This window comes from Sciurus vulgaris, assembly GCF_902686455.1.
Source record: "Sciurus vulgaris genome assembly, chromosome: 7".
In the NCBI taxonomy this organism is placed as follows: Eukaryota; Metazoa; Chordata; class Mammalia; order Rodentia; family Sciuridae; genus Sciurus; species Sciurus vulgaris.
Window position 1 is genome coordinate 118,873,009 of NC_136467.1, and position 500,036 is coordinate 119,373,044.

Consider the following 500,036-nt stretch of genomic DNA (forward strand, 5'->3'; position numbering starts at 1 on the left):
ACCTGTGGATTTCGGCGTTTGTATCCCCTATTTAAAAGCCCACAGCTTTTGAGGAGGCTCAGGGAGGATCTATAGTTGTTACAAGCTTCTAGAACTAAAAGACAGTGACCAAAACTTGAACATGGGTGTTTCACTCAGCCAGAGTTGTTTTACTTTTCCTGGTCTGCTTCAACTGAGAAAAATAAACTTCGGATCTTTACAATTTAAAAAGAGTAACTCCCAATTCTCACTTTATATCAGATCCTGATTTCCTGCAAAGCTGCCGCCGGGAGATACAGATGGTTGCCGAACTTTCATTGTTAAAAGAAACAAAATTAGGTCGTTCGGTAACAGAACCCTCGCTTCCCAGCATCAGGTTTTTTTCTCATCCTCTTTTCTTTCCGCCCCGCGCCCGCCGTAAGAGCGGGCCTCCTTTACGCGCACTGCACCCTGGGAATTGTAGTCTCGAGGCACAGATGCCTGTGGTCGGAGGCGCTGACTCACAGAGACCCAATCAGAAGAGAGGCCACAGCTCTCCGCCGGCGATTGGCTGAAGTCAGCGGCCTCCTCCCAGCGGCGCCGTCGCGCTGTCTCCAGCGAAGTCAGCGTAGGGGTTTGGTAGTGGGTGTTGGTGGCCCTCTATTCCTGGGTTCAGTCCTCGGTGTTAGTGCGGCGCAGCCATGGCAGAACCTCAGCCCGCGTCCGGCCTCACTGACGAGGTCGCCCTCAGTTGCTGCTCTGACCCGGACCCTAGCACCAAGGTGGGCACAGGGAGTTCTCGAGAGTCCGGGCCCTAGGGGAGCGGATCCTGCAACCCGGCCCGACTCGGCGGATGGGATTCGAGCCCATTCGGCCGCTGCTGCAGGTCCGCCGGCCCAGGCGGACGGGGCGTGGGTTGGGAAGAGGGATAATAGAGTCCAATCCCGGGGACCGTGAGATCGGCTAAGAATGGAGGGGATCCTTTACTTTAGATTGTTTCAAAAACCTACTACCCTGCTTGCATTAATTTGTTTATTTTGGGACGGTTTCTGGAAGCCAAGTCCAACGAGGGTCAAGGTTCCTTGTCCATGGATGTGCGTGTTCCCGGAATCAGTTGCCATGGCCGATAAAGGAGCAGTTTCAAATTCCTAGACACAGGTTCAAAGGTCTGTCTATGCTGGGACCTGGTTGCAATCATTTTCCGTAGTCGTCCCCAACTCCAGCTTCACTCTCGTGTTACAATTGTGACCCAGTAAGAAAAATGGCCTGTTGCAAATTTAGGCTTTCACTTACTTCACGTATCTGTACTGAGTCAGTGTAACTCACTCAGGTGTGGTACCTCCTGCACTGTCAAGATTAGACACATCATCTGCTTGGGAAATTTATTCTTGTGGTCATCAGTGTCATTAAATACCTGTTTGTTCATTTAATTGCATCACTTATAAATTCCTTGTAGATTGAGTATGGGCATTATGCAGACTTCTAAGAGGGGCCCATAGATTGCCAATGACTTTGGTCTCTACTTGTCCTTTGCCTTCAGGACACATATCTTAATTAACATACCTCTAATTAACCTTTAACTAACTCCTGGTCCCCACTTAGAAAAAAGTGTTAATCACTGCAAAATTAAGGGGAAAGGGAAAAAAAGTGTGTGTGTGTGTGTGTGTGTGTGTATGCATACACACATACACATATACATATATATATATGTATACACACACACACATACCCTCTCACACCCCTCTCACTTTTGTATCCCTTAATATTAATACCTAGTTATTTTATAATATAAATTGAGTCATTCTCAGAAAACTGAGCACTTTATGTACTAGGCTATTTCAAATAAACACACATCAACAAAAAGATTCCAGGGACAGTTTATTACTGGGCTATTTCAAACAAGAAAAGATTCCAGGTGCTGCTCAGTGGTAGAGAGCATTCTTAGCATGCATGAGGACTTGTGTTCAATCCTTGGCAAAAAGAAGTAAATAAACAAATAAATAAAATAGTAAATTCTGGGGAAACTTTATAAATATATTACATATGCTTCCTTGCATCTTTTAAGAAGTATTTTAGCTGTAAATGGACAATATCTTTATTTTTTTTTAATGTGGTGCTGAGAATCAAACCCTGTGCCTCACACGTGCTAGGCAAGCGCTCCACCACTGAGCAACAACCCCAGCCCCCTTGCGTCCTTTTTTTTTTTTTTTTGGTTCTGGGAACTGAACCCACTGCCTTGTGCATGCTAGGCAAGCACTCTACCAACCGAGCCATATCCCCAGCCCCTTTGCCTTTTAATTTACATTCCTTTTAGCTAATTTTCTCTTGATGATTTGGAGTAATCATTTTTTTGAGATCAGTAACTTTTGACCTTTGAAGTACCATATAACATAAAATGGAATATATAATACTGATGCTAATTGTATAAATTAAGTGTGTGAGGCCCTGAGTTGGTGTCTTAAGTACATTACTTAATTTAGTCCTCATAACAACCCTTATAGGAAGGCATAATTATCTCATTTTACAGATAAGGAGATTTAGACAAAAGTGTTGAATGACTTGCCCAGTAAAGAGCCCACATTCCCAACCTCTGCCCTATCTGCTTCTGGAATACTGACTCAAGCAGTAATTTTGGAATTTGCCATGAAGGAGGGGACAGAAAAACCTTTATAAATGCATTTTGTGGGGACTAGGAGGATAAGCAAGGTGAGGTCTCCTCCCTTTACTGAACATATACCAACTCTAAAAAAAGATGGACCTGGGAGGGCCTTCTAGGGGAAGGGAGCATTTTGGCAAGAATGTGGTAGTAAAATGGCGGATGCAATACTGAGCTTGCACTGGAGAGAAGATTAAATGTTTTTTGTTGAAATTCAGGTTATGCAGGCAGTGGTAGAGAAGGCCAGGATGGTAGGTTGGAGATAGATCATAAAGAGAACCTTGAATGTCACATCTAAGAACAATTTCATATAGGTAGGGAGAATGATCCAGGACTTTGAAGCATTCTGTAGGGTAGATTGGAAGATTCCAAGTCTGGATTTGATGAGGCCATTTAAGCTCTTCCAGAAGGTGAAATAAGTGATACAGGTTTGAGAAGGAGAGAGAGACAAGAGCAGAAAGACAACTTGTTTATTGAACATTTGTGGCATCTTCATCATGAAGTCACATCAAAGACTACACAGCTGTACCACATCTTGGGTGGTCTTACTTGGCTGACATTTTTCAACAGGCTGAATATTCCTCCTCTCGACTGGCAATCCCTAACAACCATTCTTTTTATTATTTCTATCAGTTCTTTGATAGAATAGACAATGTCCTCAATGTTGTCATTATTTTAAGTTACACTACCAATGTCAACATATCATTCTGTATAGCTATATCTCACACATATAGGACTGTCTCTCTCTCTCTCTATATATATATATATATAGATAGATAGATAGATAGATAGATAGATAGATAGATTTTTTTTTTTAAATTTAATGTGGAGCCCCTGTCCCATCTGAATGGTATGGAATGATGTCCACTTAAGCTGAGTTTTGTTAAATAAGGAGGAGGTAACCAGGTAGAGTTGAATGCAGGGGAATGAAAAGGAGGAAGAAAGGTGGACAATGACCCTATAGATGGCTGATTTTTCTAGGCATACTCATAGTATATATAAAGACACAGTGACATCAATGAACTGAGGCTTAGACTGACATTTTAGGTAGTGGGAGTTGAAATACACAAAATAATCATTGGGATGCTCAAAGAAAATTTGAGAACTCAATATGTTTACTTGTTTTCTCACCTTAAAGATTTCTACTTGGTAAATAAATTGTGTGTATGTAATATATATTTACATTATACATATATTCATATCTTTATTATATTTATTTCTATACTATATATTTTTTTGTTTTTAGGATCTTATATGTGCTAAGCATCTGCTCTGACACTTAGCCACACCCCCAGTCCAGTGTCATAGTGGTATATTCATGTTGGTATATTGGACATGTACATAATTAAAATAAATACACATTTGTTGGGGGTACACACATTTTTTAAGTGGTAAGGTATGAAGTAGTAAATGCTTGAGATAAAAGATGATGTTAAAGAAGTATACAGCAACCATATATGTTTGCTTTTCCCCCAAAGGGTTGAGAAACCACCAAAAGATTGGGGATTGAACACACGATTTCACACATGCTAGGCAAGTACTCTACCACTGAGCTAGGTCCCCAGCCTGAAGGATTGAATTTTTAACCCAGAAATGGGTTTTCATTATAGAAGGATCCCTCTGAATTGCATTTAGATAAGCCTGCAAAAAGCAGAGAGATGATTTTTCAGGCAAGAAGTAGTAAGGACCTAAACAATCTAGTGGTCATTAGGGAGACTAGGAGGAGAAAGATTCCAGGAGAGGTTTAACAGGCAGGTAAACAGAGTGCTTGGTTTGGGGAAGGAATGTTGAGGGAGGAATCAAGGAGAATTCAAGGGTCTGACTTGAGCTAACAAGGGGTAGTTGAAGCGTTGACTCTTGGCAATATAGGAAGAAGTGTTGTTTGGGCTATAATGAATTTGATGTTCAAACAAGTGGAAATGATGAGTAGGTGCAGGAGATGTAAGTTTAGAGCTGAGGTTAGAGGTATGGGCTGGAGAGTACAGAATTGGGGAATCAAAAACAATAGTCAGTAATGGAAACTCTGGGTGTTTGTCTTATAATAATAACAACATCTGCAGCAAGACAGATAATAAGCAGAGTAGCTTGCTCTGGGCCCAGAGTTATGCTAAGCACTTTCATGCATTATTCCCTTTACATTTCAGCTCAAGCATAGCAGCTAGAAACTGTAATCATCCTCATTCTAAGGATGTGGAAACAGGTTCAAGGAAAGTATTGATTTACTCAAGATTAGAGTTGTAAAGCCAGCATTTGAACCATATTGCTTTTCAAAAATAATTCCTTTCATACTTGTGTATTTTTTTCCCTTTCCTTTGCGTGAGGAATGAAAGGCCTCATGATACTAAAGAAATGACCAATAATATTGGATGCAGCTTGGTGAGAACTATTTTATCTCAACGTTCTTTAGGTTAGAAGTCTGGCATGGGTCACACTGGTGAAAATGGGAGGTATTGACAGGACTGCATTCCCTATTACAGGCTCAAAAGAATCTGCTTCCAAACTCCGATTATTCCCTGGGTTCAATTCCTTTCAACTTCAGGGCAAGGTCTTGGTCTCCTTGCTGGTTATCAGTTGTGGGGGTGGGGGTGTAGGAGATCTGCCTGTAATTCCTTCTGTCTGTACTCCTGCTTCTCACACCAGCACCTGCAGGTTAGCTCCTCATCTTGGCATCTCTAACCTCCCCTGCTGCCCCTCCTCTCTTCTGCTGCCTTTTCCTGTGTCTCTCACTGTTCTGCCTTTCTCTTCTGCTTTTAAGGTCTCATGTGATTGATTACTTTTAACCCATCTGGATAATCTTGGCCAATCTCCCTATTTTAAAGCCAACTGATTAATAACCTTAATTCTACCTGCAAAGCCCTTTACAGCAGCACCTAAGTTAGTGTTTGATAGAATAATCAGGGACCTCTTTAGAATTGAGTCCTTGCCTGCAACTCCCTCCAGAGACCGCAGTGCACTGGCCAAGCACCAAGTCTACAGCTTGCCTCTAGGAGGCCTGCCAAATAGAGCCTTTGAATTCGCCTTTGGTCTGGCCTGAAAGAGCACACATAAATTTTTTCTGGAGTTGGCCTCCCCAAGCAAACATGTAATTGACAGGGAAGCAGAAGTCACTCACATTAGCTGGGTGAGGAAGATGTTTTTCTGGTGTTCTCAGTACCTTGTTTTAATCTGTGCTTAGATAAGCATATGATGTGGAACTGGTCTTGCTACTTTATAAAAATTTTTTTAAATTCTAAATTTGGTCTCTTCATTGCAGTCACAGAGTGGCTTTGTAAGTGTTTTTGTGACTATGTTCAATAGGAGGGAACCAGAGCCCAGATATTGGGAGCTGCTTTTCTCTTTCCCAGTTGCACACTAAACCTGAGGTCTCTAGGAGGGTAGTTCCTGACTGAGAAAAGCAACCCAAATATTCTAGAAACATGGAAGCTCAGAGCCAACTGACTTATATGTGATTATAAGCTATGAATAAAGAATTTAATTATTATATTTATTTAAGGTTGGTTTTAATAAGATGTAGTACTTTTCAAGCTAGTTTTGTCTTAAGTGAGAATTTTAATTCTTACAAGAATACTGTTTGTTGGGCTAGGGTTGTGACTCAGTGGTGGAGCACTTACTTAGCATGTGTTAGGCACTGGGTTCGATTCTCAGTACTGCATATAAATAAATTAATTAAATAAAGGTCCATCGACAACTAGAAAAAAAAGAATACAGTTTGGTTTTTTGAATTTAGCAAATACAGAAATATAATTGCCCAAATGATATTGAATAAATAAAGTACATTTGTATTTTTTCTTTTTTTTACTTTATTTAAAAAAATTTTTTTTTTTTTATTGTAAACAAATGGGATACATGTTGTTTCTCTGTTTGTACATGGCGTAAAGGCATACCATTTGTGTAATCATAAATTTACATAGAGTAATGTTGTTTGATTCATTCTGTTATTTTTTCCCTTCCCCCCACCCCTCCCACCCCTCTTTTCCCTCTATACAGTAGTTCCTTCCTCCATACTTGCCCCCCTCCCTAACCCTAACTCTAACCCTAACACTAACCCTTCCCTCCCCCCATTATGTGTCATCCTCCACTTATTAGTGATATCATTCGTCCTTTGGCTTTTTGAGATTGGCTTATCTCACTTAGCATGATATTCTCCAATTTCATCCATTTGCCTGCAAATGCCATAATTTTATCATTCTTTATGGCTGAGTAATATTCCATTGTATATATATACCACAGATTCTTTATCCACTTATCAATTGAAGGGCATCTAGGTTGGTTCCACAGTCTGGCTATTGTGAATTGAGCAGCTATGAACATTGATGTGGCTGTATCTCTGTAGTATGCAGATTTTAAGTCCTTTGGGTATAGGCCAAGGAGTGGGATAGCTGGGTCAAATGGAGGGTCCATTCCAAGTTTTCTAAGGAATCTCCACACTGCTTTCCAGAGTGGCTGCACTAATTTGCATCCCCACCAGCAGTGTATGAGTGTACCTTTCTCCCTACATCCTCGCCAACACCTGTTGTTTCTCGTATTCTTGATATTTTTAAAAATTTTTAACAGTGATAAATATTTTTTAAAAAAATTATTTTCATACATGTATATAAGGTAATAATGTTTGTCTCAATCTGTCTGTCCTTCCCATCCCCACCACCCCACCCTCCTCTCACTTCCCTCTGTATAATCCAAAGTTCCTTCATTCTTTCCTACCCACCCCCAACTATGGATCAGCATCCTCTAATCAGAGAAAACATTTGGCCTTTGGTTTTTGGGATTGACTTATTTCACTTAGCATGATTTTCCAATGATATTGAGTAAATAAAGTACTTTTTTTTTTTTTTTTAATGTTTGTAGTTGTAGATGGACAGCATACCTTGATTTTATTTATTTTTATGTGGTACTAAGGATCTAACCCAGTGCCTCGCACATGCTAAGGCAAGTGCTCGGCCACTGAGCTTTAGCCCCAGCCCCTACATTTACATTTTATATGGTGTGAGTCACAGGAGAGAGATGACAGTGACTGCAAAGGGAGTGGTGAGAGTTTTTGGACCTGTTTTGTCACATCCATGTGTACAGCAGAATAAAACTGCTGGGGAAGACTGACACATGGGCTGGAAGGTACCTATGGTAAAGAGACTGAACTTAAAGTCAGAAAGCTGGGGTGATTAATCATTTGCAATCAGCCTCCCATCTATAAAACTGGGATACTAATACTTGTAGATAGTGATCCTCAGAGTTCTTAGATCTGACAGAGTCAACCCCTAAACCAACTGTTACTGTTAATGCTAATAATGATCTTAATTCCATCAGTTTATGTACTCCATCATTTTATCAGTCGAGCCTTCTATTTCCTGATGTGGAATTTACAGGGTTTCACAAAGGAGTTAGAGACAGTAACTTTTTATGTTATGGGGCACAACTTAATAACAGACCAATCATCACTGAGAAGTCCAAATTTGAGAGTCTTTATTAAGCCGGCCAGCTGACTGTCTCACACAATGCCCCAAAAAATGGCTGTTGGGAGAACAGCCCCGACCACAGGGTTGTAGGGGTTCTTATACCAAAAATTACATTAATCATAAGTGTCTGTTGCTATGATTAACATCATGAGATCATCGACAGACGGGGAAGCGGGTCAAAATGACCCTTACTTAGGTACAAACTGAAGAATGGTTACTAACATCCACACAATTACTGTTCACATGGTACATTGTTTAGGAGCAATAGGAATCAAAAGAGAGCAATTTTTCTTTACATAGGAATTATCATTCTGTATTGTTAAACATGTCACTCTAAGTAACTGATGATGGGCACAGAGGCAGGTGTTCCCATGGGAGAAGCTTATTTCCTACATAACATGGAGTCTCAGAGCAAAATGGAGTCTGTTTAGTCATTTCCCTTAGAGTCTGGCCTATGACATTCTCATGGAGGCCAGATCTGTCAGCCCATCACATTTTACCTTTTAGTTATTTTGGAGTCTAAGATCATGTGACTTCTTGCTAATTTACATGGTTACCAGTAAATGGTTCAGGAAAGACAGTTCTCTGCATTCACTCACAAATATTATAGCAGTTGGATTCTTTATTTATAACATCAAACAAAGTCTTAGTTCAGTTTGTCCAAAGGCAGCCTGGAATAAGGATTGCAAGTAGATTCTTTGGGAGAGGGTTACAGAAAGCTCTGTGGATTGGGGAAGGGTGGCCTACAATAGGTGTTTGCTTGTGATCATTGAGGGCACCAGGGATTCCATCCTGCTGGAGCCTCTGAGAGACCATGTAGAGCATGCCTCAGAATTGTTCCACCAAGGAGCAGGAAAGCCAGATATTTTATATACCATTGGTTGAGGGTAATCCTTAAGATATAAACTTCCTGGCACTTCAAGGCTGCCACACTGGGACCCACAACAAGAAAGCACTGCTGGGCAGAGCCACAGGAGCTTGTGGGTGATAGGAACTGTTCCAGGTGATTTTCATAGTAGGCTGAAGGGACAAAAGTGTTCTTTTCTTTTTCTTTCTTTTTTTTAACACTGTGTTACAATAGTGTACTGTTTGGGCTGGGGATAAAAAAAATAGTGTACTATTTGTATCTTATTGTAGAGAACACGATGTTGGTAATAAGTGATAACAATTAAAGGTTTTTAATATATTCTGTTTTTCCTTAGGATTTTCTGTTGCAGCAGACCATGCTGCGAATTAAGGATCCTAAGAAGTCACTGGATTTTTATACTAGAGTCCTTGGAATGACGTAAGAAGACCATTCATTGGAACCTTAAATGCGTAGCTTTGCAAATATAGGGAATGCTTTCAGGCCCATTTAAAAATTGTAGTTTGTTTCAAAAGTGACAAAAGTTTTTTAGGCAAGGATTCTATAAGTAGGGCTGAGTAGATAGGGTTTAGATTAACTTTCCTCTCTTATTCCAGCCAGACTCAATGGCAACAAAAGGCACAAATACTTGGATTTTCTCCAAATTCTTTTCTCTGAGAGCTGCCTGCTAAATCCTTAATATATTCAGACCCCTTTTGATATTCTGACCACTTTTAGCCTGCTGTTTACTTCTAAAAACATAAATATGAGGACATTTTACTCATAAAAACCAATAGTTTTACTTAAAATTGACCCTCAACCAATTTTATGAGCTGCACCTTTCTGTTTTACTGAACAAGTAAAAACCACGGCTCTTATAATCCTTAAAGCATTACTCCTACTCGTTTACCGCCCCGCCCCCCAGCTTCATTGTGGTATAATTGATTTTTTTTTTCTTAAGTAACATGAGTTTTTTTTTGTTTTGTTTTGTTTTTTTGCAGTGCTGGGGATTGAACCCAGGGCCTTCTGCTTGCAAGGCAAGCACTCTACCAACTGAGCTATATCCTGTTTTTAATAATATAGATACATAAAGAATAAAATTAGGGCTGGGGTTGTGGCTCAGTAGTAGAGTGCTTGCCTAGAACATGTGAGGAACTGGGTTCAATCCTCAGAACCACATAAAAGTAAATAAACAAAATAAAGGTATTCTGTCCATCCACAACTTAAAAAAATTTTTTAAAAGAATAAAATAAATGATCTTTAATTTACTGCCTAGATGCTCTCCACTGATATTGAGAGAATAATTCAAGTAATATAGTAGGTCCATTTAGAAAATTCGACCAGTTCAGAAAAATACAAAATGAAAAATGATAGATTCCTTCCCCCAGTCCTCCCTAAAGATAACTGGTATTATTGTTTCTTTGATTCTTTCAAAAAAAAAAAAAAAAAAGTAGTTTTGCATATATTTATGGCACATTTAAAGAGCAGAATGAACACAGATTTCTTGGATGCTTGCTTTTTGCCAGGATTTCTCCCATTATTTCCTTTAGTCTTCACAATAGGCCTTTGAGCAACTTAAATCCTGTTTTTGCAGGTGAAGAATCCAAAGCTTAAAGAAATAAGTTGTTGGTCTCAAATCCCACACTTGGCACATGGCAGATGTAGAATTTGAGTCTATGTCCAATTGACTCCATGTTGACCTTGTTTTTAAAGAGCTCCCTAATAGGATGCAACTTGACAATGACCTAGAAGATCCTCCTCTGGGAAAAACAAGTTGCAGCAATTTCATTGGTTTCAATTGTGGGTAAGGCTCCTGCCCTTGGTTTCAGGAGATGCAGAGAGAGTTTTTCATGATTGGACTGTTTGAGGTATTTGATACTTTATTATAAGCATATTGGAGTAAATCTTACTTATAATAAGTCTGTAGTGGATCTGAGCGGACCAAAGCATATGCACAGCAGTGATAATTAAGTGAAAGATTTGGAGCAAAACTCTAGCAACTTCCCTTTTGATGTGCTTCAACCATCTGCACTTTTTGATTATGAACCAGGTCATCTTTGAGCATTTAACCCTCAATAATTGAAAGAAAATGGCATTCTGGACATTTTCATTCTACTCTGCTCCTTACAAATAATCCTACATTCTTTAAACTCATTTTATAAGCTGTAACTTCAGTTGTCTTTTTTAAAACCTCAGAATTCACTCTTTCTCTCCTATCAGGTGTCTCCTTTCCCACTCTTTCCTTTCATCCCACAAACAAGCTTAAGCCTTCTAGAAGGATTGTTGCCCTACTTTCTTGCCCACCCTAGCGTTGCCACCCACCACCTACTTGGAGAGACCATACTTGCTGCTGTTTTATTTGCCCACCGCCCGGTCTCTCCCAGGCCCAGTGAGATCCAGCTTCTGCTCTACGCTGTTCAGACTGCTCTCACCGAACCTTGCTATATTCTCGCACCTTTTCTCAGGCTTACTCCTGTTTCACGCTCCTGCAATATTTGCTACTACTATTAGCTGCTTTATCGTTAATGTTCATATCTTCTGTGGTAGTAATCTGTCCTTTTTCCTTCTCTCATACCACCTATCCTCAATTTTCTTTCCTAGAAATGTTGGCATAGTAAGAGCTCAATAAGTATATATACTTAAATATCTATAGCACATATCTGAAAGAATAAAGTAATGCATTATATCATTCACTAAAAAGAAAATTTTCTCCATTTACAAACAAGTACTATAATTCCAGTTAAATTGCATTAAATTGAAGAATTAATGAATTATAAAAGTTTCCTTTTATTTTCATATTTCCCAGTTATTTACAGACCAAACAAAGGGTAATGTTGTCATTCTTCTTGTTGGTTTTATTTTTGTAGTGCTGGGGATAGAGCCCAGGGACTTGCACATGCCAGGCAAGCACTCTACCACTGAGCTCCATCACCAGCCCCAATTAGGTGTTTTGTTTTTGTTTTTGTTTTTGTTTTTTTGTTTTGTTTTTGTTTTGTTTTTTTTTGTTTTTGCAGTGCTGGGGATTGAACCCAGGGTCTTATGCTTGCGAGGCAGGCAGTCTACCAGCTGAGCTATATCCCCAGTCCAGGTGTTTTTAAATGAGATTTTTTTCGCTGATTTTTTTTCCCCTTGCTTTTTCCATTCAAATAGCTTTCCTATATACATAGTTCTTATTTATAGAACTTGAATATTGGGTTGTGTTGATTTTAGTATGAATCAACCTTTCCTTCATTAATTAGTCTTGTTTTTTAAATTTCAGGTTAATTCAAAAATTAGATTTTCCTACTATGAATTTTTCACTCTATTTCTTGGCTTATGAGGATAAAAATGACTTCCCTAAAGATAAAAATGAAAAATTAGCATGGGTATTCTCCAGAAAAGCAACACTTGAACTGACACAGTGAGTATATTTTTCTTTTTATATATTCCAGATTTTCTTAAGGCTTTTTTCTTTTGCTACTTTTTGTTGTTGTTGTTGTTGCTTATTTACCAGTTTAATTCAATTTGTAACAACATGTTTGAGTGTTTTTACATGGATCTTCTGGTCTTTGTATTGTGGTATAGATAGGGCAAATGTCTTTTAGAGAATTTAAGACTGTGAAATAATAAGACATTTGCCAAACTGTAGTTAACTAATGTTTAGAGACTATAAATAAAATCTTCCAACATTCAAAATTTTTTTCTTTTGTAATTTTGCTGCATTTTTGATCCAGAAATGTTATTTAATATGTTCCCTTAAAAAGTTATCAAACCATTTTGTAATAATTAATATTAAAATTTTAAGATATCTTGCCAGGCATTGTGGCACACGCCAGTAATCCCAGCAACGGAGGAGGCTGAGGCAGGAGGATCATAGGTTTAAGCACAACCTCACCAACCTAGTGAGGCCCTAAGCAACATAGCAAGACCCTGTCTCAGCATAAAATTTAATAAAAAGGGTTGGGGAGGCATTTTTACAATTTGAACATTTGAAAATGTCAGAAGAAGTATTCTCCCTTTTTTCTTTTTATGTTTTTAACTTAGTTTTTCTGTACTTTTTAACAACTACCTAAAGAGCATTTGTTTTAAGATGTGTGATTTAGTCCTTTGATCTAAAACAAAGTTTTTGAATCAGACAGACCTAGACATGTACACGAATTGTATGACCCTGAAAAATTCCCTAAAGTGATAGTCTCATTCAAAAAAAGGAACTATTCAAGTCTGGGCCATGGAGCTGTTTCAAGGGTTAAATGAAATATAAAGTACTGCAGATAATAAATAATAGTTGCTGTTATTATTGTTATTGTTTTTATTCAGATGCCGATTTTGCCATCTCCTTAATCTAGTTAAAATCATGAAATCATACTTTGCTGATTGCTCTTTCTGCAGTTAAAAGTGTGATATTTGTAGTAGCAAGGGTTAGGCCAAGTATGTAGAGTAGCGTAGTAAGAGTTCCAAGACAGATTTCTTCTCAGGTATCAGTTCTGTAGCTGGGTGCAGTGATGCACATCTGTAATCCCAGTGACTTGAGAAGCCAAGGCTGGAGGACTGCAAGTTCAAGACCAGCCTCAGCAACTTAGCAAGACCTGTCTCAGAATAAAACATAAAAAGGGCTGGGGATGTTGCTCAGTGGTTAAGCACCCCTGGGTTCAATCTCCCATGCCAAAAAAAAAAAAAAAGGACGCACACACACACACACACAAGAGAGAGAGAGAGAATATCTATTCTACAGAACAGAATTATAAATTATATTTTCCCTTCTTTTGTAGCAATTGGGGTACTGAAAATGATGAGACTCAGAGTTACCACAATGGCAATTCAGACCCTCGGGGATTTGGTATGTTTGCCTGTTTATATGTAACATGTTTATTTTAAATGACATCCATACTTAAAATTATAGCAAACCTAAAACATCAATGGCCTAATTAACAAGTAAAATCAGTTTATTAGAGGTATATTTTATTTCCACAAGTCTTATTTAGGAATTATATAATTTCTCAGTAAATATAATCTCTCACAATGGTTTTACTTTTAAGTCTCCATATTCTATTTTCTGTTGACTTTTTAATTAAAAAAGAACTATGGTAATTAGAATCTCAATTTCTTTTAGTGTACATTTCTGTCTTGATTTAAAATTTGTCAATTCAAGATCACAGGATTATAGACTTCAGTTGACTGCTATATAGTTAATGTCAATAACATACCTATGGAGCATTTGTTTTTTTTTTTGTTTTTTTTGTTTTTTTTTTTTTTCAGAATTTAGATTATTCTTTTTTGTATAGATTATTCTTAACAGAACTATATGTGAGGTAGTATTGGTTTATTTTAAATAACGTATCATTTATAGCAACTAATTATTCTATTATACCCAGGTAATTGGTCTATATTTGTTCTTTAATATATGAGACTTTGAACCTAGTTTACTCAGTTTGCTTTCAAATGTTATGTTTTGAAATACACAAGTTTCAGAAGCCACTGTGGCACTTGGAGATCCTGGTGTAATTATTTCTTCCTTCTCTCTGTATTCTTCTTTTTTCTTTTTTTGGTGGTGGTGGGGGTCAACTAAGGTCACATTGGAATTGCTGTTCCTGATGTATATGGAGCTTGTAAAAGATTTGAAGAACTGGGAGTCAAATTTGTGAAGAAACCTGATGATGGTGAGTCTAGTACTTATTGTGTTCTTGGCCTTCTTTAATTAAATAATATTTATAAGCATGCACAGAGGGCACTGTTACAGTAAAATCCTTTTGGCTACAGGTGATAGAAGTTGACATCAGCCAGCTTAAAGCAAGAAGAAAAATTATTAGAAAAATGCCTGGGTATCTTAGGGAACTGAAAGACAGGGTGGCTTCACAAGGGACTAGACACAGGATCTGAAAGCCATCAAAAACCTAGGCTATGGGCTGGGGTTGTGGCTCAGTGGTAGAGCCCTTGCCTAGCATGTGTGAGGCTCTGGGTTCAGTTCTCAGCACCACATATAAATAAATGAATAACTTAAAGGTCCATCAACAACTGAAAAAAAAACCTAGGCTAGGGGCCTGGGGTTGTAGCTCAGTGACTGAGCGCTTGCTTAGCATGCGTGCAGCGCTGGTTTCAATCCTTAGCACCACATAAAAATACGTGAATAAAATAAAGGTATTGTGTCCATCTACAACTAAAAAATAAAACCAAAAAACCCTAGGCTCCTTTTCCCACTCTATAACCCTATCACAATCTCTCTTTGGCCACCACCTTTCACTATCTCAGGGTTTAACTGGTCATTCAAAAATAAGTTTGAGCTGGGCACAGTGGCGCACACCTGTAATCCCAGTGGCTCAGGAGGCTGAGACATGAGGATTTCGAGTTCAAAGCCAGCCTCAGCAACTCAGCGAGGCCCTAAGCAACTCGGTGAGATCCTGTCTCCAAGTAAAATATTTTTTTTTAAAAAAAGGGCTAGGGAGGGCTGGTATTGTAGTTCAGTGGTAGAGCCCTTTCCTAGCACACATGAGGCACTGGATTCAATCCTCAGCACCACATAAAGATAAATAAAATAAAGGTATTGTGTCCATCTACAACTAAAAATTTACAACTAAAAAAATTTTTTTTAAAGAGGACTAGGGATGTGGCTCAGTGGTTAAGTGCCCCTGGGTTCAATCCTCAGTACCAAAAGAACCTCCCCAAAACAACAATAAGTTCATTTAAGTCTGTTTTATATGATATTAACATAACTGTACCAGATCTCTTTAGTTAATAATTGCCTAGTATTCCTTTTTTATTACTTTATAACCTTTGTATGTACTTATATTTTAGGTATGTCTTAAAATAGTATATATCTGGGTTTTGTTGAATTTACATGTATTTTGATTATTTTACTTGGATCTGCTTTTGCTATCATAATTTATTACTTAATTTTAAGTTGAAACTTTTCATTATTTTATTTTAACCCTTTTTTTAAATTAAAATATTTAACATCCAAATCTCTTCCCTACTAAGAAAATAGCTTATTCCCCTTGACCCCCGTCATATCACTATTACATAGACTGGGATATTTTTGATTCATATTTTTTTTCCTTTGGTTGTGGCATTTTTAAAGATAGCATTAAATACAGTAAGTTATTTTGAAAATCTTTTCTGCGTATATCTCTTGTAGCATCTTTTGAATTTTTCTGTCCCTTTATGTGTGTGTGTGTGTGTGTGTGTGTGTGTGTATTTTAGTTGTAGATGGACACAATACCTTTATTTTATTTATTTTTACTCAGCTATTGTGTTCTTAATCTATCATTTTTTTTTTATCTCTTATTTTTGCTTGGTTCCTTTAATATTTTCTCATTCTTGTTTCATATTGGTAATATTATTTCATATTGTCCATCAATTTAGATGTTTTAATTTTTGGTCCATTTTGTCCTAATATTTCATCTTGTTTTTGAATCTATAATCCTTTTTTTTTTTTTGTACTTGGAATTGAACCCAGGAGCACTTAACCACTGAACCACATCCTCAGCCCTTTGTTGTATTTTATTTAGAGAGAGCGTTTTGCTGAGTTGCTTAGGGCCTCACTAAATTGCTGAGGCTGGCTTTGAACTTGGAATCTTCCTACCTCAGCTCCCAAGCTGCTGGGATTATAGGCATGCACCATCATGCCTCATTGTTATCCATCATTTTATGTGTGTGTGTGTGTGTGTGTGTGTGTGTGTGTGTGTGTATTTGTGTATATTATAGCTGGGCATGGTGGCGCATGCCTATATATACATATATATGTGTGTATGTGTGTGAATATATATATATATATTCATTCAATGGTTATGTTCTTCAAATCTGTTATTTTGTCTTCTAAGCTTCCCACACACACGTACCTGCACTTGTTTGCTGTTTCAGTCCACCATGTAGTGTGAATGGAGGAAGACCTGTCCTTAACAACCTGAATGGTGTTAGGAAAATGGGCAGGATAAGCCAGGGCTGGGATTCCAAGGCACCTAGAAATGAGTCAGACTCTTTATATTCCCCAGAACAGTTTGTTCCCCCTTGTCCCTAAGGGAAAAGTAGTGTTAGTAGAAAACACTTCTGAAGTTGTCATTCCCTAGCCCTGGATATGTAAAAAGTGGATAGGAAGATGAGTTGGTCCCTTTCTCAGGTCCTGATAGCATAAACTTTCTGTATTGTCCTTATTTAATCCTGAGGACATCTGAGAACCAATGGTTGGGGCCCCCTACAAGTAAGTGTAAGGGCCAGTGCCAATGCCCCTGGTACTGGGGGGAGCAAAAGCAAAACTCCTTCTGTTTTTCCTCCTACAGTTGTGATGTACTGCCTTCTGGTCTAACCTCCAGAGACTAAGTTAAAATAGTCACCCCACTCTGCTCCTACTTGTTCTTCTCAAGCATCCCCCTGAGATTCTTACTTTTTCCCCCCCAATGTTTTCCATTTGTATCCTCTTGGGTTAGCCTTGTTGAAAGCATCCAGAGATAGAAGTCAAGTCAATTCAGCATCTTGGTCTGAAAATAAATATTTCAAGTTACATTTTTACATATAAGCAAACAACTCTGATCTGTTAGCCTTTCCATCCTGCTTATGAATTTTTGGGAGAAAAAAACCTGATTGTCAGGACTTGGGTTACTTACCCTACTATTTAAAAGGATTTATGTGACTCAAGTCTGTAGGTATTTTTGGTTGATTAGGAAAAACATGCTACCTGATCCCTTAAGCACCTTCCTATTTTCTTCTTTAAAATAATTTGGGGCCAGGCACAGTGATGCACACCTGTAATCACAGCAGCACCTGGGAGGCTGAAACAGTAGGATCACAAGTTCAAAGTCAGCCTCAGCAACTCATCAAGGCCTTAAATAACTCAACAAGACCCTACCTCTAAATAAAATACAGAAAAAGGGCTGAGGTTGTGACTCAGTGATTAGGCATCCCTGGGTTCAATCCCAGGTACCAAAACAAAACAAAAGAAAAAAAAATTGGGACTACTAAGCTGGGTGTATTGGTGCACACCTATAATCCCAGCCTCTTGGGAGGCTGAGTCAGGAGGATCACAAGTTCAAAGCCAACCTCAGCAAGTTAGCAAGGTCCTGAGCAATTTAGCAAGACTTTGACTCAAAATTTAAAAAAATTATTATTATTTATGACTGCTGAATTGATATTATGAACAGTATCATGAAGGTGAGGCAAACACTTGATACCTAACAGATGTTGCAGTCCTCTGGTTTATTTTAGGAGAACTTGTTTCCAGCTATGTGTAGAAGATAGCATTTTAGTCATGATGAAAAAACATAAATTTTGGTGACACTGACAATATATGAATTTTGTTTTTCTGCACTACTAGGGATTAAACCCAGGAGTGCTCTACAACTGAGCTCCATCCATAGCCCTTTTTATTTTTTATTTTGTGGCAGGGTCTCACTAAGTTGCCCGGCTTTAGTGATCTTCCTGTCTCAGACTCTTGAGTTGCTGGGATTACAGGTGGTCTGGCACAACATAGAATTTCTTTTAAAAAATAAGTAACAGTTCATAAATTTGCATGTCATTCTTGCGTAGGGGCCACACTAATCTCTGTATTATTCCAATTTTTGGTATACGTACTACCAAAGTAAGCATACAATATAGAAATTTTTAAAAATTAAAACTACAAACAAAATTGTGTATTTTTAAAATGTAATTTAAAATTTGAATTAATAAAACTATTTTTAATTTATAAGGGTTTTTTTTTCTTTTTCGGTTTTTCCAGTAATGAAAAATTTCAATTTACAGGTAAAATGAAAGGTCTGGCATTTATTCAAGATCCTGATGGCTACTGGATTGAAATTTTGAATCCAAACAAATTGACAACTATTTAGTTCGTGAGAATGCTCCTTTAAGATGTCAGTGAAGATGGAGAAAAGACAGGACACAATATGATTCAAGATATTCAGATACCAGAAGCATCTAGAATCAATGGATCATTGTTCAAATTCAAATTATTTAGTCCATTTCTCTTTCCTTTCTCATCTGTTTTTTTCCCACCCAAGTGATCATTCTAGTTTTAAAGTAGTGCTTTATCTTATGACCTTGAATGTAGCTGTATGACTTTACTTTTTAGGCAATAATTATAACAATTCCCTTTAGAAGCTGCATTTGCTGCCTTCTGTCTCCTAAATATTACTTCTCTTCAGGTCTGCCTTTGAATCATCATCTTTTGAAAAAGAAACATTTATCATTTTTTTGTGGCAGTTATCCTCTGGGGTTTCAATTCCTCAGAAATAACTTTTCACAATGGAAAGTAAAGAACACTGAACAAAAATGAATCTTCATGTGTACTTCAAACAGTATAAAGTGTTTATTTTACAAAAGAGAAGTTACTCTTGAGAGCAATTCAGAATCATGCTGACAGGGATACTAATAGAAAAACTAATTTCTTTTTTATTTATATAATACTTTTAAAGTTCAAGGACTAACCTCATTTATTTGGGATTGGGGAGTAGGAAGGGAATAATATTTACTAGGTACCAATGCACTAGACTAAGCTGTAACATACTGTACATCACATAATACTTCTAGTATTAAGACTAAACATGTTGTTTCAGTTAACTTTCTGGCTGCTGTGGCCAAAAGACCTGACCAGAACAATTTTAAAGGAGGAAAAGTTTTATTTGCTCAGTCCATAGATGACCAACTCCATTGCTCTGGACCTGAGGTGAGGCAGGACATCATGGCAGAATGGTGTGGAGGATGAAAGCAGCTCAGGACATGGCAATCAAGAAGCAGAGAGAGCTCTGCTCACCAGGGACAAAGTACAAACCCCAAAAGCACGTCCCGAGTGACCTACCTCTTCCAACCAAATCCTACCTGCCTACAGTTACCATACATGTGATCCATATCAGTGAATTATTAATGCTCTGATTAAAAGGTTAAGGCTCAATCCATTTCACCTCTAAACTTTCTTGCATTGTCTCATACATGAGCTTTTGGGGGACACCTTATATCTAAACCATAACACATATAAAACAACTTTAATGAATTGAAGGTCAAGTACTCAAGATCTCATTATTATTTTTAGTATTTAAATTATGCCTCAAAATTCCTCACCACGCCTCCTGCACTAGTATCTCGTTATAAGACCTTTCATGAGTTTGCACATTGTGCTGTTGGCTCTTGGGCCTGAGTACCACAGGGAGGGCAGTGTGTAGAAGTCTATAGCACAAGGCCACCCTAGGAACACAGTCACTCTTGCATGGGTGGTACTTGCCTAACTCCCAAGGAGTCTTCCCTACACCAAGGTCTGTATGCTGCCAGTAATCATCTGTGATAAATTATATTCACTGCTAGCATAACTTAGCTATCAGAAATCAGCTCTGTGGTGTTCCCTGCTGTGATTGATGTTTGATAGATTTCAAAAAATCGTAGTGATTTTGAAAATCTTATGACCCAGAGAATAAAAACATCCAGTTTGCAGTTTAGATTTTCTGTAGACTGTAGTGGAAGACCTTTAGATAGGCCATACCAATTATTCTTACACTGCCAGAAGCACTTTACATTTCCTTTTCTAGATGAAATGTATTCTGTGTGAGCAATTTAAACAAATAGTACTAATAGACAGAAATAAAATTTTAGATAAGAGCATTTAATTTGTAAACTTCTTTTTATCAAGTTCTTGTATAAGGCTGCCCTTAGTACTGAAGGGATTTGAGATGGCTTACAAGGTCATTCTGAACCAGGAATAGTCACAATTGTATAAAGCTGTTAACCAGGTAGTTTCTATAGGTAAAGAAGGACGGGAAGAGGAAAGAAAATAAGGAATAAAGGGATTGTGGTAGGTAAAGTACAGAGACAAGAATAATCAGATATCAAAAGGTGAGTCAGAGGAACTTAAGACCAGTTTCAATGTTGAGTGCTATAATTATCAAAGGGAAAGCCTATTAGATTCATAAAATCAATAATTTCAGACCTTTTTTCCAGGAAAAGAAGATGTCTACTTGTTAAGAAAATCTTGCCAAAGACAGTTCTTGTTTATTTTTTAAATTCATTCCTATATGCTTTGAAAAAAATATCGTATGACCATGCTTTCCTAGGGATTAGAACATTTCACTTCCAAATAAACTTGCCTGAGAAGTGTTGACAGGAAAAAGCAAACCAGAGCACAAGAAGTGTTCCCCTGTCATGAGACACTGGTACTCTGGCATCAGGTCACTGGGGGGTAGTCAGCCATGAACCCTGCAGGATGAGGCTGGGACTCCTTTGTAATACAGGTGGTTTGAATTTTGAGCTGATGGGTGAATAATCATTTGTGGTCTTCCACACAGTATTTTGACTAGAATTTCTTCATGGTGTGTTTTAGTTCAGGCTGCTATAACAAAAACACAGACTGGATGGCTTAAACAGCAGTTTGTTTCTCACTGTTGGGGAGGCTGAGAAGGCCAAATTAAGGCACCAGAGCTCCAGGGTCTGGTGAGGATCCCTTTCCTGGCTTGTAGACAGGCAACTTCTGACTCTGTCGTCACAAGGCCAAGAGAAATCTTCTCTTATATGCTTTAAAAGAACACTGTTCCCATTCAGGAAGGCTCCACCCTCATGGTCTAATTTCCTTCCAAAGGCCTGGTGTGCTAAAACCATCATATTGAATATTAGGCTTAACCCTGAATTGTAGGGGAGAATTACGAGTGTTTGAGAGGAAGACCACAAAGGTAAAGTGCCCTCATGTCATGGTATGTGCTGTCAACATGACATCACTCATGTTGTTAACCTGGATTACATGATGAGGTGGAGCTAGTCAGGTTTCTCCAACAGTTATTTGCCCATCACCTTTCTGTGGAGTACTCTTTGGAAGGAAGCCCACATTTACTGGGCAGTTGTACTTCACCTTCTTGAGAGGAAAAAACAGGGTTGTTTTTTCCTAATCAGTGGGACATCCCAAAGTTGTGCAGGCCTTTATTGGATGTCTAAAATCCCTGTTCCCCATCCACTAAAAACCTGTAGTGAAACCAACTAAAAATGTCCAAGTTTCCAGAATAACCCCTAGGGGTCAGTACCGCCCCATTGAGAACACTGATCTCAGATTTCCAATTCTGGTTTCTTTAAAGTGAAGCGAAAACTTAAAGCATTTTATGCTTTCCTCCTGATTTGTATGATTTTTACCTCTAACTTGGCAGCAATTTATATGAGCTAGTTGCCTTTGAGTTCTGTAAAATGTTCAACTTTCTTTTTATGTGAACATGTTTTAAGGACTAGGGGTGTAGGTCAGTGGTAGAGTGCTTGCTTAGCATAGGTGGGGCCCTGGATTTGATCCCCAGCACTGCAAAGGAGGGGGAATCCTTAAGTTCATTTTTAATGTTTTATATAATACATCATTAAATTATATACTTATTATTACAAAGGTAACTGGATTGAATATGTTTGTATGGATACAATTGACAACTCATCCACAAAGCAGAGATGCTCAGATATCCCAGAGAGTGCAACCAGTTACAGTCAGCTTAGCCTTTCAAGTCCTCAGTTCTTTACTGAGGAAATGATGAAGCAGATTAATCTAATAATTGGATAAGTGGAAATTAATTGATAGAATTCGCATTATAAATGCATAGGTTTGAGTCTCACAATATCAGCAAAGATTATAGAAGTCCAGTACCTAGGACTGCTGAAGAAGCAGTGGAATAGGCACCTTCATAGACTTCATCCAAACTGTCTACACATTTCATTTCACAATAGTTTTCAAGAGTTTAAAGACTAAAATGTCCAGATCCCTTACTGGGTAATACTGTAATATTCTGGGAATTGTTTCCTAGAAAATAATCAGATTTTAATTTCTAAAATATATACAATGTGTTACTTGTGTTATTTTCATAGCAACAAAAAATTAGAAACAAAAGCCCCAAATGGGGACATAGTTAACTTTTATAGTACCCATAATGATAAAATACCATCTATTATAACAATTTAAGCACTTTGTACTTGATTTGAAGACTTTTTAAAGCTCTATTTAAACACTTGTGCCTTCAAAGAACACTTAAAAATATCGAAAAATGCTCCTGAGACAGTAAATGAAAAAAAAAAAAAATTGTGCACAGTGGCACACGCCCGTAATCCCAGCAGCTCTCTGAGGCAGGAGAATGGTGAGTTCAGAGCCAGCCTCAGCAACTTAGTGAGACCCTATCTCTAAGTAAAATATTTAAAAAGGGCCGAGGATGTGGTTCAATGGTTAAGCACCCCTGGCTTCAATCCCTTATACCAAAAAGAGAGAAAAAAGAAGTACTAGGAGGGAAATATACCAAGTTTTGATTTAAACACTTGTGCCTTCAAAGAACACATTTAAGAAAATGTAGCTAATGTTTATCAAGAATCCACATAGCATGGCCATCTTACCAGGATCTTAAACAGCCTCCCCACTCCAAGGGTGACTCTGAAACAGTAGCATCAGCATCAGCTTGGAGCTGATTAAAAATCAAGAATTTCATTCTTCACCTCTGCCCTATTGGATCAGAAATCTGTATTTTTAAAAATAGTTTTTAGTTGTAGATGGACACAATACCTTTTTTATTCATTTCTTTATTTTATGTGGTGCTGAGGATTGAACCTAGGGCCTCATGTGTGCTAGGCAAGCACCCTATCATTGAGCTGCAACCCCAGCCCAGAAATCTGTTTTTCATAGAATATCTAGGTGATTGATAGGGACAAAAAAGTTTGAGAAGCACTGCTTTACAGATGCCTATCACTAGCATCAGTGATAGTAAAATGTTTACCTCCAAAATTATGAATTATTTTGTCCCATTATTATATAGTGAAACACATTTGTGGTAGTGAATATAAGGGATGCATATCTAATCCAAGGGTGTAGGAAGCAGGGATTTTCTTTATTCTATTTAAACATAAAGCTCCCTATCTTCTGAGGGGTTAGAAACCAGAGTTCAGTAAATACAGAATCTCTCCTGCTACTTTTCTCTTGGGGAAAATCCTAAATTCTTGAAGGATTGAGGAAGGTAAGCATCTAGTCTTTTATAGGTGAACCCGTCCACTGGTATATGCTGAAATAACAAAGTTAGGGAGCTCCCATGAAAAACAGGACCTGCCTTTGGGGTGACCTTTCAGGGGAAATAATACAGCCATGATAGCTCTGTTTTACAGGGTTAACAGCCATACCAGCAAATTAGGAGTTAAAATGTGCACCAGACTCCAAGGTTATAGGAATGATAAAATGCCAGGAGATGGAAGGCTGGGAGATAATGTGATCAGCAGAAATGCCAACTCTGAAAATAATATTAGTGATACTATATACAATGGAATATTACTCAGTCATAAAGAAAAATGAAATGATGGCATTTGCCAGTAAATGGATGAAATGGAAACTATCATGCTAAGTGAAATAAGCCAATCCCAAAAAGCCAAAGGCCAAATGTTCTCTCTGGTATGTGGATGCTAACTCACAATAGATGGTGGGAGGGAGGAGTGGAGGTTCACTGGATTGGACAGGGGGAATGGAGGAAAGAGAGAGGGATGGGAATAAGAAAGACAGTAGAATGAATCGACCATAACTTTCTTATGTTCATATCTGAATACACTACTAGTATAACTTCACATCCTATTCAACCACAAAAATGGGAAGTTATACTCCAGGTATGTTGATATGTTCAAATACATTCTATTGTCATGTAGAGCTAAAAGAACAAATAAAAAAATGTTTAAAGAAAACAATAATATTAAAGACCTTCTCAGATGAGAAGGGCAATTCCAGGTGGTGAAGGCCAAACCCATGCGTAGACTATCACCGAAATAACTGTCATCAGTTACCTTTTTCTTATTAGCATGGTAAATGCACAGCCCTAGGTGGACTTAAGAGGGTAACAAGACAGGCGACGCATGAAGAAGCATGCTGAAGAGCGCAGGCGCCACTCAAGTCCCTCCTCTACATGTGATGGCATCAAGAGACAGCTCCTGCCTACCCAGGGGATATGACAGGAAAGCTACTTCCCTTTGTTCTTTGCTTGTCTCTGATTTCTATCCCCTGGTGCTGCCTCCCTTTGGGCTCGACACCGTCATTCACTGTTGCTGCTGACTACCTGTTACTGGCACCTGACTTGCTGATTCGCTCTATTTCCATGACACATCAGCCACAGAGAAATCTTTGTGGGTAAGACTTCTCCACAACCCTTACTCCAGAACCATTGAATCGTTTTGCTATTCGTGGGAAACTGACTCTATGAGGTTTATCTACGGTTCTATCTCACAGGTATTTCTCATAGCCATTGCTTCTCAGAGGTCTTGCTGATTTCCAGGAGGTATACCCGGGAGGCCAAATACAAGCCCCCTTCCCTTTTTGATCCCCAGATACCTATATCTAAGGATTTTGTGGTTTATCTTGATATAAAAGTGAGAGAAAGGTAAGGCCTCTTCACAGGGACTCACTGAAGAGCCCTCTGTCCTGACTCCCCTCCCCACAAGCCAAAGAACATCAGGGTTTAGGATTTTGAAAGTCAAGAGCCCCTTTTCTATTGTAGCATCCCTGGACCCATGGTCTAGCTGCCTGGTGGGGGTGGGGTCATTGGTTACAAAGAAATGAAGGGAGGTAAGTTAATATTTAAAAATACCATGTCACATGAGTTATAGGATATAAAGATTTAATGGAGTATGCACAGCTTGATTAAGAGCACATGGACATATTAAATGTCCTTGTAGAACAAGAAGACTGAAAATATGAGATGGATCCTTTATCCAGAAAAATTTAAATCTTTCGAGGCAAACTGCACAAAACAGCTAGAAAACAAGCAACAGAACACCTACAAGAGTAAGGTAGGTAAAGCACCCTATTTGGGTTTTAACCACCCTATTTGGGGGTTATTAGTGGAAAGTTAAAGCCTTTGATGGAGTAATTTGAATCATTCACCTCTAAATCTGTGGTTCTTGAAACCAGATGTGCATCAGAATCACCTGGAGAGTTGGTCAGAACAGGTGTCTGGGCCCCACTCTGATTCAGTACGTCTGGGGTGGGCTCCATGATTATCATTTCTAACGAGTTCCCTGGTGACGCTGATGCTGCTAGTTGTGGACCACACTTTGAGAACCAGTGCTAAGTATCAGCATTCTTCATGGTTTTGTGTATCGGCAGAGCCTGAAGCGGTTGCAACAGGAAGTACAAAAGTCCCAAGTGGGTAACTAGGAGCAATATATGGGTACCCTAGTAAGAGGAAGGACTGGAGGAATTCATTACTGATTCTCTTTGCTGTGGTGTGGCAGGGTCATTCTTCCTGGCGACCTGATCTCATTCAGTCAGTGGATTCTGGGTTTGAAAAACAAAGTTCAGGTGTGGAAATTGGGCAAGTATTTGTGGTTTTTAAAAAATGTTGGATCAATGGTACTCAGCTTTTTCATGATCCAACTTTGAGTTCTTTTGATTGCATAGATTGAGCAGTAGTTCTCTTGTTGGCTGCCCATCTACTCTCCCTTGGGGAGTGCATGTTTTATTAATCTTCTCCACAGTCCTCTCCAGATGAGCCTCTCCCTTCACTGACTGTCATCAGACCTTACTGCTCATTATGATAATTGCACCCACCTTGTTTCTGAAGGTTAAGTGCATGGCCTCTATTATTTTGGAACCTTTCATCTCCATTACTATCAAGTAGTTTAGTTCCATAACAGCATCTCCCAAAACCAGCTCTAGAGAGTACAGAGCCATTGTTGAGTTCTCAACACCCTTATCGTTAGCACTTTTTTTTTTTTTTTTTTGCGGTGCTGGGGATGTTAGCACTCTTTATTTGGGTAGACTGAATGTCTTAGAAGTGTTCCTGTGGGATATAGTCAATTGGCGGGTTTTCTGGCCATACGTAAGCCATATCCCTCTATCATGCTCACTTCTCAATATAATTGATTATATTAGAAGTCAGGAAAACAATTACCTCTGGGCACAAGGGAAAAACAGTAATTGGGAGGAAGCATAGGGGGTTTCTGGGATGCTCACAGTGTGCTGTTTCTTGACCTGGGTAGGCTTTGTGAAAATCCAACAAGCTGTATGATTATTTGTGGGCCCTACTGTATGTCTGATAAACTTCAATTAAAAACAAACAAAAACATAAACTACAGAAATGGGAAAATGGTGACAATAGGAACGCTTTGTAGGTTAGAACCAAGACAAAATATGTTCTCCCAGGTTGTTCATGTTGATTCTTCTTTACTGCAGAGTATGGTTGGCACTTCAAGAACACACCTGCTCCTTAAAAGAATGTTTTTTAATTCAAGGGAGCAAGTAAGATTGGCTTCCTTGAAACACGCCTCCCTTTGTTTCCATGAAACTGTCCTCACCATTTTTGTTTTGGTGTGTTGTGTTTTGTTTTTGTGCTACCAGGGATTGAACCCAGGATGGTAACCATTGAGCTGCATCCCCAGCCCTTTTTTATTTAGAGACAGGGTCTCATTTAAGCTGCTGAGACTGGCTTTGAACTCAAGATCTTCCTTCCTGAGCCACCATATCTGGCTTCTCATCTAGTTCTAATCCTACCTTCCTATTCTTTCTGTCTCCATTTTCTCCTTTCCTTTAAATAGAGCTGAGAAAGACTGAGTAGAGAAGAAAAGGAGCTGACTCAGGGCAGAAGGTCAAGTTCCAAACCTTGACTCAGGCACTGAGTGGGCATTAACATGGTGACACTCACTTTACTTCCTCTCAGGGTTCCTGTTGGACTCAAGGGGGGAAAAGAATGTGAACTGTTTTGCACACTGTGCTGGAATGAAAGACATCCCCCCATATTCTGTCCTTTTCTTTCTACAGAAACTTTGGTAATGTCACCTATTTTCATGGCTTTAATTATCATCTCTTCAATAAAATTATTTAAGGAGATAAAAAGATTAAAACAGAGCAGACACAGAAATATAATTAAAGTACAGTTATATCTGACTTCAGTGTCAGTCTTCTTAGACTTTGGGAATAAGACTGGCAGCTTATTTCCCCACATGGAAAAAACTACCTTTCACTGTTTGCTATTTATGTTCTTCTGGTCTCATTTGTTTTCTCTCATCATCTGGGCATTCTTCTTTGTACCCTTGATTTTTCACTCTATCTGGACTGACTTTTTCCTTTCCATTTCTACCCTAAAGCGGCAGTTTTCAAACATCAGCATATCAGAATCCACTGGGGAAAACATCGTGCTTAGTGAGAGAAGCCGGTCATAAAGGACTGCATACTGTAGGATTCCATTGCTGTGAAACGTCTAGAAGAGGCAAATCCTCAGAGGCAGAGAGCAGATGAGTTGTCGCCTGGGGCTGGGATGACAGTGTGGGGAATGGGGAGTGCCTGACAGTGGGAATGAGATTTCGTTTTGTGGTGATGAAAACATTTTAAGTTAGATCGTGGTGGTGTTTGCATAATTCTGTGGACATACTAAAACCCATTAACTGTACTCTCTGAACAAGAGACTTTTATATCCCAATAAAACAGGTAGGGAAAGAAGACGCTGCCCATGGAGGATTTGTAAAATGCGGATTTCTGGGCCTCATCCCCAGAGTTTCTGATTCAGTAGTTCTGATTCAATAAATATTTGACTCAAGAGTTTCTGATTTATTAGAAACTTGCATTTCTAACCAATTCCTAAGTGCTGCTGCTGGTCCAGGACACTGTGAGAGCCATCGCACTGGACTAGTGCTGTCCAACAGAAGTAGAAAGTGAGTCACATGTGTAATTAAACATTTTTAGAAGTCATATAAATGAGTAAATTTTCATCACATGCCTTAATACAATATATCCAAAATATTTTCAATAGGCAATCAATACAGTTTACTCATCAATGAGGCATTTTACATTCCTTATTTGTATGATGTCCTTGGCACCTGGTGTGCCCAGCACTATCTTTACACCACATCTTAAGTGTTCGATGGCCACAGATGCCTACTGTAATGGACAGCTTAGCCCTGGAGTGTCTTCTTTTCTTCTTTTTGATGAGGAGGATAACAGCATTCCATACCTAGTGGGATCCTTGTAAAAATACTTAGAACAGTTTCATCCAGATAATAAGCAGTCAGAGTTACTTATTATTATTTCTCTAATAATAATCATCATGTGAAAGAAAAGAATGTCTGGCTCAGTCAATTTTGAACAAGTTTTTGAAATACTAGCTGCTGTTTAAAAATATTTTTAGTTGTAGATGGACACAATACCTTTATTTTGGTTATTTAGCTTTTTTATGTGGTGCTGGTGATCAAAACCCAGGTCCTCACATGTGCTAATCAAGTGCTCTCCCACTGAGTGACAACCTCAGCCCCTATACTAGTTGTTAAAGTTCTAATCTAAATCACTGAAATGCAACAGTGGTAGATTTTAACCTGTTTGTATCAGATAGAATACTTCTGGCTGAAAGAAATAGAAAATTCAATTTAAACAGTTTAAAATAATGAGGAAATTAAAGTTTCATCTACCTGGGGTACAGAGGCAAAACACAGTTCAGTTTCAGTTAATATAACGCAAACAACAATATCATCAAAGGGTCTCAGCCTCTTTCCGTCTCTTCACTCTGAATTCTGGTATTGGTTTCATCCTACAGCTGGCACCCCTCTTAGTTTGGGGATGGCTGCTAGTAACAAGTAGGGCTAAATGCTTTTTGATTGATTTCTGGCAGGAGATAGGGGTATCTGGTATGCTGGTGGCATTCTATTTCTTGATCTGAATTTGCTTTGTGAAAATTCAAAATACTGCATAACAGTTACTTGTGCACTTTAGTGCTGGGGCTATAGCTCAGTGGCAGAGCGTTTGCCTAGCACATCGTACCGCATAAAATAAACAAATAAAATAAAGGCATTCTGTTTATCTACAGCTACTAAAAATAAAAAAAAAATGTAAAAGCAAACCTCTCACAATATTGATGGAAAAATAAACACTTCATATATGCTAGACTTCAATCAAAAACAAAAGTTTTTTTTTTTTTTTTAAATCAAGGAGACAAGAAAAAAGTGAGTAAAACACTTTAGCATCAAGATGAAGTATATTCTCTTAGCAATATATAGTTTTTATTTAAAATTCATATAATAAGAATCATTACTTTTAACTTGACATTATATTGTGAGGTTAATTCATGTTGATACATACTCCAGTTAATTCATATCCCATGTTGTATACTGTTTTATTATATAAATAAGCCATCTTTTGTTCATTTTTCTGTTCCTAGGTGTTGAAGTTTTCCTATTTTTCTTTTTTTCAATATTTTTTAGTTGTACATGGACACAATGCCTTTATTTATTTTTATGTGCTGCTGAGGAGGATCAAACCTAGTGCATCATCTGTGCACAGAGTGTATTACCACTGAGCCACATCCCAGTGCCTCACACAAACTAGGCAAATGCTCTACCACTGAGCTACAGCCCCAGCCCCACAACTTTATTTTTAACAAATTAAAGTATATATCAAAGAAGTTAGTTTTCTTCTCCTTCTTAAAGAAACTATCCTTGACAGCATTCTTTAAGTGTACAAACATGTTGTGATAGGCTGAATAATGGTCTCCAAAGATGTCTAGATCCTAATCTTTGAAACCTGTGAATTTTGCCTTATATGGATAAAGGATCATTGCTAATATAATTAATGATTGTGACATGGGGAGAAACTAATGCAAATCATAAGCAGCATCCTTGTAAGGAAGACTGGAGAACAATTTGACCCAGAAGAGGACAAGGTGATATGACAACAGCAGAGATGAGTGATGTGGCCGCAAATCAAGGAACGCTGGCAGACACCAGAAGTTGGAAGAGGCAAGGAATGGATTCTCCCCATAAGCTGTGGAGAGGGTGGCCCTACTGACATCTTGATTTTGGCCCGGCAAAACTGGGACTCTAGGTTTCTAGTCATTTCTAGCTGCAATAGAATAAATATGTAGAGTTTTTAGCCATGAAGTACATGGCAATTTGTTATGGTAGTCCTAAGAAACAAATACATTTTCCCTTATTTTTTTCCCCTTCAAAGATGACATCATGCCTTTTCCACACTTAGTAATTTATCAATTACATCTTCACAGGTCAATATTTATAGGTGTTATTCTTTTAAGAAAATATATTCCATGGTAAAGATGTTTCATAATTCACTTATTCATTCCCCTATTGATGGACATTCTAGATGTTTCCCATTTTTTGTTGTCAATAGTGCTACATTAAACATCCTTATATGTGTATATGTGTTTCACATGCTGGGATTTTTTATGGAGACAGGAGAATACTCTTTGGAAGATCTGAGTAAGTGCATTTTTAATTGTCATAGATGTCAACAGATTAATTTCCAAGAAAAGTGTGAAAATTCACTCCCCCATTTGATTTGGGTTTTCCCCAGGGCAAGTGAAGCTGTCATATTTTTTGACAATTTGTATTTTCTATTTTATGTAAGGCTCGTTTGGTTCCTTGACCATTTTTTCTTTTGGATTATTTGCCTTAATCTTTTTTTCTGTTAAAGGTTTTAGAAAGACTTCTCTAGTTTTTCAGTTAGCCTTTGATTTTACTTTCCATCAAACTGGAATAGAATTTCTCCTTCCTATTTCCTTCTAAACAAACCTGAAACTCCAAAATACCTCCCCCACCCTCTTAGCTGACATTGATTTTTCTGTGTAGCCCACATACCTTTTCCATTAGAATATGGGATATTTGTTAAAAATACAGACTTCCATGGCACCCTGAAATGAGAATCTCTGGCAGTAGGCATCATCATGCCCAGTCATTCTTCCACACACTTCATAAATGATTTTTTCTCTGTCTGAAATTACTTTTCTTCTATCTTATCCATATGCTTCTCACAGGGACTCGGGACCAGAGCAATCCAACAGAACTTACTGCAATGAGAGAAATGTTCTATACACGCATTGTTGAACACAGTAGCAACTGTGGCTACTGAGTACATGAAATGTTTGACTGAGGAACTGGATTTTTAATTCAATTTTAAATAGCCACATGTGGACATAGGCTAACATATGGAACAGTGAAGTTCAGACTGTTAGTTCCTTTAGTACAAAAACTGCCATCTTCAATCTATTTCCTCTGTGCCTAGATCAAAGTAACCCAGTAAATGAAAACTGAAATAGGAAATAAGTATAGGCTATTTCCATTTTTTAAATTCTTGGTATATTAAAAAAATGAAGAAATGCCCAAACAGGATTACAGACGTTGTGACACACTTTATTGTTTATTGTACATTTACAAAGCAGCTTTATTGTCCTTTTCTTAGGTACAGAATTAAAATATTAGATCACAGATTGGTGTATGATGATAATGTATAAGAATGGTCATCACATTCAATTAACTTTCTGCCATCAGCTTGCCAAATATAAAAGATATATTAAGACAACAATGAATTCTGCCATTAGCTCTTCCATGTGCCTTCAGTTATGTGTATGTGGAAACACAAGCAAATACAATCAGGTCATTAATATGTGAGGTAGAAAGGAGGGTAAGACAAAGAATATAACTTAGCTCACACAGAAGGCTAATTCTTCAAATTCAGGCCTACCAGTAGAGAATATTGAAAGAGTTTTGAGAAAATTATTTGATTGAAGAACTTGAGACTTTAACTTTCCTACTTAAGCTTGTCAACCAGTATTTCACCTACCCATGTCCCTCCAAAGGGGGAAAAATCAAAGTTAGAAAATGACATTCTTCAGAGTTGCAACAACATTAACAATCCTTTGAAAGTAATTCATTGTTCTCTTATTTAATCTCTTATAAACCCTGGAGAACTCATAAGACACATTCTTGTCAGTATGGAAGAGTGTTTAACTCCTTCCTGAAGTGAGGGTGAAGAACTAGGCATAAGAGTGTTGTAGGCATATTTATCGTTGATTTCCCAAAGTTTTGTATAATTTGAGATGACTAGTGCTATTACATAATTTAAAAATTATAGATAGGTCAGAGCAAGAGATATCCAAATTTGAACAGAAAATTCAGGACAGGGAACAAATTAGAGTGCAGATATGTAGGCACAGGTTCCTACCCAGGAGCTAAAGTTGAGCTCAGAGCTTTGTGGCAGCCAAGGTGAAAAGGGAAACACATTCAGTTACACAATTCACTTGTCTGTAAAGACTATACATCAGGTACTCAAGGAAAACCAGGCATTTCGTAATACTTGGCTCTGAAAAAACAATCACCTTGTGCCATTTCTGATAGGCAGTCTAAAGTGATAAAGTACGCAGTAACAGCTTTACAGGAAAGGTGCTAGTGGGTTTTGTGAAACTGTTCCTTCTACAATTCCTTAATAGATGCAGAAGACGCAAGGCTCAAGTCAACAGAACACACTTGGCCCAGAATGAGAAGGTTTCTGTATATATGAACTCAGGACAATATGGTTAGGTATGCAGTTTTCTGATGGACTGGTTCCTATTGTGTGGCTGAAGGCAGATACATATTGTTCAGAATTCAGTAATGAGATTAGCACATGATAGGGAGTTGACTGCCTTTTGTGAAGAGTTGAGTCACCTCATTAAGACAGTCCTCTTACTAGGAACATACGGTAATAGATAGAGGGAGCCCCTCCTCCCCCAGGCGATCTAGGATTTTCCTTAAAAATCAACTCTTCGCAAATAAGAATTAAGCAAATGTTGAAGATCATTAAGTTCTAACCAATAGAGCAGTAAGTCTGCAAACTCACGTTTTTTCTTTTTTTAAGTTCACATAAGTTACCAATATTTAGAGATTGAGTGATTTCAAGTCTGGCAACACTGGATGCTGCTTCTTTTTTTAATTGTGAAAGGACACAATACCTTTATTTTATTTATTTTTAAGTGGTGCTGAGGATCAAACCGAGTGCCTCACACATGCTAATCAAGTGTTCTACCATGAGCTACAACTGCAATCCCTGGATGCTTCTATTATATGACATAGCAACAATCTGCTAGGCTGAGTACAGAGCCCTTACCCACTTGCCTGGCTGCAGGACATTCAAATGCCCTATTGGAGAGTGACGAGGATGAGCACTAAAATGTTTTCAAAGAAGAAATTTTTAGTATCTCATTCTGAATATAGAAAACTCTTGAATAATGCTGTCATGAAATGTATGACATTTAGCAAAACAACTGCCAGTACATTTACCTGAAGAATTACTTGCAAAACATACCCTTAAGTAAAGAAATTAACCTGGTGTTTAGTTACTGGATCTGAGTCAATTAAATCTGAGGACATGGACTGAAATAGTAATTTTAGTTTTGGAACAAGACTTGATCCATTCTTTCTGATAAATAATAAGCAATAAGATCAACTATAAAGTTCATTATAATAAACTATCACCAGCATATAGGTCGATAATGGACTTTCTTATCTCTAAAACGTGTACAAATAACCCAAAAGTGGTTTCAAATTATTTAGATATAAGTAAAAAACTAGAACTGCCACAATTTAGCTAGCTATTTTATGCTATTGAAATGCTTTTTTAAAAAAAAAAAACTTTTTTTTTTTTTTGTAGTTGTAGATGGGACAGCAAGCCTTTATTTTACTTGTTTATTTTTATGTGGTGCTGAGGATCTATTCCAGTGTCTCACACGTGCTAGACAAATGCTCTGCCACTAAGCTACAGCCCCAGCCCTGAAATACTTTCTTATCTGTCTGGCCAACAATTCAGTTAATCTGGACTTTCAAGGTCACGCAATAGTCTTGGTTTTATAAGAACTGAGATTCTATATTTAACTCATTCATTTTAACCTCAAACTAGTTCTTATTCAGAATAAAAATATTAGAAATCATTCAAAGTTATACATATCCTTTTAAAACAAGGGTTTTTTTCTAATTATAAAAGGTATAATTTAGAAAATAAGAAAAATTTGGATTATATTTCCAACTCTTTAGTTTGAAAAATTTCAAATGAATTGTTACAGTTTGGATCTTAAAATGTCCCCTAAAGCCCATGTACTAAATAAAGTTTTGATTCCCAGGGTGACACTACTGGTAGGTGTAGAACCCTTCAGAGGGGGTGCTGAGTGGAGAGTCCTTAGGTCACTGAGAGTATGCCTTTGAAGGGCATTGTGGGACCCTGGTTCCTTCCTTGTTCTCTTTTTGTTTCCTGGTCATGAGGTGAGCAGTTTAGCTACACCACATACTCCTGCCATATATACTGCCTCACCCTAAGCCCCCAAAATAAGGCCTTTTGATCATGGATTGAAACTTCCAAAACTGTGAGCCAAAATAAATATTTTCTCTTTCTAAGATGATAACCTCAGATATTTTGTTATAGCAATGGAAAGCTGAGTGATATAAAAACAGAACACAGATAAGCAGAGCAATCTACTCAGTTGTAAACACTGAGACAACAGATTTATGTAGAACTTCTTAACAAAGCCAAAAGGGAAAAACAACATGTTATATAATTCATATTGCCTATGAAAAGGAAACACACCTGTTACTCAAGAGTAGTCAAATATTTCATGACTGTATTCAGAGAAAATTCTCTTGTGTTCACAGAAAGACCACAGAGTGATATCATATACTACAATCCTACAGTAAATACATTGGTAAGTTCTGTGAGCTGATTTCTAGAATCCCTCATGTAAGCAGAAGGCACATGGTCTGAAGGTAGCAGTCTGGAGGTTAAGAGACTAGATTCTAGCATCCAACTATCTGGATCTGAATCTGGCTCTATCACTTATTAATTATGCAATAACTCTGAGTGACTATTTAGCTTTTCTTTTTTTTGATTGGTTCTGGTGCTGGGGATCGAACCCAGGGCCTCATGTATGTTGAGCAAGTGATCTCTCACTGAGCCACATCCTAAGCCCTTGATTTATAAAATACCATGATAAACAGTACCAATTACTTCACAGGGCTGTTCTGAAGCTTAAGTGAGTGAATGCCCATAGCACACTTAAACTCAGGTAACAGGTACAGCAACGATGTACCTCGCACATACTAAGCACTGTTATTATTGAAGTAAATGCCAGTCAGAGGATGGGCACTTAAATCAACTAAGGACGTGAGGGAAGGCATTCTGGAGAGAGGACACCTGTGCTGGATCTAATTTCAGTCTACTACTTAACAGTTTTGACCCTGGCCAAATAATTTAAATTTTGCTCTCCATTTGCTAATAGTGAGATGTCAATGGCTGATACAATAAGCTAATGTGTAAGAAATTAAGTGTGATGATATGTAAGGATTAGATAAGCAAATGTACCAAAACATGGCATTTATAACACTGAATATGCTTCCTCTTGGATCTTATGAAATAATAAATTATTGCATTCTTGCATTCAACTTCATTTGTGGCCATTTTTTCAATTAAAAAATTTAATTTTAGAAACAAGTTGTATGTAAACATTCATTCAGATTACAACCAAATACTTGAAAGTAATATTAAGTGACATCACTGGCTCAGCACACTCTCCTGGTCTTTTTCATCCTCACACTTTCGTACGTTCTTGTCCATTTTTGAGGTGTCCTGTGTGCACCTGACAGTGTAGGAAAGTATGATATCCTGACTTCACTAGGCAGAACAGAATGGTCCCTCTGAATCACTTTAAACAACACTCATTTCACCTCATAGTCTATTACAGTACCGGGTATACTGCATTATATTTACGTTTATACCTTGATTTTTTAAGAAAAAGAACTTATGGCAACTACTACACATATGTGTTTATCTCTGTGAAATATGAGTTTCTGGAAGTGAGTTTCTGGAGTAACTGTGTCATCGTCATAGAATCTGGGCAGAAGTTGGCTTGTCAATATATTGACTTGCAAAGTTTTCTGAAATGATCTGAGTGGGATTTGAAGTGTGCTGTTATAAGTAATAAATTAATGGAAAGCTGGGGAGATTATATCTTCTCCCTGATTCATATCATCAGTGCTTAGGGATTAATTGAACAATTATATGTTAATGTCCTTCATATCTGGTTTATTTTCCTAATTCATAGATCTGTGGACTTTGACTATTTATTGGACATTTCCCTCTAACTGTGGAGGCTGCCTCCCTCAGGTCACATTTATATTACCGTAGTTCATGGTGGGCCTAATAAATTGTTCCCTTCTTTTCTAGATTAATGAGAATGAAACAGGAAACCAACTACCATCTTTATTACTGTTAGCTTCCTATTGTTGTAACACATGACTACAAATTTAGTGGCTTAAAACCATACCTTACAGTTCCATAGGTTAGAAGTCCTAAAATCAAAGTGTTGACAGAACTGTATTCCTTCTGGGAGTTCTAGGGAAGAATACATTTCATTGCCTTTTCAGCTTCTAGGGGATGTCTGCATACCTGGGATATCCCCAACCCCTGCACTTGGGAATCAAAACCAGGTCCTTACACATATATGAGGCAAGAACTCTACCACTGAGCTACACTCCCAGCCCTCCTTGGATCTATCTTGGAGGTCAACAGTGAAGCATTTTCAAATCTGTTTCTCTGACCTCTGCTTCCATCTCCTTCTCCGACATTGCTGCCTCTAGCCCAGCCATTCATTTAGCATGACCTCTCTGCCTTTGAAAAGGCTTTTTGCCATGCAGTGTGACATATTCACAGGTTCTGGAGATTAGGGTGCATCATCATTGTTGGTCCATTTTTTCTATATAACTGACAAAGCTGGTATTTGATATCACCTGCGGACAGAGAGTTTCCTAATGTTATACTCTGGAGTTAAACAGGCTTACTTGCTTTGTATCCCTGGTCTAGAAACCTTTACCACCACTCTCCCCCTGCTTCTGCAGAAGGGAGGAGGGGAGAACACCAGGATAGTTTCCTGAAGGCAACTCTTTTTTAAGAGAGAGGACAGTTTCTCCTTTTAAGTTGATCAACAGGAAATCACTCTTACAGGGAGGAGTGAGTTGGGGATCTGAGCACTGAGAAGTCTGTACTAATGGATGCCACTCCCTACAGAAGGAGATACTGCTAGTGGAGAAAAAGTGTTTCCAAAAGAAACATATCCACATCTGAACCCATCATCCTACCCCACATGTCACTGACACTACCTAGTATCTTAGACACCTGTGGATAATACACACTTATTTTTCTTCCCGTTTTGCTAAATATTACCACCAGCACCTACACTAGAAATTACTCATTTATCCTCTACCCAGTGCTGGCAATTGTAACATTGCTAATCCCTTAGTTAAGGTTCTCAACACTTGTCTGAAAGACTGCAATGGCCTCAAACTGAGTCTCCCTGGCCCAAGACTTGCTCTTTCCATCCACTTTCACTTCCTGACGCTTCCTTTCCCTGGGAATTAAATCCTTCCTAATTAGTCTTCCCAGATCCCTGCGCTTGGGCCCCCAGCTTGCCTAGGAGGAAGTGACTTCCAAGGGGAGCTGACTCTCCAGTATCAGCCAGGCCCAGACCTGATTTGCTTCCAAACTGCTGTGACTCCAGAGTCTATACTCCCCACTGCTTTTGTGCTTACCACCTTCTCACGAGAAAGGTATTTTAAAATCCAATGGGCTTCACCATTGATATAGTATCTTTGCACACGCTATTTCGTTTTAGCCTCAAAACTTTCTGGTGTGGGCAGGACGGATATTATTAGTCCCACTTACAGAATGAGGAAACTGAGGCGTGGCAATTCAAGCCTCGGTCCATCACACCCTGCTGCTAAATTAACGAATGCCACTCAGCCCCTTCGGATCCCACTCCTTGGAGAACCTTCCTGCATCTCGAAGAACTTGCCGATCCGGTCCGCGCGGGTCTGGACGAGGTCACGGCTCTCTCCGCAGGTGCCCTGGACCTTCCCATCCGCACTGACGCGCATCGGTGACGCTATACAGTGACGTGTGGTGACGTGACTTACTCGGAGCCAGGTGCCGGCAGGGCGGCCACACCCTGGGGGACCCTGCTTAGCAGGGGCAGCGGGTCTGGGCGGCGGGGGAAAGCCGCAGAACCCGCCCTGGGCCACTAGCGGCCCTAGCCCCGGCGGCCAGCCCACCCGCCGACAGTCGGTTGCTAAGTGACGCCAGCGCGCATAGGCGCGTGCGCGGCCACGGCGGTGTGCGTGAGATCGGACGCGCGCCGCGGCGGCGGCGGCGGCGGCGGCGAGGACGGCAGCGAGGACGGCAGCGACGGCAGCGACCTAGGGGGCGGTGGCTGCGAGGCGGGTGCGCAGCCAGCGGAAGAGGCGTCTGTGCCGGCGGCTAGGTCGCAGAGGAACATCGTTGGGGTGAGTAGCCGGGACCTCGCAGGGGAGGTGGGGCCTGGCCGCACCTGCTGCGCGGGCCCGGGGCGCGAGTACGCGCGCCCCCACCGTACCCGCGCGCGCCGCTCCCCGCCCTCTGCCGCTTTTTCCGGGGGCGGGGAAGGAGCGCGGACGGGGGCTGACGAGGGTCAATTCCGGGGCCCGGCTCCTGGGAAGCGGTAGCTGGAGGCCAGGGGAGGCTCCTAATCCTGGAATGTGTAGTGGGGAGTAGGTGTGTACCGTTTCGAGGTGGCTCTGCCTGGCTTTCCAAACAGGAGTTCGAATTAGAAGCCCAGGTTCCCCAGCAGCCCCACATCCTGCCTGAGGAGCGGTTGCGTGACACCTACAGGAGGCTAAACCGGAGGCCCCCAGGGTTGGGGGTGGGAAAGTCCGGGACTGCTGGGGCCTTCATCGCCCTGCCGTCTCATCTCCGAGTGGGAGCCGGTTGTTATGGAGAGAGTTGTGAATCAGTGCCTGCGTGAGCGTCAGACACACCCACGACCTGGGGAAGGCGACCTGTCAGTGTAGATACCGGCGGTCAACCTGTTGCCTGCACTTTTCCAGCCTCACGTGTATGTCCACGTGCTTCTTTGGCATTTTATCACAGTGTTGCTACAGATTTCGAGGCCAAGGGGCTGATACACGTCCTCAGTTGTTACTTCCTCCCCATTGACTCAAATCTGCTGTTACATGTCCCAGAACCATGCTGTGCTTTTGTCATCATTAAGGCCAAGAAACTATGGAAGCATTATTGTTATTTTTCCTAAAAGAAGTATAGCCTTGGCATTTACCAGGCAGAAAACAGATTGTATTCAACGTGTAGGCATGATTGGAGAAGCTAGAGTGTAGCGGTGCCCCTAATCATCAGACTAGTGCTATCTTCTCAGTGGGCCTGATTCCATCGGAGGTAGTTGTGTGTTGCTTATAGTTACCATTCTTGGGAGGAGGGAGTATTGGAGATAGAAAAGAAGTCAGTTCCCCCCCCCCCCCCCCCCGTAACTAAGGCATTGCCTAGAATCTGAAAAGATAGACTACTGAAATTTAATCAAGATTTGTACAAGAGCATTGAGGAGTATAATGTAAAAGTTTTCATCTAGTTCTAAAATTCTGCAATTCAGTTTAAATAGAGGATCTGTAAAGTATGTTACCCAAGATTCTTATGTCTTGGAACCAGTAAACCTTGTTTGGTAATGCTTAAAGTACTCAGAATTAAAACTCTTCCTCTCTGAACTCCAATACCTGTTAGAACAGGAATTGTCCATATAACCTTGCCATATCTCCAGCACCTAGACAAGTGCTTGCCACAGAGTAGGCACAGAATACATATTCATTATGGATCACACTCTGCATAAGTGGTGTATCTGTACAGAAAACATTTTCTGCCATCCTTTGTGTCCTTAATACATTAATACATGCTCTTTCTGTCAAGTGTTATGCTAGCTTTTGGAGGAAGATTGTGGGGTTGCAAATGACATGGAAGACCTGGCTCTTTTCCTTCAAGGGCAAACAGTCTAGCTAATAAAAGAAAGCAGGTACATAAAAAACAATTATGAAACCAAATGAGGTGGTATGTAAACAGTTATGTGAGGACTATAAGTACAGTAGAGATTTAGAAAATCATGTGGTCTGATTTACAGAACTCTTTGGAAGAGGTAAGACTTGAGCTGGTCTTTGTTATTTGTTTATTTATTTACTTATTTATTTATTTTGGTACCGGGGATTGAATCCAGGAGTACTTAACCACTAAGCCACATCCCCAGTCCTCCTTTGCATTTTCGGTCTTGAGACAGGGTCTCCCTTAGTTGCCTCCGGCATCACTGAGTTGCTGAGGCTGTCCTGGAACTTGCAGTCCTCCTGCCTCAGCCTTCCAAGTCACTGGGATTACAGGTGTGCACCACCATACCTAGCTTGAGCTGATCTTTGAAAAAAGTGTAAAATTTTGAATTAGAAAAGAGATCCTAAATGTGCTGAGAAATTGAGGTGAATTTGGTTATTGGCAGGATGTATTGAGGAGACTTATATGACTGGAGCAGACGTTCTCAGGGGGACTATTATAAAGTTCAACAGGGTGGCAAGGGAAAGTGGTAAAGAGTAAGGCAGCCTATTAACATCCCATTGATAACAAGATAGAGCTTGCATGCAGGGTGGAGTGGAGGTTGTGTTAGAGCAAAGTTAAGATAAAAATAAGTGTTATTCTTAAAGGATATTCCTTCCAGTCAAACTAGTAACAAGTTGTTAGGTACTTTTGATTTTGATTACTATTTGGAATAAAAGCCTCACTAATGTGCATGTATTTTAGGTAGTAGTACATATCTCTGTTTCTAAAACCTACTTGATGGTGCTTAGGGCTTCTGTTGTAAATTTACTGAAATGATGTACCCAAAGTAGTCATCCAACCATACTCAGTGACAGTTTTACTTGGAATTATATCTCATTGTGGCCTGTGAGGCCTATATTACTGCTGATCCTATAAAAACAAAAACAAACAAAACAAATATTGTTAGTTGGGAAAGGAGTCTATCTGAAGGATACTAAAAAATATTGATAAAGAGATCGGATAATAAAGATGCTGCTGCTGAATATTGAACCTTTTTGTGTTATGTAAAAATTCTTTTGAGTGGTGTGTAAACTTGCATTTGAATTGCTAACCAAGATGTAAAGTTACACAGCTAATGTTGAATTATTTAATGACTCAGCAAGTATTTATTGGGTGCTGGCTATGACTAGCCACGCTATTGGGCATTGGGAAGACGTAGTATTCCCCTGACATGTAAGTGTTCATCAGAGATCAATTACTAGTCATTCCATGTTGTGATTAGTTAATCAGTTTTGGAATGAGTAAAGTGGTGGGGGAATAGATAGATCATTTGGGGATAATAATTAATAGGAAAAGCTTTGAGAGAAGAGAATGGGACTGGGGTTGTAGCTCAGTGGTAGAGCACTTGGCTGGCATGTATGAGGCACTGGGTTTGATCCTCTGCACCACATGTAAATAAATAAAATAAAGGCATTGTGTCCATCTACAACTAAAAAAATATTAAAAAAAAAAAAAAAAAAAGAGAAGAGAATGGAAGTTAGCTCTGAAGGTTAACTAGATCTTTGCCACCCGTAAAGGGGAAGAGAGCATTCGAGGCAGAGGGGACAGTACAATGTTGCTGAAGATCAAAATTGAGTGGTTTATTGTTTGAAATATCTAGAGTTGTTTCTTATGGGCTTAATGCATGATAGTAGTGTTAGAGAAAGGAAAGATGTTTCTATTTATTTATTTTTTATGTGGTGCTGAGAATCGAACCCAGAGCCTCACATGTGCCAGGCAAGCGCTATACCTCTGAGCCACAACCCCAGCCCCAGGAAAGATGTTTTGGTAGTCAAATTATAAGGGGATCTTCAACCATCCTAAAAGTCTAGAGATTTGCCCCCCACCTCCCTGTTTAATTGGCACAGAGAGCCATGAAAAGAGCAGCAGATGAGAAAGTTAAGTGACAATTGGGAGCAGATTGCATTAGAATGGCCTCTCTCTGAAGTGGGGGTGGATAGATTATAGAGACATTTAGATGTTAAGATCTTTAAATTTTATGACATCTAGAGGGAGGCAGAGGGAGAAGTCAAAGATGACATGTCTACCTTGAGCAACTGGGTGATTATGATGACATTAAATTAGCAAATACAGGAGGAGAAATAGGTTTACATTGGAGTGAAGAAATGGTGTCATGTTAATTTAAAGATGTCTGTGAGGAGTTTATAGGGATTCACTGGGTAATTGGGGATTCTTCAGAGTTTACAAGAGGATTATAAACAGTTGTAATGTAAATGACAACTGAGGCTGTGGGAGTAGCATTCTTCTAGAAAGCATATTGTGCAGTAGTTAACTTCATGTCCTTTGAAGTTAAGAAGACCTCAGTTCAAATCTGTGTTATGCCATTTATTGGTTGAATGACCTTGAGCAAATTATTTAACATCTCTAACCCTCATCTAAATTAAAGAATCATGGAGAGAATGGTAATGTGTGCACAGTGATTAGCACAATGCCTGGGTTATAAGTGTTGAATAATTGGCAGGTGTTGATATTATTAATATTGGTAGCAGAGGTAGTAGAATAAGGTCCAACTACCCAGAAAATGGAAATGAGAACCAGAAAAGACAATGAATGGAAATTCTGAAAACCAACACTTAATGTCACTGTTTAAACTTAGATCAGTTCTTGTCTAGATCAGTCGTTACTGTTTTGCATTTCTATAGCAGAATACCAGAGACTAGGTAATATATAAAGAATGGAAATTTATTTCCTGACATTTCTGGAAGCAGGATTAGGGAGAGTTTACAATAAGGTAGATGAGATGGGCAAAACCCAATGGAAAGAAACAGGAAGAAGTGTAATTACAGAAACATGGATGTAGAGGAATATGAATTTAAGAATTTCTGCTTGAGTCTTACATGCCATATATACTGAGGACTTCTGGCAAATATTAGTTCTTTTCTCTGATAGAAGTTGTAAGGGAGTTTCACTATAAAAGGAAATCAAATAGTGGTTGTGCAGATTTACACACACATTTGTAAAGGAATTTTAGGAGTTAATGGAAACTTCCTGACAAGCACCACCGTGCTTCCTAGGTGCTTGTTCTTTCTCATTTATTTTCTCAACCAGTATTCATTAATCATTTACTATTTCCCTAGAAACTGTGTGGCATGGAGAAATGATAATTGCTCTGGACACCTGAGACTACCTTTAGTTAGGGGAAATGCAGGTGCATATGTGTGTTTTGTCAGGGGAAGATGCCTGACTTTTATAAGCTTAAGACTATAATGATATGAATAGACATAGAGGACTTGAAGTCAAATTCATTCAGTGTTATGTATGCAAGGAACCATGAAGATTACAGGGATATATAGATTTTTTTTTTGCAATCAAATTTGTAATTTGATAGAAGAGAGAAAACACATTTGGAGTGCTACAAAGAATATGATAAGTCTATATAAGCATTAACTATAGACTAGGTACTTAATGCTTGTGGAGTGGCTAGGTGTACGGTTTTGATTTCAACTTGTAAGCCATTTGATGTTTTAGAAATTATAACAAATCATCAGTTCACATTAACTTTTGGGGTTGCCTTTTACATCTGAATATAACAAAAATATTCTGCTGGCATATGTCCTTGTTTTCTTGATCTGGGAGATATATTCACCATGCAGTTTGTTAGCCAGTGTTCTGTTACTATAACAAATACCTGTGGTAAAACAACTTAAGAGAAAAAGTTTGTTTGGTCTTACAGTTTTAAAGGTTCCAGATTGAGTAGACCCATTACTTTTAGGCTTCCTATGGAGGGGACAAGCACATCATGGCTAGAGAGAGACCAGGGTCCCAAAGTCCCTTTTTTAGGGTAGGCTCCCAGTGATATAAAGCTTCCACTAGTCCACCACCTCCTAGTAATGCCACAGATGGGAAACCAAGCCGTGAACACATGGGCTTTTGATAATATTTGAAATCTAACTATAGTATGTATATAGGCAAAAGGGTTGTTATGGTTTGGATTTTAAATATCTAAATATCCTCCCAAAGGCTCAGATGTTAAAGCCTTGGTCACCAGCCTGTGGCATTATTGGAAGATAGTGGAACTTGTGTGAGATGGGGCTACTAGAAGGAAGTTATGTCATTCAGTGTGTGCCCTCAAAGGGGATATTGGGACTCTGGCCCCTTCCTGTTTCAGTCTTAGCTGCCTGGCCACCATGAGGTATAAGCAGCTTTGCTCCACCACTCAGTCCCTACTGTGAGGTAGTGTCACCACAGGCTGCTGTGCACTGTGTAAATGATGTGAAATCATGAATCTAAATAAATCTTTCCTGCTTTTAATTTTCTCAGGTATTTTGTCACAGTGAAGCCTTTTTTTTTTTTTTTTTTTTTTTTTTAATATATTACTTCATCTTTTTTTTTTTCTTTTGGTACTGGGAATTGAACCCAGGGGAGCTTTACCATTGAGCTACATCCCCTGTCCTTTTAATTTTTTTTTTTTTTTTTTAATGGTGGCTAGGCTTGAACTTGTGAGTTTCTTGTTTCAGCCTCCTGAGTAACTGGACTACAGGTGTGCACCATGACACTTGGCTATATATTATTTAATTCTTTCAATAACCTTGTAAATTTGAACATATCTCCATCATACTAATAAAGCAACTCTGTTCCAGAATGGGGAGAACAGTTTATCTGTAGTTTGTGGCCAGTGAGAAATGGCACTGGGTTTCATCCCCAAATTTGAACTCTGGAGGCAGTGCTCTTTCTAGTTCCTAACAACTCCTGGTTTCAGCCTGGGGTTCTAGCATGCAAATGTCCTGATGGAGAATATAATCTCACTTCTGATGATTTAGAAAAAGTTTGTGGAGGAAGTTAGAATTTTAGTAATTGCTCAAAGATATTAACTAGGGATAGAAGGAAAAGGGAGCTGGACAATTAAAGGCCCCAAAGCTGATTCTCCTGTGAAGAGATGCCATGTTTGATGCACAGCATTTTTAGTAGACTGACAGGCAATTTGTGATAAACATTCACATTTCCTACTTCTTATAGACATGTACAAAATCTTCTAGAGGATGAAGTGTAGTTTTTTAAGCTAATGACATTTAAAATAAATTCAGAATTTTTAAGCCCTTAAAACCTCACCACAAATAATGTAATATTTGAGATTTCCCAGCTAATCTCCCTCTGTCCACACCACTTATTTCTTCCATTAAAATGTTTATTTTTAAATCTATTCATAAAATAAGTGTTTTCTATTTATGGGCTACTATTGTTATTCTGGTTTGATTCATTCCTTGCAGTTTGACTGAGTCCCTCTCTTTGATTCTATTTTCTACATTCCTGGAAATATGGACTGTGATTATCATCATAAATAACAGTTGATTTCATGTAATTCTACAATAAATATTTCTATGAAATTATAATTCTGCAAATAGAATAGCTTTTAAATACTGCATTCTTTGTTTATTGCTAGTAAATTATTCTCAGACTTAGTTATTTACAACAAATAGTTTTTTTTCTTTTTCTTTTTTTTCATTGTAAACAAATGGAATACATGTTGTTTCTCTGTTTGTACATGGCGTAAAGGCATACCATTTGTGTAGTCATAAATTTACGTAGGGTATTGTTGTTTGATTCATTCTGTTATTTTTTCCCTTACCCCCACCCCGCCCACCCTTCTTTCCCCTCTATACAGACCTTCCTTCCTCCATTCTTGCCCCCCTCCCTAACCCTAACTCTAACCCTAACACTAACCCCCTCCCTCCCTGCATTATGTGTCCTCATCCACTTATTAGCGATATCATTCGACCTTTGGTTTTTTGAGATTGGCTTATCTCACTTAGCATGATATTCTCCAATTTCATCCATTTGCCTGCAAATGCCATAATTTTATCATTCTTTATGGCTGAGTAATATTCCATTGTATATATATACCACAGTTTCTTTATCCATTCATCAATTGAAGGACATCTAGGTTGGTTCCACAATCTGGCTATTGTGAATTGAGCAGCTATGAACATTGATGTGGCTGTATCTCTGTAGTATGCTGATTTTAAGTCCTTTGGGTATAGGCCAAGGAGTGGGATAGCTGGGTCAAATGGTGGTTCCATTCCAAGTTTTCTAAGAAATCTCCACACTGCTTTCCAGAGTGGCTGCACTAATTTGTGGCCCCACCAGCAATGTATGAGTGTACCTTTCTCCCCACATCCTCGCCAACACCTGTTGTTGCTTGTATTCTTGATAATCGTCATTCTAATTGGGGTGAGATGGAATCTTAGGGTGGTTTTGATTTGCATTTCTCTTATTACTAGAGATGTTGAACATTTTTCCATATGTTTGTGGATTGCTTGTAGATCTTCTGTGAAGTGTCTGTTCATTTCCTTAGCCCATTTGTCGATTGGATTATTTGCATTCTTGGTGTAGAGTTTTTTGAGTTCTTTATAGATTCTGGAGATTAGTGCTCTATCTGAAGTATGATTGGCAAAGATTTTTCTCCCACTCTGTAGGCTCTTTCTTCACATTGCTGATAGTTTCCTTTTCTGAGAGAAAGCTTTTTAGTTTGAATCTATCCCAGTTATTGATTCTTGCTTTTATTTCTTGTGCTATGGGAGTTCTGTTGAGGAAGTCTGGTCCTAAGCCGACATGTTGAAGATCTGGACCTACTTTTTCTTCTATAATTTTCAGGGTCTCTGGTCTGATTCTGAGGTCCTTAATCCATTTTGAGTTTAGTTTTGTGCATGGTGAGAGATATGGGTTTAGTTTCATTCTGTTGCATATGGATTTCCAATTCTCCCAGCACCATTTGTTGAAGAGGCAATCTTTTCTCCATTGCATATTTTTGGCCCCTTTGTCTAGTATAAGAAAATTGTATTTATTTGGGTTTGTGTCCATGTCCTCTATTCTGTACCATTGATCTACCTGCCTATTTTGGTGCCAATACCATGCCGTTTTTGTTACTATTGCTTTGTAGTACAGTTGAAGATCTGGTATTGCGATACCCCCTGTTTCACTCTTTTTGCTAAGGATTGCTTTAGCTATTCTGGGTTTCTTATTCTTCCAGATGAATTTCATGATTGCTTGCTCTATTTCTGTAAGGTACGTCATTGGAATTTTAATTGGAATTGCATTGAATCTGTATAGCACTTTAGGTAGTATGGCCATTTTGACAATATTAATTCTTCCTATCCAAGAACATGGGAGATCTTTCCATCTTCTAAGGTTTTCTTTAATTTCTTTCATTAGTGTACTGTAGTTCTCATTGTAGAGGTCTTTCACCTCTTTTGTGAGATTGGTTCCCAAGTATTTTATTTTTTTGGAGGCTATTGTGAATGGGGTAGTTTTCCTGATTATTCTTTCCAAGGATTCATCACTTATGTATAAACATTAGATTTATGTGCATTGATCTTATATCCCGCTACTTTACTGAATTCACTTATGAGTTCTAAAAGTTTTCTGGTGGAATTTCCTGGTTCCTCTAAGTATATAATCATATCATCAGCAACTAGGGATAGTTTGAGTTCTTCTTTTCCTATTCATATCCTTTTAATTTCCTTGGTCTGTCTAATTGCTCTGGCTAGAGTTTCAAGGACGATATTGAATAGAAGTGGTGAAAGAGGGCATCCCTGCCTTGTTCCAGTTTTTAGGGGGAATGCTTTCAGTTTTTCACCATTTAGAATGATATTAGCCATGGGCTTAGCATAGATGGCCTTTATAATGTTAAGGAATGTTCCCACTATCCCTATTTTTTCTAGTGTTTTGAGCATGAAGGGGTGCTGTATTTTATCAAATGCTTTTTCTGCATCTATTGAAATAATCATGTGATTCTTGACTTTAAGTCTATTGATATGGTGAATTACATTTATTGATTTCCTGATGTTGAACCAACCTTGCATCCCTGGGATGAAACCCACTTGATCATGGTGCACTATCTTTTTAATATGTTTTTGTATGCGATTTGCTAAAATTTTGTTGAGAATTTTTGCGTCGATGTTCATTAAGGATATTGGTCGGAAATTTTCTTTCCTTGATGTGTCTCTGTCTGGTTTAGGTATCAGTGTGATATTGGCTTCATAGAATGAGTTTGGGAGGGTTCCTTCCTCTTCTATTTTATGGAATACTTTGAGAAGTATTGGAATGAGCTCTTCTTTCAAGGTTTTGTAGAACTCGGCTGAGAACCCATCTGGTCCTGGACTTTTCTTTGTTGGTAGGCTTTTGATGACTTCTTCTATTTCATTACTTGAAATTGGTCTATTTAAATTGTGTATGTCCTCCTCGTTCAATTTAGGCAATTCATATGTCTCTAGGAACCTGTTGATGTCTTCAAAATTTTCTATTTTGTTGGAGTATAGATTTTCAAAATAGCTTCTAATTATGTTTTGTATTTCAATCGTGTCTGTTGTGATATTTCCTTGTTCATTCCGAATTTTAGTGATTTGGGTTTTCTCTCGTCTTCTCTTTGTTAGTGTGGCTAAAGGTTTATCAATTTTGTTTTTCAAAGAACCAACTACTTATTTTGTCAGTTTTTTGTATTGTTTCTTTTGTTTCAATTTCGTTGATTTCAGCTCTGAGTTTAACTATTTCCTGTCTTCTACTACTTTTGGTGCTGGTCTGTTCTTTTTCTAGGGCTTTGAGCTGTAGTGTTAGCTCTTTTATTTGTTGAGTTTTACTTCTTTTATTAAATGTGCTCCATGAAATAAATTTCCCTCTAAGTACTGCTTTCATAGTGTCCCAGAGATTTTGATCTGATGTTTCTTTGTTCTCATTTACCTCTAAGAATTTTTTAATTTCCTTTCTAATATCTTCTGTTATCCATTCATCATATAATAGCATATTGTTTAATCTCCAGGTGTTGGAATTGTTTCTGTTTTTTACTCTTTCATTTATTTCTGACTTCAATCCATTATGATCTGATAGAATACAAGGTAGTGTCTCTATCTTCTTATATTTGCTAACATTAGCTTTGTGGAATAATATATGGTCTATTTTAGAGAAGGATCCATGTGCTGCTGAGAAGAAAGTGTATTCGCTCTTACTTGGATGGTATATTCTATAAATGTCCGTTAAGTCTAAATTATTGATTGTGTTATTGAGATCTATGGTTTCTTTGTTCAATTTTTGTTTGGAAGATCTATCCAGTGGTGAGAGAGTTGTGTTAAAATCACCTAGTATTATTGTGTTATGGTCTATTTGGTTTCTGAAATTGAGAAGGATTTGTTTGACATACATGGATGAGCCACTGTTTGGAGCATAGATGTTTATGATTGTTATATCTTGCTGATTTATGCTTCCCTTAAGCAGTATGAAATGTCCTTCTTTATCCCTTCTGACTAACTTTGACTTGAAGTCCACATTATCTGAAATGAGGATGGATACTCCGGCTTTTTTGCTGAGTCCATGTGCATGGTATGTTTTTCCCCATCCTTTCACCTTTAGTCTGTGAGTATCTTTTTCTATGAGGTGAGTCTCTTGCAGGCAACATATTGTTGGATCTTTCTTTTTAATCCAATCTGCCAGTCTATTTCTTTTGATTGATGAATTCAGGCCGTTAACATTCAGGGTTATTATTGAGATATGATTTGGTTTCCCAGTCATTTGGTTCATTTTTTAAATTTTATTTATTTATTTATTTATTTATTTATTTACTTATTTGACACAACTTGGTTCGTCCTTTATTTGACAATTTCTTTAGGATAATTCTTCCCTTTGCTAATTTGCTTCTTTGTTTTTCATCTCTTCCTCATGGAATATTTTGCTGAGAATGTTCTGTAATGCTGGCTTTCTTTTTGTAAATTCTTTTAGCTTTTGTTTATCATGGAAGGATTTTATTTCATCGTCAAATGTGAAGGTAAGTTTTGCTGGGTATAAGATTCTTGGTTGGCATCCATTTTCTTTCAGGGTTTGAAAAATGTTGTTCCAGGCCCTTCTAGCTTTTAGGGTCTGGATTGAAAAATCTGTTGATATTCGTATTGGTTTTCCCCTGAATGTAATTTGGTTCTTTTCTCTCACAGCCTTTAAAATTCTCTTTATTTTGTATGTTAGGTATTTTCATTATAATGTGCCTTGGTGTGGGTCTGTTGTAATTTTGTGTATTTGGAGTCCTATAAGCCTCTTGAACTTGATTTTCCATTTCATTCTTCAGATTTGGGAAATTTTCTGATATTATTTTATTGTAGAGATTGTTTATTCCTTTGGTTTGTTTCTCTAAGCCTTCCTCAATCCCAATAATTCTTAAATTTGGCCTTTTCGTGATATCCCATAGTTCTTGTAGTTTCTGTTCATGATTTTTTACCATCTTCTCTGTTTGTTCAACCTTTTTTTCAAGGTTAAATATTTTGTCTTCAGTATCTGAGGTTCTGTCTTCCAGGTGTTCTATCCTATTGGATATGCTTTCTATGGAGTTCTTAATTTGATTTATTGTTTCCTTCATTTCAAAGATTTCTGTTTGGTTATTTTTCAGTATCTCTAACTCTTTATTGAAATGATCTTTTGCTTCCTGTATGTGCTCTTTTAACTGTCGATTGGTGCGATCATTCAGTGCCTGCATTTGCTCTTTCATCTCATCATTCAGTGCCTGCATTTGCTCTTTCATCTCATCGTTTGCTTCCCTGATCATTTTAATTATGTACATTCTGAACTCCTTTTCTGTCATTTCTTCTGCCATGCTGTCATTGGGTTTTACTGATGTGACATCTAGATTTGTTTGGGGCATTTTCTTCCCTTGTTTTCTCATATTGTTCAGGTATCAGTGGACCGCTGAGATATTGCAGATTTCCTCTATTGACTTACAATGTTCCTGAAGATTTCTAGTATATCCCCTCTTAGCCTTTAGTAGGCTGAAGTCTTGGAGGAAGTTGATAGCGCGGTGCTCCACAAGGAAGCTGCCTCTCTAGGGGTGGTAGCCTTCAGGTGGGGTATATTCCCTGCTAGTGGGCAGAGGTGCCTCCACTTGTTGACCAATGGTCATCCAAAGGGGAACTAGGCTGCGGGCTGAGGCAAGGACTGTTTGGGCCTGTGTCTCTGGTTTTACCGTTCTTGTGGGAAAACCTCACCTGGCAGGAAAGATTCACCTGGTGGGGAGGTCTCACTGGTCAGTTCCCCTCCTAGAGGTTCCCCTCAATCTACAGCTACTGCCTGGGCTGGGCTGCCTTCCTCTGCAACGTTCCCAGGGGCCTGGACCTACCTCCTGGTTCTGGGAGCCTCACCCTTCGCAGACGAGTCTCCTTAGGCTGCCCCTCCTCAGAGAATCTGCCTTCAGTCCTGGAACCTTCGCTCAGCCACTAAGCGTGTCTCTGTGCAGCTCTTCCACCAAGAAGCCTCCTAGGCCCTGGGACCTTGCTCTGCACCTAATCGCCTGGCTATGTGGTCCCTCCTCTGAGCAGCCACTTGGAGCCCTGTACAATCGCTCTGAGTCCCAGTGACCCGCCGCACGCCTCTTCCTCCAGACAGCCGCCTGGTGTTCTGGTGCGGTCACTAGGAGTTCAAGTAACTCACTGCGTGCCTCCTCCTCCCGCCAACTGCGCGTAGCCCTGGGCAGTCACTCCAAGTCCAAGTGACCCGCCCCGTTCTCCTCCTCCTCCAGGTAGCCCCCCAGGTGTTCAGGAGTGGTCACTCTGAGTCGCTCTGAGTCACTCTGAGTTGCTCTGAGTCCACGAGACCCACTGCACGCCTCCTCCGGGCAGCCGCCTGGAGCTCTGGTGCGGCCACTCGAGACCAAGCGACAGACCGCGCTCCTCCTCCTCGCAGCCCCCCGGTGTTCAGGAGCGGTCGCTTTGAGTCCAAACAACTCACCACTCGCCTCCTCCTCTGAGCAGCCACCTGGAGCTCCATCGCAGTCACTGCGAGTCCAAGCGACCCACCGCGCTCCTCCTCCTCCTCTGGGCAGGCCCCAGTGTTCAGGAATGGTCGCTTTGAGTCCAGACAGCTCGCCACGCGCGCAGCTCCTCCTCGGGCAACCGCCCGTAGCTCTGGTATAGTCACTCTGAATCCAAGCGGCCATATTCCTCCTCCTTCTCTGGGCAGGCCCCAGTGTTCAGGAATGGTCGCTTTGAGTCCAGACATCTCGCCACGCGCGCAGCTCCTCCTTGGGCAACCGCCCGTAGCTCTGGTATGGTCACTCTGAATCCAAGCGGCCATGTTCCTCCTCCTCCTCCTCCTCCTCCTCCGGGCAGGCCCCGGTGTTCAGGAGTGGTTGCTCTGAGTCCAAACAGCTCGCCGAGCAGCTCCTCCTCTGGCAACTGCCTGTAGCTCTGGTACAGTTGCTCTCAGTCTAAGCGCCTCGCCGCGCTGCTCCTCTTCCTCCGGGCAGGTCCTGGTGTCAGGAGTGGTTGCTCTGAGTCCAAACAACTCTCCTCGCAGCCCCTCCTCTGGGCCGCCACCTGGAGCCGCAGTGGTTGCTCCGAGTCCCAGCGCTGTGCTGAGCGGCCTCCTCTATGACGCTCCCAGTTGTCCGAGTTCACAGCTCCAGCGGAGGGAGGGGTGTCTCACCGGGCATCTCTACTTCACAAAGTTCCCTGCATTCCGGGACTACCACCCCATCCGGGTTGCCTCCCCAACGGGAGAGACTCACCCGGCTGCTTTGAGTTGGTCCCAAGTCTCTCAATATCTCCTCTTTTGAATCCTGAGTCCTGAGCAACATGAAATGCAGCCACCCTCTAGTCCACCATCTTGAAAACCAACAAATAGTTTTTATCTGACAATTTATGTGGGTCAGGAATTCAGGAGCTATTTAGTCAGGTAGATCTGGCTCAGAGTCATGGATGAGTTGTAGTCAAACTTTTGACCAGTGCTGCAGCTGTCATCTGAGGGTGTCATTGGGCTGGATGCTCTGCTCCTGAGAGGGTCTACTCAGATGATTGTTGGCAGGAGACCTCAGTTCCTTGCTGGCTGTTGGCAGAGGCCTCACATTTTTCTTAGGGTTGCTTGAGTGCCCTCAGAACATGTCTGCTGGCTTCATACAGAGCAGTGATTTAAGAGAGAGCAAGGAGTTTCATATGCTTTTTATGTTCTGTTTTGAACACATACTTTTTTATATATATATATATATATATTTTAGTTGTAAGTGGACACAGTACCTTTATTATAATTTTATGTGGTGCTGAGGATCGAACCCAGGGCCTCACCCATGCTAGGTGAGCACTGTAACACAACTCCAGCCCCCACATACATTTTTATTTCTGCTGTATTCTCTTTGTTATAAGTGAGTCACTAAGTCCAGTCCACATTCAAGATGAGGCAGTTAAGCTCCACCTTTTTGGGTGATGGATCAAAGAATTTGTGGATTTTAAAAAACTATGTGGACATATTTATAGACAACCATAAGTCTTTATTCATATGAAATAATTTTATCAGCTAAAATTGTCTCTTATGGCACATGCTTTAATTTTTCTGGAAAATGACAAAATATTGTATTCACAATATTTTCTGGAAATGCTTTTAAGAAAAGATTATGATTTAGCTAGGTTTGGTGGTTCACATCTGTAAACCCAGTGACTTGGGAGGCTGAGGCAGAAGGACCTCAAATTCATAGCCAGCCTGGGCAACTTAGTGAGACCTCATCTGAAAATAAAAAATATTTTTTAAAAAAGGGCTGGGGATGTAGCTGGGTGGTAGAGCACCTTGGATTCAATCTCCAGTATCTTCCCCCCCACCCTCAAATTGATGGTTTTTAAAATTTCAAGCAAATTTTCCTAAGTTACAGATTTGTGGTAGATTCCTTGAAGTTTTTATCTGTCACATTAGCTTTGGTGCTAATATAGCTAGAATGCTTTCATTTTTATTCTGTGTATAATTCTTATAAAATTTTATTTATACTTAATAGTTTTAATAATTAATCTAAAATATAACATTTCTAGGTAAGGTAATTCACCTTTCAAACTTCTAGAAAAAAAGTACTTGCGCAACCACTGTCTGAAGGCACACATTTCAATTTCATAGTGACTTTGGCAGATGAGTCCTTTAATTTATATTTAAGTCCTTTGGGTACTTCACAATTTTTTTTTTCCTTGCATAAGATTCTAAGTAAGATGCATCGTATTCCAAATCTCATTTTCCTTAGAAGGTATATATAGAACATAATTGGTTTCATCAGGAGAACTTTTCAGAACATACCATAGTTAGGTTTATATTTTGACACTTCTTAGATGTTAATCAGATCTTAACTTCACTACCTATGCGCACAGCTAGTATCAGTTATCTGATTACTTTTTTCTTTCTTTAAATTTTAACCTAATCTTATAGAAAAGTTGCAAGAATAGTAAAAAGAATTTTCTGTGACCTTCACATCTCCCCTGATGTTGACATTTTATCACATTTGTTTTATCCTTTCTCAGATTCCCCTGAATTGTTTTATGTTGCAGCTATAAATGCCCAATCCTTCAGTGTGCATTTTCTAAACACAGGAAGATCCTCTTACCACATAATCATCAAATACCACTATCCGTTCTATAGGCCTTAATCGTATTCCATCAGTTGTCCCAATTGGTTTATCCATTTATAGAAACAAAAGCAACAGAAACTGATTATGCAAAACAAGAAAAAAAAAAAGCTGTGAGATGCATGCGGTTGCTTTCCTTTGGTCTCCTTTAGTCTGGAACAGTTCTTTACAATCATAGTATGGACATTATGAAGCTGTAGGTCCTTCTGTTTTGACACAGTGTCTTTCATTTGAGGTTCACTGGTCATCCACTGGATCCACATTATACATTTTTGGCAGGAATACTATAGACATTATGTGTTTTTCTCTGTTTCATTTCAAGAGGCTGATGATGTTGTTTATCCCATTATTGAGCATGTTAACTTGGATTACTTAAGGTGGTCTGCCTGGTTTCTCCACTGTAGAATAATAGGATTATTCTTCAAGTTCACACCTGTTAATTTTAGCATCCATTGACATATCTTTCCTGAATCAATTGTTGTTGTGATTGTTGCCAGATTTTCTAATTTCATCATTTCTTTTACATTTATTAATTGGCTCTCCCTATTAATTAGTTGACTAGTTAGTTAATATCTCTATGATGTCATAGATGGATTCCTGGTTTTTTCAGTGGGTTATGATTCTTACTGTCTTTTTTTCTTCTTACTCACATTACCCTAGATTTGCCCAATGGGAACCGTTTGAAGCTGGCTTTGTATCTTTGTGAAATATTTCCATTATTCTTTTACCACGTCCTTATTTTCTGATATAAGATGGTCTAGGTTCATTTCAGTTATTTCTGAAAGGAGTCCTTGGTGGAAAAGTGTATGTATTTAGAAACAAGATCTCAGTGTTAGATGTGTCCGTAGCTACTGGGGTATAATTGCTTCTAGGCCCTTTTAATAAAGAACTATTGAGGGTGTGTGTGTGTATGTAGATACGTATCCATCCCACACGCTTCTATATTTTTGTACATTGCTATCTATATAAAAACCATCAGTTCACACTGACACCTCCTGTTCCAGTCCCACACCATAGGGTTTATTCTGTCTATTCTGCTTTACTTATTTGTAACACTTTTTTCTCCAGCACGGAGAACCTAGCTCCCTTTATCAGAGTATTTATTCATTTGCAACTTCTAATGTACCCAGAAAGTAGATTCAAAATTGCTAACCCATTCCTCTGTGAAAAAGAAATCCATTAACTAGAATTTGATGTTCTTTTGTAATGTTAACCTGTAGTTCAAATGGTGTGCTCCAAGGTTACAGGGATTAGTTCTCCCCCACCTTCCTTCAGCATTGCTGTTATTCATCTGAAATACAGTTTGGCTCATTTGATTTTGTTTGTATTTCATGTTAGGCTTCCTTTCCTCCACTTTTGTTAAATTTTTTTTGTTGTCCATTTTTTGTCTGTGAGACATTAACATAGTTCCAGAAGTTCAAAAGATTTCTCGAAGGGCTGGGATTGCAGATCTTCAACTTCAGCACATAAAGTGTTTTGTAAAACAGTTAAACCAATTATATAATTTTGTTTATTTTGAGCCTTACTTAGGTGAGGCCTGCTGATGTTCATACTATAGTTTCAGTACCTTGCTGAAGTCTAGAACTGAAGCAATCAAATGGAGAAATTCCCTTTGTAACCTCTCATCTAACATCAATTCATTACCTTTTTTAAAATTACTTTTTAAGGAGGTAATAAATAAGTATGGTAGAAAATTTAAAAATACATAAGGGATACAGTGAAAATTAAGTCTGTTAAACTCATTCCACAGTCATTTGGTTCCTCCTCCTGGAAACAGTATTATCACTGGTTCATTAATTTATTCAACAAATTTTTATTGACTACCTCTTTAATGCCAGGCATAGTTCTAGTGTTTGGGAATACAGAAGTGAACAAAATGGAACAAGACCTGCTTTTGTAGAGCGTCTCTTCTCTAAGGGGAGATTAACAGTAATAAAGTTTCTTGTGTATCAGAAATATTTCATGTACATATGGCATGTTTTAATTTTTTTTTTCTTTCTTGGTACCAGGAATTGAACCCAGGGGTACTTAACCACTGAGTCACATATCCAGCCCTTTTAATTTTTTTTTTTTTTTTTTTTTGGTTTTGAGACAGAGTCTCACTAAGTCGCTTAGGGCTTTGCTAAATTGCTGTGTCTGGCCTTGAAATTGCAATCCTTCCATCTCAGCCTCGGAGGTGCTGGGATTACAGGTGTATGCCACCACTCTTGGCTTAATGTTTGTTCTTAAACATAAATAACACCTTATTTTATTGAATCTTGCTTTTTTCTTGATATCATGGAGTCTATTCCATATCAGTACTTTACTGCCTACAGAGTAGAAAGTTCGCCATGATTTTCTTAATATAAATTAATCCTAAAATAGGCAAATTGGGATTATGAGAATTTAATTTTGCTAGTTTTATTTGAAACTCTTAATTTGGCTCATCAGCACCTCACTACATGTGCACCACCATTACTTGAAATTTCCTGGCCTGCATTAAAAGCACCACTGTGGAGCCATCTTTTCATTTACATACATATTTGGTGGTTTAGGGGAATTTCTCTCTGATAATTGGTGTTTTGTAGGAGTAATAATCCTTGTGTGCCTTTGCACTGTTTTCATTGATTCCTTTGCTCTCTTTATTATTCTGTCACCCTCAATTAAATGTTTAATTTTCTAAACATAAAAAATATTTATACTTTGTTAACTATGAAGTAATTATGTGCGATTTCTTTCAGTGGTAATTTAATTCTTTTGACATTGAGAAGTCTCCCCATGAGAGTTTGTCAGTTCCCCTAAGGCTGGAGAACTGTGTTTGCTACCTACCTCTCTCATCAGTTTTCCTAGAGCCTTCAATTAATTCTTTGTTGCCTGCACTTATTTATCAGTGATTGAGAAACTTCTGAAATCATTCACACCTTCTGTTTCAGGCTGGATGACAGCAAGGAGCACATAGTCATTAAGTGGAATGGTGAGTAGCTCCCACTCTCACTTCTCTTTCCACATAAGAAGTTGTGTTAGAGCCTGGTGTGGCTCCTAGGTGAAAATTAATCTAACTCAGGTGGATCTGGGGAAGAGATGGCCAGGCAGTTTCTCTTTCATTCACGGAATGTGTGTAGACCTCTTGCCAGGTTATAATAGGTATAGTGGGCACAAAGGTGAGTAAGTTATGGTCCATTCCCTCAAAGAATTCGTAATCTAGTGGGAGAGACAGTTTTAGAGTTAGATGTTTGTAATGTAAAACAGTAAAAGGATGTGATAGGAATATATCCAGAAGACTATTAACTTAGAATTTATATGCCAAAGATACTTAGTTAATGCTTTGAGGAGACAACTTAATAAGCTCTGGTGCTTAAGGAAGGCATCTTGGTGAAGGTGACACTTCACCAGGCTTACAAAATAAGGTCTTACCTATTTAGTGGGTGAAGGGAGAATGCATATTAGGCAGAGAGATGGCAAGGTATTTAAGGCTAAGTAACCATAACTAGCTTCGTGTTTCTGTAGTAGAATGTGAGAGGCACCTTGTCCTCAGAGAGGAGGCTGGAGTGGTAAGCAAGGTTGGTTTAAGGAGGGCCCCTTATCTAACCCTGTTGATGAACTTGTGTACTAATTAATAATGTGATCATTGTTAACTCTGGTTTGTTCCGCAGCTTAATAGTATGTGCCAGGAACTGGACTAAGTGCTTTTTAGGTATTTTCTCATTTAATCCTGTGGGACCATCCACAAGGGAAAATATAGAGGTTGAGGGACGTGTTCAAGGCCATGTCTAATGAGAGTAGAGATGGTCTGATCTGAGAGGTTTTTTTTGGGGGGAGGGGGGGCTACCGGAATTGAACTCAGGGGCACTTGACCACTGAGCCACATCCCCAGCCCTATTTTGTTTTTTATTTAGAGATAGGATCTCACTGAGTTGCTTAGCACCTTGCTCTTGCTGAGGGTGGCTTTGAACCTGTGATCCTTCTGCCTCAGCCTTCTGAGCCATTGGGATTACAGTGTGTGCCACCGCGCCTGGCTTGAGAGCTTAACTGGAGAATCATTAGAAAGGTGTTAAGCAGGGAGTAGCATGATTATTTTTTTTATTTTAGATTGATTATTCTGCAGACAAAATGGAGGTGGAATTAAGGGGGACAAAATAGGAGGCAGGGAAATGATTGGGACGCTCTTGAAGTTAATCCAGGCGAGGGGTAACTGAAACCTGAACTAGAAGTTATTAGATAGGTGTAAACATGATGAGTTTGAAGAATATTTAGGAGGTGAAATCAGAACTGATTAGATACGGTGGGGTCTGGGAGGAGGAGTCAAGGGAAACTTTCAGGCCTTTAGCATGGATTATTGTGCGGTGGTGCCTCTCTTAAAACAAAGGACACTGGAGTAAAAAAGACAGAGAGAGATGATTAGGCCGTGGAGGCTCCTCCCTTCACACAGCATTTAGTGAGCTTTCCCTTGCTCCTCTGCCCCAGGGGGAGTACTGCTGGTCTCCTCTGGAGGATGCTCCAGACAACTGAACCTCCCAACTCCTTGACCTTAGGCCTCCTAGCCTCCAGAACTATGATCGAGTAAATTTCTGTTCTTCATAAATTACCTGGTCTCACGTATTTTGTAAACAAACAAAAAACAGATAAAGGACGGTGGAGACAGATATGCATTAGGAGTGTTATGGGATTCTTGCAGAGAGACACGGGACACCATGGCATTCAGCAGGAAGCAGTGTTTATTTATGCCCACACAGGCTCAGTGGATTCTTATCCAAAGGCTGAGCATTTAGTGTAGGGAGGCATAGTCTGGTATACTCTTGCTAGTTTGCTTTTACATGCTCGTACTTTGTTTCTCACATGAGGTTATAGTATTTCTGATTAGGCATTCTATTTCTACACTACTGAGTGACTACAGTGTTACAACTGAGTTGTGAAAGGCTCACATTGATGCTGATGGCATCCTGTTATCTTTTTCTGTACTCTGAGAAAATCTCTACCACAAAGAGATTAGTTCAGTGTTGGGTAGTTGATTCGAGGTGCCAGTGGGGTCATGCAGTGGCATTGTACCTCAGGCATATGAATTTATACATGCGAATCTGAAACTCAAGAGAGATTTGAGCTAGACTTGGAGATTTGGAAACTGGTGGTGGTTGATACCTAAACTCAACTGGAAGGCATCACCCTGGGGAATAGAACTCTTAAGGAGACAGTGGTGAGATAAGAGGAGAAACAGTGGTGTGTTACAGAGGCCAAGGGAATGGAGGGGCTGACAGTGTCATATGCTGCAGAAACACAGGAAGGTGAGGATGGAAAAGTGGCTTGGTCATTCCAATTCCAAAGTCATAGGTAATCTTTGTGAGAGCAGTCTCCATGGAGCGACGGGCTGGTTGTGGGACTTCCATGGATTCAGGAATGAAGTGGAGTTTGGAAAGAGGAGGCCAGGAACATAGATAGTCTTAGAGAAAGTCTGAGTAAGAAGTAGACAAGGGATTAGAAAGTGTACGTGGAACGTGAGATTGAGAAGCTAACTGGAAACTCTGCAAACTCTCAGTCTCAAGGAAGCTGGTTTGGGCTCAGTCCAGTAAGTTGAAAGTTCTTGAAACTTTTGTGGAGTAGAGACTTAACTAATGGGAGTTAGGGCCTGGTGCTTCCTCTGGAGCCTCCAGGTGAGGCTTTTAAAATTCCTGAATGGAGTCTAATTTGCTTTAATCTATTGGCAATGCAATATACATATCAGAAAATCATCACCAGAGTGCATCATCCTAAATTATCTATATATGTAAATATAATTACATATAATAATCATATATATTTAAAATTTTTTTTTAGTTGTCAGTGGACCTTTATTTTATTTATATGCGGTACTGAGAATCGAATCCAGTGCCTCATATGTGCTAGGCAAGTGTGCTACCACTGAGCCCCAGCCCCAGCCCCCTAAATTATATTTTACAACAAAAGCAAAAATATGGGGATATTGAGGGTGGAAATGCTGGGAATGAAAATGACTGTAAAGGGGCTGGGGTTGTGCCTCAGTGGTAGAGCACTTGCCTGGCATGTATGAGGCTCTGGGTTCGATTTTCAGCACCACATATAATAAAAGATCCACTGACAACTAAAAAAAAAAAGAAAGAAAGAAAGAAAAAGAAAATGACTGTTAAATGTCAGGCATTATACTCTGTCCTTCGGGCATTTTATTTTGTCCTCCTTGGGACCCCACAGAGATAGTGAGTTATGCCTGTTTTCTAAATGAGGGCATTGAGATCCTGGTGCCTTATCTTTCCTTATATCATCCCAGATTCTTCCTCTGAAAGGCTGTGGCCTTCAACAAGTCTCTCTGTTTTCTCATTGGTAGGAAGCCCTGGTTATGATTCTTAAGTTTCTCACATCTCAGCTTTTAGTTATCTGTGAATATTCACTGAGTGTTCTTATTTGGGCACGAAGAAAAGGCTAATAAGGGAATTTCCCCCTTCTGAGTGAATTAATAACTTAATAGTAGCCCTGTCAGGTTGTTCAGACTAAATAATTTATTTTCCCATCACAAAGTGAGGACCCATTATGTATGTGGCCTTAGAAGGCTAGTGTAAAATAAATCAAGTAAATAGGCTTGGTGACAGGCCCTCCATCAATTGTTACTGGCCCTGGGCACATGGGCACATAGCTACCTGCAAGATTGTGTGATAATTTTAAAGCATGTTATAGGTTAAGTGCTAAATATTTTTATTAATTTAGGAATTACTTTGGCATGTGGCCTTTAAAAATTGCAGTATTATCATAAATCTTGATTAAGGCAACAATATATATTTACTATGGCCAACTTCACAGCTGGGGTGAAATATTTTATAGCATGTATAATGAGCCACGAGATGATGATTATTCTCTGTTCATATCTGAAAAATGAGAGTTGGGAAATGAGTTAGAAGCTTTAAAGATCTGTTTAATTGTGAAAATTAATTTCAAGGAATAGTGTCATGTGCCCAGTGAGTACTTAATAATTGAGGAGGACAGTGAAAAAAGGGAAGTTGTGAGGCTTTCAGACCTCCTTTAGTCCATTTTGGCAAAAGGCTATAAGAAAAATACAGTGTTAATGTGACTATCAAAAATTTGCTTTACAATGTGATGTGAAAAGTAACAAAATTAGCAAACACTAGGCATTTTAAGATGAACTGTTCATCCAAATTGAAGTCCGTGTAGTTATTCCAGGTATGCTAATGACCTGGCGTGAAAGGAGACATTGAAGTCTCAGAAAAGCCATCAGCTCTGCATCCCTGGCTTTTACTATAGGCCCAACAAATGAGAAGGCCTGGCACTAGCACAGTCAGTGCTTAGGTTGGATGTTTTCATGGTGGTGGCACTGTGTGTAGTCATTCTTGTTCTGCATCCTGTTTGGGACAAGGAGAGAAGAATATTCATATAGTTGCAATAGACTTCAGAAAACTTTTAGCCCTTTCTTCTTATTTACAAGTGAGGTTAACAAAAGCCAAAGAGGAGAGCTGACACGCTGGTAAGAGAGGCAGAGCCCCAGTCTTACAGAGCCAGGGCTGAGGCTAAAGAGGTAAAGACACTGCTGTAGAAACATCAGCCAGTGCCCCTTAACTGTGTATTCCCGCGCTTTCTCTGACATTTTTATCTGATAAAATGGAGATGTTATTTCATGGGTTTACCCCTGGACTTTGAAAGGAGCCTTCTCGGTGAATTGCCTGGATTTATACCCTCTCTCCTTCTTTTCTACCTACTTGTATCTTTGTCCTTTTCTTCATTTTGTACTAGTAGTGTTGTTGTAGAAGTATAGTAGTGGTAAATATTTATTGAGTAGTGTTTATAATATGTTATGCCCCCTTGTAATTGCTTTACTTTACCTCATTTAATTTTACCAGCAGCCCTCTGAGGTAGCATTTTATTATTATTCACATTTTATAGAAGAGAAAGAGGTTAAGTAGTGTATCAAAGGTTACATGGTAGTAAGAGGTGGTGCCCAGATTTGAATTCACGCAGTGTGACTGTGGATACTCCTTGCTGCCCTTCCAAGGTAATCTGTAAAGAAGTGCTCTCGGGCCGGCATTGTGGCTCAGGGGTAGAGCGCTTGCCTGGCATGTGTGAGGCATTGGGTTAGATTCTCAGTACTGCATATAAATAAATAAATAAAAATAAAGGTCTATGGACAACTAAAGAAAAAAAATATATAAAAGAAGTGCTCTCCGCCAGAAATGTAATGTGAGCTACATGTATGTTTTGTATGTAAGTAAAAAATTTCCAGTAGTAATGCTGAAGAAAAACAAAGCAAGAAGAACCGGGTAAAATTAATTTATGAAGCTTAATGAATTTTATAAAGCCTAATGTATCTAAAATATGATATGAATTCAGTATGAATTCAGTAAAATAAAATGAAATTTACTAGGTCTTTGAAATATAATGTGTATTTTAAACTTAAGCTTATCAATTTGGATTAACCACATTTTTAAGTACTTGGTAGCCATATGTGGAAAAGGGCCACTATTGTGTAGTGCGCTATTGTGCAGAGCCACTAAGCTGCAGTGCAGCTCCTGAGTGACAGAAGAGTTGGTAAAATGTCTGACACCGTGAACTGAAAGCGTGAAACTGTGGAAAATCAGCAAGTGGATCATTGAAGGGAAGAAGGCAGAGTAGGAATACCTGGTAGTACCCAGTGACCTCCCACCCTTGGCCCCTCAGCCCTGACTGGGAGTTGGGGGTGTGGAGCATGGGAGGATGCAGAAGAGTTTGGTCCCTATTTCCCTGGAGCTGATACCCTTTCTTTTTTCTTCCCAAACAGCCTGCATTTCCCCAGGTTGTTACTCCTCTGGGTCGTTTCCATAGCACTCCAGTCCTTCAGGCACCTTGGGAATAAATAGGCATTTGTGGGCTGGCCACATATCGCAGCGTTTCTATGGAAAAGACTTAAGAATTCTAAGACTTATAAATATCTTGGTTTTGTAACATCTTTTGTTAATTGTGGAGGAAGTGAGACGAGGGAAGAAATGGTCGTTGTCATTTGTTTTGTGATCTCTAGTTGAGGGCACAGGCTAAGAGTGCTGCACTTTCAGTTGGTATTTAGGGGTCATGCTTATCACCTCCTCCCTCTTCCCCTGTGACTCTGCTGGGCTGGGCTCCTAGTAAGCCTTCTCCAGTTGTTGACTAGAATATTAATCAGACTCCATTCTTAAACACATTCTTCCCATAGGTTCTATCTCTTATAAAAAGCAGCAGAGTTTATGCTAATAAAGCAAATTAGGCAGAAATGTAGAAAGAATGGAGAGTCCTAGGCTTCCTCAAAAATCAAACCTGTGTACTGTGTAAAAATGGCAGAATAAAAGTTTTGCATTTTTCCGAATTAAAAGGTAAAATAGTGATTTATCTGAGATTTTAAGTACTGAGAATTCTGACTCTCAAAATTGTACTGTGGTTAACATTTGTTTACATTCCACTGAAAGTATTTATAAAATTGAAAAGAACCTCAATCACTAGAGACTTGTAGAGAGAACACCAAGAAACGTCCTGCATAATAAAGTGGTTTTGTAAGTTTAAAAATATTTGAAAATAAATGAGAAATGTGGAAAACGTGATAAGGGAATATAGCCTTGGTTAGTAAAGCAGAAATGAGGAAACCAATACCTACAGATTATTAGGGGAAGGGAGAACTTAGTGAAAATGTTTGATTTAAATAGTTGAGAGAGATCTTTAAGATGGGCACATATGTTTCTATAACTGATTCCTAAGACTGGCGTAGGGTCCCACATGTGTGTCTCTAACCTATGCTGAGATTATTTCACCTCATTGAATTTATTGATTACTTCCTGTGGGACACAGGAAGAGAGACCTAGTCACTCCCCCTCCAAGATTTGCATTTGGGCAGATGCTTAGCTAATTCTTAAAAGGCCATGTTAACTGCAGTTCCGTCTACTTCAGTGTTCACACATTTCTTATTGCATCACTTCGAGATAAGGTTCAAGCCAGAGGTCAGCTGCATTTTTTTTAAACAATACATCCTTTACAAATTTTTTTATTTAAAAATTTTTTTAGTTGTAGATGGACACAATACCTTTAATTAATTAATTAATTAATTTTTTTGTGGTGCTGGGAATTGAACCCAGGGCCTTGTGCATGCAAGGCAAGCACTCTATACCAACTGAGCTATGTCCCCAGCCCCTTTATTTTATTTTTATTGGGTGCTGAGGATCAAACCAGTGCCTCACATGTGCTAGGCAAGCACTGTACCACCAAGCCACAACCCCAACTCCTATGATGCATCCTTTTGGCAAACCTTATCACTCGTCTGATAAGTTGTACTTTAAAATTTGTTGTGAAATTTCATTTATATAAAAGAGCTTGTTTGTATCCTAAAAGAAGGAAATATTTCAGAAATACACTGAGTTTGAACATAAAACTTTCCATTTATTTTTCATCTTTTCTTGCTCCCACCCCCTTCCCTGGAGATTACTGTGTTAATAGTGTATGCTTGAAGTTCTTTTTCCCTATGTCTACATTTATTTAATTAGATCAATAAATATGCAGATGCCTTCTAAGTACCAGATGTGTACATATACACATACATATATAGACACACTTTATACATACATATATTAACATGATTGGATCCCATTTGTGTTACCAAATCTGCCCTTGTCATGTTGTCTGCATGGAGCATCTTTCATTTAATATCTTTAAAAAGCTACCTTCTTCCATTATTTAACCCCACTTTATCCACAGAGTGTATGAGTTTCTTTAGATTTACTCCTGGATACAGCAGAGAGAATGTTGTATGAATTTTGTTTTTATCATCAGCAGCAAATTCCACCCTCTTTCAAATAAAACATATGCATCTTCATTTATTATTTTTATTATCATTTATTCTATTTAGTTATACATGATAGCAGAATGCATTTTGATTCATTATTCACAAATGGAGTACAACTTTTCATTTCTCTGGTTGTACATGATGTAGTCACACCATTCGTGTAATCATACATGGACATAGGGTAATGATGTTTGTCTCATTCCACCATCTTTCTTTCTCCCTGCCTCTCCTCTCCCCTCACTTCCCTCTACACATTCCAACATTCTTCCATTCTTCCCTTACATCCACCCTCTGTATCCCCCCTCTCGCACCATTATGTGTCAGCATCCACTTATCAGAGAAAACATTCAGCCTTTGGTTTGTTGGGATTGGCTTATTTTACTTAGCATGATATTCTCCAACTCCATCCATTTACTTTCAAATGCCATAATTTTATTCTTCTTTATGACTGAGTAATATTCCATTGTGTATATATACCACAGTGACTATTCATTCATCTACTGAAAGGCATCTAGGTTGGTTCCACAATGTAGCTGTTGTGAATTGAGCTGCTATTAACATTGATGTGGCTGCGTCCCTGTAGTATGCTGATTTTAAGTCCTTTGGATGTAAATGGAGGAGTGGGATAATTGGGTCAACTGGTGGCTCCATTCCAGGTTTTCTGAGGAATCTCCATACTGCTTTCCAGAGTGGCTGCACCAGTTTACGCTCCCACCAGCAATGTATGAATGTGCCTTTTTCCCCACATCCTCACCAATACCTATTGTTGCTTGAATTCTTGATAATAGCCAAATTGGAGTGAGATGAAATCTTAGGGTAGTTTCGATTTGCATTTGTCTAGTTACTAGAGATGTTGAACATTTTTTCATATATTTGTTGATTAATTAAATACCTTCTTCTGCGAAGTGTCTCCTCAGTTCCTTAGCCCATTTATTGATTGGGTTATTTATATTTTTGGTGTTAAGTTTACTCTGGAAATAGGAAATAGATGATAAGCATTTGTCTATTACAGCATTTTCACTACACGCAATCATTTTGTTTGTCCAATAGAGTGATGCCGTTTCAATGAAATGAAGTCCAACTTAACATTTAAAAAATGTATTTACCACAATTTATTGGCAATGAGTTTCAAAAGGAATTCTGCTTATACAGTATAAATAGTTTCTTTTCTGTGTCAATGTATTTATTCCTAAGATGCCGTTATGGTAGGCAGCTCTTACAAAGGCATGGCCCTGGTACTCTCTTTCCATGGGCTATGAGAATTTGTGTCAGTGGCATCCCCAGCTTGGTGCTGTAGCCCAGCTGGTCACATATCAAGATTATGACTTTAGGTAAAGAATCAACTGATGAAATTCTAAGAAACAGAGTTCAGCCTTGTTGCATATTTTGATCACGATAAAGGAGATAGAATTCAATATTAGATGTGAATTAAGTTTGGTCCATGAATGTTGTTCAAAACTGAGAGCAGCAGTCTAATCATAAGCTCATCAATTATTCAATAGCATCTTGGGAGGATTAGTGCACAGAATACAGACGACCCATCCTCTACCCTTTAGAGTTTGTTCCAAAACAGTAGGGAAAAAAATACATCATTTTCTCTTTTTTTATGGACTTTATTCTCCCACGTATTAAGTGAAGTATATATGTATGCACCAGAAAAGGTGAAAGGCAGGACACATATTTGCTTTTTCATGGGGACTTGTGGAAGTTTGGGGGTAAGATTAAGTTTGAAACATGAAAGAGTGACAGTTTTGTAGGAAAAAATCCATTTTGCTGATCTTAGGAGACATGAAGTTCTTGGATGTAACTTTAAAAAAAATATTTTTAGTTGTAGATGGATACAATACTTTATTTATTTGATTTTTATGTGGTGCTGAGGATCAAACCCCATGCCTCACATGTGCTAGGCAAGTGCTCTACTACTGGGCTATAACCCCAGGCAGGGACTTGAACTCTTCTTGTCTAAGCTTTTCTGTTTCTAGAATGCAGGTTGTTGACTTGAGCCTGTTTGTTCCCTTATTCTTTTGAAAGCACTATAGATTTTTAGATTTGGGAAGAGTTCTTGGTTGTTTCAGTGATCCCTCATTTTTGTCAGTGGCTGTAGTTTTGAATAGTAATTTCTAGACTACCTGGGAATACTTATCTCTGATTTTTATCTATTTTTTTTTCATTGCAGTAGAGAATGGTAATGTTAGAATAAAGATAAGGCTCATAAAACTAAAGAGGAAGAGATTATTTGGGAGAAAAAGAACAAAGACTAGTTGGTTTTTGAATATTTCCTTTACATTTTGTTCTAGAATGGCACAAATAAACTTATAAATCAAGATTTTAGTTTGGACTAATTTCTCAGAGTTGAACTTTTTATTTCACTGTTTCACATAAAGTAGCCAAGATATTGGCATTTGACAAACTAGTCAAAGCATGCACAGCAGAACGTTTTTATAACATTCTACAAATGAAAAGCCAGTTTCTTTTACACAGACAGTAATGCAGATGTTCATAGTAGCTTTGCTACAAAGAAATTAGATTGCTTCAATGGATGATTCCACAGCTTTAATGGGAGTTCATGATATAATAAAATTTATTAAATCAGAAAATATATTATTTAAATCTGGGCAAGAATGTTACAGACCTGTAAGTTGTCACTGAAGAAATGAAACTGAAGTGGCTTGTCCTGTATTGTTTTTTTTTTTTTTTTTTTTTGGGGTATCAGGGATTGAACTAAGGACCCTCAATCACTGAGCCACATCCCCAGCCCTACTTTGTATTTTATTCAGAGACAGGGTCTCACTGAGTTGCTTAGCACCTCCCTGTTGCAGGGGTTGGCTTTGAACTTGTGATCCCTCCTGTCTCAGCTGTCCGAACTACTGGGATTATAGGCATCTGCCACTGCGACCAGCATTGTCCTATATTTTCAAATATTATTCTGACTAATAACCTATGCATCTGTCCTGACTTTTCGTTGTTTTTTTGACTTTAAGTGCATATATTTTTTGCTGTCAGGCTACTTACTGTTCATGTAGTTTTCATTGGGCTTGGGACCAGTACAGCTGAGTGTAAAAAAGAAGAGCTATGTGAAACTGAGACGGGTGAGAGCTACTCATAAAGTTCAGCCTGTGGCTTGTCTTTCCCTAAAGTCACATGTCTTACAGAGGACTGCCTATACAAAGTCACATGTTGAGCAAGTGAGAGCTGCAACTCAGGAAGGTTGATGGCTCGATGAGATAGGTCTTGGGTAAATTTTAGAACTTGGGTTAGGAAAATCTCATAAGTCTATGCACTTGACCCCTTTTGAAGCATGAGTTGAAGAAGGTACCTGATAGGGAGAAAGAAGCAGCAAGCTTCTGTATTTCTATTCCCATGATAGAAATGGGAAGTTATACTCCATATATGTGTGATATGTCAAAATACCTTCTACTGTCATGTATAACTAAAAAGAACAAATAAAAATGAAAAAAAAAAAATCCCACAATAGAGTGAAGCCCATTTGGGTCATTTGATATTTATTTTGTTCAGGGATACCCATTTGAATGCTTTTGTTTGTATGTTTGCAGGTATTTGGGAAAGGTTGTTTTAATTAGAGATTGGGCCCAGAGAGACTGAGGCTTGAATTGAATAGAAAATAAAAATAATACTGCAGATTAGAAATTGGGCCTTTATTTTTCTTTTTTTGCCTTGGGAGTCTTAGATATTTTGTAATTGAATAATAAAGCAGTTCCTTCTCCCAGCCACCACAGAATTAGTTATGTTGCCAAAGCAAGCCTGGAGCATTGCCTAGTTTGGAAGAACATTTTCCAAAGATGGCCCAAAGCCACTGATGGGCCCTGATAAAAAAAAATATTGGCAAATAACAGGCAATCTCATAGTCTTTCATTTATATATATCCTTTGGCAGCTTATTAATAACCAATCAAATGAAGCACTAAGGGTATGCAAATTGTGGCATTCATAAACCCACATTAGCATAATACAGAGTTTATAAAGGATTCTGATTATTCTGAGTCTGACTACTATGCAATGGGTAGCAACACATCTCACGAACAGACATAGATTAGTTATTTTACAGTTTTGGAAAGACATATCAGCAGCATATGTCAAATTGAGCTTTTCAGTTGTTTCTATTGTTTTTTTCTTATAAGTTACTGTTTAGATTTATCATCATTTAACTTTGTTATAGGTTATGGGTTCAGTTAGCCCAGTAGTATATATTGATGCATATTTGTATCAGTTGTATTCTTGTTCTGTAATTTTAGTAACTATACATAACACTTCAAATATGAATTATTCTCATATTAGTAAGACAGATGTATATGTAATCTCTCAAAAGATGGCCTAAAAAATGGGCCTTTATTCTTATCATGGGAATATTTTCCTTGGTTTGAATAGAGTACATTAAAACTGCTAACTGGAGAGTCTGTCAGTGTCAGAATCATTTCTTTCCTTCACTATAGCATAACTCTTATAAGTTCAGGACCTTGACAGACCTTGGTTTGAATCTGCTATTTATTGACTGTGTCCTTGGAGAAGTTAATCTTGTGTGTAACTCAATTTCCTATCTGTAAAATTAAATTAAAATTAAAAAGTATCCTCTTAATACAGTTCTTTGGATAGTAAATAATATATGAAAAGTATTTAGGACTGTGCCTGGCTTATAGTAAATCCTCAATAGATAGTGGCCATTCTTTATTATTATTATTATTATTATTACTTTGATATGTGGTCTCACCTCGAATTCTGGGCTCAAGCGATCTACTTGCCTCAGCCTCCCAGGTAGCTGGAACTACAGTTTTGCGTTCCTGGGGATCCAACCCAGGGCTTCCATGTCTCTACATGCTGGGCAGGTGCTTGACCACTGAGCTACCTCCCAGCCCTTAGCCATTTTTATTAAGTGAGAAGTACTTCCCATGTTCCTACTGCAAGATGGTTAATTTACTAGCAGATTGTAATTTTGTTTAAGCTTGTTCTGGATTAAAGCAGTCAACAAATAGTTATTCAACAAATATTTTAATGTCATTCGCATGCAGGTTCAGATTCATTGATAATTATAGTTTGTGTTCAAATGATCTTCTTGGTCATCTCAAATTTTGGTGTCATCTCATAAAATTTGATTACTAGGAGTAGAGTTGTCCTGTCGCTGTTTTATTTGCTTGTGTTGGCAGTGTTACATTGCCTTCAATTCGTTGTCTTCCTGTAGGAACCTTTTTAATTCACTTGTCACTTTGTGAGCCTCAGTGTAATTAAACTAGATCACATTTGGAAAATTCACTTAAGCAGGCACATGTAAACTTAATACTTCCCATAAACAAGGAAGGACACTGCCTCCGTCCTGCCTCTGTGGAATTCCTATTTTTAAGATACCTATTTATCTCATGAGATAAACGGCGGTGTTTGACATGCTGATCGCAGGAGAGAGGCAGTGTCCACCACATTTTAAATGTTAGTAAAGCTTGATACTTTTGGTCATTTTTGTAGATTAAAAATAAATATCAAGAGAAGTGTTAGTTTTCTTCCCAAATGCTTATGGTTTGTATTGTGCTGTCCCTGGGAACTGAACATCCAGTTTTGGAGGGTCAGAAGCCAGTTATTTGAATATTCTTACTCTGATACAAGAATATAATTTTTTAATATATAACTAATAAATACTGTATTTAGCATCTTTGTGGTTATTTTGGGGTGGTATTTGTGGAAATAGTTGACTTCCAGCATTGACATTCTTTGTCTTTGAATCCTACCTTTCCCAGTAGACAATGAGTTCTTCACAGATAGAGGTTTTATTAATCTTTGTGTTTCTGTCACCTCTCACTGGGCTTGAGGTTCAATAAATCTTTTATCAAATTAATTACGTGCATATTCAGAAACTGGTTTCTCCCCTTGGCAAAGAAGTAGAGAATCAATGTGGTAATTGGCACATGGAGTTGCATATCCTCTCAATAAAATAATCTTGTCAGATAGTTTTGTTATGAGGCAGTTCCTTAGTGTTTAAGCTGAGCATATCTATAAACACCTACTTACAAGCATATAAAAATCATAGAATGACAAGACTTCACAGCTGGACTGGATGTGACTTTGTCTTTCCAAAAGAAAAAGATACCAGGAATCCTGTCGTGTGAAGCTCAGTCAGGCCTCACTGTATTGCTGTACTGCCCAGGTGAGAGTTCTCTTCTGCAAGTTTACAGAATATCAGAATCAAGGTTACACCTACCAGTATGGTCAGTCTTCACCTCTTTATTTCTATGCTTGGGTGACAAGCATAGAGCGTATATCAAAAGAAGTAGAGTATCCTTCCCATGAGAAAGTGAAATGTGATTTTTTAAAAGAGTGTTTAAGATGCAGACAGGACTTCAGTTATCTCCCCAGGTGATATTAATTTAAAGTTTAAGGAATACTACTTCAAATTACACACCACATGGGTACTAAGAGCAGAAAGGAATTGCTAAACCATATGCTTGTAAATGCCATCTCTTTTCTCAAGGGAAAGATCATTTATATTTTGCAATTAAAGAGCAGAAGGTCCTTTTCCCCATAAAGGCCTTTCAGTCAGGAAAAGCGTGGGGTGGAGGGGGCTTCCCCGGGGGAGATTCATACAGCATTCAAGGACTCATTGGCATCTCCACCTTGTGGAACTCTGTTCTTCAAGTATTTCCTGATTAAACCCTGGAGAATAAGCTTTAATTCTGAAAAATGTAGTTAGCCCTTGTGGTAAAGTTTGTAAATGGTTCTGCTGAAAGTGAGCTTTAAGCAACGAAATTGATGTTTGAGTCAACTTGGTTTTTTCTCCTTAACAGGCAATTATGACATTGCAGTGTTAGGAGCTACATATGGTGCTCTCACTTTGTTGATGGACATTGTTTATTATTTTGGTTAGAACAAATGGGTATGGGTTTCTTATTGCATAATAAGCAGGCAGTATCCCTGGGATTTAAGTACTCCTTTAGTCATTCTAAAAAATTTTTATGCATTTGAATCAATTAAAATGAATTAACCAATAAAAACAGTGTAGTTTCTTTATTATCCCCAGTAAATAAATCCATATGAAGTCTTAGTACCCCCAACTAATAATTATACGTGATACCATGAAAGGTATCACTTTCTGGTGAATTTATTTCTGTCCTCTCTTACCCTGAGTCCTTGTTTCCTTGCCTTCCTACTGTTTTTCCTCCTGACTTGCAGGGACAGTTTGAGGGAATAGATTACTCTTGCCTTATCTTGTAGCTATAAGCAAGTTTAGACTTCAGAACTGTAACAGAAGTGAATCTCAGAACTCTTTCCTTTTGCATTTTAGAAAATCTGCCTTAGATCTGGAAAAAGTCAGTCTGAAAAATCTCTTAGGTGAATATCTTAAATTGGGATATATCGGATAATGTCCTTCTTAGAAGGCCATGCCACCTAGGTATCTGTTGATCTGTTATACCTGTCTTAGAATAATGAACTTTAAAAAAATTTTTTTTTTAGTTGTAGATGGATACAATACCATTATTTTATTTGTTTTTATGTGGTTCTAAGGACCAAACCTGGTGCTGTACCTGACAACTCCAGCCCATATGAACTTTTTTTTTGGCGGGGGTAGAGGGCTGTCTTAGTGTTATTAATTTTTTGTCTTTGCCTTCAAGTTGTTAATTAACTTTTATCTGTAATGTAATACATAGTCACTCTTGTTGGCCATGTCTGTCTTCGTCACTAAATTAGGTACTACTGGTTGTGGCAAGTCTGACTTCGTCACTAAATTAGGTACTACTGGTTGTGGCAAATTCAAACACTTGTTCTCTGATACACCAACCAATTTATTTTGTAATTTAAACAGCCAAAATTATTGAAACATTTGTTTCTAGTTTTATTACAAATAAAATATGATTATTATAAATCCTTTAAACATCATTGAAACAAATGATATACTATATAAAAATTTTCCACAGCCTCAATCTATTTGAATTACCCCTTGTTAACAACTTTATGTATACAACTTTATATATATATTTTTTTTTTCCTGCATTTTCAATGTTTATATTTTATTTTTTATTTTATGAGATAGGTTTTACTATGTTGCCCAGGCTGGCCTTGAACTCATGATCTTTTGCCTCAGTCTCCTGAGTAACTGGGATTATAGGCGTGTGCCACCATACTCAATTTATATTGTATTTTATTTGTTTAAGTAAAATAAGATTTTACTATAGTAAAATAATTTCTTACTATGTGCTTTTGCATGTAAATACATATATTTAAGATTTTTTCAAGGTCATTGCATCTAACTTTATTTTTAATCATTCATAATATTTCACTGTATTGATGTATCATTATTTGTTTGACCAATTCCCTTTAAATGAACATTGAGGGTTTTTTGTTTTTGTTTTTTTGCTTACAGAAAGTGCTGATGCTGACATTCATATCTATTTAATTTTTCACTCTTGTGTGAATATCCAGGTTATTTTTTCAAAAGATCTATTCAACATCTTTTTTTGTTTTTTGAAAATAAATCCATATTTTTTTCCCATTGAATTGAAAAGCTATATTTATATAAATGACAAATTCCTTCATATACTTTATTTTTGGACTAATATGTTCTAAGGAGCTGTCCCTCTAATGTGACATTGTTTTAATGCTCTGATTTATAATTTTTTTTTAAATCTAGTAAGCTGATGTTTTTTATTGCTTTTCATTTTCAGAATATACTCCAAATCACATATTTATTCTTCTATTTGAACTCTCTGTGTCAGTTAACTTTAAAAATTCTTTTGTGATTCTGCTTAGGATAATAATAATAATTGTAATTATTATATAGTTAAATACAATATAGTTATTATTATTATTTTGGATGGAATGTCTTTATTTTATTTTTTATTTTTTTTTTTAAACTTTTAGTTGTAGATGGACATAATACCTTTTATTTATTTATTTTTATGTGGCACTGAAGCTTGAACCCAGTGCCTCACACATGCTAGGCAAGTGCGCTACCACTGAGCTATAGCCCCTGCCTAAGATTATTTTTAATTCCCAGATGAATTAGAACTTTGCTTCTCCTCTTTTTAGAATATCTCATAAGTGTGGGAGACATAGCTCAGTGGTTAGAGCACTTGCCTGGCGTTTTGCGGCCCTGTGTTCAGTTCCCTGCACTGCAAACAAAATTTTTAGCTTACTTGCCCATTTGAGAAGTATTGTTTTTAAACTGTGTATCCCGATCAGAGGTGTTTTGTTGAATTTCATTTTCTAGAGTTTAATTATAATAACTTTTTTTGTTCAAAATATATAATAAAATATCAAGTATGCTTTTTTCATGTGATTTTAGGAATGATTGATCTCTATGATATTGAATCTTTCTATTTCAAAACAATGTATGTTTCCTCATTTACTTTTCTTAAATTTTTTAATAGAGCCTGCACCCCCACCTTATGTTGGTTATTTTTTTCCATATTTTTTAATTGGTGCATTATAGATGTACATAATGGTGGGATTTGTTGTTACACATTCGTACGTGCATACACTATAACAATACATTTGACCAATATCATTTGCCAGTATTTCCCCTTTCCCTCCTTGTTCCAGTCTTTTTCCTGTACTCTGCTGATCTCCCTTTGATTTTCAGCCCTGTACATGCCTTCCTTTTCCTTTTCCTTTCTAGCTTCCATATGTGAGAGAAAACATGAACCTTGATTTTCTGAGTTTGACTTATTTTGTTTAACACAGTAGTCTCAAGTTCCATCCTTTTCCTGCAAAAGACATAATTTCATTTTTCTTTATTTATTCTGACTCAGTAAAACTCCATTGTGTATACATACCACATTTTCTTTATTCATTCATCCATTGATGGACACCTAGACTGGTTCCATACTTTGGCTATTATGAATTGTGCTGCTATAAACATGGATATGCATGTATCACTATAGTATAACTTTAATTCTTTAGGATAAATACTGAGGAGGGGTATAACTGGGTCACATGGTGGTTCCAGTCCTAGTCTTTTGAGGAACCTCTGTACTGATTTGCACAGTGGTTGTACTAATTTACAATCCTACCAACAGTTTAAAAGTGTTCCCTTTTCTCCCCATCCTCTCCAGAATTTATAATTGTTTGTATTCTTGATGGTTGCCATTCTGGCTAGAGTAAGATGAAATCTCAGTGTAGTTTTGATTTGCATTTACCTAACTGCTATGATGTTGAACATTTTTTCATGTGTTTGTTGGCCATTTGCATTTCTTCTTTTGAGAAATGTCTGTTCGTTTGCCCATTGATTAATTTTTTTTTGTTTTTTGACTTCTATTCTGGGTATTATTCCTCTGTCAGAAGAGTAGCTAGCAAAGATTTTCTCCCATTCTGTAGGTTCTCTCTTCACATTCTTAATTGTTTCCATTGCTGTGCAGAAGCATTTAAATTTGATGTCATCCCATTTATTGAGTTGACATTATTTCCTGAGCTTTAGGGGTTTGATTGATAAAATCATTGCCTGTACCTGTATTGCTGACCTGTATGCTGGAGTGTTGATCCTGTTTTCTTCTAGGAGTTGCATAGTTTCTAGTCTAACTCCTAAGTCTTTGATCCCCATTTTGTGCAGGGTGAGAGATAAAGGTCATTCTTCTACATCTGGATAACCAATTTTTCTAGCACCATGTGTTTAAAAAGTTATCTTTTCTCCAGTGTGTTTCTGGCCCCTTTGTCAGGGATCAAATGCTGTTATATGTGTTGCTTTGTCTCTGTGTCTTCTATTCTATACCAGTGGTGTATGTGTTTGTTTTTATGCCCATACCATGCTATTTTTATTACTATAGCTCTGTAGTATAATTTGAAGTTAGGGATTGTGATGCCTCCAGCATTGCTTTTTTGGCCTAAAATTGCTTTGGCTATTCTGGGCTTTTGTTCAAATGAATTCAAATGAATTTTAGTTCTTTTTTTTTCTAGTTCTGTGAAGAATATCATTGGTATTTTGATAGGAGTTGCATTGAATCTGTGTATACTTTTGGTAGTATGGTCATTTAAACAATATTCATCCTGCCTATCCATGAACATAGGAGGTCTTTCCATCTTCTAGTATCTTCTTTAGTTTCTCTCCTCAGTATTCTATAGTTTTCATTGTAGAGGTCTTTCACCTCCTTGATTAGATTTACTCCTAGGTATTTTATTTTATTTTTTTGAGACCTTTGTGAATAGGATTGTCTTCCTGATTTTTTTAATTAGGAGATTCATTATTGGTATATAGGAAAGCTATTGATTTTTCTATGTTGATTTTGTAACCTATTACATTCATGACTTTATTAGCTCTATCAGTCTTTTGGTACAGCTTTTGGATCTTTTAAGTATAGGATCATATCATCTGAAAACAGTGATAATTTGACTTCTTCCTTTCCTATTTTATTCCTTTTATTTCCTTCTCTTGCTTAATTGCTCTGGCTAGAATTTCTAGTGCTATATTAAACAAATAGGAGTGGTGAGAGTGGACATCTTACCTTTTTCCAGATTTTAAAGGAAATGCTTTTAGTTTTTCCCTACGTACTTTGTTGTTGGCCTTGGGTTTTTCATATATCTGGCCTTTAGGATGTTGAGATAGGTTCCTTCTATCCCTAATTTCTTCAGTGTTTTTATCAGGAATGGGTGCTAAAATTTTGTCAAAGCCTTTCTCTACATCTGCTGAGATGACTAAGTGATTTTTGTTCTTAATTCCATTTATATGATGAATTATATTTATTGATTTGCATATATTAATCTACCCTCACATCCCTAGGATAAAACCAACTTGATTATGATGTACAATATTCTCTTTTTTTTGAGTACCAGTGATTGAACTCAGGAGCACTTAACCACTGAGCCACAAGCCCAGCCCTTTTTATATTTTTTATTTAGAGACAGGGTCTCACTAAGTTCCTTAGAACCTCATTAAGTTGCTAAGGCTGGCTTAAAACTCTCAATACTCCTCCCTCAGCCTCCTGAGCTGCTGGGGTTATAGGCATGCACTAACATGACCAGTTATTTTTCTTAATACGTTGTTAAACACAAATTGCTAATATTTTATCAAGAATTTTGCATTTAAGTTCATCAGGGATATTGGTCTGTAGTTTTCTTTCCTTGATGTGTCTTTTTTTGGTATAAGTGTGGATTTGGAAGTGTTCCCTCCCTTTCTGTTTTATAGAATTATTTGAGGAGCCTTGGCATTAGTTCTTTAAAGTCCTGGTAGAATCTTTAGTAGAGTTTTATATTTCCTTTAAATGTCCTGTGAATGTACTCTTAGATATTACATGTATTTAACAGTTATAAATTACAAATTATTTTGCTTATATATATTTTAATTTTTTTAAGTTGTAGATCGAAACAATACTCTTATTTTATTTATTTATGTGGTGCTGAGGATCAAACCCAGTGCCTCATGCATGTGAAGCAAGTGCTATACCACTGAGCTACAACCCCAGCCCTGTTTTTCTTATATTTTGTAGCTGGTTGATTTCTCATGGAAGAATGCTATATATGTTCATACAATTATTTGATGTGGTCACCTTAATTAACTTCCCTTATTTTCTTTAATATTTTTTGGTTGATTCTTATGGTTTTTTTCATGAGGCAGTTATCATCTGTAAATAATGACTTTGTTTCCTCCTCTGTTTATGTTGGATTTGGTTTTCTTAATTGCATTTTCTTTTATTCCTGAAAAATGTTAATAGTGATAAGAGTAGTCATATCTCTGAATGTTTCTTGTCTTTGATTAACCTCTTTTAGGCTGTATGTTTGTGTGTATCAAGTTAATGAAGTAACCTTTTATTCCTGGTCAAAACTTTTTATAAAGTTTATAATGTTTACTATGGTATTTTAGCTTTTACAAAGCTATTTATATGATTTTTTTCTCCTTTAAGCTTTTAACCTGAGGACTCTTTAAAGAAGATTGAGTATCCTTTAAAACTTTCTTTTAATAGTACCTGAAGTTCTTTATCACATGAAGCTCAGCTACCACAACCCTTAAAAGCAATTCCCACTCTTAGAAAAAGGAGTGGGAAATGTGATATTATATAAAAATGAGGGAGTGAATACCTGCTCAGTTTCTCATTGTAGGTTGTGTCTTTGTAGTTAGGTAAAATTCCCATAAAGTTTTCAGTCTCATGGGAGAGGTTCTCCTGAGCTAGAATATTGCTCTCTGAAGTAGTTGTGCTAATTCAGTCCTATAGACAATGTATAAGTATGCCTTTTCCCCCACATCCTCACCAGAAATTATCGTTATTTGTGTTCTTGGTGATTGCTATTCTGTTTGGAGTGAGCTGAAATCTCATTGTAGTTTCCATTTGCATTTCTCTAATTGCTAAAGTTGTTGAACTTTTTAAAATGTGTTTGTTGGCCATGTTTATTTCTTTTGAGAAATGTCTCTTTAGATCATTTACCCATTTATTGATTGGGATTTTTTGTGATAAGCTTTTTGAGTTCTTTACATATTCTGGATATTAATTCCCTTTGGAAGAGTAGCTGATGAGGATTGTCTCCCATTCGGTAGGCTCTGCCTTCATGTTCTTGTTTCCTTTGTAGTGCAGAAGCTTTTTTATTCGATGCCATCCCCCTTGTTGATTCCTCTTAATTTTAGTGTTTGAGCTTCAGGAGTCTTACTAAGGAAGTTGGTACCTGTGTGGATGTGCTGGAGTGTCAACCCTATGTTTTTCTTGTAGCAGCTGTAGTATTTCTGGTCTAATTCCTAGATCTTTGATCCACTTAGAATTGATTTAGTTTCATTCTTCTACAATATGGATGTCCCATTTTCCCAGCACTAGTTGTTGAAAAGGCTGTCTTTTCTCCAACATGTTTTTTGAGCTTTTCTCAAGGCTCAGGTTGCTGTGTCTGAGTGGGGTTGGCTCTGTGCCCTCTATTCCACTGGTCTCCGAGTCTGTTTTTGTGCCAGTACCATGCTCTTTTTTGTTTCTATAGCTCTGTAGTATAATTTGAAATCAGGTATTATGTTGCCTCCAGCATTGCTCCCTTTGCTCAGATTTGCTTTGACTTTCTGGGTTTTTAATTCTTCCATATGAATTTTAGGACTTTTTTGTAGTTCTGTGATGACCATCCTTGGATTTTGATGGGGATTGCGTGGAATCTATAGGTCACTTTTGATAATTTGGCCATTTTAGCAATAGCAATCCTGCCTATCCAAGAACATGGGAAAGCTTCCTAGCCTCATCTTCAATTTCTTTCTTTAGTGTTCAATAATTTTAATTATAGATTCTTTCACTTTGTTGTTTAGATTTATTCTCAGGTATTTTCATTTTTTGAAACTATTGGAATGGAAGTGTTTTCCTGATTTATTTTTCAGTGAATTCATTATTGGTTTAAATAAAACTATTGATTTTTGTGTGTTGGCTTTGTATCCTGATACTTTGCTGAGTGTGTTTATCAGTTCTAGAGGTCTTATGGCGAATTTTTTTTTTTTTTTTTTTTAAGGCAAAAGTAAGCAAAGTAGGATTTATTGAAGTGAGAAGAGAAGAGAGAACTCTTGCAGTGCGGGAGTGGACCTGATAACAGGAAAACCTGTCTGGTGGAGTTTTTTAATCTTCTAAGTATAGGATCATATCATCTACAATGATAGCTTGACTTCTTCCTTTTTTATTTGTATTCCTTTTATTTCCTCCTCTTGCCTAATTGTCATGCCTAAAATTTCAAGTACTTTATTGAATAGGAGTGTTGAGAGTGGATGTTCTTGTCTTGTTCCTGATTTTAAAGGAAATGCTTTCAGTTTTTACACATTGAATATGAGGTTGGCTTTGGGTTTCTTGTAAATAGTCTTTATGATGTTGAGGTAAGTTCCTTCTGTCCCTAGTTCCTTCAGTGTTTTTTTTTTTTTTTAAATCAGTAATAGGTGCTGAATTTTGTCATAAGCTTTTTCTGCACCTGTTGATATGATCATGGGATTTTCTGTTCCTAATTTTATTTATATGGTGAATTACATTTGCTCATTTGCACATGTTGATCCATCCTTGCATCCCTGGAATGAAATCAACTTGATCTTGATGTACCTTCTTTTTTTTTTTTTTTTTTTTTTTTTTTTGGGGGGTGCTGGGGATCGAACCCAAGGGCCTCGTACTTACAAGGCAAGCACTCTGCCGACTGAGCTATCTCCCCAGCTCCTTAATGTACCTTCTTGTTAATGTGCTTGCTGTTGAATAGTATTTGCTATTTTTCTATTGGTTCTTTTTCATTATACATGACAGAAGATTCCACTTTGATATAATTATACAATCGTGTAGATTTGCTAATATTTTATTAAGGAGTTTTTCATCTGTTCATCTGGGATATTGGTCTGTAGTTTCCTTTTCTTGACATGTTCTTATCTGGTTTTGGGGTGGTACTTTCTTTATAAAATGACTTTGGAAGTGCCCCCCCCCCTTTCTATTTTATGGAATAATCTGAGGAGCACTGGCATTAGTTCTTCATTAAAAGTCTGATAGGTTTCAGCTGAGAATCCATCAAGTTCTGAGCTTTTCTTCTTGGGGAGGCTTTTTATTACTGCTTCAGTCTTTTTCCTTGTTATTGGTCTGATTAGGTTTTCTATATCCCCTTGGTCCAATTTTGGTAGGTTGTATTTGTGTCTAGAAATTTGTTCCAATTTTTTGCAATATTTTTTTCAAAATAGACCCTATAGATCCTCTGGATTTCACTCATGTCTGTGATATCTCTTCTTTCATTTTGAATTTTATTAATTTGAGGTTTTTTGTTTTTTTTTTTGGTTAGTTTTAGCTACGGTTTGTCAGTCCTTATCTTTTTGAAGAACCACCTCTTTGTTACATTGATCCTTTATATTTTTTATTATCTATTTCATTTATTTCTTCTCTGATCTTAATTATTTTCTTCCTTCTACAAGTTTTGGAATTGGTTTGTTTTTATTTTTCTAGAACCTTGTGATGTGTTATTAGGTTATTTATCTGGGAGCTCTCTGATTTTTATATGTAGGCACTCATAAACTTTCCTCTTTAGAACCACCTTCATAGTGTCACAGAGATTCTGGATGTTATATATTTATTCTTGTTTGAGTCTAAGAATTTAAAAATTCTCCCTTGGTGTCTTCTTGGCCCATTCATTATTCAAAAGTGCATTAAGTCTTTGTATGTTGCTGTAGTTTTTCTTTGTTGAAATATAATTTCATTCCATTATGATTTGGCAACATACAAGGAATTCATATATATATATATGCATATATATGAATACATTTATGTTTTTAATAAAATATAAACATATGTCATTACAAATACTTTCTAAGACTTCATATATTTGCTGACTCACTGCATGGTCTGTTTTGGAGAAAATTCCATGAGTAGCTGAGAGGAACGTGAATTCAGCTATTGTTGGATGAAATATTCTATAGATGTCTGTTAGGTCCATTTTAGGTCTGAAGTGACTTTACTTGTTTTATGTCTGGATAACTTATCTATTAATGAGAGAAATGTGTTGAAATCACTCAGTGCTATTGTACTGGGTCTGTCTGAGCCTTTATGTCAAGTAGGGTTTGTTTTATGTAATTCGGTATAATGACATTTGGGGCATAGACTTTTATTATTGTTATATTTTCTTACTGAGTTATTCCCTTTAACAGTATAAAGTGGTTTTCTTTGTCTCTTCCTTTTTGCCCTTGAGCCCCATGCTCCTGACATGCCACTTTGTAGTCCTTTTATTAATTCTCGTCCTATTCTGGCAACCCATTTGTTTGGTTTTCACCTGGTTGCTAGCTCTCTGAGATGCCTACTGCTGTTTTTCTACAGCCTTCCTCCCTCCATATGTTGCTGCAAACTCTTGTTTTAATTCATTCTTGGAGATCTTCTGTGATATTGTGGATTCCTCTAATCTGCTGTTTCTTCCTTCAGATAAAGATTTATGCATCTAGTGTAGGTGATGTCTACATATTTGAGAAGAAATCTCAGTATTTCACATTGCATGAAATTAAAAACAAAAAACAAAAAAAACACCATATTGGAAGTTCAGAACCAGTCCCAATGGCATTATCTGCTCCCTGTAAAGCACCTGACTTTCTTAATTGTCTCTCCAGGTTTCTTCCTTCAATAAGTATTTTAAATGTGTGAACCCAAAAAGACAATTTGTTATGAATTGTTCTTTGATGATGTACCTTGGAGTTTTGTTTTCTCCCCTCTGTATAGGTGATAAAGCTGATTCTTAAGCTTCTTATGTACTAATTTAAAAATTTCTGACAAATGCAATATTCATAAATGCAATACTTTTCATATAATAATTCTTTGATATCTATTGCTACATAACAAAGTTCTCTAAAATTTAATGGCTTACATGGATAACTACTTTATATTTAATACAATTCTGTGGATCAGGAATTTGAACAGGGCCCAGCTGGGTTGGTGTGTGTTTGCACCACATGATGTGTGCTGAAGTTGGGTCATCCTCACATACCTATGCCTTCAACTAGAAGGACTCTGATGACAGTGAGCAGGTTGTAATGACTTTACTGGGATCATATGTCTGGGGGCTTGGTTTTCATTTCACTTGGGTTCTTTGGTTCGTCCTTGGGCAGTATCAACCTCTCATTTTCCATCTGACTTCTCCACGTGATCAAGGCAACTCATGGTCCTCAAAGTGCAAAAACAGAAGCTGCCAGACTTTCTCAAGGTATAGTCCTGGAACCTCACTTCTGTGATCCCAAGACCGTCCAATATTTAGGGAGAATGGAATTGGAATCAGTTCTAAGTGGGGAGGTGGTATGTTTGTATAGGGAAGGTAAAAGAATTGAAAGCAGCCCTCTTTGGGACTGTCTACCCTAGTAATAATGCATTTGTATGAACTTTTCAAAATTTCCAATTTTCCACATATATTTGATTTTCATGTTGTGTTCTAGTTTTGTAGCTTAATTGTCTTGATTTTACATGCAAGCTAAAACAAATGAATATTAAAGGCAGTGTAGCAGTTATAAAATGTAACTTAAAAAACTAATTATCTGCTGGGTATGGTGGCGCATGCCTGTAATCCCAGTGGCTGGGGAGGCAGAGGCATGAGGATTGTGAGTTCAAAGCCAGCCTCAGCAATTTAGTGAGGCCCTATGCAACTCAGTGAGACCCTGTCTCAAAATAATACAAAATAGGGCTGGAGATGTGACTCAGTGGTCAAGTGCTCCTGAGTTCAATCCCCGGTACCCCAAAACAAAAAACAAAAAAAGAAACCTAATTATCTTCTAGAGCCATACCATTACAGGTGTGGAAATAGTCTCACAGAAGTTAGAATGTTTGTCAAAGATCACATGTATAAGTAATGGCAGAATAACTTATAAAGCTGAAGAAACAAGTCAATATAGTTTTGCTTCCTAGACTTTAAAAATCTTTTTCTAATTTAATTGCTTACCAAAACAGAATTTGGGGCTTAAAAAATTAACTTTATTAATATGTGGTTTCTAAAAATATCCTTTTAAAAAAGTGTATGTGTAAAAGTGAGTACATCCAAACTACCAGTTTGTAAATAAGCTAGCCCAATGTGAAAATACTCAATTTTGTGCATAGAAGCTGTGGATTGATAACTTTGTTTTAGCATCATTTACCCCTTTGCAATAATAGTCATAATAGAATTATATCCTAAATGAATTTCTTGGTGGATATTTTGTGAACTTGTATGCCTAAGGGATGTAAACTGTAATAGCCAGTTTTGCATTACTATAATAAAATATCTGAGGCAGGCTAACTGTAAGGGAGAGAGTTTTATTTAGTTTACAGTTTTGTAGGTCCAAGGGTATATCGCTGGCACTGGCTGAGGACCTCTTGGCTGATGTTGTTACAATGATGAGAATGCATGTTAATTGGAAGAAGAAATCACATCTTAAAACAGGAAGCCAGAGAGCTGTGAGGTGATTCCAGGCTTATTCTTTTTATAGCAATCCTCTAAAGAGAACTGTCTAGTAGTTGCTTCAGAACTACCTTAATCATTTTGTAGGGCAATGCCGTCAGTGACCTAAGGACTTACCACTAGGCTTCACCTCTTAAAGGTTACATAACGCTTCCCACTATCACCGCCACCGCCGCCGCCACCACCACCACCCCTCAGGACCAACCCTCCAGTGCATCAGCCCCTGGGAACAAACATCCACACCATAGCGGGTAGCTTAATCTAAATTAGTGGCTCTTCTCCAGGCTGCTCATTAGAATCACTTCAGCGTGATGATTCCGATGCCCAGGCCCCATTCCAGACTCATTAAATAAGAATCTCTCATGGGTGGGACTCAAGCACTTTTTTCCCTCTTTTTAAGTTCCTCTTGCAGTTTCTGTGTGTGACAAGCTCACTGAGAATCACGGGTCTAATTAAAATTATTTCTATTTGCTAATAAAAATTCTGTTTATTCCACACTAAGTGGCTATTTTCTGTACCCAGCAATATTCTCTTTATGTCTCCACTTGGAAAAACATAATTAAAATGTAAATTTAGAAAATGAAATTATATGTTTTGAGAAGTAAAGAGCTGGAGAACCTATTAAGATAGATATTTACATATGTACTATTAATGTTTATGATATATCAGTTGAAGAATTGTAAATTTCCCTTCTGAGCTAGTTAACCCAAAATCAATCATTGTTTGGCAAGAGTCATTGAGTTAATAATTTGAGTCTTGGTCATGACCTAGATAAAATATGAAGAGAATTTATTTCAGAAAATATGTTCAAATTGGTAAGGAGTATGCAGTGCATCCTTTCATCCAGGCAGAGACTGTTATGTTTATAGTCATGTACCTTCATCACAATAATGGATAGTAATGTGAACAGTCCTGTTGAGAAGAATAGGATTTTGGAGTCAGGTTCTAGTAGCTTTCAGAATTTCATGGCTAACATAGGAAACGACCATGTTACTTTCAACATCAGTTGGGAAACCCAGCAGAAACAATGAAAAAAAAAAAAAAAAAGGCCTCATCTGGTCCTTTGTCTCGAGTACAGTCAGTTCTTGATTAAACGTTATGGAGGAAGTAGCATAATGACCTTTTGACCAAATCAGTTTTTTTTTTTTTTTTTTTTTTTTTTTTTTGGTACTGGGGATTGAACTCGGGAGTGCTCAACCACTGAGCCACATCCTCAGGCCTTTTTTGTATTTAATTTAGTGACAGGGTCTCACTGAATTGCCTAGGGCCTCAGCAAGTTGCTAAGGCTGGCATTGAACTCTTGATCCTCCTACCTCAGCCTCCCGAGCTGCTAGGATTACAGGTGTGCACCACTGTGCCCAACTTTCTTTTTCTTTCTTTCTTTCTTTCTTTTTTTTTAAAAATATTTTTAGTTATAGGTGGACACAATACATTTATTTTGTTTGTTCAGCTTTTATGTGGTGCCAGGGATCAAACCCAGTGCCTCACATGTGCTAGGCAAGTGCTTTCCCCTGAACTACAACCCCAGCCCCCTCCAGTGCTTTTTTTTTTTTTTTAATAAATAGTTTTATTGAAACATAGCCACATTTTATGAGGCTACTTATTGCCTACAGCTGCTTTTAGGCTCCTATGGCAGAGTCGAATAGCTGTGACAAAGGCTATATAATGAGCAAAGCCTAAAATACTATCTGATCCTTTGCAGAAAGTTTGCCAACCCCTGTATTGGGCCGTTGGTCTTACACATTAGACTATGGTAGCACAAATTACCTGCTATGCTCCTAAGCAGAACCTTTTTAGCTGAATTTGGTCTTTCATACACAAGTGACTAGAGATATTTTAGTTCTGAGGCTGCATTTGAAGGAGAGGGATTTGTCTTGCAATAACAGGAGAGTACTGCTAGTCCCCCGATGCGCCTACCTGTTATTAGGGGATCAGGAGCTTGCTCACTTACCTGACTGGATGTCTCCTTCCTAGCTCGATCTTTACTGTTCTCTTGCATCACAATCTTTGCTGTTGGTTCCTTTGTTGGGGGCAAGCACGTGATAGTAGGTAGCTTAAGGAACTTGGTCTATGAGGCTCTTGTAGTTGCAGGACAGAAAGGCTTTGACCTTGGGATTAATGTGTCTGGATATGGAGGTTTGAAGATTAGGAACTGCTCAGGCTGCAATCCTGGTCCAAGTAGAGAGTTCAAGACGGTGTGGAGTGCTACTGGGGAAAACATGTCTGGCTCAATTCCCCTAGTCTCTGGTGCAACAGAGGGGCAGCTGAATCACCTCTGAGCTACCAGATCTCTCTCCACGTGGGGCACCTGAATGCTAGTGAAGTCTCCATCCGCTTGCTGGGTTACTTAAACCTGGAAGAGAAGTACCTGCAAATACATTAAGGACTTAAAACAAATATTTTTAGCTTTCTAAAATCATAAATCCCCTAACATCTGAAACCATTAATCAGTCTTTAACCTTTGCTTTTCTGTTACTTTGTAGAAAGACATTGCATATAAAAGCAAGGAAGTACCTATAAGTGAAATAAAATGTAATTATGTTCTGGTAAAAACTGTCAACCTAATCATCAGAGCTATAAGATTGGAATGGAAATTAGTCTGGAGAAAAGTTCTGGGGTTAATCTTTTGGGGAGGGGTTTGGGATGCTACTGTAAACTTCCATTAATAAATGTCTATTTATTTTTATGATTTTAGAAGATTATTTTTTGGAGAGTATTTAAGATGGTTTTGTACCAAAATATCTTCTATGAAATCTGATAATTTTGTGTGTTGTTTGTAATTAAGGCCTAGATCTATGCCTAGGTATATCTGGGTATAATTATGCTCAACATTGCAATAAATTTATGTTAAAATAATGTTGATTTTTTTCCTTTTCTCCGGGTACTGTAAGGAATGTGGGACCTGTATTTGGCTCAGTTTTCTAGATCATGATGGCTTCCTACTGTGACAAGGCCCGAAAACAGGTTGAGTTGTTTCTCAGAATAAATCAGCTAATAAAGTGACCATTGATGAATGCTCTCTCATGTTAACTTTTTGAGCACTTTAAACTTCTGCTTAGCTGTGTTTATCATGGGGTTTTCTGAGTGCACTCTCCTTCCCTGCTAACTCTTACCCCTTCTTTTTGTGCTAGATCAGCGACTACCGTCTGTTCTACAAGATGAGTAACAGCCACCCTCTTCGCCCCTTTACTTCAGTGGGGGAAATTGATCACGTGCACATTTTGTCTGAGCACATCGGTGCCTTGTTGATTGGGGAAGAATATGGCGACGTCACGTTTGTCGTGGAAAAGAAACGTTTTCCTGCCCACAGGGTAATTTTAGCAGCTAGATGCCAATATTTTCGGTAAGTATAATGCCTTTTTGAAAATTCTAGTCATGTGTAGCAAACCCTGGTATTTTCTTCTGAAAAATATGCACCCAAGCACACCAGCAAATTCTAGCAATCCTTCAATTCAGCCTCTCTAAGAATTTCATCTTGGTAGACTTTTTGTTATTTTTTTTTAGAATCACCTTTCCCTTTAGGACCATCTTAGAGTTAAGGGGTTAGGCCATACAGTACGAATCAACTATTTTTTTAAGATTTGAAGAATATTTCTCAGACTGTCTTTTTTTCCCCTCACATGGGATGACATTTATTTTATTCAAATATATAAATGCAATTTTGCTTTAACATTTGTGACCAGCGCATTGTGTAAGAATGACATTAGTGGTCTTAGCTTCTCTAACTAGGACCTGCATACAAGAGGACTTAAGTGTTTATATCATTTTTATTTGCTTTTCAGATTAATAGATTTTTTTAGTGGGGATTAGTGGGGATTGAACTCAGGGGCACGCAACCACTGAGCCACATCCCCAGCCCTAATTTGTATTTTATTTAGAGACAGGGTCTCACTGAGTTGCTTAGCACCTTGCTTTTGCTGAGGCTGGCTTTGAACTCTTGATCCTCCTGCCTCAGTCTCCTGAGCCACTGGGATTATAGGCATGTGCCACCATGCCTGGCTAGATTAGTAGAATTCTGAAATAATTTAGCAAACTTGAATAATATTTATGCAAAATAGAGAAGGAGCTAGATGATTTCATTGTAGTCTATTTTTGCAGTTTTATATTCAAAACAATAAGTGAACTTTTGATGTTATTTCTAAAATCCAGCTTTTATTACAGCTTCCTCCAAATCAGCTGTATCTTTATCTGTAAACATTTTATATACTCAATGAAAGTTTGGTTCCCCTAAATGGGCAGAAAGAGCAAATATTAACAAAACTGCTTAAGAAATTTTCTATTGAAAAACTTAACTATCTTTGAAAAGTAACAAAGATCTATTTGAAGGAATGCTGAAATACAGCCATTTAAAATTGAAAGTCATTAATTCTTGAGGCTGAGTCTTCACTACTCTCACCTTCTCACAATTGATGACTAATGGGATGTACACTGATTGGCAGATAGGCTTCTTGTTGTTTAGGTAAAACTAAGCTTGCAACCTGCTAATAAACATGTTTGCCTCTTGGATTCAGGCTTCTGAGGCCTAGGACCTGTAGGTAACCCAAGAGATCTGTAAGACATATAGATTAACAACCTAAGTTAAAAGAAACAAATAGTGACTGAGACTAAGTTTCATAGTTATATTAGAAATAAGACTAAATAAAATATATATTTAATTAACGTAAAAATCCCACTTAAAGATAGCTATTGTTTGTTACTCAGATCCTTTACTTTCAGGTCTATAAGTATTATACTGATCTCTTAATTACTCTTCATTTTACTTACATTAGTTATAAGGGAATTGTCACTGAATTATTGACTGAATGATAATGTATCCCTGATAATGGACCTTTTTTTAATTGACAAGTATACAAATGGTCCATAGAGTTATAGATTTTCCTGAAGAAGCTGATGTAAAAATGGAGAGGCCCATGCCTTAAAGAAAATTTTGGTTGCCTTCTTCGAAAATGGCATGTTGGCTTTTATTTATTTTATTTTTTTAAAAATATTTTGTTTTGTAGTTGTAGGTGGACACAATACATTTATTTTAATGTGGTGCTGAGGATTGAACCCAGGGCCCTACACATGCTAGGCGAGCGCTCTACCACTGAGCCACAACCCCAGACCTGCACATTGACTTTTTTAAAAATATTTTTTAGATGTTGACAGATCTTTTTATCTTATTCATTAATTTATATTTTATTAATTTATATGTGGTGCTAAGAATTGAACCCAGTGCCTCACACATGCTAGGCAAGTGCTCTGCCACTGAGCCACAACCCCAGCGCCCTTTTGGCTTTTATAAGATCTGTCTTGGCTCTTTCCTGAGGTACAGAACATGAGTAAGGAAGGTTCCATGTTTACTGTGAAAAGTTCCCTGTTCTGCAGTCAGCTTGTCTTTAACTGGGAATCGACAGGCTCTGTGACAGCATTTGGGCCTTTCTGACTGCTGACAGTTAACTGCTTTGCATAAGACAAATTAAGACAGCAAGACAGCAACACCTAGAGTCACATATGTTGTAATAAAGTGCGTCTCTTGGAATACGTGCTCTAGCTAGAACTGCTGGAGTTCCTTATGAACATCTCAACACTTCCCATCTTGTGCAAATAAAACACCGCTGTAGATGAAATCAGGAGCTTAGAAAAGACAGGCATTTTGTTAAAGGTTCTTGTTAACACTCTCTTTTTCTTTTTCCTCAGCCAACTCATCTGGCCTTGGTCTGGTCATTATTTGTTACCAGCCTTTGACCTCTTCACATTTTTCCTTTTGTGTATCTTTTATTTTCTTACTTTTTTACTACTTTTAAAGTGTTTTTTAAGAGTCTGCTCTTGCTGGGTGGTGTGGCGCACACCTGTAATCTAGTTGCTTGGGAGGCTGAGTCAGGAGGATCTCGAGTTCAAAGCCACCTTAATGATTTAGAGAGGTCCTGAGCAACTTAGAGGGACCCTGTCTCAAAATAACATATGAAAAAGGGCTGGGGGTGTGGCTCAGTAGTTAAGTGTCCCTGGGTTTAATCCCCAGTTTAAAAAAAAATATTCTACATTAAGTCAGAATTTTTCAGCCTTATATTTAGTTTTGTGAATATATATACCTTGCAGTTTACAGTATTCAAAGATAATTGGAAATAACTATATGGGGGATTCTCTCAGGTTTTCAGTATATTCTTAAAAGAAACTCAGATACTTTTTAGAAATTGGGAAGTCATATTGAGTGAATGCAATATACTTGTCTCACTTTCTTGATGTCGCTATGGATATCGAACCTTTGTAATATTTGACAGCTTTTTGGGTAAACTCAGAGCCATTTCCATAGAGTCTCATTGAACACTATTCTTGTGCAAAATAAAGTTAACTATCAGCAGTCAGGAGAGGCCTAAGCACTGACACAAGAGCCTATCCATTTCCAGTTTAGGACAAACTAACTGTACAAGAGTAACTTTTCACAGAAAACATCAAACCTTCCTTCCTTACCTGCTGTATCTTGGGGAAGAACCAAGGCAGATCTTTCTAAGTCAGTACTTATTGGTCTCCATTGGTCTTTTTAATGGCTGTGTAGAATGTCTTGTTTTTCAACCATGTTTAACCGTGGTCCTAGTGAGCCTTTCCACAGTGTTTTAATTAAATATTCTTTTATATTTACTTTTACTGTGTTATTTCTCAAAGTCGAGTCTTAAGAGAGAGATTACTGAGTTGAAGGGTATGCACATTTCAGATTTCAGTTACTAAATTACTTTCTGAAAGTGGGATCCCATTTAAAAAAAAAAAAAATTTTTAGATGTTGATAGACCTTTATTTTATTCATTTATTTATATGTGGTGCCGAGAATCGAACGCAGTGCCTCACACATGCTAGGCAAGTGCTTCACCACTGAGCCACAACTCCAGCTCCTGGGGGCCCTTTTTTATATACTCTCAAAGTAGTGCATGAAAGAACCTTCTTTCTCATTGCTTTCACAGCACTGGATATTAACCAACTTTCTAATTTCTGCCAGTCTAACAGGGGAGAATCATATCTGATTATTGTTTTAATTTTATCCAATTACATCTTTTCCTATAGAGATTTAGTTTTTAAACTGACTATTGACTTTTAACTTCTTTATATTGATTTAATTGTTCCTCTTAAAGGATGACTTCCAACTTTCTGTTTAATCTTAAGCTCTCAGGATACCTCATTATTTCAGTTGTTTATGAAATTAATTCAGATGGTTTTTAAATTATTATTCTTGCTTTCTTTAAAGAATTATTTAAAATATTACTTTTCATTTTCCCACCTGGATCTTTGTGCCATTAAACAAATTTATGTTTGCATGATATAGATAACTACTATTTCACATATTTTGTAGCAAATCTTATTGAGGCTTTCCTCTTGGGTATCTTTTCTGATGTGCAGAGCATTGCTGTATGGTGGAATGCGGGAGTCTCAGCCTGAAGCAGAAATCCCTCTCCAGGACACCACTGCAGAAGCATTCACAATGCTACTCAAATACATCTACACTGGGCGGGGCGACACTGACAGATGAGAAGGAGGAGGTGCTGCTGGATTTTTTGAGCCTGGCTCATAAATATGGATTTCCAGAGCTGGAGGATTCTACCTCTGAGTATCTCTGCACCATACTTAACATTCAGAATGTCTGTATGACTTTTGATGTTGCCAGTCTCTACTCACTTCCCAAGTTAACTTGTATGTGCTGCATGTTCATGGACAGAAATGCTCAGGAGGTGCTCTCAAGTGATGGCTTCCTCTCCCTTTCCAAGGTGTGTCATTCTCTGCAAGTAGTTTGTAGGCATGCATTGTTTTATTTATATGGGTACAGTGGCAATACAATAATGGATTGAAAATAAAGATCATTGGTATCAAGGAGGTTATCTTTCTAGCCACTTGCCTCTGCCTGCTGGGATTCTAGATGGTCAGAGAAGAGAGAAGCTAATCGGTTCTGTTTTCTTTTAAGATTCTTTTGGTAAGCTTTATGTGCAAAAGAGACTATGCTACTGGTTAGTGGTTTTCAGGATGATGACAGCCAAATAGGGTTCTTTGTGGTATTATATATTACTTATTGGTTTTGTATTTCTCTGACAGAGAGTGCAACTAATAATACTTTATAGAAAGAAGGGAAATTCATAAAGGAGATCTGATGAGTCGATGTCTTTAAGTCACTGCTTTTTTTTTGGACTGGTTCAAAATTCACTATTATAGCTAGACTAAAACTATATTGCTCAAGTCTTTCTCTGAATCCTGGGTGGTGGTTATTGCTCCTTTTCTATTTTTGTGTTTCTCCTAGGACCTGAATATCTCTAATGAAAGAAAAAAAAAAAAAAACGTTTAAAAAGCTATATATCTTGATTTGAGTGTAAACTATGATTTTTATTATTGCACATAATTTTTAAAGGCAGAGGTCTTTGAGGATTGCACCAGTGTTGGTGTAGGTTAGTTTGGAGATCCAAGAATTAAAAAATATGGTACTGCAGTGATACTAAGGATAAAAGATTTCGAATTTTAGGTGCACATATGTATCTTACTGACTTACAAATGTACGTTCTCCTAAAGAACCTGCTATATATTGAGAGCTATTCACTTTGTCACTTTTCTTTTTGCTAATTTAAAAAAGATGGGTACAGATGTATTGGAGAGACCATCTAGTAGTACAAGATACCTGGGCAGGAAAGAAGGGTGCTACCATCCTTTCTTATTATTCAGACAACCATAGTAAGTAAGTGGTACCAGGCATAAGGAAAGACAGAGGTCAAAAGGAATTATCTAAATATAAGTGATACCTGCAGTTCTGTAAAGTTTTACTGATTGATCATACACATGGTTGGGCTCTATCATAACTGGATTTTTCCTTTTTATAATTTTCAGACAGCACTTCTAAACATTGTATTAAGAGATTCATTTGCGGCTCCTGAAAAAGACATTTTCTTAGCCTTGTTAAACTGGTGTAAGCACAATTCAAAGGAGAATCATGTGGAAATCATGCAGGCTGTGCGTTTACCTTTGATGAGCCTCACCGAACTTCTCAATGTTGTGAGGCCCTCAGGACTGTTGTCTCCTGACGCCATTCTGGATGCTATTAAAGTGCGGTCAGAGAGCCGGGATATGGACCTCAATTATAGAGGCATGCTCAGTAAGTACCTGGTTATCCTACAGTCACCAAAAAGTTTTATTTGCATCTTATACCATTCATAGCTACTCATTACAAAACCATAGTGCAGGTATAAATGGTACATGTAGGGCTGAACACGCCTACTTCCTGTGGAATGTCTTTCCTGTCATTCTCTATGAATTCTTCCTGGGATTTATTAACCATGGTAGACCCCCACATAAATATTTGTTGCCATTCCTGGACAAATATTTTCAACTGTTCCCCAGAATATCAGAAATTACTTTGTTGAAAAGCTGCTTTTCATGCTAAGACCTTTCTTCCCTTCATTCATCAGAGAAGTACTTCGTTCATGCTGTGTACACATTATTTTGGCACTACAGACATGGAGTTTCTAAATAACAGTTATGATATGTAACACTAATACAGCATTTTTAATACTTATGTGGTTTTTTAATTAGTTAATATTATAGCAACTGACACTTGTAAAATGCTTAATATATAGTAAGAAAAGTTCCTACCAACCTGACCATTTAGATTTCACAACTCTTTGAGGTAGGTCTTATGTTTAGCTATGTTTTACAAATGAGGAAGCTGAAGCACAGAGAGATTAGGTAACTCGCCCAAGGTCATACAGAAAAATGAAGATCTAGGAGTCAAAACTATGTAGTTTGGCTTCAGAGACTGTAAGTAACCACTAACCACTAAACTATGTTGCATAAATGTAAAACAGTCTCTACCTTTGATCCTTTTAATTTCGTTGTGGAAGTAAGATATAACTTGTATGGAAACTTAAATACAACAGTGTCCAAGAGAACATGCTATAGCATTTCAGAAGAGAGTGGCTTAGAATGAGGGAGATTTGATGGAGGTTATGAAACTCAAGTTTGATCTGAATGGCATCAGTGTTGGTGAATTTCAGGTGGGAAGAAAGTGAGGCTAATGAGACAGAGGTTAGAACATTCAAGGGCCATATCTAGAAGAGCTTGATTAGAATAAAAGACTTATGGGGCTGGGTTATGGCTCAGTGGAAGAGCACTTACCTAGCACCTGTGAAGCATTGGGTTCAATCCTTAGCACCACATATAAACAAATAAATAAAATAAAGGTATTGTGTCCACCTACCACTAAAAAAAATATTTAAAGAAAAGAATGAAAGGCGCATGTTGATTAATAATAAATTACGTATAGGTCATTTCAAACCCACTCATGGAAGTCTTTGAAACTAGTTTGGAATCTCCTAATATGCAGTGAGGAGCTTTCGAGGGGCAGTGGAGGTTTGGAAAGAGTGCTCTCTGGTGCTGTTCTTGATGATTTGGAATAGGAAATAACTGGATTTAGGAAGACCAGTGAGGAGGGTTTTAAATCTGTACACTATATGCGGTGTTAAACCAGGGTGGTGTCAGAAAAATGGAAAATAATGAGTGTTTAGGAGGGATATTATGGAAAATTATTAGATCTTGGTGATTCAAGGGGTTTAAAGTTAGGTACCAAATTTAGATAAAGGGGCTAGAGATATAGCTCAGTTCATAGAGTGCTTGCCTGTCAATCTCAAGGCCCTGGGTTCAATCCCCAGCACCGCAAAAAAAAAAAAAAAAAAAAAAAAAAAGTTACCATATTTTCTCAAATTGAAGAAGCCAGAAATTCTGAGACACTATTATTTTATATACCACCAAGAAAGAAAACAATACTGCCAGTTAAACCATGATACAGCATGAGATCTACATCCTAATTTCAGAATTGTTAAAATTTGAAAGACATACCTGTCTTAGAGTTTATGAAATATAGGCTGAGCTTGGTTTTTGATTTATTGCATTTGAGAATTTCTGGGACACTTAAGTTGTAAATTTTGTCTAATGTTAGTCATTTCCCTGAGTGATCTCTTCCTTGACCATGGCATTAGACATGCTTGAAATACTGATTGATCTTAAACAGGTGTCCTTAGCCTGGATTCCTCTCCTAACTCATCATACCTACATTTCTTTTCACTAGGCATAGATGAAAACGTATTGGTTTTGAGGCCTTACAAACTTTATTTCTAATCCTGAATTAGTCACTTACTAGTTGTATGATCTGGTAGAAGAGTTTTAGTTTTTTATTTCCTACTATTGTTATGAGAATTAATCAAAATAAAGTGTACAAATGATGTGCACAAATAATGTGTGTAAGCTCAATATAGGAAACCTTTGTAGTATTGATGTGTTTTTCCTCATCTTAACTTCTGTGTGGGCATTGTCCCATTGATAACATTATTTTAAACATATTTGTCTTTGATCCTTGAAGGCAGAGATGATCTTTGTAGATCTTATTGATCTTTGTATCCTTACAATTTAACACACCGAATGACATATAGCAGACTCATGGCAACTGCATTCAGGAGAAATGTCTTGTAGGAAGTGGAAACACATTACTGTTGTTTAGGAAGCATTCAAAGCGGGTGATAAAAAGAATTGAACTAGAATATAAAGAAAGAGATCTAAGTCTGAGACTTGGAGAAGACCTAAGACCAGGAGTCTTAAGGTAGAGAAGGAAGGGTTGGAGAGGTGGGGAGATGGCTAAGGCAGAGGACTGATATAGAGACTAATCTGAGGGGGGAGCTTTTTAAGTGAAGGGAGTGGTTTATGGCATGTCATGATGCTGGGAGATCAAGGCCAGTAAGAATTGAGAGGAGGTTTTGGATATAAAGTTGTCTGAGTTGGTGAGCAGTCTGCACAAAGCCTGGCTGCACAGGGAATTAGGCCATGAATGTTTGAACAGATAGCAGATAGGATGTGTCAGCTGCCTGATATGTGGGTAAAAGGTAGTAGAGAAATACTGTGGTAGTGACAGAAAACAGGTTGGGAGGGTCCAGGAAGAAATTGGAGGTGCTGGCTAAGGGTCAGCCTTGGATAAAGTGTGGGTGGATGGAGGGTCGGGAGGTGGCAAGAAGAGTAGTTAATTTTAAACTTTCTAAATCCTCATTGTTGTATTGTTTCTTTTGGAAACTCCCTGCCATCCCTCCTTGTTCTAGATTTGATCTGAGCTGCTAATAGGACCCTGGAACTGGATTTGCTAAAGGGACAGGCTTAGGATGTGGCTGCATGAATGAGGAGATGCTTTGGACATTTCACATACTTACTAGATTTGCTCAGCCAGTCCATATAGGTGTAAGACCTGGGTTGTAATAAACAAATCAGGTTACCTGTGAAAGGCCTAACCAGCTAGGAGAGGCCCTCTGGTGTGGAATGATGCACTTACTGTGATTATTGCTCATCAATGTTCAGTTCTTCATTTTGGAGTAATTCAGCGGGGAGCTCCAGGAAGAGATTATGTAAATGTTTGGGAATCTTTTTTCTATCTTCTAAACTTGAGTAATGATTAAATAGCAAGCTGGTTTTTTTTTTCTGACTTTTCAAGTATTTGAATAGTAAAATAAATAATATAAATACTAAGGAGGCATAGTATTTCCTATCAGATCTTAAAGATATTCATTTAGTTAATTATTTTCTAAGTAAATGTTATCCAAATATTCATGTCATTATTATCATTATTATTTTATCAAATTTCTTTAGTTAGAAAAGTTCTAAAATTTCAGAATTATTTCTGGACTTATGATTTGAAAAGATATATCTGCTTGCTTTGGAATTATTGACAGAATTTGTTTGTTGGTTTGCTCTTCCCTTGGCATATGTTTTGTAACTTTAGGGACTTTTCATGAAATGGAGGGGACAAGGGCATAGACACTAATGCTTTTTCTTTGAGTTCATTATATTTGATTAGTAGAATAAAAGCTGCATGTCCTAAAGCTTTTATCAAATTAAAGAGATATTTTTTCCTCCTTAAAAAAAGAAGATCCAAAGGATGTTTTTAACTTAGCAGTGATTGCTGGTCTTTCTGGAAGGTACTTTAAACTAGTTTTATGCATATATGATGATGAGCATTTATACACCTGGGAAAGGAAAATTAACTTTTTAATGAAATTATTTTTTCTCCTTAGGATATTTGAAGTACCTGTAGCATCTCTTAACATTTTGGTTTTATCTTGGCTTTGGAGAGATTTCTGTCTTGAAACTTAGTGCTTTTTTATTAAGGCTGAGCTATTGTTTTGTATATCTCAGGCTTTAAACTTTGGGAAAGAGAACAGTAATTTCTTGTTTCTGTTTACAGCAGGGAGCAATATCACAAATTCTGTCCTCAAGATTTCTTTATTGGGTAAAAGTCAATTTATCGGGATGTGTGTGTGTGTGTGTGTGTGTGTGTGTGTGTGTGTGTGTGTGTGTATTTAAATCTGTCCATTTGCCCTGTGCTGGTTCCAACAGTTTCTGGTCATCAGATGGGTCACAGTAGCTTTGCTACTGTGATACTATAGTTGTTACTTGCCTAGGCTCCTATTGGACTGTATTTCTTAAGGACTTTAATTATGCCTTTTTCTTGCATTTTTCCACCTAGCACAATCCCTGAATATAAACTTTTAAAATAAATAACGGAATGAATCCTGTCCTTGCTTCTAAACTAGAATTTGCTTCACCATTACTGAAAGATAGTGTATACTGAACCTTTTGTACTTTTAAAACTCTTAGACTTTTGTTGCTGTTGTATCTTTCCAGCTGTAGTTTGTTGTGATGGGGAAATCTCTCTGTTAACTAGGGGTTCATGAATGGTCTCTAATGAGCCTCCCTCTGCAGAGGCATTTAGTGTGTGTAGTTGTGCTCTAGTCTCATGAGATGGTGAGCTCCTGAGGGCTGGGTCCAGGACAGTTAGCACATAGTAGGCAGCTCAGGACTTTTTTGTTGTTGTTGTTTAAGTAAACAGAACGAAGTTCACATTTAGTTCTGGAATCTTTCTGGATAACTTTCCCAAGTTACCATGTAAATCAGTGCCTAAGCTAAAACGAAAGTGCTGGACTTCTGCCTCCTGAGGCCAGTGCTCTTCTGTAGATTGTCCTGCTGGGGATCCTTTCCGTTTCTGCTTTGTGGTATGTTTGAGTACTGGTGTTGGTGAGTGTGGAAAGGAGGCCTGCAGAGAGCGGGGAGAATAGGGAAAACTGAGGTCAGACAGGAGTTGTAATACTGCGTTTGTTAGGGAGTGTTATAGGAGGGAGTGTCCATACATTCTTTAGGGAAATCAGGAGCGGGAGTAGACGATGATTTAGGTGACAGAATTGAGTAAGGAGATTCCAGTGAGCAGAGAATCAAGTCTGGATCCATATAATCCATTCAGGTGAATAGCCATCTCAAGCTCCATGTAATAGAGAGGCCAATAAAAGATGATGGAGAACAAAAAGACATTAAACAAACACACAGGATACTACTACCCCAGCACCACTCCGATTTTGCCACTGTGTAGCTAGAGCAGGTCCTGCCTCATTTTTCCTTTCTAACATTTGATTTGTTTCTACTAGCAATAGAGCTTCACAGCTTAATTTTTTCCTTAATATTTATAAAATGCATTAAAATTACTAGTGTAAAGAAAATTATGGCTGCTTTCATTTATTCCCTACCACCTTGTATTTTTTGAGAACTCTTTCCTCTGCTGATAGAGGTTATGAAGAATATTCATGATTTGGATTTTTTATGATTTGAATTTTCTCATAATCACTTTTCCTACCAAATTCATTATTTAACTATAGATTTTTCAAAAAATACTGGGAGTTGTATTTTTTCCAGCAAGATACTCAGTCTAGTTACCATGAGAGAATTTCCACTTGTATAAATGTTCTCCATTTTGAAGTGAAAGATACTGTCAGAGAATGAATCTATCAAGAATGGCTAGAAAGTTCTCAAGTACTCTTGAAGTGAACTTCAAAAGAAGACTTATACTCGTAGTAGAAATTTCATTTCTATTTTAGACTTCTAGTTACTCATTTGAAACTCTTGTGCCTACTATATTATTCTTAGCTTGAAACATTATATTGCTGAAGAAACTTATGTTAAGAGAAAATCAAAGGTGGCATTAGTCTCTAAATCTGAAAGTTTGATGTATCCCTCTTTGGCTTAGATTTACCTCTTGATGGTGTCAGAACTGGAGATGATGGTTCCAGTGGTCAGCAACAACAGACTTTATGCCTGCACATTTTATTCCTAGCAAGGAGGCACAGAATATTTATTTTTACCAAGTGGTTAATGATATTGAAAAGCACAGATTTGAAACGCTTGTTTGCTTACTTTTAAATCTTCACCTCTAGATTGGAGGGGTCAGAAGGGCCTGTCTTGGTCTAATTCACCAAGTCATTCCAAGTGTTTCTTATTGTGCCTGGGTGTCAAATGAGTTCTCATAAACACTTTTTGATTGAATTGAAGGCTATGTACTTATACAGTACTTTAGCATACATTGCTTGTAGCATTTTTTTCTTATCCAATATGATTTTATATTAAAGTCCAAAATATAGATAAGACAATGCGTGATTCACTGTCAAAAACATTACAAAAAATCTTCAAGGGAGGAGTAGAGGTTTTTGTGAACATGTCATTCAATAATTTACTTAAATGATATTGAGGAAATATATTCATTTTCCTGCAGCCATAGGGAAGTGAGATTTTCCATATTTATATTTTTATTAGAATTTCAAAAGATAAGCCCTAGAATTTTAAATGAAATAACCTCCAAATACAAAACATATAAGATATCTGCAACTCAGGGGAATAAAAATGTAAACTGTTTTATTAATTAAATGCAAAACCTTTTATTTCTTGAAATCCACCAATTCTATCTGCCTTTTTGGATACATTTTCTTTTTTTTCTTTTATCTTATCCTACTTAGAGCCAGAGGGTGTTTTTGTTCTTTAGCCATAATAAATCATGCTGCAATGCTACAGTGAAGAATTTCGTACAAATCGTTTGGTTTTGTATCAAGAATTGAATTCAGGGACTCTTTTTTTTTTTTTTTTTTTTTTTTTTTACACCTTAATCAAAGCTTTATTTTATTTTTTTAATTAATTTTTATTGTAAACAAATGGGATACATGTTGTTTCTGTTTGTACATGGAGTAACAGCATACCATTTGCATATTCATAAATTTACATAGAGTAATGATGTTTGATTCATTCCATTATTTTTTTCCTTCCCCCCCACCCCTCTCACCTCTCTTTTCCCTCTATACAGTCCCTCCTTCCTCCATTCTTGTCCCACTCCCACCCCCCATTAAGTATCATCATCCGCTTATCATTGAGATCATTTCTCTTTTGGATTTTTGAGATTGGCTTATCTCACTTAACATGATATTCTCCAATTTCATCCATTTGCCTGCAAATGCCATAATTTTATTATTCTTTATACCTGAGTAATATACCATTGTATATATATATACCACAGTTTCTTTATCCATTCATCAATTGAAGGGCATCTAGGTTGGTTCCATAGTCTGTATTGTGAATTGAGCCACTATGAACATTGATGTGGCTGTATCTCTGTAGTGTGCTGATTTTAAGTCCTTTGGGTATAGGCCAAGGAGTGGGATAGCTGGGTCAAATGGTGGGTCCATTCCAAGTTTTCTAAGGAATCTCCACACTGCTTTCCAGAGTAGCTGCACTAATTTGCAGCCCCACCAGCAATGTATGAGTGTATCTTTGTCCCCACATCCTCACCAACACCTATTGTTGCTTGTGTTCTTGATAATCGCCATTCTAATTGGGGTGAGATGGAATCTTAGTGTAGTTTTGATTTGCATTTCTCTTATTACTAAAGATGTTGAACATTTTTTCATATATCTGTTGATTGCTTGTACATCTTCTTCTGTGAAGTGTCTGTTCATTTCCTTAGCCCATTTGTTGATTGGGTTATTTGCATTCTTGGTGTAGAGTTTTTTGAGTTCTTTATATATTCTGGAAATTAGTGCTCTATCTGAAGTATGAGAGGCAAATATCTTCGCATTGCTGATAGTTTCCTTTGCTGAGAGAAAGCTATTTAGTTTGAATCTATCCCAGTTGTTGATTCTTGCTTTTATTTCTTGTGCTATGGGAGTCCTGTTAAGGAAGTCTGATCCTAAGCCACCAAGGTGAAGATTTGGACCTACTTTTTCTTCTATAAGATGCAGGGTCTCTGGTCTGATTTCAAGGTCCTTGAAACATTGTGAGTTGAGTTTTGTGCAGGGTGAGAGATAGGGGTTTAGTTTCATTCTGTTGAATATGGATTTCCAGTTTTCCCAGCACCATTTGTTGAAGAGGCTATCTTTTCTCCATTGCATATTTTTGGCACCTTTGTCTAGTATTAGAAAATTGTATTTATTTGGGTTTGTGTCCGTGTCCTCTATTCTGTACCATTGATCTACCTGTCTATTTTGGTGCCAATACCATGCTGTTTTTGTTACTGTTGCTTTGTAGTATAGTTGAAGTTCTGGTATTGCGATACCCCCTGTTTCATTCTTCCTGTTAAGGATTGCTTTAGCTAGTCTGGGTTTCTTATTCTTCCAGATGAATTTCATGATTGCTTGCTCTATTTCTGTGAGGTACATCATTGGGATTTTAATTGGAATTGCATTGAATCTGTATAGCACTTTAGGTAGTATGGCCATTTTGACAATATTAATTCTTCCTATCCAAGAACATGGGAGATCTTTCCATCTTCTAAGGTCTTCCTTAATTTCTTTCTTCAGTGTTTTGTAGTTTTCATTGTAGAGATCTTTTACCTCTTTGGTTAGATTGATACCCAAGTGTTTTATTTTTTTTTTGAGGCTATTGCAAATGGAGTTGTTTTCCTCATTTCCCTTTCAGCTGTTTCATCGCTTGCATATAAAAATGCTGTAGATTTATGTGTGTTGATTTTATAGCCTGCTATTTTGATGAATTCATTGATGAGGTCTAGAAGTTTTCTGGAGGAGGTTTTTGGATCCTCTAAATATAGAATCATGTCATCCGCAAATAGTGACAGCTTAAGTTCCTCTTTTCCTATTTGTATCCCTTTAATTTCTTTAGTCTGCCTAATTGCTCTGGCTAGAGTTTTGAGGACAATGTTGAATAGAAGTGGTGAAAGAGGACATCCCTGTCTTGTTCCCGTTTTTAAAGGGAATGGTTTCAGTTTTTCTCCATTAAGAATGATGTTGGCCATGGGCTTAGCATAAATAGCCTTTACAATGTTCAGGTATGTTCCTACTATCCCTATTTTTCTAGTGTTTTCAGCATGAAGGGATGTTGTATATTGTCAAATGCTTTTTCTGCATCAATTGAAATAACCATATGATTCTTATCCTTAAGTCTATTGACGTGATGGATTATGTTTATTGATTTATGAATGTTAAACCATCCTTGCATTCCTGGAATGAACCCCACTTGATCGAAGTGCACAATTTTCTTAATATGTTTTTGGATATGGTTTGCCAATATTTTGTTAAGGATCTTAGCATCTATATTCATCAAGGATATTGGTCTAAAATTTTGTTTCCTTGATGTGTCTTTTCCTGGTTTGGGTATGAGGGTGATATTAGCTTCATAGAATGAGTTCGGTAGGGTACCCTCCTTTTCTATTTCCTGGAATACTTTGAGAAGTATTGAAATGAGTTCTTCTTTGAAGGTCTTGTAGAACTCGGCTGAGAATCCGTCTGGTCCTGGGCTTTTCTTGGATGGTAGATTTTTAATGGCTTCTTCTATTTCATTGCTTGATATTGATCTGTTTAAATCGTGTATGTCCTCCTGGTTCAGTTTGGGAGGAGCATATGTCTCTAGAAATTTATCAATGTCTTCGGTACTTTCTATTTTGTTGGAATATAGATTTTCAAAGTAGCTTCTCATTATGTTCTGTATCTCAGTGGTGAATGTTGTGATAGTTCCTTTTGCATCATGTATTTTAGTAATTTAAGTCTTCTCTCTCCTTCTCTTTGTTAGTGTGGCTAAGGGTTTATCTATTTTGTTTACTTTCTCAAAGAACCAACTTTTTGTTATGTCAATTTTTTGAATATTTTCTTTTGTTTCAATTTCATTGATTTCAGCTCTGACTTTAATTATTTCCTATCTTCTACTACTTTTGCTGTTATTCTGTTCTTCTTTTTCTAGGGCTTTGAGCTGTAATGTTAGGTCATTTAATTGTTGACTTTTCATTTCTTTTCTGGAATGCGCTCCATTCTATGAATTTTCCTCTTAGTACCGCTTTCATAGTGTCCCAGAGATTTTGATATGTTGTATCATCATTCTCCTTGACCTCTAAGAATTTTTTAATCTCCTCCCTGATGTTTTTTTGTTATCCATGTTTCATTCAATAGCATATTATTTAGTCTCCAAGTGTTGGAGTAATTTCCTTTTTTTACTTTATCACTGATTTCTACTCTCAGTCCATTATGATCTGATAGAACACAGGGCAGTATCTTTATTTTTTTTGCATTTCCTAAGGGCTGCTTTGTGGCATAACATATGGTCTATTTTTGAGAAGGTTCCATGTGCTGCTGAGAAGAAAGTGTATCTGCTCGTTGATGGATGGAATATTCTATATATATCTATTAAGTCTAGGTTATTGATTGTGTTATTGAGTTCTATGGTTTCTTTGGTTGGATTTTGTTTGGAAGATCTATCTAGTGGTGACAGCGGTGCGTTAAAGTCGTCCAGAATAAAGTCGCCCAGAATTATTGTGTTGTGGTCTTCGTGATTCTTGAAATTGAGAAGGATTTGTTTGATGTACAGGGATGCACCATTGTTTGGGGCATAAATATTTACTATTGTTATGTCTTCCTGATTTATGGCTCCCTTAAGCAGTATGAAATGTCCTTCTTTATCCCTTCTGACTAACTTTGGCTTGAAGTCCACTTTATCTGATATAAGGATGGAAACCCCCGCTTTTTTACTGGGTCCATGTGCGTGGTAGGTGTTTTCCCATCCTTTCACCTTTAGTCTGTTGATGTCTTTCTATGGGATGAGTCTCTTGCAGGCAGCATATTGTTGGGTCTTTCTTTTTAATCCATTCTGCCAGTCTATGTCTTTTGATTGATGAGTTTAGGCCATTAACGTTCAGGGTTATTATTGAGAAATGATTTGTATTCCCAGTCATTTGGCTTATTTTTGGTTTTTAAGTTGGCTTGATTTCTCCTTTGAGTGGTTTTTCTCTAAGGTAGTTCCTCCCTTTGCTGACCTCCATTGTTGTTTTTCATTTCCTCCTCATGGAATATTTTGTTGAGAACATTCTGTAGTGCAGACTTTCTATTTGTAAATTCTTTTAACTTTTGTTTATCATGGAAGGATTTTATTTCATCTTCAGATCTGAAGGTTAGTGTTGCTGGGTATAGGATTCTTGGTTGGCAACCATGTTCTTTCAGAGCTTGAAATGTGTTGTTCCAGGCCCTTCTAGCTTTTAGAGTCTGGGTTGAGAAGTCTGCTGCTATTCGTATTGGTCTTCCCCTATACGTAATCTGATGCTTTTCTCTCGCAGCCTTCAAAATCCTATATTTATTTTGAATGTTAGGCATTTTCATTATAATGTGTCTTGGTGTGGATCTGTTGTGATTCTGTGCATTTGGTGTTCTGTAACCCTCTTGTATTTGATTTTCCATTTCATTCTTCAGGTTTGAGAAATTTTCTGATATTATTTCATTGAATAGGTTGTTCATTCCTTTGGTTGTATCTCTGTGCCTTGCTCAATCCCAATAATTCTTAAATTTGGTCTTTTCATGATGTCCCATAGTTCTTGGAGATTCTGCTCATGATTTCTTACCATCTTCTCTGTTTGGGTGACTTTATTTTCAAGATTAAATATTTTGTCTTCATTGTCTGAGGTTCTGTCTTCCAAGTGGTCTAGTCTGTTGGTGATGCTTTCCATTGAGTTTTTTATTTGGTTTATTGTCTCCTTCATTTCAAGGATTTCCATTTGGTTTTTTTTTTTTTTTTTTTTTTTTTTGAGAATCTCTATCTCTTTGTTGAAATGATCTTTTCTTCCTGCAGGTGCTCTTTCAGCTTATTGGTATTATCATTCATTGCCTGCATTTGCTCTCTTATCTCATCCTTTGCTTCGCGAATCATCTTAATCATGTATAATCTGAAGTCCTTTTCTGACATTTCTTCTAACATACTGTCATTGGATTCTATTACTATAGAATCTAGATTTGTTTGGATCATTTTCTTCCCTTGTTTTTTCATGTTGTTCATGTATCTTCCCCTCTAGCACTGCAGATCTGGGGTATTGCAGATTTCCCCCTATAGGCTTATAGTGGCCCTATAGGTTTCCAAAACCCTTTCTTTAAGGGGAGATCAATATTAGCAGTGCCCAAACCAGACACTATGCAATCCTAGACCAAATAGCCCCTATGGGGACAATAACATCATGTAAATAATGGAAAAAGCGACTCTGAGGGAACAGGTAAACAGAAGGAAAAGAAAGCAAGAAACGTAAAGAAATAAAAACTTAAATTTTTTTTTTTTAAAAAGGAGAAAAAAGAAAATCTACTGTATAATAGTCATATGCTAATGAAACCTCCCAGTTTTCAGTAGCCTAATGTATGAGAGGTACCTGACAATGAGCTTCAAGCCTCCAGCAGGCATCTCGGGATGGGATTTGCCCCACCCGAAGATCGGAGCTATGGCTTCCAGAAATATCCAAGATGGCTGCTCTGGCTTCCAAATGTGTTGGCAAATGGGGAGCTGCAGCTCAGGGGTGAACGTGATCAGCTGGAGGTCCTGGAGACAGGATGCAGTTGGTCCGGCAGTGGTCCTGGAGGTCGGGTGTGTTTGGTGTGGTTGTGGGATCCAGGAGGCCGGGTGCAATCAGTTGGTCTGGGTTCCCGGTGATAGGGCACAGTCAGTTGGTCTGGGGGTCCTGGCGGCAGGGAGCAGTCAGTTGATGTGAGAGTCCCAGAGTAAGGGAGTGATCGGTTGGGCTGAGGGATCCTGGAGACGGGACTCGGTCAGTCCGGCCAGGGATCCTATGGGGCCTGGCAGTTGTCTCAAAATGGCGGCAGCCACGTGTAATCAAACCTGTGGGTACTGTAACAGTGAACTTCCAGGCAGCAGCAGGCAGCTGGTTCTCCACTGGCCGTCTGCGGTCAATCTGTTGGCAGCTGTCAGACGATCGGGAGGTGAACCTCGAGCATTGGGTGATGGATAGGGGTAAGGCAGGCGATGGACAGGCGAGAGGCAGGCAAATGGCGGATGATAGACGCCTGACAGTGAGCAATCTGCTCTCAAAAAAGGCGTCGATATGCTGGCAGATTGCAGGTCATCACAGCAGACAAACGGGGTAAAGAGCAGGGGATCGATAAGCAGCAAAAACTGCCTCACTGAGAGACAGATATCCTCTGCTTGAATCCGGCGTTGCGGAGCGACAGGGAACGCAGCCTCCCTCTAGACCGCCATCTTGGATCCCCTCAGACTGCCATCTTGGATCCCCTCAACATTTTCTTAAAATTTCCAGGTGTTCAGGAGCTGGTCCTTCTCCCTAGGGATCTTCAACCCCTGCACAGCAGAGCAACCTGGGGCTCCTAAGCAGGACAGTGAAGCCTAGAGCTGAATCACTTATAGTATTTTTTAACAGAAACTTTAGGAGGTGGATTGGAAAAAGTATTACTTATTATTTTCAGATAAGAAAACATTTATCTGGGGATGTTGACATACACCTGTAATCCCAGCGACTCTGGAGGCTGAGGCAGGAGGATCACAAGTTCAAGGCCAGCATTAGCAACTTAGTGAGACCCTCTCTCAAAAATTAAAAGGGATGAGGTAAAGTGGCCCTGGGTTCAACCAAGAAAACAGATTTAGAGAGACTAAGAAGTCTCACTGAAGGATAGGAATAATAGAGCCTGAATCTCTCAATTCTAGATTTTTTTTTCACTTTAAAATCTCACTTCTCGCAATTTTTTTTTTTTTTTTTCTTTTTAAAGCTATTTCAGCTTGTTTCTTTCCTCTGGGTCTTAAGCAACCTTAGAGGGAAGTGGGACTTAGAAAGGGAAAGGTGTGGCCATTCCATCAGAAACCTTACCAGGGAGGTGGCATAGCACTGCATTAAACTCAGGGCAGACACCTGCAGACAGACCACCTGGGTTCTGACATCAGCTTTGCTACTTGCTGGTTGTACAACCCTGGGCAAGCAAATGCATCTAATTTTTCTCTGCCTCCATTTTTCATCTGCAAAATGGATGTGCTAGAACTGTACTCAAGGGATTATTATGAGAAATAAAGGAATTGATATTTGTCAGGTGCTTAGAACAGTATCTAGCACTTAGTATGCATTACATAAGGTTGTTAAATGAACAGGAAGAGCATGCATGATTATCTTAAGGTAAGAGACCTTAGAAAATCCTCAGTCTGTACCCCTTAGCCTGTGATGGTAAGCAGCTGAGTGTGACTGGAGTTGTGGTTGCTGAGTGTCTTCAGTTTCTGGCTAGTTGCTTAGTTCCCACTCCCCCTCCACTTTTCATCTGTATATATTGTCCTCTTCTGAAGTTACTCTCTTTACTGGTCCCCATTCTAAATTTTTTGAAAAACCAATTCTTCCAAGGAATCTGCAGTGATGAATTACTTACCATCTTTTTCCTAACAATTAAAAAAATTTTTTTACTTGTAGATGGACACAGTACCTTTATTTTATTTATTTATTTTTATGTGGTGCTGAGGATTGAACCCAGTGCCTCACATGTGCTAGGCAAGCACTCTTACCACTGAACTTCAACCCCAGTCCCATCCCCTAACAATTTGATTATAGCTCACACTTTACCCTCTTCAAATCACACAGTCAAGATGTATGCGTGCCTTGAGGATTGTTTACTTACAGTCTATAAACTTGTATAGTCTGCTTATTGTATGTTTTTATATGTATATTTAAAAATAGTTATCGTGATTTTTAAGAGCATACTATCTGCTTTACAAACATCATCTCATTTAACCCTTAAACAGGATAGTATCATCCTCTTAAGAAATTGAAATTTTGAGAGGGTATCTTCCCCAAAGTGACATATTAGAGGTGGAGCCATGGTCTAAACTGCCTCCTCAACCCCTTAACGTGCAGCCTCTTGTCTCTTTATGGAGAGTGTCAGTTTTAGAATATCAGTACCTGGAAGAAAGGTTCCAGAGCTATGGAACATAATTTGCATAGTAAACTTTGAATTTTCAGGCACAATTGATGGTTAATAAATCTGATATTGGAGAAGGGAGAGAGGGATTAATAATAATCATAATACTGATTATGATGACAGACTGAATTTTCATTTAAAAAAATTCTCAAGTGAAGTTAAATATATTTTCTTTTAGATGTAGTGTTGTTTTTTTAGCTAGATGAATTGATTCAACATGTCCACGTGTGTCTGTCAGCTATTCTGCATTGGAACCCTTGTTTCTCTGTTGTTTTATCAGATGTCTGGCCTGTTTGCTTTGCTTTTATATGTTGTTCTCAATCCAGATGGCAGGTACAGGTCATTCTGCTTGCTATTTTTGTCCTGTTGATCTTAAGTTAAAGCTACTAACAGAATGAACTCAGCAGAGCTGTTTTGTTTATCCCAGTACATTTTTTTTGTAGTATTATGAACTTTTTCTTAATAACATTTAGTTTCAGGTACATTATAGCTGTGATAGTGACATTACATTTGAACTTTGGATGTTGTCTTAATCCTTATACATCTTCCATATCTTCTACCCTCATAGACTTGCCTGTGCCATTTTAAAATTAAATGCAGATAATAGAATCGATTAAAATATAAAATTTTGTCTTCCCCAATATAGAATAATTTAATAAGTAATCATTAACCTTGCTTTTTGTATTTTTAATTGTAGTACCAGAAGAAAACATTGCAACCATGAAGTATGGAGCCCAGGTTGTAAAAGGGGAGCTGAAGTCTGCCTTATTAGATGGTGATACTCAAAATTATGATTTGGATCATGGCTTTTCTAGGCACCCAATTGATGATGACTGCCGCTCAGGCATTGAGATTAAGCTAGGTCAGCCGTCCATTATCAATCACATACGGATACTCCTGTGGGATCGGGACAGCCGGTGAGTCATTAGAGAGAAACTGACGTTGTTTGATGGAGGTAACCAAACTTTGTGGCCATCTACTTTGGTTTTACAGATTTTAATGGTTTGTTTTAGGCATCATTCTGCTGATTCTCTTGAAGTTGGTTCTGTAGGAAGAGTGAAAGGTTATATTCCTTTAAAAATACAATTTTTTTTCCAACTTAAAAAGTACTGAACATGTGTTTTTTGTAGAAAATATCAAAAGTACATAGAAGAAAATAAAAATTGGTAATAATCTCTCCACCCATTATTCAGTTCTGCATATATTAAATTAGTGTTTTTAAATTATACCTAGACACATGCGTACACATACATACTCATACAAACACCTGCGTGTAGTTTTACAAAATAAAGATAGGATATACAAAAGTTAACCACTTTTTAATTAATACATTTTAAACATTCTACCCTTTTGAGAATATTCCTCTAAAGTGTTATTTTCAATAGTAGTCTTGTATTCTACCTTTTAGGTTAACATTATTCACTTAATTTCTTACTTTTGGATATTATAACAACCTTTTAAATGCATTTTATTATATGTATAAAGAAAGAAATTATCTCATATTATATGGATAAATATCATCCTCAAAACAAAAGAAATTTGTGAAAAAATTTGGTGTGCTCCAGCCTAGGAACCCACATTCCTCAGTGGTTTCAGGATTCTGCCTTCCAGCCACTGTGATACTTTCACCCACAGTATCCATCCATGATGGCAGAAGTACCAGAACAAAACTGTGACCAAAATAGTGCAGCAAATATTAAGCATGCAAGACATTTGTTCCTTTTCAAATATGCCCAGGATGCCTTGGTCACATCATATTAGCAGATTAATAGAGCTGATAGGGAGAAGAGAGGGATAGGAAAGGAAAACAGAAGCAAGAGGTGTGCCTTCTCCCACTTTGGTGCCTGGTCTGGGTGCTCAGCCCTCCCCACTCAGGGGGAAAAGCCAACTTGGAATGGTTCCCCACACAGGCCAGCTTATATCCTGCTGTCTCTTGATCTCCTGAATTGTGTTGCTTCTGCTTATCTTTAACCTAAACTCTGCCTCTCAGGAACTAGGCCCTCTTCTTGCCTCTTTGGTCTGGTCATGAAGGGCTTATAGTAATGGTGACGAGGCCCTGAAAACCTTGAGAGGCATAGTGCCTTTCTTCTGAGGCCACCACCCTCACCTTTTGGACCATTTGAGTCAGGTCTGAGAGAAGCTTTATGGGATGAGTCAGATTTCCCAGGTGTGTGGGTGTTGAAGGTCCCCGGATTATCATTTTCTGTTTCCTTTTTTTTTTTTTTTTTTTTTTTTTTGCGGTGCTGGGGATCAAACCCAGGGCCTTGTGCTTGCAAGACAAGCACTCTACCAACTGAGCTATCTCCCCAGCCCTTCTGTTTCCTTTTTATTAAAAGGAAATATATACTGACGTGTGTCTTGGTGGATATGATTTGATTTTTAATTGACAAAGTAGAGCTAACTCACATCTCATTTCCAAGATTTTGTCTCTAATAATAACAATGTAATGCTAATATTTATATGACACTTTTCATTACTATTATGTGGCAGGCATGGTTCTAAAAGCTTTAATATTTTGCTCATCTAATTAATGATGAAATTAGTACAAAAGTACAAATTAATAAGAGAAAGGTTTTTATATTTGAAACTGAGTAGTTATTGTTTTCATGACGTTAAGCATTTATAGGCCACTTTGTTTTAATATCTCTGTTACATTCACTGGGGCTTAACTTTACCATATAACTGTTCTTTTCTCACAGAAATTGTTATCATTGTAAGCAAAGGTGAAAAATTCAGAATCTTGAGCCGAAAAGATTTTGACATGTTGTAAAATTATATCCTGCATTACTGATAACCCAGAGAGGTTCAATAAAAGGTTATAACCAGTTTGAGACTGAGCGATAAAATGAATGGGAGGTGAGGGGACAGCAGAAAATGAGGGGATGACACAAAATAAGCTGACCTTTTCTGGTCACAACTGTAGGTTGCAAGCTGACATTTATGATCACCTAAATCTTCCAAGATTGTTCCTGTTGATATTACAGTACAAGTAATAACTGCATCACAAATTTAAATTTGGCTTATGACAAGGGAATATAGATTTGTTGAGTATGGGACCAGCATGTAATGGTCCAGGGTAGCTGACTAGGGGAGGATGATGGGCTATTTTCATTACTGCCAGGTTATTAGCTGGCTAGTTTAAAGTTGTACCCAAAAGAAACACACATTATCTCTTCACCCATATCATTTATTTTTCTGCAGGCTGTTTGTGTGTGCCCGATGGTAGGAGATCAAGAGGTAGCAGGATATAAGCTGGCCTGTGTGGGGAACCATTCCAAGTTGGCTTTTCCCCGGAGAGGGGAGGGCTGAGCACCCAGACCAGGCACCAAAGTGGGAGAAGGCACACCTCTTGCTTCTCTGTTTTCCTTTCCTATCCCTCTTCTCTCCCTATCAGCTCTATTAATCTGCTAATATGATGTGACCAAGGCATCCTGGGCATATTTGAAAAGGAACAAATGTCTTGCATGCTTAATATTTGCTGCACTGTGGTCCTTGTTCTTAAGCAGTTTGTGATTTGATAAGGTAGACAAACTGAGAGAGAATTTTAATACACTGGGGTGAATGCTTCAAAAAAGGGATATATGTGTCTTTTGTAGTTATCAGAATTTGTTGTACACAAAATGTAATTAGTTAATTCTTTATTTTTGGTACTTTGTAATGTTTTATTTAAGTATAGCTTTGCATTGCTATTTTAATTCCCTTTTGCCTGCCTTTCCCCTTTTGATTCATAGGTCTTATTCCTACTTTATCGAAGTGTCAATGGATGAACTTGATTGGATCAGAGTGATAGATCATTCGCAATATCTGTGTCGGTCTTGGCAAAAGTTGTACTTTCCAGCCCGTGTCTGCAGGTTAGTTCTCATGGTTAATAAATGATTTTGATTTTTATTTAAGGAGAGTTGAGCTTTGAGATGGATACTGCATTTTTCTGTCTTGTGGAAGAAGTTTTTCAGGGTATCAACTACCAAACAACCCAAGGGAGGAAAAACTTCGGGAAAATATGGAAAATCATGCACCTTAATATTTAGAATGCAGCATGGAACTATTCAACATGCCTTTTACCATATTTATTTGCAAAAATGTGAAGAATGAGAAGGGACAGGGAACACTTGAAAGGGGAGATGGCTTTGAAACTTCATGTTATACATTGAAAGCAGAATCATTAGGGGCATGTTCTTCCCACAAAAGCCAGGAGAGAGATTTCTGGAGGCGTTTCTGTCAATGCCTGGGCCAGGAGGAGGCTTTTGGATGGCAGGGTGCATGTTCCAGCTATCTGTGTTCTGTCTTGTGTGTCCATGGCTAGATGGGGTTTGACAGAACAGGTGTTTCAGGCGGGGTTGGGTTTGGGGCCCGGGAGACTTCTGTAGGACTCCGTGCCCATCCTCCCTTCCACCACAGCACCTCAGCTTTTGTTATTGTTAAGGTACTGCTGCACCCGGGAGATGGGAGATCGTTTTTAAAAAGCTACTGTTCCAATATTTTGTATTCTACCCTTAGGTTTAAGACATTGTTTAAAATAAATTTCTGAAATCCTGCAAAACTTACAAAATGCAATTGGAAGGTCCCTGAAATTCTGTAGTGTTGTTCTTTTGTGGTTTTCCTGCTGGAAATTGCCCTCAAATATTATTTACCTTCAAGTCAAAGGATCAGAGGCAGAAAGCCCTTGGTTCATTTAATCAGCTGAGACAGAGAGAGTGGGGGAGGGATATGGCTGGAGTAACTAGAGAGAATATGAAGCTGGTTCTTCCCAGGCTCTCTTCCCCAGCCTCCCCTGCAGCCCCAGCTGACTGCCCATTGTGGCTGATTGGAGGAGACTGAGGATGCCCCACAGCACTTCGTCTCCTGGTCGGAAGTCACCATCATACTTGTTAAACTCATGGTGTCATGGCATAAGGCTGAATTCTTCAGCACAAGAATGCCACAAAACCTTTCAGCCTCTGGTACCGCAAAGAATGTTGCCTACATTTATTATTATGAGTATGACTGGACATGATATTCTTACTCAGGATATTTATTCTATCCTCTTGTGTGAAAATGAAGAAAATCAATTTTATTTCCCTAAAGAGGGACTAAAGTAACTGAGGTCTGGCAGTTCTTTTATCAGAGAAGTTTTGAATGGATTAAAATAAGAGGAACAAGAAATTGAGTGAAGAGGCCATATCTCAGAGCTGCCTAGGCGTAGGTGGAAAGTGACAGAGGGGACCCAATGAGGAGGAGGAGATCAAGTCTGCATTGACTGGGGCGATTATGGTTTTATCAGATTAAAAAATAAGCAGGATAACAGTCAAAGCATCTATCTGATATATGAAGTGTATTTGATTTGAAATAATAAAAATATGACTCCCAGAACAAATCATCATGGATATAATACCAGCCATGACAGTCTCTGTGCTTTACCCACCTCACAGCTCCAGTTGTTAGGAGGGAGACATGCCTCCATTCATGGTCTCTGTCTTTTAGAGAACATACTTTCCTTTATGTATTAATGAGTATTATTTATCCTCCTCTTTTCTTACTTTGTCTCTCCTGTCTGGCTTTGACTTTAGTAATGTAGTTTTTATGTGTTTAGACCTTGATTGTATTTTTGATGCAAGCTTTTGTCTTGGTATATCAGCTCCCAGCTCTGAAAGTGAGCAAAGGTGGTATTGAAGATGGTGATAACAAGAAAAGGAAGGATGGAACTGGGGCTTGGCGGCTCAGTGTCAGAGCGCTTGCCTGGCATGTGTGAGGTACTGGGTTCAATTCTTAGCACCGCATAAAAAATAGCATATAAAATAAAGGCATGCTGTCCATCTACAACTACAAAAAATTTAAAAAGAAAAAAGAAAAGGAAGGAGTCCTGATATCCACATTACTAAGGAATAGTTTTTAAAAACCTTATAATTACTATATTAATGGCTACCTATTTCATAAACTCAGCCTTTGATAATCATTTAGAGTTTTGATAATTTTTAAAATGAATCTAAGAATAAGTCTGTATTGATTACCCAAGGAAGTCTTGGTATTTCTTCTCTTCACAATCATTTATGGACTGTCTAAACAACGATCTACACACACTTCTTTCAGAAATTTCACTGGACAAATAAATACTTTATTTCCTTAGCAAGTTAAATGTTCATTTTGCGTTATGTTAGTTAATTTGCATGTGTGGGTATCATCTTTCTCTTCAGTGCCCTTTGTGAGTTTATCTTGCTTTGATACTAAAATTGTAAGCATTTAGAGGCAAGGAGTAGAGGTTCTAATCTTTTAGCATTTTTGCTTAGTACTTGGACTGTGACCTTGTGTGCAATAGGTATTCTATAAACACTTTTAAGTACAGGTTTCATGGTGTCAAGGCACTATATAATGAGAAAGTAACATTAATACGTATTTGTGTTCCTTGGTAGAATTTATCAGTGTATTCATTAAGACAAGTATGAATCCTGGAAAACTACCAAGAATAGTAAATGGTTCTGTACTGTTTGCAAAGGTCACTTTCCTACTGTTCCTCAGGAAAGTGAATTTTGAGGTTAATCTTGAAGGATAAACTACAATAATGTATTGATGAAAGATTTTGTTCATTACATTCACAGAAGAGATACTCCATGAATTGGGGAAAAGGAGATCACTCAGTCCTCTTTCCAAGTCCAGGCAAAACTGAATAGAAATCAGCATTGTGTCATAGAGAAGCTGTGGGCTGTGTAGTCAGAACTCCTCTCAAATCCTGGTCTTACCTCTTGCTTGCATTGTGATGAAGTGACGTCTCTGAGCCCTGGTTAAGGAACAGAAGCAACATGCTCTTTAGGTAGTTGAATGACAGAGTATTTACAAGTACTGAACACAGTGCCTGACTGGAAGCAGAGGCTCAGTAAGGAGCAGTTGTTTTTATTATTTTTTCTAATTTCTGAGACTATCAACTGGTGTTTGACCTTCAGAGGAGAGTCATCTTGGCGTTTTCTTTGGTGTGGCTGTCACTCAGAGGACACTGATCCTTATTTCAGGAGCCACATCTTTTTGGTATTTAATTTAGTCAGTCTGTATGTAGCAGTCCAAAACATGTCTTAAATAGTTCTCTTTATCTTAACAACCTGTTCTTTTTTGTGTGTTTCCAGCAGTTTTTGTGTTTTGTTTTTAATAAAACAATTTTTAAATTTTTGGTAAAATATATAATATAACATAAAATTTGCCATTCATATATCTTGTGCAGTGTAATTCAGTCAGGATTTACCTTGCTAAGTTAGTGGATGTTATCTAATAGCAGTGAGGATAATGTAAGGCATCAAAGCTAGTGATTGTTCCGAGCATGATAGTGGGTGGAGAGAAATGATTTACTCTTTGTCAACTCTTTTTAGGAATCTTTGTGGGTTAAGTGGGTACTGCTCTGTGTAGCCCAAAACTTAGACCAATCATCCCACTTAGCTCCTAGCCAGAGATGAAAGAGGCTTATCAATTCATGTACAGTCTTTTATGTGCTCTCAGAACCCTATTATGTTTTGTCAACCTTCTCTTTCTCAGGGAATGCAACTTATGCTTTACCCCAGTCTGCAAGCTTCACATTGCCATCTTGGTTATCTACTCAGCTCTTTCCTAGTCCTTTCCATAGTTTTTATGGATTGTGGAGCCTAGGACTGAAGAGAAAATACCAGTAAGGAGTGGCAAATACTGAGTACTCTGGGGATTTTTAAAAAATAATAGCTAGCTGTTTCTCAATGTGGTACTATTAATTTGTCAGCCAAATAATATTGCTGAAATATAAGAAGACTTGACAACATGGCCTCTGTCATAATCTGTTTTGTGTTACTGTAACAAAACACCAGAGCCTGGACTTTTTAAATAAAAGAGCTCATTTTAGCTGGAAAGTCTGTACAACCTGGTGCTAGCATCTAGCAAGGGCCCCCATGACTATGTTAAAATGTGGAGAGGTGGAAAGAGAAATGACCATGTGCATAAAGGACCAAGCACACGGAGGGCCATGACTTTAGAACCATCTACTCTTGTGAGAATTAGTCTGGTCCTGTGAGAACTACATTAATCCTTTGCAGGATGGTATCCCATGACCTAATCACCTTCCAGGAGGTCTCACCTCTTAAAACTTCACCCCTTGAAACTGTTAGATTGGGGTCCAAGCTTATAGCACATAACCCTTTAGGAGACAGAGACCACGTCCAGACCGCAGTAACTTTCATGACTGGTAGCTGGAATTACAAATGTGATTTGGGGGTTAAACCTGGGAGCTGAGGGAGAGGAATAGTAGGGCTAAAAGCAGAGTTCTCAAGGAGCAAAGAATGGGTGGCAAAGGCACTTAACCCCAGGGGCTGGTCAGAGGGATCAGGAGAATTGGAGGAGGGTAGTTTACTGAAGCCAAGGCAGATGGGTGTTGAGACAGGTGCCACTTGACCATTTAGCGCACAGCATGGCAGCGGTGAACCTGATAACGTGAGACTGGGTTTCTTTCTTTCTTTTTGTTTTTAATTTTCAGATGGAAATTTCTTTCATTATATAATCATCATGTAGTATGTATTTTAAATATTGGTAAAACTTGCCCTGTGGAAAGACTTTATCCAGTTTTTTCCAATTTCATGTGAAAATACCTCTTTCTCTGAACCCTCATCAATGCATGGTGCCAGTGTAATTAATTATATTTTGTAAAAACTTCCTTTTTTTTTTTTTTTTTACTTTGATTTTCTTTTTTTTTTTAATTTTTTTTAGTTGTTGATGGACCTTTATTTTATTTATTTATATTTGGTACTGATCGAACCCAATGCCTCACACGTGTTAGACAAGCTCTCTGCCATTGAGCTACAGTCCCAGCCCCACTTTGAGTTTCTTAAGCAGTGAGTTAAAGTATCTTTGAGTTGGCCATTTGTTACTTCTTATTATGAAAAACTTATTTTTGTCTTCTGCATATTTTTCTTCTGGGATGATTTTTTCTTTTTGGGCTGTGAGAACTGTGCATAGATACATTGATATATCTATATGTATAATAATATTTTTTTTCCTATCATGTATGGTGCAATTTGTTACTAGTTTCTAGTGTTTTATTAATACTTTCTGCCATATGTTAACTTTTTAAAGTAGAAAGAATGAATTTATTTGTAATCTTTTAAAAAATGGACTCAAAGGCTGGGGTTATGGCTTAGCAGTAGAGCGCTTGCCTAGCATGTGTGAAGCACTGGGTTCAATTCCCAGCATCATATGTAGATAAATAAATAAATGTCCATTGACAACTAAAAAGAAATTTAAAATATAAAAAAATATTTTAAAAATGTACTCAAATCTGTCTTTTTGAATGATTTTAGCTTTGCATCATGCTTAGTTAGAAAGGTGTTCCTCACTCCAACATTAAAGTGGTATATTTTCATATATTTTTCTTGTACTTATTTTTTTTCCTATTTACATAAATTGCATCCAGAATATTTTTTTCAAGTATTTTCAAGTAAGGCCAGTCAGTTTACTTAAGACTATTTATTTAATAATGATTTCTTATCACATTTCTTAATGTGATATTTATCACATGCTGAATTCCAGCCTGTGCACTTCTCTGTTCCATTGATTCCTTTGACTATTGTGGAATGTTTTAATTATTGTAGTTTCCCTTCTTTCCATTTTCCTCTTTTCTTAGAATAAGAAATTACAACACGCCAAATGTGTCATAGAAATGAGAAAGGGTATTACAGATGCCAGCCTGTCTTCTGGTCTCAGGGGGTTACATTAGAGGCCACAGTGATGATAAACATCTCACTGAAATGGTTCTATTTTCACTTACAACAAGAAATTTAGGCATGCTTCACCAGCTAAGGAAATAGATTTGTCTTCATTTATCCATCTGGTTATTCACTCATCACTCACTTTATTCAACAAATAAGTGAGCCTACTTTGTGCTGTGCATTGTGCTCAGTACTGAGGTCATAACACTGAAGAAGACCGCTGAGATTTCTGCGCTCATGGAATTTGGGAGAAACAGATATAAACAAGCGACATCAGAACACATCAGGTCATTACAGGCCTTGTGAAGATGGCCCTGGATAGTGACAGTGGTGAAGGCGGGGAGGGTGTATTTTAAGCAGGTTAGTCAGGGAAGGCCAGAGAGGGGAGTGGGTGTTTTAAGTGAGATGAGGGGAGCGACATTTCTGGTGGTTGTTTTCGACACTTGGTGTATGTGGAATGGTATTTGGAGTGGCTGGTCTACTGTGGGAGGCCTCATTAGATGAATGTTTTTACCTACAAGGCACTTTCATCTCCTTTATTGCTACAATACATTCCAGGTTCCCCCATCCCTGCTGTCCATTAGGTGCAGCATAACTTTTTTTTTTACCCATTCTCATTAGATTCTAGTACCACACCTGCTGCAGATGTAGGAGGACTTAAATGAGAAAATGGTCATGCTATTTATGGAAGCGTCTTCCCTCTGCCATATTAACAGTGGATGAAAACATTTGTGCCTTCTTGCTTTTCTCCTTTCCCCTCACCTCCTAACTGGGTGTTGTGGATACATTTATGTGTTTTTAAAGACAGACACCTTCACATTATTCAGTGATTCACCAGGAGGCTTTAGAATCCTAGCAAAAGTTATGCTGAGCCTTTACTTTCTTTATGTATTTCTTCATAATTCAAGAAATGCCTTATTCAGATGTAAAAGAAGCAGGAATAGTTTTACTTTAAAAAAATAAAAAAGAATGGTTTGAGTCAACCCAGTTTCAGTTTTTCCTCTACCTAGAATTGAACTAGCATAGGGCAACCCCACATACAGAGGAGCGTTTTCTTCTAAGAATGCAAAGCAAAGTGTAGCCACATGGTGTCACTAAATTATAACACTTTTACTTAGAGCCAAAGAGAATTTGAAATTACTTTTTTATAAAACCATATTTAAATATAAATTGTTCTGAAGTCTGTGATTTGTGAAATAACATGTGAAACTATTTGTACTATTTAAGTCTTCTACTGATGTGGAGCATTAATTATGCCCAGAGTCCGTAAATGTACATTCAGGTGCTCTGGAGTCGTCATCTGCAAAGGTCTTAGGCTATGTGGGCTTCTGCAATATAGTGTTCAGTTTCATATAAATACGTTTTTTAGACTTCTTTTAGAATTTCAAAATAAATAGGAGAGTAACTTAAAAGAAATAGATTCATAAAATATTATGAGGAATCAGAAAACGGAAGAAAGGAGGAATGAGGATAAAGAGAGACAGCCCTGCAGGACCTCAGGGATGGGCGGGAAGGGAGGAGCAGCCTGACATTTACTGAACGTTTGCCATGGGTTGTGCACATTCGGCACTCTCCTAATAGCCTGGTGAGAGAAGAACCACTATCTTAATTGTACAAATGAAGAAACTGAGCCCTAGAAAGCTGAGTTTATAACCAGATCTGTGTGGCTTCACAGTTGTCCTTGCCACTGCTGGATGTGAGGTAAAGAGGACAGCGGTGCTTGGCTGGGGGTGTGGCTCAGTGATAGTGCCTTCGCCTGCACCAGGGCCCTGGGTTTGGTCCCCAGCACCAAATGCAGGAATAAGAGAGAGGGAGGCATAGCTCTGTTTTAGCACAGGAGGAGACAGAAGCCCAGAAGAAGGCTGCTGCCTCTCTGGAGGAACGGTTTCCAGGAATGCCGTGAGAGAGGGGCAGCCGTGACCACACTCTGGGGCTGATCATAGGCACCCAGACTACAAGTGCACGTGTACTAATAATGATGAGCAATTGAGGGAAGTTTCCTTTTTAAAAATTCTCCAAGAGAGTGTGGCAATCCTTTATCTAGATGTGCTTTGTCAGTTTGTCAATAGAGCTTTTGAATTTCCTGCCCCTTTGTTCCCCTTAAGATCATTTTAGACTTTGTTATTACAGAGTGAACCTGATGTTCTTTACTCCTGGTTTGTTGTGCTTTGGCTGTTTATAAACAAATTTCATATATTATAACTGAATTGCTGTTTTTTTTTTAGTTGAGAAATTATCTATTATTTTTACCTAGAATCTTCTTATTAAGAAAAAAAAAAAAAAAGCCCACAACAAAACAAAAAAACCCACTGTGCTTTATATTCAGTAAGACCTTTGAGAAATGACTGTTTGTGTATAAGTTATTCAATTGAATCTAGGCTTTTTTGTTTTATTTTGTTTTGTTTAAAGGATAATAACATGTTGAGCTCCTTTTGTGTGTAGTGGGGGGATAGGAACAAGAGAAAATAGAACAGGATTGTCCTTTTCCTTTTGCATTTTGTTTTACAATTTTAGAATACAAATTAGAGTCTTAATAAGCCCATAGCATGAGATGATGTTAATGACACTAATAACCCATTATTATTACCATAAACAGCCGTTGTCTGATTTTTGTTCTGGAAGGATACGAACTATATTTGGTTCTGCTGACAGTTGCTTCCCAAGCACTTAGGTCCAGGATTAAGTTCAGATTGCACCTCCCTAGTGAATCATTAAACATCCTTTTTTCTCATGTTTTTCCCTCTTCTCAATACCATTTTATTACTGTTAAGGCTTATTTATTCAGACATTCACCTGAAAGACATTTATTGGATACCTGCTATACTTTAGGGATCTAGTTTAGGTATCAAGACACAGTCCCTCCTGTGAATTTAATAATATAGTAGGATGACAACCTTCTAAAACCTGATAAAGTGAAATATAATAGGAGTGATAATAGAGATATAGAAGGGTGCACCAGAGCATAGTTATGGGCAGTCCTGCTGCAGAGAGGGTTTGAATGGAGTCTTAAAGGACCTAGGTATCATTCAGGCAAAATAAGGGAAAAAGAGTGTTCTGTATCAGGACACTTTCCATAGGTACACTCCTGCATGGATTTGGCCAAATCTAAAACTCTTCACTCAGAACTCATCATCATTGGGTTCCCTCTGTTTCTTTAGCTTCATCTTTGGGTTCTTAGGGAAGATGTTCTTGTTGTGGCCACCTTTCAAATTGGTGTATTTATCATTTGTCACCATAGTTGTACCTATGTCCCTAAGCTCAGAGAATATACATGAGTGACAGTCTCCTCTGCGTTACCTTTGATAATGTGTCAGATACTCTGGGATTTACTTGGCTTAATTAAAATTATGTTTTTAAAATCTTCCTTTCAATAAGATTAAGACTCCCTGCAAAGACACTTTTAATTGGGGGTATTGTCCAGAGGAATAGTGAAAGTTCCTAAGAGGGGAAATAAAGTTCCTCTTTTGGAGCAGAATCTGAGCTAGTGTTTTCTTTTGCTAAGCAAAGAAATACAGTCTTGTAGGTTCTTGATTATGGGGCTTATGCTGCATGTGAGGAGTGAACATTCATGGCGTGAGTGTTCATATTCCAGATCTTTTGCAATCTGTTTTGGTACTACTCTTCTCCCCACTCTTACTAATGAAACTTATGAAACAATCAGATGACAGATACTTGAACTATGAGGCATGAGATGGTGGGTCTTTCAGGTAGAAGAAGCAAAGAAAGAACAGACTGCAAAGCCACCAAGAACCTTGGGTTCTAAATGTAAGCCAGGGCCTCTAGCATAGGGGACAGACACAGTAAGCCCTAGAACCGGAACCGGACCCAAGAATTAATGGAACTGTGGGGAATAGTTTCCGGGACCGCCCACCTGTCTTTTAAAGTGGATAAGAGTGTTATCAATGAGATGAACTTCATTGACTTCAATATTTTAGAGACAAAGATGGAAGGATGCTAGATCTTGGACATAAAAAACCAAACTTGTACTCAGATTTGGTGTGAATTACATAATCATTTTCCCCAATTCTGTTTACTTTGGAAATGATAATCCAAAGAAGATAATGGTTTTGGTAGTTAATACTTATTAGTGGAGACTTAGGCCTGGGTACATTGAAATTTCACCCCACACTGCTTTGCAGTGATTGCTCTGACTTTTCATAGCATTTATAGCTTGAACTATCTAATTTATCCATTAATTATATATCTTGTGTACTTCTCTAATTATTTTATGGTCCCTGGACCTTGCTTTATATTCCTTTGGTGTTAGTTGCTCATCAGGTATGTCTTTGGGTCTCTTTAGATCTCTTAACATCCCTGAATGCAGTTGCCTGGATAATAATTGATTTTTCTGGAAAAAATCCTTTTTACAACTGTTTTTTTTTTCCCCCAGTGTTAGAAAGAGATACTAGGAAACAAGATTTTATAATATTTCACTCCACAGAAATATGTTTAAAGAGAACTGCACGTACAAGTCCCATGGTTAATAAAATCATCAGAGCTTTCTCGGTGATCATTATAAATGGTACAAGTTCCCTAGATCAGGGTGCTCTCTGTGGATAGGAAGTTAGCTCAGGGGAGAGTGGGCCAGAAGTAAAACCAGATTGCTTGTCAGCTGCCAGAAATTCTGGGCAGAGTGCCAGGCTTGGTTCACCTTCTAAAAATTCATCTCCCAGTATGAAAATAGAGGGCTTGATCCCTGCAAGGAATGGTGGTAGCATGAACACTTGGACTTCCTTCAGGCTGAAGTGCTTTATTGATGTGAAGGAAGGTGGGGGAGCTGGACAGTGTGGACTGGTGACTTTGACCTCATTTAAGAGCTGTAATATTTTCTTTAGCAGCCTTACTTCATTATGTTTCAAATTATAATATCATAAGTTAATAATAATTGTTCTTCCAAATAATGTGGGTCATATATACCCATGAATATGTACTGCCTATTAGGAAGCTATAGGTTTAATTTCTAATAGTGGTAGAAATTCTGTGCACATTATAAAGCTATTAGGATGTAACAGCTGTTTTAGTTCATTTCACCCTGCAAAAGAAATGTGATGCAGACTAAAATGATCAGTAATTATGTATTTTGAAAGCTAAACCTCCAGTTATAGAAAGAGCTAATTTACACATTAGATACTGATAAAACTACAGTATGCTGTGAGCTTCAAAGTTACTGTTATCTCCTGCCTAAGACTATGAAAGCGAATCAGTGCCAAAAGACATTTTTCTTTCTTTGAAATCCTCTTTTGCATTGCCCATTGTAATTTTGGAGTTGCAAATCAACAGTAACGAAAAACTGCTTGATATTTTTCTTAAGAAAAAAATTAGAAGGACTGTTAGAGGGAGTAGGATTTAGAAGGGTTTTATTTTATGTCTGTTGATCAGTGACTACCATCTGCCTTCCATTTAATGTTGTAGGAGCTTGCATGCGTTTCCCGGTTCTGAACAGATGATGTGCATGGTTTGTTGAGATATATGTGTATTCTGGATGTGTGTGTGTATATATACCTACAGTGCTTAAAATCACACTTGAAGTGTAAAACAGATAATGAGTCTCCATTTTGGGCTAATTTGCATATTCATCTCGTACATAAAACAAAAGACTACAATGACACTGATTTTCTTTTCTACTTCAGAATCAGCACTAACCAGCTGTCAACAAATATTTGATTAAACACTTTTCTTTATTGGGGAACTTTGGGGCACATTCTTTGTGTATAAACATATTGTTTTCTTTGATTTCAAGGGACGTATTTTCAGTATGATTCATGAATGCATCACACCGGTAAGCTGTCATACACAGAAATATATTTTTCTCTGTAAACTTCCATTTTGCCATTGATTTCTCTGGGGCAAAAATATGGTTAAGAACAATATTCCAATTCATGATATTTGCTTGAAATTAAAGTGGTGCATGTATAAACCTGCTTTAAGTGAACTGAAAAATTTAAGGTATGGATTAAAAAGTTGATTTTACATGAGAGTTTTAAAGAAGAGTTAACAATTCCACTAATGCATTTAAAATATGATTTGACTGCAGAAATTTTCATATTTTGACATATATTCACTAGAATATATGGTACATATTTTAGTCTTTTAAGTATAATCATACTTAAACATGGTATTTACAAGATGGTATTCAGATAGTACATGCTCTTTTGAAACCTTGCATGTTTATCTTTATAGTCAATGTGACTGTCATTCTATGTTAGTATATAAAAATATGATTTTTCTTTTATAAAAAGAACAGATTATTCTAAATGTTCTATTGTTCCCAACCATCTCCCTATTGAGGCATCTTTATGATGCTTCCAGGTTTGCCATTATACAACAATGTGGTTTTTGCCCACTTATTTGATTATCTGTAAGCAAGAAGAGTCAAAGGATTATAATCATATTAAAATGTGAAATAGCCCATTGTGGTGGTGCATGCCTTTAATCCCAGCTACTTGGGAGGCCAAGACATATGGATTGCAAGTTTGAGGCCAGTATCAGCAATTTAGCAAGACCTCATCTCAACATAAAAAATATTAAAGGGCTGGGGATATAACTCAGTGGTAGAGCAAATCCTCAGTGTCGCAAACAAAACAGGTGAAACATATCACTAAATGCCATCTAAAAGCATTGTGCTTGTTTACTCCTATCAGTGTATGATAATACCTATTCATCTTCATCCTTATCAACAGCGAATATTATTATTTTTAATCTCTATCACACTGATAAGAGACCAGTTGGGAAATACCCCTTATAGTTCAAGGGCAGAATTGGTTGCTTGTGTAAAGATGGTAGCAGTGCAATTAGAAACAGGTGGATTTGGGACATGTTCTTCAGCTTGTGAGACCTCAGAGGAGCATTAGTAGATATACCAAAGACTTGCAGCTGAAAAAGAAGTTCTGAAAGTAGAAACCTGAGTTGTCTTAGAGAATGCTTCTTGAAGCCATAGAAGTTAATTAGATCTAAAAGGAGAGAGAATATGGTAGAATGCAAAGGAAGAAGAAAAGGGGAGCTAGACCTGAGTTTCAGGTGCTCCACAGTGCTCAAGTAAAGAGGAGAAGTTGTCAAAGGAAATGAGGAAGGGCTAGAACCATGAGCAAGAGAAGAACAAGCAGGACAGTGTGGTTTCAAGAAGGCAGAAGAGGCGGGTAATGCCACATGTTGCTGAGAGATCAGGAATGACAAATGTCCACTGGCCCTGGTAACACAGGCTATGCTGTTCTCCCGGGCAGTACCAGTTTTACTGATGGAGTAGGGATTAAATAAGTAAATGTATACTTCATAATAAAGTTAAATATGGATATGCTCATTGAGCTGCAGCTCCCTATTGGTAGAATTCAAAGAAAATAGGTATGTAAAGATAGTTATAGCAGCATTGTTTACAGTATCGAAAACTGAAAACTACTAAAATGCCTATCAGTAAGGGAATTTATTAAGTTAATTATATCTATATAAATTCCTAGAGGAATGGCCATAAAATTGTTAGGTAAAAAACACATAGGTAGTTATTAATTATGATGCTTCTTTTGTTAACAAAGTCTTATGTATAGAAATGTTTATGTGGATTTAAACAAGCATAGAGAACATACTTGAATATCAATAACTTTAAGAAAGTGAGGATGGGGTGAGAAAAAGAGGAAGATGATTGTCTTCCATTTTACTTTCTATGATATCTTTTTTATAGTTTAAAAAGGAATTGAATTTTTTAAAGTTCTGGAAGTTGGGGAAATGGAGTTAGAGAGCCAGAACTTTTTGAGAAACTTTGCTGTGAAGACAAATCAAGAGGTGTGTTCCAATACCGATTTAAAGGATCTAGGAGGGAGGTTGAAGAGGCAGACAGTCAGTGGAATGAGAGCCACCTTCGTTCTATAGAATAGGAGGAAAGAAAGAAGACAAATATGGTTCCAGACTGAGGGCCAGTGAGATAGCTTCTGGTTTCTTTTAAGACACGGAAACAGAGTTACCAGTGGAGAGTGACAGAGAAGTTGGAGGTTTGAGTAGAGTGGGGAAAGGTAGGAAATGGTTGTTTTAGATAGAGGGAGAGTGAATGGACTAGGGTAACTAGAAGGCTGGGCAGGGTTGATTATCCATTTGAGATTGGAAAACATGGATTTATAGTGATTCCATCTGCCTTGTGTGGGTGTTTTTCCAGTGAAATTTAGTCATTTGGGTTAATGCTCAAAGAAGCAAGTGTTTGGATTCATCTGGAGTGGGAATCAACTAGTTCAGTGCAGTAGAACGTGGGAAAGGCAGCAAAGTATCTGCAAAGGCTCACATGCCTATAATCCTGGCAACTCAAGAGGCTGAGGCAGGAGGATTGCAAGTTTGAGACCAGCCTCAACAACTTAGCAAGGCCCTAAGCAACTTAGTAAGACCATGTCTCAAAATCAAAATAAAAATAAAAGGACTAGAAATGCAGCTCTGTGGTAAAGTGCCTTTGGTTCAACCCCAGTGCAACAAAACAAAACAAAACAAAAAACCAAAAACAAAACAAAAAACCCACACCACCACCAACAACAAAACAGAGTCTAGAGATAATTACTGCTTTCTGTGACGAAAATAACCCCTTCACATCCAGGTCCTCTTTCAACCTTGTTTTTGTCTTTTCTGTTGACATTACCGCCTCTAGTACCAACACTATTTTCAAATACATGTAAAGAACAACTGTAGGGTTGGGGTGTGGCTCAGTGGCAGAGTGCTTGCCTGATGTATGTGAGACCTTGGGTTTCATCCCCAGCACCACAAAAAACAAAAACCCACAACCAAACAAAACACCCATCTCTTGGAACTATTAAGTATGAACAAGGCATGGTTATGTTTTGGTTTTCTCATAGATATTGAGAACATAGGGAAACCTACGTGTATGCCAGTATGGCAACTTACTTTCTGTAGAGAAAACAAAAAACAAAAAAACAAAAACAAACAAACAAACAAAAAACCCAAACAAACAAAAAACAAAAACTCCAAACCAGTTGGCTTAGTAGAAACTGAGAATGTGGCCCAAATGATACTCATTGCCCTTGTTTACATCATACCTAGAAGAATGACAGATTTGCAAACTTTTCAATTTCATGATCATTTGAGAGATTATTCAGATCATTGCCATTGAACAGTACTCATTATTTGATCATTATATCATTGATTTTATCAATTTGTCATTTATGTTGTCATCTTAGTAGAGGTATAGATCTGACCTCGTTGGAACAAACCTTACAGACATGTTTTATTTCTGTCATAATCTGTTTTAAAATATACCTATGGAATCTGGGTCTGAAGGAGTCTGATTCATCTAGATCTTGAAGGTTTGGGACTTCTATTTTTTTAACTTTAAATATTTTTTTACTACTACTATGTACTTTTACATAAGTTATCTTTTTCACTTCTTAAAATGACTCTTGGCACTAGGTTTTATTATTTTCTCTTTACACTGCCTGGAGGTAAGTATTATTGTCTGAGTATTTGCGTATTTCACAAATGAGGAAACAGAGATTTAGCATAATGAATTTATAATCACTTAGCTAGAACATCATAGCTGGGATTGAAGTTCAGGTCTCTCTGCCTCTAAAGGTCTTTTTAAACATACAACTCTGTCTTTTTCATCTATGCTTTTCATCCTGTGGCATTATCTTTGCTTTTTCGTGAGGATGCAAAGATAAAATTATTTATTCTGGACTTTAAGATTCTGAAGTAATAGCTTTCAGTGCAGGATGGTCAAACTCCCCTCTTCCCTTCCTCCCTCTGGCCTCCTGCCCTTATAGGACAAGGATGATATTCACATGCTATATATCTTTTAATTTTCTAAAAGCATTTCATATCCTCAGTAGTTCTAAATTCTCACAGTTGCCAGGTATGCATTTGGATGTTTAAATTAATAAATCAAGATTTTAATTTTGCTGCTGTGGTTAGTGAGTGGTGCCAGATTAAAATTCTTTTCATTATCAAAGAGTGAGATGTATACTAGGTATCATTTTGTTCACTGTATTTATACCATGATGATAAGGCATACAGACAGGCAATATTAAAATGTAGAATGTGAAGATGTGCTTTTGGGATGTGCTTCTAGTCCCCTGAGAAACTTATCTGGTTCAAGAAGACAAAAGCATTTCTGTGATGTCTGTGGCCTTTCATATATGGGTGCCCTCGCTATCTGAATATTCATTATCTCATGCCTTGCAGTCTCCAAGGTTGCACAGGGAGGCAGAAGTCATCATAATATAAAAATGTTCACTAATGAACTGTCCACGTGTAAAATTAGTTCCACTCAAACATTCATCCCTGATGAATACTATCCCTTCCCATCCCATTAGTTATAGTATTTCACTGATTGTTGGGAAGATGTAAAATCAGTGCACTCAATTGCAAAATTCAATGGCAGATTTTGCAAAAATTGAGGAAACAAACATTTCATGAAATCCAGAAAAGTGAGACTGCAGAAGTGCCAGGCTCATATGCAAAAAGCCATTGGCAAATGAAATTCTGTCAGTGTTAGACCAGTGAACCAAATGACCACATGTTAGGCATTTCAGGAGAAGAATCTATGAAAAATAATGTTGTGTGCTAGATATTTTTGAAGGACAAGCCCTCACTATAATTGTGCTGGGAAAGTTAGGAAAGTTTAGAAAAAACATATTGAAATGTATCTAATAATCATTTTTTACTAGCATTACTGTGTTAGTTAACACATAGTTGCACTTACTCAATTTTGTTAAAAAGAAGGTAAAATACACCACCTTGATCTCAGTTTTAACCTAATGAAACCCTTTCCCACATTCACTGTAATAGCTTGGCCCCTATTTTAAGTGAATTCACTTAAAATGTCCTTTTAAAGATATCTATTGTCCTGGAATAATGAGAACCTCCTGTAATGGGTTATATTATTGCCTTTCTTTTTTCCTCTTGAGTTTTGCTTTTAATGAACAGCAGCAACAAACACTGTTGTGCAGTTAGAGGTGGGGATGACTCAACCTGAGTAAAATGGTCTTTTCACCAGTGAGGCAAAGAAACAGAACCTTGATGAGCAATAGTCTCTTCTAGAAGAATGGCTAACCAGCGGATTATACTTTTATCTTGGAGAAAGAACTTCAGGTCACTCATTAAATGAAAAGGCATTACATAAATAAAAATTTCCAGTTTGAGGGTAGTTGAGGAAAACATAGCTGTATTGTTTTTGAAGTCTTTGTTTCTATTCAGTAGCACTGACCATAGCTTTGATGTTACTCAGTCTCCAAGATGAATACATTTTGGAGCTGACTAATCCATTTGAAAAGAAAAACGTGTTTGTGACTTTACCAGCCTTGATTTGGCCCATTGGTGGACTTGGCAGGCTCAGCTGCAACAGCAAGAGTGGAACTTAATGTACCCTGCTGGCTGCTTTCACTAGAGCCAAGGTTCTGGAAGTTCATTATTCCTGAGGAGGACATTGGCTTTGGCTTTTGTTTTTTTTAAAGTCTTAGAGTCTGGGGAATACTCCAGGGTTGTGGTGGTGTTAGAGATTTTGATATTTTTGGGATCTTAAAATATGTATAAGGAACATACATTGGTTGAAACTAAAACACATAGTTAATTTTCTGGTGACTTCCAACAACATGTAAGCTGTGTTCTGACTAAATTAAAAGAAATTTTTTTAAGACCCAAAAAGTAAATGTATACCTTTTTAAAGCCATTCTCCAAATGGAGCTCTTTCATTATGACCCACATTTACATTCATGCTTTCCTTGAATTTAGGCCAGAATATTTATCTGTGCAGTTTAAGTGGCAACATGTTAGTTAAGTGTTTGATTTAAAGTAGCTGGCATTTCAGTTTATTTTTCTTTTATTGGAAAAGTTCATCCCTCTGAAAGGGTTGAATTAGTCATTGTGTAGTGTAGATAAGTCCCTTGGTCTGGGGACAAAACATTTGCAGGATTTGTGGAGTTGTCTATAGCACCTATGTGAGAGACACATCATGAATCTCTTAATAGTTGTGAGATTGCTTTTCACTGAAAAGTATGACAGGTGACTGACTCCTTTACCTATATTTTATGGCAGATCATGTAGCTTGTATATCTTGCTAATCATAAATCGTAATTTATGCTGTCCAAGGTATTTACTCCAAAATTCACCTTCTTAGAAACTGAAAATGTTCAATACCATATGGTTTTTTTTATTAATAGGATCAAGAATGTATTTTCATCAAAATATACCATCTGTTTGCTAAAAAAAAGATAAATGCATTAGCATATTTACTTTATTTTTCCCCCTTTGAACCTCCATTTAATTAGCTAAAAAGTACCCATCACTTATTTTAGATTAATTAAAAAATGAAAAAGTATATGTGAAGCAATAAGCTTCTCAAGAGCAGGAATGTCATGTATATAGGAAAATTTCACAATATTTGTTGAAATTATGTATAACTGTGGTGTTTTATGTTACATTGTAAAACTGCTGAAGTGTATTATCTGGTTGGAATTACATTTAGCTAATACTTTGAAAAAGAGGCACACAGTTTTGAGAACATTTAATGGAGATCTTTGACCTTACTCTCACATGGGGGTGGAGGTGGGTGAAGATTAAAAGGAATCATCTTGCCAAGGAGGGGGTAGAGGTAAGGGAATGAGAGGCAGAGTCATCTCTAGTCTTTTCAAAATGCTGCCATTGGTATTTTCCTCTTGTCCCTCTGTCTCCCACACCTGATCCTGTTGGTTGCCTGTGTCTCCAGAATCTCCCCTTGGAATGACCAAGTTCTTCCCTCCTCATTAGTCACAGCAGTTTTGCTATTTCTAATCCTAAACTCAGATAAATTTTTAGAGTAAGTTCTATGATTTTGCCAGAATTTCACACCCTGATCTAGGAAACTATTCTAAATCACACATTGACAACATTCATTCATTTTTTTTATTCATTAAACAAATATTTTCTTGGCACCTGTTTTCTACCATTTGCTTCTAGAGGCTAGAGCTCAGATCTCAAGGAATTTGTAGATATAGTGAGATTTACCTGTCCAGACCTCACATTGCAGCAAAATAAAGAATACTCAGTTAACCATCTTTAGTAGACATTTGAAGTTATGAAAAGCAAGAAATTCTTTTGTGACATGTGAAAGAGTTACATGTGTATCATAGATACTTTAGAATGAAACAACACAAAACTGTGACTTTCAGCTCAAACAGATCCTTGTCATTTATTTTGTTATAAAATTAAAAAATTAAGGTGTATATGGTTTAATTTTCCATACCAACCACCAAACTCATTAGGTATAAATCTTTTTTTTTCCGTATGTATAATTATTTTAAAGTAGACTTGCCTTGTGGGGTGGTGGTGATCTGTCACTTTTGCCCATTTGATTTCTAAAGGAAAAACGCCAGCTATGAGGGTGATTTTGTCATGATTGGAAGGATTTTTTTCTCTTTTCTTTTCTCAGAGTCTATTAGTAAATTCATTCCCCCTCTTTTGGTATTATGTATCTTTTAAGATAGATGAGCAGTATTATAGTCATTAACTTTCTGTAACTGAAAGACATGATTCCTTGATAAGATTTATGATCTTGAGGAATATTTGGGGTGAGAGGTGGGGTGAAGTTGGCAGAAAAGTTGACCAAACCAGTAAACAGTGTATTTTGTTGAATGTCTTCCATGGGCCCCCAATATTAAAAACTAGAAATCCACTGGACCTAGAATCTCTTCCCAGGGTTTAGTAATTGGTCTTACATTGTTTCTTTCACTGTTGTTTGCGGTGCTGGGATGAACACATGCTGGGCAAGTGCTGTACCACTGAACTGCACCCCTAGCCCTAGTCTTAGATCTTTTAATTGTATCTTTAGCTGGATTACTAATGGAAATCCTGCCATTATCTCCAATTTTCTTGAGTAGAAGAATTATTTCTTTTCTTTTTTAAAAAATTTTTCTTTAGTTTTCAATAAGCGTTTTTTTTTTAAAATTTATTCATATGCAGTGCTGAGAATCAAACCCAGTGCCTCACACATGCTAGACAAGTGCTTTATTACTGAGTTACAACCCCTGACCTAGAAGGATTATTTCTGTTGGTTTTTATGACGTACAGCATCTTATAGTATTTAGACTTTAAGATTTTTATTTTTAAGACTATCTTGTAAAAGACATTGCTCTTGATCTTATCAGAAAGGCTGTGTGTATATCCCAATCCTCAACTAATATTAGGGACTTTGGTTTAAGGTCGGTCTAGTTTTTTGTTTTCCAATATTCAAAATGTGAGTGTTAAAGCTGCTGGGATTCAAGTGAAACTGACCAAGGTGACAGCTTTGTTCTTGGGTCTGTTTCAGTGACAAGCTGTCCCCTCCAGATCTAATCAATATCAAGTGAAAATTACAGTTCCCCCACCACTGTCTTGGATTAATTTTACTTTCAGATTGATCCACCATGGAGTGGTGATCCTGTTTATCTTTTGCCTCCTTCATTTTCTTCACCCTTAGTATCTGGCAGCTTTTTCTAATAGAGTAACAATATGCTAATCTAATTGGTCAAAGTCCAGGACATTAATCAGGCCATATTTACCAGTGAGTAAGGTTTTGGGTTATTAAATAGTCATGCAGTCATAAAGTCTGCTCTTTCATTTCCTTTATCTTTGGGATTGGGCCTACCTCATCATCATGTGTTTCCTCTTAAAGGTTTCCTTCTGTGATTGTTCTGCCATTGCTTTCTCTGTCTTATAGTCATGAAGTTCAGCCAGAACCCTTCATGCTATGTAGGTGTTCATCCCATTATCTCATACTTGCTCTCATTCTTTCTGCATGTAAGTGTGCTGGACATTGCTTCCAGTTCTTGTACTGGGTGGCTGACCTGAAGATGGAAAAATCCCAAGATATAGAACTGGACATAAGGAAAGGTAGAGGCCTTTAAGTGATTCTAAGTCAAACGCTCAAGTCCAGCTTTTTTAGATTCCTGCTTTATGGTATTTGGTTATTCACCCAGTTTATGGTGCAGTGATGCTTTTATTTGCATTCAGTTTTTTTTTTTTTTATTTCTTATTCTTTCTTTAAAAAATGTAAATACCTGAAGATAATGGTAAAAGGCAGAGCAGGAACTCCTGGGTCTTCAGTCACTATACTATCAAAGCCCCTAAAACTTTCTACTTTCTGGTTGTTTCTCATATCTGTCTCCCTTCCTCCTATTCCTTGCCTTTAACATCTCCAGCTTGGACCTTGCTGGTCTCTGCCCCTTATCTGTCCATTCTCTACATTTCTGTCTTCCTAAAATGTCAACTATTATTCCTCAGTGTAGAACCCTTCAGTGGACCTTCTGTATCTATACCATGAAACTCAAGATCCTTAGGAAAGAGGCAATAAAGTGTAATGGTTAAGGTATGGTTCTAGAGTCAATCTGGGCTTAAATTTGGCTTTCATTTAATAGTTAAGTGATTTTGGCCAAGTCACATAACCTTTTTGTCCCCAGTTTGCGTATCTATGTAATGGAGATAGCAGTACTGGCTGCTTAGTAGAAGAAAGAGTACTATGATTAAATTGTATGAACCAGTGTTAAGGAATTAAAACGATGTCTGGGATATAATGAATGTTAAGCCATGACATGTTAGACCCCTGCCTCCATTGCTTGTCTCACTTTCTCCTGAACCTTTAAACTCTAGCCAAATCAAACTGCTTATAGATTCCAAATGCACACTGTTCTAGTTCATTATTCTGTATCTCTAAACAAGATATGCCCTTTGCCCAGAATGAACCTCGCCTGTCTGATGCCTAAGCATTGCCTTTTCTACAAAGATTTTTCAAACTAGTCTGGACAACCTGAGTCACATAGGCATTGAGGATTCAGCAAAATATAGATTGCACAAAAATGACCGTCTTTATGGAAATTATGTTCTAATGAGGAGAGACAGACAATAAGCAAAATGAAAAAGTAAAGCAAGGAAGAGGGTTTAGGGTATTTATGGTGTGGGCTTTGCAATTTCAAATAGGCAAGGCCTCATTAAGAAGGTGACATCTAAGTAAAGAACTGAAGATTGGGAAACAAGCCAATGTGGCAAAGAAGGTTCCAGGCTGAGGGAACAACAACCAGCCCTGACATAGGAACTTCCTTGATCTGCTCTTAGAATGGTAAGGTGGCTGCTGGGGCTGGAGAAGAAGGGAAGGCAGTGTAAGACAATGTCAGAAAGGAAATGCGGCCACATGGCTTAGGGCTTGGGTGAAGGAGATGGGGACCGAGTGGAGGGTGCTAAGCAGGGGAATCCTGTGATCATTGGAACCTACTGGGTAGAACACAGCTGGGTAGGGGCAAGGATGGACACATCCTAACAAGAACGATTTAGACAAAAGATGGTGGTGACTTTAATGACAGTATAAGCAGTGAAGGTAGAGCAAAGTGCTTTAAATTCTGATATATTGTGAAGGTAGAGCCAGTGGCATCAGCTAATAGACTGGATATGGAGTATGAAAGGAAGGAAGAAAGGAGGGAAATCAAGGGCGAATTCAGGGCTTTTAGCCTGAAAAATGGAAAGAATGGAATTGCTGTAGACTGAGATAAGGAGGAGTGAGGCAGTTGAATATATATCTGAAGTCTAAGGGAGAAGTCTGAACTGAATACATAAATTTAGAGTGATCAGCATAAGATGCTTCTTAAAGCTGTGAGACTGGATGAGATCACCAGTGTTGAGAGGTCACAAAACAAGAGGAGCTTTGGTGAGGCAGGGGAAGGTGGTATCTTGGCAAGGGTGTTGTCCTGGAAGCCAAGGAAGTGTTTCCATAGGATTAAGTGATCAACTGATTGGGCTGCCTGGGGGGATGAGAACTGAGGATCAACATTTGGATTTTGCAACCAGGGATCCTGAGTGCCCTTGAGAAGTAGTTAGAGATGTGGGAGAAAAGTCTGATTGGAGGAGGTGCAGAGGAAGGGGACTGGGAACAGCACGTGCAGACGACTCTTTGGAGAAGCAGACCTGTGAATGACAGGAAAGCTTCTGGTGGTGGTGCCCGCTACACAGTCACTTCTGGAATCAACTGCCTGGGGAAAGTTGGTTTTGCAGAAAGTTAGTCATTAACCATTAAGGCATCCCCCCGCCCCTACTGACAGCTGTCATTTTGGGTTGCTTCCCTCTTTTACTCTCACAGTGCCCAAGTTAAGACCTACTGAAATCGTGCTTTCTTCTGATTTTCAAATAGGGTGCAAAAACAGGGGCTGGGGTTGTGGTTCAGTGGTACAGCGCTTGCCTAACCTGTGTGAGGCACTGGGTTTGATCCTCAGCATCATGTAAAAATAAAGTTACTGTGTCTATCCACAACTGAAAAAAAAATACTGAGCCATCATGTTTGGAGTCAGAGACTGCTCTCCAAAGCAGGTTACCAGAACTGTCAGTTTGCAGACGTGACATTTCTGAAGACCTGGGGTAGTGGCATGTAGCAAGGAGGGAGAGCTGACATTAATTGAGTGCTACTTTTGTGCCAGTGGTGTTTTGTGTTTTCCATCCATTATCCATCTCACCATAATAGCTACTTGGGGTGATAGAGCTTTATAAAGAGAATATTACACGTAGAGAAGTGAGATTTGTGACAACTCTCTTAGCATCCTGCTTTATGTTTTGAACTTTGATAGCTCATTGGGATGTCCAGAGATGTTTTATGACTGTCTCTGAAGTATCAGACACATTAATGAAACTGGGCATTTAAAGGAATCACTTTTTAAAAAATATTGGAAACTTCTGGTTAAGAAGGTAGGCTTCACTTTTATAAAGTGAGAGGCTAGATTTTGGGACAAATATCCCAATCCAATGAAAACCCTCCCCAAAGATCTTAAGTCCTTAGAATTTACAGGTCCCTTTGTCCATAGGTTCTGTTGTCCCTTTCTACAGTTAATGATTTTTCTTGGTGCCTTTTCTATAATATGTGCCTGACTGTGTTCACTTTCTTATGGATTTATTGCTCATCTTTTTACCCTGCTGTCTTTAGAGGAATACTATGTCAAACTTTTATTCCTTCCATCAAGTTACAACAATTTAAAGGAAGATTGTGCTCCTGGCCTAAACATGTTGACAATGACCCTTAACAGTTTATGAATTATAGTGTGGTTTTCAGGCAAACATCTTAGAGCAATGTTTTCTTTTATGTATGGACCTCACTTCTTTACTTATTTACATATCTCTAGGGAGATATAAATGCCTGAAATGGGCAAAAAGGAAATTCTGCTTTGAAATTGCTCTATTCTTTTTTTTAAGGTGGCATCTAGGAATGCACTACTTTAAAATTTTGAACTTCGTAAGCACACTTTTATTTTAAAAGAAGAGGAAGAATGACTTTTAAAAATGTGTTGGCAAAATCTGAAAAGAAAGCTCTAAAAAAAGGACTCTAGTCTGACAAGAGAATAGGAAGAAATGATTACTGATGATTTCAATTTCCACTAAATTACAAAGCATACGTAATAGGCTTCGAAGAGAATGATTCCTATGGCATACTTCATGCTGCCTTCACAGATAAGTGTGTAAATGAAAGAGAAATGAATTGGTTCAGCCTGGCAAATCTATACCATTTTGGTAGAGTAAAAATGAGTAAAATTGAAATAATTCTATCACTCCTTACTGAAAATAAAACATATAAATGTTTTTGATGTGTTTCTAGAGAATAGTGTACATATAGATTTGCTGCAAAGAAACAATTTTGAATCAGAGGTAACTGAGTATAAATAATAAGGGTATAATAATGTTTTATATAATTTATACTGCAAAATTTAAAATTTGGAAATACTACTTTGTGGTTAGGATTTTTTTCAAAGAACAATTTAGAACTTAGTTTCTTTTTCACAGTGGGAAAGAATCTTCATTCATATATTTATTTAACACATATTTATTGAAAGCCTACAGTGTTCCATGTAATATTAATAGGGCAGACAGCATTTCCTGCCATTAAGGAGCTTATAAGCTAGAGGAGACAGACAACAAACAATCCCACATCGAACCCCATGATTCCACTTGCCCTATGGTAAGTGCTATACAGGAGACGTTGGGATTCTTGGGAGGTCCCTCCTGAGAAAGACAGGATGTAACCAGGTGAAGGGAAGGGAAGAAGTAGTTCAGGAAGAAGGAGGGTGTGTACAAAGATCTTGCAATGAGAAGGAGCTCAGAGACCTGCAAGAAGGAGAGAAGCAGAGTGCTGGACAGCGAGCATGGAGGAGTGGGCCAGGGGAGAGAGCTACAACAGGAGGCCAGAGTGGGAACTGGGGCTCTGGGGGCTGGGTAGGTTGTGTTGGGGATTTTGATCTTTATTCTGATGCAACGGAAACTGTTAAAGGATTTTTAGCAGGTTGACATTTTTAAAAGATAAGAAGCAAAGATCTTGAGTAGATATCTCTCCAGAGAAGATGTACAAATGACCAATAAATATAGGAAAAGATGATCATCATCATTAGTCATTAGAAACATGCAAATAAAAACCACCATGAGATACTACTCCACATCCATTAGAATGTTATCAAAAAACAAAACATTGGGGTGCAGTGGTGCACTCCTGTAATCCAGCAAGTCGGGACGCTGAGACTGGAAGATCACAAGTTCAAGGCCAACCTCAGCAACTTAGAGAGACCCGATTTCAAAATTAAAAATAAGGACTGGAGATGTAATTCAGTGGTAAAGTGATCCTGGGTTTAATCCCTAGTACCAAAAACAAAACAGAAAATAACAAGTGTTGCAAGGATGTGGAGAAATTGGAACTCTTTTGCATTTTTGGTAGGAATATGAAATGATACAGCCGCTGTGGAAAAGAGTTTGGTAGTTCCTAAAAAAGTTCAGCAAAGAATTTTCATATGATCCAGTAATTTTACTCCTAAGTTTATATCCAAAAGAATTGAGGGCAGGGACTCAAACAGAAGCTTGTGCACCAGAGTTCATAGCATTATCCACAATAGCCAAAAGGTAGAAATATTCATCAGCAGATGAATGGATAAACCAAATATGGTGTGTACATACAGTGGGATATTATTAAAAAATCATTAAAAAGGAGTGAAATTCTGATACATGCTATAACATAAGTGAGTTTTGAAAACATTATACCAAGTGAAATAAGCCAGACACAGATATTTTATGATTTCTTTTATATGGGGTGCCTAGAATGGGCAAATTCCTAGAGACTAAAAGTATAATCCAGGTTACCAGAAGCTAGGGTGGTGGGGCATTGGGAGTTACTGTTTAATGGGTGTAGATTTTCTGATTGGAATGATTAACATGTTCTGGAAACATGTGGGATGAACCATGTCACATGGTCAGTGGTGAAGATGAATGTACTTAATGCCACTCATTTGTACACTTAAGAATGGTTAAAATTAGGGCTGGGTATACAGCTCAGTTGGTAGAGTGCTTGCCTCATAAGCACAAAGCCCTGGGTTCAAAGCCCCAGCACCACAAAAAAAAAAAAAAAAAAAGAATGATTAAAATTATTTTTAAAAAACAGTGTAAAAATAACCATCTATATTAGTTGGGAATTCATTTTAGTAGAAGTCACAGGAAATTTTGTCTTAAGTAATTGGGATGCTTATTTTTCTTAGATTGGAAATCTGGAGGTTGGCTCAGCAGTGCCTTCAGGAGTCAGCTCTTTCTGTCTTTCCACTCTGGTAGCCTTAGTGTGGTGGCATTCATCCTCATGAATGGTCTCCAAATGGTCTCTACCTCTGGCCCCAGGCAGGAAGGAGGAGGAGGACTAGCAGGGAGGACAACATCTGTATCAAGAAAGTAAAAGCTAGGTGCTTAGGCACTTGGTGTCATCCTCTTTCTTTTTCCCTTGCGTTTCACATCTAATTCACGAGTGAATGCCGTTGGCCTTACCTCCAAGTATGTCTAGAATTGGAACCACTTGCCCTGCATCCGCTGCTGCTTCCCTCATCCGCGCCATCACCACCTCTCCCTTAGCTTATTGTGATGCTCTAACCTTGTGTGCCTCCTGTGATCTGTTCTCCATCCCTGGGATATTTCGTGTTTTTTTAAAAATCATTAAGACATAATTCACATGCCATAAAATCCAACCTTTTATAATGTGCAATTCCATGGTTTTTCGTATATCTGAAGGGCTGTGCAACTGCCACTAAATCATCTAAACCTACAGTGTTCCTTTTTAAACATAAGTTAAAAGCTTCATAAAACATGCTAATCATCTTCATTTCACTCAAGGTAAAGCCAGATTTTCTGAATGGACTGGAAGGCCCTACATGATGTGGCTGCCCTGCCTCCTGGACTTCATAAAAATACTATGGGCCAAGCAGAATAGCCCTGTAGATAGGATCAGGTGTCCCAGGATTGGGGATGGCAGTCTCTAGATTGGGGCGATGGCAGTGGAAATGCAGAAAAGCAGGTGGGATTGAGATCTGTTTTGCAGGTGGTGATGACATACATGATGATAAAGTGGATATGTGGAATGCAGGAGAGAGGGAGGGCAGGGCGGTCTCATTTTTGACCGCCAGGTTTCTGACATGGACAACTGAGTGCATGGTGAAACTATTTACTGAAATAGGGAAATTTGGAAGAAAGGCCATCATGGATGTGGGAAGACAGAGTATACTAGTATTGGTACTTAAGTTTGAGATGTATGCAAATAGAGATTTTCAAAGAGAGTTAGTTGCATAGGACTTCATTGGAGGTACAAATTGGGGATTACTGTTATACAGTTTGGTTGAAGCTTTGGGGGTAAATGAGATCAACTGTTGAAAGAGAGTAGAGAAGATGGTCGTCTGTCCCCGTAAGAGTTGTAACTGTACTTTATTGTTGACCATGTTTGTTCCCTCCTCTCCGCAAACTCTTCCTATATAAACTTGTGAGTTCACAGGTACTTAAGTTTATATAAGTTTCCTACATAAGAAAGTAAGTACTGTTTTTAAAATTTTAATAAGTATGGCAACAGTTCTGGGAACCTCGGAGTTTCTACTCATATACTACTAGAAGAAATGGCTGGCTTTTTTATTAAACTATCTAGAAGCAGAGGAAGAAAGTAGGGCTTTGACTAATTCTCCGTAGAGGTTTTAGAGTGTGGTCAATCCCAAAATGAAAATTTTTTAACTGGCTTCTATGTTCATGCTGTGGTTATAAGATTCCCTCCTTTTTGAGTTCTCCTCCTTCCTGTGCTCCCACTTCTCTTCCCCCTCCCCTGTCTTCCTCAAATACGAGTGTTCAGCATGTGCAAAACATTTTGCAAGCATAGGAAATCTAATAGTAAACCCAGACCAGACCAAACCATGAAGTGTATTGTCCGTTTTCAGTAATAGTATATGTTCAGATATTCTATTATCTGACATTCATTTTTCATGCTTTTTATATGGGAGAGAATGGGAGGCCAAAAAAACAAAAATTAGAATAAATATTATCAATATGTATTTCACTTTAGGAGTCTTTCATCTGGGAATGCCAGAAGCATTGTTGCTATGTTTCTATTCACTGTTTCACCTTTGTCTAGCATTGAGACAGTTATTGTGTTTTCTTGACTTGCTGTCCTTTTCCAGCTGTGAATGTATATGAAAGAGAAGGAGCCTGCTCAGTACAGACCACATGAAGCTGCCGCTGTGCGTCGAGTATTGCCACTTTGGTATATGGCATCACAGAACGCAGCATGACATGCCTCACAGCTCTGCTTTGCTTTGGAGTTAAATTTTGAGTAGTGGTTTTATTTTAGTTTTTAAATTTAAACTTAAACCTTTAGGTATCTTAATACTTGCTTCCAGGGAGGCACCGCTATAGCTCTCCTGCTAGTTGACTCGAGTCTTTGGTGTCCATGGATAGCAGTGTTTTCTTGAGGTAGACTTTTTATTTTATAAATCTTTATAAAGTTAGCCCTTCGGGTTGACCTTCAGGTATAAGACATACTGCTTTTGTTTAGTGCTTTAAAAAGAGCAAAAAATAAATCTGAACACAGCCAGGATTTTCTTTTTGTTAGAATTTTGTATCTGCTTTTATACCCTATGAGTGCCCAGAGACATCTTAAGATGGACATAATTTTATAAATCTTAAATAAAAAATAAATGCTTTATAGGTTTGGGATTTGTAAGTGCATCATATGCTGGAAGTCAGTGAATCCGTTGTAACACAATAAAGTTTATTGTAACATAAACCTATTTATCAAAAATATGGCTCATGGATTACTAGCCTAATCCATAAAATGGGCCCCACTGTGGAGTATTTCATATTAATTCACGATACCTCCACATGTGTATTATTACTTAGTATTATTAAATACCAACTGTTTCTTGGGAACTGAACAAAACCAAAAGATGAAACTTGACCCAGACCAAAAATTGTTTGACACTCAGGAGCAAGGTGCAGAAGAAAATTCCTACTTTTCTCTGTGTCCTTTTTTAGTAATAAAATCTGTGCTCCTAGTATACCTTTGATTCCTAAACTGTTTTAATCCATTTCAAAGTTTGGAGTGTATATAGAAATGCACATCATTCACGTTTATTCACTATAGGTGTTAATGGAAACCTTAACTTAACGAAGGAGGCACTAAATAACATCAACATCCCTGCCCTTCATTCTGTGAGAAACCTTTAAATTGGCTAGCCAACCACATAGGGGTTTCTAGAAATATCTCCAAGCTTGTGAATGCTAAGAGCACAGTTTTTCTTTAGTTACGTATCTATGAGCCTGTTCCATATAGAGCCTCGTACAGATTCGTGTTTTAAAACACCTTATTTTTAATTCTTAGAGTCAAATCTCATTTATCTCTTATAATTGCATCATGTTCCATTTTATTTGTGGTGGATTTTTACAATCAAGTTGAACTGGTTCAGCTATCAGTTTTGCTTCTGTAATTTGGCTTGTACCCAGAGAATGCAAGTCATTTCTCATATTGTCCTGAGAAAAAGGTAATCAAATGAATCTCTTTAAAAATTAATAGACATTTCAAGGCCAACTGAAAGGGATTTGTGAGTTGTTTTTGATCTCTACCTCTGTTTAACATAAATAATCAACATTTGGCTGTGGCATGGCATTCTTGAACAGGAGTGGTGGTCTTCTGGCTATAAATACTTACAGCACCAGCCAACCATCCTAAAGGAATTCAAGCACCAGAGTCTCAGGTTCTTTCCTGCTCTTTTACCCATCTTGGACATTAGTGTTAAGCCTGAATTCCTTAGGTTGGAGGAATAAATACACTTGATTTTGGTAGTATTGGGTCAAACTAATATACAAATATTAATGTTAAGTTAGTTGTTGACATTAGTTAAATATGATACAAGTGTTTTGAAATTATTAAAGGACTATAGATTTAGCAAATTTAGATAAAAAACTGATCTAGATAATAATTCTGGATATCAAATTTACCCTAGTGCATGTCTAAGAAGTGTTGAAACAGAAAGTTGTGTGGGTAATACCTGTCATACCTAGAATGTCCTTGAATTTAGAGTTAAAATCACAATGAATACTTTTATCATTTCTCCCACTCCACCCACTCCCATTTGCCTTTATTATTAGTGTTGACAATGCATGTGTTCCTCAGAAACCCCTTAATTTCCCCAAAGTAATTTGCAATTTTGTCTCTTGGATTTAATACTATGTACTCAACTGTTACCCTTTTTAAAAAAATCTTAAACTAATGAAGTCCTAGGCATCAAGTGTGTAGAGATAGATTCATACTGTACTGTGACATTTTTTTTCCTGCCACATTGGTACCTCAGCACTATGAATTTGCAGAGAGTGCTTGTGAATTCTATTATGTAATTTCCGTGTTTAATTTTATCAGGATTAGTAAGGGTATAGATTAAGCTATTGTGTCAGAGAGATTCACTGACTTGAATAAAACAAGAAGGGTATTTTTCTCACACTGAACGGTGTGGGGCTGGTAGGCAAACTGTCGTCAATGGTGTTATAGGACACAGCCTGGCAAGGTGGCCCAGCCGTCCTTCAGATGGTTCTTCTGTGGTTATTCTGGTGGACTCTGTGATAGCAGTGGAGTACAGACCCAGTGTAGTAAAGCCAAGGCTTGGAAGCATTACACTTGTACTCACATTCCATTGGTGAGAACTTAGCTATCAGTCACACCTACTGGCAAGGGAGGGTGGGACATGTAGTCTCAAGTTTCATAGCTATGTGCCCACTAAATTTTGCTGTAGAAGAGGGGAGAACAAATTTTGAAGGCCTGCTGCTCTATGATATACCTAATGTTTTCTCGGTACATAACAGAATCCAATGCCATGTTGTTGGTATTTGGGAGCCAAAGCGAATTACTTTCTCTAACTCTCCCCCATCCCATGTTTGAAAAATGAAACAAAAATTAAAGAGATATATTTATTTATGTGTAAAAATGAAGGATTCATTATCTTGATACATTAGATCTGCAAAATCAGCTAAAATTGATAGATTGTTCCCTGTCCTACAAGGAGTCTTTGATAATCTGTGTGTATTTACATAGCCACAAAGAGATGCCAGTTAGAAAGTTGTGGGTCATTTGTGGAGGATAATAAAGGTAATTTACTGAAGGTAAATTCTGGGAGAACATGTTCAAGTGCTTTACAGGTGAGTGCTGTTTCCAGAGTCTATAGAATCAATATTGTAGCCTGGTGCCTTTGTTCCTTTGGATCATCTTAACTGTTTTTTGAAGTACCAACTCATCATGTATCCTCTTGAGTCTTGCACAGTTCTCTATATACTGAGAAAATTCACCAGTCATAGACTATAAATATTTGTGAGTTATTTATTATAAAAAAAAGTGATTGAGGATCATAGTGATATATTCTTTCCTTCTCTAGAAAATCAGTTTCTGATTATTTTGATTTTTGTTGCAGTGGTTTAACTATAGAATGTGCTGATCATGCCAGCATATGTACTTTCACCCATGTGACAAAATATCATCATAAATTAATAAATCATTCTAGTGCCGGTGTCAACCTTAAATGAAGTTTATTATTTATTATCATCTGTGTGGGCTTGATCACTCAAACACTGACCAGAAAGCCAGATTTAGCTGGCTTTCCCTTGTTGGACACCACCTCCCCAACTGATGCAGAGAGAGGGAGGAGGGAGGGAGAAGGAAGGGAGGTGATGAATTATTCTGATCTCAGTTGACTCCTTTATCATGAGCCTTAAAAACTTAGGTAGAAAGCAGAGATCAACACTGTGGGTTTATTATCTAGCAAAGCTGGCTTTAAGAAGTAAATGAATTTGTTACCCCAATAGTGCCTAAATGAAAATCGGCTATGCCAAAACTTAAAAGAAGTTTCTGAGTGGATAGAACTAAATTACCCTGTATTGTTTAGTCAATGTGTACATTTTCCAGAAGACTCATAATGTTGGACTTATTGAAATATAGTTCTGCATAAAAATGTGTTCTACAAGATATAACTTAGATAATTTTTGTGATCCATGCATTTATTAAACAAACATTGATTTAATTCTTGGTATGTGCTCACTGTCTAATATTAATCTATTTCTATACTTTCAGGCAAGACTACTCAATTTTTTCTAGTCATGTTTTATTTGTAAGTTTCCTAAGGGAAAGAAAATTTCTTAAGTCATCTTATATTTAATATGTAATCATTAAAAAGGTTTTTTTCCTGATATTGTTCTATCATTCAGAAATGGAAAGTCAGCTAATAACCAGCTTTCCTTTAATGAATCTTCTATGCTAAAATGGTGGGACATTACCTCCCAGATTTTAGAATCTTGGCTAATTACTCTTATGTATGTTGCTTCCTTATTTTTTATTTAATATAAAAATATTAATTTTAAAATATTTATTTTCAAAAATTTGAAATAGTTGGAAGTTCAGTCTCTCTTTTTTTTTGGTACTGGGAATTGAACTCAGGGGTACTCGACCACTGAGCCACATGCCCAGCCCTATTTTGTATTTTATTTAGAGACAGGGTCTCACTGAGTTGCTTTTAGCACCTGGATCTTGCTGAGGCTGACTTTGAACATGAGATCCTCCTACTTCAGCCTCTTGATTGGCTGGAATTACAGGTGTCTGCTACCACGCCCCACAAGTCCCTTCTTTTTAAGAAATTAATCATAATTAAACATAAGATTAAACATAAGCATGCCAGGTATGATGGTGAATACTGTAATCCCAGCAACTCGAGAGGCCGAGGCAAGAGAACCACAAGTTCGAGGCCATCCTCAGCAACTTAATAAGACCCTGTCTCAAAATATAAGATAAATGGGCTGGGGATGTGGCTCAGTGGTAGAACACCCCTGGGTTCAGTCCCTAGCACAGAAAAACCACAAGCACATCTTGTGGTCTTCTAATAATTGAAGAAATTTCTCAAGGCATCTTAGTGACAAAACAACAGTTAAGCCAGAAATGCTCAAGGATTCTAGATAAGCAGCAGAACACAGTGGCTTAAGAGCACAGACTTTGGAGCCATGCAACCTGAGTGGGAGTCATGATTCTGCCATTCATTAGCAGCTGAATGTCTGATCAGCTACTTAGCTTTTCTGTGTCTCAGTTTCTTCATCTGTTGAGTATAAATAAGAGGACTTGTATTATAGCATTATTGTGATATATAAATTAGTTAATAGATATAAAGTACTTAGGATAGTTTGTTACTTAATAAATATGATTTTAAAACATTAGCAATAATAATGGTAAAAAGTACTATAGGTGTGGCTTTCAAAGTTAGATAGAAATTTGGATAGAAATTTGGATAATCTGGAGGAGGGGAGGGACCACTCAGGCAAGGTAGGGAAGCACAAGGTGTGTAGAGCCACTGAGTTCCCTGGCTTAGTTGGGTGAGAGATGTCTGAAACAGGAGAATTTGAAGGTGGGGCAGAAAGATGACTTTGGTCCAACTCTCAGAAACTTTCAATGTCCCTGAGTGTCAGAAGTTTGGATTTAATTTTTGAAAGTAGTAAGGTATAAATAGCACTTAAATTTTGATATGAGGTAGTTGGCTAGATTGGTGAAGACATAGGGTAAGAGTGGTGGCAGGGTGACGAGTTAGGATGTTCCACCATGAACTGGGCCTGGACTTGGATGGTACAATAAAAATATTAGGAAGAGATGTCTGTGGGTGATGTCACTGTGGGAACTGAAAGGGTCTGCCTACCTGGTTTTTGTGCAATTTTCTCCTATCTAGCATGCACTCTCCTTCACTTAGGAAAGTCAGAATAGGGAACCGACTGTGGGTGGAATATTAGGCTTGGAGGGCATTCTCAGATTGGAAGGCCAGTTGGAAATGCCTGGCAGGAAGTTGGTTATGAAGGGCGAAACTCCAGGAAGAGGATGGAAACAGAGAAGCCAGGGCTACTGTTAGAAATGTAGCAGTTATCTCCTTAAAGCTGATATTCTAAGCCATGGGAAGCATCAAGATCATGAAGAGAGAAAATAGCAAGAGCTGGGCCTACTCCTGAAGGGACATCTGGCTTAAGGGAATGTGACAAAGCAGCCAAGAATTGGGAGAAGACTAAGCTGGTGGCAATGACTTACGTTAAAAAAGTGCTTGCAAACAGAGCATAGTCAGCAGTGTCAGAGGCTACAAAAAACAGAGGGGGCCTAAAGCAGGAATTGGATCTGGCAATAGGAGGTCATTAGTAATCTTGGTAGATGAATTTTCAGTAGAGGATTGTGGGGCTTTTCATTTGACAGCTCTGGATGTGAACAGAAGAATATAGGATAGCTCTAGTAGGTTCAAGTTAAGACTTAAAAATTGTGGACAATGTGTGTATTTTCAGAAGAGAGAGAGAAGCCAGTGGGGGAGAGAAAGAAAGGCTAGCAATTTGAGAGACAAAGGTGGAATGAACTAGCAAGGAGCTAGAGCAGTAGGAAGGATGAGATGGAGACTGCAGGCTTTGCTTCAGAAAGCAGGCAACCCACACTCTTGCACGTTGGGATGGCATCATGAGCCTGGAACAAGGCTGGATACCTGGCAGGTGTTTGGAAACAGTATATAAAGGTGTGTCTGAAAGGAGGGAGTCAGGTTAGGTATAAAAAGAGATGTTTAGAAGTAGAGAGAAGGTAAAATGAGTGAGTTAATAATGCCTTTGGAGTTAAACTCTATTATTAAGGTATAAAATGAGATCATTAGACAATGAAGATGATAGCAACGATGATTAACATCTGTTTATCAACCACCATACTAAGTATTATGTCATTTATTTATAAACTCATGAGGTATTTCCACATTTTGTAGGTGGATAAATTAAAAAAAGATTAACTGACTTGCCCATAACCTACATTTGTTAAAGGGCAGAGGAAGATTTGAACCCAGGTAATATAATGGCACAGTTCATATTGCTGCTTCCCAGGTCCTGGGAAATGGATGGAAGAGTTAAGACATTTATGAGCATTTAGATCATTTATGGTGAGATAGTGCCTGGGAAGTAAGCCATAAGATATATGCTTTTTTTCTATTTTTTTTTTTTTTTTTTTGGTGCCGAAGATTGAACCCAGGGCCTCACACATTAAGCTTGTGTTCTACCACTGAGCTATACCCTCAACTCCAATATATACTTAAAAATAAAAAAAAATTTCTTTTATCTTTATTTTACTCATTTTTGTATGGTGCCGAGGATTGAACCCAGTGCCTCACACATGCCAGGCAAGCACTCTACCGCTGAGCCACAGCCACCGCCCTTCCAATATATACTTTTAAATCTTTAATAGAAGTAGATTTTTAAATTTGTTCTAATTAGTTCTACATGACAGTAGAATGCATTTTGACATATCGTACATAAATGGAATGTGACTTCTCGTTCTTCTGGTTGTATATGATGTAGAGTTACACTGGTCATGTAATCATATACACACAGGGTAGTATTGTCTGATTCATTCTACTTTACTTCCTACCCCCCATACCCCCTCTCCCTTCACTCCCCTCTGTCTCATCCAAAGTACTTCTATTCTTCCCAACCATCTCCCTGCCCACCTTATTGTGATATGCTCTGCAAATCAGAGAGAACATTGGGCCTTGGTTTTTTTGGGGTTGGCTTGATATTCTCCATCTCCATCCATTTACTGGCAAATGCCATAGTTTCATTCTTCTTTAAGTCTGAGTAATGTTCCATTGTGATGTATACCACATTTTCTTTATCCACTTATCTGTTGAAGGGGACCTAAGTTGGTTCCATAGTTTAGTTGTTGTGACATGAGCTGCTGTAAACATTGATGTGACTGTGTCACACTATAACATGCTGATTTTAAGTCCTCTGGGTATAAACCGAGGAGTGGGATAGCTGGGTCAAATTGTGGTACCATTCCAAGTTTTCTGAGGAATCTCCATACTGCGTTCCAGAGTGGTCGTACCAATTTGCAGTCCCACCAGCAACTTTTGAGTGTGCCTTTTCCCCCACATCCTCGCCAACATTTATTGTTGCTTCTATTCTTGATAATTGCAATTTAAAAAAAAAAAATTCTTTTCTTGGTTTTTCCATAATATATACTTATTGAAGAAAACTTAGAAAATAAAAGGATGAATTTGAACAAAATCATCTTGATCCCAGAGATAAACAAAGTTGACGGTTTTGTGTATTTTCATGTAATATTTTCTTTTTCCCTGTATATAAAATTGAATCATAATGTAGATGTGTGTATGTGTTTGTATATATATGCGTGTGTGAGTAGTTTGGTGGAATTTTCATTTAAAATTTTATCCAAAGTATTATTTAATGTCATCAAGTAGCTTAAAAATTTTACCATTTCTCTTTTGTTGAATAATCAGGTCATGTCTGAATTCTGTTCTTAGAAATAATGCTGCAGTGGCCATCTTTCTTTGTCTCCAATTCTTATTACCTTAGGCTATATGTTAGTCAGAACAGTGGTTGTAAGCAGCAGAAATGCACCTCAGACTGACTCAGGTTCTGTTTATGCAGCTGCTGAAATGGCAGGGCTGTAACTGAGCTTCAGGGCAAGCTGGAACGACAAGACGACTCAGACACCTCAGAACCGCTCTACTCCTTACTCCTGGCTCTTTCTGCACGTTTGTTTATTGAAACAAGTTACCTCCGTAACCTAGGAATCGTCACCAGGGGTAGTGCCTAAGCCATGCTGATAGCCTTGTCAGCAAAGTGGGACCACGGCTTGCACCCCCAACCCCAAATTTTGTAATGAAAAATTTCAAACAAAAAAGCAAAGTTGAAAGAATTCTAAAGTGACACTTTACAAGTAGGTATAAATACAAGTATATTATTATACCTGCTGTATCATGTCTATCAATTTCACTCTCCATCAATGCATCTTTGAAAAATACATTTCAAAATAAATTGTGGATATCAGTATACTTTATCCTAAATACTTCCGCATGCATATTGTAAATTTAGAGTTCAGGGTTTGCTTACATTTTTCTTTTGATGTAAAATTTTCTTGCAAAGAAATGTACAAGTCTTAAGTGTATATATTCACTGACTTTTTGATAAATTCATATAACCTTTGTAAACCAAACTCTTATGAGACTCACTTTTATGATCCTAAGTTAAAAAAAAAAAAAAAATCCCAGGAAATGGCTCTCCCTAGCCATACCCATACCCATATAGAGTAAAGGAAGCAGCATATTGCATATGCAAGAGGAAGCTATGCCGGACAGATAGAACTACAGATACCCGCAACAGAGCTTCCTGTAAGTTGAATTGCACTAATTGATTTAGTGCTGTACAAAAAGTCTGCATAGGAATTCATCTGCCTGATTTTCTTCTGTCTCTGTTCCTAGTTGATAGAGGTTTACTCCATGGGGAGCTAATGCCTTTGTACTCCCAGGCATACACATTTAGACCCTGTGGCTACTCAGGATGCTCGATCCCAGGCTCCTTTAGAAAGCTGCTTTTAATCCCCCACACTGATTATCATCTTATGTACCTGAACTTTACTGTTTTTTCCTGCTGATAAATCACTTTTTTTCTCAACTTGTTTTAGATGTCTTAAAAAATAGATTATATAAGCTTTTGAGGTAAAGACCAGTTCCTTTCAAATCTAGTGTTATTCCTTGCGTAATGGCACATGGTGGTGCATATTCAAATGCTTCCCCAGCCAACCAAATGCTTTATGCAATCAAGAAAATGCAAGAAAAGAAAACTAAAAAGGCTTAAATAAGGAAGTATACAATCTTTATGTACAAGTACCAAGATTGACGGCCTTCAGGGTTGTTTAATTTGGTGGCTTACTATTGTCAAGGGCTTAGGATTTTTCCATGCTTGGATTCTGCCACCATTATGATGTAAGCTTTGCCCTCAAAGTAGATTTTTTTATGATCACAAGGTGACTGATATAGCTCCAGGCATCATGACCAGAACAGTAATATCTCTTCCTTTCATGGCTCAAAAGAGCAAAGAGACCTCTCCGTAGAGACCTCCATGTACCATTGACTAGAACTAGTTGAAATTACCAAGCCTGTATCGGTTGCTAGTGAAGATAATGGAACCATGATAGTTACTATTTGAGGTTTATGCTTGGAAAGGGGTGGCATACTTCGTTTATGTCATGTGAGTTGGAGGGGATACTGCTATAGTTAGGACTCTGTAAGAGAGAAGGAAGGGAAATTTTTATAAGCAACAGATAGCACCTGTCATATAGCATCAGTCTTAATGATGGTGACCTCTGAACTTGGAGGTAGTTGGGCACCTTAAAAAAAATTATTTAATTCTTGTAGCTACCCAAATGCTTTCTCATTTGGTGATGTTGGATACTGATTTAGCCCTGGCTTTTTAGATGCTTAATATCTATTTTTCTACTTCTTTTGAAGATTTATTTGTCTTTGACTCAACATATTTTGAAAATGTGTATTTTAATAATTTCTTCTTAATTTTATCTGGAATCAGTGCCTAGAGTCTCAGCCTTGGTTCTCTGGAATACAACCTGAGGCAAAAATTAAGGAGAGTTGATGCTTTGAGAGGTTCAGTCCAGGTCTGTAAAGGGAAGGAGAAAGTAAAGCAAGAAAAGATGCAAAGAAATGGATTTAACGTATTATAAAGCTACCTTTTGCTTCACACCAGCTATGGAGAGACTTATCAGGTCACTCAGCAGGCATGGTCGTCACCCTTCCCAGCAGGACTTCTCTGAAAGGGTTGCACAGAGGAACTGTCCTTAAAGTGATCTTTGGAGAAGAGAAAGCCCTGGGGAGTTTACTCCTTCTCCTGGCTGGTGGAGGTTTCTTCTGTAGGGAGCTGCCTCCTTTGTTCTCCCTAACTGCCTCCCTTAGACCCTCCGTGACTGCTTAGGATGTCAGATCCCTGCACTGTGGTGATTTTGTACACATCCAAAGTTACTGAGTAGGTCACCAGCTAAGAGAAGTCGTGCCAGAGGGGAAGAAGAAATTGGCCCAAGTATCTGAGAAGATGCATAAGGTTTGTGTCCCAGTACTTAAAGAAGGGCAAAGTTAAACCATTTTTGTTGTTGTTGTTGATTGTTTTGCCAAAGCATTACTTTGATATTTAATTACTACGAAATATATTAGTTTCTCAAAATAAGCTAGCTACTGCTTTTGTTACTCAAAGCTCTGTAAAGTTTTAGATAATCACCTTACAATCTGGTTTACTTTTCTCTGGTCTGTGAATCCCTTACTAGAAGTGTTGGCAGTGTTCCAGAGCTCACAGTTCATACTCGTGGATCTGGGTCAACATCGACTCCTTCTAGTCATTCTGAAATATGACTGAGGCAGAGTACAGTGGCTCTGGGCATCCTTAGACTGTCCAGTCTCTCCAGGGTTATCAGGATTGATGGGCTCTTTGGAGCTCTAGCCACTTGGGAATCCTCTGAGTCAATTTGGCCTTGAATCCTGAGAGTTCTTACAAGGCCAACTTCTTTTCAAAGGGAGCAATTTTTGCTTTTTTTATTCAGAGTGTAGTGAGAAAATTGAGTTGGATTGGTGGCAGAAAATGTACATTTTGATGGAATGAAGGCAGGAATGTCTGTTCTACATTGGTCTGGCCTTTGTATTCCTCATATATGTTTCCCATTTTCTTTGGCTAAATATCTCTTTGTTTTTTCCATTAATGTACTTTACTCAGATCACTATGACTGCTTAATAGATATTACAGAGTAATGGTAGCTGTTTTTGTGTGGGAGATTAAAGGATGAGCTTGTCAGAGATGAATGTTAATTGGGTGCATCTAATAAGCCTGAGGAGACTTCCTGCTTCTGTGGCATAACAGGAACAGAGGCAGAGCATTTGGATGGACATAGCCAGCATGTCAGTAGCTGAATGCTTTTGACCTCTTCTGAATTGCCTGTAGTGGGTGGCGCTGGCATGAAGGAGCGTGGGGCCAGATAGTCCTTTGAGCTGTGTTGGAGGCATGAGGATATGGTTTGAATATGAAGTATCCCAAAAGACCCTGTGGTGAGCCAGTAATGTAGAGGTGAATGATGGGACTGACTGGGTGTACGTTGTACGCGGGTGGGCATGCCTCGGGAGACAGGTTGCTGGGGGCATTGCCTGGAAGGGCGCATCTTCCCTGCAGTTCCTTCTCCCCCCTCTGCTTCTTGGCCACTCGGAGTGGAGCAGCTTTCCTCTGCCAAGCCCCTCAGCCTCCTCTTGAATTGCAAGCAGTGGATTTGGCTGACCATGGACTGAGTCTCTGAAACTATGAGCCAAAATAAACTTCACCTCCTCTAAGTTGTTCTTGTCAGGTATTTTGGTCATAGTGACAAAAACCTGATTGATACAGGAATTCTTTGCTAGTCCCTGGTTTGTGCTATCCAGATTTTTGGACATGTTCTGAAAGGATCTGTGTTCTTCCACCTGACTTTAGGGACTATATTTAACATAGGAACACAAGGTCATGTTAAATCTGTGTTGAAACACAAACAGTTACACATGTTATCTGGTTTATTGAACCTTTCTCCCATTTAAAAAAAAATTAAATACATGGAATTTCCGAGTTTTGTTTATTATAGTTATTGTAACCTTGAAAAGAAAACATCCCCTCACCCCTGCCAGCACCCATTTTCTCACCCTCTGAAGATGATTACTTTTTTCTTTTGCTTACCTCGGGTTCTTGTTTTCTGCCCTGAGGTATGAGGCTACAGCTAATTTAAGGTGAGATTTTTTTTTCTTTTCTTTTTGAGGCTCTACTTATGAGCTAGAATCATAAAAATTCAAGAATTGTGCCAAATTTTCTTTTGTTGATGACTGTGATTTAGTCTGTTATGTAACTGTAATGTATAATTTACACATCCTGAAGATCATCCGTCTCTGTACAGAGCAACTATATTTAACCCTCACTTTTTTGGAAAAAGAGAACATTACCAATTATCTTTGAAACTATATTTGTGAGACAATGCACATTGATCCACCCTCTGTCTCCATTTAAAATTGTTGGTACATCAAGTAGTACTTTATGATTTATTCTATGCTTTTCATGTATAAAGGCTCAGAGGAGAAAGAGCTCAGTAGCTGATGACTCTATCTCGAGGCCTCCCATTGCTTATATTGTCTAAAGTAGGAGTAACGGACGTAATGTCTCCATCATCTCTATTAATATGCAGGCCCAGAGAGAACAAAAGGACAAATCTCTTCCCACTGTTATCTTTTAGTTGCGGAAGGCAAATGTGGAAAGAAGATATTGAAATAAATTATTTAATGGCGAATAGTTCTGTGCTTGGTAGAAGAAAATAACACTTCTTTTTCTAAATCATGATAGCACTAATTCCTGGGTGATTCCAAGAGTTTTGAGAAAGAAAGTGTTAACGTTCATTTCCTCGTACCTTAAAGTCCAGTCCAGTTCCAGGCTCTTGTCCCATACTGTATTTGTAAACAGATGTGTTTATCTGCCACCTCACATTTGCCTCCTTGCCCTGATGCAGACTGTGATCCTGTGAAGTTGTCACGTCAGAGGGAAATGTTGACTGCTTGCACATATGACCACGCTCCCTTAAAAAGAAAGCGTTGAATGAGAAAATGACGTTCTCATTAAGTCGGCTCTTTGAGAGTAGGTGGGAGGAATTGCCATCGATCTAATGGGTTTAATAGTTCATATACAAAGTCTGTGGAATAGAAGTAATATTCTGCAGCTGAGTAACTGTAGATTAATCCATCTTCAGACAGCATTCTGGAAGCATCTGTAAAACTGGAAAATTACTTTTTCTTTCCCTTTTTCAGGCACAACTGGACTAAATGTATTTCCCAAATACTTTAAAATTAAATTATATTCACATAAGTAGACCTACTAAAGATTATGTGAAAAATTGAAATAAAATCATAAAATATGAAAGTTAGGTTCTTCTTGGCTACATTTACTCTAGTATCAGTCTGTTTGGAAGGACTGCAGTGTTGAAGGGTACCCAGAGGTCACTGGTAGACATTTTTTTCTTTGTTACAAGGTTCCCTAACAGCTACTGGTAGCCCATTTTAGTTTTCAGTTAGATAAAGTAGTTCTTTTAGAGTAGGTGGTAAAGTCAGACATTTAAGCTTATCTTCAGGCTTTCCCTTCGATCCCTTATGGCCTTTTTCTTTTTTTCTACCCGCCGAACGCACATCACCAACTCCTCCTCCTCCTCCTCCTGTGTCAGGAAAGACCGGCCTTTTCCTTTCCCCTTCATGCCCTATCCTTTAATGAGTGCTTGATTCTCTGAAGATAGGGGGACTTCCAGGACACGTGAGGATTTTAGTAGGTTTGAGTGACATTCTGAAGACTAGTTTGTAAGACATGAAAGGGGGGTGGGCTTTGTTCATGTTTCATTCTCATTTAAATTACGTAATCCATGCATGTATTGTCTACAAGATATTTAATTGGGAGCAGCATATACTATTTGAATGTTCTCAAGGGAAAAAAATAAAATAAGAAACTAATATTAACAGTTATAATTCTTCTTGTTGGAAAATAAAAAACGCAGAAGGAATTGGGACTTTTTATAAATATGCAAATGAAGAAGAGTAGACATGTAATAGGAACAACAGCAGTTCCTGTGCTTCTGTAGAGCATTGCCATTTACAAAGCACTTGTCACACACTTCATCCGAGTTTAGTGGCCTTATATGGTAGCAGGGATATGGATTGGTTGGACTCCTATGGTTTCTTTCGCCTTAAGATCTCTGGGTCTAAATCCTCACGCCAGCAGTTTTAATTGGCATTCTTGCTGTACTTTATTATTAGACTGGTGAATAGTCAGATAGTCTGCTGGTGGTGACAGCTGTTCTTCATGTTTAATCTTTTCCCTTCTCTGCTTCTCTCATCACTGTCACTTTCCAGTTTGAAAACTAGAGCATATGTAGCCATCTTTATTTACTTTTGTTCTGAGCTAGCATTCGCCTTCTACTAAATGAGATTGTCCTTTATGAGACAGCTGGCACTTTGTTTCTACAGTCAAGACTCATATAGTGAGTCTTTGGAACCTGGGATATGTAAGTAAGGCCACTCAAATAAAAACGTTCATCTGAATGAGCATTGTACTGGTGCTGGTGAGCTGTAGACAGACTTCCTGAACATGTCATCTGTAGATGGCTTTGGCGCTTATGCATGTCCACCATAGCTCTCCTGATAGTTTTAGGATCGATGGTAGGCCGTGAGAAGAGCTATAAATAGATGTGTGCATATGTGTGTGTGTCTTCATATTGATCTTTTCCTCCGAAGGGCAGTCACTCCTTGGATTCATTTTATGAGCAGTACACTAATTTGATTTTAATATTAGTCCAAGTAACATTTTTTCTCTTCCATTTACATTGGAGTTGTTGAAAGTGTCATGATATGAGTACTTCTTAAAAATGTGTACTTTTTAATTCAATGAACCGTGTAAGAAAATTTTAATGAGGGCTCCCTGGGCTCTGCTAGGTGTCGTGGTCAAGCACTTGGTAAGAGTAGGGCACCATGAATGCCTTGAAATTTATACTTGGAAGGTATGGTCCAGCCCAGTTGGGAACGATTGCACTTGTTTGCAATTGCTTTTTCATTGGGTTCTTCTTATAACTTTGTTAATTTTGAAAATTTTAGACTATGCAGATTTTAACACCTTATTTTGACATTACATGAATTATAATGTTTAACTTTCACGTTAAGCTACATGGAAGTACTTAGGCCTTAACCATAAAGTTCTATCAGTATAGTTAATTGAATATACTAATGTAAAGAATGGTTTATAATAATATGAATTCATTAAAAAATTTTTTTTAGTTGTCAGTGGACTTTTATTTTTATTTATATGTGGTGCTAAGAATCAAACCCAGGGCCTCACATGCGAGGCAAGTGCTCTACCACTGAACCACAACCTCAGCCCATGAATTCTTTTTTAAAATTTCCTTTAGAGTTAAAAGCTCACTTCATAAAGGTGAAGCTAGTTTACGAAACTTACTAAACTATTAATGACTGCCCTAACAAGAGCGTCTTTGTTTTGTGTGTGTGAAAGGGTCAGGCAAAGTGACTTACCGCTCAGCAACACATCCGCCATGTTATGGAAGCTAGTAAAGATTTTGCAGAGCACACTACATAAAGATGTTAAAAAAATTCAGTTCATTTCAGTAAGCAAGCTTGCACCCATTTCTTGGCACTGGAGATATAGTGGTGAATGAGCCCACATCCTTATTCTTAAACAGCTCACAGCTTACTGGAAGAATGAATTTTACATGGGTCATCTCAGTTGATGACACCATATGGTGTTTGAGATGCACATGTTCCAAGAGTACTCTGTGATTAAATGGGTGATGCAAACCATTCTGTCCCTTTTGTTCTTTAAAACTTAGTTTTTTTTTTTTTTTTTTTTTTTTTTTCTTCTTTATTGCCCTGAGGATCAAGGTCAAAGTCCCCACTCAGAGCTTTGAAGAGACTTCCAACCCATTTCATTTTCCTTTCTTTTGCTTCTATACATCTAAGGCTAAGTCCTTCCCAGACTTGCACCTCATGTTTGAAATACCTTTCTTTCACCTGTCCAAGTAAATCTTTACTCTTTGCTCTTCTGTGTGAGACTTTTCCATATTTTTTAGGAATGAATACACAGTTAATAATCATAATTGAGCTAGGATTCAGGCTACACTAAAGATATTTAAAAAATACTGTGGGAGCAGAACACAGAGGAGGAAGTGACTAATTGTTTCTGGGGAATTCATAAAATGTAAAGAAGTTTATCTTCATCTAGGTTTTAGCAAAAAAGCAGGAGTTTCCAGGTGGGAAGGGTATTTTAGGCAGAGGAAACAGTATGTCTGAAAAGTTAGGTCAACATGAAAGAATGTGGCCTGTTTAAAGAGTGTGGGCCACACATTTATTTGGTGGTTCTGGTGCTGGGAGGTGGTGCCTGTGTAGGGAACAGACGTGAATGGTGGGAACACGAGGTTAAGAGAATAATTGTACAAAATGGACCCACTGTGCTGACCCCCAGATGCTCTCTTTTCCAAGAAGCAATTTACCTGTAGCCCTGCCTGGCCTAAGTGAACAGGCTATGTCACATTCCTCAGCAAACTACCTGTTATCTGGAGGAGAAATGCAGGCCCAAGATAATGTCCATGAGAGAAACCCAGGAGACTTTCGTGACCAGATCCTGAAACTCTGAGAGAAAAGGATGATTCCTCCTAACAATAAAATCTGTAAGAATGTATGGTTAAGAACTCAATTAGAACTGGTCAACATGGGCCAAGGTGACCGAGAGTTGCCATGGCAGTGGATACTTGAAAGTCTGAAGTCATCTTGCTGTTAGTCAAAAGTTAAGAGGTGGACCTGGGTGGGACTGACTGGAAACTTCTCTGGGATCTCCAATAAAACTGGAGTGCAGGCAAGGCACATTGTCCCTCTCCTCTCTGAAAGGACCCATTCTCTCCCTTGAGAGTGTCCCCTTTCTCTTTTCCTATCCCTTCAATAAACTCATTCCTGTAACTCTGAGCAATATGCCTGAAGTTTTTCTGACTTGATTGCAAGAATTGGGGTTTGAAGAGAGGGGTCCTCATGCTGCCTCAGTTTCCTGGAAGATCCCAACTCTGTACCACCACTGGTAGAATTTTTGTAGCAATTTCTGATATAAAACCAAGGTGATATGGTTCTCTTAGTATGCTGTACACTAACATGTTACCAGGTAGGTTTAGGCATGTACTAAGTATTTTTGTGATGCAACCTGAAGCTAAGGGTAACTGGCTCTTTGATCAGGCTAGGAAAATGTGAGTAATCCTTTAAGAGCCATATTTATTCATTCATCAGGCATTCATTCAGCAAATATGTACTGAGGCTGCTGCATTCAGGGCAACAGGGGAAATATAAAGATGTTCCTGCCCTATTTGTGCAGTGCCTCTTCCCCAAATTCAGGGTTTTATTAGATTTTTATTTTGAGAAGTGTTAATTCTCTGCCATTTTATTATGTTTTATGCATGCTCGCTACTAAAGTACCGTGTAGTTATTGCTCTTTCTGAAAGGTTCAGAACCATTTTAGCCCACTCCACTGCTTTATTTCAGGAGTTCTTTCTGTGCATTTTGAGGAGAGACAGGTGCTTGAATGGCTGGCATTTTTCTGTATAGCGTGCTTTTCTAGCCAGTGTTTATAAGATCAAGGAGGCGGAGCATGAAGAGTTATAGGTGTGAAAGTTGATTTGTACTGAACCTTTTAGGTCTAACATAGTTTTGCTGCCGTTCTTTACTTATAGTTGATGCAGAGAAAACATAGTTTAGCTGTAGCATAGAAACAGTGAATAACCCTAGACGCAAAACAGAGACTTCATTCTTAGAGATTACATCCTGCTAATATGTACTTTTTACCCATGTGTGGAAGAACATTCAAGCCTGTTGTATCCTGAAGGATTGTCTTTAATTTATAATGGTGTGTGTGTGTGTGTGTGTGTGTGTGTGTGTGTGGTGTGATGAATTATAAATAGAAACAGGGAGATCAGTTAGTGGCTGCTTAGATTAAGCTCAGGCAGTAGAGGCCGAGTGGAGAGTGGCTAGTGAACTAGATTGTGACGGATCAACACAAGTTGACTGATCTGTGAGGAGAGGGGTCAAGAGAGGAGGGAATGCTTTTGTGTGTGGTTTTATTATTCATTCATTCATTTATGCATGCAGTGCTAGGAATCAAACCCAGAGCCTTGTGCATGTGAGGCAAGTTCCGTTCCACTGACCTATGCCTAGAAGGCCCTTCTTGGTATCTGATTTTAGTGTGTGCATATGTGGTGACACCATTTACCCATTTACTGAGGTGGGAAAAACTGAGAGGGACTCAAATTTCTAGTGCAGATTGGGTCTGGGGAGATATGCAGAATTAAGATGCTTACTTTGTGTATGCTAAAATTCAGTTGCACAGATTGTTTTAAGTTTGGCAAATGAATATTGATATGTGGAGGTTAGAGGAGAAGTTTGGTTTATGGATAAATTTTTACATATGTATAGATGTATGTATTTGTGTGTACATGAGCATTGAACCCATGGCCCCATGTGTCCTAGGTGAGCTCTCTACCATGGAGCTGTAACCCCAGTCCTCAGGTAGATAGCACATTTAAAAGTTGGCATATAGATGTGTTCAAGGCCTTTAAGAATGGATGATATCACCTGAGAAGGGTTGCAGCCCTGGACAGTACCAGTAGTTAGAGATCAGATAGAGGAGCCAGAACTTTCGAAGAAAACTGAGAAGACAGCTAATAAAATAGGAAGAAACACAGGAGAAGGTGGTGTCATGGATGTGGTCAGAGGTGTGTTTCTAGAATGAGGGAGTAAACAGCTCTGTTGAATGGTTCTAATGGGATCAGAGAAGTGCCTATGGATTTGGCTTCATCTAGATTAATGGTTACCAATATAAAACCATCTCATTGTTGTGGTGGGGACAGAAGACAAAGAAAGGAAGGAAGGTAGTAGAGGTCTACCAGTTGCATGGGTATAGCTCTGGTTCATTCTTTTAAGGGCTATTTGATAGTCCATGGATAATTTATTCAAGCTTTTACTACAGATGAGCATTTATTGTTTTTTTTGTTACCAAAAATAATGCTGTAATAGTCATTCTTGTCTGTTTCTCTCTGTGTCCAACCTTACATAATGGCAAATTTGTTTATAGAGGACAGACTCCAGAAATGGGCTTATTGGGTTGAAGGTCATATGTGTTTTATATAATTGCAGTTGGTATTGCTAATTATTTTCCCAAAAGGCTACAACAGTTCACATTTTTACCAATAGAAATTGATGATTCAGGAGAGAGGGGATCTAAGTCCTTGAATAGGTAAGAAGAGATGTGGTCCTCTCACGTGTGCAGAGATTTTTTTAGGGAAAGGGAGGAGGAGGAAGATTTCAGATGCACGTGGTTATTGCTAACAAGTGCTGTGGAACCTTCGCTTGAAAAGGAAGGACATAAGGGGCTGGCAGTGCAGCTCAGTGGTAGAGCATGTGCAAGGTGCTGGGTTCAAGCCCAGCACACCCCCCCACAAAAAAAAAAAAAAAAAAAAAGGAAAGAAAGAAAAGAGGAAGAGGAGGAGGAGGAGGAGGAGAATTGGAAGACTCAAACTACAGCTGGGCACAGTGACCCATGCCTATGTTCCCAGCAGCTCAGGAGGCTGAGGCTGGAGGATCGCAAATTCACCACCAGCCTCAGCAACTTAGCAAGGCCCTGTCTTAAAATAAAAAGGGCTGGGGACATGGTTCAATGGGTAAGCACCTCTGAGTTCAATCCCTGGTTATCCCTCTCCCTCAAAAAAAGATGACGAAGACTCAGAGTACAAATTGGTTCTTTGAAAGTAGAAAAGGGAATATGATAGAATTCCTAGGCAGTCCTGAATCTGAAATGAAGTCTGACCATGTTTTGTTTTTGTTTTTGTTTTTTTTTCCCTAGCTGTATGCAGTTCCTGGTCTGGTGCTCAGAGAACATGTACACTTGAGGTCATTTAGGGCTGTAGTTTGCCAGACAAGCATGATGGAGAAAGAGAGGGACAGGGAAGTGAGAATGTGTTGCAGGGGAATGATTGTACATAGACCACAGGCTCTAAGCTGAACAGAGGAGGGAATTGAGAACAGAAGGGGCTTTGATTTTGTTGGGGATCCGTGGAGTAGAAAGTTGAGTGAGGGGGAGAATTTTTAGCAATAGGGTTACTAAAGCAAATGAATGGGAATGAGTGTTGGAGCACCGGATGTTTGAATTTAGGGTTTTGATAGGGCTCTACTTTCTCTTGACCAAGTTAAAGAGATGCATGTGGATTTGGGTCACTTCAGTACAGTGGAAGAAAGGAGCCCCAGAAATGAGGATATGAAGGATCCAGGAGGCCATGATATGATTTGCACACTGTACAGTGTTTTGATGTGTGACATCAGGAGTGGGAGTGGAGAAGTGAGCCAGGAGTGGGAGTTTTCAGTTGGGGCTGAGTGTGGAGTTGGAGGATGATGTTGGCAGGAGCAGGTGGGGCCTGAGGGTGGAAGGGGCGGAGAATTGCAAGAATTGCAGGGAGGGCAGAAATGGTTTGGAAGTAGCAGCTAGAATGGGGAGTAAGGAGAGGGGCCTCTTCTGCCCCCTGTCCCTGGAAATTATGGGACATTGAGAGGGAAAAAAGGTTCCCTCTCGGGAGGACTGCTGGGGAAGCATGTTTAAATGCTGGTGATTAGAATTCGATGGGAGAGATTGGGGAGCAGAGGTTCCTGAGAAGGGAGAATAGATGGACGTGCTGGAGAGTCGTAGCGAAGAGATTAGCCTTGGCCTTCTCCTGGAGGGTAAGGGGAGGGCTGCAGGCCCTTGGGGTGGGCAGCCAGAGGCCAGTGCTCCTGGTTTTTCTCTGCATGAGGCAGCAAGAACTGCTGCTAAGAGCAGGGCTCTCAGGGGTCAGTAGGGGATATGGGAGGAATGGAGGAAGTGTGAAATAGCAGCTGTGGACAAGAGAGGAATAGCTGAGACACGCAGATGGTCACTGGAGATGGAGAGGGCTCAGCTGAGATGGGTGACCATGAGTTAGACACAGCTTCTCACTTCCTCCCTCCCCACTACATGTGTATTATCTATTTTTCTGTGTTCCCATCAGATCGAATTGCTTTTTCTTTTGTTGCCACAGAATGGGGCACCTACTTTTACATCACTTCTGCATCGCGTTACAGGGGTTTAGCCGTTATCCCTTTCAGAACGTGAGTTGTTGGATGGTGCACACTCATGTCTCATTTATCCTCTCTCCATGGTCGCCTAGACTAATGACTGGAACATAACAGGCACTCAGTTAACGTTCATTGAATTGAATCGAATTATACAAGTAGGGTCATTTAATTTTTCTAATAGTTCTTTTCCTTCATGGAGCCGATGCCATGTATTCTAAACAACTTACTGGTTTCTGCGGGCACGGTATGCTCATTAAGGATAAGCCATCTCATTTCCATGCTGTGAGAGCAAGACCTGTGCAGAAAATTAAGATATCCTACTTGTCTCTACAAGTTTGGCATTATTTTATTTGCCCTGGGGATTTCTGTCAGCAGAATGTTTGTTTGCCTTGTTATTGACCTTGCCACTTGACCACATGCTTTGAAAATAAGGAAAGAGGCTACTTTCCTCTGAGCCCTACCCTGATTTCTCTTCCATGAGAATGGTACTGGGCTATGTGATTTGAAAATTGTGATATCACGAAGACATGAAGGAAAAAGCTTTTCTTGGGAAAAGAACTCAAAGCAGCAAAATTTAAAAGTCATCTTGCTTCCACTGTGTTGGAAATATTGTACCAACATGAACACCATACAACCATGGAAAAATATTAATTTGCCCATTAATGTGCTCGTATTGTTTTGTGGATAGTAAAATGAAGGTACATTAAGTATTATTCATAGTCCATGTTAATAGCCACATCTCTGAAAGAGGTTTCCTTTGTTCCCTGTTAGACAGAATTATACAGTCTTGTTTTAGAAGCAAGCATTGAGAACTGTCAGTCCAGTGTCCAGTCCCACCTCTGAATCCTCTTTTCAATATCCCCGTCAGCTCAGGGTCCAGCCTGTGCTTACGAACCTCTGGGGTTCAGCACGATTCCTGAGAACAGAAACCAGGTTCTGCACAGGCATTGGACATCATATATTGCAGTCTTTGCATCTGTAGTTTTCAAAGTTTCTACTCTTAAAAATTACTGAGGACCCCAAAGAACCTTTGTTTATGCAGGAAATATCTATTATATTTGTTTGTTAACTTTTAAACAGTAATAAACCCATTACATATCAATGTAAATAGCATTTTTAATGAAGAATGACTATATTTTCCAAAATTTAATAAATTTAGTGAGGAGAGTAGTCTTGCAAATCTCATTAAATGTCTGGTATAATAAATAGAAGACAGATTCTTAATCTGTTGTGATAGCACAGGCCATGGAACCTATGGAAAGTGCAATTTATGTACATGGGAGGCAAGTAACTCCTTAGGATTAAGTTTCCACCTCATGGACCTCTCCAAAGAGTCTCTGGGACCCCCAGCATGCCCAGACCACACTTTGAGAACTGCTACTTTTTTATACCTGGAGATGGTATGAATTGGTTAAGTAAACTGGTAGGGAATGCAGTGAAAGAAAAAATAGATGCAAAAGGGTGTTCACACCTGTGGTCAGTAAGTACTGAGCGCCTACCCACGTGCACAAGAGCAAAGCACTGAAACACTAACACCCATATCGGTTGCTTTTTGTCTTTTCAATAGGAAAATTCATTTTGACATCAAAAAATATTTCAGGATTATAAATTAACCTTTTTACTTGTGGAATGCATTGATTGAGAAAATGGCAAGCTACTGTGAACTTAGTTCTAATTTTTAATACATTTGTTTTATTAATCACAGCATTGTCTGTGGACTTTAGAAAGTGAATACTTCTTATGTTTTATACATTATACATTTGGTCTGCAGGCAGTGCCTAGTGCCCAGGGGGATTTGCAGAACTCTTGCAAATAACCCTGTGCCTGGCCTTTGTCACTGACTGCCACATAGGACCCACAGGTTGGGAACTGAAATTGTCCATCAGTTCTTGACATCAGCATTGTATGTGCTGAGTGATAGATTCGTTTGGAGATTGTTTTGAAGCCATTAAGACTTTTGATATCTTTAATCAGGAAGGCCAGATATCATAAAGGAAAACCAGAATCCTTCTCTACTAAGAAATGGACTCTTGCAGACCAGGACCTGCCTTGTGAGATGTTGCTGAGAGTTAATGGAGAGAATTGTGTTGAGAGAGTTAATACTGAGTTAGAGAAAAGTGGAAGTGTGGTAATAGTGCAAGGGGAGGAATGAGGAATTAAATGGTATCTTTTTAGAAGTCTGCCTTATTGCAGTCTGCATTGCTCCTTGGGGATTTTTCTACTGAGTACAAGAAATTCAGCAAGCACTTCTTGAAAAACCCAGATGAAATTACTGCCATAAATTGTTATTTTTTTTTTTCATGGTATAAAACCCTTAATTTAGATGGGGAGGGTTTATTACCAGTGTTTTCTTGGCATGGCTAAGTTCAATTAATTTCAGATGACAAGCTCCATCCCCCTCCCATCCCCCCATATGTGGAAAGTACAATTTGTTATTGGTTTGCCTTTGGCTCTGGAGACCTCATTAAGGGCCCGAGAAGGGGATTCTCTCTCTTTTCTTTGACACCTTTCTGTTTTCTGCCGGATTGAGACCATTTGCATTGTCACATGGAAAGAGTGTGTGGTGTGTGTAAGGAGAAGGTATGCAGACAAAAGTAATCGTATTTATACCTTTTAAATATTGATTTCAAATGACTACTGCAAATTAAGAAATTGTTGGCTACAGTGTTCAACTAAGATATGCAGCTTAGCTTAAGATGAGGTCTCTGAAAAGAGTATGGGCACATTTAGACAGGAAAACTCATTTAGCTGCTCTTGACAGTTCATATGGAAGATACCTGGTTGTTTGAACGCAGAAACAAGATGTCAACAGAATAGCATATTTACTCACACTGCTAAGGCATAGCATGCTGCACCTTCAAGTTCTTGTTCCTTTCAGAATACTGTGAGCATCTCTTGCAAACAAGGGAAATAATCTATGGTGTTTTGTTTTGTTTTTCTCTGCATGGTAATATAGAATCTATTGTAGTGTGAATAAAAGGAGCCGCAAGAGATTCATTACTGTTTGTGAAGTGTACTGTCTGTATCTTTCTGCATGTGATTCTTTATTTTACTTACAAAGTAAATATAAAAATTAGAATTGAGGTGATAGAGGATATATATTGCATAAATGAGCAATTCAAACAAAAGCTTTACCATTATAACAAATAAATACCCTGCTTCAGAGGTTGGAGATTAGAATCCTGTTACATTAAATGCTTGACAATTAATTAGCTATTGTCTATAAAGTTCCCAAGATGACAAGTTACTTAAATACTATTATTAGGAATAGCTGGATTAGTAATAATAATGTTCAACTGCCATTGGCAACAATGAGGAGATTTTAAAAATAAAGATAAATGCGTGTGATCACAGTGAAAGTGATTTGTGTGCTGAATGCAGAGCGGGCGGTCCCCCGGCGCAGCATTTCCCGAGACTGCAGCGGATGTGCAGTGCTTGGCACAGTATTCTGAGGAGGATGAGACTAAAGTGCTTTATTTGTTAATATTTTTTCTCCACTTTTTGTGCATTGCTTAACCCCTTGTCAAAATAGTGTTCACTTAGCAAAATCAAAGAGAAAATAAGAAAGCTGAGAGAAAACATGCTTGGCAAAAGGCCAAGTGTGAAAGATGAACCTCTAGCAGTTGCTGACAGGCATTGTTTAGTCTCCAGATACACCAGATCATTCCTTAGTGTGTGTTTTTTTGGGGAAAAAAAAAAAAAAAAGGTACATAATTGATATGGATAAAATGTTTGGGGGTTTAATTTCACTGTGCAGGTTTTTTTGTTCTGTGGACTTTATCCCTGTAAGGTCCCATTCGTTTTGGATGTAGTTTTGTGAGAAAATCAACATGGAGCCATGAACCAGCCCAGTATCAATAATGGGGAAAGTGACCCAAGTCGAGGCTACACTTGATTTCTTATTTTGGAAAGTGAAGCTTATCGGAGTAGTATGGGGCCTCTTGAATTTTAGAATTGAATAATTTTAAAATCGGAACGTATGCAGTAGAAGTACCACTCATTAAATATTTCCCATGCATCACCCAGTCTCTGTTGTTACTGGATTTGGGCTGTGTGACTTGCCCAGGGCCATGGGCTGTGAGTGGAAGGGATGGAGGGCACTTCCAGGCCAAGGCCCGTCTGCCCCTTCCAACCCTTTCTGGGCTGCTTTTTGCTCTGTGGGGTTTTTGGTTTTGTTTTTGTTTTTTTTAAAGTACTGGATAACAAGAGAACCACAGGGCCGGGGATGTAGCTCAGAGGTAGAGCATTTGTCCGACATGCTGAAGGCCCTGTGTATAATCCCCAACACCACACACACGCACACACACACACACACACACACACATACACACACACACAGAACCACACAAATTTTGAAAAGTATATGTACCTCTAAATAATGAAAGAAAATGAGCTTATGTTACATACAGCTGTTTAGCACAATCTGCTGTTTAGAAGTATGCCGAGCATCCCTTGTTCATGAATATGGAATGTGGATGACAGACTACTTCTCGCTTTGTGACTGTCCTTGATACCTCATGAGAGTCCTGGAAAAGCCTCATTGTGGAAAAACAGAGGTTGAATTTGATTCTAGGTATTATATATAGGTGTCTCAGGCAGTCAAATTCATATAGTAAACCACTTTTACAAGTGACCACACTTTTCTCTGTTAGTTTATTGGGAATCACTTGAATGTTGGTTGCTAGAGATTTTTATTAATGTGGAAGTCACTTTATAGTTAGTGTTTTCAAAAAGCCAACAAGAGTCAAACAAAGCAATGTTTGAGATTAAGGGGCATCTCCACATTAAATCCATTTGTTTTCAGCATACCTAACACATATATTCTTATTGAATACCTCTGTCTGTAAACCTGGCTGTCACTGCCTTGGTTGGTTGCTTGCAGTTTAACTTTAGCCAAGCTTGCTTAATTAAGACTTGAAATAATACTTCAGTCCTGCCTTAGCTTGCTGTAATGGTCACTTAGTAGTTGGTTGGAGCTTTGTAGCAACAAGGTTTGGAAATTCTCTAGTAATCAGTGATTTTCGTTGTTAATAGGTGGGTCTTAAGGACCGTTCATCTACATTGGCAGTGTTATTTTTGCAGAATACTTTACTCTTTGCAGTTTTCTTTTCTCCCTTAATCCTCTTCACCCTCTCTTTCTTACCTTCCCTCCCTCTTTTTCCATGTAATGAACTGGTGAATTTGAAGAAAGGGATTCCGTACTGCTGCCACAGGGCCTCATGTAAAGGTCCATTTGAGGAGCTAGCTAGTTCTACATCATAGTTAGAAAATGTTTACAGAATGTAGTATCTTTCTTTTGTGATGAGTGAAATGACACAAGAGAAAATACAGTGTGTGGGGGAAGCATATTTTGGGGACCTGCATTAAAGAATATAAATCAGATATCCATATAAATTTCAGACAGGACTATCCAGCAGTTGTACGTGACAGCAATAGGGGTGGGAAAAATTTCATCCATGTGTACATTTTGAGAAATATAGTGTTTTTATTTGGTACAGTTGCATATTCATTTCTAACAGACTGTATCCTAAAAGAATTGGACTTTTATAGATTGTATGAATATTCAGAGAGTCACCAGAACCAATTCTGTCCTTTACCTTATGTGTCTAGACCCATCTGTCTTTTGCTTGCTAGATGGTTCTAGTTCTGTATTGTGGCATTTGCCTTTTGAGAAAAAGGCATTTCCTGTGTTGACGAGGGGGGCACACTGGTACCTTTGCTGTCCTGCTTGAAAGTTTCTGCCCTCTTGGAGTGTGTTAGCATGAGTGTGTGTGGGGAGGTCCTGCCTGATTTAAGATGTGGCCTTTGCTTTCCTAAGCCTATGGGGCACTGTTTGGGACACTGATGCAGCAGGGGAAGGCGTGATGACTGTTGCCGCTGGTAAGTCATCAGGGAACTTGGCAAGCTGTTGAAAGCTAGCAGCCTTATCCATTTGCATTTTAATTGGCATGACCATTAGCCTAAAGCCGGAATTTTAAAAGTTGTCCCATGAGCCCTTTCTCCTTTACTCTCATTTTACTCAAACTGATTTGCATCTTTAAAAAAGACATGTTTCTCAACATTTCTCATGCCCATTATGATAAACTTAGAAATCTTACACTTCTTTAATATTATTTAAGCTATCAATGAAAAAGTAAGAATTGTAAGAAAAGAATCAAGGCAGTGACAGTCCTAGCAGAATTCACCTTTTTTCCCTAAAGTCATAGGAGATCAGGGTGAAAGTGAGACCTGCTTGCTTGCCACAGGTGTTTTCCTGTTTTCGCTAGTGACCAGCACAGCATAGGTCACTTTCACATTAAGCCTGTTCAACTGCTTTGCTTTCATGGTCACATGGGGCAGAGCCTGCTTTGCAAATACAGGGTGTTTTTTTATAATTGAAAAAAATGATTTTAAGACTTATATATGTGCCCATCCCCCCAAGAGTTTGATACAGCTCTCATACCATCTCATACTACTGCACTGCTTTAAATACTTAACGATGAAGAGAGAAACAGATGAAAGTAATTAAGATGGATAAGTAAGACATTCTCATTCGTGAGCACGTTGCCGGCTCTGCTACCATTCCCATAGGACTGTGGTATTGTTCCTCCTCTGCACTGTCTTTACCACTCCGGAATTTCCTGCACTGTCAGTGAGACCCTGTCCTCCAGTCTTACAAGAATAAGCCAGCCTCACTGATTCTCATTTAGGTAACTGTTCTGTTCCGCAGAGGCCTGTGGAACCTTAAGTGATAAGATCATTAGTATAGATAGGCTGGGTGCAGTGAGAGACACACGAAGCTTCTAACAAATGCGAGTTTTCTTCCCTTTCTTCCCCTTTCATGGTTCAGTGACTTTACTTCCATCATCATCTCTGGGTCTTCTAATATATGATAGTAAAGAGTAGGGTTTTTGCTGGGCGTGGTGGCACATGCCTGTAATCCCAGTGGCTGGGGAGGCTAAGGCAGGAGAATCTCGTGTTCAAGGACAGCCTCAGCAAAAGTGAGGTTCTAAGCAACTTGAGACCCTGTTTCTAAATAAATAAAATACATAAGAGGGCTGGGGATGTGGCTCAGTGGTCGAGTGTCTCTGAGTTCAATCCCCAGTACCAAAGCGGGGGAAAAAGGAAGGAAGGAAGAAAGGAGGGAGGGAGGGAGGGATGGGGGTTTTCATAGATGAAAATCCAAGTGAGTTCATGTCTTCTAAATCTGGTTCCAGTTCTCCTCTGCAGTGAACATAGGTCTTTTGCGTTCTTTCAGTTATAAGAATGGATGAAGAAGAGAACTAATTCTTTGAAGATATCCTATGTAAGTTTCAAACAGTGGGACCTAGAATCCTCACAATATTTCCATGAGGTGGGAGAGATGATCTCCATGTCATAGATGAAAAAACTAGCACAGCCGTGTTGTTTGCCTAGCTTGGCCTATCGTGATGGAGCCAGGATCCAAACCCAGCATCATTGCTCTTTACATTATACAGAGTTGCTTTGTTGGTTCCAATGAAAGGAATGATCTTTTCAGACATGTTCAGAATTTTCCTATACTTTTGATAGGTGAAAGAGGAAAAAACATAATCATTATTATTCTTTTGAAAATAAGCTACCTCGTTCTACTTAGTAACTATTTGGTAAGATTCGGGGCAATGCCTTCATGCCCTACAGTTCTTATTAGGTAGAAATCCAAGAATATTGCAACCAATTTATTCTTCTTTAGTTCTTATAAGTAGAATTAAGATCCTTTTTAAATGAAAAATCAGTGTATTTCAGTGTATTTTCAAGAATAGAAGTATTAAATTGACTCTAAAAGTTTGTTTTTGTAACTTCTAACAGTAACCAAAGGATTATCTTTTCCTACCTCTTCAGAAAAAATACTTGGAGTTGTAAAGATGAAAAAATAATGTGTATACAATGAATCTTTTCTGCTAGTATTAAAACCTGGAAATGCTCACATTCAGCAAAATGGATAAAAGACATCTCTATAATTTTAACTTATATGTTCATGATATATAATAGATAAAATAGAGTTCCATAATTTTTTAAAATCTCACTTAAGAGTTTAGATTTGAACACTTAAGAATTAGTTATCAACTCTTGAGTGTTGGCATCCAAGCCATTATCCTGGGCTTATAGAGAATTTACTCATCATTTCAACTGGATGTATTTATCTAAGTTTTTGTTTTGTTTTGCATTGGTTTCTTTCTTATCCTCCAGAACATCTTAGGAATCCTTGGGGTGGGGTGGGGGGATTAAATTTGGTGAGGGAAACATGGAAGTGGGAGATGGTCCCACTGGAAATATGTGCTGAGATAGACAATTGTAGTTTTTAAAAAAAAGAGAAAAGGAGCTTATGTTATCACTTGTCACTATCAAATATGAAGATTTGCCACTGAACTTTAGCCTCTGAGAGTTGCACTTTGAATATTTGGCCACTGGAGAGCGCTGTGCTACAGCAAACCACCTAAGTTAGAAGTCATCAAATCTCTTCATTTTTCCTTCTCACTAAAAAGATAAAGGATTTATATTCTTGTAATGCCAAATCAGTTCATACTTAACATTCAGCCTTTAGCTGTGGAAACTTGTTTGAATGACAGTAATGGCTTCATTTCAAGTTATTTAAATGTTTAATGCTGTGTAATTTACTCAAATGTGTGTAATCCTTTATTTAACTAGATGAAAATAATATACTGTTAACATTGTTTTTAGCATTAATTAATGTGACTAATTGCAGTTAAAAACACTAAGACCAATTTCCCTGTTTTGTTGCACGTTCAGACTAGAGAGTTTCCCTCTGGCCCAGGCTGGACCTTCCCCTCGGCCCTGCTCTTTGCCCCATGCATATTACCCCTCCTCCCTGCTTTTTTAATAGTTAATTTGATTTCAGTATAGCACAGTCACTCTTGGTGGCAAAAAGATCTCTGTAGGTCCTTTTCCTCCTAAAACTTGGCCGTTTAGAGAAAGGAACTTCATAACAGTATTTTATTTTTCCAGATGAATGTAACCATGGTTAAAACCACTCAATTACTATCACATGTGTTGGCATCGCTCCTACTGGCACCTATGAGATGAGTGAGAACTCATTTTCAACAAGAAAATGTAGACCCTTAGGATTGCTGCCTGAGACCCTGTCAGCTCAGCTATTGCTGCCATTGACTCTCAATAATAAGGAAAACCAAGACCAAAAGCCCCTGCTGTGTTCAAAGCTTTCCTCTGGTTTTGGAAATCGGATGAGTGTAACTCAAAACCAGGTAGCAGGTTTCTGGCAACCTGCTTGTGCTCCTGTGATGTGTTCTGTTGTCACTGCCCGTTAGCCCTCTGCTTGTAGGCATGAGTAGCTCTTTCTCGTTAAACATCGCTCCTCCAGGGTGCTGGAGAGAGAAACATTTTTATCCATTGTAATTGTTGATAAATGTCTTTTACTCAAAGTAATTGTTAGGTTACAGCAAGGTTTCTTACTATTCTATACTGTATGGAAGGTTCGTTCATACTCTGATTTTTTAAGGGTTAAAAATATAGAAACTTTCATTATTTTTAGATTAAATTCTGGATTAGAATTGCTGTCTGTATTTTAAAATACATGTAAAAGGAATTTGTCAACTCCTCATAGATTTTATATCATCATGTATTTTTTTATATGCAGAGATACTGTTTTGTTAATAGAATCTTAAATTGAAAGCTTCAATTTCATTTCATGAGAGAAATGTACTCATTTAGCACATTGACTGTGGTTTGTTTATCAACAATTTCAAGAGATTTTATGTGATATTTTTGCCACATCATAACTTTTCTTACCGTAATTTTAAACATTAGTTTACTTATACACACACACACACACACACACACACACACACACACACTCCCCCGCCCACCCTGCCCCCCCCACTAGCTCTCAGTTGGGCAAAAATAAATAATTGAAAATTTAAAGTTATACTAATTCTTACATATATGCCACATGGCACTTTTAGGAGATAAGTTATAAAATTCATGAATGAGAGTGATGCAAGTTTAAAAGTCATTATTTTCATTGTTTTCTTCTTCTTTTTTAAACCCCTAGATAACACACATGCTCAGCACTGCCAGAGCCCTTCCTCCCACTTGATCCTCACGCACACTGTAGGTAGTAGGTGTGGACATTATTTCCATATGATAATGAAGGTGAAGAGCACTTTCTCCAGATCATGGAGAGCGCATGAGGGAAAGCTGGGACTGAACTCCAGTTCCTGCTCTCAGCAGATGCTCTGTCCTCTACATTTTCTCTCTTTTAAAAGCTTGGGGTGCAGTCCTGGAGGGTGTGGCTTGACTCTGGATGGAAGCTGTGAACAGCATCTGATGGGAAGGCTGGCATGGGCTTCTCTATGTATTTTAGATCGTCTAAGGACATTTCTGAGTGCTACGTTTCTCATCTTTAAAGTGGAATTTGGTTATTCTTTTTCCATTTTATCCAAGACAGAATAAACCATAAAAGAGTTTTAATAAATTGAGAACTGAAAGTCTAAGAATAAAAGCTACTTGCAGTATAGTTTTTACCATCTTTGTTTTTGGGAAAGGGAACATGGTTCTTTGTTTTTCTTTACATGAAAGACAGTAAACAAGCTTGAAAAAGATGGTATTGGAAGGGAACAGATGGATGAGGCATCTTCCATTATAAAAGCATGAAGAAATATACTTTTAATTATTGCTAATATTCCCATTGGGCCAGGTGGGGACTCAGGATTTGGTTTTCTTCCTTCATTGCCTCCTTACTTTGCAGTTTCTTCTCACTTGAGAATGAGATCTCTTTAAAAATATATGTCTTGGTATGTGATAATGGGCTGATTTCTTTAAGAGATGCAACATTATCAGTGACTGCTAAGATCAAATTAAGCCATAAATTAGGATACAACATTTCCTAAAGACATTTTATGTTTTAGTCAGTGCTAAGATGGAAAAGATAAATAACTACTAAAGTAGCAATAAAGAAAAAAAAAAAAAAGCAAACAGGTGTTATTGCTTAATATGATACCAAAAAATCCCACAATTACTTGTTAAATACACGTAAATAAATTCTAGTTAGTTAGCTATGCAAGGGTGAAGGCTTTAGCTCATTAATGTGGTTTCAGGACCTGTTATGTGACTAACACTCTGCCCTCTTGTCAGCATCCTAATACTTCAGAGCATGTATTATCATTTTCCAGTAATGTTTTCAGGCTCTTCCTTCCAGGGACACACAACATTACTTTGATGTGTACCATAACCCTGCCAACATTTCTCGAGCCCATGTCTTCTCCTGTGCTTGAGATTCATTGTCTTTCACCACTTTTAGCATCTGTGATGTAATTTATACCTGCCCTGCAAGAGTGCTCTCTCAATGTGGCCCCCTAAGCAGCTTTCCCCTTTCACCTCAAAACTTGCAGCACTTTTTTTTTTTGTAGGACTCATTTTAGATCTTTTTTATTCTGGCTTCTGTGTCCACATCCAGCATCTCTTCTATCTCCACTGACTCAGAGGATATCACAGGAAGACCACCTGGTAACTTCTCTGGGAAAAATCAATGCACTGGTGTTGGCTTTAGTTCTTTGCTGCCTTTGACCCTCCAGATCTCACCAGCTTATTTGAAATGAATTCTATAACCTACGTGTCAAAAGGACTACACATTCCCTCCTGTCAGACCCTCACGCTAGCCGTCTCTCAGCTTCTTCATTCTTCTCATTGACAAGTCTCTCTGGGTGTGGAACATCTAGTACTGATTCTCTTTTCTCATGTTGGAAAGGGAAGAGCCTTAGAACTGGATGTGTCTTGGAGCTTCAAGTGGCAGCACCTTTCATTTGGTCAGGAAGGTGTGTGTTGCTCAGGGAGACTGTGGGATTTCTGTAAGGATGTGTGACAGATGAGCAGTGAGTTCGATCTAAAATCCAGGCCTCCTGACTCTTAGTCCATCTAGTAGCATCTCTGCTACATATTCCTTCCATCTGGACACCAGTGAATGGAACCTCTTCAGGCTGTGCAGATTCAAGGGACTTAGGCTATCTGGTTTGACAGACTAGTAGATCATTAGCCAGCTCCACAAGATCGTCCATAATATGGCTCCACATCAGCATCAGACTACTGCTGATCTCGATCAAAAAAAGGACAAAAGGATTATAAAGGATTTGATTAGACAGAAACACTACATTTCTGGAATTAAAAAACAACAAATTAAAAAGAGAAAAAAGGCCAAGCGGCAAAATGGGAAAAATTACAGTATTTACAAATAGGGGAAAAGATTAAAATCTTTGCCATTTGAATTTTATAATCAAAAAGGGAAAGATGAACATCTCAAGAAAACAATGAGAAAAAGACAAGTAACACTAGGGTTAGACCCTCTGCAAAGGAGGGCACATAAATAGAGCTGGCCCTCAATATCTGTGGGTTCTCCACCAACAGATTCAGCCAGCTGCAGAACAAAAATAAAAACCATGTCTGTACTGAACATGTACAGATATATTTTCTCCTCTCGGTTCCCTAAACAATATAGTATAACAACTATTTACAGAGCATTTGCATTGTATTAGGTATTAGATGTAATCTAGAGATGACTTGAACTCTACAGGAGGCTGTGTGTAGGTCATATGCAAATACTGTGTCATTTTATTTTAATATCTTCAAGTTTTGAGATCAAGGGGTCTTGGAACCCAGTCTCTGGGCAGACAGAACTGACTAAATGGCCATGTGAAGAAGCAATCAACCTTGTTGTGAAACAAAGAGAAACATTCTGTACCTATCAAGTGGAATGGTATTTTGAGTAGTGCTCATAGTTAGTGTTGGCAAGGGCAAGGTAAAACATTCTTTCTCAGTCCTGGAAGATTAGAAATAGAAATTATGATACATAAACACATGGAATTGTACAGCCATTAAAAATGTTAGGAAAACTTATATGGCAAAAAAATACAAGTTGAGAGAAATTACTGAAGTAATATTCCCATCTTTAAAATGACATATGTGTATATATGTTATTTAAAAAGCTGTAAGGAAAATATACCAAATGTTAAAAAGCATTTTATTGTTGAATAGCAATGATTATTCTCTTCAGATTTTTCCAAGTTTTCCATAAAGAATGTGCACTACTTTTGAAATTTAAAAAAAAAATGACAAAACAAGAAACAAAGATTTTTTGTGTGTGAAAGATGTTGGGACTTCACCTTCAGATCAAACTTCTTTGCAGAGCGGCTGGTTTTTGTCTGACCTTTTAAAAGGCTGTCTACCTGTCCTAGGTTTGCAGAGCGCATCTCAATAGTAAGGTAAAGGCCACACGGCACAGTGAGATAGACTTGGTAGGAGCCTAGAGATGTGACTGCACTGTGCTGGCACGTGTGGCTGAGGTCACTGCCAATCCCTGGGGTATCTCTTCATTTACAGAGAGAGGGCATGGGTTCATAGCTTCCATAAGGTCCCTTGCAACTGTATAATTGGTAATTCTGAGTCTTCCCTAAGTCCTTTGGCCTCCTCTGTTCCTTTTTATGTCTGCTCATATCATCTCACCAAACCTCAGTTGGGAGGCCAGATTTATCTGAAATCTGACTCTGGGAAGTTTTGTTGTAAATGGTTAAAAAATATAGATATATAAAATTTTATATAAAATATATATTACACATATATACTTTTTAATCACTTGTCATCCCTCTTGGATACTTTTGCAAACATCAGGGAGTTACTTTATTTTAATCAGGGACTTTATTCTCTCTTACAAGACTTCATACTTTTTGTATCCATTTTGGAGGTTTAGACCAGGTCAACAGACTTGATAAAGAGCCTGATAGTAAATATGTCATGCTCTGTGGGCAATATAAAGTCTCTGTTGCATGTTTTTCTTTATTTAAATAACCCATTTATACTGTAAAAGCTGTTCTTGGCTCACAGGCCATAAGTACGGCTTAGTTTGCTGTCCTTGTTCAAAACCTTAGAGGAAGCAATTATTCTGTCATACCTGGTAATACTTGCAAACTTGATTTTCTTTCCCCACATTTCTACAATAGGTCTATAGACCATAAACAAAATAATCCTTTAGGTTAACAAGAGAATTTATACGATGGGTAACTAAAGGCACGTGATTTTGTCCAGTTCCTCAAATATGTGTATGGCCAAAAGCTAGAAGGTGGAACCTATATAGTTAGGACAGTTTCAAGTTGTTCATATCATGTCCTTTCTGTTGCTTCTGGAAATATCGTGCAGCCCTGGTTTGGCTGGACTCTCCATTTGACCCAGTGCTGTTAGCCTGACTGCATCCAGGGCTTCCAAGCCTCCCCTCTAAAATGGTCGTTTATCAACTGAGTGGCCTTTACAAGTCCATCCATCTAAGCCTCCATCTCCTCATTTCTCAAATAAAGGCAGTAGTAGTCCCTGTCTCGTAGTGTGGCCGCAAATGTCGAAGGAGATCAGGCTAGTAAAACAGCCTTGGCACAGGGAAGCATGCAATCAATACGGGATTTTTTTTTTTTTTATCATCTCTCTTCTTTTGTTTTCAAAGAATATTCAGTACTCTTCATAAACTGATCAAAATCAAAAATAATAGCCAATCCTAGTAAGTGTTGGTAACTCATATGCCCTTGCTCTGGAACTTACACCCATTCTGCACCGCAGCCGTGTCTTTTTACTTAATCCTCATTAGACATAAGCAACTAGTGATAACCTGGAGAATGAAAATGAAACACTTGCTGAGCAGTCTACTTCTAGTTGCTTAGTTCTGACTCCCTGCACATGGGTTCTTTTGTGTCTCCCTTTCCCCTCCCTGTGCTCCTTTGCAGTTGAAGAGCAAAGAGCTGAATGCAGAATCCAAAACAAAGATCTTACCAGCATTTCACTTATCCACCAAGTAAGCATTTACAGAGCACCAGCAATATTCTAAGTGCTGTCTGGTGCCAGATGCACAGCAGCGAGAGAGACCAAGACTCTGCATTGTGTAGCTTATGTTCTAGTAGGACAAGTGAGGTGTGAAGAACTAAATATGGGGCTTGTAGTATTTTGAAGAAACTGGGATGGGGTCATGAACCATCAGGTGGCTGAGTCTGGACAAGGGACACATGAGCAGGACAGGCAGAGACGGCCTCTGAAGAAGGCCATTGAGCCACGACTCTTAAGTATAAGATGTTGGCTGAGCAGAGAATGAGGGGAAGAGTGTTTCAAGCTGGTGAGCAGCAAGGGCAAAGGCTGTGAAGTGGGTACCAGTTCTGGTGTCTGAGGAACAGGAAGGAAACCCTGTGTGTCAGAAATCTGGTGGGGAGTCTATATGGTGTTGGGGAAAGGTGTGGCTAGAAATGAGGGCAGGGTAGATAAGAGGCAGCCAGGTCCTCTGGGGCCTTGGTGTGCAGAGTATCTTCTAATGATGGGAAGCCACGGGAGGGTTTAAGCCAGGTGATGAGATAACTTGGTTTATATTTTTGAAAGGTCAACTCAGAGTGTTCTAGTTTGAGAATAGACAGTGGAGTAAAGGGTCAAGAAGTCAGGCAGGTGAGGAAAAGGGAATAGAGGTGAATGGGAAGGAACTGCGAGGGAGGTGTAGGAAGAAAATGAGGAGAGGATTTCCAGGGAAACCTAAAGAAGACAGCCTTCCATATGAGTAGAGTAGTGATGGACGTGGGCAGTAGATGCTACATAAGACAACATGGATCTGGCAAGATGGCGCTTCCTGTTGACCTCGTTAAGAGCCATTTCAATGGAATTGTGGGAGGAGTGAATGGAGGCTGAGGAAATTGAGGTAGCAGTAAATGTAGATGAAAGGAGTGTCACCAGGAGGGGAAGCAGAGAAGAGATGAGGCCGGAGGGGAACTTGGAGTCCAGAGAATGATGTTAAGGCAGGCACGTTTGTATTGAGTTAAAATGATACCACTGGGAGGGAGGATGTGATAATGCAGGAGAGTGGGTCTCTGCAGAGCCTTCGTCCCTGATACTGGACAGCGGCTAGGATCCTGAGTTCAGGAGGCTGAGTTATGTGTGCAATTTAGTTTCTTTTCCCCATCTAGGCTGTGTATCTTAGATACAGATCTGTTTACTCGTCTGTCTCTCCCACTAAACTGGCATCTCTTCAGCAAGAGTGGTTATCTTTGTATCTCCAGACACAGCTCCATGTTTGGCTGTGAACTGAGTTGAAGGAATGACAGCTACATTGGTACAAAGAACTCATATAACAGCTACACAATCATGCGCTACAAAGGGAAGTGACTTGAGAGCATGAATAAAATTAAGTGTTTACATTACTTAGAAAAATTAATATTATTTTCCTTTTTTTTAAGTTGAATAAATTATCACCAATCAGCAGAGTTGAAGAGTAGCTAAAGGTGCAAAACAGACCCCTCACGACCTTGTGGGAGGAGGTGGGGGTTCGGGAGGAATGAGCAGGTGCCTGGCAGGCGCAGTCAGGAGCATGACCCCCGGTTCAGGAGAGGGTGAGAACCAGATGTGTGTGGGAAAAGCAGATCCCAGCTTGCTTGTGGGGATCACAAGCAGGAGGAGAAGTAGAGTGTTTAAAGCCTGGGTTCCTGTTGGAAAGAGATGGCCCCAGTAGATTTGTGTCCAGAAGGGTGGGAACAGCTTTGTAGAAAGTTTCAGTTCAGCTCAGTACAGCTCTTTCCCAAATGCTTTCTACTTGGCTTGGGTGAGGCGGGAGACCACAACAAAACAAAATAGCTACTTTCCCCTTCAGTATTATACAGCACATCCTAAATGAAACATGACTCTGAGCTACAAGCTGCCCCTGGCAGAGAGGCTGGTTGTAAGAGCATAATCTCAATGCATGCCCTGAAATTAATGTTCCGTGAGCGCTCCAGATTTGTGTGACGCACTGTAAGTCATATCCAACCCAACTGTTCTTTTAACCGCTTGCATTAAGTATCATGAAATGAGTTGCCCTGAAAGGAACCATCTGAATAAAGAAGCTTTTATGCCTTTATAACTTCTTACTGCCTGACCCCAGGTCACTGCTGTTGATATTGGGAGCTTTCTCTCCCACTTTTCACTCTCTTGCCTTTAATGAACGGGAGGTCTCCAAACCAGGCTTTCTCTCTTGCTCTCTCTTGGCTGCCAGGTGCCAGCAAATAGTGCTGCCAGCCCCACTGGAGGGCCGAGGCAGGAGTGGCCTCTCCCATCTTGTATCTACCCTTCCCAGAGGCCTGTGGGGTACCAGCTGAAGGAAGGTCACATCACAGCTCCACCCCTCAGAGTCTGTTTTCTCCAGCTTCATTACAATGCTGCCTTCATTATTCCCCTGGATTTTTACTTTTCAAAACAGTTTAGGATGTGTGGCCTCATTTTATTTTACATTAAACTGACAACCTAATATCTCGCCAAGTACCCATTGGGAATACAGTTCTGCACTCGCTGCGCTGTGCCATTTGCCAACTTCTGTCTTTGTTGCTTAGCTCTCATTCAGAAAAGAATTAATTTAAAGTACATGATGCTGTGATTGTCTCCTTGAAGAGAGCTAGGTTCTTGTACATCTTGTAGAAGTACCTGTGGATGTACTTGAGTCTTCCAGGTTATGTGCTTTCCTCTTCTCTCCTCTTTCCCTTTCATGTCATCCTGGGTCCCCTATGTTAGACTCAAATCTCCCTGATTTGCCTTGCCCTACTCAGTAGGATTTCTAGTCCTACTGCTTCTGTCTTCATTTTCTTTTACCTGATATAAACTAATAGAGATGGAAAGGCATTTTTGGTCCAAATACAAAGCTCTATGTTTAGAGAGCATTTTTAAGAGAAGAGCCTCCTTTAAGAGATCCTCATTGTTGGAGGTGCCATGTGTAGGTTTACTTCCCAGAGCACACATACATACCAGTTTTCTCTTCCTGCCCAGCCTGTGTGGTGACTGTGCAGCACCTGCCAGAAGGATGACCTGTTCAGAAGGGTCATGTCTTATATAGGCACTGAATCTAAAACTGATACTATATTGTCTGCTAGAGGAAGAAGATATTTAGGACAGTGGCAAGTTATGAGGCTTCTGTGCAGATGGATATTAGATTATATCAGAGTTTGATCCAGTCACTGGCATGTTTTATACATGAACTGTAACAGGACGAGAACTTTTTTCCTTATGCTCGTTTGCTTGGTTAGTCTCAGGGCCCCATATACTATTGAAAAAAACCTTGATGTGTCCACCCACAGTGAATTTAATTTGGAGAGTATGTAAACCACCAGTGCCCATAGAACAGGACTTATTCCTGGACAAAGGACAGCACTCTTTAAGTGTTGGATACATACTGTCTCTCAACCCACAAGAGCCTTATGAAGGAAGGCATCACTCCCTTGTCTATAGATGAGGAAGCCGAGTATCCAAAAGCTTGCCTCCAGTCACACAGCTGGCGAGGGGCTGGGCAGGCATTCAGGCTACTTATCTGATTCTGAAGAATGTGTCCTTTCTTTATTCCAAATGGTGCTTTTGAGGTAAGTCTTAAGTATTGCTTGTTTTTGCTTCTATTTTTTTCTTACAGTCTATAAAAAACAACACTTATTTAAGGATCTTAGTGCCCCTTACTTGAGGCTTGGATTCTGAAATAGAATTTTTTGTTTTAGAGTGTGATTGAGCAGTAATGGCAGCATCCGTCAGTGTGGCTTGGTGGCCCTGTCACACAGATGTGCAGACAGGGAGTGTTACCTTGTACATAGTGATTCAAACTTGGATTTCAAAATGTTGGAAAATATTCAAGAAGTAAGATTTTTCTTTTCCAAAGATTGTAATAACTTTGTCATAGTCTACTAGCTTAATCATTAATCACATTTCTGGTGTAACCAGTGTATGTCTTTTCTAAAGATAAGAACAGCATTCTTTTTATTCTTTCCCCTTCTGTCTTTCCATTTCCCCATCTGCAATGTGTGGATTATCCAGTAAACGTAACAAAGAAGGTCAGTGTAGGTTAGCCAGGTTTGATAGCACTGTGTGAGTGGGAAGCCAACCTGGGGAGCTGGATGGGCCATGCCTCTGATCCCCTGTCACTGTGCTGTGACCTGCATGGGGCGCCCGTTGGCTGTCACTCACCATCCATCGTGTACTTGGGAGCTGCCTCATAGCCAGAGCAAAGCCCAGGGAAATCTCCACTCTTACAGTCTGAGCATTTGATTGTGGTTTCCATTTGATAACAACATAGTTTACAAAGAACTTTTCGAGGCTTTTGAGGACTCCTGAGGCTCTTATTTTGTCTTCATCTTCAGCCAAGATAATTGAAGCTTTGTCAGTCTATTTCAGCAGCACTTCTTCTGTTAGATGTGCTGCTGTTTGGGATGTTCAGGTAGACCAAAGGGGACACACTTGTGGCTCCTCCTGGAGCTGTGATTCTGTTCTGTATGTGATGACAGTGAGCCGGGACATTAGCTCACGGGCATACCAAGGTAGCTTATCATTGCACAGTAACAGTCTTTCCAATCTCCTCTGAGTCTCAGTCTGGTGATTTTTCAGTTCCCTCTTCAAGGAAAACAGGATTTCTCAGCCCTTTCCTGTAGTTGCTGCAAAGGATTCACACCAGGTTTGAAGGCACGTAAAGTAAGATCAGAGTCTGCGCAGAAGCCAGAACCCATGTTTCTTCCCTACGTAGTCTACCACTTGGTCTGCCTGTCCATGTTCCTCTTGGTGGAGAGAGACCAAAGGTGCTCTTCTAAGGAGAGTACGGGAAGAATAAGTTCAGTGACGCAGCACAGGAAGGGGTGGTGGAAGAATGATGAGATTTGCAGCGTCCTCGCTGCTGACCACGTGATTCTCTAAAATACCTGGAGGAGACAGGATAGAGACAGTCCAATCATGTTAATAGCCTATTTTTCAAGCATCCACATGCCCAGAGACACCTAAAAGACCAGTAAATAAATGTGTCAGATGATGTATGTAGGCACACTAATATGATATTCAAGTCAATAAAGTAAAAGCAAAAATATTTTAAATGTGGCAAAATTCATTAGAGTACAGTACTCAAAAAAGCCTTTGAAGGAATAGAGAGGAATAACATTATTAACCGTTGATACTTCTTCATCGGCACCTCCACATATTTTGTGTCGCTTAATACTGTACAGCATCCCTGTGCAGCAGGAATATTCTCATTTTTTAAAGATAAAGAAATTAGAACTCCTGAAAGTTGTACAATTAAAAACAAACAAACAAACAAACAAATAAATAAATAAATAAAACAAGTAGTGGGACCAGAATTCAAAAAGCAGGTTTAGCCCGGTACGTGGGCTCATACCTGTAGTCTCACCTCCTAGGGAGGCTGAGGCCGAAGGATTGCTTGAGCCCAGGAGTTCACAACCAGCCTGGGCAGCATAGCAAGACCCGTCTCAGACAAACAAACAAACAAAAGCCAGATTTGCCTGACTCCAAAGACTTTGTATAGGATCTCTTTCCACCAAGTCACACTACCTCCCCAGAGAGCCGCTGATGTCTTTATTTGATGTGTACATAACCTCTGTGCTCCGTTTGAGTCAAGTTAGTAATTCTTAAATGACTCTCGGATAAGAAAACCTCCTGTAGAGGCTGTAGAGAAAACAAATATCCCCAGTTAGTATTGCTTTCATCCTCACTTTCTTAACTATAATCAGCATTGATTCTTTCTTATTCCCAGATAGCATTAAGTTATGATAACATTAGGGTGACAGAAAATAAAATCAACAAATATAGATACAGCTCAGTAGATCAGTAAAATGTGAGAATTGGCAACAGTTAAAGTAGGTCTTATCTAAAAAGTATGGACATAAATACAAAGCACAGGCTTCGGAAGCTTTTCAGATGAAGATAACTTCGTTTGCTAAACAAGATTTTTTTTTTTTGTATAAAGGAAAAGACGGTCTTGCTTCTGAGCATCTTATTAGAAGCATGATCTTATAGACCAGAGTTTGCTCTTATAAAATCAGCAATGCCTGTTCAGCTTTATTCAGATATTACATCTAGCACATAGTAGGTATTAGGTGAAGGTTAATTGAAGAGAATCCCTCTCCATCTCCAGTAAAACATCTTGTAACCACAGAATTCCCCTCTTTATCTTTGATTTCACTTTCTGTACTTTCAGTGACCTTCAGTTAACCATGATGTGAAAATATTAAATGAAACATTCCAGAAATAAGCAAGTCCTAAGCTTTGAATAACTTTTATTATGTATGGTATATTGTTATAATTTTTCTGTTTATTATAGTTTTTAATCTACCATGCCTAATTTATGAATTAAACTTTATCATAGGTATGCGTGAGAAAAGAGCATAGTATATATAAGGTTTGCTACTATCTGCAGTTTCAGGCATCAACTGCGGGGTTAATCTTGGCATTTATCCCCCAAGGATAAGGCAGCCTTCTGTCCTTCCTTTTTCTTCCATTGTCTTTTTAGCTTCCCACGCCACCCGCCACCCCACCACCGCTCCTTTGGTGGTATCAGGGATCAAACCCAGTACTTTGAGCATGCTGGGTAAACACGCTACCACTGAGTACCCACCAGCCCTCCCTTTCCCATCTGGATTGCTTTGTTCTCTAACTTTGACCGTCATCCCCAGTGATTAGAGAAAGCAAGCACAGATTAGGGTTTCTCTTCTCCTTTCCTCGACTTCCTCGGTGGAATCATGCCATTTCAGGAGCTCTTTCATTTTAGGAAAGCCATCTGTCTTTGTCATGACTGCCTGGTCCTCAAGCCCTTATTAATCATCTTGAAAACCCCACCCATCCCAGGTGTCACTTCACTTAAGCCTGGATGTCATTGAAAGGGCCTCTCATGGTGGTGTTGCTGTCCTTGTTCCCTGTGCCTATTTTAAAAATCAGTTGACAAAAGTTTCTATTTAAAAGCTCCAAGGGAAAATTAGATAGAGTAATAACATTTTCATGTGATTATTTGCCATATTGGCATTGAGGCAGAGAAATCTGTTAGAAAAACTGTTTGCTCTTTTTCCATGTGTCCATATTGAATATGTGAGTTGGATATGCTGTCTCTATTCTGAAACTGTCATGTGTTATAATAACTGGTTTGACACTTATTATCTTTTTTAATGCAAAGAGGAAATTGTCAGAGTTCACAACAGTAAAATAGATCCTTTGTTATTTGTATTATTTTCACTTGAAAGTATTTTTTACCTTCTTTGCCTTGATAAAACTGAAGCTTATGTGGTAAAAGACGATGGCATGACATGAAATGCCAGAATTTGGACAGTATCAGAGCAGAGCAGGATTCAAATGAATCATTAATTGGTATTTTTTAGAACCAATGTTTATAAGCAAAGCTGTCAACTCAAATCACAGCCTAGCCTCATAGGATTTTAGTACTTTATCAGCATAATTACTTATCAGTGACTTTAATATGTCTTCCTGGAGTTTTTAAAAGCGTTCTTTCCACACCAGTTCATAAGCACATATCACACACCCTGGCTTCTCTCCAGCCTTCATGTATTCATTCAATCCAAGGCTGTAAGGAGGGAGGATGTAGCCTTAAAAATACACTGAATTATGCTTTAAATCCTATATTCGTGGGAGGGATTTGCTATCAGATTATTCTGACCTTTGTGCTGTGCTGGCTTGAAAACAATTTTTAAAGTGCCTAATGGTTACACTTAAAAACTAGTACTTCCAGTGAGCCTTTGACCTTCAGTAGTTAGATTATGCAGAGTGAAAAACACAATGGCAAGACCAAATTAATTTTCTCCAGCCTGCCAAATGGACATTCAGGAATTCAAATGGACATTTTCCAAAATTACTTGCCAGTTTACAGTGTTTGGACAGTTAGGGAGAAGGGCTCTCTGAGTCAGCTCGGTAGGATGAACTTGAATAAGACTACTGAGGTGAGAGCCATTGTGTTTGCGGTCTGGCTCTGCCAGTGCTGCTGCCTTTACTCAGGACCTCCGAGAGGTTTCTGGGGTTGAGCAAGACCCTATCTCAAATATCTTCCTTGCCCTAACCATCTGTGATTCAAAGTGGAAAACACAACATCAGCCTTTGGACCCAAGAGGTTGTGGAATGCTATTCTCAGAACTAAATACAGTGGCCGCTATATCAGAATAACATCTTCTTTCTGCATAATCAACACATAATAAATGCCTGTACAGAAGGTGCTGTGCTTGATGCTATGGGGCAAGACAGAAAAAAACAAAAAATGGTTAATGAATTTGACAGACAAAATGAAAACTAAAGGCACGGAAAAGAAGTTGAGCAGGGGCGCCACGTGCAGGCTATGGCAGAAGATCTGTGGGAAGCAGAACCACAGACTTTGGAACAAAGAATGGGAGAGCAGGGCGGAGGTGGCTGAAGAAGTTTTTCCTTTTAGATGTAACCACTACTGGAAGATTTTTTTCCTGAGAATTAGTCTTACTAATGTAGAAAATTTGGAAAGTAGAAAAACATACTGAGAAAGTAAAATCACCCCTAACCTTAAAGTCCATACATTACTACTTGGATAAATCTGTTTATTTTTGGTCATGTGTATGTGTATTCTTTTTAAAAATTGAACTTCAGATCATATTGCATATGTTTTAATTTTTTGCTTTTTTCGTTTAACATTATTTTACTTTTCCTCACATGATTAAATATTCCCTGTAAATATTTTTGAGGACTGTATATTTTGTTATATAAGGATACCATAATTTGATCTTTCCTACGTTGAATTATGTGTAGATTGTTTCTGCTTTTCTATTTATTATTTATGTGATATCGTGTTTAAAAATTATGCTCCCAATTTCCTACAGAATTGAAAGTGGCAGTTGAGGAGTTAAAATTTAAATTTTAAGCATTAGATATAGTCTAATGTTTAATTGTAATGTTGACTAAAAACTTGGCTCTGGAAAATTACACAGACTTACATGCATCTAAGAGACTGGAGGCGGGGGATGCTGGCACAGTTGGAAGTATCTTGAGAAAAGAGCTTTGAGAACCCATGATGTCTATTTATTGATTCATTCATTTAGACAGTCCCTGGACATGAAGATGCTTATGTTACTTCAGGGCGCACTCAGCTCTTTCTAGAACTAGCCTCATGACTAGTTCCCTATGTCTACTCTTCTTCCCTCCATTTTTTACCCTGAAGTTAGGGTGTTAAAGACATCAGTCAGATCACATGCGTAACCCTTTGATAAGCTCCCACTATGGAGGGCAGAGTATGGGATAAAGCCATACTCCTAAATAGGACCTTCAGGGCCCCTGCCCATTTAGCACCTTCAGATTTACTGTCCCCTTTGCATTTCCTAAGATGGCCTGAGCTCTATCTACCCTCTGATCTTCCTGCTTGTTGCCTCACTTCCTTGTATACTCCTCACCTAGTGATCTTAAAACTGACTCTTGAGTCTCACCTTAATTTTCACTACCTGAGAGGAGCCCCTTGAACACCAGTACCCCTTATCTTAATTAAGTCTCATATTTACTCTCATAGAAACCAAGTATTTTTTTTTATTAAAGAACCAATCACGATTCATAACTATACATTCATTTAATGTATGTTTCCCTCACAGCAGGGATCATGGCTGTATTGTTCTCTTTTACCCAGTTCCTGTCATGTGGTAGAGGTGAAAGAATAAGTGAAAGGTGAAAAAGACAGACATAATCCCAGTCTTCTCAGGATTCGAACTCTTCCTGAGCTTTCCATATTGGCTCTGAAGATAAGAGAAGAGGAGGAATCAGAAATGATGAATGGGGGCTTTAGTTTAGATGGTTGGTAGGATAAAGACATCATTGACAGAAATGGTTAGGCTAAGGGATAAGTCAGATCAGGAGAGAAATGATGAATTCAATTTTAGGTATGTGAAATTTAAGGATGAAAGTTGAATAATCCCCTGGAAAAATTCAGCATGCCAGTGCCAGTCTACACCTAAATAAAATAACATCCTTTTGTTCATTTCTTATTTTGGGACATTATTCATGAATCAGGAAATTATTATCAATTAATTATGTATAATTATCAATAACATTGATGATGATAATAATAATAATTCCCTAATTCATAAATAATGTCCCAAAATGATAAGTAGTATTATTTCTATCCTCAGGTTTTCCTACCTATTGCCTCTCTTCCTAGGACACTCCTCACCTAGTGGCAATTATTATTATTATTATTATTATTATTATTATTATTATTATCATCCTGCAGCCCATTTTTGAAGGACATTGCATTTGTCCTTCTGAATATCAGATAAATAATATGGTAAGTTCATCATTTTATTTTTTCTTGAAGACCTGACATTCTGCCATCTCAATTACTGAAACCCTGCCACCTTCATGTTCTGTTTGCAGGAGAAACACAAGTTGGAACTTTCCTTCTTTCACTCACCTCCCCAGCAGCCCTCACTTTCCATCAACCTTAAATCCCATTATTTTGGGAAAATATCTAAATGATAAGCTTGAGGAGCTTGAATAGTATTTTCACATACTTAGTGGATCCAACCACAGAATCAAGTTTGCAATATTAGATTTTGAATATAGTGTTTAAAGTCTTGGTATTTTGCAGAATCACAAAGATAAATTGACATCGGAAGCTGATTTTTTTCCCAAGAAATAATAGCAATATTCTTTGCTCTGTGAAATGTGAGTAATGCAAGAATGGGCTTGATTATGGCTTAAGCAGGATTATTGATCTTAGAAAGCCAAACGTAGACATAAGCTCATCTGTTCATATTACAGGCCTAGCATATTTTTAGAAAATGAGCAAAAATGTGAACCAAAGTCTTATCTCATGTAGGTGCCTTTTTGCCTAGTTACAAGAGTCATAGAATTTTATCAGTGAATTGGTTTGTTTTTGATGTGTTTTCAGATTTAGGCTAATTTTGACATGTTAGTAAGGTACAATCTGGAGGTCAGACTTAATTTTTCAAAGTTCTATAAAAGACCTAAGAATTGTCTTTTGTTGCTTGGGCACCTTTCTATGATAGTGCCCCGCTCTCCTTTTCAATAACTGACTCAGCCTGACAACAGTTGTACTTGCTGCTTAAAGCTCTGTAAAATGTTATTTAAATATTTCTAACTTATTGTTTCATGCTGGGTTTTATGGTACATAAATTTCTATTTAGGCCACTAATTTACAGTAGAAGTTTGTTACTAATATCACTGCAGGCTCCATCCATCTAAAAATATTGCTCATAACCTATGCTAAAAATATGTTATATATTTGCACTGTATGTAAACAGTGTTGTATTTTATTAGTGTGCAGTGCTTTGTCTGTGGAAATGCTGGTGTTGTGGCATATATTTAGGGGGTAGGAATACAAGCATGGAGGCAGGAGCAAAAAAAACCCGAAAACCCTGAAGGATGGAATTTATGGAATTTTGAGAGCACTTTGCAGAAAATCTACATATAATACTCACAATTTCTACTAAGACAAAGTGGAATCTTGCAGAATATTCAGAGAATCTCTGTTATTTCCTGTATTCTCCATATTTCCAACTGGGTTATAGAGGATTAAAACCACAAATATGTTCAGCTCCAAAGAGGCAGTCATTACTGCTTTAATGGCCATGTTTTTACCTTCAAAAACTTTTGTTAAATGGGCCATAAATAACACAAGTTGTATCTTCTTTTTGGTAAGAATAAGCATAATTCCAGGGAGTGACATTTTGATTTCTTTCTCCTGGTTGTCTTTAACTGGAAGGACACTGGTTTGGGGGATGAAATGTTTAAGGCTTTGGAAGTTTCTCTGATTGTTTTGAGCAACCTTGAGTCTGTAAGTCACTGGCCTCTGTGTTCAATTCTAAGCTCTAATCTTGTCCTTCACTATTAAAAATGAGGGAAAGAAGTAGATGGATTGTGAGTTGATCCTAGTTAACACAGGTCAGTTTTGTTCTCAAGGTTCTAATGGGTCCGATTTCCTGGGCGAGGCCACTGTGCTGACCTCACTGCTGGATAACACCTGATGAACCGAGAGTTGCTAATTGTTGATCAGTCGAAAACATTATTGTGCTTCAAAACCAGACTGATTTAAGTTTCAGTTAGCTGTCCAGAGTTGGGTTTTTATGACTTTTCAAGGGTATATTGAGATTTGATAATCATGTTCATAAATGCAAAATCTTATAACTTTTTAAAAAATACCTTTGCTGAAAATTAAGGCCATTGGTTTTGCCTCTAAAATAGCGATGCTCTAGTAAGTTTACCATCCTATATTTACATGGTTCCCCAGAGCACCAAAACCATCATTTGTGATGAAGATTTTTTACAAACAACTCCCAAAGAATGTTAATGTAGCAAATGAATCTTGGAATACTGCTCTCTTTCTAATTTACTGCTTCTTTCCATGAATGTTAAAGAAGGAGCAGTGACTCATAATTAAATGCAATTCTTAAGGCCTCTGATGTGGCACTTGCCAGTTGATACTCATTGGCATTTTGCTTGGCCTGTTGGGCTGAGCAGGGGGTCTTCCAGTACTGCTCTACTTTGAAGGTGGACTGAGTGTGAGGGTGCTTCTTAGCAGTGTCTGCACGCCTCCTTGAGATGGCTCCTCAGGCCTTCATCCCCTTACCTTATCTAGGCACACGTTCTACCAGCTCTTCTTTCAGTGGTGGTTTTGCTTAGAAACTTCACACATGTTCACATTAAGAAGATAAAATACTTTCTAAAATCAAATCACTAGATCATTAGGACAAATAAAAGGGAATCTGAGTGATAGAAATTTCTCAAAGGGTCTTTTCTCTAAGTTCAAAATAAAACCAGCACTCCCTAATCAGCATTTTTATTCACAGACAGGACCTTGTGTGCAGCTCCCTGGTCTGTAACCTTCCTCATCTAAAAACCAGTGTTTCCATTTTCAAGATGGAAGTTCTGTGGATCATGGTTGCTCTTCCTCTAAGCTTGGCTAGACATTGCACAGGCCTGCACTGGGCAGGGCAATAAATGTGCAAATTGAACTGCATTTCATGACCAGGTTCTCTACTTCGTACTCTCTCATCCTCTGGTTATTTTTTCTGAGATTAAAGCCCATTTAACAACTGGAAAGCATACAGTCTGCAGAGACCTTAAAGATTACTGGCAACAAAACATATTTATGTCTTTAATAAGGAATTGAAATTTACTACTTACTAAATAAATTTTCCCTCTCCTTGGAAATTGTTGGTGTTGGTTGAAGCAGTTTGGTCTAAAGGATATTTCGTTGGTCTTTTGTTTCCTGAGGAAATATTTTACAATATTTTCTGCCCAATAATAAAATTTTGAGGTAATCCTAAATTATTATGTATGTGAATAGTTTTTTGTTAAGTATTAAAATATTTTGTATGGTATTCCAGTATCTTAAGATTAAAAGAATAGAGAGCTTATAATGAATGAAAGTGACTTGTATGGGCAAAGATGTGTCTATAGAATAGAGGTGATATATTTCAAGGTGAAAATTGTGTGATCATTTGTACAATCCAGTTAAAATCACTCAGACATAATGATCATTCTACCTCTGTAACATTTCTCTGACAGTCTATCTTAAAAGATGAGGTGGTTATGAAGCCATGAGTCACACAGGATAGTTTAAGAATGGGCTCCTGAAAATGCCTTGATCTCCTTTTTCCATCCTAGGAAGATGCAGGGATAAGCAGGTCTCAGAGACCATTTGGAGATGAGGGATCTGGCAGTACTATTGAAAGTGAGTGGCATGGGGTGAGCTTCATTCCGAATATTGTTGGTCATTGGAGTATTTCTTTTTGGTACTGGAGATTGAACCCAGAGGCACATTACCACTGAGCTATATCCCTGGCCCTTTTTAAATTTTTAATTTTGAGACGGAGTTTCACTAAGTTGCTCAGGGCCTTGCCAAGTTGCTGAGGATGGCCTTGAATTTGGCTATCCTCCTGACTTAGCCTCCTGAGTAACTGGGATTACAGGCGTGTGCCATCGTACCCAGCTCATTCACACATTTCTGACTTGGCTTTTTTCTTTTTGGATGCAACTTTAGATTTTTGCGAACATGCAAAAGACAATAGTAGTCTTGTCAAATTGATATTTTATTTCCTTAAGAAATGGAAAAAAAAAAAAAAAGAAATGGAATTGTTGTTTCCTTCCTCCTTCCCTTCCCTTCCTTCCTTTCTTCCTTCCTTCCTTCCTCTTCTGAGTCCCAAATCATCCTCTTGCAATTTCCCCTACATATTATGGATTGGGAGTGAGGCTGAAGGAAGCTTTACTCAGAGAGAGGTAGTCAAATTCTCTTTGATTAGGAGTAAAGAAATTATATTTCTATAGAAAAAGCAGTCATGAAACTCATTTGGAAAAACAAAGAGGCCCAGAATAGCCAAAGGAATCCTCAGTGAGAAAATTGAAGCAGGAAGCATAACAATAATAGACCTTAAATTATACTGTGGAGGGCTGGGGTTGTGCTCAGTGGTAGAGAAGATAGCTAGATAGCCTTTTCAACAAATGGTGCTGGGAAAACTGGAAATCCATATGTAGCAAAATGAAATTAACTCTTACCTGCACAAAACTCAACTCAAAATGAACAAGGACCTAGTCTTTAGACCAGAGACCCTCATGCCAAATCTCCATCATGTCGGCTTAGGACCTGAATTCCTCAACAAGACTCCTAAAGTACAAGAAGTAAGATCAAGAATTAATAAATACGGGGCTGGGGTTGTGGCTCAGTGAAAGAGCACTTGCCTAGCATGTGTGAGGCACTGGGTTCGATCCTCAGTACCACATATAAATAAAAATAAAGGTCCATTGACAATTAAAATATATTTTAAAAAAAGAAATTAATAAACGGACTGGTATCAAACTAAAAAGCTTCTTTACAGCAAAGGAAACAATCAAGAACATGAACAGAGAGACTACAGAGTGGGAGAAAATCTTTGCAACTTGCACCTCACAGCATTAATCTTCAGGATATAAAGAACTAAAAAAACTTAACCCCCTCCCCCAAAAAAATATAACCCAGTCATAAATGGGCAAAAGAACTGAACAGACACTTCATAGAAGAAGAAATACAAATGGCCAAAAAATATAGGAAAAAATGTTCAACATCCATAGCAATTAGAGAAATCAAATTAAAACTACACTGAGATTTCATCTCACTCTAGTCAGAATGGCAATTATCAAGAATACAAGTAACAATAAATATTGGCAAGAATGTGGGGAAAATGGTACATTCATACATTGCTGGTGGGACTGCAAATTGATGCAACCACTTTAGACAGCAGTATGGAGATTCCTCAGAAAACTTGGAATGGAATCACCTTGCTATACCACTCCTTGCTGTATGCCCAAAGGACTTAAAATCAGCACACTACAGTGACACAGCCACATCCATGTTTATAGCAGTTCACAATAGCTAAACTATGGAATCAACCTAGGTGCCCTTCAACAGATGAATGAATAGAGAAAATGTGGTATATGTACAGAATGGAATCTTACCCAGAAAGAAGAATGAAATCATGGCATTTGCTGATAAATGGTTGGAACTAGAGACTGTCAATCTAAATGAAATAAGCCAATCCCCAAAATCCAAAGGCTGAATGTTCTCTCTCATATGTGAATGCTAACTCACAGTAAGGTGGGGGAAAGAATTGAAGTTCATTGGATTAGACAAAAGGAAATAAAGGAAAGGGAGGGAAGATGGGAATAGGAAAGACAGTGGAATGAATCAAACATAACTTTCCTATGTTCCTATATGAACACATAACCAGTGTAACTCCACATCATGTACAACCACAAAAAATGGGATCCTAATTAGAATAAGCTATACTCTATGTATGTATAATATGTCAGAATACATACTACTGTCATATATAACTAAAAAGAAATAAAAATTTAAAAATAAAAAATTAGAAAATTAGATGAATACCCAAAGAAATTATATTTCTACTTGTAAATGTTCCTTTATTAAAGTTTTATATACTGAGGTTACGATATGTGATATTCATTCATTGACTTATTGACCAAATCTTTAAATATCTTTTCTGAGCCTACAGTGGTATACTAAAATAGAGTGTTCAGTCTTCTTTGAGTTGAATTTTAATGCACTATCCTAAGTAACTTTGAGAGTTACTGAGGAGAATAAAACATGATTTCTGCTTTCAAGGGGCTTACAATTTTATAGATGCAAAATAACTCTAATATAATCACGTGCATTGAGATAACAGAAGTACAGCTCTAGGAGTCTAATGGAATGAAGCCTGTATTTGAAGGGTTGATCAGGGAAGTCTTCCAGAACAAATTAATGCCAGACCTTGAACCACACCCAAGAATTTTTTAGACAGAAAGAGCAAGGAAATGTATTTCTGGCAAAAGTTAATGAGTGGGAAAGGATATATTTAGAGAATGGCAAGTACTTTTGTTTGGCTTAAATATAAGGTAGATGTAAGGGTAGTAGGAAAAAAAGTTGATATATAGGTTGAGGTCAGACTGTAGGATTTTGACAGTATCAAGCCAGTGGAAGTTGAGTTTAGATGACAGCTGATCACAAGGCTTGAAAGCTAGGAAGTTACCCAGCCTTAATGGTGCTTTAGAAGAATATTCTTAGAAGCCATGAGTAAAGTAGATTGGAAGGAGGGGTAGAGGGTGCAGAAAGATTAGAATTCAGAAAGCCTATTTGGAATTTACTGTAGCAAACTGAGATAGGTAGGTCCACTTTAAATATATGCAGTTCATTGTATGCCTGTTATACCTCAATACAGCTGTTTAAAGAAGGTAGGGGGGAAACAAGGTATGATAATATAAAGACCTGGATGTGGAAATAGAAAAGGTAGGTCAGATTGGAAAGGCATCTTGGATTAGAATCTACAGACATGGCAATTATGACTAAGTGGAGGAAGATGGAAAGAGAAAGTAAGAGTCAAAGATGATCAAGGTTTTAGGCTTTGATTATTTAGGAAAAGCATGAAGCCAGAATAGGAATGGACAAGTCAAGAGGAGAGAGAGGAGGTTCTTTTTGATGAATTGTTGAATCTCTTGGACATATTGAAGCTGAAATACCAGCGAGATATCAAAATGGCTTTGGGATGTAGGTGGAAATGTGGAATGGTGTGTTGTGTGATTAAGTCAGGTTTTCAGCTAAACCTGAACAATTGAAGTATGGGTAGAAGAAATTGCTTTACAATTTTTTTTTTCACTTTCTGTGGCCTGAGTTAAAGTTAAACTGTCCTTAATATTATTATTATTATTATTATTATCATTCTTCTCCTCCTCCTCCTTCTCCTCCTCCCGCTCCTCCTCTTTCTTCTTTCCTGTTCTTTTTTTGGTACCTGGGACACTTAACCACTGAGCCATATCCCCAGTCCTTTTTTATATTTTATTCAGAGACAGGGTCTCACTAAGTTGCGTAGGGCCTCGCTAAGTTGCTGAGACTGGCTTTGAACTTGCAATCCTCCTGCCTCAGCCTCCCAAGCCACTGGGAATATTCTTGATTAGTATCTTAATTGGCATTATGGCCTTATATGAGTAGAAATAATTTGTGGTTTTTTACATTGGATTTATTACTGAGGTATTTTATATACAGAGAGGTTGACAACATAAATTCAAAACAAATAAATACTTTTATGTGAAAATGATAGGCATCCTCTTTCCTAAGTGAGGAGGGAGGAAGTGAACAGTCTGACAATTTCTGGAACAGATAAAAGGGACAAAAAAATAGGATAAGGTCCTTTTCTATAGCACTTTCTGTGGTTTAGGGAAACTAAATAACTTCTGATTCTGCAATTTTTTTTTAAGTTTAATTCAGGACCACAAATAGGAAAAGCTGTCATTTGCATTTTGTGTCAATCTACTCTCACTAACATATTCTGATTTATTGAAATTTAATGGCTTCTGTATGTTGGCTTGGCTAAGCATAGACTTTTTTGTTGATTTTACTCTTGAATTTTGATGTTTTTAATTTATCAGCAATATAAGCTCCTCTGGGCATAAAGGGCATTCCAGATATTCTAGTTTTCTTAAAATTATAATTGAAAAAAGCCATATTTTAAAACAAGCAAACAGATACTTATTTCTAGCTCTGTTCATGCAGGGTGGCCATTCACTCCTTGTGTATTAGAACTGCCATACCCTACACATTTATCTTTTGACTTTTCTACCTTGGTTTTTGTATTTTAAATATATTAAGCCATTTCCAGATAAAGCATATATTCAAAATTAATACTTCACTTTTTTTAAATAACTGAATTACATAATCTGTATGGACAAAATTGTGCCCATAAAAATACTTTGCAGTTTTAGTTTACTACCATGAACCAACTACCACCAACAAAAGTCTCTTTTCCCTCTTTAAGAAGGGAAAAGATTGGAAAGCTTAGAGTTTCAATCAACTTTAAAGAGGTTGACATCACTACAGAATATATATATATTAAAAGAAGAATAAAGATTATTATGAACAACTGCTAGATAATAAATTAGATAACTTAGTAGTTACGGAAAAATTTATTAAAATGAAAAAAAAACACCTAAATCAATCAGGAAGAAATATATAATTGGAAATAACCACATATCTATTAAAGAAATAGAATTTAAGGCTAAAAGCTTTTCTACACAAAAGTTCAGATGGCTTTACTGGCAAATACTGCAAAATATTTAAGGAAGAAATGACATCGGTTCTACACAAACTCTTCTAGACTAAGGAGTCATTTCCCTGCAAATTAAAACAACACTGAAATTTCATCTCATTCTGAGAATGGCAATTACTGAGAATATAAGTAACAATAAATGCTGGTGAGGATGTGGGGGGAAAGGTTGACTCATACATTGCTGTTGGGACTGCAAATTGGTGCAACCACTGTGGAAAGCAGTATGGAGATTCCTCAGAAAACTTGGAATGGAACCACCATTTGACCCAGTTATCCCACTCCTTGATATATACTCAAAGTGCTTAAAATTAGCTCACTCCAGTGATATGGCCACATCAATGTTTATAGCAGCACGTTTCACAATAGTTAAGCTATGGAATTAGGTGCCTTTCAACAGATGAATGGATAAAGAAAATGTGGTAAACACGATGGAATATTACCCCAGAAAGAAGAATTAAATTATGGCATATGCCAGTAAATGGATGGAACTAGAAACTATCATGCTAAGTGAAATAAGCCAATCCTAAAAAAAGGAAGGCCAAATGTTCTCTCTGATATGTGGATGCTGATTCACAGTAGGAGGGTTTTGTGTGTGTGTGTGTGTGTGTGTGTGTTTCACCTGATTGGACAGGGCAGATTGGGGGAAGGAAGGAGGGATGGGACTGGAAGAAACAGTAGAATGAATTGGACAGAACTTCCATATGTTCATATATGAATACATGACCAGTGTAACTCCACATCATGTACAGCCAGGAAGTTATACTCCATGTATCTATGATATGTCAAAATACATTCTACCATCACGTATAACTAAAAAGAACAAATACAGGAGTCATATTTTCCAACTTATTCTGTGTCCAGAATTATTCTACTACTAAAATCAGAAGAAGATATTATATAAAAAGAAAATTATTGACCAGACATCCCACAAGGAACATAGATTAACAAATAGGATCCAGTAATCTATAAAAAGGACATTGTATTGTAATCAAGTGGGATTTTTTCCCCCGCTAGAATGCAAGGCTGGTTTAACATTTAAAAATATCTTTCAATGTAATGTACTATTTTAATAAGCTCTTACTTCTCTAGGGCTATCATAATAAAAAAAGCACAGACTAGGTGCTTAAATAACAGAAATTTATTCTCTCACGATTCTGAAGACTAGAAGTCCACGATCAAGGTGTTAACAAATTCGATTTTTTTCTGAAGTCTCTTTCCTTGACTTCTGTCTTCTTATGTGTGGCTGTCTGTGTTCTGATCACCTCTTTTTATAATAACACTGGTTACATGGATTTGGACTCACCCTAATGACCCAATGTTAACTACATTTGGTGACAGATGTAGTCACATGCTGAAATACTGGGGTCTAGGACTGCAAAATATAAATTTGGTAGAGGGCCCAATTGCATTCATAACAAACTAACGAACATGTGATCATTACAATAGAGGCAGAAAAAGAATTTTGTAAATTCTAACACCCATTCCCATAAATTAATATCAGCAAACAAGAAATAGAATAAAACTTCGTAAAACTGACAAAGGCTATCTGTAATATAATCAGCTAACTTAATACCTGATGGTATTAAGTTGAATACCTTGCATCCTTTCCCCTCAACATCAGAAATATGTCAGGAACATCCATTCTGCATTTAGCATTGTATTGGAAGTTCTAGCTAATGCAGTAAGGCAAGGAAGAGAACTAGAAGACACCCAAATTGTAGAGAAAGAAGCATAGTGATGCACACCTGTAATCCCAGCTATTCAGGAGACTTGAGGCCATCCTGGCAGTTTAAGTAGACCCTGACTCAAAATAAAAAGGGGTGGGGATGCACCTTGGTAGTAGAGCACTTGCTTAGCCTGTGTGGGGTTCAATCCTCAGTTCAATTAAAAAAAAAAAAAAAAAAAAACACCCAGATTCACTATGGTTAGAATGTCAGTTCTCTCTAAAATTATCTGTAGATTCAACACAATCCCAATTAAAATCCCAGCAGGTACTTTTGAATAAAAGGACAAGCTGATGCTAAAATTCATATGCAAATTTATAGAAGCTTAGGTTAGTCAAAACAACTTTGAAAAAGAACAAAATTAGAGGCCTAACATTATCTGACTTTAAGATTTATTATAAAACTACTCTAAGCAAAATAATATAGTATTGTTATAAAAGATAATATAACAGAATAGAGGGTCTAAAAGTAGACCCACACAGTTATGGACAGTTTATTTTTAAGAGAGGTGCAAAGACAGTTCAGTGGAGAAAGGAAAGCTTTTTTCAACACACGGATATTCATATAGAAAAATGAACTTCAATCCATACCTTTTTTCCATAGACAAAAATTAACTTAAATGGACTATTGATCTAAATGTAAAATCTAAAATTATAAAACTTGTATAGGGAAGAATAAAATATAAGACCTTGACTTAGGTGAAATTTTTTAGATATAGCACCAAAAGCATGATTCAAAAATGGAAAAAAAAATTGACAAATTGGACTTTATCAAATATAAAACCCTTGACTCCTCTTACTTTTTAGAGAATAAAAAGGTAAGTCACAAACTGGGGGAAAATACTTGCAAATCACAGATCAGATAAGTTAACTTGATTTTAGGATGTATAAAGAATGCTTACAATTTAATTGAAACAAAACAAAACCTCCCTCATTGGGAAAAGGGTATAGGTTTGATCTGAAACTTCACCAAAAAGAATATATAAATGGAAAATAAACATGTGAACAGATATTCAACATCATTAGTCATTAGGGAAGACAAATTAAAATACCAAAATAAGATAACCACTATAGCAAGACTGATCATACCTGATGTTGACCAGGACGTAAAAGGTGGTAACTCTCCTACTCTACTGGTGAGAATGTAAATGTATGACCACATTGGAAAACAGTCGGGCAGTTTCCTAAAAAGTAAAATATGTGTGTACATAAGATTCAGCTGTTTTACTCCTAGGTGTTATTCAGAAAAATAAAAGCTTGCCTCCACATAAAGATACACAAAAAGTTTCATAGTTTTCATGGTGGCTTCATTTTTAATATCCAGAACTGGAAACAGTACAAATGTCCAACTACAGATGGATGGAGAAACATATAGTGACACAAATTACATGCTGTAGAATACAGATTGAGCATCCTTTATATGACAGAACAAAATTTGAAATCCAAAACTTTTTGAGCACTGACAAGATTTTCAAAAACTTGGGAGCATTTTATATTTTGGATTAGGGCTTCTTAACCATGAAAGTTTATGCAGATATTCAAATACCTGAAAAACTTAAAAATTTGAAGCACTTCTGGTTCCAAGCATTTCAGATAAAGGATATTCAACCTGTGGTATTCAGCAATAAAAAGAATGAACTACTGATAACATAGAACAACCTGAATGAACTTCGGAATAATTATGTTGAGAGAAATAAGCCAAACCAAAGAATATATGTTATATGGTTAATTAACATAAAATTTTGGAAACCTTAAAATAATCTGTAGTGCCAGAAGGCCCTACAGATAGAGACAGGGATGAGGAGTAAGGAGGTATGGGAAGGAATCATTACAAAGGGGACCAAGGAAACTTTTGGAGGTGGTAGATGTGTTCTTTATCTCAATTGTAGTGATGGTTTTGTTTATCACAAATATTACCAGGTTCGTTGGGCATTGTGGCATACAATTGTAATCCCAGCTACTCAGGCAACTGAGGCAGTAGAATTTGAAGTTTGAGGCCAGGTTAGGTAACTTGGAAGACCCTGACTTAAAATAAAAAATGAAAAGGTCTGAGGCTATAGCTCAGTGATAGTGTTGCTGGGTTCAATCCCCAGCACCCATCACCACAAATAACCAGGTTATATACTTCAAATAAGTGTAATTTATTTCAGTGAAACTTCAATAATACCGTTAAAACAAAAACTCTATTTAAGAAAGGAATAGAATTATAAAAATCAGAGGTTTAATCAGCTTAGGAGAGATTGTTAGGACTCAAGGGTAGGTCTGACTTGCCTGAGGAATTCACACTAGAGACATCAAGGTCTATCTATGGCTATAAAACTGTGTGAGTCCTTTCCTTTACCTCCAGAAGATGAACAGAGTGAAGTAAAGACTGCACTTGACTAGAGTCTTTACTCAAGACTAGGGAGGTGAATTCCTGAAGAACAAAATTTCATTACTTTCACAGTTACGTGACAAATATTAAAGATTTCATCAGTTATTAAATTATCTAGCTTTTTTTATTTTTAAAGCCTTGACTCTGAAATGATAGTAACAAATTCTACTAGTTGGCTGAGTGTCTATATGGTATATGCAGAAGCATTTCTTTTTGTTTATTATAAATTTACTAGCTATTAGAGTATCCTATTGTTCTTATATTACACTGGTAAATTATTTTTCCTTTTCTCTTAGAAAGGGAAATAAATACACAACTGCAGTATGCATAATGATGTTTAGACTAATGTTGTACTAGCCAAAAAACAAATAGCAATGTGTTGTCAGCTTCCTGGGTAGAAATGACATAAGGGGCAGACTGGTTTTATTATCTCTCAGATCCAACTGGTAGGTGATTGCTGTGATATTGCTAAGTTGGAAAGGAAGAAAACACAAAATGTAAATACATAGAGAAACTCATGTAGAAATAAGATAGTTTGCATTTTCTTACTGTGGAAGATCTAAACGCACATCTTTAGAAGGTCAATGTTATAAAGAATTCTGCAAACATACCTCTCTGAAAAAAAATCATTATTAGCATTCATTCCCCATTGTATTAAATGAACTGTTTTGTTAATTGATATCTATATCAACTGATATTCTCGTTGATATCTTTATCATAAGTTAGCTTGAGATGATCCCCCAAAGATGATGAAACAACACAAAACTAAGGCTATCTATGTAGTGCTGCAAATGATAATAGACAGATCAATTCAGGAAGTAACAATAAGAAATAAAATGGTTCTTCTAAAGTCAAAGACTACATGTTGACCTCTACTTTAAAAGAATTTGGTTTTTGCAAACAATTATACTTGCAAATTAAATGTTCACCTGTGTAGTGCAAAATGGGTTCTTTGGCCAGAATTAGTCTTTAAACTTATCTCCTTCGGATTACCCATTATTATGAACACGATTTTCAACTGTGAATGTATATTGATAAGGGTAGGCTAAGCTATATTCTAGTAACTCAGCATAACAAAAATCTATTGAGTGAAATAAGCCCATTGACACTAGTCATGGACTGGAGATCAGGGATTTGGTTCCATAGTCTCTCAGGGACGTAGGCTGATGGAAGCTCCACTACTCTATAGCTGGGCATACCATCTAGAGGAGGCTCTTTGGTCACAGGGAAATCCAGAGTTGAAGAGTCGTGCACTAGCCTTTAAATTCTTCAGCTTAAAAGTGACACATTCCTTCACTCATATTCCACTAGCCAGGACCAACAACCTAGCTCCACCTAACTACAGGCTAAGGGAAGATGGTGGGGAGCTCATGAATATGCAGTGATAAAAGTGTTTGCTATAGAAGGGTGGTCAGACTTTTGTGTAACATCAACTCTGCTTTGGCTGACATTTTTGAAATAATACCTTAAATAGAAAATTTAATGTCATACAATTAAAGTATTCAACTGCTAAAGATGCTTTTAAAATTGTCTTTTATGTCACACTTAGATTTTTCTGTGTATTCTCATTTGTTAATAAGGAGAAGAGAAAGAGAATCAATGTATTCTTCAATTTACCATTATATATTTAAATGGTAAATTCCATTTTCCAAATAATCAAAACTACCCTGTTTGTGACCTTAAAGTGAAATTGTGTGTATGTTTGTATAGAAATGTTACTGTAGTGAAAACTCAAATGTTTTGAAAATTATTAAATTATTTCAGGTATCTTTGGGTAGGGAGTTTCTCCTATTAGGAATCTCTCCTTCCCATGTTTTGCTGAGTTATATTTACTTTCCAATAAAGCTAACCAGTTGAGAAGGAGAACCTTATATCCTGATAGAATTGTCTTGGGCTTTTGTTAAGCAATTTCTTAAGTCTTTTGGTAGAACCAGTCAAATGTGAAAGGAATCTGGGGTAGGGTGGCAGGGACTATTGGTTCCTTTGCATTTTTAGGAACTTCAGGGGTTTATTCATACTTGGATCATCCAGTCCAAAGGTACTCAATCTCAATTTAGCCAGTCATTTTGACCTATTACCTTGTAAACTTTTTCAATAAAAGGAAGGAACTCATTTTGTAGATTAAAAATAAGTAGAAAAGAGAATCCTCAGAATGGTTTTTGATAAAAAGCGATTCATTTAGAAACAAACATTTCAATGTGCTGTTTTGAATGGCTCCTTTTGGCTTGAAATGCTAATCGCTCATCATGACCTCTCTAAAATGCCCTGAAAGGTTCCACTGAGACAGCGGTCTCCTTAGGGTGCCTCTGCCTTACCTGTCCTCGCATGCCTTGTTCATTCCCATGTCACCTTCCCTCATGTACTCTGCTGTGTGAATCCACAATGCTTGTTACATGTCAGCCACCGGGATTTGTTAAATATAGGCCTGAAAAAGACCTGATGTGTGCTCTTGAAGAGTTACAGTCCAGGCGGGGAGAGAGGGAAATGGGCAAATTACAGTTCAGTGTAACGCTGGGGTGCTTAAGAGCTTGTTCCTGCACTCCCCTATTCTTTTCTGTCTCCTTTCTTATACGGTTTTGAGCTTTTAGTGCTCAAGTTTATCTCTTTGGACCAGACCTCTCCTTTGTGTTCCAGCTATTGATGTGGAGTCTCTTCTGGGATATCTTCTAGGCATTTCAGATTTCACCTGTCCCAGTGGAAATCTTGAATTTTCAGTCCTCCAGTCAGTTTTTATCCATCCCAGTAAATGTCACTGTTATCCATCCTGTTCTTTCATCCTCAAGCCTAGGAATCATTCTCGATCCTTTCATTTTCTTGCTCTCCCTGTTGTACTTCGTTGGCGAGTCCTGCTGGTTTTATCTCTGAATGCATCTTGAATCCCTCTGCTGTAGCTCTCTGCACTGCCTCCACTTCTGTTGACACCAGCAGGTTTCTTTCCCAGGTTGTAGCAGCCTTCTAACTGGTCTTCCTGCTGGTCTCTTCATGTATGTGGTCCCCAGACCAGTCATAAGTTAAAGAAGATCACATTACTCTCTTTGCTTAAAACCCTTCTGAGATCTCACCTTCAAACTCTTCCAAGGCCTTTTAAGACCTAAAATTTTAGGTCTACTTCCTCATCCTCTCATACCACATTCCACCTCCCTCACCGAGCTGCACATACATGGCACAGAATTTATATGTAGAATATATAAAGAACTTTCAAAATGCAACAATAAGTAAAACCATATTTTAAAAAAGGCCAAAGATTTTATTAGATAAACTTCATCAGAGATGATTCAGTTGACAACTAAGCACGTGTTGAGATGCTTGGCATGATTAGTCATTGAGGAAATGCAAATCAACCGTAAGGAGATAACAAAACTACCATAAGATACTACTGCACCCCTGTTAGAATGACTTTTTTTTTTTTTTTTTTTTCAGTGCTGGGGATAGAACTCAGGGACTTGTGCTTGCAATGCAAGCACTCTACCAACTGAGCTATCTCCCCAGCCCTAGAATGACTTTTAAAGCACAACCTGTGACACCAGGTCTTGGCAAGGATGGGAATTATTGGAATTCTCATATAATACTGGTAGGAATACAAAATGGTACAGCCATTTTAAAAAGCGGCTTGACAGTTTCTTATAAAGTAAGCATACAATTACATATGATCCAGCTATTCTAGTCCTTAGACAAATGAAAATTTAAGTTCATGCAGAAATTTTAAAAGAGTGTTTGCAGTAACATCATTAATAGTTGACAAATACTGTTTAACCTGAGTACTCTTCAGTTGGTAGCTGGATGAACAGACTGTGGCATATCTTTATTATGGAACACTGCGCAGCAGTGAGGATGAATGAACTACTGATAAACACACAGCATGGATGAATCTCAGGTGCTTCACACCAAGTGATAGAAGCAGGGTTCAAAAGGTTACATGCTGTCAGACTCCATTTACATGCCATTCTGTAAAAAGCAAAACTGCAGCAATGGAAGACAGATCAGTGTTTTCCAGGGATGCAGTTGGTGAGAATTTCACTACAAAATGATAATTCTAGGGCATGCTTTGGGATGATGGAACTATTTTGTGGTGGTTGTGGCAAGTACTTAAGTCTATGTTTTTTTCTTTACTGCATAGAACAGTACACTAAAATGGTAAATTTAACTATCTATAAATTTTAACATAAACATAAAATGAAAAGACCATGGGCAATACTGTGTAAGTCCTGGGCAAACCTTGACTTTGTCTATTTCATAATGAAGATTGTTTTATTCTTCTCTTAAGAAAAGACATGTCTGGGCTGGGGCTGTAGCTCAGTGGTAGAGCACTGCCTCACATGTATGAGGCACTGGGTTTGATCCTCAGTAAAATTTAAAAATAAAACACATAAGAGATATTGTGTCCATTTACAACTAAAAAAAAATTAAAAAAAAAAAGAAAAGAAAAGACATGTCTGGTTACAGGAAATGTTGGTTCCTCTTGGGCAGTCCAGATGGCAGCAACATTGAGTCTCCTCATTTTTTAAAAATTAGCTTTTGTTAAATGAGTGAGGTTTCATATTAATATTATTTCCAGAATAATTTTATATTCATGATGCTTTTTAAAAACCATTGTGGAAAAATTTTCAACTTGAATTTTTCTGAGAAAGGGATGATTTCCATGGTTTCTAACCCACCATTCCATATGTGAACATTAAAACTCTTTAACCTCAGAAATAGACTAATAAGGTATATAATAAAATATTTCCCCTATTTTTTAATACTTTGTGCTCATCTCTAATAAAACAGCTCTGTACACCAGGACATGAACGTTGAGTTAACATTTATCAGACACTGTTTTATACTTTAACTTCATTATATTTTATAGCAATCCATTGTGTAAGTGTTAGGTTAATTACTTGAGACCCAGACCTACTTGCTTGAAGAATTTTCATTTTGAAGAACATCAGAGTCATTATTCACTGCACCTTTTGATCACCTTTGAAGAACTTCGTGGCATTTATTTTTCTGTTATCTCCCTCAGCAAAGGGGAACCATGTTTTGTCCTGCCAAAGCATGACTTGGTGGTACAGCAGGTACAGCATAAACCATTCATGTTTTATGAATATGTGGAGTTCAGGGCCGGGCTGTGGATGTGTCGGCAACATTCCTGTTATCCCATTTTTTGAATTGGTTCTTTTTAGTTATACATGACAGTAGAATCCATTTCAATAAAATTATACCAGCATGAAATATGTCTTACTGTAATTAGGACCCCATGCTTGTAGGTATACTGATGGTGGGATTCACTTAGGTATTTTCATATATGTACGTAGAAAAATTATGTTAGATTCATTCAACTCTCTTTCCTATTCCTGTTTCCCCCTCTCTTCCCTTCATTCCCCTTTGTTGAACTTCTCTACCCCCCAACCCTTTATTGTGATTTAGCTTCCACATATCAGCAAAACCATTGCTTATTTCACTTAGCATGGGGATTGGCTTATTTCACTTAGCATGATAGTCTCCAGATCCATCCATTAACTGGCAAATGTCATAAAGTCATTCTTCTTTTTGGCTGAGTAATTTCCCATTGTGTATATATACCACAGTTTATCTGCTGAAGGGCACCAAGGTTGACTCCATAGCCTAGCTATTGTGAATTGTGCTGCTGTAAACATCGATGTGAAGCCTATCCCATTTTCTGATGTTTTCTTCCAAAAAACAGCTTGATTTATTTAAATAGCAGTTATTGCAATTGTAGCATTTAATTCCCTCTGTTCTCTTCTCTACCCATTTGGGGTGATATGCAAGAGGACATTTGATGTTCTAGTGAATATCATCCGAATGTGGAAGAGTGAAGGAGGGAACATTCTTCATACTCAGTCTACCCAGTTGTCAGGCTGTCCTCAGCCAGAGGGTGGTACTGAAGCCACATTCTCGTCTACATCGTATTAGTTCTTTTAAAACTTGTCATTTAAGTACTATAAAACCAAATATTTAAGAGCACTCTGGGTGTTTACTTTGCTGAGCTGTACTGTTGGTTTTGTTGTTTTATGGAATGCTGTAAGGAGTCCATTGTTAATCACGTTCTAACCCTATAAAATATGTAACAAGCTGCTAAACAGAATGATGACAGCAGACAGAGAACAGAGTTTCATTTGAATTCATGCAAATGCAGAGGTTTCCCAGAAAGCCATTTTTAAAGTATGAGCCACATTTTGAAAATAAAACAAAGAATAACGCCTTGGAGTAGAAATCTGTAATGAAACCCATAATAGCTGAAAGAGTACAATAAATTCTGTGGGGAGAGCTTTCCATTTTCTGTTCCTTTTCAAATTCTAATACTAAACTCTATTAGTAGTCTGTATAAAATGATGAGACATGAAGCCCTGCTGGTGTAAAACTATTACTAATCTGTTACTTTGCATAAATTTTCACTCAAACGATTGTCTGTGGTCTTCTTATGAAGGACCTGTTACACGCTTTCCAGCTAAACAGATGAGACCTATTAACTGTCTTCTTTGAATTGAATGGTGTTGGAATTCGCAGGCATTGCATTTTTTACAAGTTGGGAAAAGAAAGGTGCCACATCCAGGGAACACAGGGTATTTACTCAGGACAGAGACCTGTATTCTTATGGGAATTGATGTCCTTTTCATCATTTTCAGTATCAGATTAATGAAAGACAGACAATTTTACTCTTCTTTTAAAAGTAAGTATATTCTAAAATGATTACCTTCCTACACCTAGGTCACCTCATTGTTTTACTTTCAATAGTTGTAACAATAAGAAGTTTATCACTTCCTCCCCCATAAACTTGGTCTTCCCTATTTCAACTCATGGCACCCTTTTTGTTTCTTGGTCAACACAGACTTACAATTAAAATCAACTTTGATTCTTTTTCCTCTTCCTTCTTGTGTTTAAGCCGTCATCAAGTTCTTTTGATTAATCTTTCATAATTTCCCTTATGCTATTCTCCATCACTTTTTCTATTCCCCTTGCCAGCATCCTAATGCAGAGACCATTATGGCCTTGTGCCTAAATTATTACATCTTTAATTGGTTTGCCAACCTCCAGTTAATTCCCTTCCAATCCATCCTGAATACCACCACTACATTTATCTTACTAAAACATGGCTTTCTTAAACATAGCAATTTCAAAGTTTGCAAATGATTGCAATAATAATTGAAGCTATTAGTGTTATTAAGAGACAGCATAGTGTTGTAATATGTTGGCTTTGGAACCAGATAGTCATGGGTTAGTCTCTCAGATTAATCCCTTAGCAGTAGTCCGACCTTAGGGAATGAGTTATTGACCTTCCTGAGCTTCATGGTTCTCATTTGAAAATTGGGAGAATGATATTATAGTTGTTATGAAGAATAACCACAATATGTAAAATACATAGCTTAGTGGGTTTAATTAGTGATAGTTATTGCCAGTAGAAATATTGGTGCTATTATCTGTAGGACAAAATGGAGAAAGGGAGCAGAGAGAAGAGAACCAGGGGAATACCTCCTGTTAGAAAACATCAGGGGAAGAGCCATTCCACATCAATAAATGCTTTGGAAAGAATGGGCATCTTTAAAAACTTACATTTCTTCTAATGTTTACATTTATAAATGCATCTAGGTCTTTTTTCCTCAAATTGACTATATATGGTATTTTTCAGGTACATGAAGTAAAACTCCTTTGCAAACCCAAGAATTGTAGATCATTAGTTTTTTTTTTTTTTTAAGTTGTTGATGGACCATTATTGTATTTATTTATTTCTATGTGGTGCTGAGAATCAAACCCAGTGCCTCACACATGCCAGGCAAGCACACTACCACTGAGCCACACCCCCAGCCCCAGACCATTAGTTTTGACAATTAGAAATTTAATGCTGCTTTCCACAGTGCAGTTTCACATAGAGCAGTTAGTGCCAGAAAGGAATGAGAAAGAGGGATGGCAGGAGAGAAGTGATTGAGGAGGAAGCAAGAGCATTTGGCAACAAGTGCCAGTGAGTGAGAAAATCGAGGTTGAAAAGTGGAGGCAGACAGTGGTGACATTTCACCCAGGAAGCTTAGGGCGAAACAGAAATGAAATAGAGTATTAGTAAGGGGCTACCGGGGTGAGGGGAGGCCTTTCCACTGCAGGCTGGACAGTCTTTAGAAGAGAGGAAGGAGCAGTGTTAAGGGTAAGTGTGGAAGCAGGGACTCCCGATTGGAGGACGAATGACACAATTTATTCTTCATAGCCTTGGGCACTGTCTCTTGGGCACTATTGTTATTGTCAAGGGTGGCCACCATGCCACCCTTGTCCACAAGGGTGGACACCATGTGTCAGAGAAAAGAAATGGAGTTGTTGGGCGTGGGGTTGTGGCTCAGTGGTAGAGCACTTACCTGGCACATGTGGGGTACTGGGTTCAATCCTTAGTACCACATATAAATAAATAAAGGTATTGTGTCCATCTACCACCAAAAAATATTTTTAAAAAAATAGAGTTGTTGCTCTTTGCTTCTCTTTTGCTACTCTGGATCATTAAGATCTTTGAGGAATCTCAAAATGTTTGCCATTTGCAAAAGTTTTGAGGTAGGCATTGGACATTAGTGGAAGTTTAAGAGTTGACCGCAGACACTGTTTGATAGATCTGTTTGTGAAAATGCCTTACTGTCTGAAAACCCAAAGGAAAGGGGCAGGTACTCATCAGTGAGTTTGATCCAAGATTTATCGAAATTTTGGTCTGTTTAAGCACTGTGCTAGAGCTGCCTTCGAAGAACTTAGACCTAGGTAAGCATAAAATATCCACCACATAAGGCACTTATGCAGTCAGCAAATACTTGTTGGGTTATGTTTATAACACAGTATTTACCAACGTCTGTGCTAGGCTGTGAGGATAATGGAGAATGAGCCAGAAATCCCTCCCTCAAGAGTATTTCTGGTACATGGGTACCTGGCTCTAACTCCACTGTGCAGGAACAAATTCTGCTGGTGGGTTACAAAGTAGCAGTAAAGGAGTTTGGAGTAATCAGGGATCATGTGATAGAAAAATCAGAAATTATTTATCATTTCTTTAAGCTGCTCTTTAAAGACTGGATGGATTTTCAGGAAACAAAGAGAAGGAATTAGTAGAACTTGAGTGAGGGGCATTTTCTGATAGAGGCTACAACACTAACAAAATGATGGAAGCAGGGAAACTGGGCAGCTCAGTGATGTTAGAGGTTAAGTGCTAGATAAAGTCACCTCCTTGGGTTACCTGGTCTCGGGAGTGTGCTGTAGAACCACCTGGAGAGCTTAAGCATGTATTGAAATGCAGTTCCCAGGCATGTCCCCATCTGAGTCAGTGAACTTTGCATTATTTTGAGAGCTGCATTATTTTCTGAACTTCTGTTAATTATTTTCAGAACTTAAATTGTCAATCAGAATTTTAGATGGTTCTAATTCAGTTTGTCCTTGGACAGTACTGAAAGAAACAATGACCTGTTCCCAAATCTTCAGCCAGTACTTAAACCCTTTCCCAAGCAACTCTGTTAAGTGGTCGTCTACCCTTGGCATGACCTGGGCTGTCCTCTGGGGCAGCCTATTCTGTATTTGAATAGATTTGCTGGTTAGAATTTTTTTTTTTTTCCTTCTAGTGAGCTGAAATTTTTCTGTCTATTCTATCCATGATTTTAGCTCTACCCCCTGGAGGCCACATACACAAAAAGTAATAGGCCCTTTCCCACGTGAGAGCCCTTCAGGTATTAGAAAGCCTCTCTTCTGTAAGCAGAACACATCTAGATTCTCACTTGCTTTTGAGTCCTTTTCCTGTCCTAGACACATGCCTCTGAATGCATTTCAGTTTTCCTGTGACCTTTTTAAAGTGTAGCACCCAGAACTAAACACTGTTACTGTATGGTCTCTGAATTAAGAGTGAATGGTACCCAGATGGGCTATGTGGTTATATCAATTATTTCCTCATATGGTCCTCATAAATATTGTAATGGAAACTTGGGGACAAAGGGTTGATTGGAATAACCTTTATTAAGAGATTATATGCCAGCACAAAAAGAAGGGGATGGGAACTGGCTTGTAGTGTGCTTGGTAATTGTCAGCTACTAAATTTTGGAATGGAATATAATGAGATAGAACACTGTCCTTGTCCCTTTTTAATTTTAATTTACATCTTGGCTTGTGAAAATTTTCATTTTCCACCTCCATCTTCCTCGTTAGGATTTTCTTTCTCCCCTTTTCTTTTTCCTTTCCTTTCCTTTCCTTATGTGTTAAGGATTTTTTTTCCCCAAGGTGATTTTATCTTTTGTGTCTTAAGGATTTTGCACTTGTCAGGTTAGAGAGGTTATCTGTGCCTTCCGCTCACTCCAGGAGCTTTGGTGGGGAGAGCATTGGTAAAACAGTCCCGTCCTGGAGAGTGTTGGCAGAGCAGAGGCCAAAGCCTCTCTCTGTCTGGGATGGAGCCTTCCTCCTGTGTGATCCTTGACTCACCCTGACAACTGTAAGAAGGCTTGGGTGTGGGGGTTAAGTTAACCAGAGCTCTAGCTGAACAAGCTGATTTTCAATCAAAAATTGCCTTTTGGAGAGTTATGTAAATTTAGGTCTCTAGGTCCGTTTTAAAGCGTTGAACCAGGACTAAAGAATGTTCACGCATTCTTCCTGCAGGCTTCATTTACCCCATAGTTAGAATTTTAATTCAGATTTTCGCCTCCCACCAACTTCTTTGATTTTACCCTCAAAAAGCTTAAATATCAGCTGTGTCAGATGCAGTGTTTTCCAACAGGATAAACTATATCATACATGCTTCTTCCCCAAAAGAGGCTGGTGGATAGGAAAAAAGGAGCCGAAGGATTCAAGGCTTTTTCTGGTTCCTGAGGCTGGTCTGTAATACTTTTTTCTTGCTTTGTAATCTTCATTATTGAGAAAATATATCTACTAATTAGCTCGTTTGCATTAAAGTTTACTGTGACTGGGCCAAGCCTGCCCTGTAACATCCTTGAATCTTTCCATTTTCTTGCCCCTCGGCAACATGCTAAGATTGTGGATGACTGTTGGTGCTCTTGTTTCTTCTCCCACTGGTGTTTTCCTTCTAGAATGAGGATGTCAGTGGGCGTTTTATGAACTCAGTTGCAGTTTTCAACTATTACTAACATTTAAGGTTTTTTTTCTTTTAACTTTTCTGATTTATTTGTAGCATTTTTTTTTTTTTTTTTTTTTTGCTGCTTGTTATGCTGGGTGATTGAAAAGTCCCTTGAGCCTCTTCCTTTATTTCTGACCCCAAAATTGACAGCTGAGTAGTAATAAGTTGCTATCTACACTGACCCAAATTCTGTATCTCTAATTGATGGGTCTTCCAAATTTTTATGACTGTTGACAGAGTAGGAGGATTTTTCTGAATTCCCACTCCTCTGCAGCATTTTGCTTCAGTACTGTCACCTTTTGAAGTTCTTGATGTTTTAATTTACTGAGAAAGAGAAAGGAAGGGAGGAAGGAAAGAATGAAAGAAGGAAACTGCAGTTAAGTACTCTTAGAAAGAATTGAAGCAATGACAGTTCTTTTGATGATTTGTAAAATTGCCAGTAATAAAAAAGAAAAATATGACACAGAAAAAAGTTATTGTTATTGTTTTTGTTTTTCTTTAAAGTTTTTGAGGATCATTTAGTTTCTAGTTAGCCAGATGTACAGGAATTTTACCTGCCCTGGTTTAATTTGTCAAGATTTATGTGCAGGGTTTGACTTTAGGACGTCGCTGCATGTCCCAGATGGGTTGATCCCACTGCCTAGGTATTTAATGTAGTGTAGTGAGCATTTGCTCTGGCATTTAACAGAACTGGGTTCAAGTTCAGCTGTTGTATGACCTTGGGCAAGGTACTTTTCTAAACCCGTCTGCTTATCTGTAAAATATGGCTAATGCTAGGCCCTATCTCATAATTCTTGACAAGATTTAAAAAACTTGTAAATATAAAGATGTATCAATAGAGTTTGACATAGAGTTAACACTCAATAAATGGTAGATACCGTGATGAAAAAGACCATTCCCTGAATCTGTGGAGTCTGCCCCAGAGAGTACTGGTACAGATAGACAGCAGATAAATTAAATTAGTTGTTTAATGCTGATTGCCTCTGCCATAGGTCACAGGCCCAGGATGTTTCTGTGGTCAGGCCCTTGCAATGCTGTGCCAAGTGTGCTGCATCTTCTCCTAGGCCTGTGCTGCTAGAAAGGGGACAAGTTCCCAGTTAGGAAAGCTGTATGAGTGGAGCCCTCACCACTCAGATGTCTCACTTTTTGCTTTGCTCTCATGTTTTACCCTTGAGTTCAATGAAGACTTTCCTCAGAGGACTAGCACGACCTCTGTATCAGGGATGGGAATTGTGTACAGACATTTATATACTCTTTAGCTGTCATCTACACTGCGTGCGCCTAGAACTAAGTTTTCTAATGTTGTTTTCTTTTCAGTAGTACTTGGCATAATGTTCCATATTTAGACTTTCAATAACTTATTTAACTTCATTACTTATTTACCTTATATTAAGAGTGAGCATATGGTCTTTGTTCCTCCCACTATACCCATCTTGCCAGATTATATGGTGACATATCAATACAAATGTCCTCTGGAATTATATATTCCATACATTAACTTCTTTTTTTGGGGGGTGGGAGTAACCAGGGATTGAACTCAAGGGCACTCAACCATTGAGCCACAACTTCAGCCCTATTTTGTATTTTATTTAGAGATAGGGTCTCACTGAGTTGCTTAGTGCTTCACTGTTGCTGAGGCTGGCTTTGAACTTGAGATCCTCCTGCCTCAGCTTCCCCAGCCCTGGTATTACAGGCATGTACCACCATGCCCGGCTCCATACATTAATCTCAAGATCTGATGATGAGATATTATGTAGTCATTTGAACACTTTTCTGTACAAATGTCTGCATTTAATGAAAAAACTGTGATGATACAGATAACCCAAGTAGAAAAGATATCTATTTTAAGAATGTTTTTTCATAAATAAATAGAACCTTCAGTATTCTTTGAATGGGTAATACTTCAGAATAATAAAATTATAATACCAGTAAGAATGACTTGTAGGAGGCCTTGCTAAATCACACTAACTCTGTTGGGTTGATGCATCTTTTTAAGTTCATGCCACTGGTTGGTTGATGTGTTTCCTGGCAGACTTTGACCTCCCTTACCCTTATATTAGACTCTCAGCTTGACTCTGGTCAAATTTGGTGGTTGTCAACAAAAAAGGAGTTAGGACCAAAGAGTTCTATCCAGGATTTTTCTCCTGGATCTTTTAAGATAGCAGTAGTCTGCAGATATTATTTTATCCATCACAACAGACTGGGTTCTATTGTGATAACAAACAACTCTGAGATCTTGGTGGCATGTTTCTCACTCATATGACAAAATCAGTAAGAATGGGCAGGAAGTTTGGCACATTGTAGTCACTCAGGGACCCTGGCTGATAGATTCCACCTCAGTAATGTTCTATGATCACAGAGGCAGGGACAAGAGAGTCCTGGAGGGTCCTGCTCCAGGATTAACTATTCCAGCTCAGACATGATTCATAACACTTCCTTACTACTCACAGGTCCCCACTAGCCACACAGGAACAGGAAATTCAGCCTTCACATGCCTAGTCAGGGAAGAAAACTGAATCTAGATATCAGTGAGTAGGAATAATGACTACAATTATGAATAAATGAGTGAATCTTCTTCTAGTTAGTGTATGTGGGGGGTCCTGGGGCTAACTTTTTATCACCGTGTCTGATAACCCAGACTGTTTCCATAAAGCTGTTTTAACATATAAATTGTGGCATATGTATAATATAAAATCTAGTGACTAACACCAGCATACCATTGTGTTTCAGGCCCTGTTCTCAGCATTTATGTATTTTAGTTCATTTAATCCTCACAACAGCCCTACAAAAAAGGTGTGATTTTGGTTCCCATTTTATAGATGTGGAATCTGAAGCACAGAAAGGTTAAGTAGAAAACTCAAATCTCATACTAATAAATAACAAAACTAGAATTTTAACTCAGGTAGTTTAGCTCTAGAATCCAAGTGCTAGGCATTATAATATGGTACCTTAAAATTTCACAGATCATTTCTTTTATCATTATTTCTTAAATATTCTATATACTATAATGAAGATTCCATTGTTCTAGAGGGGAGACTTGAGACTTTAGCAGGGAGCTAGATTAGGTGAACAAGAAGTTTCTTTCTAGCCATATGATTCTATTGTGATTCTGAATTAAGTTCAGAAAATATTTATTATGTGTGCCAGGTACCATGGTAGACTCTGGGGATTTATTAAGGATTTATTTCACAGAACTTTTGTTCACATGGAGTAGGCATTCATTTAAGGAAAGTATGAAAAATCCAGGAAAGGCATATGGCCAGAGGGGTTAGCCTTTTCCTGATAGTTGAAGGTTTCTTGTACTGGAGCTGAGGCAGACAAGGAGGAAGATTTATATGAAGAAGATCCAGAGCTTAGTGAGGAACCAGGAGAAGTCTGCTATGAACACATCATAGATCCCAAAGTCAGGAGATTACATGGATGCAGGAAACTATTAAACAGGGGAGTGACAGGAGCAGAAGTGTGTGTTTAAAAGCCACTTTGAGCCCAGGGAGGTGAGGTGCCGATTAGAGGGAAATGGAAGTAGAAGCCTGTTACAACTACTGGGAGAGAGATGTTGGAGGGGCCAGGCTTGTGGCCGCAGGGTGGGAGATGTAAGTAGATTTGAGAGATTTAGAAGGAAGAGAGTTGAGGACTTGGAATTGTGTTGGGAGTTGGGGAGCGAGAGAGGAAAGGACAGAGAGACAGAGAGGTGCCAGTGTTCTGATTTCTGGATTGAGCATCTGAGCGCTTACTAATCCCTGCAGTGAGTGGAGGAGCTTTTTGGAGGGAAGATGTGGTGGTGTTGCTATATGCCCTCTGCGGTGTGGAAGTGCCAAGATACAGGGAGAGTAAGACAGGGACAGGGCGTGCTTTGTGAAATGAACGTGAAAGCACATCACAGAAACAAGCGAACAGCTAGGTGGTGACACATCTCTGAGGACTGAGGCGCGAGAAGTTGAGCCAGGGAAAAACACATTCGCACTCCTTCACCCAGACGCCGGATCAACCTAAGCTAATCTAGAATTGTTGTGTTTGCTTTTCTGTTCATAGAGGACACTTGTCTGTCGTGTCAGGGGTTCAGTCCCTGTTGATGTCCCTCACAACACTAAAGTCTTTTATTTTTTGATCAAGTTAGTAGAGAAGTATGGTCTAGTTTCATATGGGAAGTTGTCCATGTGACCCTTTTTGTCACAGGGTCATACCACTATAATCCATTTGCCTGCTAAGTAAATATTTACATAGCAAAGCAAGGAATCAGAATGATTCTGTCCACCTTGAATTCCTTAGAGTGTTTAAAAAAGCAAAGCCTTGATTCTTCAGTATTTGGTATCACAACTGAAATGATTGCATGCTTTCCTCCAACTGTGCTTCTTCAGAGAAAGAGGGCATCTGTTGCTGAGCAGACAGATAAGATGAGCTTCTGATGGCATCATTAGCATATTTGGGTGCATTCTTCCTCTCTAGGTACTCTGTGCTTTTGTTTGTATTTTAAGGGCTGATGCAGCAAGACTGTTATTATATGAATTCAGATTATGAACTAAGTGTTGTCCCCAGAAAGTGACAGTGGAGTTTAACAAAAACCTGCTCTTCACTTCCAGCATTAGGAAGGTGCTGTGACTTTTACCTGTATTTCTCTGCCTTATAGTACAGGGAAGCTATTCTCTCTTGCCAGGGTTTTGCCCTTTCTGAGGAGTTTTGAGAAAGGCTTCCTGCTTGAGAGAGTGACTCTGGAACAGACTAGGTTCTCTCCCAGCTCTGTCCTACCTGATTGTATATCTTCAGGCTGTATGACTGTATTGCTTTAACTTTTGTTTGTGCCATATATAAAACTGGACTATTGATAGCATCTATTTTATAAGTTCTTATCTGGAAGAATATGTAAAGTACTTAGAATAGTATCTAGCACATAATAAAAGCTCAATAAACCTCAGCTATCATTGCCTTTGTTGTGTCTCCCAGGACGAAGCGATAGGTTTTCCTCTTTGTAACTCTTCATAGCATCTGATACAAGAATCTGTATTCCAAAACCTGCAACCCTGCCTCACCCCAGAAATGGTAGAAAGAAACTGGGAAGGAGTAGGCCTGTCAAAGGAACTCTACCACCGAGCAGAAATGAATACCCTCCTCTCCGCTGGCCCTATTGGGCTGCTATGACTGCAGTCCCACAGCACGCTGGGCCTAGGGCTGGATCATTCTGTGTTCTGTGCTCCTCAGGAGTTTTCTTTTACCTCCGTGTTAGCTCTCGGTTCTGAAGAACAGTAATGCTTACCCTTGGGGTTATGATTCCCTTTATGCCTTCATACACAGTCACCCAGTGTCTCCACTTTTCCAAAGGGTGTTTCTGAGAAGCACATAATAAAATGAATTGTATTTTCTTATAGGAAAAATATAAGTGTAAATTACTTAGCTTAGAAATTCAATATCAAAAATAGTGTAGATTTGGCCAACACAAAATGGAAAACCCAGATCTTCTAGCTCTCTGACCAGTGTTGTACCTGCTGTAGCTCATTATCTCTCTTTAAAAGTTTTATAAAATATACATAAATGTTTAATTAGTATATGTTGGACAGAAGACTCTAATGTACTATAAAGTTGACGTTCAACTCATTAAAATTTGTCTTAGACCATAAATTTGACATACCTAAAAGTAATATGGTAACTGTAATGTGCACTAAACATTTAATTAACATTAATGTTGCTTGCCTTTTTATGATTTGGAAGGGACCTAATGGAAGAATTTAGCAAGCTAGGAATGTTTGATGCTTTGCAGATTTATGAAGAAATTTGTCTAGAAATTCTTATTGTTTCTTAAACCTGTTCCAAACAGGTCCCCCTCAAAGTGCCCTTGTCAAGGTCGCCAGCTATTGCCACAGTGCTGCGTCAGTAGTCTGTTCTGAGTCCTTGTCTTGCTTCAGCTCTCAGCAGCATTTGCTTCAGGTGAACAGGCCCTGCTCCTCGGGACTGCCATTGACTTCCAGGACACCTCTTCCCTGGTTATCCTCCTACCCTGCGGCTGCTCCCCCTCCTCCCCTGACCTCGGAAGTGGCAGCGCCCCGGGCTTCATCCCACGCCCTGCTCTACTCTGTGCACACTCAAGCTCACAATCTTGGTGATGTCTTCCGGCTTCAAGGGCTTTAAACCATTTCTGTTCTAAGCACTCCCAACTCCGTATATCCAGCCCAGACTTCTCCCTTGAACTCCACGTTCATAAGTTAAGCTGCCTCCTTGACGTTTCACTTTAATGGGCATCTGAAACTTAATCTAAACAAAGCCACGCGCCCTCCTCCTGCGGTCTTTAGGAGTTTGGTAAGTGACAACTCCATTCTTTCGCTCAGGCTGTCTTTCTGTCATACCCTTCACTTAGTCTGTCAGTAAGTCCTGTTAGTTTGGCTTTCCGAATATTTCTAGAACATGATCTTTTCTTAATATTTCAACAGTACCCGTCCCTAATCAACCCCCCCTTTTATTTCCCACCTGGATGATTACAATAGCCCAGTGATAAGTAATAAGCTTCTATCCTTGTCCCCTGCAGCCTTTTCTCAACAATACTGGTTCCTTTAAAATATCAGATCATGCCAGCACACCTAGCTTCTCTTATCCTACCCAAGTTCAAAGTTAATACTCCTTACAGTGGCCTACACAGCCCTGCCTTATCTAGTGTTCTATTTCTTTCTTTCTTTCTATACTTTCCTGTTTTATTCACTTAGTGCACTCTGTTGTCCTTGAACACATGAAGTATATTCTTGCCTCAGGACCTTTGAACTTGCTATTCCTCAGTGGGAGCTTGTTTTCCATGTACCTGAATGGCTCATTTCCTCACCTCCTTGAGCTCTTCACCTCTGTGTCATTTTATTACTAAGGCCTCAGGAATGCCAAATGCCTGTCTTCCTTATTTTTTTCCATAGTATTGGTCACCACATATCAAATATATTTTACTAATTCATTTGGTCTTGTTTAGTCTGTTTTGTCTCTTTCCTCTCTAAAGTGAAGCTCCCAGCACCTAGCACTGCACCTTGATTACATAGTAGTTGCTCAGTAAGTATACTTGTAAGACTGAAGGAATGAACTTCTGCTCTCTCTTTGTGGTTTTCAAAGGAAAAGAATCAGTTCATCTAATTGAGACCTGAATGACCAAAAAGCACATTTCCTAGGTGTGTTTGTATTTGCAAATGTGTTGTTGGTAGGCACATCAGTGCTGCTTCTGGTTGGTGCTTTCCATTTCTTCCCCTCTGAACTCACACCTTCTCCTCACTCCTAAGCCTGCCAGAGGACCCAGAGTTACCTGCGTACCTTCTCATCTGAAAGCCCGTGACTCATAGTCCATGCCTTGTACAGTGATCACCATTTCTCCACTTTACCCGTTTTTCAGCTGCCCAACCTTATATTGAGGATAAAGTAAGTGAAAGTAATTTTCATGTACTAAATTGCTGTAAGCTATAAGAGAGTAGAAGCATTCCTCAAGCTAAAGAATTTCTACACATATTTCAGAAATTCATCTTCAGTGCTATCAATCTGGGTGAAAATATCCTTCCTTCTCTGTCCCCAAAGATCCCTGGGTTTTGGATCCAGGTAGGTTTTGTAAAGTTAGAGTTCCAGCTGCAACACTCATCCAGCTGTGTGACCTTGAATAGGTTGCTTAAAATCAGACTCAATCTGACACCATGCAGCACAGGTTGCTTCCCTTTGCCTTTCCAGTCCCTGGTCCTTTTCTCTTCCCTCCCCCACCCAGGACGGAGACTGAACCATTGAACTTTTCAAGCCCTATTACAGAGATCCTATTTGAACACAGTCCCCTGCTTAAAAATTGTATTCTGGGTTAATCTTAAACTTTTTAGTAGGCTCTTTCTCCTTAATTATTATTAATGAAACCGTCTTCTCTACGTGAACTATGTACTGAGCAGTAAGCATGGAATATTCACTCTGCAAGCATTGTAAAGTAAGACAGATATGTCTTGGATATAAGATTAAAGATGATTGCATTAGAAACGTGAAGAAAGGGCATTACAGTTTCATAGCCCTTCTCAAGATCTCTCTTTTAAAAAAAAAAATCAATCAGAAAAAGAAGATATTTTCACACTTCTTTTCAGTGAACAGACATAAAAATTAATAATAATGTGAAAAAGAACATGAATGCAGATAAAGTATTTACATCTTCCTGTATTTTTTCTTCCTCACACTGTTGTGAGCCGACAATACTACAGTTGATAAAACTCAGAACCATGGGGGACCAGGGGCAAGGTACTGTCTAGGACCCCCCAGCCCCACCCCACGGCTACCCTGAGTCCCCAGGACAGATGCAAAGGAGTGTTCCTGTTCTTCCTCTGCCTTTGTGTCACCTTAACCTTTCAATACCAGGCATATACCAGTGGTCCTAATTGACTCTGTGTTATACTCTTTAAGCTTGGAAATTATGTAATTTGTATCAGTTAGATGTCTAATATACCTTATCACCAGCCCTGCTGTCTTCGAATACCGTGTTTGTTTCTGCCTCTTTAGGAAGATAGGGAGAAACTGACCTGCTTTATAATACAAAAGAGAAAAACAGGGAAAGAGCTGAGTGACGTGAGGGGTGCCCACACGCCTGTTTGTATGACTGCAGCCGTCAGCACGGAGACATCATTTCTAGCGCTTCATGTGTGGACACCAAGAGGGAGGCTCGCTCCGTTACCTCAGTGATGCTGACAGCCGGGCCGCCTCGCCAGCGATTCTGGTTCTCACAGCTAGGAAACTTGGGTGCGTCAATCTGTCCTGCTGCTTATTTTTTTGAAAGACATTGTGAATGAGAATGTTGATGTTAACATATACTCAACTTAGAGAATTTGGGTAGATATTATTGCTTCATTCGTTTCACTTAGGGAAGATTCTGTGGCCTTTCCTCTCAATGTTGGATAATAAAGTATTTTGGGGAGAGTGAATTGGAGATTTAGATGTCAGATGGGGAATTAGAAGGTGTCTTACTGGGTGTTCTTCATTCCGCTGCTTATATCAACTCTGGGCAGAAATCTGCACCTCAGCCTCATTTTCACATTTAGTAAAATAGTGCTTCCTATTTATCTACTTGTCAGTATGAGGCAGAGATTCTATATCACTTCCAGTTTTGAGATACTTAAGAAATTTATAACATTTAATGATTTTGCTTCAAATTGTGAAGTTTATATTCAGAATGTTAATATTGAACTTTTCTATAGACCTGTGGCTATACTAGACTACTCGTAGGCTTCAGTCTACAATTAGACAACTTTGTGGGGTTCTTCAGTTCTGAAGGTTGTTAGTTGGTGTGATCTAGATTTTTTTTCAGAACAAAACTTTAATCATGTTTCTCTAAGGTTCAATTTAATAGTCTTCAGTGTCTCGTTCTTGCAAAAGGCTGAGAGGAAAACCACATGTCCAGCATAAGGTCGGTAGCATTATTTTGGCTAGGAGAAAGCCAGAACATATCCCCCTGGCTATGAGAAAACAAGCCCAGCCAACACTGAGCACTGATTATGTTTCTAGGACTTGCAGATACAGATGAAATAAAAGCATATTTCCTGTTCTCTGAAAGTTTCTAGGTAGAGAAAATAGAGTTATGTAATTATATCTTTGTATCCACATGAGACAACGAAAACAAAATTTAATATATAATCATATACTTTGTGAATGGCAGGCCACTTTTGAGTGAGTATGCAACAGAAGGGGATTTGAATTTCAGTTGATTCAATGACTAGAGATGCCAGACTTGGTCGCTAAGACTACAGCTACCGCAGTGGACTCAACAGACGAGGTCCCTGTTGCAGAGTGCACATTTTATGGCAGATGAAGGAAATATAGCAAAATATGCATGGCAGTTTCAGATGTGATAAATGCTAGAAGAAAATAAAACATGGTAGAGGAATGAGAAACTTTGTATTGGGTCATCAGAGAAGGTACAATTGGAAGTGAATTTTAAATGACAGAATGGAATCAGGCAAGTAAAATCTCAGGGGAAAGCATTCTAGGTAGAATGGTTACTTTGCAAAAGTCAAGGTTAGAACAAACTTGGTCTACTCAAGGACCAGGAGGAAGGTGTGTGTTCAAGAGTAAATTTAAGTAAATGGTAATACAGGAGGCTGGAGATGTGGCTAGGGGCTTGATCACATGAGGCACTATAAGTCATGTCCAGGAGTTGGGTTTTCCCCCCACATTTCTTTATTGGTGCATTATACATGTAGTCATAATGCATAATGGTGGAATTCGTTGTTATATATTTGTACACACACAATATAACAATATAGTTTGACCAATATCATTCCCCAGTACTTGCCCTTTTCCTCCCCTTCACCCTCCCCTGGTCCCTCCCTTCAATTATCATGAGATTCCCCCCACCTTTTCCTTTTTTTCTCTTGTTTCCACATATGAGAGAAAACATATGACCTTCATGTTAGGGAGTTGCTTTTTAAAATATTTTTTAGATGTCGATGGATCTTAATTTTATTTATTTATTTATATGCAGTGCTGACAGTCCAACCCGGAGCTTCACACGTGCTAGTCAAGTGCTCACCACTGAGCCACAACCCCAGTCCCTAGGGAGTTTTAATTTTATTCTAAGTGAAATGAATGCCATTCAGAAGATCTTAAGCAACTATATAAAAACTAAAAAAGAAAAAATGTTATTCTTGCTGTTGTAATAGAAATATGGACAAGATCAGGAGCAGAGAGTCCAGAGAGAGTTGGGTTATTCCTTTGTTACTTCTAAAGGAGTTGTGATGGGGCTGGACCTTGGGTGCTGATACGGGAAACAAAGAGCTGTGATCAAAGCAAACAAAAAGGGGAAACACTGCAGAGTGATATTGACCAGCTTATATTGTTATATTGTGGTGCATGTACGAATGTGTAACAACAAATCCCACCTTCATGTGCAACTGTAATGCACCAATAAAAAATATGGAACAAACAAAAAAGAGCCATGATAAGATTGAGGCTATGTTCCAAATTCGCTGATGAAGTAATGCAGAGAGGAGAGGAATTTTTTTTAAAGTGCTAAGAGTTTTGTTTTGTTTTGTTTTGTTTTGTTTTTTTTTAATATATATCTTTTAGGTGATGATGGACCTTTCTTTTATCCATTTATTTATATGTGGTGCTGAGAATCAAACCCAGTGCCTCACACATGTTAGGCAGGTGCTCTACCACTGAGCCACAACACCAGCCCAAGGAATTTTTTATTTTGATGTGAATGGGGAGGAGCAGGTTTGAATGATGGAAATTTTTTTGTTTTGGCCATGTTATCCTGTCTCCTTTAGTACAGTGGATTGAACCCAGCGGCACTCTACCACCAAGTTACTCCCCAGCCCTTTTATTTACTTGCTTATTTATTTATTTATTTAGTTTTGGTAATGGGTAGTGAACCCAAGGGTGCTTAACTACTGAGCCATATCCCCAGCCCTTTTTATTTTTTATTTAGAGACAGGCTGTCACTAAATTGCTTAGGGTCTTGCTGAATTGCTGAGGTTGGCTCTGAACTTGCAATCCTCCCAAGCCACTGGGTTTACAGGTATGTACCACAATGCCTGGCTAGCTCCTTGATTTTTTCAAGACAAGGTCTTGCTAAGTTACTGAGGCTGGCCTCAAACTTGGAATCTTCCTCTCTTAGCTTCTAGAGTCTGTGGGATTATAGGCATGTACACCTGGCTGGCCATGTTAATTTTGAATTGCATGGTTCTGACATTTATTCCCTGTGCAATATTGAACAAATTATTTTAGTTTTCTCATCTATGCAATGGGGATGATACCTCTCCAATTGGTTGATGTGAAAATTAAATAAATTAGTACTCTTGAAGCACTGAAAACATAATTGGACACCTTATAAACTCTCAGTAGATGTTAGCATTTGCTACTATTATTGTTAATATTATTAGTTATTCATAATAGTTGTAGTTGCCTATTTCCAAATGAAATGTTGAATAGACCGTAGGATATGTGAACTCCAGAGAGATGACAGGCCTGGAGATAAACTTTGGTAGGTATCAGCATATAAGTAGGTATTTAAAACCAAGGGAGGAGTGATAATGGTCACATTATGTTGTTATATATATTGTGCATGTACAAATACATAACCAGTCCCATCAATATGTATAGCCATAATGCACCAGTAAAAAATTACAAAATAAAATTAAAAATCAAAAATGAAAAAAAAAAAAAAAAAAAAAAAAACCAAGGGACTTCCTCACTACCTGCTCCACAAATAAAAATAAATAAATAATAAAACAAAGGGACCATCTGAGATTACTTATGGAGAGAGGAGACAAGAGAAACACGGACTGAGGAATGGGGCCTACTACATGATGTTGGGAAGAAGAGGCAGAGTCAGCAAAGAGCTGAGAAGCAGCTATCAAGAGATAGGAGGGAAACCTGAAGGGTTGGCATCAAGGAAGCAAGGTATGGAAATTGTTCAGAGACATAAGTCCATCATATCAAATATGCCAAGACGTCCTTTCTTCCTTCCATTTTCTTCAGTAAAGAGTTTGGCCATCACACTTAAATCGAAAAGCAAACATGGGGACAGGGAAGGAATCGAAGCTGAGTAAGAGAGTCAAAGGGGGAGTCAGAGTGAGTGAGAGCCGGTGGCTTTAAGTTAGTTCTGATCTCCAGGTTCTGCTCTTATATCCCAGGGGGCTCAGGGAATTTTCAGATCTGATTTTGGAGTTTTCATTCACCATAATTTCTATAAGGAAGGTTAATACTTCACATACCCCCACCCCACATACACACAAGGAGAAAATCTTTATACAAAGAGCAATAGGGTTATCTTTTATCCCTGACAAAATTCTAGAACCAGTGAGATTAGCCTGATGGTTTGTGAACACTTAAGAAAAAATTGCATAGCACTAGTAACCAATCTGATTTGTCTAAAAATAAGTTATTCCCTGGGGATCAGGGCGTAGCTCAGCAGTGGAGTGCTTAGGAAGCACTAAGAAGTCTTCCTAAGAAGTGTGAGACCCTGTGTTCGGTCTTCAACACTGAAAGGAAAAAAAAATTAGGTATAAATAAGTTATTCCCAAATAAGCAAATTTTCTCTTAGGGTTTGTTGGAAAATTAGACTATAGGTGCAGCAGATCCAGATTCAACTAAGGGTTTGATGGAGCGTCTCATGCCATTTTGTAGGTAAGAGTAAAACAAGGACTTAAAGTGGCTGCCTTTGCTAAAGGCAGTGACTCTACTTAGGCCTGCAGGTGCTCAGTGGGCAACTATAAGCAGGATAAATCTTGACATCTGTGTCTTCATTTTTAAATATATTTTTTACTTGTAGGTGGACACAATACCTTTATTTTATTTTTATTCGGTTCTGAGGATGGAACCCAGTGCCTCACAAGTTCCAGGCCAGTGCTCTACTACTGAGCCACAACACCAGCCCCTATATCTTCAATTTTTTTCCTGTCTCCTTATTATCTTAAATTTTGTGATCTGCTTAGCTCTGCACATAGGTATGTTAATCATTTAAGGAGTGTTCATGTAAACACATCTAAACCTTGTGTTCTTCTGGCAACACAGGTTTATTATTCCTGAATTTACCTAGCCTATCTATGTGCCCCGCTTCAAGACTGAGGCAAGATTTTTAGGGACTTACAGCATCCTGTTTCAGAGCCCTGGAGTGGCATCTGTAAGGCCTCAATCATTGTCTTGCACCTTCCAGGAAGAGAGGAGCTTTGCAGGTGCATCACCCCATGATGAGATTGCCCCCTTCCAGGACTGCTGATAGATAAATATTCTGATCAGCAACTAGAAGTTGCCCCCTTAAGTGATAAGGACTTCTCTGTAGCCATTGTGTAGAAACAGAATGGAAATAATGATCCATCAGAGAAATTTGACCAAGACTGTTGAATTATGCATAACTCTCACCCGCTGCCCCAGTGCTCCCTCTTTTAAACCTAAAGCTCATTTTAGCACCCTGAACAGAGATAAGGATGTACGTTCTCTTATTTTCTCATGTAGCTGGTTTGTTGTCAGTCCGCTGACCTAGGACTCTGGTCACAGGAAGAAGGATCAGCTACCATTTAAGAACCTATCTGTGCCAGGTGCTTGATAAGGTGGTGAAATTACATTCATAGCACTGGTTCAGTGATGTCCATAAAATTCTTCAGTGGGGTATCACAGGATTCTATTCTTTGACTGTGTCCTGGGGAGAAACCTAGAAGAAAACCTCTAGGTGGAAAGAGAATGAGTACAGTAAATTAGAGATAATGAACAATCATCCTAATGACTAGAAGGCAAGCTATATTATTTAACCCTCATTTGGGAACCATTCATTGGTTCATTCTTTATTCATTTTTCTTAAGACCATTGTATCAAACACTGTGCTTGGTGTTGGGAATACATGGGAAAACAAAGAGAAACAAGTTATGGTTTCTTTCTTCAAGGATCTTCTAGATTCTGCTGAAAGAATGCCTTGATAGAGCAGGCATTAACATAAAGGTATGTACAAAGGACTCTTGAGGCCTAAAGATGGGAATGATCAGTTCATCCAAAGCACTACTCCGTGTAAGTCTGCTTGTTCTTCCAGATACCTGTCTCTTGAAGAAGAGTTACTACTTCAAGTTTCTCTGCCTTTGTAGAAAGTCCTTGTCTGTCTTCTGTTGCTATAACAGAATGCTATAGGCTGACTACCTTATGAAGAAAAGTAAATTTTACCTTGCAGTTTGGGAGGTCAGGAAGTCTCATATCAAGATGCAAGCATCTGGTGAGGGCCTTCCGGCCGTGTCAAAACATGGCAGAGGACATCACATGACAGGTAGGGAGAGAGGGCATGCACACTCATGAGAACTCCTCTGTGGGTGCTCATACCACTCTCAGGATAACCTGCCCATTGTAAGGATAAAGACATTAATCCATTCAGGAGGGCAGAGCCTCCCTGACCTAATGACTTCCTAAAGGTTCCGCCTCTCAGCCCCTTAAAGTGACAGTTAAATTTCAACACAAGTTTTAGTGGGAACATTCAAACCATAGCAGTCTTCCAGGAAGTACCTTTTGATGTTTAAATGCCAGGATCTATCTCATTAATATTTACATCCTGTTCTGCCTGACCCTTACCCCCCTACCCTCACCAGCATCCTTCCAGCACCTCCAACCTTGAGAGGAGCTGCTCTTTGTTCCTCACTCCTTTGAAAAGGTCTAGTTACCTCTTTTTATGCAAATATAGAAAAGTACCTTCACTTATGCAAATGTTGGACATTAACACTTGTAGTGCCCAGGAGCAATGTTCCCTCAAACATTACACTGTTCAGGAGTAACAAACTATGAAGGTTAAGCTACAGGAACAGTTTAATCTTGTAATCAAATAAGACTTACTCTGTCTAACATAGCACACATAACTACTTCATTGTTACTGGGCTGCATTGTAATTAGTCAAGTAGAGAACGGTTGACCTAAGAGAATGCAATTAGTATTTCTCTTATACAGTGAAAGTAGATCTTTGTGGGTTTTCTTTTCTTTTTGTTAGTTCTCCATTACCTATAATTATCTTTACTATTGACAGTTTTTCTTGAGACTGCTATAATTTAACCTTTCTTGTGTACTCATAAACACACAACTCCTTTGACATATGGGTCATATGGGAAAACCAAAACTGGCTAGTACTTACGTCTGCTTTTCTGTACTTGTTAAGAGATGCAGTGTGTGGTGTGTGGACCTTTCTTAACTCCAGTCCTACACAGGAATCATTTGGGGAACTTTGACAAAATCCAAGTGCCTAAATCCTGTCATTGGAGGAGGTCTAAGGATTTCCCAGAAAGGGGGAACTTCAAAATGAATGGGGTTCTTGGCAAATGTCAGAGAAATTAATTTAAGGATGTGTCAATCAGAGGCACAGAAAATTTATTTAGGAAAGCAAGCAGTGCACATTAGAGGGAGCATGTTCACCTTCCTGAGAGTGAGAGGCACTTGGAATTCTTAGGCTCTTCCTTTAAAGGCAACATGGTGAGGGATGGCATAGGAAGGTATGTAGGGATGATGTCAATCAGTCTGGTGATCACAAGATGGTTTATGGTAGTCTGGCAATTCTCAGGGTCCTTCGGCTGGCATGTCGCCATTATGTGATCAGTAGATAACGTTGAAACATCCTCTAAACCGTAGGTTTCTTATTGCGTCTCTTTGCTTAACCTGTTTATTACGTGGTCTGATCAACAGTGCCCAAGGTAATTAATTTTCATACATGAGTGAATTTATGGTAATTCTAAGATTAACAGATTTTCCAGACATTTGGAAATGATAGGCTTGAGAGAGAACTGGCGTGGGGAGTGACAGGCCTGGGAGGAATACTGACCTCAGGAGGGAAGGTATGAGGAATGTTAGCATCAGACTTTTAAATTAAAGTTATAGTTTTTGTTTTTCCTTTTGTCTGCTTTCTAACTAATTTTTTGTATTTCTTCTATCCTGTCCCAATTCCATCTTACAGAGAGTCAGACTGGTCGGCGGGGGGTGGTCTGCCATCAGTATTTTTAATTTTTTTTTTAATTTCCTCAGATAGTGTTGATATGCAGCTAGGGCCGAACACCATTGCCTGCAAAGGGACAGAGGTATAGTGCGATGATTTGTCCAGGGAGGATCAGTGCAAATATCATGGTGTGTAGAGGGCAGAGAGGTCCTTCTGGCCTGGGATGTAGGACATAGAGTTTAGAGAGAGTCAACCTAGGAATCTAGGAGACCAAAAATTGAGTTTTCATTCAATTATTTGGAGGAGGCATTAGAGGCTGGATGGTTTGCCTTCCAGTCCAGAGGTGATACTGTAAGACCCCCAAAAAGGAGACCCTAACTCTGTCCCACGGATCGACAGCAACCCTAATCAACCGCAGGAGGCGTCACTTGATGCAAACCACAAGAGGCTTTTATTCCAGCGCACTAGGACCCAACTCATGACTCATGCAGGAGTCGAGGAGTCGAGTCCCTAGCAGAAAATCTTACAAGTTCATAAAGCAGAAGCCACACATCGGGAGGGGTCGCACACGGAAGGGAAAAGGGGAACAAAGCCGCAGGGAAATTCCAAAGGGGGTCTGGGTTTGCTGATAACATACAACATGTTTCACAATGTTTTACAACAGGGCGTAGATTCTGGTCAACAGTTTCTGGTAATCTTATATCCTGGAACAACTTTAAGGGCTTTGTTCCCATCACTGGGAGGGAGACCTTAGGGAGTTGAGATAAAACAGACAGCTTAAAAAAAATGTCCCATTCTTTCAATACCACATCAAACATCTTCATTATTTACTGCAACTCATGGGAATAGACTTAAAGTGCTCTAGACAGCCCCTCCTCATTTTGGAGGTTCATTCTGACCTTCCATTTTATACAGATACCAAGAATTTAATCAGATTTAGCTTCTGAGCTAGACTTACCACTAAATACTAAGTGATGACAAGCGCCAACTGGAAAGTCTTCTCCATCCCCTCTCCTTAGATGTACCTTACCCATAGATACTCAGCTTGAAAGGAATTCTAAGTTGTCCCTCTCATTAGTAGATGAGATAGTAAAACCTGTACATGTTAAATGTGCTGGTTGATGTTACACTACTTCTCTAAGTATTAGAACTAAAATGAAGAAACACTTTTCTTGCTATAAGTTCATTACTTTTTCTAGCATATCACACTTCTATTCAGTATATTCTCTTGAATATTTCCAGTAGAATAAAGAATTCCATATTTTGAGGAGAGATTAACTTTTGGAAACTTCTGCAGCTCAGCCAGATTTATGCCTAGTAAATGGAGATCTAATATTTGTGCTCCATAATTGACTGAAAATTTGTAGTGAGCTAGAGCATTGTCATCAAGCCAGTTGTTGGGCCATGTGACACTTTTCCTGTATCACTGAAAATTTCTCAATCACTTCAAAATTTCTTGCTTATAAACTGAAAGGGCAGTATGACCTTGTGGGATGAATTTTGAGTGGACTATGCCATCAGCTTGCTGATGCCTGAAATTTCTTTAAAGGAGGCAAAGATTTTCATTCCACAATTAGAAGTGAAAACTTTAAGATGCAAATGCCTCAGGGACATGGCCCATGTAAACTCATTCACTTGTTCACAAGTTGTGGTCAGTGAGTGAGTGTCAAAATGACTCCAATAGCTGCCACTTATTTAGTTCTACCTAAGTAGAACTTAGGTAGATCTAGCTCCTAGATGCCTTGAATACTAATTTCCAGTCATTCATACGAAAATGGAGCCAGGCAAGGTGGCCTGCACCTGTCCTCCCATCTTCCACCCAGAGGCTGAGGTAGGAGGATCACTTGATCCCAGGAGTTCAAGGCCAGCCTGGGAAACACAGCAAGATGTCCATCTCAAAACAGACAAGCAAAGCAAAACCAAAAGGAATTGTCAGTATGATTTCTATTTTGCAATAAGGAAACCAAATTTCTGAAAGGTCAAGTAATCTGCCCAAGATCATGTAGCCAGTAAGTGGAAGAGGTGTATGTGGCCTGAACCCTATCATGAACTATTTGAAAATATAATCATTATCCGCCTAAGACAAATAGGCCTAAACCAAAATTTTAAGATTATAAATACATTCTTTTAATCCACGTATCTGATTTATTGGTTTCAATTATATGATTTAACTATAGAATCCCAATGTTAACATTTATCCTTTGATCTACTGCATTCCAGTGTTGTTGACCATTGTTATGTTTTGGGTACGAAGTGTCCACTGAAAGCTCATGTGTAAAACAATGCAGGAATGTTCAAAGGCGAAATGATTAGATTATGAGACCTGTAGCCTAATCAGTAGATCAGTTCATTTGATGGGTTAATAATTTGAATAGATTATGAGGTGGTAGCTATAGGTAGGTGGTGGGGCATGGTGAGAGGAAGTGGGTGACTAGGAACTTGATTTGGGGTTTATGTATTTTGTTCCTGGCTTCTGGACTTTCTCTCTGCTTCCCATCTGTCCTAAACTGAACACCTTTCTTCTGCTGTGCCCTTCTGCCTTGATGTTCTGCCTTCTCTCGGGCCTAAGCAGTAGAGCTGGCTGACTATGGGACAGCACCTCTGAAACCATTGTCTCAAATAAACTTCCTCATCTAAGTGGTTACTGTCAGGTATTTTGATCACAACAACAAAAAGCTGACTTACCCAACCATTTTGACTCTAATTCCCAAAGAAAAATGAGGGTTTTATTTATGATGACCTTCTTGGCATTAGTATGTGGACTCTTTGATCACCTTATCATAGTTTATGGAAGAATTAATGGATTTCAATCAATGACAACAAGACATCTGTGCCTAGAAAACCCTGTGTGAAATAAGAAGGTGGCCAAATCATGACATCTGAGGAAGGTTTTAACATGGAGATAATCTCAGTGGTCTTCTTGAGTGCCTTTCATTTTTCACATAAGATCTAGTTTTAGAACTAGAGATCCATGTTCTACAGGGGAAAGCTCCACATTTACTTCACTGGGAATATTGGTTCTTATCAGACCCAGCATGCCCTTTTTAAAAGAAATATTATGCAGTGCTCCTTACCATCCTGAAATAAAATTTGTAGAAAATATAACCTACCTATACTCATAAATTCTTTTCAAGAAATCAATATAACCTCAACTGGTTTTTTAGTGGAATTTAATGTGGTGATTCTAAAATTTATAAAGAAACATAAAGGGTCAAAAATAGCCAAGTCACTTATAGAAGAGATCAGGGTGAGAAAACTTGATTTATTAGCTATCTGGATTTATCAGGAAGGGGCACCTGAGGGTTTCTGAGGTGCTGGGTGGGAGTACACTTTACAACAACTAAGGTATGCCTTTGTGTTTTATTTTTGTATATATTGGTTATATCACAATGAAAAGAGAGTTTGAATAAATCAATATTATGTTCTTGCTGTGCCATAAAGGAGAAATGAAAGGAATGAATTAGACTGGAAGACAGAATTACTCTTAACAGATTCCACAGTGCCCCCTAAGGTGGTACTACCTCCATTGATAGCCTCCAGTTTGGAAAATTACTTGTTATGGAATTTTTGCAATTGTGTTTGATACTGTTTTTTTGTTTGTTTAACCAACTAAGAGCTATTTTTAAAATATATACTTTTTATTCATAATGGTATACATATGTATGTATAAAATCAAACACACACACACACACACACACACACACATCTGTAGGTACTGGGAATTGAATCAACCCAGGGGTGCTCTAGCACTGAACTACATCTACTCACTCGTTTTTTTTTTAAATCTTTTAGTTTGATACAAGGTCTTACTGAGTTGCCCAGGGTAGCCTTGAACTTGCAATCCTCCTGCCTCAGCCTCTGGAGTCACTGAAATTGCAGGCATGTACCACCACACTGGCTATATTTTTATTTTATATTTGTACATAGTAATTGTATGCATTTGTGTGGACCTTGTGACATTTCAGTGCATGTATACAATGTGTAATGATAAGATCAGGTTAAATGCTTCATTTGTCACCTCATACACTATTTCTTTGTATTAGGAATATTTAAAATCCTCTCTAGTATCTATTTTGAAATGCTAAATTAATTTTGTCAACCATAGTTATTCTATGTGCTAATTTTAGAATCACCACATTAAATTAGAAATCTTTCCTCCTGTCCACCTGCACCCCGAACCCATTAACCTCTCTTTATCCCTCCCTCCCCACACCCTTCTCAGGCTCTGGTAACACTATTCTATTCTCTCTCCCTCTCTCCCTCCCCCTCCCTCCTTCTCTCTCTCTTTCTTAAATTTTAGTTGTAGATGGACACAATACCTTTATTTTATTTATTTATTTATTTTTATGTGGTGCTGAGGATCAAACCCAGTGCCTCACATGTGCTAGGCAAGCACTCTACCACAGAGCAACAAGCCCAGCCCGTATTCTCTACTTCTTTGAGATCAACTGTTAGCTTTAACATATAAGTGAGAGTGTGAATATGAAAGTTAATATTTCTGTACCTGACTTTTTTCACTTAATATAATGCACTCTGGTTCCATCCATGCTACTGTAAATGACTATAAATGATAGAGCATCATCCTTTTTGTGGTTAAATAATAATTCATTGTGTATATATACCACAAGGATAGTTATGCCTCAGTTATCCCAGATCTTTGTGTGCTGCACCCATGACAACTGATCTTTAATGGAAACTGAGAGCAACTGATCCTTATTTTCAGTGGCAGTCATTGATACCTCTGGCCAAGCTTTCAGCATTTTGTATTTGTATTCCCAATTTCCTTTCTTTATTTCTTTTGCATTATTGATGTACTCTGTACTTGTCATTAATGAACTTTTAATTATTTATTCCATTGATAATTTAACTTTGGTCAGAACTTCTATTATCTGACTAATGCCTTACTGTTTGGTGTCATCTCAGAATTCTGTTGAATGTATTTTTTATCTGTTTATCTGATCATGGATAAAAATGTCAGGCAAGCATCTTGGTTATGACCGGTCATTTTATTACGATCACTAAAATTCTTTGCTCTATGCATCTTTGTCCTAAGGCCAAGGCAGAAACAGACATGTTTGAGATGGACTGTCCCATTTAAAAGTAGCCCAGGACATGTATGGACTACTTTACAGTAGGAACCTTGAAGTCAGGCTTAAAAAATCATTAAATTACTCATAGATAATAATAAAATTTGAAATCCAAACATACATTCAGAAATAAGTGAATAAAAACAATCTTGTCTTATAATTATCCTGACTTCTAAAACTGTACATAATTTTAAAACATTTTTAGAATTTTTATTAAATATAAGTTGACATTATGAAAATCTTACCTTACCCAGTCTTATCACTATGACATTTTAATTTTTTACCATATTAAATAGTTATAAAATATTACAAAATGTGTAAAATCTTTTAAAATTCTGTGCCTTCCTTTTTTCTACGTAACATTCAAAAAAACTTTCTCCATGTAGCTATCATGGCTACCAATTTTAATTGCTGCATAGTAGTACATCTTTTTGATGGAAGGATAGTTGGATTTAACAAGTGAGAGGAGTTCACAAAGGTCACAAAGTTGACCCAGGGATTTACTGAGGCACAAGTTTGAGTCATTGCTGGTACTGTCCATGGATGACAAATGAGTTTCCTAGCTTAAGAATGAATGCAGTCCTCCACCTAGCATGAAACATTTAAATGCCATCTTGTTTTTTACTGGTTCTTATATGCAAAGTAACTCTTAAAAAAACAATTAAAGAGGGCTGGGGATATAGCTCAGTTGTAGAGTGTTTGCCTTGCAAGCATAAGGCCCTGGGGTTCAATCCCCGGTACTGCAAAAAAAAAAAAAAAAAAAAAAAAAAAAATTAAAGAAAAATATCCTCACAGAGTTAGGTTAAGTTCCTGAATATTGTTTACTAAAGTAATGATGTTAGAATAGTGTTGATTTTAGTGCAAAATTAACTTTATAGTCTTCTATAACATAATAACTTGATAACTATATTATTATAACATTATTATTGTTATTGAAAGCTTTAAAAGAACATGACTTTTAAAGTTTTTATTGTCAGGGAAGTGAGATGTTATCAGTTGTTTTTTCAAATCTGTAGATTGATACAGTGCCTTCAGATAAATCAATTTTGACTTATTTTAGGTCTAGTGTAATTAATTTATATTCCCTTGTTGTTAGGCATTGTTTGAAAGGAAGATACTTGAGCACCATACAAGGTGTTAAAATTCTCCCTCTCTCTTTCTCTCTCTCTCTCTCCTCTCTCTCCTCTTCTCTCACTCCCCCCCCCTTCCTCCTCCTCCTCTCCTCTCTCCTCTTCGTCATCTGTCTCTGTCTCGGTCTCTGTGTCTCTCTCTGTGCTAGGGTACTTGGGGCTAGAACCAGGGTCTTGTGGCATATTAGGCAAGCAGTCTACCATGGAGCTACGTCCCTAGCCTTCTTTGAATGTTTTTAGAGCCAGTATTTTTAGTCTTTGAAAATAGCATGTTTTCTTCTTTCTGGTCTAGATCATATTTCTGATTCTTTTAATCAGAATGAATTTGGAAATTTCAGGTCAAGTAAAAAGACTGATAAAAAGGTCTCACTCAATTAGAGATTCAGATATGTCCAAATATTTCTGAATTTTTATTTTTATTTTTTTTCTTTTTATTTATTTATTTATTTATTTATTTTTTATTTTATTGTAAACAAATGGGGATACATGTTGTTTCTCTGTACATGGCATAAAGGCATACCGTTTGTGTAATCATAAATTTACATAGAGTAATGTTGTTTGATTCATTCTGTTATTTTTTCCCTTCCCCCCCTCCCCCCCCCCCCCCTCTTTTCCTTCTATACAGAGCTTCCTTCCTCCATTACTTGTCCCCCTTCCTAACCCTAACTCTAACCCTAACACTAACCCTTCCCTCCCCCCATTAATGTGTCATCACTCCACTTATTAGCGATATCATTCTTCCTTTGGCTTTTTGAGATTGGCTTATCTCACTTAGCATGATATTCTCCAATTTTCATCCATTTGCCTGCAAATGCCATAATTTTATCATTCTTTATGGCTGAGTAATATTCCATTGTATATATATACCACAGTTTCTTTATCCACTCATCAATTGAAGGGCATCTAGGTTGGTTCCACAGTCTGGCTATTGTGAATTGAGCAGCTATGAACATTGATGTGGCTGTATCTCTGTAGTATGCTGATTTTAAGTCCTTTGGGTATAGACCAAGGAGTGGGATAGCTGGGTCAAATGGACCATTCCAAGTTTTCTAAGGAATCTCCACACTGCTTTCCAGAGTGGCTGCACTAATTTGCAGTCCCACCAGCAATGTATGAGTGTACCTTTCTCCCCACATCCCTCGCAAACACCTGTTGTTGGGGTGAGATGGAATCTTAGGGTGGTTTTGATTTGCATTTCTCTTATTACTAGAGATGTTGAGGCATTTTTCCATATGTTTGTTGATTGCTTGTAGATCTTCTTCTGTGAAGTGTCTATTCATTTCCTTAGCCCATTTGTTGACTGATTATTTGAATTCTTGGAGTAGAGTTTTTTGAGTTCTTTATAGATTCTGGAGATTAGTGCTCTATCTGAATTTTTATAATAGGTCAGTTGAGAAAGAATTCACATGCCATGCAGTTCATCTGTTTAATGTAACAATCGCAAGTGGTTTTGGTATATTCAGAGTTGTGCAGCAGTTACCGCAGTTAATTTTAGAATGTTATAGTCACCTCAGAAAGCAATGCTATATCTTGTAACTGTCACCTCCCTACTTCCCCTTTCCTCTCTACCCCTAAGCAACCACATATCTTCTTTCTGCCTCTATAGATTTAGCTATTCTGGATGTTTCATGTAAATAGAATCATATAATATGTGACCTTTAGGGTTTCCTTTTTGAATGTGTCTTTGTATATACACAGGATTGAACTCAGGATGTCACACATACTAAGCACATGTTCCATCATTATGTTGGACTTTGTATTAATCCATTTTCTGTGACTATAATAAAACACTGGAGACTGGGTATTTTATAAAGAAAAAATATTTACTTAGTTTCTTGTTTTGGAGACTGCAAGTCCAAACAGCATGGCATAAGCTCCAATGAAGGCTCTTCTAGCTGTGTTACCTCATAATGGATGACATCATGAAGGATAGCACATGCAAGAGGGACAGGTAGAACAGGAAACCATAGTGGCTGGGGAGTGACCAGGCTTCTTGTTTTATAACATCCCTCTCTTGAATACTAACTCCTCTGTGTACCATGAGGAGCAACTTTAATGTACACCAAGGGCCTCACCCTAAAGTAAGACCTAACAGCCTCCCGCTAGGCCCCACCTCTTAAAGGTCCCATTGCTTCTTAGCCACACTAGGGAATCAAGCTTTCAACACGAACCTTTAGAGGACAAACCACATTCATCATAGGAGACTTATTTCACTTAGCATGACATTTTCATGATTCATCCATGTTGTAACATGTATAATTACTTCATTCCTTTCTATGACATTGTCCATTATGTGAATGTACTGCATCATTTGAAATTGGAATTATTCAAGAGCTTAAGATCTCTGACCCTAGGACTGATGCTTACTTGGCAGTAGAAATGAGTATGAGATTTTTTTCTCCTATAACCAACCTCAAAAAAGAATAATCAGTAAATGAAAAATGTGTTCTCACTCCTTTTATATATAGCCCTTCCTGAGATCAGAGATTGCAGGTAAAAAAAACTTACTCAGAACCTCCCTGAAACAGAATCCCAATTAAGCCATTAGGATAGGAGAAGGGGGAGCAGAGGACATAGGCCACTATTAATTGAACCTTAACTAGTCATAATCTCTATGGAACTTCAGTAAAGAGTCAGGGTCCATACCTAAAAAGATAATAAAATACATTAATAGAGCAAATTGCCAGTATTCCTAAGTCAAGGTAAATCCCATACTCAGCTTTCATCTGTTATTTTCCTTAAATAGAAGCTTGCAGCTATTTTCTAAGAATGGGTTTTATGACCTTTAGCTTACTTTACTTAAGAAAGTAAAGTAAGTGGCTGGGCTGGGCATGGTGGTGCATGCCTGTAATTTCAGCGGCTCGGGAAGCTGAGGCAGGAGGATAGTGAGTTCATAGCCAGCCTCAGCAAAAGCGAGACACTAAGCAACTCAGTGAGATTCGGTCTCTGAATAAAATACAAATTAGGGCTGGGGATGTGACCCAGTGGTCGAGTGCCCCTGAGTTCAATCCCTGGTAACCCCCCCCCCCCCACACACACACACAAAAACAACTTAGGGAGCAATAATGGAAAAGAGATTGGGAGGTCCTGCCATAAGGAGGAAGATCTTTACTCTGAGGGACCTGGGAAATTTCAGGTCCATTAGGGAATTTTCCTAAGGATCTCCTGTAGCAAACAGGAAACTCACTTGCTCGCTCACTCACACTCACGGTCACACACATTCTTTGCTCCTCTCTACATCTTTTTCCAATCGTCTTTCTGTTTGGTTGGGGGTCTGGGAGCAGGGTGGAAGTGGTAGAGATGAAGAGGAGGAATGGAGCAGAATACATTTGGGTAGATGAGTTCAGATGGTCTGATTTATAAATGGACAACCTTATATACAATTAGACCAATTTCTGCATCTGAGCCATAACATTTACGTGGTCTTTGTGCAATCCTAAACATATTTCTCCCTATACTTAGAGTCAGAAAGAGTGATTTTGTATAATTTATTTCCCTTGGAAAGCTCATCTCATACCAACAGTTTTGTTTCAGCAAGATATTTTATATTTTTCCCTTAAATTTCTAATGCAGTTAAATCTGACTCTTTATGGGCCATAAGCAAAGACATAAATGATAATAGAAAAAAAATGCTTCAATTATAGAAGGCAAGAATTCTAGGGTACATTGTTCAGCTGCTTTCTTGGCCCATGCTACCATGGCAAAGCTGATAAACTACTTTTAAAAGTTTTAAAAAAAATTTTTACCTTTGGGGAAAAGTGGCCTGGGTGATTGGTTATCCAAAAACAAATGCTACTTGAAATTGTGGGAAAATGAAAAATCAATTAGAACTAATATTCATATAAGTATGTGAATATTATTTATTTATTCAACAAATGCTAGTTATGTGTCAGTATTTTATTTGGTGCTGGGGAACAGAGGTGAATAAGAAAAAGCCTCCCCTCTAGGAGATTACATTCTAGGTAGCGCATATAGATTAAAAACCAGTTATACTTCATATTTGCCATAAGTTAAGGAAGAGAAGGCCCACAATAGAAAGCACACCTAGCAGCCTAGGAAAGCACATCAGGTAAAAGGAGAAGCTGGGCGAGGTTGTTCAGTAACCCCTGTGTTTAAGGGACAGAATAAAGAAAGAGAACCATACATAAAGAAGAAGGCTACTGATGAAGAGCACAGGAAGAGGCAGGAAGGAAAAGGGACCGAATAGTGTCACAGAAGAATGGGGTAGTCAGTCACATTGAGAGTGTGCAGCAGTCAGCAGGACTGAAAAATACCTGAACAGATCCAGCGGAGTGGTGGGGGCAGAAGACCAATGGCAGCATGCTGAGGAATAAATGGAAAGAAAGGAGTGGAGATTGATGTGAAGGAAAGGAAGGAGAAAGGGCAGTAGCCAGAGGGAGGACGTAGGTTTGGGAAAAGCTTTGTTTTTTCTTTTTATAACATATGGTTGGGAGAAAATGATGAATTCAAATCAGCACGGTCCTGTGACTCGCATCTTCCATTATTCAAAGAATTAGTAAAATTTATTGGTCGAGCCACTATTAGCTATTATTTTTGAGATGCTGTGGCACACAAAAGACAGCTGTAAAAACTGGAGAATAGCTTCTGGATGACCTCAGTAATTATGGATGTCTTTGTGTTCCAGATAGGAGGGAGGGTATTACAACATGTCATCAAACAATCCACTTAAAATAAGCACCTTGACAAGCAAGAGGCGCTGAATAGCAATGACTGTGTTTTTGCTAACGGTGAATTTTGTCAGTTGTTAAATCTTTTAGTGATAGGCAGTGCTGTGAACATAAAGAGCAGACAATCAACGTAACACCTAAACTTTGGTGAAACTTTTGGACTACTCCGAACTGTACGAATGTTAAGTGGACCAGAAGCTGGCATAATAGCTACAGTAACACCACCAGTCACTTTAATTAAGTGTTGTCTGTGTGGCAGGCATTGTGCAGAATGTACATATCATAACAACCCAGATACTTTATTATTCACATACTTTATTATTAGCTACTTCATTATTCCCATTTTATGGATGGGGAACTTATTGAAAGTTCCTCATGAGGTCAGTGGGATGGGGGGGGCTGAAGCAGGCATCAAAGAAACAGGTTTCTAATCTGAATTCTGTTTAAAAAAAAAAAAAAGAATCTGTGTGATTGTTGGCAAGATCCAGCATGGAATGGTGTCCTACTCTTTAAAAAGAGTGAGGGTCCTAGAATACTTATATATGAAAAGGACTTGTAAAACTAAAATGTCATATTGTGTGCCATTTTGAGAAAATTATGGCTCTTTGTGATCTCTGAAGTGAGAAAAGTGAAGAGTAACTGGCCAGTCTAGGCAGAACAACCCAGATGATTAATTGGTTAAAAAATAAGCCCCCTGAGGAGAGATTTACAACAGGCCCTTACACACTGGAAGTCTAAATGGCATTTTTGTTTGGCCTATACTGTGTAAGGAATCTGAATCTGATGCCAACCCTTAAAAATAGGAAATTTTCTATTAAAATATACAAATTACCAGCTGTCCTTAAAAAAGAGAAAACATGGGACTGGGGATGTGACTAGTGGTAGAGTGCTTGTCTAGCATGCATGAGACCTTCAGTTAGATCCCAATACCACCAAAAGAGAATAGACGGAAACGTTGATGCCTCCACACCTAACTCCCCACCCCGGCCTGCAGAATCTAAGCACGGGCTGGCAGTTCAGCATGCCCCCAGCTTCTCTACCAAGGCCACAGCCACCACATTCCAGTGTGCCTTTCCTTATCTAGACCATGTGACCAGAGAGGAGTCTAACTGTGGGAAAGGATACTTTTTTAAAAGAGGGGTATTATGTTCTTCTAGAGGGAGTAGTTAAGAAAAAGGAGGGAAGGACCACAGAAAAGAGTGTGGGAAGGGAGGTGGGATGGAGAAGGAAAAGGAAGAAACTGAAGAAACTGAATCAAAGCATCAGTTTTGGCAGGTAGGCATGGTTTCCTAAGGTGTAGTCAGGTGGAGCATACTGAATAACTCCAGGAGCACCACTTTATATAGTGCATGAAAGTCTCCCTTGGCCTTGCACCCACACGTCTGCACTGTATGCTGTTGGCTGGACTGGAAATTACTAAGGCAGTTCACAGAACTTCCAACTGTGCAATTTTTTTTATGTAGCCCAAATGGCTGCTGGCTCCTTAGTACACTGTCAGGAGGGAGACCTGAGCATCTCAAATGCCCTTGCTTTCCTACCCACAGGATGTAAGAGGGCGTGTTTCCCACAGCCTTGCCAGCACAGTGTGGTTCTCACACATTTGGAGGTCTGGTTGGTGACAGCTCTTCATTTCTTCTCAGGAGGGAGGTGGAGCATATTCATATTTGGGAATACTTGACAATTCTTTTTTCTGTGTACTCTGCTCAATTTTGTCTTCTAGTTTTCTACAAAGGCTTAAGTCCTTTATTTTTAGGAGTTCTTTAGGAATATTAACCTCCTTGTGTGATAGATGTTACAAATATTTTTTCTCCATTTGTTATTTTTACTTGTGTGGGTTTTATTGTTGTTTTCTATTTACTGTCTTGAATCTTGCTTCTTTTCTATTTAGTCAAATTGACTGGTCTTTTTCCCTTTTGCTTCTGGATTTCAAGTTACTTAGGAAATGTTTCTCTAACTCCCAGAATGTATTATGTATTAATTTTTTTCAATTTTTATATTTGACTCTCTGAGTCATTAGGAATTTATCTTCATGAATGGAATGAAGAATGGTCTGATTTTATTTTTCTATATGACTGTCTAGTTAACTCAATGACACTTATATCAGAGGTATTGCCTGTATTATATAGTGTGTGTATATTTTCATATGCAGCTTAGTTCTATATTTTTTATTTTCTTCTCCATTCCATTGAGCTCTCTATTCTTATGCCAGTACCACATTATTTTATTTATAGAGCCTTTATAATATGTTTTAGTATCTGCTTTTGTTATTAGGGTTTTCCTACATAGCTTAGTGGGTTTAATTAGTGATAGTTATTGCCAGTAGAAATATTGGTGCTATTATCTGTAGGACAAAATGGAGAAAGGGAGCAGAGAGAAGAGAACCAGGGGAATACCTCCTGTTAGAAAACATCAGGGGAAGAGCCATTCCACATCAATAAATGCTTTGGAAAGAATGGGCATCTTTAAAAACTTACATTTCTTCTAATGTTTACATTTATAAATGCATCTAGGTCTTTTTTCCTCAAATTGACTATATACAGGTATTTTTCAGGTACATGAAGTAAAACTCCTTTGCAAACCCAAGAATTGTAGATCATTAGTTTTTTTTTTTTTTAAGTTGTTGATGGACCATTATTGTATTTATTTATTTCTATGTGGTGCTGAGAATCAAACCCAGTGCCTCACACATGCCAGGCAAGCACACTACCACTGAGCCACACCCCCAGCCCCAGACCATTAGTTTTGACAATTAGAAATTTAATGCTGCTTTCCACAGTGCAGTTTCACATAGAGCAGTTAGTGCCAGAAAGGAATGAGAAAGAGGGATGGCAGGAGAAGTGATTGAGGAGGAAGCAAGAGCATTTGGCAACAAGTGCCAGTGAGTGAGAAAATCGAGGTTGAAAAGTGGAGGCAGACAGTGGTGACATTTCACCAGGAAGCTTAGGGCGAAACAGAAATGAAATAGAGTATTAGTAAGGGGCTACCCTTTCCACTGCAGGCTGGACAGTCTTTAGAAGAGAGGAAGGAGCAGTGTTAAGGGTAAGTGTGGAAGCAGGGACTCCCGATTGGAGGACGAATGACACAATTTATTCTTCATAGCCTTGGGCACTGTCTCTTGGGCACTATTGTTATTGTCAAGGGTGGCCACCATGCCACCCTTGTCCACAAGGGTGGACACCATGTGTCAGAGAAAAGAAATGGAGTTGTTGGGCGTGGGGTTGTGGCTCAGTGGTAGAGCACTTACCTGGCACATGTGGGGTACTGGGTTCATCCTTAGTACCACATATAAATAAATAAAGGTATTGTGTCCATCTACCACCAAAAATATTTTTAAAAAAATAGAGTTGTTGCTCTTTGCTTCTCTTTTGCACTCTGGATCATTAAGATCTTTGAGGAATCTCAAAATGTTTGCCATTTGCAAAAGTTTTGAGGTAGGCATTGGACATTAGTGGAAGTTTAAGAGTTGACCGCAGACACTGTTTGATAGATCTGTTTGTGAAAATGCCTTACTGTCTGAAAACCCAAAGGAAAGGGGCAGGTACTCATCAGTGAGTTTGATCAAGATTTATCGAATTTTGGTCTGTTTAAGCACTGTGCTAGAGCTGCCTTCGAAGAACTTAGACCTAGGTAAGCATAAAATATCCACCACATAAGGCACTTATGCAGTCAGCAAATACTTGTTGGGTTATGTTTATAACACAGTATTTACCAACGTCTGTGCTAGGCTGTGAGGATAATGGAGAATGAGCCAGAAATCCCTCCCTCAAGAGTTTTCTGGTACATGGGTACCTGGCTCTAACTCCACTGTGCAGGAACAAATTCTGCTGGTGGGTTACAAAGTAGCAGTAAAGGAGTTTGGAGTAATCAGGGATCATGTGATAGAAAAATCAGAAATTATTTATCATTTCTTTAAGCTGCTCTTTAAAGACTGGATGGATTTTCAGGAAACAAAGAGAAGGAATTAGTAGAACTTGAGTGAGGGCATTTTCTGATAGAGGCTACAACACTAACAAAATGATGGAAGCAGGGAAACTGGGCAGCTCAGTGATGTTAGAGGTTAAGTGCTAGATAAAGTCACCTCCTTGGGTTACCTGGTCTCGGGAGTGTGCTGTAGAACCACCTGGAGAGCTTAAGCATATTGAAATGCAGTTCCCAGGCATGTCCCCATCTGAGTCAGTGAACTTTGCATTATTTTGAGAGCTGCATTATTTTCTGAACTTCTGTTAATTATTTTCAGAACTTAAATTGTCAATCAGAATTTTAGATGGTTCTAATTCAGTTTGTCCTTGGACAGTACTGAAAGAAACAATGACCTGTTCCCAAATCTTCAGCCAGTACTTAAACCCTTTCCCAAGCAACTCTGTTAAGTGGTCGTCTACCCTTGGCATGACCTGGGCTGTCCTCTGGGGCAGCCTATTCTGTATTTGAATAGATTTGCTGGTTAGAATTTTTTTTTTTTCCTTCTAGTGAGCTGAAATTTTTCTGTCTATTCTATCCATGATTTTAGCTCTACCCCCTGGAGGCCACATACACAAAAATAATAGGCCCTTTCCCACGTGAGAGCCCTTCAGGTATTAGAAAGCCTCTCTTCTGTAAGCAGAACACATCTAGATTCTCACTTGCTTTTGAGTCCTTTTCCTGTCCTAGACACATGCCTCTGAATGCATTTCAGTTTTCCTGTGACCTTTTTAAAGTGTAGCACCCAGAACTAAACACTGTTACTGTATGGTCTCTGAATTAAGAGTGAATGGTACCCAGATGGGCTATGTGGTTATATCAATTATTTCCTCATATGGTCCTCATAAATATTGTAATGGAAACTTGGGGACAAAGGGTTGATTGGAATAACCTTTATTAATTATATGCCAGCACAAAAAAGGGGAGGAACTGGCTTGTAGTGTGCTTGGTAATTGTCAGCTACTAAATTTTGGAATGGAATATAATGAGATAGAACATTCCTTGTCCCTTTTAATTTTAATTTACATCTTGGCTTGTGAAAATTTTCATTTTCCACCTCCATCTTCCTCGTTAGGATTTTCTTTCTCCCCTTTTCTTTTTCCTTTCCTTTCCTTATGTGTTAAGGATTTTTTTCCCCAAGGTGATTTTATCTTTTGTGTCTTAAGGATTTTGCACTTGTCAGGTTAGAGAGGTTATCTGTGCCTTCCGCTCACTCCAGGAGCTTTGGTGGGGAGAGCATTGGTAAAACAGTCCCGTCCTGAGAGTGTTGGCAGAGCAGAGGCCAAAGCCTCTCTCTGTCTGGGATGGAGCCTTCCTCCTGTGTGATCCTTGACTCACCCTGACAACTGTAAGAAGGCTTGGGTGTGGGGGTTAAGTTAACCAGAGCTCTAGCTGAACAAGCTGATTTTCAATCAAAAATTGCCTTTTGGAGAGTTATGTAAATTTAGGTCTCTAGGTCCGTTTTAAAGCGTTGAACCAGGACTAAAGAATGTTCACGCATTCTTCCTGCAGGCTTCATTTACCCCATAGTTAGAATTTTAATTCAGATTTTCGCCTCCCCCAACTTCTTTGATTTTACCCTCAAAAAGCTTAAATATCAGCTGTGTCAGATGCAGTGTTTTCCAACAGGATAAACTATATCATACATCTTCTTCCCCAAAAGAGGCTGGTGGATAGGAAAAAAGGAGCCGAAGGATTCAAGGCTTTTTGGTTCCTGAGGCTGGTCTGTAATATTTTTTTTTGCTTTGTAATCTTCATTATTGAGAAAATATATCTACTAATTAGCTCTTTGCATTAAAGTTTACTGTGACTGGGCCAAGCCTGCCCTGTAACATCCTTGAATCTTTCCATTTTCTTGCCCCTCGGCAACATGCTAAGATTGTGGATGACTGTTGGTGCTCTTGTTTCTTCTCCCACTGGTGTTTTCCTTCTAGAATGAGGATCAGTGGGCGTTTTATGAACTCAGTTGCAGTTTTCAACTATTACTAACATTTAAGGTTTTTTTTCTTTTAACTTTTCTGATTTATTTGTAGCATTTTTTTTTTTTTTTTTTTTTTTTTGCTGCTTGTTATGCTGGGTGATTGAAAAGTCCCTTGAGCCTCTTCCTTTATTTCTGACCCCAAAATTGACAGCTGAGTAGTAATAAGTTGCTATCTACACTGACCCAAATTCTGTATCTCTAATTGATGGGTCTTCCAAATTTTTATGACTGTTGACAGAGTAGGAGGATTTTTCTGAATTCCCACTCCTCTGCAGCATTTTGCTTCAGTACTGTCACCTTTTGAAGTTCTTGATGTTTTAATTTACTGAGAAAGAGAAAGGAAGGGAGGAAGGAAAGAATGAAAGAAGGAAACTGCAGTTAAGTACTCTTAGAAAGAATTGAAGCAATGACAGTTCTTTTGATGATTTGTAAAATTGCCAGTAATAAAAAAGAAAAATATGACACAGAAAAGTTATTGTTATTGTTTTTGTTTTTCTTTAAAGTTTTTGAGGATCATTTAGTTTCTAGTTAGCCAGATGTACAGGAATTTTACCTGCCCTGGTTTAATTTGTCAAGATTTATGTGCAGGGTTTGACTTTAGGACGTCGCTGCATGTCCCAGATGGGTTGATCCCACTGCCTAGGTATTTAATGTAGTGTAGTGAGCATTTGCTCTGGCATTTAACAGAACTGGGTTCAAGTTCAGCTGTTGTATGACCTTGGGCAAGGTACTTTTCTAAACCGTCTGCTTATCTGTAAAATATGGCTAATGCTAGGCCCTATCTCATAATTCTTGACAAGATTTAAAAAACTTGTAAATATAAAGATGTATCAATAGAGTTTGACATAGAGTTAACACTCAATAAATGGTAGATACCGTGATGAAAAAGACCATTCCCTGAATCTGTGGAGTCTGCCCCAGAGAGTACTGGTACAGATAGACAGCAGATAAATTAAATTAGTTGTTTAATGCTGATTGCCTCTGCCATAGGTCACAGGCCCAGGATGTTTCTGTGGTCAGGCCCTTGCAATGCTGTGCCAAGTGTGCTGCATCTTCTCCTAGGCCTGTGCTGCTAGAAAGGGGACAAGTTCCCAGTTAGGAAAGCTGTATGAGTGGAGCCCTCACCACTCAGATGTCTCACTTTTTGCTTTGCTCTCATGTTTTACCCTTGAGTTCAATGAAGACTTTCCTCAGAGGACTAGCACGACCTCTGTATCAGGGATGGGAATTGTGTACAGACATTTATATACTCTTTAGCTGTCATCTACACTGCGTGCGCCTAGAACTAGTTTTCTAATGTTGTTTTCTTTTCAGTAGTACTTGGCATAATGTTCCATATTTAGACTTTCAATAACTTATTTAACTTCATTACTTATTTACCTTATATTAAGAGTAGCATATGGTCTTTGTTCCTCCCACTATACCCATCTTGCCAGATTATATGGTGACATATCAATACAAATGTCCTCTGGAATTGTATATTCCATACATTAACTTCTTTTTTGGGGGGTGGGAGTAACCAGGGATTGAACTCAAGGGCACTCAACCATTGAGCCACAACTTCAGCCCTATTTTGTATTTTATTTAGAGATAGGGTCTCATGAGTTGCTTAGTGCTTCACTGTTGCTGAGGCTGGCTTTGAACTTGAGATCCTCCTGCCTCAGCATCCCCAGCCCTGGTATTACAGGCATGTACCACCATGCCCGGCTCCATACATTAATCTCAAGATCTGATGATGAGATATTATGTAGTCATTTGAACACTTTTCTGTACAAATGTCTGCATTTAATGAAAAAACTGTGATGATACAGATAACCCAAGTAGAAAATATCTATTTTAAGAATGTTTTTTCATAAATAATAGAACCTTCAGTATTCTTTGAATGGGTAATACTTCAGAATAATAAAATTATAATACCAGTAAGAATGACTTGTAGGAGGCCTTGCTAAATCACACTAACTCTGTTGGGTTGATGCATCTTTTTAAGTTCATGCCACTGGTTGGTTGATGTGTTTCCTGGCAGACTTTGACCTCCCTTACCCTTATATTAGATCTCAGCTTGACTCTGGTCAAATTTGGTGGTTGTCAACAAAAAAGGAGTTAGGACCAAAGAGTTCTATCCAGGATTTTTCTCCTGGATCTTTTAAGATAGCAGTAGTCTGCAGATATTATTTTATCCATCACAACAGACTGGGTTCTATTGTGATAACAAACAACTCTGAGATCTTGGTGGCATGTTTCTCACTCATATGACAAAATCAGTAAGAATGGGCAGGAAGTTTGGCACATTGTAGTCACTCAGGGACCCTGGCTGATAGATTCCACCTCAGTAATGTTCTATGATCACAGAGGCAGGGACAAGAGAGTCCTGGAGGGTCCTGCTCCAGGATTAACTATTCCAGCTCAGACATGATTCATAACACTTCCTTACTACTCACAGGTCCCCACTAGCCACACAGGAACAGGAAATTCAGCCTTCACATGCCTAGTCAGGGAAGAAAACTGAATCTAGATATCAGTGAGTAGGAATAATGACTACAATTATGAATAAATGAGTGAATCTTCTTCTAGTTAGTGTATGTGGGGGTCCTGGGGCTAACTTTTTATCACCGTGTCTGATAACCCAGACTGTTTCCATAAAGCTGTTTTAACATATAAATTGTGGCATATGTATAATATAAAATCTAGTGACTAACACCAGCATACCATTGTGTTTCAGGCCCTGTTCTCAGCATTTATGTATTTTAGTTCATTTAATCCTCACAACAGCCCTACAAAAAGGTGTGATTTTGGTTCCCATTTTATAGATGTGGAATCTGAAGCACAGAAAGGTTAAGTAGAAAACTCAAATCTCATACTAATAAATAACAAAACTAGAATTTTAACTCAGGTAGTTTAGCTCTAGAATCCAAGTGCTAGGCATTATAATATGGTACCTTAAAATTTCACAGATCATTTCTTTTATCATTATTTCTTAAATATTCTATACTATAATGAAGATTCCATTGTTCTAGAGGGGAGACTTGAGACTTTAGCAGGGAGCTAGATTAGGTGAACAAGAAGTTTCTTTCTAGCCATATGATTCTATTGTGATTCTGAATTAAGTTCAGAAAATATTTATTATGTGTGCCAGGTACCATGGTAGACTCTGGGGATTTATTAAGGATTTATTTCACAGAACTTTTGTTCACATGGAGTAGGCATTCATTTAAGGAAAGTATGAAAAATCCAGGAAAGGCATATGGCCAGAGGGGTTAGCCTTTTCCTGATAGTTGAAGGTTTCTTGTACTGGAGCTGAGGCAGACAAGGAGGAAGATTTATATGAAGAAGATCCAGAGCTTAGTGAGGAACCGGAGAAGTCTGCTATGAACACATCATAGATCCCAAAGTCAGGAGATTACATGGATGCAGGAAACTATTAAACAGGGGAGTGACAGGAGCAGAAGTGTTGTTTAAAAGCCACTTTGAGCCCAGGGAGGTGAGGTGCCGATTAGAGGGAAATGGAAGTAGAAGCCTGTTACAACTACTGGGAGAGAGATGTTGGAGGGGCCAGGCTTGTGGCCAGGGTGGGAGATGTAAGTAGATTTGAGAGATTTAGAAGGAAGAGTTGAGGACTTGGAATTGTGTTGGGAGTTGGGGAGCGAGAGAGGAAAGGACAGAGAGACAGAGAGGTGCCAGTGTTCTGATTTCTGGATTGAGCATCTGAGCGCTTACTAATCCCTGCAGTGAGTGGAGGAGCTTTTTGGAGGGAAGATGGGTGGTGTTGCTATATGCCCTCTGCGGTGTGGAAGTGCCAAGATACAGGGAGAGTAAGACAGGGACAGGGCGTGCTTTGTGAAATGAACGTGAAAGCACATCACAGAAACAAGCGAACAGCTAGGTGGTGACACATCTCTGAGGACTGAGGCGCGAGAAGTTGAGCCAGGGAAAAACACATTCGCACTCCTTCACCCAGACGCCGGATCAACCTAAGCTAATCTAGAATTGTTGTGTTTGCTTTTCTGTTCATAGAGGACACTTGTCTGTCGTGTCAGGGGTTCAGTCCCTGTTGATGTCCCTCACAACACTAAAGTCTTTTATTTTTTGATCAAGTTAGTAGAGAAGTATGGTCTAGTTTCATATGGGAAGTTGTCCATGTGACCCTTTTTGTCACAGGGTCATACCACTATAATCCATTTGCCTGCTAAGTAAATATTTACATAGCAAAGCAAGGAATCAGAATGATTCTGTCCACCTTGAATTCCTTAGAGTGTTTAAAAAAGCAAAGCCTTGATTCTTCAGTATTTGGTATCACAACTGAAATGATTGCATGCTTTCCTCCAACTGTGCTTCTTCAGAGAAAGAGGGCATCTGTTGCTGAGCAGACAGATAAGATGAGCTTCTGATGGCATCATTAGCATATTTGGGTGCATTCTTCCTCTCTAGGTACTCTGTGCTTTTGTTTGTATTTTAAGGGCTGATGCAGCAAGACTGTTATTATATGAATTCAGATTATGAACTAAGTGTTGTCCCCAGAAAGTGACAGTGGAGTTTAACAAAAACCTGCTCTTCACTTCCAGCATTAGGAAGGTGCTGTGACTTTTACCTGTATTTCTCTGCCTTATAGTACAGGGAAGCTATTCTCTCTTGCCAGGGTTTTGCCCTTTCTGAGGAGTTTTTGAGAAAGGCTTCCTGCTTGAGAGAGTGACTCTGGAACAGACTAGGTTTCTCTCCCAGCTCTGTCCTACCTGATTGTATATCTTCAGGCTGTATGACTGTATGCTTTTAACTTTTGTTTGTGCCATATATAAAACTGGACTATTGATAGCATCTATTTTATAAGTTTCTTATCTGGAAGAATATGTAAAGTACTTAGAATAGTATCTAGCACATAATAAAAGCTCAATAAACCTCAGCTATCATTGCCTTTGTTGTGTCTCCCAGACGAAGCGATAGGTTTTTCCTCTTTGTAACTCTTCATAGCATCTGATACAAGAATCTGTATTCCAAAACCTGCAACCCTGCCTCACCCCAGAAATGGTAGAAAGAAAACTGGGAAGGAGTAGGCCTGTCCAAAGGAACTCTACCACCGAGCAGAAATGAATACCCTCCTCTCCGCTGGCCCTATTGGGCTGCTATGACTGCAGTCCCACAGCACGCTGGGCCTAGGGCTGGATCATTCTGTGTTCTGTGCTCCTCAGGAGTTTTCTTTTACCTCCGTGTTAGCTCTCGGTTCTGAAGAACAGTAATGCTTACCCTTGGGGTTATGATTCCCTTTATGCCTTCATAACAGTCACCCAGTGTCTCCACTTTTCCAAAGGGTGTTTCTGAGAAGCACATAATAAAGAATTGTATTTTCTTATAGGAAAAATATAAGTGTAAATTACTTAGCTTAGAAATTCAATATCAAAAATAGTGTAGATTTGGCCAACACAAAATGGAAAACCCAGATCTTCTAGCTCTCTGACCAGTGTTGTACCTGCTGTAGCTCATTATCTCTCTTTAAAAGTTTTATAAAATATACATAAATGTTTAATTAGTATATGTTGGACAGAAGACTCTAATGTACTATAAAGTTGACGTTCAACTCATTAAAATTTGTCTTAGACCATAAATTTGAACATACCTAAAAGTAATATGGTAACTGTAATGTGCACTAAACATTTAATTACATTAATGTTGCTTGCCTTTTATTGATTTGGAAGGGACCTAATGGAAGAATTTAGCAAGCTAGGAATGTTGTTGATGCTTGCAGATTTATGAAGAATTTGGTCTAGAAATTTCTTATTGTTTCTTAACCTGTTCCAAACAGGTCCCCCTCACAAGTGCCCTTGTCAAGGGTCGCCAGCTAGTGCCACAGTGCTGCCGTCAGGTAGTCTAGTTCTGAGCTCTTGTCTTGCTTCAGCTCTCAGCAGCATTTGCTTTCATGTGAACATGCCCCTGCTCCTCGGGACTGCCATTGACTTCCAGGACCCTCTTCCCTGGTTATCCTCCTACCCTGCGGCTGCTCCCCCTCCTCCCCTGACCTCGGAAGGTGGCAGCGCCCCGGGCTTCATCCCACGCCCTGCTCTACTCCTGTGCACACTCAAGCTCACAATCTTGGTGATGTCTTCCGGCTTCAAGGGCTTTAAACCATTTCTGTTCTAAGCACTCCCAACTCCGTATATCCAGCCCAAGACTTCCTCCCTTGAACTCCACGTTCATAAGTTAAGCTGCCTCCTTGCACGTTTCACTTTAATGGGCATCTGAAACTTAATCTAAACAAAGCCACGCGCCCTCCTCCTGCGGTCTTTAGAGGAGTTTGGTAAGTGACAACTCCATTCTTTCGCTCAGGCTGTCTTTCTGTCATACCCTTCACTTAGTCGGTCAGTAAGTCCTGTTAGTTTGGCTTTCCGAATATTTCTAGAACATGATCTTTTCTTTAATATTTCAACAGTACCCGTCCCCTAATCAACCCCCCCTTTTATTTCCCACCTGGATGATTACAATAGCCCAGTGATAAGTAATAAGCTTCTATCCTTGTCCCCTGCAGGCCTTTTCTCAACAATACTGGTTCCTTTAAAATATCAGATCATGCCAGCACACCTAGCTTTCTCTTATCCTACCCAAGTTCAAAGTTATACTCCTTACAGTGGCCTACACAGCCCTGCCTTATCTAGTGTTCTATTTCTTTCTTTCTTTCTATACTTTCCTGTTTTATTCACTTAGTGCACTCTGTTGTCCTTGAACACATGAAGTATATTCTTGCCTCAGGACCTTTGAACTTGCTATTCCTCAGTGGGAGCTTGTTTTCCATGTACCTAGAATGGCTCATTTCCTCACCTCCTTGAGCTCTTCACCTCTGTGGTCATTTTATTACTAAGGCCTCAGGAATGGCCAAATGCCTGTCTTCCTTATTTTTTCCATAGTATTGGTCACCACATATCAAATATATTTTACTAATTTCATTTGGTCTTGTTTAGTCTGTTTTTGTCTCTTTCCTCTCTAAAGTGAAGCTCCCAGCACCTAGCACTGCACCTTGATTACATAGTAGTTTGCTCAGTAAGTATACTTGTAAGACTGAAGGAATGAACTTCTGCTCTCTCTTTGTGGTTTTTCAAAGGAAAAGAAATCAGTTCATCTAATTGGACCGTGAATGAACCAAAAAAGCACATTTCCTCTAGGTGTGTTGTATTTGCAAATGTGTTGTTGGTAGGCACATCAGTGCTGCTTCTTGGTTGGTGCTTTCCATTTCTTTCCCCTCTGAACTCACACCTTCTCCTCACTCCTAAGCCTGCCAGAGGACCCAGATTTACCTGCGTACCTTCTCATCTGAAAGCCCGTGGACTCATAGTCCATGCCTTGTACAGTGATCACCATTTCTCCACTTTACCCGTTTTTCAGCTGCCCAACCTTATATTGAGGATAAAGTAAGTGAAAAGTAATTTTCATGTACTAAATTGCTGTAAGCTAGAAGGAGTAGAAGCATTCCGCAAGCTAAAGAATTTCTACACATAGTGTCAGAAATTCATCTTCAGTGCTATCAATCTGGGTGGAAAATATCCTTCCTTCTCTGTCCCCAAAAGATCCCTGGGTTTGGATCCAGGTAGGTTTTGTAAAGTTAGAGTTCCAGCTGCAACACTCATCCAAGCTGTGTGACCTTGAATAGGTTGCTTAAAATCAGACTCAATCTGAACACCATGCAGCAACAGGGTTGCTTCCCTTTGCCTTTCCAGTCCCTGGTCCTTTTCCTCTTCCCTCCCCCACCCAGGACGGAGACTGAACCATTGAAACTTTTCAAGCCCTATTACAGAAGATCCTATTTGAACAACAGTCCCCCTGCTTAAAAATTGTATTCTGGTTAATCTTAAACTTTTTAGTAGGCCTCTTTCTCCTTAATTATTATTAATGAAACCGTCTTCTCTACGTGAAACTATGTACTGAGCAGTAAGCATGGAATATTCACTCTGCAAGGCATTGTAAAGTAGAAAGATATGTCTTGGATATAAGATTAAAGATGATTGCATTAGAAACGTGAAGAAAGGGCATTACAGTTTCATAGACCCTTCTCAACGATCTCTCTTTTAAAAAAAAAAAATCAATCAGAAAAAGAAGATATTTTCACACTTCTTTTCAGTGAACAGACATAAAAATTAATAATAATGTGAAAAAGAACATGAATGCAGATAAAGGTATTACATCTTCCTGTATTTTTTCTTCCTCACACTGTTTGTGAGCCGACAATACTACAGTTGATAAACTCAGAACCATGGGGGACCAGGGCAGGTAACTGTCTAGGACCCCCAGCCCCAACCCCACGGCTAACCCTGAGTCCCCAGGACGATGGCAAAGGAGTGTTTTTCCTGTTCTTCCTCTGCCTTTGTGTCACCTTAACCTTTCAAATACCAGGCATATACCAGTGGTCCTAATTGACCTCTGTGTTATACTCTTTAAGCTTGGAAATTATGTAATTTTGTATCAGTTTAGATGTCTAATATACCTTATCACCAGCCCTGCTGTCTTCGAATACCGTGTTTGTGTTCTGCCTCTTTAGGAGATAGGGAGAAACTGACCTGCTTTATAATACAAAAGAGAAAAACAGGGAAAGAGCTGAAGTGACGTGAGGGGTGCCCACACGCCTGTTTGTATGACTGGCAGCCGTCAGCACGGAGACATCATTTCTAGCGCTTCATGTGTGGACACCAAGAGGGAGGCTCGCTCCGTTACCTCAGTGATGCTGACAGCCGGGCCGCCTCGCCAGCGATTCTGGTTCTCACAGCTAGGAAACTGGGTGCGTCAATCTGTCCTGCTGCTTATTTTTTTGAAAGACATTGTGAAGTGAAATGTTGATGTTAACATATACTCAACTTAGAGAATTTGGGTAGATATTATTGCTTCATTCGTTTCACTTAGGGAAGATTCTGTGGCCTTTCCATCTCAATGTTGGATATAAAGTATTTGGGGGAGAGTGAATTGAGATTTAGATGTCAGATGGGGAATTAGAAGGTGTCCTTACTGGGTGTTCTTCATTCCGCTGCTTATATCAACTCTGGGCAGAATCTGCACCTCAGCCTCATTTTCACATTTAGTAAAATAGTGCTTCCTATTTATCTACTTGTCAGTATGAGGCAGAGATTCTATATCACTTCCAGTTTTGAGATACTTAAGAAATTTATAACATTTAATGATTTGCTTCAAATTGTGAAGTTTATATTCAGAATGTTAATATTGAAACTTTTCTATAGACCTGTGGCTATACTAGACTACTCGTAGGCCTTCAGTCTACAATTAGACAACTTTGTGGGGTTCTTCAGTTCTGAAGGTTGTTAGTTGGTGTGATCTAGATTTTTTTTCAGAACAAAACTTTAATCATGTTTTCCTCTAAGGTTCAATTTAATAGTCTTCAGTGTTCTCGTTCTTGCAAAAGGCTGAGAGGAAAACCACATGTCCAGCATAAGGTCGGTAGCATTATTTTGGCTAGGAGAAAGCCAGAACATATCCCCCTGGCTATGAGAAAACAAGCCCAGCCAACACTGAGCAACTGATTATGTTTCTAGGACTTGCAGATACAGATGAAATAAAAGCATATTTTCCTGTTCTCTGAAAGTTTCTAGGTAGAGAAAATAGAGTTATGTATTATATCTTTGTATCCACATGAGACAACGAAAACAAAATTTATATATAATCATATACTTTGTGAATGGCAGGCCACTTTTGAGTGAGTATGCAACAGAAGGGGATTTGAATTTCAGTTGATTCAATGACTAGAGATGCCAGACTTGGTCGCTAAGACTACAGCTACCGCAGTGGACTCAACAGACGAGGTCCCTGTTGCAGAGTGCACATTTTATGGCAGATGAAGGAATATAGCAAAATATGCATGGCAGTTTCAGATGTGATAAATGCTAGAAGAAAATAAAACATGGTAGAGGAATGAGAAACTTTGTATTGGGTCATCAGAGAAGGTACAATTGGAAGTGAATTTTAAATGACAGAATGGAATCAGGCAAGTAAAATCTCAGGGGAAAGCATTCTAGGTAGAATGGTTACTTTGCAAAAAGTCAAGGTTTAGAACAAACTTGGTCTACTCAAGGACCAGGAGGAAGGTGGTGTGTTCAAGAGTAAATTTAAGTAAATGGTAATACAGGAGGCTGGAGATGTGGCTAGGGGCTTGATCACATGAGGCACTATAAGTCATGTCCAGGAGTTGGGTTTTCCCCCACATTTCCTTTATTGGTGCATTATACATGTAGTCATAATGCATAATGGTGGAATTCGTTGTTATATATTTGGTACACACACAATATAACAATATAGTTTGACCAATATCATTCCCCAGTACTTGCCCTTTCCTCCCCTTCACCCTCCCCTGGTCCCTCCCTTCATTATCATGAGATTCCCCCCCACCTTTTCCTTTTTTTCTCTTGTTTCCACATATGAGAGAAAAACATATGACCTTCATGTTAGGGAGTTGCTTTTTAAAATATTTTTAGATGTCGATGGATCTTAATTTTATTTATTTATTTATTATGCCAGTGCTGACAGTCCAACCCGGAGCTTCACACGTGCTAGTCAGTGCTCACCACTGAGCCACAACCCCAGTCCCTAGGGAGTTTTAATTTTTATTCTAAGTGAAATGAATGCCATTCAGAAGATCTTAAGCAACTATATAAAAACTAAAAAAGAAAAAATATGTTATTCTTGCTGTTGTAATAGAAATATGGACAAGATCAGGAGCAGAGAGTCCAGAGAGAGTTGGGTTATTCCTTGTTACTTCTAAAGGAGTTGTGATGGGGCCTGGACCTTGGGTGCTGATACGGAAACAAAGAGCTGTGATCAAAGCAAACAAAAAGGGGAAACACTGCAGAGTGATATTGACCAGCTTAATTGTTATATTGTGGTGCATGTACGAATGTGTAACAACAAATCCCACCTTCATGTGCAACTGTAATGCACCAATAAAAAATATGGAACAAACAAAAAGAGCCATGATAAGATTGAGGCTATGTTCCAAATTCGCTGATGAAGTAATGCAGAGAGGAGAGGAATTTTTTTAAAGTGCTAAGAGTTTTGTTTTGTTTTGTTTTGTTTTGTTTTTTTTTAATATATATCTTTTAGGTGATGATGGAACCTTTCTTTATATCCATTTATTTATATGTGGTGCTGAGAATCAAACCCAGTGCCTCAACACATGTTAGGCAGGTGCTCTACCACTGAGCCACAACACCAGCCCAAGGAATTTTTATTTTGATGTGAATGGGGAGGAGCAGGTTTGAATGATGGAAATTTTTTTGTTTTGGCCATGTTTATCCTGTCTCCTTTAGTACAGTGGATTGAAACCCAGCGGCACTCTACCACCAAGTTCCTCCCCAGCCCTTTATTTACTTGCGTATTTATTTATTTATTTAGTTTTTGGTAATGGTAGTGAACCCAGGGGTGCTTAACTACTGAGGCCATATCCCCAGCCCGTTTTATTTTTTATTTAGAGAACAGGCTGTCACTAATTGCTTAGGGTCTTGCTGAATTGCTGAGGTTGGCTCTGACTTGCAATCCTCCCAACCACTGGGTTTACAGTATGTACCACAATGCCTGGCTAGCTCCTTGATTTTTTCAAGACAAGGTCTTGCTAAGTTACTGAGGCTGGCCTCAAACTTGGAATCTTCCTCTCTTAGCTTCTAGAGTCCTGTGGGATTATAGGCATGTACACCTTGGCTGGCCATGTTAATTTTGAATTGCAATGGTTTTCTTGACATTTATTCCCTGTGGCATATTGAACAAATTATTTTAGTTTTCTCATCTAATGCAATGGGGATTGATACCTCTCCAAGTGGTTGATGTGAAAATTAATAAATTAGTACTCTTGAAGCACTGAAAACATAATTGGACACGCTTATAAACTCTCAGTAGATGTTAGCATTTGCTACTATTATTGTTTAATATTATTAGTTATTCATAATAGTTGTAGTTGCCTATTTCCAAATGAAATGTTGAATAGACCGTAGGATATGTGAACTCCAGAGAGATGACAGGCCTGGAGATAAACTTTGGTAGGTATCAGCATATAAGTAGGTATTTAAACAAGGGAGGAGTTGATAATGGTCACATTATGTTTGTTATATATATTGTGCATGTACAAATACATAACCAGTCCCTCAATAATGGTATAGCCATAATGCACCAGTAAAAAATTACAAAAATAAAATTAAAAATCAAAAATGAAAAAAAAAAAAAAAAAAAAAAAAAAACCAGGCTTCCTCACTACCCTGCTCCACAAATAAAAATAAATAAATAATAAAACAAGGGACCATCTGAGATTTACTTTATGGAGAGAGAGACAGAGAAACACACGGACTGTAGGAATGGGGGCCTACTACATTATGTTGGGGAAGAAGAGGCAGAGTCGCAAAGAGCTGAGAAGCAGCTATCAAGAGATAGGAGGGAGAACCTGAAGGGTTGGCATCAAGGAAGCAAGGTAGATGGACATTGTTCAGAGACATAAGGTCCATCATATCAAATATGCCAAGACGTCCCTTTCTTCCTTCCATGTTCTTCAGTAAAGAGTTTGGCCATCACACTTAATCGAAAAGCAAACATGGGGGACAGGGAAGGAATCGAAGCTGAGTAAGAGAGTCAAAGGGGAGTCAGAGTGAGTGAGAGCCGGTGGCTTTAAGTTAGTTCTGATCTCCAGGTTCTGCTCTTATATCCCAGGGGGCTCAGGGAATTTTCAGATCTGATTTTGGAGTTTTCATTCACCATAATTTCTATAAGGAAGGTTAATACTTCACATACCCCCACCCCACATACACACAAGGAGAAAATCTTTATACAAAGAGCAATAGGGGTTTATCTTTTATCCCTGACAAAATTCTAGAACCAGTGAGATTAGCCTGATGGTTTGTGAACACTTAAGAAAAAATTGCATAGCACTAGTAACCAATCTGATTTGTCCTAAAAATAAGTTATTCCCTGGGGATCAGGGCGTAGCTCAGCAGTGGGGAGTGCTTAGGAAGCACTAAGAAGTCTTCCTAAGAAGTGTGAGACCCTGTGTTTCGGTCTTCAACACTGAAAGGAAAAAAAAATTAGGTATAAATAAGTTATTCCCAAATAAGCAAATTTTCTCTTGGGTTTGTTGGAAATTAGACTATAGGTGCAGCAGATTCCAGATTCAACTAAGGGTTTTGATGGAGCGTCCTCATGCCCATTTTTGTAGGTAAGAAGTAAACAAGGACTTAACTAACGTGGCTGCCTGTGCTTAAGGCAGTGACTCTACTTAGGCCCTGCAGGTGGCTCAGTGGGCAACTATAAGCAGGAAAATCTTGACATCTGTGTCTTCATTTTTAAATATATTTTACTTTGTAGGTGGACCACAATACCTTATTTTTATTTTTTTACTTTATTCGGTTCTGAGGATGGAAACCCCAGTGCCTCACAAGTTCCACCAGGCCCAGGTGCTCCCTCACTACTGAGCCACACACCAGCCCCCTATAATCCTTTCAAATTTTTTTCCTGTCTCCCTTATTATCTAAATTTTTGGTGATTCTGCTAGCTCCTGCACATAGGTATGTTAATCATTTAAGGAGTGTTCATGTAAACACATCTAAACCTTGTGTTCTTCTGGCAACACAGGTTTATTATTCCTGAATTTACCTAGCCTATCTATGTGCCCCGCTTCAAGGACTGAGGCAGAGATTTTTAGGGACTTACAGCATCCTGTTTCAGAGCCCTGGAGTGGCATCTGTAAGGCCTCAATCATTGTCTTGCACCTTCCAGGAAGAGAGGGAGCTTTGCAGGTGCATCACCCCATGATGAGATTGCCCCCTTCCAGGACTGCTGATAGATAAATATTCTGATCAGCAACTAGAAGTTGCCCCCTTAAGTGATAAGGACTTCTCTGTAGCCATTGTGTAGAAACAGAATGGAAATAATGATCCATCAGAGAAATTTGACCAAGACTGTTGAATTATGCATAACTCTCACCCGCTGCCCCAGTGCTCCCTCTTTTAAACCTAAAGCTCATTTTAGCACCCTGAACAGAGATAAGGATGTACGTTTCTCTTATTTTCTCATGTAGCTGGTTTGTTGTCAGTCCGCTGACCTAGGACTCTGGTCACAGGAAGAAGGGATCAGCTACCATTTAAGAACCTATCTGTGCCAGGTGCTTGATAAGGTGGTGAAATTACAATTCATAGCACTGGTTCAGTGATGTCCATAAAATTCTTTCAGTGGGTATCACAGGATTCTATTCTTTGACTGTGTCCTGGGGAGAAACCTAGAAGAAAAACCTCTAGGTGGAAAAGAGAATGAGTACAGTAAATTAGAGATAATGAACATCATCCTAATGACTAGAAGGCAAGCTATATTATTTAACCCTCATTTGGGAACCATTCATTGGTTCATTCTTTATTCATTTTTCTTAAGACCATTGTATCAAACACTGTGCTTGGTGTTGGGAATACATGGGAAAACAAAGAGAAACAAGTTATGGTTTCTTTCTTCAAGGATCTTCTAGATTCTGCTGAAAGATGCCTTGATAGAGCAGGCATTAACATAAAGGTATGTACAAAGGACTCTTGAGGCCTAAAGATGGGAATGATCAGTTCATCCAAAGCACTACTCCGTGTAAGTCTGCTTGTTTCTTCCAGATACCTGTCTCTTGAAGAAGAGTTACTACTTCAAGTTTCTCTGCCTTTGTAGAAGTCCTTGTTCTGTCTTCTGTTGCTATAACAGAATGCTATAGGCTGACTACCTTATGAAGAAAAAGTAAATTTTACCTTGCAGTTTGGGGAGGTTCAGGAAGTCTCATATCAAGATGCAAGCATCTGGTGAGGGCCTTCCGGCCGTGTCAAAACATGGCAGAGGACATCACATGACAGGTAGGGAGAGAGGGCATGCACACTCATGAGAACTCCTCTGTGGGTGCTCATAACCACTCTCAGGATAACCTGCCCATTGTAAGGATAAAGACATTAATCCATTCAGGAGGGCAGAGCCTCCCTGACCTAATGACTTCCTAAAAGGTTCCGCCTCTCAGCCCCTTAAAGTGACAGTTAAATTTCACAACACAAGTTTTAGTGGGAACATTCAAAACCATAAGGCAGTCTTCCAGGAAGTACCTTTTGATGTTTAAAATGCCAGGATCTATCTCATTAATATTTACATCCTGTTCTGCCTGACCCTTACCCCCCTACCCTCACCAGCATCCTTCCAGCACCTCCAACCTTGAGAGGAGCTGCTCTTTGTTCCTCACTCCTTTGAAAAGGTCTAGTTACCTCTTTTTATGCAAATATAGAAAAGTACCTTCACTTATGCAAATTTTGGACATTAACACTTGTAGTGCCCAGGAGCACATGTTCCCTCAAACATTACACTGTTCAGGAGTATACAAAACTATGAAGGTTAAGCTACAGGAACAGTTAATCTTGTAATCAAATAAGACTTACTCTGTCTAACATAGCACACATAACTACTTCATTGTTACTGGGCTGCATTGTAATTAGTCAAGTAGAGAACGGGTTGACCTAAGAGAATGCAATTAGTATTTCTCTTATACAGTGAAAGTAGATCTTTGTGGGTTTTCTTTTCTTTTTGTTAGTTCTCCATTACCTATAATTATCTTTACTATTGACAGTTTTTCTTGAGACTGCTATAATTTAACCTTTCTTGTGTACTCATAAACACACAACTCCTTTGACCATATGGGTCATATGGGAAAACCAAAACTGGCTAGTACTTACGTCTGCTTTTCTGTACTTGTTAAGAGATGCAGTGTGTGGTGTGTGGACCTTTCTTAACTCCAGTCCTACACAGGAATCATTTGGGGAACTTTGACAAAATCCAAGTGCCTAAATCCTGTCATTGGAGGAGGTCTAAGGATTTCCCAGAAAGGGGGAACTTCAAAAATGAATGGGGTTCTTGGCAAAATGTCAGAGAAATTAATTTAAGGATGTGTCAATCAGAGGCAACAGAAAATTTATTTAGGAAAGCAAGCAGTGCACATTAGAGGGAGCATGTTCACCTTCCTGAGAGTGAGAGGCACTTGGAATTCTTAGGCTCTTCCTTAAAGGCAACATGGTGAGGGATGGCATAGGAAGGTATGTAGGGATGATGTCAATCAGTCCTGGTGATCACAAGATGGTTTATGGTAGTCTGGCAATTCTCAGGGTCCTTCGGCTGGCATGTCGCCATTATGTGATCAGTAGATACGTTGAAACAATCCTCTAAACCGTAGGTTTCTTATTGCGTCTCTTTGCTTAACCTGTTATTACGTGGTCTGATCAACAGTGCCCAAGGTAATTAATTTCATACATGAGTGAATTTATGGTAATTCTAAGATTAACAGATTTTCCAGAACATTTGGAAATGATAGGCTTGAGAGAGAACTGGCGTGGGGAGTGACAGGCCTGGGAGAATACTGACCTCAGGAGGGAAGGTATGAGGAATGTTAGCATCAGACTTTTAATTAAAGTTATAGTTTTTGTTTTTCCTTTTGTCTGCTTTCTAACTAATTTTTTGTATTTCTTCTATCCTGTCCCAATTCCATCTTACAGAGAGTCAGACTGGTCGGCGGGGGGTGGTCTGCCATCAGTATTTTTAATTTTTTTTTTAATTTCCTCAGATAGTGTTGATATGCAGCTAGGGCCGAACACCATTGCCTGCAAAGGGACAGAGGTATAGTGCGATGATTTGTCCAGGGAGGATCAGTGCAAATATCATGGTGTGTAGAGGGCAGAGAGGTCCTTCTGGCCTGGGATGTAGGACATAGAGTTTAGAGAGAGTCAACCTAGGAATCTAGGAGACCAAAAATTGAGTTTTCATTCAATTATTTGGAGGAGGCATTAGAGGCTGGATGGTTTGCCTTCCAGTCCAGAGGTGATACTGTAAGACCCCCAAAAAGGAGACCCTAACTCTGTCCCACGGATCGACAGCAACCCTAATCAACCGCAGGAGGCGTCACTTGATGCAAACCACAAGAGGCTTTTATTCCAGCGCACTAGGACCCAACTCATGACTCATGCAGGAGTCGAGGAGTCGAGTCCCTAGCAGAAAATCTTACAAGTTCATAAAGCAGAAGCCACACATCGGGAGGGGTCGCACACGGAAGGGAAAAGGGGAACAAAGCCGCAGGGAAATTCCAAAGGGGGTCTGGGTTTGCTGATAACATACAACATGTTTCACAATGTTTTACAACAGGGCGTAGATTCTGGTCAACAGTTTCTGGTAATCTTATATCCTGGAACAACTTTAAGGGCTTTGTTCCCATCACTGGGAGGGAGACCTTAGGGAGTTGAGATAAAACAGACAGCTTAAAAAAAATGTCCCATTCTTTCAATACCACATCAAACATCTTCATTATTTACTGCAACTCATGGGAATAGACTTAAAGTGCTCTAGACAGCCCCTCCTCATTTTGGAGGTTCATTCTGACCTTCCATTTTATACAGATACCAAGAATTTAATCAGATTTAGCTTCTGAGCTAGACTTACCACTAAATACTAAGTGATGACAAGCGCCAACTGGAAAGTCTTCTCCATCCCCTCTCCTTAGATGTACCTTACCCATAGATACTCAGCTTGAAAGGAATTCTAAGTTGTCCCTCTCATTAGTAGATGAGATAGTAAAACCTGTACATGTTAAATGTGCTGGTTGATGTTACACTACTTCTCTAAGTATTAGAACTAAAATGAAGAAACACTTTTCTTGCTATAAGTTCATTACTTTTTCTAGCATATCACACTTCTATTCAGTATATTCTCTTGAATATTTCCAGTAGAATAAAGAATTCCATATTTTGAGGAGAGATTAACTTTTGGAAACTTCTGCAGCTCAGCCAGATTTATGCCTAGTAAATGGAGATCTAATATTTGTGCTCCATAATTGACTGAAAATTTGTAGTGAGCTAGAGCATTGTCATCAAGCCAGTTGTTGGGCCATGTGACACTTTTCCTGTATCACTGAAAATTTCTCAATCACTTCAAAATTTCTTGCTTATAAACTGAAAGGGCAGTATGACCTTGTGGGATGAATTTTGAGTGGACTATGCCATCAGCTTGCTGATGCCTGAAATTTCTTTAAAGGAGGCAAAGATTTTCATTCCACAATTAGAAGTGAAAACTTTAAGATGCAAATGCCTCAGGGACATGGCCCATGTAAACTCATTCACTTGTTCACAAGTTGTGGTCAGTGAGTGAGTGTCAAAATGACTCCAATAGCTGCCACTTATTTAGTTCTACTTAGGTAGAACTTAGGTAGATCTAGCTCCTAGATGCCTTGAATACTAATTTCCAGTCATTCATACGAAAATGGAGCCAGGCAAGGTGGCCTGCACCTGTCCTCCCATCTTCCACCCAGAGGCTGAGGTAGGAGGATCACTTGATCCCAGGAGTTCAAGGCCAGCCTGGGAAACACAGCAAGATGTCCATCTCAAAACAGACAAGCAAAGCAAAACCAAAAGGAATTGTCAGTATGATTTCTATTTTGCAATAAGGAAACCAAATTTCTGAAAGGTCAAGTAATCTGCCCAAGATCATGTAGCCGTAAGTGGAAGAGGTGTATGTGGCCTGAACCCTATCATGAACTATTTGAAAATATAATCATTATCCGCCTAAGACAAATAGGCCTAAACCAAAATTTTAAGATTATAAATACATTCTTTTAATCCACGTATCTGATTTATTGGTTTCAATTATATGATTTAACTATAGAATCCCAATGTTAACATTTATCCTTTGATCTACTGCATTCCAGTGTTGTTGACCATTGTTATGTTTTGGGTACGAAGTGTCCACTGAAAGCTCATGTGTAAAACAATGCAGGAATGTTCAAAGGCGAAATGATTAGATTATGAGACCTGTAGCCTAATCAGTAGATCAGTTCATTTGATGGGTTAATAATTTGAATAGATTATGAGGTGGTAGCTATAGGTAGGTGGTGGGGCATGGTGAGAGGAAGTGGGTGACTAGGAACTTGATTTGGGGTTTATGTATTTTGTTCCTGGCTTCTGGACTTTCTCTCTGCTTCCCATCTGTCCTAAACTGAACACCTTTCTTCTGCTGTGCCCTTCTGCCTTGATGTTCTGCCTTCTCTCGGGCCTAAGCAGTAGAGCTGGCTGACTATGGGACAGCACCTCTGAAACCATTGTCTCAAATAAACTTCCTCATCTAAGTGGTTACTGTCAGGTATTTTGATCACAACAACAAAAAGCTGACTTACCCAACCATTTTGACTCTAATTCCCAAAGAAAAATGAGGGTTTTATTTATGATGACCTTCTTGGCATTAGTATGTGGACTCTTTGATCACCTTATCATAGTTTATGGAAGAATTAATGGATTTCAATCAATGACAACAAGACATCTGTGCCTAGAAAACCCTGTGTGAAATAAGAAGGTGGCCAAATCATGACATCTGAGGAAGGTTTTAACATGGAGATAATCTCAGTGGTCTTCTTGAGTGCCTTTCATTTTTCACATAAGATCTAGTTTTAGAACTAGAGATCCATGTTCTACAGGGGAAAGCTCCACATTTACTTCACTGGGAATATTGGTTCTTATCAGACCCAGCATGCCCTTTTTAAAAGAAATATTATGCAGTGCTCCTTACCATCCTGAAATAAAATTTGTAGAAAATATAACCTACCTATACTCATAAATTCTTTTCAAGAAATCAATATAACCTCAACTGGTTTTTTAGTGGAATTTAATGTGGTGATTCTAAAAATTTATAAAGAAACATAAAGGGTCAAAAATAGCCAAGTCACTTATAGAAGAGATCAGGGTGAGAAAACTTGATTTATTAGCTATCTGGATTTATCAGGAAGGGGCACCTGAGGGTTTCTGAGGTGCTGGGTGGGAGTACACTTTACAACAACTAAGGTATGCCTTTGTGTTTTATTTTGTATATATTGGTTATATCACAATGAAAAGAGAGTTTGAATAAATCAATATTATGTTCTTGCTGTGCCATAAAGGAGAAATGAAAGGAATGAATTAGACTGGAAGACAGAATTACTCTTAACAGATTCCACAGTGCCCCCTAAGGTGGTACTACCTCCATTGATAGCCTCCAGTTTGGAAAATTACTTGTTATGGAATTTTTGCAATTGTGTTTGATACTGTTTTTTTGTTTGTTTAACCAACTAAAGAGCTATTTTTAAAATATATACTTTTTATTCATAATGGTATACATATGTATGTATAAAATCAAACACACACACACACACACACACACACATCTGTAGGTACTGGGAATTGAATCAACCCAGGGGTGCTCTAGCACTGAACTACATCTACTCACTCGTTTTTTTTTAAATCTTTTAGTTTGATACAAGGTCTTACTGAGTTGCCCAGGGTAGCCTTGAACTTGCAATCCTCCTGCCTCAGCCTCTGGAGTCACTGAAATTGCAGGCATGTACCACCACACTGGCTATATTTTTATTTTATATTTGTACATAGTAATTGTATGCATTTGTGTGGACCTTGTGACATTTCAGTGCATGTATACAATGTGTAATGATAAGATCAGGTTAAATGCTTCATTTGTCACCTCATACACTATTTCTTTGTATTAGGAATATTTAAAATCCTCTCTAGTATCTATTTTGAAATGCTAAATTAATTTTGTCAACCATAGTTATTCTATGTGCTAATTTTAGAATCACCACATTAAATTAGAAATCTTTCCTCCTGTCCACCTGCACCCCGAACCCATTAACCTCTCTTTATCCCTCCCTCCCCACACCCTTCTCAGGCTCTGGTAACACTATTCTATTCTCTCTCCCTCTCTCCCTCCCCCTCCCTCCTTCTCTCTCTCTTTCTTAAATTTTAGTTGTAGATGGACACAATACCTTTATTTATTTATTTATTTATTTTTATGTGGTGCTGAGGATCAAACCCAGTGCCTCACATGTGCTAGGCAAGCACTCTACCACAGAGCAACAAGCCCAGCCCGTATTCTCTACTTCTTTGAGATCAACTGTTAGCTTTAACATATAAGTGAGAGTGTGAATATGAAAGTTAATATTTCTGTACCTGACTTTTTTCACTTAATATAATGCACTCTGGTTCCATCCATGCTACTGTAAATGACTATAAATGATAGAGCATCATCCTTTTTGTGGTTAAATAATAATTCATTGTGTATATATACCACAAGGATAGTTATGCCTCAGTTATCCCAGATCTTTGTGTGCTGCACCCATGACAACTGATCTTTAATGGAAACTGAGAGCAACTGATCCTTATTTTCAGTGGCAGTCATTGATACCTCTGGCCAAGCTTTCAGCATTTTGTATTTGTATTCCCAATTTCCTTTCTTTATTTCTTTTGCATTATTGATGTACTCTGTACTTGTCATTAATGAACTTTTAATTATTTATTCCATTGATAATTTAACTTTGGTCAGAACTTCTATTATCTGACTAATGCCTTACTGTTTGGTGTCATCTCAGAATTCTGTTGAATGTATTTTTTATCTGTTTATCTGATCATGGATAAAAATGTCAGGCAAGCATCTTGGTTATGACCGGTCATTTTATTACGATCACTAAAATTCTTTGCTCTATGCATCTTTGTCCTAAGGCCAAGGCAGAAACAGACATGTTTGAGATGGACTGTCCCATTTAAAAGTAGCCCAGGACATGTATGGACTACTTTACAGTAGGAACCTTGAAGTCAGGCTTAAAAAATCATTAAATTACTCATAGATAATAATAAAATTTGAAATCCAAACATACATTCAGAAATAAGTGAATAAAAACAATCTTGTCTTATAAATTATCCTGACTTCTAAAACTGTACATAATTTTAAAACATTTTTAGAATTTTTATTAAATATAAGTTGACATTATGAAAATCTTACCTTACCCAGTCTTATCACTATGACATTTTAATTTTTTACCATATTAAATAGTTATAAAATATTACAAAATGTGTAAAATCTTTTAAAATTCTGTGCCTTCCTTTTTCTTACGTAACATTCAAAAAAACTTTCTCCATGTAGCTATCATGGCTACCAATTTTAATTGCTGCATAGTAGTACATCTTTTTGATGGAAGGATAGTTGGATTTAACAAGTGAGAGGAGTTCACAAAGGTCACAAAGTTGACCCAGGGATTTACTGAGGCACAAGTTTGAGTCATTGCTGGTACTGTCCATGGATGACAAATGAGTTTCCTAGCTTAAGAATGATGCAGTCCTCCACCTAGCATGAACATTTAAATGCCATCTTGTTTTTTACTGGTTCTTATATGCAAAGTAACTCTTAAAAAAACAATTAAAGAGGGCTGGGGATATAGCTCAGTTGTAGAGTGTTTGCCTTGCAAGCATAAGGCCCTGGGGTTCAATCCCCGGTACTGCAAAAAAAAAAAAAAAAAAAAAAAAAAATTAAAGAAAAATATCCTCACAGAGTTAGGTAAGTTCCTGAATATTGTTTACTAAAGTAATGATGTAGAATAGTGTTGATTTTAGTGCAAAATTAACTTTATAGTCTTCTATAACATAATAACTTGATAACTATTATTATTATAACATTATTATTGTTATTGAAAGCTTTAAAAGAACATGACTTTTTAAAGTTTTATTTGTCAGGGAAGTGAGATGTTATCAGTGTTTTTTCAAATCTGTAGATTGATAAGTGCCTTCAGATAAATCAATTTTGACTATTTTAGGTCTAGTGTAATTAATTTATATTCCCTTGTTGTTAGGCATTTGGTTTGAAAGGAAGATTACTTTGAGCACCATACAAGGTGTTAAAATTCTCTCTCTCTCTCTCTCTCTCTCTCTCTCTCTCTCTCTCTCTCTCTCTCTCTCTCTCTCTCTCTGTCTCTGTCTCTGTCTCTGTGTCTCTCTCTGTGCTAGGGTACTGGGGCTAGAACCCAGGGTCTTGTGCATATTAGGCAAGCAGTCTACCATGGAGCTACGTCCCTAGCCTTCTTTGAATGTTTTTAAGAGCCAGTATTTTTAGTCTTTGAAAATTAGCATGTTTTCTTCTTTCTGGTCTAGATCATATTCTGATTCTTTTAATCAGAATGAATTTGGAAATTTCAGGTCAAGTAAAAAGACTGATAAAAAGGTCTCATCAATTAGAGATTCAGATATGTCCAAATATTTCTGAATTTTTATTTTTATTTTTTTTCTTTTTATTTATTTATTTATTTATTTATTTTTTATTTTATTGTAAACAAATGGGATACATGTTGTTTCTCTGTACATGGCATAAAGGCATACCGTTTGTGTAATCATAAATTTACATAGAGTAATGTTGTTTGATTCATTCTGTTATTTTTTCCCTTCCCCCTACCCCTCCCACCCCTCTTTTCCTTCTATACAGAGCTTCCTTCCTCCATACTTGTCCCCCTTCCTAACCCTAACTCTAACCCTAACACTAACCCTTCCCTCCCCCCATTATGTGTCATCATCCACTTATTAGCGATATCATTCTTCCTTTGGCTTTTTGAGATTGGCTTATCTCACTTAGCATGATATTCTCCAATTTCATCCATTTGCCTGCAAATGCCATAATTTTATCATTCTTTATGGCTGAGTAATATTCCATTGTATATATATACCACAGCTTCTTTATCCACTCATCAATTGAAGGGCATCTAGGTTGGTTCCACAGTCTGGCTATTGTGAATTGAGCAGCTATGAACATTGATGTGGCTGTATCTCTGTAGTATGCTGATTTTAAGTCCTTTGGGTATAGACCAAGGAGTGGGATAGCTGGGTCAAATGGACCATTCCAAGTTTTCTAAGGAATCTCCACACTGCTTTCCAGAGTGGCTGCACTAATTTGCAGTCCCACCAGCAATGTATGAGTGTACCTTTCTCCCCACATCCTCGCCAACACCTGTTGTTGGGGTGAGATGGAATCTTAGGGTGGTTTTGATTTGCATTTCTCTTATTACTAGAGATGTTGAGCATTTTTCCATATGTTTGTTGATTGCTTGTAGATCTTCTTCTGTGAAGTGTCTATTCATTTCCTTAGCCCATTTGTTGACTGGATTATTTGAATTCTTGGAGTAGAGTTTTTTGAGTTCTTTATAGATTCTGGAGATTAGTGCTCTATCTGAATTTTTATAATAGGTCAGTTGAGAAAGAATTCACATGCCATGCAGTTCATCTGTTTAATGTATACAAATCAGTGGTTTTGGTATATTCAGAGTTGTGCAGCAGTTACCGCAGTTAATTTTAGAATGTTATAGTCACCTCAGAAAGCAATGCTATATCTTGTAACTGTCACCTCCCTACTTCCCCTTTCCTCTCTACCCCTAAGCAACCACATATCTTCTTTCTGCCTCTATAGATTTAGCTATTCTGGATGTTTCATGTAAATAGAATCATATAATATGTGACCTTTAGGGTTTCCTTTTTGAATGTGTCTTTGTATATACACAGGATTGAACTCAGGATGTCACACATACTAAGCACATGTTCCATCATTATGTTGGACTTTGTATTAATCCATTTTCTGTGACTATAATAAAACACTGGAGACTGGGTATTTTATAAAGAAAAAATATTTACTTAGTTTCTTGTTTTGGAGACTGCAAGTCCAAACAGCATGGCATAAGCTCCAATGAAGGCTCTTCTAGCTGTGTTACCTCATAATGGATGACATCATGAAGGATAGCACATGCAAGAGGGACAGGTAGAACAGGAAACCATAGTGGCTGGGGAGTGACCAGGCTTCTTGTTTTATAACATCCCTCTCTTGAATACTAACTCCTCTGTGTACCATGAGGAGCAACTTTAATGTACACCAAGGGCCTCACCCTAAAGTAAGACCTAACAGCCTCCCGCTAGGCCCCACCTCTTAAAGGTCCCATTGCTTCTTAGCCACACTAGGGAATCAAGCTTTCAACACGAACCTTTAGAGGACAAACCACATTCATCATAGGAGACTTATTTCACTTAGCATGACATTTTCATGATTCATCCATGTTGTAACATGTATAATTACTTCATTCCTTTCTATGACATTGTCCATTATGTGAATGTACTGCATCATTTGAAATTGGAATTATTCAAGAGCTTAAGATCTCTGACCCTAGGACTGATGCTTACTTGGCAGTAGAAATGAGTATGAGATTTTTTTCTCCTATAACCAACCTCAAAAAAGAATAATCAGTAAATGAAAAATGTGTTCTCACTCCTTTTATATATAGCCCTTCCTGAGATCAGAGATTGCAGGTAAAAAAAACTTACTCAGAACCTCCCTGAAACAGAATCCCAATTAAGCCATTAGGATAGGAGAAGGGGGAGCAGAGGACATAGGCCACTATTAAATTGAACCTTAACTAGTCATAATCTCTATGGAACTTCAGTAAAGAGTCAGGGTCCATACCTAAAAAGATAATAAAATACATTAATAGAGCAAATTGCCAGTATTCCTAAGTCAAGGTAAATCCCATACTCAGCTTTCATCTGTTATTTTCCTTAAATAGAAGCTTGCAGCTATTTTCTAAGAATGGGTTTTATGACCTTTAGCTTACTTTACTTAAGAAAGTAAAGTAAGTGGCTGGGCTGGGCATGGTGGTGCATGCCTGTAATTTCAGCGGCTCGGGAAGCTGAGGCAGGAGGATAGTGAGTTCATAGCCAGCCTCAGCAAAAGCGAGACACTAAGCAACTCAGTGAGATTCGGTCTCTGAATAAAATACAAATTAGGGCTGGGGATGTGACCCAGTGGTCGAGTGCCCCTGAGTTCAATCCCTGGTAACCCCCCCCCCCCCCACACACACACACAAAAACAACTTAGGGAGCAATAATGGAAAAGAGATTGGGAGGTCCTGCCATAAGGAGGAAGATCTTTACTCTGAGGGACCTGGGAAATTTCAGGTCCATTAGGGAATTTTCCTAAGGATCTCCTGTAGCAAACAGGAAACTCACTTGCTCGCTCACTCACACTCACGGTCACACACATTCTTTGCTCCTCTCTACATCTTTTTCCAATCGTCTTTCTGTTTGGTTGGGGGTCTGGGAGCAGGGTGGAAGTGGTAGAGATGAAGAGGAGGAATGGAGCAGAATACATTTGGGTAGATGAGTTCAGATGGTCTGATTTATAAATGGACAACCTTATATACAATTAGACCAATTTCTGCATCTGAGCCATAACATTTACGTGGTCTTTGTGCAATCCTAAACATATTTCTCCCTATACTTAGAGTCAGAAAGAGTGATTTTGTATAATTTATTTCCCTTGGAAAGCTCATCTCATACCAACAGTTTTGTTTCAGCAAGATATTTTATATTTTTCCCTTAAATTTCTAATGCAGTTAAATCTGACTCTTTATGGGCCATAAGCAAAGACATAAATGATAATAGAAAAAAAATGCTTCAATTATAGAAGGCAAGAATTCTAGGGTACATTGTTCAGCTGCTTTCTTGGCCCATGCTACCATGGCAAAGCTGATAAACTACTTTTAAAAGTTTTAAAAAAAATTTTTACCTTTGGGGAAAAGTGGCCTGGGTGATTGGTTATCCAAAACAAATGCTACTTGAAATTGTGGGAAAATGAAAAATCAATTAGAACTAATATTCATATAAGTATGTGAATATTATTTATTTATTCAACAAATGCTAGTTATGTGTCAGTATTTTATTTGGTGCTGGGGAACAGAGGTGAATAAGAAAAAGCCTCCCCTCTAGGAGATTACATTCTAGGTAGCGCATATAGATTAAAAACCAGTTATACTTCATATTTGCCATAAGTTAAGGAAGAGAAGGCCCACAATAGAAAGCACACCTAGCAGCCTAGGAAAGCACATCAGGTAAAAGGAGAAGCTGGCGAGGTTGTTCAGTAACCCCTGTGTTTAAGGGACAGAATAAAGAAAGAGAACCATACATAAAGAAGAAGGCTACTGATGAAGAGCACAGGAAGAGGCAGGAAGGAAAAGGGACCGAATAGTGTCACAGAAGAATGGGGTAGTCAGTCACATTGAGAGTGTGCAGCAGTCAGCAGGACTGAAAAATACCTGAACAGATCCAGCGGAGTGGTGGGGGCAGAAGACCAATGGCAGCATGCTGAGGAATAAATGGAAAGAAAGGAGTGGAGATTGATGTGAAGGAAAGGAAGGAGAAAGGGCAGTAGCCAGAGGGAGGACGTAGGTTTGGGAAAAGCTTTGTTTTTTCTTTTTAATAACATATGGTTGGGAGAAAATGATGAATTCAAATCAGCACGGTCCTGTGACTCGCATCTTCCATTATTCAAAGAATTAGTAAAATTTATTGGTCGAGCCACTATTAGCTATTATTTTTGAGATGCTGTGGCACACAAAAGACAGCTGTAAAAACTGGAGAATAGCTTCTGGATGACCTCAGTAATTATGGATGTCTTTGTGTTCCAGATAGGAGGGAGGGTATTACAACATGTCATCAAACAATCCACTTAAAATAAGCACCTTGACAAGCAAGAGGCGCTGAATAGCAATGACTGTGTTTTTGCTAACGGTGAATTTTGTCAGTTGTTAAATCTTTTAGTGATAGGCAGTCTGTGAACATAAAGAGCAGACAATCAACGTAACACCTAAACTTTGGTGAAACTTTTGGACTACTCCGAACTGTACGAATGTTAAGTGGACCAGAAGCTGGCATAATAGCTACAGTAACACCACCAGTCACTTTAATAAGTGTTGTCTGTGTGGCAGGCATTGTGCAGAATGTACATATCATAACAACCCAGATACTTTATTATTCACATACTTTATTATTAGCTACTTCATTATTCCCATTTTTATGGATGGGGAACTTATTGAAAGTTCCTCATGAGGTCAGTGGGATGGGGGGGCTGAAGCAGGCATCAAAGAAACAGGTTTCTAATCTGAATTCTGTTTAAAAAAAAAAAAAGAATCTGTGTGATTGTTGGCAAGATCCAGCATGGAATGGTGTCCTACTCTTTAAAAAGAGTGAGGTCCTAGAATACTTATATATGAAAAGGACTTGTAAAACTAAAATGTCATATTGTGTGCCATTTTGAGAAAATTATGGCTCTTTGTGATCTCTGAAGTGAGAAAAGTGAAGAGTAACTGGCCAGTCTAGGCAGAACAACCCAGATGATTAATTGGTTAAAAAATAAGCCCCCTGAGGAGAGATTTACAACAGGCCCTTACACACTGGAAGTCTAAATGGCATTTTTGTTTGGCCTATACTGTGTAAGGAATCTGAATCTGATGCCAACCCTTAAAAAATAGGAAATTTTCTATTAAAATATACAAATTACCAGCTGTCCTTAAAAAAGAGAAAACATGGGACTGGGGATGTGACTCGTGGTAGAGTGCTTGTCTAGCATGCATGAGACCTTCAGTTAGATCCCAATACCACCAAAAGAGAATAGACGGAAACGTTGATGCCTCCACACCTAACTCCCCACCCCGGCCTGCAGAATCTAAGCACGGGCTGGCAGTTCAGCATGCCCCCAGCTTCTCTACCAAGGCCACAGCCACCACATTCCAGTGTGCCTTTCCTTATCTAGACCATGTGACCAGAGAGGAGTCTAACTGTGGGAAAGGATACTTTTTTAAAAGAGGGGTATTATTGTTCTTCTAGAGGGAGTAGTTAAGAAAAAGGAGGGAAGGACCACAGAAAAGAGTGTGGGAAGGGAGGTGGGATGGAGAAGGAAGGAAGAAACTGAAGAAACTGAATCAAAACATCAGTTTGGCAGGTAGGCATGGTTTCCTAAGGTGTAGTCAGGTGGAGCATACTGAATAACTCCAGGAGCACCACTTTATATAGTGCATGAAAGTCTCCCTTGGCCTTGCACCCACACGTCTGCACTGTATGCTGTTGGCTGGACTGGAAATTACTAAGGCAGTTCACAGAACTTCCAACTGTGCAATTTTTTTTATGTAGCCCAAATGGCTGCTGGCTCCTTAGTACACTGTCAGGAGGGAGACCTGAGCATCTCAAATGCCCTTGCTTTCCTACCCACAGGATGTAAGAGGGCGTGTTTCCCACAGCCTTGCCAGCACAGTGTGGTTCTCACACATTTGGAGGTCTGGTTGGTGACAGCTCTTCATTTCTTCTCAGGAGGGAGGTGGAGCATATTCATATTTTGGGAATACTTGACAATTCTTTTTTCTGTGTACTCTGCTCAATTTTGTCTTCTAGTTTTCTACAAAGGCTTAAGTCCTTTATTTTTAGGAGTTCTTTAGGAATATTAACCTCCTTGTGTGATAGATGTTACAAATATTTTTTCTCCATTTGTTATTTTTACTTGTGTGGGTTTTATTGTTGTTTTCTATTTACTGTCTTGAATCTTGCTTCTTTTCTATTTAGTCAAATTGACTGGTCTTTTTCCCTTTTGCTTCTGGATTTCAAGTTACTTAGGAAATGTTTCTCTAACTCCCAGAATGTATTATGTATTAATTTTTTTCAATTTTTATATTTGACTCTCTGATTCATTAGGAATTTATCTTCATGAATGGAATGAAGAATGGTCTGATTTTATTTTTCTATATGACTGTCTAGTTAACCCAATGACACTTACTATCAGAGGTATTGCCTGTATTATATAGTGTGTGTATATTTTCATATGCAGCTTAGTTCTATATTTTTTATTTTCTTCTCCATTCCATTGAGCTCTCTATTCTTAAGCCAGTACCACATTATTTTATTTATAGAGCCTTTATAATATGTTTTAGTATCTGCTTTTGTTATTAGGGTTTTCCTAGTCATTCTTGCTTGATTGCTCTACTAAATTAGCCTGTTTTGTTTAATTCTGGGTGGAGAGGGATTATGATATTTTTATTCAGCTTTTATTAAGTTTAAGTAGTGACAGTCTATAATCTTGAATCTCCCCTGGGTACATAGTACGTCTATTTGTTCATCTCTACTTTTTTTTTTTTTTTCATTACTGGGGATTGACCCTAATGGTGCTCAACCATTAAGCTACATCTTCCACCCTTTTTAGTTTTTATTTTAAGTTATATCTTGCTACATTGTCCAGGCTGGCCTGTGATCCTCCTGGCTCAGCCTCCTGAGTCACTGGGATTACAGGAGTGCACCACTACACCTGGCTGTTCAAGTATACTTTTATTCCATGTTCTTTCTTAGGTGTGCTCCACCTTTATTTGGGCCAGGTTAAATTTGAAGAGATGGTTAGAGTATCCGAGAGGAACTACCTGGTCAGCTGTCAAAATGTGAAGCAGAAACCCACAACAGAAAGAGGTCAGGCTAAAGATACATGCTGGGAACCACTTTCACTAATAACATATGATTTCGTGGAATTGCATTTTCATTGTTACAGCTTTAAGTTAGTCGTTCTAACATTCTCTAAGGAACTTACTCTTTGAAGACATTTAATTCAAAGGAAATGTATGACCAGGTAGCATTTTCATATCAATGAAACTTACACAGCTATTTTAAAAAAATATATGTATAAACCACAAATTATTCAGTTTAATAAATAAAAATGTTTATGCTTTTGAGATTATTTCATTAACAAAATTTTTGTTTCTAATTTCAAGATAAGAAAGTAGATGTTTTGGATTTTATCAACTATATAAATATTTAAATAAAAATCTTTGGTATTATTTAAGTCATTAATTCCTTAGAACAAATGGAGTGATAATTTTTTTTTAATAAAAACTCATTGATATGCTATAACCCAGAAAACATAATGGCTTAGTTTCAAAACTTCATAATTACACAATTGGGTTCACCATAGGATATGACTAGATGAATTTGTTTTAATTATGCTCCGACTTTGGTTTTATATTTGGGAAATCACATACACATAAACCACCCATAAGGTTACATATTCTAGAGTTAGCCTGTTAAAGAAATTCTTAATCAGAAAAGTAAATGGGAGTTTCTGTACATGTTTTTCTGTATTTTAGAACCATTTTGTAGATTAAAAATAAGAATTTGAAAACAACTGCTCACTGCTGCACTATCTTATGTATTATTTTCCACTTCAAAACTAGTTAATATTAATTAAACCCTCATAGATCATCTCCGAAAAGTAATGCCATGGTGTTGCAGATTAAGCTTGCTTAAGGAATCCAGTTAAATCACATTGCATTGTAGGCCCCGACAGTTTCTCCATTGGATAGTTATCTAGTTGTCTCTTTTTCTGTTGTATCAGTACCTGCAGTCGTACCTAAAGCAATAGAACTTCATAGAACTCTCCCTCTTACTACTTAACTTTAGGCTTGGAGCATGCTGAGAATAGACTGAGACATGATTGTGGAAATGCCACTCCTTTAGCTTTATTTCAGAAAAAGAGGGCTAAACGCAAAATTTGGAACCCTGTTGTCAGCAGGCTTAGGAAATAGTGCAGCCTGTTGTCTCTTCTTTGCGTATATCCCTCTTTTTTCTGTCGATTCTACACAGCAGCTGTTTTCTTTAGAGTATTTATAGTTTGTATGTTGAATGGTTTTCAGGAATTTGTTGGGCGAATATGCAGACATAATGACCCTCACAGCTGTATCTCTTGACACAGGGCTAAGGAGTCAATGTAGTAGTCTTAGAATTATTTCAACCCAGGCATAAGAAAAACTGGTATGCCCATCTCCCTATCCATATCACAAAACTTTGGCTTTTTCAGCCTTCGATGGATTTAATATTTGGTCATTAGAATAAGTGTACAAAAGAAAAAAAACAGTGTCAGACGTTTTTTAAAAAGCTAGAAAAAGATGTGACATTGAAGTGTTGCTCAGACCTACATCATGACTACTAAACAGTATCATGGCAGGGACAGTCTTAGGAGAACAAGATTCCCAGAAGTCGGGGACAGTTGACTGTTCCTCTTACCTTGCAGGACTACTACAGAGAAACATTCTTACTCACTACGTAGGTGCCATGATTTTAAATCATGTCCTTCAGGTGTGAAAGTAAAATGCTTATTTTTAGGTTATATTTCATTGGGATTCCATTTCTGGGGGAAGATCAGTGATCTGTAGGAAGAAAGCAGAGAACAGCTTTCCTTTGGACATATATCTGATCGTATGTCAAGTTGGCCATTCAGGTCCTTGAATGCAAGGATTTTTGAATTGATCCTGATGAGAAAGGCAAGCATCATGGATTCTGTTAGTCTTCTTATTGAATCCAGTATTGTTAAGTATTAGCATAGTTTTTTCAGGGTTTTCTATTGAATATCTCTGTGGCAACAAACATAGGAAAGCATTGTGAAAATACCCTGGGAAAATTACATATTTCACTTAAAAACAAAATCAGTCCCTTAGCTGATTTTATCCTGCATGTTTCTCCACATTTAACCTTTAACTACCCAACCTGTCTCTCTTTTTCTCAGAACAGAAGGAAGTCTAGCACATTGGGAAAATGACTTTAAACACATGCTTGGAATTCTTTAAAACCCCAGCCAGATTCTGCAAGGGCTTGATACAGGTTGCATTCAGGAATTACTGACTGGTCTGCTCTTTGTCCTGATCCAGGCACAACCAGGTTGTGTTCAGGCATCAGAAAGGGTGAACAGCCTGATAATTAATTGGTCTTGAACATAAAATTTCATGGAACCAGAATTCAAAATTGATTCCCAGCTGAAAGATCCTCCTCTCTTATTGCTCTGAAATGATCTTTCAATTTGGGCTCATTCTGAAAGCTGCCATTTGAATTGGACTGGGAACAAATGTTGGAATTTACTGAAAACAACTCATCGCTTAATCTCTGGCAATTTCATTTTATTATGTGATCAACAGATGTGTTACAAGTTGGATTCAAAAGGAAAATAAAGTTTGAACAGTTGAAGTATGATCATTAAATAGTTTTCCAGCCTGAAAGAAAATAAAATTAAAATTCATTTGAGAAATACTTGAATGTAACACTTTTTAAAATTTTTATTTTTATTTTTTTGTGCTGTGAATGGAACCCAGTGCCATGCTAAGCACGTGTTCCATCTCTGAGCTGCACCCCCAGCCCTTCAACACATATATATATATATTTTTTTTTTTTGGATTTCAAAGTACACCAAATTATTACTTTATTAATCCTAACTGAATCTTTGATTCAGTTATTTTTTAATAAAAGGTCAGAGATAAAGCTGAATTTCCCCTTGTTCCCTTCCCTGCCCCATTCTTTCACCTACCACAGAGGTTAACAATTACCCATGCCTGTTTTTATACTTTACTATATTTGTACATATCTATCTGCACATTTTAAAATTTTATACAAATGGTATTGTACTGATCACAACACATATTTTTCTTCTGCTCTTTTCTGTTCACTTTCATCTCTGTCCTCCTGGTTTTGTTTGTTCATTTACATAAGGCAATCAGGTAGTAGAACAGAAAAAGGAATTTGTACTCTGACAGCTTCAATTCAGGACCTGGTTCTGCTGTTTACTAGCCATGTGACTCCTTTTTAGACTGTTTTTTAGTGTCCCTGAGCAAGGTGTTAAAAGTACCTGTCTTACCTTCCTCACCAAGGCAAGTCTTGATTTCAGATGATAAGATTCCAGTGGACACTTTAATTTCTTCCACTGTGATTCTTCTTATTGAGATCACACATCCAGGACCAGTCCTTTAATCTTATAACACTCTTTTTGAGGGCCGGGTATCAGAAAACTATTTTCCCAAGTTCTTTCACTACCATTGAACTCTCTGGAATTGAGAATACCAAGTCCTTCCTGTAAGTGGAAATGTAATTCCCTAATCTAAGAGCTCTTTCCAGGTAATGATTCTAACAAGAAATCTAAAGGAATGGTAATGTATGTATATTCCTATACAGTGTGATAGGAAGCTTGCTTAAACTTGCTGATAGTAGAATTTGGAGATTTTTTTTTTTTTTTTTTTGTAAAATCAATTCTCAGACTGTAGATCACAATCTCAATAGCACTTACAGCTTTGGCAAAGAATTTTGCCTTTGGCCTGTGCTGATGCTTTATAGTTACTCTTCTCCAAGTCTTTAAAATGTTCTGTATAAACCAATGATTTGTAAGAAGGTGTGAGGTCCCCCTCCCACCGAGTTACAAAGAAATTCTTTCCTTATCTCTCCTTGCCCTTTACCTAATAAGGACCTGTGAACATGTGTTGGATGTAAGCTCATGTTTGGGGATCAGAAACCCAAATTTTAACTCACTTGAGGGTAGCTTAGCAGCACTTCTCTCTGCTAATTTCATAGCCCATCGACATTCTCTCTACTATGGCTGACTCCTGACACACCTGTCCCAAACATCTTCACAGCTCTGCTTTCCTGGCTATGGCACAGTCCTGACATTGAGAAGTATTATAGGTATTAAATTGTTTAGCACCTTAAAGACCACCAAAGTATTTGTGATTCATATGGAAACATGAGTGGGCTTTGTGTCTTCTTTTCTTGATTGCATTGACTTCTATTTATTTGAGAGTATTTGGCTTTTAACTATTATAGAATAAATCTGGGTTAAATAATTTGACGGTTTTTCTGTTACAAAACAACATATTATTTGCACTGGGCTTGCAACACTGTGTGTGTCCATGGGTGTGTATGTGTATGTGTTTTTACAACAGAATTGATAAAATGATTAATATGTATTTTTTTAGGAACTTGATTCTCATTATAGCTTCAGAATTGGAGCTGAGATTAAGTTTCTGAATTTGAATTTGATTTTTCAGACTTCTAGCTCCCTATAAGTTTTTATGTGCTGATGCAGGGTTGCTGTTTTTAGGTCACAGCTATTTGGCTTTTCTAGAAGCTATTCTTTTTCTAAGTGACTGACAGGAATCATTACTCTCTATGGCAAGAAACGAGAAGTTGGCAGAAGCCCTACAACGACTGTCCAACTGGATTTATTTTTTTTAACTATTGTGCCAATTTCCAAATTATCTTCAGTTATAGGGCATCTGCTTTCAAAGTGGGTGATACACATGTAGTCACAGCACTGCCCAGGTTAGTTGTGAGGGAACCAGAGGTCCTTCCTTTAGACAGGATTTTTATTTAGCACTCTGGACAGAAGCCAGAGATCACAGTGTATTCCTAGAATTGTCCAAGTCAAAGCCACACCATCAGGCAATTTCTGTATTTGTTCCTGAAATTCTCACTTTGTGACTGATTCCTTCTGACTGTTTAGAGGTATGAATCAGACAAGGATCACTTTGTAATGATTGACGGTAAGCACTAACGGAGTCGGTGATTATAGCATTATTTCCTTCCTCAGCCTCTTCCCAGTATGAATTTTAAAACACTAAGAAGAAAAGGGCCAGGGCTTTAACCTGAAGAGATTTCTGAATTTCCCTCTTGTATGAGAGAATTAATTGAGGTAAAAAGTATTTGAAGTAGCAGCCGCTCAGGAGCTGAGCTCTGCCATTTCACCTGGAGTTAAACATGCCCACTTTTATCACCTGCTTTGCTAGCTAGGGCCAATTTGATAATAACAAGCCCAGAACAAAACACATCTGTTTATTTTCCCTTATCTGCATTAACTACCAGAAATGCTTTTGCTTGTTTGAGCTTTGCCCTCCCTAGAATCTTGATATTTGTTTTGAATTTGGTTTTTGGCAGAATGAGAGCCCATGCATGCCAGGCAGGCTCAGGGATGTGTATTTAGTAGTTTGGGATTTTTGTTTTCTTTTTTTATTGACTTGCTTTGGGCTGAAGCTTTCAGATTTTAAATGTCTGATTCTTCCATTGTCCTAGCTGTGCTCTCAGTAATGAATGCATCCTCTCTTTTGGAACTGTGCTGGATAAGATGCAAATGCGTTTCTTCTCTGCTTCTACCTAGTGAGTTCACCCAACTGGGTTTACTGCTTTTCAGAATATTAAGGACCCACACAGTTGTGCTATGGTAAATGAAGAGTACCTGCTCTTTATGTCTGCTGAGGGAAAAAATGGGCCAGTGCTCTCAGGGACTGAGGATGTATTGACTATTTTTTTTTTTTAATTTTTAAAATTGAGAGATAATTTTCAAACCATAAATTCACCACTTGAAAGTACATAAATAAGTGGTTGTTAGTTTATTCAGAAGGTCGAGCAGCTGTCACTACTATCCAATCTAACATTTTTGTCCCGCAAAGAAACCCTGTACCCGTAAGCAGTCACTTCCCATCCCCTCTCTCCACAGCCTCTGGCAGCCACTAATCTACTCTGTCTTTATGGATTTATCTATTCTGGACATTTCATATAAATGAAATCACATATGTAGCATTTTGTGTCTGGCTTCTTTTACTTGCTTGGTGCTCTCAAGATTCATCTAGGTCATAGCAAGTATCAGTACTCCATTCCTATTTATGGTTTGATAACGTTCTAGCCTCTGAGTATACACCATTTTACTTGTCCATTTATCACTTGGTAGATATGTGAGTTATTTTAATCTTTTGACTTTTGTGAATAATGCTGCTGTAAACATTCATGGACAGTTTCTGTGTAGACGTAAGTTTTCCGTTCTCTTGGTTACATACCTGGGAGTAGTCTTGTCATGTCTCATGGCAGCTCTGTGCTTAGTGTCCTGAGGAACTGCCAGGCCGTTTTCTATAGGAGCTTCCTGTCTTCCATTCCCAGCAGCAGTGTGGGTTGGTTGTGATGGCTCAACATCCTCATCAGCACATGCTGTCACCAGACTTTCCAATTACTGTGGGCAGTTAGTTATTGTGCTTGGATTTTCATTTTCCTGATGACCAGTGATATTGAGCGTCTTTTCTTGTGCCTATTGGCTATTTGTGTATCTTTGTTGGAAAAATGTCTTATTTGGTTTGTTTGCCCATTTTTTAATCGAGTTTTTGTTTATATACCCATTGTCATTTGGGTTGTTTTTCTACATGAGTTTTAAAAGTTCTTTATATTAGATACTAGAACCTTATCATACATAAGATTTGGAAAGATTTTCTCCCATTGTTTAAGCTGTCTTCCTTCCTTCCTTCCTTCCTTCCTTCCTTCCTTCCTTCCTTCCTTCCTTCCTTCCCTCCCTCCCTCCCTCCCTCCCTCCCTCCTCTCCCTCCCTCCCTCCCTCCTCTCCCTACTCTCCCCCCCTCCTCTCCCTCCTCTCCCTCCTCTCCCTCTCTCCCTCCCTCCTTAAGCATGTGTTCTACCACTGAGCTATACCCACAGCTCTACTTTCTTGGTAATATACTTTGAAGTACAAAAGTTTTTAATTTTGATGAAGCCCAGTTTATCTATTTTTTCCTTGGTTGCTTGTGATTTAGGTTTCATATTTAAGGAATTATTGCCTGATCCAGAGTAATGAAGATATACACCTAAATTTTCTTCTAGAAAAGAAGAACTTTAGTTCTTATGTTTAGGTCTTTGATGTATTATGAGTTAATTTTTATATATGGTGTGAGTCAGGAGTCTAAATTCATTCTTTTTTTTAATATGTAGATATTTATTTTTCCTGGCACCATTTGTTGAAAAGATTATTCTCTCCCATTGAACTAATTTGGCACCCTTGTCAAAAATCAGTTGGCCATAGATGTGTTGGTTTATTTCGAGACTTTCAGTTTTATTTCGTTGGTCTGTATGTCCATCTTTATGCCAATACCACACTCTTTATTCCTGTAGTTCATAGTAAGTTTTAAAGTCAGGAAGTTAGAGTCATCTAAAATTTAATTTTTTTTTTAAGTAGAAGGCTATTGTTCTGATTATTCTGGGTCCTTTCTATTTTTAGGATCAGATGGTCAGTTTGTCAGTTTGTACACAGAAGCTAGCTTGGATTTTGAAAGGGATTGCATAGAATTTGTAGATCATATTAGGGAATACTACCATCTAAACTATGTTAAATTTCCAATCCATGAACACAATATGTTTTTCCATTTAGTTTGTCTTTTATTTATTTCAACAGTTTGTTGTGATTTTCAGTGTATGTCTCATACTGTTGCTAAACTTACTTCCAAATATTTTGTTCTTATTTATTTTTTTGCAGTGCTGAGGATTGAACCCAGAGCCTTGTACATGCTACACAACTGCACTGTCACTAAGCTGCACCTCAGTGTATTATTTTTATGTATATTAATGCTATTGTAAATGGAATTGTTTTCTTAATTCCATTTGCCTATTATTGTTTGTTATAGAAATTCAACTGATTTTTATGTGTCAATTATAGTAACCATTATATAAAACATCTTCCTATTAGAATTTCAAATATTGGAACCAATTTATAAAGCCATTTAATTTTCCTTGGGATTATTTTAAGAAGAGACTATGGATAGTTAACATTTATTGAACACTTACATTGTGTTATGCATTAAGCAACAACATAGATTAACAATGAATTATTCTGATTTAATGCTAACTTCTTCCTCTATTTTACAATGAGGATTTTTGCCCATGGCTGTAAGTGGCATGGCAGCAGCTTAAACCGTGGAACTTTCATGATCAACCACTTTTTCCCCTCATGGCCTCTCCTGTTCCATTCCTCTTACTCTGTGTTCCAGTAGTACCAAGTTTCTGCCCCTTCCATGAATTCATCATGCTGTTTACAACTCTAACTTTGCACTTGGTGTTTCTTCTACAAAGAATGCTCTCTCTGTTTCTCCAGGGTATTTCCTAGTTCCCATCTCAGTTATCCCTAGACATAAATTGCCCCCAAAACCTGTGTTCTTAACTACTTGACTATACTGCCTTTTGGGCTTTGACTTTTAATAGCTCTACCATGGAATACAGGCAGTAAATTAAGTAACATGGAAATATTTTTCAGATCTCTAATTCTTGTCTCTCATCAGAGTTGATCATTTCACATTTGTGCATGATTCTCTCCCTCTCTGGTGAAATTTTAATTTCAAAGGTATTCCTCACGAGAATGGATGACCATTATTGAGCCTGGAGGCAGGAGATTCTCTCAACAAGCAGAGGATGATTAAGGAGAGTACAGAAGGTGAGATAAGGGTATGACTTTAAGAGGCATTTTAAAAGCAGAATCAAGAAACCAATTGATATATATGGAATGAAAAGGAGAAAGGAATGAAAGTAAATGATGGTGGTGTTGTCTGGAAGGTAGATGATTCAGGTGGCAGAGGATGGTAGGTTCCTTGGAGCACTGGAGGGAAGTTGGTGTTGTAAAGGTTGAAATATTAGAGTGTAGTAAAAAGACAACCTGGTTCTAATCACAGTCCACCACTTGGTATTTAATTTGTATATTCAACTATGTTGCTGATTGTATAATGGTAAAGAAAATAGACAGGGTCCTCTGTCTTCATGAACGTCGAATGAAGGAGTCAGATGAAGTAAGCCTAAGGAACATAAATACCAAATACGTATACGTGCGCTGTGGGGAGGAAGGACAGGGTGCTGTGAAAGAGAGTTAACAGAGGCCAGATCTGGAAAAAAGGTCAGAGAGGGCAGTGACTCCTGAGCTGTGGCCTGCCTGAAATATGGTAGAAATCAGTCCAGAATCAGTTCGGGAAGTGGCATTCCAGGTAGAAGGAATAAATATCTACCTCAGGATTATAGCGAGCCTTAAGTAAGTAACACACGCGAGAACGGCTAGCCCTGGCACAGAGTAGGTGCTTTAAAAAACAAAATGAGCCTGAATAATCAGAAGACAAAATGAGCCTTCTTGATTAAAAGTAGTGGAACCTATGGGAGAGACTAAACTCACCTGCTTTTCTCCCACCACCCCCTTCCTTGATCAGGAATGTTGCCCTAGGGAATAACCATTGGGGTGAATGAAGGAAGGACAAGGGCATAAAAGAGCCTGAGGAAGAGTGGTCAGACAGGCAGTAGAACCTGGGGAGAACCTTAGGAAAGGAGGGAAGAAAGGCTTTGGAGGAAAAAAGCAGTTAACCAGGCTGGCTACTCTTAGGCTGTCTAGTGGGATGAAGACTGGAGGGGCTGACAAAGGTGGGGATGGGCGGCCATTAGGAGCATGTTGGGTCATCTTTCAGATCCGCTTCCGTAGAACAAAGAGGAAAAGGAGATTGAGGAGATGGAAAGAAGTTATATGAACTGTGGGTTCAAGATGTTCAGTGAGACAGCGAAGGAGAGAAGGGACGATCGCTGGACAGTGTGATGCTTAAGGATCTGTACTGAAAGGAAGCACTAGTGGAAAGAGAGCCATTGATGGAACTAGAGAGGAGGAATAACTAATGGGGTAGACAGAAGAGGGAACTGGTGAAGGAAACAAGGCAGGATGGGGTCAGGAACACAGGTGGACAGACGTGCCTTGGAAAGAGAGTGAAAAGACGGTAAGATCACATCATAGTCAGATGGCTACCCCTAGCTGCAGGGTGGTTTGGGAGATATAGGCGTCAGTCCAGGCAGCTCTGTGCTCAGCTTTTAAAGAAATCAAGGTTGTTTTACTAAGGAAGAAGAAGGGAGTGTATTCTTGGGTAGGCTGTTCACTGCCACAGGTCATCCAACCCATCTAGGGTGGGTTGGTGCGCCTATAGGGATTTAAATTCTTCACTATTCACCAGTAGCCTTGTTGTCCTGACAGGTAGACAGACCTCAGGACAGCCAAGTAAGTTCCCACAATGCGCAGGCAGCGTAGCAAGGCTACCAGAGCTACCGTCTTTACTCCCCTAAGTCCAGCCTCCTCTCTTGCCCTGTTGCCTTTCATGTGAGTCTGCACATCATTCAACTAACAGACAATTTTAAGAATTAGAGCTGTACTTGCAGATATTCTAAATATTCCTAATCTATGTAGTATTAGGTGCATTATATTAAAGTCTAGAAAGATTAAGAAGTCAGTGGGATTTAGATGTGGTCCATTGAAAAGCTTTTTATAATGGATTTAATTTAGTTTTTTGTTCAGAAACTCATTTGGCTTTTGAGACATAGTCATTTCTCAGTGTTTTGGAAAGTGTTTGCAAATTCTTCTCACTGTAGGCCCTGCTATTATATCATGAGGAACACTCATGAAAGCTGTTCCTGAGCACCATTTATTTTAAAAACGAACCTTTTCCTAGTAAAAACAAATGTTTGCTCATCTTAGGGACATGGAACGTGTTTCATCTCAGAAAATGCTCGAAGGAATGATAGTAGCTCTGAACTGAGGGCTCGGAAGTATCTAACCCCAGAAGTCACTTCTCCCGGACATAAAGTTCAAAAAATTACATGAAAAAATGGATATAACCTAGGGGGAAAGTAAGTGCTTAGACTTGTAAAGATGAAATAAACAGGTTATGCTAAACTCTTTTTCCATCATTAGTTTGAAGTTTCTTCTCCTTTATTGTCATGTTGGGCTTTCCTTCATTTCCAGACCTGTGTGTCTGTGAAGGGAGGTTGGTGAGAGCTGAATAGCAGGAAGATGAAGGATACTGGACAGGCCTGGAGGAGGCCATTGATGAATAATCAGTCTGTGACTTTTTTTTTCTTTTTCATTCAAGTGGTCCAGTGACAACCCTCAAGAGGGTATTTACTTGCTTTTCCCATGTATTTTGCCTGAATGTGTGATCTGAAAGGTGAGCAGTGGCCCCCTGGGATGGCCTTGTATTCCTGCCATTCTGGTCTGCCGTGCATACAGTTATCTGAGAGCGAATGGTGGGGAGGCTGGGGGAGTGGGGAGAGGAGAAGGGGACTTACAAAACTGTCACAAATGAAGTTTTATACTTTCCTTGCCAGTCCTTCCACCATGGACTGTTTAGGTTTTCAAAGCTTAGAGAAGTAATTTGGGCCAGTGGTTTTCAAGTTGCAGTCCATGGAACCCAGTGGTATTTCAGGACCAAGTGGGTGGCTGCTTCATGGAGTTGGAATCATGTCAAGATCAAATGAGGTCTTGTCACTCTTCTACCTAAAACTTCCCAGGGTTCCTCTTCATCTGTGGCCTGAAGTCCAAGATCAGTAGCTTAAAATGGGAAGTCCTTCGTGTTCTGTGCTCACAGTTTCTCCTGTTCCATTCTTCACACTCTCTGCTCCAGTAGTACCAGATCCCTGCCCCTCCTATGAACTTGTCAGGCTAGCCACAACTCCCCACAGATGCACTTGATGTTTCTTCTACAAAGAAGAAACCTCTGAGGCAGGAGAATTGCAAGTTCAAGGCCAGCTGGAGGAACTTAGTGAGGCCCTATCTCAAAGTAAAAAAAAATTTAAGAAGGACTGAGATGTAGCTCAGTGGTAGAGCACTTGCCTGGCTTACATGAGGCCCTGAGTTCCATCTCTAGCACTGCAAAAAGAGAATGTTCTTTCTCTTTGTTTGTCTAGGTTGCTCTCTTGCTCTGGGCTTAGTTTTTTCCCAAGCTTACATAACCACCCATCCTTATCACATCCCACCCAATCATTGTCCTCTGACTGCTCTACTTTCTATATGGTATCCATCATAATCTAGAATGATACCCTCAATGGATTTTTTGTGTCCCCTCCTTTCCTTACTCTGCACAGACTCCCTGAGCAATCTCATGGGCTCATGTGGCATCAGTAATAGCAGATTTTCATCTTCTGCCTAGATCTCTCTCCTGTGCTTGCAGCCAGCACACTGAAATATGGCCACTGCATAGCTTCACTAGAGTGACACACAGGCTTCTCATATTCACAACTGGATGCCTCCGGCTAACTCATCTTACCCTCCAGAATGTTCGTTTTCCTACGTGTTGCCGTTTTCTTGCTTAAATTATGTACTGATTCTAAGTCCTTTAGAACAGTTCTGTCCAATAGGAACGTATTATTTTAAATTTTCTAATAATCACATTAAAAAAATAAAATAAGTAAAATTGAGAACGCATTTTATTTAAACCAATATATCTAAAATCTGATGGATTCAATATGTGATCATTATAAAAATTAATGTTATTTTAAATTCTTTTAAAAATACTAAATATTTCAAAACTGGTGTGTGTTTTAAGCTCACAGCGCATCTAAATTTGGACTAGCCACATTTCTACGTTAAGTAGGTAACTACAGTTAGTGAGCACTGCATTTGCTATTGCCTCTATAGAACATAGAAGAATGTAGAGCCTGAGGCAAGGATCGGAGTGCTGACATTTTTATTGGTAAGTTCCAGCCCAGAATGGTAAGAGTACAGGGAAAATGGAAATTAAGCAGGCAGAAGTGGGAGTAGCACCTCACCTTGCTGACCCACCTAGCATCCACGCCCCTCAGCAGGCTGTCAGCAGATACCACGCTCTCCATCCTTTTCATTGACTTCCTCCAACCCGTGAACACTGCTCAGAAAGCAGTATGACATTTGATCCAAGACCACTAGTGGCAGGGCGACTCAGTGTGAGTTAAAGAGAAGGTTGGAGGAGGCATGAGGCAGAGGCATGCTAGGTTCATCCAGTGCACTGGCTGAGCTATTTGGCTCTGGTTTTGTCTTCCTTCAGTCCATTTTCCATAACCAAATGTTCTTGCTAAGTACAGACCTGACACTCTCATTCCCTTCTTTCAAAACCTCCAAAAACTCCTCATTATTTTCAGGATACAGTCCAGTATCCCTTTTGTTCAGTGTTTTATTTGATCTGCCCCAGCTTCCCTTCCGAGCTTCTAATCTCAACCACCTTCTCCCATCTTGAATGTTATGTATGTTAGGAATCTGTGACTGTATAAAAAATTACCCTAAAAAGTGACCAAAAACACCAGAAAGCATTTATTATCTCACAGTTTCTGTGGGTTAGAAGTTGGAGAGGTGCTTAGCTGGATGGTTCTTGCTTGAAGTCCCTTAGTCCATTTAGGCTGCTTTAACAACTCCTATAGCTAAATAACTTATAAATAAACAACAGAAACTTATTTCTCACAGTTCTCCAGACTAGTAAGCCAAGATCAAGGCTCTAGTTTATTTGGTGTCTGGTAAAGATAACGTTTACTGATTTCATAGATGGTTCCTTCTGTTAGTGACCTCACATGGTGGAAGGGGCAAACAGGATCCCTCAGGCCTCTTTTACAAGGACACTAATGCCATTCACAAGAGCTACTACCTCATGACCCGAGCTCCACCCCCAGTACCACAGGATTTCAACATATGAATTTTGGGGGGGAACAAATATTTAGTCCTTAATAGTCTCTTATAGAATTGTAGTCAAGCTGTCAGCCAGGGTTGTAGTCATCTAAAGTCAAGACTAGGCTTGAAAGAGGCTCTTTCAAAGGTGATCCACTTGTGTGACTGGCAAGTAGACACTGGTTATTGGTTCATGCCTGTCTGTGTTTTCTCCTCTAGAGGGCTGCCAGAGTGTCCTCACGACATGGTTACTCTTCTCCCAGAGAGGTGATCCAAGAGAGATCAAGGCAGAATCCACAGTCTGTTCTGTTTTAAGCTAGCCCCAGAAGCCACACTTGGTCATACCACAATATCCTATTGCTTACGAAGTTCTGACCTTTGTACTGACATGGGAGGGAGGTTGTGAAGACAACCCTGGGGGCCAGATAGGAGGTTGGCTACCACTGAGTGATGCATCTTTGGAATTTCTGTAAGCCTCTCTGGCATGCCCTGTTTTGCCTGTGACATCCCTACATATTGTTCTTTCTTAGGAAAGACCACTTCCCTTGTTCCTCTTCTCCTTGTTTGTCCTTCTAACTCCTATTTATCCTTCCAAGTTTCAGTTTTGATGACTCTTACTGTGAGAGGTATTCTTCTTACCAAGGCAATCTCCATCCCACCACCACTGCCGCTAATGGCCGCCTTACTAATGCTCTCGGAGTGCTTAGTCTTACTCTTTTCAAAGCACTTATTACATTTTATTAGGTGTCACCTACTTCCTGGCTTGTCTTCCCCCATAGACTCTGAGTGCACGAGGGCAGAGACCACAGCTTACTGGTTCATTGTCGTATCCCTAGTGCCCAGCACAGTACTTGGCAACATGTCATAGGACCTCAGTAAATAGTTGTTTGAAAAGATGAAGAAAGGGATGGATGGATGGGTGGATGAATGACTGACCAGACACCCTGTCTTTCCACTCAACTCTAAATTTCTAGAGAATAGTGCCCTGGTCTTTTCAATTCCACATCCCCAGGGTATTAGATGGTGCCTTGTACATGCTAGGCCCCTAAAAATATTGCTCTCTTCCTTCTCTTTCCCTGTATTCTTTTTGCTGGAATAAAATTTTTGAGAGATCTACATTCCTAAGATTCTATCATTAATGATAAATCTGATAACTTACAAAAATTCATTTTTTTATTATTTCTTATTGACTATTGCTGACATTCCTCTGTAAGTCAACATTTTAATAAGATTTTAGGTAATTTACATTTGTGATTAGGAGGTTTGATGACCCTAGCAGTGTTCATTCAGGCTTAAGTGTTGAACAGGGAAGGTGTTTTGTGAATGATTGGTGAATAAATTCAACATATCGATAAGTACTTTTGATTGAGTATGGGGAGTTTTCAGATTGTAGGAGAAATGAATAGTTTTCTTCACACAAGGAATTACTGACATTTAAGTTGAATAAGTTGTTTCTGTTTTTGGACTTGAAATTTAGGAGGAAAATGACTTATTTCTATAGCTAAATTATTTCATTGCCAGTTTCGTCAACTTTTCTGCTAGTTATGTAGAGGGTAGCAATTGAAGGGGAGGCTCATCAGTATTGTTCCTGCTTCTTCCCCTCAGATTGTGCAGAACCTGGAAGTCAGTTGCCAAAAAAACCTCTGGCATGAAAGCATTGACCTTAAATATGGCCATGTGTTTGTTCCACCCATTATTCCCCTTTTCTGTAAAAACTATTGTTTTATATTTTTATTTTTATACTTCAGAAGTTGATTATATATTTATTTTTGTTTGTTTTCAAATTCTTTCCTAGGGGTTCATTAAAATAGCATAAGCTTTGGAGTTAACTAGAAGTACATTCAAGTTCTGACTGCTACTTCTTTCTGGAAGTTTTTGGTTGGAAAGATGAAGGAATGAATAGATGAAGGATTGATTGGACATCCATTAGGATGTGTTGGACAAGTTACTTTATATTTCTGAACTTTATTATTATTTTTTTATTATGAAAAATGAGGACAAAATTGGCCCCTTCATAAGATTGTCATCAGGCTCAGTAAGATTAATTTCATGTAAAGTGCCTAATGTGGTCTTTGGCATGTAGTAGATGCTCAGTCAAGATTGAGTAATACCTCCTTCCCTAGACAGGTTTGACTAGCTTGAAGAGGAATTTGCTGTGTCTCTAGTGGTATCTAGTTGCTGCAGGAAGAGTGACCCACCCATCCTGGCAAGGAGGTCCTTCCCTAGACCATCTAACACAGTTCCTAGTCTGCTCTCTTCCTTAGTTCCCTTCCCATCCCACAGTACAGTCTGAAGGTATCATGCTTTTCCTGGTACGTGTGTGGGGTTTTGGGATTATCTCCCCCACCCCTCACCCTTCTTTTTTGTGTTCATGTTTCCTCTGCACCTCGGTTTTCTTCTCCTTCCCTTTGATGACAGTTGATATTTTTAGATCCCTGCTTGTTTGTTCCTGTCAGTGTCACCAAGACTAGTTCCTCACCCTACCTACCTTTGTCATGCCATGCAACCTAGACCCTGGGAGAAGGCCCCTACTCCCAGGAGCCTTTCTCCAAAAACCCACCTGGGGTTAGCCACTCTGGGCTTTACTTGGCTCTGCACCAGGCACTGGTCGTTGGGTTGATGTGTCCTTATTTTTCTCCAACTGATCTTCAAGTGATCTGTCTGGGAAGAATGCGATGGGCCCCACAAATAGACTGTCTGGGGTATCCAAATCTTGAGTTGAGTGGCCTGTTAAAACAGATCTGTGTCAAAAGTGATGAATAGTTTTTGTGGATTTTGAGCAAGTTGCCAATCGATCAGCTCCTGTTTAATGAGAGAGAGGCACTGTAAGAGGAGCAAAAGCCCAGCTGCCTGTTCGGGAGCCACCTGCCTTTTCTCTTTACTTCATTTTCTTGCTAATGAAGGAACCAATTGGTTTAGAGCGATCAATGCTGACCTATTAGGATCAGACATTGTTTTGGCATTGCCAAGGCAATTAAATTCAGCAGGGTGAGGATTAGAGAGAGAAAGGCTGTGAAAAAAGAGAAACAAGGGACTTTTTATTCAGAAACAACCTTTCTGGTGTTAGAGGTATAAAAAGGATTAGTTTAAAAAGAATTAATCATTAGAGCATTTTCTTTCTTGGTAAAATAATCAGAAGATGTGTTGATGTTAGGTTCTTAAATTTAGGGCAATAGAAAGCTCCACTCCTCTGATCTGACTTAAGGTGAATACTTTTATTGTTACCCTCTCCTATTTTAAGCTGTGACTCATCCAAAAAGGCTTCTCTAAGAGACTGGGTATGGAGAAATAGGTACTATGACCTATACGTGCTAGATTTTCTAAAGCGGCTCTGAATTAAAATAGTCTAGCCTCTTGTCATTCCTTTAACAGATGATGTGATCCAGAAATTGTTAGCCTGTCTATCACTGAAGAATATCTGATAAACTAAAACCCTGGGAGCCGGATTCCTGAAGTGATGGTCTTGGCACACCGTCTTCCCCCTGATCTTTTGGCCCCTAGCATGGCGTCTTGCACTAAATGCTCTGTAAATATTAGAATAAGCTGACACTGACTGACCGACTGACTGAATAAGAAGTCAGGTGCCTAAGATGGCCAAGAGTTGAAGACTTGTTACTCTAGGGCTAGGGAAGCAGCAGGAACAGGCAGATGAAAGCAGGAGGGATAAAGTCATTCACAGTGCCATTTCCAAAAGTAATTTTGCTAAGTAAAGATGTTGTTCCATAACCCCAAAATGTAGAATAGATATAATTTTGGCAAAAAGGGGAGAGTAGTTCTTTAAATTGCTTGCATTTAGTATACTAAAATGTCTAAAGAGTCCTTTCTGTTCTCTAGTAAGGAGAGCTGTCTACACAGACACGGGCACTGGCTTCCATGGGTGTGGTCCTTGCAGGGCCATCTCCTTTGGAGTTGTCCCTGAGGTGCCTCTCATGCACTGCTGGAGGTTTGCCAAGGAAGTGATTGAGGTATCACTGTCACCCCCTCTTTGTAATGAGAGTAGAGCCAGGAGTCAGTGTCAGCAGTGGTGACAGTTTCTATGAGTCAGAGCTGCTGGACATCTCTGAATTAGAGGTGATAGCTAGGCATCTGCATCTGCTCAATCTTGAACCTGCCATTGGTTTTCCATGCTTTTTGTCTTGATTTGTATCAGGACATAAATGGGTGTTCCTTTTTTCTTGTCCATGAAGACCTAAATGTCTTGAACAGGAACCATTATTGTTTTATCAGAAGTCCTCTCTGGGGGTTTCATTGGATAGCTGCCCCTGAAATTGCTGGATAACTTTATACCAATGATATTTCAACATTTTTTCATCATGCACCTATTAGTAAAAACAAACAAACAAACAAGAAAACTTTACAAATGAAAAGATGATCAACTTGAGTGTAGATCTCAGGGTGAAATCAGGGAAAAGCAAATCAAATTGCAGTGAGATCCCACCTCACATTCATAAGAATGGCTAGAATCAAAAAGTCTGATAACTAGTTTTTGGGTTTTTCCCCTCTGTTTACATAATTTATGTTACAGACCAGTACTTTGCTTTTCTATAGGAATGCTGGTTCACTGCAAGTCACATGTAATGCAAGATTTTCTAGTAGCCATACTAAAAAGTTAGAAACAAGTAAAATTGATTTTAATGATACATTTAACCCAGAATACTGAAGATTTTCATTTCAATGAGATATTTTACATTCTTCTTATCAAATTCAGCCTTCCAAAGGTATGCATAGTTCAATTGAAACATAAAATTTTTATTTCCAGTATTTGATCTGTATTAGATTTTATAAAATTTAAAGTTGAAAAGTAAATTCACATCCCAGGTTATTCTAAGCATGCTTTCAGGTTTTCTAATAACAAAAGGACTACCAGGTTTTTTTTTTTTTTTAATTTAAAATAGAAATTTTGTAACTTGGTTCCTCCATTTACAAGTATTAGTGACTACCATGTTGGGCAAAGCAGTTCTGTGGAATGATTTCCTAGATGAGTTGAACTGCATGTATATTTTTGGCATTAATATATGATGCCAGATTGCTTTTTGGAGAAATATGTTGTCTTGATTTTAGCCTGCTTTGGTACTCTTTCTAATGTATTTTATTCATCTACCTCCATTGTGTATGTTGTGATTAAAAAAAATACAACATGTTTGCATAAAAAAGTCTGGTAACAACAAGTGTTGCCTAGAAATTGGAACAGGGCATGTCAGCATGCCTGTAATCCCAGCTACCTGGGAGGCAGAAGGAGGAGGATTGTAAATTCAAGGCCGGCCTTAGCCATTTAGCAAGACCCTATCTCAAAATTTTAAAAGTCTGGGGTTTTAACTCCATGGCAGAGCATTCCTGAGTTCAAGCCCAAGTAACACACACAGCCTCAAAAAAAAAAAAAAAAAAAAAAAAAAAAAAAAAAAAAAATTGAAGAAGAAGGAAAGAAATTGAAACCCTTATAAAAACTGTAGGTAAGAATGTAAAAATGCTATAGCTTTTAAGCAGTCTAATTTTTCCTCAGACAGTTTTACGTATAGTTACCATTTGACTTGACTCTGCATTTCCGCCTCTAGGTCTGTACTCAAGAGCAATTAAAATATATGTATGCATACACACTTGAACATAAATGTTCATAGCAGCATTTTTCTTAATAACTCAAAGGTGGAAACAATCCAGATGTTATCAACTGTCAAACAGATAAACACAATATGATATAACCATATTATACAATGAAATATTATTCAGTCATTAAAAGGAATGATGTACTAATACATACTTTGACACAAATAAGCCTTGAAACATTATATTAAGTGAAAAGAAGTCAGTAACAAAAGATCATACATTATATGGCTCCATTTATATGAAACATCCAGAATAGGTAAATCTATAGAGACAGAAGATTCATGGTTACTTAGGACTGGGGGGATGGGGAGGTGATCGCAAAAGGTTACTTTCTGGTGTGATGCATTGTGATGATGGTGGAACAACCGGGCGAATAAACCATGAACCACTGCGCTGCATACATTAAGTGGGTCAGTTGTATCTTATCAAAGATATCACAAAAAGATTTCTAAGTGGAGTCCCCTGATATAAATATATTTGTTCATTTATAAATTATATACACATGTTCCTGTGAAAGTTTGTATATTATAAAACATACAAAAACAGGCATTTTAAAAGTATACAATTAAAGTAACAGTAACAGAAACTAATATTTTTTCCTCCCCTCCTAACCCTGCCGGTACTGGGGATTGAATTTAGGGGTGCTTTACCACTAAGCCACATCTGTAGTCCTTTTATTTATTTATTTTGAAGATTTCAAAACAGGCTCTTGCTAAGTTGCTGAGGCTGACCTCAAATTTTGGAGGTCCTGCCTCAGCCTTCCGAGTCACTGGGATTTATAGGTGTGTGCTGGCTAGCATTTCTTTTTGTGACCAGTAAGCCAAAATAGAGCCTTGGAGTGTACATACTGACTTTAGAAATCATTCTTTTGATCATATGATAGAGAATATGTGTGTGAGGTGAGCCCGTGTCGGAAGAATAGGTCTGCTGAGACCCAAGAGCCCCATGTGGTCATACTGTGAAGGTCTATGGAATGGCCTCCACATCTCAAGGAGAATGACAACCTTCTCTGCTCCCGTAGCCCAGCACATGCTCAGATAGGTGACAGCACCACCCAAAGGGTATTTCCAGTCACTTCCTCATACAATCAGAGAAATGTTTGAGTGGTATATGATTACAATCAATACCCTGCAACCTGGTATTTCATAATTATTACTAGAATCTATTCAATTTGTATGTGGGACTGTACAGAAAGAGAAAGGAAAAATCCTATTCCCAGCTGCATGACATAAAGCTATATTTTTATTGAGCTTTGACTGATGATGAAAGTCATAAATCACCAACATTGAAGCTTGAAGCACCAGAAACCAAAGAGAAAATATATAACCTGCAAAATGTACTATTCTGATCTAGTTTAATATTCACAGTTTCCAAGATTTTAAAGCAATTATATACCAAATTATGGCATCTAATTTTTTTTTTTTTTTTTGCACTACTTTCTTTTTTCTGGCACATCTTTTTGATTCTTTGTGCCATTTCTTTATCTTGTCAGCTGGCAACTATCAATTTGGATACTCATGCATTTGAGTGATTGGCTCTTGAGAAAGGTGGTGAATAATCACAGCACATTTTTCATAAAGCATAGTTAGTGTGAATGAATGTGTATCCACAACAACATCCAGAACGGGCCTGTGAGTGTGGCACAGTTGTTTCATACATGTTCATTGGTGATGTTGAAGAGTTAAAAGAATATTTTGAATTTCCTGGCTCTGTTTGAATGTACAAAGAACATGGTATTGCATTTGCTTGTTTTTTTGTTTTTTTTTGTTTTTTTTTTTTTGGTGCAGTAATGTATCATTAACAATTTATTGTGGTGTATCAAGCCATGAAACAGATCATGTCTTGAGCATATTTCTCTGGCAGACAAAGGTGCAGATTTTATGTATTGAGTTAAAGGAAATGAAATTTTCCCAGCAAGGGTAAGTAGAAAGAAATTTGGCTGTGGATATAATATATGTCTTTAAAATATGGTGAAAATAAGTTTAAAAGATTCTTTATTAAATCCTCACTTCTATTAATTAATTTCTATACTCTAAATTATCACAGATTTCCTGCCAGTTAAAGACAGTTAAGAGATCAAGTGAAGAATTTGGTATATTACATAGTCCTAAAAAATAAATTATTATTATACTATTGTCCTTTTCCCCCTTTGTTTAAAGAGTTACTTTGATAGTATAAAACCTGTGGTCTAACACAACTCAGATTTCTTTCTTGAGAAAGGATGATAATACATCATAAAACACAATTTATTAATGCCTTTAAAAATGTAGCTTTTAGGATGACATTTTAATATTTCAAAAGTCATGAAGTTTTAACTGTATGTTCCAGTTGAAATGATCCCAGGTTTTTGGTATTAGTATTTATTAGAAACAGAGTCATTTCAAGGTTGAAGTGTACAAGCAACATAGGTGTATTTATACAGATATGAAACATTAGCCAAAGGATTGTTGGACACTGCTTCTCTCAACATACTTCATTTGAAAAGGACATACTGAATCTATGAACACACTAAATTCAGTTGGAGTGTTTCCTTTCAGTCAGTATGAGCTCTGGTAATACCGTGGAGAGAGAGGAAAAGCTATTATACCAAGTGCTGAAAATACACAAATAGTTCAGAATCCCAAAGCATCTCCCTCCCCCCTTTTCAGTGAGAAACATAAAGCTGTAAAACAAACCATTATTATAAAAGTCTTAAGTAGACAGTAATCCTAACAGCTCATACAGGTACTAAGTTGTATGTCTTTCTTTTTTCTTTTTTAAAACGAAACAAAAGAGCCCATAATGTTGGAGAGTTGCTGCTGCTGTCTACAAGTCAAATAGGAGAGGGGGCCTAGTTACTGACAACACGGCCAGGCTCCAGCCAATTAAACTGAGAACCTCAAAGCTTTTGTACCAAAGCAAACTTTTTGTCAGGGGCAATTATACTGGAAGCATTTTCTTGGCACAAAGTGCACATCTGAACATTTAAATCCAGATATGCTAACAGATGTCTCTTGAGCAAGAGCATCATAAAACCAGATTTCACTTGAGTGAGGAAAATACTTTTTCCATCATTTTTTATTTTTCACTTGGAGATTACATTTCACTTTAGACGACAGCCTCATGGACTGTGATTAGAAAGGGTATCGGAGAAGGTGGAATTGGTACATCCTATCAGTGTGAGGTGAGCACATGCATTTCAAATGAAAGTGGTGCTACCTGCTTCTGAGAACATGGAATGTTAATGAAACGGGCCATTATTTTTCTCTCCTGGTTTTCAGGCCTCTTTCCCACAAATGCCTGACACACTATGAATTCGCTCTTCTCCTTTATGATTCTGCACGAATGTATTTGGCAACTGGGCAAGTCCTTTTCCCAAGAATTTAGTGGAATAGCTTATCAGTTGGCTGATTGCTCTTCTGGGCACAGATGGAACAAAATGAATAATTTACTTTTAGAAGTTTCTTTCAAACTCATATGCTATATCTTATAGCCATTACTCATAATCTCTGTCATTCTGACCACTTACTAATTGCTGAATTAGTACTTATTGGATATAAGATATCTTCATTTGCCTTGATTTTTTAAAGTTTCTATATTTAATATTGTCTTCCCTACAATAAACAAATATTAAAGATTTTCATTCAGAAATATAATAGTAGTTGGTAAAGAAACATGATTTAATTTGAAGTTTCTAGGAAGGCGAATGTCCAAGAGTGAATTCTTCAATGTTCTCATGCTAGGTGTGGTGGTGCACGCCTATAATCCCAACAATTTGGGAGGCTGAGGCAGAAGGAATGCAAGTTCAAGGCCAGCTTGGACAACTTAGCAGGACCCTGTCTTGAAGTAAAAAATAAAAAGAGACAGGGATATAGCTCTGTAGTAGAGCACCCCTGGGTTCAATCCCTGGTACCCCACCCCCCACCAAAAAAAGGTCACATTAGAGGTACATCAAATTCAGACATTTGTTTGTCCCTTGGTATCCTAGAGGGATTGATTCCAGAATTCCCCACATATACCAAAATCTAAGAATATTCTCATATGTTAAGAGCATCTCATATATGAAGGCATATTATTTACATTTAACATATTGCATCTTCCTGAATACTTTAAATCATCTCTAGATTATATGATGTAAATGCTATGTAAATCGCTATTGTGTTAGTCAGCTTTCTGTTGCTGTGACAAGATACCTAAGAATTTAAAGGAGGATTTATTTTGGTTCACAGTTTCAGAGTCCATGGTCACTTGGCCCCATTGTTTCTGGGCCTGTGGTGAGGCAGAGCCTCATTGTAAAAGTATGTGGTACTTCAGACCTACTTACTTTATGGCAGCCAGGAAGGAGGGAGGGAGGGAGGGAGCGAGAGAGAGAGAGAGAGAGAGAGAGAGAGAGAGAGAGAGAGAGAGAGAAAGAGAGAAAAGAACTGAGGACAGTACTCCCCCAGTGACCTACTTCCTCCTATCAGACCCCACTTCCTGAAGTTGCCACCACCCTTGTTAGTTCATTAAGCCATGAATTCATCCCATGATTAGCCCACTGATAAAGGTTAGCACCCTCATGATCCAGTCGCCTTCCAAAGGTGAACCTCTGAACACTGCTGCACTGGGACCAGTCCTTCAACATATAAGCTTTTCAGGGGAAATTTCAGATCCAAACCACAATAGTATATTGTTAGGGAATAATGGCGTGGGGGAAAGTCTATACATTTTCAGTATAGATGCAATTTTTTCCCTGAATGTTCTCAATCTGAGGTGTTGAATCCATGAATGTTGAACCCATAAACATGGAAAACTAGCTACAGATTTTGGCAACATAGAAAAAATTAGTACCAAAATATTACCAACATAGGGTAGACTTTCTGAGAACTGAGTAAATCTGAACATGTATCCCAAATATCAATATTTATTATTTTATTATATGTACACTACTCAGAATTTTAAAATTTGATCTGTTAATATAGGAGCCAGAATTCTCAGCACTATCACCTATTATATTGATCCTGTGAGTGTTATATTCCACACACCTAATCTAAACTTACACTGTTAAATCTGAAGAAGAGCAATATATTTGGAGGCAATCCCTAGTTCTCTAGTTCTATATTAATTTCTTTGTTCTTTATGTTTATTACAATAAATTGAAGATATTTATTTACCATGAATATTGTTATATGTTATTTTGAAGTTTTCTCCCTTCTCTTCCCCTTCCCCTTCTGCTTTCTCTTTCCCTTTTCCTTTCCCCTTCCCTTCCCTTTCCTTTCCTTTCTTGCTTTTTGGTGGGTCTGGAGAATGGAACCCAAGGCTCATGCTTGCTAGGCAAGTGCTCTATCACTGAACTACATCCCTTACTGATGAAAGGTTGAAGTGGCAAAGTTGACATTCTGTCTAAACATAGGAAATTTATTTATTCTTCCCTAATATTTGTACTGTTAACATGTTTCCACATTTATTTTCAGTTTTTAATAATTCATTTTGTACACAAAATTAATAATTTTTTTGCAGTCACCATTATTGTTATAGTATTTTATTCCTGGAATAATAAATACACACTCAGACTTGTGTTTATGATTAAGATTATAATGTCAAAAATTCATAATGAGATTTTCACACCAACTTGCGTTTAGGATACTTATCTCTATTTGAAAGGGAGTAATCAGATATGAACACCAAGTCTACAGCCAGAGCAATGGCATATACCTGTAATCCTAGCTGCCTGTGAATTTGAGGAGGGATGATCATCACTGAGGTTATTATTGTGACTTAGATTTGCTGGGAATCCATTTGATCACGTGGTCACTGATCACAAATACATTCAGGAATGTCACAATGGATCCTAAAGCAGACTTTAAGCTCTTTTTCTTTTAAAATATGTTTTTAGTTGTACATGGACACAATATCATTATTTTACTTATTAATATGTGGTGCTGAGGATCAAACCCACTGCCTCACATGTGCTAGGCAAGTGCTCTACCACTGAGCTACAGCCCCAGCCCCCTAGACCTTAAGCCTTAACACCCTTCCAAAGGCTGAGGCTAAAGCCAGGTAGCAAAGAGTTGTGGTGAAGCCCGACTTGAGCATATTCCTATACTAACATTGCACAGAACTTGGCTTCCTTGCATTTGTGTGCATGCTAAGAGAAACTTGAACATTTAGGTCTGATGTTAGGCAAGGTATTTTCGTCATTTTATTCCATGAGAGAAGAGACAGACTCCCCTGAAGCTGGAGGTGTTTTATTCTGGGAGTGTCTTTCTACTGAACTATTCAAGCATTGTCTTCTTGTGAAATTTTAGGTCATTCAGGAGTTATCATGTATCAACTTGTTTCCAGTCTTCTGGGGCCTGAAAACACTGATTTTACTTACCAATTATGACTATTTGTGAGGACTTTTTAATATATATCTTATGGAGGTGGGTTATTTTAGTTTGTAAATGCTAACTGATCTAACTTCTATCTGAGTCAAGCAAACTTTTGTTGGTAGGTATGTTTTGCATATCCAAAAAAAAAAAAAAAAAAAGAAACTATTTGCCAAAGGCCTAGACTCAGAGGAAAGATAAAAAGGGATTTATATCTGACAGCAATCTTTGTCTCTTTTAATACCTTTTTATTGAATTCTTCATAAGGTGAAAACTACTCAGTGAGTCTAAAGATACACAAATTAGGCCTAAAGAATCAAGCACATTTGATGTTATAGCAGTGAAGCAGTAAAACTTTATATAATGCCGTGTGCTTTATTTTTATATAGCCTAATTCACAGTATCACAAGACACTTTATAGAAAGAATCAATTGCAGGCTTAAAGGAAAAAGGAAACTTTAAGGTGAGATTTAAGGACAAAATATACTCTCATTTGGCACTTACCTTGCAACTGAGTCAGAATCACTGTGCCTTATGTGCTTCCATAATTAACATTAGGCTTAAAGTTTTTCTCTGTAACTGAGCCCTAAAGTGCCAGCCTGCCAAAGGGAGGACAGTCCTGTGTTCCCATGCAGCTTGCCAGTTGTCCAGTACAAAGGCCACTGTCTCTGTCACAACTGCTCAGTCATCCTTGAACTTGGCAAAATCCTACCCGAAATCCATGCCCCTTAATTATCTTCTCAGTAACATAAGCCTGCAGTAGGAAATCAGCATCTTTGTGATAGTACCTTCTGTTTTTACTACAGCCCCACTTGCTGTCATTAATTGTGTGTTGTGTGTGCATGTGTGTGGGGGGGTATTCTTATTTTTTCTGGTGTTTGCTAAACATTTGGTGAACTTGTAAGATTTTTGTTTCAGTCTGTTTTGTGCTACTGTAACAGGACACTGTACACTGAGTAATAAGTAAATAGAAATTCACTTCCTACCATTCTGGAAGCGTGGCGTACAGGATGCAGGTGCCGATAGGTTGGGTTGTCTACTGAGGGCTGCTTTCTGCTTCTAAGATGGCACCTTGTTGCTGCTTCCTCCTGAGAGGAGGATGCAATGTCCTCGCACTGCAGAAGGCCGAAGGGCAAGCTAGCCCAAAATGCTGTGAGGACTCTTTTATGAAGACTTTACTCTCATTCACAAGGGAGGAGCCCTAATGAACTGATCCCCTCTTAAAGGCCCTAGCTTTTAATGCCATCATGTTGGCAAGTAAGTTTCAACACCTGAAATTTGGAGGGGACACATTTAAACCATTGCATAGCAGAATCAACTTAGAATTTTATTTAAAGAAGAAAAAATCTTTCAGAATATCCTTTTAAGCTGGGTGAGGTGATGCACACCTGTAATCCCAGCATCTTGGGAGACTGAGGCAGAAGGATCATGAGTCCAAAGCCAACCTCAGCAACTTAATGAGGCCCTAGAGGCCCTAAGCAACTCATTGAGACCTTGTTGCTAATAAAATACAAAAAGGGGCTGGAGATGTGGCTCAGTGGTTAAGTACCTCTAGGTTCAATACCTGGTATCAAAAAAAAAAAAAAAAAAGCTTTAAATTTTTCTTTAAAATATTGTTACTCAGATTTAAATTGTTTTTGAAATGTACAAAAAGTGTGTGTGTGTGTAGTGTTTGCACATTTAAATATGGGTGTTAGTTTGCTCAGGCTATTATAAACAATATCATAAACTGGGTGACTTATAAACAACAGAAATTTATTTTTCATAGTTTGGAGCTGTAAAGTCCAAACTGGGTACAGAGGCACATATCTATAATTCCAGCTATTCAGGAGGCTATGGCAGGATGATTATAAGTTTGAGGTCATTCTGGGCTAAAATTTAGTGAGACCTTGAATGAAAATAAAAATTAAGAAGGGCCGGGGATGTAGCTCAGAGTTTTCTTAATATGTGTGAGGTACTGGGTTTAGTTCCCAGCACCACACACACACACAGCACAGGAGAGAAGTTCTTCAAGATCCAGGGTCCCCAGTATATTTAGTGTGTGGGAAGGCCTGTTTCCTTCTTCCCTCCCTCTTTCCCTCCCTTACTTCCTTCCTTCCTTTCTTCCTTCCTTCCTTCCTCTTCACCTGGTGGAGGTATAAGCTAGCACTCTGGAGTCTCTCTTAAAGGGCACTAATCTCACTTATTAGGGCTCCTTCCTCATGACCCACTTGCCTCCCAAAGACCCAGACTCTTAATACATCACCTTGGGAGTTAGAATTTCAAAATCTCTGAATTTTAGGACAGTGTGAAGTCTACCATGAGTTTTAATAAAATGAAGATCTCATACTTGCCGCCCTATTTAGGACATGGAACATTACTGGTTTCTTTTGGCATTTTTATAATATTGGATCCTTTTATCCATAAATAGGACGTGTCTCCCCATTTATTTTGATCTTCTTTACTGTAGTTCTTTTCTCCACATCTTCTACATCTTTTGTTAGGTTTACTTCTAGGCATAACATTTTTGTTATTATTATGTCCATTATCTTTTAATTAAATACATTCTTCCCAATTATTACTAAATATATAGAAATGCATTTGAACAGAGAGAACAGTGATGGTCATCCTTTTTGTTTGTTTCTTTTTTAATTTTACCACTAAAAAATGGCATTTGGTATATAATTTTGATAGATGCTCTCTTGCAAGTTAAGGAAATTGCCTTATATTCCTGGTTTGCTAAGTGTTTTAAAAATTTTCAAATAGTGGTTGAATTTATCAAATGCTTTCTCTAGAAATATTGAGACAATCATATGGTTTTTCTCATTTTATGTTAATGTAGTGAATTACACTTAAAAAGTTTTGTTTTGTTTTCTTTTTTAGATATTGAAAATACTGGCATTCCTGGAATATACCTAATTTGGTCATGATAAATTACCTATTTGTACAATATTGAATTTGTTTTGCTAAACTACTGTTTAGGCTTTCACATTTGTGTTTATGAGTGAACTCAACTGGAATTTTTCTATACTTTCTTGTCTGATTTTGTTTTCAGGTTATAGGAGCTGTACAAATGTTGAAGGGTATTGCCTCTTTTTCTTGCCCTATGAAAAAATTTGTACAATGTTGAAACTATCTATTTATAGAATATTTGGTAGAACTCACCTGTAAACTTTCTGAACCTCATGACAGAATTATTAACTATTGATTAAATATTTTAAAGTTTAGAGGACAGTTATGGTTCTCTATTTCTTGTTGGCTTGGTTTTGATAATTTATAGAAATTATTCTAGAACTTTGTCCATTTCCATCAGGTTCTTCAAATCTATGGCTTTACAGTTATTTGTAGTTTTTTAAAAATCTTTTTAATCTCTAGCTCTGCTATCTGTTCTTCTTGTGCCCAGGATTGTTTATTTATACATTCTTTCCGTTACTCTTGTTTCATTTTATTTGAATTTTGTCAGCCTTTCCAAAGAATTATCTTTGGCTTTTTTGATTCTATTATATCTTTTGTTTTTGCTCTTGTCCTATTATTTCTTCTATGTTCTACTGCTATAGTTTCTCTAAGAACAGTTTTAACAATAATTAGTTGAATGTCTCATGCTTTCTTATTTTCTAATAAATATCTTTAGACTATACATTTTCCCACCTAGGACTAATTTAATTAATTGTAGCCTGCAGATTTTGAAGTCTTTGTCTAATAAGTCTAATGCCCAGGCTTCCTCTTGAACAGTTTCTGTTGATTTCTCCCTCTTTCCTTTCCTCACACTGTGAATGGACCATGTTTTCTGTTTTCTTTGCAAGTCTCACAAGTTTTTCTTGAGAAGTGGACATTCTGAATATTATAATAATGTTACAACTCTGGAAATCAGATTCTCTTCCCTCTGCAGGATTTGTTATTGCCATTTGTAGTAGGTTGTTGCTTCTTTGATGACTTTTTAAACCTACTTTTATAAAGATTATATTTTTTATTATGTATGGTCACTAACATCCATTAGCTTATTGGACAGGTAGTATTTTGACAGAATTTCCTTAACACGAGGATCCAAAAACAAGAACTCTCCTGGTCTTTATAGATAGTCTCTGTTGAGGCCTACTTCAGTACTGAACCAGGGCTTGCTTAGCCTACCTATTGTTAGAGGAGCTGAAGACCAGCTAGACATGAATGCTTAGAGGCTTCTGGGGCCTTTCTGGGGCATGCACGCAGCCCTGGGAGTGCATATGGCTTTCTCCGTTCCCCTGTATTCACAGGAGCTTTTTAAAAAAGGTCCTCTGTGCATCTGTCTCCTTTCCAACCTCTTCTTTCCCAGGCTTCTCAGTCTTTTGACAGTATCTCATGGCATAATTGTCATAGATTTTATGCCAGTTTTTTTTGCAAAAAAAGTGGGGTGTGACCAATATGTGTAGCTTTTTTGAAAAAAATTTGTGCCTGTCTTAAAAATCAGTTATTACTAAACTATCTTTGGTGCAAGATTAGGATGCACAGAATATTTTTAGTCCTTAAAACTGAATAGTCCAAATCAACTCACATCATTTCTTTGTGACAGTTTAGCAAACATTTTTCAGTCTGAAAAAATGGGGGGTTAGCACATTAGCTGATCTGTGCATTGCAGTTGAAGTATTACACTTGAGATAAGTTGCCACAATGTTGGGAAGTATGGACTTAAAAATTTAATCTCTATGTCCACAGATTTTGTGCCACTATCGTTGGTTTCCTTATCTGACACTTGATCCTCAACGCCATTCCTATAAGATGTGATGCTGCAGCACTCTAAACAAACCACACAAGACACACAAGTCAGCTTTTGTAAATAAATACATTGATAAATGCACATGTGCTGAGCTGGGCTCACAAGCCCCCAAGAAGAAAAACACATCCCTTTGCCTCTGGTGAATGCATTACTGCTTGGTTTACCTTTTAGTCAGTATGATGAATGCTTTGCATACGATAGTTATGCAATGAAAGGTTATAAACCAGTTTTTGTACTAAAACAACAGGGTGTGACTGTTATGTGGTGGCCACAATTCTGGTGAAATCTACTGCTTGTCTCAACTGTCGTCCCTTTTGCCTTAGCCTGCTGTGGCCAATAATTACACCTTCAAATGCTGGTGGTAAAAGCCACGTGGGAAGCCGCCCAGCCTTCGGGAGGGTCTCAGTTGGGCAAAACAAAGGCAAACCCTTGAGCTGACCTGAAGGGCGCCTCCTGGCAGGTCAAAATTCTTTGAAAATAGGATTATATTGCTCCTTCTGGAACTGGAGAGTCATGGCAGGAGTATGGGTTATGGTCCTAGCAGCTGCCACTTACCTAAGGTGTAGGGACACTAGTGGGCAGTTTAAAACACGACAGCACGGCCCCCACAGCATCTTTCTTCACCACACTTTGTCCCTGGTTGCAGTGAAGTTTTCATAGGTTCTAGAGTTCTGCAGAAGTTGGTTTTGACAGGTTTTACACCAGTTTCTTGTCCATTTTTTTAATAAAAAGATGGAGACCTGCTGAGTATATAGCTCAGTTGGGAGAGTGCTTGGCTTGCATGAAAAAAGCCCTGGGTTCAATCCCCAGCACCTCCAAAAAAACAAAAACCAAACAACCCCCCCCCAAAAAAAACACACCAAAGATGGAGACCTGGAGTTTCTTCACCATATTCAGTGCTGTCACCCCAAACCAGATAGTTATTAAGTAAGAGTTACCCACTTTCGGAGACCTTGCGTATCTGAAGATGTCTTTATTCTATCTTCACATCGTTTGGCACTTTAGCTGTGGAGAGAATTAGAGGTTGGAAATTATTTTATAGGTTCAGAAATTGAACTGTGATTCTCTTTATTTTCTGGTTTCACTGTTGTTGAGAAATCTAAAATTGTTCTGATACCTAATCCTTTGTGTGTGATCTCTCTCTGTCTTCCAGCTTTCTTCTCTGTCCTGTTTACTGTCCTTTTGTCTTTCAGCTAGACATTCTGGGATATTTTCTCCTCTGCTGTCCCCACCCTTCCCCTTCTTTCCCCTCGCCCCCTGCTCCTTTTCCTCCTCCTCCCCCACCTGCTCATCCATCCTTGTGCATGCTAGGCAAGCACTCTGCCACTAAGCTGCATCTCCAGCTCATATTTCCTCTGCTTAATCAGCTGACTTTTTATTCTCTTTTATTTAAATTTCTGTCTTTTTAAAATTTCAAGAACTCACTTTATTCTGAAAATTGTCTTAAAATTTTATTTAGAGTTTGTTTTGTTTTGTTTTTAGCTCTCATGTTTTAGAGCTTACCTCAGCTGTGCTCTGAGGTAAACTTCTATAGACCTCTTGTCATTAACAGTGGAAGGAAGCTTTGATATGACTTTGAGCTTTGCTATTGGACAGCAGTTCTTAATCATGGCTGAACATTAGAATCATTTAGGGACCTTTTAAAAATCTCTGTGCCTGGGCCACCAAGCCAAAGACCATTTAAATAGACCCTCAGGTGTGAAGCTGACTGTCACTTTTTTAAAAAATGTTTTAAATATTTTTAATTTTTAGAGCTTTAGAGCTTTACAGGTGATACCAATAAGCAGCTAAGTCTGGTAAACCCAATTGACCGTAGATCCTGGTGTCAGTATTTTAGAATCCCCCCCCACACACACACACACACACTAGTAACTTCCTCAGAGAAAAACCAAGTACATGCAGGTGAAGGTCTCACTGACAGTGTTTTGGTATCTCAGCCTTCCCTGGCCAGTAAGTATGGTCACTTTACCCCAATTCCAACAGGATACTCTTGTGTTCAGTTGCCTAGATCAACTTCAATCCAAAGATTGTTTTACACTCTCTAAAGAATGAACTGCCAAGTTTTTATTTTTATTTTTTCTTCCTGCAGGGATGGAAGGTGGTCTTACTCAATGGTTTGCTGTGGGGAGGGGTCCTAGCTATTTAACTGCTTAATATTTAAGTTACAGCTTTCCCCCTTCCTCAGCACTCTTTCACCCCTAGTTCCAGAGGCATCGATGGCTGCTGATTTATCAGACTTTCAGGATTCTGTAGCTTGACAGTAGGTTGCTACTCATCTGTCCACTGCTACTGAGAATCAGCTTTCTTAGGTCTGTTAAGCCAGTTTCCAGCCTTCAGAATTTTGTTGTCTTCTTTTCTCCTTTTCTTCCTACCTTTTGGCTTTTGGAAAAGTCTTATTGAAGTTTTAAGGGATTTGGGTAGGATTAAACTTTTGGCCAATGCGAATTTTCCTCTTAGCTCCTTGATATTATCCCCCTGTCCTTTGCCACTCTTGCTAAGGCTTATGATTTAATAAGCCTCTGGATATGATCTGTCTTTTTCTTCTGGCTACTTCCCAGGTCTGTATTTTGGCTTTTATTGTCTGCAGTTTTACTTTAGGTACGGATATCTTTTTATATATCCTACCTGGGGTTCTTTGTAATTGTTTTATCTGAGGGTTAGTGTCTCTCAGTAGTTCTGGAAAGTGTTCATCTATTACTTCATTAAATATTGTCTCATTCTTTATATTTGCTCTTTCTAGATCTTGGCTAGATTAGATGTTAGATTTCCTCATTTCATGTGTCTCAGTCTTTGATAGTTTTCATTTCTTGTGTCTCTATCCAGCACTGAGTAATTTCTTTAGCTTCATCTTCTAGTTTGTTCTCTCCTGCTATCTTTGATCTTACGCTAAGCTCAACTGTTAGATACCAATTTAAATTATATTTTTTATTTCTGTGTATGTGGTTTTTCTTCCTTGATTATGCTTTGTCAATTTTGACAGTCTTGTCTTACATTATACTAACAATTTTATACACACACACACACACACACACACACACATAGCCTAATCATTTATATTCCGTATCTGATCATTCTGGTAGCTACAGTATATTCTAATCTGAGTTTGCCAGTTGTTATTTCTTTTCTCTTTAACTGAGGCTTGTTTCCTCATTTTTTAAATTCTTTTTATTATAAGTTGATATTCCTTGGAAATTTTCTATATATGTGTGAATTTCAAAAAAAATATTTTAAAATATTTTTAGTTGTAGATGGACACAATACCTTCATGTATTTATATGTGGTGCTGAGACTTAAACCCAGTGCCTCACATATGCTAGGTAAGTGCTCCACCACTGAGCCACAACCCCAGCCCTGTGTGTGAATTTTTTGAGACCTGAAGGTATGTTTCTCTGAGGATGATTAGATTAGCTTCTTTCCAGCACCTAAGGGCAATCTACCAACCAATGAATGTTGAAAACTTAATTTTAAATTTTGGGTTCTCAGGCTACTCTGATAGTGTGGATTCTGGCCTAAAACCTGAAGGAAAACAAACTTGTGCTTAAGAATTCTCAGAGGAATTTTTTTTTTCTTTTTCACACATGCATATTTTTTTCCCTGTTCTACTCAGAGTCAGACTCCAATTAGTCTATCTTCTTTTATAAGACAGATTTCTTCTCCATCTTTGTCTTCATCATGTCTTCTTTCTTCCTCCTTCCTCCTCCCCCCCCCCCTTCTTCTTTTTGGTATTTTAAATGTTATCCACAGTATGTGTTACCTTTTGGGAAATGACTTTTTATTTGGCTTTGTCTCCTTACCCCATGTATATGTGTGACCCTTTAAAATCCAAACTGCCACCAGGAATCAGCAGATGATCCCTGGAAGGGTCATTACATGTCTCGGTATGCCTGGAAATGTATGATTTTTTTTTTTTTTGCAGCCTAATTTTTTATACTCAAAAATGTCCTAGTTTGGGCAGTAAGTAACCAATATGGTCACCCTACCCAAGAGCAAGCACCAGCTCTAAGACTTCCTTTCTCATCCCTGGAAAATGGTTCTTCTTCAAAGATTCTTGCCTACAAGCACTGCTGAATAACTTAATCAGCTACATTGCTGGATGTGGAAGTCCTGCTCTGTTTTTATGTCTTTTTTTTTCTTTCTTTTTTTTTTTTTTTTTAGTAACTGGGATGGAACCCAGGGCCTTGCACATGCTAGGCAAGTGCTCTACCACTGAGCTACATCCCTGGCCCCTGCCTATATTTTTTATAAAATCTCTCCTGAGAAAGAATATAAAGATTTCCTTTTTAGGAAGAACTTACTGTACTTCTTCTTTAAACCAGCCTATTGATCATACAATCCCTCATAGATTAGAAAAATTAGTAGTTATTAAAATAGAAAGAATGTACTATGTAGATAATTAATGTTTGGGGTAACTATGGTTACAGAAACAACAAGGATTACATCTTGATTAAAAATTAACCTCCTCAAATACAACTGGAAGTTCCAAGGAGAGTGTGGAATCGTTAAAGCAAGTGAGCAATAGTTCTGGATAAATCTAATAGAAGGTGTGTGTGTGTGTGTGTGTGTGTGTGTGGTGAGTTTGTGTGGTGTGAATTTGTTCATGTGCATTATTTTTTATGAACCCAAGAATGAAATGCACAGTAAATTGTGAAACAAAGTCAAAGTAGAGGTTACATCTTGTTTCTCATGTTTGTATAATAGATTGCTTTGACCTCATCTGTAAGAGTTGCGTGCGTACCATCATTGGTTTCTGATATTCTGAAAAGGTATCATAGTAAATAATGTCTATCCCTTCATGCCTAAATAAAGAGGATGATTTCATTCTGTGGTGAGTAATTATTTCTATCAGCCACAGTCCTAGCCCCAGAGTAACTTTCTTGATGTGCCTGACATGGTTTCTTCTGAGAATGAATTAGTCATATACTGAAATATGAGTTCCATAAAGCAATAAGAAAGCATTATGTAAAGTGTTTACTTTTCATTTATCTGCACATCAAATTTGACTGGTAACAAGTTCAACCAAAAATGTATGTACTTTCTGAGCAGAATCGGATGGTTATATGGTTACATTTGGTTTATACAAGTGAACCTGATGAAATATTGGAGAACTCATCCATCACCTCAAGAAATTGCTTGAGGTAAGCCTAACTTTGCTCAAGGAACTTATCTCTGCCTGAGAGCAGTCTGTAGCATCAGGCCAAGAAGGAGGTGTGTGTGTGTGTCACCAAGCAGGGTAATGCACTTACAGGAAATTATGACACAGTATATTCAGATGGCAGTCATTGTAATTCTAATTATCCAGTCCATTCAAGGTACTGGATAGCTTTTTATGATTATAACCACTCCAAGAAGGACAAATATAAGGTAATAAGCATACAAAGCTATTGAGTACCCAGAGTGCAGAGACTAGGTAAAATGAGTGATATCAGAATATATCAGCTTGTCTTCAATTTTCTTTGTACACAATGGCAATAAAATTTGATGTGCATTTCAGGATGTTAGAAGGTTTCTTAGTGGTTAATGATTTACGTAATGATTTCCCTTTTATCAGAGAGTTAACACAGCTCTTTCTTGTTCCTGGATTTAGAATAATTTTTAACAGTCTTCACTCTGTTGAACTTAAATGCCTATCTGTATACAAACCTTCATCATTTGAGATGCATGTCTTTTATATTCACCTCCTTATTGGATATTTGTATTATATAGATTGTGGGGAAAGTTCCAGCATTTAGGGTAAAATTTTCTTTCCTATTTTATTTCAATTTTCTCTTTTCTTCCACCCTAATAAATATTACCAAAAATTATTTTTTCATCCTTGGGATACCCTTCAACATTATTTGTAGAAAGCAGATCCTTATTTAGTCAGACCTTAGCCAAATGATATATGCTTAATTTTTTTCAATCTTTTTGCTTAAATCATTCCCTCTGAGCCTTTCTTCACATGTATTACTTTCCCTAAATTTTATTTACTTTGTTTAGCATCTTTTTTTGGTGGAGGGTTTTTTAAAAATGCTACATGGAGAACTTTTCCTTTGTGGCTTCCCATGCTCATTAAGCACCCAAGAATAATTTGGAGGTTGGGGATTTAGCTCAGTGGCAGAGTGCTTGCCTAAGCATGCACAAGGTCCTGAGATTGGTCCTTGGCCCCAAAAAAACTGGAAAAAAAAAAAAAAGAATAATTTGTAGTTTGCCTTTCTCTCTCAGATTTTGAATGTTTTGTGGTTATACTGAATAAGACATATATGAGACGGCTGAGATGCGACTTTCTTTTCCTGTCATAGTTATCCCCGTACCTATTCTTTTTTGCTTTTGGCTCAAGGTTAATTGTTTTGGGGAAAGTTTTAACTAAATCCAAATTTACATTTTTAGTTTAGTAATAACTGATGTCCATTTTAAAAGAACTTGAGTTGCACAGTACAGTGTTAGTGTCCATCCCCAGCAACCCAACCATGGGTAGATTTATTTTCCAACTTGCCCTTTCCCACAGACCTTGTCTTCCTTGAAGAATGCTGTTCAATAATTTAGATAGTTAAATTCCTCTGAGCAAGAAAAGGTCTGATACTGTTGCCAGAGTTCAAATATCTGGTAACCTTTTGTGATGTGGTTAGCCGTGATAGACAACAATCTGCAAGATATTCTTAGCCTCCGCTCTCAAACTTTAGATGCTTGCTGACTGCCTGTCCTTTGTAGTTACTGGATGCAGTGACTACCATTTGGTTCTGCTTGGACTTGAACAGAAGATTCCAAGCACCTCAAGGGCGTAGACTTTCTAACTCACATGAAAACTTCTTAATACCAAACCCATAGCCTGGTAGTATGCATCTTGTGTTTGTTCAGTAAATATCTCATACTAATAAAAAGCAGGAAACACAATTTAGTTGTCCAAATAAACCATTCCACTGTTTCTATTGAACATGATTTTGACCAAATTTATGTTTCATTATGGCATTGATTGTCAGTGCTCTACATTCTGAGGAAGCTCCTGCCAACAGCTCAACAATATTTCTTTCATTAACTTTCCTTGCCTTTACCTGGTCGAGCATACCTTGCCTCCTGACTTCTCCTTCAATTCTGGTTTATCAAGGAACTTAGAATTCCATAGATGAAGGAATATTGAGTGACTGAGTCTAAACTCTTGCCTTAAAGGTGAGAACCTAGAAAGACAACTATAAGCCTCTTCCCCACATCACATCTCCAGAGTGATGGCTATCACATCTCAGGTGCTCCCAGAGACTGCCTTGTGGTTTTTGGACATTGTGTTCCAAAGATCACTAAATGTCGCTGCCATGTCTGAATCTCTTTCCTGTCACTGTAGTCAGGGGGGAAAAAGCCAATGACACTTTTCTAAGACACAGTAGGTGTATCCATAGGTCTATCAGTGCTTTTAGAGCTACATAAAAGGTATTGATTTCATGCTGATTTCTATGCAGGGTTAGTTCTCTCTGTAGCTCTCTATTGTGTGTGCATGGGGAGGGGTGTCTGGCTGAATGCATGGAGAACTTCCTTAAAATTTTGTTTTAAGTTGAAAGCATTTTCATTAATTAGTTTTTTCTGTTGATTATGCTAGAATTGAAAAGTCTTAGGGAGATAGCTCTTTTATTAGGATATAGTAAGTTAAAATGATCTATTTAATTTTTACATAGCAATATTTTTAAGTAACCAGAAATTTGAGTATTTATAAATCTAGCTCTAGGAAGTTTATAGAATGTAACTATTCTCTATTATCTCTCCTTACTCTGTGTAGTGTGTTGATATTTAAAAAGTTCATTTTTACAAAAGGTGTTAGGCATGGAAGCAGAGTTAAACGTGACTTACATTGATCTCTCTCTTTCCTTTTCTCAATTTTGATTTTAATGATATCAGCTTGTAAGCCTGAAATTTAAACTAACATTAACAAGTTTATGTGTACCTTACAACACTAAGTGTAGCAGAAATGCTCTCTGAAGTGCATATTTTATGGTTTCATTAAAAAGAAACTGTCATAATAAGTTTCCTTCAACATATATTGGGTACTTAAGTAATATACTAATAATGTAGAAAATACAGAGATGACTTAATCATAATTCCTATATTCAGTGAACTTAAAATCTTATTAATTCTAGTCCAATAGAGAGAAATAAATCAGTACACAGAATCATCTGTTCCAAAAGCAAAAGACTGGCAGGAGTAGTCGTTCAGTAATTATATATAATACCACCTGAAATGTACAGTCTGTTTCCTAATCAGCTTAATGAGGGATTTTTCTGACTCCTTGGTTATTTTTAGTGGTGTCCAGAGAATCCCTGGAAACAGCAGAATGACACAGTTTACTCTTGATCTCTTATGGACATATAGAGTCTTCCTGAGGGGAGTAGCCAACAAGGACCACAGTTCTTATCAGTGACAGTCTTTATGTTCTTGGTGCTGGTCACCACACAGAGCCAGGAGCCTTCAAACTACCAAAAAAAAAAAATAAAAATAAAAATAAAAAAATAAAAAGACCTAACTCCACCATTCCCCATTAGAAAAAGAAAAACATCCACGCATGTTGCTTGCACAGCTTACAGAGAAGCCTAGAGGTGGGCGGTGGGGGAACATGGAGAAAGACAGGTGGCGTAGGAGGAAGTCCAGCATGCTTTTCATAGAATCTGGTAGACCTTTGCTCTACTTGTTTCATGGCATGTATAAGACCCTATGGCTAGGGGAGAGAGCGGTGGGGTATGTCAGATGTAGGAAGTGGTAGACGTCATGTCTGGTTTGCGAAAATTCTTTCAATGAAGACTGGAAAGAGGCTCATATGGTCTGAGTGGAGGGTACTGAGGAAAAGCCAGGGAATCTAAACAGCCTTTCTAGGACCTTCTGGCACCAGAGGAGAAGGCCCTGGTCTCAGTGCTGAAAAGCCAAGAACATATCCCTTCAAAAGCTATCCCACTCCTCGGTTTATACCCGAAGAACTTAAAATCAGCATACTACAGTGACACAGCCACATCAATGTTTATAGCAGCTCAGTTCACAGTAGCTAGATTGTGGAACCAATCTAGATGCCCTTCAGTAGCTGACTAGATTAAGAAACTGTGGTATATATACACAATGGAATATTATTCCAGCCATAAAGAAGAATAAAATTATGGTATTTGCAAGAAAATGGATGGAGTCAGAGAATATCATGCTAAGTGAAATAATCCGGTCCCAAAAAACCAAAGACTGAATGATTTCTCTGATAAGTGGGTGATGAATACATAATGCGGGGGGGAGGTAAGGGAAGAATGGAGGAAGGATGGATTGTGTAGAGGGAAATGAAGGCTGGGGAGGGGGGAAGGAAAGATAATAGAATGAGACTGACATCATTACCCGGTGTACATGTATGATTATGCAAATGGTGTGACTCTACTTCATGTACAACTAGAGAAATGAAAGTTTTATCCCATTTGTATACAACAAATCAAAAAATAATAATTAAAAAAGGGAAAATATAAACAGAAAATTATAAATTGGTTGTTTCTGAAATTATGGATGAAAAGGGGTTATCCTGTTCTATTTCACACTCTAAGTGGGTTTTTTGTTTGTTTGCTTTTTCTTTTTCTTTTTTGTTGAAGGATCAGTGGATTGATGGAGCAGGATTTTCTTCTAGCTGCTATAGCAATATGTTTGATTTTTAGAAAATGGGTTATGTCAGTCCACACCAAGCCACTAAAACCCCAACTCACAGCTGCAGAAATAGCCTGAGGAAGTGACAAATTAGCGTACCTCATCATACTGTGATTAGGCTTAGCGTCTTTTAATAATGAGTGTGACTCTGCATGGTAAGAGAATAAACTGGCAGTTTTTACAAAGATATAATCTCCCAGGAATTTTGATGATATTTAAATTTTAATCACTTTAGATTTGGGGTTTTGAGTGAAGCTGAGGGTATGGCTAAAATTCTGTCACTCATGGCCCAGGAGACATTTGTTTCATTATTGACACCTGCAACTGATAACCCAGGAGATAGTGAACTGTGTAGGTATGTGACTCCTGTGGAACCCTAGGGCAGGGGGCCTCTAATTGAACTTACATATCTTACCTTGAGGTGTGGTGATTTGCTGTTGGTGGCAGTCTGTGGGTAAGATCATCTTCTTTGTTTCATTTGTGTTGTCAAAAAGTTACATGAACTTCCCTTCAATTTTCCAAGAGTCAGAAATAGATATTGAGACTCTCGGAGGTACAAAAACTTTTAAATTTTGTTGATTTTCCCAGTGGCAATCATAGGTTAGATACTGATGTAAACAGTTTGGAGTCATTAAAGAAGAACAGCCACACCATACTTATTGCATTCACTGTGGTTGCACATGCCTTATTTTGTGAGCTAACCTTGTTTACATTATTTTCAATATGCTGGTGTGCAGATTACAGAAAGATTGGGAAGCTGTGAGATTTATTATTTACAGAAGGTGAACAGTAGAGTCTATTGCTTTAGGAAAACACACTCAGAACAGCAGCCTGTCCAACATTAATGAATCATAGCGATGACAGTGACCTTGAGAAGTCATCCATCTCACTCACCCTGAGCTTCTGCACAGGACTGTCTCTCACAAACACCCCTGGGCAGAAGGGGCCTGTCTGTCATGTGCGTGACAAGATCCTGAGGAAGGCCCATAGTCTTTCCTAATCCTCCCACACGGTGATCATCCAGTATCTTAAGTGTTCTTAGGATCTCTCACAATTACACCAAACTGATTTTTATTTATTGCTGCCTGATTGTTGGACACTTTCAAAGTTTAAATTTCTCTGTCTTTTGGAGAGCAAGCCAAAGTTAAAGTCTTGCAAAACAAAAGATCTCCTCTGTGCACAATACACAGAATAGTAAATTGTCCCAGGCCGACTGGATTATCTTTCAGTAAACTAATACTGCTGAGATCCATTAAAGCCGTGGGGTGCTGCCAAGTACTCACATCCTAGACTCATCAACTTGTTTTTTTGCTGACCACTCAGTCAGTCAGCAAGAGCAATGTGATAAGTCTTGGATGATGAACATGGTTCTGTTGCAGAGACAAAATGGATCACAGCAGAGAAGAAAAAATGTTTCAGATGAGGCAAATAAATGCCAGGAGCAAGGTCCTTTTAGATTAGAGCAAGTCCTTTCAGATCCAAGAGTCTTATTTCCCAAGTGCAAACTGGAGGGGAAAAAAAAGTGTTCCACACCAGGCCCTCAGCCTCTGACACCTGCAAGTTTGCAAACAGCTCCAGGGAAACCCTTGACTCCAAGTCATGTTAAGGGCAAATTTCAGTACTTGCTTAATAGAGTAGAGACATTTGTTGCAATGAAATGCAGATCTGCTGTTAGTGTGAATTTATTGTACTGCTATAGCATCTTTATTATTTCCTATAAAATATTATCTGATTTAAAAATAACTGGTCCTGTGACACTTACAAGGTTGAATCTGATGGGATGTCCATTGCAGATGAATAGCCCTGTAAATAATTTATGTCTTTTGTCGCTTGCATGTGGATTCTCTTATACCTACAGTAATTAGCAGTAAGTTCTAGGGTAAACTAGAGAATGAGAGTACCAGAAAGTCATGTAGGTTAGTGAGTGCTATTGATTCTTTAAAATAATTCTATAGTAATGACCATGGGAAGGAAGCCAGTGTTTTTCCAAGTCTGATTAATAGCTGATTTAATTCATAAGCCTTAAAGCCCAAAGCAAAGATTCATTTGTTTTCAATTCTGTTTTATGTTTTTAAGAGCATTGAAGCTTGGGTAGTTTATTTAAATGAGGTACATTTATGACTTTTAATATGATTGCCCTCCCATTTACACAGAAAGTAATATATTATATTCAAAGAGGCAGGTTGAGTGAGTAATACCATGAAACAAAAGAAGGTGATGTGGATTCCGTCCTGGATGTCACTTCTCTACTAACCCTGACATAATCAAGTCTCTATATTGCAAGGAGCAGAAATCTGCTCAGATGGGCTGAAACAAATAGGAATTTATAATCAGGGTACAGGAAGAGTTAGTGGAGCCGAAGAAGGAAGTGTGGTCAAGCCTCATTAGAGACCAGGACAGAGACTAGAATGTGGTCATGAACTGCTGTTATTTTTGTTGACTTCCAGGGCTGAACATCCTCTTGTTTCTTACCACTGCTTTTACCTGGAGATTGTTTCTCTCTTCTTCTGTGAGAATATGTGGTCAGCTATAGTTCCCTTCATATCTCAATGAAAGCAGCCAACCAATTAGCTGGAATTCTGATTCCAACTCCACACTTCTGGAAATAGAATCTGACCACCTCCACTTGGTTGGATACTCAAAGAGCTGTGGCATAGAAGGCAGGCAGCCCAGTACTAAGAGGGCACAAGGGCCAAAACTCCAGTTTTGCCTGAGATACTTCTTGTTATTCTTTCTCCCTCCTCTTTTTTCTTTGAGTATTACAAACATTTTTGGTGATGTTTTAATCTTAGTAATTTTAACATAAAGAAGAAGAAAGTGCTGGAGATATTTCAGGTACAGAAAATGACAGGAGTGTGGAGTGAGCACTGTTCAGTGTGAAGCCTCAAGTAGGGGGTGGCACTGGCATGAACCCAGGACGTGCAGGCAGGTGATCTGGAGATTCTGTTTGGAGTCTTGGACTGTATCCTGAAGGCCATTTGTGTATTTGTGGGTTTTTTCAGGGAGTTGATCATTAAAGGGCTTTAACCAGAAACTGACGGATTTTGTATTCTCAGAAGTTTACTTGGCAGAAGTTTGAAGAACAGTTTGGAGGGAGGAGGGCAAGAATATAGCAGGTGCATCATTTGAGTGTTTCAGGTGGGAGAAGACAAGGCCCTGAACCAGGGCAGAATGCTAGGAGTGGGACATTGTGAGAAAATTTGAGAAATTGGATGTAAGGATAGAGTAATTAAAGATAACCCAGATTTATACTTGGAAAACTGGGAAGATATGGTGGCATGAATTAAGTTGGAAGCCAGAAGTAGGTTTGAGTAGAAGATGAGTTCAGAACTGGAAAATTGAGGTTGAAGTACAGTTGAAGTGTATCGGAACAGTTGTGTCTGTCAGCCAAAACAGTTGTGACTGTCAGCCGGAACACCTGGGTCTGAAACGGAGATCAGTGCCCAGACTAGGAATTAGGATTCAGGACTCCTCAGTGGTAGTTAGAGGGATGCTTTTAGCTTGGAGTCCAAAGATAGGCTCCAGAGGATATAGTGAAGGTTCTGATCACATATAAAAATGTTTACACATGGTTTGGGGGTTTTATAGGCAGGGATAGGGGACAAGAAAGAGCCTGTGACTCGCATTAGATTCTCAAAGGGATCCATGAATCAAAGAGTTGTGAGGCTGGGTGCAGTAGCACACGCCTGTAATTCCAGTGGCTCCGTTGGCTGAAACAGGAGGATCTCGAGTTCAAAGCCAGCCTCAGCAACAGTAAGGTGCTAAGCAACTCAGTGAGACTCTGTCTCTAAGTAAAATATAAAGTTGGGTTGGGGATGTGGCTCAGTGGTTGAGTACCCCTTAGTTCAATCCCCAGTACCAAAGATAAAAATAAAAAGAGTGTAAAGAACTCTGATGTAGAGCATGCCTTCTTAAAGTGGACAGTGTTTCCCCCATGGTGATGGAAATTGGTTCTTGGGGGATCTAGCTAACTATCTTAATCTTTATGTGTAAGGTACAGATATACGGTATATTGGTGTGTTAAAATTTCAAGATGAATCTCTTTAGGTGGGCTGAAGCAAATTTCCTACTCTTGTTTTTGTTTTATTATTGGTGCTGGGGACCAAACCCTGGGCCAAGCTAAGCATACACTCCATCCCTGAGCTTTACGCCAGCCCTAACTTTGTATGTTTTATGAAAAGCATAGGGCCACAGGAATTGCTGCTGAGCTCCAGGTAAAGAATGAAAGAGTGCTGCTTCTGCATTCCATGTCCGTTTGCCTGCTACTGGGTTTGGGGCAAATCTGTTCAAGGTTGTGGTATGGATGCCATTCTGAGCATTCTCAACTTGATTATTGTTTAAAAAGCAAAAGTAGAAAGGGTTATTCCTGGACTTTGAGTACAGACCTCCTCTCCTAGTACCCAAAAGAGCTAACAGAATCCATGAACTTTTCAGTCTCACTAAATAATCCCAACAACTTGGGAGGCTGAGGCAGGAGGATCACAAGTCGGAGGCTAGCCTTCAGCAACTCAGCAAGGCCCTAAGTAATTTAGCAAGACCTTGTCTAAAAATAAATAATAAGGGCTGGAGATGTGGCTCACTGGGTAAGCATCCCTAGGTTCAATCCCTGGTACCAAAAAAAAAAAAAAAAAAAAAAGTAATAGTAAGAAAGAAGATTGGGCTGGGAGATAACTCAGTCAGTAGAGTACTTGCTTTGCAAGTGCAAGGTCCTGGGTTCGATTCCCAGCACCGCAAAAAGAAAAAAAAAAAAGAAGAAGATGATTATGTCCACAAATATGTTCTGAGAAAGCCCTTTAAAGGAAGAAGATAAGAGGACTAGGGACGTAGCTTTGGGGCAGAGCACATGTTCAGCACGCTTGAGGCCCTGGGTTCCATCCCTGTCCCTAGCAACCACAATCACACAAAGCAAAGCAAAATGAAGAAGGTAAGAAACCACCTAGGACCACAGCACTCAAGATCCAGCATCTTGCTCCTCCATGTCCTGCAACACGAGAGCTGGCATAGTGCTCTGAAGAAGCAGTATTAAGAATAGGAAAGATGGTGCAGAGGGTACTAAACTTTGGCCACAACAACGAAGGACACCAAAAAAACAACCAGGAACAGATTTCCAAGAGTTGCAGACTGTCCTCCCTCAGAGCTTCTACTTCCAAATCTGAGCCTAGTGAAAAATAATAATTTTTAAGAATAACACATGAATGGGGGGGTCATTCAAGGTGGGTAGGGATTAGAAATATGCCCTAAAGGGCCCCTTAAGGAAGTGATAATGAAAAAAAGGGTACAGGACATTGGCATGGAATGAGAGGAGCAGGGGGCTCTCATCTGTTTTGCTCTCAGTATCTTTAAGAGCTGAGGATAAAATGAATCTCTTGGATTTATCGTTGACAGCAGTATGGCCACATCCTACCTCTGCCTCCTTTCTGTTAGCACATCTTCCATCAGCTCCACACACGTCTACACACAGACCAAACGAAGAGTTAATACAGGGAACTGAGTGTAGCGAGGATGTAGGGAATAAAAGCAAAACGTGGTGCTTTCAAGAAGGGGTTGCATTTTTTTCTCCACTCTTTCAAGATGATATAGAGAATGACTGTTATGAATATCTAGAGCTAGTAGCACATTTTAAATTCAGTCTTGCCCATTAATAGAGATGTCTAGTTACCCTAAGTGCTGACTGATAAATGCAGCAAGCACCATTTGTGGGCTGGGAACTGGAAGCTTCCACGAACTGCACTTCTGTACTACTTCTCTGCCTCCTCTTCTACGGCTGAGTATTTATGAGGCCCTCACTGCATACACGACACCAGATCTAAACGTCAAGTAGCCGTACAGAATCCAGAGGACCTGATCCTGTCCTGGAGGAGTTTCTCTTCCCCGCAGAAGTAAAGAGAGCAGTTCATTTCAGAGGCAACTGCTGCTGTGGAGGAACCGTCAGAAATCAAGTTCTGCGTCCTCCTTGGAAAGACCCAAGTCACCGTAAAGGATCAGGAGGCGGCCACTTCACTGTGTGATGTATTGTGTATATTCCTGATCTTAATTATTTTGTGAGTTGCTTATGAAAAAAGATGGCTACATTAACCAAATTTCACTAATCTTCCCATTATTCTATTTTAATGTAAGTTATTGGCCACCCTTGGGGCCAGAGCTGAGAGCAGCAAGTCTTGGAAGGGGAAAGCAAGATCAGCAGGTTTCTGGCCACTGTGGTTCATTAAATCAGAAATCGTTTATCTGCATTAACTGTTGTTCTGAAGCGTTCACATTTTTAAATACACGTGGGTGAGGGTTTTCATAGGGGAAGGGTCTATTCTGTGTACCTCAAGAAAAACAACTTGACCCTTTGAACTTATATTCATCCGGAAGTCTTGTTACCAAAAGTGGAGCTGTTATCAGACCTCCGCAGTCAGGGTTCCTGGAGCGTGCTTTTGTGTGCTTACCTTAACTCATGACAGACCAGAGGTAGCAAAACTGAGATAGCAAAAACACAGGAGTGCTAGAGGAAACTGAGCATTTATCATTTGAAGGGAGTATCATTCCTCTCTCCATTCCTTGTGAATGGTCATAAAACTGAAAGTCATCTTTTTTTCATTCTTCCAAAAAGGCTCCATAAGATAGATCACCATTACATTTATCATACTTTTCTACTTTCCTTCTTAGGATCAATCACAGTTGTGTGCTTGAAACTAGGAGCATTTCAACATGTAACAAGTCCTCAAACATTTGATTTTAAGCATGTCTTCTGGTCTTAATCCACGAACCCACAATCCTCTTCTGTTAAGGGCAGGCTAGGCCTCTGGTTGACATGTGCTCTTTGGTCCTATCCTGGGATGAAATGTACGGTGTATGTGCTGTGCGTGGTATGGGGACAACCTTGCTTCTCAGAACCTGCTTCTGGTGTCAGCCGACTGCCACCCCAGCTGGGGAAATAGAGTGGTTCCTCGGCGACTTAGCCATCAGAATTAATCTGTCTACACAGAAGAGAGTTCTCTGAAGGGAGCTGGAGGAAGCTGCAGGTAACACCTATGCAGCGTTGTAAGGAGAAGCTTCAGTGAGGGTGGGGCAGGGTTGGGTGCTCATTTTGCAAATTCTAATTGTGACCTTCTTTTCTGGACAAATGAAAATCAGATTTGGTGAGTTTTTAAAAAATACTTAATTCATAAGTTCTTTATATTCTAATAAGCAAAACATATCCACTTATAAGCAAATGATAGCTTCCTTTTAATTCTGAAAAGTGAAGCCTTTTTTCATCCTGAAGCACTGGAGAACCAGATGCCTAAAGGAAGCAAAGATAAGAGCCAGACTTTAGCATGCTTTCTTCCTTTGAGTAAGCAGTATCAATGAACGTGGGCATGAAAATCTGTTTTCTGTCATTTCATCTGAACCTTGTTTCTGAAAACCAGCCATTACCTAATTCATGACAGTCTTTCCTTCCATTTTTTATTTTCTTTTAACTTAATTTTTTGTGGTGGTGGGGATTTAATCCAGGGTCTTGCACATCGCTAGGCAAGTGCTCTTCCACTGGGCTACACCCCAGCCCCTCCTTCCATTTTTTAAGTACAAAAATTATTTTTCCATCACTTATCTTCATAATATTCATTGTGGACGACACATAAATGCTACTTATGGGTTAACTTGGCTTGGACGAATTCTATCACAAATTGTAAGTAGCCTGTTACCCTTCCTTCCCTCCTTTTTTCCTCTGTCTTTCCTTTCTTCTTTCCTTTTCTTTCTTTTAGCACTGGGATTGAATTCACTGGTGCTCTGAGCTATACCCCCAGCCCTTTTTATTTTATTTTGAGACAGGGTCTGTCAACATTGCCCAGTCTGGCCTTGAACTTGCAATCTTCCTGCCTCAGCCTCTTGAGTTACTGGGATTACAGGAGTGTGCATCATTCCTGCCTGTGGCCTATTTCTCTTGCTAGTATGGATGGCATTATTATATGTCTGATTTTTACTTCTCCTTTCAGTTCACTTCTCATAGCTATGTAAATTAAGCACCTGGTCCATGGCCAGTCACTTACAGTCAAACGCAAATACGAGTTGAAATTAAAAAAACAAAACAAAACAAGGCTGCATGTGGTGGCATGCACTTGTAATATCAGCTTCTCAGGAGCTGAGGCAAGAGAATTGTTTGAGCCCAGGAGTTTGAGACTGGCTTGGGCCCTATTTTAAGACCCTGTCTCCAAAAAAAAAAAAAATTTGACTCTCGAGCACTTGCTGTTCTGCATTGGCCAAGCAGTTTTTTGTTGTTGTTGCTGTTTTCATTTTTTTTTTTTTTTGTTGAGGATGGACCCAATACCTTTATATTATTTATTTATTTTTATGTGGTGCTGAGGATTGAACCCAAGGCCTCACATGTGCCAGGCAAGGGCTCTACTACTGAGACACAGGCATGGCCAAGTAGTTTTAATGATCTGAAATGAGCCTTGCTGTTCAGTCAAGCTCAAGGCATAGCTCTTCACTTCCAAGTTTACAAGTTAGTTAAACTCTATGGTTATGCCTCAGTGTGCTCGTCTGTAGAATGGGATAGCGATAGTGCCAACCTTGTAAGTTATAAGGGTTTAATGAGATGAGACAGGTAAAATATTTAGATAATGTCTGGCATAGACTGAACATTCAATAAATGTTAAGTACTTTTCTAACTTGCCATGGTTATTGTATTACTACAAACCATTCAACATTAGCCTTGATGTTAAAGGAGTTAGAGTTTAGCCGAGTTCTGAAATCACCTTTGAAGACTAGATTATTCAACAGTCCTCCAAGTGCTTTGGAATTTCTGTTGTCAGAAGATCCTGTCATCTTAGGGCTTGATTCATGCACACAAAACCAGTGCCTTTCTGAATGTTTTTGATAGGACGTTGCTTTATCCATCAGCCTATTTGGTGGTTTTTCTCCAGTCTGTGGTATGTCAGTCTTTTCCATTTTATCCTGTTGGATGAGCTGAAAAAGAGTGTGGTTAAGGGATTTACTCCAGGATACTTGGGTTTGGTAACAAAACTAGGCACAAAACCATTGGACTTCTTGTGGAAGTTGAGTTATTACATAGAACCTTCCACAGCTCAGATACCACGTACCATATCACATTAGCTGCCAAGGTCAGGCAAAGAGTGCTGCATTTTTTTTAATCTCATGGATTGAATTGCTTAAGTATTAATTCTAAATGCTTTATCATAAATATTTAAAGCAAATAACCAATTTCCACTTAATCATAAAGCACAACTCTTGTTAGTCTGAAAGCATTTGCATGGAAAATTACACATCACTTTAATGTATTTTCTGTCTGTTTTTGTGCCCATATAAAAATAACAAACTGCAGATGCGTGATGACATCATCATCACTGAACCAAAGAAGGCAGCAAAGAAAGTCATTTAAACTGACCCCATCAGCTTGGTGGAGCTTTTCTTAATATTTTTAGGAGGGAGTTCCTGTGTGTAGAGTTAGCTGCAAGATCAAGGATAGTTAACACTCATTCCTACAAAACGAGTCCCAAATTTAAACACAGTGTCCTCCAAATGTTCCTTGGCACCAGTGAGTATGACTTTTTAAAAAGATGCTACATTAGGTTCTCCAGTTCATCCTACTCAGCTCCAGTGCATTTTCTCTAATGTGTCCAATTTTAAATGACTTGAATGATGAGCCTTCCATCTTCTACCTGCCCAGTGTAACCCCCGAGTGCCCAGGACTCGCAAGGCCTCATTCCCTGTGACGGCCATACTGCTGCAGAGCTGAGGAAAGGGTGGCAGAGCTCACAAGACTTTAATTGCTGCCTAACAGGCTATAGCAACCTGAACATTTTATTAAGAGGGCATTTAAAATTAGCATTATTATTCCAGAAGATGCTTTCATACTGCAGTAAAAATCATGCTGAGAGAATGTCTGATATGTAACCTAATTTTACCACTTTCCTAATTTCTTCCCATTACTCCTACTAATATACCTCTCAAGCCATTTTATATTCTTCTCTTTGTACTTTTCTGATTACATAAATAATTTTATCTCCTCCCTTTCTATTTTTCCCAAAGTATTCATGATAAGTATAACCCTTCCAATAAATTGGAATGTATTACAAGCAGAGTTTTCAGAACTGGAGTAACTTTTTAAAAAGCAGAGGCTGATGGATCCCATGGGAGCAGGCAGTAGACCCTTCTCATAGCAAAAATCAGGATAGTTTTGATTTTTAAGATTTTTTCCTTCATTTTCTTCCCTTAGATCATTCAGTTCTGTCATTTCTGGGCCACTCTTTCCTATTACTGAGACTCCCATGAGTGAAAGCCAGATTTCAATAACATCATCCTTCTAGAAGGGAATTTTTATCTCTCGTCTGTGATGATATTTGAGCAACTCTGCCATCATACCTGGTTATTTGATTCTATTGTATTTATAAGCAATTCTCTAACCTGCTGACGGTTGTCACTTAGAAGCCTTACTAGTGGCTTTCCTTTCTTCTGCCATACTCATCAAATTCTGCCTCACTCCTGCAACTGTACATTGTAATGTTATCCCCTGGCTAGCCTACAAAAAGGATTTTTGAAAAAAAGAAGCATTGCCTGATTGAGACTTGTATATACTGGACCATAAGCATCAAGTTTCATACGCTGCACCAATGGGATAACTCTTTGTCCTTTGTTCTTTGGAAGTAATTTATACTTTTCCAAGAAGTAAGTTTACTAAATATGATTTGCTTTTTTTTTTTTAAACCAGAGATTGAACCCAGGGGTGCTTAACCACTGAATCACATCCGTATCCCTTTTTTATTTTATTTATTTTGAGATAGGATCTTGCTAAGTTGCTTAGGGCCTCTCTGAGTTGTGGAGGTTGGCCTTGAACTTATGATCTTCCTGCCTCAGCCCCCACACCCAGCTTAAATATTGTTTACTTTTGATGAATCTTCACGATCTTTAAACATTCTTATAATCTTAAATACAGTTCTTATAATGATTTCCTTTTGTTTATTCAGAGTATCCATTCATTTAGCAAACATATGAGCACATTCAGTGCATTCTAGTGAACACTGTCCTGGGTCCTTTCAGAAGGAAAATGGACAAAGAAGAGTCTCTCGGAAAGATCAGAGTTCAGTAGGGGAGGCCAAAAAATGAACACTTACCTCTTATACAGTGTGAACCATGCAGAAATAGAAGTTAGGTGAACACTGATGAGAGGAAAAACGAATGTTTCTTGAGATGAATCAGTACTCATGGGACATTATATTAGGTGTCTGTGCCATTTGTGCTGGGCTTTATAGAAGTTAAGTTTCGCAGAGGGAGAAGGAGAGAAAGGAATGCTAAGTACAGAAACCTCCTGCATAAGGCATGGCCACCTGAAGGGCTTGGGGAACAACCTGGGATTCAAACATAGGGCAAATGATAGAAACAGCTAGAAACAGAGCCAGAAAAGTAGGCAGAGGTGCACTGAAAGGGGTACCAGCCATCTAGTAATCCAAAGGAGCAGTAACCCCAAAGTAATTCTTCTTTGTTTCTGAAATGTGTGTTTTTATGTATGACCATGGGTGTTTATTATGACTTAGACTAATGATTTTCACCCCGAGCTACGCGTTAGATTCCCTGCCTCATTTCAGTTAAACCCCAGTCTCTGAGGATAGCAACACATATTCTAAAGCTCCCCACATGATTCTGATTCACAATCAGGATCAAGAACCACTGGCTCAGACCCCTCAGCATGTGGACAGGTTCATGGAGGTTCCCAAGGAGACGCTCTAAAACTGGAAAGGGGACCCTTTGGGTCCTTTTCGCCCTTACATGGGGAGGAAGCCCGCACCTCTGTTTTTCTGCCTATCACACACACACACCATTCAGAGTTGTTCAGGTCACCTACTGCGTTCTGATGAATCTTACAGATTCTCCACTTGACTCTGTAAGTTTCCCTGTGGCCACCATCCTGACCTTCAGTCCTGTTCTGTTCACAGCCACACCTCGGGTTTCCACGTCTGCTTCTGTTCCCTCCCAGTTCAGCCTGGACTCTGCCCCACTGCGCTGCCCAGTCTTCCCGGCACGTGCTGCTCTTCTATCGGGACTTTACTTCCCCCCCACCCACTTCCCTAGCATTCCCCTCACCCCAGCCTTTCATTACAAAGTGCTCACATCTGGGAAGTTTTTCATGCTCCTCTGTATCCCATGTGTTCCCCTTCTGTTTGTATAGAATTTATGTAACACTTATTAATTTGTATTGTCTGCATTAAAACAGTGGCCTTTTAGGAATTGACTTAATCATTGTTTCTTTTTTTTTTTTTTTTTAGGAGTCTGATTATTTTTTTTTTTTATTGTAAACAAATGGGATACATGTTGTTTCTCTGTACATGGCGTAAAGGCATACCATTTGTGTAATCATAAATTTACATAGAGTAATGTTGTTTGATTCATTCTGTTATTTTTTCCCTTCCCCCCACCCCTCCCACCCCTCTTTACCCTCTATACAGTACTTCCTTCCTCCATACTTGCCCCCCTCCCTAACCCTAACTCTAACCCTAACACTAACCCTTCCCTCCCCCCCATTATATGTCATCATCCACTTATTAGCGATATCATTCGTCCTTTGGCTCTTTGAGATTGGCTTATCTCACTTAGCATGATATTCTCCAATTTCATCCATTTGCCTGCAAATGCCATAATTTTATCATTCTTTATGGCTGAGTAATAGTCCATTGTATATATATACCACAGTTTCTTTATCCACTCATCAATTGAAGGGCATCTAGGTTGGTTCCACAGTCTGGCTATTGTGAATTGAGCAGCTATGAACATTGATGTGACTGTGTCTCTGTAGTATGCTGATTTTAAGTCCTTTGGGTATAGGCCAAGGAGTGGGATAGCTGGGTCAAATGGCGGGTCCATTCCAAGTTTTCTAAGGAATCTCCACACTGCTTTCCAGAGTGGCTGCACTAATTTGCAACCCCACCAGCAATGTATGAGTGTACCTTTCTCCCCACATCCTCGCCAACACCTGTTGTTGCTCGTATTCTTGATAATCGCCATTCTAATTGGGGTGAGATGGAATCTTAGGGTGGTTTTGATTTGCATTTCTCTTATTACTAGAGATGTTGAACATTTTTCCATATGTTTGTTGATTGCTTGTAGATCTTCTTCTGTGAAGTGTCTATTCATTTCCTTAGCCCATTTGTCGACTGGATTATTTGAATTCTTGGAGTAAAGTTTTTTGAGTTCTTTATAGATTCTGGAGATTAGTGCTGTATCTGAAGTATGATTGGCAAAGATATTCTCCCATTCTGTAGGCTCTTTCTTCGCATTGCTGATAGTTTCCTTTGCTGAGAGAAAGCTTTTTAGTTTGAATCTATCCCAGTGGTTGATTCTAGCTTTTATTTCTTGTGCTATGGGAGTCCTGTTAAGGAAGTCTGATCCTAGACCAACAAGGTGAAGATTTGGACCTACTTTTTCTTCTATAATCTGCAGGGTCTCTGGTCTGATTCCGAGGTCCTTAATCCATTTTGAGTTTAGTTTCGTGCATGGTGAGAGATATGGGTTTAGTTTCATTCTGTTGCATATGGATTTCCAATTCTCCCAGCACCATTTGTTGAAGAGGCTATCTTTTCTCCATTTCATATTTTTGGCACCTTTGTCTAGTATGAGAAAATTGTATTTATTTGGGTTTGTGTCCATGTCCTCTATTCTATACCATTGATCTACCTTTCTATTTTGGTACCAATACCATGCCGTTTTTGTTACTATTGCTTTGTAGTAGAGTTGAAGATCTGGTATTGCAATACCCCCTGTTTCACTCTTCCTGCTAAGGATTGCTTTAGCTATTCTGGGTTTCTTATTCTTCCAGATGAATTTCATAATTGCTTGCTCTATTTCTGTAAGGTACATCATTGGGATTTTAATTGGAATTGCATTGAATCTGTATAGCACTTTAGGTAGTATGGCCATTTTGACAATATTAATTCTTCCTATCCAAGAACATGGAAGATCTTTCCATCTTCTAAGGTGTTCTTTAATTTCTTTCTTTAGTGTTGTATAGTTCTCATTGTAGAGGTCTTTCACCTCTTTTGTGAGATTGATTCCCAAGTATTTTATTTTTTTCGAGGCTATTGTGAATGGGGTAGTTTTCCTAATTTCTCTTTCTGAAGATTCATCACCTATGTATAAAAATGCGTTGGATTTATGGGCATTGATCTTGTAACCTGCTACTTTACTGAATTCACTTATGAGTTCTAAGAGTTTTCTGGTGGAATTTCCAGGTTCCTCTAAATATATAATCATGTCATCAGCGAACAGGGATAGTTTGAGTTCTTCTTTCCCAATTCGTATCCCTTTAATCTCTTTGCTTTGTCTAATTGCTCTGGCCAGAGTCTCAAGAACGATGTTTAATGGAAGTGGTGAAAGAGGGCATCCCTGCCTTGTTCCAGTTTTTAGGGGGAATGCTTTCAGTTTTTCACCATTTAGAATGATATTAGCCGTGGGCTTAGCATAAATGGCCTTTACAATGTTAAGGAATGTTCCCACTATCCCTATTTTTTCTAGTGTTTTGAGCATGAAGGGGTGCTGTATTTTATCAAATGCTTTTTCTGCATCTATTGAAATAATCATGTGATTCTTGACTTTAAGTCTATTAATGTGGTGAATTACGTTTATTGATTTCCTGATGTTGAACCAACCTTGCATCCCTGGGATGAAACCAACTTGATCATGGTGCACTATCTTTTTAATATGTTTTTGTATGCGATTTGCTAAAATTTTGTTGAGAATTTTTGCATCGATGTTCATTAAGGATATTGGTCTGAAATTTTCTTTCCTTGATGAGTCTCTGTCTGGTTTAGGTATCAGGGTGATATTGGCTTCATAGAATGAGTTTGGGAGGGTTCCCTCCTCTTCTATTTTATGGAATACTTTGAGAAGTATTGGAATGAGCTCTTCTTTAAAGGTTTTGTAGAACTTGGCTGAGAACCCATCTGGTCCCGGACTTTTCTTTGTTGGTAGGCTTTTGATGACTTCTTCTATTTCAGTACTTGAAATTGGTCTATTTAAATTGTTTATGTCCTCTTCGTTCAGTTTAGGCAATTCATATGTCTCTAGAAACCTGTTGATGCCTTCAAAATTTTCTATTTTGTTGGAGTATAGATTTTCAAAATAGCTTCTAATTATGTTTTGTATTTCAATCCTGTCTGTTGTGATATTTCCTTGTTCATTCCGAATTTTAGTGATTTGGGTTTTCTCTCGTCTTCTCTTTGTTAGTGTGGCTAAAGGTTTATCAATTTTGTTTATTTTTTCAAAGAACCAACTATTTATTTTGTCAATTTTTTGTATTGTTTCTTTTGTTTCAATTTCATTGATTTCAACTCTGAGTTTAACTATTTCCTGTCTTCTACTACTTTTGGTGCTGTTCTGTTCTTCTTTTTCTAGGGCTTTGAGCTGTAGTGTTAGGTCGTTTATTTGTTGAGTTTTACTTCTTTTATTAAATGCGCTCCATGAAATAAATTTCCCTCTAAGTACTGCTTTCATAGTGTCCCAGAGATTTTGATATGATGTTTCTTTGTTCTCATTTACCTCTAAGAATTTTTTAATTTCCTTCCTAAGATCTTCTGTTATCCATTCATCATATAATAGCATATTGTTTAATCTCCAGATGTTGGAATAGTTTCTGTGTTTTACTCTTCCATTTATTTCTAACTTCAATCCATTATGATCTGATAGAATACATGCTAGTGTCTCTATCTTCTTGTATTTGCTAACATTAGCTTTGTGGCATAAAATATGGTCTATTTTAGAGAAGGATCCATGTGCTGCTGAGAAGAAAGTGAATTCGCTCTTGGTTGGATGGTATATTCTATAAATGTCCGTTAAGTCTAAATTATTGATTGTGTTATTGAGATCTATGGTTTCTTTGTTCAATTTTTGTCGGGAAGATCTGTCCAGTGGTGAGAGGCGTGTTAAAATCACCTAGTATTATTGTGTTATGGTCTATTTGGTTTCTGAAATTGAGAAGGATTTGTTTGACATACATGGATGAGCCACTGTTTGGGGCATAGATGTTTATGATTGTTATATCTTGCTGATTTATGCTTCCCTTAAGCAGTATGAAATGACCTTCTTTATCCCTTCTGACTAACTTTGGCTTGAAGTCCACATTATCTGAAATGAGGATGGATACTCCAGCTTTTTTGCTGAGTCCATGTGCATGGTATGTTTTTCCCCATCCTTTCACCTTTAGTCTATGGGTATCTTTTTCTATGAGGTGAGTCTCTTGCAGGCAACATATTGTTGGATCTTTCTTTTTAATCCAATCTGCCAGTCTATGTCTTTTGATTGATGAATTCAAGCCATTAACATTCAGGGTTATTATAGAGATATGATTTGGTTTCCCGGTCATTTGGTTCATTTTTTAAATTTTATTTATTTGTTTGACACAACTTGTTTCCTCCTTTATTTGACAATTCCTTTAGGATAATTCCTTCCTTTGCTGATTTGCTTCTTTGTTTTTCATCTCTTCCTCATGGAATATTTTGCTGAGAATGTTCTGTAATGCTGGCTTTCTTTTTGTAAATTCTTTTAGCTTTTGTTTATCATGGAAGGATTTTATTTCATCATCCAATTTGAAGGTAAGTTTTGCTGGGTATAAGATTCTTGGTTGGCATCCGTTTTCTTTCAGGGCTTGAAAAATGTTGTTCCAGGCCCTTCTAGCTTTTAGGGTCTGGATTGAAAAATCTGCTGATATCCGTGTTGGTTTCCCCCTGAATGTAATTTGGTTCTTTTCTCTCACAGCCTTTAAAATTCTATCTTTATTTTGTATGTTCGGTATTTTCATTATAATGTGCCTTGGTGTGGGTCTGTTGTAATTTTGTGTATTTGGAGTCCTATAAGCCTCTTGAACTTGATTTTCCATTTCATTCTTCAGATTTGGGAAATTTTCTGATATTATTTCATTGAATAGGTTGTTCATTCCTTTGGCTTGTTTCTCTAGGCCTTCCTCAATCCCAATAATTCTTAAATTTGGCCTTTTCATGATATCCCATAGTTCTTGTAGATTCTGTTCATGATTTCTTACCATCTTCTCTGTTTGTTCAACTTTGTTTTCAAGGTTAAATATTTTGTCTTCAATGTCTGAGGTTTTGTCTTCCAGATGTTCTATCCTATTGGATATGCTTTCTGTGGAGTTCTTAATTTGGTTTATTGTTTCCTTCATGTCAAGGATTTCTGTTTGTTTTTTTTTTTCAATATCTCTAACTCTTTATTGAAATGATCTTTTGCTTCCTGTATTTGCTTTTTTAACTGTCGATTGGTGCGATCAATCAGTGCTTGCATTTGCTCTTGCATCTCATCGTTTGCTTCTCTGATCATTTTAATTATGTACATTCTGAACTCCTTTTCTGTCATTTCTTCTGCCATGCTGTCACTGGGTTTTATTGATGTAACATCTAGATTTGTTTGCAGCATTTTCTTTCCTTGTTTTCTCATATTGTTCAGGTATCAGAGGACCGCTGAGATATTGCAGATTTCCTCTATTGACTTACAATGTCCCTGAAGATTTCTATATATATCCCCCCCTTAGCCTTCAGTAGGCTGAAGTCTTGGAGGAAGTTGATAATGCGGTGCTCCACAAGGAAGCTGCCTCTCTAGGAGTGCTGGCCTTCAGGTGGGGTATAATTCCTGCTAGTGGGCAGAGGTGCCTCCACTTGTTGACCAATGGTCATCCAAAGGGGACCTAGGCTGTGGGCTGAGGCAAGGCCTGTTTGGGCCTGAGTCTCTGGTTTTACCGTCCTTGTGGGGAAACCTCACCCAGCAGGGAAGACTCACCCGGTGGGGAGGTCTCGCTGGTCAGTTCCCTCCTAGAGGTTCCCCTCAATTTACAGCAACCGCCTGGGCTGGGCTGCCTTCCTCTGCAAAGTTCCCAGGGGCCCGGCCCTACCTCCTGGGCCTGGGAGCCTCACCCTTTGCAGATGACTCTCCTTAGGCTGCCTTTCCTCAGAGAATCTGCCCACAGGCCTGGAACCTTCGCTCCGCCCTAAGCCTGTCTCTGTGCAGCTCTTCCACCAAGACGCCTCCCAGATCCTGGGACCCTGCTCTGCACCTAATCGCCTGGCTATGCGGCCCCTCCTCTGAGCAGCCACCTGGGGCCCTGTACAATCGCTCTGAATCCCAGAGACCCGCCACACGCCTCTTCCTCCAGACAGCCGCCCAGTATTCCGGTGGGGTCACTAGGAGTCCAAGAAACTCACTGCGTGCCTCCACCTCCACCATACGGGCCATTGCCCGTAGCCCTGGGCAATCAATCACTCCGAGTCGAAGTGACCCTCCCCGTTCCTCCTTCTTCTCCAGATAACCCCCGGGGTGTTCAGGAGCGGTCGCTCTGAGTGGCTCTGAGTCCACGTGACCCGCAGCACGGGTCCTCTGGGCAACCGCCCGGAGCTCTGGTGCGGCCACTCAAGACCAAGCGTCCCACCATGCTTCTCCTCCAGGCAGCCCCCCTGTGTTCAGGAGCTGTCACTTTAAGTCCAAACAACTCACCACTCGCCTTCTCCTCTGAGCAGCCGCCTGGAGCACTATTGCAGTCACTGCGAGTCCAAAGGACCCGCCGCGCTCCTCCTCCTCCTCCTCCTACTCCTCTGGGCAGGCCCCGGGGTTCAGAAGTGGTCTGAGTCCAAACAGCTCGCCACGCAGCCCCTTCTCTGGCAACCGCCTGTAGCTCTGGTGTAGTCACCCCGAATCCAAGCGGCCGCGCTCCTCCTCCTCCTCGTCCTCAGGGCAGGCCCCGGGGTTCAGAAGCGTCGTTCTGAGTCCAAACAGCTCGCTGCGCAGCTTCTCCTCTGGCAACCGCCTGTAGCTCTGGTGCAGTCACTCCAAATCCAAGTGGCCACGCTCCTCCTCCTCCTCCTCAGGGCAGGCCCCGGTGTCCTGAGTCCACACAGCTCTCCTCGCCACTCTTCCCCTGGGCAGCCGCCGGAGCCCCAGTGGTTGCTCCGAGTCCCAGCGCTGTGCCGAGCGGCCTCCTTTACGGCGCTCCCAGCTGTCCGCGTTCACTGCTCCAGCGGGGGGAGGGGCGTCTCGCCGGCAGTTCTACTTCACAAAGTTTCCTGCGTTCTGGGACCACCGCCCCATCCGGGATGCCTCCCCAGGGGGTGAGAGTCACCCGGCTGCTTTGAGTTGGTCCCAAGCGTCTCAATATCTCCTCTTTTGAATCCTGAGTCCTGGAGCAACATGAAATGCAGCCACCCTCTAGGCCGCCATCTTGAAACCTCCATCATTGTTTCTTAATAGTGTCTAACAGTATCCTTAATATAATAGTCGCTCAATAAAATGCTAAGTAAATTGTTAAAAATATTGATTTAATGTTTTGGAACACCTATGATTTGCTACCTCCCATTTATTGAGCATTTAGTATGTGGCCGGGTCCCCCAGGTTAGGTAGTGTTATTTTCTCTTTTATATGAGGTAACTGAGGCTTTGAGAAGTTGAGGGAATAAATCAACACTAAATTGATCTTTCAGATGTCCCTGTGAAATTGATATTTCACACTTAGTCTGAATTAAGAGACAAATTTAGGCTGTAAAAGTTTTAAAGCATAAGTAATCATTCAATTATATTTATCTTATAAGTTGCTAACATTATCAGTTGTCTCTAGTATTGTCAAAGGATTTTGTAAAAAATAGGATCTTATACCGTTCAAATAGTAATTTTTTTCCTAACTTGTGGAATTTTGCTAGCCCTCCAATTAAAATAGAAGCCCAACAATTCAGCCTATTTGAGAATTAGGAGAGCCCAGTGATTAAAATCAACAGATTGTGCTACAACTCTCAACTCCCAATCCTCTCTCCCCACTGAAGAACCTCTTGTGTCAATAGTTTGAATACTTCCCTAGGAAACCTGCTCATAAATGGAAAAATTGGCTGATTCGACTTTCCTCACCTCCCCACCTCCTCCCTGCTGATAAGCTGTGAAGTGGCCTAATGACTAGGTCCAGAGGAGAAGAGAGCCTAGCAGAAAGCTTGAATAATGCACATGGAATCATCAGCCCCGTGTGATTGAGTTTTCTTTGGCATCTATCTTCTTTCAGAGTTAGGCGAGTGAAAGTTATTGAGGGATGCCCTGTTTCTCTAGGCACCAGGAAGAGCCCTGTTCTCAGTTTCTGCCAGGATCATCTGATGTAGCCATGTGGGCTGGAGAGCTTGTGCTTCTGACAGGGACTCCAGAAAAGAAGCTGGGAGAGCTCAGAATGACACAGTTCCCTTTTCTGCTGAGAGTCAAGCACAGAATGGCCTTTTAATGCCCTTGTCTGTTAGACTGTACATGATAGAGGCTGAAAAGCGTGTGTGTGGCAGCAGCGGCCCTGGAAGACCAGCGGGGTACTGAGTGGAATATGAATGCAGCCCAGCTTCAGTAGGTCCCAGGCGGGAAATGGTATTGGTGGCATCAGGTGAGCAGTTATCCTGGTTTGCCCAGGCTGAGCAGTGTCCTGGGATGTGAGACTTTCCCTGCTAAAACCAGGACAGTTACCAGCAAACCTGATGATTGGCCATCCTGTATGTTTAATGGAACTTTCCTGAGCTTAACAAAAAGGGCACAATTGGTCGAAACCGTTTCCTATTGTCTTTATTTCTGTCTGACTCATTGGGTGACTGAGGAAAACAAAAAATGCAGAATATTCTTGGACTTCCGGGCCCATGCAGTACAGTGAATGGACCCTTGTTGGATGCTCCCCTCCTGCCCCACCTGCAGCTTGCTCTTGCTTGTCTGGTTAGAGCCTTGGCGGCCTGCTCCCCATGCCCATGAGGTATTTCTTTGTTCTCCCCGTCTGCCCCACCCCCACCCCCTTTGCTGCTGCTGTAATAACTGCAAGGATTAAAGAGGATGTACAGTATGTACTTTCTCCTACTTTGGCACTCGCTTCCCATGGCTCTGCTTAGATGCAGCTGGCTGAGCTGGGGCATTAGGAAGCCTCCAGGGGACCCACAGCTGAATCTATCAGGTCCCCCACAGCAGCTGTTATCTGAAGTGACAGCAGCAAAGGAAGGGTGCAGTGCGGATGTGCAGGAAGAACACCAGACAAACCCGTCTCTGCTCCAGAGGGTCTAAATCACCCCATCTGCATGTGGAGCCTGGTGATTGTGCTGGAGAGAGCGGGAAGGGGAGGAGATGGTGTTTTTCCACACTTATCAAGATGAACAGAGCAGCCAATGCTGTCTGTGCAGCTGTTTCAGTGTGAGGATGAGCTGAATTATTTTATTTTCACTCAGTGGGAATTAACACATCCCCTTTTTCTTTTGGGGGAGAGAGAGACTGTGGCTAACAAAACCACTCAACAATTTGAATCTTTCTGCAGAATGGTGATAATTTATGGTACTGTCTGGACATATCCTTGTTCCAGCATTTAATTAGTGAAAAACAAGTCCAGAGATAAAATAGCTAAATCATCTGACATGATCATTTGAAGACCTGGTAGAAGGACTGGGACAAGGAAGAGGTGGGGAGAAAACATGATTTCAAGATAAGCAGGAAGAGAGAGTTGTAGCCCTCAGCCTGAAGATGGGGAGGGAAATGAGGAGAAATGATTGTTACGTCCTGTGTTACTGTCCTTGGTGCCACATCATTTTAGTGGTGATACCTTGGTGGTCACAGCAACTTGGAACACCCAAGGTCTCAGTTTTAGTGAATCCAGCAAAAATCCCTTCTTGGACCCTTGTCTTTACAGTAATAACCAACAGGATGGACATACTTGTACAGAATAGCTAAGGCCTCAGGTGATCATGGAGGGTTGACACAGATCGGTTCTTACTCCCTTCAGCATAAAACCCCATTAAAACGGAAGTAAGTAGATTGTCTTTTAGGCATGAACCCAAAAATACAAAGAAAATGGTAAGAGGAAGCTGTCCAGCAGATGAACAAGTGCCTAATGATTTAATTGGCTCAAGGGCCTTGAATCTAAGCTGTGGTCTCAAAGGCGTGGGAGCTCATGGTACCAGCCGCGTGAAGCTGTGTTGGTAAGGCGGACAGGAAGAGCTACCACGAGTGGAACCAGAGCTCTGCGCCTCTCCAGCTTCATAGAACCCCGATGGAAAACTAAAAATGGATTCTCTCCTGAGAATAAAATAGAGGTTCTCTAAACCAGGTACAGTTGAGAAAGGCCATACCATAGCAGGATTAAGTGGACATATGCTGAGATCCCCTCTCAGTAACACGCCCGTCCCCCCAAATAGTCCCGCCATGTTCACCACTTAGCTTCTAGGAGTCTAGTAGTCAGACTTGCTCCTTCCAGGCAGAGGTTCAGAGACACCTTCCTAAATAATCTCACCAGCCCAAGAGGGAAGAGCTAATGAATCTAGAAAGTAGGGTTTTCCTGACAGTTGACCTAGTTAGGTAACTCTATAGTAAAACTAAAAATCCAGAAGCCTCAGTAGAGTCTCAGAATTTCCTGTTCTATTTCCAGTTTCCTACTTCTCAACCTTCTTGAAAACCAGACATCTTCAGAAAACTAATACAAAACATACCAGGACAGAAAAAGATATGGGGAGATGAACACTTAAACAAATCCCCACTCTCTGTAGAGAAATTAAGGTACATATGGGAATCCTAGACCAATAAGAAGATGCATTAAAAAAGGAACATTTAGAGAATATGAAGTATAGTTAGAAACTTAAAATATTAAAACAAAGGCAGAAAACTCAATAGATAGCATAGACAATAAAGATGAGGAACTCTTCCAGGAAGTAGAACAGAATGACCCATTTATGGCATAGGAGAAGACATAACTACAGATCAAGACTTGGAGGCCCCAAAGTCCAAAACTGAGAGTTTCACAAAGAAAAATGAGAACAAATCCAGGGGAAGAAATGAATAGCAATAATTGAAGGAAATTTACCTACACTGAAATCTGTAGGTTTCTCGATGGCAGGGCCCCTCTGAATGCCCACCACATTAGAATAAAATAGATCCACACAAGGTATATCACCATGAAATTTTCTAACACTAGGGATGTAGAGAAAATCTACATGCTTCCAGAGTAGAATGTGGTTTAAAAAAGAAACAGAAAGCAGGTCACGAATCATAATGTCTTTTCAATAACAGTAGCTTGACAGGCAGGAGAATAGTACCAAGTTTTGAAGGAAAACTATTTTCAACTTAAAATTCTTATTCCCAGCCAAATTACCAATTGGGTCTGAAGGCATACTAGTGATATGTTCAAACAAACTCTTAAAATTCTCATCTTCCAGAAGCCATATTTCAGGAAGCTTTTGGTAGACGTATTCCACCAAAACGACAGAATGAACTAAGAAGGAAGGAAGCAGGACACAGGATGCGGGCTGGTAACCTGGAAGAGAGATCAGAGCAGTCCCTAGGATGATGGCAAAGGCAGAACTAGGCTGATAGCTCGGGTCAGGCTCAGAGGACACCTAGACTTGACTGACACTGGTCAAGAGGCTTGGGAAGATGTCCTTGAAAAGAAGAACTTTCTAGAAATGCCTGATGCATCAGAGTATCTTGAGGGGAGCATAGTCAGTTAAGGGAGATTTATAGGAGGTGAATTTGTGTTGAGCTCATATAGAATTAAGCAAAATCAAAATCAGCTATTCTTAATTCTAATAGGGAAAACAGTTGTGCAGAAAAAGAAAGTACTCCATGTGGTAGTTGGGAGTGACATCTACACATTCACAGTGCAAACACTGTCTCTTGATCCAACCGAAGTTACAATATAGTGTAAACTAGGTATGGACAGAGTACATATGAAGAGGGCGAAGATAACCCCGCATCTTCTGTCGTAGTAGATTGATCAGTGCAGCCTAAAATCAGGATCACCAAAAAATAGCATTGGAAGCATGTTAATTATAGATGTGAGATAAACCCTCAAATAGTAAGTTAAAACACGTAATGGTGGTACCTCTGGGGAGGGAAGGAAATGGCACATGGAAGGAGATTTTTCATAGTAAACCTTGTCAGTTATTTGACTTTTTAAACTATGTGCACTTGCAACTGTACTTTAAAAAATTGTAAAAGAATAAAAACAGTTCAGCTGGCTTTGTTTTGTTTTAATGAAGAGGCCAAGCCCTACAACAGTAGCAGTGACTATTAGTAATATAATAGACTCTTTCTTTTATTTTTAAAAAGATTCTATCTTAATAAGAATATACATGCTACTTGATGTCCATTACACTCATATGTTTTTCTTTTCTTGAATTTCTAAAACAAGTGTAAGGATTGACATTTTCTTTCTGATCACTGTCTTAGCACTAATGCTGCACCAGGAAATTCTAGGTCATGAATGACTGAACTCTCAAGAAGCTTTGGGAGGGAAAAGTTTTTTGCCAAAGTGCTCCACCTCCCAACCTGCTTGCTAATCCACCAAAAATATGGATTGGAGCAGGCTTCAAATTATGCTTCAGCAGCGCATAGGATTCTTGACACCAAGCGTGAATATGGGAAAGGTCTTTTAAAATGACTGAACCGACTGTAGTATTTGAATCTGTGGTGTCTGCTCAGCCCCTGCTGTAAGCAACAAATTCTGTAGACTACCAAATAGTGACTCTTGGAGCATGTTGCTGTTTTCTATTTTGTGTGTGTTAAAGTTCTAACTTATTGACACATTTTAGCAGCAAAATCTCTGATACTAGTAGTCCTGAAATTAGTTTGGTAATTCTTCATGCTATTTGGAAACTGGAGTACAGGCTTCCACAGTGAAATCAGTCATGCACTTCAACTTCAACAATCCCTGAAATGGTGCATTATACATATCTGTACCAATTTTGGCATCCAGGACAAAAGATACTTGTGTCTGACTCTCTCTCCTATTCATGTTTGTGTGTCCTGCTTTTTGGTAATGCACATTCTTCTCGAGTTTTCTGTAGTATTTCATCTGCTTCAACTTCTCTACCTCCTGTTGATAGCTTTCTATAGAATTATACTGATGCTTGAATTCCAAGCTAAGAAAATATGTGAATCTTTTTTTTTTCTTGTTTTCTCTTTTCTTCCCTTTCTTTCCTATTCTTTTCTCTAAATAGAGGTATAGAATTTCCCAACAGGGAAAGGAGGTTCCCTGAAATTTTCTGTGAGCTTTGAAGAGTCTAGGGATGGTAGGTGGGACTTGGATGAGCTGGGCTTGTTTCCCCCAAGTACACCTGAGGTAGTTGTCTGAGGAGCTATTGCCTAGAACATGGGTTTCTTTATATAGTTGTTAAGAACACACAGGCTTCTAGGAAACCTTTAGCCTGATGATGAATTTGTTTGACTGCTATATGTAACATTGTGTGTTGATGTAATATACAGACAGTGTCTGAACCTATGTTACAGTGTGTTGTATGAGCTGTGGAGTTTGGGTTTTCCATGGAGGAAGCCCTGGGCACAAAGGCGGCATAGGAGATGTGTTCAGAGCCATTAGCGTTTGTTTTAATTCCAGTGCTAGTTTCTCAGGAGTCTGAAGTGAAGATTTTTGATTTCCTCACTCCCTGTGCTCTCTTTATTATTCTTAGTTTTGACAATTAGTTTTCACTTCTGGTTTTCAAGCCATTTTGGCAATTCTTATTTCTTAGGGCGATCAATGTGTATATTCTCAGATTTGCTTCCTGGAAGAGATGCAAATTCTTTTGCTTCTATATTCCTTCCTTCCTTCTCTATTTAATCCTGTATTCAAAAGGAAAGAAGAAAATGATTCCTCCAGCCCTTAAAATGTTGCAGGGACTGGGGTTGTGGCTCAGAGGAGAGCACTTGCCCAGTATGTGTGAGGCACTGGGTTTGATCCTCAGCACCACATAAAAATAAATAAATAAAATAGAGGTATTGTGTCCATCTACAACAACAACAAAAAAAATTTTTTTAAAAACTTTCTTTAAAAAAAAATGTTGTTGCAATAAATGGCATATATCATAGTCTTAAGTTAAAGAAAAGAGAAACTTCCCTTACCACCATGATCCCAAAGCAAGAATGTTATAGGTCACAGTCACTAAATGAGTTCTTACAGATTCATAAGGAAACTAACAAATTTAATTTTCTTCCGCATTTTCTCTAGTGCACAGTTCCATTAGACTCATTTGTCTACATTCATGGAAATGCGCAGCCTATTGGATAAGCTGGAAGAGATAATGCAACCGTTTTAAAGATAAAACTAGTGAAATTCTCTCCCCCGCCCCCAGCATCTTGGACTAGGGGAAAAAGTTAATGAAAAAATGCAAATGTTGAACTTTTGGTAATTTAGTTCTGTTTCTTAAAATATACTTTGTGTTCGTTTCAAATGTTTTATTGAGTAATAAAATTGATTAACATTATTCCCACATAGGAATTTGTTCACATTAGCACATAACAGAGACAGAAGAGGGACTGGTTTATTTATATTTCTCTCTCTGTCTCTGTCTGTCTCCCTCTCCCCACCCCACTCCCCTCCTCCTTTTTTCCCTCCTCCTTCTTTCCCTTATTCATTTTTCATTTTATATACACCACTGCCCATTTTCTCTTTATAATAACCTTGAAAATTACAATCTGAATAAAACAAAGATGAAAAGCAAACTAAACCATGAAATACATATTTCTTCCCACAAAATTCAAATCGGTTCCCTTTTTAGATCATAAGAAGCCTATGTAATTAGAATTTTTTACTATACCCTGCTAAATACCCATGATAAGTGTACTGTGTCCATACCTCAGACTCATTTCCATTATAGCCATGCTTTTCCCAGGGCTAGGTGTGCCTTCCTATCTGACCTGTCTTTTATTTTGGCAGGTAAAGGTTTTATAACTGTCTGTACTCCCTATTGATGAGGTTTGCTTATGAAGTATGGATCACCTACTAAATAGTAGATAATTTCTAATTTTTTAATTTGTTGTTTGTCTCCTAATAGTAAACGTAAATTCCATAGAGAGGAATTTGTCTCTATTGTTCATTCCTATATCCCAGACCCAGTACCAGCAGATGACACATAGTAAATGTTCATTTAATATTTGTTGAATGAGTCATTGATCGTGGGGGTCATGGGGAGAAGGGGATTAGCTCTCCTTAGCCACATTTATATTGTTTTGGTCTTTGAGTAGGGAGTTCCCAGGGAGGCCTTTTGAAGTTCATACTGCTAGATTCAGGGCTTTAAGATTAAGCTACCATAAGTGAATTGGTAATAAGCTCTGCTGTCTTCTCTACCACTATTACCAATGTGGAGCCTGAGGCTGAGAGGAATAAAGGAGCTTACCTCAAATTTTATATCTGAGGCTAATATTACAAAGCTCTGACTAGAACCCATGTCTTTCTCAGGACTTTCTGTCCAAAGTCAAATAGTTTGACATGGTTTAGTCCCACCTTCCAAACTGCACTGTAAATTTCAGATCCAGGTTTATGCCCTGTCTATTCTGGCTTGCTCCTCATAGGAATGAGCAGAATTTCTTGTACCTAATAGACATTTAGTGAATCTTGATTAATAATAGATTTACCTAGTATACCTTTAAGGGCTACTGACTGGTTAATGTAAAATCAGAAAATTTTAATGAATTGAATAAATGTTAGCACTTATGTCATTGTCATATGATTTCTATAAATTACTGTAATTAAGTTGTTTTATGATATTAACTCCAAATGTAATTTTATAAGTCAAAGGCATATTATAACAGTTAGATTTTGATTATTTGGAGGATGGGAGCAGTATAAACCTACCATTCGAAATTCATGTTTTCCCCAATAAAAACAACAAATATTTATCTCTAGTGTTGGAGTGACTTTCTGTTTTGAGAAGCACTGAGTTATGATGTATTAGTAATTATTCTTACCTATCTTAGTCCCTCCATACTCTTGATTCTATATAGCATCAATTTTCCCTGGAAACAAGATGACTTCTTGTTTCATTTGCCCTTCAGGTTGAGTAGTGCAGGTGCTGAAACAAGATTGCTCCCTCTGCAGGGCTGATGGCCAGACAGCAGCGGTCAGGGCTGCTCTCTGAGACAGCAGCCTCTGCTTAGGCTAACTGTACCCAGTGTTTAACCTTTCCATAATTCTTCCTCTCCCAAATAAGCAAATGCTGCAGGGGCCCTTTGCAGAAGTCAGTAGAGGAGAATCTATAGCTCCACAGATCAGCCAGAGGGAAGGTTTCTAAGAGCAACAAATCTTTTCTGTTGCAACATGCTTTTTCTAGAAGCTTTTTGTCATTCTGGCAGCAAACTGTTTTCCACTTGCTGCCTTAGCAACAAGAGCTGAAGTCACTCCCCCTCTAGTCTGTGGTTTGATTATAAGAGCACTAACATTATACCCAGAACTAGAAGAAAATACCATACTGGAGAAACCTGCTGGCATTACCTGCTTCTTGGCTTAGAGAATTATTTATGTACATTCTCAGTATCTCTTTGAAGGCAAAGGTCAAATAGAAGGACTTGGAAATGGTGACTCCAAACCCCAGGCGATCCCCAATCTCTAGTAAATGCTGTACTCTGGCCACAGCAAAGAATGTTTTTTTTTTCTCTCAGCGTTCTCCATGGCTACTTGAGGAAAGGACCAAAATGTTAAGGGTCCCTCCTTATGCACTAGTCTGAGGCTAACTCGTTTCCAGTATTCTTTACTTAACCCAAGAATATAAAGTTCAATTGGAGAATAAAACTTTGTTTACCGAAGAACAGAATTCTGATGGATTTTGACTTTAGTTGATCCCTTGAGAGCTCATTTAAATATTTCTAACCAAATTCAATTTTATCTTGTAAGAGAACATGCCCAGTACAGAATAGTACATAACTGAAGTAAAGGTCAAGGATTAGCTGTAACCACGGATGGGCTTGTGGTCCACCAGAATGAGACTAGAGAATACCAGGGACTTAAGGTGGGAGTGTCCTAGTTGCTGTTTTTCTCTTCTCTCTTTACTATGTTAACAATTTATTGTGTTTGACTTAGACTTTAACTGTAGTGGCATTCTGACAATAAATAATGGAAAGATAAATGTAATATTGGAATTTATACCTTTTCAAAACAGATAGGGAATGCATTGAAATCTCCAAAGCAAAATTTTGGTGTCTCTCTGTAAGGTAATGCCATTTTTGGATGGATGGATTTCAGCATGGATGAAAAAAGGGTTAACTGCCGGAGGATGCTGCTGGCTATAAATCAATTAATTACCCATAAACTTACTAATCAATAAACACACAAGAGTCAATACTCTTTTCAAATGGGAGGGGGCATGACGGATAGGGCCATACCAGATCTGGCCTCTAACAAGATGGGGTAACCCACTTCTCCTTTATTTTATAGTCACACAGGTAAAGGGGGCCAAGACCGAGAGGGACTTCTTCTGTGATGAACAGGATGGGGTGGAGTTAGGGGAACCATTTGCTCAGGGAAAGTAGCATATCGCCCGAGGGTGAACCACTCCCACACAGAGCCACCTACTTCCCCGTGGTCTAGAACAGTCTCTTATGGCTTCCAGTTCCAGCGAGTCAGGCCTCTGTGTCCCATGGCTCAACCACATCTGAATCTGCAAGATTTAGATGGCTCCTAACTTCCAGGGTTTGCACCCAAAAGAGTCCCTTCAGTGGGTGTGGGTAGCTGGGCCATGTGGCCCTGATCAGTCTCCCTGGACTTTACCTTCTCTGCCAAGGAGGGAAGCTTAGGGAGGTGAGCAATGGGTTTCAAATTCTAAGCCTAAATATGGGCAAAAGATTCTTCCCTTGCTTCCTCATGCAAAGCTGAGACTATTTATTTATTTATTTAAGACTAGGGGATCAAAGCAGAAACTACCATGGAGTCAGGAAATCTACATTCTGAATGTCACTTGCTTCCATGGCCCATAATGCCAATACTGTGGGGCCCTTAGAGGAGGGACAAGACCCCACCTGCACTGGTGAAGTCTGCTCCTTGACCTGCATCTTTATGGATGTGCCACTTTAGTATCCACAATCAGGAGTGCAGTGAAATCTCCAAAGCATGAAGTCTCCAGGTCACTGTGATGTCCCTTTGAAAGGAAATGCTATTTTTTTTTTTTTAATTTATAAGTGAAAGTTCCTAACGACCAGTGTTTGGAAGTTACTCTTCTAGATAACCAGTTTACTCAAAGTCCAAATCTAGAAATTCTGCATCTAATAATCTACTCTTTGAATTTCCTCACGTAAGTACCCTATGAAGTTTCTATTATTTACCTCTTTTTATAGAGAAGGAAACTGAAGTTCAAGAAGGTTTTAAAAACATTCATTTTTCCCCTGACACTCCTAATTAAGTGATAGTACTGGGCTGCAAATCTCTTCTGTTGGACCCTAAAGTGCATGCCATTTCAAAACTCTATAGCACCCTTCAGTTTTGGCGTGCTGTCCTTGGAGGGCTTAGGCTTCATTTTATTAAAGACAATCTCTTTCACCCTCAGCCTCACAGCTCCAAGAGATGTCGGTATTGAAACATCCTGTTCTGAACTGTGTTCTGGATCTAGGCTCTGTCAGCCACTTGAAGACAGCTAACATAGGGAAGGGAGGAGAGTGTTAGAAACAGACTGTTACACTGGGCTCCTGTGGACAGCACTCGTCCTCCTCAGAACCGGCCAATCTGTTTCCTCTCTGCCTTCCCCAGCACCATTTAAGTTTTAATTATCTTCCAACTGTCTGCGCTGCTGTTGGGGACCTCAGAGAGAACAAAGGATACCTGTTTTAGTTTTCAACAGAACTCCTCTCTACACACTGATGAAGTCACTAGCTGCCACTGTCCTTATTACCGTGTTAAATCTGAGACTGCACTGGAGAGATGGAGCTGAAAAGGAAAACAAGGAAACCATCAGCTTTACCTGTTTGTTATTCAGGATTTCTTGTGACAGATAAAATGTGGTACCTACTTCTGTTTAGGTGTTATGACCAAGTTTTGCTTGTTTCTCAAAAAAAGTAGAGACCTCTCTCCCATCCGTAGTCTTCAGGTTTCCAGTGACTCAAATAATAACTTCTCTTCAACCTTTGGAATGCTCTGTTCTGAGTCCCGTTAAGGAAATATGCTCACAATCAAGGATCGTGCCTGTACTGCCCACCTGATCCCATCATTCCCCAGGATTCAGGGCACTTCACCATACTGGACAAGGCCTCTGCAGGCTTAATGTAGAGCTCCAGGCTGCCTCCGCCAGTCTCTGAAGTTAGGCCATTAGTTGAAGCAGTTTGCCATTTCTAGTCTAGAACTTGAGTATAGAACAAGGTCCAATGTATTTACAACTTCTTCCTTGAGAGAAAGGAGCACGGCTGACTGCATGTATCTCCCTGATTGCTACCTGCCTGCCTCCCCTTTCTCCTTGCTTCCTACCTGGGGATGGAACCCAGGGCTTTGCACATGCTAGGCAGTACTCTCCCACCAAGCTGTATCCCCAGCCCCTGGAGCATGACTTTCTTTTAACTTTACCATTTTTTAAATGCGTATTTGTGTAAGACTATGCCATTTTTATAAATTATGCTGTAATTTTATAGAGACTTAGAAAGTATTGTAGAACTAGAATAATTAAACTTGTTATGAGCATTACATATAGCAGGCTAATCAAGAAGTGTGATGTACAGTGGTGAATTGCTAATTTGACCTTAGAATTATGCAGCGGGGATAACATTATCTTCATTTATAGAACTTTTTATCTGGAGGCATCTCTCAGTGCTTTTCCAACCATATGTATTATTTTGTTTATTATCACAAACACTATCATTAAGGCTGTAAATGCATTCCACTACCACTTTTTATTTTCAATTACTTCCAACTGTGGGAGTGGAGGTGGTGAGGCAGGGGATGGTTGCACATTCCTTCCCATTCCGGACATTTGCACCATGCTAAAATTTGGGGAATGACTGTTAACTAAACTTGGAAAGCCTGATTCCATAAAATGTTTTTTAAAAGAAAGAAAGGAAAGGAGGGAGCTTTATAGCATTCCCTTAGGTCCGCCTGGACTATCTTTGACCTTAAGAACATCAAGGAGGGAAAGGCCCTGCTCTTCACTGTTCACCACTTCCTGGCTCTCTACTGTGCATGGTAGGAGAACTGTCTCTCCTGGGGAGGAGGCCCCACCTAGGGAAGAGGAAAAATGATCTGATCCATTTCCATACACAAAACCACATTCCCTGCAAAGTCGCAGACAGAAGCACTCAGGCTATTAGGGCCTGTGCGGTTGAAAATGCTTTGCTAGTTGAGTTCCTGTGGGTTTAAGGATATGGACAAAATTAGATTCAGGCCAAGGGTGCCAGATTTAACACACCCCTTCCCTTCCAAAAAGCAACCCAGGAGATCATCGCTGCCAGTAGTAAAAGCCTCCACAATCTATACTACTCGAACCACTAAGAACTTATTTTAAATGAACTCACCTACCAAACCTAGTAAAATCAACACCTTCTATCTCCCTTAAGGACTGAAGAGCAGAGATCAGGGACAGCCTCCTGCTTAACCAGAGACCTCTGATTCTTGGTGCAGGAAGAGCAGTGACTCCTTACAGTGAGTCTGAGCATACTGAATAGCTAGTTCAGGAGATAACATTAATATTGGTTATGAAGATGAGTGATCAGCTTGTGTCAAGGAGCAGATGGCTAAATGAGGTGCATAGGGAATGCCCCAAGATTCAGGCTTGAAGAAATAGGAGGGAAAATAGCCCATGATACAAAAACCCTAAATATAGTCTTCTTAATGTGAACTTTAAAAATCAGCTTTTACATTATACAGTTAACTTGGAGTGATGAGAAATGTAAGAAAATTACCAAATTAGTGAACAGCGATTAACTCAGAAGTAAAATTTTATCTTCTAAATCGAAGGTTGTTTTATGCACACAGGGAGGAAATTACTAAAACCTTGCCCAGTCTGTCATATCCTAATTGAAATCTGTTCCTTTAATATGCCCTATCCTTCAGAGTGCATCATTTCTAATTTGGGAGAGCATTATCAGTTAATCTAGTTATTTTTCCTGGTTCTTCCTTTGAATTCCAGTAAGACAGTGTGTGCACATTCCTTGTGGAATTGTGTGACACTCAGAAGAGTTTGTCTGTTCATTAACCTGTGAACTATCGGTCCCTTTAGAGAGTGAAGGGAACAAGTTGCTCCGAGGTTAATGCTTGTTTGTCGGAGGTGAAGCCTCCTGGGAGATGGAGAAGGGTGAACAGGCCAAGATGCTCAAGACCTGCCCAGTGAAACTCTGCACCATGTGCAGATGCCAGAGCTGTGTGGCCAGGAGGGAGGCTGCAGAGCAGGCTGGGCCACCTCTGCTGATCACTTCCCCTGGTCAGGAGAACGCTTCCCAGCAGTTAGCGGGGTGGGGGGCTGGCGTAAGTATATGGGGTTAACTTCCTACTAACACTTAGGAGTAGTACTAAAATGAGACACTGGGAAGGGTTTTCAGTAGTTTATTTGAATTTTTCCTTTTAAAAAGGAAAGCAATATTGATTTCATGCATTTGTCTCCAATGGATGAAATCTTCGATTGAGTTGGAAGGCATTTGATTTTGACTGTATTTGTGCACATGTACACAGATACATTCCTAAGCTGAGGCGAGGCAGAAGCTATTTGCTATTCTCCTGTGTGTTTCATGGACATATACTAGTACTAACATCCAAGACTTGACCTGAACAGTACCTGGCATGATTTTCTAGGTAAATCTAAGTTTTACTTAATTCTCTGGGAAGTGACACCACCTTGATTTTGCTATAATAATTCTAGGGTTACTTAGGGCCAGCTGAGAAGGAAATTCCGGATCTGAAGCCAAGTTCAAAATCTCTTTTAGTCCATATCCTGGTACACTATATGTTTAAATAGAGGACCTTATCCTGTTATCCTTGATTATGATGGAGCTCAATTTCAACAGATTTTCTTTTCTTTTTACCCTCAGGTATATTCGAATAGTTGGGACTCACAATACAGTGAACAAGATCTTTCACATTGTGGCTTTTGAATGTATGTTTACAAACAAAATCTTCACTCTGGAGAAGGGGCTGATAGGTAAGTATTATAATACTTTTTTTATATGTATACTTAGATTTTTTTTATTCCATTAACTCATCATAAGGGCTCTGGCTGAGTGACAAGGGATGACTTACATTTTTAGAAGTAGTTGAAATAGTAATTCCAGTAAACTTAAAGGGAAAGAATATAAATATTGTGCTAGTAGCTAAGAATTAAAAGTAGTGATTCATTCAGAATTGCAATGTGGAGAATGCTCTTGACAGCCAGGCAAAGGTTTTCATACCAAAGGCTTTTCTATATTTAATGGTAGTTGAGATTGGGAAGGAAGTCTGTCTGATATTGATCGAATGCTTATACTTTCAGTGCCTAAGATGGTATGTTGGCTTTTGATTTGATATGAATTGTGTACTCAGCTGTGGGAATAGCTTCTTTTCACAAATGTGTCAGGCCATATTTGCCCTGCTTAGCCAAGTTCACCTCAAGAAGGTACCTACCTATAATTTAAATAAGACCAGAGTGATCAAACAGTCATTGCGAAACTCAAGTTATTGGGTGGGAAATACTGCCTAACTGATCTTTTGAAAGGTATTTTGAATTTTGGATTAGTTGTTTGCTTGTTTTCTGATGTGTTTGACTTTGGTTCTGCTTTAGGTAGTACTTAGCTGGGCATTGTGTACAGTCCATCCTGGGGTGATGGATCACCGTGTATCTTGAGTGGCTTTTCTCATCAGACTACCTGTTCCTCTTCTCTTTTTCTCATACTCACATGTCTTCACTCCCTTCCTGCAATGATCATAGTTAAACTAATGAGAGCTTTGAAAATTTGTCTTTACTCCATATGTTCAGGGGTAGGGGGTTAAGATGCTCTTGCCTTGCAGTACCCAAAATAGAATTCTATGTCTTTTCAAAGGAACTTGGTTCGCTACACCTTCTCAAGCCCTGTCCATGTTGGGACACATATCCATATTGATACATGTCCTGAAAACTTGGTTATGACTAGAATGGGAAAGGTGAGTGTAACTCAAAAATGTTTACCAACTCTCTGAATGGTCACAGCCTAAATTTTCCTAACACCTGTTGTGTCCTATTAATCCTTTACTTATGGGAATTTGGGAGAGTAATATTAGTGAAGTAGCAGGAGTGGAAAATTTTCCAATATGTAGAGACCTTTTAGAGTTCAATCAAAATTATTGTTTTAGTTTTGACTTTGTTATGGGTACAACTTCTAATATTAAATATCAAAGTTAATTTCTATGAATTTTAAGCAATTTGAACGTTAACAATATTTAAGCATTACCTGGTGTTAACTGTTTTTAACCCTGTAGGCTGTATAGGTTTAGGAGAGAACCCTCCTTTTCCTCCTCCTCACCCAGGTTCTTCTGTAGACTGTAGGCCTCACTGTGTGTATGACTGTGCAGCCAGAGAGTCCTCACTAACCAAGGTCCTGCTTATTCTCAGTATGGGTAGCATTGGGCTACTTGATTTAGCCCCACGTGCTACATTTTTGAAATGCCCCTTTGGAGGTGCCTTCTTGGAGGACACAGTAATTATCAAAGAAACAGGCCCATCTGATATGAGAGGCCATCACAGAATGAAACTCAGTCTGAATTACAGTAAGGGATGCTGTTGTTGGTGTGAGTGTTTTGTGCTCGCCAAACCACTTGGCACTTTCAGAAGCAGTCCCAGGCACGTCAGGCGATGAAAGAAGATTGCAAAGATGCAAGAAGTGTTTTTGGTGTCTGATTGAACACTTTTCTTTGAGCACTTTTCTGTGATGGTCACAAGTTTGACTACAAAGAGCACTGCAATCATCCTGTCATTGTCCCTCAACCAAATGGGAGCAGTGGTGCAGGCAGGCAGCAATATGTGTACACTTGCCAGCAGATGGCCTGCAGTGGGAGCCCCTCTGGCCCTACTTGGGACATCTTCACAGCTCAGAACTGCCTGCGCTGGGCAGGCAGGGAGGTGGCGTGACTGTGAAGGAGTACGGGGGGGGGGGATCTCATTATCCTCTGTCTGACATTGCAGCTTTTCTTCGCTTAGAGAGGTGTTTGAAATAGTAATGGCCAGCTTTCCATGCTGATTATCTCAGGTCCTTTTTAGCAACCCACAGGCCTCAGCCAGCTACCTTGGAGGAACCTCCCAGAAAGGAGTGGTCCTCTAGTGTGAACACAGGTGTGTCAGATTCACCAGGAGTTTTCTTTTTCATTTTATTTATTTATTTATTCATTGCTTCCCTGTGTTGCCCAGGCTGGCCTCCAGCTGCTAGGCTCAAGCATTCCTCCTGCCTCAGCCTCCCAAGTAGCTGGGAATGTAGGCATGCATTGCCACATCCAGCTCAGAGTTGTTTTTAAATCATAAATTGCTGCTTCTTATACCTTCCTGTCCTGTGAAGTATGCTGTCAACCTCTGAGAATCACTGATATCAATCCCAGATTTTCATGGCAGGAAAAAAAAATTAGTAAAACTAAAATAATATCATGAATAACTAATATAGTATCAAAACCTACTTTTATGTTTCTAAATTCAGAACTTCCTTCTTTTACAGTTCCTAGTCTTCCTTTCATAATCTGATAAGCTCCTCTAATCATTTTAGTATAGGCCTTAAAAAATGACTGTAAAAATATTTGTATTTTTTATCTTTTGTAATGTTACTGCCTAAGATGCATAGCAATGCCAGAAAATAATACAAGTAAAAATAACTGCATTAGTTGCCAGGTGTGGTGGTGCATGCCTATAATCCCAGTGGCTTGGGAGGCTGAGGCAGGATTGCAGGTTCAAAGCCAGCCTCAGCAACTTAGCGAGGCTGTAAGCAACCTAGTGAGACACTTTCTCAAAATAAATAAACAAACAAACTAACTAACTAATAAATAAATAGGGCTGTGAATGTGACTCAGTGGTTAAGTGCCCTAGGTTCAATTCCTGGCACACCACCCGACCCCCCCAAAAAAAAAAAAAAAAAAAGCAAAACAAAAACTGCACCAGCTGCATGACATTTTAGTCTTCTTTTCCCACCAAAGAGTTTCTTTCCTGTTTTTGATGATAGCATGTCTCTCCTCAATGCTAATTTACTTGCAAAGATTCATGGGAAAGCTTTGAGGTTCTCCAGGGTCTTATCCTTGGGAATGTCCCCAGCTCTCCCACATTGATCTTACCTGCTGCCACCACAACCTCTTCTCATTCTGTAACTGCTTCTGGATCTTGCTGGGATGTATTCTGTTTGGGGAGAACAGGCCTGTGATGACTGCTCCTCTGTTAGGAGGCATTTGTAGGAAACCCTATGCTATCTTATCAGTGAGGCATGGAAGAAAAATTAGAATTGGCTACTATTTTATAAGTTTTCTGCCCCACAATGTGTTTGCCTTGTGGTTTAGTCAGCTTTCTATCACTATGCCCCAAAGATCTGACAAGAACAATTAGAGGAAGAAAAGTTTATTTGGTTCAGGGTTTCAGAGGTTCAGTCTGTGGTCGACTGACTCTATCTCTGGGCCTGAAGTGATGCAGAATATCATGGTGGATGGTGAAGGAAAGCAGCTCAGAACGTGGCAGCCTTGAAGCAAAGAGAGCTCTGCCCACCAGGGACAAAATATAAATTCCAAAGTCATACACCTCCAGTGACATACTTCCTTCAGTCACTACCTACCTTCCTACAGTTACCACCCAGTTAATCCATTTGTGAATTAATCTACTGATTATTTCACATTTGTCATAATCTAATCATTTCCTCTCTGAATGTTCTTGCATTTTGTTTTACACAAGATTTTGGGAGACACATCATATTGAAACCATAACATTCCACCCTTGGTCCCCAAAAGTTCATGCCCATTTCACAATGCAAAATAAATTTAGTTCATTTTCAATAGTTTCAATAGTCTTAATAATTCCAGCATTACCCTGGAATTATTTAGGCCATCACCTTAAATTCAGTCTCCTGAGATTCAAAACAAACTCTCAGTGTGAACTGCTATAAAAATCAAAATTAAGTTAATTATATCCACTATAATGGCACACAGTAAATATTTCCATTCCACGAGGGAGAAATATTGACATATAAAGAAGGAATGGGATAAAAGCAAGTCTGAAATCCAGCCGGGCAAACAAGTTCTGTAGCTCCATGTCCAGCATTTGGGGCACATGACATCATGATGTCCTCTCTGGAGGGCTTGTATAGCTCATTGCTTGCTGGTTGCAGTCCACGTGGTCTCTCTGTTGGCTTGTCTGCTCAATTCCTGAAGCTTTCCTCAGCAGACCCTCCACTTTACTGGTATCTCTTAATCTCAGGGGTCTCCAATGCAACTTTTGCTTCCTTCTTACTTCTTCACTCATCACTCTCTCAGTGGCAGCCCATAGGGACTTCAAACCTCTTGGATTTTGTCTGGCCTCTTAGGCCTTCCTTTGAAATCACAGTGGAAGCCTCCCCCTAACTTCAGCATCCTGCAATCTTGTAGAACCAATATCACATGGTTGAAGCCAAGGTCTGCCACCATCTTCAGCAGTAACCAAGCTTCCTGGCACCACAAATGCAGTAGCCTCTGAGTTACTGTGCAGCTGAGCATGGTGAAAGAACTTCCTAGACTGCCCTGTGCAAGCAGGGTGCCCAGTGTTCTTTTATGAAAAAAAATTTTCACTTTACACCCTTGATCCTGAGGTGGGTGTGGTCTTGGCAATTCCTGAGATGCCCTCGAGCCATATTTCATATTGCCTCTGGGTAAAGTACTCGGTGAATCTGCAGTGGCTATAATCTGTTTAACAACCATACCTTCATTAGCCCAGTTTTACTTGCACTTTTCCAGATAAACTGTAAGCTTTTTAAATCTTTTTGCTGTTTTCTGCTTCTGATTATCACAGTAAATTTGGCTCACATATACCAGTAATATCCATGCTGCCACCTGAGTGCTGTGCTGCCTTTAAATTTCCTCTGCCACATTAATTAGGCCATCACCTTAAATTCAGCCTCTCAGTAAGTCTTAGGACATGAGCAAAATGTAGACAACTTTTTTTTTTTTTTTTGCCAGAATGTAATACAAGTAGCTTCTATTCCAATTTCCCATGAAATTGTGGGAGAAATTGAGTGATCTTTTTCTCTTCTGAAACCTTACAAGCCCAGTCTTTACTGTCCACAGACCTATTGGCATTCGGGTCTTCTGAGCTAGCTCCGGAATTGACCATTAAACTTGACTTACAACATTTTAAAACTTTTCCAGCTTGCATCTCTAAACTTTTCAAAATTCCTCCCCCAAACCCCAAACTCTAGAACCATATGGTTAGGTTAGTAACAGGAACAACCCCACTTCTCAGTACCAGTTTCTGTTTTAGTCAGTTTTTTTGTCTTTGTGACCAAATCTTCCTTTTCATTGCATCTTGCCTTTACATTCACATAGAAAGAATAGTCCCTATTACCTGTCTTCAAGAACTGTCAACTAACAGCCAACCTAATTTAACTGTGACTTCCTCCCCCATCAGATTATTTTAAAGCCAATCCCCAGACATCTTATTATTTTCATCCATAAATATTTCATTATATATCTCTAAAAGTAAGGCCACCTTTTTGTAGCCATAATCATAACACTAGCATAGTTTCCCAAAATTGAACAGTAATTCCTTAAAAGCATTAAATATTCTGTTAGTGATGAAATTTTCCTAATTGTTTCAAAATCTGGAGTGAGAGTATGTTTTATGAGTTGTTAAAATCAGAATTCAGGAAAAAAAAAATAAGCAGGGCTGGGGATGTAGTTCAGTGGTTGAGTGCTTTCCTAGCCATATGCAAGACCCTGGGATTGATCTCTAGTGACACAAATAAATTCAGATAAGGTTCACCTTATGCCAATAGCTGTTATGACTTAAATATCTTTAAATCTATAGGTTCCCTTCCATTTATCTTGTCTCTTGTCTGTCTTTCTCTTCCACCCCTCCCCATTAAAATTTGTTGAAGAAATTAGATATGTCCTATAGTTTCTGACAGCCTTGATTTTGGTCACGGAATCCCTATGGTAATGTTAAGCATGTTATTTTTCATTTTCTTACTTTTTTTTTGTACCAGGGAATGAACCCTAGGGTGTTTAACAGAGCCACATCCCCATCCCTTTTCATATTTTATTTTGAGACAGGGTCTCGCCAAGTTGCTTGGGACCTTACCAAGTCGCTGAGGCTGACTTTGAACTTGGTGATCCTCTACCTCAGCCTCCCAAACCATTGGGTTTACAGGCATGCACCACCATGCCCAGCCATTGCATTTTTTAGAACTTAGTCAGATTCAACTATTATTATTATTGTCATTGTTTTGTTGTTATTATTATTATTAGATAGTACTGTTCCATAAGTAGTGTTAAGTGTGTCTATCAAGAAGCACAAAAAAGCTCTGGTGTCTTTCTCTTTAAGATGTTCACACCCATTGACAATTATTTCCTAGATCCATTATTTCATAAATTTGGTATTGCAAAATAATTACAGTCCAATTCTGTCATTCCTTCTTCATGTAGTAGCTAGAAAGATAATACTTCCCTGAAGACTTGCTTGGTAATCCTAAAATGCAGTTTACACAAGGAAAGAAGTCTAAATGTTCTATTTTTTCCTTTTATTTACCATTTATTAAAATGAAGAAGTGTTTCCTAGCATTCTCAAAAGATAACCAAAGAGCTTTGTTGTGAGAATTATTAGAAGGTAGTGGGTACATATCATTTTGAATTTATGGAATTAAACACATTTGGCATCTGCTAATCAGTTGCAGTTATTATTATTGATCTTTAAATTGTTCTTTAGCCTCTTTGAATTTGTTCTGGAGCCCTTTTAACCCAACTTCAATAGTCCTCAATTGTTCTTTGATTTCTGGCATGACCAGATGTCCCAGGTTCATCTTGTACATTTTGCCCTTGATCTGGAATCAGCCATTTCTTCAAGACACCCTGGTTCTGTTGAGTGTGAAATGATATTTGGAAACCTCAGTATAGGCACAGTAGGTAAACTTTGCTATTGTGTCACACTTTTAGGCTTTCAGTAGGCCTAAAACATGCACATATTCTTAAATATTTGTATATCATATATTTAACATATAAAATGTATCATGAATACCTTGTGACACTTCAAATTCAATACTCCAAGATTGTTGTTTAACCTCTCTTTCTTTCTTTGATCTCCTTTTCTCCATACTGAAAATCTTGATCACCAGTGACACAGTTCAATCATTCATTTACTTTATCCCCAGTACATACAAAATAGCTATAGAATAACAGTACCAAAACTCAACGAAACATCTGATTACTGAAAATAGTTTAAGATTTTTACAATTATTTTTTATGTCCTCTGGGCTTATTGCACTAGAAATAAAATGGCTGTATTTTTAAGTTACTTGAAATAAATCTGTGCAGCTCACCATTTCAGTATACTGTTATTTCTTCTGTTCTACTTTGCTTTCATTATGTAGGGGTTGCTTTAAAATGTTTTTTGCCTTAGCTCTTTCGTCTCTGTGACAGAAGCCAGATGACAAAGGAAGCGTCATTGTTTAGAAAGCATCATACTATGATGCACATGTCACACTGCTATGCTCTAGGCCTACCACCTCCAGAATTTGTGGCAAATGTGTCTACTCTGCCAAATGCAAGAAAAAGTATCACTGGGGTATCCAGGGCACAAGATCACATTCCTCCAGAACTGGTCCAATGAGGCGTCTAAAAGTTGTGTATCACAGAGTCAGGCATGGACTCTGTAAAGGAGCAACACCAAAACCCAGAGAGAACTGTTGGGGCTTCCAGTTCAGCTTGAGAGTTTCAATAGTTAGTCACGCAATGAATGTTCTGGTTTAAAACAAAGCAAAACAAAATTTAAAAATTTTTGTTTTATAATTGTGAAGTGCATGGTCTTAAAATCATATCTAAAAAAAGAGCTACAGTCAGATAAATCAAGCTTCTTTTTTTGTTCCTCTACCCCATAAGTAATCTTATTTCCCTCTTTGTTTTTTTTTGTTCTCCCATTTAATAAATATGTTTATGATGTATAAATATATATGTTAATATGTTTATATTTTGTATTCCCCAACTGTTCAAAGTAATTGGCAACATGCTACATGTGTCACATCTTTTTCTTCGCCTTTTCTGTACTTAATGCTTACTCTAGTGCCAGCTATATAGAAAGACACCATTCATTCCTGTTTGTAGCTTCATGGCCCTCAATGTAGAGATGTTGTAGTTTACTCAAAGCCTATTGTCTTTTGATGAACCATTTGGGTTGTTTCTAGTCTTCTGCTACTAGAAATAGTGCTCTTTCCTTATGCATAGACCTTTTCCCATTTTTGCTCATCTATCTTTAGTATAGATTCCTAGAACAGGGATTGCATGATCAAAGGGGAAATGCACACAGGATTTTGTTAGATATTGCTTTCATAGAGATAGTGCCATTTTAAATTCACATTGGCATTGTGTAGTTACAAACTACTTTCCCACAGCCTAGCCAATGGATTTTAGCCAGTTTGATAAGAAAAAAATGATACCTCAGCACAGTTTTAAGTGCATTTCTCTTACGAGAGAAATTGAGCATCATTTCATAGGTTTAAGGGCCATTTACATTTCTTCTTTAAATAGCTCTTCCTATGAGTCTTCTAGATGAATAGAGAATAAGCTTTTAGTAAGACCTGGGGGAGCAGTAAACACTACATGGATATTGGAATGTGGTATTCAGCATTTTCTTGTTAAGGTCTCCTGGATCTTCTGAAAAATCTCTTCTTAAAATATACTAACTAGAACATGGGGTTCTAGGCTCAGAAATTCAGAATTCTTTAACCTATTCAAAGAATAGGAAGAAGATCCTTTTATCAGCTTTAGGCTGTTATATGTTTCCTATAATGGGGCCAAATGACTGGTGGCTTTTTAATTTTAGTTTCTAGTTGTAGTTGGCCTAATGCAACCAAAATAGGCAGCATAAGCACAGGAACTCTGTGGCTGAAGCTGCTGGGCCCTCCCGTCCTCCGCCACCCCTGGAACTGTGTGGTCTGAACAGGAGCACTAGGCCCCCCGGCCAACTGCCCTGCCATCCTTACCACCAGAGGGCAGGTAGCACGGAACATGTTTTCTTCCTCCTGTCTTCCAGTCTCCCGCCAGTTTCCCCTGTTGGCAGAACCAAAAGCCAGGCTGGTAAGGGGAGTCTTGGAGCTCAGTGTGCAGAGGTTTAGCCTTTGAGTTGCAGGGTGGAGCACGGGAAGAGAGGAGCTCAAAGGCGGAAAGCAGTGTGAACAGGGTTCCTTCCAGCAGGGAACCCGCCATCTAAGTCAGCATTGCTGGACATGGGTGAGGCATGGAACTATGGCATGGAGAATAACAGAGGCATGAACCGTGGGGAAAGGTTAAATATTTAGTTGGGATATAAAGAAAACCTTTGTGTTTTCTTGCCTAATAAGATAAGGCTTCACAAAGAGCGGCGTGTTGAGCCGAGCCTTGAAGAATTCAATAAGTTTTACAGAGCACAACAAAAGTACTAATTTACCTTGCAACAAAAATAGGTGACACTTACTTCCCTCCCAGGAGCTGAAGGCGGGAGGTGGAAATAGGTGGTCTATAGTTGCCAGTCTCATTTAAAAGTACTCTAAGATCGTAACTGTGTTCAGAATTGCTGTAAGATTTCTGGGAAAGTAAACAGAATTGGAAAGCTGGACTGTGAAGGGCTTTGAACCCACATGTCTTGGGTACTTCATAACTCTGTATAGAAAAATAAGTGTCCCCTGCAGCAGAAACTGGTTTGGGAGAAGCGGAGTTCATTAGTGTATGAAGTGGGGCCCTTGCCCCCCTGCAGGCAGTTCCCTGCAGTGGCCCTGGACTCGGCGAGAGTCTGTTCTTTCCCAGCTGATTCTCTAGTCAGGCATTAAGGCTGGTTCTAATTGTCAGTGAAACTTAACTTCCTTAGCTACTGTAAATGACTCGGCATTAAGCAGACACTTATTAGGAGGCTGCCAAGTGTATCTTAGGCACTGGGGACAGAAAGAGACATAGGTGCAGTTTCTGCCTTGGAGAATCATATAAGCGAATACAGGAGGACCTAAAAGGTGACAGCACAGTCAAATAAGTGGTGTGTTGGGGTGTTCCCCAGACATGATGGCAGCACTGAACAGGAGCAGCAGCCTGAGCTGAGGGAAGGAGTCAGGGAAGAAAGAGCCCCAGCTGAGGGGTCATTCGCTCAGTCCTCAGGCAGGGAAAGCAGAAGCCTGGAGGATCCCAGATGGTCACCCTGTACAAAGGGCTGTGTCTGACCACTGCACAGCCAGAGCCCCTTCCTGTGGGGCACCTGGTGTGAGGTGGGGGTTGCCAGAGGAGGAGCAATAGAGACATGTGTGGTTCACTTTTCCTCTGTAGAGGATAAAGCGTAATTTTCTCACAAGAGGGTTAGTTTTAAGAAAATCTTGGAAAAGTAAAAACCCCACAATATGGTGTAATGTTTGTTTTTTGCCTTCCACAGAGGCTATATTCTCAAAAAAGAATGGGATACACTTGCTGTTGGGGAATAGTGTGGGGTGGTGGTTAGAAAACGACTTCCTGCAGTCATGTAGGAGTCTCAGTTTAGCGTGTGGTCCATGGTGTACGTACGTGTGCTTTCATCCTCCTGTCCACTTTTTGTTTTTTAAATAAAGGCTGCCTGAAAAAAGACTTGACAGCTCTTGTTTTTCAGGGTTCACTCCTACATTTTATAAGATTGAATTTTTTGAACTCTACTTATATATCCCCTACCTATAGCAGGGATATATAAATACAGTAGTGTGTGTGCGCACGTGTGCACGTGCTCAGGTATTATAAGTGTGCACAACTTGTTCTTAAATGGGACATTTCAGAGTAGGTATTCAATATCACATGGCAATATTGCTTTCTCACAAACCATGGTTCTGCCTCAGACTGGCATAATGCATAGAAAGATTGTAATAGGCAAGATGTTTCTCTGGCTGCACTGACTGTGAAGGATATTGTGGTGGTCAAGGGGACCTAAGATCTAATTTTGTTGGCTTAGTCCCTAACCCAGTAGCCCAGTCCTAAATCTCCAAACCTAGGAACTTTTTAAATCAGTGTATTGAATAGGTATTACACATATATATTCTTATTTCTTCCCTTTTTATTAAAAATGGTGGCACATACTCATATCTTTTTTCAGTTAACAGGGTTCTTGGAGGTCTTTTTTCACCAGTACTTGTAGAGCTTTCTCATTCTGTTTTACACTTGTTCAGTACCCACTGGTGAAGGTGCTCTAATTTATTTAACCGTCTCCTTTAATAGACATGTGGGTGTTTTGATCTTTTTGTTTTTAGTACCAGTAACAATCCAGTAATCACCCATTATATAAACAGTGAGTTTATGAAGCCTAAAATAAAGAAGTAGCCATTCCCAGTTCCACACACACACAAAATGTACCTATTGTGACCTCAGAGTCAGTGACATAATTTGTGGGACACAGTGCAAAATGAAAACATGGGATCCTTTGTTCAGAATTTGGAAAAAAGTGTCATTAAAGGTGCTTTTAAAAAAAATATATAAAATTTTTAGTTGTAAATGGACACAATACCTTTATTTTATTTATTTATTTTTATATGGTGCTGAGGATCAAACCCAGTGCCTCACACATGCTAGGCAAGCACTTTACTACTGAGCTACAACCCCAGCCCTTCATTAAAGGCTTTTTAAAAAAGCTTTTTCCTTTCTTCAGTCTCTCTCTTAACTTGGCATGATTTTTTTTTAAAAGGGGACCATGGATTGAATCCAGGGGTGCATAACCACTGAACCACCTTCCTAGCCCTTTTTATGTTTTATTTCAAGACAGGGTCTCACTAATTTGCTTAGGGCCTCCCTAAGTTGCTGAGGCTGGCTTTGAACTTACAATCCACCTCCGTCAGCCTCCTGAGCCACTGGGATTACAGGTGTGCATAATTTTTATTTGGTAGCTGATACAGGTGTATGAATTTAATTATTACCAGAACAGTGAAAACACTGCATTTATTGTTACATGCATGGTCTATAAACACTCTAATTTTGGTTTGTTAATAAGTAAGGAAAAACTTAAAGAATCTATAGAGCCACACATGATGGTTCAAACCTGCAATTCCAATTACTTGGAGCCTGAGGCAGGAGGATCACAAGTTGGGCAATTTAACAAGACACTGGGTAGGCGAGGCTAGGCTAGGCTAGGCTGGGCTAGGTTGGGCTATGGGTGTAGCGCCATGGTAGAGCACTGGTCCAGCATGTGCAGAGCATGTTATGTGCGTGTTCAATCCCCAGTGCTGATTCTCCAACTCCTGTCAAAAAAAACCAAAACCAAAACCAAAACCAAAACAAAACAAAACAAAACAACTGGATTCTGTTCCTTTTCATTCTGTGTCATTATTTTCAACATGTGTATTTGAGTAACATAGAGTACTAAGGAGAGTAAAGAAAGATAGGATAGAGTTCCTTGGTCATTAGTGCTCCTTTAAATGTCTTTACCTTTTTATTTGAAGCAAATTCTGGTATGAAGGGAAAGTGCAACCTCTCCAAATTGCCAGCAGCCCTGCTTACTTGGTCTTAGACATGTCAGGTTTCCCTGGCATTTGATCAAGTCTCACAGTCTCCGGGCAGTGTGAGTGCATTGCCTCTCCATGCTTGTGGGGCATCGTGAACATCATACACAATTTGGAATAGCAATGATGTTGGACATGCACATTTTGCACATCTCCTCTGCTTGTGATCAGTTTTTATTACCCTTAGACCTTACTTTAAAAGCATAAGTTCAAAGATAAGATTATTAAGAATTTAAAGACCGGGACAGTGGATCGTTAAATTAAGTGCAGGCCTCCTCTGAGTGTAGTAAGCTATCTGTAGAGGTCACATGCCCACAAAGCTGGCCCTGATGACTGCTCTCTATTTGACATTGCTTTGGTTTTCTCTAGTACATATGGTAACTAGTAGAAAGTATAATGGAGGGAAAATCCATACCATTCATAATAACAATCAAAACCGTAATACACCTAGTAACAATTCAAGAGCTACACTCCTGCTTTATACCTCATCCATCCCTAGGCACCATCCCTGACTCATATGCCCTTAGAGAAGAGGAATGGGTCAGGAAGAAAGGTAGGAGCCGGTAGGATGATGTGCACCCACAGACAGTGTGGCCACGAGGTACTGATGCCAGGGAGATCTGTGGGCAGTGGGCAGCTTTTTTTCTCTCACAAATTCCTATGTGGGAATAGAAAGAAACTATACAACCTTAAGAACTGAGTTGTGGAATCACATATTCTTGGATGAGAAAATAAAGTAAAAATATTGGTTCTTCCCATCCTAATCTACAGATTTAATGCAAGATTTCCCAGAATGTCAATTGTTTTTTTTTTTTAAATTTATTTTGATTCATTGTACACAATGGGGCACAACTGTTGTTTCTCTGGTTGTACAGGGAGTCACACCATTTGTGTAATCATACGTACATAGGGTAATAATGTTTGTCTCGTTCTGTTTTTTCCTTCCCCCACCCTCTCCCTACCCCTCTTTTTCCTCTATACAATCCTTCCTTCCTCCATTCTTGCCTCCCTCCCACCCCCATTATATATCATCATCTGCTTATCAGAGAGTGTTAACTGTTTTTTAAAGTTTATTTTTCAGATTTCAAAGAAAATAAGTGGAACTATTTCACTCCCCGCCCACAAAAAAAAAAAAAAAAAAAAACCTGAGGAAGTTAAAAAAAAATGAGGAATCTTATATCATTATATATTAATATTAATACTGCATACCAAAAGAAATATGACATTATAGTGAGAATAAGCTGGTAGATAAATTAAGGAACCATCTATACTCTGCATTAGAATCATAGTAAGTTTAATAATTTAGTGCAAGATAAAGATGACATTTCCTATCAGTTAAGAATGGAAGGGTTATAGAGCAAATGATATTGAGACAGTTGACAACTGAAAACAGTTATGTGAAATTCTTCCCACATAGTACTTACTAAAATAGTTTCCTGTTAAAGAGTTAGATTTTACATTGTTGCGCCAAAAGAACTGTAGGGAGCCATTAATAAGTGTATCTGATCTCAAGGTAGGGAACAACTTCCTCAGCATAAAAGCAAAGGGAGAAACCATAAACAGAATTCAAAGGTGTTTGACAAACTGAGAAAAAATAATTGTAACATATATGACAATGAGTTATGGTTGTTAATGTAAAAGAAATACAAATAAGAAAAAAGAATGAATCCCCAATAGAAAGTTTATGTAAACAACAATTTATTTAAAAAAGAAAATGAAACAGAATAGTCAATAAACTTGAAAGAGTTTAGCTTCACTAATAATTGAAGAAATGCGTATTGAAAAAGATTCCATTTTTTGGCTTAATTGGCAAATCTTTTTAAATTTGTATTTATGTAAGTAACACATTTATTATTTCTCATATAAAATATAGAAATATTTACTGGAACTATTAGGTAAGAGGAAGAAATGAAGGATATGCCAAATAGGAAGGGAAGAAATAACATTGTCACTATTTGCTGACATCATGATCTTATACACAGACATACCTACAGAGTCCACCAAAAAGCTGTTAGAACTAGTAAATGCAGTAAAGTCTCAGGATACAAAGTCCATCCACAGAAATCAGTTGCATTACTCTACACTAACAGTGAACTATCTGAAAGGGAACATCAAGAGAATAATACAATTTACAATAGCTATGTAAATAAGATAAAATACTTAGGAATAAATTTAACCAAAAAGATGAAAGACCTGTACACTGAAAACTACAAAATACTGATGAAAGAAATTGAAGAAGACAAAGGTATCCTTTGTTCATAGACTGGAAGAATAAATATTATTTAAAATGTCTGTATTACCCAAAGCATCTACAGATTCAGTGCCGTCCTTATGAAAATTCTAATGCCATTTTTCATAGAATTTTCTTTAATCCTAAAATTCATATAGAACCACAAAAACCTCAGTTCAAAACTTGGAGGTATCACATTATCTCATTTGGAAATGTACTGCAAAACTGTGGTAATTAAAACAGCATGGCACTGGTCAAAAACAAAAGGGACACACTAACCAATGGAAGAGAATAGGGATTCCAGAAATGATCCCATGCATGCAGAAATTATTTTCAACCAGGGTGCAAGTACATGCAATGGGAAAGGGTTAGTCTCTTCAATAAGTGGTGCTGGGAAAACTGAATATTCACATGCAGAAGAATGAAAGTGGACCCTTATCTCATGCCACATTAAAAACTCAAAATGGATTAAAGACTTAAATGTAAAATCAGAAACAATAAAACTACCAAAGAAAATGAGGAAAACTATACTACATTGGTCTGTACAATGATTTTTTGGATGTGACTCCCAAAGCACAGACAATAAAAGCAAAAACAGATGAATGCAATTACATCAAACTAGAAAGCTTCTGCACAGTAAAGGAAACATAACAGTGTGCAGAGACAACCTACAGATTGGGAGAAAGTATGGTAAGCCATACATCTGATAAGAGATGAATTTGAGACAGAAAGAAAGAGAGATCTTAGTAGCAAGAAAACAATAACAAAAAGCAGTTGAGAAAATGAGCAAAGGAATAGACATTCCTCAAAAGAAGACACACAAATGTCCAATAGAAGAAACAATGCTCATAATCACTAACATTATGGAAATGCAAATTACAAGCTCACTAAGATATCATCTCACACCTGTCAGAATAGCTATTGTCCAAAGACAAAAGGTTACAAGTGTTGGCTAGGATGGGAGAAAAGGGAACCCACGTACACTGTGAGCAGCAATGTAAATTAGTATAACCATTTTGGAAAACAGTGTGGAGGTTCCTCACAAAATTAAGATTAAAATTACCATATGATCCAACAGTCCCACTTCTGGGAATTTACCTGAAAGTTTTAAATCAGTTTATGGAAGAGATATTTGTATTCCATCTTCATTGATGCACTATTCACAGTGGCCAAGTTATGAAATCCACTTAAGTGTCCATCAGCAGATGATTGGGTGAAAGGAAATGTGGGACATGTACTCAGTGGAATACTGTTCAGCCTTTAAAAAGGAGATCCTGGCATTTGTGGCAACATGGATGGAATTGGAAATCATCATGCTAAGTGAAATAAACCAGGCACAGGATGACAGATGGCGCACGGTCTTATTTATGCATGGAACCTCAAACCACGGGACTCAGAAGCAGAGTAGAGTCGTGGCTTCAGAGGGGAGAAGGAGGAGAGGCTGATCAGAGAGTACACAGCCTCAGGAGAGAGAGGCGCGTTTTTGTTTTCTGTTGCACAGCATAATGAATGTAAATAGAGTATTATACATTTTTAAATCACTAAGAGTAAATTTCATTTGTTATTACCACAAAAAATGTTAAGTATTTGAGAACATATTTAATATATATGTTAATTAGCTTGATTTAATTATTCCACATTGTACCCATAGATTATAACATCACTTGGTACTCCATAAATTTATATAATTATAAATTGTCAATTTATGATTAAGATCCCAAACATTATAGAAATACACTCAATAAATAAACCATTTCTACATTTTAACTTGTATGTCTTGGCCATTTCTATTTTTTGTGAATTGTGAATATTCATATGAGGTATGAATATTCTTTTCCAAATTTTCTGTTTGATTGCTTGTTTTGTTAATTTGTATACATGGATATGTATTCTTTACTTTATATATATATATATATATATATATATATATATATATAGCAAATTTCTTTATCCAAACTGTGAGTTATCTTTTAACTTTGTTGATTTTTTATTTTTGATACAGAAGTTTTGAACTTTGAGTTGATCATATCTGTCAGTCTTTTTTATTTTTTTTATTTTGTGACTGACTTAGAAACTCTATCCCTAGCCCAAAATATAAAAGTATTTCTTTTAAGCCAGGTTCAATGGCACATGCATATAATCATGCATATAATCAACTTAGGAGGCTGAGGCAGGAAGATCTCAAGTTTGAGGCCAGTCTCAGCAACTTAGTGAGACCTTGTTTCAAAACTAAAATTAAGCGATGGGAATGTAGCTGAGACGTAGACTGTTCAAGGGTTCCAGTCCCATCACACGTGTGCACACACAAAATGCTGCTTTACAGAGGCTGTTGGTAGTTGGTTGCTTTTTTCTCATTGTTAGGGTGTGTGTATATGTTTAGCATTTAGCTTTTTAGTCCATTTAAAATTTCATTTGCATTTGATCTGAGGTAGAGATTTAACACTTCTTCCTAAAATATATGACCACTGTCTGAAATTCCTTTTGATTATTTCATTTTCCCTTCATTGATTTAAAATAGCACATATCATGAATTTAAATATCTATTCTAACTTCTTTGGTTATAATCTATTTTGCTATCTCATACTGCAAATCTACATTCATAGATACACCCGCATAGTTATTCTTTTTTTCTAAAATTTTTAGGCTATTCTTTTAAATTTTCTTTTCCAGTGAGCTTGAAAATCAGCTTGTCAAGTTTCATTTTAAAATCCTGTTGGCAACAGTGTTTTAAATGAAAATACTTAGTGAGACTGTTGAAAAATGGGCAGTCACAAGTGCCACTCAGATATGAATGTTACAAGTTTTCTAGATGCCCATTTGGCAGTATCTGCTAACAGTCTTGAAAATACCTTTTGATCTACTACTTCTACCTTAAGTAATTTATCCTAAAGAAATACCCAGGAACAACATTTCTTCTGTAAAAATGTTCAGCATAAAGAAAGGGGAAAGATTACAAATGTCCAACAATAAGGACATGATGAAATTAATTATGACACGGTCATGCATTAGAATTTCTATATAACCATCCATAACAGGTCAACGCCCATAATGTAAAACAGAAATAGGGTCCCATCATTATAGCCAGATTGATGCAGGTTTTTAAAAATTAAATACATGTATCTTTATATCTGCATGTGTTAATTTACTGAGACAGCCATAAAAATACTACATACAGAGTGGTGTCAGTGACTGAAATTTGTTTTTTCACCGTTCTGGAGCCCAGAAGTCTAAGATCAAGCAGTTGGGTTTCTCCGAAGGCCTTTCTCCTTGGTGCAGAAAGCTACCTTCTCACCAAGTCGTCCATTGCCTTTTCTCTGTCCAGTTGCATCCCTGGTGACTTTTCCTCTTCTAAGAAAGATACCGTTCACATAGGCCTCACCCTGTGACTGCATTTAACAGGTCTGGCTTCAGATACATTCACGTAGTACAGTGTGAGAACTTCAGCACATAAATTGCAGGGGACACCGTCCACCCATAATAGTGCATTAGAAAGACCATAAGGAGAGCATCGGAATGTTCACAGGTTTTTTAGATGGTGGGCTTACAGGATATTTTTATTGCATTTTTCTTCATATTATCTTTTTTTCTTCAGTGAAGATGTGATGTTTTAATAATCATAGGGGGAAATAATGTTTCTTAGTAGAGCTATTTGCATGCTGCCTGTCCCAAGTGAGAGGCAAGGCAGACTGGCTGGGCCAACCCCAGTGCCCTCCATCGGCCTCCGGATCCTGTGTGCTCTGGAGACAGACCACTAACTTAAGATCAGCCCTCTTCATTGGTGAGATAGAGGAGTTTCTTCATGGGGTATAATGGTTGGCCTGGTAATTCTAATGAATAAACCAAGAATCCTTAAGAATCTGGATGAAAGGTGCCAAATTTAAAAAAGGAATATAGTCAGGGGTGGTGGTGCATGTCTGTAATCCCAGCAGCTGGGGAGGCTGAGGCAGGAGGATCTTGACTTCAAAGCCAGCCTCAGCAAAAATGAGGTGCTAAGCAATTCAGTGAGGCCCGTGTCTCTAAATAAAATACAAAATAGGGCTGGGGATGTAGCTCAGTGGTTGAGTAACCCTGAATTCAATCCCCGACACAAAAGAAAAATAGAGTATATATGTGTGATTCAATCAACGTCCAGTTCTGGGCGTCCAGTTCTGGATTATGACCGTTAGTCTACAACAGCAGAAATGAGATCCATGGTTGCTGAGGATGGTGGGGGTGGGGCTGAATCCCAAGGAGCAGGGAGAGGACGGCCGGGCTTTGTGTCTTGATTGTGCTGACATTTTCTCAGCATCTATGTAGATCAAAACTCATCAGATTGTACACTTTAAATGCGTGCTGTTCATTGTCAAGAAAGATGTTTAAAATGGGAGGGAGGATCTGGGAAAAAAGATCTCAGTGTCTTTTGGACATTACCGAATCACTTATTTGTTAGAATTGTGATGTGAGCCTGTGCTTTGAACCAAAAGAAGCCTTTCGGGTTGGGGCTGTTGTGCAGGTGCTGTGTGAGCTGTTGGGAGGGGCCCTCCTCCTGCCCACCTCCCGCCTCCGCACCCAGGCAGCAGGGCTGGGCGTGGCATGGGGTCCAGTGAAATCCATAGTCCTGGATGAGAGTGAGGCCTGGTGGGAGAGCCAGCGCAGCGATCTTTTTTTGAGTTTATTGGCTCATTAATATTGTGAAGATGGGTATGTTTCTTTTATAGCTGCATTAGATACTTACCTTTTTAAGGACAGGAATCGGTATAGTGCTGCAAGTAGAGAATGTACTTAAAAATCACAACATTACCTATGTAAAATTACCATAAAAACTACCTAGTGCTCAAGCGGGGATTACTGCAGTTCTGCCCCCATAATGACGGGAAATGGTCGTTGGTGAAGTTGTTTTCCATGAAGCTGTGATGAAATCAACTAAAATGGTAATAAAGCGGTGTGTAAAAGAGAGGGGCTCGAGTGAGATATAAAAGTGCAGAGGTGTTAGAGAGTTGGAATTGGAATCTTCAGGAAACGATTCTGTAAAATATCAAATGTGAATTGAGTTCTTGGTTCAGAGCCGCAGCAGTGCAGGAAGGTCCCGTGGCTGCAGGGAAGCGGCGAGATGTGCTCCTGGCCCTAACCAAGCAGCTGCCCTTCCACCCATGGTCAGGGGAACTGCCGCAGAACATGGTTTTAGGTGGCAGATGATCGCTGAAGGCCCAGAGAACCTGTCACTCGGGAGCATTCACATACTCTTTGCCAGTGATTCTTTGATGCATTAACGTTCAGTAGATGTCTCATAAAAAATTGGAAGCACATCTCAATAAAACCTCAGTGAGCAGTGGAATCACACTAAATATACATGATCAGAAATACTTTGTTATAGAAGTCACTTTTATATTGATGTCATATTCCCTTGTCACCACTGCTGCTGCCGTCCTAGTGCAAGCTACCACTGCCTCTTTCTTTGGTATTGCTGTCTGCTCGGTGGCTCCCTGCATCCTCTCTAGTCCCTCTGTTGATCTCCACTCCAGCAGGACACTGTCAGAACACTGCTTTGCTCAGTCACCCAAACACTTCCCATTGCCCTTAGGCTAAGGTTTAGAATCTTCACTGTGGCCCTCAAGGCCCTGCATGGTCTGATGCCTGCATATTTGCTTCATCTTGTATAAATCTCCATCTGGCTTTCTATATTCCGGGCAGGGTCTTCTTGCTATCTCTGGAGACCACAGGACCTTTGCACTTGCCATTTCTCTGGAATGCTTCTTATGCTATCTTCATCATGACCCTCATTTTTCAAACCCCACTCCTTTTACCAGGTAGCCTCCTATTAATCTTTATATTTCATCTTAATATCACTTGTTCAGAAATGCCTTCCCTTACTGTTACCAGAATAGATAAAATTTCTTCATCTGATGCCCATAGATCTCAGAGTTTTCTTTCTGAGCACCTACTTTCATCGGTAAGCATACATTTTTTCTCATGGTTTGGTTGTGTCTGTTTTGTGCCCTGCTGTATTTCCCGCACTTGGAATCTTGATCTTAATAAATGTTGAATGAATGAATGATGAATGATGAACAGAGTGATGTGGTTTCAACCCAGATCCTCATTCCCATTCTTCTACTGTTTTGCTGTGTGATAAATAAGACAATTTCTCAAAGCCTCAGCTATCTCAGATATTTCAACTATTAAAAAAAAAAAAAAATTGCCTAGCCTAGCTGGGTATGGAGGCTCACACCTGTAATCTCAGTGACTGGGGAGACTGAGACAGGAAGATTGTGAGTTCACAGCCAGCCTCAGCAACTTAGCAAGGCCCTAAGCAACTCGGCAAGATCCTGTCTCTAAGTTTAAAAACACCAAAAATGGGGGTTGGGGGCTGAAGATGTGGCTCAGTGGTTACAAGCCCCTGGGTTCATTCCCCAGTACCAAAAAAAAAAAAAAAAAAAAAAAAAAAAAAAAAAAAAAAAAAAACTAATGACCTTTTTTTGTTTTTATTTTTATTTTTAGCTCTAGTAGTACACCATACCTTTATTTCAGTTATTTTTATTTTTATGTGGTGCTGAGGATTAAACCAATTGTCTCACATGTGCTAGGCAAGTGCCGTGCCTCTGAGCCCCTCCTTGTTTTTAAACGGCTATCCTGTAGAGGCATAGAGTCCTGATAATCATGTGCCTCAGGTCATAATGCCAGGCTCAGGGGTCCACGCAAGTCCTTCTCTTAATATTTCTCTAAACTTTACTCCTGTCCCCCCTTTAGGACATTGTCTCTGCTATGTTTGACTATTTCCTTCATGTTCAAACATTCTTCTAAAATCTTTGATACTGTAGGTTTTTGTATGCTCTAATTTTTAGAAAATGTTTGTGCTAGGAATTCTTTTCTCATCGAATATTATCTAAAGTTCTATGTATCATTGCATCTTAATGTTACCTAGTATTCATCATAATCATAACAGTGTAATCAGCAAATTTCTGTAGTCAAACTACGTGCCAGACACTGTACTCAGCACTGCACATGAAATGCTTGAACCCGCGAGGTAGGTCTGTCATCGTCCTCGTCCCCCTCGTGCTGGCTCCCCAGGTTGTCTCCAGCTTCCCACTCCCCAAAACAAAGCCGCAACGAATTTCTAATGCCCCTTTCCTCCCTGGGACCCATGCAGGAGAGTGAGACCCCTGCGAATCGATGTACGCACCTATTTATTTTTGCCCTGTGCTTCCAGCTTCCTTCCTGCGTGGCTGTGCCACCCCCCCACCCCTACTCCCCCGGCAGGAGCGCGCGGGCCCGCGTCCTCGCCCAGCGAATGCGTGTGCCCTGCTACTCTTCACCAGCACGGTGGCCGTAACTAGTCCGTCACTATTGTTTTAATTGGCGTTTCCAATTCCTGTTGATTCCTGCTGCTGCCACCACACTGATGCAAGCTGCCAGCCCTCTCCTTGCTGTCACCTTAGCCATCTACTTAGCCGTCCACTTGGCGGTGACCCCACACCCCCTCAGTCCTTACTGCTCTTCTCACTTTGGTGCCCGGTCATGGGCTCCCCCTTGGGCCCCTGAAGGATAGGAGTTCCATGTGACTCACACTTGCATCCTTGGGACACTTGCCACTTGGACCTGATGGAGTGACTGAATCATTATTGGGCTTGGATGGCTAGTATTTATTTTAGCACTTTTGTACCTGTTTTCTTAAATAAAATGAATCTGTAATCTTTTCTTATTTCTAAATGTTTTACAAAGTTATGTTGAAATGGTGAGTTTTCCCCTTTTTAATGCTTTTCTGGATCTGTGTGTGATAGGGTATAAGTTATTCCTTGAACTAAGTGCTCTTCATTTTTCCTTTTTAACTGTAAATTTGGTGATTTGGTGAGGTCCCATGCCCCTGGGATTCTTTTTCTTTTTAACTAGTGTTTCACCAAGCGTGTGGATTAACCAAGCAAATTAACATATATCCAAGACCACAGTGGTGCTGGAGTTAACCTACCATAGGCACCGAATGCTGTTTGCCATCACGCAGCGTTGACAGCTGTAACCCTGTCCTCATTCTGGTAGTGTCTGCAGTCATCCGTTCATTTGTCCCACTACTTTTTAACCACAAAAATTTAATATATAAGTCTAGTAGAACATTAAGGAGCCCATGGACCTCACCCTCACCTCCCTGGACCCTCTGACCTTCCCATAGAAATACACTTTGCTTTACTCCCACTTCATCCCTTCTTTCCCTCTGAATTCTCCCCTCTTGTCTGTCTCCTGTGGCTCCAGAGGGAAATTGAGTTATTTGAGGGTAAAGACAAGATTGTCAGAGGGGCAGCTTTGGCAAGATTAGAGTGGTGGGCAGCAGAGGAAGGGGATTTGATCTCTGTGAATTTGTCAGGTGGTGGAAAGAAGTTCTTTTGCTGGTGCGTGGTTTCATGACTCAGAGATTTGAGGGCAGAAGCATGATGTTTGTGTCAACACGTAGTGGCTTTAGAAGACTTGGCAGTGCATACCCAGTCTTGTTAGTTTAAACTACTTCGAGTCCCTGAATCTTAGTCTCAGCTGGAATGAAAATCAGAGCATGTGACATTCCTGTTCAGACATCCCCCATTCTTCTGAGGACATATTATTTTAAACCGTAATAGTAATTTTCTTATCATGTTATTTTTATTTTTCAATTGGCTGAGGACACAGTACATGCAGAGAATATCACTCATCAGGCAGTTACTGCCTGCACGCACAGTCCACATAATGGCCATCAAACTGAGGCAGAGACTGACAGACAGACTGCAAGAGCTAAAAGGCAGAATTCCTTGTGGTAGATCAGTTAGAACAATTTTATATCTCAGTGTTTTACATAGGTGACATTTTGTATGATAAACAATTAACTGCCTGCTTTTGACATTTCAGAGTTAATGTGAAGAGAGTTATAAAACCGACACTGTAAACGTCACCTCCAAAGTGAAGTGGTAAACAGCTCTCAGCCTCCGGGAGGGCGAGACCTAATTATTCCTCGCTGTGCACTCTGTACCTTTTTACTACCAATTGGTGTTTCATTGTCTTTGATAAACAAGATAATTGATATAAATGAATGTGATCCTGTAAAATGGCTCCCCAATTGCAGGTTTTCATGCTGGGGTATAATTTTCCTTATGGCACATTACTGTTAATCTTTAAGTGGATAGATTAGTTAATCAGCCTGCCGCACAAAGACATTAGGTGAGTCACCCCTTACCAGAGCTGACAGAAGCACTGGGTGTAAATGGGGCACAGGAAAAAATGACTTATGGTCACTTAGTGAGCAAGAGTGTGTGGCTTTTTAGGGGGAGGCTTAGAGTTGGGAGCACCATGCCAGGAACGTGTCTTGGCAATGACGAGGAGGTGCGGCCTCCTAAGGAACAGGATAGAGGCAGCTTGTGCTCAAGAGGGACATAGCTCAGCCTTCTCCCCTGCTTATCCCGAGCCCTTGTCAGCCAGAATGGGGATTTTTGCAGCACCTACTGACTTGCAGGCTGAGAATCTTAAACAAGAAAGCTTGAATGTGCTTGCTTTCTTCTTTTTTTGGAAAAGGGCTAGGGCTTTGCAAAACTACCATTTTATTTCATAAATTAGTACTTAACCTTCTCAGTCCTCTGTTGGAAGGTTTTCTTTAGGAAATTGTGAGGACCAAGCTAGCCAAGGACCCACACAAGTTTACACCTAGTTGGGAAGCCTGGAATGAAAGACTCGACCCTCCGCCCTGAAAAGCCTGTTCCTCTCTCTCCCAAATAGAAAAAAAAAAAAAAGCGGGTAAACACTTCGAACAAAATGGCACATCATGGCTTCTTTTTGGGGAATTGGTGCACCTTACACTTTGGAGTCATGTTGTTTTCAAAAGTAATAATTAATAATAACTTACTTGACTAGGGCATTCTAATACTGAGTTTAAAAACTAATTTACACTCACGGCGAGGAAAGCCGTACTGAGGCAGAGCTCTCCCAGGACAGCTGTCTGGCAGGGCTATCACAAAGCCTTTCACAGATCCGGTGCGCCAAGGGTGGTTTGCTGTCCAGTTTAATGTCATCTCTTCACCGAGTGAATGGGCTGCCTCCCTCCCCCTCTCCCACTCTTGAAAGGTTAGCCTTTCTCCAGAATAGAACAGGTTTTTCCTGCAACATCTGTCAGCTTGGCAACGAGTACACCCTAAGGAAATTATGAACATTTGAAGACCATCTAAATACTGTAGGGAACCTTTTCTCTCCCTCTTCCTCTTCTCTCCCCGTCATCCCCCAAGAAAGTGGGACAGCCACATGGCATTTTCAGTTTCGGTCTCACTAATAAATTATAAACCCATTTGTGTCTGTGGTTTTTTTTTTAAATGTATTTTGATTTGCTCCTTCCATTGTGTTAGCTCTTGAAACCTCCAAGCAGCGGCTGTCCTACAAGGCAGCTGTGAGCAGACCCTTTTGTTTAATGAAAAGAGACCCCCTAGCCACTGCACTGTTAGCACAAAGCAGCTTCTTTGGTCTAATGACTCAGATGATCTTGATCTGATTCAGTAGGTCAGAAATTGCTGTCCCCAGCAAATATCGACCAGAAAGGAACTGCTTTCTCGGTTATTCTCAAACTGCCAGCTGCATATTACACTAGCAGGTGCTAATAGTTTTTTGCAGGTCAGTAGAATTGTTATTGGCTCTTCCTTCCTTTGCCCCTCTCCTTTCACAATGACAAGGTGGCTCATGAGATTCTCCCTTCTTGTGCTGCACCCAGATTTTTGAAATGCTGGCCCACTCACCCTTTCCACATGGGAAACCTGGCTCTCCATAGCTGGGCAAGTGCCAAGTCTGGGTCTTGTTTCTCTGAAACTCTCCAAATGTTCTTGTAAACCTTGTCCATTCAGTCGTCAGTGTTCAGAGGAAGGTCGGGAGCAGAAGGGATTGCTCTGTTTTGTAGGTGGAGAAAGTGAGTTGGTGTAGCTAAGCGGCTTCCTGAAGATTGTCTAGGAAACTGTTCACGGGACCAGGCCAAGCTCTCTGGGGGCTTGCTTTCCAGGCCGTTGCCTTGTCCAGTGACTCCAGAGCAGAAGAGGCAAGGCTTGAGTGGCCCCGTCCCCCTCAGGCTTACAGTGCAGAGTGATGGAGGGAGAGTTAGAATGCAGAACAAGACACTTCCGAACAGGCAGAGGTGAAAATATTCAAAACGAGTATCATTTAAAATACTGCATTCATTTTTTTTTTATTTCTCAAAACACTAAGTATAAACTACTAAAATAAGTAAAAACAGTAGTAAAGGTGCTTTTAAAGTCACCTTTATTATATTGTATATAAGCCCTCCCCCCCCCTTTTTAACCGCACTCTATAAATCTACCAAAAACCATCGCATGATTCTGTTTCCTCCATCTAGATTAACTTTGGCCTCCAGAATGTAGTGTAAATTGCGTGTTTCACCAGGCTGTTTTTCTGGTAACTACTTCAGAAGTATGAGTGGAGTTGTTCCAGAGCACTCCAGGCTCTGACTGCCTTTGCAGCCGGGGAGCCAGATTTCCCTTGGGAGGTTTCACCTCACCCACACCCCTGGACTCTAGCCCCCTGGAACCAAGAGTGTCCCAGAAGCAAGCTGTTCCCTCAGGACTCTGAATTCTAAGTCCAATGTTCAGAAGTTTCAGCCATCTTTTCTCCAGAGATCCTTCTCACACTACTGAATCCAGGATAGTGTGTGGGGCTGAGATCTCAGAATTTTTTGTTATATCTAACCTTTTTCTCTCTACCTCTAAAGGCTGTGATAGGAAGATTCTGCTAAAGTGGAATTAGAGGGGCATCTTTGCTACAGATCTTTTTGGGGGCAGTTTCTTTATAGCATCCAGAACCCCATTTAGTATTTGAATACTTTTTGTAAAAACTCAAATTTTATCATCATTGATGCATTTTAAAGAAGCTTTATTCAATGTCTTTAAGACTCAAAGGTTATTAAAGGTTTATTCAATGTCTTTAAGACTCAAAACGTCTGATTTAAAATTGTTAGGGTTTGAACGAAGCCTCCAGCTTAAAAAAAAAAAAAAGTTACTCCTTTATTAAAGGGATTTAAAAAAAAAAAGTATTCAACTACTGCTTATTCTGTGGGACTTTAAACAAGTTTTTATAGATCCTTTGTTCTTTGCACAAAGTCAACAAGAAATATTCTAAAACCTATAGTGACAACTCTGCTCTTGGGTCACAAAATTGTTGTGACCTGATAAGACCTTTAAACCAGCAGTAGTGTGGAACAAAAATAAGTCTGTTGAGTCAGACTTCTTTTAGGACATAAGGAAAAATAAATCCATGTTAAACCCTAACAATGCTGCTCATAGAAAAAGATAACCCTTATATTAAAATTTTTCCAAAAATTTTGAGGTTTCCAATACTTGCAAAACCATTTTCAATGATTATTTGCACGTTGGGTATTTGAGTTACCACATGAATAAATTCTCAGTATGTTTGGGAAACAGATGTGGAATCTCTTTCTCTGATAGATCACGTCTAGAAAAAGAAAAAAATCACCCCAATGAGATATTGCCTATTCAAACACAGAATTGGATGTTTAGGATATTTTTTTTTCCTTTACCTGGAAATGCCTTTGTCCTCAATTTCAAGGCTCTCCCACAGAGCGAATCCCTCTCTGATATACTACAATAGTTACTGCTGCTAAAAGTCTGATGCTTGATTCTTTAAGGCTTTTTTAAATTGAAGATTTTCTCAGCTAAAACCTCCAGCATTTAAACTGCAGGATTTTCAAACTACACAGAAGAGAGTAAACCATATAGTTAGTTTTGGAATGTGATTTCTGTCAAAGACCCCAGAGTGAAGAGACAGAATTTAATGATCCTAGTGAACCTGCACGTTTGAGACCCACTGTCCCTACCCCATCTCACCTCTACCCCTGACAATCACCTTCTCTGATTTCTCATCTTCTCCAGAGTGAGCTGCTTCCCCTGAAGGGCTTAGAGCTATAGCTTTATTTAGGTCTGCATATGTTTGAAGAGTTGGGGAGAGCACATTTGAAGTTTAGAAGTGTTACCTCTTCTTTCCTTCACTAAAGTGGAGCCCAGCATGACAGGTGAAGTATAATCTTAAGATGTGGTGTGGATTAGGCAAACTTGGTGATATGAAAATTGAAGCTAGTACAAGAACAATCCAAATACAGAGTTAAATGCTAATTAAAACAGCCTAAAAGGAAGGAAGCAGGAATAGGCCCTCAGGGGAAGGGGAACCCAGCATTCGAAAAACTGTGGCCTGGCGGGTTTGGAGAGGTGGCCATGGCTCAGTTCTTTGGGACTGTGTTTGGGCAGCCTTCTCACAGAGAAACTGAGGAGCACTTTGGGAAAGGAAGCTTAAAAATTGTATGCCACATATAATCGATTGTTTTTTGGAGATGTGACATCATCTATGATTGAAAAGTGATTCTTCTTCATCTAATAGATAAAACTAGGAGCCTGTGTTGAAGAGTGTGTTTTTGCAGCTTTTTGATAATTTCTAAGAAAGATTGGCTTGTTCTCTAATTAGCTATTGTTCTTTTACAGCTGTTAAGACATAACAGCTGTGGGTATTTTTTTCCTTGAGAATTACTGCACAGAAGGTTGAATTGCATCGGGTTGGAAGCCTGCCTGATCAACAAGTTCCTATGTGGGCTTGGGATAGGCCCTGAGGGTGCTAACCCCTAAAAAATAGTAGTTCTGTGGGGGGATATGAAGGCGTGACCTGGAGCTAACAACAGCTGTAGTTGTCTTATTGACCAGAAACACTTGGTTGGTGTCTAAATCTTAGCAATGGAGAAAAATCTTCTCTGAGCCTATTAAGTACTTGTTTGCTGCGTGAGCCGTTACACTGTTAGAAAGCAATTTTGTAATAAAAGCAACCAGGGAAGCATTGAATAAAGTCCACCACAAGTACAGTTTTTGAAGATAAAGTCCTCTGTAAGTGCTAAATGTTATTTCATTTTTAAAAAGCTGCTTCAGATGCATTTTTTCCCCATCTCTCAAAGGTGATCTCTGGAGACAGTTAAATAACATGTCAGTCTTATCTTTAAATAAAGCTGGTACAGGTGGCCCTCAGGTCATGTCCTAGTGAAGTAATACTGCCTTTTTAAAAATTTATTACTCCTGAATTAAATTTACTGGCAGACTGTTGGCCACCCCTGGTGCTGCGCAGGGACGGGGAGCAGTAAAGTGGTTTTCAGATCACTTTCTCTGCCGTTCCCCACAGTCTGAGTCATTCCAATATTCATACACGGCAGAATGTATACACTTTGTTAACATGCAACTTTTGCATTCAGAAGCAGCAAATTAAATTTGTCTGAGCAGAATTGCTGTGTGCATGGAGGGAGAAAAGTAATTTCTGCCCAGGCAGCTCCCCTTTGCCTTCTGCTCCCAGCACAAGCTATTGTAATAGGTGCATGGCTGAGGATGGCAGAGGAAACCCAGGAAGAGGCAGACGCAAGATGCTGGGTTTTGGCAGTGTGCATTTGTAAACAAAGTGACACAAATTGGGGCAGAAATTCCTGTGGGACCAAGGGAGGAGACTGGAAGACTGGAAATACAACCCAAAGCTGAGTCCCATCCAGATGGTGTTTTTAATAAATTTATCAGACGCGTATGAAAGACGGTAATGAACATTCAGAGCGGGAGTGGCCCAGTCCCGCTGGGAAGAATACCAGCCCGGCACCTTCTGTGTGTTGCCGTCAGGTAGAGTCACACTCTAATTTTTCCCGGCACAAAGACCACAGAACGTATTCAGACCTTTAAATATTGGGCAGCCAGCTAGGCGGGCAGAAGCATGTGTTTCTAGGAAGAGCAATTAATGGTAGGATTATTTCCTGCTGAAATGGAGGAAGTGGCTTCTGTTAGTGCAGCCAGTGGTGACGTTCAGGATAAACCTCTTCTGTCAGAACACCTATAATGTGACTACAGTGTGAGATTAAAGAACCTTTTATATTCTTCAAAAACTGTGTCATAATCTGTTCCTCCTTCCCTTTTGCCCTCCTAAATGGTTTCTTCATCAAAAATATTTTAGTCAACCCTGAGTGACCAAACACTCTGTATGTGGGACAAACCTTTAGGGAGACATTAAGAGGGTGGAGGGGGTGCAATGCTTACATAGCAACTCTCTACATATTTGTTTTCTTTTTAATGTTTAGGTCAAGACCCAGAAATTGATCATACTTTACTTTTCTAAGAAAACTTTCACTGAGAATGCATTTTTTTCCTGCTTTATTTAGTAACTTTTAGTTTTTCTTAACTTCTGGTCAGGAACTATGTTAAGCAAGATGAAGTGCCACAATCTTACATGGGTATTATTTTATTCATTCAGCAAAAGTTTATTGAGTACCTACTCTGTGCCACATACTACTTCTTTACAATCAGAAGTCCCTGCCTTTGTGAAACTCACAGTCTGAATCTCTTAATTATCAGGTTAGGGCAGGTTGACAAAGTGATTTGGATATTAAGAATTGGTACAGTGCTGGAATGATTGTCTCATCTTGGTGACTTGTCAGAAGGTCATCATCATCTGGGAGTTTGTGCCCAGACCCCTGTCCTCTTCTGCCATCTTAGAGGCATCATTTGGTCATAATACTGTTAATTAGACTCATTATCAAAAAGTAGGAATGAGAAGTAAGAAATATGCTAAGCTTTTGATGTTGCAACCCTATGAAGTAGGTAGCCAAGTTGATTATTAAGTCGCTAGCCTTGTTCCAGCAAAAGTATTTTTTGTTTTAAAGAAATGTGGGGGCTGGGGTTGTAGCTCAGTGGCAGAGCACTTGCCTAGCACGTTGTGTGAGGTACTGGGTTTGAGCCTCAGCACCACATAAAAATAGATAAATAAAATAAAGGTATTGTGTCCACCTACAACTAAAAAAATATTCAAAAAGAAAAATAGAAATTGGGACTTCCAGGCGCTGTGGCACTCGTCTATAATCCCAGCGACTCTGTGGGCTAATGCAGGAGGATTGCAAGTTTAAAACCATCCTTCGTAATTTAGTGAGGCCGTGTAAGACCCTGTCTTGAAAATAAAAATGGCTGGGGATGTGGCTCAGTGGTTAAGTGCCCCTGGGTTCAATCCCTGGTACTAAAAAAAGAAAAAAGAAAGAAAGAAAAAGAAGTGTGGGATGCAGGGTAGATTTCGATGATGTGAGTCAGTTTCCATGTCTGTAAGTATGGGACATCTGTGTGTTTCTACGTTAGGCTCCTTTTATAGACACAGACTTCGACTAATAAACATTAGTGGATAATTATGTCAAGATCATAATAGAAACCATACTATACTCTTCTCCAGTACAGAGATTATAGGATTTCTTGTTAAGAAGACGAAATTCTTTATAGTAGCATATATGTTAGACCACCCAGAATGCCAGAGGGTGGTATTATTGGAGCAGTTTTGCTTAGAGAAAGTGTTAGAGGCTGAACAAATCTTCTTTAATAAGTTCATTTATAAATATGACTATGGAAAATGACTTAGAAAGGCTCGTCCCACCTAGCCTTGTTGCCCAGAGCTTGAAACCATATCTGTAATGATTTTGAGATAGTCTCTGATGTTGATGTACTAATTGAATCAAACTGTCTAGTGACAAAATTGTGAAGCAGTACAGTATAGCATAGGTGGAAATCAACAGAATCGAGAAATACAACTGGTGAGACCTAGTAGTGTCTATAGAGGATATCAACATTTGAAGCCATGGTCAAGGATTTTGTCCTTTCAGAGGCTTACCATCTTCCTGGTTTTCATAAAAATGGTGTTAAAATGTGTGAAATTTAAAATAATCTTCCCTGTGTGTAAGGTGTGGAGGACAGGAACAGTCAGATATTCATCACCCAGCTTAGGAGACAGAGCGTCACTAAACCTTTGAAGCCCCTTGTGTGTCCCTCCCCCAGGATCATCACCAGTATCTTCCTACCTGGAATCTGAATTTTAGAGTCTACCATTCTCTAGCTTTCCATTGTAATTCCACCACATAGTATCATTAAGCAATATAAGTGGAACTGTATTTTAAGTGTTTTCCTATCACTTATTCTTAATGATCTTCCTGTGTGAGATTGACCCCCATTGATAACATGTAGCAGGAAAAAGGAAAAGAAAAAACTTTTTCTTCTCTTACACAGATAGTACTACTATGTGAGGGCTTTTCTCTGCACACCAAAGCAATTCTCCAGCAGTGTCCTAGTTCATTTCTGACACAACAGAAGTTAGTGCAGACACCATAAGACACAAGCAGGACATCCCCAGGTTACCCAGAACTTCTGTCCAGCTTGGTGACAGACCAAAGGTTCCCACAGTCCCCTTCTTGGATTTGATATTTCCTGAACTCTGGGAAACACATTTTACTGGTTTGTTATAAAGGATATTATAAAGGATACAGATGACCAATCAAAGAAGAAGTGCATGTGGCAAGCACGTGGGGAGGGGCAGAGCTTGCATGGCCTCCTTGAATGGACTGTCACCCCAGCACGTTCACAGGTTCAACAACCTAGACGCTCTCCCAGCACCACCGTCGAGAGAGTTTCATGGGGATTTACCGTAGAGGCACTGTCGATTATGAGCTCAATCTCAGCCCCTCTTCCCTTTCCAGAGGATGAGGAGAGGGCCTGAAAGTTCCAGCCTTCTGATCATGCCTGGTCTTTCTGGTGAACAGTCCCCATCTAGGAGCTCACACAGCCACCTCATTAGAATAAAAGACACTCCTGTCACCCTGGCAATTCCAAGGCTTTAGAAGCTTATGCCAATAACCAGAATCAAAGATTGAATGTTAGAACAAACGGTTCTCCTGGAATCCCTGTCACAAAGGTTTTAGGAGTTCTAACTCAGGAACCTAGGGCAGAGACCAATACATCCGTAGTATATTTACACAATATTTATTATATAGACACATATATATAAAGTACATAGAAATAAAAAATTACACATAGCTCTAGTTCATTTTTAATTTTTTGTTTAGTAGTGAAATTGTAATCAGTAGACAAGCTGAGCAGCAGACTAGGCATAAGTGAAGGGAATTAGTGAACACAATCAATTTAAGAAATTACTCAGAATGCTTCAAGGAGAGTAAAAGGGAAAAAAATACAAGAAAGGTTAAGAAGCAGGGAGATGGAATTAGGAGTTCAACGTAGATTTAATAGGAATCTAAGAATATTGAAAAACAGGAAATGAGAGAACATCAGTATTCAATAAAACAAGGGCCCCAAATTTCCAAAACCAATGGGAGCATTGTGGTGGTAAAATTGGGGGATGGATTTGGTGGGGTTGAGGGATGCCCAGGCAGCTGGTGAAGTACTATCTCTGGGTGTTAGTCTGTGAGGGGTTTCCAGAAGACACTGGCATTTGGATCAGGAAGACAGATCTGCCCTCACCCAGTGTGAGTGGGCACCATAACTCAGTTGAGGACCAGGGTAGAACACAGAGGCAGAGCAAAAGCAGATTTGCTCTCTCCTCCAAAGCTTGCGCATCCATCTTCTGACTTTTGGACATCAGAACTTCAAGTTCTTGGGCCTTTGGACTTGGTGTGAGGGTTATGCCATCAACTCCCGTAGTCTCGGGCCTTTGGACTTAGAGCTAAGCCGCTGGCTTCCTTCTCTTTCTAGCTTGCAGGCAGTGTGTTGTGGGTCTTCTTAGCCTCCATCATACATGAGCCAATTCCCATAATAAATCCCTTTTCTCATGTGTGTCTCTCTTTCTGTATACCTTATCGGTTCTGTTTCTCTGTAAAACCCTGACTAATATAGCTATAATGTTCACATTTAGTCCAGAGCAGGATAAATTCACCTACACATGGGTACAACATAATATAATTGCAAAACATCAAAACCACGGAGAAATACCCTTGAAATTAAAAGAAGAGAAAAAGCAATTACTAGAGTTTGAGGGATTGTTGACTTTAATGGACAAAATAGTAGGGGCCAGAAGACTATGAAATAATAGCATCATGGTACTAAAGAAAAGCAGCTTTTAACTTAGAGCTTATATCCAAATAAAGTATTTTTGAAGAGTGATGGCAAATTATACTGTGTTAGTCAGCTTGTTCATTGCTGTGATCGAGAGACCTGACAAGAAAAATTTTAGAGGAGAAAAAGTTTATTCGACACTCATGGTTTCGTCTGTCCATAGCAGCTGATGCCATTGCTCTGGGCTCCAGGTGAGGTAGAACATGGCAGAAGGCCTGACAGAGGAAAGCAGCTCAGGACATGGCAGCCAGTGGGTAGAGAGAGCTCTGCTCACCAGGGACAAAATATGTACCCCAAAGGCACAGCCCAGGTAACTACCTCCTCCAGCCATACCTTTCTGCCTACAGCTACCACCCAGTTAATCCATGCAAGTGGATCAATGCACTGATTAGATTAAGGCTGTTATAACCCCATCATTTCACCTCTGAACATTCTTATATTGTCTCACACATGAGCTTTGGGGAACACCTCATATCCAAACTATAACATATATTTTCAGACAAAACGTTGCCGAATACTAATAGATGTGTCATCAGTTGAAGAAAGTTGAACCAAGAAGAGAGGATATTAAAAAGTAATAGTGAAGAAATTGGTGAATGTGGATAAATAAATTGTGATTGTATGAAATAATAGTAATGACTAATTTAGAGAATATAAAGCAGAGTAGGACTAAAATGTTAGATAATAATGACAAGCCAGGAAGCAATTGCTTTAAAAAATATTAAGGAAAAAAAATGTTAAGGTCTTCTGTATTGTTCAGGAGAAGGGAATATGCAGTTTTTAGCTTTAGGCATTGTTAAGTCTGGTATGATTGTTTAAAATTTAAGAATAACTAGCAAAAGAGTAGAAATGAAATGTCTAACTTCCAAACCAAATCAATAGAGATAACTGGTGAGGGAAATAAAGAAAACTATCAATTTGTTAGAAAATTGGAGCAGAGTGGACAGAAAGCTAAGGGAAGCAATGAAGAAGAAACTTGTAAATAGAAAGTAAAAGACTCCAAATAAATTTGTAACAGCAATTTATGTAAGTCATGTAAATATGTCAATTAAAAGACAAAGGACACTGAAATTGTTTTAAAACTATTGTACGTTATTTACAAGAAACCAGGAAATTAAAAAGTAGTGTGATACTAAGAAAATAGTACCCAAAGTAAAGATGCCATAGTTATTTGACATCAGATAATGTAGACTTCAGGGCAAAGCCACTATTAGGAGTAAGAACAACAGAATATAATGAAAGATTTAGTCTTCCAAGAAGGTATAATAATTCTAAAATGATGTATATGAAATGATTTGATCCCAGAATATATAAAATAAAATCCAAAGAATTATAAGGAGAACTTGAGAAGTCTATAGTCATAGCAGATTTTTAACAAATGTCTCTGAAAAATCAGTAAGCATGTAAATGATTTTAATAACACAATTAACAAGTTTGATTTAACAGACATATTTAGAACCATCCAACCCTCAAATTAGAGAATACACACTTATTTTCAGACACACATGAAATACTAAGAATTAATCACATACTGGGCCAGTGAGCAAATCTCAAATTCTACATGCTCATTATTGCACAGACCACACCTTTTGTCTGCATTGCAGTGGAATTAAAGATCAGCAAATGAAAAGATGACATGAAAAATTATACTTGGAAAGCTAAATACATACTCTGAATGAAAAGAAAAAATCATAATTAAAATTAGAAAACATTTGAAAGTGATCAACTTTTGAAATACAAAACATAGGTTGAGGGACATTCTACATAATACCTGACCAGTACTCTTTAAAACACTGTATGACATTGTTGGTGGGACTGCAAATTGGTGCAACCATTTGGAAAGCAGTATGGAGATTCCTAGGAAAAACTGGAATGGAACCACCATTTGACCCAGCTATCCCACTCCTCAGTTTATACCCAAAGGACTTAAAATCAGCATACTAAAGTGGTGCAGCCACATCAATGTTTGTAGCAGCTCAACTCACAATGGCTAAACTATGGAACCGACCTGGATGCCCTTCAACAAATAAATGGATAAAGAAATTGTGGTACATATACACAATGGAATATTACTCAGCCTTAAAGAGGAATGAAATGATGGCATTTGCCAGTAAATGGATGGAACTGGAGAACATCATGCTAAGTGAAATAAGCCAGTCCCAAAAAAAACAAAGGCCAAATGTTTTCTCTGATAAGCAGATGCTGATCCATAGTGGGGGTGACTAGAGAAGAATGAAGTAACTGAATTATGCAGAGGGGAGTGCAGAGGAGGGGTGGGATAGTGGGGATGGAAAGGACAGTAGAATGAGACAACATTATTACCCTATATACATGTATGAAATCTTCAAATAAAAATAAGTAAATAAATAAATAAAATAAATAAAACACTGTATGGTATGTTAAAACTTGAGGATAAAGGTGAAATAGGAGTTCAAAGTAAAGTATCAGCTTTAAATATATTTATCAAAAAACAAAAAGTTTTTAATGAGTTAAGCATTCATGAGTTGGGGATGCAGTTCAGTGGTAAAGGACTTGCCTAGTACACGCAAGGCCCTGGTGTCCATCCCCAGCACTGCAGAAAGAGAGAGAGAGAGAGAGAGAGAGAGAGAGAGAGAGAGAGAGAGAGAGAGAGAGAGAAAGGAAGGAAGGAAGGAAGGAAGGTGTTAGGCATTCACTTCAAGTAGTGGGTAGGCAGGTGGGAGGGAGTAAATCCAAAGGAACAGAAGGAAAAAAATAAGAGAAGTATTTAGTGAAATAGGAAATACAAGAAAAATAAGTGTTAAATGTAAAATTTAAACTTAAAATGTAAAATTTTCCTGAAAAAACTAAAATGTCTAAAACAATTTTGAAGAAAAAGAAGAGAAAGATTGGGGGGGAGAAGCACTAATCTTATGAGATTTTAAGATTACTGTAAATTTATAGTAACCAAGACAGCATGGTAGAGGCACAAAGGTAGGCAGAGCAACCCATGAAACAGGATAGATATCTTAGAGATGCCAGCGCATAGGCAAACTGTGTACATGACCAAAATAGTGTAAATTAGTGGGGAGAAGGATGGACTGTTCATTAAATAGTGCTGGGGAAATTGGCCATCCTTATGAATAAAAGATGAGAATAATCCCTGTCTCACAGCATTCCAAAAATAAATTCTAAGCAGATTAAAATGTGAAAGGGAAAATCTGAAAACTTTTAGGAGAAAACACAGGAAAATACCTTTATGGACTGGGTATGGGAAATAATTTACAAACCAGAAAGGGAAAGCTCAAATCATAAATGAAAGATTAAATATTTCAACTCAGTATTAACCTACAAAAGATTGGCATCCTGCACATCAGTTATAGAAGGATGATAGAAAAATAGGCAAATGGTAAAAAATAGGCAGTTTACAGAGGAGAAGTGGAGAATGATTCTGGGGGAGGGGGTGGTGGAGAAAAAAGGTTCAACTTCTAAGGAAAAAAGGTGAAGAACTAAATCCACACTATTGAATCATTTCATACTCTGTCCATTACCAAGAATTACTTTCAATGAGTTGAAAGTAAATGTTTACAATTACTTTGGTGAGTAATTTGGCAAGATCCAGGGAAGTTGAAGAAAAACATGGGCATGAGTATAATTCTTTTCTTTTATTTCTGTTTCTTTTAATTATGTTCTTTTATTCTATGCAGCAAGTGTATATTCCTTAAGGAAACTCTTAACCAGGAACACAGAGAAACACTTCTGTTTGTAATGGAGAAGAAAATGTTAATGATCTAAATGCCCCTTAGCAGGAAGCCGGATATATACATTATGGAATTACATGAAAATACTTTATAAACAAATGATCGAATTTATGTCTCTATTGCTGTTCCTTTATCCTGGTTTAATGTATGTGCTAGGTCTTACTGTTGTTCACCAAATATCCATTTTTTCCTCCTGGTATCTCTCCTGTGCACACAGCAGGATGGCTCTTTCTGCCCTGCCTAACCTCTGAAAGCCACATGACTTGCCTTGGCCAATGGAATGTGAGCAAATTGGCATATTACTTTAGGGAAGTATTTTAAGAGCCAATGTCCAGATCATTCTCTTTCCTGCTTCTGTGATTGTCAGTATAAAACCTCTGTCATTGGGATCCCTAAGTGATATAATGAGCAGAGCCACCTGGCTGATTAAGTACAAAATGTGAAATGTGAAAAATAAATGTGTGCTCCTTTCAGCCACTGAGGGACTGGAGGGCTGTCTGTCATTGCAGCAGAGCCCACCCTAGAGTGCTGTCTCCGGGCTCAGCCCAGCATACTGGGCATCTTATGCCGCTTCTCTAAGTCCTCTCTTCTTAATTATGGAATGCTACCTCTATTCCTACAGATGGCAGTATCAGGACTTACCCTCAGAAGATAGTTCTTTACCTTTGTTTTGTCATAGGGAGCTTGTCTTTGGACCCCTTTTCTGCCAGGAAATTGTCCTTGTGGGTAATTTCACCAGTTGCTTGTTTCTTTGGAGTTAAGCTTCAGAGTCAAGGGATTCATCACCAGAAAAACCACCCTGTTCCTCTCCCTCTTTCCCTGCATTCCTTCCTAGTCTGTGGCCATTCTCATTTTCAAAAAGCAAAGCAGTTAGTGAAGGATGTGAGATGAAGTGTTAAGTGTAGGCTTGTCTAAATTTAGAAAATAAATTCATTGCTCAGAAGATCCATGTAGGATTATTTATTCCACATCATTATAAAGTTAGGAGTGTTTTGAGATGGTGGTAGTATTGCTGACTCTATTTTCAGAGAGTGTGATATACTGAAAAATATAGCGGGTTGACATTGTATGTTTTGTCTGTAATGTCTAAAGGAAATTGCAGATTTTGGTAGAAACCCTGTAGAAAAGGCCCAGGGACTTAAAATGCCCTTATCTTTTATGGCTCTCTTCTCAGTATTTAGAGAATCTTTATCATATTGGGCAGCCATCATTTTGTGGAAGCTCTTGACTTTTATAAATGAGCAGGTTAATATGGACTTGGAGTATACAAAGAGACTAAGAATCAAAACACAGCTGGTTTTTCAAGATACAGCAGTTCATGAACAAAGGAAAGAGCATATGTGTTGCAGTGACAGAATAGTAAACAAGAAGAGGAAATGAATCATGGCTCAGGCCAACTGTACTTTCGGAAAAGGGATTGGTATCATGTCCTGGATCACTTTCCTACTTTGTAAATTCTGAAATATGGAATATATGAATTTCCCGCTTACCATATGTATATAGCTGTAGCTATTAACTTCAGTTGCTGGGCCACGGATGTAGCTAAGTGTTACAGCACCTGCTTCACATGTGCAAGGCCCTGGGTCTGTTCCCCAGCACCATACACACAGAGATCTCAATTGCTGTATAATTTCTCACAGTGTATCTATCCCCTCTGCATTTTATAGGTTCTTGTGTTTCTTCCTAATAAGATACTGTAGGATTAATTGCTACATATGGTTTGGTTTGTTCTAACCTTAAGTTCAACTTCTTAAAAATTATTTGGCATGGAAAATTCATGTCTTAAGATAATCAAGATGTTCTAATTTCCTTTTTATTGTTGATTTGAGATAGTAATTAATGAATTTTGTTCTGCTCATGCTTTTTCTCTTATCCTGATGCCAGTCTTGGGTTTGCATTCACAGTTCCCATGGAGAATGTTGCAACAATTGCTGATTGTGCCAGTGTAATTGAAGGAGTCAGTCGGAGCCGAAATGCCTTGCTGAATGGGGACACTAAAAATTATGATTGGGATTCTGGCTACACGTGTCACCAGCTGGGAAGTGGTGCGATTGTGGTTCAGCTTGCACAGCCATACATGATTGGATCAATACGGTAAGAAGATTTCTTCTCATCATTAGTTTTTAAATGGAACTATATGTATGAAAACTATATTTTGGTAAAATGATGACTTCAGTAACTTCAGTGATGAAATTCTCTGAACATCCAAAAGGAGTTGGGAGTGGAAGGCGGGGGCAGGAAGAGCCCAGGTATAGGGGCTGGGACTGTAGCTCAGTGGTAGAGTGCTTACCTGGCATGTGTAAGGCACTGGGTTCGATCCTCAGCATCACATAAAAATAAATAAGTAAAATAAAGGCATTATGTCCATCCACAACTAAAAATAAAAATAAAGGTCCCAGGTGTACATTTGGATTTCTGGTGGGGAAAGGCACCATCAGGCATGTGGGGGACTAGAGAAGAGGCCTCCTAGGCTAGGTTTACCCCCTCTCAAGTCTCCATTTGCATTGGCTAGAGACAGGGTAATGTCAAGAGAGGTTTTACATAGAATGAAAAATTATTTTCATTTTAATAAATGACTACATATGAACCACACAGATTTGAATATGAAGCATGGTTCTGAAAAATCTTGTTAGTGACCTTTGTGTCTGGGTTGTTTTTATTTTTCCCTTTTGTTAAGAAAGGCTCTTTAACTTGCTTGATTTGTAGGAATGTGTAATTTTTAAGTGTGAGCCTGGCAGTGCCCCTCAAGAGAATACTTTTAGTTGAAGAGAGCCATCTGGATCTTGAGTAGGCTGCCCTGGCCTGGCCTGGCCTGGCCTGGCCTGGCCTGGCCTGGCCTGGCCTTTCCAGAAGGCCCCCAAAGTGCTCATGTAAAAAATGTCTCTCTGTGGATCTTTCTCAGTCTTTCTGGGATGGAGGTGTTGGAGTCTCGTGACTGCTCCCCCATCCCATCGTGTGCCACATTTGCCATGTCATTTCTGCACTCTTCCTCAAGACAGTATATTTAAAGAGAGAACTGACAAAACATGAGGCAGGAGGAGTGTGACAGGCACAGGTCTGTAGAGGGGCTAATAACCCCCAGAGGTTTCCCAAGCACCCCGAGGACTTGCTGCTGGATTTCTTGGCAAATTCAGACTGTCTTTTTCTTCATTGAATTGGCAACCCCTTTTCAAGGGCCATGTCATAGACTGCAGACCATGAGGGAGTAAATCAGAGAAGCCTTTAGTTTAGACTGCAGGCCAAATCACTCACTTCATGCTTAGGCAGGGGAAGGAGACCAGCCACAACCATCTAGACAGGCTACCAGTACAAATAAAACTCTGTCACTCTGTAAACAGCACCCCTTTCCTTTCACTCAGCTGCATCCACTAACTACTCATCAACCTCCTACTTAATAAGCTGTTCAAGAATTTTTGTCATAGATTATGTGAAACTTGCCTATATATTTCCCATTATAATCTATCCCTCTTCACTTTTAAAATCTGGGAAACAGTTGTCCTTCTTTTGTCTTCTGGTACTCCTTATAGTCCCCACAATTTCTTAAAGATTACCAGTCGTGTCTCTGAGATTACATCTGCAATTTCTTTCAGCAGGCTTGGGGTGTAACTCATCTGAGCCAGGAGACTTGAAATCATTTAAATTGACTGGGTACTCTCTTTCTTTCACTTCACCTATTTGGAACTTCAATTTTCTCTTTATTATGTTTGTTCTGCCATTTCTAATTTGAAGGCCAGTCTTCTTGCCAATGAAGATTGAAGCAAACGGGCAGCTTAGTAGTTGTGCCTGCTCTCTCGTGATGTTCTCTTTATTCCATTCACTATCCTGGTACTTTGTGCCCCCTCCCCACCACTGCCCCATCTGACAGTGTGTTCCTTGTGCATCTCAAACCAAGATGTCTAAAGTAAGTTCTTCTGTCCTTCCCCTTCTCAAGTTACCTCATGGCACGACTCCCTGTCTCGGTTAGCAGCACCCCCTCCCTCTAATTTATCTGTTGCCTGAGCCAGAAACATGAGACTTCTAAATCCCTTCTTCTTTTCCTCCCCCTCCTACCAGCCAGCCCTGAGGTCCTGGCAGTACTGCCCCCAAGCACCTCACCAACTCACCTCTCCTCCATCCACTGCCATGACCATAGCTGCACCTTTGTAGTTTGGCTTCTCTATCTGACCTTCAGACTTCCGCTGACCCTCCCTTCTCCACCTACACCCATCCCTCACCCCTTACCACCAATCTGATATGGCTACAGTCCTCACTAAGAGGATTCATGGCTGCTCTTTGCCTTCAGGAGAAAGTGCCAATAAACCGTTTAACAGCCTTCTGACCTACCTTGTCTATCCAGCCTCTTCTCTCAGCCTCCTCCAGGCCATGCAGCATCTTGACCTGCCTTGCTGTTTAGCGGTTAGCACATGGTACCTGCTCTTTCTTACCCCCTGCCTTCAAATCTCTGATCATGCTGTTCTCATTGATGCACCGCTCACCACCTTCTCATTTCCCCCTTTACCTGTCTTTCTTACTCCCCCCTCCAGACTTTGCTTCTTAGGGAATGCCTCTCAAGCCTTCCTTCATCTCCTGGGCTTATTGAGACATTCCTCTTCTACCATCCCATGTGTTCTGTCTGGAGTTCCTGTCACAGCATTTGTATTATAATTGTTTACTTGCTGGCTCCTCCCAGCCCTACCTGGCATGTAAACCGTGGCAGCTCCAAATAAGCTTTTCTTGACAGGTTAAATGTGCATGAGGCGGCCTGTCAAGATGGCTGGGGCGAATTATAGCAGGTATGGTAGGAAATCTACAATCTTCTATTCGCCAGGAACCTCATGAGGCTGTTGCCAGGGTGACAACTGAAGACAAACAGGATCTTCATGGGACAAGGCCACCTTGGCCCCTACCTCCACCAGAGAATCAGAGATGTTGAATCTGACTCCAGAAAAATGTGTCATTGGGGCTTAAGGCAAGAGAGTAGTGCCCACTTGGTTTTCTTTAAATGTGGAATGAAAATGATTCCCCCGAACAATTCTTCTTTTCCTGACTCAGAGGGAGGATGATGAGCAGGAACACAGCAGAGGCAGAATTGTGTATCTCAGCACAGTGTGAAGCCTCCAACTTCCATAAGCCCAGGTATTGCTTTTTCAGTAAGAAAATCCATGCAACTGAAACTCCGTATAACTAGCTGAGCGTTCAAAGAGACACGTCTCAGTGAAACTAACATTATGTTGTCAGGAACTGCATTTGCCTCTTCTGTGACATTATTAAGAGGAAAGGGAGAGAGATTTCCTAGCCACCAATGCCTGTGGACGGTGCTGGATATCTTGGCAGGCTGCAGTTACAGTAGTTGATGTGCCCAGATAGACACTTATTGATAGGAAACTAGATCAGTGGCACCTCTTCATGGGGATAGGTAATTGACCAGTGACAGGTTGATTAGTCAGTGACATTTGACCCTTGGCTTCTATTGCTTGTGATGACTAACTTACTCTCCTAGTCACTGTATCTACAGCAGCCCATGGTTCTGCGTCAAAACCTAGAGAAACGAGTTGCAGAGCTAGGAGGGCGGAGAGCTGGGAAGCCTCGGCGAGGCAGGGCCCAGTCACGTGGTACTCAAGCTTTGAAAATTCAAGGTTCTTTGTAGTTGGTGATTTCAGAAGCAAAGGTCTCAAGCATTGTTTATTTTGATCACTACATTCTTTATTCCAAAGAGAGGATGTAATTGTTTTATAGATACGATTTCTTTTGTTTGGCTGTTTCTTCCAAAGGAAGAAACCATTTCTTCCTTTCCTGAGAGGTTGTCCTGCAGCCAGATAGGCAAGCAGAGCTTTCTTTCTTAAAGAAAATGGCCAGCAGGAGCCAGTCCTCCTAGCATGTGTGGCACCGATCCCCTGTGGCTTCCTGATGAGGGGAGCTTAAAACGTCATCTTGGTCTTCTGTCTAGTCCTTCTTTTCTTTCATTTATTCAACATTTACGAAACCTTTTACTCTGTGACAGCCACTGTAGTAGACACTGGGGATTCAGCCTGAATAAACAGAGTAAACATTGCTCCTCTCCTGGAGCTGATGTTCCAGTGGATGGGGGGACACAGATAGCAAACAGACACTATTTGCAGTATGTCAGACTTTCACAAGGTCATCAGGGAGAGGTGTGGAGACAGTACCATTTTAGGTTAGGTGGCTGGCAAGGTAAACTGAGAAGGGTGACATTGAATAGAACCTGGGGTCCAGGGGTGGGCACCACAGACATTGTGCCAAGGCCCTGGGGTGGAAGCACACCTGGCATGCTGTGGGAGCAGAGCGAGAGAGGGGAAAGCAACAGGAAGGCCAGGGAGGGGTTTGAGAGGTGATGGCCCAGGATGTTTTGTTGCTGTCTCTGTATACAACATCAGCTCCTAAAGCCATCACCCCACCCCACTCCCATCTAGTGTTTCATGAGTACCAGGAGAGGGGAGGAGGATCAGGAATGGGAGGCCCTCAGGCCTTAACAAGCATGGCACCTTCTCTGCTCCTGGCTTAGCTTGCTCCACCAGCTCCTGGAGAAGCAACAACAGGAGGTGTCCTAGGGTGGTTGTTTAGTTATTTACTTATTTATTTATTTGTTCATTTATTTATTATTTCGAGATGAGGTTCTCCCTGAGTTGCCTAGGCTGACCTCAAACTTACTATCCTCCTGTCTTTGCCTCCCAAGTAATAGGGATTACAGGCTCTCGAGTAACTGGGATTCCCAGGTGCCGACCTGTCTCAATGGAGGCATCCTAGTTCTCGACCATTTAATAGTACACTCTCTCTCCTGTCTTTCATCTCTGACTTTTGCAAGGCAACATAACTGGGAAATAAAGGAGTTTGTGTTGTTGCTAGGTTTATAGACATAGCAAAATTTACTCATCTTATTTTAGAGAAAAAGAAAGAAATTACCTGGAATGTACCTTAAAAGCAGGTAATTGAGTAGTAATTATATCATTTCCATGCCATTTTAAAAACATTAAAATTTAAATAACAGGAAATCTTTGGAGGCCTGACCACATAAAAAGACCAGGGTAGAGTCATAATAACCAACCAAATCTGCCTAATGTCTTAGTTTATAGTCCCTCTGTCGCCTTGTTTAAGACTTATTATCTTTCTACTTGCTAATCATGATATCCTTTTAAGTGTTTTCAGGCTAGGATGAGAAATCAAATATGCTATGCATTAAATACACTTATCACCCAATCTTTTTCAGCTAATAAATGACAGCACTTTGTTGAAACCCTAATTATAGGATAGTCAATTAAATTAACAATTTTTAAATTAGCTTGAAAATAATGGTTTTATAATTGATATGAGCAGTAGTGTAAGTAAAATACCCATAATGCTTTAAGTAACAAACCTAATTGTAAGTAGATGGGATGTCCAAAGATGATGCAGTGCTAGATGCAGCTGAGTATGCCCAGAGCCTCTCTCGGTGTTGTGGGGATTAACGAGTTAATGACAACAATACCTTGACTTCCTCAGTTGGAATGTATATAAATGCAGTGTATTAGGAAATGATGGGTCTAGCCCCAAGTGTGTTCTTGATGGGTATCCATAGTCTCTTTAGTCCATGGAATAAAGCTCTTTTTATTTTGCAGCAGGAAAAAAAGCAGTTCTACAACTTCTAGAAGAACAGCACAGAATGTCTACACCACCAATCAGTTTATGTCTTGCTGTTATTAATCCTAGATTAAAAAGAAGAAATAGGGTTGGGTTGTGGCTCAGTGATAGAGCACTCACCTAGCATGCATGAGGCCCTGGGTTTGATCCTCAGCACCACCCAAAATAAAGGTATTGTGTCTACCTACAACTAAAAAATCTGAAATATTAAAAAATGAAGAAATAGCAAACTGATTCTTTAAAAAAAAAATTAATTGCATATCCACTATAGTCCTTATTTGTCCTAACCTGTTCTTCTTTCTCTCTGAACTGTCTGAACTGTCAAGCCCATGCTGGCTTCAACTGCCTTTTCATTACTGGGTGGCTACAACCAACTCTAGATTATCTATTCAGTTTGTAAATTATCAAGATTCGTTTTAGTCTGCTATTTTTCCTTCTTCCTACTGCTTACCACCCTGCCAAATGATTGCACATTCGCTTCCCTCCCAGAGGATAGGCACAGAAAATAAGGAGAGGAATCAGACCATTCCATTTTGTTTCCTACTGAATAGCTCCACATGAGGGCTCAGTCAGTAAGGGTGGAGAGAGGAATGGAAGCTAATGGCTCAAATAATATTTGTAATTGTTTGAGTATTTTCTGCATTTGTGCTGCCTTCAATCTCTAGTAGGACCATAGATAATCTCAAATTGAAGATAGTGATTTTTAAATATTGTGATGGACTTGGATCTTTGCAGCGGATTCTAAGCACCTCCTTGCATGGTTCCGTGTGCTGTGAGTACTCAATAAACACTCATTGACTGAACTGACAGCACAGTGTGTTAGTGCCACTAAAGGGACTTCTATCTATCAACTAAATTGGACATCATATTTGCTCAGTGTTGTCTGATCTAAGTGTATGTGAGGAAACTGCTAAGGATCCGGCACCCCCAGCAAATGACAGAGATTAAGCTCTGGAGTTAGGCGCTGACATTAACGCAGGTGAGGGCGCTAGCCTCCCTCGTCGCGTTCTGCTCCCATTTCATTCTGCCCGAGTGCTGCACCAGCAAGCAGTACATCTATTTACATTAAGACAGCCTTCTTTGCAACCTAGAGAGCTAGAAATTTCCTTTTTATAGTCTGAAGAATACAACAAACATCTAAATATATGACTCCTCTGACTTGGATTAAGATTGCCTATAATTCTAGTTGAAATTGAAAAGATATTTTACAAAATTTACTTCATATCAGTCCTGCTGAGTGTCGTCTGTCACAGCCCTGAACTGAGGGACTCTTCCTTGTCTCGCTGATCCCTGATTTATTTACTAAGTGTTGTTCCTCTGTGCCTATCTGCATCACACTGAAGTCTTCTCTTATCACCCTCAGATCTCAGAGCTCTGTTCCCAGAAAAATCGTTGAAGAAGGAATTATATGCATGGTTCTCAGTCGATGCTGGACTTGAACTGTGTGAACACTTTAAGGAACCAGAAATGCTAGAGCCTAGACAGCAGAATTTGGGGGCATGGTAAATAGGCCTTAGCCAGTTTCATCCTAGAGAAATTTTAAGAGCAGAAAGTATTGCTATGGCAACTAAGTTGTGTGTGAAAAATACTGGTGGGGACTAGAATTCAGATGTTCTTTGAAAAAACAGGAAAGGTTAAATGCCCAAAAAATGTGTTTGTGTGCGTGTGATTTACCTCACGTGTCAACCATTTCTCTCTCTTGAGTGATTGGGGAACTTGACAACTAGTCATCATAAAATATAGCTGGATACATGAAAGGAAAATTCCTTTTAGTTTTCAAAGATTAACCCATCAAGAAGACATCTTTACAGAGGATTCAGCCCCATTTGACCTGCTATTTCATGTGCAAGACATGCTTAGTAATTACCCAGAATTGTTCTTTGAGATACCTCTATGACAAATACTCACTTCTCAGTCATCTTAAAAACCAGAATCATTCTCCTTGGAAGATCACATGAAAGGAGCGTATCCAGACCCTCCTCCTGTGGCTCTGCTTGTGCAGATATCTGCTGTACAAGCTGCTGCCCCGGGATGGGTTGCACAGGGCCACAGAAGTATGGCTGTTCTCAGGAGGCCAACAGCAGCATCAGACTTCCAGAAAATTGACTGAAATTTCTACACATTTCTACATCAAATTGCTTTAATATATCTTTTACGTATTAAGTGAATAAAGCTATTCTGAATGCTGATGAAGGGTGACAGTCACTTAAAATTAAATCTTTAAATTAATCCAAAGAAGTAATCTACCTTTGAAAATCTTCATATGCCCCAGGTACCCTTAACTCAGAGACTTTCCCCCCAGGAGCCCAATTTTACCACCTCATTAAGATGTTTGGGATGTATCTTAGTAGCTCCTTATGTTAGTCTTACTTTCTCTCCTTTTAAAGCTCAGCCATTAGTCCTTTGTAAACTAGTGACTACAGAGGCACTTGACCAAAACATTCTCGTATATCTAGTTAAGAAACTCCAAGACCAAGAAGAAGTCTTCCACCTCCTCCTCTTGCCTCACCTGACTATCCCCCTCCATTTCTGCATCCTCCTCCTAGGAATAACTACCATGGTGTTGGGCTGCTGCCCCTCAAGGACTCTTGAGCAATTCTCTGAGGTCCTTAGGGGCTTCACCGATGCTGAGAAATCATATTTTTCTGCTGGGTTGCCTCTTTCAAGGATGTATCAGATTCATATAAAGGGTATTGCTTATGTAGGTAAATGCAGAGTATGCTCTTACTTCTGCGTGGATTTTCTTTCCTTGCTGCCCTTAAAACCTAATGCTGAGGATCCTCTTTCTTCCTTCTACCTTATGAGACCTGAAACCACATATGTCCCTTGATGATTATGACATTATGAGCCTTTGCTGCATGATTGTTTTACTGTAACCAAACACCAGCCAGGATGGTTTAGGTTTTCCATGCAATTTAACATTTAGAAATGGCTAATGGTTCTCTTGGTTCGTGTGTCTGACAGTTCTTGAGGGTTAGCTGTTCTCCCTGTCTTCATTTAGGAGACCAAGAAACCAAAGTGTAGTTCGGGGTCCTTCTCCTTTTTTGCACTGTGAGCATGGCAAGACAACTCAGGCCAAAACTCCATCTCCAAAGATCTCAGTTTGTTGCTCAGGGCTACAACCTCCTGTTGTCCTAATGAGAAGCAGGAGAAGGCAGCTCATCCTCTGGTTCAGCCCACTGGTTTCCTAAAACGAAATTATAGAAATTTCCATTAAATGTTGCAACTAAGACCTATCAACGTTTGTGTATTTGTGTTTTTTGTTGTTGTTGGGTTTTTTTTTTTTTAAGTTGTAGATGGACTCAGTACCTTTATTTTATTTATATGTGGTGCTAAGGATTAAACCCAGTGCCTCATGCATGCTAGGCAAGTGCTCTACCACTGAGCCATAACCCCAGCCCCACGACATTTGTTTTGGTTACTAGTTCCAAGGAAGCTTGCATATGGGTTGCATTTGACTGCAAATAACAGAAAATCTCATTGAGAAAGACTTATAAAATGTTTTTTAAATTTTGTTTTGTTTTGTTTTGCTTTTGACTATTTGAGGCTCATGTAACAAAAAGTCCATAAGGGTGTGGTTTTACAGTTCAGTGAGCTCTGCAATTTTCTTGTTCTTTTCCACCTGTATTTTCACCCCAAAGAAACAAGACAACTGCCTCAGCTTTAAATACCATGCCTGTGTGGAGGCAGGAAGTAGCAGGGTGAAGGGATAAAAGTACAACAAACCTTACCAGCCAAATCTGTTCCTTTTCATTAGGAAAAGCCAAAGCTTTATCTGAAGTCCTACTCTGCTGACTCCAACTTGCAGTTATCAGGTAGAACTGTGTATGTGGTCAGCCGTAGCAAGACTGGCTAAGAAACTGATTGGCGTGGAAATGAGTTGGCTTACCTAGCCAACAGCTCTGCCTTGGAATACTGCCTCTTGCATGACATTTTACATCTGCTTTGGAAATTTTTTACATATCCTCACATTTCATGTGTTCTGTTTATTTAAAAAAAAAACACTTTTGTTAAGATGTAAGTCACATACCATATAACTCACTCATTTAAAGTACATAATTCAGTGGAGACCCTTTTTCCCCCATTTATTTTATTTTTCAGAGTGCTTTCTTTGGTTTATTTTTTATTGGTAGTGCTGGGTGTTGAACCCAGGGCTTCCTACTTGTTAGGAAAGTTCTTCACCCCTGAGCTACATCCCCAGCCCTTTCTGTTTTATTTTTATTTTGAAGATGGGATCTCGCTAAGTAGCCCAGGCTGTCCTCAAATCTGTGATCCTCCTTCTTCAGCCTCCCAAGTAGCTGAGATTACAGGCGTGTGCCACCATGCCCAACCCACCTTATTTTTAAAAGCAACTCTTTGAACCCACAACTTCTGGATATATCTTAAATAGTACTCTGATAATTATATTTTTTATTATTCTCAGCTTCAAAAATGTGTATAAATTTTTTTTAAAAATCTGACTTTGTACTGTCCAGTTTGTAACCAAAATGAGAGGTTTTACTGATTACATAGATTTGATTTCTTATTCATGAAATTTGCTTATTAAAAACCTGTTTCCATTATAAACCTTTTATCTGGTTTTCTGTATCTAGTTTCTTACTCTACCAGTGTAGTTGTAACTCATGCACATGAGGAAATTTGGGGGACAGGGCAAGGTCCCAAGTACTTTTTCTGATTGATCAAAATAGGCTGATAGCCCAGTGGGACAGTATTTGCCCAGCAAGTACTAGACCCTGAACTCAATCCCCAACATTGGAAAAGAGTCGGAGGTGGGGGGAGAGGGAGAGAAACAAAATTTTAATTGGTGTAGTTTTAATATTGTCAAGTATATTTTATCATACCTGAATTTGTTTTTAAATTGACAACCCATATGGAATCTGTTAACTAGAAGTATTTGGTTAAACCCTGCATCTGTTTACCCAACCAGATTATAGAGAGTTGACTCTTCTTCTGTACACAGAAAATCATTCCAATATTAGAAACTTCACTGCATATTCATGTTATCTTGTAGTAGCAAATTATGTCAAAAGTCCCTCTAGAAATAACATTTTCAGTGTTTAATATCTGAAGTTTAAAAACCCATGACCACCTGCCCTGGAATGAAACAACACAAAAGACCTGTGACTTTCAAAAGGGAAATGGGCAGTGATCATAATACTACCTCCAATCTGTTCTTCCTTGTAAACTAGGATAATATTTTTGTTGTTGTTTTCGTTTGTCTTGTTTTTTTGTAGGATTGCAGTGAGTGTTTCTGTCTTTGGGGACATTTGAAATGAGAAGTACACTCCGTGGGAAGATAATTAGAGCAGTACTGGGATTTTAAATCTTGGGAGAAGGAACTCAAATATCCTCTGGTTTTTCTCCTGCCATTTCTTTGTGCCTTCCTCTGCAACCATCTTTACCCTCCCTAAAATGTGGTTACAATCAGGGCATTTAGCTGCTTTCCAACAGAGATGCTGGTCAGATTGTGGGTTTATAAGACTGAAAGAGTGAACCATAGTTCAGTGGAGTCACTTCATGTCTCTGTCTCCTCTGGGCCCTAAGTGGCCTGGGACAGAACCACTCCTGCCCAGGAGGAAGCCTGGCCTTGCTCCTTTATTCCTTCCTCTTCCTCCTCTCTACTCTCTCTCCTCTTTTCTGTCTTCATAACAAAGTGATGAGCAGCTCTGTCTTTCTCTGGCCTTGGAAATTCTTTTTAGAGCAGCCAGGCTAAGGCTACTGGCTCAACCCAAGGTCAGCTCAGTGTTGAGCAGGGGAAAGGGGGCAGTATCTCTCCCACATTCACCCTGGTTTGGGGTACTAGAATGTGTACTGAATTGATCATTCCTTAAATTTTAGTGGTAAGAACCAAGTTTTGAGTGTTGAAGGAGTAGAACAGGCCTCCTGATTTGCTTTGGTTTGAAACTGTTCAAGCATATCCAGCTCAAAAATTGGGAACTCCCCACAGTCAGTGCCTTTTGCATTAGGATTCTTAGCCAAAAATTCTGTTAGCAATAGTGTTCCTTTGCTTCTTATTTGCTGGACCTTTCCTTGTCAAAAACTTAACTCAAGAACCTTGTGGGGAGGAGGTGATTGGAGACTAGTGTGAAAGATCTAAGTTCCTAAGTCCCTTAGGACCATTTAATTGTCCCCTAATGTCTGATGCAAACCCTTGTCCATTATTCTCCTGAAACCTAGCCATTCTGTGTTCATTTTATCTCTGAGATTAAAATGTAATAAAGCATATATAATAAAGTAGTATCTTTATTAGAATCTCCATAGTGACCCTTTTAGAAATGGATAAAGTGGAGATAAGGATGATAATGTGCTTGCCTAGTATGCACAAGGCCCTGGGTTCAATCCCCATTACAGCTTAAAAAAAAAAAAAAAAAAAAAAAGAAAGAGGAGGAGGAGGAGGAGGAGGGGGGGGAGGAGAAAAAAAATACATAAAGCTTTATCTATAGAAAATTGTTTGAGAATTGCTGGTATCCAGGTAAATAATACCTTGTTAATAGCAGTCTTCCTAGTAAAATAGAAAATAGTTTTGTCATAATTACGGTCACTACAGTGAGATTTTTAGCTGTCCATTTAAGACTGAGAGACAAGTAGGGAGTTCATGAAGATTAGTTGGATCTGTTTGGGAAGAACATTTTAAACAGAGTCATCCATTTAAAATTGGTCTCATTGAAGATTCTAAATGAACAGTTCTGTTAAAACACCAAGTGCTGTAAGGTTTTCCTTGTTCTGTGGTCTCACACTGCCCCGGCCAGCTATCTTGTAAAGTGCCTTTTGTAATCACAATAGACAGAGCTGGAGAGATGGCAAGGGAATAGCAGATCTGTACAAATCCATTTTCTCCTGACGACCAACAAACAACACTGTGTACTTATGTGGTGTGGTTTGTCTGTAGTGCTGTCTTCCTCTGTGACTCGTGTATTATTATTTTACTGTTGTCATATTAATTGCCTTGCCAATGACTGTATAACTTTTAGGAGGCATATTTTTTATTGACTTTAAATGTTTCTGTGACTTCTTCACCCTGCCCTACTACTTCCATCCCCTTTGGTAGGGATCTGGAACATAATGGCCAATGACTGTCCTATTTCATGACTTCGGCTTGTGAATGTAGCTCCTGGGCACCTCATCAGTTCAGGGAGTGAGGTCAGGAACAGTTTCTATTTCTTTTCTTTCTTTTTTTGTAACTGGAGGTAGAACAGTTTTAATTTTTAATTGGAGCTTTTCCTCCCATGTCCCTTCTAATTCTTTTAGGAAAAATACCAGAAATTTGTTGTGAAAAAAGCAAGCCAAAAATCATCAGTACAATTGTCACAGTAACAAAGATGGGATTGTGACTATAGTAGGATCTAAAAACTCCATGTGGAATTTGCTACATAAAATTCTGTTGAAACATTTGATAGAAGAAATTTTAGACATTTCTGGGTTAAACTGAACCTTAAACCATACCTTTATCTCATACCTTGGCTGCCATAACTTTGACTGCTAGATGAGAATGGCTTTAGTCTTGTGTCTATTCCTGGAGTTGGCATACTTTTTTGGTAACTGGACAGCTAGTTGATCCTTTAGAACTTGCAGGTCATACAGTCTGGGTTGCAGCTACGCAACTCTCCCGAGTGGGTGTGGCTGGATCTCAATAAAATTTTATTTACAAAATAAGTATCTGTGGACCATAGTTAATAATGCTTTCTCTGTTGCTTTTGTTCAGTAATATCTGGCCTACACAGGTAAAAGTAATGAGTTGGGGAATTCATTTGCCTTTCGCAGTTTCACAAATGTGAATAGTAATCTAATCTTGTTATTCAGATATGAATATTGGAAATCAGCGTCCTGTTTGAGGACAAAATACATACCATGACCAAGTGGTTTTTTTCCCCCTGAGTTTTGTGGGGGAAATGAGCTAGTGAACTGCATAAGGAGAGGGAACCAATAGGAAGTCCTGGCAGATGAGCTGAGCTGTAAGCCCCCAACTCTGACCTGAGGAGAGCAGGGTCTCTCTGTCTTTCTTTTTCTTTTCTTTTTTCTTTTTTTTTTTTTTTAAGTATAGCAGCAGGGCCTTGTGCATGCTAGGCAAGTGCTCTACCACTGAGCCACATTCCCAGCCCCCTAGCTATACTTTTTATCTATTTTAGATATTAAGGTTTTTCCAAGATGTTGTCTGTAAAATAATTAGTCTGCTACTAAAGAATACTTTTTAATATATTAGTTCATATTTTTTGCAATTTAATATATTACCTTTTTATAATGGATATTTTAGAAAAAGGTACCAAAGGATTTGTCATATATCACTTTGTAATTAAGTGGAAGAAAATAGATTTTAAAAAAAGAACCACAAATCATCTAAATGAATATCTGTCTCCCTTTCTTTCCCTACCCTTCTTCCGCCACCCATTGAACAGATTAAAATCTACGAGTCTATGGTTGCAAAGAAATAGAGACAAAATAGGGCTCCTGTCCCCCCTCTGGTGCCACCGCTGCTCATGACACCACATTGCCTTGGCAGTGCTTGTGTCCACAGAGGCTCAAAGAGAGCCATGGAGCCCCTGGTGCCCATGTTGGCTACAGAGAGCGTTGGAAACCCTACCACTTTCTTGTACCTGTTCTCAAGTCAGAGCTCCTAGGCTCCTCAGTGCTCAGGCTGTTAGGGTGGAGACTGTGCACTCAGTTCTGGCACTACCTCCTTGGAGATCCTTCAGGGATGGTTCCTAGCCACTGACACCGAAACAGTCTTGTGAGACTCAGACAGGTTGCAGAAGTCAAGTCCTGTTCTGCCCCTCAGCATAAACCTGTGTTTGCTCTTAGAGATTAAGTGCCAGAGCGGGAGGATTCCAGGAAGCCAGAGATCTCCCCTGCTTGTCCATGGTTCCTTCGCTGACTTGTGAAAGTACCTAATCTTTTCTGTCTGTACTTTGTGAGTGGGAGTCAGAGCAGTGATTTGAGGGATGTGCGGTCATGTGTGTATGTGCATCTGCACTGGGTGCCTGTATGGCACCAGGACCTTGTTCTCAGGACATCCATCTAAGTCCTTCCAGCGAAACTAAGAAAGCAGGAGTCCAACTGATAGGGCTAAGAGGCATAGGGGAGATAAATGTTTGTGCTTGGTAAGGAAGGGTGAGCCAGCTGAACAAAAGAGATGAAGTTTAATTCACAGAATACAATATTCTAATGAAGCCTCGTACTGTGCTTGAGTCCATGTAGCAAGCAGCAGAACCTTGGACAGGAGCAATTTATTCATCTCTGCCTCCCTCACTCAGGTTCCTTTTTTCCGCCTTTTAGTAACCATCACCGGAAAGCCCAGTTTCTGTATGGGAGTTTACCCTGGTAGCTTGCCTGGAATACGTTTTGAAGGATTAGTGTTCATGGCATGGAGACTGGCCCCTGTGCCCAGTACACTCTGGTGAATATTCATGTCCCCACCTGGAAGGGTTATTTCTAAAAAGGCAGGTCTTGCAGAATACATTCCAGAGGGGGACTGCACTCTCTTGTCTGAGGGCTCCTTCAGCCATAGAAATACGGGATGGAGGGTCAGCTACTGGGCAATTCTAGTGCCTGTTTATGAGACAGAATCTGCATCCTCCCGCGTTCTTTGGCCCTGGGGAGAACTGAGACTCCTCCCACCACTCTTGAGCTCTTGCCTGGGCCTCCACCTCTGGGGAGAATGGTGTAGGAGATTCCAGAGAAAGATAATGGCAACTGCTCATTTAGCCTTTGGTACTGTGGCCCACACCAGTTTGGTTTAATTACAGCTGTTTATCAGTTAGAAAAGTTAAGAGTTATTAATGTTCAGCTGAAAATGTTTGAATTAAAACTTGTGATCCCAGCTTTGAAGACCTGATCAAGAAAACTGTACTGAGTGGCCAGTGATCAAAAGAATTTCATTGAGAAACGTAATTAGCCATTTTTTCCTCTAGCCATTACCAAAAAAAAAGCATATAAAATGTTGTGTTTTTTTTTTTTCCTGGTTTTTTACCTTTCTTCAAAAGATTTAGCACATAGTTACATATTAAATTGATTCATTATCTTTTGTTTATAAGACCTTAGAGTTAGGATGTTCACCTTTATGTACTGATGGAGAAGAGGTTACTATTATCATTCTCATTAATGTCTTTATTTTAATGGCAAGTCACGTACCACATGGAGAATTATAATTTATCAGACACCTCCGCCTTTATTCAGTGTAATCTACTTTAAGTGTTTAAATTGTCAAACTCTTGCAACTTATAGTTTTATTTTAGTGTTTTGGTGGGCAGTTATTTTCATGTGAAAGCTTTCACAAAGATTTCCTGAAGGAAGTTCATCAGAAATGGGACTTACAGGGAGCAATTTTTAAAACCATGTAGATGACAGAGACAGACAGACAGACTTTGTACCGGCCATACCATCTCACTACCAGGTTGGGTGTAGCGGGAGGAAGCAGGAGCTTGGAGAGGGAAGGCTGGAGGAGAAGAGCCACAGTGCAGGTGGTGCTGAAGGGGGTGAGGTCTGGATTGCATGGGCAAGTGTTTAAAATCATTTTCAGCAAGAGCTCAGGACTTTGTAGATTGTGCCCTGTAGGGAAAAGAAGATGATTCACAGCTGGAGCAGAGGTTGAAACCCAGATCTGATTAAGGTGAAGAGGTCAGGCTGATAAGAAAGAGAGGGAGATGTGTGAAAATAGTACCAACTGTGTTAAGAGAGACCAGAAAAGAGGCTTGGTAAGAACAAAAATAGAGAGAGGACACCATTGAACAGAAGAGTTTCGCCTTATAGTTCACCCCTGCTGGAATGTTCTCTTGCCTGTAATATTCAGAGTCGAGCCTTCCTACCTTGTTTTGCCCCTCCATTCTCTCCCTTTAGCATCAGGTTGAGAGAATACAAAGATCTGCCTATAGCTAAATTGTGCGTTCTCCCACAGACATGCATTCCTATGAAAACATGACCCAAGGGAGTAGAAAGGAGCTGTGGAGCTTATTAAATTTCTCTTTGGCTCTGCTTCTTGGTGCTTTGTAGGCTGTGTGCATGTGGGCACCGATTAGCATGTGGTCAGAGGAGGGGCAGGGGAAGAAGCAAAGAGATGAAATAGCAGTCAGAGTTGATATTTTTCATAAATTATCTCCAATGGAAGACTTGGCAAATGGTGGTGGGGGCTGGGGATGGAGGTCTGGTTTCATCAAAGGTGGGGTAGGAAACATATGGGGTGTTAAAGATGGTGAAATCAGACAGACATCATTACCCTATGTACACGTATGAGTACACAAATGGCATGAATTTACATTGTGCACAACCATAGAAACAAAAAGATGTACCACATTTTGTGTACAGTGAATCAAAATGCAGTCTGTAAAAGTAAAAAAAAAAAAAAAATTTAAAAAAGGTACTGTACTGGAATGAGCTACCTGGATTTTGTGAGAAGGGTGATTTATCTGTAATTCCCTCTCTCCATCACCCTTTCCTGTCCTGCTTCCAAGTCTCCATCAGTTTAATTCAGTAGAGCCTGTGATCCATAAGCCATTGTGTTGGGGAGCATGAGGAACCCCATGCATTCACCATGCATGGCCCCTACCACTGTTGAACCATGGTCAGGTGGTTGCTCCTGAATGGTCTTGGTCCTGTAGACTGAAGGGAGAGGACCTTAGGTGTTATTAAGCAGGGAACCTGGAGCCAGGTGACTCTGTTCCCCAAACTGTTGGATGAAGGCCCTCAGCGGGGCCATTTTATTCCACAGAAGTCATGTATGTTAAATAGAGGTTGAGGTAGTAAAAACCCTAATACTCAACTTGTAGCTTAGTGGTTCCTGAGCTCTTTATTGAGACTATCTCTTCTCACCTCCTGATAATGTCACAGAATTAAGGACAGGAAACAGAAAAGTTCACACTAATGCATATTACTCTGAGCTGTAAAAAGACACTGATTCTGGCCTTTTAAAATCACAACAGTGCCTAATAATCTTCCTAGCAAATGAAGCTGAAAGTGAGCTGAACTTAATACCTGGGAAGCTAAGCCCTGTGGTCTGGGCGGGACTTTGCCGTTTTGACCTCTTACATATCCTTTTCTGATCCTGCTGGTGAGCCAAATCAGGCAGATCTACTGATTGTGTGCACGCGCCATGATGAGGAAGCTGCTGGGATCAAGGCAGAGAGCCTTGCTGCAGAAAGAGGAGTTAGAGAATGCCAAATTTAAACAGGGGAAGATCTGTAAAAGCTGTCTACCTGCTCACTGTGTCACGGCCTGAAAGGTCTGTAACATAAAGAGACTTCACCTTTAAAATATCACAGGACCATTTGATCAATTCCTGATACTTCCGATGCTAATATCTTCCTTAAGACATGGCTGTACTGGTAAGTCACCTTCAGAAATGTAAGAAAACTGCTCTTCTTCTCAGGGACTGTTTGGCTGGCCTGCACAGAATTTTCTCACATATCCATGAAGCATAAAATGAAAGAATTTTCTTCAAATTGGACTGTGTAGTATGAAATCTAGATCATATGCCTGGACTTAAACTTATTTGTTAAATATGGATTCTCCAAGTGAATGAATAATCTGTAAACAATGACTTGGGCAGTGTTTTGTCCATATAAGAAAATTAATCCAGGAATTTAGAAATATAGATTTGCATTGAAAGCAGGAAATGCACCGATTGTAATTTTTTCCAAACGTGATAATGAATGCAAAAACATTTCAAAAGTGGTGCGGTCTTTGTGAACGTGAGGTTGGATGGTGCCTAGTCCTTCGCCATTCATTCCACGCTTGGCATTTGCTGAGAATTGCACCTGTGGCCAGGCTGTTGGGCAGTACAGGACTAGTTTTTTATGTTATCACCTAAACCTTGAAATAAAAAACTTAATCCCCCCACTAAGAAGTAAAAAGATGGTCTCAATTAGCCATTAAGAGTTGATAGTTTTATATTGTCTCAAAGTTTTGGAAAACTCTGCCTCATCCAGCTGTGTGCAGTTATATCCTGCCGGCATATTCTCCATTAATATCTACTTTTAAATAACTTACCTGGATTATACAACCTCTCCTTTTATCCTGTCTTTTCCCAATGAGGCAGTCTCCACAGTGCAGCCCAAGTGTATACTTTGTTCACTTCATTTTATTTCATCCTGGAGCTTCAGTGTCTAAACCAGAAACTACATATGCCAGACAGCCTAGAGCATGTGCTTGCCGTTTTTCTGGCCAGTACCATTATTTAACTTTCTTAGAGAAATTACCATCCACATCTGTAATAGTTTGGATCTGCAATGTCCCAAAAGCTCATTAAAGGCTTGGTTCCCAGCTCTTGGTACTGTTGAGAAGTGGACTCTTTAAGCGGAAGGACCTAGTTGGAGGAAGATAGGCCACTAAGAGTGTGCCCTTGGAGGGGATATTGTGCCCTCGGCCGCTTCCTGCCTCTTTCTTTTTGCTTCCTGGTTGCCATGAATGAGCAACTTTCTCTGCTTCATGCTGCTGCTATGATGCCCTGCCTTGCCATAGGCCCAAAAGCAAAGCTGCCAAACAACTAGGCACCAAAACCTCCAAAATCATGAACCAAAATAAACTCCTCTTCTTTTTAAGTTGATTATCTCAGGTATCTTATCACAGTTACATAAAGCTAATACAACATCCAGTTTTGAAAAATTAAACTATCAGATAATACATAGACTGTCTGATGTCCTCCAACTAACGTGTTTCCCAAAAACCCATTCCGTCTAGGAAGCAATCTGTATTTCCCTCCTCCTGCTGTTGGAGGAAGACAGGTATCCCCTTTGCCCTGAAAGATTGTGGTCCACTTGGAGGAAGGGCCCCTGCGGCGACAGCTCCTCAGGAGTTCTCGTGTCTGGAATCTGCAGGGCAGCCACCTGGTCTCCTTCTCACACTTCTGATAAGGCGTTGTTACTTGACTCTGGTCTCCTGCTGAGAATCTCATTTTGGACTTGCAGTCCTCCAGCAGCTCCTCAGCTGGACCTTGCTCCCCACCTGAGGATGATGCTACCTAATCGAACCTTGTGACAGCTGATAGTAAGGATCTCTTTCATGTTTGGTAAAATCCCGTTTCTCGCTGGTAGAGTGGCTTCTCTGAAGCTGTATTAAATCCTCTGGCAGTTGTTACAGTCTACCTCTCCTGCCTTGCAAAAGCAGGGGGTAGAATGGTGCCCCTCACGTGTTATCTTTCTGCTTCTTCATTAGAAGAGTGAGACCTGGACTCTGCTGAATGAGGTGGAAGTGTTGACAGTTCCCCGGGTGACCACGGCTTGTTACCTTTCTCCCTCCCGTCACATCTCTGGCTTCTGTTCTTCTACATCGTGAGCTCTAGGTCCTCTCTTCTGAAAGTTTGTCCACCCCTGGCCCCAGCCTGAAGTAGTCAGTAATCTTCCTGGTCCTTCATTCTTTGACCCTGATCTATGTCCTCTGTCACATGGACCCTGTGCCCTGGCCCTGTGTCCCATGGGGAGAGCGATAAACTCCACAAACTGTTCCACCTCTTCAAGGCCTACTCCCTGCACTGACCCACGAGTACCCCAGAGCGCCCTCTGCAGTTCTCCCACTCTGTCCTCCTACAAAGCATCTTTCATACTTGAATAAAAAGACTGGGGATATAGCTCAGTTGGTAGAGTGCTTGCCTTGCAAGCACAAGGCCCTGAGTTCGATCCCCAGTACCACAAAAAAAAAAAAAAAAAAAAAAAAAAAAAAAAAAAAAAAGACTGCCCTCCACAGGAAGGTCTCCTGCATCCCTGTTCTTTTCCTCCTGTCTCTGTGGTCCTGTAGCCATCAAGGCATCACTGCATCCTCATCTGTGTAGCAGCTACTCTTTGTTGAGCATTCTTTCTGTCCAATACACTCTGCTAGGAGCTTATCTTAGGCCCTTTCAGTTCCAAGTGACAGAAACCAAGTAAAAATTACTTAAGCCAAAAATAGTGACATTAAGTGAATAGGCCAATTCCCATGGAATACTAAGGTGGAAACTCTGAAGGCCATCATAGGAATTGAAGACAGACCTGGGAATCTGTCCAGAGTCCAAGCTGCCCTCTCTGGGCTGCACTGTCTTCTCTACTTCTCCCTGCAGATGGCTTTCATTGCTTCCTTGAGTTTGTGATAGGAGAGGGCCACCCCAGAATGCCTGTGTTCTCATTATCTTGTTTAAGTGAACAGGACCAATTAAGCTAGAATCCTGTATAATTCACAAATTTTGAGAAAGGAAATCTGATGAGCCTGGCATGGGTCATGTGGCTTCCCAGCATGCAGTCAGGCCTATAGGGCAGGCTGAGCTCAGGAACTCCCCATATCTGCTTTGAAGTTGGGCTGGAAACTGTTCCCAAGGAGAGGAGCTACTATGTAATGTACAGACACACCAAAAAATCTCTATTGCTCATGTGATAGCAGAGGATCATAAACCGTTAGAACTGCAAGAGCCTCAGGAAACCACCAGATCCAGGCACTGAAGTTCACAGGGGTGAAACTGAAGTAAGTAACTTAACTGTAAGTTAAGTGACTTGTCTGAGTGTTACATAGTTGGTAGTCAGTAAATAACTCTTGGACTGTTGAATGGAATGTAGTTAACAAAGAATCCTCTGTATAACTTTTTAAGTATCTTTAACTTTGGAATATTATAGTGGATGTGATGATGTTATTACAGCATTACCAATAGCGCGATAGTTGATCTTTCTTTGGTTGTTTTTTTTTCCCCCCACCCAAAAGAAAATTCTTTGCAACAGGAACAGTGTTAATCCCAGGCCTTTCAGTGGAGTCTCCCACAAATGATAGACAATTAGAAACAGGCAGAACAGGCCCTGGCTCCTGGTCTGAGAGGCACCAATTCATTGGAGAAGCTGTTGATCTCAACTGTTAGGCCTCAGCCATTGTTCACAATCTGGCATAGAATTAATCCCTTAAGAAAGGATGAAAAAATGCCATTCAGCACAACTTAGTTTGTCATCGCATGCATAATGCAGGCTTTCCAATTAGAATGCTACAATTTGGAAACTTTCTTCACAGACTGATGAGAGAGCAATTATTTTAAGAAGGGAAAACTCAGTCCACTGGGTTTGCCTCAAGTCACTTCTGACTCAAGCCGCAAAGACAAGAGTTTTGAAATCATATTCACTATTGAATTTTGTATCAAAACACCAGCAAGGAGAGCAATTAGTTGCTGTAAACTGAACCCCTAGTAATCAATGGTATGCAGCCAGCCAGAGCATTTATGGAAGATGTAAGCAAAATCACATCTGCTAATCAATTTTAAAAAAACCTAGCACTTCACTGCTTTTAGGGAAACTCCATAATAAGAATGAGGAAAAATGGAGGAGATGGTGTTTAGTGTCACTAGGTATTTCATGCAGGGCTCATTCCATAGAGAAGCTTGTGACTATAGCTAAACACCCTCCATCTGCATCAACAGATCTTGGCCAGTGGCATCCATTATTCAACTCCACTTGGTAATGGCTTCTGCTGAATGGTGGAAGTGTGTGGATGTGTGTGTGTGTGGAGGTTAGAATAACTCACACACACACATATCATAGAGGGTATCTGTCCTGGGTGAGCTCACTGCAGACATTCCCAGCTGGATACAGGTCAGCAGTGCCTCTTTGTCCCTGCAAGTGCAAAGACATAAGAACAGTGTCTCTCTGTGTTGCAGGCAGGGGAAGAGGTGAAGGTTGTTGGAGGGCTTTCCACTTGTGCCTCTCCATGGAGAAATCTGCAAATTCCTCTTCATGGAGAAAGAGATGAAGTCTGTTTTCCTTTAGTGTTCTTAAACTGCTTTTTCACTTGAATTAACAAAGGAATATTTGTTCTTGGTGAAGCCTAAATTCCAAGCAAATATGCATCCTGGCACATGAATTAGAATCTCACCAAAAACGTTGCAGTGTTAGGTGAGTCCGAGACATGGTCTTGATGACCTGAGATCCATCAGTGTCCCTTTTCCACTCAGGAGTTAACATGACCCCACAGTCCCGGCCCCCAGGGACTCCTAATAGAGGAACAGAGAAGGAGATGTTTCAACCAGTATGTCCACTTGGCTGCTGTTCAGAAAAAAAGAATTTAGACCAGGAGAAATTATTGAGGTAAAGATCGATAGTCCAGACTAATAAAAATTAATATCTTCAGCATGCAAACTGTTCTAGACAGTGGATTAATATCCTTTAGATATAGAGGACATTTTGTAAGTCATTAACAAAAGGATAAATATAAGTAGGAAATGGGTAAAATGTTCAAGTTCAATGGTAAGTAAAAAACTACAAATTAGCTAAATATATTTCATCTATCAAATTGGCAGTATTTATAAACATAACCACAGTACTGGGGATGATACACAGGCATTTGTTACATACTGGTGGTGGCATGAGCACAACTTGTTATAGATTTTTCTTTGGATGGGGGAGAAGAAAGATATTCAGCTATTTTGTGATACACACCAAAGCCTCAGAATGCTTGTATGCCCTGCTCTAGGAGTTTTGCTTACAGAAACTTTCAAAGGCAGTAATCATATACTTAGCTAAGAATGTTCATCACATAATTTTCATCACAGTGAAATAATATCAACTACTCAAGTGCCCAATAGTAAGAGACTGGTTAAATAAATTGAGGTGTGCATACAATAAAATACTATGAAATCAGTACATATGATGACAAGAATATTTGATATATGAAAAGATATTCATAACAGATCATTAAGCAAAAGAAGCAAGTTACAAACAATAGGCACTGTGTATTTGTGTTTGCAATATTATTGGAATTACAGATGATCTTCATCTTAAAATAATGATTTTGTTTTAAGGCATTAAAACAAAATGGAGGACTTTATAGAATAAGCCACTTAAAAATTCTTCTAGTGTGCTATCCCTCCAAGATTCTCTACTAGAATGTTTATGATACTCATAATTGGTCATCCTTTTTTATCTTTTCTATATCTCATATCCTCAAGGCAGTCTTTTTCCATGAAATATTTTGAGATCTGGTTAGGTTCTATCTCAAAAGGGACTGATTGGTTTCATTTGGGTATTCTGTAGAAACACTAACTCTTGATTATCTGAAAGGTTGACAAATCTGGCTGTCCATAAATAATCCAGAGTCTCAATGGGAAAATAGACTCAACATTGTCTCCCAGCAAACCTGTTACCAGAGCTATTAATGATGAGAGTGATGAATCAATCTGAAGTCCTTTCCTAATTTCAGTAGCAAACATATATTACTTGATAGGAAACAGCATTACTATTGAAAACAAAGAACTAATGGGAAAGGGGAGCATGGCAGTCCTAATCCTCAATAAGAGCTTTATAGGGGTCACTAAATTGAACTTGTGCAAAGGCTTTTCATTGATTATATTTACAAATTAAAGGAAAGTAATGCAAACTACCTTTCTCGACTGATAGGTTGCAGGTTGAAGACATTAATGACCCAGGTACATAAACTGGGAATAAAGGATCATTTGGCAGCCGAATAACAGAACTGGGTTTTAATTCCACAGTGGAATCCTTATCAATCACTCAGCAACCATGAGTTTAGACAAGTTCCTTGATAGCATTAAACCTTTTTCACCATCTGTTATTCGATGGGAATAATAGTACTCACAGGCAGATATTTGGAAGGACTTAACAAGACAAAACATCTAACGCTTATTGCAGGCCTGATACACAGTGAACATTAAGCAGGTATTGGCTGTCATGGTTATTATTACTGTTGTTGGAAGGAATGTATCTGCCTGAATGTTGGTTGAGCATAAGCTCTGTGTGAGACACTGGGCCAGGTACTCAGTAGCATGAACTCAGAGTGCCATAGATACTGCCTTCAGGGAGCTCAGTGTTCTAGCTGATGAAAGAAGCAAATGCATGTGACCAACTATAAAGCAATAAAGTACCGTGTGGGTTTTATATAGGAAGGACTTTTACGACTGGAATCATAAAAAACGATGATCTCTCTCCTCTCCAATACTGTCAGAAGCAAAATGCAAATCCCATATTTCTTTTTTTATTCTTACTTTTTAATTGAAGAATAATACAGAATGCACAAATAATTTGTGTGTTGCTTAGTGAATGTTTACATGTCTGTACTCATGTATATACTACCCACATCGAAATTAGAACACTTCTAGCATTCTAGACGTTTCCCTCATCATATTCCCATCAGTACCTTCCCTAGAGATAAATACAGTTCTGAAACCAATAGATAAATTTTGTCAGCTTTGAGCTTCATTTCAGTGCAATAATGTAGTCAAAGCTTAAGTTCTTATCTGGGCAGAAAAGGGGGATAAAAAGAACAGACCAAGATAATAAATTCCTAAATAATAAATAAGAAAGTTTTAGTAATGAATATGTGTTTGCTATATAGAAGGCCCTCCATATGTGTGGGTTTGTAATGAACATGTACAGACTTTTTTCTTGTCATTATTCCCCAGAAAATACAATGTAACAACTATTTACATTGAACTTACTTTGTATTAGGTATTATGAGTAACCTAGAAGTAATTGAAAGTATACAGGATTATATCTGCAGGTTTAGGAAGATCCTGGAACCACCTGCCATGAATCCTATGGGATTACTAGATCTCTAAAGCAGATGAATCTTACCAAAGTTAGGCAAATACACAGGTGAGAATGAGGAGAAACCTAAAACATGATGAATAAAGGTCATGAGGCATGCTGGTTATCACCCGTTAGAAAGCAGATACCTCCATGAGCAGTGATCTCTAGGATGTTACCTTTAGTCAGCCCTGCCAAGTGGAGAATAAGAAAGGAGGACATGGAGACATCTCCCTCCAGAGCCAGTCTGAAGAACTGCCAGTAGGTGGACAGAGACTACCGGAAATTGGGTGATTTGTAAAATCAACTCCTACTAAGGAGATGAGCTGCACGCTGTTCTGTTCGTACCTTTGGGAGACCCACATTCTTTCCCCAGTTCTGGAATTGTGGTGGGCAAAGGAGAAGGTGGGAGGGATAAGGTAGACATAGATTGCCCTGTGCCTATGTCCCCATGCCAATGAGAACATTTACAGCAATCTTGTTTTTCTCTTTGTTCAGATTATTACTTTGGGACTGTGATGATCGCAGCTATAGCTACTACGTCGAGGTTTCTACCAATCAGCAACAGTGGACCATGGTGGCTGATAGAACGAAAATCTCCTGCAAGTAAGTTGCCTCCTTTCAGTAATTTATTCCAATTGCAAAAGCAGTCTTTCTGATGGATTTAGCAGTTCCAAGTGTGTACTCATGGAACCACCAAATTATATTCTTCTTTTGAGGTTGAAAACATATTACAATAATCCTTTAGTTTTGATAAGTACTCATACGGGAATTTACTTGAGAGGACCAAACAAGCTTTCTGTTGTGATTTGAACTTGACTCACATTTTCAAAAATAACATGTATCTAAGCAGGGAAAAGAAAGATACTTTCCTTGCGCAATCCTCTCTCAGATCTTTCCACATCCCACACTACTCCTTTAGGGTATTTTTTTTCTTCCTTAGAGAATTTTGCTGACGTGATACATACTTCAGAAACTATTCTGGGGCTCTGTCTTATTCCCCAGTCTCCAGGTTAGCTAAAAATTTATCTCATCTCAGTGTTAGTTAGCTGTTACCAGAATTAAGGAAAGCCTTGTGCCGTAGGCTCTTCACAGGCAGAGGCATTTAATGCACTTAGCATGGGAGCTCTGAGCTTACCTGGTTGCAGGAACAGCTACTGGGAAGGATTCTGTCGGTTCTGACCAGCCTAGAATCATAATACGTGAATAGAGCCTTTTTGTATAGAGCCAGATTCTCTGGGAGACAAGACAGAGCAAATGACTGATATTTCTTTTTCTTTTTTAAATTGCATTATAGTTCTGTGTTAGTCGGATTTCTATCACTGTGACAAAATACCTGGGAAAATCAACTTATAAGGAGGGAAAGTCTGTTTAGTTTCTTGGTTTCAGTCCATGGTTGCCTGGGCCTGTGGTGGCACAGTAGCTCAGGGCAGGAACACATGACTGAGGAGGCCTGTTCACCTCATGGCAGTTGAGCAAGGAGAGAGGAAGGAGCTGGGGTCCCAGTATTCCCTTCAAGTTCTTGCCTCCAGTGCCCTAACTTCCTTCCACCTGCCCCACTTCCCAAAGCTTCCACCACCTCCCAATAGCACCACAGGCTGACAACCAGACTTTCACCACAGTTGCCTTTGGGGGACATTTTATTTTATTTTATTTTATTTTTTAATTTATTTTTATTGTAAACAAATGGGATACATGTTGTTTCTGTTTGTACATGGAGTAACAGCATACCATTTGCATATTCATAAATTTACATAGAGTAATGATGTTGATTCATTCCGTTATTTTTTTCCTCCCCCCCACCCCTCCCACCCCTCTTTTCCCTCTATACAGTCCCTCCTTCCTCCATTCTTGCCCCCCTCCCACCCCCCATTACGTGTCATCATCCACTTATCAGTGAGATCATTTGTCTTTTGGATTTTTGAGATTGGCTTATCTCACTTAACATGATATTCTCCAATTTCATCCATTTGCCTGCAAATGCCATAATTTTATTATTCTTTATAGCTGAGTAATAGTCCATTGTATATATATACCACAGTTTCTTTATCCATTCATCAATTGAAGGGCATCTAGGTTGGTTCCATAGTCTGGCTATTGTGAATTGAGCAGCTATGAACATTGATGTGGCTGTATCTCTGTAGTATGCTAATTTTAAGTCCTTTGGGTATAGGCCGAGGAGTGGGATAACTGGGTCAAATGGTAGGTCCATCCCAAGTTTTCTAAGGCATCTCCACTGCTTTCCAGACTGGCTGCACTAATTTGCAGTCCCACCAGCAATGTATGAGTGTACCTTTCTCCCCACATCCTCTCCAACACCTATTGTTGCTTGTATTCTTGATAATGGCCATTCTAATTGGGGTGAGATGGAATCTTAGTGTAGTTTTGATTTGCATTTCTCTTATAACTAAAGATGTTGAACATTTTTTCATATATCTGTTGATTGCTTGTACATCTTCTGTGAAGTGTCTGTTCATTTCCTTAGTCCATTTATTGATTGGATTATTTGTATTCTTGGTGTAGAGTTTTTTGAGTTCTTTATATATTCTGGAAATTAGTGCTCTATCTGAAGTATGAGTGGCAAAGATATTCTCCCACTCTGTAGGCTCCCTCTTCACATTGCTGATAGTTTCCTTTGCTGAGAGGAAGCTTTTTAGTTTGAATCTATCCCAGTTACTGATTCTTGCTTTTATTTCTTTTGCTATGGGAGTCCTGTTAAGGAAGTCTGATCCTAAGCCAACAAGGTGAAGATTTGGACCTACTTTTTCTTCTATAAGATGCAGGGTCTCTGGTCTAATTTCAAGGTCCTTGATCCATTGTGAGTTGAGTTTTGTGCAGGGTGAGAGATAGGGGTTTAGTTTCATTCTGTTGCATATGGATTTCCAGTTTTCCCAGCACCATTTGTTGAAGAGGCTCTCTTTTCTCCATTGCATATTTTTGGCACCTTTGTGTAGTATTAGAAAGTTGTATTTATTTGGGTTTGTGTCCATGTCCTCTATTCTATACCATTCATCTACCTGTCTATTTTGGTGCCAATACCGTGCTGTTTTTGTTACTATTGCTTTGTAGTATAGTTGGGGGACATTTTAAATCCAAACTTTGATGGATTCACATACTATAAATTCACCTATGTAAAGTGTACAATTCGGTGATTTATAGTATACTCACAGAGTTGTGCAGCCATCACTTCCAACATTCCAGAACATCTTCATCACCCCAAAATGAAGTCTTCTCTTCATTACTAGTCAGCCCCCCATTTCTTTCCAACTCCCCCAGCCCAGGATTCAATAATCTACTTTCTCCCTCTATAAATTTTCATATTATGAACATCTCATATAAATGAAATCTTATATGACCTTTTGATCCTTGCTTCTACTTAGCATGATGCTTTCCAGGTTAATTCATGGTTGTAGCAATATTTCAGAGTTTTATTTTATTTTTTTTTTCTAAATTTTTTGTTGTTGTTGCTGGATCTTTATTTTATGTATTTATATGCAGTGCTGAGAATTGAACCCAGTGCCTCACATATACTAGGCAAGTACTCTACCACTGAGCTACAACTCCAGCCCAAAGCTTCATTTATTTTTAAGAATAAATAATATTACATTGTCTAACCAGATTTTTTTATCCATTCATCAGTTGATACATATTTGAATTATTTCCACTATTTTGTTATTGTGAATAATGGTACTATGAACAGTTCTATATAAGTTTTCATATGAACATATTTCTTCAGTTTTCTTGGGTATAATCCTGGAATTAGAGTCACTGAGTCCTATGGTAACTGTTTAACTTTTTGAAGAACTGCCAAACTTTTCTATAGCAGCTACATTATTTTGTATTCCCACCAGTGGTGCATGAGAGGGTCCAGTTTTCCACACCAGCACTTGTTATTGTCCATTTTTTTGATCATAGAATGTGGAAGTGAAGTGGCATATTATCGTGGCTTCAATTTGAATTTACCTCTTGGCTAATGATGTTGAACATCTTTTCCTGTGCTTACTTAGCCAAGATTTCTAAATAGCATAAATGCTGGCTTATCAGAGGGTGTGCTTGAAACCATCACCACTACTATTATACTGTTACAAAGCATGTGTATGTTGGTGAGGTAGCACTTGCTACTGTAACAAATAATTTTAAATTGCTATTGTAACAAATAATTTTCAGAGACATAACACAATAGTATATTTCTCAGTCTTATAACAGTCAGGGTGGGTATTTGGTTGTCAAGTGGTTCTTCTCCACAGATGAATGAGGAACCCACGCATCTCCCTTCTTATAGTTCCACCATCATTTAGGACTCATCAGCATCACCTACATCTAGCTGGTAGATAGAAAAAGAAAAAGAAAAGAGAGCGTATGCTAATGTGGCTAAAAAAGTATAGTCAGTTCCTAGCTGGGCAGCCACTTCCAGTTGAAGCACAAATTCTCTGGACATCTCTAAGTAATATCCTAAGTAATATTCTAGTACCTGCACATATTTTATCTCTTTTTTTTTTGTTGAATACAAAATGCTTGTGAGGTGTTGTCCTTATTTTATAAAAGAGAAAAGAAAGCTCAGAGAGAGTATCTTTTCCAAGGAGTGGAGCTAAGATTTAAAACCAGGGCTCTTTCCAGTGTACCACATTGCCTCCTAGTACCAGAGAATTGCCTGCGTGCCAAGCCAGGCTAGATGATGGAAAAGGAGATGAAGTGGCTAACTTATTCCCAAGCTCTTGAGGATCTTTTTTATGAAACTGGAGGGCTTCCAAGGCCCATGAGCAATCAGCCAGCCATTTGTCTTTCCAGAGTGTCTGCTTATTGAGTGTACAGCTCCCAGACCAGCACTGTGCTTCCTCTAAACATGTCATCTTTGATGCCCATTCCTTATGACATTTTTGTATGCTATAAAATATATTCCTCATCTCTCTCTCTTTTATGTTCCTTTGCCAAAGGTGCTATACCAGATGTGTTTTTAACAAGATGTGGTTAACTATTGACCAGGCACATGTCATAATGATTTTGTATTTAGTGAAATGTTTTTTTTTTTTTTTTTTTATTCAAAAACCCATTCACTCATTAAATCCTCTCATGTAACTTTGCATTAAGTCATCAGCATCTTTATTTGTTTGCTCCTATTACTTGATAGATTTAAATAATTTATGTTTTTAACTTTGTATTTTAGCACTTAGATGCTCCAGCAATAAGTGTTTTACATATTAATAAATAAATAATACAGTAGAAGAACAAGAATAATGAAAAGAAGCAAGTGCCTGTTAACCCTGTAAGGACCAATGGAACCCAAGGTTATGATTTTACATTTACAGGCATAGAAAGAATTTATTGTACTTCCCATTTTCAAGTTAGGCCTAAAGAAATTGAGAATATATGTAAATGATAAAAAAAAGACTTCTTAACTAACATACTCCAGAGAAGACCTCAAGAGAGGATTCTGTTAGTTTCAAGAATTGTAGTCTGTTCTTTATTGAAATAGAATGTGAGTTGTATCATAAAGAAAATTATGTGGAATATTTAAAGATCGTAACTCTGCCTCTTGATAGCTTTCTTCTTTGTCAAGAGGTAAGAGCTCAGATTTCTGCTGTCCTCTGAGAAATGTCCCAGGAATGAGGTGCTCCCTGTCTCTGAGCTCTGGGGTGGGTATTTTCCTTCTAGGGCTCCTGAGTTCTTTCTGCTAGACTTGACACTTCTCTTGTTTTCATTTCAGGGTAAAGCGTCATCTCTATTGTAGATAACCTTGCTTTTGAATTAACTAATTTATATTTTATTTATTTGTTTTCATTTGTGTATTTTTGCAGTTCTGGGGATTGAACCTAGGGTGTTGGGCATGCTAAGCAAGCACTGTACCATTGAGCCACATTCCCAGCCCTGTACTGACTCATTTTTTAAAATCACTTTTTAACCTCTCTTTCTTCACCTAATCTAATCCTGGACACTTTAGCCTTATTTCAAAAGATTTTACTTTTCCAAGCATTGATTCCTTTTCTCTGATTTCCTCTAAATTGTTGAACAGTTACTTTGTTGATTAACTTCAGCTTTTAACATGCATATGGAAATTAATTTAAATGATGCAGAGAGCATTTCATAAAAAGTAAAATTTTACCTTCCCATCTTCTGTTCTAGTCCTTAGAGGTAACTACTTCTGACTTCTTTTTTCTTTTATTAGTTTTTCTAACTTCTTGACTTTAATATTTTAAACCTCTACTAATTAAATTATCAACTTTACTAACTCTGCTATAAAAATGATACATTTAACTCACTTAACCACTCATTTTTGTTAGTTATGATTTTTATTTTAGTTCTCTACTATTTCTCTTTTAGAATTAAACAACATACTTAAACCTCAGTTTTTTGAGTCGGACAATACTGTCAATTGTGGACAGTATTTCCTGATTTCCTACTGTGTTGATGAAGAAATTACTCCCCTCCATTTCCCTCTCCCTTTCCTCTTCCTACTTCCCAACCTCTGTAAGCTGTCCAGCCACACTGACATTGTAAAGGTTTATGATGTGTACACTTCGTTCTGTAACCTATGCTGAAATTTTCCATGTGTTAACTATAAAATGATCCTGAGAAGGGAAAATCATGAAGAGCTCATTATAATATTCTGATTATATAAACATTGTTTGTTCACTCCACATCTAGTAATTGAATGTGCAGTGAGAGAAGTATTCTATGTCACTAAGCATGTGCCCCTCTGGGAAGAATTGTTCCCTGTTCAGATCTAATAGATTAGATTTTCTTGGGAGTGTCGGAATTGTTCCACATGTTAAATAGCCTTTTTTTTTTTCTGAAGTTCCTAATCACCTCTTTTTCCTGTTACAGAAGCTTCTAAAGCTTCTAAAGTATTTATTCATTGGTTAATTTTGAGCAGATTGCTTCCTACACCCACTCTACAGCTGTGCTCCTAAACTTCCTTTTTCTTTCTTCTCTAGATTGGTAGTATTGTTGCTTGGATTTCTTTCTTTCGTCCTTCCTTTTATTTTTTTATTTTTATTTTTATTTTTGTGGAATGTGTAAAAGGGTTTCCCTTTGCATGACATATTGACCTTGTTCACTTACTTACTTGTTTCCTTGAAAACCTGATTGAAGTGGAATGTCAACTGTGTTATTAAACAGCATTGCTTATAATAAAAATTGCCCTGGTCACTAAATTGCATCTATCCTGGGAAGACTGTAAATATCTGGTCAGGAGACAGCTGTGGGCTTTCCTGAGTGTGACAACTTCTGTAAATTCACATGTTCCTTGTGATTCTGGGATCTATGCTCATGGAACTGTTACAAGGGATATTGGTTTCTATTTGGAATGTGAGACTTCTAAACCACAGTATCTCCATACCTGCCCATTATTGAATTTTATCCACTTTTACCTGATTATCACCACACAGCAAAAAGAATATCTCCTGAGGCAGTTATGTAGACTACTAGAAAGACTCCTACTGGGAAGAAATGCCTGATGCTGCCCTGGTGGCTTGCCATATTTTCCATTCTCTTCTCCTGGGTGAATCTGCAGCCAAGTGTGGCTTGTTGTGTCTTTTGAGTCTGATCATTTTGTTAAGAAAAGGATTATTCCTGGCCATTGCACTGTGTAAATCTGTAAGTTTTTTTTTTTTTTTTTCTTTTTCTTCCAGAAAAGTTGTATGGAAAGCAAATTTTCAGAATTCTTGCACATCTGGATCACATTTGGGCATAGAATTCAGTTTCTTCTGAAGATTAAAATCTTGGACATATTGCCATCTAGCATCTAATGTTGCTGATGAGCAATCTGGTGTCAGTCTAATTCTTGTTCCTTATACTAATTTACCTTTCCCTATAGAAGCCGTTAGGACCTTCTCTTCATCCCTGGGGAACTTAAAGTTCACAAGTGATACAATCGGCCGTGAGTCAGTTTTCCTCCATCCTACTTGGCTTGCTTCAATGTGGAAATCTGCCCAGTTCTCAATTTATGAATGAATGATACTTCATTTGTCTGCCACTTTCTAGAAATTACCAAAACTCTTTGCTATCCCAATGGCCTCCCTTCCAGTTTGCAGTACCGTTATGTGAACATATTCATTTGCATTTCTTTGATGGTAGTTGGTTTTCAGGAAGGGAGAGAGAGGTAGATGTGTCCATTGCGTAGACCGTCATGCACCTGAACTTCCAAAAGCTCTGCTGCAGGGATTGACTCACAGTCAGCTCTTAATAATCCTGAGTGACCTTGAATCATTTCCCTTTCTTTTCCTGGGCCTGGCTGTACCTCTGCCATGTAGTTGTCTTGCTTCATGCCAAAGTGGACTTCCTCACATATTGACGTCATTTGTGTTCATATTTTTAATCATTTTGTCACTTTGCCATGGTCCTCTTGGATAATGTTTGCCAAAGTGTGAGTTGCCTCAGCCATCATCCCTCCCAGACTGTGCCTGGGGCAAACATTTTGGCAAATGTAAATAATCAGATATAAAGAATTGAACATGGGGCTGGGGCTGTAGCTCAGTGGTAGAGCACTTGTGTCACACATGCAAGGCACTGGGTTCGATCGTCAGCACCACATAAAAGTAAATAAATAAAGATATGTGTCCATCTACAACTAAAAAATAATTTTTGGGAAGAATTGGGTAATAATGAAAACAGCTTTTCCACATGAGAGTTCTTGAGTCATAATCTAGAACTACCTAGTCTCTCTAGCTATTAACTTCTAATTTTCTCACAAATGTTCTGTCTGCCTACCAGATTTACCACCCAGATTCCCTTCTGAATAATTTTTTCTTCAACTAAGTGTTCATTAAAAATGATGTTACGAGGATTTTTTAATAACTCAAGAAAAATACTTACATAATGAGATTTTTTTTAAACAGGGTACGAAATTATAGAGGTATTATCAAAAGTAGGGGAAAATGATGAAAGAAGAAAACCAAAAGGAAATATGCCAAAATATGACTAATGGTTGCTTTTGTAGAGTAGGATTATGGTAGTTACTTCTAATTTTCTACACTTTTTGCTAATTCACATATATTTATTTTAAAATCTAAAAATTATATTTGAAGAAAATTTTTTTTTGCTGCAGCAGTAAATGTTTTGTAGATGTCTGTCCTTGTCATTACTTGAGTAGCATATGCCAGCAGAGTGGCATGCTTTATTCACTGCCAGCAGTAAATCAAGGAAATTAAATAAGTGCTGTACATGGCAATATCCCAGCAGCTCTTCAGGACCTTGACGCCACTTACCCCAGGCACAAGTTGTCTTCCCTGAAAAGGACACTTGAACCACACATTTTCCTCATGCTTCCCCGGGGAGGGCCCTGGTGCTGCTTTTCCTGAAGTACTTCTTCCTTTGCCTTCCCCCAGAAGCCCATTTCTACTCGAGTTGCCCTTCACGGAGGGGCCTGGCCGACAGGAGGTGGGGGCACCTTGTAGGAGCAAGCAGTTTCTATAGCATCCTAACTTAGGAAGTGCCCTCCCTGAGAAGCATCTTCACAGATGCTGTGTCACTTGAGAGACCTGCGTGGGGCCAGCTGTCAGCATGATTGTGTTCATATCTGAGCCCCCTTGCCGACTGTACTATCCCTTAGAGTCAGTAAGTGACCTGGGGAAGGGCAGCGTTCTGGGTTCTGATTCTGTAGCTGGTGCTCTTTATTTCACCCAGGAATCTTAGAAAGAGGAATCATGTTTCTTCTAAGTGCTGCAGTGACTGAGGACAACTGGATAAATTAAAGGTGGAGAGTTATAGCCTCAGTAAACGCTTCCACAGTGTGGCAAGATTGAAAAATGGCACATTTAAACCTTGACAATTGACTTTGTCTGTGATTTTCTGCATCTGCTTTCCCATTTTTGGTGACAAAGTTGAGAAAGCTTTCTTTCTGCCCGTTTGTTTCTTAGTCTGACACTCAAGAGCACAAAAACATTGGGCCAGTTCCAGGAGGTCACTGCTGGACATGTGATCGGAAATTGATTGTAGGGGGCTTGGTGTCACTAACGTGATGCATCAGAAAGCCAGTGGGTTTTAGAGGAGAAAATGCCGTCACTGTCGACACTGCTGATAAGTTCACAGTCAGTGTCAGGGTTTAGTTTCCAGGAAGGGATTGAAGCTCGTGACTGTCACATAGATCCTGTGCTGAAATATCACTGTTTTCTTGTGAATTTCTGCTGTGGTAATTTCTCATCCCTGCAGGGTTGGAGGAGTGTGTTTACTTGTTCCTTCTGGAAGTGTGAGCCAATTAATGGACTCTGGTTGTGTAATTGTCACTTTTAAACTGCTCAATGAAGATTTTATTTTTCTCTTTCCATGCTTAATTCCATTTTTCTACATAGCATTTGACAATAATGAAAAAACAGTCATGTTCTTTCTTGTATTTTATTTAAAGGGCAAACATTGGTGTTAATTTTGTCAAGACTTTTAGAATTTGAACATTAAAAAAACATGTCCCTGTAAGAAGAATGGCAAAAAAAGAAAGAAAGAAATGAAAGGGAAAAAATCCAGATGTCACACACCTGGAGGTCAGTTTTGATACTTGGCAGATCCCTGTGTTAATGATGAGGTATCAGAGCTTGCCCTATGGAAGGCATCTGTTTGTTGGACCAGGCTTGGAAACACCTGTTAATCAGACTTGTTCATGGGACTATGGAGTACCTTGAATAGATGAATATTTTATTCAGGTGTTTATGTGTCAGTGTTTGGGATCACTTCCAGGGCCTTGTGCATGCTAGGCAAACACTACCATTGAGCCACATCCTCAACCCTAGAAGAATATGTTAGAGTAGGAAACATTAATAGGGAGTCTGTCATTTGTATCTGAATCTTTAGAGGGGACTTATCTTTTTGTATTGCAGAAGATTTTGTTTTGTTTTGTTTGTGGTACTGGGGATTGAACCCAGAGCCTCATACATGTTTGGCAAACACTGTACCACTGAGCTATATCCTCAGCCCTTTTTATTTTTTATTTCTTATTTTGAGACAGGGTATTGCTGTATTATCCAGGCTGGCCTCAAGCTTGTGATGCTCCTTCCTCAGCCTCCCAAGTAGCTGGAATTACAGGTGTGCACCACTGTGTTAGTCAGGTTTCCATTACTGTGACAAAAAACCTGAGAATATCAACTGGAAGAGAAAAGATTGATTTTGGGTTACAGTTTCAGCCCACAGTCAGCTGGCTCTGTTGCTGTGGGCCTATGGTGAGGAAGAACATCATGGTGGAGAGGGCTTGGTGAAACAGAGCTGCTCATCTCATGGCAACTGGGAAGCAGATAAAAACTAATAGGGACAAGATACAGTTCCTAAGGGCACACCCCGAGAGACCCACTCCTTCCAGCTGTGTTTCACCTCCTATAGTTGCCACCACCTCATAGTAGTCCATTCAGCTGCGAATTCCTTAATGGACTAATCACTGATGGGATCAGAGCCCTCATGATCTACTCACTTCCCTAAATCCCCTCCTCTGAACATGGCTGCACTGGGGACACTTCCTTCAACCCATGAGTCTTTGAGGGACACTTCATATCCTAACCACAGCAACCACCATACCCATTCCTTGGAATATGTGTGGAAAGTGGATTTTGATACTAAGTATATGATCTACCTGGCTTCTAAATTTAGACCTATCTGAAGGTCCTATGGACCCCCAGTGGGGAGGCTTCTCCCTTCTCAGAACATTTAAGAGGTGAAGACTCTGGAAGGAATGAAGTCCTCTTGGGTAGCAAATGAGGAGGAGGGAGAATCAGAGAGCTCTCGTTTCCCTCTTCCTTACTTAACCCAGGGGCCATATTATTCTGCAAGTGTAATATTTTTTTTCATGCCTATTATAAAAAAAATGAAGCATACCTCAATGGAACTTAGTGAACTGTGTGAGCACACTTAAAATGTACATGGCCAGAAAGATTCTTCTTTTATTATAGAAGTAACTTTCATATTAATATTGCATTCCAAATGACAGAAATAAATCAAGATCACACGAGTCCATGTGCCGTCACTTCTCTTCTTCCGTACTCCACTCTAGCCAGCCTCCCCACCTTCTCTCTGCGTCCTCCCTGGAGTTGTCTTCGCTTGCTGGAGCAAGAGTAAACTTCTCAAGCACAACTTGGCCTCATCCCTGCTTAGGATCATTCATTACCCTCATGTTGGATCAAGATCAGGATTCTTTTTTTTTTTGGTGGGGGGGACGAGGAGGGGTTACTGGGGATTGAACTCAGGGGCACTCAACCACTGAGCCACATCCCCAGCCCTATTTTGTATTTTATTTAGGGACAGGGTCTCACTGAGTTGCTTAGTGCCTTGCTGTTGCTGAGGCTGGCTTTGAACTCATGATCCGCCTCTTCATCCTCCTGAGCCACTGGGATTACAGGTGTGCGCCACTGCGCCCGGTAAGATCAAAATTCTTCACGCGGCCTTAAGAGCCCTCAAGGGTCTGGCCCCTTTTGCCCTTCAGGCTCACCTGCCCCACCCCCCAATTCTCCATGTCCCCGTCCCTCAGGTTCTTCTCCCTTCCTACCATGCATGATGCTCTTCCCCACTACTGATCCTTTGCCTTTGTCATGGTGGCTTCACTCTGGGCCCACCCACCTGCCCTTTGTCTGGTTGAGCTCCATTATCCTTTCTTTGTCAACCGAAGGGTCACTTTCTGAGGAAAGTGTGCTCCTTCCACTCACCTCCATCAGACTGCTTGGTTATCCCCTCATGGAACTGAGCTCCTTCCTTCTCAGCCCATATTGTGGTTTGCAGTAACCCTTTCTTGGCTACTTAAGCTACTATTGTTCTTCCCCACTAGAAGGTCGGTTGCATGCAAGCAGGGGTTTGGTGTCTTTACCTCCCTCTTTTATCATGGCAACCTAGCGAGGACCTAGCACTTGCAGGGGTCAGTGTGTATTTGTCTGAATGAATGGATGCATGAGTGCCATCACTGTCTCCATTCATGCATATAAGTTGGTTTCATTTGTCTGGTCACACTCTGGACATCCTGTAGCAGTTATTGTCACGGAAGTCTGTACATGTCAATTCAGATGTGATCACAGGGAGCAAGGAAGAGTTTGTGTGAGAAAAAAAGTGTTGCTCCTACATAGTCTTTGTAGACTATGGATGTTTCTTCCTCTCTTTATTAATTCATCATCAATCTGTCAACCTTGATTCACTTACAACTTTATTCCACAGATTTTAATTCAATCATTGCCAGAGGTTCAGTTTTCTCTGGTCTCCACATCTCTTCTTGCCCCTCAAGTTAATGACTTAGATCCCCCAGTAACAGTTTATCATTTGAGCTTGGTTATTGGCTAGATGTCCATTACTTTATTTTCAACCACTCTTAGGAGAGAAAAGTTTTACTTTATGGAGGGGCCAAGTGCTTTTAGAACTGTTTGCCAGCTGTGCCCCTTTCACTTTGGAGATTTATTTGATTTAAAATCCCATGTTTGTCAGGTTAATATGTTTCAATTGCTTCTCTGTATTTTCAGAGTAAAAGGTTAAAAAATAAGAGGTGAACTTAAACTCTGGAGAGGGACTCAAAATTTCTTGCCAGGGCATTCCAAGTACCTCTTCTAGCCGGGCAGGAGTCTGATGCACATAAGAGACCTTGCTCTGAACTCCTGGAGAGCTCTGCCTACCTCCTCTTGTCTCAGGATGACTGCAGAAGGTTCCAGTCCCAGCTCCGTGCTGCAAGTGCCCAGTGAGCACCCCATACCGTGAGCCAGCCTTGATTTAACCCCTTCCCTGAGGTGGCATTGCCAGTAAAAGAATGCAGACCTGGGACCTGCCCTTCAGCCCTGGCTTAGCACCACAGTACCCATCAACACAGATCTCACTTCATTGCCCAGGTTGACCTTGAACTTGTGATCCCTCTGCCTCAAACTCCCAGGTACCTGGGATTCCAGGCTTGCACTATCATGTCCAGCTATTTTTTTGTTTTGACAGTGTTAGGGATCTAAACCAGGTTCTCATGTAAGCTCAACACATGTTCTACCACTGAGCTACACTCCCAGCCCACAGATAAGCATCTGAAAATGAATAGTCAGCATTTGCAAAAAAGGAAAATAGAACTCATTTGTTGATAGTAAGCAAAGACACAGAAATGAAAGGGTTTGTAGTTTTGACCATATCTTCTTAAAGTGACCCACCTCTGTTTACCAGATTCTACCCAGAAATTAGCGGAAGGCTCTGCCTTGGTAATCATGCTGTGATTTTTTTTTTTTTTTTTTTTTTTTTGGCGGTCCTGGGGATTGAACCCAGGGCCTTATGCTTGCAAACACTCTACTAACTGAGCTAGATCCCCAACCCCCATGCTGTGATTAATGCTAGCTCAGCTGTCTCTCAGAATGCCCAAGAGGTTCATATTTTCTTCCTAGGTAAAAGAAAAAGGGAGGAAAAAGGGAGAAATTTAAAAGTGTTAATATGAATTCAGAGGTCAGTATGTGCATAGAATTAACTTTTAGAGCTCAAGGGGCATTCTTCCTGACACTGTCTAGCCTGTCTTTTTTTCTGGCTTCAGATGGCTCCATTCATATTTCTCTTGGCCCCTCTTAGAGTGGTGCCTCAAACTAAAACTCACCTTCTTCTCTGCCTTGGCGATCTTGGCTCAAGCTCCATCTCCCAGATGGGGAGCTGAAAGAGTAGGTGCAAGTACTTTCCAGACTCTTGTCTGATGGCAGAGCCCAGATTAGTGCCCAGGTCTCCTGATTCTGAATCGTTTTCCCCAAGACCTAATGAAATAAACAGACATATAAGTATTGTAAGGATATAGACATGATCAAAGTAAGGAATGCAGTCAGAGAGGTTTTCTGAAAAAGGCATTTTGAAAGAGGGCATCCCTGTCTTGTTCCAGTTTTTAGGGGGAATGCTTTCAGTTTTTCACCATTTAGAATGATATTAGCCATGGGCTTAGCATAGATGGCCTTTACAATGTTAAGGAATGTTCCCACTATCCCTATTTTTTCTAGTGTTTTGAGCATGAAGGGGTGCTGAATTTTATCAAATGCTTTTTCTGCATCTATTGAAATAATCATGTGATTCTTGACTTTAAGTCTATTGATATGGTGAATTACATTTATTGATTTCCGGATGTTGAACCAACCTTGCATCCCTGGGATGAAACCTACTTGATCGTGGTGCACTATCTTTTTAATATGTTTTTGTATGCGATTTGCTAAAATTTTGTTGAGAATTTTTGTGTCAATGTTCATTAATGATATTGGTCTGAAATTTTCTTTCCCCGATGTGTCTCTGTCTGGTTTGGGTATCAGGGTAATATTGGCTTCATAGAATGAGTTTGGGAAGGTTCCCTCCTCTTCTATTTCGTGGAATACTTTGAGAAGTATTGGAATGAGCTCTTCTTTAAAGGTTTTATAGAACTTGGCTGAGAACCCTGGACTTTTCTTTGTTTTCACCACTTCTATTCAACATCGTACTTGAAACGCTAGCCAGAGCAATTAGACAGACCAAAGAAATTAAAGGAATACAAATAGGAAAAGAAGAACTCAAACTATCCCTATTTGCTGATGATATGATTATATACTTAGAGGAACCAGGAAATTCCACCAGAAAACTTTTAGAACTCTTAAGTGAATTCAGTAAAGTAGCAGGTTACAAGATCAATGCTCATAAATCCAATGCATTTTTATACATAAGTGATGAATCCTCAGAAAGAGAAATTATGAAAACTACCCCATTCACGATAGCATCGAAAAAAATAAAATACTTGGGAATCAATCTCACAAAAGAGGTGAAAGACCTCTACAATGAGAACTACAGAACACTAAAGAAAGAAATTAAAGAAAACCTTAGAAGATGGAAAGATCTCCCATGTTCTTGGATAGGCAGAATTAATATTGTCAAAATGGCCATACTACCTGAAGTGCTATACAGATTCAATGCAATTCCAATTAAAATCCCAATGATGTACCTCACAGAAATAGAGCAAACAATCATGAAATTCATCTGGAAGAATAAGAAACCCAGAATAGCTAAAGCAATCCTTCGCAGGAAAAATGAAGCAGGGGGTATCGCAATACCCGAACTTCAACTTTATTACAAAGCAATAGTAACAAAGACGGAATGGTATTGGTACCAAAATAGACAGGTAGATCAGTGGTACAGAATAGAGGACATGGACACAAACCCAAATAAATACAACTTTCTAATACTAGACAAAGGTGCCAAAAATATGCAATGGAGAAAAGATAGCCTCTTCAACAAATGGTGCTGGGAGAATTGGAAATCCATATGCAACAGAATGAAACTAAACCCCTATCTCTCACCCTGCACTAAACTCAACTCAAAATGGATTAATGGAATCAGACCAGAGACCCTGCAGATTATAGAAGAAAAAGTAGGTCCAGATCTCCAACATGTCGGCCTAGGACCAGACTTCCTCAACAGAACTCCCATAACACAAGAAATAAAAGCAAGAATCAATAACTGGGATAGATTCAAACTAAAAAGCTTTCTCTCAGCAAAGGAAACTATCAGCAATGCGAAGAAAGAGCCTACAGAGTGGGAGAATATCTTTGCCAATCATACTTCAGATAGCTCACTAATCTCCAGAATCTATAAAGAACTCAAAAAACTCTACTCCAAGAATTCAAATAATCCAATCGACGAATGGGCTAAGGAAATGAATAGACACTTCACAGAAGAAGATCTACAAGCAATCAACAAACATATGGAAAAATGCTCAACATCTCTAGTAATAAGAGAAATGCAAATCAAAACCACCCTAAGATTCCATCTCACCCCAATTAGAATGGCGATTATCAAGAATACGAGCAACAGCAGTTGTTGGCGAGGATGTGGGGAGAAAGGTATACTCATACATTGCTGGTGGGACTGCAAATTAGTGCAGCCACTCTGGAAAGCAGTGTGGAGATTCCTTAGAAAACTTGGAATGGACCCTCCATTTGACCCAGCTATCCCACTCCTGACTTAAAATCAGCATACTACAGAGATACTGCCACATCAATGTTCATAGCTGCTCAATTCACAATAGCCAGACTGTGGAACCAACCTAGATGCCCTTCAATTGATGAGTGGATAAAGAAGCTGTGGTATATATATACAATGGAATATTACTCAGCCATAAAGAATGATAAAATTATGGCATTTGCAGGCAAATGGATGAAATTGGAGAATATCATGCTAAGTGAGATAAGCCAATCTCAAAAAGCCAAAGGAAGAATGATGTCGCTAATAAGTGGATGATGACACATAATGGGGGGAGGGAAGGGTTAGTGTTAGGGTTAGAGTTAGGATTAGGGAGGGGGGCAAGTATGGAGGAAGGAAGCTCTGTATAGAAGGAAAAGAGGGGTGCAAGGGGTGGAGGGAAGGGAAAAAATAACAGAATGAATCAAACAACATTACTCTATGTAAATTTATGATTACACAAATGGTATGCCTTTATGCCATGTACAAACAGAGAAACAACATGTATCCCATTTGTTTACAATAAAATAAAAAAATAAATAAAAAAAAGAATACAAATAATCCAGTCAACAAATGGGCTAAGGAAATGAATAGACACTTCATAGAAGATGTACAAGCAATCAACAAACATATGAAAAAATGTTCAACATCTCTAGTAATAAGAGAAATGCAAATCAAAACCACCCTAAGATTCCATCTCACCCCAATTAGAATGGCCATTATCAAAAATACAAGCAACAGGTGTTGGCGAGGATGTGGGGAGAAAGGTACACTCATACATTGCTGGTGGGGCTGCAAATTAGTGCAGCCACTCTGGAAAGCAGTGTGGAGATTCCTTAGAAAACTTGGAATGGAACCACCATTTGACCCAGCTATCCCACTCCTTGGTCTATACCCAAAGGACTTAAAATCAGCATACTACAGAGATACAGCCACATCAATGTTCATAGCTGCTCAATTCACAATAGCCAGACTGTGGAACCAACCTAGATATCCTTCAATTGATGAGTGGATAAAGAAACTGTGGTATATATATACAATGGAATATTACTCTGCCATAAAAAATGATAAAATTATGGCATTTGCAGGCAAATGGATGAAATTGGAGACCATCATGCTAAGTGAGATAAGCCAATCTCAAAAAACTAAAGGATGAATGATCTCACTGATAAGTGGATGATGACACATAAGGGGGAGAGTGGGAGGAGTTAGTGTTAGGGTTAGGGTTAGGGTTAGGGAGGGGGGCAAGAATGGAGGAAGAAAGGACTGTTTAGAGGGAAAAGAAGGGTGGGAGGGGTGGGGGGGAAGGGGAAAAAATAATAGAATGAATCAAACAACATTACCATATGTAAATTTATGATTATACAAATGGTATGCCTTTAACCCATGTACAAACAGACAAACAACATGTATCCCATTTGTTTACAATAAAGAAAAAAAAAAGAAGGCATTTTGAGCCTACCTACCTGTTACTGGCCCATGTCATATCTGGGACAACTGGCAACTTCCCAACTCAAGGACTTTGAACTTCAGATTTCAAAGTCACATAAAGGTACAAAGTAGAAATGGACTTACCTTCCAGGGGTCTGATGAGAGCTGTAGATTACAAAGAAGTCCACCTAGATTTTATATGATTTCCTACCCTGCCATTAACACTTGTTCCCCAGAATATTTATTTGACCAGCCTATTAGCTGCATCATGATTCATACTTTAAAAATCAGTTTTAAAAGTATAGCCTCTACACCAGTGGTCAAGTCTTGATTATCTCGGGCTTCATTATCCAGGCTCCAGAGCATATTAGCCTCTGTTTTTCTTCCCTTTTCCTTCCTATTGCCTACTTTTGAAAAAATCATTACACTGTTCATTAGGCCATTTATTAGACTATTTCTTTCCACCAAGAGAGACTTGCTTGCATGTGTGTATGTGTTTTTCCCTCTGTTTTAAGCTAAGATCCATAAAGCATATTTTCCCCACAGTTGACATTTTCTTTTCAGGATCCCTTGAAATGGAATGTAAGTGAATCTCACCATAGTGTTGTAAATTATGTACTGAGTATCAGTAATAAACATTTCTTACAAAGTTTTAAAGTGTAGTTTCAGAGTGGTGATCATCTGGAATTGCACACATTTACCAGCTGCTTTGGAAGGAGTTGGTGAGTGTGCTCTCTGCATACACTTTTCACCTCTTTATCTAGATTTATACAACAGTACGGAGCCCACGTAACAAACCTAAGCAGCACGAGCGTGTTTGCAGTCCTGGTGCTTGGCTCAGCACTCTCAGCCTCAGGAATGGTCATCTTGTTTTTCCTTCTTCCTCCAGGCAGCATTGCATGTTAAATTTGTCCCGGAGACCTTGTGACTTTCTTTTGGTGAAGAAGCCCGGGTACTATCACCTGCTTGCCTTAGTGTAAATTTCCACTGTGGGTGAGTCTCAGGCAGAGGAGGCTGTACCTGTTAGTAGTGCTTCACTAGAGGAGAATTGCATTGTTCCTTTTCCCTTCCTGATTCTCTGGGGAGTTCCTGGAACGTGGCAGCTCTGACTGCTGAGCTTTGAATGCATAGTCTTTTCTCTAGGGTGTTCTGCTGGGGGTAGGACAAGGAGGAGAGGCTCCGAGGACCTTACCTACTGTTTGTTTCACATTTCTGAATCTTCTGATTCCAAACCTGTACTGATCTAATGTTGAGGTCACAGATGTAAACTGACAGGACTCCAAAGTTCCTGTTCCCACAGCACCATCAAGATATCCCTCATATATACCCTCGGCCTGTTTCTGGTTTCTTCTAGCAGGCCAGCTGGGAGCCACTATGTGGAGGGCTGCCGGAACAGTGGCAATCAAGGTTTTAAGACATGCCCTCCACCGTGCATTCCATTCATTTGTGGATTTCTAGTCTGATATTCAAAATTATACCTTCACATTGCAGTCCTTTGGTATGCTTACATTAATACTAACTAACTTTATACATTTCTGTGGAGATGAGCAGGGAATGCAGAGCACAGTCTTCTAAGACTTTTATATTTAGGAATGGAACCACCCATTATTTTAGGCACTGTTTCCTTCTTTTGATACTTCCTATAATTATCATTGTCCAGGAACCCCAGTCAGTGGGACACAGGCTCACATTAGCTTAAAAAAAAAAAAAAAATCTGATATTTACCCATATATTAACTTGGCAGTCATAGTTTGAGCCACTGCTTGAGGTCACGCACTGTGCTGGCCTCGCCCCTCCTCTGTGGGCTCACTGGTTGAACCTTCCCAGTCTCAATTTCCCCGGGACCAGCAAGAATGAGCAGCCTCAGCTGAGCTCAGTAGTTCACTACTGTAATCCCAGTTACTCTGGAGCTGAGGCAGGAGGCTCCCAAATTCAAGACCAGACTCAGGAAATTAGCCAGGCCCTAAGCAACTTAGCAATTCCCTGTCTCAAAATAAAAAATAAAAAGGCCTAAGGATGTAGCTCAGTGGTAAAGCACCCCTGGGTTAAATCCTCAGTACAAAAAAAAAAGAGAGTGGTGGGGGGGGAGCGCAGATAGGAGCATTGTGGATACACACACACACAGGCTGCATCATCTCAAAGTGCCTCAGTAGGGATAACATGTTTGAGAGCAAGCAGCAAGCCTAATCAGGAAGCACATACTACATGGATGAGTGGGCTTGGCTTTGGTGGATGAATAAAAATCACTCCTCCTCCCTTTAGCCTGCTAGAGGGAAGTTCACACGTGCCATTGAGCTCAGATCTTCCTGGAGATGACAGGATTGCAGCCTGCACGCTCAGCCCATCACGTTTCCGTTGCCTTCTGTATTGGAAACAATCCCCTCAGCCACAGGATGCTTAGTAAATTGATGGTGTCTCATTGCGCTCCTGTACCAGTGTCTGGCTGCCCTCTCTGATGATAAGTGTGATACTCAGTTTGTAATGAGTACTTGCATTTTATATAAACTGTGTGATACTATATAAAATAGGCAATAATTTCCCTCTTATCCTGGAGAACAGGAGGATTTGGCTTGGCTTTTAGCGATAGCCAAAACATGGGTGTGTTTTTCCCCCAGCAATACGATGAATTTTCAGAGGCATCTCTTCTTTACAAGATAGATTGGCACATTGCTTCCTGAGTTTGTCCAAAACATGTAATGGTTAATCTTGCCTTCTAAAAGCCACAGTCAAATAAAATGGTTCTGAAGTAGCCATTTATAATAAAATGACTACATAGGTTCCTAAGCTGGTGTCCACTGTCTCCCAGCTGTGCTTTTCCTCAGGGGATTGATATCTTGAAGCTAGCCCAATAGCATGGATGATAAAACTGCCAAGTCTCAAGTTATTGTTTTAAATTTCCTGTAAGAGATTATGTGTTAAGTACAAAGGGCACTGACCTAGGTGACTCAGTGCCTTCCCTGAGCGGGGAGTCTTTTATACTGTGTGCTCTTTTCCCATGCTTTCAAGATGGGGTGCTTGCTCTGATTTTTATATTTTTAATCATCAGGAAATACATTCAGAATGGAAATCGACAAAAGCTTTACCTTGTAACTCTCCCTACTTCTGTTTAAATTATCTCCTTACTTCTCCTTGATGCTTGCAATACCGTAAGATTCAGTATTTTTCTATAATAAATGTTTACTTTCTCATCTGACCACCTGTCCCACTTTTGAGGTATGGCTTGCATTATCTATTCATTCATTCGTTTTTGCAGGCCTCTTGGTAACCACTTGCCCCTTCCAGATAACTTGAGTCAAACCAGCAAGTGTTGATTTTGTGATATCGGGGAGGTCTTATGAATCACCAGGATGGGAGCCCTGGTACTTCCACAGTCACTGGACACTGCCATTTATCTGTCACAAAGCTGGGCTTCCTGCAGATTTCTTGCCTGGCACTTTGAAGTGTCTGACTTGCTAAAACCAGAATATCAGTGAATGGAGGCAGTGAGGCAGAAGTTGAGTGAGCTAGCCTTTCATTTAAAAGATGGTTTTCCTTTTTGGCACAAAGGTTGTATTTGTTCATCAGAATGATAGATCAATCCCCTCTGTGAGTGGAGCTATATGTGGAGTTATGAAGTAAAGGGAAGATAGACCACTTGCCTGTAATCTGGTTCAAAAACAACATACACATCAAAAACTCAGCCAACAGCTGACTCTTCCCAAGTGTCACCTAAGAAGCAAACTGGACTTGAGTGATTGTTTGCTCCCTGTGTCTGCCTAAAAATTTGTCCGAATCACAGAAGGACAAGTGAGCAGTTTATGAAGACAGTCTATTGGATCCAAAAATTGCACCTTTCTGAAGCCTGGCTGCTGAGCAGTGAGGTGTGGAGGTGTGTGCTTGGGCGGAGACCAGACTTCCTGTGGGCCCCCACGCTTGCACTGTGGCTCAGGGAAAGTGCTTCCAATCCATCTGGCACATCCAGTAGCCCTTTGTTTCCCAGATCTGAATCTGGATACATCTCAGTGACTCGGGGATTTCAGGAGCTATTGTTTTCTTCCTCCCACTGGGCCTTCCATTGAAACTGCTCTTCTGTGTGTGGAACTGAATCCACTCTGCACATGAAATGCACTGACCCAGGTGGAAGCAGAATTCTAATCAAATGTCAATAGAACAACCATTTGCTACCCAAATCTCTGGAGTGCTGGTATTATTGGTACCCACATTTCCACTTGTTTGTCTGGAATTTGATTTCAACCCTGCATGTCCTCTTTCAGGTTTACTTAGATCATTTGAATAAAATCAGGATTCACAGTTCTTGAGGTCCTTTTACATAGGAATTTTATATAACGATTCCTCCTTATAATAATCTTGTGTATTAGCAAACTGGTAGTCCAAATAAGGGTCTTGCCTCTGTTAGGATTCTGGGTTGTTCCAAATTATGTCACAGACCAGTGTTCTCCTTTGGAAATGTGTGTCATACGATTCATTGATTTTGCTGCAGATGAAGAGTGGTGAGAGCTGTGAAGAACTCCAGACTGTACTACCAGAGAGCACCGAAAATCTGTACTAATGTTGCTGATTCCTGGTTTCCATTCTGTTTGGAAAAGGGGCTGAAAAGGAAAAGCACCTAACCAGGTGTGGGGAGGCATTGTCGCTGCTGATTGTTTACTGAGTCAGACACTCCTTTCCTATAAGAGGAACTCATTGCTTGGTTTTATTTTGTATTTAAATGGTGCTGGGGCTGGAACCCAAGGGCCTTGCACATGCTGTGCCCCTGAGCTTCACCCCCATCCCGTTCTCTTCTGGTTGTAAAGAGATGGATTGTCTCAGGTTCCTGGCTCTGAAGTCCTGGTCTTAGGCAGCCCTGTCATCCCAGGAAGTAATACCTGTCATTTCACTCTCAGGCCAGGGTTCTTGCATTGTCCTGCACAAGGGGTCTCTAGACACAACTGCATTTCAGTGTCATTATTGCCTTGTGTGTTCTATTCTTATGCATTTGAAGACATTTTGAAAAGTGTTCATAGGTTTCTCCAGACTTACAGAGAAATCTATAGCATAAGAAAGGAAAGACCTAAAGGTCAACCAAATTTTCCATGTATAAACCTTTGGGCAAAGCAGCCATGTAGATGACAATAAGGAAGTGTTGGTTACAGGTATCTTTGTTATTGTGTCCTTCCTTTACCTGATTTCTGTTGGTCGCCTGAGACCTTTTTCATCCTCTGTGCACTGTAGGTCTGGGGTCATTTGCCACCAAGAAGAGCATATTAGACTCATTTCTGTCACTGACCTCCCTGTGTTCAACCTTGAAATGTGGTGATCTCAGTTGTCAAATTTCAGCCAGTAGTTCTGAGAATCAGCTTCTTCACAGTGAAACCAAACCTTGCTGCCAGCTCAGATTTCAGAGTCAAGATCTTTTTAGCTGCATTTGCTTATCAATCTGGAAGGTCTTTTCTGAAAGATCAGGACCCAGAAATGTGGTCAGCCCTTGTTTGTCTTCAGCCCACGCTCTCGCCCTCCAGTCCTGCCTGCTTGCTTTTGCAACTCCCTTTTTGGCAACAGGAGAATATAATATCTACCTGCAGGAATCACTGGTGCTGACCTTTATCCATTCTTTCAGCCCTTTTCTGTGAAGTTCTTGCTGTGAGTCTGGTATTGTGCCATGCAAAAATCCCCCGACCACAAAGTTCAAGATCCTGTGGGAGGGAGCTGCTGCTTGCATTTTTTACTTTCTTGGGTGAGGGGCAAGAATGTAGAGTGGAAGCTCTGTGGTGCAGGAGTTTATTGTGCACCTACTGTGTGCTGGACATTTAACTGGGGGAGAGCTCAGAGTCTGCCCCCCATCCAGAAAGTACAGGTTAGTAGCTGAAATAAGCGTGCTTGTATAAAAGTGCAGGTCTGTCAAAATTATGTTTAACATACAAGTACCTCTTGGTCTTTATGTTAGTGATTATATTCTTGGAATACTTACCAGTACCTTGCCACCAGGAAGAAAAGTATGAAATATAGCAGATTTAACTGCACACGAAGGAAGTAAAGCAAGCAAAGTAAGCATCCCTGGATTAGAAATCATGACTTTGCCAATGACCAGCTGAGTGTCCTTGGGCAAATCACTATCCCTGACTTTCTTGTCTGTAAAATACCATTCCTAAAACAAGGCATGGTACTTGGCTCTGCTCATGGTACTGCTTTTTTTTTAAATAGTGCATTGTATTGTTAAGTTATGAATGAAGTGTATAATAGTTATGTAAAACATAACATATGGTGGATTTGCCTCTAAAGTTCCTTCTAATGTTTGCATATATGGATAGTCCTGGGATAGTGTGTTGGCTGGGCAGATAAATGCACAGACACCCACGTGCATGATGCTATATATGCATGTGACCTTTGAACTCTGCCATGTAAGGTAGAATCAACTTCTCTAGTTGCTTCTCTCCCTCTCCTTAGCCCCTTGGAACTATCAGTAACTGGCCTGTACCTGAGCCCAGCAGCTACAGGTGATAGCTCCATGTCTACAGAGGCCTGTGACCTCAGATAGTGTTAAAAGCAAAAGAACAAAATGAAACGTATTAAACATCTTGCTCCCTGGAGATGATGCTGTAACAGATATAGTTGTATGCCTGAAAAAAAAAAAAAAAAAAAAAAATAGAGTCATCTAGAACAGTAAGTAAAGGTGCTAAAGTACAAGGTCAGATGACCTTGTATTTAAAAAAGGACCCAGAAGTTAGTCTTTTTCTTCTTAAAATCATACAGTACATCCTCATGATTAGAAACCTTTCCCTAATGAAATACTAACACTCATTAGATATTGGGTGTGCATTAAAAATGCCTTAATATTTTATATTTTTAGCATGGACACAGTGGTATCAGTTAAAATAATTAGCCCGTGCCTGTAATCTCAAAGCCTTATCTCTCTTACTTTTTTAGAAGGCAGATGTTTTAAAACTGATTTGAAAATCAAATTTGCCCTTCAGTGATTTCATTTGGAAGAAACAGAGAAGTAAACATTATAAAAAAGGCTTTGGGTGCATTATGCATGCAAATGTGGCAGCATAACTCAGTTCACTGGTGGAGGTGGATGACGGTTCTGGGTGAGAAAGGTTGAGTTGTTTAAATGAATACAAAGGTCATCAACCCTCAGATCATGTTCTTCTGTCATCAGGTAGCAGGGCTGTTGCCTCGTGTTAAACTCCACCTGCCAAAAGGTAGGAATTGAAAGGTTCTGGCAGGCAAAGAGACCACGTTAACAGTGCAGTGGCTGTGTTTGAAGTTCAACCTTTTTGAGTCCTTGTTACCACCCAGCCTTGTGCTAGGTGCAGCAGAATGGGACTAAGAGGGGTTTGCTCTTTCCAGAGTGCCACACTGCTGGTGTTGGGCATCTGGAGGCTTTGGTCACAAAAAAATTAAATATGTGCTACAAAGAATCTCTTTGATATGCTTATGGGTTTACCTGAAAGTCCCTTGAGGGTTAGGAACTATGTAGTATTCAACTTCAAATCACCACAACTTGGCACAGAGCCTGACATGATTTTGTGAAAAAATGAGTGAATAAACTTAGGAATGAATTATTGGTTATATTTTGGGTACAATTTTTTTCTTTCTTTTTTTTTAAAGATGGAATTGCAACACAGATTTTGTTACTTACAGTGAATTAAATAAAGGTTATCACTATGGAAGAGCAGAAAATGAGATTTAAACTAATCCAAATCAAATTCTTGCTCACTGTCCTGAAGATTAAAAATTGGAACCCTCCTACAGATCTGGAAAGAAGAGGTTTCCCACTAAGGAAGCGTGACCACCCTGCCTAAAATTTGAATTAAAAATCCAATTGGCCCAGCTCCTCGCTGAGTGGATTCTGGAAGGGGATGGTTCCCCAGGGTGAGCACAGCATCCTCTGGGCAGGGCTTGCTGGAGTGGGCCGGGCCGAGCCTGGGCTTTGGGAGGAAGTCTGGCTTCTTTATGTGACACTAATCCACAGTCCAGAGAGACTTATTTCAAAAGGCCTCATTAAATGAACTGAAGCTCGGAAGTCCAATGACAGGAACCTTTGGGGAAGATCTTTATGCTGCACTACGCCTCTCTCGTATCTTTTTATCTTTTTTTTCTAGATGAGAATCTTTATCTGTCTCAGGGTTCTTGGGGAATGTGATGAAAACTTCTGGGCTGTTCTAGTTTCTACCCTCCTTTCCTGCTAGGAGGCTTTGTTCCCGGTGAGTGCTCTTCTATGTGGAGCTAATGCTCCCCTGCTGCTGCTCCTTCTAGCACTCTCTTTAGCCTACTCAGACAAGATCATTGTCACCTCTAGTTTTGAACTGCTGCCAATGGCTCCAGAGTTTGTCTGAATACCCCTAACTAGAGCTGTTTATGTGTCTCTAATCACTGAAGATTTAAAAAGGGCCTATTTTCAACAAGCATTTGCACACCTCTGCATGTGAGGCATGGTAGCCAGGCACTGCATTCACACACGTCCTGTGTTCTGAGTCAGGTGGAGAATTCACTGGACCCATTCCTGCACCCTGGCATGTGGATTTCCTGGGTCGCAGGCCTACCTGCCAAACCTTCAGAGGCAAGACTCTCAACTCTCTATTAATAAGCAAAAAAGACAAGCTTTTACAAAAACTGTAAGAGATCTCTGACTTTCTTAAGAACAGTCATTCAGGAAGGAAAAAGTGTGATGTACAAACCAGGCAACTAATCAGTAGAAACTGTGCCAGCCCTGCTCTGAATGTTCATAGTAGCATTAGTCAGGATCATCCTAAAGTGGAAACAGTTCAGATGTCTACCAACTGGTAAAAGGATAATCACAATGTAGTATATCCACAGTTATTATTTGGGGGGAAAAAAAAGGAATAAAGCACCGATGCATGCTACAACATGCAGGAACCTTGCAAATACTTCGCTGAGTGAAAGGAGCCAGTCCCAAAAAGACGTATCACATGATCAGGTGTGTATGAAATGTCTGGAATAAGCAAAGGCACAGAGACAGAGCATGCCCTTGGTCTCCAGGGGCTGCGGGAGTCTGGTAGGAATGGGGGATGACTGGCTGCTAAAGTGTGCAGGGTTGCTTTTTGTCATGATGTAAAAAACTTCTAAAATTTTGGGGATGGTAGCACAACTCAGTGAAGATACTAAAAACCATCAAATTGTACTCTTTAAAAGGGTGGATTTTATGGCATATGAATTATATAGCAATACAACTGTTGTCTTAAGAAAAAAAAAAAAAAGGAAAAAGAGACCATGGGACATTTCTAGACCAGGGCTGAAACTCTCTTTGTCGGGGAGCAGGGCTACTGTGTGGGGAAGGAAGGCCCACATTTTGTCCCATTTTATTTTGTTGACATGAGTACTCTGGATTACAGAGCCCCTGCAGCTTTCAGCTCAGAAAAGGGCTACATGCTGTTGGTGGGTTTCTGGCCTTTGGAGAAGGAAGCTAGACTGAAATTGCAGCAGAGAAATTGACAGTTTCTTTGAGAAGGAGGAAGAAAGGTTAGGGTGACAGAGTCACTCTTCCTTCTGTCCTGCGCACCCCTTTCTTATTTCCCATGGTTCTCTCTCCACAATTGTGTGGCGAGTACTTCTTAAATGCATTTTAATTTACATATTCAAATCCAGAGTTTTCCTGGTGCAGACTTTGGGTGAGAGGAGGATACAACACGGACCATACTGTGCCTATCATGTGGCTAGGCCATGGCAGGCCACTGGGAGCCAGTGCAGGCCTCAGGGGAATCAGTCAGCTCTGTGACTTTGGGGTGGATGAGCTGCCCACCTCTTGATGGGCTGTTCCAGCCCCTTTTATAGCCCACATTATGTTTTGGCCACTAGGTCAACGGTTTGAGTTCCTCCTATAGATAGTCTTGTTATGACACTGTAATGGGATTCCAAGTCAATAAAACTCAGGTTTTAAAATCAGAACGAGCCTTGCCCTTAATGTTATATTGGGCATACATATATACAAATGCAGGAGTTAGTGGCATTTGCATGAACTTGACCTGCCTGAGCATCAGCTCTCATAAATGACTTTTGATATGAAAACAGTCTAATCCTGTAGCCACAGGACTGCACCAGCAATGTAGAGTTCTCTCATAGTGTGTGGTTTTTAAGTAGCCTGTCTGTATTATCCCACATAATGCGTTTTTACTACCAATCATTATCTGACCTAACTCAGTGCTGGTAATTCAATTTGATTCTTTGATGGCATCATAAAATATTGATAACAAAGTAGATACTAATAATGGCGTAACATTGGAACCAAGAGCATTTTTATTAATGCAAATGAAGTCATAGCAGGTACATTAGGTTTTTCTGATTCTCTAATTCTCACCACAATACATTCATTCAACAAAATATAATTGAGCACTTAAGTATTAGATACTGAAGAGGACCAACAAGATTGCTACTTTCCTTAAGTTTGCATCCTGTGTGTGTGGGGGGGGGCAGATAAATAAGGAAGTTTCAACTATTGTAAGTGCTGGGAAGCAAAGGTAGCCTCAGGGGAGGGTGTAACTAGGCTGTGACAGGCAAGATGTAGCCACTGTAGGCCAGAAAGGCCTCTGAGAAAGTGACACTTGAGACAAGATAAGTGATAGGTAGAGGCCAACCTTCCAAAGGCCTAGGGAAAGATAATTTCAGGAACAGCAAAGTCCCTGGGGGGGTTGAACTTGGCACAAGTGTTGCCCGGCAGGGTGGGGAAGTAAGGGTGGCCAGGAGCTCTCTGACTGTGTGTGTCCTTGAGTCTTGGTGTGAAGTGTGCATCTTATTCAAAGTGCAGTGGGGAGTTATTGGAGGGTTTTAAGCCAGAAAATGGTAAGAATTTATTTCTGCTTTTTAAATTATTATTATTATTGCTGGGGATTGAACCCAGCGAGTCATGTCCTGTACCACTGAGCTGAACTCTCAGCCCTACTTCTGCTTTTTAAAGTTCACTCTGTTTGTTGTATGGAGAATGAATTGCAAGGAGGTACACATGGAACTGGGAGACCAGGAAGGAGGTTGTTGCTATAATGAAGATAAGCGATGGCAGGGATTTGGACCAAGGTAGTGAGAAGTGTTTGACTGTGGACGATGTACTGCCGATGGAAGGGGCTGGGGGCCCAGGCATGGACCTGGAGAGGAAAGGTCCTTAGAATGCTTTCCTGCTCTGTCCTTGCTCCTGAACATTTTGTCATTCCCCCGCCATGCTCCCTAAAGGCATGCTTTTCCAGCTTCTGTATGAGACAAAGCTAGGAGGGATGACTGATGTGCTAGATGACAGATGTGAGATTCAAAATGATCTCTCCAAGCCCTAATGTGGGACCAAACCAACAGGATGGGATTTAATGGGGATAAATGTGGCGTCCTCCATTTAGGCTCAGAAAATCAATTGTATAAGAACAGGATGGGGGCAGTCAAGCTTGAGAGAAGTTTGTGGGAGAAATAGCTGTGGTTTTAGTTGGCCACAAGCTCAGTATGAGCTAATAGTTGGTGTGGGACTGCTGCAAACCTGGAGGAGTCTTAGCCTACCATGCTGCATAGTGCCCATGTGCCCAAACAGCTTTCTTTCTTGTTCTCTGTGTTGGTCAGGACATATATGTTCTTTCTTAAGGAGGCACATGGATCTGGGCACAATGTCACATGCCTGTCAGCAGCTCCGGAGACTAAGGCAGGAGGATCTCTTGAGGGCAGCATCAGCAATTAAATGAGTCCCTGTCTCAAAATAAAAAATAAGAAGGACTGGGGATGTAGCTCAGTGGTACAGTGCCCCTAGGTTCAATCACTATCAGAAATTAATTAATTTAGTAATTAAATTTTTTAAAAAGAGGTGCATGGATGGTGGCCAGATGATGAGAGGTCAGAAAGTTATTTCATAGGGGAACCAATCAAAGGAACTGGGGATAAAACAAGATCCAGGTAAATCATCAGAAGGATCGTGGAGTCATGATAATTATCTGTAAAAATGTGTACAGCTGTCATGTGGGTTGGAGACCCTCATTCTGTGGAACTCCAAAGACTGGCACTCAATACATTTTTTACTTATACCTTAACATATCCTTAGTAAACATCCCTATTAGTTACAGTTTTTTTTCATATCTCAAATGAAGTGCCTGATTGATATGTTTTTTGTTTCTTTAGAAACTATTTATTAATTTGATTATTTATGGTACTGGGAATTGAACCCAGGAATATTTTATTACTGAGCTACATCTCCAGTCCTTTTTATTTTATTTATTAATTTTGAGACAGGAACTCGCTAAGTTGTTGAGGGTTTTGCTAAGTTGCTGAGGTTGGCCTCAAACTTGGCAATCCTCCTGCCTCAGCCTCCCAAGTCACTGGGATTTCAGGCATGAGCCACTGCACCCAGCTCAGAGACTGTTTTTTTAGAGCAGTTTTAGGATCACAGCAAATGTGAAAGGAAGGTACAGAGATTTCTGATATATCTTCTGCCCACACATGCACAGCGCTCCATTATCAACATCCCCCTTCCGAGTGGCACATGTGTTATATTTGATGAACCTATATTACAAGTAAAAGTCACCCAGTGTCTACAGTTTACTGTAGGAGTCACTCTTGGTATTTTATATTCTGTGTGTTTAGACAAGTCTAATGATGTAGCCACTATTATAATATCATAGAATATTTTCATAGCTCTAAAAATTCTCTCTGCTCTTCTTGTGTATTCCTCTTTACCCCTGGCAACCACTGATCATCTTTAGTTTTCCAGAGTTTTATATTGTCCAGAATGTCATATTGTTGGAATTATGTAGTACGTAGCAAGGTACTACTTTCAGAAGGAATAAAGGCCCCTGAACTTACGGCCCTCACTTATGGTCCAGAGACACATATATAAATAAGTGCAATAAAGTATTCCAAGTGCCCTGTGAAGGTGTTTGCTGAGGACCAAGGGGACATAGTGGAGCAAGTGGTCATCCTCCCGAAGATGGGTTTAGCAAGGTCTGTTGATAGGAGTGTCACTCATGCTGAGCCTTAAACCATGAGTGGGCACTGGCAGGGCAGCATGCGGGGGCGGCACACAGAACTGCTTCCAGAAGAGGGAGCAGCATGTGCAGAGGCTTGGGCATGAAGTAGCCCGGTGCTTCCGGGTAGCCAAGTGTGGTTTGGCATGACTGCAGCGCTGGTGGGAGGTGCAGGGTGAGGAGAATTTGCCCAGGCCAAAGGGTGAGGGGCTGGAGAGAAAACTGGCAGGGCCAACCAGACCAGAATGTGGAAACCTTGGCTGCATGTGAGGAAGTTCAGCCTTACTCTTTTTTGTTTTGTTTTGTTTTGGGTACTAAGGGCTGAGCCTAGGGGTGCTCAACCACTGAGCCACATCCCCAGCCCTTTCTTGTATGTTTTATTAGAGACAGTTTCTCGCTGAGTTGATAAGTGCCTCACTAAGTTGTGATCCTCCTGCTTCAGCCTCCCAAGCCTCTGGGATTACAGGCTCAATCTTACTCTTTAGGTAGTGGAGAGTGTGATAAAGCTGTGATTCATTTATCAGATTGTTCTGGCATTGCCAGAGTAGAATGAAATGGATACTGAGAGACCAGAGTCAGGAAACCAAGGAACAACCTTTATATAGAGATAATCACAGTCTGAACTAAAGCTATGGCAGTCGAGATCAAAAGGATTCCAGGAGAGACGCCATGGGGGGCTTTACAGAGGGCAGGAAATTCCCTTTATGATTGTGCCCTAGTTGCATGAGGTAGAGGGTGGGCACAGTTGGCACAACCAGTCAGCAGGCTGAGCAGCAGAGGGCAAATTGTCAGAGGCAGAAAGGCTTCTTCAGAGAAGAGTACTGCACATCATTCCAGAAGTGCCAGTTGCTACAGAACCCACTGTTCTCAAGTCTGTCTGCTAATCAGCACAAGGTGCCCGAGTTCGCTGCGTGGAAAGACTGCAGGCCCCACACCGCCTTCTCCATTACGCTCTCACTCAGAGCTCCGTCAGCAGTCGCAGCTGCAAGCACAAAGGAAAGCGATCCCTCATTTGTTCCTAGATGTGGAGCTGTGACCTTCAGCAGGCGTCTGTGTGGCCTCTCGGAAGCACCCTTGAAGCTGCTCAACAGCTAACTCAGCCTACCTCTGTGGCCAGCTCTGCTCTTGGGTCACTTTTTCTTTCCCTGCTGCATCAGAGGGGACAAGGACAGTAACTGGTGTGTTTGGGCATCTGTAGCGTTTGGTCAAATGTCCTTGTCCAGTTTTATTTGAAAGGCTCATTGTTTTGGCCTTCAAGAATCTTCAGATTAGAAACCTGAGGAATTAGAGATCAGGATTTAGAGGAATGAGAAAGCAGGAATGAATCACCTAAAAAATATGTGTACCTAAAACAACACTAAGTGGTGCCCCTAATGACTGCAGCCAAGACTTCAAAGTACAAACCCCCAAAATGGTCTCATTTGGAGAGAAAATCAGAATCCCAGAATTCTCAAAGAACTTGAAAGGAAATTTCTGCCCTGCCTCTCTAAACAGTGTTCTGCATCTCCTTGCAGTAGAGCATGTGGTTTCCCTCTTAAGTGGCTCTGCACTTGGGGGACTTGAGCACAAGCTGGATGAGAGAGCCACTCCAGGACACACTTGTTAAGTGGTAACCCTGGTCCTGCCCTAACCTCTGCTCATCTCAGCTGTGAAATCCTGGGTCAAATTGTGGTTGCAAAGTCGATTGCTTCCGAGCAAACCTGCTGTCTTTGAGTCTTTGTTTTATTCAGGCCGCTCCGTCAGCTGCAGGCTCGCCTTTGATAGGCCTCAGCAGTGTTTTCATGTCTAACTCGTGTTTTAATGTTTGTGAGAGACTGTGGTTAATTGGATCCCCATGGTACCACAAATGGCTTTAGAAGCCTTTATGTCAGGGGAGATAATTCTGTGTGTGTGTGTGTGTGTGTGTATACACATACGTTGGTCCTCCACCTGAGCAAGATTTAAGTGTTCTTGGACTCCAGTCTCAGGTTTGAGGGTTTTGTTTTTAATTGATACATCATAATTATACTTATTTATGGGATGCAATATAATATTGTTTAATCAAATCTGAGTGTTCAGCATATCTGTCCCCTTGTATATTGTTCTTCACCACGTGAACATTCAGAATCCTCTCTTCCAACTCTTTGGAAACATTTGATACAATATTGTTAACCATAGTGACCCTCCTGTGTCATAGAACACCAGAACTTCTTCCTCCTGTCCAACTGTCACTTTGTACCTCTTGGCCAATCTCTTCTTGTCCCCTCTACCTCCCCTCCCCAGTGTGGTAACCACACTTCTACTCTACCTCTATGAAATCAGCTTCTTTAGATTCTGCCTATAAATGAGATTGTATAATATTTGTTTTTCTGAGCCTGACTTATCTCACTTAATGTAGTATCCTCCAGGTTCATCCACATTACTGCTAATGACAGGATTTCATCCTTTTTTATGATCAAGTAGCATTCCAGTCAGTTTGTATATTACTATATTTGTTTTTCTAGAGTCAAAAATCTTGACATCGCTGGGTGTGGTGGTGCACACCTGTAATCCCAGTGGCTCAGGAGGCTGAGGCAGGAGGATCGCAAAATCAAAGCCAACTTTGGCAACTTAACAAGGCCCTAAGTAACTCATTGAGACTCTGTCTCTAAATAAAATACAAAAAAGGACTGGGGATGTGGCTTAGTGGTTGAGTGGCCCTGCATTCAATCCTTGGTACCAAAAAGAAAGAAAAAAAAATCTTGACGTCAGCACTAGATCCTTAACCTCCCTCCTCACCCACTCTGGTTGGGTGGCATGCCCAGCCAGACTCCTCTTGGTCTGTATCTGATCTGCACCTGAGCTCTGTTGTGAGCCTCTGCCAAATCACTGACTACTATGTGTCATCCAGCCTTGGTTTCCTGGCCTTTGCAGAGTTGCAGCAGCATCCAGGACCCCCATTCTCTCATTTCTGGAGTGCTCTACCTGCTGACTGGCCTGCTCTGTCCTGAGAAGGCTTCATGGGCAGTGCTCACTCACAGGCTGCCATGCTTTGAATTGTGCTGTCCTGCCACTTAAGCAGGAACCAGCATCTTATCAGGTCTCCACTGAGGAGATGGTTCACACTCCCAGCCGTTCTCTGAAACCTGAGGTGACCTATTCCTAGTAACCTGAAGGAGCCTAACTAGCATTCCTATGGGTTGGAGCAGAGATCTGTAGAGGACAGGGTCAGGTCAGTGTTCTTATAAGGAACCAAGCAGGGCACAGCAAGAGCTAACCCTGGAGCAGGACAGACTGGTGTGCCTCAGGGTTTGGGACCTCTATGCAGGACAGAGCTGATCTGCCTCTGGCCTTGGGCACTGTCCTAGCTGATGGACCCTGCTCCCTTATCAAGCGCTAGTGTAGTTAACCTTTCCTCTTTATGTCTGTGTCATGCCTGTCTTAAATGAATTGGTGCATGTGGCAGTAACCTCTGAGCAGTAGAAGTCTATGTAATATAAGGTAGAATTGGTTCTCTTCACCTAGCCTTGAAGTCCAAGGTTGCCCCTGATGCTGCTTGGCACTGTCAGAGGAAGTCCCTGATGTCCCTGCTCTATGCCTGGCTGGGTAGGGGACCCTTTCCAGGCAAGCTGGGGTTGGCCTCTCTTGTGATTCTCTTTCACAGCAGCATGTTCTTTTCTTTCTTAACACCTGTCACAATCTAATTTTATGTTATTTATAATTTACTTTTTCATGTATGTCTTTCCCACTAGACCTTAAGTTACATGAAAATGGAGAGCTTGTCTGGTATGTTCTTATTGACATTCACAGCACCCACATAACACCTGGAACATATTCACATTTTTAGTTTGAAGGAATTTAGGGCTAAAGAGTGGCCCTGTTCTGGTAGATCTTACCAACTGGGGAGATCTTTACTTTTAGTTTCTACTGGGCTGGCTTCTACTGTCCCCTCAGCGCTTTCCCCCTCCCATTGCCTCTAGGACACACTAGTGAGCAAGAGGTGGCAGGCACCTAAAATGATGTGTTCCTGTCCTACTTGTCCATGGTGTTGTGGGAAGTGGGACGGTGGTATTAGGGCCCAGATGGAGAAAAGTAGGCAAGTGGACTTCTGACCAAGCATTTCCACCCTTTGAAACTTTGGTACAGATGCAAAGGCTGCCAGGGGCACCCAGAGAGAGAGCATGCTCTTCCATGACCTCCTGTCCAAGAAGATGACATGTACCCCTCATAGGAGCCCATTAAGGCATACTGCATACCAGTAAGAATTCCATCGGAAGCTAGTTATTTTAAACTACATTTGACTCTGACCCACATTTATGGATTTACCCTAATTAGATTGTGGAATTGCAGCATGACATTTCATTATTACCTTGAAATTACAATTTTGTTCTGGTGACCAAACCTTGTAAACAATATAAGCACCACCTGACATATGCACTCTGAAACACGCTCCGTGCTAAGCTGAAGGTTTAATGGGTGCTGTTCGGATAACCCCGATTAAATATATAAATCACAAAAATCAGAAATGGGAAAAGCTGTGTGCTTGAACAAGTTGCATACTGTCTTGGGTTCAGTGATGGAGCTTCCTGTCTCTCAAAGGTCTTACACAGGCTTTTTGTGTTGTGTCTTACCTTTCATTTATGGCACTCCCTTACCCTGATTCAGACCTTCCAACAGACAGAGCTCCATTTCTGCTTTTTATACATTGAGTGTACTTTGGCTGGTAATCTCTAAAAAGCTGTTGTATGAGGTTTTTTAAATATTTTTCTTCCAACATTGGTTTTTCCTCAAGGATCCTTCCCGCAAGCAGTGGCATGGGATTTGGACAGTCCTTTTCTTTCTCCTCATAATGAGATGGACCTCATCCAGAAGCATGCTCATAGCCATGTCTGAGATTAGGAATGCTGCTCAGAAGGCCAGGGGCTTGCCCGCTGAGCCAGGCAGACAGATAAATCCAAGAAGAGGAGTGACAATACAGAAAAGGAGCTGTGCAGGCTCTGAGACTCAGATCCGACCGCTGAATTATCCAGACCTCATCATTTTAATGAGTTTCTAGCTACTTTAAAAGACTGTATCTGCAGAAGTAAACCCAGGACAGAGATTTCCAAAGCAGGATGAGAAGTTGGTAATGTTTGAGGAAGATGTTGAGGCTGGATACAACCAACTTAAAAAAAAGAAAAGAAAAGAAAAACAAATGGGATAGAAGAAAATGTTTGATAGTGATAAAATTGAGCAGGTATGGTTGACGCCGAGTGCAGACTTCGGCTGGAGAGACAGTGGGCAGGGGAAAAGGGACTCGATACCTAAATTCTGGATCCCTGGTTCAGAAGGTGGCATTGTGGTGATGATCTACAAATATTCCCCAACTCAGGATCAGAACTTCATTTCTGCTGACTTGCCCCTGCAGATTCTTTTTTTTTTTTTTTTAAGTAAAGAAAGCAAGGGGACAAAAGCTGCCCTGGGATGCCAGGGAGAACACATCTGGCACAGCTGCTTACCTGTGGGTGTGGAGGTTGTGCCTGAGTGGATGCTTTACACATCTGTTTGCCTTTGCATTTGATAGATGTGGGTGTTTCTGTTTCTGAGAGAGATGAGTGGTCCATGTTCAGCTAAAGCCTTTACATTCTTGGGGTCCTCATAGGATTTTATAATACATCTCATTTTGTCTGTTATTAAAAATCAAGGTTCTTTTGTTCAGTAAGTAAACTGAGTGAATTATCAGTGCTCATTTAGTCCTCTCTCTCATTGGTGTGATTTTTAAGCATTTTTATTAGAAGTGTTACATTTGAGTGGCTAAAAGCCCTGTTATTTAAGGCAAATGTTATATGGCACTGTCAAATGTGTCTGATGCATGATGAGTCTCTTCCTTCTCAGGGCTCCATTTCTTCTTCAGAATGATGGTGAGTAATTATTGCAGCTCCTCCCTCTCTGTAGGGATATTTGGAAGGTAAATGAATTCGTACCTCTGACAGCATTGCCTGCTTCAGAGGAAGTCTTTTGTTATTAGGTCATTATTATTGCTCTCTTCCAAGCTGCACCCCACATGATGTTTGTGGCACCCACAGTCTAGCTGGGCTCTTCCTGGCACCATGCTTTTGGTCCAGAGGCTCATCATGAGACTGCACTCAGGGTACCATGACATTCTGTGGACAGGAGTTCAGTGGTGCTCCTGTCCTGCATGTGCATTCATCCGGGTGTTAGGCTGTCTGAGACTGAAGGGAAGATGGTAGTGATGGTTTCCTGTGAGGGGGCTTTGGGTGGGAGGTAGCTGGGTGATTACAGGAAGACAGGTGCTGATTTACCTGTTTGCCAGTTTATTTTCTTTTGGGAGGCAGTGTTTCAATTTACTGCATTCCTTGGAGGTTTGACATATCAATTAGATGTTATCGACAGTAATAGAGGGGCAGTTGCTGTAAATGTGAAGTTTTTACTGGTAGGCCATGAAATGACACCCCAAGGGACGGTAGCAGAGTGGCGTGATAAATATCGTGTTACCTGCATATGGGCAGAGGGACTGATTAATCGGAGAGGATGATTCTGTCTCCTGCAGTAAAATGTTATTTATTCATTTGCTGTCAATCAAACCTTCTGTTCTAATTGGCTGAAAGGTTAAATCATCAAGATCTGCTCATAAACCAGGTGAAGATAGGGAGGAAAGCAGCATTAAATCATAATCAGTAGCTTGTTTATTTACTGCATTATTGTATCTGTGTGACCTTGGAGAGCCTTTGTCTACCCTCTAGTTACAGTAACAGCTCTGAGAAGGGACTCCTGCATGGGTGGAAGGAGCTGGAAAGGAAGAGATGGTGGCCACACCTGGTGGTGCAGCCATAGTCTGAAGAAGGCAAGGGCGGGGCTTGGTTCTTGGTATAATTAGGCCACTGCTCCTCTTTCTGCTGCATTTTTAATGTATGGCTCTTGTAGTGCACAACACTCGTAAATGGAAGAATTACTTTCAAAAAGACAAATATATTTCCACACTAACAGTTTTATAAAGATGTCAGCAAATAAGTATAGGCATCATTAAATCACATTTTAAAGGCAGTCTTCTCGTTGTGATATATCTGCATTATCAAGTCTCATTTCTGAAATGAATCAAACATTGTAAAACTTTATGAGAGTTGAGTAAAAGATCCCTTGTTGGCCAGTACAAGTGTATATTGTCAAACCATGCAGAAAGTATAGCATCAAATCCCAGCAAAAACACTGATAGTGTTGCACCTCTTTCTTAGAAGCAGTGTTTCAAGTACAGGCTACTTTGGGGTGGTAAGGACATTTTCTCACTGCCAAAGCAGCTTGTTCAAAGAAACCAAGAATAAACTCCCAGTTAAAGGGAGCCTGTTCCATCTAAAACTGTGGGAACACAGCTTGCTCTTCAGTGGGGCTGGCAAAGGTCAGAATCCAGGAACACAGCATGGAGGAAGGTGGGGCCAGGTCCTCATGGGCATGTCCACCATCCAGGTCTGTTCCTCAGCACACCTGTCAGTTACCTCTGCATCCTGGGCCTTCTATTCATCTGTCCCCAACTCCAGTCCACCAACCCAAGAGGCAGAACACTTCAGCCAAAGAAGTGAACTATTCTTTCATTCTCTTGATAGTCAACAAATTCATGTCTGTGCTTGGTTGGGTATTTTAAGTACAGCCACATCAACTCATGCAATTTATACACCATATTACCATATCAAATTACATGGGAAATCCTATTGATATGCCATATTAAAAATACATTGAACAAAGAGAGTCTAATTTGTCAGCTCTTTGGAGAGCATCTCTGAGGAGAGACGGCAGGGGTAGACATGTGTCTCCCCACGGTGTTTAAAAGGATTTATATTCATGCATGTTATCTTAGATCACTGTGTTGTAGAAAGGTGAAACAAATGTTTATTGGTGACTGGCATGGCATAACCAGCCCACACTGACTGCTGTCTCAGTCTTTTAGTGACTGCTCAGTTCGTTATAGGAACACACACCCATCTTAAGACCATCTGGCTTTATTTAAATTCTTAGTGAATTACAAAGCTTGGACATTGCGTCATTATACAGTAAGATGACAGGTGAGGTATGTGGCCCCCAAACTCCGGGATGAGGTGAAAAAAATCAAACTGTTTCAAGTTAGAGAGCTAATCAAAAAGATGAAAGTGGAAACATGGACTCATTCAATAAAGAGGAGACTTCTCAGTCTAAAGAAAAGAAAGTGATAAGGTGATGACTAAGTATTGTCCCTTTCCTTCTGCTTCTGGGGAAGCAGACTGAGCAGCACTAGATGACCAAAACTCTTCACAAGCCCCTGTACCAAGAATTCATCAGTTGCCAGTAGCCATTGGCACTACCAAACCTGGGACTCAGTCTGGGTGGGCAAGGACAACAAAATGCTTCAATGTGGTCTATCCAAGTCACAAATGGACAGTTTTCTCAGATCAGAGTAAACACCTTGTGTAACTAGAAACTATTGCTAAATGTTTGTGCCTGAAAAACATATTCTGTTGATCAATTTGGATTTCAGAATAAAGAAAATTAAGTCAAACTGACCAGCACTGACTTTCTGCAATGGCCCAGCCATAGCTTCAGTGTGACTGTTCTTGTGAGCTTCTGGTCCTGCTTCACACTCCAGCCTGAGGGCTAGAGCCCAGGCACACACACCAGGAGAGTCTGGGCCTGACCATAGGCCTCCCTCATGGGATGGGACAGAGTACTGGGGAAGGTGTCTGCAGGAGAAGGGGGTGAAAGTTGAGACAGTCAGTCTTGAGGGGATGCCTCCCAGGGCCAGGGCTCTTCTGCACGTGTACAGTTTCACAGCCTAGAAGTTGGCAAGTGTAGCAGAGACTCAGCCTTGGAAACTGAAATTCAGAAACAGACCGCAGCCCAAGGAGGGCAAGAGAGGTCATGGCAGGCCCTTCTGGGAAGTTCAGGGTTGGATGGAGCAGGGTTCAGGGTCAGAGTTGCCCGCATTTTCCTGAAAAGTGTTGTTTTTGTTTTTAATTTTGAAAGGATAATAAAAGATAAAATTTATGTGACAAAAAGATCCACGTAACCTACAGGACTTATTAAAATATTTACTATCTGGCCCTTTGCAGAAAACATTTGCTGACCCTAGGGTAGGCATAGACTTGAGTCTAGACTGTTTACTGCAGCCAGGGTCAGTAATCCTTGATGTACCAAGGATGAGTGAGGGCCACAGCTTAAGACCCCAGAACACAACCAGAGCAGGATCCAGGGCAAGGCTCACCTAACTGCTGAGTCACTGCCTATGTCCCCTTGCTGGAGGGAGAGGCCTGCAGGCAGAGCTGGGTAGAGCAGGTATATAAAGGAGTCCCTCGGGACAGGTGGGTGGCAGTCATGCCTTGCGTTGGTAGTGACAGCTTACCCTGTGCCCTCCCAGCCTCTTTCTTGTGTCACTTTCACCTCTTCCTGCAGGACAGAATTTTCCGGGTGTGATGACAAAGTCTCTACAGATCAGATGATTCACTCAGGACCACACAGCTAGCCAGGGACCAGCCCTAGAGCAAACCCCAGATGTCGCAGTCTGGTGGACTTCCTGCTCTACTGCAGCCCCTCTCCTGGGGTGGTGATGCCAGGTGGGCAAACCTCCCCAGCCAGCATGCCTCTGGAGTACTCTTGGGAGCTTCATTTAGAACTTTCCTGCCCTCGGTGCCAACTCCAGACTGGTCCCTCATCCTCACTGCCACTGAAAATACCTCCGGAGGCTTGCAGATGCCGTTATCTGAAGCCTCCTGGTTTTTCCAGCCTGTGGCTTTCTCCGTAGTGGGGGTCCGCCGTGTTGTTTTGTTGTAGAACAGTGGTTCTCAAAGTGTGACCTGAGGCCATCATCGCCCCCTGGAAAGAATGTGTTAGAAAGATGAATCCTCTCTCCCTTTCACCTTTCCCCTAATGACCTTGAGTGTCCACTATTTCCACTCCTATGAAATCAGCCTTTTTGCTTCCACATGAGTGAGAACAGAGGGAGATTGGATAATGGGTTCAAAAATGCAGTTAGGAAGAATTTTTAAAAAGAAAAAAATTCAGATTCTCAGGAGCCAGCCCACTCCTGCCGAATTTGAGCTCTGAGGGAGGGTGCCATCTGCTTAGCGCACCCTCCAGGCGGTGGAACCACTTCAGTGTGAGACCGCTGGCATGGCATCAGAATGTGCATGGCAGCCCCTGGTGGAGGCACCCCACCCCTGCCACACCTGTGGGAAGGGAAGCCCGGACCCGGCTCCACAGTGTTCTCCCTAGAAAGCAACTGCTGGGCTTCTCGCTTACATGGGGGCATCAGTGGCAGCTGTAGCACAGGTCACTGTACTGGGTGCTGTTACCAGGCCACTGAGGATTTCAGGGCCACGTGAACTCTTCAGACACTGTCACAGCTGTCAGGCACTTCTGTACTGGGGAAAGGCTAGAGCTAGGAGTGTGGGACATAAGTCTCCTGTGAAACACGCAGGACACCCTCCTCTCCAGGGCCCCAGGCCTGAGAGGCCCAGCGCCTGAGGCCTTCAGAGGGAGCCCATGCTTCCCAGACAGATGCTAGCAGTGTCCTCAAATGCACAGGAGGCACCTAACAAGGCTCGCTCAGCTGTTGTGACACTGGCCAGGACTGTTGGGAGTCTGCTGTCCCCCGAATCTCTCTGCCAATTAGAGCATGACCCAAGGTTGTGGTCTTTCCTGCAAAGGTTATAAAATAGAAGATTAGAATGAAAATCATAGAAACCGAGGTGAATGCCAAAGGCACAGCCGCGGCTCAGTGGGAAGTGGAGGCCTAGGGATGTGCTCCGAGTGGACACTGTATGGTGGCAAGCTTGCATGCTTAATGTAGTGTGGTCCTTTCATGATGTTTCATCACGCTCAGAAGAAATGGTTCCAAAGCCACCCTGGAGCTTTGGCTGTTTGCTTAGCGAGCCCAGAGGCAGACTCGGAGCCTGCCTGCACATCTCCATCACTGAGGGCTTTTTATGTTCTGATCTCCAGGAGCCGTGAGGTATTGAACAGAGCAGTGGCTCTTCACAAGGAAAGAAGGATGGCAGTACAGATATCTTCCTCAGAATCTTAGAGTGGTGTTGAGGGCCTTCTCCCTGGGACTGTATTCGACAAGGAGGGAGTAGAAAGCTAGCATCAGGGTTTTATGTTCCTCTTTTGGTTTGTGGGTTGGTGTTTTTCTAGATTTTGTTTAGCTTTTAGTTAACTTCTAATTTAAAGCCTCCTTGGTACAGAATTTCAGATAGAGTTCTGCTGACTTGATGGGAGGGAAAACAGCTGAAGGATAGCGCATCTGAAATTCCATCCTCCTCTGCACCTCCCGCCCACAGGCCTGAGGGCCGCCGGGCAGGGTGCCAGTGTGATCCTGAGGGCTTGGAGCCATCACCAAGGTAGCGATGAGTGAACCTCCGGGCAACTTTAGGAAAATCTACTTTGTGCTTTCACACACTTGGTTGAACTTTTCAAAAATATTGACTAAACAACTTGCCAGCTGTGATTACCAACAGCTCTATTTGACAATCCCTGACAGAACGCCAATGGGCATGTGCAACGTCATCTAGCACTAACAGGCCCTTCATTAGCAGCTTTTGAGGGGATGAGTGCTCTCCCAGCCCGCAAGAGTGATTGCTGTCCCCTGGTGCTGATCGCTGGAGCGTCAGCAGACTGTTTGCTTAGCGAGCCCAGAGGCAGACAAGAAGCCTGCCTGTACGTCTCCATCACTCTGAGGGCTTTTTATGTTCTGATCTCCAGGAACACAAATAATATTCTTTCTAAGCTGCTCCAAAATACAAGTGATAGAAAATATCATGGAAAAGGTGAATTGCCAGACAGTAAGCCCTCATGACCGAGAGCTTATTCATAAAATGATGACAAATTTATTGCACATATTCACTGCCGGCTTTCAAAGATTAATAGCTGATCTATCTGATTTTAAAGCCTGACAATAGAATCAAAAAGAGTTACTGGTCAGTTTCCTCACCCATCCCTTCACCCAGCAGCTCTGCTCCCCAAGAAATAATACAGAAAAATAAGCTGATTTAGCTCCAGCACCAGCCTTGCAGTATTTTATTACAGGAGATTTCCATGTGCCAAGGATAACTTTTAACCTTGTTGAGCGCAATTTGACTTCTTGGCATCTGCCTTCAACTCTGCCAGCCCTCAGGGCAAGAGACAGCGTGGTGAATAACCAGGGTAGATTGAAGCACAGTCTGAAAGGAAGCCATATTTCCTGTGTGCCTGATGGCTGCTTGTTTACCATGAAGTAGTAAAGAAGTCATTTTCTGATGTCTTAGCCTTGGGGGCATCAACAAAATTCAAAGCAGGTGTTAAAGAAATACCATGCCTCAAATCTTGGGCACGTGTGTTTGCACGCAGGTGTATGTGTGTGTACACACATGGAACCTAGGTTTGCAGAAATAAGGGGAGGGAATCAGGGGTCCTCACAAAGGGCAAGGCCTCCTGCACAGGCTTTCTCTGTTTTTGCTCTGATGGCCAATTAAAATGATCTGACGATTCCCTCTGGTCTGCCTTACCTCCAGTCTCAGTGCCCAGCTAAATCCCCCTTGGCATCTGATCTTATGTCATAAATTGTTTTAACTATTTAATGTACATATTTAAAACATGCCCTGTTGTCACCTGTCCTGTCTCAGTGTCCAGCTGTTCCGTGAACTTGCAGGGTGCCAGCAGGTGGCCCAGTCCTCTGCACTCTGGCAACAGCACAGCTGCAGGGGTGCCCCTCCCCTGCTGAGTCGAGGCCACTGCACAGCAGGACCTCAGGAGGGGGCCAGTGGCTCAGTGACCAGTGACCCTGGAGAGCAAGGGGCCCTCAGGAGAACATGCACCTTTTATAAATCTAAGGGAGGTCTAGGCCAACAAGGGCTGGACCTTGGTGTCATTGACACCAAGTTGAGGAATGTGGAGGTGTTGTTTTGTTTTTCTTCTTTTTTTCAATAAAGTGTTTGAAAAGAGAAACAATTTCTTAAAATTTCACTATTTTGTTGACAGAAACTGTCCCAGAAGATGGTTTCAGGCCCAGGACTGGCTCACCTCAGCTTGCAGGTGGCTCGCTCTCCTGAGTGTTCTCTAGGATGAAGGCTTTAATTGTGTTGACTGTGGCACTTGGTGCAAATTCTGAAAAGATCCTTTCCAGGCTGCCTGGGACCTGTCACCTTTTCATTAGAGCACTCATATTCAAGATTCCCTCCTGCTAAATGGCCCCGGGCTGATCTTGGGTGGCTCTGTGCTAAGTGGGATAGTTTTCATCATAGAGAAACATTTTTTGGACTCTGGAGATTTTTTTATGCTCTCCCCAATGTCCCTAATTTCTTATCTGTTCAGCTGCAAATATCAGGCCCTTTATGGCTGAAAGGGGGAATCTATTTTTAAAGTTTTTATGGAATATCTCCCCAGTGTTAGGTGCTGAATGACTTTGACGTCTCATCAGATCTGAAGTACCCTCAGGGCTTTGTGTAATTTTTAGGTATGAAATTGATCAGGTTTGATTCTGAGACTGTCTGGAGATCCTTCTAGAAGGCCACTTGCTTGCTTAGTTGTGTGTATTGTGGTGTTCTGAGTTCAGAGCTAGGTTTTGTTTATGTGGGCTTTCAGCCTAAATTTCCATAAAAATAGCCCTTTTTTAAAAATAAACCTGAATTCAGGGTGCATTTAGTCCATCTCATTGTGCTCTAAATCCCCATGGTATTGAAAACACTAGGAAACGAAATTGCCAAATTCTTAACATTTGCAACTTGGCTGCTGCCCATGCCTAGTCCTCACATTTCCAGCATGTGTCTTGGAGGGAGTGAGCTCTGGAAAGAGACTGTATGGGACAGTGGCAGGAGCTGGAACCCAGGAGGCGGAGGTGCTGCTCTCCTTAGAGACAGCAGCCTGTTCAGAGTCAGCCTGCAATCACACAGGCTGAAAGGAGCCACCTACGTCACTAAATCAATGAATTTGTTGAACATTGCTTGCTGGGGACAGGAAGACCTCTGGGGAAAGAAGACGGAATTTGGGCTCTCCCCTCGCCAGCCTCCAGAGACGCCTACTGGCAGAAATGTGGCCAAGCTGCTGGCTTTGCCATTGCCAGTCAGTGGAGACCTCTGGCAAATTTCAGCAAAATTCCCAAGCTCTTAAGCGAGGCACCGGGAAGTCAAAAGTAGGACTAGCCCCATGGAGCAACTGAGCAGATCAAGGTGTCCGGAGCCTGTGTGCCTCACCCTGTCTCCAGCCCACTGACGCCCAGCATAGCCTGCTTGAAGTAGGCCCATCTGGCTTGGATAGGGACCTCACACGGCCCCAAGTGGGCCCTTCAGCATGGACGCGGCCAGGTGTCCCTCCCAGCTGTCATGGCTGAGGAAGAGAGTGATGAGCCCAGAACCGAGGCTATGGGTCAAGAGCCCATACTCTGAAGGAGTCCTGTCCAGGCTCTCCCGCTCTCTTCCAGGGAGGACCAACCCCTGGGCAGGACTCTGCAGCTTCTCCTGCTCACTGCCTTGAGTGGTTTCTGATTTCTCTGTGGGCCTAGAGGTGACTGCTAGTCAGTTGTCTGAAAGTCACTGATTTCCCTTCTGCCCATCAGCCAGTAGTGAGCCAGGCTTAACACAGTGGTGGCAAGATGCTGGTCTAGACACTCTTAGTTCCTGAAGTTTCGTCTGAATATTTATTTCCAGGGACACCTAGAAATTTGGCCTCCAAATGAGGGGCAACAGGGTCCCTTTATGGTTGTTATACAAACACACCCCTGCTCAGCCTCTTCCTGCCTTCAGTGCAGGGTCTACTTGGTAGTGTTTATTCTTTAGAAGAAGGCAGAGAAAGGGATTTTTGTCTCTGTTGACCTAGAACCTTAAGAGTAATTAATTTAGTCTGAAGAAGATGACTGATCTGCAGCTATTGAATAATCCTTCAGTATCAGACACAGTTGACCCAGAGTGACTACTGTATACAAAGTCCATGCTTTTGGAGCCTTCAAGAGCTTCAAGGACATGAACAGAGCCTGGAGAACTTGGGGATGAGCACTCCCCAAACTCGCATCTCCACACTGTCTTGTGAGTTCTTTCAGGCTCATCCAGATCTCTACATCTGAGCAAGTTAGCTTGGATAGTAGCTATTTGTGAACTCATTTCTTATTCCTTTATTTGCTCAAAATCTTAGAGGTCTGAACTTGCAACATAACATCTTTGTACCTAAAGAGTCTGGGTATAATGCCACACCTAGAATCCCAGCAACTTGGGAGGCTGAGGATTGGAAATTTGAGGCCAACCTCAGCAACTTAGTGAAAAAATAGAAAGGGCTGGAGATGTAGTTTAGTGGTAGAGCACTCCTGGGTTCAGTCCCCAGTATTAAAAAAAAAAAAAAGACTCCTGTGGAGTAGCTTTTGCCCAGAGGGGGAAGGGAAGGGCAGCTCTGAGACAAGGGAACTCAGATGTCCTGGGAACCTCCTTGGCGTGTGGGAGGCCCTGGGACTCTGAACCATGTGCAGCAGTGTGTTCAAGACATGCTGTCCCTTAAGACTCCCAGGTCTGTCCCTCATACCTGATGGTCTCTTGGCAAAGGCAGATTATAATAGGCAAGGGTAAAGGTCATTAATTATAAGATCCAAGTGTGGCAGAAACTCTATTAGGAAGAACACTTCTCTTCAAAAGACTTACCAGACATTTAAAACTCCTTCAACAGAGTTTAAATTTGTGAGAAAAACCATTAAACCTTATAAGAAAGAAATGCCAGACCAAGAGGGTACTCTGTAGACACTAATTTGATTGACTAAGCTGCCCTGTTTCTGTACCGCACAAAGGCTCTGGCCCAGACATGTCTCTCTCTCTCTCTCTCTCTCTCTCTCTCTCTCACACACACACACACACACACACACACACGTTCTCTTCCCCCCACCCCCTCCTCCTCTCTCTTTCCCGCCCCCTTCTCCTCCCCCCCCCCCCCCCGCCCGCCCTCTGTTGCCATCACCAGTTGTGTACAGACATGAATCCAAAGACAGGAGGAAACAGGATTTGCTTTCCTCCTGTGTGATATTCCAGACCATTGCGCTTCTAGCACAGCTGTGGCTGCAGAGAGAGGAAAGCACTTGGCCCCAGAGTCTGTTTATGTGTTTGAGCCGAGAAAGCGATTTTTGTTGCAAGGAGCTCTAAGTGAGACAGACAGAGTCAGAGAATAAGAGAGAGAGATAATTATCTAAATTATGTTCGTGCTATTATCGAAGACGAATATAGTTAAAATGTAATTAAATATGACGGGCTAGCAGGATGTAAGCCAAGCTTTGGAATGCTAATCATCAATTACTGCATCCCCTTAGGGGAATCAAGGAGCGCTGTATGGCAGAGTGTGGGAGCGCGGAGCATGGGGGTGGGGTCTGAGTGAGATGGAGAGCGTAAAAACAGGCCCCCTAAACCCTCCATGTATGTCCCTGGGACACTTACCTCCCTGGAGCTGTCACAGGGGTGAGAAGCTTTCAGCGCAGCTCATGTGAAGAGCTGCCAGGAGGGTCCTGACCTCCTCTTTGAGAAGAAATCTTCTAAAAGGGAAAATTATGCTCCGAGCAGAGCAGGTAAACCCAAGATCAGCTTATATTAGGGCAGTGAATGCAAGTGCATCTGCCGGAGAGTGGGCCGCAGTTCCCCCTGGAGAAGGCGTCAAATGCCCACCTGGACATCCCAGGAGGGAAGTCGGGGGAAGGATGAGGTGGACCATGACTGGGACAGGAGATGCACTTGTCCTTTTTCACAAGCTTCTGCCCACCTCTCTATCCCAGCTGGTCCTGGAGCCCCTGCCCACCGACTGCACATTGAATCCCCTGAGGAGTTTAAAAGCTCTGGAGTAGGATCCTCCTGCCGCTGGCCTGGGGAGTTGTTCAGCGGCTCCACAGGTGCTTCTGATGTGCATCGAGGGTGGAAAACCGCCAGGCTGTCAAGAACCAGGCTTCTGGGGCTGGGGTTATGGCTCAGTGGTAGAGCGCTTGCCTGGCATTTGTGAGGCCCTGGGTTCAATCCTCAGCACCACACATAAAGAAATAAAATAATAGACCCATTGACAACTAAACAAAATATATATTTAAAAAAAAAAAGAGAGAGAGAGAATCAACCTCCTAAGCTCAGCCCAGAGGAACTGGAGCAGGGACTGGAGATTACCTCAGTTTTTATGGGCTTCCACCAACCTCCTTGTACCCCTCTCAAGGCCAAGAACACACCAGCGTCAGGAGGCGGATATCGATGTATATGGAAACCTATATGCGGATATTTATTTATTTAAAAAACATACTGAAACATAATTTGTTCTGGTGCTAGATCCCCAAAGAATTTTGAAATTGGTGAAATTCCTGTACAAGAGTTAAATTTTCAAACCATTCCTTCTTTCCTTCCTTCCTTCCTTCCTTCCTTCCCCCCTCCCCCAGTACTGGGGATTAACTGAGCCTTAGGGATAATTTACCACTAAGTTACACCCCTAGCCCTTTCATTTTTTTATTTTGAGATAGGGTCTTCCTAAGTTGCTGAGGCTGGCCTTGAACTCAGAATCCTCCTGCCTCAGCTGCCAGCGTTGGTGGAGTTACAGGCCTGCACCACCACACCCAGCTCAGACCATTCCATTTTAATGCTGCCTGAGCTCAGAGGAATGCTGAAGTGGAAATCTGACCCTCTCCCTGGACCAGACGGGTGCCAGGAGTGGACGAGCAGCCAGAGCTGCCTCCAGGAGCCCGTGGCTGGAGTCTATCACTCTTCCTCCAGTTCTTGCCAGACCTTCCAGTGTTCAAGAGAAACTGGAAATCTGTGTTTTGATGGATATGAAATCTCCCAATTTTTAACTAAGAGCTAACTCAACTTTTAAATATACTCAGTAACTAGCAAAATGTCTATAGCCCTCCGTGGGCAGCTTTTGATCTCAGTGAGCCTGATGCCTGGGACTCCTAACAGTTTTCCTGCTGCCTCAGTTCAGTAGTCAGGTCAGACAAACTTGGTCCCATTTTTCCTTGGCCTGGCACGCAGAGGGTTCTGAATAAATAGGTGTTGAATGGACAAAGAGGGTAAATGGAGGAGCCCAGAACTCCCAGTGAGTCTGGGCAGTGAGATGCTATAAAATCCAATTAAGCATCATACAAAATAACTTATTCCTGGGTACTGAGGCATCTCTTTAGACCTGAATCAGACATCTGGGACCAGGGAACTCTCTGGAGGGGAGAACAGGATGTGGGCTGACGTGGTGTCTGCTGCAGAGGACACCCTCTCTAGCTCTGCCTCTGGAAGATAGTGGGCAGAGACATGCAGGCCCAGTTTAAGGGCTGTTAAAAGGCAGTAATTCCCATCTGACCCAGTGTTGGGGGGAGTGCTCTCTCCCTCACGCCCCAGTCCATAGATCATCTTCAGATATGATTACAGAGATGAATGTGGTCCTCGGCCATCACAACAATGAGCCAGACAATAAGAGCAGCGTGCGTGGAGGCCTGGCGGGCAGCTGCGGGGTCAGTGCAGGAGGCGCGCTCATAAAGAACTGTCAGAGGCGTCTTTCGGCAAGTCTCCGTGCTCACTCGTGGCCTTTATACCCGTCACATCTCAGTGCCACCGACTAGAGAGGGCGCCGCCGCCGGAAGCTCAGTTGACAGGGGACAGCCTTTATTATTTCCTCCCTCCTTGAGAATCTTTTTCAGAGGTTCATGTTTGCCTTCCAGCCCTGCTCCTCATGGTTGTAAATAAATCCATTCCCAAGAACCCTTTCTATGGCTTGTCACTGTGGGCACCACACCCTTTCCTGGCTCTGCTTGCTGGTGTTTTTTTTAACTTCAAAAAATTTTTCAATTTTTATCAAATATATACACGTCCATAATTTAAACAGTCAAGTAGAGCCATAGGATTCATAAGAAAAAGCAGTAGCCCCGTACCTCACCCTTCCCTACCCTAAGTCCCACTCCCCCAAAAGCAATTGCTTTCTTTCCTATTTTTAAAAATAGTCAATATTTGAATGTTTTCAAATAGTGAATATTGTAAGTATATTCAAAGAGAATACATTTAATATGGCTTCAAAATTACAAACCATAGATAGTGAAATGTTTCCTTCTTACCCATCTTCTTCCAGAGAGAGTTAAAAACAAATGTGTGTGGTCTCTCTTTCTTGTTTTTTCTTTTCTTTTTTTTTTTTTTTTTTTTGGTAGCAGGAATTGAACACAGGGGCACCTGACCACTGAGCCACAACCCTAGCCCTTTTTGTATTTTATTTAGGGTCTCACTGAGTTGCTTAGTGCCTCCATAAATTGCTGAGGCTGGCTTTGAATTTGTGATCCTCCTGCATCAGCCTCCCAAGCCACTAGGATTGCAGGTGTGCACCATTGTGCTGGCTTCCTTTAAAAAAAAAGAAAAATACAAATTTTTTCTATACCTCGGAGGTTCCTTGCCTTTGTCTCTATTCCACCTCCTGCTGCATAGTCGTTCATGGTGGAGACAGCAGGGAAGTGCCGTCTTCTACTTAACCAGGCCCTGTTCTGCTGTTCACATGGTGCTACAGTGCCGTCCCTGTCCCACTGATGTGGCACACGGGGAACCTGGCAGAAGCTGAAGTCAGGTGGGGGCTGGCTCTCAGGGACTGTGCATTTCACATTTTGCTCTTTGGGAGTCTGTCACTTCACACTTCCTCTGGCAAATGTGTCAGAGTGCCTGTGTCCCCCCACATTGTCCAGCGTAACAGCTGATCAGACATGAAGATCATCAGGAGAACATTATAGACCTTTCTTTTGATCTGTATTTTCATATTTCTAAACTTTATACTTAGTCTGCTGTGTCTTAATTTCATTACCAAAGTCAGGGTGGTCTTGCCACTTCAACAGACCCCTGGCAAGCATACTCCCTCTTCCTCTCCCCTCCCCCTGCTTTACAGCTTTCCTTTGCTTCAAATCAGTGCTGGCATTAGCAGGCATCATAGCTGTCGTCCAGAGCCCCGCCGTGCAGTGCACTGTGATCCCCTTTCTTTTTTGCTATCCTTTTTCCCAGTGGTAAAAATTAAACTTAGTTTTCTATATACCTATTACTTGCTGATTTTCTCCGTCCTTATCGCTGGTTCCTCCATCTTTTATTAGAGGAACACAGTTGCGATTTGGTCTGATGCATGTGGTGCATCAGTTTCTCCGTCCCTGGAGTCCTTGTTGGGTGCCTGCCCTCCCTGACTGTGGGGCCTGGTCACTCCCCAACCCTGCTGCACTACTCTCCTCTGGGGCTTCCCATCCTAGTGTCTGAGGAATTCTCCTTCCTCTGTTCCACGTCAGAGCCTCTATTTCCTGGGTTTCATATCTTTCCTTTGTCTTAGTTTAGTCCTTTATTTTGGTGGGGCACTTTTGCTGGTAGTTTCTTAGGAATGCTTTGGAGGTAAGTTTTTAGCTTTTCACACCTAAATGAAAGTTTCTTCATTCCATCCCACACTTAACTGGTAGTTTGCTTGGGGTAGCTCTCTGGCAGGGACTAATTTAGAAGGAGCATCTCCATTCCATAACATGCTTTGCTGTGGCTCATTTCTCTTCCTCTTAGTGGCTACTCTCACTCTGTAATTTGGAAACTTAAGTCCTTTGTATCTGGAAAGCTTTCTAGAGCTGCATTGTGGTAGAGCTTTTTATTTTGTGAGAGGATCTCACTAAATTGTCCTGACTGGCCTTGAACTTGCCATCCTCCTGACTCAGCCTACTGAGTAGCTGGGATTATAGGCATACACCACCACACCCAGCCTCCACTTAAACTTTCTAATCCTTTTGTTGAATTATTTATTTCAGCTCACAGTTTTAATTTACAGGAGCACTTTCTTATTTTCCAAATATTCCTTTTCTTGTATCATTTTATTTTCATTTCAAAGGTACAGTGATGCTTTCTTTTATCTTTCAGAGGATAACATGGGTTTTTTTCCCTAAAGTTTCATTCTGCCTACTAAATTGTGTCTGTGTCCTCAGAATCATTTTCTTCTGTTTACTTTCAGTCTTTATCTTTCATGTTGAAGTCTTTCTTTGATGACCCTTGGTGAGCTGTTCGCCTTTCAACCTTAGTCTCTGAGAAAGCTGTCTGGAAGCTTTGTGGATGGGATGTGGGCTGTCGAGGGTTATCAGGTGGGGACAGCAGGGACAAGGTGTCACTGGATCCACACCCTGGCTTTTGCTCCTCCTTACTGGAGTGCTCCTCATGCACTGCCTGGCTAACTCCTCCATCCATGTCAGGTCTTAGCTCAGCTGCCACTTTCCAGAGACCGTCCTCAAGTCTGCTACACAAAGCAGCATCCCTCTGGGTCTCCTCACACTGCCTTCCGTTCCCCATAGCACCTAAAGTCTAAGCGGTCAGCCTGTCTCCCTCCTACTCCGTAGGCTCCTTAAGGGCAGGCACTTTGCTCTCTGCTGTGTCCCCATAGCCTTTTTCCAGTAAGCACTCTGTCAGTATTTACTTAAGGAAGGAGGGTGGTACAGAGAGCAGGAGCAGGGTTCAGCACCTTGGGGTCTTCCTTCTATATCTCCTGCCGGGGTCTGAGTCTGGGTCTCAGGGGCCTAAAGGGAGAGGGAGGGAAGGAGCCTGGGAGTCTGCCGATCTGGGAGGTTCACTTGCGTGCAGCCCTCTGGGGGCTGGGGGCCTGGACCTCTCCACTGGTCTGTGGTGAGTCCACTCACTCTGTGCACCACCTTCTCCCCAAGGTATCAGACTGGTGGTCAAGATCCTCATCCTTCCTCTTTGTCTTGTGGTCGTGTGTGTCGTGTGTGTACAAAGCATGCATATTAGATGTGAGATCCATTAAAGTTCTTCCCCACCCTTTCAGGGGAGGGACAAAGATTAAGCCATCGGTTTACTTAGCCATATTTAACTGCCAGTCCGGCTCTGGGTAAATACTTTCTCATCTCATCTTCCCTGGGTTCCTCAAGTATGCTACAGAAGGTTCTGGCATATGCATTCTCTTACATCATATACAGCATTGTCACTAATTTTCCAGATCTCTGGGCACAGGTCCCACAGGAGGAAGCAGAATGGGGTTTAGAGAGCCACGCTGGGTGAGCTCTGACCTGTGAGGTCCGCATCGGACAGATGGCGAGTGCAGGTCCTCTCCCTCCTGGTGACTCCCCTGTCGTCTACTTCCTCAGACAAAGGGGCAGCCGCACCCAGCCAGCAGTGCCACCTGGAAAATCCACAGCCCTACCAGGGGACCAGCTCCACTTTCCTTACATTTTTATAATTGCAGTTTAGTTAATTCTACCTCTGGCAAGTTCCTTCACACACAAACACAGAAGCTGTTCTGATCTCTTTCTTCTCTCCTCGCTCCCTTTATTTCAAGAACTGTTTAAAATACATAAGGAATAAAAAGTGATATAACATTCAGCCACGTCCTCACCCCCAGAATTGACCATAGTTAATATTTTTCACGTACACTTGGAGTCTCTTTTATTTTAATCAAAGCATTGAGACATTCCAGTTAGTGCCGAAGCCTCCTTTGTTCCCTTCCTTCCCTCTCCTCAGAGACCACTGCTGTCACAAATTGAGCCATACACTTCCAGAATATTTGAGAGTATTTAACAAGCATGTATGTTTCGAGGATAACGTGTTTTTGAGTGTGCAGTCCCCATTACTCAGGGTCCTGGACCTCGCTTCTCATCTAGTCTCTGTGTTGAGATCCATCCCGATTCATCTCTCTGAGAGAACGCCTGCCATGCAGGAGGGGACAGGAGACATGCCAGTGGGGACGGAGCCGGGCTCAATGGCAGGGTGCTTGCCTAGCATGTGCGAGGACGTGGGCTCCCTCTCCACACCACAGGGAGATAAAAGACCTCCTGGTGCTAGCCCACAGAGGCTGTGCCTTCCCCACAAGCCGTGCTCCTTGGGTTTCCTGGTAAATCCACATAACCCCACACGCTAAAACTAGGAATCAGGGTTTCCTCCCGGAAACTATGTAGGAAATTAGACTCTGGGGCCTTTCACTTGCCTGTGGTCGGCTTGTGACCCACTCATGCGGGTACTCCATGGTTCTGGCCACTGTGACCCCAGCTCTGGAGTTGTGACACACCTGTGATGAGGTGTCAGTAATGTTCTAAGGCCCAGGAAAATAAAATCCAGGGGTTGGGGCTGGGGTTGTGGCTCAGTGGTGGAGCACTTGCCTAGCACGTGTGAGGCACTGGGTTAGATCCTCAGCACTGCATAAAAATAGATACATAAAATAAAGTTACTGGGTACATCTACAACCAAAAAAATGTTTTAAAAATTTAAAAAAAAAAAAAAAGCTACTCGGGATAGTGAGTAGTCAGTGCATCCCCAGCCTCATTATCTGGAAAGTTGCTCCTTGTTCTTTGGTGGAAAGAGCACAAACTACCAGACATTAAACCTGACTTCTGTCTCCACTGTGCAGCTGGCTGCTCTGGGATGCTACCCCCATCCGGTGTCTTCTCTGCCCCCGTTTCCTCTCCTCTGAGCAGGTCTCCTGTTGGCTGTCCACCTACCCAGCAGCTTGTCTAGGGACCCAGACGTGTTCTGCATGGTCTGACTCACTGGGCCCCTTCCCCTTGCCTTTAGCAGCCACCTGCTGCGTTCCTACTGTGTCCCCATGATTTTACTTGTGTGACAGCATTTAATCTTCATTTCCTCGAGCAGTGGCTTTAGAAAGATTGTTTTCAATCCTTTGTTTTTCTGGTATGCTTGATTACTACTATGGCAACAACATAATTTTATTTTCTTTTTTAAAACTTCATATATATAATATTTCTGCCTTATTATGAGTTAAATTGAGTTTTGTGGGTGGGCCTAGGAACCCCATCAAAATTTATAGCTCTATTTCTTTGGAAAAATTGCTTTCAGGCATCACACAACCAATTACAAGGGAAGTTTGGAACACCACCAGTTTGTAAGTTTGGTCCACTGTACTGTTTGCATTGTTCTCTAATTAGTTTGTGGAAGGATAGTTAATCTCCCTAGTGAGACAATAAATTTCTTAAGGGCGGGTACTACATCTTGCATGGATCCCCATTACACCCAGCAGGTGCCAAGCTCAAGAATATATTAACACATTCTTGTTTAATCCCTCCAAAGCCCAGCTGCCTGTCTGCCTCAAAGAAATGGGTGCTGATGGCAGTCACCTCGGGTGCCCCTGGTGGTGACTCATACACTGTCAAACTTGCAGACTCCTAGATGAGGCCCAGGGAAGCTGTATATCTGGTCCAGGTTCGTTAATTTTTTTCTAGAACTTAGTATATGCCAACACTGTTCTGAATGTTTTACATTTGTTAATGTATTTAACCTTCATAAAAATATATTAAATACTTGTTTTTATTATTCCCATTCTACAGATAGATGACCAGCGAGGTTAAGCAATTTGCCTAAGGTCATAGAACTATTGAAAGTTTAAAGTGAGATTCAAACTCAGGTAGCCTGACTCCAGGACCCAATCTCTCAACCATTGTGCCCCTTGTCTATGAAAACCCAGGATAAAACTTTCCTCTCAAGTGGACACAGTGCTGGCATTTCACCAGCTTCATATCATGTGATCTGTGTCAAATCCTTAGGCAGTATGCAAGGTAGATACATTTTTTAGTGCATACATAAATAACCTACCAAATTCAAACAGTTCAGAAAAGTTAAAAAGTAAAGTAAATGAGTCTCAAAATTCTTCTATCACAGCTAAGATCTTGGGTGATGTATTGGCAGTCGTTCTAAGGACATTCCTCTGTGAGTACTTTTGTCAGTTGGATATCATGGGGACCTCCTTCCAGATGCATTGACAAACGAGGAAACCACGTCTTAGGAAAGCACAGTGCTGTGTCTCCTACAGAGCTAACAGGAGCAGGGTCGGGACTTCTGTCCTGTGGGGAGTTTTCCGTTTATGGTGAACTCTCAAAGTGAAGTGCACATTTGTTTTTTGACTCAGTTCCTCCTGTTTGGACGTCTTTCTCCCAGAACTCAGTCCTGGTGCTGAGCTGAGAGGGTGGCCATGGATGAGGCTGTGTTATCTTTCCTGAAATTGCGCCTGCTCAAGAAAGACTCTGGTGCAGGGCAGGTGGGATACTGATGCAGCCATCAGCAGAGCTCACAAAAAGCAGCTATTGGGCTTTCTCTGGGACAAGCCATGGGGTAGGTCCTGACCCTGTGAAGTCTCGGCTGCGGTGGCTGCGGTGGCGTCCTGTGAGGACGCACAGTGATTGCAGGTGTAGCCCAGTCGTGAGTTCCAGAGCCACCTCATCTTTCCTGGTAGAGCCCCATTTACATTCTCCTAAGGAAGTTCAGAATTGGCTGAAGAGGGAGGCGCTCACTGCCTCCTCCTAGCCAGCTCCCTTCCTGCAGATACTTTGGTCTTAGGGCTGGTATCTACTTCTGCTGAAAATGAAATCACATATTCGACTCTCAGGCTGTGTTAGTGAAAATGAACTCTAATGTGATTAGATATTAATGCAGCATAATGGAGGATCGGTAGTAAATTGAGACCTTCTGATCTTATTACTCCACAAATGCTCCCTCCCACTCAGGCTGCTGCCCTGCCCAGAGTGCTGAGCCCCAGCAAGCCTGGGGCAGGGAGAAAAGAGTGACTGGGTGGGGGGGAGGGGGAGGGGAAGGGAGAAGGTGGGATCTGGGAGTTAGGCCACTCTGAGGCCCTGACAGGACCTCTGAGGCCAGCCTCACTTCTGCCCTGAGCCCCTTCCCTTCCCGCTGTCAGGTGGAGGGGCGGGCCACCCCTGTGGAGGACTGAGCTCCCAAATGTAAAGTCTTACCTTAAATCCCGAATCACTAGAAGATAGACAGGCACGGGCTGGAAAGCTAAGAACAAAATCTTGTGTCTCCTCTATTCCAACCTCTTTCCCCTCTGTAATCCCTTTTGTGAAATGGTGACTTAAACCCAATAATAGTTGCCACCGCTGTAACTTGTGCTGGTTGTTCCCTTTCCTGGTCTGAGAGGCAGGCGGTAGACCAGCTTTCGTGGGTACAGTCAGCTCCCTTTAGGGATAGGGATGGGAGGCTTAGCTCAGGCCTGTGGAACCTAGGACCTCTCAGCCCTCCGGGCCCACAGGCTGCATCCCACCACAGGCTCGGCAAAGGAGCTGGGGGCCTGGGAGGACCAGAGTCTCCTGCCAGGAAACGGGCACGGATGCAAGCTCTGTGGGTGTCAGATGGCATCACCAGCAGGTATGAATAATGGCGTTTTTACAAGGAGAGCGATTTTTCTTACTCTGGTTTCAGAAAACTGCTTTCAGAGGCACAGCCTTTACACATAGGATGGTAACGACTTTTTAATGACCTTAAGAGGACTGGTGTCCAGGCAGCAGTGAATCAATCTCAGTGGGAGGTTGGTAGTGAGAGATAAGATGGAACACCTGAAACAGAGGGGGAAAACAAACTGCAAATACATATATTTTCTTTGCTAGCATTACTTGGTAATTAGACAATTACAGGAAACAGCTCCGCGGCAGCTGGCATTTCCACTGTGTGAACGGAGGAGGGATGGCAACAACTGTGAACTCCTCACATTTATTATAGAAAATATTATTGGAGTGTACAGTCGTGGGTGCCTCCTGCTCCTCCAGCGCATTCTGATGAGCTGCGGAGCTGAGCCAGAGCCAAGCTCCTCCTCTCGGGGTTCGCTCCGGGCCTGCTCCGCTGGCGTTTAAATGGGTTGGCCCGGCCAGGCTGATAAGAGCTGAGTTGCCTTTAAAATATCAGGTCTGCTTCTGAGGCCTCCCAGCGATGGGCCGAGCGTTTGAGAACGGGGAAGCTGGAGTCCTAGGGAGCCTCTGCTGCTCCCAGGTGCCCTCTTGGCACCCTAGTGAGTGGCCCCACTGCTCCACACCCAGCACCCAGCGCTGGGCTCGTCCCACCCCTGCCCTGCTGCAAAACTCTCCTACTGGAAGCCTCCAGAACCTGCCCTCTCTCACGAGGAACAGCCCTCTGGAGTCACCACCACCCTGTCCCATTTTATAGATGAGGAAATGCATTTCATGAACTCCCGCCACCCTTGACTGTGTTTATATTTGGCCACACTCTTGTCACATCAAACATGGTCTACACATGGTGTTCATTTTTAGAGGATTTTATAAAAATCCTGAGTGACAGTCATAGGGTGTAGTGTTGGCCTGAATGGGACACTATTCCTGCCTCTCTCTGCTGCTGCCCTCCAGATAGCCCCCATCCTTCCTGTGGCACAAGCCCCTCAGGCTGGGAGGCCCCGCTCACGGACACACAGCCATTAGCCGTGCTGGTGGCCCCGCAATCAGCAGGCGGACCGCACTGTGTAACCAGGTGAACACTTGTGTCTCCCCTCCCAGGTCCTGGCAGTCGGTGACTTTTGAAAGACAGCCCGCCTCCTTCATCCGAATTGTTGGAACACACAACACAGCAAACGAGGTAAGGGCCTCTTTTCACGAGCAGCGCTGAGCCATCTTGTGATGTCCAGGTAAATGGCGTACCGAACCTAGTGGCACTGCTTGCTCGGCCTGCTAATGGCCTGTTGTTCCGACAGCTCGGTACAGAAGAAAGCCCCGCTCTGGCCCAGGGGGCTGTCATTATGGCGTCCGGATGTGTCTTCACTAGCAAATGAAGCCAGCACCTACTGCTCTGCTTACCCTCCCTGCCTCTTTGCAGAACCCGCCATCACAGAGCCCAGGGGAGGTCAAGCAGCCTGTCCCTCACCTTAGCGTCCTTAGCCCTGCAGTAGGCAGTGGGTTCATGGGGGCCCTGAGCATCTGAGTGTGGTGTCCGGTAGATGGCCATGCTGGTAGCATGGTGTGCTTATCTCTCGCTTTGAAGGCCTCATCCCATGTGTAGTGCACCTCTGAAGGAACTGCTGGCAGAGACGTGCCATGCGAGGGGCAACAATGTGACAGTTCATGAGGTGAATGAGAAGGAAGCTGGAAGAGGGTGGCCCTGCAGTCTCACCCCTCTGTGCACCTTCCTCAGTTCTGCACAGGACTGGCTTTGTGGGTGTGCACTAGAGCAGTGGCCTGGGTCCCGTGCCCGGGCCTTGGCATGCTGCAGCCCCTCCTTGAAACCCTTGGTGTTCTTACTTTGAGTCATGTCTCAGGAAGCCCTGCAGGATGATGGTGCATGCCAGGCTCACCGCGGCCCCGCTGCTTCCCGCTCCTCACCTTCCCAGACCTGGGCCTCAGCCACAGGCTTCCTGGGCCCTGGCATGTGTGCTGGAGGGCTAGAGTCCTCAGTGCTTGTCACTGGATAGGGACACTGCAAGGGGCTGCATTGGCCTGAGGGTGTTCCCATGGAGCGAGTACAACATTAAGTAGCAAATAAAAAGCATGGTAGGGTGAGAGAGGCTGTGGAAGAAAGGTGGTGGTGGTTTTCCTGCCTTCAAACCCAAGGCCCTACGTTTTCATTTTGCCACCGGCTCTGCCTGTTACCGAGCTAGCCTAGCTCATGCATCATGTTTGTGGAACCACGATTCTCCCAGTGCATCATCCAGGTGTGTCTGGCACTTCAAAGCATTCTCAGAAGCCAAAGCATTTAAAATGTGGGGAACATGTCTATATTCCAAGAAAGTCAGGAGGCGGAGGCAGGAGGCCTGCAAGTTCAAGGCTAGCCTCAGCTACTTCGCTAAACTGTCAAAATAAACAATGGAAAGGCCGGGAGTGTATGTATCTCAGTGGTAAAGAGGTCCTGGATTCAACCCCCAGTACCAAGATAAGTAAATAAATGAAAATAATGCAATAGTTTAGGTTCATTTTGCCTTTTTTCTTTTTTTAATAAAAATGATCCATACCCTCAATGTGTTTCCTGCAAAGAGGAGCTTGTAAACAGAAACCTGAGCTTTTTCTCTTCGTTTTAAAACAAACCTGAAAATTATAATAGTAAACTAACTGATATTTTTAAAAGCAAAATTCAAGAATTCTAAACATTCTAATAAAAGTAAAATTTTAATCTACATTTTAATACATATTTGATCCCTAACCAATAATGTCATATAATTCCGTGAATGAATTCCAGTTTTTCTTACCACTTAAGCTACATTAATTATGTGTGTTACTAAACTTGAGAAAAACTCAAATTTATTTTTATAAGTAACATACTGAACTTAAATATTTTCACTTGCAATCTTTACTTCTAGTATAATTCATGTCCCTAAAAAAAAAGGCCAGTTTTTCACTTTATGGCCTAAATAGAACACTGAAGTTATATATTGCAACAGAAGGAATTCTCAAATCAGAAAAAGCTGAGGACTTCTGATATGCGTCTGGCCAGGGTCTCTTCCAGACCTGAACTCAGTCCCAGCCTCATCACCTCTGGGACCAAAGGAATGAAAAAGGATCTTGGACCTTTTATTTCAAAGCTCTTCTAGATGGAGAATAACTTCCCAGGCAAGGCTCTAAAATCAGCCTGCAAAACCTTTTTTTCATGGTGAGTTTCCCAAAAATATCCAGGCAGGACCCCAGTCCCTTGGGTGAAGACGGGGCCAGTCAGTTTGCATGACTGGCCAGCAGGCACTAGTGACAGCGGCCCATCTCATTTGGCTGATGAGTAACTTGCTCATTGCCTTATTGAATCAGTTATTGATCAGGAAAATAAAGCCTCAACGTGGTGTTTCCAACTGGGAAACATTTTAAATCGTAAAATAAATGATGAACAGGATCATAAGACAAGATCCATAAACTGTATCATCCTTGGAGCACACGGGAAGACATAATAAAGTTGGTTTCCCAGGGTATCAAGGATGTAGCAGACTCTCAGAATGATCTGCTGCTGCTCAGAGGTTCTGGGAACCTCAGAAGAAGCAGTACCACCTGCCTTAGAGAAGTGGCCGCCCAGAGGGGGCAGGGGTAGGTTGCCTCCTGGCAAGGAGCATGGCTCTGGCTGGCTGGGCAGGACTCCTGGGAGACAGCGCTGGAGGAGAGCGGAGATGGCTTGGACAGGAAGGTGCTTGCTGTGGCATGGGCACGGCCAGGGAAAGGAGGCTGGGGTGAGTCCAGGACAGTCCCGATGTGCAGTCCCGTGAGAGCAGAACGGTGCCATCAGAAATAGGGGTCAGGGCACCTCTTTCTCACTGTGGACGGTAGCCTGGAGGGCGGGGTCGCAGGGTCTCCGCGGTCTGTCTCCACTTGGTTGCCACGCGCTATCAGTGGCTCTTAGCCAGGGCTGCACATCACCTGGGTGCCTGAGCAACAGACGATCATTTCTCCCAGCTCCACAGGCTGGAAGTATGAGGTCAGAGTGCCAGCAAGGTCTGGTGCTGGGAGGGGGTCCTCTTCCTGTCCCTGCCTTCACTGGCCTTCCTTGGTGAGGGGAGGATGAGTGAGCTCCGCTTTCCCTTTCCCTTCTAGTAAGGATGCTAATCCCATCAAGGGGCTGCACCCTGTCATCTCATCTAAACCTAGCCACCCCCAAAGGTTCTGCTTCTAATACCATGCCCCTGGGGATCAAGGTTTCAATGTATGTTCTGGGGGACCCAGACATGCAGTCAGTTTCAGTGGCTGTCATTTCAGGCAGAGCCAGGACTTGTTTCCTTTTAGCTACTGGGTTGTACAAACCCAGATGCTTTGTGCAAATTGCCAGGAATATAGGGGAAGTTGATTTTACCAGAGAGGTAAAATTGTCTGTGTGTGTAAAAGCAGAGGAAAATGTGTCCAGATGAGCCCCTTGCCTGGTCCCCAGGTAGGTCCTCTTTCTGCAGACACTGCAGCCTCCTCAGGGCTGGCAGAGCAGCGGGGCAGGAGAGCACTTCTGGGAATGGAAGAGCTTTCAGGGGAGGTGGGAGCCGTTTCCACAAAGGATGGAGAGTGGCCCGGGGAGAGAGTGAATGGCCAGAGTTGCCTGCCCTTCAGAGGGACCGTGGCCAGGAGCCCCGTGAGTTGACAGCTACGGATACGGGCTGACCTCGCGTCATCGGGTGCTCTTGGAGTAGCAGAGGGCAGATGCCCAGCAGTGAGTGGAACCCAGACAGGTTGGGCTTTCTTGCCCACCATAGGTCGTGTCTGTCTTGCTCCGGTGATCCAGGCCTCCCGCTTCCAGAGAGGCTCAGCATCTGTGGGCCGCATGGTGGTTCCCCCTTTCCCTTGATCAGCTGGCTCTCGGGCATCGGCAGCCTCGCAGACTGTGGAGGCTTCGATTTCTCCATCACCTGCTCCGCAGGCCTGATTTCCTGCAGCACCGTGCCTCTCCTCTGGGAAGCGTGCGTCTGCTGCTGGCATCTGTCTCTCATCTTCTTCTGTGAGCACCACAGCAATGAATTCATTTAATTTTTTTAGCTTCGTTTACGACTTCTGTCAATAGAGTCCCCTAACGCTGGCCTCGGAAGATGCCTGCTCCCTCCCGCCCTGTGTGCTTGGCCCTCAGCAGCTGCTCCAGCGCCTCACACTTGCCTGTCATCTATGTGTCTCGCTGTCCCTTCGCCCCGCGTCTCCTGCTTGGGGTGGTTCTCATGTGCCGCTGCTCCTCTCCTTGGCCTCACCCGGTCTTGCCTACCTTCCTGCACGCTCTCAGGGCAGCCTTTGTCTTCCCCTGTGCCTGGCACTAGATGGCAGACCTGATAGTTTGTCTTTGAGCTCACCCACTGTCCCCTTCCATTGGTCACCTGATTCTCCAGTGCCTGTGCTGCCAAGCTCACTCCTGGCTATTCCTTGACCGCTTTTTGGTGGTCTCGGTAGCCAACTTAGCAAGCTTATGTGCATTCCATGTGGTCATCCCTTGCCTCCATGACTGATGGCCTCTGAGCCGCTTGTGGGGAGGCAGACATTGCCCCCCTTTCTAAACCTCTCTGGTCACAAAAAGGTCAGAAGCTGGGCCTTGTCACTTCCCCTGTTAACATCAGGCAGACCTTCAGTTCCAGCTCAGTGACTGCGGCAGAGTGTGCCTGGCGTCTCCCATCAGCCCCTTCCTCCTCACCTTAGCACAGTAACAAAGGTGTACACCTGCATCCTTGAATCCACAGAATTCAAACAAGATCAAGTCTGGGGCCCCGTGAAAATTAGTGGTATTAAAAGTGATAGAAGTTGTGTCTGTTTGTTGTTTGGTTTTTATGAAACCCTGGGTTTGAGAGGAAGTTCCAGAGTGACTTTTCAGTAGGCAGAGAGCTGAGGCTTAAGAGGGCTGTCGGAAGAGCGAGCTCTGCAGTGTGGAAAGGGCTCCTGTGCACAGGAACACATGCCAGCCTGTGCCACGTCGATGACAGAAACTGAGGACGGCATTGATGAACTGTAGGCAGCTCTCACGGTTCCACTGTGCTCACTGGACTCATGTGGCAAGGGGAGAGGCTGCGGCACCGTCATCTTTGCATCTTCCAAAGCTGGCATGGTGCCCGCCGTGTGTAAGAGTAAAGTACCTATTAGCCGAACAAACGAATAACTGATTAAGCTGTGCAGCCATCTCTATTTCTCCCAGTTAGTCAAACAAAGGAATGAAGGACAAGATTTAGTAAAATAACTTTTCATTACCAAGTGACCATGGCATTCCAAGACAGAGTCTCTGCAGTCATATTGAGAATTTCTTTAACCCAGAAACCAAACACTTCCATAAATGAAAAAGTATGTGTACCAAGCATTCAGCATCTCTTAGGTTAGGACCCTTATAATAAAAATAATTATTATTAGAAACAACAGTAGTAGTGGCTAGTATCGACTGAGCACTGCTCCAAGGCCAGGCCCTATTCCAGGCCCTACGTACTTATCCCATTATTTTATACTCATATTTGCAGTAGCTTCTGCTCACCCTCATCTTAAAGATGAGGAAACCCAGTCAGGCATGGAGGCACCTGCCTGTAATCCCAGCAGCTTCGGAGGCTGAGGCAGAAGAATCATGAGTTCAAAGCCAGCCTCAGCAACTGAGGGAGGCCCTAAGCAACTCAACAAGACCCTGTCTCTAAATAAAAAATATAAAATAGGGCTGGAAATGTGGTTCAGTGATTGAGTGCCCTTGGATTCAATCCCCAGACCAAAAAAAAAAAAAAAGATGAGAAAACTCCAGGAAGCAGTGGGCAGCTGTGGCCTGTGTGTGAGCATGTGACTCGGCCCAGACCTCTGGGGAGGTGTGATGTGTCCAGGGTAACTGAACACGCCTGTGCCACGTTCTGAGTGTGACACTCCTGTGTGTCCTCTGAACGAACTCTTGTGCATGTCGAGATACAACAGAGAACAACATAGCATTGTTCACAACAGACCCTGGGACGCCACCCGGCCATCTGTCCACACAAGAATGGGCAAATAAAGCACAGTGTGTCCGACAGTGGACAATGATCCATGTGGATGAACGACAGACCATCTTGAAGGACAGCAGAGAAAATGAATAGTAAGGTTGCATTCATCTGGGCATGGTGGCACATGCCTGTAATCCCGGCGACGCCAGAGACTGAGGCAGGAGGATCACAAGTTTAAGTGCAATCTCAGCGATTTAGTGAGACCCTGCCTCAAAAATAAATAAATAAATAAGTAAATAAAAAGGGCTGTGAAAGTGGCCCAGTGGTTAAGCACCCTGTTAACAATTCCTGTTAACAACAACAACAAAAAGCAGATTACGTTCCTATAAACTTCAAAACAGTCAATACTTAACTCTAGCGTTTATACCTACATAAGTGGGAAACTGGTGAGAAAAACAGGGAAGGGGCAACCGCTGTCTCAGGCAGAGTTGTGGCTTCCTGGGGTGGGGGCTTGCAACATGGGGGACGTGCAGGCCCCCACTTCTTGGCTCAGGTGGTGTTCACGCGGGTGTTCATGGTGTGATTGTTCAAAACTACATTTCTGTTTTATGCACCTTTCAGTGTATAGTTTTCACAATAAAAAGTTTTGGTTTTAAGTAAAAAAGAAACCTTGATTAGGAAACTGAAGCTGAGAGATGCTAACTAATTTGTACAAGGTCACCTGCATCGAGTGTCAGAGCTGGGATTGGAATCCAGGCAGGCTGGCGCTCAGCACCCCGGCTGCTACATCTTGTGGGCACCCTGCCCCACCCTGGCCCAGGACTCAGGTAACCAGTAGACTTGGCGAGTAGGCAGTTCCCATGGGCTCACATGGCGCTCGTTAGATCCAGAGAAGACACCGAGGCAAGGCCTTCCTCAGGGGGACTGCAGCCTCACTGCCTGGCGGGCGACCCCTGAGGCGTTTCTCACTCTGGGTGATGTCTCAAATGGCAGCACCTGGCTGTGGAATGGGCAGTAGCCACTGCAGCTCCTTCAGGTGCAGGCTGGCCCTGGGGTTGGGTCTCCATGAATGAGACCAAGTCGTGGAGGGTCCTGGAGGGTGGGGTGCAGGCCACACCGCAGCTTGCTGGCAGCCATGTTAGGAATGGTAAGGGACCTGAGCTTGTCACAGGGGGGCCTGCACGGCAGCAGCACAGGACAGAGAGTCTGCAAGTGGCTGCTTGAGCTGCCCTCCAGGACCACTGAACTCAGAGCCTGGAGTGAAGCAGAATTTATTTACAGGCTTCTGTCAGCCAGTGAGTGGCTCTGGGCTCCCAGTGCCATCCTTGTTCCCATAGCAACATGTGGCTCTAATGAAAAAAAAAAAATCAGGGAAACAGATTCTGTTAAACAAAAAAAAAAAAAAACTAAAACTAAATGCTGCTTCCTGGCCTGGCGATGATTTTTTTCTAGACCCTCTCCCCACGCTCACCCTCACCTCACCCTGCCTGCATCCCCAAGCACTTCCCCTGGAGTGTCCTCTAGAGGGTCTTCATCTAGGCCAGAAGGTGCCTTAGAGCAACCACTTGCTCCCAAGGCCAAAATTCCCAGTGGGCAGCAACAGGGATGCAGCAGGCAGCCTGGTGGCAGCTGCCAAGAGAAGCAGCCCCACCCTGCAGAGCTGCGGGTCTGCAGGGAGAGGCTCCCTGCTGCCTGGGGAAAGGCCTGGCCTCCATGGGGGAAGGGATGTACACAGGGTGACCTGCTCTGGCATAGAAGTAGCCCGAACAAGCCCAGGCTGCAGATCCACCCTGGACAGCCTCTGCGGTATACGCTAGAACAGGGTGCTGGGCCAGAGAAGATGGCACAGGAAGTGGCAGGGATCAGGGCATGGGGACAGTTGGCCCCAGAGGCAGGCACCTGTGAGCTCGAGTCGAAGTCCAGCATCATATACAGCTTTTCTTTTGGTGGGGGGTGGGGTTACTGGGGAATTGATCCAGGGGTGCACTACCACTGGGCCACATCCCCAGCCCTTTTTATTTTATTTTGAGACAGGCTCTCACTGAGTTACCCAGTCCTCCTCCTTCTGCCTCCCAGGGCACTGGGATGACACGTGTGTGCTCCCATGCTTGGTAGCGTTTGAGGTCAGAGACCGTGTTGTGGCATCCGTGTGTCCCCAGCACATACCCAAGGCGTGGCTTACAGTTGCCCTTCACACATCAGACCAAGAATCACTTGTGAAGGTTGCACCAAGGCTGTTCCCGTGTCCTTGGAGAAAGAGGAGCCGAGGTGGAGAGAAAGTCGGAGCTTTAGTTGCAAGAAAATATAGGGCAGGGGAGGAGCAGAGCGATCCAAACCAAAGCACGGATTTAAGGATCACACAGGCGATAACATCAGGGCCAGGTGGCTCAGCGGTGGGGAGGGCGGGAAGGGCGCTCTGAGGAGCCAGTGCAGGCGGGAGGGAGTGGGAAGGGAGACTCTGGCCACGTCACCTCCCTGCCTCACAGGACACTCGCCTTTAAGGAGAATAAACTAGGCCTTTGAGGTTCCCTCCCAGTGAGATGGGAAGACAGAAAAATGTTTTATTTGTTGCATAATTATAAAAGAAGACCCTTTATGGGCGGCTTTATGCTTAAGCTTCTGTTATGGAAGACTTTATTGGGGAAATTGGACCCGTGACACACCAGTGAGCGAGTCCTCGTTTCAAAGGCTGCACAGTTCTTAGGCCTGTTGCCTTGGGGCAGCTTAATTCCTCGTGTTCCAGGCCTGGAGGAAGTGAGTGCCCACGACCTGGGCAGGCGAGTGCCCCGAGCCGGGAAGCAGTGAGAGGAACTTCCAGCTACCAAGGCAGTGACCCCTTGCTGAACTGGCAGTTTGGAGGGAGAACAGAAGCCTGCGTGCAGCTGGAGCTCTGAGACAAAAGGCACACAGGGAGCCTGGTCGGATGGGGGAGAACTGCCCGGCTGGGGCCTCGCCATGGTAGCAAGAAGAGGGCCACAGCTGGGCCTCGCTGGTGCCCGTCCAGTGGAAAGGAGCCTTGGGAAGGCCACGCTGCCTGCCGAGTGGGGGTGTCAGGCCTCCCAGAAGCCAGGGAACAAGACTTCTTGTTTCTTAGTTGAGTTTTTCATTTTGTTTTATTGTTGTTTGAAAAAAAAAATACCTCTACCACTTTGTGGGCAAATTAGGATGAAAGAGCGACTCGCTCTCCCTGGAACAATGGAGTGTGTGCATTTAAAAAAAAATGCAGAAATATAGGTCCACCTGGGAAAGGCTTTTCCCCAGAACCTTCCACACAGCAAAGTTCCAGTTACCTGTGGATGTGGGAAAGTGGCATGGAAAGAAACTATTGTCATATATGAGAATTATCACCCAGAAATTTACTTCCACATCTAGGAGGGATAAGTACTTGTGCAAAAATGTTTGGGTTTCCATTACCCCAGCAATACAGAAAGTGCTGCTCCCGATTTGAAATGTCTCCCCATGGAATAAGCTGCTGGGCTCCTCCAATGCACATGTGAAAACAAGGCTTATAAAAAGAAATGTTTTGCGGGGAGTGCTTGGTCTTTCTCTAAAACAGAACAAAAATAAAACATCTCTGCAGGCTGAGTCTGGACAGTTAGGTTCTGCTCTGGGATGAGGGGAGATCAGTGGTACCTTCATCAGGCTGGTTAATATCTACTCTGATGCTACCACCTCAGCCTCATGGAAGGGAACCAGTCTTCAGGGGATGGATGTCAGAAGCCATGGCCTTGTGTCTGACTTATAGTCATTGAGAGGTAGGTATCTATTTTATAAAGACATGTTGCCTTGTAAATGTAACTTGAAAGCTTGGATCAGAAATCCTATTTGTATTGGTTGGCACGAAAGCAGTCTATGGCCGATTCCTCAGGAGAGACCTGGAAAGCAAGGGAGAGTCATTGATCAACATTTATTAAATTTTCCCAATTTCTGTTACAGTTCACAGTACTCTTAGGCTGATTTGGGAAAATTAGCAGATGCTTCTGCTTCTAAAAACCTTGAAGAGATGTCAAGCAAATAGCGTTTGGGGATTCCCTCTAATGAAAGGCACGGACAGTAGCCAGCTGAGGAGTTGGCCTGATGGCCAAGAAGGGCTGGGCATTTGCATACATCCTGTCCGGGGTTTGTGGAGTAAAGAACACCCTGGACTGTTCCCAACATGTCCTGGATTACAGCTCCCAGAGAGGCAGGGCAAAGTGATAATAAACAGCAGCTACAGAAAGGACGCCCAGATTGTGACTGAGGCTGTGTCCGATTCATACACGACTACATTGCAAATTAGCCGGCTCCTCTCGGGGGATAGATCCAGAGGCTATTGAAGATGGTTCAGCGAAGGTGCCCCTTTGTGAGCAGCGGCAATCAAACAGGCTAATGGGATGCATGATTACCGAAAAGGGGAGCGAAGATGATGCTGCGGCCGCGGTAATGGTTTTGCATAAATCAGAAGTGCGTCTCTGCCTGTATGCCTCATTCACTTTTGGTCTCATCCTTTCCAAGGGGTATTGCAGTCTTGGGAAGGTTCAGAAGGAAGAAATTGAACCACATGAGCTTCCCAGCCAGTAGAGACTGGGACCTGGCTGTTTGGCCCACAGGGAGGCCCACGGGGCCCTGCAGGAAGAAGGGCTGAGGAGTGGGGACGGGTATGTTTCCAGGTCCCCTCCCTCCCCGAGGTAAGGACAGCCTGCCCAGGCCATCAGCGCCCTCCTCCAGCTTCCAGGAATAGAGCAGAGGCATCATGACTCCTTCCTTTCTGCACCTCAGTGCCAGGCAGGAAGCAGCTTGGGGACCAGCTGGGATGGTCTGCCTCCCATGAAGGAGCTAGTTCCCCTCCGCAGGTTTACTCTTCACCCGACTCCAAGAGGAGAGAAGAGGGACCAGACCAAGGCCTCTGGTGGATGATTTGCGAGTCTCAGGGTCCCAGGGGCAGAGCCTCTGTCCTGCACAGGATGAGGAAGAAGGGCTACGGAGGCCAGTGCTGGCTGGTGTTGGCCACACTGTTGCCACATTTCGCTCCAGGTGCAGGCTGGATCAGCAACAGAGATGACTGAGCCAGGGGGGGCCGAGCAGTGTTCTGGGACCCGACTGTGGAAGCCCCTCTTCATCCCTCTGGCTGGAAGGCCACTCCTCCCAGCCCCCAGCCCCTGTGCCCACCTCCAGGCTTTCCTAGCCTCCCTCTGGGTGGCAGCAGCTCATCACACACCTGACGCGTCTCCACCTGTGAGGCCAGGTCTTGATGCCGTGGAAAGTTCCAGACTTGGGTGCTGCCCAGCCCGGAGGGTGAATCCTGCTGCCCACTGTTGGCAGAAGAGCTGGTGTGCTGGCACAGAGCACCTCGGCCCCAGACTGCCCCCGCCCATGAGGTCCTGACCGTGGCCCAGGCCTGGACCTGCCTGGTTGGACCTGGTGGCCAGGGGGGTAAATGCAGCAAAGGGTGGAGGACCCTGAGTGACCACAGTATAGCGGCCATTGTGCCTTCCCCAGTGGCTGCCAGTCTCTGTCCCTTCCATAGAGTCCCTTGTCTCTGTGGACCCTTTCCTTCCTTTATCAGTCTTATTAAGTCTGTCATCAAATTCTGTGTCCCTTTTCTTTAAAAATGACTCCTTCCTCTTAGTAAGCTGTGCTTCACTTCAGGGATTTCAGAGTGTAAGGGTCTGTCTTCTACTCTTTCTTTAAACACTTGTATTATTTGAATTTGTCACCACAAACGTGTATTTCTTTTGCAGTCTTTTTAAATGTAAGAAATGGTAGTTCTCCAGAGCCCTTGCGCTGGCTCCGCCTGCCCTGCCTCCGCTCCCGTCCATCCCTACCCCCCCCCCCCCCCCCCGGCACCCCCTGCTCCCTGCCACTGCCCTTTGGCTCAAGAGCCCAGAGTGGTTCATCCACACCAAAGGCAGTGGGGACTTCGGGTCTCAGACTGGAACACAGCTCTGTGGTGCCCTCATTCCTTACCTGGGGGCTGCACCTGGGCCACCTCATGCAAGGGGCTGGCAGGCCAGTGTGGCCTGGGATTTCCCAGGGCTTCCAGGGCACCCTCGCCTTGATTGGAAGATACTGTCATGATTTGTGGGTCAGGAAGAGCAGTGGTTCTGATTTCTGTGGAAGAAAGACCCCCGGGAACACACAAAACCAGCTGTGGCAGTTCCGTCCGCGTGGCCAGGCACATTGGGAGTCAGCACAGTTTGCGTCATTTGCTGACCGGTTGTCGGCAGGCTAACACAGTGTGCGGGTCACAGCACTCACGAGAGGCAGGAGGAATTTGTCTGGAACGAGGACAACGAACAGCCAGGACCAGGCCTTCGGCATCGTTTGGGGCTCCCGCAAACAGTGCGCGTCCCCCCAGGTTCTTCCCAGCCCGCGGGCAGTGGACACCCACTCTGCGTGATATATGGGGACCTTCCTTGGAAGACAAGCACATCCTACAGAATCAGCCACCAGGCCACTCTGAGTGAGGTCTTTTCAACTGTGTTTCTCAGTGCAGGGTTTTTATTGATTTGTTTATTCTTGGGCAAGACCCTGGCTACGGCGTGGACAGTGAAGCTTGGTCCTTGAGGGTGATAGGAAGTGACAGATCAGGAGGTAGAGGCAGGGGAGGGGCGGCCGCAGGCAGGAGGCACATGGATGCTTGCAGGGCGGCTGGGGGAGAGCCCACCTGGACAGTTACAAGTCTGGAGAGAAGGCTAGAGCCAGGGAGAGGAAACCCACTCAGGAGGGAGAGGTAACAAGGAGGCCGAACGTAAGTCCGCTCAGGCATTAGCGTCAGCTGGCGGAGCAGCCTCCAGAGGTGTTGATGGGCTGAGAGCCGGTGTTACACAGGGCAGGACAGAGCACTCCAGTGTCCAGGGTAGCAGGCCCGTGCACCCCGGCTGAAGTCCTCCTTCATGGGCGTGGCGGCAGAGTGTGCCTGGGTGGCGAGGATGGATGGGAGGGCACAGTCTCAGTTGAGGCCTTGAATCAGTTTGGAATGTGAAATTCAAAAACAGTGGTCAGTGAGTGAGTTGCCGTGGAACGTGGAGAAACAGTTGACTCTGGAGGGAGGCGCGGCGTTGATCTTGCAGCGTGACGCACAGTAGGTGGTACCATGTTTCCACCTCTGAGAATGTGGTTCCACAGTAGGGGCTGCGCGTGCCGCTCACGCTGTGCAGTACGCCCCCCGGGGGCCACGCCGCCCACCAGGCTCCTCCTGAGCCCCTGCCGTCTCCACCTCTGCCTGCCTCCTCAGGAGCATGGCGGTGTCCAGCCAGCCCTGCCCTGCATCCAGCTCACGCCAGGAACCAGTGCCCTGTCCTGCACCTACACGGACCCGTACCAGGAACACAGTCACCAACCACCAGCAGACCCAGAGCCCAGTGGCCACTCACCAGGAGCAGGCCCCTCTGAAGGAAGTGGGGATGCAGCTGCAATTCCCCAGGAGCATGGGGTGGGCTGGGGGGGCCTAGCAGTGTGTCCCTCCTGCGTGGGCTCAGTGGGACCTGCTGCTCATGGCTGTCCACAGAGGCGCCCGCCTGCTAGGCCTCCATGCCCATTGCCACAGCCAGCTGCCCTGGCCCCTGCATTTGCACCCAGCATCAGTGACGGCTTTGCAAGTCACATCTTCCCTGCTGCCTCAGGCCTCCTCGCCGTCCCCAGGCCTGTCCTTGCTTTGTTGGTTAGATCTCCTCGGCCACCACTCAGAGATCTGAGGCCCAAAGACTTTCCTTCCCTAGGCCACTACCCATATTCTGCAGTTCCCCTCTCGCCTGGATGCTTCTCCGCCTTCAGATGTCCTGTCCTGTGCCTCCAGGTCATGTCTGGTCATTTAAAACGAGCTATGCCAAGGGCTGAGCTCCTCCAAATGCTGTGGAGCTGTGGCTTTCAGGCATTTTGTTTGCATGTCCCCCTAAAGAGCTTTGGAAGAAAGTATGATCTTTTGAACATGTTAGATCGAGATGCAGATTAAATGTTTCATCATAGGTTTAAAAAGTTATAAATCTGAGAAAGATAAACACAAGTTGGAAGATGATGAGAATTGACTGACTATCAGGAACTATTTGATGGCGTGATTTGATAAGACAGATTTTAAGTAACTTTGAATAAAGCACACAGAATCTGATAGTAATTATGGACAAGTTTTATTTGTGGATTTTAGCCAGGGAATCTTGAAAATGTTTTCATAATTCTAGAAAAATTACAGTTGCATTAAAATAATTCACATCAATCACGTGTACCCTTCAGAGGTTCTGAATTCAGAGCTCTAACTCAGGCCACCTATGAGGTTCCAGGACACTCTGAGGCCCAGTGGTATGACAGGCCACATTCCATCCCATGCCTTGAGCTGGCAAGAGGGAGACCCTTGTGCTGGTGTGGCACTCCTGGGTGAGTGGGCATGCAGGGCCTGCCTTCCTGGGTGGCAGAGACACCGGGTCTGAGTTCAGGCGAGCCCTCAGCAGTTGTAGAAAACACGACTCTCAAGTATCTGGAAACTGATTCCCTTAACACTGCCACCCACTCCCTGGGTGGTCCATCTGCCACCTCAGACTGACCACCACGACTGCAGGGGATGGGATTCCTGTCCCTCGGAGAGCTCAGGACGAGCACTGGGAAGTGGAGCCCCAGAAAGATGAGCTGATGGACAGCAGAGAGGAGCCCCGTGCAAGCTGGCCGGGGGCAGCCTTCCTCGCTCGGCCTCGGACAGGCTCCTCCACGCCCGCCCAGCTCTCCTCAGCAGCCTGCCTTTTTTGTGCCGGGTGTGTCAGGTCCTCTCTCCCCCAACCACGGCCCTGCCTCGAGGTTGGGCTGGGCTCCCCATTCACCCAGCAGCGTTCAGCGCTGCGCCCGTGTGCTCGGGTCAGCAGCGCTTCCAGCCAGACCAAATGCAGGTGGGCAGGCCTTCCCTGGCTTCTGGAGGGCGGTCACCCACCTTCGACCAGGTGGCCAACTCCTCAGGTTGAGGTGTTTGTTCCAGGCCGGCCCAGGCCAGGCAGAGTTGGGGTCCACCCCAGCATGGTTCCCACACGTCCCACAGGTCATGCAGGTTTTGCTGAGTGCACAGGTGCTCTCCTGGCTGCCCTGTTATCACAGCTGATGGAGGGAGGTTTCCCATCCTGTGCTGCTCGCCGGGCAGAAAGTGTTCAGAGTTGTGTGACTGCCACCACAACCCACATCTGCTGACTTGACCTGGCCGCCACCTGTGAGGATAAATTAATTAAAAAGGAGAAAGAGCTAGGCGTGGTGGCGCACACCTGTAATCGCAGCGGCTCGGGAGGCTGAGGCAGGAGGACTGCAAGTTCAAAGCCAGCCTCGCAACTTAGCAAGGCCCTAAGCAACTCAGTGAGACCCTGTCTCTAAATAATACAAAAGGGGTGGGGTCTGGGGATGTGGCTCAGTGGCAGGTTCCCCCTGGGCTTAATCAGTCCCCCAAAATTAAAAATAAAAGGAGAGCCCCTGAGACAAAATTCACCTAAAACAGGGTCATCTGGTGAGAACATTCTGCAGGAACCCATGTCGTGGTGTGGATGGCTCTTGGGCCATTGTGCATTTACTTTCATCCTAACTGGCCAGGTGTGTCCAGGACCTCCTAGTTGCTGCCCGGTGTCTGGGAAGGACTGCCCCTGACTCTGTGCCGGGCTCCCAAAGCTGGCAGGACCTTCCCGGCAGGCGGTGCTGGGTCCCAGGCCAGCCCCTCACTCACCAGCTCCTTTCCTCTCCTCACCCAGGTGTTCCACTGTGTCCACTTTGAGTGTCCAGAGCAGCAGAGCAGCCAGAAGGAGGACAGCAGCGATGAATTGGGGACAGTGGACGACGGCCTGGCCAGTCAACAGCTTGACCCTCATGCCCTGCGGGCCCCCGGCGGCAGCTCACTGCCCCCCAGCCCGGGCCCCAGCTCGCGCTCACCCAACCGGCAGCACCAATAAAGGAGGCAGCAGATGTGTGACTGGGTGGGCCTGGCAGCAGCAGGAGCGTCCTCCGGGCGGGGCTGTGTGCACTGCCCTCCCCACGTCCGGGGGGCAGGCCCGGCTGCAGAGGCGGACACAGAACAGGTCTCCTCCCAAGGACGCAGGCCCGCTTTCTTCTCCTCCTCTGTCTAGTCAGGCTAGTCTCCAGGGGAGAAAGGGGCCTTCAGTCTTCATCAAGTCCACCATTAAAACCCTACCTCTCTAATCTAACCCAGGCAAAGGGACGGAAGGCAGTGGCAGGCCCGAGGTGCGGTACAGGAACGGCAGCGCACGGAACAGAAGAGCAGTCGGGCCTTGCTGCCCGCAGCGCCCTGGAGGAAGTGGCCCGTGTGTGCTGACTGGTATGGGACACACCGCCCTGGCAACCAGCCGATTGCTCGTTCCGTTTAGCCCTCCTCCGTTTGCCGACTCGTAGGCATTCCGGGTCTTTTTGAAACTCCAACAGCAGATCTCTTGTTCCAATCCCTCTATGCTGATTTCCTGCCCTTGGTTTTGCACGGTTTCACAGGGGCAGGGCAGAGGCTGTTGCGCCAGTCTCCTGAGCGAGATGCAGAGGCAGCGCATTGTGACCCCTGGTCTGACGAGGTGAAGCCTTTGAGGAAGTTCAGTGAAATACACAGCGAGCACATCTGTCTGTGGACACCGCCGGAGTCAAAAATCTTGCAAATTGTTGAGTTTTTAACCTTTCATTCCTGAAATGTATCCCACCTTTAAGCTTGGGCAGCTGACCAGGAAACAGTTATGCCAGCTGCTAAGTTAACACTCAGAAGTACATGTAGATAAATATATGCCAACGTCTGGCGTAGCTTGGCTTGCATGGCTGAGCATCAGGAGCACAGACCTGCACCTCTGCAGCCACTTTGCGCCGCTGAGTTTTCCCCATACCATGGCACTCAGCTGGTCATTGGAAAAAGCATTTCTCAAAAACTTCTCTCCTAATTGTCACTGAGAGGATCTCATGTGACTACTGAAGTTCCATCTGCTTTCTGTCACTTACAAGTGGTTTCCTTTCCAGTACTGAGGACCCTTGGTAACTTGCTCAGATGATGGTCTGCAGTTTGGCTGTCTCCAGAGTCCTCCATGTCCGTGGTTGTCAGCTCTGGCCTGAGAGACTCCCTGGCAGTGTGGCAAGCAGCTGAGCTGCACAGTGGGCCTCCGCTCCCCAGCACATCCCATGAGCCTGCTTAGAGGAGGGGGCGGGCTTGAGGACTTCCTTTACAGTGCCCAGAAGACACTGGGGTATAGAAAGAACGGAAGGGTCAGGCGCCTGTCGCTCCTCCTTCAGTTTGGTTTTGAGTGGCTCACCCACACTGAATAGCCAGTAGTGTCCAGCTGCGTGGCTAAGGGGAAGGTCATCTTTCTGTGTGAACACAGGCCAGCAGGAAGCACAGGGTCACCTCGGTGGGAGAGGTGGCTCTGTGGAGAGGTGCCCGTCAGCAGATCTCCACCTGCCTCTCCATGTGAAGGGTTCCTGTGACAAATGGCGGGGTGTCCACTGTGGTGGGAGGCTGCTGCCTCTGTCAGCATCCAGCCTCCAGTCACCAATTAGCGCCAGAGCTCCTGCCGGCTCAGCAGTTCCTTACACACCGTCCCCTGCCCGTGGGGACGGAGGAGCTGGGTCAGCCCCAGGAGGGCGGAGTGCACATATTTTGGACCATCTGTTCAAAGACTTCTTTGTAAACGTTAAAGTCACAGGTGGAAGGGCCCCTGGGCGTGCTGGGAAGTGACTGGGCTAGTGACAGCTGAGAAGCCGCCACCACCAGGTGCCTCCCTGCAGGTGCTGGCAGCTCCCGCCAAGTCCCAACAGGCCCACACCTGCGGCCCTGGGCCGGGGCTCGCTTCTGCCCTCGCCTCTGGAGCTCTCCCACCTCCCGGCTTCAAGGCGCCTCTGTGGCCTGACGAGGGCGGAGGGGAGGTCGGCGCGGCGCTGGCAGCGGATGCCACAGGGTGGCCTGAGGGCGGCCCTCGCACCCACACCAGCTAGTTGCCCTCGTGTACCTCTGCCCCGTCCCATGTGGCCCCGGCAGCCTCGTGGGGATGCCAGAGGACGCCGCAGGCCTGGCCTCAGCAGACCAGGAGCTCCTGGTCCCTCACGGGTCTTCCGACATGAGTGGGAGGTTCTTTCTGAATGGCCGTCTGGCCCAGCGGCCACAGTCAAGGTGTGTCACGCCAGACAGGCCTGTGGCATCTCCAGGGGCAGGGACGAGGGAGCAGCCAGGGAGGAGTTCTGGCCTGGACATCTCCAGAGCCTGGGGTTCCCCGGGCCTGGCCGGCCCCACGGAGGGCTTCCTCTGCGGCCACCTGGGTCAGAATGGGCCCAAACCTTGAAGCTCCGTGTGCTGCTGGGCTGAGGCCGAGATGGCCCTGCAGGGCTGGAGGCTGATTCCGGGAGCCAGGTGTCCACGGGGCGCCTCAGCCAGGCACTGGGGGAGCACAGCAGAGGTTCCACGGCCCCCACCCCTGGTGCCCCCAGGGCCACTCAGCAGCGTCAGTGTCACCGGGTGGGATCTGGTTAGAGGAGTGACCAGGGAGATAGGCACTTGGTGGCCATGGCCTCTGTCCTTTACCGTGACGCTTCTCAATTAGGGTTGTGCAAGGACATCTCCACCTGGCGACCCAGAGGTGGGTCGCTGCCAGAGTCCCCTGCCCTCTTTTTTTTTTTTTTTTCCTTTTATGTTTTTGGGGAAAGTGGAAAGAACCCTTCATTGGGGCTTTGGGAAGAAGCCTTCATGGTCACCTTCCACGGCTCCCAGGGGGGCTGCTGGCAGGCCGAGCCCAGCCCTGGTCCCACCCGCTGCCCACCTGGGGTTGCGGGCTGCAGAGCCCACGCACACGCGTCCTCCTGTGTCCCCGGTACTTTCTCTCTTCTGATGATAGTTAGAACCAGAGCCCCTGATGGGTGTGGGCGTGTCTCAGTTGCTCTTTAAATTGTCACTTTTTAAATCTTATTAAATCAAGTGTCGATTCCTGACAAATACATTAAAAGTGTTTCATTCCTAGAAGAGTCGGGAAGGCGGTTTTCAGCGGGAGTGGGATGTGTTTGTCAGACTGACTCCCTGGCAAAAAAAAAATGAGTTCTGAATTGGGCGAGAAATTGCTTCGGAGTCCGCCATCGCCGGACGCCAGCCGCCGTGCCGGGCTGCAGCCGCGACCGCCTCGCCTTCTCCTTCATTTAGAAGATAAAACTGCAGTCACCCAGCGTTTCCCCGGGAACGGGAACAAGGGGGTGCAGCCCGCAGGAAGAGGCAGGCGGCTGGCCTGCCAAGGCCACTGGCTGTGGAGATGGAGCCCTGGACAGGGGGACGGTGTCAGAGGAAAGGGAGTCCAGCCGCCTCCTCCAGGAGCTCTTCCCCGCTGGGTCTGCGCTTCCACGCTGGCCTTTGGCGTGACCGCCCGGGCGCTGCTGCGGCCAGGCCGTGCTGCACGCCCCCCTGTGTTAGCGCAGCCGTGGCTCCTGCACGTTTGCCCTGACCACAGCCCGGCAGGACCCAGTGCTCGTTAGTGGCCCTGGGAATTTAAAATGCAGCCGGCGCTTCCGTTCCGCCTGGGGAGTTTCACCCTGATCCTAAGCTAGAAGTCTTCCTGGTGCCTGGTGTTCGGCGGGAGTTGCTGGCGGAGAGGAAGGCAGGGTCGAGCGCAGGCCCCCCAGGTGGCCTGCTGGGTGGGCTCAGAGGCCCCGGTTGTTACGGAGGAGGTGGGAAGTTTGCTGGGGGGGCGACACAGTGTTCCCCGGAGGGGAGGCTCAGGCTGGGCCTTCGTGGCAGGCCGGCTTCCCTTGGGTCAGGGGGAGACACAGCCTTCCTCCATGGCTCCTGGCTGCCCTTCCAGCCCCACGCTGAGGGCCACACACCCCCTTCCCAGCACAGTGCCCGCCCAGCCACGCCCGCCCGAGTCTCCCTAGCCAGGGCTTTTTCTGCTAGGCCACAGCAGGGGCTGGGGACAAATGCACAGGGAGCCGGAGGAGCTCTCTCCCTGTTTTCATTACTTGGGTTTTAAAAGTTACGAGGAGACTTGTCTGTGGAACAAGGTTTCGGCCTGGTAGAAGGGGTGAGGGCACCGCCACCTTCGGCTGTCGTTCGCTCCTCTGCTACCAGGCCCCACAGCCTCAGTCCACCGTCACTTTCAGGCCAGCCCACAGCCAGGCGGAGCAGGCCTCTGCCAGATCTGGTTCATTTCCTTTTTATTTTTTATTTTTTTAAAGAACTAAAATATTCTCCCAGAGTCCTAAAGACTCACAATCATCCCCCGTAATTTATGATGAATGTCTCGGCACTTAGCATTTGCATGCGTGCGTATTTATAGCCCCGAGCAGGGAAGGGGCGCTGAGAGCTGAACACCTGTTTCCGCTACTGTCCCTCAGCCTCCCTCCCGAGGGCCGTGCCTGGCTCTGACAGGTGAGGGATGCAGGCTTCCAGCCAGCGGGCAGCTGCTGTCCCCCCTAGAGGTGCCGAAGTAGAGAATCGCACCAGCTGCAGGATGGCCCCCACAGCCCTCCTGTGGGGTCTGTGCCCTGGACACTGGTGACGTCGTCCCACTGTGAGCTTCAGAGGTTCACAGCCCTGCTCCTCAAGGGCACCCTGCGGACCAGCTGCACCAGCTCGACTGCTGCCCTGCACTGCTCCTGGGCCCACACACCCAGGTTGGCTCCCAGCCCCTTTCCACGAGAGGCCTGACGTGGGCAGTGCCCCAGGCCCAGCTTCCCCTTGGAGGGGTGGCTTTCTCCAAGAGCTTGAGGTCACAGGTCTGCCCAGGCCCCTCAATCAGCTGCCCCAGGTCCACGGAGGCAAGGCGCTGCAGGCGAGGACGGCAGGGGCACAGGGCCCGGCTCCAGAGCTAGGACTGGTCAGGTCTTGGGGGCTTGGGGTTGGGGCAGCTAGTGGGCGCCCTGGGGCCTGACCACTGCCCAAGGTGGCTCCAGGTCTCGGGGCAGCCTTTCCGAAGTGGCTTCTGAGAGGATCTGCCCACCTGGGAGACAGCCAGAAATCTCCCCGTCAGACTCCTCCAGTACCTGACACCCCACCCCCAGTGCCTGGAAAAGCAAGAGGAAAGTGACTCTGGCTGTGCCTTGGAGCAAGTGACGGGGAGAGGTGACCATCCTCTCTGGTGACCATGGACTGGGCCCTCGTGCTGTTTTTGCCAAACTTGGTTCTAACCTGAACGCACCCGAGACCGAGAGCCGCCTCTGCCCCAGGGGCTGGGAGGGTTGTGGGGCCATCCCATGCCCCCCCCCCCCAGGCCTCCTGGAGGTAGGACAGTGGGACCTTGCTAGGCCTGGCTCTGAAGCAGCCCAAGGACGCTGGCGCTGTCGCAGAATGTTGTTTGGAGCGCGGCAGCTTATGTTCCGCGGAGCAGCGGTGTGTGTGCCGACCCCACCCCCAGGTTCCTGCTTGTGAAAATGCTGCCGTGGGTTCTGCTGCACAAATAAAGTGTGATTTCTCGTGCACACATTGGTGTGGTCACTTTCCACAGCCGTCCCTCAGTCCTGGCCCCAGCCGTGGACACTGATGGCGAGGCCTGTCCCGTGGGGCTCTCCAGGCTCCCTTGCTCTGCCTCTGGCCAGGGAGGCAGGCAGAGCCTGCTTGGTTCCTCCGCAGTCTGCGCAGTCCAGAGGGGATCTGGGCCAGGCGTGGCCCCAGGCGTGGCTCTGCAGCGCCTGCCTTTCCCTCACAGCCCCCGATGGGACAACGGATGCCATTTTTGGAGGAAAGAAAATTCCCATCACCCTGAACACAGGCCCCCTGCCCTGAGCCCTGGCGCAGCTGCCGTCTCTGCTTCATGACAAACCTGAGCATGTGGATGTGGTGTCCGGATCCCAACTTTTTCTTGTTGGGCGTCCCCCTGCCTGTGGCCCCATGACTCTGCACAGGCCTCCGTCTGCAGTGGTGCCCCATGGGGTGCCCCAGGATACACCTGGACACCTGGAGCCTCAGCTTCATGCTGAGCGGTTGTCACGTGGGAACGAGGGAGGTGTTTGTTCCCATGTGATGTAATTTATCCGTGAAACCTAAACTGGGGACTTGACCTTGGCTGACTTAGACCTGGAGGTTTTAGCCAGCAGCGTGTGCAGGGCTCATAGGCCCAGGGAGGTGTCCACAGGTGACAGTTGAGCAAACACCTGAGGAGTGGGACTGTGATTGCTGACTATTTGGGTGGGGGAGCGGCAGGGGCCAGCGGCAGGGCTGGGCAGTGGGGACAGGGTGTCTCATGGGTCATGATGGACACTGGGCTCATCCAATGGGTCCTGAATATAGTAGGGACATAAGAGGCCCACGCAGGTGGCTGCCTGGAGAGGTCACTGCAGGGGGACAGTGTGGAGACCAGATGGGAGGTGGTTGATACAGGGGGAGGCTGGCCATCTGGATCCCAGGTGGCAGTGGAGGTGGAGGGTCTGTTGTGCAGGGGGCGTTGCTGTGAAGCACAGCAAGGGAGAGAAGTGGCGGGTGCCTCCACGCGGCCGTCGCCCCTGGCTGGCCAAACAGGACCAGTGAGTATTTAAAGGAGAATCACGCAAACTTCACAAGGTGGGCAATTTCCTAGCAACCTGTGTCAGAAAACAGCGCTCGTGTCCCAGCCTAGAAGATCCCGCCTCACCTGCAGCAGAGCCGGAGCGGTTCACGTCAGGCCTTGCAGCCCATAGGGCACGTTTAAGGTTCTGTTCCACTGAGCCGGAAAGGGTCACGGCCACCTGCTTGTTTCGCTTTGCTCAGGTGTAAACTGTGTTTCGTGCTGTTTCCTGTGGGAAATGCACGTCACCACCGCAAAGCGTGATTTGGGTCCGTAGCTGTGCTTGGCTGCTGTTAGGGTGGTTCTGTCTGCAGCGTGAGGACCCCGAGAACAGGAAACGACGTCCTCACCGCTGCCGGAGCTTCCAGTTCCCGGGTGGCCTGGGGCCTCACGGCTGCTGCTGGTTCTGGTCGTCAGAGGAAAGCTGACAGGACAGTCAGCTGCACACCGAGTCCGCCAGGAGGGCCGCATCTGGCCAGGGCTGGGGGCTGGGGGCTGGGGGCTGCCGGGGGCCTGCGGCATGGGCAGCCTGGAAGGGACCAGCAAGCAGGGAAAGGGGGTCCCAGGCCCAGCCCCGTGCGCCCAGCAGCTGAGCCGGGTAGGTGAGGAGGGGCCAAAGGAGGCTCAGTCCCCTGAAGGGCCTGCCTGGCCGAGCCTGTTACCCACACCCTGGACACTGCTGGCCCCATCGGGCCCACCTGAGGGGTGGCCACACAGCCGCTGAGGTCAGAGGTTTGCCCAGGGCTCGCCCACCCAGAAAGACCAGAGCCTGGAGCAGAGCTGGGCTCTGGAAGCTGAAGAGCACAGGGGCACCGGGCCACCTCTGCAGGCCGCAGGAGCTCGAGCGGGCGTGGGAAGGGGCACAAGCCCCTGGCACCCCTCCTGGCCGCCTCTTCAACTCCACGGTCAGGGCGTGAGTCTGAGGCCGCTGTTCCAGCACGGGCACTCGGGATGATCCAATCAGCGGGCACACTGGTTCCAACACTGCTGACCCCTTGGAGTAGTGAGGACACTGGCAGCCCAGCTAGTCTGAAAGGTCACAGGGCTCCCGCCCAGCGCCACTTTCCCCAGGCCCCGCTTCCGCTCACCGCTCCTGGCTCCCAGCTTTTCCCTCCATGCTTTCTATTGGGGCCTCACACCAGCCACCGCGGGGCCGCCGTCACCTGGCCACACATGCACAAGAGGGACAACAGCCTCTGGCCAGTGTCGTGCCCCGATCTCACCTTCCCTCGCCTCCTTCCTGCTCTGTTCCTTCCTCCATGTTACTGACCTCCCCCGATTTCCATGAGACCCCCACTTTCTCTCCGTCCTCCCTGGGGTCCACACAGCCCTCTCACCTTCCCGAGTTGGTGGGTGAGACGGTGCAGTATGCAGGCCTTTCTGCTGTGTCACCTGACATGGCTCCAGATTCACTGATATGACCACAGACGCCAGGGTTTCATCTTTTTCACGAACACCCAGTAGCCTGGCTGTGTGGTGCACCACGCTGCCTTTGTCCGTTCGTCCATCAGTGGACACTGGCAGATCACGGATGCCCGCCACTGCTTTCCATCTGCATTTCCCCTGACAACCAGGCATGCTGAGCATCCTCTTATATACCTATTAGCCTTTCTGACATCGACTTCTAGGGAATGGCAGGCCTTTTGACTGGTTCTGATTTTTTTTTAATTTAAATTTGTCTTAATCATTTACATTTCTGGGGTGCCATGTGATGTTTGGATACACAAATACACTGTGTAATGTTTAAATCTGGGTGAATGTGACCGTCTCCTTAAATGAGTTTTTGAGTTCCTTACATATTTTAGACATTAACCCTTTTTTAGAAGGATATTTGCAAATAATTCCTCTCACTCCGTTTTTTCCTGTGCTTTTTAGCTACTTGCAGTCCTGTGTCTATTTTGCTTTCATGGCCTCTGCTTTTGAGATCTCATTCAAAAAAATCTTTCCCCTGATTAAGGTCATGAGGCTTCCCCATTTTTTTTTTTTTTTTTTTTTTTTGATTGAACCCAGGGGTGCTTAACCACTGAGCCACATCCCCAGCCCTTTTTTGTATTTTACTTAGAGACAGGGTCTCACTGAGTTGCTTAGGGCCTCAACTTAGGTTGCTGAGGCTGGCCTCAAACTTGCGATCCTCTTGCCTCAGCCTCCCTGAGCTGCTGGGATTCAGGCGTGTGCCACCAGGCCCAGCTTTTTTTTTTTTTTTCCCCCTTTGGTAGTATCATTTCTTAAATTTAAGCCATTTTGATTGGTATTTGTACATGGCGAGAGACGAGGGTTTCACATCATCTTCTGCATACAGACCTAGTTTTCCCAGCACCATTTGTCCAAGAGAGACTAGCCTTTCTCCAGCGAGAGTGTTCTTGGCACCTTTGCAGAAAGTCCACAGTGAAGTGTGTGGATCTGCTTCTGGGTTCTCCCTCCTGTCGTGTGGGCCAGGCGTCTGTCTTTACACTCCCGCCTGCTCTCCTGTTACTGTAGCTCCCTAAAGAACTTTGGGGTCAGGTATGGCAATGCCTCCAACTTTGTTCCTTTGGCTCAAGGTTGCTTTGGAGTCTTCTGTAGTTCCACATGAATTTTAGGATCCTTTTTCCGAGCTCTGTGAAGATCGTCACTGGTATTTTCGTAGCAGTTGCTCTGACACTTGGTACCTTTTCGACCTGCAGATGGCAGGAAGGGCTGTGAGCTTGGTATGCCAGTTTGGCAGTTGGCGACTCAAGTGGGTCGGCAGGCCTGTGCCTTTGTGCCTTCTGCAGCTGGGCAGCAGTGATGCTGCACTAAGACTGTGGCCTCATGCCAGCCGTGCCCTGGGACAGTCTGAGGAGCTTTGTGAAAACCTGCCCATCTCCAGACCCCTCAGGCCTGGGCACAAAGGTCTTCCTGAGAGCTCTGCAGGTGGTCCCGAAGGCGGCATGACTGAGCCTGTGTATCCAGGACAGTGGAATCTTCCATAGTCTCCGGCCAGGAACAGCCCAGAGCAGGCGAGGGCCTCTTCAGAGGTGTCCCGTCCCAGAAAGGCTGAGCCGACTCCCAGGCCAGGGCGCCCCCTACCACTGGAGCAGACTGAGTGTGGGGGCCGCAAGTGCCGGGAGGGTAGGTCACCTTTCAAGGGCCTCCCTGAAGGTCCCAGAGCCCTCTCCCCTGCTGGCCACTGCCCTGCCAGGACGGCTGCCACACACTTCGTTCCTGGTGGCCCCCTCCCCAGGGCCAGTCCTCACCTGAGACCCAGCTCCACCTCCAGGAACCCGCAGCCTTGCCTCAGCCCGGAGCTCCCTCCAATCCTGGGGACATTGCCTGTTTGGTGTTACTGCTGCAGAACTGCCACCCTGGGACTTGCTGACCTAAAACATTAATTTTGCTCAAGAATCTGCAGTGTGGTCAGAGATGGGTGGGGCAGCTCATCTCTGCTCCGCCTGGGTCACTGGGTCAGCCCAAAACTGGAACTAGGTCACCTGAAGACTCCTTTGCACCTGCAGAGACTGGACAGCCGGGTGTGGGCCTCGCGCTCACTCTGGTCCCTCCACACGGTCTGTCCAGAACACTGGCTTCTGAGGAGTAAGACCCACAAGGCGAAGTTCACAGAAGGTAAAACTCACCACCGCAGTGAGCAAGTACCTTCAGTGCTCCCCATCGACCGCCCCCGTCTAGTTCCAGAACCCTCTCATGGCCCATGGAAAACCTCACCCATTAAGCAGCTGCTCCCATTCTCTCCTCTCGGCCCACTGTCTACGAATGTCCTTGTCCTGGCTAACTGCAGTCACTGTGCGCCTTCGTGTCTGGTGTCTCTCATGAGGCACAAGGCTGCAGGATCCGCATTTTCTCTTTATGGGTGAACCCCACAACGCTCCCACATTTTGTTCATCTCCTCTTCCTTCGATGGACAGTAAACTGCTTCTCCCTTTTGGTCACCGTGAAGAGTGCTGCTGTGTGGCCGTGTACTTGTTTGAGGCTGGGCTTCTGGTTTCTTAGGTGAACACTCCAGACTGGACCTGCTGGGCCAAGTGCTGACACCCATTTTAACTTGTGAAGAAACCTGCAAACTTCTCCACAGCTCCTCTTTACATTCCAACCTGCCATACAAGAGCTCCATTTTTTCCACATCCCTGCCACCACTTGTTATTTTCCATTTTTCTGTTACCTTCACCCTAGTGGATGTGAATACCAGACTTCATGCATGTCGGCCCTGGGTTCCCAAGGCCCATGGCCCGAGGGAGCTGGGGAGTAGCCTTGGCGCCAGGCAGATAGCCAGCTTGCTTGCTTCCTTTCTCCTTTCCTCCCTTCCTCCCTCCGCCATTTTTTTTTTTTTTTTTTCTTTTTGAGACAGGATTTCCCTGTCACCCAGGCTGGCCTTGAACTCCTGGGCTCAAATGATCCTCCTGTTGCAGCCTCCTGGGTAGCTGGAGGCACCACTCTCAGGAAGCATCATCTCTGCGATTAGAAGCAGCTCACCAAGCTGGTCCCTACCCAAGGGGAGGGGTTCTAGGTTTTGGTGAGAGAAATGTCAGATAATTGGAGGAAGGGACACATTTTAAAACCATAGCTTTTTTTTTTTTTTTTTTTTTTTTTTGCAGTGCTGGGGAATGAACCCAGGGCCTTGCACTTTCAAGGCAGGCACTCTACCAACTGAGCCATATCCCCAGCCCTAAAACCATAGCTTGTGACATTTTTCATGTGCTCTTAGGTGAGGCACTCAAAGTGCCAGCTGTGAAAAATAAATTAAGCCAGCATTCAGCTTCCTTCATTAGGGAAAGTCGTCAGCTGACGAGCGGGGGCTGAGTGGACTTCAGAGGCCAGTTCCTCACCTCAGCCTGCAACACGGGGAAGGCCCCTGTGCATTCCCACCCCCCTTTTTTGTGGTGCTGGGGATGAACCCAGGGCTCCACACGTGGGACAAGCATTTTGCCCAAGCACCACTGTGGCTCTGGAGCCCCGAGCAGCAGTGTGAACGTAAGACCATTTAAGTCCCTTACCTCTCTCCCAGGTTTACAGGGCTGGGGCCCTTTTAAGAAGAGAACAGAGGGCTGGGTTTAGCTCAGTGGCAGTCCTCCCTGGCTTGAGCCCCAGCACCAAAAACGAGTAGACAGAATGAAAATTCTGCTTACAAGAGTAGGTTCAGAAGTGGACGCAAGTAATGAGAAGTGAATTCACAACACTTACACCATTTAAAAAAGTTGACAAATATCTAAACATTAAAAATGACCAGAAAAGCAACATGGCGATTTTCCTGACTGGGACACACCTGTGCGACACGTTGCTCCTACCTTTGGCTGTGATTTTGTAATATCATGCAGGAATAGAAAGATCCCTCAATCTTCCCTCTAGCTGATCACGATCTGCTTTGGACTACTGATCCTTTAGGAAAGTGTCTTTCATTCTCAAGTTGCACCAGTAGTCGTATAAATTTTTGGAATTGCTGTCCAATGTAGGGACACTGTCTTCAAGTTCCTTTCATGTACATGGTAAAGTCCTGGGACACATCAAGCATCCTAGCTGCTCACTGCCCTACCTACCTGCTGCGCTGCTCAGCAGACTCCTGACAAGGGCGGGCTTGTTTGGAGCTGGCATCCACGATCTTCCTCTTTTAAGTTCGCCATTTGCCATCTGGTAAGTTTGCCACGCACCAGCTTCTGGCTCCAGGCATTCCAAGCCTTGTCCCTCCTCCCTGGGTGCTGGGAGCTGAGTCTTTAAGAACCTGTTCCGCACGTCCCAAAGGCGGGTTTCTGGGCACCAGGTCTCTGAGATGCGATGTAGAAAGTTGGCATCAATCAGGCACCTCGGGAGCTGCCAGCTGCTGGTGGCTTGCAACACAAGGCTCCATGTCAAATCGTCCCAGGAAAGGTGGCTACAACAGGGTCATTGTCACACAGAGCCTCCTCACCACACCTTGGGAAAGGCAGCTCTATCTCAACAAACACCACTGTGTGCCAAGCATTTGGAAAACTGCCTCTGACTCGGAGCAGCTTGGAAGTCCGATTACACGGCCTTGTGGAGTGAGGGCCAGAAGCTGGACACCTGGCTGAGGTTGGCTGGCATATACTTGGAACTGCCGCTTTCCAGGTGCCCATGTTTCCAGAAGGGCATTTCCTATCAGTCCCTGGGGGTGGGGAGGGGGTGCCTGAGATGGAGCAGGGCCTGGAGTGCAGGGCGAGGCAGCCAGTGTGCTGGCAAGGGGCAGAAGGCTCCATTCCTGGCTCCCCTGGGCACACGGTCTATGGCCAAGGGTCTGGAGCAGGCGCTGGCCAAGAGTCATCTCCCAGGGAGGGCTGGTCCCATTCATCATTCCTTTATTAAAGCATCTGAACTTCCTTGTCAATGTCATGAACACAGGCATCTGACTACAGAAGCCATAAACAGGCTGGGTGTTCCCCTCCCCTTCCATAAGCCACAGAACTTAGATTTTCCTTCTGTTTTCACCTCCATATTTCTAAACAACAGCCTGTGGGGCTGTCTTGAGTTTTGGACATCACTCGCTGCCTTCTTACTATTGACGAGGAATGCTTAATTCTAGACCAAGCATACAAGTGTGCAGACAACTCCCCCTTTCCCAACAGAATTCCACCATCAAGTTCCATCAGAGCAAGACCCATTATTTTTGCACGTGTTTACATTATTTGTAAATATCACCCACAGCCAAGTCATGTGGCATATCAGCAGTTCCTTAATATTTTTGTTTGGCATTAGCAAATTCTGTTTTTATTTGCTTAATAGTCTATGCACACCTCAGGACCGACCCTGCCCGGACACTGTCAGGCCGTGGGCCTTCTGGCAGGCCAGTGAGTCCTCCTCAGCCTCCCCCGGGCCCCTCCCCAGCTGCAGCTTTCCCTTAGAGGAGACAAACTTCTCTTAGACCCTACACACTCTCCTTGGGCATTTCTTGCTATTGTGCCCATCCGGGGTCTCCCTCTCAGTGACCATCTTCTCGGGGTAAGAGGGCTGCTTGCAGCTCCCTGAAGACCACTGCCACCACCAGGAAGCTTTTCCCTGCCTCCCCTAGTCTGTCTTTTTTTTTTTTTTGTGGTGCTGGGGATGGAACCCAGGACCCTGTGCTTGTAAGGCAAGCACTTTACCAACTGAGCTATCTCCCCAGCCCCCTAGTCTTTCTGCTGGTGATTCTGTTAACCTAAGGAAAGTCTTCATTGAAGCCATTAGGAAGGGGGTGCTCGGGAGGTCACTGCTCCTCACCAGCCTGGCCACACAATGGCCTTTGCTCCTGCCCACCTGCAGGCCCTCTGAATCACCTCAGGACTTTATGTCATCTTCATGGCAGTGTTACTACCTCTGTCCTAAAAGCAGTGGGGTGAGTGCCCTCCCTCTGTGTTAGCTCCGCCTCGTGTTCCTTCAACTCACCAAGTGCACCCATCACACCTGGGCAGACCAGCACGTGCCTGCTCCTCCCAAAGCCTTCCCCACTCACCCCACACGGGTCTCAGAGGTGGGCGCCCAATTCAGAGAACTCCAAACTTTCATATGATTGGTTTAATTTTTTTTTTCAGCAGGAGAAAAAAAAAAAAAGAATAAAGTTACAAGATTCTTTTAATAGTTTCACAATGTTAAAAC

The 500,036-nt window shown here is 40.4% G+C and overlaps 2 protein-coding genes and 3 long non-coding RNA genes across 5 annotated transcripts; 3 read left to right on the forward strand and 2 right to left on the reverse strand.

Annotated features, from left to right (window-relative positions):
* Positions 1-557: 557 nt before the first annotated feature.
* Positions 558-20,437, forward strand: GLO1 (glyoxalase I). Its single transcript, XM_079148367.1, has 6 exons — positions 558-740; positions 9,267-9,349; positions 12,168-12,308; positions 13,657-13,724; positions 14,455-14,544; positions 18,614-20,437. The coding sequence occupies exons 1-6, from the start codon at positions 660-662 to the stop codon at positions 18,697-18,699; spliced, it is 549 nt and encodes a 182-aa protein (XP_079004493.1). The 5' UTR covers positions 558-659; the 3' UTR covers positions 18,700-20,437.
* A 14,909-nt stretch (positions 20,438-35,346) lies between these two features.
* On the reverse strand, positions 35,347-37,223 carry LOC306666350. Its single transcript, XR_013765277.1, has 2 exons — positions 37,087-37,223; positions 35,347-36,671 (listed from the first exon to the last, which is right to left on the reverse strand). It is a non-coding gene; the product is annotated as an uncharacterized lncRNA (long non-coding RNA).
* Positions 37,224-38,753: 1,530 nt separating this feature from the next.
* On the forward strand, positions 38,754-486,169 carry BTBD9 (BTB domain containing 9). The gene is given in 12 exon segments (XM_079148343.1): positions 38,754-38,902; positions 87,549-87,760; positions 91,786-91,897; positions 91,899-92,150; positions 93,253-93,517; positions 109,144-109,363; positions 112,178-112,297; positions 347,350-347,459; positions 386,669-386,858; positions 412,343-412,450; positions 470,243-470,321; positions 485,739-486,169. Coding segments are annotated over 11 exon segments (1,839 nt in total). The 5' UTR covers positions 38,754-38,902; positions 87,549-87,575; the 3' UTR covers positions 485,937-486,169.
* On the forward strand, positions 171,768-200,137 carry LOC306666351. Its single transcript, XR_013765278.1, has 2 exons — positions 171,768-190,561; positions 192,101-200,137. It is a non-coding gene; the product is annotated as an uncharacterized lncRNA (long non-coding RNA).
* A 4,493-nt stretch (positions 486,170-490,662) lies between the features above and the next one.
* Positions 490,663-491,498, reverse strand: LOC306665934. Its single transcript, XR_013765149.1, has 2 exons — positions 491,132-491,498; positions 490,663-491,099 (listed from the first exon to the last, which is right to left on the reverse strand). It is a non-coding gene; the product is annotated as an uncharacterized lncRNA (long non-coding RNA).
* Positions 491,499-500,036: the final 8,538 nt, after the last annotated feature.

Bases quoted from the DNA above. Each gene is read 5' to 3' on its own strand.
- GLO1 (XM_079148367.1), top strand. From the start codon at position 660: ATGGCAGAACCTCAGCCCGCGTCCGGCCTCACTGACGAGGTCGCCCTC. The intron at 12,309-13,656 runs GTGAGTATATTT...CTTCTTTTGTAG, and splicing joins GCAACACTTGAACTGACACA to CAATTGGGGTACTGAAAATG. The intron at 14,545-18,613 runs GTGAGTCTAGTA...TTCAATTTACAG, and splicing joins TGTGAAGAAACCTGATGATG to GTAAAATGAAAGGTCTGGCA.